The sequence below is a fragment of the Sciurus carolinensis genome, chromosome 5 (assembly GCF_902686445.1).
Source record: "Sciurus carolinensis chromosome 5, mSciCar1.2, whole genome shotgun sequence".
Lineage (NCBI taxonomy): Eukaryota > Metazoa > Chordata > Mammalia > Rodentia > Sciuridae > Sciurus > Sciurus carolinensis.
In genome coordinates, this window is record NC_062217.1 from 136,739,805 (window position 1) to 137,316,520 (window position 576,716).

At 40.6% G+C, this 576,716-nt stretch overlaps 11 protein-coding genes, 2 long non-coding RNA genes, 4 other non-coding genes and 1 pseudogene across 38 annotated transcripts; 12 read left to right on the top strand and 6 right to left on the bottom strand.

The window, feature by feature from the left end:
* The first annotated feature begins 4,849 nt into the window (after positions 1 to 4,849).
* On the top strand, positions 4,850 to 15,731 carry Opn4 (opsin 4). Its single transcript, XM_047554381.1, is given in 13 exon segments — positions 4,850 to 4,854; positions 5,499 to 5,591; positions 6,611 to 6,675; positions 6,678 to 6,756; positions 7,997 to 8,130; positions 8,492 to 8,655; positions 8,657 to 8,696; positions 9,318 to 9,489; positions 10,013 to 10,192; positions 11,365 to 11,472; positions 12,358 to 12,538; positions 13,636 to 13,779; positions 15,693 to 15,731. Coding segments are annotated over 13 exon segments (1,404 nt in total).
* A 2,702-nt stretch (positions 15,732 to 18,433) lies between these two features.
* Positions 18,434 to 80,065, top strand: Ldb3 (LIM domain binding 3). Of its 6 annotated transcripts, XM_047552031.1 has the most exons (15): positions 18,434 to 18,580; positions 18,686 to 18,801; positions 27,637 to 27,788; positions 28,282 to 28,357; positions 33,515 to 33,537; positions 34,653 to 34,856; positions 39,253 to 39,422; positions 39,921 to 39,957; positions 53,300 to 53,482; positions 56,879 to 57,024; positions 63,061 to 63,505; positions 65,001 to 65,181; positions 65,778 to 65,898; positions 72,288 to 72,403; positions 77,836 to 80,065. In XM_047552031.1, exons 2-15 carry the CDS (start codon positions 18,709 to 18,711, stop codon positions 77,923 to 77,925), a joined length of 2,037 nt encoding a protein of 678 aa, XP_047407987.1. In that variant the 5' UTR covers positions 18,434 to 18,580; positions 18,686 to 18,708; the 3' UTR covers positions 77,926 to 80,065. The 6 variants fall into 6 exon arrangements, with proteins under 6 accessions (XP_047407987.1, XP_047407986.1, XP_047407989.1 ...); XM_047552030.1 differs by lacking the exons at positions 33,515 to 33,537; positions 34,653 to 34,856 and adding an exon at positions 29,557 to 29,924; XM_047552033.1 differs by lacking the exon at positions 53,300 to 53,482.
* Positions 80,066 to 96,645: 16,580 nt separating this feature from the next.
* Bmpr1a (bone morphogenetic protein receptor type 1A) lies at positions 96,646 to 228,494 on the top strand. The gene is given in 14 exon segments (XM_047552912.1): positions 96,646 to 96,739; positions 164,199 to 164,311; positions 188,400 to 188,617; positions 197,010 to 197,172; positions 198,873 to 198,975; positions 205,141 to 205,237; positions 205,404 to 205,503; positions 215,902 to 216,046; positions 218,887 to 219,079; positions 220,975 to 221,245; positions 221,247 to 221,270; positions 222,978 to 223,153; positions 224,169 to 224,299; positions 224,385 to 228,494. Coding segments are annotated over 12 exon segments (1,596 nt in total). The 5' UTR covers positions 96,646 to 96,739; positions 164,199 to 164,311; positions 188,400 to 188,550; the 3' UTR covers positions 224,511 to 228,494.
* Trnaa-cgc (transfer RNA alanine (anticodon CGC)) lies at positions 140,711 to 140,784 on the bottom strand. The gene has a single exon. It is a non-coding gene; the product is annotated as a tRNA-Ala (tRNA).
* Trnav-uac (transfer RNA valine (anticodon UAC)) lies at positions 220,514 to 220,595 on the bottom strand. Its single transcript has one exon. It is a non-coding gene; the product is annotated as a tRNA-Val (tRNA).
* Positions 228,495 to 235,484: 6,990 nt separating the features above from the next.
* Positions 235,485 to 253,831, bottom strand: Mmrn2 (multimerin 2). Of its 2 annotated transcripts, none has more exons than XM_047553968.1 (7): positions 253,615 to 253,831; positions 244,931 to 245,059; positions 244,746 to 244,852; positions 244,582 to 244,662; positions 243,703 to 243,885; positions 241,778 to 243,592; positions 235,485 to 238,369 (listed from the first exon to the last, which is right to left on the bottom strand). In XM_047553968.1, the coding sequence occupies exons 1-7, from the start codon at positions 253,776 to 253,778 to the stop codon at positions 237,987 to 237,989; spliced, it is 2,862 nt and encodes a 953-aa protein (XP_047409924.1). In that variant the 5' UTR covers positions 253,779 to 253,831; the 3' UTR covers positions 235,485 to 237,986. The 2 variants fall into 2 exon arrangements, with proteins under 2 accessions (XP_047409924.1, XP_047409925.1); XM_047553969.1 differs by lacking the exon at positions 253,615 to 253,831 and adding an exon at positions 245,619 to 247,051.
* An 887-nt stretch (positions 253,832 to 254,718) lies between these two features.
* Sncg (synuclein gamma) lies at positions 254,719 to 259,482 on the top strand. Its single transcript, XM_047553498.1, has 5 exons — positions 254,719 to 254,991; positions 255,828 to 255,869; positions 256,188 to 256,315; positions 258,842 to 258,910; positions 259,173 to 259,482. The coding sequence occupies exons 1-5, from the start codon at positions 254,871 to 254,873 to the stop codon at positions 259,191 to 259,193; spliced, it is 381 nt and encodes a 126-aa protein (XP_047409454.1). The 5' UTR covers positions 254,719 to 254,870; the 3' UTR covers positions 259,194 to 259,482.
* Positions 259,483 to 263,694: 4,212 nt separating this feature from the next.
* On the top strand, positions 263,695 to 265,539 carry Adirf (adipogenesis regulatory factor). Its single transcript, XM_047553957.1, has 3 exons — positions 263,695 to 263,850; positions 265,047 to 265,109; positions 265,323 to 265,539. Exons 1-3 carry the CDS (start codon positions 263,790 to 263,792, stop codon positions 265,427 to 265,429), a joined length of 231 nt encoding a protein of 76 aa, XP_047409913.1. The 5' UTR covers positions 263,695 to 263,789; the 3' UTR covers positions 265,430 to 265,539.
* An 18,381-nt stretch (positions 265,540 to 283,920) lies between these two features.
* On the top strand, positions 283,921 to 283,994 carry Trnav-uac (transfer RNA valine (anticodon UAC)). The gene has a single exon. It is a non-coding gene; the product is annotated as a tRNA-Val (tRNA).
* Positions 283,995 to 290,937: 6,943 nt separating this feature from the next.
* On the top strand, positions 290,938 to 294,019 carry Fam25a (family with sequence similarity 25 member A). Its single transcript, XM_047554603.1, has 3 exons — positions 290,938 to 291,094; positions 292,339 to 292,401; positions 293,835 to 294,019. The coding sequence occupies exons 1-3, from the start codon at positions 291,022 to 291,024 to the stop codon at positions 293,966 to 293,968; spliced, it is 270 nt and encodes an 89-aa protein (XP_047410559.1). The 5' UTR covers positions 290,938 to 291,021; the 3' UTR covers positions 293,969 to 294,019.
* Positions 294,020 to 300,415: 6,396 nt separating this feature from the next.
* On the bottom strand, positions 300,416 to 334,938 carry Glud1 (glutamate dehydrogenase 1). Its single transcript, XM_047553809.1, is given in 16 exon segments — positions 300,416 to 301,777; positions 302,713 to 302,775; positions 306,338 to 306,382; positions 306,384 to 306,430; positions 307,277 to 307,400; positions 308,202 to 308,233; positions 308,236 to 308,281; positions 308,856 to 308,993; positions 309,113 to 309,250; positions 309,996 to 310,175; positions 314,550 to 314,644; positions 318,281 to 318,344; positions 319,257 to 319,262; positions 319,264 to 319,313; positions 320,328 to 320,408; positions 334,248 to 334,938. Coding segments are annotated over 16 exon segments (1,674 nt in total). The 5' UTR covers positions 334,693 to 334,938; the 3' UTR covers positions 300,416 to 301,657.
* Shld2 (shieldin complex subunit 2) lies at positions 334,912 to 426,235 on the top strand. Of its 11 annotated transcripts, none has more exons than XR_007108826.1 (13): positions 334,913 to 335,058; positions 336,103 to 336,155; positions 341,101 to 341,175; positions 350,611 to 350,754; positions 379,329 to 379,423; positions 379,786 to 381,321; positions 385,331 to 385,438; positions 398,675 to 398,869; positions 399,028 to 399,162; positions 406,210 to 406,416; positions 416,982 to 417,210; positions 418,098 to 418,182; positions 421,142 to 421,257. XR_007108826.1 is itself a non-coding variant. In XM_047553807.1 (13 exons), the coding sequence occupies exons 6-13, from the start codon at positions 379,791 to 379,793 to the stop codon at positions 425,650 to 425,652; spliced, it is 2,604 nt and encodes an 867-aa protein (XP_047409763.1). In that variant the 5' UTR covers positions 334,914 to 335,058; positions 336,103 to 336,155; positions 341,101 to 341,175; positions 350,611 to 350,754; positions 379,329 to 379,423; positions 379,786 to 379,790; the 3' UTR covers positions 425,653 to 426,235. The 11 variants fall into 11 exon arrangements, 10 of the variants coding, with proteins under 10 accessions (XP_047409764.1, XP_047409763.1, XP_047409755.1 ...); XM_047553807.1 differs by lacking the exon at positions 418,098 to 418,182 and adding an exon at positions 425,414 to 426,235 and having other exon boundaries at positions 334,914 to 335,058; positions 417,138 to 417,210; XM_047553799.1 differs by lacking the exon at positions 418,098 to 418,182 and adding an exon at positions 425,414 to 426,233 and having other exon boundaries at positions 334,916 to 335,058; positions 336,100 to 336,155.
* LOC124985236 (uncharacterized) lies at positions 352,349 to 399,497 on the bottom strand. 2 transcript variants are annotated; one of them, XR_007108827.1, is made up of 6 exons: positions 399,402 to 399,497; positions 390,749 to 390,843; positions 369,115 to 369,185; positions 365,147 to 365,256; positions 356,102 to 356,189; positions 352,349 to 352,576 (listed from the first exon to the last, which is right to left on the bottom strand). It is a non-coding gene; the product is annotated as an uncharacterized LOC124985236 (long non-coding RNA). The 2 variants fall into 2 exon arrangements; XR_007108828.1 differs by lacking the exon at positions 390,749 to 390,843 and having other exon boundaries at positions 399,402 to 399,461.
* LOC124986081 (U6 spliceosomal RNA) lies at positions 405,336 to 405,442 on the top strand. Its single transcript, XR_007108982.1, has one exon. It is a non-coding gene; the product is annotated as a U6 spliceosomal RNA (small nuclear RNA).
* A 13,828-nt stretch (positions 426,236 to 440,063) lies between the features above and the next one.
* On the top strand, positions 440,064 to 443,095 carry LOC124985759 (DNA endonuclease RBBP8-like; annotated as a pseudogene).
* Positions 443,096 to 443,865: 770 nt separating this feature from the next.
* Positions 443,866 to 455,872, bottom strand: LOC124984418 (synaptotagmin-15-like). 3 transcript variants are annotated; one of them, XR_007108668.1, is made up of 10 exons: positions 455,394 to 455,870; positions 454,318 to 454,522; positions 453,605 to 453,747; positions 452,470 to 452,765; positions 450,839 to 451,009; positions 449,882 to 450,002; positions 448,748 to 448,927; positions 447,420 to 448,109; positions 446,626 to 446,667; positions 443,866 to 445,648 (listed from the first exon to the last, which is right to left on the bottom strand). XR_007108668.1 is itself a non-coding variant. In XM_047551966.1 (8 exons), exons 1-8 carry the CDS (start codon positions 455,398 to 455,400, stop codon positions 447,967 to 447,969), a joined length of 1,266 nt encoding a protein of 421 aa, XP_047407922.1. In that variant the 5' UTR covers positions 455,401 to 455,870; the 3' UTR covers positions 446,848 to 447,966. The 3 variants fall into 3 exon arrangements, 2 of the variants coding, with proteins under 2 accessions (XP_047407922.1, XP_047407923.1); XM_047551966.1 differs by lacking the exons at positions 443,866 to 445,648; positions 446,626 to 446,667 and having other exon boundaries at positions 446,848 to 448,109; XM_047551967.1 differs by lacking the exons at positions 443,866 to 445,648; positions 446,626 to 446,667; positions 448,748 to 448,927 and having other exon boundaries at positions 446,848 to 448,109; positions 455,394 to 455,872.
* Positions 455,873 to 475,135: 19,263 nt separating this feature from the next.
* Gprin2 (G protein regulated inducer of neurite outgrowth 2) lies at positions 475,136 to 490,562 on the top strand. 3 transcript variants are annotated; one of them, XM_047553363.1, is made up of 2 exons: positions 475,136 to 475,176; positions 487,014 to 490,562. In XM_047553363.1, exon 2 carries the CDS (start codon positions 487,020 to 487,022, stop codon positions 488,385 to 488,387), a length of 1,368 nt encoding a protein of 455 aa, XP_047409319.1. In that variant the 5' UTR covers positions 475,136 to 475,176; positions 487,014 to 487,019; the 3' UTR covers positions 488,388 to 490,562. The 3 variants fall into 3 exon arrangements, with proteins under 3 accessions (XP_047409319.1, XP_047409317.1, XP_047409318.1); XM_047553361.1 differs by lacking the exon at positions 475,136 to 475,176 and adding an exon at positions 481,257 to 481,511; XM_047553362.1 differs by lacking the exon at positions 475,136 to 475,176 and adding an exon at positions 481,257 to 481,504.
* Positions 490,563 to 524,629: 34,067 nt separating this feature from the next.
* On the top strand, positions 524,630 to 526,629 carry LOC124985211 (uncharacterized). Its single transcript, XR_007108823.1, has 3 exons — positions 524,630 to 524,887; positions 526,255 to 526,376; positions 526,492 to 526,629. It is a non-coding gene; the product is annotated as an uncharacterized LOC124985211 (long non-coding RNA).
* Positions 526,630 to 576,716: the final 50,087 nt, after the last annotated feature.

Consider the following 576,716-nt stretch of genomic DNA (forward strand, 5'->3'; position numbering starts at 1 on the left):
CAATTTCAAGTTAAAAGTTTGTTTCCCGGGGCCTTACCTCATGTTTTCCCTTGACTTTTTGTGTTCTAATTTCCTTTGCCTTGCTTCTCTTTCACGCTGAACCCTCACAAGAGCCTCTGGCTAAGGAAAAAAATGGCTGCTTTCTGAAGCATGACCTCATCACCCCTCCTGATTATACATGGAGCTTGCCCAGGGCAAGCCACTGTGTCTGACGCCAGCCCAGGGTGTTGCATCTGCTGTAGGTGTTTAATGGACGGGTGGTACTCACAGGGATGACGTTGGAATCCCCCCAGAGTGGACTTACTGAGACACACACGCAGACTGGTCAGGACCACCACTGGGGGACAGGCCTGAGTGCTCAGGAGCAGTACCCCAGACCAGGAAGATGGGCACCCTCAGGAGGTGCTAAGGTGCTCTGTGGGAATAAGAAGCAGTCCCACAGGCTGTGAGGACCCTGTCACATTCTCCTCCCCTCCTGGAGGCTGCAACTTTCCCATATCTTCCCCACTTGGTTATCACAGGTCACCCAGAAGGGGACTCAGTGGGAGCACCATGGAGTGGGGAGTAAGGAGAGGCAGAGATACAGAAGGGAGGAGAGGGAAGAGGAGGGCCATAGGGACCAAAGGGATTTCGGATGCCTCGAGGCATTAGCAGGACCCCTGGGTCACTTGACTGGGTTCCCATGGGCAGGCTGACCCTGGGGTGGGGTTGGGGGAATGGCATCCCCAGGTCCAGGGCAGTGCAAAGGGCAGAGCCACAGCCATTCTATGGCATAAGGCAGCACACAGCTAAGGATTTTCTGAGCCTCTGCATTTCTAGCCCCTCTCCCCAGGTCACTGGGGGGAGGGTTTCCATTCTGATGGAATTTGTCAGATTTCAGGTAAGGTTGGGGCCCCAGGTGAGTGGCTGGCCAGGTGCCTTCAGGACTATGCCTTTTAAGACATTCAATATCCCCCTGGCAATAGCTCCTGGGGTTCCCAGGAGCCTCTGGGTACTAGATAGCTTCTGCCAGCCCCAGGATGAGGAAGTCAATGCCCAGAAGAGGACAGGATGGCGTGGAAATTGACATTAAAGCTAGGCTGGACCAGAGGGCAAGGAGACTTGCCTCCTTAAATTCTAGGTGCTGTGGCCAGAAATATTGATCCACAGGGTCCAGTAACCTCCTGACCCTCCTGGCTTTTCTATCAGCTTTTTTGTGAGAGCTTTCAGGACTTTATACAAAGAATAGGAATTCTGGGCTCAGAAAGCCTACAGTAAGGTCAGCAATAGGCCCTAAAATGTGTTCATGATGACTGACTGATTCCATTCCCCCAAAGTGGCAGTTTGCCTATCTGCTGAGGCCCACTGTTAAGCTGTTCTAATTTCTGTCTGGTCTAACGTTAAGTAATGCCCTCTCTGACCCCACTGCCTGCCCCTGCCCGGCCTCCAATAGCAGCTCTTAGGACTTCTGCTCCTATACCCCCGAGGATGAGGGACCTGAAAAGCTTTTCCCCCTCAAGCAGCACCATCAAAGTGTGAAGAGCAGACATCAGTCTTGCAGAGCTGTGGCGAGGGACCTGGGTACCGTAGTGCACATCCAGCCCCTGATCTCCCTGGTGTAGTGGGTGGCGGTAGGAGTGGGAGGACAAGTGTGATTGCCCATAGACTCTAGGCAGATGGAGCAGGAGGACAGGGACACCACAGAGTCTGGGGAGGCGGGAACCAGTCCCACCATCCCTTCAGGGTTCAGGTTCCTTCCAAGAGGAGTCCCTGGACTACCATGTGAAACTCAAGGAGCAATAGCATCCACAGGTGACTGCAGATCGTGGGGAGGAGGATCACACTTTCTACTGGCTACAGAGGCAGGTGTTTGCTCTTTGGAGGGAATGACATATGCCGGAGAGGGGAAGCACTGCCCATTTGCTCCATCGCCCTTCCCCAGTTCTGCTCTCTGTCACAGGGAAACCTTATCTCTCAAGACTCTATGGCTTCCAGGTGGGTTTGGGCACCTGCAAACATAGGAAACCAGAGAAAAACAGTGAGGAATCCATATTCCACTCACCGTGGCACCGCTTCAGCAGCTGTGTCCCAACTTGTGAGTGCCCTCTTCTGTGGCGCTTTGCCAACAGTCCCAGCCTCTGGATCTGGGGAAACCCTTTCCTTCTGTAAGTTCTCCTTGCCTGGGCAAGGCAGTGCATCCTATTATCACTAGTCTCTAGGTGGTTTCAGTGTGCCCTCACATCAGCAATTCCACCACCTGTCATCACCCTAAAGTCCCTCTCAGAGTCTAGACCAGCATCTTCCCCCATGTAATGTGGGGATTGGATCACCTGAATCAGTAGATCTGAGGAGGTCTGCATTTCTAACAAGCTCAGGTGACCCATGAAGTGGGTGGTCCTTGGATAACACTTTGAGAAGCAAGGAACAAGGAGGTTTTGATTTTCCTGATACAATGTGCCAGTCACTCTGCTAGGCTGAGGGTCATAAAAGTGAACACAATAGACCTGTCTGCAGTTCAAGAAGAGAGACTGGGGCTGGGGAGATAGATCAGCTGGTAGAGTGCTTGCCTTGCAAGCACAAGGCCCTGAGTTCGATCCCCAGTACCGCAAAAAAAAAAAAAAAAAAAAAAAAAAAAAAAAAAAAAAAAAAAAAAAAAAAAAGAGACTGACATAATCACATGACATTACTGTAAATGACCCGGTTGATGAGTGCTCTAACCTGCAGGAGGAGGAGGTGAATAGCCTAGGTCCTCAGGGGAGCTTCCTTGAGGACCTTGATGAGCATGTTTGAGCTGAGACCTAGAACCCAGGATGGGTGGTTTAGTCAGCTTTTTTGCGGCTGTGACCACAAGACCTGACAAGAGCAATTTCAGAGGAAGAAAGTTTATTTGGGCTCACAGTTTCATAGGTGTCAGTCTGCAGATACTGGCTCCACTGATTACTTTGGGTCTAAGATGAGGCAGACATCATGGCAAGAGAGTGTGGCAGAGGAAAGTAACTGTGGACATCACACCAGAAAGCAGAGAGTTCCCCTCAACAAGGACAAAATAAGCCCCAAAGCAACTCACCTCCAGCCACACCCTACCTGCCTATGGCCATCACCCAGATAATCCATTCAAGCAGATTGAATGCACTGATTATTTAAGGTTCTCCTACCCAATCATTTCACCTCTAAATTTTCTTACACTGTCAAACACATGAGCTTTTAGGGACACCTCACATCGAAACCATAACAGTAAGATTTTGAGAGCAGCATATGAGCAAGGCTAGGTGACCAAAGGGATAGTGGTGCTTTACGTGGCCAAGAGAGGCCAGCCTGGTTTCCAGGCACCAAGCTAGTCAGGTTCAATGGCTGCCCCTGACCTGCACTCCCCATGTGTTCAGGCCTCCCCTTCTCCCACAGCTTGCATCCATCTTCCAGTAATGTCCCCAGGTACTGGCAGCTAGTGCTCTCAGAACACAGGTGGGGTTCCTGGGAGAGTAGGAACTGCCCACTTCAAGGAGGGCTATAGAAGGTCAGTGGTCCCCCACCCCAGGCTATGGTTTATAGTCAGGACATCCTGGGCAATCGTGGCCATGGAGGACTACTAAAGGTCAAGACTGCTTCCTGACTGAGTTAGACAGAGGCTCTGGGTAGGGGTTCTGCTGGGAGGGCGTGGGATGCAGAGGGTCATGGTGGGGTACTTTCCCTGAGGGATAGGAGTGTGAGGGGACCTCAGTGTTGCCTGTGAGTGCCACTGTGCGTCAGTTATGGAGAAAGGGACACTGTCTAAGGAACTATGTCTTCTGAAGGCCCAGGTGTGGGGGCATTCAATTCCTTGGCCCTTTCTTGAAGTATTGCTTTGAGGCCTCTGGTGCCCTGGGTGTGTGGACTCCCTCCTCACCCATCCACCTGACAAACATATTTCCCTGCCCCACCCTCAACCCCCTGTGCCAGCTATATCATCCACATTCTTTCTTAATTTGCAGTCTGTAAGCAGGAATTTGTGTCAACACAGAATTGCTCCCACTGCAATGAGTTGTTAAATCCACATTCAAAAGCATGGCATGTCCACTTGGAGCTTAAAGACAGAAAAGCAAAGTCAGTCCTCCAGCCTCACCCACCACCCAGGGTGAGCTTCTGTGAGCATGAAACGGAAGGGCCTGAGGGGCAAATTCATCTGAGCTGCTGGTTGGGGAGTTGAGTGAGGTGTTCCACCCTTCAGCCCAAATCTTGGGCTCTAGAACAACATGGGGGCCTCCACAAATCTTCACAAACCTCACTGTACCTCAGGACACAGTCCCCAAGTAGAACATACCTGGAAGCCCAGCAGACCATACCCAGTCAGCCTCTCTGGAACAGGGACTGAGCAGCCTGCCCTGGAGACAGTGCACTCAGATTACAGGAGAGGAGCCCATCACTCCCAGCCCACACCTCTGAAGACCATCACTTCCAGCTCCTGACACCTCCTCTAAGGGGGCAAGGAGTAGGCTGGGTTACCCATCACCACCTCTGACAGGCAGACTTGCAGGCCTGAGTGAGTTCTCTGGTTTCTTTTATTTAATTTTGTGATTTTTTTTTTACTTTTATACTTCAATTAAAACATTTATTATTAAAAAAAAAACTACAAACATGAAATATCAGGCTGGGTTTGTGGTTCAGTGGTAGTGCGCTTGCCTAGCATGTGTGAGACCCTGGGTTTGATCCTCAGCACCACATAAAAATAAAGATATTGTGTCTACCTACAACTGAAGATATCTATTTAAAAAAAACATGAAATGTCTCGTGATTTGCTCTCAACCCTGACCATGCTAATCTCATCTCATCCTCTCAGTTTCTTTGTCTGTGGACAGGGTAAGCAGTCTTGGCTCTGTGCATGGTGGTTGTGAAGATGCCGTGGGCTTATGTTGGCCAGACTTGAGGATAGGGCCACATCCAGGTTCAACGTCCCACAGACAACCAGATTCCTGGATAGCAGAGGCTGTTTTTGTTGAGCCCAGGGAAGGAAGAGAGCAGGACATGTTCAGAGGGAGGACAAAGCCTTCTGCCAGTGTCGTAGAGCCGAGCTTGGCAATGTCCCCTGAAGTATGTACACAATCAACACATACACTCCTCTCTCAGGCATACACACATTCATGTCTGCCATCATCAGACCCTAGTGGGACAGACTCCCAGGGACCTGCATCTGAAGAGCCAGAGACAAGGAGCAACTGAGCATGTGCAGCCCCCAGCACAGCTACTTAAAAGTGAGGAGGAACCCTGTGGCTGCGAGAGGCCTGTATCTGTGATACTCATTTCTTTGCACTTCACTGGACATTAAGCAGCCCCTAAGCAGCTCGGCTGGGCCTGCACTGAATGCCGGGAACAGCCAGCAGGTGGACCTGGCAGCGGTGCCAAGGATGGAGGAATGCTGGGAGACTGGGCACCACTAACGTTCTAAAGCTTCCCAAGCCCTCGACTTCTCTGTGAGATCGAACAAGGACCTCAGGATGAACCCTGCTTCGGGACAGTCCTCACCAGGCCTAGCCCTGGAGTCCCAGTTTTATGGTCACCCCTGCCCCACCCAGCATGTGGGACAGCGCCCAGAGCAGTGTCTCCACCCTGGGCCAGCCTTCCACCTGCCAGCCCTAACGGTAAGCCTGGAGGAGCTCGTGCATGCACAGAGCCTCCCCTCCCCACTTTCCTACAGCTCCTCAAATGTTTTGACAGGGAGATAGGAAAGGTCTGAGTTCTACTGTGGGACTTTGGTCATGTCGCTGGACCTCTCTGAGCCTGTCCTACACAATTTGGCTGAGACAGAGGGTACAATGTTCTCTCCTGCAGAGAGCAATAAAGAAACAAAGGGGGCTAGTATGTGTGAGTTACTGGGTTGGATTCTCAGCACTGCCTATAAGTAAATAAAATAAAGGTCAACAACTGAAAGAGAGAGAGAGAGAGAGAGGCCAGCCTGCCCTGCCCTTGGCTTGCATCCACTTCTTCCAGAAGTTGGTTACATGTCCTGAGGAACCTTCTGGAGAGGAGGGCATACCCCTGGGCCTCAGGATTTGTTCAGACTACAGTTGGACGTTGGGCAGGAGAGAAAGCAGACCAACTCCCTTCCCTGAAAGGGAATGATTAGGAGAGGTCTTTAAATTCTTTGTACTAACTTTATAGGGTAATGACCTCCCTGCTGTGACTGGGAGACCCACACTATCTTTGCACAGGAAATTCCTCTTCCTCTCCTCTCTCTTGCCAGGCATCAAGGTCAGCCCTACCCAGTTATGCTATGAGGGAATGTGACTTCTCCTTTGAACCTTGATAGGGGGTGTCCCCACATCTGGGAGGGACAACCTAGGAGAGGGTTCTGCCTTCTCAAGATCACCCAGTCACATTCCTGATTTTCAGGCACCTGTCTGTCCGACCAGTCTCCAACAAGTCACCCAAGCCCACACACAGAAGCTTTATGCCTATGTGGGCAGGGACTTGGGTTCAACTTTAGGAAGAACCACACTTCCCTTCCAGTTTGGTCACTAGCTGGATGTATGGACAAGTGACTTTACCATTCTGTGCCTCAATTTTTCCACCTACCCTCTGGGAACCCTAACTCTTCCCTTACAGAGACGTTTCAATGTGATGGGCGATAGCGGGCCCTCGTTTCTCTGTCTCTTCACAGGCAACCGGGGCTCAGGCTGCAGCACGGATCCCCCTTCCCCACGGTTGATGTTCCGGACCATGCTCACATACCCTGGGCACGGTGATCTTGCTGGTGGGGCTCACAGGGATGATGGGAAATCTGACAGTCATCTATACGTTCTGCAGGTACCTGATTGGTGGAACTGGATCCAGGACAAGGAGGATGACCAGAACACAGGGACAGACGTGGCCCAGCTCTGCCCAGGGTGTTGTTGAGGCTAGCTGTGGGGCCACGGCCAAGTCTTCAATGGTCCTCAGGTTCCAGGCTTCACTCTTTAAGCTCAGAAAAGGGGGGGAAATTATTCAAGTAAACTTGAATGGCACATGTCAATTGGACCCCAGGAATGTTATCTCTTACCCCTAGAATACGGGTCTCTGAGCACTCTGTCCTGCCCTCAGATCACCTCTGCCATCACGTGCCCTAGAGAACATTCTCAAGAGCAGCCTTGGGCAGGGGATGCTGGATCCTCAAGCCACTCAGCAACCACCCTAAGCTTCTATCTCCACCTGCAGGCTGGTGGAGAAGTAAGCACGAATAGCGTCACACAGTCCCCTGACTCTACCACCAACTTATAAAAGGACAGAGCAAAAACAGTCGTGACTTCCTTCATGGAGTTCAGTAAAGATTAAGTAGATTCATATCTGTGCATTGCCCTGAAAAGTAGTCTTTGAATCCTGACTGTGCACTTCCTGAATATCATGATTGGAAGTAAGTCACTTCATGAGTTAGGGCCTCAGTGCTCTCCTCTGGAGAATGGGAATTATGATGCCTCCCTCAGGAGCAGACACAAAGATAGATGGTGACAAGAGACAAGGTTTGGGATCACAGTCCTCCGCCCTTTGACATCCCGAGAGTGAGAGCAACAGAGACAGCTGTGCCCAGAAGGGCCTGGGCCAGATAGGACATTGGAAGACGAAGGACAAAGAGGAAGCCTGAGGAGGAGGGAGCGTGAGTTCATGGAAGGCATGGAAGGAGGAGCCTGGGGAGAAGCCACGGGGGAGACTGTGGCCTGGAGAGGGTTGTCTAAGGAGAAACTGTGAGTCACGCAGAGGGAATCCAGAGGGTGAGAAGAGGAAATGGATGGGACCTGAGAACTGGCCTCCCTGGGTGGTACAGCAGTTTTTGGAGAGACATTCTGAGGGAGCTGCCTTGGGGGTCCCCCTCAGCTGGGTCAGCTGCTCCTCAGAAGGTACCTGCTGGACAGAGGGATAGGAGTGTGGCCCAGCAGCCCAGTCTGTCTGCATGTACATGTGTGCGCATGCAGGCAGCATGTGCTTGTGTGCATGTATAATTGAGGGGTAAAGGAAGCTCCTCACAACTCTGGAGATATTAGGAAGCACCCCTAACTGCTTCCCACCCTCACAGGAGCAGAAGTCTCCGGACACCTGCCAACATGTTTATTATCAACCTCGCGGTCAGTGACTTCCTCATGTCCTTCACTCAGGCCCCTGTCTTCTTTGCCAGCAGCCTCTATAAGCAGTGGCTCTTTGGGGAGGCAGGTAGACACCTGGGGCTCCCTTTGGCTGGAGGGAGGAGGAGGGGTTTGGCATGGGTTGCCTACAGTGGAGGGTGACCCAGAGGAGGTGATTCCACTCCTCCTGGGTAAAGAGTGAGCAGCTGCCCTCAATTCCCTGAGTCAGTGAGAAGGTTCTGGTCCTGAGTCCTCTGCCAGCCTCAGTCAGATGTGGATGGTAGACAGGGTGGAGAGGGCTCGGGCCTGCTTTCCTAAGAGGTCAGGGAAGAAGCCAAGTTCAGTCCATCCCTAGTCCCTCCCTCCACTTAGGTACCTGACTTAGGTACCTGATTGTACCTAAGTGGACTTATGTACCAAAGACTTAGGGAAGAGGGTTGTGCCCACAGGTTGTGAGTTCTATGCCTTCTGTGGGGCTCTCTTTGGCATCTCCTCTATGATAACCCTGACGGCCATCGCCTTGGACCGCTACCTGGTGATCACACGCCCACTGGCTACCATTGGGGTGGCATCCAAGAAGAGGGCAGCATTTTTCCTGCTGGGTGTCTGGCTTCTATGCCCTCGCCTGGAGTCTGCCACCCTTCTTTGGCTGGAGTAAGTGTTCTGGTAGAATTTGGGGAGGGGCAGATAGGCTGGGAGAAGAGTTAAAGGGTGGTGGGTGAACTTGGGTCAATCAACTGACAGGGGGTTACCCAGGGACCTCTGGGCCTCAAGTCAGATGGGCATTTGTGGCATCAATCACTAGCAGCAGGGGAAACTGAGGGTACTCCATCAGGGGCCGGAGGATCACCTCGGCAGCCTGTTCCCAAATACAGGGGTTCTTGGTTGGAGCAAAGTGACAGGTATGTGTAATGATGAGTTTACAGCGAATCAGACTAGGCAGGGAGTGGGGTGCAAGCCTCAGCAGGTAGGAGGGTAAACAGCAGGGCTCTAGCCCTTGTGGGACAGAAGCTCGGGGAACATGACCTAGGGCTAGAGTGAGGTCTCTGCTGCAGTCTAGCAAAAATGAACAGCAGTGGGCTTTGCCAGCTGTCTCCTGAGCTGGTGCCCCTGCCAGAATCACCTTGGAAAGGTCTCTCCACATCCCCCAGTTACCACAGGCTTCCTCATTGCACTGGGCAGGGTACAGGCCCAAATGTCACATACAAAGCCCTTGCTGGACAAGAAGCCTAGGCAGTGCCACTGAGAAGGCTGAGCACCTGTCCTGGCTCACAGGCGCCTATGTGCCTGAGGGGCTGCTGACATCCTGCTCCTGGGACTACATGACCTTCACGCCCTCTGTGCGTGCCTACACCATGCTGCTCTTCTGCTTCGTGTTCTTCCTACCCCTGTTTGTCATCATCTACTGCTACATCTTCATCTTCAGAGCCATCCGGGAGACAGGCCGGTAAGTAACCTGCATTGAGGAGGGGCTGATGGAGACCCTGCCCCACCCTACAGTGTAGTCCCAGCTCCAGGTATGCTAAGATGTGCTTATTGGGTGGGGGTACCTAGCAAAACCTCCAGAGACAAGGTTTATGAGGAGGGGACTTTGAGGCATGGCTGGGGGACAGAGAAGGCACCCCAGGTAGAACAACAAAAAGGCAGGTGAGAATCAGTGTAATAATAGCTTTCTGGCCAGGTGTGGTGGCGCACACCTGTAATCTCAGTAGCTCAGGAGGCTAAGGCAGGAGGATCGTGAGTTCAAAGCCAGCCTCAGCAAAATTGAGGCACTAAGCAACTCAGTGAGACCCTGTCTCTGAGGATGTGGCTCAGTGGTCAAGGGCCCCTGAGTTCAACCCCCGGTATCCCCCCAAGAAAAAGAACTTTCTGGAAGGGACAACCCTCTTCCAAGTGCCCCAGGGATAGTCCAGGGAAGCTCCTGATAGTAGTTATGATTCTGGTACTTACCACACCTGGAATGGGGTCAGTTCAAGATTATACACCTTTCCCAGGGCCTGTGAGGGCTGTGGCGAGTCCCCACGACGGCGGCGACAGTGGCAGAGGATGCAGAGTGAGTGGAAGATGGCCAAGATCGCGTTGCTAGTCATCCTTCTCTTCGTACTCTCCTGGGCCCCCTACTCCACTGTGGCCCTGGTGGCCTTTGCTGGGTGAGCAGGAGCTGAGGGGCTGGAGCAGGGGTTGAAGGTGTGGCAACGGGAAGAAACCCCCGGATGGCCTCTCCCTCCAAGCCCAGCCTGAGTCAGCCATCCTCACATTCTAAGTTCAGCCTCCAAGTCTTACTCTCTTCCCAACAAAGGGGCCCTACCCAGTTCTTGGAGGTTCCAGGGCATATGCTGGGGCACTCTGGGCCACCCCAAGTTCAACCGGAGGACCTGCCAATCACCTTGGGAACATGCAGCTGTTCTTGAACTGCCAGTCTCCTCTGCCTGGGTTGGGCGTAATCAGTCAGGGTTACTGCCTATCCGGGAATAGGTCCCTAAGAGTTGCCCTTTAGTCCTTTTTAGCTGGAGTCTAGGACTTTGGCATCTATAGCAGCCTAAGTATAGGCTAGACTTCAGAAGCACTTTTGCAACATGGTGAGCTATGAAACCTTGGAAGTGTTCAACTATGGACCTTCTTATATACGGATGGCCTGGTCCCTTCTAGGAGCCTACTGTGAGTTTTCTCTAAAAAGACAGGAGAACCAGGCTCAGGGGTGCAAGCCTGGCTCAGGAGGCTGAGCCAGGAGAATCACAAGTTCAAAGTCAGGCTTCGCAACTTAGCGAAGCCCTAAACACAACTTAGTGAGACCTTGTCTCAAACTAAAAAATATTTTTAAAAAAAGCGGGGGATGGGGGCTGGGGATGTGGCTTAGTGATTAAATGCCCTTAAGTTCAATCCTCAGAACAACAACAACAAAAAAAAAAAAAAAGAAGAAGAAGAAGAAGAAAGAAGGGAGAAAAGATAGGAAAGCAGTGGGCTTCAGGGGGGAGATTGGGGTACTAGAAGAGCTGTGCAGATGGTCTGGGGCCAGGGTCAATGGGGAACACTAGAAGATATTGTCAGCAGCACAGGCTCTGAGATAGTGGGAACTAGCGAATCATCCCGGCACAAGCCTGGCACGTCTTTCTCCCAGAGACCCATCCTCAACCACCCCCACTAGTTTTCCTCCTGTCCAACTTAGTCCAGAATTCTCCCTGATACAGGGCTCACCCAGCTGTGTTGGTTTGGGGTGGACTGGGGTTGGGGCCTTGGCAGGGTCTGACTCAGAGAAAGAAGACTGATGGGGGAAAACCAACTGGGGAGAAGGATGGAGGGCCTCACACCTTCTCTGTCCTAGGTACGCACACATCCTGACTCCCTACATGAGTTCAGTGCCGGCCGTCATCGCCAAGGCCTCTGCCATCCACAACCCCATCATTTATGCCATCATCCACCCCAAGTACAGGTGTGGCCCTTCTCCAGGCCTCCAGGGCCCCACCTGTGGGCATGGAGGGCCTGGGCCTACTGATGCAGCAGAGGCCTATCATCTGTTTGGTCTCTTGTATGTACATTGGGTTGGGGCAATGAGCTGCCAGGAACAGGCAGTGACACTGGGTGGGGCCTAGGGTTGGTATGACCCTCCCCTATCTCAGTTTCCCAGAGGGCTGTTTGGAGGAATATCAAGGCTTCTTGGGCAGTATCCAATCCTAATTATGGAGACTTTGGAACTGGGTCATAAGGCATCTAGGGTGGCAGCTCAGCCTTGCTGCTCCTGTAAAGACAAGACCCCTGACCCCCTTACCTGGAGAAAACCCACCAGGAAGCACTTGGCTTTACCTCAAGGACCCTGGCAGGGTCCTGGGGTGGTGGTAGCCAGTGCATGCTCTGCTGTTGAGAATAATAGTGAGGCAGCTTTCCTATGGGGTTCTCAATGTTTCGTTTAGCCTGGATGTTTCTATCACACAGTACCCTCTAAAAAGTGAGCTGCAGGACCCAGATGGTCCATCCCAGAGTGCTCAGGAGTGTCCCTGATCCCCACTTTTAGAGATGTGACTTGAACCAGTCACATGTGGGCTGGAACCAGTATCCACCTGGCTGCACCTGCTACCCTAAGGCTCTCTCTCCACACCCACTACTCCAGGGTCTGTCTATCCATCCCAGCAGTTCTGTGAGCCCATTGGTCTCCTTCACCCAGCCTGTCTGTCTATCTTCATTGCCTTCCATGACTTCCAGTGTCTGTCTGTCTGTTCCAATTACCCAGCATCTGTTTATCCACCCATCTTAGCCTTGTTTCAGTCTGTCTGTCCCTCCTTCACCTCTTGTGTTCCTAACCAGATGTGTGATCCTGCAGAGTGGCCATCTCCCAGTACCTGCCCTGTCTGAAGAAGGTGCTAGGTGTGTCTAGTCAGCATGGCCGCCCCTCCCTCAGCTACCGCTCTACTCACCGCTCCACATTGAGCAGCCATGCCTCTGAAGTCAGCTGGATCTCTGGACGGAGACGCCAGGAGTCCCTGGGCTCTGAGAGTGAGGTGGTAAGGATGCTGGACCCTACCTGGCTGGCACCTCACCGTCCCTTCCTCTACCAGCCCCAGGGCTCTGGGAAGGTCACAGGCCCTGTCAGGACTGCTGCTGAGATTGAGGGACCTCCTGTGCATCATCTTCACTGATAGGCAGGGTCACTGGGGCCAGAGAAGGAATGGGCTGACCTGAGGTGGCCCAGTAGCAAGTCTAGTCTGAACACTGGTCTTCCAAATCCAGGTAGTCTTTTTCCATTCTGCCACAGATTGAAAAGATTAGTATGTGGGGCCATAGCTGGGAATCTAGAGATAAAAGGGCCAGTTCAGGGCCCTCATTCTTCAGCATTAAGTACTCTCCTCCTGGACACCTTGAACAGCCACAGGAAAGCGAAGGAGAATTGGCCCTGGAGTCAGAAGACCTGGCCTGGAGATTTAGCTTACCTCATCCTCACTGTGTGAACCTGGCCAATCACCCACCCCTCTGAGCCTCTGCATCCTCCTTGGAAGGGGAGAATAGTGGCTAGAAGATGGTGGTTTGTCCATTACTGTGTGCTGCCTCCACGGTTAAAGGTGGTCTTGGTAGCCTCCAGCCCCATCAACCCTCCCCAGGGCCTGGAGCTGTGGTGACCCTAAATGTCACTAGGTGAGCTCCCAGGGCTCTAGTCAGGTTCTTCCATCATTCTGCCTCCAGGACCTTCTGTGGTTCTCACCAAGAACCACCATGGACAGACTAGATAGATAGTGAGCTCTCTTCACTACCCCATCTTTGGGGGTCTCTGTTGAGGAGCTGAGGAAGGAGTTGTCAGGGTCCCTTCCCTGCACCACTATAGTGAAGAATGAGTAAATCTAATCTATTAACAGAGGCCTAGACCCTCATGAAGACTACCCATCCACCCAAAAATCTGAACACCACAAACTTAGGAAGGTATGTGTGTAAGTGCGTGCTTGCACATATACACACACACCCTGGCACAGGCACAGTTTGCTATGGATATGTGTGGATATGTTTGAATATGTGTGGGGAGGCTGGAGAAGGACCTGAGAGGAGCAGGGGTAGGGGCATGATGCAGAGTGTCCCTCTCGCCTCACAGTTGCTCTCTCACTTTCCCCAGGGCTGGGCAGACACAGAGGCAGCAGCTGCATGGGGGACTTCCCAGCAAATGAATGGATGGTCTCTCTGTGATCAGGGCCTGGAGGATGAGGAAGCCAAGGCCCCTCCCAGTTTCCAGGGACAGGAAGCTGAGACTTCCAGGAAGGTGATTGGGTACAGTACCTGCCAATCTGTGAAGAAGTGGGAAGCAGGGGCAAGTAGCCCTAGGAATAGCCTGGAAGGGAAACTTGTTCATGTGGGCAGGCACAATTCCCTGTGGGAATCACACCCACCCCATACTCCCCAGCTTTCTCCTTGCCTGCTTGGGGGTCTCTGTGACTCCAGGACTTCCTGAGCAGGGTCTGTATGGTCTGTGATTGTTCTTGGGTGTGCCATTGAGTTATGTTGGCTATGTAGTGCCATGACAGACATATGCATACACAAATGTACATATCTATGAAGGATGTGGTCTGCAGCCAGCAGAGCACAACTTGTGCATATGTGTGACCATGTGCCCAGCATATGCTGTCACTGTGACACCCCAGGACACCTGACTGTATGTCCCCATGTGTCTGCTCTGTGCTTATGTGTGACTGAGCATGGATGATATACACCTTTCTGTGTGATTTCAAGGCTGGACATACCTGCGGGGAGGGGCTACAAGCTGTGTATGTACTCACCACAAACGCCCTGAGATCAGGATATCACCCAGAATACTTGTGGCTATTAAAAGAAGGCCAGCTGTCAGCCCAAGTGCCTATGGAACGGAATGTCGATGGCGATTAGAGAAGGCCATATTCTGGAACGTTGGAAATTCCGTTTGCACAGGCGCCCTGGGCAGCCCCTCCTCCCTCAGCTGACAGCTCCCCGCCCTGCCCTCTTCTCACCCGCACACAACACCCACCAGTTGACTCCTGGACACTCTTGGGCTTCCCTAGTCAGTCCAAGACCTCAGATGCATTCCTGCCTGCCTTTCTTCATGTGGCTTCTCTGTGTGACCATGAGAGGGGTAGCCCGGGCTGCTCCCTGAAGTTGGGGAGCTCCTGTCTTTCCCAGCACCGCCCCCCCCAGGAGCACCACACACCCTGTCTTGAAGCTCAAGCACAGTGTATAACCATGGAGACCAGAGCAAAAGCCTGGCAGTGACCCCCAGGCTGGCCAGGCAGTGATGAAAGACACAGTGCCCATCCTGGAAAGAGATTGGGCTAGGCTCGGGTGCTGGGCACGGAAAGCTGGTCATCAGCAGTCACCAAACACGCGTGATAAGTGCTGCCATTGAGTTATGAGCACGCAGTGTGCTGAGAGCAGAGGCAAGTGCCTGAGGCTCCCCAGGGAAGGGGAAGGTGAAGTGGGGATCTCCAGCCTGAGGGTGGGGAGAGAGCTCTGAGCCATCCTGGTCAAGAAAAGAGCCTTGACCTCTTGTGTGAAGGCAGGAGGATGCTTGGGAGGGATTCAGTGTGTCCTGGGAAAGGACATCTCTCTGTGACCCTAGGGGCAGCCAAAAGGACCCAGGGGATGGCAGCAGGGGTATATGAGAAGGGAAAAGTGGTAGGAACAGAGATCTGGCAGTCGGCCAGGGGTGCTCTCGAGCTTTGCCCCTAGGTGACACGGAACCTGGGAAGGGATTTGGTCAGCTTTGCAGGGTAGCCAGGACCCTCCACAGAGTCCTGAGAGGGTGGAATTGAATGGAGTAAGCCTGCAGGGTGAAGCTTCCAGAGGGAGCTGGTGCCACAGAGCAGGCAAGCAGCAACTCTGAGCAGCAGGGGTGACAGGAGCTGCCAGCGCCCACACTGTGTGCAGAAGAAGCACACAGAGGGGATAAATTGAAGGGCTAGAGTGAGGAGGACCTCAGTCCAGATCCCAGGAGTCTGAGAGCCTGCAGGACGTCCCCTGGGACTTAGACTTAGACTTTCCGCTCTTTCTCTGAGATGTCCTTGAGAAGGCCCATCCCCAAACTGGAATGCAACCTGGCCCTTCCACACAACCTCCTTCACCTCTCGGCAACGCAGAGGATCACTGGGAGACTGCTCCCCTTGGGAGGCTTCTCGGGCTAAACAGATGTTTGCTGTTTGTTTTCAGACCAAGGGGCAGCTCCCCAGCCTGGACTCCAGGATGTAGGACGCCCATTGGTTCTCCCTTTCTTCTGGGACATGTCCAGCCCTGTCACCCCCCCCTCACACACACAGACCCAGGATTACCCCTGAGCCTGCAGGCTTTCAGAGTGGCCCTGTCGCCTGTGCTGAACTGGACTCACAACCCCATGTCCTCTCCCCACACCACAAAACTACTGCCTTGTAATGTGGTCTACACCCGCTTCTCAGCTCAGCAGCCACCCTGGGCTCAGCCTGAAGAATGTATACACAGGCCTTCTTGCTTCCAGCAGTCATCCTCCTCTCCTCAAATGCTGTGTGCTGTGATTGTCCAGGCCGTGACAATGGTGATGGCTCCGGGGAACACACCAGCTATTTATGAGTCAAGCATCTTGGCCAATCTGTGCACCCAGGCGGGGATATTTCACTGGCCTGGGAAGCCAGTGCATCTCCCACTGCCAGTGGCTGAAGCTAAACACAGACCTTACTTTGTGCGGTGAAAATGCGTCCTCACCTCCTGCTTCTCCCTCCCCCGACACCACACAGCTCCCTGCGGCCCACATTCCCCCCCACCCCCGCCCCAGGCACTGGTGGGCACCTCTCCCATAGGCACCTATTTGCATGCGCACCAAGCACATTTGTCCACGCCCTGACCCTGTGGTTTGTTTCATGTCAGTGGTCTAATTTCAGCCCAGGGCAGTGTGATTCTGACAGGGTAAAGGAAAATAAAAAAGCAGAGAAGGTCTTGTCTGACAAACACGGTGTCTACCTATTGGTGCTGTGAGGGGAGAGAGGGCTGGAACCTGACCTTGAAGCGCCCAGCAGCTTCTTTCTTCCCCTCTCCCATCCCCCACTTCCACTCCTGAAGGTTCATCTCAAACTGCAGGGGGGGCAGAGTAGAGGAGGGACAAAGACCAGACATGGCCCATCCTCACTCCCCAATGAGCTACTGAGCTCCGCCTAGCCTGTGGGTACCAGCTGCTCTCCAGCTGGCTTTGGGTCTCCCAGGGGAGGCAGATGGAGGGAGGTTGGCCTTCCCCTTTAAGAGCATCCTCCCACTACCCTCCCTTTCCTCAGAGGCAGAGGCCAGCATCCGAGTCCAGAGAAAGAGCCCGCAGCTCCAGGTACAGCCTTGCCCACCCCGTACAAGGTTAGCTCTTTCCTTTCCCACAAAGGGTCGTGCCCTGCTGCTAGGTCCTCTCCAGTCTGGTAGGATGGATACCCCTAAGAGAGGGACAAGGCTAGAGTTAGGGATGGATGGCATGGGGCCTGGGGAGCAGGGAATGATATGGAAGAAGGATTGGGGGCTGATCTTCCAGGCCAGGACAGCTGAGACTGCATGGTACAGAGTAGAGAAGGTGGTAAAGGGGGTGAGTAAAGAACACAGGTCTCTTCCTAGCTTCTTCCATTTGCTATTTTTGTGACCTTGGGCAAATTGTCCCAAATCATGGGCACTCCTCCCATGCACCTTGTGTGTGCCAGGCCTGGGACGTGAGGCTGAGGTGCTGGCAGCTGGGAAATTGCTCACACCCTGGCTGCAGAGTCCTCAGAGCCAGCCCAAGTTAGAGCTCTGAGAGGACCAGCAACCAACCAAACTGGCCGTCATCCCTGAACCTCAGTTTCCCCAGTTGGGGAGCCAGAGGGAGACTTGATCTATCTCCAGACTTCAAGGGGCCTGAATTCTCTCTTGGGACACGGATTCTAGGAGTATCTTGACCCAAAGATCATACTGGCAGGAGTCCTGAAGGGCCAAGGCCCCCATCCAGAACACAGTGTCTCTGGGGTATGGGCGAACATGCCATACATGCTTCCCCTCCCTGTCCCTTCTGGCCCTGTGTCCTAGCAGCTGAGCAAATGGCATCTCTTTCCCTCCTCCCTGCCCCCTGCCATTCCTGCGTAAAGGCACGGGGCCTGGCGTGCGATGCTGGCAGCTGGACCTTTCCATGCTACTGTCAAGTTTTCCAGGGCACAAATGAGACAGAAGAGCCAGGAATAACCAGCTGAGCCCCCAGAGGGTCTGGAGCGGGTGGGCCTAACCCAGATCTACCTTCAGATCCTGAGCCAACATGGGGTGGCCAGGGGCCCAGGTTCCTGGGCCAGGACTTTTGGGAGGTGCCTGCAGCCACTGGGAATTCATTATCTGGCACAAGTCCCATTGGAATTAGCCCAGGCTCCACTGTGGCCTGGGTCCACTCCCTGTGTGACCTTGGAGAAGTCATTTAACTTCTCTGAGCCTTGGCTCCTACAGATCAACTTGGCAACCTCTTAAGACCCCAGGGAAAATAGTGTAAAGAGCTCCATGCTGAGGCTGGCCATGCCCAGAGGTTCTGCTATTACAAGATCATTTTTATGGCAGGCCAATCTCACGGCCAGTCACTGGTTTCCTGAGCTGAAACCTTTTCCAAACCTGCTGGAGAATGAGCTCAATCCTAGGCACACAGTACCCATACTGGATAAGGCACTATGTCAGGGTCCTTACCAGGGAGCACAGAGCAGCTCAACTCCTGCCTGAGGGAGCTCAGCTCAAGTGTCCTGGGCCAGGGGTGGGTTCAGTGAGCAGAGAGAGGGGTCTGGCTCTTCATAAGGCAGAGGGTAAGGGAGGCAAGAACATCGTCATCAACCTGACCAGTCCTCCCTTCCTGATCCCGGAGGGGGGGTCTGGGTGCTGGACACCCCTCCCCAGAGGCTATATTAGCTGCGTGAGTCACAGTGGACCTGGCTGGGAGGCCACAGGCGGGCGGGCACAGTGTAGGGTTACAGTCCATTTATGGGCGCAGCAAGGGCAGATATCAGTGTCGATGGCATTCACTCCCCGCTATTCTTAGGAGCCTCCCAGGAGCTCCACACAGCCTGGCTAGGAAGCTAGGGACAGAGCAGGCAAGGCCAGGGGTTGGGGGGTCGGGCAGGGCAGAGGCAGAGGTGTGGGCTGGGGAGGCGGGGTGCATGAGTCTCTCCTCACCTAATTCTTTCTACCCTTTGCAGGGGCAGTCACTATCAGCATCAGCATGTCTTACAGTGTGACTCTGACTGGGCCCGGGCCCTGGGGCTTCCGACTGCAGGGGGGCAAGGACTTCAACATGCCCCTCACTATCTCCCGGGTGAGTGCACACTGCTCATGGCCTGGCACCCAAAGGGGCAGGGCCCACTCAGAAGAGGGCATGTATGTACATCTGTCTGTCTGTCTGTTCTCCCCAGGCTCTTGGAAAGCAGAACATACCCCATCCCCTGTCTGAGGGTTCCAAATGAACTGGTCTCCTAGTCTTGGCCACAGCTGGTGTTTGCCCACCTGAGCCTGTGCCCTGGAGTTTGCCAACTACAGTGTGACATCATGGGTGGGTGTTGGATGTTTTGAGCAGAGAAGAAAATGCTGAGTTTGCAGAGTGGGCGGGCAGGGGGACAGAGAGTACAGCACCTTCTCTGGCAGGGCAGGCTCTGGGTGCTCCCATGTCTGAAGACCCTCCCTAGAAGCATACAGCAGCTTTAGGAAAGAGCATGTAATGGGTGGGCCAATGGATGGATGGACAGACAGCTGCCCCTGCTGCCCTGCTGTTGTGATGTGGAGTCAGGCTTGTTACTGAGCCCCAGCACCTAGTCCATCCCAACTCCTCTTCCACTGCTGCCATGGGCCAGTCAGGGACCCTGCACCAGGTGACTTATGGCTCTGGGCCTTCTTCCCTCACCTGACCCAGGGTTTGCCTGGTCCTCCTGCCTGTCTAGCATCTTTTCCCCCCATAATTACTTGAAGAGATGGCCCCTTGGTCCTGCAGTGTCTGGTAGGGAACAATGCTGCCTAGTGGGTATAGTACCAAACATTGTGGGTTGGGAGATTCATCACTGCCCCACTGGAGACACTGAAGAGAGGCTAAAACTAGACATAGTCAAGAAGGGAGGAGGAAGGATGTTGTTTTAACTGCTGCTATAGTCCCACACCTAGGCCACTGTCTGGGACAGAATAGGTGCCCAGTCAGTCTTTGTCAGATAAAGGCACTCCCCAGCAAGTCCTGGAAGAGCCAGGGTTGTAAGCCCCAAGCTCAGGAGGAACAGTGAGGCATGTAAGGGGCAAGGACAACCCCTGCCTGGCACGAAGAGGCAGGCTGAGGCTCCCAGGCTGTCATGGGAGCATGGTAAGTGGCCAGATGTATCTGGATTGCTACCCACCTGGGATAAAAGTACACAGTCTCTTCCCCCAGGGCAGCAGACTTGTCTTGGGCCTAGGAACAGCACTGTAGTAGGTAGCAGGAAAGACCTGGAGGGTGCTTGGCAGAGGGGCAGAGGTACAGAGGTCTGTGGCCCCTGGAGAAGTAGGCTTGGTTTGAAAACATGGCATGGGCACTTGGGGGAGCCTACAAAGGAGAAGCTCCACTCGGGGTGCCTTGAGAGTCTTGGAAATCCCATGGATCTGTGCTCCTCAGGTGGGTGCTGACCTTGCCCTCTACCCTTCAACTGCAGATCTGGGGTCTCTGCCCCTTTGCCTACTATCCTGAAGACCAGAGGGTCCCAGACTGAAAGGACACTCAGAGCCTTGCACACCTAACTGGATAATGTGACGTCTGAGCTACCCGGTCTCAGGCTCTGTACAGTTCACAAACCCCATGGCTGCCCGTCTCCTCCCTGTGTAACGTGGGCCCTTCCTCTCACTCTCATGGGCCCTCCAACCTCCCATGCCTAGGACTGAGCCCAAGTCTCCCCCAGTGCCACTACTTTCAAGTCTTGCTGCTGGTGCTCCCTACCCCATCCTGTGGGTGCACATTAGCCCCCCAGGCTCAGTGGACCCAGGATAGCCAATGACCTCACATAGGACCTATGCACCACCTGGCCCCGGATAGCCAGGGGCTTAGATGGCAGCACAGAGACCTTAAGCTAGATAGCAAGAGGAATGTCCTTACTCGAGGAGGGGGTATGTTGGGATGTGCTGGAGCCAATGACTGGGGGGACTTATAAAAATAGAACCCATACAGGACATTGGGGGATAGGCATGACAGTTCCCTTCTGAGACACACCCCAAATCTCCTGAGCTATGGAGCAGGGTGGGCAGGACACTGGAGCCCTCCCCACGACTGGAAGTCCCTTGGAAAATGTCACTGGTCTGCCAAAGATACCTTGTCCTCAGGTACCCCAGGCTCAGTGCTCCTGGCCAGATAGATTCTGTGGAGACCGGGGCTGCAAGATTGCCTTCTGGGGTTCACAAGGCCCTTCTGCACCAGGAGCACCTCCCTCAAAGAGAGGCAGGGTCAGAACTCTGGTGAAACCCCACTCCCACCCAGCCACGACCTGCTTCTTACAACTCGCCATAGGACGCTGCTCATAGTCCTGATCTGAGCTTTGTCAACAGGGCACCACGGGCAGACCTGGGATGGGAAGGACTGGCCAAGGCAGAGCATACTCATTCTCAGTAGGGATTTGCACCCTCAGGGCACATTCACTGCAGTCCTGAGGGGGTGATCAGGCAGCCAGGGCTGGGATTACCTCACCTCCCAGCCATCAACCTGAGGCTCCCATTTATGCACAGAGGTGGTGGTGGGTAGAATTCCTGCCTTGGTGGTCCTAACTCCCATCCCTGCTCCCTCACCTCTGACTAGCAACTATAGAAGCCCAACCCTTCCCGATTGCAGAAAGGCTTTGCAGCTCCTCCTGTGTGGATACCTGCCACCTGCAAGTTGAGTGGTAGCTGCATACCCAGCCCTGCCCTGTCCATGGACCCCACCAAATTAACCCAAGGCAGTAGCAGCCATGCAAGGCCTCCCTTCTGTAAGTCTCAGCCTGAGGACCTGCAGAGAAGGGGGTTCAGGAGGGGACTGGAAGGGTGGAGGGGAAATGCCTTTTTTATCCTGGACAGGTGCGGCAGGGCCTGCAACATGAGCTGCCCTCTCACCCCACCCTCCCCCACCCTGCCAGTTCTCCAGGAAGTAAGGGAGGGGTGGGAGCAGCTCCAAAGGCCCAGCCCTGCTTCTCCCTAGCAGCTGGCCAGGGGCTGGGGCCAGGGTCAGGGCCTTACCCTTTCATGCCTGATATGTCCCTATCTTTATGGAAGGTGCTGTGCTTTTGTTCAGCTCTGCTACTCTCAGCTCTGTCATCATCTGCCCAGTCTTAGTCCTCTTACCTGTAAAATGGACCCTGCTGTATCAGAACTGTCCTCCTCAAACAGATGCAAGGCTAGAACTCTCTGGAGGAAGGGACAGTGCTTTCCACTATGTGTGAGAGTACAAATGTAAGAAAACTTCCCCCTTGGCTGGTAGCAAGGCTGGCAGAGTGGCAGGGTGAGCCTGGGTCCAGGCAAGGCCCGCCTCTGCTGGAAGGCCTCCAGCCCTGGGCCTCACCAACCTCACCTGGCAGACACCAGCCCAGTGGCCTCTGTCCTTCTGCTGGTTTCGGTTTCAGTATTTATTGGATTCTCCCAGCTAAAGTGGGGACACTGAGAACAGAGGATCCCTGGGGAGAGAGATAGGGACAAGCCAAGACTATTCTGGGGTAGTTGTGCAGGCAATTCCTGGAATTTTGAGGTCGCTGGAGCACGTCTCACTGTTACTCGGGCAGCGCCTAGCAGTGCTGACAGGCCGTGCTGTTTATAGCTTCACTGAAGGTCAGGCAAGCCTCTGAGACCTCCAGCCATCTATCTATCAAACAGGGAAAGATAAGCGAAGACGGCAGGCTCACAGCTGGGGAATGAATTCATACAGCCCCCCCACACACACCAGGCCCTCCGTGCTGTCTCTGACCCCTTGAGACTCTGAAGGAAGTGGACACGAAGCTGGCTAGGCCCCAGAGAGGGGAACTTCAGAGGCCTCTGGACCAGAGCAAGGGCAACTGCATGGGCATTCCAGGAAGTCCTGGGTTAAAGGCATTGTGGGACAGCAGTGTGAGGAGGACAGAGCCCCAAGTGGACATCCCTGCAGCCTGGGGACCGTTTCCTGAGTTTCCTTTCCTTTCTGAATTGCCCCGTCTCATCCAGGGGCTGCCCCTGATTGCAGCTCCCCCTGGGGCCCCACCTCCAGTCCTCCCATTACCAAACACAGCTTTCTCCATCCTGGGAACCATTCTAAGAGGCATGAAATTGGCTTTCTGGGCGACCCTGAGAGCCAAGTGCACAGGAGAGCATTTTACTGGCTATACCCAGGACAGAGACAGAACTGTAGGCCTGGACAAGAAGAGAGGAGAAGGACAGTGGCTGGGCTTTGAGAGGCAGGGGAGGGCGTGGTCAGCTAGAGAGGCAGTGACAACCCCACCCACCCGAGGCTTTGAACATAGGTAGGTTGTCAGTTAGGTGTGACTGGATGGGAGCCAAAGCTGAACGACTGAGTGTGAGAGGGGTTAAGTCTCTCCTCTGGAAGTCTGAAGGTGACAAAGGGAGAGAAAGGAGACAGGAGTTGATTAGAACACACAAAGGCAGGGCATAGACGAAACTTATTAATTGGCGGAGGTGAGAATGGGGAGTCGGGGGTGTGGGGAGACAGAAGTTTCAGTGAGAGGATGAGGGCTGGGGCACAGCCCCAGGGGAGGCCAGATGGGAAGAGAGCAAGCAGGGCACAGTGGTAATTTAATCGTGTTAAAATGCACTCAGGGCTTCAGGGGAAATCCCTGGATGGGTTGGGAGGAGGAGCTATGGAAGTTGTACTCTTCTAAGGCATCACTACCTGCCTCCGACCCCACCCTGCCACACCTGGCAAATCCAGAAGAGGAGCAAGGCAGGAGCCTGCCTACTTCTGAGTACTAAGAGTGATGGCTGGAAACTTTGGCAGAGTCCAGCTGCCAGCAGGGAGGCTGCCAGCTGTTGTCCCTGTTGCCAGGGTGCTGGGGGATTAGGAAGCCACAGCCTGGGTGCGCTGGAGTCCCCACTGGCACCTTGTTTCCTTGGGACCTTGGACAGAATTCCCCTGACCCAGGCCCCTGCAAAGACAGCAGTTGGCTCAGTACTGGTCACTTGGGGCTGACCTCTTGCCTCCTACCCTCTGCCAGCTCTGGATCTTGTTTCCTGTGGAGCCTGGGGATAAGGCCCGCCAACTTCAGCCCTTCTGGCGCCTCCCCGGGGAAGGGACAGGGTCAGCACTCACACTACTTTGGTTTGGAGCTTCTCTGGAACTTTCTCAGCTCTGCGCCATCCTATATAATTCCCTGTTTAATAATGTAGTCCTTACAGTCATCCTGAGGGTGTCACGCTCTCTCGATAGGACACTTGAGGGCAGCTCATTCCAAAGTCCTTGCTCTTTCCTTTGCAACCTCCCTTGTAGGTACACCCAGATGGCCCTGGTACCAGCTATCCCTGTGCTACCCTCTGGAGGGCCCTAAGACCACAGCCCAGCAAGGTAGAACAGCTTCTGTGAGCCAGGTTGCTGAACTTGGCCTCCAAATATCCAAATACCCAGAGCTTGTCCTCAGTGCCCACTCCCTGGGGTCTCTCTGGAATCTGCTCAGGATTGGGGGTCCCTGTTGAAAGGTATTTGTCGACTGAAGGAAGCTGAAAAACAAAGTGGGAATAAAACACTCATTCCAAAGAGGAATTTAAATGCCCAAAATGGGATAGAAAGATTTTTAAAGGAAAAAAAAAAAAAAAAAAAAAAAAAAACAAGAGGAATCCCCTCCAAGAATTTGGGAACTTTGAATCTTTTTTGAGATAAAGACAATCGAGAAAAAAGGCTAGAGAGTCAGATAAGAGGCCCATAGACACATCACACTTGGACTATACTTTTCATGAGCCCAAGGCTATGGCTCTGCACAAGGGTCCGAGGATGCTATTTCTCTTCCCCAGCCAGGGCAGCCTGCTCCTGTGATTAGGGTAAAGGATCTGATGGCCCCTGGTTGCCTTTGGGTTCCTGCCTCCATCCTGCCTTTTCTAAGGGCAGCTGGGCAGTACAGAAGAGGACCTCCCTATAAGAGGATATCTGCACCCCACCCAACCCTGAGGGACATTTGACTCTGAGCCAAAGCCTAGGCCAGCTGTGCCCTGATGAACAGACACAGGTGCAGGAAGAGAGGGGCAGACCGGAGCCAGCTCGCAGCTCCCCGCCAGGGTGTTTGGCTACTGACCAGGCTCCAGGGAGACTGAGTTCTCCTCAGGAACAAGGATCACCCCAGCTCACACCTGAGGATGAGGAGAAGCCAGGTGGGACCAGGCAAAGGAAAGGATTGGCATGAGCTGGCCTATGCCTGAGGGAGAAAGATGTCACCAAGGCCACTCTGAAAGAAGGACATTCTGGCTAGCCCGCAGCTGACCCTAGCTGATAGGGCCCAGCCTCCTTTGGATGTCATTCTGGTACCCTTGCTCACACTCTTATGATCTTCTGGATGCTCCCATTCTGCCTGGCAGTGTCCCCCCTGTGGTTACAGGTCCTGTCCTTTTGTGTGGGATTTGCAGCTGCTATTCCCCCTCCCCCAGCTTTCTGCTGCTGGGGACAACTCCTGCTCTGTAGATGGTAAGAAGTGTCTGGGTGTATCATCCTATAGAGTTGTCCTGCTGTGGAGGGGACATGCTGGGAATTACCTACTATGGGTAGGTAATAAGCAATAGGTAGCAAGGATGGGGACAAGCATGGCAGGTGTCTTCCTGCTCGGTAGTGACCTGCCATCAGGGAGCCTTGTGAGCAGTCCACAAGGACAGCACAGGCATTGCAAAACTCACCTTGAATGAAAGCACAGTAGTCTCTGCAACTTCCTTGAAATGCCTCTGAAATAAGGATTGGAGGATGGGTAACAGGATAGACATGTGGTAAAGTAGGATGAATGAAATATTATCCCAGAACCATGGTGGTGGGTATTCGGGTGCTCAGAATTTTTTCAACTTTTTCCATGTTGGAAAAGGTCTATAACAAATTGTTGGGTCTAGCATAGCCCTGCACAGGAAGCCAGAAGGGCAAGTGGATTTTCAGCCTGGCAAGATGAAACAGTTCTGCTTATCCTCATAAGTCTAGGAAAATATTTTGTTTTCATTCATTACTGCTGTTTTTACGGTTTGTTTAACTGCTGCTCTCAAGGCAGCAACCCACTCCTGTCATTAGAAGGGGCTCCCTGTGGCAACAAATTCAGGGAGAAGAGTGTATTTGGAAAAAACCCAAGTAGTTCTATAGGGCATCTATAGGGCTCTATAGTCTGTAGAGTGAGCTGGGCTTTGCAAACCAGACATGGCTTTCTGGCAATCTAGGGATTTGTTTCTCTATTGTCCTTTCTTCACTTGCAGATTCAAGGGTTGAAGGAGGAGTATTCTGCATATAATATGACCAGTATTTAAGAAGACACACAGGGCTGCAAGGGCGGGTCAACTGCGGTTGGCCAAGGAGTGTCTTACTGTTTTTGCTGTCGTCACTTGCATCCTGTAGTCAGTGTTTCTGGGATCAATGATGTGGTTACACAAAAGTCATTCTGTTTCTGGGTGCACCCTGTAGAGCCCATCTGGGAGTGGCCGAGAGATGGCTGACTGCAGGGCACTATAATTTGAATGAGATTCCCTGTGAGAGGCCTGGCAAGAGGCCTCCATCATGTCTGTAAGACCAGGACCTAGCTGGAGGCCCATCCAGGCTTGGCACATGGGACACAGAACTGTCCCCAGGTCCTCTCTAGGCTCCTTCTAGGATGATCCACAGTCCTTGGCCAGAATCTGATTTTGCCAGCATTAGGAGCTGGCCTTGTCCTTGAATTATAGCCAAGAAGGTGACTGGGATGTGCCCAGAGAAGCCAAGAGTACTAGCTGGTGGGTGTGTACAGGAGGCAAAGCCAAGGGACACCCTTTAGCCATCGCCAGAGTGGGGGTGGGCAGGCAGAGCCTCCTATTTCCTGTGATGTCACTGGAGATAGGGTCTACCTGGTATTCCACAGATGTCATAAGTAGGGGCCTCTAGCATGATGTCATGGGGTCAAGTGCTAAAATCATTCTATGTGATATCAGCAGGCTCTGGGCATTCCATGGGATATCTCAGTAGGTGGAGCTAAAGTCTCCATGACTTCCCATAAATTATCTTTGGGATGGGGTTGTCACTAAGGACAGTTCATCATGCCATTTTAAGTGATGTCACCAGGTATCACTGTGGGTGAGGCCTTCATGGCATGCAAAATTTAGCATTGGGTATTATGTCTTTGAGAGCACATTCTGAGCCACCCTGGCATACCAAGTAATGTCCCACGGGGCTTGGCCTTCCTGACATCCCATGGGGTGTTCCTGGGGTAGGGTATCAATAGCATTCTCTGTGGTTACACTAGAGATGGGACCTCTAGACTCTGCCCCATTTCCCAGGTGACCTTGCTCACCTAGGCAGGACAAATGGCTTCCTCAGCCCTCTACACACCTGCCAAGGTAGCATAAAGCCCCTGGCATTAGGATACTTTTCAGTAGGTACATTTATCCTGCCCACTGACCTGGCAGCGTCTCTGGGATGGGGAGTGCTGAGTCTCAACTCCTGGGTCTCCCTTCCCACCTGGGACCTGGAAAGTGCTGGGTTTTCATGGTGTACGGGTAATAGTAGGCTAACTAGTGTAACAAATGACCCCCAAATCTCAATAGCTACGCACAGTGAAAGTTTTTTCTGCATTCACACAATGTGTGATGGGGTGCTCCTTAATCATCTCTCCTCCAGCCAGGGGCTCCAGGATCCAGGGCCCTTCCAGTTAACAGACTGGTTGTGCTCCTCTCCATCCTTTGCACTTAGCCAACTGTGTGCAGGATCACAAGATCTGGAAGGGCAGATCTGGAAGTGGCATGTATTACTTACACCCTCATTCCACTGACCGGAGTTAGTTTCACTGCTATAATTAGATAAAAAGCACTAGGAAATATGGTAGCCATGTGCCAGGAAGAGGAACTAGGCTTGGTGATCAGTTGGTATGAACATAGTGAATGAAAGACAACGTGATGGGTCTCTACTGGATGGTCCATATGACTCTTCCTTAAGGACTGGCCCATCCTTAGGACCAGCCTCCTTATGCTCATCCCTCTTCTGCTGTCCAATCAGATCACACCAGGTAGCAAGGCGGCCCAGTCCCAACTCAGCCAGGGTGACCTTGTGGTGGCCATTGACGGCGTCAACACAGACACTATGACCCACCTAGAGGCCCAGAACAAGATCAAGTCTGCCACTTACAATCTGAGCCTCACCCTGCAGAAGTAAGTGGAGTCTCTTCAGAGCATGGGCAGACGTTTGGGTGTGGGAATGGGGTAAGGGCAAAAGAGGGGTTGTCCCTAACAATTGCATGGTCCCAGCCCTGTGTCATGAAACTGTGCAGGAAGGACTAGGTCCAAGTAACTGTCAAGATGTTACTGCCTCACTTTAAACATGAGGCTCAGAGATTGTGGCAACAGTGCTGCCAATATGGAACCTAGAAGCCAGGATCTTCCCTGCTTCTTTGTCCAGGCAGCCTCCCAAGGACATAGCAGAGGCCCATGGTGCTGATCAAAGTGCCCAAGGTCCACAACTTCTGTATTCTGATCAGGTCCAGAACCTTCCTGGGAAGACCCAGCCATGGGTGGACAGTGAACCTCAGGCCCTCTAACCTGGCTGTCTAGCTCTTTCTCGGTGTTCCTTGCAGCCCTGCCCAGGCAGGAGCTTTTGACCCCAGGGGCAACTGTCCTCACTTGGTCCCATTTCTGTTTTCTCCAGGTCAAAGCGTCCTGTTGCTGTCTCCACAACAGCACCACCCATCCAGTCCCCTCTGCCAGTTATCCCTCACCAGAAGGTAGGTGCTGGTCACAGTGAGGTCCACTTTCAACTCTGGTTCCTGCCTGCCCCTGCCCTGCTATTGCTGACTCTTAAGAGAGGCATTCAAGCCCCCCATGAAGAACTGAGATATGGGGTACCACCTGGGGGCTAGCCACCATCCCAGGTCCCATGACTGTGCTGATAGGAATCTAGCTTGGGCAACAGTGTTCTAGAAGAGAGGTGGTCCTCCTGGCCAGGCAGGAACAAGACAGTCAAGAACACTAAGGCTAGGGTAACCATGTCAATCAGCCCAGGAGGCACTCCCAGGCATAAAGGAGCCTACTGGCTCTTAGGGCTTCTTCTCCACACAGCTCTCTTCCTCCAGTTCTTACTTGCCTACCTGCCTGTTGGAAAAATTGGTTGTGGCCTTAGAGGCAGGCATATCAGGTGATGGGGGATGGAAGAACCCTGACCCCAGACCTTACCACTATGCTCAGGCCCTTTCCAAAACTCCCTCTAAGCAGTTCAGCCCTGTGGGTCCAAGGGGCCTGACCGAAAGCTAGGGAGACCCACCCCACAGTTCCTGCGTCTTGCTCCACTGGAGCAGACTGGGCAGTGGTAGAAGTGGGCAGGAAAGACAGAGGAAAAGAGGCATACAGGGGTTGAGAAGGATCACAGACTGGGCAAGTGGGAAAGAGCTGTTTGGGAGAAGTTGCAGAGGTGGACTTAAAAGAGCAAATAGCCCATTTACTTCCTTAGCTGCCCTTTTGGTACCCCCACCTGGCCTGCCCTGAGGATCCCTTCTTCCTAGTCATGAGGGGGACAGGGTAGTTCTCAGTGTGAGGTAAGTATACCAGGAGGCTGGGCTATGCCCACAATTCCCATCTCAGGAGAAGAGGGAACAGACATGGGATGGAGGGGATCCCTCCTCTGGGCCCCATACCACTTCCTTGGGCCCTAGGGACAGGCTTGGCTTTCTGCACAGGGCTTTGCATTCTGTCCAGGTGGGTGCCAGTCTAGGCCAGGAGTTGTGGGCCTCCCCTACTCCTCTAGACAAAACCCTTCTATGCCAGTGCCCCATCCGGGTGCTCCAGGCAGCAAGCTGCAGGTGGCAGGTGGCAGGCAGCAGGGTGCTCGCACTAACCCATACATTTCAAGTCTATGCAGAAGCACTGCACATGCGTGGCCTCTAACCACTCTCTTCTCTCTCCCCTGCATGGTGCTGCCCTGTGTCAGGACCCTGCTCTGGACACGAACGGCAGCCTGGCAGTACCAAGCCCCAACCCCGAGGCGAGGGCCAACTTGGGCACCCCAGGCACCCTGGAGCTCAGGGGCACTTTTAGCTCCTCCTTCTCTCAGACCTCCATCTGCTCTTCTCACACGGAGGCCTCGGACCTCGGCCCTCCACGGGACAGCCCAGGGGCCAAGGCCATCCCCGAGGGGACCCAGGACCCACTCAGCCTGAAAGTCCTGCCAGGCCCGAGCCAGCCAAGGCAGTATAACAACCCCATTGGCCTGTACTCAGCAGAGACCCTGAGGGAGATGGCTCAGATGTATCAGATGAGCCTCCGAGGGAAGGCCTCAGGTGCTGGACTCCTAGGAGGGTAGGTAATGAACACACAGCTCTCCACTGGTGGTCTGGGGCCACCTTGGGTCACCTGGGTCCTCGGTGCTCAGCAGAGGCCTGACCAGGTGGTTGGTTCAATCCAGCCACCCTAAGCCCATGAGGCAGCACAGGAGAGCAATGCAAGCAAAGACCCTATTGATGTCTGCTGTGAGCTGGGTACATCCATTCTTTATACAGCTACCCTGGAGAGACAGGTCAGCTTTTTTCAGAAGAAACTGAGGCTCAGAGAAGGTTAAGTTGAGGTTCAGTTGTCTTGCTACTAAGTGACCAAGTCAGGCCTGCATACATGAGACTTCAACTTCCCAATTTTCACAGCAGGACACACCCCTCCCTCACAGGACTGGACAGCCTGCTGCCTTCAGGAGCCACACACACTCCAGGAACCCTGAGGCAGGAACAAGGAAGAGTTGGAGCGGGGAGGGCCAGTTCTCTAGGGCTGGGAGTCTTCTGGGAAGGCTGCCTGGGGGAGCGAGCACAGGAGCTGACTGTGGAGGGACTGGGCAATGGTGTAAAGGGGGATTGCAGGGACCCCCATCAGAGCACGCAGCAAAGAAGCCCAATCCCAAGGAGAAAGGGGCTGGCCCCCTTGGTCTAGCTGGTGAGACTTCTGAGCACAGGAGTTAGAGGCACGTGGAGCTGGGTCTCTGTGAAGGGGGCTGAAGGAAGGGAGCCCTTGCAGCATGTCCCAGCATCCAGGTCCCTCACACTGTTGTTTCACTGTAGCTTCCACCTCCACCCTATGCAATCCCTGTGGTTATCTGTGGATGCAACAGGTAGGGCAGGCTGTGAAGGCAAGGTAGTCTGTAGGGGTTCCGTGGGAGGAATCACCATCCACGTCTTGGGGTTTTGGGGAAGGCAAAGGGGACAAGTGTAAAGCACTGAGTTCTGTCCTGTTACACACTTAGCACACGGTGCCCATTGCCTGGAGTTACATGGTTGCTACCCAGAAGAGTTAAAACAGGGACCTGGTCAGTCTAACCCCAGCTTTGCCCTTCATGTTGCCCTTGCTGGGCGCCATCAGCTCAGTGTTCCCCTGGACCTCCCAGCTTCCCAGCTCTTTCTAGACCCTGAGCGAATCTGGCTTCTGGCATGCCATGGCTTCCCTAAGTCAAAGTGGCAGAGCCACGTGCACTGGGGCCTCTCCCCCACCCCCAGTGGCTTCCCTAGTAAAAGGGGCTTTTGCCAGAAAACTCTGGAAATGGCAGAACAGAGATGGTCACCTTGTCCTGCCTTTGATGGACTGGTAGGTCTTCCTGATCCTTTCTGGGACTTGTCCCAGGTAGGAAGGTTGGACTCTGGTAGACTGGAATGCCTGGGAAGTTCACCTGCTGTGGTGATAATGTCTCCCCTTGACTGAGCTCTGACTCTGGGCTGGAGGCTGGCTTAATCTCTCAGTAACTTCAGAGGTGGACATTGTTTCCCCTCATCTTACAGCTATGAAAACAGAGGCTCAGAGAGAGTGAATAGTTTGCCCAAGATCACACAGCTAGTAAGAGGCACACAGACTGGCAACTGGATCTGCCTGACTCCATCCTGCTTTGAGATAGGTTATCTACTGCCCTGAAAGTTGGAGGCCAGATCCAACCCCTACTACTTTTGACTCCCCAGGTGCCATCCTGTTGGACAAGGGCTGCCCAGAAACTGGCAAAAGTATAAATTATTACTTGATAACCAGAGAGGCAGGATTCAACATGTTTCTCCAAGGGAAGATGAGTCAGGGGAGAGAGGGAGGTTGGTGCTTCATTTAGAGTAAAAACTAATGCTGCTGTTTCAGGAATGAGAGCAGGAAGGGCTGCAGCCTCTGCCAGGCCGAGGCCACCACCTTTGATGAGTGCCTACCTGCTTGCAAGCAAAAGGGTTAGTTAATGCTCATCTCAGTGTCCCTCCATTGCACACTTAGCCGGGCTAAGGGTTTTAGACAGGATCCTGTTCACTTGGAATAGCCCCTCTGTGCAATGGGCACCAACATCTCCATCTTATGAATGAGAAAACAGAGGCCGAGAGGCATGGGTAACTTGCCTGGAGTCACAGTGCCAAGAGGTAGGTCAGGATTCAATCTCTGATCTGTCTGGCTCCAAAAGGAAGCCCCTCACCTGACTCTCTCCTCTGGGCAGCTTGTATCTCTTTGGAGGGGTAAGAGGAATGGATGCAACACAAGGATAGACAGACCTGAGCATCCCTGCGACCTGCCTCTCATCTTGTCTGGGGCTGACACTGAGGGGCAGTGTTCCTCAAGCCACTCAGTGCCACACACCTTAGGCAGGTGTTGCATCTTGGCTCATCCATCCCAAGACCTGGGCACTGGCTCCTCACCATGTCTACTGTAGGCATCCCAGTCTGGGGCCCTCAGGAGGGGGAGGAATCAATGTCATAGTAGGTGCTGATTGACATCCCGCCAGGCCAACACTGCCCTCTGCAAGGGACACTGGGCTGGTTAGGGCAAGGGCTGACCCTGCAGCTGTCAGCACTGGCCAAACATGGAGAAGGAATGGAAGTTCCATGCTGGCCCTTTCCTAATATAGATCTACTTGTGGTTATTTTGAACCTGGGAGGACGGAGGGAATTTTATCAGCTCTGAGACAGGGTGGGTCTGGAGCTGAACAGAGCCACCACGAAGTTCCCTGGGGCGGGGTCCTGGCTGTAAGGTGACCAGGGCCAGGCCAGCTGGAGCCAAATTATCTCCAGTCAGAGTTCAACAGTGGACAGATCAGGCAGGTGGTAGCATTTGGAGACAGAGTCCACTGCCCTCCACTCTTTATATCAGGTTTCAGACAGGGCTACTGGCCACAGGACTGCCACTTCAGGAAATTTGTATGTAAAGAATCATGATATAGACAGTGCTCCTCCAAAAAGATCAGGCTTTAGGAAGCTGGTTCTCTGATCAGAGTGAGAGCAGGGTCCCTCTGTGGTGTCCAAGCCGGGCTACCCCAGCTGGGGCCTTTTCTGCAGCAAGCTTTGGACTCACACTCCTCCTGGGCCCCCTCTCTCCTGCCTCATTGCTGTGACATGTCCCTCCTCTGGGAAGAAGAAAATGTTCCAAGGGCCATATGTATCCCCCTCAACCCTACACAAAGCCTCCAATGCAATTCCTGCTCAGAGTGGAACCCGTGAGTTGCCCCCAGGAAACAGGGCTAAGTCCAGAGACACTGTCTAGCCAGAAGGTGGGTGGGGATTTGGCTCTTCTTCATGCAACCATATTGGTCCTTCCTCTATCCCCAGCTTACTCTTAGGGACCTACAACCAGGCTGTGTGTGGGGGATTCATGTACATGCTATGCGTGCCCATGATATGGACAAGAAAACTCTTCTCCTGGCAAAGCTGAGGGCACTGGGAACCCACTGTGGAGGGAACACTGCCGTGTTGACATCTCCAATCCAAACCGAGGGTCCTGGAGGCCGTGGTCCCTGATTCTGAGTGCTTTCTCCTTTTCATTCCTTACTCTCTTCACACAGTGCGGTTTGGGCCATCCACCACGGCCAATTCTCAGATGGTCCTAGTGTTCTAGCTCCCCCTGCAGGAGCCTTATTCTGATTGCGCTGTCTTCTTTGCCCTTTCTCTCCTCCCCAGGTGGTAGCCAACTCTCCAGCAAAGTTAGTACCAAGGAAAGCATGTGTGTGCACTTGTGTGCCATCTCAGCATGGGTCTGCGTGTCTGTCGGGTGTGGATAGCGTGTGCCTATCCGCATGCGTACGCGTGTGCATGTGTGAGTAGGGGTGCTTTTGTGCCCTGGGTGGCACAAAAGCCTGCATGGGTGTGAAGCTGGAGTATGGAGTGAAGGCGTTGCAAGGGGGAGGGGCTCTCCATCTGATGGTTCCAATTCCGTTCCCAATTTCCTGCTCCAACTGCTTAAGCCCTGCAAGCTGGCTCTGGTAGGTGGGTGGGTAGGATGTTGCACTGTCTCCAGGGTCTGTGTGAGCCTGAAGATCTCTGTTCTGGTGGGACTCCTGAAAAGGACTACATCTGATCTTGTCTTTGCCTGTGGATGGACTGGTGGAGGCGCCTATCTGCTGGAGGGAAGAACCCCAGATAGGTAGAAGTTGATGAGCCACACAGAGACCCGGACTGGAGGGTCCTCAGCAGCCTGAGCCCTGCTCCAAGGCAGACACAAATGGATGGAAGCATCTGGAAGAACACAGTCTCAGGCCACAGAAGGGTTGCCAACAGAAGGAATCCCTTCTAGGCGAAACTTTGCTCAGATTCCCTGTGGGGACCCGGTGTGACTGCTTTTTGCCTTTGGGACGCTCTGGACTCAGCTTGCTCTACTGCTGCCTCTCTCATGTGACCTAGCTCCTGCCCCCTCTTCTGAACCCAATTCCTCTAAACCTTTTTTTTTTTAATCTTTGCTTCTCTGGCTGTGTGTGGTGGGAGATCTCTCCATGCCTAGATCCCCCTGCTGACTCTGGGGCGTAGTTCAGACTGAGCCACAGCCTGCTAGAGATCTGGGGGAGCTGAGATGGACAAGAAAAACCTTCTGCACAAGGTTTTGGGAGGTGCTGAGGATTTTCCTGACCAGACTCTGCCAGCCCACAGTGGGGGGTCTCAGGTAGCCTGCTTGGGGTCAGGCCTGGGCCTTGGGAGATCTCTCTCAACACTCACCACCACCAGGCCTGGCCTTGACTTCCAGTGTAACCTCCACCTGTTGCCTTTTTCTCCTTCCCCTTCCTTCCTGCACTCCCACCCTGTTCCTCACGTGCCTCTCCCCCAGCGCCGACTACCAGGAACGCTTCAACCCCAGTGCTCTGAAGGACTCAGCCCTGTCCACTCACAAGCCCATTGAGGTGAAGGGGCTGGGCGGCAAGGCCACCATCATCCATGCACAGTACAACACGCCCATCAGCATGTACTCCCAGGATGCCATCATGGACGCCATTGCTGGGCAGGCTCAAGCCCAGGGCAGTGACTTCAGTGGGTAAGAGCCTTCCCCACTCTGTTTGCCTGCAGAAGCCATCAGGCACCATCAGGACCAGCTTTCACACATCACCTTGGTTCTTCTGGGGCACAGGCCCTTGAAAGGAAGCCTTTGCCAGGTCCTTCCAGAACATGGTTATGGTCTCTTTTCAGAACCTCTCTCTCCTGGTCAACTTTAGGAGAAGGGTGGAGAAATGCAGGATGTGGTGATTCCTTTGCATTTTCCAGGCTCCATGAGGAGGTTGGTTTAGACTTCTACAAATTTCTCAAAGCAGCACTCAAGACCCCCAGGCCTCCCAGGACTAAACCATTCTTGGGGAAGAGGGTGAGGTTGCTTTATTCTTCCAGTCATGAGAGTCAATTCAAATACAGGATGGGCTTCTTATTGGGAAGTGGCTTCCAAGCAACCATTCAAGGTGTTGTTGATAGTAGATCCCACTGATGGTCACCTTTCTCCTCTTTGACTTGGGGCAGTAGAATTTAAGACATTCTTCCTCTTAGCTGTGATTAGGGAACTTGAAGATGGACTAGGGAGAGAGCTGGCTGAAACACTTTTGTGTATAAAACTGCTCACAGTGCAAACATTAATAAAGTCTCTCTCGCGCTCTCTCTCCTCCCCCCCCTTTCTCTCTCTTTCATTTTCTGTCCCTGAGTATCTGAGTATCTTTCTTCTTATCCTCCTCTGCTATATCTTTTCATCTGCCAGTGTGTCTCTTTCTTTCTGCCTCTTTCCCCCTGTTTCTGTCTCTCATTTGTTTCTTACACACAAACCCACACACTTCCTTATTATTATCTACTTGGGAATGCCAAAGTGTTGACTTAGAGCACTGGCTGATTATGTCTTTAGGTAACATTTTATCCCTAGATCAGGGGTCCTGAGCAATTAAAGGCAAAAAGTCTTGAGATGATTGTTAAACATTCTTCCAAAGAAAGGAACCCAGATGCTATAAGAGAGGTTAAAAATTTCCAGAGAGCTCTTACGGGGCTAGGCCTTTCCAGAGCCCAGTCCTTGTTGTGCATGTAGTTTATAAGGGGTAGATCAGGACACCAGGGGATGAATGATAAGGTGTGGGGAATTCTGAATAATAAGGTCTGGTTCTTGCTTCTTGGGTAGCCTGGTGCTCTCTTGCAAACGCAGTAGTTACTTTCCACCACCAGAGGGCGGATGTTGCCTGCTCTGCAGCCACAGATCTCAAACCCACTAGACTCAGAGCTGACTCTGCAGAACTGGTGTTGATTTATTTTAATCCATCATTCAAAGCAGAAAATATGAGCCTGCAAGTTTAAAAACACAACCATTAGCTCATGCATACCCAGAAAAACCAGGCTGCCTGAATAAGTCCAAGAGCCACCAGGGATTTCCTGTTAACATTTGTTTGCCACATGGTGTGCTCTTTTAAAGTGGTTTCAGTCACCAAAGACAAGTTTGATGGAAAATAGTGAAAGAAATGCTCTTCACTAACTTTATATTTTCTGCACCTTGGGAAGAATGCTATCTTTTGGTTTCACAATGAGGGTATCCATGTTTTTTGGAATACAATGCACTGTTGATTAATCTAGGCTTCTCTAAGGATCTACTCCATCTCCTGTCCCCTTTGCTCCCCTCCCTCTCCTTTTCCTTGCGTGCTGGGAAAGGATCATCCTCTCCCCTTTCTTTTAACTCAGCCACACTGGGTTAAGGCTGTTGTGATACCAGTGGATAACCCCCTGGCCAGAGCGTACTCCCATTTTTGCTGTTAATTTCCATGGTTCCTTCCTCACTGACCATTTTATTTTTCTCTCTTTCTCCCTCCTTTACCCATCCCACTCCCCTAACTCATTTCTGATCCTAACCCCGCTCTCTGTGTGCGCTGCCCCTCTGCCATCCCATGATGGACGCACACTCACGGCTGGGTTTCCCTCTGCTTGGCAGGGCGTCGCCGCTGGCGTAAGTAGATCCCGCAGTGTTTGTCCCATCGTCCTGTCTGTCTGGTTGCGGGATGGTGTGTGGGTTTGGTGGGATGCGTCTGAGGACCAGTGGTCAGTCCATATGTTCTGTCCACGTTCTTCCTCACACCCACCTCGCAGCCAAACAACATCCCCTGCAGCCTATACCAGCAAATATTTGTTTTGGGGGGTTTGCCCCAAATAACATCAAAGTGGTTACTGAAATCCAAAATAATGACACTCATGCTGTGCCCACCCCCCAGCCTGTGGCTGCATCCCTTTGTTTTCCTGGTCATGCTTTGAAGAAGCTTTCCCCAGCCTTTTCTGTATGCACTTGTGACCACGTGTTCCCGGAGGTCTGAATCCATACTGGACCATTATTCAGGGACAGAAAATGGCAAAGAAGCCTCTTGAAGACCACTCCCCAGAACCCTAATGAGAGATAGATCTATTAGCGACAGGGATGCCAGGAGAGAGGTGAAAACTGAGTCAGATTTGGAAGCAGTGCACAGTGGAGTAAATGCCAAAGGTGACTTTGACCTTGTGGTGACTGGAATCTTTTCTGTGGCAAGAAGCACAAGTTGGGAGTGACTCAGGATCTCTGGACTGCAGGGCCTTGTTCCATCCTCCCTCTGTGTGTTTTTCCTGAGCCTCAGTGTTCTGAAAAGCACATTAGACTCCTAATCTCTGTTACAGTGGGGACAAGAAGAATCCTGAGTCTTTGCATAGTTTGGTGGGAAAGGAAGCCAGCAAGGTAGAGATCCAAGGGACTCGTTCCCAGCAGCATTCTTAAGACCCTGGAGCCAGGGAGGGCACAGGGGATCTCCTCCTGGACACATTACAGGGACACAACAGCAAATACCTTCTACCAAGGGACCTGGTTGTGCCTTCCTGTTATTCATCTCACTCAAAGACCTCAGGAACTCTTGGGATCCCTCCTATGCTGGGTGGAAATGGCTTCCCCCGGCATGGATGAGATCCTGCACACTCTTCTTCTTCTTAGGTAGCCACAGGCTCCTCCCTGGCTGGATCTTTGAGAAATTTCCTTCCCATCCAATCTCAACCTTAGGATGACAGCACTCGTAACTCCGCAGGCCAGGGCAGAGTCTTCAGGGAATGAATGACAGCTGCACCTACTCTTGATCACCTTTTTTCATCTCTGCTAGCCCACCCTGAGCAAGACTCAAGAGATCAGCCCTGAGAGAGTGGGCCAATTCTCCACTCAGCTCCTTGCAGGGAGGGTAGAAATCATAAGCACTAAGGAGATCCTCTCCCAGACAGCTGGCCCCCTGTAGGGCAGGCGGAGGCAGGAGGAGGGAGCTGGATAGGGTGAGTCTGGCCTGGTGTGTCCCCTTTTGGTAAAAGCATTGGTCTGTGTAGGCCCTGCTGGACAGATGTGGTCTTCCTGAGCTTTGGTGACTATGGAGGGCCTGCTAGAAAGGACACTGGGCTGGGAGCTGGGAGGCTAAAGTTCTAGTTCAATGGGGCCCCTACCTGCTACGATCTGGAGCTAGTAGTCTGACCTCTCTGGACCTCAGTTTTGGCCTCTATAAGAAGAAAGGACTGTCAGGTGCTCCTTGACCTCTGAGAAGATGGACTGGGCAGCATGAATCCTTTGGGCCCCTGACTGTGGGCAGTGGGCACTACAAAGCTTTGCATCATTACCTGCCCTATGGTGGGATACAGGCCAAGACATTCTGGACGTGAGAGGCTCTGGGATCCTTTCTGAGTCTAATCTAGGATGTGTTTACTCACCTGAGTTTTGAGCACCTACTCTAGGCGAGATCCCGGGAGTGTAAGGGAGGGTCACCAGTTCCCTCTGGAAAGGCTGGGCTGCCCTGGGGAAGAGGGCCCATGAGCCTTCCTGCAGCTCTACTCCCCATCTTCCTGGGGTCCCCAGCCATAAACCCTGCTGTCCTTTAGGACTATGCAGGCCTTGCTGCTTGGTGTTTCTCTACCTTCCAACTAGGCCTCCTAGTCATCTTCCAGGGCAGCCCAGCACTTGGCAGATCCCCATTGTATCTAAAGGTGTGAAAAGGGTGGAGGATGGACCCTGAAGAAACTTCTAATGCCCCAAAAGGTCTGTCCTAGCCCTGCCCCAAACTCCGGGCCTTCTCAGGGAGGTCAAAATTACTTCAAGAAGATCTCTTCTGCTTTTCCTTCCTCAAAAAGGATCCCGTCATGGGGGTGGGGGGCATCTTCTGCCTCTTGGGAGGGGCAGACAGGTGGGGTATGAGCCTCCTGACATCCCCCCGCCCATGGGCAAGAGAAGTCACTGCCTCACTGGGACCTGCATGAGCACCGAGGACCAGGCCACATCCATGTCTCAGGTTCTCAGACAGCAGTGGGTAAAGGTGTGGTGGCTACCAGTGGGCACCAAGGAGGGAGGGAGAGGACACGGGGGGGGGGGCACCAGGTTGTGGGGGCCCCGGTGCTCGCCCAGCCCCCCCACACTTCTCTCTGCACTGTAGGAGTCTGCCTGTGAAAGACCTTGCTGTGGACAGTGCCTCTCCGGTGTACCAGGCTGTGATTAAGAACCAGAACAAGCCAGAAGATGAGGCCGACGAGTGGGCCCGCCGTTCCTCCAACCTGCAGTCTCGCTCCTTCCGCATCCTGGCCCAGATGACAGGGACGGAATACAGTGAGTGAGGGATGGCAGGGGTGGGCAAAGAAGGATGATGCTGAGGGGCCACAAGGCTGCTGTGTCCTGCTCCACAATCTCAAGGTCCACAGAAGCCAAGGAGTCAGGCCACCTGCCCTTGAAGATAGCTGACACTGATGGACCATTGGCAGCTGGTGGAACTCCTTCTGGGCCCCTCTGGTGGGCTGTCCAATGATGGCCACTTTTTGTTCCAATCCCTAACTCCAACCGTGGGCAGCAAACTTGTCATTCAGCTTTCAGGGGACTTGATTGCCCAGGACTGGGATAAGAGAACCCTGGAGGCCAGACTCTATTGCTCCCTCCCAACTGCATCATGTCCTCTCAACTCCCTGGCCTGCTACACACTCTCCTTTCTACTGCTGACAAGCTGGAGGCAGGAAGTGTTCAGGGTCTGGCAGAATTCTGGGGACTCAGAACTCCATTGGCTTTTCCTCCTGTTCCCTGTGAGTCCCCTGACCAGCTCCTTTCTACCCACAGTGCAAGACCCTGATGAAGAAGCTCTGCGAAGGTCAAGGTAGGTGCCTGGACTCAGGCTCTGTGGCCTTGTCCTCTAACCCCATCCCTCCCCAAGCAGTCCCCAGGCCACATGACTCATGGAAGGAACCTCTCAAGTTCATGTATTTGGAAAGCCCAGCCTGCAAAGGGCTGCAGCAGATGGCTTGGGCAGCCATCCCAGGTCAGTGAGGTGCATGCCTGGAGCTGAGTCTCTATACCCCCAGGCCCAGGCTGCAGGAGTGAGGACTCTAGGCTCACCTGGCTCTGTCCATGGGCAGAAGCAGGGCTGCTTTGGCCTTCTCCGGGCTGTTGAGAATGAGGGCATCTCTCCCCGTGAGGGCAGTGGGCCAACGCCCTGCCCGTCCCCCTGAGTCTGAAGGCTGGGCACTGGGAGCAGGCACACAGAGGGCCGTGCTGGGCATGAACTCCTGATCCTTGGACTCACTTGTCCATACCTACGTTGAGGCACCAGATCTGTAAATTTCTCAAAGCACAGCAGCTGCACCAGGAAGGACAATCCCCCAGCATGAGGAGGGGTTTGTGCAGTGCTAGAGGTCTCAGGGCTGGTCTCCTCATCAGTGGCAGGTCTGAGGCCACAGCCACTCACCTACTGTCTGCAGCCTGTAGGTGTTATAGCCCTGGGCATGAGGGCATGCTGCCCTGGAACCCTCTGGAACCCATGAGGGACTTCAATGGTGAGACATGGGGCCCAGTGTGATCATATGATTGTATGTTCACTTCCAGCAGCAAATATGTGATCTGCATGCTCTTCCTGGGACAGTTTGTCTTGGACCAGCACATCCTGTATGGTCTCTCCATGAGGGGCTGGGGCTTAGAGCCACGTTCCCACCATGAGCCAAACATCTGTACTTGCTGAGCAACACTCAGTGACCACAGGACTTGCAGGGAGTAGGACTCTGGGACCAACTCAGATTTGATATGGATGTTATTGTTCCGCCTGTGTTTTTGCCAACTGCAGTGGCTCCCTCTTTTTGGCTGGGTCAGACATGCTAAGGATGGCATGCAGTCCCAGAAAGTCGTTAACTCTTTAGTGCCTGCAATGCATCTAAACAGTGCGAAGTGAGATGATCTTTGATTTAGCTCAAAAATTGAGAGCTAGCTTGGCTGAGCTTCCAACTCTCCCCTTCTCCTTTGTTCCGCTATTCCTTATGTGCTATTTCCCTATTCTTGTGTTTGTTCTACCCTCCTCCTTAAAGTCACCCACATAAATGCTTTGGGGAGCAATGCAGATTTTCTCCAAGATTTGATAGAGGGGTCCTTACATCACACACCCCACAGCAAACAGCTTCAATATCCCCAGGAAGTCAGCAGGTGGCCTTTATTTTCCCTCCCACAACATACAGAGCCCTGCCATCCTGGCTCCTGCCTCCTCGCTCTGGTCACTTTATGTTCCTCTTCCATTCAACATGCATGGTGGATCATGTCAAGCTTGTGCCTTATTCACAGTCATCTTTATAAAGGGGAAGGGTACTAGTGACGAGTGATTTCAGCAAGTTTTTGTCTTTTCAATTTTCTTCTGAAATATTTGCAGTCTATTGAAAATTATTGAGGCAGCATTAAGGGTAGATCTCAGGCCCAGTCTTGGGTTTCGCCTCCCTTTGTTTCAGAAGTATCTTGTTCTACCTTGTCTAGTCCTTTCTCCAGGGGCCTGGCCCCTAGCAGAAGGCAGCAGGTCTTAGAACTCTGCTACAGCTTTCCGAGGCTGCCCCACTCCCCACCAATCTCCCCCAACCCTAGGGTTTCCTCAGAGGCAAATCTGGAAAGAGGGACCAAGAAGAGGTTCCAACCCAATTCTTCCCTCAGCCTCAGGCAGCTTCTGCTAGCCAGCTCCTCGCCTGGGATCTCAGGCCTTGCAGTGGAGCCTCTAGGGCACCAGCAAGCCTCCTTCCCATGACTGGAGGGGCACAAGCCTCCCACTCCTGTCCCTTTTCCTGACTTTAACTTCTAAAGGATTGTCATGGGCAAAGCCTTCCATGTTAATGAATGGCAAGCAGCCCATGGACCGGGGCTGGTGTGGGGTGCAGTGGACACAGGAGCTCCATGCTGTTTGTGATTAAAACCCCAAGTTATGTCAATGCCCATGGGTCTTGGCTGGTGACCCAGCTTGCCCGAGGAATCATCTGAGCAGAAGAGAGCACTTGTCCCTTTCCTGGGTACAGATTGGTCAAGGATCTTGCTCCTCAAGGTGCCAGTCATACTTTTAGCCATTCCCACTCCTGAGTCGGAAGCTGCATCCCTAGGCCCTGCTGGCCCGTCTTATTGGCTGACGGCAGCCATCACTTCTCCTTCTCCTCCCAAATTACTCCCAGAGCAGATGCTAAGGGTATCTCCTGAAGGCTAAGTTTCCCCAGGGAGGCTTCGCTGCAAGCTGCTGTGAAGTATTTATTCCAGAAGCTGAGTTTGCCAAGCCTGTGCATGGTGGCCCCCTGTGCAGTCTTATAACACGCAAAGGTGCCACTGGTAGGAACACTGGTGTAAAATTGCATGGCAGGCAAACCCTGTAAACTCTCTCCTCACTCCCATGGCTGTTCCTGCTCCACCTCCACGGCCCACCCACCCTCAGAGTCCTAGAGAAGACCACAGTCCTGCCCCACCCCTCCTCTCCACCTGGGTCCTGGCTCCCAGTGGTATCTCTGGTATCTGGTGGAACATAGTTTCCCTTTGAGGCTCTAGTGTCCACCTGCTGGCCAGCTCAAGTTAGAGTCTAATCTCCAAGGACCCTATCTTCTTTACAGGTAAGGGAGGAAGCACCATGAACAACCCAGGCAACACAGACCCTATACTTTCAGAAAATACCCAGGCTGGCTTGAACCTTAGCCTTCTGCGTGCTTCCCCATGGAAGTTACTCCAGTAGGTGTAGATGACCCTGTGGTTCCACAGCTTCCATCTGAGGTAGCTGAGCACAAACAGAACTTTCATCTCCAAAGTGGAGCCCCTAATCTCAGAGACCACCACAATTTCCTTGTGACTTCAGGAAGACATCCTGACACCCTGTGACTCAGAAGGTCAGGTCCATGATGGGTAGTTGTGATGGTAGTTGGGGTGGTAGTAAGCCTGGCTCCGTCCTAGACAAAGCTTGAATCTGTGAGGCATCTGGATCCTGCTGCATGGTTGTAACCACTCTGGAGACCCTGTGTGTGACCCAGGCACCCTTGCCCACATCTTGTGGTTTAACTGCCTATGAGTGCAGTGTCTGGCTCGATGCTCATCAGGTACAGAACTCAAGAGTTCTCCAATATCCCAAGCAATATAGAACAACGAAGAGTTTAGTGACAAGTTCCTAGAGAAGTTGAAGGTGAGGGTCGCGTCACATGTTCCCCTAAAACAACATAAAAATCCCTCCAAGCCCCTTCTCCATCCCACAGTCACTGGGGTTCCTCCCATGCCACTCACCCCCTTCATGCAGAGTGTCAGCTTTCTGGCTCTTCCTCCTCCCTCCTGCACCCCCTTGGGTTCTTTGATGTCCTCTCTGCTTCCAGTCAGTCATTCATCTCTGTCCCAGCTCCAGTCACCAAGCTGCCGCGGCAGGTTCTCATAATGCTAGTACTGCATGGGGCCCTCCATCCAAGGGACCCTCATAAGGAAGCAGTAAAAACAAACAAACAAGTGAAGAAAACCTTTCCTGTATTTTGTGCATTTTTAGCTTCTAACACTCTGCCACCCACAAGTTTGAAAGTCACAACTGGAGAGATTAGGACACCCCCAAGTGTTACAGTCTGAGCAGTCCTGGTGGCTCTTTCTTTCTCTTGTTCTTCTCTTTTTCCCCTCTCCCAAGTACCTTTGTCTCCTTGCTCCTTTCTTCAGCTAGATGAGAATTTCTAAACAGCACCAAGCAAGGCAGGCTTACTTGACTCATAGATGCTCCAGGACTGTCCCTCTCCCTGTCATTGAACCTTGTCACTGATGGCAAACTGTCACCCAGTCTCAGCAGACCCGTCTAGAAGTGACAGTTTACAGGCAACTGGCTGCATCTGATTTTGTACCCCTATGTCCTGGGTAGTTTCGATAGCATGATCATTATTTATAGCACAGTCAACAGAGCTATATGATCCCTGCCACAGGGCCTTTGCTCATGCTATATTCACCTTTTCACCTTGATCTCAGAGAGGCAAGTATGAGGCAAGGGAAGAAGACATCCAGCATTTCATGGTTTTATTTCTGACTTTCTATAAGATGTTAGAGCATTCAGGTGGACATCTCTGGGCCTCAGTTTCCTCTTGGTATAAGGAAAGATTGGACTAGACCAGTGGTTTTCAAATATGTTAGCTGTGATCCCCTTTTGTCAAGCAGTTTTACACAAAGACCCAATAAACAGGACTGAAGGGGTCCAACAAAAATTTGTCACATCAAGCAGACGTGGGAAAATGGACATCCGTAAAAATGGGGATGCAGGGACACAGGAACCAGTAGCTGATGACTGTTCCTCTGCAGAAATATAAGACCAACACTGCCACATCTTCTAATCTTTAAGTGCCTGAAGTTGACATTCCTCATTCTTTATGTGATAGAAAAGCATTTTTTTTTTAAATTAAGCTTCTTAGTTTGAGAGAATTGCTGATTCACATGTAGGTTTAACAAATAACACAGCCATCCCAGGTACCCTTTATCCTGTTTCCTCCAGTGATCACATCTTGCAAAACTATACCAAAACATCAAGATAACAGTGACATTGCCACAGTCAGGACACAAAACATTATGTCACCATAAGGCCACTCCTTCGCAGAGCCATGCCCACCCATGCCCATTTCCTCTTAACCTCTGACAATCACTAATCTGCTATCCATTCTCCATTCCATCATTTTGTCATTGTCAGGAACATCATATAAATGAAATCATACAGGATGTGATCATTTTAGGGTAATTTTTCAAGCAGTATAATTCTCTGGGAATTTATCCAGACTGTTGAGTGTAGTAATACTGGTTTGAGCATCCCTAATTCAAAAATCCAAAATATGAAATGCTCCAAAATCTAAAAGTTTTGAGCAACCAACACGATTCCGAAAGTGGAAAATGGCCCATCTGACCTCAGGTCTTAGGCTGCAGTCAAAACACAGTTCCACGACTCTGGAGATTGAGGCAAGCTGGAGGCCTGTGTTGGCAACTTAGTGAGACCCTGTCTCAAAATAAAATTTTAAAAAGGGTTGGGGATGGAGCTCAGTGGTAGAGCACTCACCCGACCTTCAACCTTCAGACCATGTTAGAAGGAATATATGAAAGAACTGAATTTTTTTGTTCAGACTTGGGTCCCCAGGATATCTCGTGTCTAGGCAAATATTCCAAAATCCAAAATATATCTGAAATCTGAAACGATTCTGATCCAAAACCTTTTAGCTAATGGTTATTCAACCTGTAGTTCATTTGTTCCTGTTTATTTCTGAGTAGCATCCCATGGTATGGATAGCAATTAATTTTTAATTTTCTTTATTGATGTATGTTTTGCAGTGCTGGGGATGGAATTCGGAACCTTGCACATGCTAAGCAGGTGGTACCACTGAGTTACACCCCCAGCCATAGTTTTGTTTTGTTTTGTTTCAGTCGAGTTTCTGTACAGGGTGAACACTGTTTATGACTAGATGTGGCCCCTTGACCACAAGTTTGCACTCAGGTCTGGAGGATGTTAGAGACCTCTCCAGCCAGGAGGGTCTAGGATTCTGACATCTGTCATGCTGGTGTTTCCCTGGATTATTCTGTCCTATACTTCTACATTTCTGGCTGCCGCTTACCTGCTCCATACTGCAACCTCAGCTGAGCAGACTGTGGGTTGAGCCCCAGAGATCCACTGGTAGGAAGTAGCAGGAAGTCTGATCCTCTGTATCTGTGACAGTGGCCTTGTGAGTATGTGTGTGTGTGTGTGTGTGTGTGTGTGTGTGTGCGCGCACTCGCGTGCTAGGGTTGCTCTCAGGCCTGGGAGGGCAAGGGCACCAGATGATGTGGACAGCTGCTCTCTAGGGATTCTGAAGGTGAGGCAAGGCCCAGGCAGCATAGAGAGATGGCAAGTCTGCTCACCAGTCCTCAGCACAGAGGATAGGTGCCCCCCTTTTTGTGCCCAGCTAGGGGAAAGAGACCAAGGCCCACCTGCCTGTTTGGCTTAATCCCAAGAGCTCACGGCCAAAGCAGCCCTGCCCAGCCCTAACCACATGAACCAGGGAAACCCCCTCCCCGACTTTGCCCTGTAGCCAGGACCCTTCTAAACACCTCCCCCCCCCAACTCAAAAGAGGGACTTCAGTCCCTCTATCCTGTTACCAGGATTTTGGTATTTCCCCATTGGACCCAGGCCTGACCACCTAGAGAGTACCCCACAGATGGCAAAGCTTCTCTAAGCCAACTCCCTTCATCCCATCCCTCTGCCCCAGCTTCAGACAGGGGAATGGTGGACACATTCCCTAACCCCTCTCTTTCTTCCTCTCTTCTCTGTCTTTTCCTGTCTTCCTCCCTGTCTCTGTCTCTCTGTCTCTCTCTCTCTTTCTCTGTGCCACAGGGAAAGGTTTGAAACGGAACGTAACAGCCCACGTTTTGCCAAATTGCGCAACTGGCACCATGGCCTCTCGGCCCAAATCCTTAACGTTAAAAGCTAAAAGGCTGCCTGGAATGTCCTGACCCCTGACAGGCTGGACCCCCCTCCTCCCCTGCACAGATCTGGCATGTGAGCCCCACGGTGATGCTTGACGATGTGTAACCGTGCTGGGGGCACCTCTGGTAGCCAACCACAGCACTTCTGCTCTCTACCCACCCCAGAGTTGATGACTGGGGCCCAGTTCCACTCAGCTCTGCACCCACTCTCCATACCCAGGGCAGCCCTCACCACCCCCACATAGCCAGAGCTCTGCTCCCCCGCATAGGCCCTTAGCTATAGACCAGAGAGGACATGATGGGGTTTGTTGGCATAACACCCCAGATCAAGGAAAATGGATGTGCCATTCCTCATTTTCCCACACTCTCAATTCCTGGCCTCGTGCTGTCTCAAAACAAGCTGCCCGTAGATCAGGGTCCTGGGAAGAGGCCAGCTCCCTGTCCCTGCTGGCTGCTCTGCTGCCCACTGGAGCCCAGGGCAACCTGGACCAGGGCTCTTGACAGAGGATGTAGAGTTCCAAAATAGATGAAACAGAGACCCTTCTGGCTGTGGTGAGATCGGGGCGGGCACCTTCCTCCTGTACCGTGTGTGCTGGCTCCATAGTTCTTTCTCCTGTACATATAAGCATGCTTGTTCTGAAATAAAGAGGATTTGAAATTAACCAAACCAAGCCCCAGTCATGCTGTGCCTGTGTGCGTCCCCCTGAGAGGGGCTATGAGGGCATAGAGAGGACAAGAACTGCCAGCAGAGGGGCAGGGGCCATGCCTTCCAGGTGGGGCCCAGAACAGCTCTGCTCACACTGGCTTCCCACCTCAAGGACCCCACACCCAGGCTAGGGAACCCTGGGAGGAGAACATCGTGGGAATCCAGGTTGTGGCCCCATGGTCAGCCTTAGCCTCCCATGGGGCAGTGTTGGATGAGGGGATACCTCAGTGCCCCCTGCCTCTCCTCCTGCACCCAGCTCCAAACGGAAGGCAGCACCATCCTCCCTCTCCATCAGAAAGCATGCTCTGCAAGCCCCTCTCACAGGCAGGCATTACTCATGCTCAGGCCAAGGAAGCAAGAGAAGGGCTCCTGGACTAAGGGGGCAGTTCATGGTAAACTTGGAGGACCGGGAAAGGGGCTCAGGGGAGAGGAGATGGAAAGAAGACTTGGCAGAGTCTTGGTGGTGGGAAAACAGGGAAGGCAACCAGCTGGATCTTGCTCCTAGCCCTCACCAATGTTCTAATGCTACCCAGAACATTTAGCAAGGGCTAGCCAGAGCAGCAACAGCTGGAAAGGTTCCAGCAGGCTCACATCATCCCATCCCACCCACCTGGTCCCTGACTGCTGGGGATGACAGGCCGAGAACATGAGGACAACTGCCCTTGGCAAATAAAGGCTGATGCCGAGGCCCTACCTTCAGGGCTTGCTGCCGCCTCTCAGGTTGGATGTCCTGAGTCCTTGTCCCACTCCTACCATCTGGACATATCTTTTCTCTCTGCCTCTGGAGACCTTAGCAATCTCACCTGGAAGTGCTGGCCAGGGATGCTGCTCTGTCCTACAGACCTCCCCTGAGATGCTCCCCAAAGTTCCCTGACAGCTTTTTCTCCTCAGCCTCCCAGCTCTTCTTGCCTCCAGCAGTCTGACACCATGGCCACAGCAGGATCAGGGCAGGGCCAGGCAAATATCACTCTGGCTGAGGAATCCACCTTAGGGAGAAAAAGGGGGATTCCTTTCCCCTTTTCCTCCTGGAAAACACGTTTATTTGACTGACATTTTACTGAAGATTTGCAAGGCCCAAGGGTGGCTTGTGGAGCAGGGACTGCCAGACAAAAAGAGGCCCCAGACAGTGGATATCCTGAGGCTGGCGGAGGATCTGAGTCAATCACTCAGAGTTGGTGGGCTCTAGGACCCTTGTCCCTGGCTTCCAGCTTGTTGGAGTTACTCAGTTGAAGACCTGGAAGGTTCTTATTTGCTTTCCTGCCTGCCTTGTGACTTCTCAGCTACCCCAGGCCCCTGTGCGCAGTGTCTTGTGTAACCCCAGGCCAGGGGTCCTTGTGAAGCCCTACGTATAAGCAGCAGAGATATTCCATTCAGTGTCTGTATCTGAGGGCATCTGTCAAGGTGCTTAGCTGTGGTGGGTGCTAAAGGAATTAGAAAGGGACAATGGTGTCTGTGACTATAACACAAGGTTGATTGTGTGGAGTGAGGTTCAGAGAAGGCTTCCTGGAAGAAGAGGTCAGTATGTGTGGTCTTCAGGAATGGTTAGGATTGGAGTGTGTGTAAATAGGAAAGCCTGGACAGGCAGTCCAGGCAACTCTAAGAAGAGCTGCTGATGAGAGGGAGTTAATCACTTGAACCAGAAAGGAGGGAATGCAGAGGAAGTCATGGTCAGTGAGGTCCAGCTCTACAATCTCAGGCTATGGAATTTTTAATGTATTCTGAGGGCGAAGTGGAATGAGCAAAAGGTTTCAGGGTACCATTCCCACTACAGTTGATGGGGAACCAGTCACATAGACCATAATGTCAACCTGGGCCCTGGCCATGCTGCAAAGCAACAGGATCAGGACTCCCCTGAGCAGTAGTCATCAGACTACAAGGATGGAATGCAGACCAGCTGGGTGACGGTGTAAACAATTTCACAACCAGTCACCTGACTGACATTCTGTCAATCATCCAATCAACGGAGATTTTCATACACCACTATCTTAGTTCACACAGTAGCATCAATATCCAATAATGACAATTGCCCCCTTTCACTCCACCAACACCAATCACAATACTCCTATCATCACCAACAGTTCCAAACTGAGCCCAGTGACCATGAACCTCAAGACCCAGAACCACCACTAATATCATCCTTTTCAGATGTAGTATCACCATCATCAATAACAGCATTAACTGGACCCCCACCAAGGACCACCACAACAGAGCAAGGGCAAAGGGTGGTCACACTCCACTTCAATGCTGCCCAGGTAGAAGGAAGAGTCAAACTGTGGAAAGAGTTCTACTCCCATGCAGTTGTAAACATTTGAATCTATTTCAATTTAGTTTGATTTCTGCCTAGATATTTAAAGTGAGTCACAGGGCTGGAGGTGTAGCTCTTTGGTCGAACATGGACTTAGCATACACGAGGTTCTGGGTTCTATCCCCAACACCAAAAACTAACTAACTACATAAAGTGAATTATGATCAAGATAGATAGGAGGCAGTCGTAGAATACTAGATCAGGTTGGGGTGTTCTCACAGGCAGTCTTTAGGACTAAAGCATGTAAGTTCTTGGCAGTGCTTGCTCTCTGATGGCCCCTTTTGGGGATTTCAGAACTTCATTCAGGAACTGACAAGGAACAAGAACCCAAGATCCTTTAAGATGCTCTTTGATGCCTCCTCTCCCTTCCCTAGGCCCTGGCTGCTTGGGGTCTGGAAACAATGGTCCTAGATAGGATGCAACTCAGGAAGGACCCACAAGCAGCAGGCTCATGTTCATGCCCAGGTATCCCTGATAGTGACCTTTGTCCTTTGCTCTGCAAATGGGAATGGTATTAGTGGTCGTGTTGGGACTTGAGGTTCATAGTCACTGGGCTCAGTTTGGAACTATTGGTAATAGGGGGTATTGTGGTTGATATTGAGGTGATCTCCATTATTGCTACGTAAACTAAGATAGTGGTTTAAGAAAATCTCTGTTAATTGGATGATGACAGAAGTCAGGTGACTGGTTGTGAAATTGTTTACACCATCACCCAGCTGATCTGCATTTCATCTTAGTAGTCTGATGACTACTGTTCAGGGGAGTCCTGACCATGTCACTTTGCAGCATGGCCAGGGCCCAGGTTGACAGTGTGGTCTATATGAATGGTGCCCCATTGTCTGATCAATGGTGAATTTTCCTAAGGTCCACATACAGTTCCTCTTTATCCCCTACAATCAGGGTTCATTTAGAGCTATGCTGGGGAGAGCTGCAGGTAAAGTGGTCTAACAGCATATTGGAACAAAGGGAACAGGCAAAGCCAGCTTTTTATTTTCCCAGGCTGGACATTTTCATTGCTCTTATCCTATGCAGTGTCCTTGGTTCCCAGAAGTCCAAGTCCATTGGAAAATCAAGGAGACCCAGGTCCTATGTCAGCCCTGACCTTCTCAACCTGTTCATCCTGTAAGGTGGGCCTGAGCAACCAGCTCAGCAGTGTGATTTCAGAGCCTGCAGCTTCTTCTCTGAGGCAGTCGCATCATGTGAATGCTTCTAGAAGCAGAATTTTTCACAGAGGGTGGGCAAGTGGCCTCATGAAAGGGTCAGGTCCAGACACTGCTGCAGGCCTATAAACTGGATGCCCAAAGCCTCCTCTCTGACCCCTACACTGGGGAAGGCCCCAGGCAAAAGAACATGACCAATGCCCTTGCCCATCCTGGATACTTTCCATGAAGCAGTTGAGAAAAATGGTTCCTTCCCATGGGGCAGTCAACCCACAACTTTGCTACTTCTCCATTTCTATGCTTCCCTGATCCTCACTCTGTTTCATACTCTTTCTTCCACATATCTCACCAGATGGAGTAGAGCAATTGGGTGATGCTTTGGTAAAGAGAATGGGCCCTCTTGCATTCCTATCTAGGGCAAACTTCTCTAGCACTTTGCTACTCCAAGTGTGGTCCACAGGCCAGTAACATTGACATCACTGGGGAGCTTGTTAGAAATGTGGACTCAGTCCCATTCCAGACCTGCTCAACCAGAAGCTGCATTTTAACAAAATCCCCCAGGTGACTCATGTGCATTTAAAGTTTGAGAAGTGTAGTAATTAGGGCTCAAGACCTTCTCTGCCACTTGGCAGCTGTGATGTTTTACCAGAGATACAGTCCCTCCAGATTTCAAACTTCTCATCTGTAAATGACACCATATCCATCATCCATGGTGACTGAAAGGATAAAACAATGAATAATGGGATAAAGCTTATATTGTGGGAAGAACTTGGTAGAGGAAAGTACTCTTATTCCAATTATTGCCAAAAATAATGGTGCCTTTTATTGAAGAAAGATTCTACTTGGCTGATTACAAGAAGAGTTTTCTTTTCTTCCTCCATGAGGTTCTGTATAAGTTTTCAAATCAAAATGACCCTCAAATGTTTTGTCCCTATGGGTAAGTTCCAGAGCCCTGAGCAATTAAATTCTCTGTTTTCATTTCCTCATCTACTAAATAGAGTTGATAATACCCCCATCAGAGGGGTGTTGTGAGGAATTAAAGACATAATGCTTGGCTCATAGTAGGTCAATCAATGAGTTACATGGGGGGTGGAGTTATTCCCACTTATAAGAGTTGCATTTATTTTGTCACTGTTGTTAAAAATACAAATGCCAAAGAACAAAAAATGAGCTGGGTGTGTTTGCAACACCTATAGTCCCTGCTATCTGTGAGGTGGAGGCAGGAGAATCATTTAAGCCCAACAGTCCTAGACGGGTCTGGGCAACACATTGAGACCCTGTCTCAAAAAAAATTTTTTTTTATTTTATATATATATTTTATATTATATATATAAATATATATAATATTATATTATATATAATATATAATATATAAATATATAATATATAATATATAAATATATTATATATATTATATATATATAAAATAGATGTTGATAGACCTTTATTTTACTCATTTATTTACATGTGGTACTGAGAAACAAACCCAGTGTCTCACACAAGCTAGGCAAGCACTCTACCACTGAGCCGCAGCCCCAGCCCTTAATTTTTATTCTTGTCCTCATTTCACAGGTAGCAGAAATCTAATCCCATTAGCCCAGTCTCAAACTGCTTTTCTCTTCCTAGAGTGGTTCTGGGGAAGAGTTGTTTGCAGGATGCCCAGGTATTCAGATTTGGGGCATCTGGGCATCTTGTCTATGTGTATTGGCATCTGGGGGATGTTCTCATCCTATGTGGCCACACTGGTCCACACTGGAAGGGTGGTCATCTCTCTTGTTCCAAGTTATAAAGCCTTTCAGATCTGCTTTATACCTCAGGTGCTCAGGTCCAGGCCCATGTCTTTCTTGGATGTGTGGGACATTCTCTTTGGTATCTAGAGCTCTCAGTGGCATGAAGATCTTTGAGCTTTCTGGTATCTACCTGAACCCTTACCACAAGTCCTGTCACTCCCCAGGGTTTACCCTAAAAGGGCACAGATACCTCCATGTTTGAATCCACCATATGTTACCCACTTCTGGTCCAGATAACCTTGATCTGCACTCCATGATACCTTTTATTCATTTTGCAAATGTATTGTCAGTACCCTGAATCCTTCAGAGCCTGAAGCCCAGGTTCTCACAACTCCAGAGCCTACGGCCTTGATACCCATATATCTTACCTATGCTTTTTTTTTTTTTTTTTTTTTTTGGTGTATCATCCCTCTCCAAAGGTAATACATGCCCCTGACTGAATGATGGACTAAAGGGAAAGGAAAACAAGGAAGGAGAAGAAACTGGTTGATAATTAAATCTACTTTTCCACTGCACTATGTTTTGCCGAGAAAGAAAAGTTAGGAAGCACAAAAACCTGGGGGAAATTTTTCCCGCCAGGATTGAGAATGTTTTTGATGTTACCAAGCCCTACCATGGTCTGAGCTTCCCCTCCTAAGATCCCAGAGGAGCTCTTTTCCTGCACCTGGAGGATGCACCCTCTGGAAGATCCTGCTCTGTTCACAATAACCCACCTGTTGCGACTGCACCCACCTGCCCCCATGCAGAGGGCCCCCACAGGGTCTGGGGCCCCCTTGATTTGTTATCTTTTTTGGTCCCGCCTCATCAGCACCCCTATTGAGCATGCTCCAGTGTGTACCAGCCAGGCCTCCACCCCGCTGCTGCCCGCTTCTGCCCAGCCGCCTGCTGCTGCCTCTCCCAGTGCAGCCTCGCCACCCCTGGCCACAGCTGCTGCCCATGCTGCCACCGCCTCTGCTGCAGCCCCTACCTCGATCCCTGCGGACAGTCCAAGGTAACCAGCCCACAGGTGCTTCCCTTGACCAAGGGAAAGAGCAGTAGGAAAGGCCCCACCCTGTATACATCTGTGGGCAGCGGGGTTCAAGGTGGTTAGGGCCCAGGGGTTTCCCAAGAAAGCCAAAGCCAGCACTGCATGGTACAGAGTATGAAGGGGAAGCTGGGATGCTTTTCAGGGAACTGCTCCATCTGTGACTAAGAACAGAGGCAGGAACATTCCCCTGTCAGCCAGGGATACATCTATAGTCACAGATGTAAAAGTTTCACACACAGACAAAAGTGTGCACACATGCAGATGACAAAGTGAACTGTATAAATAGTCCTTGGTGCTGGGCACAGCGGCACATGCCTGTAATCGCAGTGACTCAGGAGGCTGAGGTAGGAGGATCACAAGTTCAAAGCCAACCTCATTGATTTAGTGAGGCCCTAAGCAACTTAGTGAGACCCTGTCTCAAAATAAAAACAGAAAGGACTGGGGATATGGCTCAGAGGTTCAATCCCCAGTACAAAATATGTATGTGTGTGTGTGTGTGTGTGTGTGTGTGTGTGTGTGTGCGTGTGTGTGCATGTGTATACAAACACACACACACACACACACACACACACACATATATATGGTACTTGTTCATGGAACTCAGCAGCTAGGGGAGAATAAAAGTTGTTCCAAAAGGTTGGGGAAATTAAGGAAGGCTCCCTGGAGGAGGGAACATTGAGCTGGGTAGAGAAAGCTGGTCAGATTTGAACAAATAGTTGAACCACGACTTGCCCTTGCCCACTCCCTTCCCTCTCTTCTCTTGATAGAGAAGCATGTTAACTCCAGAGACACCTGATGTATGTAGTAGTACTTAAATTTCTGCTCCACTACCTCTGGTCTGTAACCTTGAGAAAGTGACTGAACTTCTCTGAACTTCCTTATCCTCATCTGTTAAGATTTTTAAAACAAGCCTAGCATAATTGTGCACACCTATAATCCAAGTGACTGGGGACACTGAGGCAGAAGGATCATAAGTTTGAGGCCAGCCTCAGCATCTTAGTGAGATGCTCAAAAAAAAAAAAGTTCAAAACAACACGTATTATTTATGGGGTTGTGATGGAAAAAGTGTACATAAAACACCAAGCACATAAAAAGGATATAAGTACTTCAAGTTCCTCCACCCCAACCTGCCCTCCTGGATACCCAGAGAGGCAGAAAACAAAGCAAGGGGTTGCAGAGAGGCAGAAGAGGTGGGATGGACAAGTTACTCTGGAGTGAACAGTGAGTGCAACAGCAGGGGTTAGCCCAGCTCTTTCTGGACTTCCTGGAGTTGTCCAGTGGTGTTTGCAGTTAAGACCCCAGCTCCCCTAGTTCCCCATGTGCCCCTACCCCAGGATTTTGCCTTCCTGGGTCAGGGTGCATAACTCAATGGTTCAGCCTGAGGAGGTAAAGTGACCCATAGGCCTGTCTGCTGTCCCTACCCTGGGCTTCACAATGCCAAGCCCAGTCTTTTCCCAACCCATCTCAAGCCTTAGGGGTGAGCCTGGGCCTGGGCTTCTGGGCAGGTTTTATCTCAGTTTTCTAGGGAAGGGTTAGTAATCTGCTTCCCATCTCCATGCCAGAATCTCTTTGCATAAGGATCTTGCTACCTGCACAAAAATTTTGAGGGTAAGAAATGTCCCTATTGCTGAGTGGGAATAAGCCTCCCAATTTGGATGGGGAACTAGATGCTGGAGCTATCCAGTCTCATACCCTGCCCCTGCCAAAGGGCAAGCTCCAGCACCAGTTCCAGGCCTCTGTGTCCTGGGCTTGCCTACCACAGAGCGCCTGAAACCCTTGGGACACCTGCAGCAGGGTGAGTCCTTCCTTCCTTTTGTCTTGCCAGGAGAGCTAGGACCTGGGTAGAACTTGAAGAGAGAACAGAGGGCTGCCCAGCAGAGCACTGGTCTAGGGCAGAAGAGGTCATGGGGTTGTATTCTGAGCCCAATTAACTTCCTTCCCTGCATATGGACTAGAAGGAGCTAGAACTAGAAGGAGCCCCATTAGAGGAAAATGTACATACCTGCCTTTCATCAGAACTTGGCTTTGGAGTTCTCACTGGATGTCTTCACTTGTTTGCTCTCCCCACCCTAGTCCCTTACATAGGACCTGTAGCTCCTACGATGCTGGCAAAGTGTCCACCACTGTGGGAGACACTAGTTCACAACCACTGACCTGTGGCCTTGTCCGAACCACAGCGGAAGCTGAGAACTCCTTTAAAACCATCTCTTCCTCTTTCACTGAGGCCCCTACTTTGCTGGTCTTGGCACAGAGATCTATCCACAGCAGGGGAGGCAGGCCCAGGGAAAGGAGACAATGGCCTCAATCTATCAGAAACTTGGCATGGTGACAGAAAAAGTGTGCATAGCCCCCAAGTCTGGGATGCTGGCTCTCTGAGGATCCTTTTACCTTTGCCTTGTCTGGGGCAGCCCCACAAGTCCCCCTGGATCTACTCAAGAGCTTAGTAGCAGGTTCTTATCCTAGGACTCCCCCCATCTTACAGTTCTGTCAAGCAAGAATGAATGACCCCTGGGCCCAAGGGGAACAGGTGGAAGGAATGCAGGAAGCTATAAGCTGGGGTAAGGGACACACATCCATGGGGCTTTCTTCTCCAGCACCCTCACCAAAGACCCATTTGTCGTGAGTGTAGTCACCTGTCCACTTTAGGATTTGAAAGATGCATGAAGAAAGCAAAGTGTTCATTAATTTTAAATGAAGAAAAAGTCCTCACAAACAAATGAAACTGGGAAACACTGGATCGAAGTTCAACGAGCGCTAAACTCAGGCAGTTCTCAGAGTCTTCAGCTCCCCAAGAGGAGAGGCCAAGAACAGCTGCTTCTGGGGGCAGTGAACTAAGACACTTTTCCCCCCATCTCTTTTGGTTCCAGAGTCCCTGGGCCACATGTGGGAAGAGGCTGCTCTAAGCCTCTCAACAGCTAACCCAGTGGGAGGAGGCAACAGGAACTGCAGGTGGAAATGGAGTACGTTTGCTTCAGGGAGCTGCCTGGGGCCTCCTACAGCACTTGCTGGACATTCTTGTTCAGAAACCTGAGATTTCTGCTCCCTCCAGCAAAAACAGAAAAAAAGAATACAAAGAGGAGACCAGGTCAGAGGCCCCAGGAAAGTGCAGGTTTTCCAGGTGTCCTCTTGTCTATGTGGTTCTCACTCTCTCCAAAGACAATAGCACTAGCTACAGGGAGAAGCTTTCTCCCCTCTAAGATCCCCCTGGCTTTTCTTTCACAGCCTCTGGCAGACATCTCTATCACTTCTCCTCCTCATAGAGAATCCTAAAGATCAAGAAACCAACCTGCTATGGATGCAGGCCCCAGGGCCCACATGGGACTGTCTTTCTTGCTATAACGCTTCCCCTCTTGGTTCCAGACCTCAGGCCTCTACCTACAACCCTGCAGCAGCCACCTCTCCAGCACCAACTGCCCATACCAGCTACAGTGAGGGTCCAGCTGCCCCTGCACCCAAGCCCCGAGTTGTCACCACTGCCAGCATCCGGCCTTCTGTCTACCAACCAGGTGAGAGGCAGAGTGGGAGGGAGGTTGTCTAGGTTGGGCAAGAACTCAAGGAATCATAAGTGCAAGAGCCCTTGTTCTTTCCATGTACCTCCTGCCCCCACACATGCACAATGTCCCCCTTTGTGTGGGTGAGTCTCTCCTACCTGACACACATACCATTTTTGCATAAGGCAAACTGATGAAGGGAGGAAGCTAAGAACTTGTTTTGGAAAGAATGAGTTAGGTCTTTCTAAGGGAGAGGGAAGGAAGACAGAGAAAGTTTTTTGTGTGTCATAAAACAGTGTGAAATGACAGAGTGAATTGACAAAGAAGCCATGGGGTAAAGAAGAGTGCACACAGTCTAGACTCAGAAGCACATCCGTTAAGGCACAGGAAACCCAACTCCCTCCACCTCACCCCACCCCCACCCCAGAGAGTTTTTCTCTTGAGACTAGAGTGCAGAGGTGGTAAGGCTGGGAGGTAAGCAAGGTCTTGCTTGAAGTTGCTTGAACTTTGTGCGTGGGGCAGAGGCAGCAGGCTCAGCCCTCTGTTAAAAACAGAGATTCCTCAGACGGCCGTGTTGGGTATGGGCGCAGAAGCGCGTTAGCGTCCGACTCCAGGGCTGCTACAGCAAGCAAACTATCTCATCTCTCAGGCCCTGAACTTTCTCAGTTGATAATTGGTAATGACACTACGTACACCCCGTGTTCTAGGAATGAAATGACGCTCCTAGCAGGGTGCCTAGCTTACAGAGGTAGGCATAGAAAACACCTAAGTTAAAACTCACCGGATGAGGTGGCATTTCTGATGGGGCTGCAAAGGTGAAAAATCTCGGATGGAGGGGGCGGAAGTGGTTGCCCCCCAGCAGACTGGGGACAACGGAAGGAGCTTGGAAAGGATGGGAAACGGCGGGTGGAGCTGAGGCCCAGTGCGGGCGCGAGGAGGGCATTTCCGCCCCGCCCTGGGCAGGCCCTCCTGGCACTTTCCGGAGCGGCTCCGCGCTGTGGCGCCCCGGTGCCGGCCGCCGACTGTCCCCCGCGGGCCCGCCAGGGGGCGGCACGGCTCCGGGAGCGTGCACTGGCGGGCCCGCCCTGCGTCTTTTTGCTGCTCCTTCCCGGGCTGCGGCCCAGGCGGGCGAGACGTGCTGGAGCCGCGGGTCTTCGCGCCGTTTCCAGGCGGTGCAGACATTAACTCATTCCTGCCTGGAGGGGAGGAGGTGGCCTGCTTCCACCTCCCTCTCCGGGGGAGGCCCGGCCGCCGACAGGGTTCCGGGGGCGGCTGGCAGGCGGCCCAAGGCGAAGCCGGGAGTGTGGGCCCGCGCGGCCGAGTCCCGGCCGTAGCTCCCCGCGGAGCCTCCTCCCGGCCGAGGGCGGCGTTCGCAGCCCGGATCTTATCGCTGGCGCCGAGGCTCGGCGTCCGCTCCCCAGAACACCTGGGGCCGGGGAGGGGCGGCGGCGGCGCGGAGGCCGGGCCGGCCTCGCCGTGGGCGAATGGGACCGCGGGCCAGGGGACGGCCACATCGGCCCGCGGGCCGGGCGGCAACCGGTGGCTCGCGGAGAGCCAGGCCCGGCCCGGCGTGAGTCAGAAAACACCTTGTTTAATTACATAGTCCCGAGGCCGCCGAGTGCGATAGGGGCCTTTTGAACTTGCCAATTAGAGATGAAATATCACCTTCTAATTTGGACGGGCTTAATTCCCTCACGCAAAAATAGCAACAGCCCCGGGGTTCCGAGATGGGATTTGGAGTCCCTCCTGGCACGTCGGGGATGGCGAGGCTAGGCAGGCCACGAGGAGCCCCACTTCCCAGAGAACAGGGGACCCGATGGGGGAGGGGAGCTGCTGAGCTGGGCCACCGCGGAGAGGAAGGCCCCTTCTCTGGTTGAGTACAGCCCTGGGCAAGGAAGCAGGTCCAGAGCCTAGCTTGCCTCTGCGACACTTCTGTGTTGTAGGGCCTTAGAAAGGAGGTTGAGCGGTGGGAAGTTCGGGGGCTCTGGAAAGCTTTCCCGTGGGAGGAAGTGAATGTCTCCGCCAGGCACAGGGAATAGGGTTAGAATTGCTAAAGCGAGGGCCGGTCTTACTTGGAAAGGGTGTGCAAAAGCATGTTTTGCCTTCTAGGGAGTGGTTAAGCAGGGATCTGCCGCGGGGTAGGGCTGCCTGAGCTCCAGTTTCAGCTAGGCAGCTGGCTAGTTGGATGACCTCTAGGTCGTTACTTAAGCTTTCCAAGCCTCAATTCCTCATCTGTAAAATGGTCATTCTAACATATATCTGCCTCGTTGCGTTGCATGAGGTATTACATGAAATAACACACACAAAGGGCCTGGCATATGGACGCCATCAGTATTTGGTAGCCAGTATTTTGATTAGGACAGCACCATACAAGAGGAAGAAATTTGGGGGTAAGCATATGTATTTTCTTTTAAGTAAAAGAAAGCAGGCCAGAGGATATAGCTCAGTGGTAGAGCCCTTGCCTGGTATGCTTGAATTCCGGGTTCAAGCCCCAGAACCCTACCCCTACACACACAAACACAAATTCTAGACAGTATCCTTGGGAGCTAAGTGCTTTGAATGTTCAAATTACATTAGTCAATGTAAAACTAGTGCCCTTGAGTATGAAAGACAGTACTGCAATGAGTTATAAAAAGTAAAAGAAAGCAGGTGAAATTAGTTTAAATATGTTTTATTTCTCAGTACATTCAGAATATCTGAGTTGGGCACATTGGTGGTGCTTGCCTGTAGTCAAGCTATTCTGGAGGCTAAGGCAGGAGGATCATTTGAGCCCAGGAATTCTAGGCCACGCTGGGCTGTTGCCTATACCAAGACCCTGGCTAAGAAACAAAACAACAAAATTCCAGCACATATTAAATATAAAATGATTATTAATGGGATACTTTATATAAAGTATCTCTTTATTCTCTTACTGAGTCTCAAAATTTTATATTTTATACTTACTGCACTTCTCAATTTGGAATAACACCATTTCAGAGGCTCAGAGTCCACAAAGGACTATGGGTTGGACAGCACAGGATTAGGGCTTTTGTTCATAATCCTTTTTAGCAGAGAGCAGCACTTCATCCAAAAGAGAGAGAGAAATTTCACACAGAATCCCATTATATAAAACAGGGCCAGATCATCTCTCTCTACTATTCTTCCCTGGTTTTATTTTTCAAGTCACCCTCACCCCTAGCAAGGGAGACCCTCTGCTCCAGGCACTAGGGAGCTATGCAAGGTTATTGGGGAAGGGGGCAATATCTTGAATTTGGGCTTTACAAAATGCATGGGGTTGTAACTCAGTGGTAGAGCACTTACCTAGGATATGTGAGGCACTGGGTTCAATTCTCAGTATCACATATAAATAAATGAATAAAATAAAGGTCTCTCAACATCTTAAAAATATTTTTTTAAAAAATGTACTATGTCACTATCATAGGTTACTACCACACCCTGTGAGGCAGGCAGGGGTAACATACATTCCACCACCAGTGAATAAGCTAAGTTCCAGGTTATGTGACTTCAGAGTGCCACATCTCCCTCCCCTCCTCCACTCTGTAGTCTACCTGGGCTGGACTTTGCAGGTGACCACCAGGCCATTAGATGAGATGAGATGAGCTGGCAATACCTCCCAACCCTAGCACCCAGGGATGTCCACCTTACCATCCTCATATTTAGTAACATATACACACCCTGCCAGGGACCTGACTGGACACTTTATGTTTCTTATATTCCTTAAACTTCATAATAACCCTGTGAAGTACTAAAATTTATTACTTTTTTTTTTTTTTGGTGGAATGGGGATTGAACCAGGGGCACTCTACCACTGAGCTACATCTCCAATTATTATTATTATTTTAAGAAAGGATCTCACTAAGTTGCCCAGGTTGGCCTGAACTTGTGATCCTCCTTCTCAGCCTCTCAGGTAGCTGGGGATTACAGTCATACACCACTGCATCCAGCTGTTATTACTGGGATTTTTGTGGGGGCGCGTACTGGGGATTGAGCTGAGGGCACTCAACTACTATTTTGTATTTTATTTAGAGACGATGTCTCACTGAGTTGCTTAGCACCTCTCTTTTGCTGAGGCTGGCTTTGAACTGGAGATCCTCCTGTCTCAGCCTCCAAAGCTGCTGAGATTACAGGTGTGGACCACGGCGCCTGGCAATTATTACTGTTTTAGATGAGGAAACTGAGACCCAGGGAAGTTGAAGAATTTGCACAAAGATGCACTGTCAGGAAATAGTAGAGCTGGGACATGAAGCCTGGCCCTTTTTTTTTTTTTCTTTTCTTTTTCCTTTTGGTGGTGCTGGGGATCACTCATGACTGGCAAGAACTCTACCACTGAGCGACGCCCCCACTCAAGCCAGGATTCTTCATACTGTGCTACATGCCAGACAATGGGGTCTTCTCTATATTAGGAATGATTCCACAGTAACCTGGCACACTAAGATTTTCTGGAAGTTGGACTTGTGTTCTTTGCAGCTTAAGGTATAGAAAGGAAGATTTTAAAGTCACGTGCTGCCACTCACTCTGCCTGAGCCCTACTGACTTTAAGTGTAAAAGGGGATAATGTGAGGATTGATTCACATGATGTGCTATGTGCCTAATCCAGCCCTTTAGTAAGTGAAAGGAAGATTCTGTATGGAGAAGCTTCTACCACTGGAAACCCACATCACTCCCAGGCAGGGCTGTAAAGAGTTTTTATTCCTTCATACTCCATATTCATAGGCATGGTCCTTACCCACCCCCAGCAAGGATAGTGTTTGCATGTTCCAGGTTTTCCTAACTCTGAAGGGCCAGTCATCTGGGAATAGAAGGTGCAGAGTTAAAGCAACAAACCACAGGTCACCCAAGATAGCCCCAGAGCACCAGCTGGAAAAGAGAGACCAGAGGTAGGAACAGGGTCTCAAGCCCAACTAGGGCCCAGTGGGTGCTTCTATCCTAAGCACAGTCCATCCCAATTCAGGTTCAGCTCAGGGATGGAGAGGGAAGTTGCCCTGACGTGTTTCCTGGGGTTGGGGGCATGAAGCTGCTTTCCAGAGAAGCAGACTGGGCAAAAGTGAGGCTTTGGGAACCTCCCTTGCTGGAAGAAGTGGCCAGCTGGACCATATGCACAGGACACAGCTAGGTCTACCCTGGCTGGTCCCACAGCAAAAGGCAGCAGAAAGTTGGGGTTTGAGAGCCCAAGGTGAGAGAGCTTTGGGTAAGCAGCTGCAGTGCCCTGCAGTGTTTCCGCTCTCAATGAGTGTCAGGAGAGGGTTCTGGAAGTGGGACAGCCCATTCTCTTCCCCATGCTCAAATTTCCTTGGTAACCATTAGGGTGTCACTCCAACACTCTCAGTTTGCACCAAAGTGGTATGGGGAAGCCAGGACCAAGAGAGCAGCTAGACCTCAGCTGCATCACACCAAAACATCTGCCCAGGTTGGCTCTCAGTGACTCCTCCAAGACCCCCATCAAACCAAGATGGAATTTCCCCCAATCCAAATCAAGCAAGCCTGTTTTTCAAAGAAAGTGATTTTGTAGCTAAACCTGAAACCCGAACTTGAAAACCCAGCTGCTGGGTCATCTGCTTTGCTAGGAAGACTGGACTCAATCCAGGTACACCAAATGCATGCTGGTTGAAACACATGCTGGAGTCAAATCACGGGTTTCAACTTAAAGCATCCCCCAGTCCAAGCTGAACCGACCCACTCCCACCCTTTTTCTGGCCCAGGCACCCCCTACCCCGACTCCCTACCTTCAGCAGGGCTTAGACAGCCAAGCCCTGGTGAGCCCCACCCTGCACAGCTGCAAATATTTATAGTTATATCCTTTTCCCAGCCCTGTCCAAGCTCCCCAGGGCTTTGCTGCATTTGCTTACTCTTTATTTCCCTGGGCTCCTTTGCTGAGAATTAAAATCTGGGGCATCAAGAAGTTCAGGAATGTGTTTTCCATAAAAATCAGAATTGTATTGTTCTAACATTAAAGTCACCTTTTGCAGTTCTCTGGCTGGGGGTGTGGGGAGAAGCAGGGAAAGAAACACCTGACAGATTTTTCTTTGTTTTTTTTTTTTTTTTGGCTTGCAGTGCCTGCATCTACCTACAGCCCATCCCCAGGGGCCAATTACAGTCCAACTCCCTACACCCCTTCACCTGCGCCAACCTACACCCCCTCACCTGCCCCTGCCTACACCCCCTCACCTGCTCCCACCTATTCTCCCTCCCCTGCTCCAGCCTATACCCCCTCACCTGCCCCAAACTATAACCCCACACCCTCGGCGGCCTACAGTGGGGGCCCAGCAGAATCTGCCAGCCGTCCCCCCTGGGTGACAGATGACAGCTTCTCTCAGAAGTTTGCCCCTGGCAAGAGCACCACCTCCATCAGCAAGCAGACCCTGCCCCGGGGTGCCCCAGCCTACACTCCGACAGGTCCCCAGATGACCCCCCTTGCCAGGGGTACTGTGCAGAGAGCTGAGCGCTTCCCAGCCAGCAGCCGGACTCCACTCTGCGGCCACTGCAACAACGTCATCCGGTATGGTCCACTGGGGGGCTGGAAGGGTGGGCACATAGGTGCTTTCCACAATCTGAGCCGCGCAGTGAGGGGGATGGGAGGACAGGGGTAGAACAGACTAAAGTTAGCCACACTGCAGGGCAGCCTTCCAACCCTCTGGCCCACCAACTGGTCTAACTCTCTGAGCTTCAGCTTCCATACTTGTGTGACACCCACAACCCCGGGGAGTTGGGAGGATTCCATGAGGTAAGTGGGTGAAGCTCCCAACTTGGTGCCTGGTGCCAGGAGCTTCCCCTTGGGCTAAGGCCGGGTCCTGGGAATCGCCAGTCTTGTTGTCAGTAGGTTTATTGGGCATGTTGCAAGCTGGCTGACAGTGCTGGTTTTGACCTAGCTTTTCTTTGGGGTTGTTTCTGGGTCTTGCCACAGACAGGCCTGTGTTACTCAGGGAATCAGTGGGCACTTGACTGAAATGAAAACAAGTCACTTCAGGTCTAGAAGCCTGAGGTCACAGATGGTGTTTATTTGAACAGTATATTTGTATGTTTGTGATGTGAGCTTACATATATGAAAAATATATGAAAAATATGCTATTTTATGGGTTTGTGTATGTGTGTGTGTGTGTGTGTGTGTGTGTGTGTATGTGTGTGTGTATGTGTGTATATAGAGTGTGTGTATGTGTGTGCATGTGCGTGTGTGTGGGTTTGTGCTGGGGATTGAACCCAGGGCCTCATGCATGCTAGGCAAGGGTTCTACCATTAAATCATAAACTCAGCCTTCTTATTTAAAAATAAAGTAACACATACTTGTTAGAGAATAATTAGAAAATATGGAAAAGTAAAAATTAGAACATAAAAAATTTCCTTATAGTCCCAGTGTTCTGACTGCTAATGTGGAACTAGACTATCACGTTTGTGTCCTGGGTCTACTACTTCCTGGCCCTACCGTTTTTAATTACTTAATCTCTCTGTGCCTCAGTTTTCTTCCCCCAAATAGGCATCATAATAGTTACTACTTCACAGGATTAAAGATTAAATAAGGGACTGGGGTTGTGGCTCAGTGGTAGAGCACTCCCCTGGCACGTGAGGCACTGGGTCCGATCCTCAGCACCCCATAAAAATAAATAAAGGTATTGTGTCCATCTACAACTAAAAACTTTTTTAAAAAAGATTAAATAAGTTAATAAATGCAAAATTATTCTTGTATAGTATCTGGCACAGAGTATTTAATAAATCACATCCATCATCAGTAGCATCACTATTCTTCTTATAATTATCTGTGTTCAGCTGAATTCTGTCATGTGCTTACCCAGTTCCCTATGGTAGGTTCTCTTTATTTTAAGTGATGGGACAATGGACACCTTTCTGTATGGAGCTTTCTCTGAATTTTATATTATTTCATTTAGAACAACCACAAAAGTGGGAGTTACTGGGTAAATGTATGAAGATTGTTGGGATTCTTAAGATATTCGTTCCAAGTTTTGGGGGTTCCTATTAGGTGCTGTTCTCTGCCTCCCCAGGGGTCCTTTTCTGGTAGCCATGGGCCGTTCCTGGCACCCAGAAGAGTTCAACTGTGCCTACTGCAAGACCTCCTTGGCAGATGTGTGCTTTGTGGAGGAGCAGAACAATGTTTACTGTGAGCGGTGTTATGAGCAGTTCTTTGCCCCGCTCTGTGCCAAATGCAACAACAAAATCATGGGGGTAAGTGGACAATATTCTTCTCCTCTGACCCTTGTCTTTTCCTCAGCCCTGATCAACCTCCTCTCCCTCCCCTAATATTATGAGGTCCCATTAGGAAGCCAAGAAATTGCTGATAACAGAGAGAAAATAATTCCATTTCTGTCCTCTAAGTGAGTTGGTTCGCCACCAGTGAACCAGGGAGCAAATGAATTTGGAACAAGAGATGATTATATGTCTGTGCAACACAGCTTCAAGTGATGGTGGAACTTTTGCCAAGCAAGTTGTTGCTTCTCAGCCTGGTCTTGCCTACTCACCTGCATGTGGCCTTGACCCTCGATGCCCTTTGGTAAAGTGGCAGTAATAAGCAGGACCTCCCTCCCAGGTTTATGGGAAGATTAGGCATCACAGCTTATATAACAGTGCATAGAACCAGCAAGCACTGGACGCTGGGAACTCCCTCCTCTACTCTTGGTGTATCCAAGGTTTGCTTCTTGGGCTCACCTGCCCTGTTCCCTAGTGACTGCTCAGTCAGTGGCTGGGACCTGGTGAGAAAATTAAGCCTGATTCCCTTTCTCCCCTGGAACTTTCCATCCTGAGTTCATACTTTTTCCCCCCAGGAAGTGATGCATGCCCTGAGACAGACGTGGCACACCACCTGCTTTGTCTGTGCAGCCTGCAAGAAGCCTTTTGGGAACAGCCTCTTCCATATGGAAGATGGAGAGCCCTACTGTGAGAAAGGTAGGAAACTGGGATGTAAAGCAAATGCAGAGCAATGCAGGCAGGCAGGAGCTGAGTGGGGCACTAACTCCTGCCTGTATCCCTTCATATCTGGCCATCCAGATGCTTTTAGTTTTTTAGAAAGGTTTTTGGTATTTTCAGTTTTTGCTGTGCTGGGGATCAAACCCAGGGCCTAGACAAGTCATCTACCAGTGAGCTACATCCCCAGCTCTTGTTTTTGGTTTTGTTCTTAATGTCAAAATCTTGCTAATATTACACAAAGAAAGTTAATTGAACTATTTCCTCTGTTCATTTGATTGCAGCCTTCAAGGAAAGGGAGGCAGAGTCTATAGCTTATTTTACACATTCAGCGTCTGCTCTCTTCCCTGCTTCAAATGTATGAGTCACAAGTTGGCCTCATAACCACTTGGGAAACCTTTCAGGTTGTTTTGACGTGGAGACCCAGGTCTAGTCTGAAAAAGCCTACGTCTGGACTTCGTCCCAGGTCCTATTCCTGATTCTGTCTCAGTCTGGCTTTGAACCCCGAATGAGTTACTACAGCAGTTTGAGCTTCACTGTCCTCATCTGTAAATCCCTGACTTACAGAGCTGTGATGAGGATGAAACCAGAGAGTGTAAAGTGTGGAATATGGGAGTGTCCCCTTCCTCTGTGCATACCGTGTTTATCACTTTGATATTCTGTCAGGTTCCTGTAAGTTTGTTGTCTGAATTAGAGAATTTTTTTGTACCCCGATAGGTTCCATATGGTGTCTTGAAATGTGAAGCGAATTATTTTAAGTTGAGGAGACACAGCACTCTTTAAGATACTTGAGAGTCCTGGCTAGCTGGCCATTCACTCCCTCATTCTTTCATTCCTGCTTCTTTAGGGAGGAGCTTGGGGTTGGGGAATGTGGACATGAAAGTTAAGACAATAGCACCAGATTATCAGAAAAGGAGAAGGCAAGCACGCTGATTGTGAAGAATAACAGAACTGCAGTGGCAAAAAGAGAAACATGGTAAATTAGTTTACTTTCAAATCAGAAAGGGGAAATCATTCCAGTTACTCCAGGGAAAAAGCAAAACAAAATAAAACTTTTCCCTGTGACAGTAAATTATAAAACAAACAAACAAAAAACACTTCTTGGGTTGTAATGCTGGTGAATTCTCTTTTCTGCTCTGAAGTTAACTGAATGACTTTAAACCAACTTACTAAGTCACTCTGTGTCTCAATTTCCATATCTGTAAAAGGGCGCCAGTAACACTAGTCATTACCCCTCTTATATGGTGTTGATTGGTAATTAATGAAAGTGCTGTTATGTCTGTGCAAATTGATACTATTCATCAACTAACAGCAATGCACTTTGGATAATTTGTGATAAGCCACAATTTATGTCTGAGACAATGAAAGAATGATAGATTTCTACTATCCCTGCTGGCGCTCTCTACAGCAACCTCCCAAAAAAAGATTTTCAAAAATGATGTTTTGAGTAAACTGTCCAGCAATGTGATAGTCTAGTATTAAGGAAAGACAGCTAGGAAGCAGATTCCCTTCAGATCTAGGTGCCCTGAGAGATGCACATGGGCTCTTCAGGCTTGGTGTGAACATGAACGAAGGGCTTACCTTTTCTGAGTGTTTCCTCATCCAGACTGCCTGCTTCAGAGGCTGCTATAGGGTTGACTGAGATGATGCATGCAAAACTCTTAGCAAAGCACTGACCCACAGTAAGTGGGCAACATGAGTGGCCCTTGAAATGGTTCGGAGACCCATAGCTCTCTATGGAACACAATTTAAAATCCACTTCCTAGGTTGGGGATGTAGCTCAGTGGTAGAGCTCTTAGAATGCTTGAGGCCTTAAATTCAATCTCCACCACCAAAAAAAGAAAAAAAAAGAAAAGAAAATCTACTTAAGCAATAAGCAAATGTTGAAGGCAAGGCAATGAGACTAATTTTTATTTTAGAAAAAGCACAAGAAAATGAGTATGCTTTTTGAATACAATGAATGATTGATATTCTTAGGAACAAGGTAAAGAAAGGAGAACTAGGTGATCCAACAGTTAGATAAAGCCAAGTATGGTTGGTTAAACTGCCTCAGAATTGGGCCTCTCACATACTAGACAAGTGCTCTATATCACTACAACCCCAACCCTCTTGTCATCTTTTTTTTTTTTTGTCAACAACTTGTAAGAAAACACAGAAAGGAGTCCTGTCAAATTTGCTGATTGAGCCAGAATGTCAGGGTCTAGACTCAGAAAGATTTCTGATGGACTGCAAAGATTAACTGAATTTTTTAAATCTAAAATACAAGTAAGACAAGTTTGAAAGTCAACCCTCTCACATATGAACCTGTACCTGAGTGGTTGCAAGTCTGGCAAAGCATCATAATCATCTAGGGAGCTTTGAAAGCCAGAGAAAAGGGCTGGGGATATAGCTCAATTGGTAGAGTGCTTACCTTAAAAGCACAAGGCCCTGGGTTAAATCCCTAGCACCACAAAAAAAAAAAAAACAAAAAAAACAAAAAAAAAACCACAACACTAAAGAAAAGATAAATTCCAGACCTACATAAGCAAAATCTTGCCCATTATTATTATTCTAAAATTTAGTTAGGTTTGGGAATCAGAGCTGTTTCTTAAAGTGTAGTCCTAAGACCAGTGGCTTCAATATTGCCTGAGAACTTGCTAGAAATGGAAATCTTTGATTCCCCACTCCAGACCTGTGAATCAGAAACTCAGGGTGTACAGCTTAGTGATCTGTGTTTTACCAAATCCTCTTTGTGATTCTAATGTTTGAGGACCATTGCTAGAGAAAAGCGCTAAGCCATTTTTTTAAACACAGAGCATCTGTAGTGTAATGGATGGAAATCCTTTTATAATAGCAATAAGATCCATTAAGGGCTGGGGAGATAGCTCAGTTGGTAGAGTGCTTGCCTTGCAAGCACAAGGCCCTGGGTTTGATCCCCAGCACTGCAAAAAAAAAAAAAAAAAAAAAAAAAAAAAAGATCCATTAAATGCAAAGGTAATGATTCACCTTGGGACATAAAATAATTAGTCAAAGAAAATTATGAAGACTTAGAAGAGTAAATGAGGACCTAGATTATCTCCTGGGTAGAAAGACCCATGCATGTGCAAATTTAATTCGGAACCAATGACAATCTCATTTTATAGATTAAATGAGGAAAAATATCAATAAAAATGTATTAGGATCAGATATGTGCTACCAAATTTTCAAACAAAGTGGCCATTCTCCACATCATTACAAAATCAAGTTTAAAATTTAAAAAAAAAAATCAGTTAGGGGGTAAGTCTAGATATTTCGGAAATAGGTTCAAACTGTTTTAAAAGCTTAATCTGTGAAAACCTGCAGGAGAGGGAGTCACTATTTAGTACCTTTGCTTGAACCATGTTTTTGTTTTCTGTTCATCATTTATCTGTCAAATGTGTATTAAACTTGTACTTTGAGCCAGTCCCCATTAAAGCTACTGTGCATAGTCAAGCATGGCAGTTCTCTGCCCTCAAAAACCTCAACCAAATGGAACATTACAGGATATGCTGCCATATACATGGACGTTCAAGAAAGATGGGTAGTTCTCTGGATGGATGAATGGATGGATGAATGGATGGATGGAAGGAAGGAAGGATCGATGATTGATGGGTAGATGGATGAAAGGATAAAGAAGGGAAGACCTCAGGAATATCATCTAATCTCTCTTGATGGAGGTGGGACATGAGAACTTCCCAGTATGAAGATTTAACCCAAAAGATTACAGAGATTCAATGGTGAACATGGGGGAGGTTTCCAAACCTGGGATGTGTTTAATACAGAGACACAGTAGTGTGACAGACAGCCTAGAGTACCTGAAGACTGACTGGGAGTAATGAGAAAGAGGTCAGAAGGCAGGTACAGGGCTTGGCTCAAGTGGAGATGGATTAGCCAACACCCCACACTAATAAGCTCCTATTGGGCATAGAATAAAGCCTAAACCTGCGGCAACTTTCTAAAGGGAGTAGAACCATGTTTGCTTAGCTCTGGTGAGGTGATACATTTCTGACTATTGAAGAGATTAAGTATTCTGTCAGAGACAAGACTGATGAATTGGGTTATACAAGAGCATTTGCATGATAAAGTGTAATTAAGCACAAAAGGAGAAGTCAGAGGTTGGAAAAATATGCAAGAGATAAGTAAAATGTATCAAAGCTCAATGGTAATTAGATAAGGAGTGGTGACAGAATAAAGTCATGGAAGGAGGTTGAACTTTGGAGTCGACCAGGTCTGGTGCTGCTTGTTACAACTGGTATGATGGAATCAATCCTTCCACTTGTTTCCTCATCCTTAAAACAGGAATATTACCTCTTCGCAAAATGGCCATGAGAAGTAAACAAGAAATACAGTGGACACTCAAATAACTATGGTTCTCTTCCCTCCTTTCACTGTTTTTGAAGATTTCCAAAATAAAAGCCAGCATTTTTAATGTTTATGCCAAATACCTCACATACATTATCTTATTTAATCCATTCAAAAACCCTATGAGTTTGGTACTATAATTATTTTCATATATAGATGAGAAAGTTGAGGTCTTGAGTAGGTGACTCGTCCCAAGCTTAAATAATTCCTTAATAGAGCTGGAATTTGAACCTAGCTTGCTTTCTTCAAACTCCAGGTTTGTAACCCCTGTGACGCAGTGCCTCTCAGCTCATGGTCTGAGATAATGAACAGACATACTGTCCACAAGGAGATGAACAGAAAAATCACTGCAAGAAAAAGCCATCTGTGGCAGGGCTGTGGAGAGACAAGTAATACTTCTGGGTGGTAGAGGAGTTGAAGTCTCCAGAAAGGGAACTGAGCTTTTCTAGAAGAATGATAAAGAATTCTACAACTGCTGTGGTAGAACTGCTGCCCCTGTGGCCCAGGGAGGACAACTGCTATGGGGGAGGCACACAGGGCCTGATTGGGCCTTAGTCATGGGACTCTGGATGGACCCTTCATCTCTCTGAGGGCCTTTCACCTCATCCACAAAACAAAACTAACACAGTAACAGTTCGATCTCTGACTCACTTTTTTTTTGTACTGGGGATTGAACCCAGGGATGCTTTACCACTGGGTTACATCCCCAGTCATTTTTTTTTTTTTTGAGACAAGGGCTTTCTAGGTTGCTGAGGGTCTTGCTAAATCACTAAAACTGGCCTCCAACTTGAGATCCTCCTGCCTTAGCCTTTCAAGTCGCTGAGATTACAGGCATGTACCACTGTGCCTGGCCCATACTCACTTCTATAAGAAACCCACCCCTGCCATAATGAACCTACTCCTTCGATAATGACATTAATCCATTCATGAAAGCAGAACCCTTATGACCTAAACACCTCCTATGTGGCCCCACCTCCCAATGCTTTTGCATTGGGGATTAAGTTTCCAACACATGAACTTTGGGGGATGCATTAAATCACATAACATCTATGTGAAAATGTCAAATAAGGTACAAAGCATTATGCAAATAATATTTAGTAGTATTATCTCATTTATTGAGGGGTGTGCAAAGGAGAACATGTTTCCCTTCAATAATATAGCTTGGGCTGGGGAGATAGCTCAGCTGGTAGAGTGCTTGCCTTGCAAGCACAAGGCCCTGAGTTTGATCCCCAGTACCGCAAAAAAAAAAATAAAAAAAAAATAATAATAATATAGCTCATTTTTTTTTCTGTACTGGGGATTGAACCCAGGAGTACTCTACCGCTCTACCACTGAGCTGCATCCCCAGCCCTTTTTTCTTTTTCTTTTTCTTTATTTTATTTTTTTTTTTTTTGAGACAGGATCTCACTAAGTTGCTTGGAGCCTTGCTACCAAGTTGCTGAGTCTGGCCTTGAATTTGCAATCCTCCTGTCTCAGCATCCCAAACCACTTGAATTACAGGCATGCGCCACTGCACCTGGGTCAAATATTTTTGTAGTAGTAAAGATATGTTGTCAATACAATGCCCAATGATGGAAGGATGGTCAAGTAAAGAACATTCTATAACTCTTAAAAACCTTAACTTCATTCTTCCAAAGTAAATAGCTGTTGGGAAATGTGGAATTTTTTCTTCCCAGTATGGGGATTCATCTGTTTGGGCTATTAGGGGTGATAGAGGCAGAAGAGACAATCACCCAGCAAAAAGTTAATGACAACTCCCAAAAGTGTTTGCAGATCAAATCAGCGCAAAATAGTGACTAAGCCTAAAGCTACACAACATCAGTACAAATTATTGGAAAAAGAAATCTGTCTTTTAACTAAGTATTTTATGTAAGATGACAAGCTATCACTTAGGTTTCACCCACTTCCCCCAGCCCACTGATGTGGGAGTTTTCCTCTCCTTTAGTAGATGTGTCCAGATTGCTGCTTCCTGCCTGCCTGGTGCCTGGTCCTCACTCTGCCTTTCATTTTAGACTATATCAACCTGTTCAGCACCAAGTGTCATGGCTGTGATTTCCCTGTGGAAGCTGGTGACAAGTTTATCGAAGCCCTGGGGCATACCTGGCATGACACCTGCTTCATTTGTGCGGTACGTATTTAGCCTGGGGTTCCAACTCTCTGGGGTCCCAACTATCAGAAAGGAGTACATAAAGGCTAGATGACTGACCCTCAGAATCCCTTGCAATTCCAGCATTCTGATGTTTTGATTGTTTTTGAAAGTTGGCAAATACCGTGATGCTTTGGTACACCACTGTTGAACAAAGTTTTATTACCATTGATTATTTACAAACCAATATGGCTTTGTTACTTTCCATTTCACGAAGGGCAACAGAGTGCCTTAGGATTTGGAAACCAGCAGCTTGTCCCACCAGCAATGCTCTTTCCATCAGCGAGTGGGGGTGGGGAGCAAGCAAATGAGGCTTGAACTTAAGGGGACAGATGGCTTTTTAAGCTTATATGTTTTTTCAGTTAGGATGAAGTGATTTGAGGGTTCCCCCTCAAATTTTCACCATGAACACCAGATTGGAACTTATTGACTAGTCCTATGAAAAACTGAGATAAGGTTTCTCTTGATAGAACCTTTGGAAAGCAGGACTGAGAATCATTTTATTTTCCTAAGTGGTCCTGTTCTTGATATACAGCTGCCAGTAGGTAAGCCTTAGATTAACTATTAACTCTGTGATTTATTTCTGCTGAACAGAGCTGGGTCATTTTACTATGAAACTGACATTTTCCTTTAAAGGGCCTTGGGTTGAGGTAGGGACATGATCCTGAGCCTTACCAACATTTAGACCCTGAAGTTGGAGGTAGGAAATAATCACCCCTTAGAAAGCCCTGTAATGTCAATTTGTAATTGAACTAACTTTATTTGGGAAAAGAATGAGTACTACAATAAAAAAAAAAAAAAAAAAAGAGTTGTTTAAGGTAGATCTTGGCAATGTATGAAGGATCCTTGCAGTTTAGTCTCTTAGAACCTGTGATGCAGGACAATCCTAGTCATGAATTATACTACCTTATCCTTCTATTCTTTACTTCGGGCCTCCAAGGCCTCCGCTATTTGTAGGATGCATTGTATTCACCCTGTGTGTTAATTTGCTACAACTGCTATAATAAACTGATGACTTAAACAACAGAAATGTGTTCTCTCACAGTCCAGAAAGCCAGAAATCCAAAATGAAAGTGCAGACAGGTGGCCATGCCTTCTCGCCTAGCTTCTGGTTGTTGCCACGATTATTGCATTTCTTGGTTTGCAGCTACCCTCTGCCCACGTGGCTATGTCTGAGTCTTTACATGTATTTGTATCTGTCTCTGTGGGCTCTCCTCTTCTTATGAGAACACAGATCATGTTGGATGATAGGCCCACCTACTCCAATATGACCTCAGTTTACATCTGAATTGCATCTGCAAAGGCTATTTCCAAATAAGGTTGCTGCTCCATCCATGTGCTGAGAAGGCTGGAGGTACTGGGAATAGGACTTCAACTTATAAATTTGTTTTGTTTTGTTCAAGACAATGTCTCCCTCTGTTGCCCAGGCTGGCTTCCAACTCATGGGTTTAGGAGATCCTCCTGCCTCAGCTTCCCAAATAACTGACACTACAGGCATAGTGTCTGCCTAGCTTCAACATACAAATTCTGAGGGACACAATTCAACCCCTTAACACTCTGATTTTCTAGCTCTTTGAACAGATTTTTTAGTTGTCTTTTAGGATTCTTTAAATACCTCAGGGCTTCCCTTTCAAAAAGGAACAATGGATTGTCTCCTGCAGAGCTGTGGTTCAGCCCAGACACAACATAGGACTCTCTGACCCTTACTTTCAAGCCATGACTTGTCTGATCCTGAGACACTGCTTGCAAGTCTGGTTACCCAACTTCTAGAAGGATCCAAAAGACTTGGAGAGAGTCCAGGAAGACAGTGGCACAGAAGGTCTCTTATCCAAGGACAGAATGATGAGAGAGAGGGTTGTGTTGCATGGAAAGGGAACTGTGGGAAAGGTGAGCAAGGGTCAGCTCCCTCAAGCCCACTTTGTTTGCCTGAGAACCACAATAGCACAGGTCCTTGACAGAAACCAGAACATACAAGACTTGAGGTAGTTCAGGCTAATATTATAAATGAGTTGTAGAGAATTAACCTAGTCAGATGTGAGAGATCTGTAATACTGACCAGTAGATTTGCCCAAAGAAATTGGGTAGATGCTGTCATTGGGAGAATAAGCATGGAGATTGTTAGGCCTTCCTCTAAGCCAGCCCTGTGTCTCACATACTGCCCCCTTGAGATGTTGCAAAGTGGAACATGGTTTTGATCTTTGGAAAGAAAACTTTTGATTGGAAAACTTGCAGTTTTGTTTGTTTGTTTGTTTGTTTTTCTGTGCTGGGGATCAAACAGAGGGCCTTGTACATGCTAGACAGGTGCTCTACCACTGAGCCAATCCCCAAACTGGATTATGGTGGTGGTCTTTCTATCACATTACATTCTCAAATGACTTTTAATGAGCATGTATTTTCCAATAGCATAAAAAGAAACTAGTAAGAAAAAAGATCCAGACTAGTTCTGTCACTGATGTGCCGTTTTCTTAGATCTCAGGATGCCACATTCAGACAAATTCAGTTTACCAAATGTTCCTCAAGTTTGGAGAATACAAGAATATCCCAGAGCAAGTTTCTATCTTTATAAAATCTAAAATCTTGAAAGAATGAATGAAGCTAACAGATGCAAACAATTAAAATACAGAATAAGACAATAATCTTTAAAGTCCAAAGCATAGGAAATGAAGTGTATGAGCTAAAAAGGTGGATCAGGGTAAGATTAAGCTCCTGTTTGACTTTGGCCCTTGAGTTCCAATGGAAGGGATTTAGTCCTACCTTAGCAAGGGAAAATTCTTACTGATTCCTCTTTTCCTCTAAGTCTAGCTGGTTTCTAGCCCTTCCCCACTGGTGTAGATGTCAGGAGGATGTGGGAAGTGGTGTAACTTTTATAGGTAATCTTTGGGCTGCCACAGATGGTCTATTTTCATTGTCTTCACTCTGCTAGACTATGGTCAGCACAGTCCATGGCCACTGCTCCTCCACAGTGAGATCTGATGCCATATGGCTCTGAGCTTGGGGGTTGGACCCTCCTGCTGTCTCCCTGCTCTGGGCAGTCTGAAGGCCTCCTCCACCATGATGGCACCTTGCACCACGAAGACACTGAGCACAACTCCCTGTTGGTGTTCTTGCCCTCAGACCCATTTTATTCATGAGCCACCTGTGAGGCTCTGATTCTCTTTGCTCCTCAGTCTTCAGCCCCCAGCATACTCCTACCTGATTCATTCTCACAAACAACCAGCATGGAACCAGAATTGGGAGTTGCCAACTCACTTTAGAGCTGCCTTTCTGTCTTCCCTGAAACCCATTCTCCTGAGTTAGATCTTGTATGTTCACCTTCTTGAACTTGTCTTCAGGTTGTCACCAGCAACCTGAGGCATCCATAAGAACCCTGGTTTATTAGCCAGCTTTGCATTACTATAACAAAATATCCAAGGCAGACCAACTTTATAAAGGATGGAGGTTTCTTTAACTAACAACTTTTGAGATTCAAGGGCAGAGGGCTGGCATTGGTTCAACTCTAGTGAGGGCTCTCTTGCAAAAACTAAGGTCCTAAGAGGAATACTTTACACCCTTTCAAGGGCAAGCTCCAAATCGCCTTAAAAACCTTCTATGAGATTCTACCTCTTAAGGGTCTTACCTCCTAACATCTTCACACCGAAGACCAGGCTTCCAACATATGAATATTTAGGGGAAAAACCACATCCAAACCATAGTACCTGGTTACACTCATCAGTGCTGCAGCAACTAGTGATGTTTTCAGATTTTTTTTTAACTTATTGGTTTCCATGGCCCACTGGCAGCCATATGCAATCCCAAGTATTATCTCCAAAGTAGGGCTATCATTGTGCCCCTTTCCTCTCCAATTCTTCTGGAGTGAAGAGATCTCACCGAGTCAAGCTCAGCCTAGGAGGACAACTTCTCTATCCTTACCTTCGGGGTTTGTATGATTTCTCTATCCCCACCTATATGCAGAGACTCCTGCAGTTCTGATGACAGAGTCCTAGATGTGGCCCTCAACTGTTCTCCCAAGTAGGGATGCTCAGTGTCTTCTCTAAGGCTGGGGCCCATCCTGGTCAATGTGACCTTCCAGTCAATGTGACATATTGCCCACCTGGGGGCCAGCCTACATATTGATAATCCAATAGACTCAGAAGGTTACCTCTGTGAAAATCTGCAAGCTCAAAACAATTTCAAGTAAACACAGCCTTTCTCTGCTGTTGAGGATGAGGAAAATTAGCAAGAAACTGAGTCCTTACAGACCTGGGCATGATTCCCAGTTCTCCAGTTAACTGTCTTTGGCTTAAGCAAGATGTTTAGGCTCTCTGAGCCTATTTTTCAATTGTGAAATGGGGGAAAGGTATACCTACCCCATGAAGTTTTGGTGAAAATTAAATGAGATCATATATATAGAGTGTCTAGCATCCTGCTTCACCCATGACAGCTTCAACAAGGATAAATTAATTCCCTTCCTTCTAGAATGTCTGCAGTCTCAAACTGGATTCATATATGGGAATACAATTTTGCCTGCTTTTTTCCTGATATTTTTCTCTGCATACACCCTTTCATATTTGATTTATCTTTTTTCATGGTGGCATTCCAGTGGAAATATGCACCATAAACATTTATTTAATCATCACCCTATTAAGAAAAAAATTTAGTAGTTTCAGATTTCTAGTCGAGCATACACTGCTTTCTTATTCTGTGCAGTTATTTCTGCAATATTAAATTCTCCAGAGTGGCATAACTGGGTTACAGGGTAGGCACATCTTTATGGCTCTTGTTCAGGGTTGCTACACCCCTTGTAGAACATCAAGCTGATTCATGTGTCCCTGAGCAATCTTTAAGGAGGCCTATTCCCTTTTGGTATTGCTGATTTTTCACTGGTTACTCCTCCCATCCCACCCAACCCCCAACTTTTGGCTAATGTCATGTAAGTTTAAAGATGAGAAGTCATGGAAGTTTTTTGTTTTACTTATTTTTCTATATTACTAGGTGTCCAGTGGTATCTCAGGGAGGTTATAATTTTTACTGAGGGTAATCTTTTCAGTTGGGTTTGTTAGTTTACTAATAGTATTTGCTTAGATGTTGATCCTCTCTGTGGTATCAACTTGCGAACTTGTATTGGTTCCTTATACCCTTTGGATAGCATGAATTGGACATCTTTAATGTGTATGTTCTCTATTCCATTAAGTTTAATTTATCTAGTTTGAATTTTATTCCATGTTCTTCTTTGGAAGTCTTCATTTTTATAAAGTTCACCCTGTCTACTCTGCTTCAGTAGTTAAGAATTCACGGTGGGGAGAAACAAGCAACAGCCTGTTCCCCCAGCGGCATAGGACATTGCTTTTTCTTAAAGGGGTGACTGAAATCTCCTCCTGGCCCCTACCATGTGGGCTGCAAGGCCCCATCTCACACTGGTCTGTTCTCTGTCCCAGGTCTGCCATGTGAATCTGGAGGGGCAGCCGTTCTACTCCAAGAAGGACAAACCCCTGTGCAAGAAGCACGCACATGCCATCAATGTGTAGGAAGCCACAGGCATCTGGTGCAGACGAGGCTCCAGGCTGCTCCTGCTGCTGGCAATGAAGGATTCGAGGAGGCTGATATTTCTTTTGGGGGGAGAAAGGGGAAGAGAGGAAGGGATTGAGCCCTTTTGAAGTATAATTTTAGTCTTTTCTTCTGTACACATATTGTGTATTTGCATAGTTCAGACTAGAAGCCAAATGAAGATTCTAAACCAAGCTAGTAATTAATCCAAGACTGGAATTGCACTTCAAACGCTTAAGACAGGATTCCAAGAACTCAAAAGTGAAAAACGAAAAGCAGCTTTCCCAAAGTGATACACTTCCCCGCTGTCAACAGGGTAGGGACAGAGCTCAGAGCGGTCATGGAGAATCCGAAGCATTCTGTGTTCTGTAGAGCTCCTCTGGCAAACAAAATGAAGTGCCAAACAGTGCTTGTTGCAGGGTATTTTTAGAGCCATAACTGAGAGCTTGTTAGCTAAGACCGATTGGGCTTTCCTCGCCAAAAAAGGAAGTGTTATTCCATTACTAGCGTCATGGAGCTACCTCTGCACATCAGACTTCAGGCCATGAACAAACTTGAAATGTCTAAAGGGAGCCCAGATGTCGGAAGAGGTGTCTTCTGGGAGCCACTGGGCAGTTGAAAAGGCTCCAGGAAGGGCTCTGGTTCATGCTGCTAACAGCCAAGGAAGGATGGGCCCTTGAGCTTCCCTCTTTCAGTTTGAAACATCCTATGCCCCTGGAAGGCTTAGCTCCTTTTTAAGTTGTGATGGGAAAGTGGAATTGGGTTTTTCCAATTTAGCTTTGTAGTATATGAGAGGAGATTTAAAAAGATTCTGGGTTGCATTTGGCCTTTGTTTTGCTTTAAGAGATTCCTGAGCATGAGTGTCCTCTGCATGTATTTCACTCCCTACCTGCAACTGCTCACTTATGATGTCTTCCTCAGCACCCCTGCCCCCAAAACAGGCTCGATGGTCTGTGGAAAGAAAAGACAGTGTCTGACACAGGACGGCAGAATAGGCTAACACGCCCAAACTGTGGGTGGGGAAGAGGAACCTTACTTTCTGCCAACCTCAGTAAGAACACCTGAGCTGGCAGGATCTTCAGGTCTGCACCATCCTTTTCATACATACATACATACATCCTTTTCATTTCACACATAATATGCCTTTAAATGGAGCACACTGATTATGTACAGTCATCTTGACAGCTGGAAGGAAAAGATGGATGATTTGCCATTTTGGCCAATACTTTGAGAATGTATAAGCTATTCGGCAGTTATTTAAGTATTTATTGGAATAGACTTGAGCCTTTAAACTTCTTTGCAACATAGGTGATAGTTGGAGTTAGGTAATAATGGTAAAGCTGTTTGGCAATAAAATGAGAAGCTTTGTTTCTGAGGTTAGAGACTGAATGCTCTCTTTCCTCTTTAGGAAGCACCGTTAAGGTACTGATTGAATATGGCATTGAAGCAGGCAGTTTGCATGGATGTTTTGCACTGGAGCACAATATTTAGGCACTTTTCCTATTTTCTGCTGCTGTCTCCTCACTCTTGTGTTGAATTTTCTCTTTGCACGTTTGAATTGTTTTACAGGAATGCATTAGAACTCTTTTTCTGCTGAGAACTTCCAGGGGACTGCCATTCTACCAGAGTGTGTCTCTTCTCCCTGAGGGACAATGAAGCAACTGGTCATGCCCCTAGTGGAAGCCCATATTTTGTCCAAGTGTGAAGCTACCAGCCTCTCCTGGTAGCATCAGGGAGGAATATAAATGTGCTCCTACCAGAGGGCCCTTCTTTTCTTTTGATGCAGTGAAGAAAATAAACACAAAGCACCAAGCAGAGAAAATTCTGCTGAAACAGCCTGGACATTTTTCAGGAGATGCAAACAAGTACCTTGAAGCATTCTACTATTCTTGGAAAGTTCAAATATACAGGTACAAGGAGCTTGCAGACTATAGAAAGGCTCTAAGCAGGGTTTTTTCGAAAAATAGTCTATTAAATGATCAGCAACTTTTCTGGAAGGAAAAATTTTTTTTCTTAAAATTTTTCATAAAATCTCTTTTTAAAGGTTTTATGCATGTGTGCACACACATGATCATTAAAAAAATGTGTGATCAACCAGGTGTGGTGGTACACGCCTGTAATCCCAGCTACTTGGGAAGCTGAGGCAGGAGAATCATAAGTTCAAGGCCAGTCTGGGCAACTTAGTGAGACCCTGTCTTAAAATAAAAAAAAGGACTGGGGATATAGCTCAGAGGTAGAGTGCCCCTGGGTTCAATCCCCAGTACTGGGGGGAAAAAAAGGAAAAAGGGAAATGTGGAAATATCTTAAAAGGACAGTTTCGTCTTAGTCCTGTATTGAATTTTCCCCCCACATTTTAGAGCTCATGTAGATCCTGAGACTCTTATTTACCAAACAAATAAACAAACAACAAAACATTTTAGGGACTGGGGATGTAGCCCAGTGGTAGATACTTTGTTACCATGTGCCAGGCCCTGGGTTTGATCCTCTGCACTGCAAAACAAAACCATAAACCAAACACAACCACTACCAAAAACAAACAAAAACAAAAAAACAAACCTTAAAGATAGCAGGGAAAGGAGGTAGTGTTGAGTGTGGTTCACCTGGTGTCTGTGAGTCTGGTGTAGTGTCAGGATTAAGGTCTTGTGTAGTTCAAGTTAATATTATGGGTGTCCTACAACACCAAACACAACTTTTAATAGCTCATGGTAAGGAGTACACTGAATCTATAGCTTTTGTCTGCTTTACGTGGACATTAATTTAACATTGATAAACATTAGCTTTTTGTAAAGGAGTGACTTGTTCTGCAGTGTTTGTGTTAGGAATCTAGCTTTTATAATGTTAACTTTTCAACCCATTGTACTCTTCCTTTGTTTTGTTTTGTTTTCCTGGGTGTGGGGGTGGGTAAGATTTCAGAAGTGGAATGTAGCATGTTAGAGGTGTGCACAAAACTATTTTGCATGCATTTGGTTGGGGTTTTTTTGACCCGTGTGAATTCTACTTTTTAGTACAATAAAACTCAAAAAAGGATGTGCAAATACATATTTTTCTGTGTGAAGTTTTTTTTCATGTGACACCAAAAGTAGCTTACTTCTAAATGGCCATAAATAACATTTTGAGACAGAACTAAGATTCCTAGGAACAAGAAATATAGTTCACTTGCTCTGTTGACCAACAGAGGTTTAACCATCTTAACAGAAAGATTTGTACATAATACAAACATCTTGCATAAAAAAGGAATTTACCAGGTATATAGTAATTAAAGACCAAGTCTTGCTTTGTCCAATAATCTTTCTCAGTATTCTGTTCACATTTAAACTCCTCAGACTACCTGGGCAGTATAGATGCTTCTTGACTTACCGGGGTTATGTTCCATTAAACTTATGGTAATTTGAAAATATTATAAGCAAAAAATGCATTGGATTTACCTAACCTACCCAACATCACAGCTTAGAAACACAGAACACTGCAGAGTGTCACTTGTTTTTCAGGGCTGACTAGGACCTGTGGCTCACTGTCATGTCACTGCCTTGCTTAGAGAGAGGATTGCCCGGCATATTTTAGTTCATGAAAAGATCCAAATTCAAAATCCAAAGTACCATCTAAATCAGGAACTGTCAGTATAATTTTTCATGCTACAAACATTCTGAGTGTCTAGCTCTGATGTAGGTATGGAGGATGACAACAGAGGGGAAGTCCCTGCTTTGGTAAAGTTTACACTTTAAAGGGAAGAGAAAGACAATAAACAAGTAATAGAATCTGAGCTAGTGAGTGCTACAGGACAATAAAATAGAGCCCTGTGTTGGTTCTGTTGCTTTTGATTGGGTGGTCAGAGAAGACCATTCTGAGAGGTGACATTTGAACTGAGTTCTCAACGAGCACTTGAACACTCAAGCCAGCGGGAAAAAGGAAATGTAAAGGCTTTAAGGGAATAATCTCAGCATGGTGAAGGCACAGGCTTTGAGAGCCAGGTAAGGTGACAGAAGGAGAAGACAAAGAATACCTATTTGTATATTATTTATATTTGTTGGTTTACTCAGTTGACTTTGTGAATGGGCAGGGTGCAAGAATTGAAAAGTGTAGCAGGAGTGAGGGCCGTGGCTACACTGCAGAACATCTTCAAAAGGTCTGCCAATTGCAAAGAGAGGAAATAAATGGCTGACTATAAGTAAAGATAAAGAACCTGACTTTTGATACAAGAATGAATTGTATTTTTTCTATAAGATTTTGCACTTGAAAAAATATTCAGACTACTCATCAAGCACTTCCAGAGGAATATGAAAAAACCATCAAGGTTGAAGTGCAGTTATCTAGAGTCTGGGAAACAGCAGTTCTGTATGCATATAAAGACTGGGAAACTCGAATCTATGCTCATACACACACACACACCCACACAAATTGCACATGTTATGTTTCACATAATTGGAATCATACTATATACACTGTTCTGAGATTTGCTTTCTTTAAAAAAAAAAAAAAACATTTATTTTGTTTTTATGTTGTTATTTTGTTTTTGCAATGCTGGGGTTTGAACCCAGGTCCTCACACATACTATATACGTACTCTACCATTGAGCCACTCTTTCAGCCCCCAAACCATTTATTTTTTAACTCTGAACTTCACTGTTCAATCCCAGTTAAATTTCTGTAAAATACAGCTGAAAGCTTATCTGAGAATAATGATCATGAGTTCATCTGTTTACTCAACTTGTGGGATACAACCTGCTATTAATTTTATCAAGGCAATCAGTTACTTTTCTGAGCCATTAAACATCTATGTTTTCAATTCTGTACTCTCCTCAATTGCCCTACTGCCTTACCTGGATGTCCCATCACCATCCAAACCCACCTGTTTCACAGGTTGGAGGAATAATTTTGTGTGCTCCACCTAGTCTTTCTTCTAGTACAGATCCTACCCCTTGAGGCACAGTGATTGGTTCAAGAACTGGGTCTGTGAACTAAGCCAGAACAATCAGAATGCTTCCCCACGAGTATGTTAAAACTGCAGTTTCAGGAGAGATCTTTGTTTTCTCACTAGTAGCTGAGCTGGAAAAATAAGTCTAAGAAAGTTTTTCTGTACTAAGAGAGAACAAAGCCAGCAGGCACCAGGAAACAAAGACTAAAAATGGGAGGGACAGAGAGTTCAACTGACAGGAGGGTTCTTGGATCTAAACATTTTCAAGGCCCCATGCCTATCTTTTCCTTGGTTTGATAAATGTTCCATTTATCCCAGAGCTTGTTTAAATTGTGAGTTGACTGGACTGGGGGTGTAGCTCAGAGATAGAACACTTGCCTAGCATGCATGAGGTCCTGGGTTTAATCCCCAACACAATAAAAATGCATACATACATACATTGGGGGTTTCTGTCACTTGCAACCAGAAGACTCTCAACTAATGTAATGTCCCATGCTACAATCAGGATGGTAGGGGGAACTTGAAGCCCCATAAATCTGCTACATAGCTTACCCATACCATTGTATGTATTTAAACATTCAGTATAGTAAAAACAGGTTGTTTATGTTGTAAACATAGTTTGAGACAAATTACACGGTCCTGCCGGTCCGGCTGCCCTACATTACTTTTTTGTCTTTTTTCTTTTGGTAGGGTACTGGGGAATGAACCCAGGGACACTCTACCACAGAGTTATATCGCTAGTCCTTTTTTTTGGGGGGGTGCCAGGGATTGAACTCAGGGGCACTCGACCACTGAGCCACATCCCCTGCCCTATTTTGTATTTTATTTAGAGACAGGGTCTCACTTATTTTATTTAGAGACAGTGTCTCACAGCTTAATGCCTCGCTGTTTCTGAGGCTGACTTCGAACTCGCAATTCTCCTGCCTCAGCCTCCAGAGCTGATGGGATTATAGGCATGTGCCACTGTACCTGGCTCCTACATTCCTTCTGAATGGGATTCTGGAGCTGCTCCTGGTCAAAGACTTCTCCCTACCACCCAACCTGCTTCTCCCCTTATATTCTTCGAGGTACTACCAGTCATTGAAATTAGAAATCTAGGCGTCATCCTAATGTCTGCCTTCTCTCTCAGTGGGTCTTTTTGACAACCAGCTCACCAAATATACTTCCTAAATCTGTCTTGAATCTGTTTTCTCCTTTCCGTCCCCAGAATCTTTCCTTCAAAAAGTTCTCATCTGGTTTATCTCACCAACTTCCTAACTGATCTCCTGTCTCCATTTTGCTCCCTATTCCCACTCCCAGGCCTAATCCATTTCCTGCTTAGGATCTCTCTGGAAATGAATCTGACTATCAAGGGATAGCTTCCTGTTATCCCTTGATAGAACCCACATTAAAGTTCACTGAAGACCTCCATGTGCTAGGCCCCAGAACCCTCTCTGGCATCACCTCCTGACTCCTTGTGCACCTACTTCTCATAACATGTCATTATCTTGGCTATTCCTTGGTAATGATTGTCTGCTTATTTGTCTGTCTCTCTCACTTTTACACAAGGAGCAACTATGAGAAATGATTATTTGGAGTGTGTTTGTGTCTTAGCCAGGCTGTGAAAAACTCTTCTTTCCTAGAACAGTGTATTCACTGTATTATGCCTTTAAATTTTTATTTTATTTTTTCACTGGAGCATGCTTTTGGTTTTTCCATCTACAGGCAGACTAGAGAGACTTGGAATAAAAATGACAAAAGAACACCATTGTTATCACTTAGCTAAGAACCGAGTTCCTTTTTTTTTTTTTTTTCACAAACAAATTCTATTCAAAAACAAAGGCATTTTATTAAGTAAATTCAGACTACCCTTCCATTTGCAAATTGGTTATTCCTTTATTTAACTCTAGTTCAAAGTCTACTTGATGCATAAAAGGAGATATAAAGAAACTATTTCAAAAATTGTTTTTAGACTCAGGAGAGAAGCCAGCATAAAGGTTTTATTTTTTTTCTTCTAATGAAGCACTTGGGGATGCTGCATTCCCTATAACAGAAGGTGCTCCAAAAAGAAACTATCAAACATTTGTTTCTTTTTTTCTAAAGTCACATTGTGACTACAAGCTATGAGATGATTCTTACCATTTTAATCATTTCAAGCAACTCAGAAAGGAGCTGGTATCTATGGCTCAGGTCTGAACCATGCCTGGGGCTCCCACAACACCCTTATCCTTCCTCCTAAACCTCCAGCCTACTATTACCATGCCACTCAACAGCTTGCTTACCAGCAGGGGCACCCTCACATTAAACCTGGGCTTGTAAGATAGGGATAAAGCAACTAGAAGGTGGAGAAAGGTACCACTTGTTAGGAGCTGGGATCTGTAGAGCCATTCCAACTTCAAAAGAACTGGTGTCAGGCATCCAATGTATGCCTGGGTCAAAGAAGGAGTGCAAGTGGCAACAGTGATTCTATCTTGCATGTGGCCACCTCTACAGAGACCCCTGTATAGTACCCACCCACTTGGAACTTTCTGGTGAGCCCTGAGAACAAGACATTGTAGAAAATTAGGCACAGACTGAAGGACCTGGCCAGCTTAGGATCCAGGTTATGTGGCGCTATCTTTAAGAAAACAAAATTTTCAGTGGGATGTGGTGGTACACACCTTTAATCCCAGCTACTCAGAAGGCTGAGGCAAGAGGATCCCAAATTCAAAGGTAGTTGAGGCAATTTAGCAAGACTCAGTCTCAAAATAAAAATTAAAAATAAAAAAAGGGATGGGAATGTAACTCAGTAGTAGAGTGCTTGCCTAGCATGCTTGAGGCCCTGGTTTCAGTCCTTAGTACTGAAAATATTGCAAATACCATCATGAATATTCCTTTAGAAGGAGAAAAAAAAAAATCACAACAAATGACTGCAGTCCTAACTCTCTAAGTCTCTTTCTTCAGAAATCTCCTTATGCAAATTATCAGAAAAGCTTACATAGGAGTGGTCCCTAATTGCAATCTAGCTTCCCTCTCAACCGGGAATATTCTAGCAACTCTTAGCATTTTCAGGAGCTTTTAAAATAAAGACCTTGAAGTTGGGGCTTCATTAGTTTCCTGCTAGAGCTACTCTGGGCCCAGCACACTAGAATAGAGGACATAGACATTTAGGGGATCATAATTGCCTAGTTCATGCTCTATGTTAGGAATTGGCAACTTTTGTTCAGGGCTGTCCCTGGAACCAGGACCAAGATATACCCTCAGTTGGGAGGGTGTAAATCAGATTATTGAGTGAGGCACAGTTGGAATGAACCATGGATACCAGCTCCTTTTTGAGTTGCTTAAAATGATTAAAATGGCCAGAATCATCTCATAGCTTGTAGATTCATAACCACAATGTGACTTTTGAGGAAAGGAAACATGTTTTATTTATTTGTTTATTTATTTATTATTAATGTTTGAGGTGGAATCTCACTATGTTGCCCAGACTGACCTCCAAATCCTAGGCTCGGTGGGCACTGTGCTGCAGTCATTATAATTCCAGTGACTAGGGAGGCTAAGGCAGGAGGATCACAAGTCTGGGGCCAGCCTGGACAACTTAGCAAGACCCTGTCTCAAAATAAAAAATAAAAAGGGCTGGGAATGTAGTTCAGTGGTAAAGCACCCTCCTCCCTGAGGGTGGTACTACTACTGCTACTACTACTACTAGTTGTTGTTCTTCCGCCTCGTCCTCCTCTTCCTCCTCCTCCTCCTCCTCCTCCTCATCATCATCATCATCCTGGTCTCAAACAATCCTTCTGCTTCAGCCTCCCAACTAACTAGTACTATAATTATGTGCCTCTGTGCCCAGCTATATGTTTCATTTTTATCTTTCTGTGTACCTTCTATGCTTATGCGTAGGGCTGGCATTTTGATTATCTTTTCTCACTGAATTTTCACAACCCTACCAGTTAGGGAAGTCAAGTTTCAGATAGGTTCAATACCTCTCTTCCAAATACCTCTCTCCATTAGGGACTGGACCTGAAGTCCCATCAGTCAAATAGTTCCTCTCCTTGGCAGAAATGTTATATTCACCAGAAATACTGGAAGGAAGACAGAGTTGAGTTCAATTCCACAAACATCCATGGAGCCTTTATTGTGAGCCAAGCCTCAAGATAAGCAGTTAAGTATTACAAATTCAAAGATGAATGAGACACAATCCCTGTTGCACAAAACTCATAGTCTGGTGGAAGAAATAGATAACTTATTCCCTAATTTCATCATCATATGATAATAAATGTTTCACCAACTTTTTTACAAGGAAGACCTAAAAGCAAGGACATTAACACATGTTCTCTTGGGGATCCTCTACAATTGTGAAATTTCTTTTACAATCTAATATTTTAGCTGAAAGAAAAATCATGCCTTTTAAGCTCTTTATTAAAAATAAAACAAAATAAAACTGGTGAATTGGAGAAGGCGTTCTGTAACATTGAGTGCTCCACGTTCAGTGTTAGGTGTCCTGGCTTACAAAGCAGAAGGTGGTAACTAGTACTCAGGAGGGCCACTAGCCCAGCCCGGATGTGGGCAGTCAAGAATTTCCAGAGAGGGTGATTCTGGAGCTAAGGCTGGAGTGACGAACTGGAATCTGTACACCCTGAAACAGAAGTCATATACTAATTATTACACTGTGCTGGGCTCTATTTGAAGTAAGGCTTATTAAGAGTTTTACAGTTGTTTTTTCTACTCCTTAACATAAACGCTAATGAACAAATCACTTTCCATAAGTCGAAGGAAAGGTAACTAAAATTGAGCACTGACTCTATATCAACCATTTTGCATGTACTATCTTAGCTAATTCTCACAACTGTTTCATTAGGTTGATATTATTTGTCTCCTTTTTTTTTTTTTTTTTTTTTTTTCCGGTGCTGGGGATCGAACCCAGGGCCTTGTGCTTATAAGGCAAGCACTCTACCAACTGAGCTATCTCCCCAGCCCCTTTTTTTTTGATGAATGTAGAAACTGGATTTGTGAGAAGTTGACAAACTTTGGGCAATGTCAAAAAATAGGAAGTACAGCCAGAATTCTGACTCCACAAAGTCTGTGTTCTCACTGTTATGTTGCCAATCCTGTTTCTGGAGTCTCTTTGGTGGATAGAAACAGAAGTAGTCAAGAAAGCAGTGCACTTGCCTTCAAATTTCAATGAAGAAAAAGCAAAGAGACTTTCCATGAACTTTTTTGCCATCTCTTTTGGTCATGGAAAGTTCTGGAAAGGGATTTATGGAATGCTTTTCTGGCTGGCATTGCAGTACCCTACTTCACCAAGCCAGATCTGCTGAATCTGGACTAGAGGAAGGAAGGGTTCATGGGACATCCATTGGGAGTGTCCACTGAGGTCTGCTTTATACAGTTTATAATTTGCTGTAAACAGCTTGCTGTTCCTAATTAAACCTGTATGATCATGTCTGAACTTTTAGGAAACAAGAATTTATTTTTATGATTCTCTTCTCAGTGGTAAAACCAGAGACTCTTCAATCGACGAGTCTCCTTTACCTGTTGGGCCTTGACTGAGACTATGACCCGTAGTCTACAAATACATGGATCTTGGCAAAACACCCAGCAAAGACCTGAGTGAGGGAATTGCTAGCAATCATGCCTTCCTGAAGGATGTTTTTAATTCTGTTTAGCAGGGCTCTAAGAAACCTGAAACACAGGACTCTGATGCTTTTCATGCTAAGATGGAAGAAAAGACAGCTCTCTCAACTAAAAGGTGCTGCCTGAGAGTAATTTCTGAAGAAATAGTAGCTCAGAATGACTACTTCCTCTCTTAGAGACAGGGGCCAGATGAGATCACCTTGGTCTGAAGTTGGCAATAAAAGAAATGAATGAGTTTAGCTATCTTTAAATGTGCTTATTAAATAAAATCTGAAAAGCACATACAAGTAAAAAAAAGAAAAAAATGATCTGGTTCTACTACCAGAGACAACCAGTATTTAGTATGTTGGTCAATTTTCTATTAAAAAAGAATACATGTTTTTCCATTATAGTAAGAATATTTTATTGGCATGGTGGTGCACACCTGTAATCCTAGTGACTCAGGAGGCTGAGGCAGGAGGATCATAAGTTCAAAGCCAGCCTCAGCAACTAAGGGAGGTCCTAAGCACCTTAGTGAGAGCCCATCTCAAAATAAAAAATATAAAGGAACAAGGATGAGGCTCAGTGGTTAAGTGCCCCTGGGTTCAATCCTGGGTTCCAAAAAAACAAAACAAAAACAAAAACTACTTCATTTAAGTTGAAATTTTTTATCTGTTGAATAGCAACACCCACTTAATAGTGAAAACAAGCACATTAATTCAATCCATGGTTTTGTGTACTATTCAGGAGGCCTGAGTTGAGTTATCCAGCAGAAGTTTCAGTGAAAAGGGAAATGTCCTGTCTGGCCTGTTCCAACCCAGTAGCCACTAACCTCATGTGGCTATCCAGCCTTTCATGTGGCTAGACTAAAAAGGTGAGAATATGAATACATGTGGCTAGACTGAGAAACTGAATTCTAATTTTTATTTACTTTTAACTAGTTTAGAATTTACATAGTCAAAGACATATGGCAAGTGGTTATTACACTGGTCACTGCAGGTCTATACAGAGGATTTATGAGTCATTTGCTGGTCTCAAAGTATACACTGGGCAGGGATTGAAAGTTGGCATTGAAAATGCAGCATCTGTCATTTCGAATAATGAAAGAACCCAGAAATTAGCAATGAGAAATGCCACCCCAAGAAAAAGTGGAGATGGGTTCACAACTAGTCTCTGAAAAGGAAGTCCATCATTAGCCACCTTCTGACATCCTAGCAATTAGCTAGTCTTGGGAGAAGAGCAGGTATCTCCAGAGAGGTGCCAATAAATAGGAGATAAGAGACTATAAAAATGAAAAGCCTTTTGGTCTTTCATCACAGGATAATCCAATGCATGTGAATTAATGGCAAAAAGCTCAGTAATAGCCTTTGTGAGGAAATAGGAGCTGTGTAGCAGGATATCCTTTTTCCGCACTCAAGCACCCAATTCTTTCAATTTTATATACAGCGGAAGCAATCAATTGTACTAGAAAGAAATCCACAGCTGGCTTTTCCTGATGGCCCCATAAGCAACAAGCACTATTGTTCAGCTTCCGGGATAGATGTAAAGTCATTCTACTGCAAGACTGAGATTTTTCTGATTGCTTAGTTTGACTTTTCCAAAGATAAAAACGTGCATTAACATCTAATATTTAATTCTTCTTGTCATCACACATTTTAAGTATAAGCAACTGTCAAAAAGTTAATTTTTTATTTGTAATATAATCCAAACATGTGACTTGACTGTAGTATTTCTTCTAAACTTTATGTGACTGAATCACTTTTGTTTGTTCTATGTGTTTATATGCAGTTCAACTGTACAGTCTCTGCTTTTGTGGTTAACATTCACAGTGTTGCTTTTCAGGGATTGGGCTGAACAAATAAGATCATAGGTTAAAAACCTAGAAACTCAATACTTATAAATATTGACCTGTACGGCACTGTTTTGTCTTCTAGATGCGTTAAAACACAATATATTGCATCAATTTGTAAATGCACATTTTTTGACATTTTAGCTTCTCTGAAATTGGGATATCTTTTAATTGATGATGTGTCATAATTTAATTGGCAATGGTTTTTCTTTCTTAGCTGTACCTAAAATAATGGGACATATTATAATCATCAATATTTTGTTTTTTTAAATATCTTGGTTTTGATAGAATACAATATATTTAATTAAAATTTGATTAGCATAATGCACTACTGCAAGGATAGAGTGACTTTTTTATAAAGAAATATTCACATCCATCAAATAAATGAAGTTTTTAATTACGGACCTTATATTGGATTCTCATTGACTTTAGACAAATACGTGTTAGTGAAAAAGGTACAAAATCTTTTTTGGGAGAAAGACATAGGAACAGGAAAGCTATGCAAAAAAGTCAAGGATATAGACTACAGAGACAAAGCCTAAGGAGTTTAGGATGGAGCAGTCATAGATGACTTCCTGGTAGAGGTAGTACTTGGGTATTAAAGATATTAAAAGGGGAATGAATGTGGCCCATTCTTTGGAAGCAAGAAGACAGACTGTTGTCATAGAGCAGTGGTTTCCAGACTAGATGGGAGTGTTGTTTCATTAAGGGAAGCCTGGAAAAACAGGGCAAGATTAGTTGAAGAGGGAATGACCAACAGGAGAGAAGAGCTAGTGTAATTTAGGTATATGGCAAGGAAGTTAGACTTAAAGGTAGGTAGCAAACTAAATGGAAAATAACTTATATTTTAAAAGAAACACTGACAGGTATATGATTGGTTAAAAATATGATTACATTTCTCTGTGAAGGAATTGAGGAATTTGTTTTAAAGAGCAAATGGAACCTCGCATATTATTTGTTGGAAAAAAGCTGTTAAAATTTAGTCTATAACTTGTTATTAGTAGACTTACAAGATAAGTGAGACTGATGTTTCACTCAAGGAGTAGACTCAAGATATGTGCTTTGTTATTAATCCTCAAAAATAAAAACAAAGTAAAACAATAACCCTAAACTTGCAGTGGTTGAGAGAAATTAAAATAAATGAATAAGGGCAAACTCTCAATCTACCACTGAGCTATATCCGCAGCCCTCAGCTGTCTTAAGATCAATAAATCCTAACTTAGAAACAAAAATCTAATGCAGGAATTTTGTACATGTCTTATTTTTACTCGTAGATTTTAAGCTGGAAAAGGACAGGAGTTTACTATAATACCAAGTACATATAGTTACTCATTCAATAAATATTTACAGATTACCTACTAGCATGCCAAGTAGCATGTTAGATACTAGGGGATACAGAGGCTTGGGGTGTAGCTCTGTGGTAAAGTGTGTGCTTAGCATGATCGAGGCCCCCAGGTCTCTATCCCAGGAAATGATACTAGGGAATAGATATAGTGGAGCAAGAATAAACTGTTCCTGTGAATAATGTAGTTCTTGTACTCTGGGACTTTGAATGTAGCACAGGGACAGATATCCCCAATGTATCTGGTGAATAAATTAGTATGCTTGGTCACACTGGTGACACACCACAGCACCATAGTCGATAACCATGTAGGCGGTGTTCAGTAGGCAGTGTGGCTGTTAATGACTGCAGTATTGGTCCAGGACTTTTTCCCCCATGCTACTGAAGATTGAACTCAGGGGTACTCTACCATTCAGCTATATCCCCAACCCTTTTTATTATTTTATTTTGAGTCAGGGTCTTACTAAACTGCTGAGGCTGACCTCAAACATGCAGTCCTCCTGCTTCAGTCTCCCAATAGCTGGGATGACAGTCACTCCACCTGGCTGGTCCAGGATTTAATTTTTCCAGTTATCTTGGCTTGAATCCTCAATATGGCATCTTCCTCTGACTAGCCACTCACCAGGTTATCACTCTCAGCCCTAGATACTGGAATTTCTTGACTAGCAGTCCAAAAGGAATTTTTGAGCAGAATCAGTGTTCAGAAGAAGTAGAATCAGACATGGGTCTTTGTGTGTGTGTGTGTGTGTGTGTGTCTTTCTCTCTCTCACACACACATACACACATACACACACACACACACACACACGTATAGATATAATTTTTTAAAGAAGCCAGGTGCAGTGGTGCACACCTGTCATCCCAGCAATCTGGAAGTCTGAGGCAAGAGGATCACAAGTTCCAGTCAGCTCAGAAATATAGAGAGACCCTGTCTCAAAGGAAAAAATTAAAAAGACTGGGAATGTAGATCAGTGGCAAAGTGTCCCTAGGTTCAATCTCTAATACAAAAAAGAAAAGAAAAAAACAAACAAATGATAAGTACTAGGGATTTTTTCAAATATATCTATTATAATTGGGTTATTATTTATGTATTTTTGATTTTGGTACTGGGGATAGAACCCAGGGCCTTGTGCATGCAAACCACATTTCTACCACTGGGCAACACCTCTAGTCCAGTTTTATTTTTTTTATCCAGATGAAAATTATATAAAATATATATTCAGTATATGTACATTCATATTTTCTATATGTAAAATTTTATTTATTTATAAAATTTAAAACTATATATTATATATAACATTATATATGTACTATTATGTTTATACTGTTATATAATTATGTATTTATATATGTATATATTATATACATGTACATATTATACATAAAATATAAATATTTTATTATATATAAAATACTTTATTAAATATTATACATGAAATATATATTTATATTATATATAAATATAAATTATTATTTTTATTTGGTTAAAAAAATAATCCCAGGACTGCGTTGTAGTTTAGTAGTAGAGCACTTTTCTAGTGGGATTGAGGCTCTGGGGGGTCTCCACTATAATTGATCATAAACCCCCTGCTCTAGGGGCAGGGAAAGGTGGGGCAGTGAACTGCACCAGGATGGAGGACAAGATTTGCCCTGGGCTGAGTGGGAGCTGGAGTGGGAGGAACTGCTGATCTCTAGGCAGTACCTGATAGCCACAGAGTAGTGAGCAAACAACAGGTGGTAGTCCAGGAGAACAGCAGGCATCAGGATGTCCAACCTGAGGTAATGGAGGAAAGGAGGCCCTGTAGATGCGCAGAATACACAGTTGCAGAGAATCTGGAGTGTGGCCAGTCTGTGTTGTAGAGAGGACTGAGTTCAGAGGATAGGCAGAGAAAATTGAGTTCAGGAGGCCAAAATTCAAATATAAAAGGGTGATGGGTCTGTTCTTACAAAAAAGCCAAGCTCAGGATTCCCTAAAGTCTGTCTTGGGCTTGGGACTGCAGCTCTGGGAATTCTTTCTGCCTCAAGGTCTAGGAAAGGACTGGGTTCTATGATAAGGGGTGTAGGGAAAGAAGGAATAGAGATCATGAATGGGGTAGGATCAAGTGATGGCTACTTTGCAGGAGTATCCTCAGTAAATGGTCTTTCAATTAAGTAAATAGTGCTTTGAAAGCAAAGCAAGATTAAAAAGGAGTAAGGGAGAAGGAACAAGTTGTTTAGAAGTAAAAATAGAGGTGCTTCAAAGTAAATATTTTGCCATTACAAAGAACACATTCAGGTTTTTAAGGTTTTTTTTGTTTTGTGCACTGAATTATCCTTAGATACATAAATCTTTTTTCATACACAATCTGTTTTGTCTCAGTACTTCTAAACCACGGGAGTATCATTAACAAATAAAATGACGAAGCGTCCTTGCTGAAAAATGAAGCTGTTTCCTCTACTCTCTACAGCAACTTTATCCATTTAATATTGGGTTTGAAACCAACCTAAAGTGTCGACTACCAAGGACATCCCTTCACTAGTCCTTACTGGGTGCTAGCTTATCTCCATACTCACAAAGATTTAGCACTGCCTTTTGCCTCATAAAACCTTTACAACAGGAAAATGACTTCGAATGGATTAACTTGGATTAATCTATTGAACTTGGATCCCTGAAGGCAGAAGTCCCATTTTACTGAAGATGATGTAATTCATAGCTTTCCTGGCAAACCCTCACTCACCCTTTCCCACGTAGCCATGCCACCTCCTAACACTGAAAGGGTCTTGGTGACAAGGTTCAGAAATGCTCAGAGGAAATCCTATGCTTATCTATCTCATTCAGTTAACAAATGTTGATCACTTATGCTCAGGGCACCAAGCTCTGATGAGACAGTTGAAAACAGGCTGAAAAAGTCTGCTTTCCAGTTTACATTCTAATGGGGCAGAGGGGTTCAGACCACAATCAAACTAAATAAACAAGGAAATTCGGATAACAAAAAGCGGCATAAAGAAAGTGAATATTGGTGCTGGGGTTGTGGACATAGGAATCAGTCTATAAAATAGCCAAGAATCTCAGGTTGGAACTTCAGTGCATCAAGTTTCTGAAACAGAAACAGTGATACAGCGCTTGCCTAGCACGAATGAGGTACTGGATTCCATCCTCAGCACCACATAAAAAAACTAAATAAACAAAATAAAGGTATTGTGTTTATCTACAAAAATATTAAAAAAAAAAAAAGAAAGTGAAATTAACTGTGATGGGGGTGTTAATTTAAGATAGATTGGGAAGGTATCCTTGAGGAGAGGAGAAGCATATGAGAAGGGTCCTTTCCATTCCAAACTAATGCTTCCTGATTTGGGCAAGAGATGCCACTTTTGAGACCTGTACTAACTGCACAGAGCAAAAGGCCCATTTCCAGTCTCTTCCATTAATCTAAAGGAACACTACCGCATTACTGAATGTTAAGTTGGAACTTGAGTTGTTGCCTCTGACTTTGGGGGCCAGACCATGCGTGTCCAGATGCCTCCTTAGGCTTCCTGGTTGCTCTGTTCATTTAGTGGGCAGGCAAACCGGAGAAACGGGTTGGCATGCATACACATGCCAGGAACCAGAGAACACCATGCCCCTGCTCAGTTCTCAGTGGGTAGGTTGCCTGATATGATATGCTAAGCCTTGGCTCTAGGTGGTTTTTTTCTAAGGATAGCAAAAGGATATCAAGTAACATTCCCAAGTATTTGAAAAGAAGATCCTTTTGTAAAGGAGAACTAACAGCATGACAAAATTTGATGTCTCAATTTTGCTCCCATTTCAGTGGCATACAACATAAGCCAGGCAATATCAATTTGTATGTTTCAGAAACTTGATGTGCTAAAGTTCCAACCTGAGATTTCTTGGTTATTTTATAGACTGATTCCTATGTCCAAAAATTGAATTAGGCTGCAGAGGGCATAATTACCCACTTGCCACGGTTTTCTCTGCCATGACACATTGCTCAGCATATCATCTTGGCCAATCAGTCTGAATCTCTTTGAGAAAATAGTCCACTCTTTCCCTTAAAATTAAAGCAGGTAATATGTAAAAAACTGGAGAAAAGTGACAAATTTTAGTTGATGCCAAGAATCTCATATTCTTATCGAGATACAGTGATGCATGACTCACAAACCTGAGACAGCTAAAGAGCTCAGGAAAAAAAAAAAAACAGTGATGAAAAGAGAACTGAAAAATAATTTGTAATTACGGAGGGCATCTCAGGCAAGAAGGGTAAGGGTGGATAAAAGAGAAAAGTGAAAAAGAATAAAAGACACTCACCCACACACACATAAAACTTTAAGAACATAAGGGAATTTCAACACTCCTATCAGAATATAAGGAAATACCGTGGAATCTAAACATTTCTTTAGGCGAGATTGTAGGTAAATATAAGTAGCAATACCAGGCACATTCTTTTCCTGAAAGTGATTTTTAAAGAAAACTTAAGGTATCTATGTATAACAAACTAATTGGACATGATATTTTTGTTGAAATACTTATCAAAGAGGTTATTAAAGTCACATTTGGTAAAAACGGGCCAATCTTTTCTTTCTTCATGTACAGATCATAGAATACATTTAACAGAATTTTGCACAAAGAATCTGGGAAAATGGAAGAAAAGAGGTAGTGTAGTGATAATTATCTGCATTTTCCACAAGGAGGGAACGAGACGCTGGAGGGTATACGAGGTCACTCGAGTGAGCCAAAGGTAGAAATGAAAGCAATATTTATAGTGTGCTGACTTCAGTTCGGCTGGACTCCCACCGCTCCTTATCTTATGCCTTTGGAATTCACCGGCTCGCAGATCACAGCAACCCGAGCGGGCCGGGCCTCGGGGCTGAAAGATAGACCAGGAAACGCTGCTCTCCCTGCTCCCTCGAAGCGCGTGCACCTCCATCTCCTTAACTGCGCCTCGGCACGTTGGCCCACAGCCCAGAGCAAGAACCGGGGAGCGGTGGGTGGGTGAATAATGAATGCAGTGTAACTACATTTTTCTTTTCTTTGTCGCAACGACTACTACCAAGACCGGGCAATCCTCGCCCAGCTTGGTGACTTGGTGCCTTCTAAGCGATCAGGCTCATTTCTCAAACCTGATGACTGGAGCTCAAAGGGAGTGTGAGTCGGAAGCACAGGGGGTCGGTATGAAGGAACCCGCGGGGACAGTGGGTCTTGGAAGCCCCGGACGGGAGGCCCTCCATCGTGTGTACCCCGAGTTGTCTGCCTGATGCGGCTTCCACAGAGTGGCCCCGCCATGGCGGCTATGGGGCTGGCTCGACGCGAGGGGCCGACAGGCCCGAGCAGAGGACCGGCCCCCCTCCCCACAGCAGCCCGGCGCCCCCTTGCCGGCGGCTGGTCCTCCTCCCCGGCAGCGGGGCGCCGGGCTCCGCGGGCCTTTCGGGTCCTTCCGCCGCGCGCTCGGCTCATTTCGTGTCCGGGGCGGGGCGGGGCGGGACCGGCTCCCGCGTTCGGGTGCGCGCGGCGCTGGCGGGCGCCCTCCAAGTGCGCGCGCGCGCCGAGCCGACTCTCGTGGAGGCCCGCCCCTCCCCCAGGCCCCCGTACCCGCGCCGCCCCTCCCCCGCGTGCGAGTGTCGGCCGCGACGGCTGCGGAGATTGGAATCCGCCTGCCGGGCTGGGCGAAGGAGGAGGGAGGAGGGAGGAAGGAGGAGGGAGGAAAGAGGAGGGCGGGTAGGAACGCTCGGGCTCCGGCGCGTCGGTCCGCGCGAGACGAGGATCGCACGGCCGCGCGAGGGGCGACCGGGCCGGGGCCGCTGCACGCCGAGGGCGGAGGCCGAGCCGGGCCCCCGCCGCGCCCCGGCGGCTCGCTGCCCTCACACCCGCTACGCTCGGAGGGCTGGAGGATGAGTTCCCCGGAGTCCGGGTGAGTTGGCTCGTCTGGAAGTGCGTGTGCGCGCCGGGAGAGGCCGGCTGCGGCGGGGAGGCCGGCGCGGGCGCGGGCGAAGTTTGGAGTGAGGGGCGGCCCGGGGCTGGCGAGGCCGCGGCGCGCCCTGGGCCCTGAGGTCCCCTCCGCTGACCCTCAGCCCCGCGTTGTGTCGGGTCCTGCTGTCCGGGCCCTCTTTTGTTTCCCTTCCTACCCCTGGGTCACAGGCCGTGTTTGGGAAGGCGGTGTGGACTAAAGCCGCTCCGAGGACGCTTCTGGAATCCTTAAATGGGAAAGGCGCTCAGCTCCCCGCCCCGGAGCTGCGAGGTTGATATTCGGGGTTCGTCTCGGTACGCTTGGGTGAGAAAGGAAGGAGAACAAAGTGTGGTCGTCGAGCCCGGGGGAGCTGCTAGCCCGTCCTCCAACTTGGAAGGTGCGGTTTTCTCCGAGGTCGCTGCGTGTCGGTTCACCTGTTGTCCTGCGCGGCCTCCGCTGCCATGTCTGTTGTGATTCTGCCCTTCAATTTCGGAAAACTTTCTGCTGGATTGCTTGTAACCTTTTTACTCTTTCCAGACTCCCAGTGGAAAGGTTTGGCAAGAAAAAAAATGAGCTTGCGTCAGGGCAAAAAAAATCATATGCCGTGTATCAGGGTCTGGTGTTTTGTACTCCTTCGTGCGCTTGGATGTTTTAATTTGCTGTAAGCACTGCAGGTTTTTCTTTTGAACGGCTAGCAAACTGTTCTGAGTACATAGTAGGAACTTGGCACCTGTGATGCGTCACTTACTTTTATGCGTCACTTACATTTTAACCGTGGTTACTGTATTCCTCGTTGTTTTAGAGAAGGAAACTGAGTCGCAAAGAGATTAATTTAGATGAACGAGCTGGGATTTGAACTTAGGAACAACGTCGAGACACAGGAGTTTTTCTTTTTTTAAACAAACGCTGCAAATACTTTTTACGTATAGTAGCGTTTTTCTCTTACTCGTACTTGAAAACGTGTTGTTTTGTTGCTAGAGTTCAAAACAATTCCTTGATTGTATCTGCTTGTGAGAGGAGTTAAACTTCGAATTAAATTAGAAGGTAGCAATGCTTATTTTCAGTTGTTGAGATAGATCGTGAACCAGAATTATTCCGCTTTTTAAATTTAAAGTAATATATGGGTAATTCTCTGATCTAGGAATGGGCTGTTTACGAAAGGCCAATTAAAATTTGGAATATATTTGTAATAGAACCAGTACTTGATTATTTTTTTTTTCTCTTCACATTATCCGTGGAGCCCATTTCAAACCTTCTTAGTTTTCTTCACTTCTACCCATCCGTTACTAAAAAGATTGAGGTGTCTAGTGGGAGCTTCTCTACTGGTTCCTTCTCATCAGCTTCTTTCCTTGGAGAGGAAGAGTATTGTTTTGGTTCTTCTTGCTAGTTAACTTTGTTTCATCTTTCCCTGATTTTCCTACTAAATGGAGCATGAGTTATCTGTCCTTCCTGCTGTCTTTGGTTTTTAAAAGTACAGATGTATTTGAGAGTCAAATTTACAAAACCCATTGCTTAAGTTTGCTATTCCCTTAAGCTGTCTTGTTGCTGCTTTCCTTTTCAGAGCACATTAACATTTTGAAAAATTTTTTTTCTTATAAAAGTAATACATGGCCATTAAAGAGAAATTGCAAAATAGAGCAAAATTGAAATAAAATTAAAACTCAGTCATTCATAATCTCATCTGTAGAGATTGCCAAGAGTACAGTCTACTTTTCCTGCCTGGACAGGGTGGCCAACCATTCACTTCTTAACCCTTTGTTGACTAGGAACTAACCGACACATTTAAATGCCTTTTTTCAGTCCTCTCCCTGAAGTTCCTCTACATTTAACGTCCACTTCACATTCTTTTTTATTTGATGGTGCTGGTCCTGAGTTACATTGCCTGCCCAACTTCTCCTTCTTGAACTCTTTTTCCTTGGCTTTCATTCATCTGTACATTTCATTCCAGAAACACTTGCTGTATTCTAAAATACTGTGCAAGGCAAAAGGTTGCAACCACAGATATGGCCCATGCTCTCATGGAGCTTAATGTCTAGTGGGGGAGACACATGTTGACATACATCGAAGGATGAGTTCTTTAATTAAGTAAAATTGTGGTTATAATGGAAGTGCAGAGTATTATAAGAGGTTAAAAAGAGGTTAAAATTGGGATCTGACCTGGTGCTGGGAGATTATATGAACACCTCCCTAAAAATGTTACCTCAGAACCTGGTACAGTGTGAAGGAAGAGTGAAAGTTAACTAGGTGAAAAGTGGGCTTGTGCAGATTTTTTCTTTTCTTCCCCTTTTCTATCACCTTCTCTTCCTCCTTCCGTTTTTTTTTTTTTTTTTTTTTTTTGTTTTTGGTACTGGGGATTAAACCCAGGAGCACTTTACCACTGAGCTACATCCCCAGCCCTTTAAAAAGAAACTTTTTTTTTTTTTTTTTTTTTAACAGAATATCATTGAGTTGTTGAAACTGGCCTCAAACTTAAGATTTTCCTATCTCAGCCTCCCTAATCACTGAGTTATAGGCATGCATTACTGCACTTAATGTAATTGCTGCTGCTTAATATATTTATTTAATTTTATGTATAAGTGCTCCAAGTTTCACTCTTCAGGTCACTTTTCTGTCTCTCCAGTTCCTTGACATTATTATTCAGACCTTGTTATCTGAATATTTCTCAAATCTCTGTTCTTAATCTCTCTTGTGCATGAATCCTATTTTTTCATTTGCTTTATGCATAGTTCAGCCTGGTTCTAGTTCAAACTGAACTCTTCCTTTTGACTTTTTTAGTGTTCCTTATTTCTGTTGATGTCATACCAAACCCAAACCTTTTCCCCATTCCATCACATCTTGTTAAATCTACCAACATCTGTTGATTCTGCTTTCATATTTTGTCCTACTCTGACAAAATTCTTAATTCATGTTGGTATTAGAGTTATAATAAAGTCATAAAATAAATTGGATAATTTTCCTTATTTTTTTCTTTTTAGGAGTTTTGGGCTGGGATTATCTGTTCCTTCAAAGTCTGGCAGACATAACCTATAAGACCATTCAGGTCTGTATCTTTTTTCCTGGAGAGGATTTTGAATACCATTTCAGTTTATTTAATAGCTAATGGTTTATGTAGGTTTTTTAATTTCTTGTGTGAATTTAGTGTTACATTTTTTTTTCCAGAAATTTGTTGAGTTTTCAAATCTGAGGTTATTTCATTTTCAGGTTTTTTCTTTTCTCTGTAATTTCTACTACATGTGTGTGTCCCCCCCCCCCCCCCCCTTGTTTAAACCAGGTTTTTATCCTGCTTGGATAATAATATGCTCTTGTCTTCATTTTCTCTGTTGTCTAGTTTGTTTTTGCTTCTTTCATCTGTTCTTTTTTCATCCTCCTCCTGTACTCTTTGCTATAGTGTTCCTTCTATATGGACTGCATAGGTGGCCAGTTACCATATGTCCAGGTCTTACCCAATCTTCAAACTTCATTTTTTAATTTCAACTCTGAGTCTTAATTTTTTCTTCTGAATGGAATCACTTCTGGAGTACCACACAGTTTTATTTTTTATATTTAGCATAGTTTTCTCCCCCTAGTATTTTTTTACTGCACTTGTCTTTTTAAGAAGTTTTAATTTTTTTGAAGTATAATGAATACAAAATGATGTATTTAAGTTAAGTGTGCACTCTGTGAGACATTTGATATTTTATGGCAGTTTTTATGCCTTTAATAGTTCTACTACTAGATTGCAGACTGGGTCTATAACCAATTTTGTTGCATTTTAAAGTTAATAAGTGGGGAAAGGCCCATATCTATCCTAGCAGTGGCTATTGAACTGTACTGATTTGACTTATGGATTTTGGGAACAGAGAAGCCATGAAGAAAAAGGAATATTGGCTTCCTCTCATGCTAAATTTTGAAATAGGAATCCTTTTCTTTCCTTTTCCTTCTACCAACTTTTACTAGTTTTGTTTTTAGAATGCCTTTTTAGTGCCATTCTGTATTTAGCTGGTCAGTCCAACTCTTTTAACACTTATAAGATTAAATTCAAATGTTGCGTTACATTGAATTATGTCAAATATAAGATGCTTATAAGACACTTACAAAGAAAATATGCTTCTAGCCATTGGTTGTAAAGTGCACTCCAATGTCAGAGTTGCTTAAACATGTGCATCTTAGAATTGATGAATAAAGCTTCTCTCCTGTTCCTTTAGTGTAGGTGTTGGAAAGAAAGAATTTAAACTCATGTGGAAGTCATTTATACCCCTGCTGTTACTATGAAAAGTTATTTTTAAAAGATGTTTGCTAAATCTCTTTAACAAGTGAGAAATTTCAGGCAGTACAGAGAAATTTTTATTTTTGAATGGGGTCTCTGAGCAGACCTGCATGACTGGGAGGTACTTTGACCCCTGAGCTCTTCGTACACCCCCCACATTTCATTTGTTTGTGTGTGCGGGGTGGGTATTAGGGATTGAACTCAAAGAGTTTTGTGCGTGCTAGGCAAGCACTCTACCACTGAGCTAAATCACCAGCCTCTAATTTCTTTTGCTTATTATCTGAACTCACAAGTCCTCTAAGAGTTGGTTATTTTCACAAAATGGCACAGACTTTGTAGGGTGGAAATTGTGGGAGATTGTGATGACCAAGTGGATAGATTATTTTCAGGACTGTTCAGTATTTATGTATCATCATTAACAATCATTATATACAATTGTTCCTCCTATGGGATTGGTTCTAAGAGCGTGGTGGTTATCAAAATCTTTCAGATACTCATGTCCCCTTATACAAAGTGGCCTACTATTTGCGTATAACCCACATGTCTTTAGATTTCTTGTGTTATTTACTATTTGTGACTCTGGGGATCAAACCCAGGGCCTTGCCCATGCTAGGCAAGGGCTCCACTGCTGAGTTATATCCCTAACCCTTCTCTAGATTATTTATAATACCTAATACTTAATAATTATTTGTATAGTAAGTAATTATTATATGCTGTACGAGTAGTTGTATTGTAATTGTTTAGGGAATAGTGACCAAAAGTTCTTTGTGTTCAGTACAACTTTTTTTTTTCCCGAGTAGTTTTTATTTGTAATTTGTGGGTGGTTGAATCCCAAGATATGAAGGGTCTACTGTATTTATTTTTTATTTATTTTTATATTTTTGAACAGAGTCTCACTATTACCAGACTGGCCCCAAAACTCCTGGGCTTAAGTGACCCCTTCACCTTAGCCTCCCAAGTACCTGAGACTATAGACTTGCACCATTGAGCCCAGCTTGTACTTACTTTAAAAAAAAAAAAAAAAAGTACAAAAATAAATGTGTTTGGATATTCATATTTATAATGTGTATCAATTTTTTTAGCCAGCATGTTTAAGACCCTCAGATTTTTTTTTTTTTTTTTGGTACTGGGGTTTGAACCTAGGGGCACTTAACTGCTAAGCCACATTTCCAGACCTTTTTATTTTTTATTTTGAGACAGAGTCTCACTAAGTTGCTTAGAGCCTCACTAAGTTGCAGATGCTGGCCTTGAGTTTGTGGTCCTCCTGCCTCAGCCTCCTGAGTCACTAGGATTACAGGCGAGTGCAACCATGCTCTGCAAGACCCTCATTTTTAAAAAAGATAAAAACAAAACGATGTGCCTAGAGATCTCTAGAAATGGTTTTAAAAAAGAGCCCTAGTTAGGGACTTAAGGAAATAGATGATCAGTATAATTCATCTCAGGGTGGGCTTAGTAAGTCCCTAAGCAGCTAAATATAGGACTAATGAATAGACATTGGATAGATAAGGAAATTGTTTTTTAAGTATCTTTTTATTTTCTCTGTTGTGGACTTTAGTGCTTTTCCTTTTAAAATTTTATGCTGCTGCTACTTTTTTTTTTTTTTTTTTTAAATGGTACTTGGGATTGAATACAGGAACTTTCTGCTTCTGTGCTATATCCCCCAGTCCTTATTTTTTATTTTGAGACAGGGTCTCCCTAAGTTGCATACGTATGACTTGAATCTGATCCTCCTGTCTCATCCTCCTGAATAACTGCAATTGTAGGTGTGTACTCCTGCATCTGGCAAACTTTTATGCTTCTATTGATTATTTTTTTAGGATACAGATCTGTTATATGTATTACTAAAGTCTGAAAGAGTGGAACTTAACTTGCTCTAGCTGTATATAATTGACTGTTGACTTATGGAGGAGGATTGGGGTATGCTATGTGTAGGGAAAGGAATATGCCAGGTATAGGGATAAAATAATCAGATTTAGTTTGGGGGATTAAACATTATAGAGTCAGTTTGAAGAATGGCAGAAATAGTATAGTTTTGAAAATAAAATTTTGAAGTGTACAGCCAAATAGAGGTTTCTAGGGCTAGGTGTATAACTCAGTGGTAGAATGTATTTGTGAAGCCCTGCGTTTAATCCTCAGTTCCAGAGGAAAGAATAAGTAAATGAAATTTAAAAGAAGCAGCAGAGGAAGAAAGAAAGAAAAGAAAACCCAAAGTAGAGATTTCTACTTGGCAGTTGTATGTATGGTCCTGGAATTTGACAGAAGTTTGTGCTGGACATAGATACTTGGGGGTGATTACTGACCGTATAGGCTATATATATCAGTAATCAGAATTAGGTGGTACTCAAGTGACTTTTGTTTGCATGTGAAAGCCCTACTTGCATTGGCTTAAAGGGAAAATGTTTTCTCCCATCTTTTTGAAAAGACTAGAAATAGGCATGGTTGAATATTATGATGTAATTGGGATTCAGTATTCTCCACTTTTTTGGCCTCATTTTCAGGCCAGTGTTCACCTTGCAGAGGAGGATCATTAGCATCTCCAGACTAATACAGGTTTGTTTGGTACGAATTTAGGAGGGGAAAAGGGTGCTTCTTTTCCAGATACATATATTCTGTCCCCTGAAGAAATTCTTCTTGGTTTTCAGGGAGGTAGGGTGCCATCCTTACCAGAAATGGCTGTATCCCCACTGGAGCAGCTAGGGAGCCCATTGAACACTGTAATTGGTAGTCTTCCTGAAACTAAGTGAGATGGGCAAGCAGTGTTTCCCCAAAGAAAAAAGATGACTCTGGTCAGGTAAATAATAAAAACATCTTCTATACTTTGGTTCTTAGCCTTTTTAAGGTCATTCCTTTAGAACCTGAAGGAAAATACACAAAACTCTTTGGTGCAATGTCATATATATGTCATAGACTTCTTATCAGGAACTCCTGGTATAGTCAGCAAAGAGCTTAGAACCTAGTTTTGGGAAATACCAACTTAAGACCTGGTTAGAAGAAAATTGATGTTAAACAGTTTTCTAATTGTACTTAGGTTAAGGTCTATGTGGGGGAAGTGTACAAAACTTTACAAGATCAAGTCATAAGGAAAGGGGACTGGGCTTGTCTAGAATGTAGGTGCTTTGGAAGGCTTTACTAAATAAGAGAGTGGCCTGCAGAATGAGACCTTAGGCAAGGAAGCAGAGGGAAAATGTTTCTGGAAGTATTCAGTAGTGTTTAAAGCAAACATTGTTTCTTTTAAAAATTGTAAAAGCACTGTGTCTGTTTTGGATAGTTTGGGAACTATGAAAAGTTATAAAGCAGCAGCAAAAAGATTAAGTTTTGACTTTTTAAAAAATAAAATCTAGTACTGGTTCTACCGGAAAGTAGCAGTGTAATCTTGGATTCCACACAAAACCTGTTCAGATCTCTGCTGTTTCTTTGTCTTAAAAAGTGAAAGGGACTTAGTGAACTTCAAGATCATTTTTCTGCTAAAGAAAGAGAATCCCATGACTTCAGCGCAAAGCAGTTAGTTGCTGAAATTGCAGGTCATATAATGCTTTTGGTCCTGATGACATCATTGGATTTCTGATTTTTGGCTGAAAAAAGTCACTCTTCAGCCTTGGCAGTCCTTGCAAATAACAAAGGAATGGCTTATGACCAGTGGTGTTCTTCCCCTGTCCCCTTGTGTCTCCTTTTCTGAGCATTCTTCTTTAGCATTAGGTAAAGTATCTGAAGTGTTATGAATAGAGACTTTGAGTTTTGAAGTTAAGAATCTGTAGAAGATGTATGTACTTGTGATAACTGTTTTATGTAATAATATTAACATTTGTAGGTCGTCCCCCCCACCCTTTTTTTTTTTTTTTTTTTTTGGCAGTACTGGAGATTGAACCTAGGAGCACTCTACCACTGAGCTAGATCCCCAGCCCCTGTTTTTGTGTGCCAGGGATTGAACTCTAGGACATTTAACCACTGAGCTACATCTCCAGCCCCTTTTATTTTTTTAAATTTTGAGACAGGATCTCAGCTAGGTTTGCTTACAGCCTCAGTAAGTTGCCGAGGCTGACTTCAAACCTGTGATCCTCCTGCCTCACTCAGCTTCCGAGCAGCTGGGATTACAGGCATGAGCCACCATGCCTGCCTGGTTCCCCAGCGTTTTTTGAGACAGGGTTTCCCTAAGTTGCTGATGCTGACTTTGAACTTGAGATGTTCTTGCCTCAGTCTCCCAAGTAGCTGGGATTAAGCTTTTGATAGGAAATGTTAAAGACTTAAATTTTGGTGAATATGGATGTGTAACTTACAATTAGAGTTTGAAGATAGTTCAAACTGTGAAGTATCTCACTATGCTTTTAAAATGTTTATTGCATATTGAAATTATATTGTTTTGGATACATTGGACTGAAGAAACATTAAAATTAATTTCACTTGATTCTTTTAAAAAATTATGTATTTTAATTAGTGCATTCATTGTTATACATTTGTATATGCACACAGTATAACAATATAATTTCAATTTCATTCCTAATATCTGTCTTTAATGAGACTATATAATTACATTATGTTGATCAGTGCTATCTTTAACCTTCCTTCTTCTTCTTTTTTTATGGAAAAGCTTTAAAAATCTAGTGTACCTCCTATCTCTTTTCTTCCTCAGTGATCCAAGCCTAAAAATTAGCTTTTCTGCATCATTATTTGAAGGTAGTATTTTGATTTTTCTTGTACCATCTTTCTCTCTCTCTTTTTTTTTTTTTTTCTTCAGTGCTGGGAATCAAACTCAAGGGCTCATGCATGCTAGGCAAGAACTCTACCACTGAGCTACACCCCCACCCCATCTAATTAATATATTAATATATTTCTTTACCACTGACTTTCCAAAGCATGTAATATGCTAATAAACTTGGTGAAACTTCAATATGGTTTATCTAACTGACATAGTGGACTGGGGATGTAACTCGGTAAAAGTGCTTGCCAAGCAGACTCAAGACCCTGGTTGTCAATCCCCAGTACCACAAAATGAAAAACAAAAACCATAGAACTCTATTTTCTGTTAACAGAAGTTACACATATTTGTGGTTGAAACTTCAAACAATACAGAAATGAAGTAGTATGAAGTAGTGAGAGTATTTTGTAATCCTGCCTTAACCCTCACTTCTCTACCACTGTTAGAAGTACAGAGATTAGTGTAATCTTTCATTCATTCTTTTCTCATTCCACTCTTCAAAAGTGGGGTTACATTATGCATCTTTTTAACTTTCTCTTTTTACTGAACATGTAGGGGAATTTTTATTATTATATTTCTATTTTGTTTTTGTTTTTAGTAGCTGAGAGGTATTCCATTTTCTGGATATACTTGAATTTATTTACCAGTCCCCTATTAATAAATAATTAAAGTGTTTGTATTTTTTTCTCTTGTATTATGAACAGTGCTGTGGTGTTTGTCCATACCTTGTGAGACTTTTTATTTTATAGGATGAATTTTTAGAAATGCATTTACTATCAGAGAAGCCATACAGATTTGATAGAAAGTGCCAGCCTACCCTGCAACAGTGTTTGAGTGTGTGAGTCCACATCCCACCCCAATATATGTCTATTTATAGATATATATCTATATATAGATACATATTTATAGATATATATCTATATATAGATACATATTTATAGGTATATACTTTTATAGATATATATGAAAACCTTTATAATATTCTCTTGTTGTAAAAATATCTTAAAAATTTAAGCGTCTGTTGTTTTATACTTTTTATTATCAGCTCCTTGATGACTAAACTTTATCCTAGATTTTTTTTTTTTTTTCCAAATTACTGGGTATTTACCCCAGGATTGCTTTACCACTGAGCTATAATCCCCAGCCTTTTTTATTTTTATTTTGAGACATTGTCTCTTAAGTTGCCCAGGCTGGCCTTAAACTTGTAATCCTTCTTACTTAACCTCCTGAATTGCTGGGATTAGTCGTGTGCCATCACGACCAATCCTAGGATGTTTTATACTGCCAAGTGCTTTGTACCAGTTAAGTGTTCAGATATTTGTATCTGTTGATGGCAAAGGGTCCAGAAGATGGCACTATGTATAAAAATTATTTTGAGCCAAAGGCATTTGCGACTAGGCTCTTTTCTGAACTCCCTTATTTGCCTAAAAGCAGAGCTTTCTACAAGAACCCAGTTGTCATAAATCTCCACAGGGCATGAATTGTCATAAACCTCAGTTGTCAAAAATCTTTTCCCTGTGAGTTTTGTGACTAGTGGAGATTGAGTCTTATCACTGGAATTGTCCCACCTGTACAGATGTTATCACAAAACTCATTTCCATCTATTCTCCTCAAGGTGCATTTATCTTTCCTAAAAGTTGCTTATTTCTTGTATGCATTCTTTCTTGCCCTCAGGTTTTCCTGTTAAGATAGTATATAGTCTTAAAAATCTAGTGACTTTGTTTTTTTGTCAGTTTAATTTTCAGGCTCCACTTATCTTCCAAGGAGGGTAGAGGAAAAAATTTTTCCTCCAACTCCAACAGTGGAGAGAAAAAATTTTGCCCCATTACGGCAAAAATAAGCAAAATGAAATAAAACTTTCTCTGTCTAAAAATAAAGTATTTTAAATAATGCTGGGTCTGGGTGTGGTGACACACAACTGTAATCAGTGATTTGGTAGACTGAGGCAGGAGGGTCACAAGTTTGAGTCCTATTTCAGATTTTTTATTAAGGTTACCTAAGTATCACTTTAAATTCTTACTAAATCCCCTTGAACACTAAATCCTTTTCTCTTTTCTTTATATGAATCTATAATAATACTATATGTAAGCATTTGACCTCCTCACTGGTTCCATTTCAAAGGGCGTTCTTATTCTGCTGAATATAATTTTAACATTAATGTCTTATTTAACTTTCAGATTTATAAACTGTATTATATGATAACTTCTAATTGAAATATTAACTTAAATGTCTTATTCCTTTGTTCTTATGGAGTTGTTGGAGTTTATCAAACCTTGGAAATATTAAATAAAACAACGCATTTACAGTGGTATAGGTCAGTAATCCCAGTGGGAGGCTAAGACAGGAGGATCACAAGTTCAAGGACAGCCTGGGCAAACTTATGAGATCCTGTTTCAAAATAAAAAATGAAAAGGCTTTGGGATGTAGCTCAGTGGTAGAGTGCCCCTGGCTTCAATCCCTAGTACAGCATACACACAAAAAAGCACTCAGTGTCAAGCAGTCAACAGATATATGAAAAAATGTTCAACATCTCTAGTAATAAGAGAAATGCAAATCAAAACTACCCTAAGATTCCATCTCACCCTAATTAGAATGGCGATTATCAAGAATACAAGCAACAATCGGTGTTGGAGAGGATGTGGGGAAATAGATACACTCATACATTGCCGGTGGGGCTGCAAATTAGTGCAGCCACTCTGGAAAGCAGTATGGAGATTCCTTAGAAAGCTTGGAATGGAACCACCATTTGATCCAGCTATCCCACTCCTTGGCCTATACCCAAAGGACTTAAAATCAGCATACTACAGAGATACAGCCACATCAATGTTCATTGCTGCTCAATTCACCATAGCCAGATTGTGGAACCAACCTAGATGTCCTTCAGTTGATGAATGGATAAAGAAACTGTGGCATATATATACAATGGAATATTACTCCGCTATAAAGAATGATAAAATTATGGCATTTGCAGGCAAGTGGATGAAATTGGACAATATCATCCTAAGTGAGATAAGCCAATCTCAAAAAACTAAAGGACGAATGATCTCACTGATAAGCGGATGAGGACATATAATGGGGGGTGGGAGGGGTTAGCGTTAGGGTTAGGGTTAGGTTTAGGATTAGGGTTAAGGAAGGTGGCAAGAATGGAGGAAGGAAGGACTGTGTAGAGGGAAAAGAGGGTTGGGAGGGGTGGGGAGAAGGAAAAAAATAACAATGAATCAAACAACATTACCCTATGTAAATTTATGATTACATAAATGGTATGCCTTGACTCCATGTACAAACAGAGAAACAACATGTATCCCATGTGTTTACAAAAAAAAGCACTAATTTATTAGTGTATTTTTACTTAGTATAGGATATTTTGGGTTTTAAAAATGTTAAATTAATTTTTATCCATTATGCACATATAAAAGGTAAGTTTTGGTTTAAAGAATGTAAAGCAATAAAATATAAGATTGAGATAGATTAAATAATATCTAATATATCTTCTTACTATGTGCCAGACCCTGTTTTGAATCCACCATATAATCCTTACAAGTATTCTGTGATAATAGGTATTGTTATCAGTTCCTTTTCACACATGAGGAAAATGAGGAAGCAGAGACTAAGCAAATTGTCAAGGGTCGCACAGCTAGTGAGTGGCAGAACTAACTTTAGAGTCCATGCTCTTAATCACACAATTATATTCTCAAATGGAGTTAAAATGAAGATGCATCTACATACATGCTTGCATTTTTCTTTACTTTTACCTGTTTTTATGGCTGTTCTTCATGTAGATTAATTTGCTTGTGTTTGCCGTTTTATCTGAGGTACCAGGTAAACATCATGGTCACCCAAAAATATAAATATATATAATGCATGGTACATTAAAATAGGTTTACTTAAAAATTTTTTTTTTATTTTGGTGCTGGGGATTGAACCCTGTGGTGTTTGGCCACTGAGCCACATTCCTAACCCTTTTAAAATTTTTTTATTTTGAGACAGGATCTCACTAAGTTGCTTAGGGCCTCATTAAGTTGGTGATGCTGGCCTTGAACTTGTGATCCCTCCTGCCTCAGCCTCCCCAGCTGCTGGCATTATAGGCACGCACCACTGTGCTTGGCATAGATTTACTTTTAATAATCAATTAAGTTCTACATTTTTAGTATTTAAATGCATTAGAAAACATTCATAGGTAAATTTTTGATTGATATTCTTTGACTTGCCTGATTTTTTTTTCTTTGCATCATAAACAATATTATTACAAGGTCAGTGGAATACAGTTGCATTTTAGACATTTCCCCAAACACTTTATATATTTTTTTAAAAATTAGTGCTTCATATCTTCTCTCATTCCTGAGATATGTACATGTTTGTTAATGATAGTTACACAGGCAAACCTTTTTTTTTAAAAACATCTTTATCATGAGTATCACTCTTAAAATAGTATTGGGTAGATGTGTGTATAACATAATTAAATTATTCGTAATGGTTCTTTGAATGTGTTTAAAATCTACTTTGTGAGCGAATAAGAAGAAAAAAGCAATGAAATATACTGCCATAAAAATTGAAAGTGATAATTGAAAGTGATCTGGGTACTGTTTCACACATCTATATTCCCAGTGACTTGGGAGGCTGAGGCAGGAGGGTTGTAAGTTCAAAGCCAGCGTCAACAACTTAGTGAGGCCCTAATCAACGTATCAAGACCCTACCTCAAAATAAAAAATAAAAAGACCTGGGAATGTAACCCAGTGGTTAAGCACCCCTGGTTCAATCTCTGGTACCAACAACAACAACAACAAAATAAATAAATAAAAACCTCACTACTTACTGTGTCTGTCATAACTTGAGAATTCAAGGCAATAAGGTAAGTAAGGCAGAAGTGTCATTCTTACTATTTACCTGAATGTCTGAACCCTATAATAAATCTGAAATTAAGCAGTGTTGTCTGAACAGAAAGTTTTGAAAATGTGACTATCTTGTTTTAGTTGTCCATTTGTGTGTGGGGGTGTGTGTGTTCTGTATATGCTCTTCTTTCTTTTTAGCTTCGTAACTTTTAAGTTTTAAAAAGAGTTAAGATAGCTGGGTGCTGTGTCACAAGCCTTCCTGTAATCCCAGTGGCTCAGGAGGCTGAGGCAGGAAGATTGCAAGTTCAAAGCCAGCCTCAGCAACTTAGTGAGAGCCTGTCTCAAAATAAACAAAGCATGGCCAAGTGTCTCTGGTAATCCCCTCCACCCCCCTGCCCCCCCAAAAAATAGTTAAGGTGTTTCATATTTGATGTATTTTTTCTGTAATAAAGGACTGAAATAGAATAAGATGTGGGGAGGTAGAGCCTAAAATGAGGGAAGTCAGAAACCAGATGGAAATGAAAATCTAAAACCTCTAGACGAATGAAGCTAGAATGAATAGAATCTAAACACTGAAATTATACATCTGCTAGGCAGCTGCGTATTCTTTATATAAGTTCTCTTGTAGCAAAAGAAACTTAGAACATTTCCTAAATAAACTGAGCAAATATTCTTATCAGTAATTATGATATGTGCATTTTTTTTTTTTTTTTTTTTTTTTTTGTGGTGCCAGGGATTGAACCCAGGGCCTTGTGCTTGTGAGGCAGGCACTCTACCAACTGAGCTATATTCCCAGCCTGATACGTGCATTTTTAATTGTACATTTCCTAGAAGTTACACAGATTCTTTTCTAAAAATAACATTTTTGGGGGGGTTGAATTTATATTTTCTATTTATAACTTCAGCACTGAATCAATATCTTATTAAATTATATACCGAGAACTCTTCAGTAGTACCAAAAAAGAGTGATGCTGTTATAAACTTGTCCTTGCTTTCCTTTGTCAGTACTTTAGGATGATCTTGAATCATTGTCCACTGGATTTTCAGAAAGAATGAAAAGCTTTATAACCCAGTAGCTAGTGAAAAAGTAGAAAAACACTGTTAGAGATATATCCTTTAAAAGACCAGATGTTTTTACGGGACTTTAAAAATAATTGGTGATTCTTATCTTACACAGATTTTCAGAGAAAAAAAAAATGCACAAGAAATGTTCTTTGAAGCTAGTTATAACCCTGCTAGTAAAATCAGATAAGGATAGAACCCCCCCAAAATAAATAAATAAATGATAGGCTATACTCAGTTGTTACCTAATTATGAAATCTATAAGTTGATTTAAAGAGTATATTAAAATCTACAGGATAACATTAACTGAAGGATTTAAGGGATGATTTGACCTTCAAATCTGTAATGTCATTTACGCTATATTAATAAAGAGGAAAACACTATGACTATCTTTTTTGATGATCAAAAAAAAATACTCGGTGAGCCAGCTGTGGTGGCCCACGCCTGGGAGGCTGAGGTAGGAAGATTGCCTAGTTCAAAGCTAGTCTCAGCAGCTTAGTGAGGTCTTAAGCAACTCAGTGAGACCCTGTCTCTAAATAAAATATAAAAAAGGACTGGGGATGTGTCTCAGTGGTTAAGCACCTCTGGGTTCTATTCCTGGTACCCGAAAAAAAAAAAAAAAGGTGAAATTGAGTAACTATTTCTTGCAGACTAGATTTAGGGAAACAAGGAAAATTTTCATAACTTGATAAAGAGTAAACTATCTAACTGATAAATCCAACTGGAAAAATATTTTCCTTGAAAGAGGAAACAATACTAAGAGGTCATTAAAGGCTATTGTTAGTGATGGAGGCTTTAGCCATTGGACTAAAAGAATATAAAGAATATAAAGGTATAAATATTTAAAGGGGAAATCAAAATGTATACTGTTTGCCTTTGCTGTCTTCCAAGAACACAATTTATCTAGAAAAGACAAAAGACTTAACTGACAGATTTAGAAAACTAATAAATGAGGTCGGTAAGGTGTCTACATACATGGTAAAGGAGGAAGACTACAGGCTTCCTATACACACCAGTAGCAGTAGTCAGTCAATTTGAGAAGTACTATCAGCATTTACTACATTTGGTGAAGTCCTGTGTTTTGAAGGGCTGACACAAGGCTGGGTGTGTTCTGAGTATCCCTAGGGAGCTAAACTGCCCTTGCATGTTCTCACTTTGCTATACAAAACTTCATTTTTTGGAAAATATATGTATTTATTTTTTAAGTACTGAGGAGTGAACCTAGGTGCATTCTGCCTCTGAGCTATATCTCCATCCTTTTTTGTTTTTATTTTGAGACGGGGTCTCCCTAAATTGCCCAGGTGGACCTTGAACTTGTGATTCTCCTGCCTCAGTTTCCTAAAGTAGCTGGGATTACTGGCATGTATCACCTTTGGATAATGTTTGGAGAGAATGTATTACTGAGCTTCCTGTTCACTGTCTGGAGGTCTACCCCTTAGTTTCCTGCAAGTAGTACAGGATATACTTAGGGAAATAGGAAATGGATTTCCCTAAAAGTAATTAGATTTTTGCTTTTTTAATGAAATACATGCTTACTGTAAACACAGAATTCAAACTACGTAAAAGTGAACTTTCCTCTATTCTTGTTGCTTGCTCTCAGTTTATTCCTTCCTCATTGTTAACCACTCTTGCTACTTTATCCTCCTGAAATTTTCTCTCCAATTACATAAATGCCTGTTTTTTGGTGTTTCATACAGATGTTTTCATGCATTTTGTATTTTTCTTAATGTTTTCATTTTTCTTGTTTTTTTAATCTCACATTTAACTTTATTCCCCTATTCCCCTACAGCTCCATATATTCCCTTTGAACAGACCCTTTTCTTTTTTCTTTTAAATTTATTTTTATTGTAAACAAATGGGATACATGTTGTTTCTGTTTGTACATGGAGTAATGGCATACCATTTGCGTAATCATACATTTACATAGGGTAATGATGTTTGATTCATTCTGGTATTTTTCCCTCCCCCCACCCCTCCCACCCCTCTTTTCCCTCTGTGCAGTCCCTTCTTCCTCCATTTTTGCCTCCCTCCCAGCCCCCATTGTATGTTATCATCCGCTTATCAGCGAGCTCATTCATCCTTCGGTTTTTTGAGATTGGCTTATCTCACTTAGCATGATATTCTCCAATTTCATCCATTTGCCTGCAAATGCCATAATTTTATTATTATTTTTCTTATGGCTGAGTAATATTCCATTGTATATATATACCACAGTTTCTTTATCCATTCATCAATTGAAGGACATCTAGGTTGGTTCCACAATCTGGCTATTGTGAATTGAGCAGCTATGAACATTGATTTGGCTGTATCTCTGTAGTATGCTGATTTTAAGTCCTTTGGGTATAGGCCAAGGAGTGGGATAGCTGGGTCAAATGGTGGTTCCATTCCAAGCTTTCTAAGGAATCTCCATACTGCTTTCCAGAGTGGCTGCACTAATTTGCAGCCCCACCGGCAATGTATGAGTGTACCTATTTCCCCACATCCTCTCCAACACCGATTGTTGCTTGTATTCTTGATAATCGCCATTCTAATTGGGGTGAGATAGAATCTTAGGGTAGTTTTGATTTGCATTTCTCTTATTACTAAAGATGGTGAACATTTTTTCATATGTTTGTTGATTGCTTGTAGATCTTCTTCTGTGAAGTGTCAAACAGACCCTTTTCTTCCACTGCTCTCTAGTTCCTGGAACCTTTTTAAGAGTTCCTCTTTCTGAACATTTTGGTCACCTTGCACTGAGGCACCTTTGCCCCTCTTCTCAGACTAATAATATAAAAGATAAAATATGTAGGATTATAAGGGAAGTCATTTTTATTGAAACACAGCTCTTAAACATTTTTAGATATACTAATATGTTCTTTTATTAACTCATTAAACAATCCAGTGGCAGGTTTTTACAACTGCCTTAATTTTTAAATAGTGATGAGCATAAACAATATTTTCAGTTATCTGCAACAATGTGATTTATTAGGAATATATCTGATTTCTTTTGGTTATAAAGCTATAAAATATTACTACTACTACTGTGGATCTTGCCTACTCTCATAATTAAAGAAAAATTTAAAGTTCAGTTAGTAGTTAGTAAAAGTAAAGGTGTAATTTTTTTTTCTATCTACATTCAGGAGGTTTCTTATCAATGACCTTTACAACTGAAACTTGATCCACTTCAGATTACTTTAGTTGTTCTGAGCCCATTTCGGGAGGTGGAGTTTTCTCTTCTAGTCCCTCTTTCCTTTAGTCTTAGAAGTAGGTTATTCTCTTTTTCCTCTCTTTGCTGCTTCCAGAACACTCTACCTCTTAGTTTCTTGATCTTTAGTGTCTTATAACCTTATGGTCATACCTCAGGTCTGTCATACAGTAATAATATTGTAATAATAGTAACTGTGATCCCCTCTGTAATTTCATTTTCAAACATTGTGCTGATTATCACTTCCCATCCTTCCAGTTCACAACCTGTAGTACCACCAATCCTTTTGCCTCACTGAGATCCTCACCACATTCCCCACTCATGTCCCCACACTTCTTACTCAGTTTTAATTTCTGTTGTCAGTCATGTGCAGTTGGAAATATTCTCAACTCATTTGCCCTTGCTTAATTGAGAGACTACAATGCTGGTTACATCCAACTTTGCTTACTTTATACTTTTAAAAACATGGTAAAATGAATAACAGATTTATCCTGTTAGTTTTTAAGTGCACAGCACAGCATTGTACAGCAGATCTTTTTCATCTTACTTGAGTGAAACTGTTTTCTTTGAACAACTTCCTATTTCCCTTTCTTCGCCAACCCTCCACAATTATCATTCTGTTTTCTGTCTCTATGGGTTTGATTAGATACTTGACCTAAGCAGAATCATACAGTATTTTACATTTTTAAGTGATGAACTTATTTCACTTAGCATAATGCCCTTCATGTTTTATCCATGTGATAGCATATGACAAGATTATCTCTTTTAAAGACTGGATAATATTTCATTGTATGTGGTCACATTTTGTTTATTTATTTGTTGATGGTCCCTTAGACTGATTCCATATCTTGGCTATTTGTAAGTAGTACTGCAGTGAACAGGGAAATACAATTATCTCTTTGAGTCTTGTTTACATTTATTGTAGATATATACTTAAGTGGAGTGCTGAATCATATGGCAGTTCCATTTTGAAGTTTGTGAGAAATATTCTTATATCTTTGGCATCGTTTGTGTCTTTTATTTTTCTTTTTTTGCATACCAGGAATTGAATTCACAGGCACTCTGACCACTGAGCTGTTTAGTGCCTCACTTTTGCTGAGACTGGCTTTGAACTTCGGGATTCTCCTGCCTCAGCCTCCCGAGTCGCTGGGATTACAGGCATGCACAACCTTGTCTGGCTCTTCTTTCATTTCTGATTCTAGTTATATGAGTTCTCTTTTTTTCCCCCGCCCTACACTAGTTAAGGGTTTGTTAATTTTGTTTAATTTTTTCCCAGAAACCTGTTCTTAGTTTTGTTGATTCTTTTCTGTTATTTTTCTGTTCCGTATTTTGTTTATTTCTCCTGTAGTCTTTTATCTCCTGTGTGTTAAGTTTAGGTTTAGTTTGTTCTTTTTCTAGTTTGTTGAAGTGTAGTGTTAGCTTATTGATTTAAGATCTCATCTTCCTTCTTACTGGGGATTAAACCTATTCTACCAATAAGCTACATCCTCAGCTCTTTTTGGTTTTAATTTTGAAACAGGGTCCTGCTAATTTGCTCAGACTGGTCTCAAACTTGTAATTCTCCTGCCTCTTAAATTGCTAGGATTACAGGCATCTACTACCATGCCTGGCTAATATCTTTTTTTAGTGTAGGCCATTTACTGCTGTAAACTTTCTTGTATTGTTCAATCTTCGCGTAGTTGTGAATTTTCTACTTTTCCTACTGCTATTTTTAAAAAAAATTTTAAATACTGGGGATTTAACCCAGAGGCACTTTACTACTGGACTGCATCCCCTAACCCTTTTTATATTTTTATTTTGATACAGGGTCTCTCTTAAGTTGCTTAGGGCCTCTTGCTAAATTGCTGAGGCTTATCTCAAACTTCCAGTTCTCCTGCCTCAGCCTCCCTATTTGCTGGGTTTACAGGGGAATGCCACTGTGCCGACTCTGCTATTCATTTTTAATTTCATTCCATTGTAGTCAGAAAAGATACTTGATATTTCAGTCTTCTTAAAGGTGTTAAGACTTGTTTTGTGACCTAACATGATCTGTCCTGGAGAATGTTCCATGTATACTTTAGAAGAATGTATATTCTGCTGTGTATGTCTGTTCCAGTTGGTCTAAATTCTGTTTCCTTCTTGATCTTCTGTCATTGTATCCATTATTGAAAGTGGGAGTATTGAAAGCTACTATTGTATTTCTCCTGTTCATTTTTTCAGTGTTTTCCTCATGTATTTGGGTGCTCTGAATCTGCACTTGTATTTTTTGTGGCTCGAAGGGGCTAAGGAATTAACTTTGCTGCTTGGTCTTATTTCCATTTAACTACCACAAAGGTCAGGTGAGCCTTTCCTTAGTGCTACTTAGCAATAGTTCCTAATCCATTATTCTCCCAGTCTGACCTAGAGGATCATTTATACCTCCTCTCCAAAACTCCAGCATTACCTCCCTCATCTTCACTTCAGTATACGACTTTGCTTTTCGTCTCATGAGAAAATAGATGCCCTTAGGGAAGATTGTAAAGTTCCTGCACTGCATCTGTCCACCTGTCTGCATTTGTGCATCATGTATTCTGATTTCCCTCTGTTATGTGGAGTGAACTTGCTTCTAGCAAGGGTCCAAACCTGTACTGTGCTCTAACCCCATCCCCTCTTTCCTGTATGCTACAGGACGATTCTTATTAGATCACCAACACACTGTGATTCCTATCAGCTTAAAAACACTTCTTTTGACTCCACTTTCCCAACTGTTGCCCTGTTGTTCTCCATCTCCCAAAAGAAGTATCTTGGTTTCCAGTTTTTCTCCGAATATCTCATGAGCCCTACCTGAATCAGACTTTCACTTCTAGCACCCTGCCAAATTGCCCTTGGAAGGTCAACTTTCTCATCCTTGAATTATTTGACTAATTAACAGGATTTGATGCAGGTAATTCCTGGTTCTGTCCTTCTTGAACAAACACTCTCTTCACTTGGTTTTCTGGACAGCATATTGAGAAAGTCTTCATCTCAGTCTTTCTTGTCATGGAGTGCCTCCAAAGTCATTTTTATATCTTTTTTTCCCCCAACTCATTTACAAGTTGATCTTCTCTGACTTTATGGGTTGAAAAACCATTCATGTTTCAAATCCTGATGATGCCAAATTTTAATCTCTAGCCTGAAACCTTTTTTGGAAATATACACTAACGTTTCACTTGGATGTCTAAGAGGAAATAGAAGTGCATCTGTCTCTTAAAAAAAAAGCTTTCTTCCCTCAGTAAGTTAATACGCTGTGCTTATAATGATCTCCCCTTATCCAAGAATATTAAAAACTAAAGCTGTTTTCTTCCACTTAGATTAAAAATGTACAAATTATTTTTGGTAAAACGTATGAGATAGGACTTTTTTTTTAAAAAATCAAATGGCTAGCTAATTTCACAACTCTGTTGTATAATCCATTTTTTAAAAATAAATTATTTTTAACTGTAGATGAACACAGTACCTTTATTTTGTTTATTTTTATGTGGTGCTGAGATTGATCCCAGTGCCTCAAACATGTGGGGCAAGGGCTCTCTACTACTGAGCTACAACCCCAGCCCCTGAATAATCCATTTTTAATGGACTGAATTGTGAATGAAATCAGAGTTTAAATAAATAAAATTACCATGTAATGTTTGCATTATAGATTTCATACCCTTTATAGTATATGTTATTTTAATTTAGAATACAACTATGAGAAGAATAGTTGATACTGAATTAAAAATGGATTAAATAAATTGAATAAGTATGGAAACAAAAATCAGTTAGATTTTTACAGACTAGATATATGACGCAACAGTAGAGAAAGAGGTCACTCTTTCAGTGTTTGCATATTTGGATTGCATTTTGAAGAAGATTAACTTTTACATAGTAAAACACAATGAAGTAAACTTAACAGAAGATGATGACAGTTAAGTATGAAATGTGACCAAACAGCAGACTTTCATCTAACATAAAAGGTTTGTAGGGTAGGTACTTAAATTAGGAATGAAATGTAGAAGTGTTAAAAGCATTGCATGTAAAAATGCTCTCTGTATTTTATCCCGGTTATAGACACAGGAAATAACCTAATCCTAAGGTTATACAGCATACCTGTTGAACCGTCAGTGGTATGTGACATGAGGAAAAAGCATATCTGTTTTGCCATTGTTGTGAATTAGCTCAATCTTAAGGGAAAAGAATTTGACTAAAGCATATTTTAGAAGAAAAGGGGATGAAGTAGTGTGGGGCTAAGGGATTAGATCTTGAAATTTCTATCCATGATGGCATACTGTATCCCTAATCTGGGCAGGGTTTTGAGGGAGTCTAGGCATAATAAATTAAGTAGCCTAGTGGACCCAACGTAAAATTTCTTAGTTACTTTTTTAAAGTTAGGATTACTTTTGCATTAATGAAATTGAAAAAAAAAATTCTGTTAAAGAATACATTGAACCAAATGTGCTGTAAGAGGTGAAAATGAATTATGTGACTAAGTAATATATGCTGGTATTTGCAATTTTCTCAGCACACTCATCCTAAACCCTGCCTCATTTTATTATCCACACAATTGACATAGAAAAAATTGTTCTTAAATAATGTTTTTGTTTCTAGAATTTAGGAAGCAGTGGTATAGAGCAGTATTCAATATTGGTCTTGGGACTGTAGTGGAAAACAAATTCCTGGAGATGCACAAACACATGGATAGCTTTAAGTGGATTAATTCCCAGATCTTAAACCTCTGTGAGCTCTTTCTGAAGTTGATCTTCTGTGAACCAGTCTTTCAAGCAGTTTCTTCTTTCCCACATGCCTTTCAACCATGACCTTTTCCATTAGACAGACAAGTGGCACCACTCTTCCCTGTCCCCACTCTTAACTTAGATTCAATTGCCCTGCAATGAGAAAAACCTCAAGATGAAAAGGATCTCAAAACAGTTCCAGGACACCAAAAGAACAGTGTTGGATGTTCAATTACAACAGAATGAGTTGGACCTCTGTTGCACAGCATATATAAAAGTTAACTCAAAATGGATCAAATACATAAATATAAGAGCTAAACCATAAAAATCTAATAAGAATAACAGGTATAAATCTTTGTGATCTTAGATTAGGCAGTGTCATATCCCTTTTTTAGAAATGACATCAAAAACATGAGCTATCAAAGAAAAAAGTATACAAAAATTGAATTTTATCAAAATTCAAAACCTGTGTACATCAAAGGACACTATGAGAATGAAGAGACATTGTAGAATGGGAGAAAATATTTGTAAGTCATACATCTTATGTGTGGGATTTATGTCCAGAATATATTTTTTAAAAAAAACCACTGAATTAACTGAAAAAACCCCAAATAACCTCTAATTTTTTATTTATTATTATTATTATTATTATTATTATTATTATTATTATTTTTGGTACCAGGGGTTGAACCCAGGAGTGTTTAACCACTGGGCAACATCCCTAGCCCTTTTTATTTTTTGAGACAGGGTTTTCCTAAGTTACCTAGGACCTTGCTAAGTTGCTGAAGCTGACTTTGAACTTGTGATACTCCTTCCTCAACCTCCAAGCCTATGGGATTACAGGCATGGGCCACTGGTACTGGCATTAACCTCTGATTTTTAAAATGATCAAAAGACCTCAAGATGTGTAAGTTACCAGTAAACTCAAGAAAATATATTCAGTATCTTTAGTCATTAGAGAAATGCAAATCAAAACCACAGTGAGATAACCATTTGACATCCACTAGGATGTCTGTGATCAAAAAGATAATAACAAGTATTAGGAGGGTTTGGAGAAATGGGAAACTTCATGGGAATATATATTCCATTTACACACGGGGAAATTCTGGAGCACAGAATAACAGTTGCATAATTTAGCAAGGTCACATAGCTAAGATGGGGCAGAATAAGAATTCAAGCCCAGATATTTGGGCTTCAGAGTTGGTTCACTTCACCAATAAACTATGCTCTTCTCTAAGATGAGCCTGTTGTTTATCCCCTTTATGAAAGCAGGAATAATAATTCCTACATCAAGATCTGAAAAGATTAAAGCAAAAACATGTGTAAAGCACTTAAAAAATTACCTAAGTAGTAATTGCTCAATAAATATAAGTAACTGGCACTAAATGTCGGGTGCTATACTAAACAATTTTCTTACTTACTATTATTTAATTCTCAACAGCCCAGTGAGCTGGATTTTAATTATAGAGATGGAAAACCTGCTTTCAAGGGTTAGTGTTATACGATCACTAAGCAAGAGACAGAATTTCAACTCAGAACTTAACATATAAAGCATTTGACTATTGTTGGCCTTTAATTTCTTTTTTGAAGGATTCAACAGTCATTACAATTATTAGTGGTATACAACAGATTTATGTGACAAAAGGATTACAAATCTGATAAGTAACAACACTAAAAGTAAAACTTAAAATATACCTCTATGAAATGGGTGGAGCTTTTAGAATTAGTTCATGTACCTTTATGAATAATTATTAAAATGAGGCAAGATTCAGCTTGTTTATTTCTACTTTTCTGTGTATACTTTGTAAGAAAGCACTGAAAAATCTTGTTCATATAAACAGGTAAATAAGAATGGAAGAAATTTTGTCAGTCATATCACATAACTTTCAAAAACCCTTTTGTATTATCTCTTCCATCTTGTCCAGGGCCTTGAACAAGTTAAATAAGCACACATTCTACCACTGACCCCCTCCAGCCCCAAATAATAATTGAGCAGCTAACCAATTGATTATTTTTTCAACACTGGAATTGTGAACTCTTTCAGTTTTCAAGGGCTAATGCTTTCATTATTGTTCTGTTTAGCTTAGTTCCTTGGCATGTATTCTTTGAAATAACAGTCCATTTTTGACATTCTGTTCACTAGCTCACTGCTTATGCCCCTTCCAGTCTGTCTTCTGTTGTATCTACTTACTGATCCCATTATTATTTATTTATTTATTTTTGTCTTCATTGCAGTGTTGTTTTGAGCCACCCTGTTTGCTTTGGTCATTCTTATTTGGGGGACGTGGGCGCGTGCACACACACACACACACACACACACACACACTAACAACCCCACACATAAACTTAAAAAAAGCATAGCATTGGACCAGAATATCGTTAAGAAAAATCTGTATAGTGAAGGGTACCTGTATTTTTATTTTATTTATGCCAGGGGCAGAATTTCTGATTTTTTTAATTATATATTTGCTCATTGACAGATCATTTTTAAATATTGTTAGGACAGTAATTAATTTAAATACTAAACAGTTATGTAGTATAGTTGATGTGTTAGTTTTCTATTGCTGCTATAACAAATTACCACAGACTTAATATTTTAAAGAGCACAAATGTATTTTCTTACAATTCTGGAGATCCGAAGTCTAATACACATTTCACCAGACTAGGATCAGGGTGTCCTCAGACTATGTTCCTTTCTGGAAGCTTAGGGGGACTATGTGGGTTTTCTCCTTTTCCAACTTTTAGAGGCTGACTATATTCTTTGGCTTGTGATTCCCTTCCTGCTCAGATCTTTAAGTAAGTTAATAAGGTCTCACTACTCTGACCTTTTGTTCTCTTTTTCTTTAACCGTAGTGGGGAAAGGATCTCTGCTTTTAGGGATTTATGCCATTAGATTGGGCACAACAGGACAATCCAGGATAATCTTTCCATCTCAAATTTTGTACTTTTATTTTTCCAGTACTAGGAATTGAACCCAGGGCACTCTGCCACTGTGCTACATCCCCAGCTCTTTTTATAAGCTAGAGTCTCACTGATTTGCCCAGACCAGCTTGGAATTCGGAATTCTCTTGCCTCAACCTCCCAAGTCACTGGAATTATAGGCATGCGCCAATGTTCCTGGCTCACATTTTGAAACTCTTGGTCATGTCTGTGTGGTCTCTTTAGCCATTTAAAATAACATTCACAGCTTTCGGGGATTAGGATGTGGACATTTTTGCAGGGGCCATTATTTTGCCATCGTTGTTTTTTAGTCAGCCACATAACTATTAATTTTATCTATTTATTTTGATAAGGATAAGGACTGCATTGTGGTTAAATGGTAAGACCTGAATTGGACCTGCTGTGTATCAGCACTGTGTATTTAGGCAAGTTACTTCTCTGAATTTGTTTTTTGGGTAAAGCAGGGATGATGCTTGTCAGTTTGTACTGAAGTAAAAAAATAATAGTTTAGGATATAGACTGGCGTGGAGAGACTCCCACCAACCTCTTCGTGTTTGTCTCAGATAGGCAGATATGTGATCCACCTTGCTCATTAAGTTGTTGAATCAGGTTAAGACATGCAAATAGAAGTGCTTTGAAACTTATAAAATGATATAAAAGTTTATTTGTATTAATTTTAGAAGGCCTTTTAAAGTTTTAGTTAGTGATTAGAAAATTCAGTACATTCTTTGGTACCTGACTAGCAAAAATTTTTTTTTTTAGGTTTCTGTTCTTTAAAGATTTTCAGGGCTGGGGAGATAGCTCAGTGGGTAGAGTGTTTGCCTCGCAAGCACAAGGCCCTGGGTTCAATCCCCAGCACCGCAAAGAAAAAAAAAACAAAACAAAAAAAGATTTTCAGATTCACTTATTTCCTTTATTAAATTAGGGCAAATGAAAAAAACACATGAAAATTTAAAGTACAGGACTTGGCATGATTCTTTTAGCCACTAGGATTTAAAATTCAAATTTTATCTATATTATTTTTATTCTTAATTATTTCCTCCCGTGAAAATTGACTTCTTTCCTTTTTCCTTTTCCTTCTTCATTTCCATTTTCATTTCCATACTGGGGATTGAATCCTGGCGTGATCTACCACTGAGCTATAGCCTCAGCCCTTTTTATTTTTTATTTTGAAACAGGGCCTCACTAAATTGCCCAGGCTGGCCTGGAATTTGCAATCCTCCTGCCTCAGATTCTGGAGTTCCTGGGATTACCGACATGAGTCACAGTCACTGTCACTGTGCCCTGCCTCCTCTGATTTCTTAGGAACTAATTATTATATTTGTTGTAGAAGCAAAACCAAACAAAAACAAGAAACCACCACCAACAAAAAAACTAAATCCACCTTGGATTAGTACAACAAATGGTTCTTAAAACCTGGGGTGCTGTTGGAGGCTGAGGCAGGAGGGTAGATTGACTCCCAAATCACAAAACAAAAAGAACAAAACAGAGTCCTGAGGACCCCACCCCACCTCCCCCTTAAGCACTGGGGATTCAACCCAGGGCCTTATGAGTGTTAGACAAGTGACTCTACCACTGATCTGCATCCTCACCCCTTTTTAATTTTATTATCAGACAGTTTTGCTAAATTGCCCAGGCTATCCTTGAACTTGTGGTCCTTCTTCCCCAGCCTACTAGCAGTTGAGATTATAGGTGTACCTCACCATGCACTGCTCCTGAACTGCATTTTAAATCTTGCATAGTAGAATCTTAGTAGCAAATCTTTATAATTGCCTTGTCTGTGTACCCAGTGTTTGACCCCCAAAATATTGCCAGAGTAAGCAAAAAATCATTTTTTAAGAATTTGATTTCGTGTTTTTTCTCCCCTTACACTGTAATAGTGAATAAATCTTTTCCCTTTTAGCGTCACAAAGATGCCATTTTGAGGGGTTGAATTACTTTCAGAATGTTGATGTAAAAAAGGAGAAGAGATCAGGTTACACATTCTTTGTTCCAGACTTTCCCTCTGCACTTCAAGTTTGGAGCACTGGTGAAGCTAAAGTGTGCATTTGTCACAGTATCTTCCACCTTGCTCCCACTTGAGTAACAAGAGAATTAGGCAGTTTCCCTGACATGGCCTACCCTAAAAAGAGCGATTTTAACTTTAGTATTTGTAGAACTTGCTACTCATGTTTTTTTTAACATCTTTAAATTTATGTTATTTATCATTTCAAGTAAGCCAGAAGATTATTTCTTTGTATATTATGAGATATTTAAAAATATGTTATTTTGTGAATCCTCTTATATTTTAATAATGCAGTTAAACAAATTTACTTCTAATTTTTATTGATTAAACCTTAGAGTATTTAAAATTATTTTTTGACTAGAACGTTATGGTCTTGGCATAAAAGGGAATTGCTTATGTGTTTCAGAACTGGTAGTAAAAAGTTCCCAAAGCAGATACAGTATTTCTTTTGTTCCTTAGATAAATGAAGACTTTTAAAAGGGTTTTCACAAAAACTGTCATAAAAAAATCCTGCGCCATATTCTGAATGTTAATTTGACTGTGATGTAATTTTTCTCAGTTCAGTTTTAATTAGAATACAGACTTCTTAATCATTAAGGAATTATTTAAACAATTTTAGTTATTGAAATTTGGGTATTATTCTTGAAACTGTGTTTACTTGCAGTTGGTCCATTTCTGAGAGTTTAAGAAGCTTACATGTAATTCATGAAGCGATTATATCTGTATTAAACATTTTCAGTCCATTAAGAAATACTCAGTTTTTAAATTTTAAATACTACTTATCTTTATCAGTTTGCTTAATACTTTTCTGAAGAAAGTCATTATAATTAATAGCAAAAAGAATTCTACCATTCTTGGGGCAGGGGAGATAGCTCAGTCGGTAGAGTGCTTGCCTTGTACTACTTATCTTTATCAGTTTGCTTAATACTTTTCTGAAGAAAGTCATTATAATTAATAGCAAAAAGAATTCTACCATTCTTGGGGCAGGGGAGATAGCTCAGTCGGTAGAGTGCTTGCCTTGTAAGCACAAGGCCGTGGGTTCGATCCCCAGCACCAAAAAAAAAAAAAAAAAAAAAAAGAATTACACCATTCTTTGTATCAGTCTCTTTAATATTTTGAGAGTAGGCATTGCATTTTCTTAGTAGAATATTATACCAGTACACTTCCAAAAGAGAAAAGCTACAGTTGGTGGGCTTTGAGACTTGATGTTTTGTTTTGTCCTGCTTTACACAGGTTTTATTCTCTCTAGCTCATGATTTAGTTATAATTTATTTACACATTTTGGCCCAATGGTGTGCTGTCATACTTGGTTTTCTGTGTTGTGGTTCCAGTTCTTTGTCTTTGCTTCTCTTATGCTTTATCCCTTCTCTCTCCCTGCATATCTGATGAGTCCCTGCTTTACCTCCTCCATGAAACCTTATTTTTAAATCTGGTAATTTCTTCCTTTTCTGTGCTTTGGTAGAGTTTGCAATATTCTGTCATTTTTCTTCTTGCTTATTTGTTCCATGTCTCTAATTTAATTTTAAATAATGATACTAGCTGCTATTTGTATACCTACTATATGCCAACTACTGTGTCGCCATTATTATTATTTTTTGGTACCAGGAATTGAACCCAGGGGTGCTAAACCACTGAGTCACATCCCCATTGCTTTTTAATATTTTATTTAGAGACAGGGTCTCCGTTAGTTGCTTAGGGCCTCGCTAAATTGCTAAACCTAACTTTGAACTTGTGATCCTCCTGCTTCAGCGTCCTAACTTCTGGGATTATAGGCATGTGCTATTTCGTCTGACTACTGTGTCATTATTATGAATTTTTAAAATAACCTGGTAGGGTAGGTTTTGGCATAAATCTGAGGAAAGTCAGAGCCAGCTATACTGTGCCAGAGTTTAGTCACACATTTTTCTCTCTCTGGCTTCCTTCACACATATTTGGTACCTTAAAACATTAGATGTTTAATAAATCTGTGATTAGATGACTCATTTTGGTTTACTTTTTTTAAAAAAGATGGTTTTTGAAGGGGTGAGAGAAATTGTCTGTTAGAATTGGTGAATTTTTCGTTCTTCAAGTTGCATAACTTTGTCAAGCAACACCGTGGACTTTTCTTCTAAACTTCCTTGTGCCTAAATGTAAACCTTGTTCCAAAAAGATTGACGTGTGGTTCCCTATCATGTCAAGAAATCTGTGTCCTGAATGATGCAGGAAAGGTGTTTGAAAGTGAATGGTGAGGATAAGTTTGTGCTGTAGAATAAACTGTTGTGTAAATTATTGAAAATATAATTTATGTTTAAAATTAGATGTAGGTAAACTTGATAAATGGGAAAATGGAGGTAATCTCAGAAAAGATTTTTAAAATTTTTGAATCTTAATTCAGTGTGTTCAAAACTTTGTACATTTGCTGTTATTTTTAAAAATCATTAATTGCTAATGAAATTTGAGATACATTTTTGACATCTTGTTTTTCATTGAATATAATGCTTTATATCATTCTTATAGAATCTTTTTTTTTTTTTTTTTTTTTTGGGTGCTGGGGATCAAACCCAGGGCCTTGTGCTTACAAGGCAAACACTTACCGACTGAGCTATCTCCCCAGCCCCTAGAATCATTTTTAAAACTTGAAGATTATTCCTTTTTTTGTGTCAGTTTTTTACTAGATTATGATCTACTTTAGGGTTTATTTTTGTAGCTTCCTAACTTGACATTTTTATATCTTTGCAAAAAACAAGTAATTGGGCCATTCATCACAATCTCCCTACTTAAAGAAAACAATTATTAAGGTTTTTTACATGTAATCCATAAAAGGAGCATTTTAAATATTTACTCTGTCCACATTTGATGTGTTATTGATTTTTAAAAATAATTCTATAAGTATATAATGTGCTTTAGTTTTTTAACTGTTTATTGGGCTTTGGACTTAAATCATGATAAGGTTTTTTTTTTTTTAAATACAGAGGCTTATTATTTGTATGTCTTAACAGAAAAATGAATGGCATCAGAAACATCAAAATTGAACTGTGTGTGGTTGTGCATGCCTATAATCTCAGCTATTAAGGTGGTTGATTCAGGAGGATTGCACATTTGAGGCCAGAGGGGGGCAACTTTTGAGATCCTAGCTCAAAATAAATAAAAAGGGCCAGGGATGCAGTTCAGTGGTAGAGAATTTGCCTAGCACATGCAGGACCCTGCCCATAAAAGAAAAAAGTCAAAATTGAAGACTTACACATAGAATCATACTTTAGGACATATATGAATAAAATTATGTATTTTTCAGATATTAATGCAAACTTCAGATTTTGTAATATTTTAAGGAAACCACTTCATTATAACAGAGCACTTTGTCTTTGTGTATGTATACATTGGTGCTAGTGCATGTGCTTTACTACTGAGCTAACACCTCCAGCCTCAGTCTTTTTACCTTTCCGTTGCATTGAGATTTTGCCCAGTAATGTCTTTTTGAACCTATACACATTTGTCAAAGCTGTCTTGCATCCTGTTTTAAGTCTGCTTTGCGGCATTTACCATAAGTGTAATTTAATTAGAACTTGCATGCACATTTCTGTTAGATACGCTTCCATTCTTGGGAACTGTAAACTCCATGTGATTGGGGAATCTTACTTGGGTTGTTGTGTTAGGGGCCTGGCACACTGCCTTGCCTAGCACATATGCTTTGCGGCAGCAGGCAGTACTTTAGTCTTTTTCTTTAGTCTTTAATTATATTAATAAAAAATTTTGGTTTTTCACGTTTTTTAGAGGCCCTGGAGAGAAACATAATTAATCATAAGAAGATCTGACTTTGGTATTACTTGTTTTAAAAATACCTGACTACTTTAATGATCTAATGATCAGAGAATATCTACGAAATAAGAATTTAAGGAGCTGGAGTTAAGTTTTTTTGTTTTGTTTTGATAGAGAAACTTGAACTAAAGGTGCTTAACCACTGAGCTACACCCTTAGCTCTTTTTATTTTGAGACAGGGCCTTTCTAAATTGCTGAGGGTCTCACTAAAGTGCCCAGGTTAACCTTGAATTTACAATCGTCCTGCTTCAGCCTTTGAGTCACTAGGTTTATAGGTGTGTACCACTATGCCCTGCTGAAGTTAAGATTTTAAAATCTTTCCTTTGCCAGGTATAGTGGCACATGCTGTAAACCCATTGTCTCTGGAGGTTGAAGCAGGAGGAGTGCAAGTTCAAGGCCAGCCTGGGTAAGTTAGAGAGACTTTGCCCCAAAATAAAAATATTAAAAAAAGGGGGCAGGTTTGGAGATGTAGCTTGGTGGTGTAGAGTGCCCCTGTTCAGTCTCTGGTACCACAAAAATCAAAAAACATAACAAAACACACATACATACTCAAAAAACCAAAACAACACACACAAAACAACAACAAAACCCCCCAAACCTTTACTTTGCATTTTTATTATTGTGATTTAAGATGATTGTCATTATTCTTCATTGGTGATACCTGTCAAAAGGCAAACTTAAAACAACCATTTCTGCTGGATTCTGAATGCTGAGAAACAAAAACTGAACTTTGTGAATTATTATAAGTCATCTGTGAAATGAGATAATAAAATTGACTTCTTAATGTATAATTTAGGCTTTCATGAAATACCAGAGTGTGAAAACGCTCAGCCATGTGCCTGTCACACCGTAGGTGCCCTATAAATGTTAATTATCATAACTTCTCTAGGTATAAGAAAACTAATTTCCTCAAAAGCAGTTGTAACTGGGTGTGTGGCCGATGCCTGTAATCTTGGCAGCTCAGGAGACTTGAGACAGTAAGATCGAGAGTTCAAAGCCAGCCTTAGCAAAAGTGAGGTGTTCATAAGCAACTCAGAGAGACACTGTCTATAAATAAAATACAGAATAGGGCTGGGGATGTGGTCCAGTGGTCAAGTGCCCCTGAGTTCAATCCCTGGTACCTGCTCCTGTGCCAAAAAAAAAAAAGCAATTGTAAATTTAAAAATGAATTTGCTGCCCATCTCAAACCAATATCAAAATAAATATATATATGTATATACACATATACATATATATATTTTAAAAGTCTAATGGCAGTTGCTATTGGTAGGTCTTTTAGCTCCATTTTGAGTCTTTGTATTGTATATAATATGGAAAGATTTGAAATAAATGTGTGGGCCAGGGCAGCTTACACAAAAATGCTAAATAATTTTCAGTGAGACAGACAAAAACTTACAAATAAGTGACACTGCTTGGTGTGGTGGCACATGGCTATAATACCAGCAACTGCAAGAAAAGAAAAAAAATAGTATCATCTAGTTTGTTCATGGAATCTATGAGAATTTTGACTGTCTCCCTTGTTTGGTCTGTTCATTGATTTATTCCTATCAGCAGTCTCTAATAGAGCCTTGTATGTAGTAGAGAATTGTAAGGAAAATAAGCCGTTCCTTAACAAGCAGACACCCTTTAGCTCCTTTCTTAGTACCCAGATGTTTAAATGACTGATTCACCCACAATACTTAACTCTTTTTAACACTCCCCCTCCATTCTTTTTTTTTTTTTTTTTTTTTCCTTTTTGGTACTGGGGATTGAACCCAGGGCACTTTACCACGGAGCTACATCCCTAGCCCACCTCCCCCTTTAATTGTTGTAGATGGATGTAACACCTCCATTTATTTATGTATTTATTTTTTTATGTGGTGCTGAGCATTGAACCCAGTGCCTCACACTTGCCGGACAAGTGCTCCACTGAGCCACAACCCTAGCCTAACCCATTTTTATTTTTTATTTTGAGACAGGGTCTCACTAAGTTGCTGTGACTGGCTTTGAACTTGTGATCCTTCTGTCTCAGCCTCCAGAATCACTGGGATTATAGGTGTGCTCCACCATGCCCAGCTCCCATCCTGTTTCTTATGCTTCCTGTCCACCATCCTTGTCTGTTGTTCATGGCCTCCATGGTGCCAGATTTTCTGTCCTTATGTCTTTCAGCCTTTCAGTAGCATTTGACACAACTGGCACCTCTGCATCAAACTCTTAGCCTCTGTGGCATGACTCTACTGCCTCCCCTATATTTTAGTATGGTCCAGGTGGTGGGAGGGACAATTTAAATCAGGGCTGAGGATGATCTCTTGCTGGCTTCAGCCCTTACTCTGAAGCCTTTAAGCCTGAATATAGTTAGTAACATAATTTAGGCATTATTCCATACACCCTGAATTTTGAACTAATTTACAAAATGACAAAAAGGATTTGGAAAGTATAAAAATAGCTGTATTAAAGAATCTAAACTACATTTTAACAATTCTTGCCTCTGTGTTGCAGATACAAATGTTTAAATGACTACGATGTAAAGGAAGTTTGACATGAAAGATCATGTTTAAATAAACAGCATTTTTTTAATCTTTCCCTAGAGGAAAAACATTGACTTATAACATGTGATTGAACCTGTCTAGTTTAAATAGCATTAAGAGTCAGTGGTCTTAAGCTTGAGAGAGAAACGGAGGAAAAATATTCTTGCAGATGCTTCTCATTCTTTAACCTAGAATATTAGTTTAAAAAAATATTGTTTTAAGTGTTGATAGACCTTTAACTTATTCATTTACTTATATGTGGTGCTGAGAATTGAACCCAGTGCCTCACTCATACTAGGCAAGCGCTCTACCACTGAGCTACAACCCCAGATTCTAGAATATTCGTTTTAATCAGTTTTAAAATAGACATTTTAATATTTGAATATCCTCTTGTCTGAAGGTACCTGGATTTTAGATCAGTTTTTTCATTTCAGTTAAAAATAGCAGTCACAGAATTGTGAGGGGAAAAAAGAAAAAGTTAAGTACTCTTGTTACTCAGTAATTTCCCAATCATTGTTAAGAACTCAGTTGTCAAAAATTATTCTTTTAAAAATGAAGTCAGATCAGTAGAATAAAATATTCTGACAGTAACTACCCCTAGCCTCAATTCTAAAGCGGTACATAATTGACATGTCACCAGCTTATTAAGACTGCTACATTAAAACAGAAGAAAATTATATGCATTAACTTTAATAACAATTTACATCAGCCCTTTTCTTTTTTGTTTCTGCATTTGATCTCAAACTTAGAAATTCCTTCCCCATTGCAATAGTGTTTTCAAGAGCTTATATAATCTTACATTTTACATTCAAACCATCTATCTGGAATTAATTTTATTGCATGAGTAAGGATCCATTTTTTCCCAAGCAGTTAGCAGATTCTCTTAGTACCTCGTATTGATCTAAAATGTTGCTTTCATTTTATTCTTCCACATATTTAGATTTACTTGTGGTCTCTTGACAGTGGAATCATTATATTAATAATCTTTCAGTACTTTTTTTATTTTTAACTCTGTAATTTGTTTGTTTTGACAGAGAACAGCAGAAATTTATTACCCCTTCTTGGGGAGACTAGCCATCCAAAATCAAGGTGGCCGTAGAGCTGTTCAAGGATCTATTCCTGGCTTCTTTCCTAACTTCTAGTAACCTCAGGCATTTCTTTGAGCTTTAGAATCTCTTCTCATAATTCTGTGTTTAAATGTCTTCTTTTTATTTTTAGGATACCAGTCTCTGGACCAGGGCCTACTCTTAATAACCTCATTTAAACTTGATTACCTCTTTTCAAATAAGGTCTGAGAAGGTTAGAACTTTAACATATGATTCTAATTATTTGGGTTTTTTCTACTTTGCATTTTGAAATAATTTTATACCTAGGAAAGATATTCCTAGAATAGCATTGTGAACTCCCATGTTCTCCATGCAGATTCACACTTTTTAACATTTTTCCACATTTCACATCTGTCAAAGTTTGTGTATGAGAAACAATTGGTTGCTAGTACTGGCAAACTCACCTAACTTTCTGAAGTTAAGCTGTATGCTCAGGAATGTAGTTCATCAATCCTAAAATGCATTTATCTATGTAATCCACAGGTAAAGATGCTGTGTCCCCCAAAAGTGATGCCAGTTAAACAGTGATATGCTGCTTTTAAGAGTCAGACTGATTTTACAGTAGGGTTGATGAATTATATGGCGTCAATAAAATATAAAAATGCATCATTGAAATATATTTAGTAAAATGTATATTAAATATATATATATACATATGTATACATATGTGTGTGTATGTGTATATATATATTTTAGAAATTTAAATTTTAGAGCAGTTTTAGGTTCAAAAGCAAAATTGAACAGTTTACACATACCTGTACTCACACATGCATAAGTCACCACTGCCCTATTATTAGTATCTCACACCAGAATGGCGAATTTGTTATAATCGATGAGCCTACATTGACACATCATTACTATGCAACATCTATAGTTTAATAGTTCATTCGTGAGAGGATAACTTCTGTGTCTTGACAAATATATAATGACATATGTCCTCCATTGTAGTACTATACAGCCTAATTTCAACTGCCCTAAAAATTCTCTCTATGCTTAATCATCCCTTTTTCCCTCCAGCTCTGGCATCCATTGACCCTTTTTACCTTCTCCATAGTTTTACTATTTCCAGAATGTCACAGTTGCAGTCACAACTTCATTAATGTAGAGATAAACATTTAAGTTTCCTCCAATGTTCTTTTGTGGCATTTCTTTTCAGTGTTGAGTAATATTCCATTGTCTGGATATATCGCAGTTTATCCATTCACCTAATGAAGGACTTCATGGTTACATCAAACTTTGGAAAATTATGAGTAAAGCAACGATAAATTTCTGTGTACACGTTTTTCACATGGATGTGAGTTTTCAACTTCATTATGTTAAATACCAAGGAATGTAGTTGCTGGATCAGATGGCAAGGGTATGCTTAGCATATTCAGAAACTGTCAAAACTATTCCAAAGAGGATGTAACATTTTGCATTCCTAGCAGCAGTGAGTGAGAGCTCCTTTTGTTCCATATCCTTGCTAGCTTTTGGTGATCTCAGTGTTCTGGATTTTGGTTGTTCTAATGTGTATGTAGTGTTAACTAGTTTTGATTGACATTTCCCTAGAGATATATGGAGCTTGTTTTCATATACTTATTTGCCAACTGTATGTCTTCTTTGGTGAGGTGTATCTAACAGACTTTGGTGCCAATTTTTAAATTATTTGTTATTTAAAAAAAACGAACCAATTATTTGTTATTTAAAAAAATTTTTTTTGGAGATTGAACCAAGCACTTAATGTCTAAGCTACATTCCCAGCCCTTTTTTATTTTTTATTTAATTTTGAGATGGGGTCTCACTAAGTTGCTCAGGGCCTTGCTAAGTTGCTGTGGCTGGTTTTGAACTCAACAGTCCTCTTGTCTCAGCCTCCCAAGTTGCTGGGATTATAGGCATGTGCCATCTTGCCCAGCTCCAGTTTTTTATTATGGTATTTGTTTTCTTATTGAGGTGTTTTTTTTTTTTTTTGGGCGGGGGTATCAAGGATTGAACTCAGGGACACATGACCACTCAGCCACATCCCTATTTTGTATTTTATTTATAGACAGGATCTCACTGAGTTGCTTAGTACCTCACTTTTACTGAGGCTGACTTTGAACTGGAGATCCTCCTGCCTCAGCCTCCAGAGCTGCTGAGATCACACCACTGCACCTGGCTGTTTCTTTATGAGTTTTAAGAATTCTCTTAATATTTTGGATAATAGCCCTTTAGCTGTGGTGTCTTATTGCAGATAGTTTTTCCTAATCTATGACTTGTCTTCTCATTCTCTTGACAGTGTCTTTTATAGAAGTTTTATAATTTTAATGAAGTCTAACAATAAATATTTCATGAATTGTACCTCTTCAATCTGTATAATTTTTATTTCCTTTTCTTGACTTTTTGCATTAACTAGAACTTGGAGTGTGATGTTGAAAAGGAATGGTGAACGGTGACATCTTTGCCTTGTTCCTGATCTCATTGTAAATCTTTTAAAATTTCTCACCATTAAGTATGTTAGATACAGGGTTTTGTAGCTGTTCTTTGTTCATTTGAGTAAGTTTCCCTTTGTTGTTGGTTTTCTGAGAGGTTTTTCGTTCATTTTGTACTGGGGATTGAATCTAGGGGCACTCTATCACTGAGCTACATTTCCAACCCTTTTGAGTCTTTGTTTTGAGACAGGGTCTTCCTAAATTGCTCTGGCTGGCCTAGAACTTGTAATCTTCCTGCCTCAGCTTCCCTAGTTGGGATTATAGTTATATGCCACCATACCCAGTGTTTTCTGAGAGTTCCGTGAATGGGTGTTGGTTTTTGTTAAATGCTTTTTCTTTTTTCCTTCTATTTCTCTTTGGCAGGGTACTGTGTTTAGGTTTTTGTCTTTGTGTGTTCCTGTACTGTGAACTTAACCAGTACTACTTAATTTTTCCCACTTCTCTTACACAGGTTCGAGTTAGGTACTTCTCTGCTCTTTTGTCTATAGTGAGCTGGGAGGTGGCTATTTCTCCTCCTCTTCCAGAAGGATGGAGCTGACTGGAATTAGGCAGATCAGTTAGGATTCAGTAAGAACCCTGGTGGATTAACTTCTGGTTAAATAGCCCCTCTGAAGGCTGGCTTATTATAAGAAGAACAGAATGTTTTGGGATATTTTAATGTGATTCCTTTTCTCTTCCCTTTGCTGGAAGAATTGCAATTCAAGTTTCTACTTTGCTAAGTTGTGGTCCTTGATCTGTAGGCTGCCTGTTTGTTTCCAGTGTTGGAGGCAGTGGTTCACTGTGCAACATGTTATTCAATTTGGTTAGCTTTTTACTTAAGTCTGGTGATTTCCAAATAAATCACATGCTGGAGTAATCCCAAGTTGATATTTTCCTTTCAGATTGTTAATTTGAGAATTATAGGTGTTTTTAAAATAAGCTATTTTTTCCTATAATTTGTAGTACTCAGAGAATTTATAATAGAAATTTAAGACTTTTTCCTTCACATCTCCTTTATTAAGATTCTGTATTTGGGACTGAATTATTTGTTTAAGAGGGAGGGATCACTTTCAAAAGTTTTTTCAATCTGCAACAGAATTTGTCTTGCTTTGAGCAGTACCTGTGCCTGCCTATTACCTTATAAAAATATACTGTGCTTCTTTCCCAGTGTTGATGAAAAATACCAAACACAAATAGAAATTAAAATAGTTTTACCATGACCACCTGTGTATATCTCTCACATGCCTGTTCATCTGTCATCCCTTTGGATTCATTAGCTAACTGTGTGTGTGTGTGTTTATGAGACTGAGTCTTACTGGGCGGCCCTTAGGCTCAAGTTTCTCCTACTTCAGCCTCCCATGTGGCTGGGACTACAGGTTCAATACACCACATCAGGCTTCAGTTTGCTTTTTTTATGTGTTGCAAATTAAGTTGCCAATATGGTGCACTTCCTACTGAACACTTAGCATTTACGTCATTAATTGTGTTTATTATTTGTTTACATCTTCAGGGAAGATGGAGACCCAATTCATTATTTAAAAGCTGATAAGTGAAATGAAAGAAACATTTATTCCTGACATTCTTATTTCCTGGAAAACCAAATAATGGTTGAAATACTCAAACAATGTATATACCTATATAAAATATAACTTCATTCTGATTTCTAGATATTTACCCTAGTGCAATGAAACTTACGTTTGCACAGAAAGCTTTGTATGAATATACATAGTACTTCTATTCAAAGTTGCCTCAATCTGGGAACAAGCTATAAATTTTTTGTTAGAAGAATGGTTAAACATCTGGTTCTGTTAAAATGGTTAAGAATGGTTAAAAAACTGGGTGCTGTGGAGCATGCCTATGATCTGAGCTACTTTAGAAGCTGAGGCAGGAAGATTGCAAAGTATCAGACCAACCCACGCAGCTTTGCAAGACCCTTTTTCAAAATAAAGAATCAAAAGGGCTAGGAATGCAACTCAGTTTTATTTTCAGTACAATCCTAAGGCAAAAAACTGGTGCATCTATATCATGGAACATTACTCAGCATTAAAAGGGAATAAACCATTGATACATGCAGCAATGTGTATGAACCAAAGGCCTTAGTTCAGTATAACTGAAAGAGTTTAGGAATTTGAAGCTATGACCTGCGTTTGAATCCTAATTCTGCTGTTCACTGACAAACCACTTGTGCTCTCTGAACCTGTGTACCTGAAAATGGAAGGAGATTTTTTTTTTTTTCCTTTTAAAAATTTCTGTTTGAAACATTGTTTCATTTTTTCTTACAAATTATACACTAAAACTGGGCAGCAAAAGTAAGGCAGGTTCTAGGGATAGAAATCTCACTGACCTGTCTTCTGTTAATGCTAGAAGACAGTGGAACATTCTTCAAAGTCAGAAGGGAACTGACCAGAGATTCTCAGGCAGGAGGCATCCACCATGTTCAAAACAACAGAAAACTACAAGATGTGTAATTCAAGTTGAGAAAAGACCTATTAGTACTTACTGTATCTAATTATAGTAGTGTGTATTGAAATATAATTATATATAGTTTACATATAAGCTATTATTGTTTTCCATATTCTTTATTGGTGCATTATAATTGTACATAATGGTGTGATTTATTGTTATATATTCATACATGGCACACAATATAACAATATAATTTGGCCAATATTATTCCCCAATACCCCCTACTTCCCATCTCTTTCTTGTACTCTACTGATCTCTCTTACATTTTCATGAGAATCCTCCCACTCTCCTCTTTTCCTTTTTCTCTCTAGTCTCCACATAGGAAAGGAAACATAGCTACCCTTAACAACCTTACTTTGGCTTATTTTGTTTAACACAGTGTTCTCAAGTTCCCATCCATTTTCCTACAAATGACATTATTTCATTTTTCTTTATGACTGAGTAAAACTCCATTCTGTACATATACTGCATTTTCTTTATCCCTTCATCTGTTGATAGACACCTAGGCTGGCTCCATAGCTTGTCTGTTGTGAATTTTGCTTCTATAAACACATTTATGCATGTATTGCTATAGTTATGCTGACCAGTTCTTCAGGATAAATACTGAGGAATGATATATAGCTGGGTCATATGGTGGTTACATTCTTAGTCTTTTGAGGACCCTCCATACTGATTCCCACAGTGACTGTACTAATTTGTAGTACCACCAACAGTATAAAAATATTCTCTTTTCGCTATATCCTTTCCAGCATTTATTATTGTTTGTACTTGTCATAGCTGCCATTTTTCACCTTTCTATTTTTTTTTTGGATACCAGGGATTGAACTCAGAGGCACTTGACCACTGAGCCACATCCCCACCCCTATTTTGTATTTTATTTAGAGATAGGGTGTCACTGAGTTGCCTAGAGCCTTCCTGAACTGCTGAGGCTGGCGTTGAACTCTCGATCCTCCTGCCTCAGCCTCCAGAGCTGCTGGGATTATGGGCTTGCACTACCACACCTGGGTATAGCTGCCATTTTTTTTTTTTTAATATATTTTTAGATGTTGATAAACCTTTATATGTGGTGCTGACACGTGCTAGGCAAATGCTGTACCTCACACAGTGCCTCACACATGCTAGGCAAATGCTGTCCCACTGAGCCACAACCCTACTTGTCATTTAAAAAAAATATTTTTAGTTGTCTATGGATTATTTATTTATTTATTTATTTGCAGTGCTGAGAATCAAACCCAGTGCCTCACACTTGCTAGGGTCTACCACTGAGCTACAACCCCAGCCCTCATAGCTGCTATTCTGACTGGGATGAGATGAAATTTCAGTGTATTGACTGACTTTTCCTAATTGTTAATGATTACTATTACTCATTGAACATTTTTTCATATATTTGTTGGCCATATGTATTTATTCTTTTGAGAAGGGTCTATTTAGTTCATTTGCCCATTTAATTGAGTTATTTGTTGTTTTTTGGTGTTTTTTGAGTTCTGTATATATTCTAGAGTACTAATCTGTCAGAAGAGTAGCTAGCAAAAAAAAAAGAGGTAGCTAGCAAAGATCTCCCAATCTGTAGGTTCTCACTTCACGTTCTTAATTGTGTGTGTGTGTGTGTGTGTGTGTGTGTTTCTTTTTTCTTTGCAGAAGCATTTTGAGTGCTCATCCTCTTACCACTTATTGACTCTTGGAATTACTTCCTAAGTTTTAGGGGTCTTGTGCCTGTGTTGGAGTGTTGACCCTATGTTTTCTTCTAGGAGTTGCATAGTTTCTGGTCTAATTCCTAAGTCTTTGTTTGATCCATTTTGAGTTGATTTTTGTGCAGGGTGAGAGGAAAGAGTCTAGTCTCTTTCTTCTACATGTTGATAACCAGTTTTCCCAGTACCATTTGTTTAAAAGGCTGTGTTTTCTCCACTGTGTGTTTTTGATAAGGATCAGATGATTGTAGATGTGTGGGTTTATCTCTGGGTCTTTTTTTCTATATCATTGGTCTATGTATCTGTTTTTATGTCAGTACTAGGCAGTTGTTATTAGAGCTCTGCAGTATAATTTAAATTCAGGTATTGTAATGCCTCAGCATTGCTTTTTTGACTTAGAATTGCTTTGGTTATTCTGGATCTTTTATTCTTCCAAATGAATTTTAGGACCATTTTTTTCTAGTTCTGAGAAGAGTGTAGTATTTTGATATTGGGATTGCATTGAATCCGTATATGCTTTTTGTAGTATGGTCATTTTAACGATACTAATTCTGCCTAACCATGAACGTGGGAGGTCTTTCCATCTTCTTGTGTCTTCTTCATTTTCTTTCTTCAGTGTTCTGTAATTTTCGTTGTAGAGGTCTTTCATTTCCTTGGTTAGATTTATTCCTAGGTGTTATTTTTATTTTTTATTTCTTTGATGCTATTATGAATGGGATTGTTTTCCTGGTTTCTTTCTCAGCAGATTTATTATTGGTTTATAGGAAGCTGCTGCTTTCCAAATTTATTAGCCCTAGCTATCTTTGGTGGACATTTTTGGGTCTTTTAACTATAGGATCATATCACCTGCAAAGAGTGATAACATCCCCAGCCTCTTTTTTGATTTTGATTTTTTTTTTTTTTGGGGGGGGCGGGACAGGGTCTTATCAAGTTGCTTAGGGCCTCACTATATTGCTGAGGCTGGACTGGAACTTGTGATCCAAAGAGACTATTTCTTAATACATACAATTATTATGAAGTTCTTTTAGAATATGGGCAAAAACCTGTTTTTAAATTATGAAGTGATACAATTATAATACCATATTATCACTTTCCTTAACTGTGCAAAATTACTCCTTTACAGTCATCTTTGGAGTTTTGCCTTACTTCATGGTCCAGTATTTCTGGTTTTCAATTTCCAAAAAAAACCCCTCTGCCTCCTCCCCATCTCTTCTCACCAATCCAATCAGGACATTTCTCTCATTTCTTTAATTTATCGCATGTTACAAGAATTCTAGCTCTCTGCCCCAAAGGTTTTCTCAACACTTGTGTTATAAAATTGTAATTCTGTCTTGGAACAACAAACAAAAACCTTGAACTCATACAGGGTAAGTTGATGCTCTTCTATCATTTTACTTCATTTCTTTTATTGATTGATTGGTGTAGGAGATCAAACCCAGGACCTCAAGCATGCCCAGGCAAATGTTCTACCAACTAAACTACATCCCCAGTCCTTACTTCTCTTTTTTTTTTTTTTTTTTTGCGGTACTGGGGATTGAACCCAGGGCCTTATGCTTGCGAGGCAAACACTCTACCAACTGAGCTATATCCCCAGCCCCTTACTTCTCTTTAATTATAAATAGTTCATTCATTATGAAAATCTTTTCTCAGTGACAGGTGAAGCAAAAAAAAAAATCACTCTTCTGCCTTTCTGTTTATTAAAAATGGGAAAATATAATAATAAAATTTATCATTTTATTCATGTTTAAGTGCCACAATTCAGTGTCATTAAGTACATTTATACTGTTGTGCAACCATGGCCATTAGACATTTCCAGAACTAAATCATCCTAAATAGGAACTTTGCCTAATAAACAATTAATCCCTGTTACCCTTGCCTCCAGTCCCTGGTAACAACTATTCTATGAATTTGTCTGTATTAGGTACTTCATATGGATGGAATCATATTTTTGCCTGACATTTCCTTTAGCTTATTGTTCATAAGGTTCATTGATGATGTAACATCAGTATTTTATTTTTTCTTGCTGAATATTATTCCATTGTAGAGATTAATTCATCTATCAGTTGATGGACATTTGGGTTATTTTTTATCTTTTGTACATAATGCTGTGAACATTCTTACAAAAATTTTTATGTGGAGATGTTCTCATTTCTCTTGGGTATATAGGAGTGTAATTGAAAGATCATATGGTAACTATGTTTAACCATTTTAGGAACTACTAGACTTCTGTAGTGGCTATACCATTCACATTTCTAATAGCAGTGTATAAGGGTTCCAGGTTTTCCACATCCTTCCCAAAACTTGTTTTTTGTTATAGCCATCTGGTGGGTATTAAGTAGATTTCATTTGCATTTCCCTAATTAATGTTTAGTTTCCCTAATTAATATTTAATGTTTATCAGGATGTTTTCATGTGCTTTTTGTTCATTGCATATATTGTTTGGAGAACAGTTCAGCTCTTTTTCACATTTTTAATTGGGTTATTTTTCTTTTTGCTCTTGTAGTTTTACAAGTCTTTTATTTATTCTAGATTCAGTCCTTATCAGATACATGATTTTTAAATTTTTTTTTCACATTTTGTGGGTTGTCTTTTTAAAAAATTTTTACTTGTAGGTGGACATAACACCTTTATTTTATTTATTTATTTTTTATTTTATGTGGCACTGAGGATCATACCTGGTACCTCACACATGCTAGGTGAGCACTTTACCAACCACTGAGTGATAACCCTAACCCTTTGAAGCATAAGTTTTTAATTTTCATGATGTGCATTTTATGTTTCTTATTTGTGTGTGTGTGTGTCTTAATGTGTCTTGATTTGTCAGTTCAACTTGACCATTTTCATACTTACTGAAAGTTGGCAGCTAGATCAAGAGATTGATCAGATTCTCAAATGTCTTTGTCAATCCTATAGGAAGTCAGAGGCAGCAATATGTGATTGAGTATATCAGCTGATTAATTCTACATTAGAGGTTGCTGACATGTCATATTGTGTGATAACTGATGAGCTTTTGTTATATATTTAAAGTCGATACATTTTTGTTAAAATTGACCTGTTTGTAGTACATAGTTCTATGAATTTTAACAACATCTGTTGAATAATTTAACCATCATGGTTATATAGAGCAGTTCTGTCACCTGAAAAAACACTCCTTTTTGCTACCTGTTTGTAGTCACAATTTGGCCCCCATCCCTAATGCCTGGAAGCCCCTGTTCTCTGTCACTCCAGTTTTGTCTTTTACTTAGTATTATGCCTTGAGATTCATTAGAGTCTTATATATCAATAGTTCTGTTCCTTTCTGTTGCCAGTTTGTATTCCACTGAATGGATGTGCTGCTGTTTAACCATTTACTTCTCAAAGGACATTTGTATTGTTTCCAGTTTTTGATAATCATGAATAGAGCTACCCATATACATTCATGTATAGATTTTTGCTTGAACATATGTTCATTTCACTTAGTAAGTACCTAGGAATGGGATTGCTAGAGTGGAATTTACAAAGAGGTGTTTCTGTATTATTTGGACATTTCATTTGTTAATTGGTTTTTCAAGGAACAGGAAAGGCAAAATAAATGCTTCAGTCAGTCTTTTTAACTTAACAGTTTGGTGCTGGGAATCAAAGCCAGAGCCTTATGATAGGCAGACACTGTACCACAGAGCTATACCCCTAGCTCCAGTCTATTTTGTAATACACTAATTTTTAGAGGAGTCTTAAGTTCACAACAAAATTAAAGGGAAGAGTGATATCTTTGTTACAACTAATGAAGCTACCTACGTTGACAAGTCATTAAAGTCTATAGTTTATGCTAAGGTTCCCTCTCCATGTTGTACATTTTGACAAATGTTTAATGACACTTCATTGATGTATCCACCATTATAGTATTATACAGAGTGGTTTCTCTTTCCTAAAGTTCCTTTGCTTTGCCTATTCATCGCCCCACCCCCAGCTCATGACAGTCACAGGTCTTTATACTGTCTCCATAGTCTGCTGTTTTCAGAATGTCACATAGTTGTAATTGTAATGACTTTTGTGTGTTCGTGTGTGTTACTGGGGATTGAACCCAGGGTGCTCTACCACTGAACTACATCCCCAGCCCTTTTGTTTTTTATTTTGGGATAAGGTCTCATTGAGTTGCTCAGGCTGGCTTGGAATTTGAGGTCCTCTTGCCTCATATCTTCAGAGTATCAGGGATTACAGGCATGTGTCACCATGCCTGGCTATGGTTATGATTTTTAAAATAACGAATTGGGGTTGAGGATATAGCTCAGTTAGTAGAGCACTTGCCTCACAAGCCCAAGGCCCTGGGTTCAATCCCCAGCACTGAAAAGAAAAAGAAAGAAAATAATGAATTGACTCCCTGTCTTCTCTGATTAACCCCCCCATTCCCCCACCCCCTTATTGCTATGAACTCAGGTTTAAACATATTTGTTGGAGTTCAATCCATTGTAATTCTAACACTTGTTGTTGATTGTTGGGAGGCTCTTTAGATTTGCTCCTTAATCTTTTCTTTAAAAAAAATTTTTTTTTAGTTGTCGATGGACATTTATTTATATGTAGTGCTGAGAATTGAACCCAGTGCCTCACACATGCTGGGCAAGCACTGTATCACTGAGCTACAACCCCAGCCCTGAAATATATAGTTTCTAATATTTTTTATTTTATTTTATTTATTTATTTAATTTTTGTGGTGCTGGGGATTGAACCCGAGGCCTTGTGCTTATGAGGCAAGCACTCTACCAACTGAGCTGTATCCCCAGCCCTATATTTTTTATTTTAATAAAATTTTCATGAATTATAGCTTTTAGTATTTGGCATTTTCTTGCTTTGGTTTTTCTTCAGAGATTTCTTTTACATAAAATTTTGACAAAAATTTTGCCACTTTCACTAAAATTATTTTATTCATTTAAAAATTTTTTGGGGGGATTATTCTCTTCACTTTCCATTTTTCTTAAGATATTGTCTCTTCTTTTTGTTCACTGTCGTGTTTCTTTGTTTTTATTTTTCTTTTCTAGCCTAATCTTTGTTATTTCTAGTTACTGATTGATTTATGTTCTCATATTTCTGCGTTTCTCTATTTCTAATGTTGTTTTCATATTTTATATAATCTTAATGTCTTTTGTTTTGGGGGGATTGTAGGTTATAGTTCCTGTTTTGCTTATCTGCCCTTCTGGCATGCTTCAGTTGTTTGTAGAGATGTCATTTTCCCCTAGTCTGCCTACCCCCAGCCCCATTCTAATAATAATTTGTATGAATGTGGATATGAAAACTTTCATGGATCATTTTTATTGAAAATAAATTTTCCTGAAATTTTTGGAAAAGATACAGTGATGCAGGACAGTATTTCTGATTTCAAAGAATTACTGGGGTGATAGTTAAAAAGGTGGTGGATTGCCTTGCCAGATCTCCTAGTCTTGTTAATTACCCATCACTTTTATGTGGGCCTCCTCTTTCCTTTGTTTCTCTTGCACATTTCCTGCTCACATTTGTTTTCCTTCAGTTCAAGACTTTGTCCTATAAAGGAGGTCTTGGTCATTTTTGAAGTTCTTAAGGGCTTGACCAATGCATCCACTTCAAACCTTATGCCTTATGCCTTTTACCATCATCTTCAACTAAATTGATAACTCTCCTATTCTTCCCAGTTTCATCTGCATTTTCAGATTTACTCATTGAATACTCCAGTGAATATTTCTTTGCTCTTTTGCTTGTATAAGAACATGAAAGAGGCAAAGTAGTCTTTATCTCATCAAGGCCCCAAAATTGCAGGTATCACTTTCTTCTGTAATTGGACAGTTCAGCCTAAAAACTGATTTAAAAAATCTGTATAGGAAACAGTGATACCTTGGATATCAGACTTATTAGCATCTTTACTGAATGCTCTCCACACAGCCAAGTGCCTCTCTGAGTTAATGGCTTCCTACTTATTCACATTGTTTTCCTTTATACTAAGCCTGAAGGAACATTTAATTCCTTTACCCCTCAGAGTTAGATAGGCTCATGTGACTGATTCTTGCCACTGGATTTTGAGGGGAAATTGTGTTACTTCTGGGTTGGCATAGTAAAAAGCTTATGAAGATTGTCTGGTCTTTTTCTTTGTTAGGAGATACCTAGCCAGGTGATTCACTTGATACAGGGCAATATGGTCCTTGAATGACTGAAATTAGACCTGTCTGATGTCACTGTACATATTACATGAGTAAGTGTTTTCTTATGTTGAGCCATTGAAATTGTTGTAAACACAGCCATCTTATATGGTAGCCTTCAGCCACGTGGGTCTATTGAGCCTTTGATTGAGATGTGCTGCAAGTTTAAAGTACATAACAGATTTAGATGTCTTAAGTATGAAAAAAAAGACTATAAAATATCTTCTTAATAATTTTTATATTGATTTTGTATTGAAATGAAAACATCTTAGATCCACTGGGCTAAATAAAAACATTTAAATTAATTTCAGCTCTTTCTCTAATTTTTTTCCTGAGGCTGCACGGGTAGAAAACATAAAATTATACATGTGATCACATTTGTGATATTACATTTCTTTTGAATAGCACTGACCCTACCTGGAGTGATTCAGTAACCCCTTTCATCTCGGCAGAAGATGGTAGCTATTTATCTAAGAGAAACCAAACCAGTGGGGTCCATATTTGGAAAGAATACAGAAAATCAATATGCTATAAACAGACTAAGCAAAAGTCTACCTCTGATTCAGGAAATGTACCCCCTTCTTTTAATTTCTGTCCCATATCCCTTTTGTATTTGTTTGCAGAGCACTGGTGGTATATGCTCCATCTAGAAGCCTGGAGGACTATTATAAGAAATTGAATGACTCCAGGGAAGAGATCAACAGAGCCTGATATTTCAGGGTCTGCATATCAAGTACATACAGGTGACTGTCCAACTACCTTAAAAGCCCATCAATTTACAAGCCCCAACTACAACTAGAGAATATCTGGTTAGGGTTCATGAACTTCATGAAACTGGTTAAGGGAAAGAGAATAATAATTGTAGTAATGAGTTCATTTATGTATTAAGGTAAAGCAAATAACAGTACAAATAGGAGAAAATTAGTGCATCATCTTTGTGACTAAGCTCTCCTACGACATCCATATTCCATCTTTTTTTTTTTTTTCCCCCAGTTTTTTCACTGTGGTAAAATACACACATACATAAAATTTACCTTCTTAACCATGTTTAATTGTACAGTTCAGTTGTATTGAATCACTACCATCCATCCCCAGAATTCTTTTCATTTCATAAAATGGAAATTAAACTCATTAAACAATCATTACCCCTTTCCCCAATCCTGGCAACCAACCTATGTCTCTCAGTACCTTATGTTAGTAGAATGATACAGTGTTTTTCTTTTAGTGGCTGGCTTATTTCACTTAGCATAATGTCCTAAAGTTTTGCTATGTGGTAGCATATGTTAGAAAATCCTTCTTTTAAAGGCTGAATGGTATTCTATTTTATGTCCAGGCATGTGGATGAGAATGACATTCTGAGAAATTTGTTGTCAGGTGATTTTTGTCCACGTGTAAACACCATAGGGTATACTTCCATAAACCTCAATGGCACAAGTCAGTCACTTGATTTAACCTCTTGATGCAGTTGAGATGCAATAAACCCAAAATGTATGAAGCTGCTACTGATGTAACACAGCATACCACTTTAATTTTTTGTAAGTACAATCTGAAATAATAATTAAAAGTATAGTTAATGCATAATCCAGTAATATAGTGGTTTATTATCATTATCAGGTATTATGTACTGTATATAATTGTATGTGTTGTACTCATATGACTGGCAGTGTAGTAGGTTTGTTTATAACAGCTCATCACAAACACACATGTTATGGTTTGGATTTGAGGTGTCCTTGGAGAAGTTGATGTTAGACAATGCAGGAGTGTTCACTGGTGAAGTGATTATGAGACCTGTGAATCCATTTGATGAATTGATTACTGAGTGGTTAACTGTAGGTAGCTATAGGCAGCTGTAGGCAGGGGTGGCATGGCTGGAAGAAGTAGGTCACTGGGAATTATATCTTGTGCCCTTGGTGATTATATACCATATCCTTTGCTCCTTGATATCCCACCCACCCCCACTGTTATCTACTTTCAGGCTGCCAAGAATTGAGCAGCTTTTCTCCATCATACTCTTTTGCCATGTTTTGCCTCATTTTGGGTCCAGAGCTATTGAGTTGACCAGGCATGGACTGAACCTCTGAAACCTGTGCTCAAAATAAACTTTTCCTTCTCTTAAATTGTTCTGGTCAGATATTTCGGTCATAGTGAGGAAACCTTGACTAATACAACATGAATAATGTATTGCACAGTTGCCATTATGAAGGCTACAACATCATTAAGCAATAGGAATTTTTCGGATCCATTATAATCTTAAGGGATCACTATTGAATGTATGGCCAGTTTTGACCAAAATATCGTTGGACAATACATGACTGTATATAACACATTTTAATTATTGATTCATCCATCCATGAGTGCTTGTGTTGCATCCATATTTTAGCAATTGTGAATAATGCTATGAACCCAGGTGTACAGGTAAGGGTTTTAGGAACAATTGTACTCTATCTAGTAAATTGGATTACTAGGTGAAATGGATAGAAAAACTACCAAGACTAAAATGTGAAGAAATGAAAAAATCTGAATAGATCTGTAAGTATTAAAGGAGACTGAACGAGTGATCAAAAATCTTTCAGTAGTCTGGTGAAGTGGTGCACACCTGTAATCCGAGCAATTTGAGAGGCTGATGATGCAGGAGAATCTCAAGTTCAAGACCAGCCTCAGCCACTTAGCAAGACACTAAGCAACTTAGTAAGAGTCTGTTTCAAAATAAAAAATAAAAAGGCCTGGGGAGGCTGGAGTTGTAAGAGCGCTTGCTTAGCACATGTGAGGCACTGGATTCAGTTCTCATCACCACATACAAATAAATGAATAAAATAAAGGTCTATCAACATCTTAAAAAAAGGGTGGGAGGACGGGGATGTGGCTCAGTGGTTAAATGCCCCTGGGTTCAGTCCCTGGTACCAAAACAAGAAACAAGAAAACAAAACCTCCCAAAAAAGAGAAACCTTGGACCTAATGACCTCACTGTGAATTCTATTAAACATTTAAAGAACTAGCACACAGATCTTCCTCAAACTTTGCAAAGAAGAGGAAGGAACACTTGTATCTTTAAAGATCTCTTATTTATTAAGAATACTGTATTTTGTGACAGTTTGCTTATATTGAGAAACTTCTCAATTTTTTAAAAAAAGTACAAGGTCTTTGCAATTTGAGTTTTCCTAGAAAACTGCCTTCTTATCAACAAGTTAGAAATATATGCTTGAACTGTGCAGCTTCCTTTGACCACTCATCTCGCCTCCTAAAAATAATGGCATTAGACACTGCCTTCTTAGATTATTATAGTAATTGTCCTTGAGATTACCATTAGGGTAACAGCCTGCAGGCATACCATGGATTCTCTGGGTTTCTGAGTAGTATGGCCTATGTACATGCTAACTGTGGAGAAGAAATGCTTTCCCCAGCTTCCTCCAGTACTTCATGTTTGTATATGAATTGTTTAGAGGAGAGTTTATTATCATGTGATTATAGGCAGATGATTTCTTCGGTTGCTTTTCCAGCACTATTCCTACTCCTCCCTTCTTCTCACCCTGCACCTCATTTCACTCTTTTGGTTTTGGAAGATGACTTCACTTTCTACTTCTTTTAAATTAAGATGTTCAATTCCTTCTAGTCTATCTACCTCAAAGATCTCTCTTTTTCTTTTAATGGTGCTGGAAATCAAACCTCCAGCGCTTTGTGCATGATAGACAAGCACTCTGCCACTGAACCACACTCCTAGCCCCAAATATCTTTTTGAGCCTCTTTCTTCTTTTTCACAAATTTTCCTTTTTTCTAAGGCTAGATACTTACCTCCTGAGACTTTCCTTTCATTGTCCTTCTCTCCTTCCTTGGCTATTTTCAGTTTGTTGGCAAACCCGGTCAAACGTCCTTTAAATTCAGTAAATCTCTTAACAATTAGAGAAATGCAAATCAAAACTACATTGAGATTCCATCTCACTCCAGTCAGAATGACAATGATCAAGAATAGAAACAACAATAAATGTTGGTGAGGATGTGAGGAAATAGGTACACTCATACATTGCTGGTGGGATTGCAAATTGGTGCAACCACTCTGGAAAGCAGTATGGAGATGCCTAAGAAAACTTGGAATGGAACCACCATTTGACCCAGTCATCCCACTCCTAGGTTTATACCCAGAGGATTTAAAATCAGTATACTACAGTGCTATAGCTACATCAATGTTTACAGCAGCTCAATTCATAATAGCTAAACTATGGAACCAACCTAGATGCCTTTCAACAGATGAATAGATAAAGAAACTATCGTATACATACACAATGGTGTATTACTTAGCCGTAAAAAAAGAATGAAATTATGGCATTTTCAGGTAAATGAATGAAACTGACGAATATCATGCTTAGTGAAGTAAGCCAATCCCAAAGAACCAAAGGCCGAATGTTTTTTCTGATACACAGATGCTAATTCACAATAAGGTGGTGGGGAGAATAGTAGTATTTTTGGATTAAACAGGGGGGAGTGAAGGCAGGGGAGGGGGCATGGAGATAGGAATGGTAGTAGAGTGAATCGGACATTATTACCCTGTGTGCATTATGACTTAATGACCTGTATAACTCTACATCATGTACAACTAGAAGAATGAGAAGTTATACTCCATTTATGTTTGATGTATCAAAATGCATTCTGCTGGCATGTATAACTAATTAGAACAAATTAAAAAATCAGTATAAATTAGCAAAACCTTTCCTTCTCTGTTACTGCCTTGAGGTGATATACCACTCTCTGTTTCACCTCCAGACTTCTCAGAATGGTTATGTATACCTTTATAGCTCCAGTCATTTGTTGTATACTTCTTCCTTGTCCTTGCCATTTTTGCATCACTTGTTTATAAATTTTTGGGACCCGTAGTTTTTATTACTTACCGTTTTTGCATTATCATCTTTTTACTTAATTTTTTTAAAACCTCATTTTAAAAATTTACCTTGTAATAGGAAATTTGAAAAATACAATGAAGTATAAAAAAGAAAATATTACCTGTAATGCCCAAAATATTCATTAGTAAACTTAGGAGTATATCCCTTCCATCTCTCTCTTTAATGCATTAAATTAAAAAAAAATCATACTTTGCTTATTTTTTTTCTTGTTATCTGATCTTTTCTGTTTTAATACATTATGAGTATATTTCCAATCACTTGTTCTTCTGCAGCATAACAGTAGCCATGTAAATTGGCAGTGTTGAGATTGTCCAGTTTAAAATTCTGGCTTCAGTTACTCCCTAGCTGTGTGACCTAGGGCAAGTTACTACTCTGGATTTCAGTGTCTTGGTCTTGAAAACAAAGAGAACATTATTATCTAATTCCTAGGATTCCTTTAGGTGTCAAATAAGATAATACATTAAAAATGATTCTTTTAAAATTTTTTTCTAATTAGTTATACATGACAGTAGAATACATTTATGTATTTTGGTAAGTCATACATAAATGGAGTATACTTTCTCATTTTTTCTGATTGTACATATTGTAGAATCACATTGGTCATGCAATCATATCTGTATTTGAGGTAATAATACTACCTCCATACCCCTTCCCCTCCTTTCACTCCCTTCCACCTAATCTAGAGTAAGTATTCTTCCCTAGTGCCCCCCCCCATTGTAAATTAGCATCTGCATATGCCTTTGGTTTTTTGGGTTTGGCTTATTTCACTTAGCATGATATTCTCTAACTCCATTCATTTACCAGCAAATGCCATAATTTCATTCTTCTTTAAAGCTTGAGTAATATTTCATCATATAAATGTACCACATTTTCTTTATCCATTCATCTGTTGAAGGACACCTAGATTGGTCCCATAGTTTGACTATTGTAATTTGAGCTGCTATAAATATTGTAAAAGTGATTCTTGACAATAAATACTAGCTGTTATAGTATTACATGTCTGTACTATAATTTATTTAAATTACTTTGTTTTGCTTATTTCATTATCATTAAGAAGGTTTTGAGACCATCCATGTAGTGGATACACATAGTTATTTTTTTAAGTGTAGGTTTTTATTAGTAAAATTACTGGGCTAGTGAATGTGTGATACATATTGCTAAATTACCCTCTAGAGAGGTTATGCTCATTCAACCTCCTGGGACTGTATAAGAGACCATTAGCTTCATTACATTTTTCAAGAAACTTTCATGCTACTGCCTTTTGTGCTGCTTCCCTTGCTTAAAGTAAGCAACAGTATGATGAATGTGTAATTTTCCTTCTGTTAAAATATTGTACTTGATTATAAAGGGATCAGTGGCATTATGATTAGCCACAAATATTTCTTGGTTTACATTTCACTTAGGTTCAACTTCAGAAAAGTAGAGAATGAGAACCTATTTAGATGTGCACAAAGATAAGTAGAAATAGGTTCTAAGTCTTTGTTTTGAAAATACTAATTTTATCCTAAATAAATTTGAATCTCATACTTTATTTTGGTGCCAGGTTGTATGTGGATAAAATTCTTAATTACCCTGTAGTTTGATTTACTATTTTGTTTTTGTTTTTTTGAGGGTAGGATTTTTAAAGACAACTTTATTGAGATAATTTGTTTAACATGATTGACCCATTTAAAGGACACCCTTCAGTGGATTTTGGTATATTCATAGATAGGTACAACCATCAAAACAGTCACGTTGGAACATTTAATCACCTCAAAATGAAACCTTATACCCTTTTACTATCACTCCTCTATAACTTTTTTATTTTTAAATAATACTTTCTATTTTCAGTACTTTATATTATAGGTAGTTGGTACAGGATTGGGGAAGGGAAAGTATGACATTTGGATTAAAAGTGCAGTGTCTGGAGTCTGACTGATAGGTTTGAATCCCAGGTCTACCACAGTATCTGTGTGATTTTGGGTGAGTTACTTAACCATTCTGAGCCTGTTTTCTTATCTGTAGTATGGAATTAGTAGTAGTGCTTGCCCCATAGACTTACTTTGAGGGTTAAACAAGATAATAAGTGTATAGAAAAATGTATCACATAATTGACACATAGTATTCAATAAACAGAGCTCAATAAAGGTATTATTGGCGCAATACTTCTGTTCTTAAATCATCTAGCAAGTGTTTGATGCCATTGTGCATTGTTATTAAACACTGAGTGGTGTTTCTGTCAGTGTTTCTGAATGTTTTCTGATAACAGTATTAGTAGTTTACTCTAAAAAAGTGCTTACTGTTTGCCTGGCACTATTCTAAATGCTATACCTTTATTAACTCCTTTGATCCTCACATTTCAGATATGTTCAGTTATCATTCCCATTTTACAGATTGGATACAGAGGGATGTTAAACAACTTGATCAAAGGATTACAACAGTTAAGTAGTAGAGCCGGGATTCTAACTTCGGCTCTCAGTCTGGGTACAGAGCCTGTGCTCTTATCCCTGTGCTTTTATCATTACTGTCTCTTTCCTAAAAGAACAGTTCGTGGATTTTTAGGCATCTTCATGTTTTGGCTGCTGGAGGTTCTATATCAGGAAGGACTGTGAGGTCTTTAGTGCTTGCTTGGAAGAACTAAAGTGAGTGGTGATGTCTACTTTGGGCATGGACTTCAGGGTGGTTTTGTTTTCCATCTGGAACAGATTATACATCAATGATTCTGCTCTATCAGCCTAAAATGAGAACTCTGGGTGGGGCCAGGGCTAGTAGTAGTCACAGGGCATACTTCTTGGGCCTCTTGGAATGTTCATTTAAACCTGAACTATTCCTTCCTTGAATGCTATCAAATCCTGCCAGTCCTTGGAAGGCTACCTTACATTACTTCTCTGGACTCAGCCCCAGTGATCTTTCTACCTGTGGAGTCACATAATTGTTATGTGTAGTAGTGTGACAGCATTTGTGTTATAATTTGGTACTATTTCAGTTTTAGTGTATTTTCCACTTGACATGTTAATTAAATGCTGCATGAGATAGGAAACTTAATGTCTTAAATTATTTGTTTTAAAATTCACTACAGTACCCCTGGAAGTATTAGCAAATGAGGTGTATATGTGTATATAACCATTTTTCTTTCAATCTTTCTTGTCTTGTTGATAGTAGTTGTTCTCTGAAAATCAAACGTATGCAGTCTCCCAAACTTAGTCCCAGAGGTTTGTGGTATATGTTTGTAAGAAGGTGGGTAGTCTTTAGGCTGTTGGGTTATGTGCATTTTCTTGGGAACATTGCTTCTAATTGTCTGAAACTCTTCAGACCCATTGCTTCCTTTTGAAATTTTCCTAGATTGTCCTAGTTGATGCTCATCCTGTGTACAGGCCCCTCCCTTAGGCATGTGACTCACCAATTTGAAACCAGCACAGGACAGTAATTAACTACCTCCCTCTCATCACATAGAGATGAGAAGGTAAATGAAGGCTTCCTAACTAACACTTTCTTCCCCAAGTGTTTACCACCTATGGACAGGTAGCAACACTGTCCCTCATCTGATCTTTGGAGGAAGTATCTCTAGAATGTTGGCCTCCTATTAAAAATGATTAGTTTGCATATTCTTGTACAAGTGATAGATTTTTCAACTGATTTCGTTTCTGTAATTTTTAGAATGTCCTTAGTTTGGTCGTATTTATGTATGTACATTAGGAAGGGTGGCAATTGGATTTTTAATGAAGGTAATTTTAAGTTTTTAGTAAATAATAATTAAGTCAAATATTATGACAGATTAGTTGAATTGCAGTCTGACATAACCAGTACATCCTTAAGATAATCTGATCGATGTTTATCCATTTTTCATGAATGTAATTAGATTTTTAGGAAAATATATCCATGTGAAGGAATTTATTCTACCTTTATTATTGCAGCTTGGCAATCAATTTTTTTTTTTTTTTTTTTGTGGTATTGGGAATTGAACCCAGGGCCTCACACATGCTAAGGCCAAGTATTGTACCATTGAGCTATGCCCCCAGTCCTTTTATTTTATTTTTGAGACAGGGTCTGGTTAAGTTGCCCAGGCTGGCTTTAGACTTAAAATCCTCCTGAGTAGCTGGGATTACATGCATGGACCACCATGCCCAGCTCTGAACAAATATTGAAAACAGAATCTCAAGGTATGTGTCTTTAGAAAGTAAATGTATTCTTTATAAGTTATATGTAGTATAATTGCATTGCCAAGAAGTCCTTGCCCTTAGATTGCTTATGATGCTCTGTTGCTAAAACAGTCTTGGACCTTTTAAATGCAATTTAATTTTTCATATATATAACTTATAATTCACAATTTCCAGAAAAGAAATTAAAATTTACTATTCAAGGAAAACTGTTTGGGACTTCCTTATTGGTCCATCATGTTTTGATTTTAATAACTTCTGTCACACCAGCATTGTTTATTAATTCCTCTGTAGCCAGACAAGGTGGTGCACACATGTAATCCCAGCAGTTTGGGAGACTGAGGCAGAAGGATTGCAAGTTCAAGGCCACCCTTAGCAACATAGAGGCACTGTCTCAAATTAAAAAAAAAAAAAAAGAATAAAGGGGGTGGGTTGGGGCTGGTATATAACTCCGTGGCAGAGTTCCTCTGGGTTTAATCCCTAATACCACACACAAAAAAAACCCTGTATAAAATTATAATTTGATTATAATTAGAAAATAATAAACTACTTATTTTAAAAAAATTTTACTTATAAATTGATAGAAACATTGATGGATCCATTCCTGTATCTTTCACCATATTTGGCAGTTTATTTTCTAACATGAATAAAATGTCGAAATTGTAATGTTGAATGAAAAAAAGTGAAAGAAAAATACACATATATAGTGTAACTATTCATATAAAGCTCCAAAGTAGAAAGAATTTTTAAATATATATTAAAAGGAAAATAAAAAAATAAATATAATTAAAAATGTAAATATAATTAAAAGGAAAATAAAAATGTAAAGAAAAGTAAGGGAATAATGCCAAATTTAGAATGGTAGTTACCTTTGGAAAGGAAGAAGTAACTGGCATGAGACATGGAGGGAGTCAAAGCTACTAATACATTTCTTACTTAGAAGATTGGGACAGAATTATTCATTTTTAGTACTGTTACTTAAAATGTACATCTGTATTTTATATACTCATATAGAATGGATTTTAGGTTAAAAGTTCTATTTTAATCTGAAGCACATATAGTTGAATGGTAACATTTAAAAAATCTGGGTATAAGATAGATGTCTATTATACCACTTTTTACATTTTCAGAACATAGTGTAATTTTAAAAAAATTAAAAGTACCACAAAATTCTATGTTGAAATTTAAGGACACTGTATCCCAAATTAACAGCAATACCTCATATCTCAAAACAGATATTAAGCTATTACAAAATGAAGAAAAGATGAAAAGATTTATATTTACATTTTCATTTCCCATTGTAATGTAACAGAAAATATACATCATCTACATAAAATTTATTTAAAAAAATTTAACTTAAAATAATAGTAATCATGAAATACAGTTAGCAAATTGAGGGATACAACCTTGTTTTAGGATACACCTGCTGAAATGTTCAGGGTTTAAGTATTTATAGCTTACCTTCATATGTCTCAGAACAGAAAAGTGTGTATGATTTAATGATGAGAGCAAGAAAACAAGAAGAAAGAAAGCCAGTGAGGCAGAATGTTAGCAGATGAACTACTGAATATTTGGAGTTGAGTACAAGCTCAACCTTTGAAACATTTGGTAAATTTTATTGAAGGAAGACTTTATTCAGTACCATTTCAGTAAGTAGATATAGCGACCACTGCAGCAGTTGTGCAGTTTGAGAGAAAGAGGTTGCACTCAACTCTAAATATAGTATAGGCAATTGGAAACTTAGAGCCAGTGAGCATGTTGGGGCTTAGTAGATGGAAAACTGTTAAGAGGAAACATCAGGTGTTAAAGAATTTGAGTGTCTAAAAGTGCAATTGGTGGGTTACATGTTAATGTGTGTGTATGTATATATATATACATACACACCAAAAACCGCCAAACTGTTTTCTAAAGTGACTGTCACTTTATATACATACTTATCATGTATGAGAAATCCATTTCCTTCCCTTTCTTGCCGGTAGTTGGTATGTCACTGTTTTTTATTTTACCTATCTCAGTAGGTGTGTAGTTATGATCTCAGCATAGGCTTAATTTGCATTTTCGGATGAGCAGTGACCTTGGCCATCTCTTCCCTGTGCTTTTTGCCATTCCTGTATCCTCTTTGGTGAAATGTCTCTTCATATTTTTTGCCCATTTTCTAGTTGAAGTTTTCTTCTTACTGCTAAGTTGTGAGGCATATATGTTCTCTAAGTCTGTACCTTCTTAACAGGATCAATTGTAGAGCAAAAGTTTTTAATTTTGATTAATTTATCATTTTTCTTTTGTGAATCATGCTTTTAGTGTCATTCTCCATTTCTACTCCCAACCTTTAACTCCAGATGACCATTGATCTACTTTTTGTTTTTTGGGATTGCCTTTTTTTGGATATTTCATTTAAGTGGAATTCTGCAGTGTGTGGCCCTTTGCATCTGTTTTTTCATTCAGCATATTTTTAATGACCTTTTTTTCTCTTGATGCATTGTGGTTTTATGTAATGATGGGATTTGTTGTTACATATTCACATATGCATACAATATAACAGTATAATTTGGCCAAATGACTCTCCAGCACTTCCTGGTTCCCACTTTGCTTTGATTTCCCTTTGATTTTCCTGATATCCCCACCCCACACCATTTTCTTTTCCTTTTTCCTTTCTAGCTTCCATATATGAGAGAAAACACATGACCTTTGACCTTCTGAGTTTGGCTTATTTCACTTAACATAGTGATCTCTAGTTCTATCCATTTTCCTGCAAATGACATAATTTCATTTTTCTTTGTGACTGTCATTCAGCATATTTTCAAGGTTCATGTTGTATCATGAGTCAATTCTTTTATGACTTCATTTATTCTTATGACTGAACAATATTCCATTCCATGGGTAGATCATGTTATTTACCCATTTATCAGTTAATGGACAGATGACTTGCACTTTTTGTCTGTACCAGAAGAGCTGCATTTATATCAGCCTTAATTTCCTCATGTGTGATGTATACTATACATGCACAGACATACTCCAATACATATATAGTCATTTCCTTTTTTTAAACACTGAAGGTTGACTTACTGTATGATTTTTTTAAAAAATTTAAGGCATTGGGAATATCTTTCCATATTCATAAAATGTATACAATATATCTCATTCTTTTATTAAATGTTTAGTGTTCATTGTGGCTATTTAATTGATCCCATACTGATAAACATTAAGGTGACATTGGGTGACTTCCTGTTTTTCTCATGTGACAATAAAGATTCTTAAACAGGGTCTTTTTGATGCAGAGTTCATTTTACATACTTTTGCACTTGTCAGTGTCATTTATTATTGACTTATGCTATTGCTGTTGTATTGGGATTTTCTTTGTAAAGAAGATACATGTAAATGATTGCACTTTTAACGTAAGCACAATTTATTACTTACTAGAATTCTATGGAATAAATAACTATGTAAGGGAGTAGAGAAAATTTAACAGGAGATATTTGAGATGGGTCTTTGTGAGGAAAAGTGGAAGTTCATTTGGCAGAAGATAAACATAAGTACATTTTGATTTTTGAATTTCAATTCCAAGTGTGAAGAAAAGGAAAAGCATTATATAGCCTGGCCTCTTAGGAAATAGCAAATAGTTTAATATGGCCAGCAGGAGACTTTTGGGGAAGAATTATAGAAGACAAGGTAGGATAAGTATACTGAAAGCAGATTATAGCAATCTGATTATAGTAGTCCATAAATGTCCTCCTAAAGAATTTTTATTTCAGGCTAGGGGTGTAGCTCAGTGGTAAAGTGCTTGCTTAGCATGCATGAGGCCCTAGGGTTTGATCACCAGCCCTGGGGGTGGGTAGGGATGAATTTCAATTCATACCTACTGGAAATCATTGGGGAAAAAAGTTAAGTACACTTATATATATATATTTTAAATTAAATGGTTAGAATTGTGAATATTTCCACTTACTTCCATTACCTGTTGGCTTATGCAACCATTGCTTTGCTTCTTGTGTCTAAATTTGCCCTTTCTAAAGATTTCATGTATGTTGACTTGTACAAAAGTGACTTTTGCATCTGACTTCTTTCACTTAGGTATTGAACCCAGAGGCACTTACCTCCTGAGCCACATCCCCAGCCCTTCTTATTTTTAGACTAACTTGCTGAGACTGGCTTTGAACTTGGAATCCTCCTGCTGCTTGGATTACAGGCATGCGACACCACCCGACCAAAGTTACTGTTTTTGAAGTTTATTCATTTTGTTATATGTGTCAGAATTCCATTTCTTTTTATTCCCTTGTGGTGCTCTGTTCTGTGGTTATGCCACAAGGTTTATCTGTTCAATAGGTGATGAATATTTAGCTTGTTGCCAGTTTGGGGTTTTTATGAATAATGGCTACTTATGAACATTTGTAACTAAGTCTTTATGTGGACACATTTTCACTTTTCTTGGATAGGTTCCCACAGAGAAAATTTTGGATCATATGGTAAGTTTCTGTTTTATTTAACTTCAGGAAATTGGCAAACTGTTCCTCAAAGTCACTGTATTATTTTATGTTACTTTCAGCAGTGTGTGAGGGTCTCAGTTTCTCTGTGTCCTAACACTTGGTTTTAACTCTTTTTCTGATTATACAGACATTATGTTGACTGGTAGTATCTCCTTGTGCTTTTACTTTGTGTTTTCATAATGAATTATGACCATTTTTTTTCAATGAAGCACAGTTGTATTTTGAAAACAACAGGTACAATGAATAGAGGTAAGAATGAAGGTGGGCTCCAAGAAAAACATGAGTCTACACACTAGAGCATGTATTTAGAGTTGGGGAGATGGATTCTAAAGATCTCTTAGTATTAGAATGGGCAGCATTTAGCAGTTTTCTAAATATAATCAGTGTGGCAGCGGGAAGTGGAACTTAGTGATCCCAAGATTTTAAACTTTGACAGTTGGGTAGGTAGTACTGCCATTAGCCAAAAGAGTGAATATGGGTGTGTGAATAGTTTTTGTATTGGTAGATTTTGGCTTTTATATTGATCCTGTTTCTTGGTGTGCCACTGGAACAGATATTTGAATTTTTTAGTAGTTTGGAAATACATTCAAAAGATGAATCTGAGCTGAAATCAGAATTTAGGGGAGTTATTGTATTGTAATAATTGAATTCATAATAAAAAATGATGTGTCTGTTCTTTTTTTTTTTTTTTTTTTTTCAGTCCTGGGGATTGAACCCAGGGCCTTAGTGCATGCGAGGCAATCACTATTACCTGAGCTATTTCCCCAGCCCAATGTGTCTATTCTTAAATCACTTTATCTTTTTGGTTACTTTGAGCAACTGAAATTGGCTTAATCAATAAGAGGGTTTAATATAATACAAAGATCCAAGTTAAGATGGCTCTAGGTATTTAGGCAAGACATAATATTGCCAGTGATCCAGATTTTTTTCATCTTATGGAAAGAATGCTGCTGCCAGAGTTGGAGTGTGTCCTCTTAGTCTCTTCTCATGATCATACAGTGAATGCCACAATTGGCTGACACATTTCTACCCAGAATTGCGATAAAAGGATGTGTGTGTGTGTTTTCATCTGGTTTGGCAGGGTGGAGGTCAGTATTGGGGATCAGACCCTGGAGCATTCTACTCTAAGCTTCATCCCAATTCTTTTTGTTTGGTTTCGAGAAAAGGTCTTCTTGCTCAGTTGCTCAGGCTGGTCTCAAATTTGTGATCCTTCTTCCAACTCACTGGAGTATTGGCATGAACCACCACACTCAGCTCATGGGGCTCTTTGCTTCATCCAGGAAAACCTTTCCCATAAGCTCCTTAGGAAACAAATGAACTCTCTTCCTCTTGCTGACCAGAATTGGGCTAGAGCATTGTAACCCAAGAATCTTTCTCTGGGGGTTGGGAATATAACTCAGTTGGTAGGGTGCTTGCCTAGCTTGCACAAGGCCTGGGTTCAATCCCCAGCACCACCAAAAAAAATCTCTTCTGGAAGATGCTTTTCTGTTTTGTCTCTTCTGTATTTCTGATAGGTTAGATTTTCTATATAATTCAGTTTCTTATTGAGTGACTGCTATTAGGTACTTCAAATCAGCTAATGTTTGCTGAAATCCTATTTTATGTCATTAACTGTGCTAGATTTTAGGATACAGAAATGAATCTATAAGAAAAGAAACATTGTTTGATATGAAAATAGCTTAAACAGAAGAATTATGCCCTAAAGTTTGTATTTTACATCTTGTTCATGAGTTGATTCTCCCTATCTGTGTTATTTGGTTACAAGTGAATGAACTGAACCTAAGTTGCTGTTGTTCATTTGAGGTACTTAAAGCAAAAACCATGTTACATTTTTCGACAACACAATGATTGAGTGTTCTAGTTAACATACTAAAGACTTTAACATTACTATCTTTTGGTTAAGATCCCAACTGAAATGTTTGTAAAATAAAGATGATTTTGTAATTTGGTTCTGAATTTTAAAAAAAAATGGTTAATTGAATGTAGTTATAGTGTTTATACAGAAGGCCATGTTTACACAGTAGATGGGGTACTTTTTATGGGTATTGAGAAGAGAGAAGAAATGAAGTTAGGAATGAGGGAATTGGGAGTGTTAGAAAAAATGTGCAGCCTAATATCCCTGATTATTCTGAATGCTAAAAATTCTGTATTTTGATAACTAGTACAAACTCAAAAAGTTATCCTAAGCTTCAGTTTTGACTGAGTATATTTATCCAAAGCATACTTATGCTGTATTCTTTTCTATTAAGTAATGGGTGACATTCTGACACCTTTGAGTCAAAGATAATAACTATTATACCCATGTTTGTTCTTGGTGGGTTCTGGCTTCTGTACGTGTGTGTGTGTGTGTGTGTGTGTGTGTGTGTGTGTGTGTGTGGTTGGTTGGGAATTGAACTCCAGAGCTTCACAGTAGGCAAATGTTCTGCCACTGAGCTAGTTATACCTGCACCCCCTAGTGATCTTAAAGTACCTTGATGGCTTAAGATTTAACCATTTTATAATTTTGAAAACCAAGAGAAAAGTGTGGCATGGTGGCACACACCTATAATCCCACAACTTCGGAGGCTGAGGCAAGAGGATCACAAGTTCGAGGCCAGCGCTAGCAATTTAGTAAGCCCTGAGCAACTTAGTGAGACCCTATCTCAGAATAAAAATAAGAAGGGCTGAGGATGTAACTCAGTGGTAAAGTGCCTCAGTTCAGTCCCGAGTACCAAAACAAAACAAAAAAACCTCGAAAAAACAACCAAGAGAAATGTGTACATCTTGATGGCAAGAAAGTGTATTTTGTAAAGGAAAATGTGGGAATACAGTGAACTGCCCACATTTGTTTGCAAATAATAAATGAATAAATTTTAATGTTAGCTCTGAATTATAAAACATGAGTATGGTTAGGTTTGATTTTCATTTATCCAAAGTCATTAGGAGGGCTGGAGAGATAGCTCAGTCGATTAAGGCCCACCTGGGTTCTATCCCCAGCACCACAAAAACAAAGTCATTAAGAAACTGATATATTTTTAAAAGAATTACCTTCTCTTTAATGTGCGTTCTACAGTTAACATGCTTGAAAATTTTAAACAAAATCTCTGGCATAAAAATACTTACTTGGTGTTTGGTTTTGACTGGCATCCCTGTGGTTGTTGGATACAAGTTTATAGTGCTCAAATTGTTGTAAATTGCCTTGTAAGTCAAGTGGTTGACGTTGTCAGAACATTTTGCGTACGTAAATCTTGTTCCTGCTTATATGTGTGCATATTTATAGATTTGTGCTTACCAAACTATAGTACTGTATTGCAAAGGTTCTAATCTTCACTTTATTCATACAATTTCTAGTATGTAAGAAATTATTTTCAGACCTGTACTGTGAAGCACATTTTTCCTTTGTTTTGTTTAGCTCTGAATAATGAAGTCAAACCTTACTTGATTTTCCTTAGTGAGGCTTAGGGTTGGTTTTCTTTTGGTTCTTTATTTTTCCTTTTAAAAAAAAAAAAAAAAAGATCAACTTTAGATTTAGCCTAAAGCTGTTGCATTGTTTTTTAAGCCAAGGAAACAATATTATAATAATTAGTGTTGTAATCATGGTTGGTAAGTAGTTTACATGATATTTATCATTTGATCCATTGGAAATATCTGATAAAATTAGAATAAGACCATCTTGGTGGACTGTCTTTGGTTTTATGCAAATTGATTAATCTGAGCTTTGTTTAATACAGTGATTACTTTCTCTCTTTTGATGTATACACCCTTAGGGAGGAATGGTGTAGTTGGCAAAGAATGGCTTTGGAGGAAAATTTTTATGCCATTTCTAAAGTGGAAACATAATGTAATTATTTTTTCACTAGTGTAAGGGAAATTCTTAAAAGATTATGAATGTCTCAGAAAATAAAACAAAACCATGAAGTCTCCAATCCTGCCATCCTGCATTTTTCTTAGTGATTGTCATGAAAGATTTAGCATAGTTGTATGGCAGCCTGTCTGCTGAGTAGAGAGTCTTTTTTTAACAAAGATTGCTATCTGATATGCCAGACCGTTTCAGGTTGCTCTGGTTTACATGAATTTAGTCATTATTGCCTAGACTACTAAACCTCAGTGTGACACAAGTGATACTTCTAAATGGTCTTGAAGACAAAGGCCTTTAAAGTAAATTAAAATTTCTGACATCTTCTTTTAGAATGATTATTCCTTGAAACTGTAGGGTCCTAATGACAGTATTAACAAAGTTTAAATCCAGCCCATGGGATTGGACCTATCAGTGCAATTAATTCTTCACCCCCATAAATCCTAATATTCTAGGTAGAAATTAAATGAAATTAAAACTGGTTAATGAAACTTGATAAAAAGGGGCAAAAGAAGTACTAGGTGGTCAAATATGTTTTTGCCTATGCAAGAATATGAATTTTTAAAATTGTAATAGTTACTTAATTGATATTTATTTTACTGTAATGATACTTTAATGCCATTTAGCTAGAAGTTGTGGTTATTTTTGTTGTTGTTGTTTTATTATTATTATTATTATTATTATTGGTACCAGGGATAGAACCCTGGAGCACACAACCACTGAGCCACATCCCCAGCCCTTTTTTGTATTTTTATTTAGAGACAGGTCTCACTGAGTTGCTTAGGACCTCTCTTAAGTTGCTGAGACTGGCTTTGAACTCCCAATCCTTCTGTCTCAGCCTCCTGAGCTGCTGGGATTACAGGCAAGAACCACTATGCTCCACGAGTTTACCCTTATATTCAGTAAGACTCCATTGGTAGGTTTGACTGTTTATTGCAACCAAGTGTATTTTTAAAAATTTGTTCTTTTTAGTTATATGTGACAGTAGAAAGTAGTTTGGCAAATTATACATGCATAAAGTATAACTTATTCTATTTAGGATACTATTCTTGTGGTACATGAGCAGAGTTACCCTGGTTGTGTATTCAAATACAAGGCTGGGAAAGTTATGTCCAAGTAATTCACTGTTCTTCCTATTCCCCTCCCTCCTTCTTTCCCTTTGTTCCCCTTCATCTAATCCAATGGATTTCTAAGAATATGAATATTGTCAAATTGTAAGTTTCAGTGCTATTTCTAGCAGTTCTTGTTCTTTCAAATTGATGAGATTTTTGTTTCTCAAAACTTTAACATGGAAATTTTATAGGTGATATACTTTTTCCCTGCAGAACTAACTTTATATGCTTCTTTGGTCTGGGTTTGGGAAAATGATAAAGTGATGAGTTTCTAAATACTGGGAACTTTTCATTATCTTTACTTTGAAAATGTGTTATTTTACACATGAAATATTTTTAATATTGCTTTTACATGTATTATTCTGACAAATAAAAGTTTTTTCTATCTTAAATTTCTTTTTTCCCTCCCAGATTTATGAAAATATGCATCAGCTTAATACTGTTTTGGAATTCATGAGATGGAAGCATAGGTCAAAGCTATTTGAAGAGAATTGGAAGTACAATTTTATAGCCACATCTTCAAGGTAAGGAAAAGATTTTTAAGAAAATAGTAGAGTAATATGAAAATTCTCCTTTCTTAACATGTCTCCTTTCTTCTGTCACCACTGCTATTTTATTTGAACTTCTTTAGTTTCTTTGTAACACCACAACTTTGTGTTAGCTTCTTTAGTTTCTTGAATCACCTTCTTTATGAGTTCATAAGTAATTCTTATTCATTTTCCATCTCTTACAAACTTTCTCAGGAGTGAAAAATACTTACCAATACCACTTTCTTAACTCTAATTATAGAAAGTAAGCATTATTTCTTCCTCCAGGATTTTATATTTTCCCTCTGGAAAGCACAGTTCAAATGGAAGACTATTAAAAATGAATGTTTATATTATTTTGAAATTTTAACACATTTGACAGTTAAGATTTTTATCTTAGAACGATAGATCTTTGGAAATAGAATTTAGTTTAAAGAAGTAGGAACTGTAGTAATGCCAGAAATAGGAAAGAAATCATCCTAAAATATTTGGAGGGAACCAGTTCATTGTTTTGAAGATTCTTTTAGAGCTGGATGTGATGGAGCACACCTGTAATTCCAGCTACTGTAGAGGCGGAGGCAGGAGGATCTCAGTTTCAAGGACAGCCTGGTCTCAAATGTTTCCCCTACTATTAGTGGATGTCTTTGTCACTCAAGAAAAGTCTCAGTGCTATATCTGATTCCTCATCTTTTGCATCCTACCCCTATTCAGAGATCAACTCCTGTTAGTTTATCCCCATAGCATATCATGAATATTTTTATCACCTCCTTTCAAATTCCTGATCACCATCCAGGTTTAGGGTCTTATATGACGTTACACTGGAAATATTGCAGGGCTTTCCTATCTGTATTAACCTATCAGTCAGTCAACCCAATCTAGCACTCTTATCTTTGTAGTCTTAATAGTGTTTCCCAAAGCATTCAATGTACTGCTGGTAGCATTCAAAATGATTTTAGTTTTACACAGATGAATTTTTACTTATTTATTTATTTATTTTGCCGTACTGGGAATCAAACCCAGGGTCTTGTGCTTGCAAGGCAAGCACTCTACCAACTGAGCTATCTCCCCAGCCCCAGATGAATTTTTAAAGATTTTGAGTTGGGTATGGTGGTGCATGCCTGAAATCCCAGTGACTTGAGAGACTGAGGCAGGATGACTGCAAGTTCAAAACCAGTCTCAGCAACTTAGTGAGGTCCTAAGCAACTTGGCAAGACCCTTTCTCATATTAAAAAAAATAAAAAGGGCTGGGGATGTATCTCAGTGGTTAGGCGCCCCTGGGTTCAGTCCCCAGTACCAGGGGGGAAGAAAAAGATTTCAATAGACACATGTCTGTTTTGATAACCTTCTATTCACTTTTTCACTTGCGATATAGTGACAGTGCTTTGTCCTTTCTCTGTTTTGATGTATGGTTCAGAAACTTGAGTCATTCATACCTTCAGTTCATTCAGGCAGCTTACTTTGTTCTCTATATAGCTCCTCAGATGATTTATTTTAATTTCCTTTTTTTTTTTTGTACAGGGAATTGTACTCAACCACTGAGCCACATCCCCAGCCCTTTAATTTCTTATTTTGAGACAGGGCCTCACTAAGTTGCTGAGGCCAGCTTTGAACTTGTGATCCTCAGCCTCCCAAACCACCAGTCCAGCCTTCTCCTTTGTTGTTGTCCGTTGCTTCAGTTTTCTCTCTCTCTCTCTCTCTCTCTTTTTTTTTTTTTTTTTTTTTTTTTTGTGGTGCTGGGGATTAGAACCCAGGGCCTTGTGCATGCAAGGTAAGCATTCTACCAATTGAGCTGTATCCTTCTGCCATAGGACAGCACTCTAATTTGTTTGCTGGGTTTTGTTTTGTTGTGTTGTTGATTGTTTTATTTCAGTACTGTAGATTAAACCCAGGACTTTGCACGTGCTAGGCAAATGTTCTACCACTGTTCTACAGTTCTAGTGATTCTCACTAACTTGTGGAGTCTGACCTCAAACTGTACAGTCCTTCTGCTTTAGCCTCCCAAGTAGCTGGATTACAGGTGTGCGCTACCGTGAACATATTCTTATAGACATATCATGTAGATGAGTCATCTGTCTGTGGTTGTAATATAGTTAACTGCTCTTCTGTAACTGGCTTTGTGGTGGTGGCATCTTGAGCTGACACCTGCAGGGCCATTCAACATGGATTTTCTCTAAGATCTTGTTTCTTATTTTTGTATTTGAACTTACATTCCCCCTAATAAGCCAAACGATTCTCCACTACCCAGGAGCCTGTGTATTTCTTCTCCCTTTACAGTTCTCATTCCCTCCTCATTGTCTTTCAGAGCCTTATGAGTAGGTTGTTGAATAGTAGCAATCCATATTTTGACTTGTATCTGTCCCAGGTTTTTCTTTTTCATTATTGCTTACTGGAACTTACTATTAAGTTACTAGTATAAGCATAACTTAAGTCTGGTAGAAATAGGTAATATGAAGTTCTGGCCCCCTCTTGGAGTTTACTAGTGCCCTGTGGATCTGCCTAGGCCTTATTCCAAATATATTGTATCTACCATACAGTGATTGCTGCTGAAACTGGCCTTGTAACTTGGTGGCTCATGATGTTTTTATTTGTGTTCTTTATGAGGCCCATCACCATGTCAAGAGCTAAACTTTTATAAAGGCTTTTTTTTTCCTTCAGAAAATCTAGAGGTTGTGCTGCAACTCTTCCATAGGGATTGGCCAGAAAACCTATATAGCAACCCCTACTGAGCCTCTAGTGCCTTTGAATCTGTTTGGCCTGAACATTGGGGCAGTTTGCTCAGGAGTTTGATTTGCTGAGCGCCTTTTCTCCTCTCCTAATCAAAACAAACAACCTTTGAGTCACCTGATGTTTTCTGTTACTTCTACTTAGGTAGTTCTAGTCTTAAGCTGACTCTTCTTGCTGGTTACTGAGTTCCCTTTAAAGGAGTTATATGAATTTTATGCTCATTCCTAGGGTTTTGGGGCTCCCTTTGTACTTATTTAGTTCTGGCTATATATACCTTTTTTCCAGTACACATTGGAAGTCAGGGTTCTTTGTCCTGTGGACTGACAACAAAGGAGCCAACAAACTTACCCATTTCTAGAAGCTCTAGGACAAGTACTCAGTGTTTCCAGGCACTCCCACATGCAGGATTCTTCAGCAGTGTAGTCTCTGAGGGTTGCCTCTAGGTCTTCTGTTAGATGTAGTCGCCTGAATGCAGCAAAGCAGTGTATCCCCAGGTTTGTAGAAAGATGAGTATGTCTTTACTATTGATTTCTCCTTAGGCCCATGAAAATTTACCTGCACACTTATTCCTGTGGAGAAAGGTGGAACTCTCACTCTCAGAAACATCATCTTGACTCTTTAGTTATTGTGCTTTCTCCAGAAAGGGGAATAGAGAAAATTTTATTCCCACTCTCTTCCATTCAGACTGCCTCCTTATAACTTTAAAGTTTTTAAGATACCATTTTAGTTTTTCTTAAAGTTTGGTGAATATGCTTCTGATATACTGATATACTTATTTGATTTCTCTCCAGTTTGGTTGCTTTTAGACTCAAGTTGTTTGTGAATTTATATCTGCATAAGATACAGCAGGAAGAGCAGCATGTCCCAAGCTTCGAGCAGCATATGTGTTAGCCATCTTCCCATTATTATCTCAAAATATAGGAGATAATTAACTTAAAAAGAGAAAAGATTTATTTTGGTTCACAGTTCTGAAGGTCCAGTTCAAAATCAGTCTGCCCCATTGTTTTGGATCTCTAAGAAGTAGCACATCATAGTAGGAATATTTGGCAGGACTAACTGCTCACCTTATGAACCAGAAGCAAAGAGGAAGAAACTTAAGTCCCACAATCTCTTTCTAGGACATGCCCCCATAGACCTGAGAATCTCCCCAAAGGGCCTACTTAAAGTTTTACCACCTCTCAATAGTGCCACCCTCATCCTAACTACAGCATCTTTTCATATTCCATAGTGATATTTCAACTTATAACTTTATACTCTTGCCACATAATTTCTTTCTGTGCTGCCATTTATAGTTTAAACTATGTGTAAGGTAATCTACAATTTAGGTATCTCAGAAACAGTTTTTAATTTTTAGAAGATTACATAAGTGAAAATGGATAAATTAGCATATAAAAATTAAACAATATACCAAATTATAAATATCTTTCACTATCTTCTGCCCTGTTTCTTTACCTACTACCCTCTCTTCTATCCCATTTCCATCTTATTGACTGCAGGTTTATAATCAGGTTATTGATCTTTTTATGTATTCTGCATCTTTTTAATTTTGACATTTAATACATTTCTAGAAAATCCTGCAGTGGATTCTTGATTTTCAGATTTTAAAATTATGCATAATGGTGCTGGGGATATAGCTCAGTTGGTAGCGTGCTTGCCTTGTAAGCACAAGACCCTGGGTTCAATCCCCGAACCGCAAAAAAAAAAAAAAAAAAAAGAATAAATAAATAAATTAAATTATGCATAATGAGCTGGGTGCAGGGGTGCACTCCTGTAATCCCAGCAGCTCAGGAGACTGAGGCAGGAGAATCGCAAGTTCCATGCCAGTCCCAGCAATTGAGTGAGGTCCTAAGCAACTTAGTGAAACTCTGTCTCAAAATAAAAAGGGATGGGGATGTAGCTCAGTGGTAAAGTGTCCCTGGGTTAGATCCCCCAGTCCAAAAGTAAAATAAAATTATGCATAATGAGACTGGGTGTGTTAGCACACACTTGTAAACCTGGCAATTTAGGAGACTGAGGCAAGAAGATCACAAGTTCTAGGTCAATCAGGGCAATTTAGACCAAAAAATATAAAGGACTGGGGATGTAGCTTCATGGTAGAGTGCCTCTAGGTTCAATCCCCAGTACCACAGGGGAGAAAAATCATGTGTAATGAGAATATCTGCCTCTTAAATTGAGTGTGAAGATTAAATGAATTAGCATTTCTAAAGATATGCTATAGAATAGTTCCTAGTACATAGAGCTTTTAAGTATTACCTATTATTTCTTATTATTGAATATTAATAATTATTAGTATAGTATTGATAGGCCTTCTTTCACTTAATAACTGTTTATTTGTATCTTTATTTTCATATGATAAAACTTTTCTAGAGATATGTATTACCAGCATTTATTTGGTTTTATAAATTAGCTCTATTTTTTGTTACATATTTAATAATTTTTGAAATTAACATGTTAATTTTTCTTCTTCCTTTGCTATCCATTCTTGTTCTCCAGCTCTGTAACACATACGTCCCTTTATTATTATTATTATTATTATTACTATTATTACTTTAAGATACAATAGAACATCCCTTTATTTTAACATTGTTCTATTATATCTAAAGATTTAGAACAGTAGGACCACATTTGATCATTGTTCCACCCTGATTTGGACTTGTTTGTGTTTTTTCGAAAGCTTCTTTCACCTGATCCTCCTAATGGTCTGTAATCTCTCCAACAACCTAAGATCTAAATCTGACAACCACTAGTGACATGTCCATCTCTTTTCAGCTCTAGAAGTTGCTAAATCCTGTTAGTTGTACCTCTGTAATAGTTTTCTGTGTTCCCATTGCCTTTCAGGCAGGCTGGATTACTTCTTTCTTGAACTATTCTAATTATATTTCAGATTCTCTGCTTCACCCCCTCACTTGTGTAGTGCTTCAACAGTGATCTTCCTAAACCATAGTGAGCTTGCTTTTTTGCTTAAAAATTGCAATGATTTTTCATTGTCTATTGAATAAAGTTGGGACTATTTTACTCTAGCACTTGAGGATCTTCAGGACTCAATTCCTACCTATTCTCAATAATTTTTTTTTACCCCTGTGTTCTTTTAAGAAAATCATGATTGATAAGATAAACATAAAACTATTTACTATGATGTTTTTCAGTCTTACTGATCTCACTCTGTTCTTTATCTTGGCCATGCTTTTCCATCTGTATGCTTTTTCTTCTGATTTCCCAATCTGGAATGCCTCGCTCACATTCTCGTACATTGGAATCTGCCCATTATCAAGTGTGAATTTAGATATCAGCACCTTCATGAAGGCTTTCCTGATCACATCTAGAGTTAATCTTATTTTTCCATAGCTTTGGGGTTGAATTCCAGCCCGTGCTTTTTTACTAGTCATAGAGCTTTTGCATATACCAGTAAATTCTATACCTTAAGTTAATTTTAACATCTGTTTGTCAAGATAGCCAATGAATCAAGTAGTAAACCACCTGGGGAATTTATACAAAACAAGTTCAGATTCAGTGTATAATCTGAGGGTCTGCATTTCTGGCAAGCTCACATTAATTCTTTTTAGTGAACCAAGCTTTTACTAGCAACATGGAATCCACCAAATTGTATGCTTATACCCATTTTAACCTTTACTGGTTTTTAGCACTACTCCTTTAATTTAGCTTAAGATTTTCTTTTTTAAGGCCATAATTGTTAAAATATATAGCCCTTATATTAAATGTGCAGGGAACAGAAGCCTACTTTTTAAAACTAAAGTAGTGGGTGTGAGAGAGATATAATTGTGAATATGACTTTATATTCTTCCTTCACAGTATCAAAAACAGTATTAAAAGAAAAAGCTAGTAAACTTATAGCTTAATTATTCATGATAGTGGAAAATACTAAGATAATGAAATAATGAAAAATGAAAGGTGATAAAAATAAGAAGGCAGAAATATTTTAGGATTAGGACTTTTAAGTATACTGATGTTCCCCATTTTATGTTTTATGATGTAGATCAAAGTTCTTTTCTCTGACATCTAGAAATTACAGAAGGATGGTGATATGAGCAAAGTTCTTCAACTAGCACTTGGATAGAGATTGTTGGGTCAGTGGCTAGCTATAACTTTCAGATTTGGAGATGTACTTTTAGATATCAGTATACTTATAAAGAATTATGAATGATTATGTGATTTTATAGTTGATTTAGTTCACCAATTACATTTTCCTTAATAAGGCATTTTAAAAATTCCTTTCATTTGTTGAACATTTATTGTTTTCCTTGGTAATATCCTAGATGGTGGAGAATACAGTGCTGTTAAAATAAGTAGAAAATTTGCCTGCCTAAGCTTTATAAGAGGAGGAACTGTGTCTGTCACTAGAATAATTTGTGCGTGGCGCATAACCAAGTAATCAGTAAATTGCCTTTTTTGTTTGTAGTGTATTTTTGCCATGTTGGGAATCAAATATGCTAGGTAAGCTCTTTAACTCTGAGCTATATCCCTAGTTCCAGTAAAGTTTCTGGGTAAATATTGGCCCCAAATCTGTGAAACTGCTGTAGTGCATTTCTGGGTACACTAGAAGTGTAAATGAAACGCTTCACTCAACCCAATGAGTAGGCATCAAGGATTGCTTGCAAAAGATTATTCACAGATCATTTCCTGAAGAATGAGTTGTTGTTAACATGATGGGGAACAAAGGGAGAGCATAAAGGATATGCTAAGGAATGGAAACCCTAAAGAGAATGCTGATCAAGAGGATTTAACCTAGCATTACTGGAGTACTATTAGGCTGTGGAGGAGTTGGTGGATAGTGTTGAAAGGTTTGGCAGAGGTCAAGTCATAAAAATTCTTCTTGGGTTTGCTATAACTCCATCCTGTGAAATGAGGATTTTGAGCCAAGAGAATGACAGGTCATTGGGTTTTAAAAGTTAGTTCAAAATATACCTCCTAACTCTTTGAAGATGTATTCTCTTCAAGCACACAGGGAGTATTTTATAAAAGTAACTGTGTACTGGGTTGTATAGCATAGTTCTAGTCCATTTCACATAATTATCAATCATGTTTTCAGACAAAAGCACACTTAAGTTAGAAATGATTATACAAATCTACACACAAACACACATTTGTAAATCCCAAAGGTCAAAATTAAAACAATAGTGCAGGTCACAAAACACCTAGAACTAAACAGTAAAGAAAATTATAACACATTAAATAAAACCTTTGTGATACTCTAAATCTTCATATCTTTGTATTTAAAAGAATTAAATATTATTACACTAATCTAATTTAGAGAAAGAACAGTAGAACAAATTCAAGCAAAGTAAAATAAGAGGCGATGAAGATAAAAATGAGAATTTACAGAGCTCTTGCTGTGTACCAGGCACAGTTCCATGTTCTTAATAAGGATTATCTCATTTAATCTTAACAGTCATTTGAGGTAGATTGTTACTATACCCATTTTACAGAGGATAGAAACTGATCCAAGCTTCCAGCTAATAAGTGATAAATTTGGGTTTGAAATTAATGAAATTTTAAACAATGTACAGTGGAAGGGATTAACAAGTCAAAGCTGTTTTTTTTATTTGAAAAAGCTAATAAATTTCTTTGAAAGATTGGTCGGGAAAAAAAGTGTAGATAATGGGAATGTAAAGTGGCTATAACTTAAGATATAGAAAAGATTTTTTAGAACTTGGAATCCTCAGAACAGAAGGGAACTTCCTTAGATGTTAAAATTGAGTTTATAATTAACTTAGGAGCAACTGATACCTGAAATCAAGACATTCTATACATAATATAGTACATCTTTCCATTTGTTAAAGTTTATCTCGTGTTCATCAGGAGTATGTTAAAATTTTGCTTACATCAGTGTTTTGTATTTGAAAAGTACAAAAAGGTATAATAAAAAAGTGAAATAATAGCCTGGAGTGCCTGGGTTCAATACCAGTGCCAAAAAAAAAAAAGAAGAAAAAGTAGTAGTAGTTATCAAAATACCCACCAAAACTATCATTAGACCCAGAATTCCACTTCTGGGAATCTCTTCTACAGATTTATCTGTGCCAAACCCACCAATTACAAATTGCTTATAATGCCAGCATGTTAGAAATAAGCTAATATGTCCATCAACAGGAGAATGGACAAGAACAGTCGTGAAATGGTATGATGGAACAGTATATAACATTGGAAATAAATTACAAAGAACTACTCATGTCTACTTTAGAAATACCTCATGTTGTATGAAAAATAGCATTTTACATATAGAACAGTATTTTCATACATCTTTAGAAAGTTTAAAAATATGTTAAGCATTGTTATTATATGCTATTTATAGTCCTTTCTTTAAAATAAAAAGACAAGTTCATGAATGTTTAATTATCTCAGAAAAAAAAAAAATCAAAAAGGTACCTGAGCTTAAATATACCAAAAGATAAACAGTACAAGTAAATGTGAAGGCCAGGGGCTGGGGTTGTGGCTCAGTGGTAGAGCGATTGCCTATAATAGGTGAGGCACTGGGCTCTATCCCCAGCACCACATAAAAAACTAAATAACAAAGCAGAGGTATTGTGTCCATCTACAAATAAAAATATTTTTAAAAATTTACAAAATGTGAAGCCCATTCCATGCCACAGAACTTCTAAGTGAAAAATACCCTAAACTAGCACATTTTAACCTGACCAGTTATGCTAAAACACAGTAAAGAAGACAAAATATAGATGTTTCATCCACAAGGAGAAAAACTCATGGGCTTCACATTTATACAGCAGGAATTTGTAATCTTGATGGTGTTCTTTTTTAGCTGCATGTTTGTGAGGTTTTAGTTTCCTTAGTTTTGTGGATCATGTCTGTCAGGAAAGAATTGTTAAAGATATAATTTTAACACCCTGCGCTCTTGTTCAGGGCTGTTGGAAATTTACAGTTTACATAAATGTATTACCTTTGAACCTTTCCTTATATCTGCTTCCTGGAAGGTTGCAGTTGAATTTAAATAGTGCTTTGACATTCCCTTTGTCAAACCACACAGTTTGTACCAAAGAACAGTCTGTATTTTCTTTTTGCCCTTGATTATTACCACAATTATATAACTTGGTATAACTGTGTTGTACTGTGAAAACAGAACTCAAGCCATTGTTTGCCTTAAGCAGTATTGTAGATTTGGGGAAATTATGTTTATATGTATAAGCCTTTCTTAAGACTTTTAAATTTATATTTCAAATCTGATACTATGCATGAAAACAGTGCAAGATTTTCCTCACTGGATTTTAGCATAAGTTAGGGCTGGAAGTGAGCAAAAGGAAGTGGTATGGTTTTTGTATCATTCTGGTTGTGTTAAGATAAGAAAATGAAAAAAAAAGAAAAGAAAATGAGATAGTTTATCCTCTGCCCGCTCTTTTGGTAAAGTCTAGTTTGCATATAAAATAAAAGGAATTAGCATAGCATTTTTTTAAATTAATTTAAAAAAAATTTTTTTATTGTAAACAAATGGGATACATGTTGTTTCTCTGTTTGTACATGGCATAAAGGCATACCATTTGTGTAATCATAAATTTACATAGGGTAATGTTGTTTGATTCATTCTGTTATTTTTTCCCTCCCCCCCCAACCCCTCTTTTCCCTCTATACAGTCCTTCCTTCCTCTATTCTTGCCCCCCTCCCTAACCCTAACTCTAACCCTAACACTAACCCCTCCACCCCCCATTATGTGTCATCATCCACTTATTAGCGATATCATTCGTCCTTTGGTTTTTTGAGATTGGCTTATCTCACTTAGCATGATACTCTCCAATTTCATCCATTTGCCTGCAAATGCCATAATTTTATCATTCTTTATGGCTGAGTAATATTCCATTGTACATATATACCACAGTTTCTTTATCCATTCATCAATTGAAGGACATCTAGGTTGGTTCCACAATCTGGCTATTGTGAACTGAGCAGCTATGAACATTGATGTGGCTGTATCTCTGTAATATTAGCATAGCATTTTAATTCCTTCTGCCCTATTCAGTCATTCCCTGAGCAAATATTTACTTCGAACCAATTGTATGCCCAACACTGTTCTAGGTATTACAGATCCAGAGTGAATAAAACAGACAACCTTGCCCTTCTGGAGCCTCCATTCTGGAGCAGGTGGCAGGTAGTAAACAAAGAGTAAATGATATATTAGATTACAGATTACAGCCAGATGCTAAAGAAAAAGAAAAAATTACAAGGAGTGAGGACAGGAGTGCCAGCGAAGAGGATAATCTTATAGTTTAAACAGGGTGGATGGGAACAATGTAAATCATAAAGAGATTCTGAGTAAACTCAGAAAAGGGAAGGTAGCAGATTATTTCAGATGTCCTGGATAGAGGATTAATGACAGAGGATCCTGCAAATATACTAGTCCTACAGTGGGGTTGTGTAGACCTTTTTTAAGAAATTAGTGGGCAACTGCAGTTGGAATGGAGCAAGTGGAGTCCTGTGGACCTTTGTAGACTTTATTTTTTACTCAATGAGTCAGGCACTTTTGCAGGGTTTCGAACAGAGGTGTTGGCGTGGTTTTATTATGCTTTTTTATTAGAATTGCTCTGTATGTTGAGAATGTTCGGTATAGTACAAGGGTAGACACTGGGAAGCCAGTTAGGAGGCTGTTTGAATAACCCAAGCAAAGACTCTTAGTGGCTTGGACCACTGATAGCAGTGGAGGTAGTGAGAAGATTTAGGGTTCTGGATGTCTTTTGAAGGTAGACCCAGTGGATTTGATGACAGATAGGATATGGGTATAAAGAAATGGGAAGAAGTGATCAAGAATGACTGAGAGTTTAGGCCTAGGGAACTAGAAGCTATTAGCTGAGGTGGGAAAGACGTGTCTTAGCAAATTTGGGGACTGAGATGAGAAATATCAAAAGTAACATTTATATAGCTGCTGATAACATTGTTAAGTCACTTTTTTGGGGTTTTTTTGGGTGTTTTTTGTTTTGTTTTGTTTTGTTTTGGTACTAGGTATTAAACCCAGGGGTACTCTGTACCTGTGATATAACCAGCCCTTTCTATTTTTTATTTGAGACAGGGTCTCACCAGGCTGGTCTCAAACTTGGAATCCTCATGCCTTGGCCTCCTGTATCACTTGGATTACAGGCGTGCGCTAGCTTAAGTCGCTTTTTATGCTGTTTGAGTCATCTTTAAAATAATTTGCTCTTTCTTATACATGTGTGTTATCAGTTTTTTTACTTTAGTCAGTATTGTTAGTTTTAGGCTAATCTAAGCTAGAATACTGAGATGTGCCTTTTCCTTTGATCCTTATATCAGCTGTATGTTTTTGGTTGTCACAGAAAAACTGACTATAAGACCTAAAAAAAATGGCTCTTAGCTAAAGAACCCCTAAGTAATTCAGACTTTACCACAAGACTGCTTGAGCAGCTCATCCATGTCTCCAAGGATCTAGCTTCTTTCAGTTTCCTGGCACTGCCTTCTGGTTTCCCTTCTGGTCCCAACCTAGCTGCCAGCAGCTTCTGAGACTGCTGTTTCCTTATTCATATTCAATATGAAAGAGTGACTTTGTCCCTTCAGGCCCAGCAAAAGTTCTGAGACTGTATTAGACTAGCTCAACCCTGAACTTTTTTCCTTGTGGCATGGAAGGCAGAATATGTATATTGGCTTAGCCTAGGACAGAGCCTTTATTCTTAGAGCTTAGGGGAAGGATGTACTCTGAATTTTTATAACGTTGTAGAAAAAAGTGGAAAGAAATGATTGATTTTTTAAAAAAAATCACATTTTCATTGTACAAGCAAGCACTGTTGAACACTAAAAGAATGATTCCTTTTTAAAGTGGTTAGGTGAGAACAAAAGAAAAGTAAAATTGTTTGTAGACATTAGTTTGATAAAAATAACTTTTCTTCTTAGTGGCTGAAACTCTTGCCACTTGAACAGTTGAAACTGCAAAAGAAACTTTAGGGAATAGTGAAATAATGATAGTCACTTCATACCAGTCAAGAATTATATCTCAACAAGGAGGGCACTTTTGATGTTAGGTTGAGGCAGTTGTTTCGAGTGGTTGTCCCTGCCCATTGCCTTGGTCAGTGTATGTCCTGTCATATCCTAGACATTATCCCAACAAGAACCGCTTGCATATTTCTAGATCCTCCTAGGGGGAGGTGGTACCAACTTGTTCCTTCAAGTTGAGGGCATAAATACCCAAATACTTTGATTTGGTTTCCTGAGTGAAATATGGGTTTGTTTTTTTGTTATTTTGAATGTTCTACGTTGATTTTTATTCCTACAGAAGTTAGATATATTCCCCTTAAAAATTGATTTAGCATTTAAGTTTTTTTTCTTTTTTTTACACTTCAGAGACATATTAAGCCTTTGATTAAATGTAGTGTTACTTAAGAGAAAGAGAAATCTGTTTTAATTGCCAAATTTTGGTATTCTTTCCACTTTGACTTGGTTCACATAGTTTAGACAGTCCAACCAATCTTGAACAAATTTCTTACATTTTAACTTGAATAGGTTAAACTTATTTGAGGTGAAAATAAGTGAAATGTACTGAATCTGGAGGAATTCCTAAAGTCAAAATACCTTTGATATACTTTGTGGATTAAAACTCACTTTGTAAGGATAGTAGACATACTTACTGGTTCCTCTTTGATGAAGCAAGTCTATATGAAAGTCTGTTCATGGTGTGTGTGTTCAGTCTTATTCTACCAGATCTATAAGGTCACCCCCCCCCCCTTAGGTGCCAACATGGCGCTAGCCCAGCTTCTCTTCCTGATTTTACTCCTCATAACTTCTTCCCGCCAGCATGAACCTGCACCCAATCGGTACTTGACACCCCGCCCAGTCCCCCAGCAACACGACTCACCCAATCAACCATTGCCCCGCCCCCCAGCAACAAGGCTCTCCCAATCAACTCCCCGCTTCATGCCCCAACCAATCAGCCTCTTCCCGGCCCTATATAAGTTGTGCATTTTAAAAATAAAACCGGACTTCTCCGGTGATTTGCTTTGGACTATGTCTCTGTGTACTTCTTTTAAGATCTATTATCTGAAACTATTTGTGCTTGTCAAGGTCCAGTCAGGAAAGCTGAAGCCACAGTGGTCAAACAAGAGAATTTGATACAGGGAGTTGATTACATGGGTGTTAGACAATTAGAAAAGCTAAGGGAACACTGGGATTAAACAGAAATAGTAATGGTAGGAAGTAACTACCACCTACCCCAAGAGGTTTAGGTTTCAGATCCCAGAAACTTGGAAAGAGTGTGTCCTCATTCACCTGGGACCCAATCCTCTATGGAGGGAGCTCTGGGTCCAGCTACTGCTGGCACTAAGACTCAGAGCAGGGTGTTGTGGAGCTGGAACTCAGACCCTGAGAAATAGGAATGACTGGGTGTGAAGGGCTGCTATGTGCCTGGATTTGGGAGTGTGGAAGGAAGCTGGGAACTCAGCTAACCACTGCTGTCAGTTGGGAAGGGTGTTGGTCCGGTGACTCTGATGGGAACAGCAGCCTAAATCAGAAGGAAAGAAGTCCTTCTCACCTCCTTCAGCTTTCTCTAGTTCTTCAGTTGGCATAACCTGTCAGGGAGCAGGTTACTGAGACACGTTTTTTAGCATTATCTCAGCTCCAACATCACAAAGCCAGGTATACAAATACAGAGGAGGTGAGTTTTGTTGTTGTTTTTAACTGAAAAGCAATAGTATATAATCACAGTCCTTTCTGTTTTTTATCTCACTACTTTCTTACCAATTTTTTAGTGTGCAGTAGTGAGTAAAATTTGGGCTTTGTCAACAACAGACCTGTCACTTACTGGTTGTGTGAACTTGGGCAGGTTTCTTAATTTTGCAGAGCTTCATTTTTTCCTTAGTAATAAAGATGAAATAAAAATTTGCATGACTCAATAAAAAGTAAGTGATTTTATTAGCTTATGTGAGGGTCATATAGATGGAATAATGCATGCAAAATTTGGTGTTGGTCATATAGATGGAATAATGCATGCAAAATTAATATGCACATTATAAGTGACAAAGATGATGATACCATTAAATATTCAACATGAGTTTCTCTCATTTAAGCCACACAAAGACCTAGGTTTGCCCTATACCAGACCCTGAACTCTTCACTGCCATGTTATACTGATTTTATTTCCATTCAGATTTTGTACAGAAACCATTACCCATAATACACCCAGAGAGGTGACCAAACGTTTCCATCCAGAACTTGGTGCAATTACTGATATACTTCACCTGTTTTTTTGGTTATTGGTCCTTACTCCAGAAGAGAGAGAATAACACCCAGACCTTTTACATTAACTGTTGGCATGCTTAAGAACTCCTGAGCACAGATGTGCCAGATTTGTATATAGCATAGTCTGGTTCTAATTATTTGTGAGGTTTGTTTGTTTGTTTGTTTTAATGTTTAATACAGTTAAACAAACAGGCTTTGAAGAAAATAGGAACTTTGCAATACAAAGTTGAATGGTGTTTTGGAAATACATTCTTTCCTATTTTTGAAAATATTTAATAATCAAGAATCATTCCTTATACATCTAATATTGAAGCCCCTGGTGAGGATTATAAGACATAAATGTGTCAGCTAATGTCCCACTAGTTTGTCTTGCCTCTCTGATCCTGAAAGGGTTTAATATTTGTATTAGGGAATAATGTCTTGACACAGAAAAGAAAAAAAAAAAAAGGATTTTGAGTGAGGAGGGGACAATTAAGCAGAAACACAGATGTTGTATGGGTTGTTCATTTTGCATGAGTAACAGCATCAGGAAAAGTGAAATCCAGTGAGAAGGTAATTTCAGGTGGTAATGAAATTAGCATCTTAAGGTAAGGGAGACATGGCAAGTAAAAGTGACTTTCTAAAGTAGACCTTTCCCATCTCTATTTTTGGTCAGAATTTAGTTATGTGGTTGATTCTCCTTGCTGTTATTGTCAGGCTTTCTGAAAGATCTGTTTATGAAAGCCTCACCCCCAGCCATAGGTCACATGGTGGTCGCTGCTGAGACAGGCTTGTTTGTAAGATTCCTGCAGTATTGCCACAGATACATTCCTACAACTCTTTGGGCAAGCAAGGTATTTTCTTTAGGGTATTTATGTTCAGAATTGGGTGAGATTGCTTTTTTCATTGATATAGAAATAACCAGAGTTGCTCAGGGTACATGTGTATACAAGGGTAAGGATTGATGGGAAGGAGGTTAGAAAGTGGAGAAGGAATGGCTGAGTTGTTTGTGAAGGGAAAAGAGATATTCTTATGCTAATCCAGGCTCTGGATAAGGAGCTGAGCAGCCATGCAAACAATGGCTGTGGAGCCAGAAAGTCTGCAGTGAGCCTATTCCTTCTCAGAAAGCTTGTCAGACCCGGCGCCTGGAGCTGCCTGGGGGAGGGACCCCTGGAAAGGGGAGTTTTCTCCTTGCTACTTTATGGAATTGGCAGCTGGCCAGCTTGTTGGAAATTCCCAAACCTTTCTACCAGAAAGTAAAAATTAAGGGTGGGGGGCTTAACGGGAAGAGGAAAGAATGATTTTAGTCTGTTTTTTCAGCTGACATCAGCCTTTTCCTGTTTTGTTTTGGGTTTTCTTTTCTCTCTCGTTCTGATCAAACTATTCAGTCTTCATTTTGTGTTTGTTAAGCTTTTAAAAAGAGCATCTTTTTCCTTTCTTTTTTATATTTTTTAGGGATTGATCCCAGGACCTAAACCACTCTAAGCAAGCACTGTACCACTGAGCTATATCCTCAGCCCTGACTTTTTATTTACAAAGAAATTATTTATATTTTATTGTAATTTTGTCTTCATGTTATTTTCCTAAAGGAGAAATTGCACCAGTCTCTGGTTACATCGAAGGAAATTTATGTAGATGCATATTTGGTTTAACCATTTAATAGCTTTTAAATGCTAACATCATTTTACAATTTTAATCATGCAGTGTTTTAAGCGTCTATGTCCTTGTTCTTGACATTTCAAGATTAGATATTTTAAATTTGGTATAAAATTCCGACGAATTATTCTAGGAATTTAAAAACATTGTCAAATGTTAGACTTACCAAATATTCGATGTAAAGAATGGTTGAAATATTAGGTTAATATTTTGCTGCCTTATGATAAAAATAATAAGATGGGACAAATAAAGGGGAAATCTTCAGTAATCACAATAATAACTGACATCTATTATTTATTGAATGCTTAGTACTGAGATATAATGCACTAACTCATCTAGGTTAGTAATATTATTTCCATTTTGTGGTTAAAGATACTCAAACCTACATAGTAGCTTAAGTAACTTCCCAAAGTCACACAGTAAGTATATACTAGAGCTGATATTTGACACCAAGCAGACTGACATCATATTTGATCTCTTTAAAATTATTCCCCAGGATATTGTATTAAAAAAGTACCTTTACCTAGATCATAAAACTGATGTCATTTTAATGGAATCCATACTTTAAAGGTACAAATATAGCACTGTATATATAGTATAGAACTAAGGGCAGAGTTTTTCTCCCCAAAATAGGTCTTGTTGAGATAATTTTAAAGATCATGCTTTCAAGCCAGGCACAGTGATGCGTGGCTGTAATCCCAACAACTCAGGAGGCTGAGGCAGGAGGAGCACTAAAGTTCAAAGCCACCTCAGCAATTTAGCAAGGCTATATAAGCAAGTTAGTGAGACAATAAAAACTAAAAAGGACTGGGGATGAGGCTCAGTGGTAAGCACCCCTGGTTCAAAACACACACACACACACAGCCCAGAAAAACAATAAAAAAAAACCCCACATGCTCTTAGCTATGTTCTTGAAAGAAATCAGTTGCCTTATCTAGTTAGTTCTCTGGATATTTTGACTTGCTTAATACTTGTATTATTATTCTCCTTTTCAGACTTCTGTCTTAGTTGACTCTGCAATAACATAGTGATTGGGCTTGTATTAATTTGGCAAATTTCTCATGAGCTTATATTATTTTTTGATGTCAAACAAATAACCCCTGAACAGCAGCTTAAAACAACTAACATATATTTTTGAGTATCCAGATGCACCTGGGGCTGGGCATGGTGGCAGATGCCAGTAATCCCAGAGACTCTGGAGGCTGAGGCAGGAGGATCTTGAGTTCAAAGTTAGCCTCAGCAATTTAATGAGACCCTAAGCAATTCGGCAAGACCCTGTCTCTAAATAAAATACAACGGACTGGGAATGTGGCTTAGTGGTTGTGTGCCCCTGGGTTCAATCTGTGGGACCAACAAAACAAAACAAAAAAAAGTACCAATTAAAAAAAAAAAGTGGGTGGCAAATAAAGAACCTACCATGGCAAGGGTAGTAACTTCGTGTCCTCATGAAATTGTGGGTTAGGTATCTCTAAAACTGCAGTCACCTATAAACTCCCCTGGTGCTGGAGGATCCAAGTCCCACATGGCTCACCCCAATGGCTGTTGATGGGAGACCTTGTTTGCCACATGGACTTACCTTGCCATTTGAATCTCCCTGTATGGCTTGCTTGAGTGCCCTTATGATGGCTGGCTTCCCTCAAGTGAATGAAGAGAGCAAGACAGAAGCTGAAGTGCCCTTTATGACTGAATCGCAGATATTATGCATTGTTGTTTGCATCTTATTTTATTAGAAGTGAGTTACTAAGTCTAACCTACATTCAAGGGAGAAAATTAGACTCTACCTTTTGAAGGGTGAGTCAAAGCTTTTATGGAAATCTTGTGGATCACCACCACAATTTCCTTTCTTCCTCCCTTCCTTCATTGCTTCCTTCCTTATTGAACCCAGGGGTGCTTTACCACTGAGCTACATCCCTTGTCCTTTTTATTTTTTATTTTGAGTTAGGGTCTTGCTAAATTGCTGAGGCTGGCCTCAAACTTGCAGTCCTCCTGCTTCAGCCTCCTGAGTGCTGGGATTGCGGGTATGTGCTAGCCACACCAGGCTCATACTATGCTTTTGATTCTTTTTTTAAAAGAATCATTCAAATGGTATTTTATATTGTAGCTGTCGTAGTATATACTACTACATTACTTTTGTACTCAGTGGTTCACGACCACAAACTTTAAATATCAGTGAATGTCGTCACATAAACCTGTCATGTTAAAGTTGTTTTTAATGGAATTTTAAAATGAATGATGTTCTGGGCCTTCTCTTAGAAAGCCATCTCATCCAGAGCCTTAAATTCGAATATCTATGTTATAAGATAATGGGTTCATATCTTCAACCTCAAGATGTTTCTTTTAAACTTCATAACTGAATGCCCATTAGACATTGCCTTTGGGTAATGGCCATGTCTACATCTGAGCTCTTGATTTCTTCGCTTCACTCCTTTCAGAATCCATTTATTTTTCATTTCACTAATTACTCGTGCTAAAAATGTGGGAATATTCTTTGACCCCCTTCCCTTTTCCTGACCCCAACATCTAATCCATTACCAAGCACTATCGAGTCTATTTTTGAAGTTTTTGTGAGCCCATCTACTATACTTCCACCACCATAATCCTAACCACTACTGTTACTGTCTTAAATTTTCTACAATATTCTTCTCACCCATCTTTTTGCTTTTACTCATGCCCTTTCTAGTTCATTACGTAGAAGTCAGATGATTGTCTTCTGTCCCACTTAAGTTCAAATCTCAAATCTTTCATAGGTTCTTGACCTGGTTCTTGTCTTTTCTGTTTCTTCTACTTCATCTCTTACCACACTATACCTTATTCTCAACCTTTTGGAAACTGTTTTCTCTTTGCTTTTCTCTTCCTCAAAATCTTTCCACAGGCTATTCTCTGTGCCTACAATTCTCTTACCGCCAATTCTTTACTTGGCTAAATAACTTCTTATTCTTCAGATTGTAACTTCAGTGTTATTTCTTAGCATTGGTCCCTCCATCAAGAGTAAATCAGGACCCTCTAGGACTTGGCACTTTAACTTTTTTGTACTTACCCCAAATTATGAGTATATTTCGTTTCTATTTTCTTGTTCTGCCAGAATGTCTTTATTAACTTGCTTAATGGCTATGAAATTTATGAAGCCTGCTCCATTTTGCTGTCATCACTGTATTCTTGCTATCTATAATATAGAATCATGCATAAAACAGGGACTTCATAAATAGAAAATAAATTAATATTCATTGGCAGTACGGAATGGAAGAAAATCTTTAATGACATGCATCTCAGATAGAGCATTAATCTCCAGGACATATACAGAACTCAAAAAACTTAAAGCCAAAAAAAAAGTGACCCAATCAATAAATGGGCTAAGGAACTGAGCAGACACTTCACAGAAGAAAAAATACAATTGATGAACAAATACATGGAAAAATGTTGAACACCTCCAGCAATTAGAGAAATGCAAATCAAAACTACACTGAGATTTCATCTCATTCCAGTCAAATGGCAATGATCAAGAATACAAGCAATAATAAACAATGTTGGAGAGGATGTGGGGAAAAAGGTACACTCATACATTGCTGGTGGTGTAACCACTACATAGGGAAAACAGTGTGGAGATTCCTCAGAGAACCTGGAATGGAACCACCATTTGACCCAGTCATCCCACTCTTTGGTTTATACCCCAAAGACTTAAAATCAGCATACACAGTGATTCAGTGACATCAGTGTTTATAGCAGCTCAGTTCACAATAGCTAATGGAATCAACCTAGTGCCCTTCAACAGATGAATGGATAAAGAAACCGTGATTGATTTTGTGTGTGTGTGTGTGTGTGTGTGTGTGTGTGTGTGTGTGTATGTATCTGTGTCTAGTTGAATATTACTCAGCCTGAAAAAAAAAATGAAATTTTTGCATTTGCCAGTAAATGGATGGAGCTGGAGAATAGCTTGCTAAGTGAAATGGACCAATACTAAAGAATCAAAGGTTGAATGTTTTCTCTTGACATACGGATGCTAATTCACAATAAGGGGGTGGTTAGGGAAGAATAGAGGTACATTGAATTAGAGGGGAGTGAAAATAGGGGAAGGGGGCATGGGGACAGGAATGATAATAGAATGAGTTGGACATTATTACCCTATGTGCATATATGATTACATGACCTGTGTAACTCTACATCAAGTTCAACTGGATGAGAAGTTATACTCCATTTATGTATGATGTATCAAAATGCATTCTACTGCCATGTATAACTGATTAAATAAAAAATATTCAGTGTAAGAACTCTATTTACAAAGGACATTAGCATTGGAAGGGATCTAATCAATGATTTAATTAGTGTCATTTTCTTTTCTGTTATGTCCCTTGTGGCTTTGACAATGGTGTGTGCAAACTTTTTTCCTTTTATACTCTAAGAATTCCTGATTCTTTCAGTTGTATCTCAAATGAGTAGTTTCTATGTCCTTTGTTCTTCTTTTCTGTAGAGACCTGATCAAATAGAATAAAATAAGGTGGTTACTCTCATGATTTTAACAGTATATTTCTACAGATGCTTGGTAGGATTGCATTCATATCTTAGCAATTGTTAAGTGCAGATGTGTGTTGAACTCGTAGTTATCTTAGATTTAGTGACTGTTCTCCATACAAGTTATCAGAGGTGTTTCAGTCTATTAAAATTTCTCAGAGATGGGATTGACATGGATAGCACAGGTGTGTCCTTATAGTGGATCGGGAAGTATGTCACTAACACATTTCAGAGTAGGGAACTTTTATTGAGTACCTGCTTTGTACCATGTAACCCTAAATAGTTTATATTATACATTTTATATTGTATACATTAAATATCCAGTAGAGAAGTGCCAATACAGGGTAGCATTTAATATGTAGAGTGTGTAATCAGATCTCTTTTGAATTTTAATCCTGTCTGTGTGATCTTTATAAATTTCTCAAAATCTACTTGCCTGTTTCCTTATCTGTAAAGTTAAAAAATAATTTTACCTTTCTTACAAGGTAGTTGTGATGATTCCATAAGTTAACATTAGCAAAACATTTATAATGGTGCTGACACATAGTGGTGAATACGTATAAGCTATTCTGTCCTTCATTTCTTAAAATAACTGTGTCCTAGTAAATATCATTTTGGTTATAAAGATGAAGAAACCCATCAGAGAGGTTAGGTTAGTTATTTAAGGCATATCCAAGATTTGAACTAGTGTCAGGGCAACAGGTTCAGAGACATTTATGTGGAATGAATTGCACACAGACCCTTTTATCTGAAAGGGACTGTGTGGCAAGTACTTAAGAGTCTCAGAGACAGCTCTGTAGGAGCTAGCTCTAGTGAACCAAGCCACATATTGACTTTAAATAAACTGGTGAAGACACAGTGACACTTAAAGATGTAACAAGTCATAGCAGTCACTGTCCTGCCCATGACTAGGATCTCCTTGAAGCAGACACTGACATGCTAATATTTGTATTCCTAGTACTTTACATTGATTGGTCTGTACTATGTATGTAGCAGATGTTAGTGAATAAGTGAATGGATGAATAAGTAAGTAAAAGTACAGGATTTTTCTCATGGTGACAGAAGAGAAGGAGGGAAGGTGCCTCTTTTAACTATGATACCAAATAGAGCTGGAGGAACAAGAAGGAAAGATAATGAGTTTGATTTAGATAGGTGGAGTGCTCTTGGTGGAAGTATGTAGGAGAAAGATTAGGGTTGGAAACATACTGGAAACTTTTTTGAAACCTGGAACAAACATCACATTTGAAATATCAAGAGGTAAGTTTTCCATAAACATGCTGTTAGTCACATTACAAACATTATTCTGTAGTTATTTTAGACTTTACATCTTAATCTCTCAGCATTATGTGATGGGAAACAATTTACTTTTATAGTAGAGAAGTAAGAAATTACTAAGATTTTAGAACTAAGCCACATATAAATTTCACTTGTAAATGATACCTCTCTGTGAACCTTATTTGCCTCAATACTGTAAATACCCCCCCCCCCCCCCCCCCCGCTGGGGATTGAACCCAGGGCCTTATGCATGCGAGGCAAGCACTCTACCAACTGAGCTATCTCCCCAGCCCTGTAAATACCTTTGGAGAACTAATTACAGTGATAAATTTTTAAGTAGATAACAGCATGCTCAAGTTGTTTTGGTAGAAATCACACCTGGACTAATTGTGTCATACATCAGCAAAACTTTTTCACTAAGAAATAGTTCGGGCTCAGGTCATAAAGCCAAACTGCCTGAACCAATAGAATGGGCAAAAAATAGAATTATATTTATCATTATCATGGTGCAGACAAGCCATTTTTCCTTTTACCTACTTTTTCATAAGAATTTTTAACAATATCTTTGTTTATTTTTATGTGGTAAAGATCGAACCCAGTGCCTCACACATACAAGGCAAGTGCTCTACCACTGAGCTACAGCCCCAGCCCCCTGTTACTTATTTAAATATTTTATTTTAAGGTCTTTAAGAGTTCACTGTGTATATTAATAATAACCAGACCTTAACCGGAAAGGTTCTGTCTCATATTTTCCCTATTAAAAGCTTTAGTTTATCCTAATCAAGTCAGATTTGCAGTGTTTTAGAAAAATGATTTTATTTTAGATACATTTGATAATGAAGCATGTTGCTTATTTAAATGTGTAATTTTCTAGGCAGGCTTTATTTTTTTTTATTATTATTATTTTGATTCATTGTACACAAATGGGGTACAACTTTCATTTCTCTGGCTGTATGCAAAGTAGAGTCACACCTTTGTGTAATCATGCGTGTACATAGGGTAATGATATTTGTCTCATTCTACTATCTTTCCTTACCCCCTGCCCCTCCCCACTCCTCATTTTCCTCTACATAATCTATCCGCCCTCCCTTCTTGCCTTATCACCCCCTTCCCCCATCCCATATGTATCATCATCCACTTATCAGAGAAATGCTTTCTTTTCTATCTATGGAATAAATTACTAAAAAGATTCAAAGTGGTTTTATTCTGTCCACAGGATTTGAATGAATATTAATGAATATCTTATACTTTTAATTTGATGTTTTCTAGTTTATTCTTAATATGTTTAGAAATTTTCTTGGTAGTAATAAAATAACTTAATTACTTTGGAGTTACCAGAATAGACTATTGAGAGTTTTTTCTTTCTCTTTAGAACTGGAGTCTTGCTATATTTTCCAGGTACACCTCAAATTCCTGAACTCAAGCAGTTCTCCTGCTTCAGCATCCCAAATGGCTGGGACTACAGGTGCATGACACTGCCACAGTTTGTTGAAATCATTTCTCTCGTTTTACATATGGCTGATCTGTGGCCAGGAGAAATTGTAAACTGTTGCTAAATTATTTAAGCTTAGAATTATAGTGTTTGTTTTTTATGTGTGCCTGTATTTTTTTAAACAAGGATAACTTTAATCTTTTAAAATGTATTTTACCATTTAAAGGTATGGTTTGGATATTTGTTTTCCTCTCTTAGTTTGGAAAACTTTTCAAATTCAATTATATTAATTGCCTTGTTAATATTTTTGTTTTTCAGGAGTCAGGAAAAAGCAGTAGGAGGTGGAGTCATTGTCAAGTGGTTGTGGCATTCTACAAGAAATCTCATTGAGTAAAGGCATTTGCATTAGCGAAATAACAGGATCAATTATTCAAGGTGACAGTGTAACAGAAAGCATTAAAACTGAACAATGACTCGGCTATATATTTACATCAGATTATTAGGAACCTATCTGTTCATCATTTCTCATGTTCAAGGTAAATTGATCTTTATTTCCCATTTAAAAAGTAAATCATTTCTGACTTAAAAAGCACTTAATTCTTTCATCTGTTCTTTTAGTTCATGTCCCTTTCTGATTAGCTAAGCCCATCATGCCAGCATAGCTTTTAAGAGGCAAAGAACAAATCCATCCAAATGATTTTTTTGAACTTGATTATGATAGAAGGCTTTCCAAATATTTTAAAAATCTCAACCTATTTTCTTATCCATAACTTAGGCGTTATGACATACATCAAGTCTTATGAGTTTCAAATGAGATAAAGTATATGAAGCATATAACTTAGAATCTAAAACACAGGGTGATAGATAATCAAGACTGTTAAAAATCCCATCTTCCTTAAAATGCAATAAGGTATAAACGTAAATAATTTTAAAAATCATTTTCACTAAAAACCTTCAGAAATAAAAATGGCATTTGCCTATGCTAAATACTAAAATTTCTTCATAGAGTCCTGAAAGTTTATTTATGAGCAGTGTTGTGATTTTACTACTATGTGTTCGCAGCTTAGAACTCCCAAACAGGAAGTTATTATAATGACTTAGGATTAAATGGACTGTATTTGCACAAAAGCTTTTTCCTGAATGCTTTAATTAGGGTTATATTTTAAACTGTAGAGATGGTAATGCTTTACAAAAGGATTTTAGATAAAACCTACTGACATCTTCATTTTCTTAAGGTTTTGACTTCACAGATTGCGCTTTCATAATGTTTTGTTCATGAGGACATGGGTCCTCATCTGCCCGCAAGAACATTGTTAACAAGATACAGTTTTTTCTACTTTTGTTTTAAAGCACAGAATGAAACCTGTAACTTCTTTGTATTTTGCCTTAGGTATAACAATAGCCTCATTATTTCCATGCTCAGAATACAGAGCCCTCTTACAAAAGCCACTTTGATACACCACCTTTATTTTAACATCTATTATATATGCCTTGTTGATTGGTATCAACCAAAGCTATCATAGTTTAAAGATGAGGAGTTAATAGTATCATTAATGTTTACTGCCTCATTTCTAAGGTAAATTCCATTTTGATACAAAGAGTTTTAAATCTGCTTAGCTCATGTATGTACAAAAAGGTATAAAATTCTTATTCCTCATCCCAGTTCAAGTTATTCTGTAGTAAACTTTTATTGGATGGAATAACTTGGTAATTAGTTATCAGGTATAAGCAAGAATCATGTTTCTAAATGGACACCATGGTACATACCTGTAATCCCAGCTACTTGTGAAGCTAGCCAGGGCAACTTAGCAAGACCCTGTCTCAAAATAAAAAATGAGGGCTAGGAGTGTAGCTCAGTTTTAGAACACTCCTGGGTTCAATCCTTACAACCAAGAGAAAGAGGTTAGGATGGGCGGTGTAGGGGGGTAAGATTTCTCTGATAAAGAACAACATTTTTAACCATTTTCTTTCTGAATTACCTTGATAGTTGCTTCACATGATAACACACAAAAAATTTTTGCTCGATTAGAGAATACTAAGAAGAATTACAGGATTCATTGAAGAACTTTTTACTTTAACTCTGGCTTTATCTTTAAGTTGTGTCTCAGAAAAATAAATTTCTCTCGACCTTCATTTCCGTGTGATAAAATAAAAAATAATAACACTTATCCTAGATAGAAACAGGATGTTTTGAGTATCAAATGATATGATATATATATTTAAGTGTTTTACATTCATAGTTATTTGTGTTTGAATAGAAAAATGAATCAGCTGATAAATACTTGAGTCTTTTTGGTGGGGGCAGAGAACTTGGTCAGAAATTTTAGAAATGAATTTTAGTGTTCAGTAACTGATTACCCAACTAACAATAATGTTAACAAGTAGGATTTATATTTAAAATAAGTGATAAGTATTTGCTGGTATTTGGTCAGTAACTGAGTAGTGTTGAGGTTGACATCTCTAATTTTCTTGGCATTTCCCTCATGACTAAGAAATGGCTGCTCTTATCTACATTTGAGGCAAAAAACTGGGGAAAGGGTCAGCTCCTACCTTAGATTGGGACCTTATAATATCAGGAAAGTTAAAATACCCCTTGCCAGTAGATTTTATCTCAAACTAAGATGGTTGATCTTTCCTAGTTCCAAGAAATACTGGAAAACAAGGTTAACAGGATTGTCATAGTTAGCTTAGATTAATCTATATTCATTGCCTTAGGCTGGACATATTGTCCCCTGTCCCCTACTGAGCAAAATCAGTTTGGTTAATTAGGAAAAAGGGAGAAGGGGAAAATAGATGTAGTTTGGACAACTAAAAGGGTCTGGGACAGATTTAATCCCATCTGTCAGGTTGTTTTTAGCTATGAATAATAAGTAAGTAAATAAATAAATGTGCTTAAACAATAAAGAAAATGTATCTGCATGTATCAAAAAGTCTGAAGATAGGTAAATTGTAGTTAGCTAATTCTGTGGCTCATCAAGACCCATGTTTAATCTCCATTTCACTTGTGCTGTCCACCACATCTCAGTTTAGCCACAGGTTAACTCTTTTGACAGCCTCAGTGTGGCTTCTGAGGAACAGGTATCACATGCAGATGTGGCAAGGAAGAGTTCACTGGTGTTCAGTAAAGAAGAGGGATGGGTATTCCTTCCTGTTTCTTAAAGTGGTAAAGCAATCTTTTCCCAGGAACTTTTCTCCTTTCCCTCAATAGACATTTTTCTAATCTAAGTGACCAGAATTAATTATATGCTGTGGTATAAACAAGACTGGCAAGGGGAATAGAACTGAAATTGTTAGATTAAAGCAACAGTTAGATTCATGCTGAGAGTAGAGCTATGATTCCTTGAATCACATGGAGGGAGGAGCAGACATTTCAACCAAAAAATGGATGTGTGAACGTACACATCTTGCCAACAAGATAAAAAGGAGAATAACTGTATATGCTAAACTTGAGGCCAACATCATTCTAAGTGGAGAAAAATTGAAAGCATTACCTCTAAGAAACTGGAACAAGGATGCCCTCTTTTACCACATTTATTCAGCATTGTCCTTGAAAACTCCAGCCAGAAGAAAGAAATTAAAGGGATACAAATAGGAAAAGAACTCAAACTATCACTGTTCACAAATGACATGATTCTGTATTTAGAAGATCCAAAAAATTCCACCAGAAAACTAATAAATGAATTCGGCTAAGTAACAGGATATAAAACTAACACCCATAAATCAAATGCCTTCCTATACATCAGTGGTGAATCCACTGAAAGAGAAATTAGGAAAACTACCCATTCACAATTTTCTCAAAAAATAAAATATTTGGGAATCAATCTAACAAGAGGTGAAAGACCTCTACAATGAAAACTACAGAACACTAAAGAAAGAAATGGAAGAAGACTGAAAGATCTCCCATGCTTTTGGATTCCAGGCAGAATTAACATTATCAAAATGGCCATACTACTAAAAGCGTTATACGAATTTAATGCAAATTTAATCCCAGTGACATTCTTCATAGAAATAGAAAAAGTAATCATGAAATTCATTTGGAAAAATAAGAGACCCAGGATAACCAAAGCAATCCTTAGCAAGAAAACTGAAGGAGGCCTCACAATATCAGACCTTAACTTATACAGAACCATAGTAACAAAAATGGCATGGTATTGGCATCAAAACAGATATGTAAACCAGTGGCGCAGAATAGAAGACATGGAGACAAACCCACATAAATACAGTTATCCGACACCAGACAAGGTGCCAAAAATATACATTGGAGAAAAGATAGCCTCTTCAACAAATGGTGCTAGGAAAACTGAAAATCCATATGTAGCAAAATGAAATTAAACCCCTGTCTCTCACCCTATGCAAAACTTAACTCAAAGTTGATCAAGAACTTAGGCACTAGAACAGAACCCCTGTGCCTGATAGAAGAGGCCCAGATTTTCAGCATGTCAGCTTAGGAACTGATTTCCTTAAGACTCCTAAAGTACAAAAAGTAAAATAAAGAATCAATAAATGGATGGATTCAAACTAAAATACTTTCTTCACAGCAGAGGAAATAACATTATGAAGAGAGAGTCTACAAAATGGGAGAAATCTCTACCACACGCACCTCAGATAGAGCATTAATCTCCAGGATATATAAACTCAAAAAACTCAATGCCAAAAAAAATAAGTGACCCAATCAATAAATGGGCTAAGGAACTGAGCAGACACTTCACAGAAGAAAAAATACAATTGATGAACAAATACATGGAAAAATGTTGAACACCTCCAGCAATTAGAGAAATGCAAATCAAAACTACACTGAGATTTCATCTCATTCCAGTCAAATGGCAGTGATCAAGAATACAAGCAATAATAAATGTTGGAGAGGATGTGGGGAAAAAGGTACACTCATACATTGCTGGTGGTGCAACCACTACATAGGGAAAGCAGTATGGAGATTCCTCAGTGAACCTGGAATGGAACCACCATTTGACCCAGTCATCCCACTCTTTGGTTTATACCCCAAAGACTTAAAATCAGCATACACAGTGATTCAGTGACATCAGTGTTTATAGCAGCTCAGTTCACAATAGCTAAGCTATGGAATCAACCTAGTGCCCTTCAACAGATGAATGGATAAAGAAATTTCGAGGGCTGGGGAGATAGCTCAGGTGGTAGAGTGCTTGCCTTGCAAGCACAAGGCCCTGGGTTCAATCCCCAACACCGCAAAAAAAAAAGAAATTTCAATATGTGTGTGTATAATATATAATATGAATATTATTCAGCCTTAAAGAATGAAATTATGGCATTTGTCAGTAAACAGATGGAGCTGGGGAATGTCATGCTAAGTGAAATAGACTAATCCCACAGAACCAAAGGTAGAATGTTTTCTCTGATATGCAGATACAAATTCACAATAAGGGGGTGATTAGGGAAGAATTGAGGTACTTTGGATTAGACAGAGGAGGTTGAAAATAGGGGAGGGGATATGGGGGTAGGAATGATAGTGGAATGAATTGGACATTATTACCCTATGTGCATATATAATTATATGACCTATATAACTCTACATCATGTACAACCAGAAGAATGAGTTTTACTCCATTTATGTATGATGTATCAAAATGTGTTCTGTCATGTATAACTAATTAGAACAACTTTTTTTAAAAGGGAGAAGAATAACTGATAGTTCTGTTTCAGGACACCAGATTTGTGTATCTATCAGCATATAGCTAACTTAGACTGGAAGTTTTCAATCTATCATACATAGCTTTATAGCATATACTAAAAAATACTTATGTTGGTATGAAATATTCAGTTCCTCCTCAACAGGATATATGCTAGAGTATTACCCACTTAGTGCACTCAGCCATTAACACAGGACTTCTGGGCCATGGTTCTTCAGATCCAGATGTGCTCTTCATGGTCCAGCAATGTGAGACTGAAAGAAAAATTATTGATGCCCAGTGTACCTAGTATGCAGTGATGAAGATAAAATAGGTCTAAATACTAGATGAACTTCCAGAGGAAGGAAAATTTGGACACAACTTCAATAATCATTGCTCCGTAGCACATAGATTAAGGATTGTTAGGCCATCTGAAAACCTCTAGTTTAGTTTTCTGGGAAAATTCCTCTTGTCTCTGGTCTTCACTAGTATTCCTGGTTTCATGGCCATATCTAAGATGTACTTAGTGGAGGATGGTTTTCATGAAGACTGAATAGCTTTGGCAACCCGTTTCTTGTTAGTGTGGAGATCTGGTTGCTAGAAAATGCCTTTCCGATTGAAAACTCCCAGTCTAAGTTAGCTGACCATTGTGATATCTTGACAGTGTACCTCCACCATTTGTATCTGGTGTCTTTGCATTAAACACAGTTAAATATCTTGCCTAGATGTGGTATTCCGAGACTTCCTGACTTCTTACCACTGAACTTTGCCTTGCTTCTTCCTCTGGTCCTTGATTTAATGACCTTATTCTGAATCACTCTTATTTCTTTTCTCGTGCTATAAAATGACTCTTTATTTGATATCATAGCACTTTCTATGAATAAATATTAAAATAGTACCAAATATTATCTTGTGTTTTTTTAATTGAATCCTCAATGTGTCTTTTTAAAAATTTTTTAGATGTTGATGGACCTTTATTTTATTCATCTATTTATATGTGGTGCTGAGAATTGAACCCAGTGCCTCACACATGCTAGTCAAGCGCTCTACCACTGAGCCACAACCCCAGCCCATCCTTGTAAGACTATAAGCTCTAACAGAAAAGGGACTTTGGTTTGTTTACCATTGTAATCACCAGGGCTTAAAACTGTAGTTACTTCATTTTTCACCTAACGAATGAATGCAGTTAGTGGCCAGTGGCAAGGGGGTGTAGAATTCCTTTTTAGCCATATATTTTTAGAGCAATTGACAACCTAGTAGAAACAAGCACCTGTAACAAGATTATGGCCTCTGATTATCTTTTTCCAGTGGAAGAATCTAGGGTTCCTTAGAGAAATTGTTGATATTAAGTCTGTCAGGAAAATGTGAGATGATTTTAGAGGATCTTGGCCAACAGAAACCCCAAAGGATATGGGGACCAGTTGGAATTGGCTAGAGATGGAACAATGAGCATTAGTAAGGATAGTCATTGCGGTGGTTTAAATCCATGGGTTTATAATGACACTTTAAAAAAAAAAAAAAAAGAACTGTTTACTGTTGAAGGATACTAATGAACTCATTAACTTTGAAAACTGGTAGAGGGGAAAATTAAGCACTTATCATGCCTTTCTTACAGGAACCGTATCACTAGTACCCTAATTAGTAAATGAGGGAAAGCTTCTCATTATATAGGTATTATAGGTCATAAATAAGAAGAAATGATAGAATACTCCTTTTTTTTTTTTTAACTACCCCCATTGAATTAATCAATCTAGATCTCGAAAATAGAGATAAGCATCCATTTGTGTCCCTCCTTTCCACAGCTTACAAAGTAGCCACATTTCAGGTGCTCAGAAGCATGTGTGGCTAGTGGCTATCATACTGGATAGCACAACTTTTGATCTAATTACCACTTACAGAAACCTATTTTGTGGGCAAGAAGGATACAGGTAGAAAATCTAGACTCTGGTATATACTATAGGATAAACGATCCAGTTTCTTCAAGGAAAGAAAAAGGGAATTTGAAGATTAAAAGAGACATGGAGCTGGGGGATAGGGGTGTAACTTAGTGGTGGATAATCTGCTTTGCATGCAAAAGGTCAAGGGCTTCATCCAAGGCACAGAGAGAGAGACACAAACACACAGACACAGACAGACTTGGAGACAATCTCTTATGATGTGTGAACTGTGAACCTTATTTGGATCCTGATTTAAGGAAACTTTAAGCAGTTTATAACATTCAATACAATTGAAAACTTGAACACTGCCTGGTTGTTTGGGGACTGAACAAGAATCAAATTACTGTCAATTTTTTTTAGATGTGATAATGGCATCATGATTGGTTGGGTTTGTTTTGTTTTGTACTGGGGATTGAACCCAGGGATGCTTAGCCACAGAGCCACATCCCCAGCCCTTTCTGTATTTTTTAAAAGACAGGATCTCACTGAGTTGCTTAGGACTTCGATAAGTTGCTGAGGCTGACTGAATTCAAAATCCTCCTGTCTCAGCTTCCTGAGCTGCTGGGATTATAGGCACCACCATGCCTGATTTCGTGATTGTTTTTTAAAAAGTCTTCATCTTCCAGAGATAAATGTTGAAATATAAACAAAATTACATATCTGGCATTAGCTTCATAATTTATATGAAAGTGAAATAGGATTAACAGAAACATTGCCATTATATTATAGTGTTTCTGAAAGGAAATTGGTGGTGTGTATGCATGCAGACCTCTACCTCCTTTTTTGTTTAAGTATTTTCTCTCTGGATATTTGTTTCTATTAATACTCATTCAGTAATGCATTCTCACTTAAGCAAATAGAGTCCTCAGCAAGATGCTTAGTAACTCTTTTTTCACAAAGAGGCACAAATAACAGACCATTTTTTTTTTAAGTTAATCACAAGTTGGGGGAAGGGGCAGAACCATACTTTGTCTATTTTTTAGTGATTGAAAATGACCTTAGCCTTCCCTGAATTTCTCCCCATTTTGTACCTTTTTTTTAACAAGTTTAAACTAAATTCTGTTGTGTCATTCAATTCATGTTGAATATGTACTGTGTTGTTCTTGTTTGTCTTTGATTAGTGCAAAACTTGTAACATAGTCATCTCCATACAGTCCACAGGACACGGAACATTCTGTACATAAGTTTATTAACAAATGTCTGTTAATTGTATGAGTGAAATTTATTTTTTAATCAAAAAAGTATATTTGTTCCAGTTGTTGTCATAGAAAAGCTTAGAAACTTTCCTTATTGAAAACTAATAAAACAGCTTTCCAGAAATGACTTAAGAAGTGCATATTTGAATGCAGGGCAGAATCTAGACAGTATGCTCCATGGCACTGGGATGAAATCAGACTCTGACCAGAAGAAGTCAGAAAATGGAGTGACCTTAGCACCAGAGGATACCTTGCCTTTTTTAAAGTGCTATTGCTCAGGACACTGCCCAGATGACGCCATTAATAACACATGCATGTAAGTATTTGGTGCTGTCCTTAAGAGTTTGGAGAAGTGCAACTAGTGCTATTTTAAGAATAGTTAAAATTGAGTTTTTTCCTTTCTATATGATACCTTTCCAAAGAGCCAAAAGTCTTATTATTATGAATATAGGAACATTGTTCCTATTAAGTGATTAATAATTATTTTATTAGAAAGTTAATGATACTCATTGTAGAAAGCTGTTTTGTTTTTAATAGATTACCAAAAAGAAACCAAATAATTTCACCCACAACCTCCTGCTTCTTAATTGGTTGAAATATTTTACAGATATATAAGAATGATATTGAACTAATTAACTATTTTCTTACTGTGAACTTCCAATCCATATCATTTTCTTACTTAATTTTATGTTAATTATTCAACATGTTTATATATAATCATATAATTCTGTTTCATATTTTTGGGGGGACTTTGAAGAATTGACCTATTAGACAAAAAAAAATTTTCCTGAACAAATCTATCTCATTAGTCTATTAATGATCTCCCTATTCCATAGTAATAAGGTATATTAAGGTCATATTTTGTACTTCCCTAATAATTATATGCTCTTTAAATGGACTAGATATAATACACAAAACTTAACTCATGACATCCTGAAATGATATGATAGTTCATTTTAGATTTGCTGTCGCTTCTATAGTGGTAGTTGACTTAATCACCATAATCCACATGTAGACCACTTCTTCTTCGGAATTTTGTTTGTAAGGGAATGCTCTATTCTATGTTCACAAATAGATTTTTGCTGAACTTTATGTCCATAGTACGTCCCTGATAGAATGGGCAATAATTTGTTAGTGGCTTAGTAACCCAGAATAAAACTGGATCATCTATTTTAGCAGAATTTTACACCACACATAACATTTTCTCCTAATAGAAAATGAAGAATTCTGCAAAGTTCTTTTACATAGAAGCAATACCTTTGGATTTTGAGCAATAAATAGGAACATATTAAAAAAAAACTTCTAGAAGTTTCTTCTATAGCCATTAGAATCTAATTGACTGTATTAGAAGAAAACCCAAGGAATACTAATACTAAAATGAAAACATTTCATTAAATAGAAATACATTTCTGAATATTTCTTCAAAATTTATTCAAACATTCTTGGGACTGGGGATTTAGCTCAGTTGGTAGAGTGCTTGCCTTGCAAACACAAGGCCCTGGGTTCAATCCCCAGCACCGCAAAAAAATAAAATAAAAAATTATTCTTGTTTTCCTATCACATTTAGTTAAAAAAAAAAAGCCTTTCAGAATCTTTATCCATCTGTTCTTCCTAAATACACTTTTCTTTGTTATTGAGAAGAGATGTTTTCAGTATATATTTGAAAGATTAAGACTTGTATAGAATTTTATTAATCAGGTTTCTGTGATCACTTGTCTAATGAGCAAAAAGAAGTTACGTAACGGTGCACATTTGGAGTACTTGTTTAATAGAAATCCTTTTCTGCTTGACAAGGGTTCTCATTTACCCTTTAAATTATAGTTCAGACATAACTTTCTTTTGTCTTAAAATCTATTTAGTTTTGCTAATAAATCACATGTGAATATAATCCCAATTCAGATACAGAATACTGAAGGCTATGAGTACCTCTTCACATTCAAACTCAGATTTCATTAGGATTTTCTGATGTGGAGTTCAATCTTTTTTTTTTGTTTTGTTTTTTGTTTTCTCTTTTAGAACTAATGGTCATTGCTTTGCCATCATAGAAGAAGATGATCAGGGGGAAACCACATTAGCTTCAGGATGTATGAAATATGAAGGATCTGATTTTCAATGCAAGGTAAGATCTAATTTGAGACCCAGGAAATAAAGGACAGGGCTGTGTGAACAGCATTAGATTCCTTAGATATACCTGTGCTACACATTGCTGTGTGTTCACATTATCAAATATATTGGAGGAAACTTACCTCTTACTTTAACATAATTGTGCCAATAGAAGTTCCAGATTATTTTAATTTTAAAAGGTTTAAATAATCTTAGTTTGTCATGACTGCAAAATATTATATCATCATGCTTATTTGTATATTCTAAAGTTTATTGAAAAGACCTTACAATGTTGGGCACGATGGCATACACCTATAATCCCAGCTACTCAGGAAGCTGAGGCAGGAAGAGTGTAAATTCAAGGCCAGACTTGGCAACTTAGCGAGACCCTGTCTCAAAATTAAAAATAAGAAGGATTGGGAATATAACTGAGTCGTCGAGTGCCTCTGCATTCAATTTGCACTACCTCAAAAGAAAACAAAGCAAAAACAAAATCTTAGAAAGATGGGCAATAACCTTTGTTATTTATTTTGTTATTATTTAGAAATGTTAAATCCTTGGAGTTGGGTATGTAGCTTGGTGGTAGAGCCCTTGACTCACATTTGTGAGGCAGGGTTTGATCCTCAGCACCACATAAAAAGATAAATACAGATATTTTGTCCATCTACAACCAAAAAAATATTAAAAAAAAAAAATGTTAAATCTTTGTGAGGAGGTGTCAGGATACTTTTTAAAAGCAGTGGCCACGGAATCAGAGGATCAATAATCAAGTTATAAACATCCTGACAGCTCTGGATATGAACCTAATCTCTTCAAAATTTTGTATGGTAATTTCCCAAGAGATCCTGCCAGTGTTGTTGAAAAACAGCTCCATAATGAACTTTTAGTACACAATTTTAAGTCTCAGCTATGCCAGAAAATTATTTCTGTTATATAGAAATTTGCAGAATTGATAGAAACATCAATGTTACATATTTCTACCTGTTATTTAATGCTTAGAATTACCTACTTGGTAAATGACTGCAAATCTGTCATCTTTTGATTCTTTGGATCACAGAGAATAGCTCTAATCCGTCCTTAAGATCTCAGCCCTTAACCATGTAAAGAAAGTTTCTTCATACTACTTTCCTCCCTGTGTCTTTGCCCAGTGAAAATAATAGTTCACTATGACTTCAACTGCTCATATGATTAGCTTTAGAGGGTTCACTAGTTTCTGAGTGTCATATGCAGAATTGTAGTCTGATCAGGAAAAAAGAAAAGCAGATAATAAATAATCTCATTCCCTTTTTCTAAATACAGTCAGATCTCATGCTAGATGTTTGGCCATTATACCATATTCTTGAGACATTAACCTTCTGTCAGCTAAAATCACCGTGTAGTGCTGCTAAGCCATACCTCTTCCACTCTTTACTGTCGGTATTGGTTTCTTGAACACAGATAAATAGATGGGAATAGGATGGGTTTTGCCATATATTTGTTACATACTTCCTATGTTAAATATCACCATATAGGGATTAATCCTATTCTCTGATTTGTCAGGATTTGAGACATGCTAATTTAGTTATTATAGTTTTATGATATTAGCATATTACCAACCATTCATACTACATATTTTTAATTGCTTAAAAGATTAATGGAGGAGCTATAGTTAAAGCACCAAGTCCAATGGTAGTATTAAGTGTCCTGCTGTCTCCTAAATTAGATTTCTTCCAAACTGAATTCACCAATAGAAATTAGTTATTAAACTTGATGGTATGCATCCAAACTCATGATAGTTCTAGTAGCTGTGACAGTTTTGTCAAGGAGCTTATTTTCTCATCCACAGAAGAATTATTAAAAGGATCAAATGAAATAGCATAGCACAATTTGTACATAGTAAGGGCCTAATAATGTAAGCCTTTGCCACACTGATTATCTAAGCAGTCTTCAGACTGTGTTACCCATATCCCTAGGTACACACAGACTGTGTTGTAAACTTGGGCACATGGATAGTTGTAAGGGAATCAGGTTACAAATCCTAAACATTCTTAGGTCCTGAAACTTAAAACTGCTGTGCCTGAAAACAGAACTTCTCAAGCCATTTTTCTTTTTCTTTTCCCTTTTCCACAGCCACCCTTCTCCCAGTTGCCAAATCTAGGATATAAAACCTCAAGATTCTAAACAGTGCTATGATTAGAAATGAAAGTATCCATATAGGGAACACAAGATAATCAAGTACATTTACATGTCAGGTGGTTTTTAATTTTTTTGCTCTCAGCCAAATTGCTAGATCATTGAAGATAATTTTTTGATGATAGGATCATTAGCATATACTTTGGAAGGACTTGAAAGAATTATGGGATAGTGGTATAATAAACTGCTTCCCTTATCATCTTTTGGTTAATGTGAACTAAATGTCTTAGAGCTAATAAAAAAGGAAAATAGGAATAAAATTAATGCTGAATCTTCCCATTGTAGTAATAAGTAATTTTATTCATGAATTCATAAACTAGTATTTTGAAAGTCCTAACCATTTCATTAAGAAATGCCTATTTAAATTAAATTTTCTCACATTAATATTTTAATAAAGAGTGTAGTGTGTCCGTCCCCCCCATGATGCTGAGATTGAACCCAAGGTCCCACTTGTTAGGCAAACCATCTACCACTGAACTATATATACCCTAAGCCCTAGATTGTAGCGTACCTCATTTTGATCAGTTAAATACTAATAATTACAGTGATGAACTAGAAGGTTTTAAGACTGAAAAATACACAGTAACAGAAATAGAACAATTTATATGTACTTACTTTGATGTGAAGAATTGTAGACTAAAATATACTCATTAAGGCATAATTATTGTAAAAAATATTTCAAGGAAATGGGAGTTCCAGATTAAAATTTCCAGTTTAATGAAGCATTTGCCGGGTGTAGTGGTGCATGCCTGAAATCCTAGTATCTTGGGAGTCTGAGGCAGGAGGATTACAAGTTCAAAGGCAGCCTCAGCAAAAGTGAGGCACTAAGCAACTCAGTGAGACCCCTGTCTCTAAATAAAATACAGAATAGGACTGGAGATGTGGCTCAATAGTTAATTGCCCCTGAGTTCAATTCCCAATACCACCCTATCCCCGCAAAAAAAGCATTTGTTGCCAAGAGTTAATAAGTGGATGGCATCAAATCAAAACTTCTGCACAGCAAGGGAAACAATTGAGATTATAAAGAGAGAACCTACAGAATGGGAGAAAATCTTTACTACTTTTTTTCTGACAGAATATTGATATCTAGAATATATAGAGAACTTAAAGACTTGTTACACACACACACATACACACAATAACCCAATTTGGGCAAATGAACTAAACAGATACTTCTCAAAAGAAGAAACACAAATGAACCTATGAAAAAATGTTCAACACATCCTTAGCAATTAGGGAAATGTTAGTCAAAACTACACTGAGATTTCATTTTACTCCAGTCTGAATGACAGTCATCAAGAATTCAAACAATAATAAATGCTGGAGAGGATGTAGAGTAAAGGGAGGGAAGGAGGAGAGGAGAGGGAAAAGGGAAATACAAGTGAATGATATTGACCAGGCAAATTATATTGTTATATTGTGTACATGTATGAATATGTAATAACCAATCTGACCATTATGTACAACTGTAATGCACCAATAAAAAATAAGAAAAAAGTATTTGTTCATTTTCTTTAACTTTTTACTTCATCTGTTATTTTTGTTTATTTTTATGTGGTGCCTCATGTACTAGGCAAGCGCTCTACTACCGCAACCCCCATTTGTTCATTTTTTTTAAGGATGATAATGGATATCAAATTGCTATATGTTTAGATAGTACTGAATAAAGAATGAAGTAACATTTCTATTTTAAAGTATTATTTTCAGTAAGCCAGAAATTATTAATATATTCTTTGTAGCCATTTAAATTGTTTAAATTTATGGTGAAAAATTCTAGATGTCAGTCTAAAAATATGAGGAATACATTGTTTTTAAAAATGTTTAGCGGAATTGAGGATGTAGTTCAGTGGTAGAAAGCTTGTCTAACATATATGAGGTCATGGGTTCAATCCCAGTACTACAGAAAAATAAAAAATAAAAATTTTTGTAGGAGCCACACATGCAAAAATATTTGACCAGCACTTATCTAATTTTCCATATATCTTGGTAAATAACATTTCCATTAACCTAGCAACTAGCCCCCCCAAAAAACAGCTTTTAGTCTCACCCTAAACTTCTCTCCCAGTGCTTGCACTACCACAGTCTAGATCAAAACAAATACAAGTGATTTTCACCATGCTTCGAATTCCTGCCAAACTTCAGTCTCCTTTGGTATATCTAGCTTGTTTTGTGTCTTCCTATACAATCAATTCTTTCTCACGAACCTCATTTTCTTGACCGTTTCTTGTAACTTGACTTCAGTTCTTTCCTTATGTACTGTGTCTGACCCATGCACATGAAATAAGGTCACTTAAGTTAGAACATTCCACTTCATAAATGCCAAGTAACTTTTTCCCCTTAAGGATTTTATTCCTCAATATGCAGGTTGGGGTGAAGGGAGCATGAAGGCAGTGCAGGAAAGGCAAAAAGTTCTGTCATTCCAGCCTCACTGTCTAGACAACCATGACCAAGGATATAGCTCATGCTAGAGTGCTTGCCTAGCATGTGAGGTCCTGGGTACATCCCAGCATCACAAAAGGTAAATTAGTAATCTAGGCAACCCTGACTTTTGCCAACCCAGGTTGTTAACCTGTGTAAGAAAGATGAGAAGTGAGTCTGATGTTGCTTATTTTTGGTTTTCCAGGGCCGCCCAAGATGTTTGGCTTATTCCAGAGTTTCATCTGAGATTTGTGTCAAACTTACCTTAGGAAGAAGAATTAATTCATCAAATATTTGCTGTTTGCATTCGTTTGCATTTAGTGTGCTAGGTACTTGGTATAGTCGGTCTTGTTGCCTCCCAGTTACTCTGGAAAGCAAATATTTCTTTCTTAGAGAAAATGAAAGCCTAGCTAGAAGTTAAGTGTTCAAGGTCACAACATGATCAACTGGCAAGGCTTGAATTTAAACAGTCCAGAGCCCTTGTTTTTTCTATGATACCATGCTGCCTTCAATCTTTTGGCAAAGCTTTCCTTTTCCTTTTAAAGAAAGTAATATAACATTTAGCCATCTTGTTTCTAGTACTCCTTGTTTCCAAAATCTTTAGGTAGTACTTGTCTTTCAGCCATCTCACAACTGTTTTCATCTTCCTGGAGTATAACTCACTAGATTAGAAGATGTGAACTCAGACTAGAAAAACATCATAAGATCTCTTTATTCCTCTGGGATATGATTTCCTACTACTTGTTATTTGGTCTGTCTGCTTCTTTCCTGTAGTCAGCCTTAATAGAGAAGACAGAAATAGCAGTTGAGGAATCATATATCTTTGTCCTCCATTTTCCAATCTGAGCAACACACTCATTGCTTGATGGTCTTTCCCCCTGTACTACCAAAGCCTTGTGTCCCCATGACTAGAGTCTTTTTCTCTCTGGTTTTTGACTTATTAGGGATACCTCTCTGTTTTGGATAGGGGGCTCTAATAAACTCTGAGAAATATTATGTCTGTATTTTGCCCTTTCCCTCATCTGTATACTTTAGCTTGTTTCCATATCTATCTAATTCCTTAGTTGTTAGATGCAGAATATATAGTGTCTTTTACTACTTCACCACCTCTCTTAACCAGTCTTTTCTTTGGACTAAGACACCCTCCACACTTTAGTCTGATCTTAAGTCTTATCAAAGTCTCAGTACTACTGAGATCATATTTTCTATACTAGTTTATGATTATATTAAAATTTATTACATGTTTTCTAGGAAAAGATATCATGAATTTAATTACTTTTTACCAAAAACAACTGAATGGTAATTCATTAAAATATGCCAGTGTTTGGTAGGAAAGCACTAAAACTTTTTGTCCATCTATAAATAAGTTATAGTCTAATGTTCTAATATACCATCCATACATATGTTCTCCTTAAGAAAAATCATTTTATAATCTTTGCAACACTATTTCATATTTTAATTTTTCAATATTTTTACACATAAAATTTGCAGATCCTTTTCACTCACTAAATGAGAAATTGTATTTTATCAGTACTAAAAACCAGTTTAATATACTAAATCATTTCTAATTTTACCATTATTTTTCCTCTAGGATTCACCAAAAGCCCAGCTTCGCCGTACGATAGAATGTTGTCGGACCAATTTATGTAACCAGTATTTGCAACCTACACTGCCCCCTGTTGTTATAGGTAGGTTAGCCCAGAAAAGTCGGAGCATGAGTCTCTGTAACATATTTTTTCTGGTTTTAACAATAACCATGATACCTAGAATTTAACACTGTAAATTATGTTTTCCTTTTAATAAGATGTGATTGAAAGATACTTTGTTCACTTAATGTTTACTTTTCATTGTCAGGTCCATTTTTTGATGGCAGCATTCGATGGCTGGTTGTACTCATTTCCATGGCTGTTTGCATAATTGCTATGATCATCTTCTCCAGCTGCTTTTGTTACAAGTAAGGAAATACCTGTTTTGATATAAAATATTCTGTTAAAGATTAGATATCAACAGTTGTTTTTAAAACCAGTAAGCAGAAACTGCTGACTGCTGTATGCAGTTCAGAAACTATTAATTTGTATTCTCTGGTTATATTATCATAGTTTTAACTAGATGATAGTTTCCTTAAGAGGTAAGAGGGCCTTAATACCAATTAATTAATTGAACACAATTTTATACTTCTATGTTCATGAATACTCTGTGATTTTCTTGTTTGAGGAATAGTGAGATTTGTCTGAATTTTTACAGTTCATTCCTAGAACTTAACTGCCTTATAGTTTTTTAGTGACTTGGGGCTTCAGAAGTGTTTACACTTAGTCGTGATTTCAGAAGACAGTTACCAAAAATGTAGAGTAGTAGGAGAAGACAGTTGCTATTGCATATCAACTTTAATAATAAAGGGTAGTCATACTGGGATAATACAGAGATATAAGTGAAACAAGTTATTAAACCCATAAATAAACCCAAGCACATGAAGAAATTTAGTACATTGTAAAGTAACATTTCAGATCACTGAGTAAAAAATACTATTAATAATGGATTTTTGACTAGGTAGCTAGGTGGAAAAAAAATGAAGTTGGAACAGTTCCTACAGTGAAATAAATGTGAGCAAGATCAGAACTATCTATCTATATAATTTTCTCTCTCTCTCTCTCTCCCTCTCTCTCTCTCTGGATCTCAGAATATCTTTCTGAGTCTGACACAAAACTTAGAAGCAAATAAATAAGTAGGTAGGTGGATAATATAGTATGTTACATAAAAATAAAACTTAACTGGGTGGCAAAAAATCATCTCAAGCAGTCAGAAGACAGGCTGCAATTGAAAAATACTGGCAGCTTATATTTGAAAGTACCGATTTCACAAATAAAGAGTTCTGTAAATCAAGAAAGAAAATTCTAAGCAATCCAGTACTAAAATAGGCCAACAAAGATTAACACAGGGGTGTGGCTCAGTGGTGGAGCACTTGCCAGGCATGTGTGGAGTTCTGGTTTCAGTTCTCAGTCCCACATTAAAAAAATAAAGATATTGTGTCCATATACAGCTAAAAATATTTTTTAAAAAGATTAACACATAATTTATATATAAAAGGAAATGTTGAAGGTTCATTTAAAGGGGGACATTCAAGAGTTTTCATTATATGAAAACTACAAAATCATGCAGATATTTTTACCTGTCCTAATAACACAGATTCACATGCTAAACAAGTTTAGATAAAGATAGTAGATTGAGCCTACTTTTACGTTCACTTCCCCATTAAGACAGCAATAAAGAGTTTTAAAATTCTTTGTATAAAGAGAACAGGAGGTAAAACAGCAATAAAAAGTTTTGGAACCCATGAAGCAGGTGGATGAGTAATTGATGATTGTCTAGACCCCAAAATTCTGAATGCTAGCCTAGAAATTGAGAAAACCAAGAAGCCATTAGTGTATATTCTAGAATTCCAGGAGATCAAGATTGAAGCTGAAATGCCTTTGTTTGGTCACAGGTCAGCCCTGCTATTTTACAGGAGTGTACTAAGCAAGGGTCTAACACCAGAAGGTGAGGATCATTGTGGGCCATTTAGGATACTGACTAGCACAGATGCTGAACACTTCACCCCTCTTCTACTCTGAATAATCATGTGACTTCCCCACCCACTCCCTGAGAAGGCTAGAAGGGTAATCTCTGGAAAGAACACAGTAAATTTCTCAGCTATGGTATCTCATTGTTTAGGGTAAGGCATTACAATGAAAATAAGGAGGTATGTTGAACACTAACATACTCCCAGAACTTTGTCAGCCAAGCCTATATCCTCTATAGAACAGATAGGATGATTCTTTTTTTTTTCTTTTTTTTAAATATTTTTTTAGTTGTTGATGGACCTTTATTTTATTCGTTTCTTTATATGCTGTACTGAGAATCGAACCCAGTGCCTCACACGTGCAAGGCAAGTGCTCTACCACTGAGCCACAAGGATGATTCTTGGTGGAAATCTCACCAAGCCAGGAGAGAAGACCACCCCCCAATAAATAGAAAGATAAATAAAAATAAAACAAAAAATCATTAGGGCCCAGTGGCCCAGACAGATTATCTTACAGTGAAGCCTATAATCAGAAAGCCCTACAGGCCCCACTCAGGTACTAACAGCTGCCAGTCAGGACATCAGTCAGTGAAAAACACTGACGTATGAGAAATAGAAACAAAAATTAGTGGACTGGGGTTGTAGCTCACTGGTAGAGTGCTTGCTTGGCACGTGTGAGGCACTGGGTTTGATCTCAGCACCACATAAAAATAAATAAATAAAGGTATTGTGTCCATCTACAACTAAAAAATAATTTTTTTAAAAAAGGAAGAAAACAGAAGCAGCAGTGAGCCATATGATTGCCCACATTACTACCTAAAGAGAATTTCTGGCTGCAGGATACAAGAAACCTAAGTACAGTGCTATAGACTGTTAAAATGTAGCTGAGCGCCTTGGGAATTAACAACTGCTATAGTAGTTCATAGGACAGAGTATTAGAAAGGAGAAAGTCTCATAGGAAAAGACTTGTGTTCCGCCCACTATTCAGCAGAATAGTCAGCACATTCCTGTGAGGAAACGGATAGACTGGGGATAGAACACTAGAAATGATTGAAGGAACCAGTATGTGGTGCTCACAAAAGATAGGGAATAGTGTCTATTCCCACTAGCTATCACACTTGAAAGCCTCATAATTTATAAGTATATGCTTTGGCTAGAGTGTTCAGAAAGTGTCTTTAAGATTATTTGAGCCGTGTGCGGTGGCTCACACCTGTAATCCCAGCAGCTCGGGAGACTAAGACAGGAGGTTTGCGAGTTCAAAAGCCATCCTCAGCAAAAGCGGGGCACTAAGCAACTCAGTGATGCCTGTCTCTAAATAAAATACAAAATAGGACTGGGAATGTGGTTCAGTGGTTGAGTGCCCCTGAGTTCAATCCATGGTACCCACCCCCACCCCAAATAAAAAGGATTAATTGAAAAGAACATTGCTCTCAGAATCAAGCTATGGACACAAGTGAGTAACCTAGAAAAAAATATTTCAAGAAATGTACAAATACCAGAAACTGATCCTTTAGACTTCTTTCACAATTTAAAACAAAATATTACAGAGAACCCCATGACTGCTTTGTTTATTTATCTTTTGAACTTCATGTGTTCGTTTTATCTACTTGAAGATACATTACTTATCAGATGTATAAGATTAGTAATTTCAGGTATTCATTCATGTTTAGCTGGACTCGAACAAGTCAGTTTGCTGTTCATAGCAAGCCATACAAGGATAAAATTAAAAAGAGAACTTCTAGCATATTAAGGTTCATCTTTATTACATGTCTCATGAATCTTTTGTTTTACTGTTTTCTGGTGACTTGTTTCCATTAGTCTAGATAAATCTGCAAATTTAGTCTTCTTGAATTTATATTCATAACAAGACCCTCAGAATCAATTTTCTCTAAAACCTCTCTTACTATCACCATTCTCCATTCTGGATGAATTATCATTTTGTGCTATCCTGCCAATTCCTTATACTTTCCTCTGGCATAGAATTTCTCATTCTCTCTCTCTCTCTCTCTCTCTTTTTTTTTTTTTTTTTTTTTTTTTTTTTGCTGTGCTGGAGATTCAACCCAGGGCCTTGTGCTTGCGAGGCAGGCACTCTACCAACTGAGCCATATCCCCAGTCCTTCTCATTCTCTTTTGTAACTCCTTAAACCCTTAACACTGGTTAGATCCATGATTCTACCCCTTATACTTAAACTTAGTACTTTCACCTTAAACTTTTTTATATTCAAAAATATTTACTTACTTATTCATAATTATTTGCCTAAAGTTTGCCTTTTCTATTGAATAGGAATCTCAAGGCTAGCAGATATTACCTGTCCATTAATACTGATAGCCAACTAAGCTGTTTAAATTATTGCTTCTCTGTTGAATCATTGAGGATGAAAATGGTGAATCAGCATATTCCCCCATTTTGGCATACAGTACTCAGTAACTTTTGTTGGTATTTACCAGCCATTTTTTGGCCCAGAATGCTGCTTGGGAAACAGTATCAGATTAATTTGTGAGACATAAAGCCCACTTTAGCTTGATAATGGGCCAGTCATCCTCACTTTCATTAGACGACTCCTGGTCCCATGGTAGTTCAGTGATAAAAATGAGCAAGTTCGAAACTATAGTAATTGCAGCAAAAAAATATTGCAAAGTAATGTTTCATTTAAGAAAATAAACACTTATTGTATGCCTAACAATGATGCTGTCAGTCAGCTTTTAAAGTGGTTAAAAATAAAAAATGTCATCCATGTTTATTTTTTATAATTTGCAGCACTTTTTCACTTATTAATTCTAAATTTTAAGTTCAAGTTTTTGTGATACCCTATTACTTTTTTGCTTAAATTCATTTAATGAAATTCATAGTATGATCAGAATGTTTTAAAATAAACATTATACCAACCACATGATATAAAATAGCAATTTATAAAACAAGAAAACCAGTGAAATGAAAACATATTCAGTCAAGTTTCAACAGTGTTAAGGAACAGTGGTAAAACAGTAATTCTGCCAACAGCAAAAGAGACACAGGGTTTTACAACTTATAGTATGGAAAGATTTGTAGAACATGAATATTTAAAATAAATTTCACAACTGAGAATGGCTTTATTTTCTTGTTGATGGCAGGCCTACAGAAATTAACTGACAAAAACATTATTCCATAATAACATGAAAATCAATTTCAGATGAATCTTTTTTAAAAAGCTATAAGAGACCAGCAAGGTCTACTATCAGTTAAAAAAAAAAAACAAACTACTACTACCACCATTCAATGTGTTAATATAGTCTAGGTACTGTGCTAAGCATTTTACATACACATCTCCAGTAATTCTCACAGCCTACCCTGAAACCTCCTGTTAGGTTCATCCTCACATTTTATATGAAAATATGAAGATTTGGAGATGTTAAATAACCTACTTGATGCTACTGAATAATTAGCAGAGCAGGGATTCAAACTGCATGATCTTATCATCTTGCTATAATTAACCCTGTCTTAGAATTAAGAGACCAAGAACCACAAGGTTACACAAGGAAGTGTACAAGAGTGGTTATCAGAGACTGGTGAGAAGAGGGTAGAAGTTTGGGGGAGAGGAGCAGTGCAGGGGGTACAATGTTTCAATAGGAGGAATAAATTCTAGTGTTCTTTAGCACAGTAGGGTGAATATAGTTGATACTAATGCATTGTAATATATCCAAATAGTTAGAAGAGGATTTTGAATATACCCACTATATAGAAATGAGAGGTTAATAAGGTGGTGGGAATGCTAGTTACCCTGATTTGATCATTACCTAGTTTATTCATCAATCAAGACATCACATGGTACTTTATAAATGTGCAAATTTCATATATCAAACAAAAAATTAATAAAAATTTTTAAAAAGGAAAAGGAACCATTTCAAGTCCATAATGAAGCCTGGAAAGAGAAATCAGATATCTGTCTTCCAGATGTGTAGACATTTGATCACACTGTTAGTAGAGCAACACTAAGAAAACAGGCAGATAGGTTATGGGAGGAACTAATGGAGCTGAAATTGAACTCCATTACCAAAAACAAATCTGGTGGGGTTTTGAGTTGAAATATGAAAAATAGTAGGACAGGTATCTAGATCTAGATCTCAGACCACACCTGAGAGAGGGCGGTAATGAGATAGAAATGCCACTCTTTTCTTGCTCTGTTTCTTTCCATCTCTTCACAGTCCTCTTCAAAGCCCATTTCAAATAAACACTCAACAGTTCCTCTGACAGGAAAGAGTTAGTAGGTAAAACTTTGTTTCCAATCCAGGTAGATCTACATTTTTCATCATTAGGGTTTCTGAGAATATTGTTGGTTTAGATGAGCACAGCTTGGAAGCAGTGTCACTAGAGGAGCTGCCCAGTGGCACCTCTGCCGTGCCTGAGCCTTGTGGTTGTCACCTGATACCCATTTATTCTTGCCTGGAGAGCTTCCTTTAACTTAACTTCTTGGAGTACAGGTGTGCTGGTCACAAGTTCTCTCACCTTTTTGTTGGGTGGAGAATTTTGGGTTGGCTTTTGTTTTTTCTCTCAAAGCTGTCACTTCATTGTCTTCTGGCTTGTGTAATTTCTGACAAAATTCTTACCTTTGATCTATTATATGTAAATTTTTTTCATGGCTTCCTTTAAGATTTTCCTTTTGTCTTTGGTTTTATACAATTTGAACAGAATATGTTTAGGTGTGTGTTATAATTTTGAGGACTTATTTAATCTACTTTGAGTGTCCCCAAGCTTATTGCATGTATGGTTTGGTGTGTCTTCTTTAGAAATGAATTATACATGTTTTATTTGATGCTATCTCACAGCTCTTTCTTTTTCAATATTATTATTTTTTTTCTCTTTGTATTTAGTTCAGGTAATTTTATTTACCCATTTTCAAGTTGCTGATTTTTTTTCACCCTCAACTGTGTACAGTCTACCAATGAGCCCATCAAATTAATTCTTCATCTCTGTTACAGTGCTTTCTTTGTTTTTAAGTTTTTATTGGGCACATTATAATTATACATAATAGTGAGATTGTTGCATATTGTACTCTGACCTATTATGTTTTTATTTGAATCCATTTCTCTGCTGAAATTCTTTTTATTCATGTTGCTCACCTTAAACAGATGGTTCATCATTTTAATCGCAGTTATTTCATCATGTGGATCATTTAGTTGTATTGATTGCCTTCCCACTCGATTGAGATATTTTTCCTTGCTTTTTAAGTGTGTCTCATAACTTTAAATGAAAGTTGGTACATCACATTTAGAACAGACTGAAATAAAACTATATACATGCCAGGTATGGTGGCACACCTCTGTTAAGTTTCAGCTACTCAGGCAGGGCTTTGGTGGCACATGCCTGTAATCACAGCAGCTCAGGAGTCTGAGACAGGAGGATTGTGAGTTCAAAGCCAGCCTCAGCAATGGTGCAGCGCTAAGCAACTCAGTGAGACCCTGTCTCTAAATAAAATAGAAAATAATACTGGGGATGTGTCTCAGTGGTCAAGTGCCCCTGAGTTCAATTCCTGCTTTAAAAAAAAAAAAAAATCAGCTACTCTGGAGAATGAGGTAGGAGGATTGCTGAGCCTGTGAGTTTGAGACCAGCTTGGGCAGTATAGTGAAATCGTGTCTTTAAGAAAAAAAAAAGAAGAAAAATAAAAAGAAAAAGATAACGCAGGTACACACACACACACACACTTGAGAATAGGCATACCTCTTCTCTTAGATTGTTAGTAGGCAGGGTAGGGTTTTATGTTTTCTTCAGTGCTTGGGTGAGTTCCTGCAGTGCATCACAGGTTTCACATTTCCTTAGTAATGCAGTGTTGCTTAATGTGGGGGTTTTGGTGTACCAAAAGACCTGTGTGTGACTAGTATGTAACTTAGTCATCATAATGTAAACTGGGATGTTGATCTAAATAATGTTACCACTGATAATGTTACTGCTGTTGGGGGAGTGTCAGGATGGCAGTGTTTCTGCTTTGGGAAGGCCAATGGAGATGTTAAATGATGAGTTTAATGTTCACGATGAGTTAAATATTCACCCCCCCATGTGAGGGCAATAGTTAATACTTACAACGAGAACAAAAAATACCAATACAGGCATGTCATATAGAAATGATAAGGCAAATATTAAACAAATAAGCTTCAAGAAGTTAACATCTGTGGTTCTGAAATAGGTAGGGGGAGGAAAGGAAATAAGGAAGTGCCATTTTGTTTCTAAGCCACGAAGAAACTATGATGTCTAGCAGGACATGGTGGCACATGCCTGTATGTAATCCCATGGTTCAGTAGGCTGTCAGGAGGATTGTAAGTTTGAGGCCATCCTGGGCAACTTAGCAAGACCCTGTCTCAAAATTAAAAAATAAAAAGGGCAGTGGGATGTAGCTCAGTGGTAGAGTACCCCTGGGTTCAGTCCCCAGTACCAGCAGAAGAAAGGAAAGGACTATAAGACATTATAAAATCAGTGAACATAGGACTTTGATAAAATTAAGTATTAATTTCTACAAATACAAAATTTGATAAAATTTAAAATTAACATCAAAAGTGTTATGACAAAAGGGTATAGACAAAGAAATAGGGAAAAAAAGACTTTCATATGATGATAGAGGAGTTATAAGTGGGATAGTCTTTAAGGAGGCTGGTAGAACTTTCATTAGAATTCCAAATTCAGTCTATAAAGTGTACTGCACATATAGATATACTAGAAATTGTTTCATTTCACACTTGTATGTAATGAGACTAGAAACAATCATGTGTTTCCAGTAGGGAAGTGGTTAATAGCCATACAGTGAAATACTATCTAGCCACTCAAGAAACCAGGAGGCTGTTTATGTACCAATGTGAAATGATACCCTAGATACATTGTTAAGTGAAAAGGCAAGATACAGTATGGTATACTTCCACTTCTGGAGGTAAATAAAAAGCAGAGGAAATGAACATAAATATAAATGAGCATAAAAATATAAATTTTGGTTTGAATATGCATAAGTGGTCTTTAGGTTACACATGAAACTAGAAATAGTTTGCTTCCAGGAAAGTTAACTTGATGATTAGGGATAGGAGTGGGAGGGAAGATTTTTTTCACTGTACATCTTTGTATGCCTTTTTGAATTTCAATTCATTTGAGTCAATTGACCATATAGTATTTAAAATGAAAATAAAATAATAATTGTTGGGCTGTTCATATAGAATATAAATCTAACTTTGTTTCTAATGTCCATTATAATTATAATTCCAAAGGGTTAAAGAACTTAATGAGAAAATCAGAATTTTAAAACCTTAGGGGGTGATTTATGACATTAGGATTGGGAAGATTATTTTAAGACACAAAGTCATATCTCAAAAAAGAAAAGAAGGTTGATTAATTTGACTACATTAAAATTTAAGGACTGGGGATGTAACTCAATTGGTAGAATGCTTGCCTCGCAAACTCAAGGCCCTGGGTTCAATCCCCAGCACCACCCCCAAAAAAACAAAAGCTGACATAAAACACCATAAATGGAATGCCATGGCAGTCACAGACTAAGAGAAAAAATTGTACATATAAGTACCAAGATATTTAAACTGGGTGTGGTTGTCCATGCCTATAATCTCAGCAATTTATCAAGACCCTATCTCAAAATAAAAGGACTGGGGATGTAGTTCAGTGGTAAAGAACTCCCATGAATTAGTAGGAGAAAAAGATGCAACACCTTATTTGATTTACATGCAAAAGAGACAAACAGGCAGTTGACAGGGGGGAAAAAATCTGTGAACCATGAGAAGGAAAAAACATTGACTTTACTAATTAGGGGAAAGCAAATTAAGTAGTTCCCATCCAGATTGACAAACGTAAAAATATGGCAGTTGTAAGTTTGGGTTTGAATGTGGAAATGATATTGTGATATTAAACTCTTGGTGGGAATATAAATAACTTCACTTTGAAGAGGAGTTTTGTGGTATCTATAAAAATTCAGTTTGGCTGGGCACAGTGGTGCATGCCGGTAATCCAGTGGCTCAGGAGGCGGAGACAGGAGAATCAAGAGTTCAAAGCCAGCCTCAGCAAAAGTAGGGCACTAAGTGACTCAATGAGACCCTGTCTCTAAATAAAATACAAAATGGGAGTGGAGATGTGGCTCAGCGGTCGGGTGCCCTGAGTTCAATCCGTGGTACCCCACCACCACCACCAAATCAGTTTGTGTATACCTTCAGGAAATTCTCCTATGGATGCCTAGAGGCAGGCACAAAACGTTTAAGATCAGGCTAAGTGAAATAAACCAATCCCAAAAATCCAAAGCCAAGTGTTTTCTCTGATAAGTGCATGCTGATCCATAGTTGGGGTGGGTAGGGAAGAATGAAGGAATTTTGTACTATGCAGAGGGGAGTGAGGGGAAGGATGGGTGGTGGGATGGGAAGGATGGTAAAATGAGACAGACGTTATTACCCTATATACACATATGGAAAAAAATAAATAAAAATGTTTATTAAGTAGAAATCAGTATTCCTATGCTACACATGCTTTTTGATATTTTTAGACACTAAAAATTTTTTTACAGGCGGGATGGACACATCTGCTGGTTTTGATATGTTTGTGGGTTTTTTGCCCACTTGTCAATATACTGTGGACATCTCTCCATTCTAACATAACATAGAACACTATACATCATAAACCCCTTCTTTAGGTATATTGTAAAGGATTTAATTTTCTGTGATAATATTGATGAATATGATTCTGTCTTAAGGAAGGATAGCAGTGTGGAAAATCTTGAGATTTTTCTTAGCTCAGAATTATATAGTTGAAGAATTTTAATATATAGTTTTCTTCTCTATTAAAAGACATTATTGCAAGAGTATCTCAAGCAGGCGTCGTTACAATCGTGATTTGGAACAGGATGAAGCATTTATTCCAGTGGGAGAATCATTAAAAGACCTTATTGACCAGTCACAAAGTTCTGGTAGTGGATCTGGATTACCATTATTGGTAAGTTGAAGTTTCATTTAAGCAGCAGTGGTGTGTGCCTATAATCCCAGTGACTCAGGAGGCTGAGGCAGGAGGATCACAAGTTTGAAGCCAAAAAAAGGGCTGGGCATGGGGCTGGGGATATAGCTCAGTTGGTAGAGTGCTTGCCTTGCAAGCACAAGGCCCTGGGTTCAATCCCCAGCACCCCACCCCCCCAAAAAATAAAGCGGGGGGGAGCCGGGGGCTGGGCAAAGCAAAGGGATGGGTAAGGGGAGGCAGTGCAGAATGAATTCTTTAAAAATCATGTTATGTGCATGTATAAATATACAACAGGGAACTTCACCTTTTGTTTATCTATTTACCAACTGATGAACTTCTAATTTATATCTGTTATGAGTATAGCTGCTATGAACATTAACACTCAGGTCTTTGTGGATTTGTTTTTATATAAAGAACCAATCAAATATAAATTAATGGATGAGCAAAAGGAAGTCTAGTAGAGTACAGGAAAGAGAATGGGAGAGCACCCTTATAATAACACTAAATACCCAGATTGGTTTTTAATTGGTTATTGCATTTGTTGAAAGTAAATGCATTGATATCCTGTTTAAAATTTTGTCTAATGAAATCTGTAATTGGGAGGATGAAAATTAAACTATCTTCATATGCAGTCTGAAGATTTATGTTGAAAATCCAAAAAAATGATAAAGCTGCTATAACCAGCAAGTGAGTTTGTCAGGTTGCTGAATACAATTATTATACAAATATTATGAATTTATATACATTAGCAACAAACAATTGGAAATTGAAATTTAAAATTAATATTAAAATAGTATTAAAAGTACTGGAGGTGTAGCTCATGGGCAGTCTGCTATGGAGCTAGATAGATCCTCAGCCCTTTTGATCTTGTATTTTGAGATAGGGTCTGACTAAGTTGCCTATTTAGTTTGACCCCAAACTTAGAATCCTCTTCCCTCAGCCTCCTAAGACTGGGATTACCACAGCACCACCTCGCCCAGCTCAATTTTTTTAAATGAACAAAAGATTTGAACTGGTACTGCTTCAAAGAAGATAGAAGAATGGCGGATAAGCACATGAAAAGGTGCTCTGTATCAACAGGGATGTGCAGATTAAACAGTGAGATACTGCTACATATCTACCCTAATGACTAAGACTGACAGTATTAAGTACCAACAAGAACATATAGATCAGCTGCAAATTTCATACAAATTGGAATGCAAAATGGTGTAGTCACTTTGAAAAATAGTTTGCCAGTTGACTGGAAAGTTAAGCATATAATTTCTTGACAGTAAAGCAATTTCTTCTACTGTTTTATCTAAGAAATAAATATAAAAACATATCCCAAAGACAATGTTAATGTTCATAGCAGCTGTATTCATAACAGTCATAATTAGAAACATCCTAGAAGTTATTGGCTGGTAAATGGATAAACAAATTGTGGCACGTTCATATAACAAAATATTACTCTTCAAGCCCTAGTACACACAGCAATATGGATCAGTTTCAGAAGCATTATATGCTAAATGAAGAAGCCAGACACAAAAGTCTACATATTGTATGTTTCTGTTTATATGATATTCTAGAAAAAGTAAAACAGTAGGGACAGAAAACAAATCAGTGGTGTCAAAGACTAGGGGAGGGAATTTAATTTCATAAATGGGAAATTTTGTAGGTGATGGAAATGTTCTTCATCTTAAAATGTGATGTTGATGATTGCATAACTGCATGCATTTGTCAAAACTTACTGTTCTCAAAAGGGATGAATTTTGTATATAAATTACACCTCAGTAATCCTGACTTGAAAAAAAATTACAAAATGATTCTGTAATAAATGATGTATAAAGTGAGCCAGATTAGGTTTATACAAACTTTAGTCTTAGCTCATTTTAGGTGCACTTCCAATCTGGACATAGTGTTTTTTTTTTTTTTTTTTTTTTAATTTAAAATAATCATTAATTCTTCTGAAATGACAGATAAAGTTCTTATTGTACTTCAGATGTCATCCCAAATAAATACCTATATTCTGTGAGCAGTGAGTATAATTCAAAGAAAGATGTATGTGAATAAGATTGTAATTGTGGTAAGTGCAACAACTGAGAGGTATGCTTGTGCTATAAAGTTATTAAAGCTAACAAAGAGCACTCTAAGGGAACTGAATGTGCAGCAAGAGCTTGAGGCAGGAATAAATGAGTGAATTCTAAAAGTTGAAATACAGCAAAAGGAGTACAAGTGAGTGTTCATAGTGAATGCTGGGGCTGGGTCAGACTGTATAGCAGCACCTTAGAGACCAAGCTGCAGAGATTGCTACATAATAAACTACCCCAAAAAGGTGGTGACTTAAAGCCACAAACATTTAATATTTCTCAAGATTCTGTGGGTCTGCTGGGCAGTTTGTTTTCTAGACTTAATCAGCTAGAGCTGGGTGGTATAGCTTATACATAGGACTAGCAGTTCACATGGTATTATCTGTTGTAAACAGGGCTTCCAAAAACAGCTAGAAAGGACAAGCCCCATATGCAAACATTTATCAAATCTTTGCTTACAGCACATTTGCTGTTCTGTTGCCCAGAGCTAGTCATGTAGCCAAAACCCGAGTCCTTAAGGAAAGTGACTACCCAAGGGTGACCACTTCTGGAAATAGCTGTCTCATTGACTAACCTGTTAATGATTTCAGAATACATTGTACACTGTTTCTTCTTTTGTATACAATATAAATTTTAACATTGGAATTGGTTGGTAGGATATACCAGGCTTTTTGATAGAATAGACTGTCTTATCCTGTTGTCAGTCTTAATAGGTTATTTTCAAGAACTCAAAACCTTTTACTTTTTCCTGTGAAGGTTCAGCGAACTATTGCCAAGCAGATTCAGATGGTTCGGCAAGTTGGTAAAGGCCGGTATGGAGAAGTGTGGATGGGTAAATGGCGTGGTGAAAAAGTGGCAGTCAAAGTGTTTTTTACAACTGAAGAAGCTAGCTGGTTTCGAGAAACGGAAATTTACCAAACTGTACTAATGCGCCATGAAAATATACTTGGTGGGTACCATTTGATTTTAGTCTGTTTCACATTCTAACAAGGTGTTAGTGGGGTACAGGTAGAAACCTGCCATGTGGCATGTGCATTTGGCTAAAGGATGCACAGTAGAATACACCATTTAAATCCAAAACAGTCCCAACCATGCACTTTATTTCCTTCTAACTGAATCAACAGCTCTGAGTTTCAGGTAGACAGTAAAGCTAGTTTATTGGATCTATTCATATGAAAACCAAATCTTTTATAAGATAACTTAAGCAGTTATCTAGGGTAACTTTTAACTGTTTCTTCCTTTTACTTTTTTTAAGCTCAGCAACCTAATGTGCAGCTTCATTTTATATTCTATGCTTAATATTGTTCCTCTCCCTACCTCATATATATAGTATCAAATAATTTAGGTATGATCTAATCAGTAGTGTGCTTAGATATATCTAATTTTCCTGATTTTATCTAATTTTTATAATTTTATCTAATTAATTATCTAATTTTCCTGATATCTAATTTTTTCTTTTTTCTTTACCCCTCAAGAGGGAATAGCACATTGTCAGGCACATAACAAGCACTTACGTTCTTTTCCTATTGTTGCTGTAACAAATTGCTGTGAGTTGGGTGGTATAAACAATAGAATTTTATTTTCTCAGCGCTTCAGAGGCTAGAAGTCTAAAATCAGTTGTTGCCAGGGCCATTCTCCCTCTGAAGGCTCTGTGCAAAGATTCTCTCTTGCTCCTTCCTGGCTATAGGTAGTTAACAGCAATCTGTGCTATTTCTTGCCTTATAGACAATGCTCCAATCTCTATTTTTGTCATAATGTGGTCTTCTTTCCTGTATGCTTGGGTCGCGATGCATTTCTGTATTACAGGATATCAATCAGTGAATTAGAGCCCACCCTAATCTTGTATGGCCCCATCTTAACTTGATTCATCTACAAAGATGCTATTTCCAAATAGGTCACATTTATAGATTGTAGATGGACAAGAATTTGGGGACAACACTATTCAACTCAGTATAGCACTCACCAACCTTAAGGGAGAGAGGAAGAGAAAGGATAGGGAAAAGTAGATAGTGCTGTGGATCAGTAGTCAGTGAGCCAGACTGAGAAAACAGATAAGGAAGAGGAATTGATGGGCAAGTTGAGTGAGTTGACTTAGTTAGGAACTAACTTTTGGGATGTGAGGGCGATCTGGCTGCGACATCTGTCACCCCATTGATCGCCAGGGTTGATTCGGCTGATCTGGCTGGCTAGGCGGGTGTCCCCTTCCTCCCTCACCGCTCCATGTGCGTCCCTCGCTCGGGTCGAAGAGGACGACCTTCCCCGATAGAGGAGGACCGTTCTTCGGTCAAGGGTATACGAGTAGCTGCGCTCCCCTGCTAGAACCTCCAAACATGCTCTCAAGGAACTAACTTTTGGTTAAACATATGCTTTTTTTTTTTTTTTTTTGCGGTGCTGGGGATCGAACCCAGGGCCTTGTGCTTGTAAGGCAAGCACTCTACCGACTGAGCTATCTCCCCAGCCCTGCATTTTATTAAAGTGTCTACTTTTACTTGAAATTGAGAACCTTTTCCAATAGAAAATCATGTAGACTGATAACATCCTGCAGGTTATTAAATAATACATGATTTTATTAAATAATACATGATTTTTTCCCTAGTCATATGACTATTACTTTCATGATCATTGTTAGGATTATTGTAAATTTATTGCAGAAGTGTAGTTTTATATATAAATGATAGAAGTAAAATTTTGGGTAATACATTCAAGAATTTTTACCAGGCAAATCAAATTATTACTATCTATACATGATAATGTAAGTTATTCTTGGTGTCCTGATGAGTATTCTTGACTCCTTCCAGCCTTCTCTAATGATAACTACATTTTTTAAACTCACTAATTGAACAGGTTTTATAGCAGCAGACATTAAAGGCACAGGTTCCTGGACTCAACTTTATTTGATTACCGATTACCATGAAAATGGATCTCTCTATGACTTCCTGAAATGTGCTACACTAGACACCAGAGCCCTGCTTAAGTTGGCTTACTCAGCTGCCTGTGGTCTGTGCCACCTCCACACAGAAATTTATGGCACCCAAGGAAAGCCTGCAATTGCTCATCGAGACCTAAAGAGCAAAAACATCCTCATCAAGAAAAATGGAAGTTGCTGCATGCTGACCTGGCCTTGCTGTTAAATTCAACAGGTAGGTAGACTCCACTGTTTTGAAATTATTTTAATTTCCAAAAGATACCTGCTTATTTGCATTCAGTACATTGGAATTCTAAAATGTGTAAATGTTCAATAAATAGTTCTGTAAATATATAGTTAAAATTTTGAGGTAATCTATTTGTAAAAATTACATCATGCTATACATAATTCTTGATTTTCTGCTTTTTATTGTAATAAACATCTTTCTATTTCAGTTTATTTATATCCACCTCATTCTTTTTGATAAATTCATAGCATTTTATATTATGGATGTACTATATACATTTTTCTGTGATCCAGCTAAGGGACGTTAAGATTGCCTCCTGTTTACTTCTTTTTTAAAGTTTTAATGAACATTGTTGTATTTTATTCATATAGATATAATATTCTTGAGTACTTGTGCAGGTATTCTTCATGATGGAATCCTAGAGAAGGGACTGTTGACACAGAGTTTGAACAAATGAATTTTTAAAAAGGAGACAGTTTATATATATTAAATCATGACATATTGTATATTACCCCTTCAGAAATCATGTATCAGCTTACACTCCTATAAGTAGGGAAGGATTAGTATGCTGGTTCTCAATTACCACTTGATATTCTCAGTTTTTTAAAATAATATAGAATCATACAATTTTTAGAAAATCATTGAAGTCATTTTAATATTATAGCTTGAGAAATACAGCAGTTGTTTCACATTTCAGAATTCATTTCAGGCCATAAATGAAAGTACTAGTTTATGAAACAACTATATGAACCATCTAAATATTCTTCCATGGATGGGTGTTGTAATGTTCTTAATTGATATAGTGTTGTTGGCTTAAATATTTGTCCAATTCTACATAAGAAAATACAACGTGTTATATTTATCTCTGCTTCAGAATAATTTCTAGAACCTGCTAGACTGAAGGGCATAAACAATAAAGCATTCATGTCTTCAACTTTGAAATTTAATCTCAAAATTTAAAACTAACAAATCATTTATTACCGATTGTCAATGTGTTTATGTAGACATTACAACAAAACTAATTTCATCGGATCAATATAGAATAAAATGTAATCCTGTATTTTTAATGCTTAAGCTTATCATGTGAGAGTAGGAAAAGCAAATTTTCATATTCACTTCTTTGTAAATACAATTATCTGCCACTTTTTCTTTTATTCAGTATTGTTCTCTTTCTTAAAGAGACACCAAACTGATTTGGTGACAAAATCTGACCTGAACTTGATATAAGGTTATTTATGACCTTCATTCAGTTTAGTGAGAATAGTCAGACTTTGTGTTTCACTGAAGACACAATAATGAGGTTAAGGAGCTCTGCACACTCTGCTATAATATGTGACAAATTTACAGGGCATATTACTTTTCCAAAATCTAAAGATGCTAAATTTCATTATACATCTAGCCCCAAGGATTTCTGATAAGGAAATAAATACATGTGTGTGTATATGTACATATATTTATTTTATTTATTTATTTTTAGTTGTACATGGACACAATACCTTTATTTTATTTATTTATTTTTATGTGGTGCTAAGGATCCATCCCAGTGCCTCACACTTGCTAGGCAAGTACTCTACAACTGAGCCACAACTCCAGCCCCCTTATTTATTTTAGACAGAGAAGCTCTTAAACAAAAACATAAGATAAACAGTTTAGTTCTTTGCTCTCAACCTGAATGTTGTCTTTCTCCTGTTACAGTGATACAAATGAAGTTGATGTACCCTTGAACACCAGGGTGGGAACCAAACGGTATATGGCTCCAGAAGTGCTTGATGAAAGCCTGAATAAAAACCATTTCCAGCCCTACATAATGGCTGACATCTATAGTTTTGGCCTGATCATTTGGGAAATGGCTCGTCGTTGTATCACAGGAGGTAGGAGTTTGAGTAGTGTGTTTCTGATTGTTTATTTAAAAAAAAAAAAAATAACAGCTCTAGTTATGTAATTGACATAGATATGTCAGGAATTCCCAGGACTACTCGAAGTTCCTGTGGAAAGAGCCATAAGACTAAGCATGTAGTTGTCCTCGTTGCTGGGATTTATTACATTGGAAGGATACAAATTAAAATTTGTAAAGGGAGAACATGCCTCAGGCAAAATTCTGAGAAAAACAAGCAAGACTTCCAAAAGGCCTCTCCTCACTAATGGAGAGCAAATTGTGATGTGTTTGAAGCATTATCATCCAGAGAAGTTTGGTAGACACTCTGCACCCATAAATTTTATTGGATTCTGTTCACAAGAGAATGTTTTATCTGGCAGGTTCCAAAATTCCATACTCCCAGAAGTCTGAATGCAGGTGTTGACCACACACCATATTGTTCACACAAACCATATGGAAACAGGGAGACATGTCATTTAGGGACATTTCCATCTTTGTAGGCAATTGTTTATCATTCAGGTTCCCAGACACTAGCCAAGGCCCAACCTTGTAATTGGGCCTTTCTAAGGACAGCAGTTTCAGACTTGCTGCATTTACTCTTTCTATATCATGGTGAGTCTTTCTCCTGTAAAATAAAATAAGAAAAACTGAATTCACTAGTAGGAGGAACAGTTGGGTAAGTAGAGATACTTATACTTAGATTGGAATTAAAAATTTTCAGGGTATAAGTGAACAATTTTGCCCTCCCCCCAAGGAATATTAGTATACCCTTTATTAATAGACTGTGACAGTTGTGATGGGGTTACTGGTTGAGGTAGAGGAAATAATGGGACATGAATAAGAGAAAAATATGCATTTGCTACTAAAAGTGAACTATCCAGTTTGTACTTCTTTTCTTGTTTATGTAGGAATCAGCTTTAGTTCTACAGCTCAGTGAGAAAGGCTGCATAAATTGATATATTTTGTTCACCACCATTTTTCTGGCCACTGAGTTTTCTCTCTCCCAACAGGGATAGTAGAAGAGTACCAATTGCCATATTACAACATGGTACCCAGTGACCCATCCTATGAAGATATGCGTGAGGTTGTGTGTGTCAAACGTTTGCGGCCAATTGTGTCTAACAGATGGAACAGTGATGAAGTAAGTGGAGCTCACCCCCTGAAGAAGTTGTCCATGAATGTTCCCATAAATTATTTCTGCTCACTACATGCTCTTTATCTTTCAGTGCCTGCGAGCAGTTTTGAAGCTAATGTCAGAATGCTGGGCCCATAATCCAGCCTCCAGACTTACAGCATTGAGAATCAAGAAGACACTTGCCAAAATGGTGGAATCCCAAGATGTAAAGATTTGACAATTAAACCATCCTGAGGAGAAATTCTAGACTGCAAGGACTACGTTCCCCAAGGAACGGGTGGAATTAGCATGGAATAAGGATGTTGTCTTGGTTCTCAGACTCTTTCCTCACTACACCTTCACAGGCTGCTAACATTAAACCTTTCGGTACTCTTGTAGACTACAAGCTGGAAACTTCTAAACACTTCATTCTTTACATATGGACAGCTTTATTTTAAATGTGGTTTTTGATGCTTTTTTTTTTAAATTGGGTTTTTATGAACTGCATCAAAACTTCAATCCTGATGAATAAGTCTCCAGTCAAACTCTATGTACTGAATTGCCTGTTCATAAAATGGTGCTTTCTGTGAAAGCCTTAAGAAGCTAAATGAGTTCAACAGAGATGGAGAAATACACACTTTTGCCTTCTACCTGAGAAAATTCATTTTGTATCCTACCTTTGTAAAACAGCCTATAGATTACAATCTCTTTGGGATTCTGCTTAGTTCATGATAGTGCATCCCGCTTTCCTAGATGATGGTGTGTGTGTGTGTGTGTGTGTCTGTGCGCGCACGTGCATGCGCACACATACACCAGTGTTCCTCTGCTGCCGTTTGAATTAGAAGAAAATAATTTATGAAATGCACAGGAAGATGTTGGTGGCTGGTGGTTTTGTGCTTTAAAAATGCAATATCTGACCAAGATTCGCCAATCTCATAAAAGCCTTTACCTTGCAATTAAGGTAGCTTCCCGCCAACTTTATCTTTTAACATAATAGTTGCTATGAAAGCCAAGAGAAGTTTAAAGTGTTCATAAATTTGGACTATTTCCTTCTACCACCATCGTTTTTTTTTTTTTTTTTTTTTTGTGATTATTTTGTCATGAGAAGCATTCTATCTGAAGTTGTAGCTTCTAATGCCATGAACCATGCTTATAACACTTCTTATTGAAGTGAATTACTGCATTTGATAGCAATGTAAGTGCCTATAATCATGTTCTGTATTCTTTTTTCTCAGTAACTTTTAAAGGGAAGTTATTTATATTATGTGTGTAATGTGCTTTATTTGCAAAACACCTGCTCTTTTACAACCATATTTTATATATGTACATACATTCACACTGTAGAAACCAGCTAACATGTACCTCACATCCTAACCTTAAAGGAAAAAATGTTTTAAAGTACAACTTTATTTGAGTTTTTTCAGAATTAATGCATCCAGAGTAATGTATCAGATCCAGGTCTTCATTAACTTCAAGCAAAACTTCATTAAGATAATACCATCTGAGTTTTCCTTTACAAAAGAATGCTATAATTAGGAATTTATATGTCAGAGCTGACATAGATTTATCAATGACTCTTAAATATGTTTTTGACATAGATTTAATCATTTGATAATATTTGGTTTTACAGTTTCTGGTCCCAAATTTGTGAAGACAATGAAGAGTAAGGCAAAAACTTTGAATATTTAGTACCCGCATCTACACTATATAGCTGTTACTCAATAAAATGATAGATATTTTATAGAGGCTTTGTTATCTCAAGGAATACTGATTTACTTAAACTTGCTGTTTTTATAATACCTTCTAAATATTAATCTCCTGAAAAAACAACTAATGAGAGCATTAAGTAAAACAAATTTCTTTGAATATAATGTGATTGTGTCACAATATAGTGAAAAGGTTCAAACCTTTTAAGAATTTTTAGAAAGGAGAAAAAAAGTTTAAATGGGGGAAACCAGAGCATATGCCCACCCATCACCAAAAACTTGACTGTCATTTAAAGCTTAAATTAACATATTGTCTACACACATTAGATAAGTTTCATCTAACAAAAAGTTTGAAAGTTCATTAAGAAATAAATTTGCATATTGCTATTACCCCAAAATTTGCTTTTTCAGAGTGTTTCTCATCTGTATACTGAGAATAAGGATATTTTAATCAGAATTACCATGTGATTGGAGAACACAAGAGAAACCCAATTTGCATAGTCTATTTTTGCTTTAAAAATATTTAGCATCTTAATAATGAAGAAAATACATAAAGAAAGGCAAACTTCATTCTGGTGTGTGTAAAATGGTGTGTGTAGCTGGGCACGGTGGTACATGCCTATAATCCCAGCGACTTGGGAGGCTGAAACAGGAGGATTGCAAGTTAAAAGTCACCCTCAGCAATTTATCAAGTTCCTTAGCAACTTAGTGAGGCCCTGTCTCAAAATAAAATGGGCTGGGGATGTGACTCAGTAGTTAAGTACCCCTGAGTTCAATCACAGTACCAAAAAAAAAAAAGTGTATGTAGCCCAAAAGTAACAGAAAGTGTATGAGACCACTGTAAAGATTTTTTTAAAACTAACTTGATCTAGTAAAAGTGATATCAAGAATTAACCTTAGATACATGGTCAGTGAAACATTTTCTAGTATGACATGTTCTTTAAAAAGCAGATGCTTGCCATATTTGTAATCCTAAAATCTAAAAACATTGCATGAAATTTATTTTCTCCCTTTTGCTTTTAAATTTGAAGATCATGTAGTAAATGAAAAAAAGACCAGTAAAAAGAAGTATTATATTGTACCATAGTTAATTATTTGTAAAATGCTGGAAACCATTATTTGATTGCACTTATAATTTAGTGTTTAAAAAAATATGTGACTTCAGACAGTCATCCTTATAAATAATTAAAACATAAAAACTTCAAAAATCGGAACTACCAGAATATAAACAGCAAAGGTTAACCCTCAAGGAAAATTCTTCTTATGAATTCTCTTTATGCTGAACATCTTCAGGATTAAAGTCATATTAAGATTGCTTCAGGATTGGGGTATAGCTTAGTGATAGAGCACTTGCTTAGCATGTGTGAGACCCTGGGTTCAATCCCCAATAAGCCCAACCCCCCAAAATGGCTTCAGTTTGTTCATTCTAAACTTTTACCATGCTTTCTTTTTTTTTCTTTTTTGGCAGCGCTAGAGATCAAACCCAAGGCCTTATATGTGCTAGTAGGCAAGTGCTATACCACAGCTACATCCCCAACCTACTGTCCTTTCTCACTGAATAAGTTTCTAAAGTATAAAATTTAAATCTAATTTCTCTGGAATTATTTTCACAAAAGAAACTTTACTTGGAACATTATGTTGCCTTTTCAGTGTCCAGAAGTGCTTCTAAACTTAGAAAGTGACCTTTATTTTCTGTAAAATGTTTTCCTAGAATGTGCCATGTTTTTATTTATTCACTCTAACAAATATTCAATGCTTTTTTTTTTTTTTTTTTTTTTTCCAGGTTCTTTTTTCTCTTTAGAACAAAAATACAGTATAGGTCCCAAGGTCACATTTGATATTGACTAATCAAAACACATTTCTTTTCATATATGTTGTTTGAAATGTTAAACATCTAAAATAATTTCAAGAACAGAAATATTGATTTATTAAAGAAATTGTTGTCCATGTACTGATTAGTAATATTATTGACAGGTCAGTGTAGTAATTCATCTTCTTGCCTTAGTATTGTTAGGAGAGTCACAATGGAAACTGCAGAGAGAAAACATGTTCATAAGAACCAAATTAAATCTAGAGCAGTAGCATATGAATCCATGTGGAAGGATTGTCCCGTAAAGAAAATACGTGAATATGGCTTTTGCAAAGGATTTAAGCATATTGTAATTTAAGCTTGTGCTCTGTACTCTGCTTTCAGTGGAATTATTTAAGCTCTTTTAGTGACCTTTGTCTTGTCCCACTTAAAAACTAAAATGTAGTATATGTTGTATAAAATGAAAATATCATTGTAGCTTACTTAGGGAAACTGTATATAGGCATTGAAAAAAGGGTTTAAAAAAGCAGTTTTATGCAATTGTAAAACACCAAAAATAGATTCATCTTTGATATGTAACACACTAAATGTATTTTGTACAGCATCTGGTTTAAAAGGTGCCTTAAGTTTACCATTAATTGCTTTGTTCTATATTCAGATTATGTCCAATGTATCATTTTTAAGTAAATGACCTTATTTTAGTATACTTTAGTGATGTGTTTTGTCATATTGCTCTTGGATCGTATTGTGTGTCAGTCATCTGATGAGTTTATGTAACAAATAAGGTACATACAGGCTCCTGGGGTGCCCATTTCACCTTCCACAAACCCAACATGGAATATGGGTAGATGAGTGTGACTGCACACTCCTGCCTTTGTATAGAGAAGTTATAAGCATATTCTAGTGATGGATTTTTCCCTTTTATAAAAAAGCAAAACATTGTTTTTTAATTATAAAAATATGTATGCATAGCAGAAGTTTTGGGAAACAGGAAAGAATAAAGAAGCAAATAAAAATTACTCAAGGGCTGGGGAGATAGCTCAGTTGGTAGAGTGCTTGCCTTGCAAGCTCAAGGCCCTGAATTTAATCCCCAGCACTGCAAAAAAAAAAAAAAAAAAAAAAAAAAATTAAAATTTTATCGCCAGACATTACCACTAACTTATATTTGAATGTTTGAATCTTTTTATTTTTTTCTACAGTATTAAGCTCATAATATGCCATTAAACATTCATTAAGAATATTTTTTGAGGGTTGGGGATATAGCTCAGTTGGTAGAGTGCTTACCTCGAATGCACAAGACCCTGGGTTCAATCCCCAGCACCACAAAAAAAAAAAATATATATATATGTATATATACACACACACACACACACACACACACACACACACACATTTTTTTAAAGAAATGACCATAATATTCTACCAACTAGGTGGAATAATTGATCTCCAATCAATCCCCTGTTGGGTGTGGTTGTATATGCATAGTGTTGGAGATTGAACCCAGGGCCAGACACTCTGCTACTGAGCTACACTTCCTGTCCTTTTAAAATATTCTTACTGGTCATGGTGATATATGCCTATAATCCCAGTGACTAGAGAGACTGAGGCAGGAGGATTGCAAGTTCGAGGGCAGCCTCAGCAACTTAGACCCTATGTCAGAATAAAACATAAAAAGGGCTGGGTAATGTAGCTTAGTGGAAAAATTCCTGCATTCAATCCCCAGTACCAAAAGGAAAAAAAGTTTGATTCTGTCTTTTCCCACCTGCATTGAGGCTTGCTGCCTTCCAGGGATGTTTCCTGTTGTGTGCAAACTCTGCCCATCAGTGTGCCTTCCAAGGCCTTTTCTTAGGGAACTCAGTTTGTGAAATTACCATAAAAGATTCAGCACCAGCCGGTTCAGTGGTGCACTCCTGTAATCCCAGCTACTCCCAGCTACTCAGGAGGCTGAGGCAGGAGAATTGCAAGTTCAAGGCCAGCCTCAGCAACTTAGACTTTGTCTCAAAATATAAAAAGAGCTTAGGGGTGTAGCTTAGTGGTTAAAAAAAAAAAAAAAGATTCAGTATTGGTTGATGTCCCTCAGAAGAAAAGCATGTTTGGAGATAGCATATTACTAATTCCTTACATGAGTCCCTATTTAGTGTTAGTTTCTTAAAATGAGCAAACACTCTTAATGTTGTATGACAAAACAACTTTATCCCAGGAATTTTAGATCTTGATAGCTTTCTTTCCATTTATAGAGATACTGACCTGAAAAGAGTAAATTTATTCATTTTTCCTTCACAGCATAATCCGTTGTATTCGTTGCTCATTTGGAAGAAAGACTATTTCCAAAGCTTCCTTAATAGTGTTCATAGAGAAGAACTTAGGAAACAGTAGTGTTAAGTCCTTGCAGATAATTTCAAGCAGATACTCAGTGAGTCTTCATCCACTTGGAGACCTGCTGATGCTAGTGCGTTGACCATTTCTGGTGTGATATGCTTCACTAATTAAGGTGCAAGATCCTAAAAATCCTTGCTTTAGCCCTGAGACCGTACAACCTGATGAGGTGGGCACTGCCCGATCAGTGTGTCCAGTAGCAGTATGGGTGACATCACCTGACATCATGGCATGTCAGTAACCATGAGCACAGAGTAAGAGCAAAAAGAGGCAAGTCACCCTGATGCTAGATATCACACCCAGCAAGTTAAAGCGCAAGGTACATACAAAAAATATTCTGGACAGCTGGGCGCAGTAACACATGCCTGGCCTAGTAGCTCAGGAGACTGAGGCAGGAGGATCACAAGTTCAAAGGCAGCCTCAGCAATTTATTGAGGCCCTGAGCAACTCAGTGAGACCCTGTCTCTAAATAAAATACAAAAAGGGCTGGGGATGTGGCTCAGTAGTTAAGTACCCCTGGGTTCAATCCCTAATACCGAAAAAAATTTTTTTTTTTTTTGGACAAAAGGAGGGACTGGGACGGAATATTTGTCTAGAATTGCCCTTCAGGGTAGGAAGTGCTAATTTCATATTTCAGTGGAATATGATTACTCCTCTACTGATAACTCCTCTGAATTTTATCAGCTCTCTGGCCATTGTCCAATGACCTTCACTCCTAGCGACCCATGCGTACTCAAACCATGAAATCCAAGGTGATTCCAGGTCTCCCAGTGTCCCTGAACCCACCTCACGTATATCCTAAACTTCATGTGGGGACTTGAACTCCCAAAGTGTCAACACAGAATATTTGGTGTAAAAATATTTTCAAGCTAGGAGAAGAAAGAATGTGGGCCTTTTTGTGGGGATGGAGGAGAGTTTGGGAGAGCCAGTGTTTAAAGCAATGCAAACTCATAAAAGCAATATGAAGTATTCTAGATATTTCTACTGTATTTCTTAGCATGTTTCTTGTATTTCTAATGTACCTTCTGCTTTTTGGCTCATTTATTGAGTTTTAAAAATTTTTTCCTTTATTTTATTTATTTATTTATTTTATGTGGTGCTAAGGATTGAACCCAGTGCCTCACACATGCTAGGCGAGCCCTTTACCACTGAGCCACAACCCCAGCCTGAGTTTTTAGAATTTTAATAGCCAAATTTTACTTCTAATTTTTTTTTTTTTTTTTTACTATCAGCAGTTCTAGGATTGAACCCAGAATCTCACATATGGGTAGGCAAACATTCTACCACTGAGCTACATCCCCATCCCCAATCCCTTTTGATTAATTTTGAGATAGTGTCTCGTTGAATTGCCCCGGTTGGCCTCAAGCTTGTGATCCTCCTGCTTATACCCTCCCAGGTAGCTGGGAGTTGTTTGCCACCACACCAGGCTCTCATTTTATTGTGGAACAATTTCAAGTTTCAGAAGAGTTGCAAAGATTGTATGAGGAAAACCATTTGTCCTTCACCCAGATTCACAAAGTAACATTTTGCCCCAATTGCCTCATCATTCTGCATGATGTACAGAAATTACAAAGGCACATCTCCTAATGTTTGTATACACATATGTGTGTATACATGTTTTTTTTGTTTTGTTTTTTGCGGGGCTGAGGATTGAACCCAGGGCCTTGTGCTTGCAAGGCAAGCACTGTACCAACTGAGCTATATCCCCAGCCCTGTAAACACGTTTTTTCCTGAACTATTTGGAGTAATGAAGGGACTCTTGCCCCTTTATTCCAAAATACCTCATGGATATGCTGTTACTTAATCAATTATATACAATTGGCAAAACCAGGAAATTTAGCACTGATTCCATAACACTAATCAACAATATCACAAAATGTAGACCTTATTCAAGTTTTGCTGGTCGTTCTGATAGTCTTTGAGAGCACATATTCCTGATGCAGAATCTGCTCCAAGATCATGCACTGCATTTAGCTTTCGAGCCTCCTATTCTTCAGTATGAAACAAGTACTGATAATTTTGAGAGTGAAAATCAGGAGGCCATAGCGTCAGGGAGTCCCATTACTGATGATGCTGGTGCCAAACACTTGTTTAAGGTGCTACTTCACTTCTGTAAAGTTGAAACTTTCCCTTTGTAATGAAGTTATGAGAGAGATTTTGATACTATGTGTTAGCATTCATTCATGATTCTTGTGTGAATCTGGTTGGTGGTGATTTTCTCATGCCATTATTACATTACATATTTCATTGACATTCTAATGGGTCTACTAGGTCATCATTGGTTTTGATGTTTAAATTGACCCACCTGGCTACAAGCATTTCTCTAAGTGGCTCCTGAGTCCTTTTGACATATGCCCATTATTTTTTGAGCACATCTTCCTTTTGTCACATTGAGAGCTTCCAGGCTCCTCTAATACCTTCCTCGTACCAGTCTTCTGGTTCTGTCTACGCAGAATGGTGTTTGGAACCAGGCTCTGAGTAACAGCAATCCAGGTTTAAATTCCCAATTTCCTGGGTCTGGGGTGTGATTCAATGGTAGAGCACCTGCCTAGCATGCACGAGACCCTTGCCGTACCAGCACTTTAAAAAAAAAAAAATCAATTCCCTCTATTCCCTCTATTCTTTCTACAAATACATATGTCCCCGCATCTTCAGTTTGTTGAATCTGGAAGCTTCTTGTTCGTGACACTAGTTTTACACAAATGTTTTGTCATTTGAGGATAGTTGCTCATCTTTGTATTAGTGAATCTGTTTGCCTCCCTTCTGTGTGCCATGGCTTCCTAGTTTTCTCTCTCTCTCTCTCTCTCTCTCTCTCTCTCTCTCTCTCTCTCTCTCTCTCTCCTCTGTTTTGAGGTAATGGTCTCTCTGTTTGATGAGGCAAAAATAAAAGGCAATTCTTTCCCCTCTCCCCTGCTCAAGAAGAATCGGCTTTCCCCACTCTATTTATTTATTTATTTATTTACTTATTTTTTAATTTTTTTTTGTTGTTGTAAACTCCCCACTCTATTTATTTACCGCCAACCCCAGAAGGTTCTGTCACTGTCAGGCCAAATTTTGATCTTTCTTAAAGGAGAAGGATGGAAACCAGGCTCAGGCTAGAACTGAGGGCAGAGTTTTTATGTTTGGTTTGGTGTGGTTTGATACTGAGGATGGAACCCAGGGATGTGTTGCCATTGAGCTACGTCTCTACTCCTTTTTATTTTTTGAGACAGCTAAGTTGATAAAGCTGGTCTCAAACTTGTGCTTCTCCTGCCTCAGCCTCCCAAGTCTCTGGAATTGTAGGTATGTGCCACCACTACCAGCAAAATTTTATGTTTTTGACATAAAGAGTAGAGAAGGAACTTCAAAGTGTGAGGAAAGGAGACCTTATAAAACCTGTTAGTCAACTTTTCTTCTCTGTAAAACAAAATACCTCACAAGAACAACTTAGAGGAAGAAAAGTTTATTTGGGGCTTATGGTTTTGAAACTGGAGTTTGAGATGAAACTCAATTCTCTGCTTCTACTGGTAGGTGGGATCTGTGTAAGCTGCGGGCTTACATGTTTTAGTGTTAGCAGCTAATCACAGCAGGGATGCCTGGGTGTCAGTTCCAAGAGTCGCAGCTGGCAAAGCCAGATTCTTTTCCACTACTATCAGGTGGCACGTTGCAGCTCCTAATGTTAGGCTGTTCTCTCCAGCGTTGCAGCAGACTCCAGCAGCCCACTGCCAATTTCTTCCTGGGTAGTTGTCTCACAAATTCAAAGAATGAAATCCACAGACAATAATGGAGGGTAAAAGTGAAAGGAGTAGAATTTATTCAAGTGTGAAGAAAAGAAAGGACTCTCTCAGGGTAAGAAGGGACCTGATAGCAGGTTGCCATTTAAACTACTCTAGGGGCTTCTATAGCTACTGGGTGGGGGCACTGATTAATATCTGCATAGATAATCAGGTCTTGGAAGAGTACCAGTGATATTGGTCTGGCCCATGACCACCTAATTGGCTGTGCCCTTTCAGCCCTTGGGTTTGAACTTTCCTATAACCTCCATTTAGGTCTCCCCAACTTCTGTTTTTCCACTGCTCTGGGACAAAGGCTTGACTGGAATGTTTCTACAGATTATTTTCATGGAGCAGTCTTTACATTTGGAGAAAAAGAAAAAAAAAAAAATTGGGGCCCATTACCTGTCCTCTCTTATTCAGTTTCAGAGGTTCAGTCTGTGGTCAACGGGCTTCTTTGCTCTGGGTCTAAGGTGAGGCAGAGTATCATGGCAAAAGGGCCTCGTAGAGGAAGCTACTTAGTTCTTGGCAACTTGGAAGCAGAAAGAGCAGGAAAGAGCCAGGGACAAGTACAGTCCCCAAGGGCATGCCCCAGTGACCTACTTCTGCAGCCATGCCCGACCTGCCTACATTTATCACACTGTAGTCCATTCAAATTGTTAATCCAGCAAATGGATTAATCCACTGATGAGGTTATAGCTCTCATTCTATAATCATTTCCTAAAACCTTGCTGCATTAGGAGCCATGTTTTCAAATAATTTCCTTTTGGGGGACATTCCAGATATAAATCATAACAAAATCTTTGTGTGTGTGCATGTGTGTGGTACTGGGGATGGAACCCAGGGCTTTGTGCATGTTAGGCAAGTACTGCAGCACTAAGCTATACACCCAGCCTAAAAAACACTTCTCATAGACTATATCCTCCTTGCAGTGTTCATTAAATAAAAGTAAAGGACAGAAGTTATTTTAACATGAAATGGTGGGGAGACCATATCTGCATTGGCCCTGTAGGTCCTGACTCCAGTGTGGTCACACTTCTCTGGGGCAGCAGCTCCCTGCCTCCAGAGGGTCTGAAGTCCTGTTCTGGGTTCAGGACTGGCTATGTGGTCTTGTTCTGCCCCATGATCCCAGGAGTATAGAGACTCTGAGTTTGACACTCCTGAAATCATTCCCATCTTTCCATCAATCTCAAGTGTTTGGGATTTTGTATCTGATCCTTTCTGGTTTTTCCCCCCCAGAAATTACTAAAATGTCCTTATGTGCTTATGAATATTTTTTGAATATTTTTATGATTTCCCCCTTGTCGTGCTCCCCGCCCGCAGAGAGACACGACACCTGGTTCTTTTCAGCCCTTTTATTGCGCGCACCCCCATCCTCTCAGTTCTCTCTTTTTTCTCCCTTGAGGAACTTACACTCCAATATATACAGTACTTGTAACCAATCAGCATTTTCGCACGAGGGGAGAGCATAACAGATACAGGCAGCAAAGGCAGGCATATAGTGGACCTGTACTGTCCATCAGGGAGCTTAGCCAATCCCTGGAACTTCCTCAAAATAATGTCAGTTGTTTGTGCAAAAGTAAACTGCTCTGGCTCACTGCCAGGCGCCATCTTAGCCTTGCCACACCTAGGGCCAGGGGTCCGGCCGAAACCCCGACACCCCCTGCTCCAGGTTTGGGGAAGTGCCACTTTGTGCTTGACCCTTGTGTTGTTCTGGGGCCTCAAGTAAGGAGTTTTTAACACTAGCCTGGATCACAGGGGTCTCTCTGGAAGGGCACTGAGAAAGTCTCCACCCAGAGTTAGGTACCTCAGCAGAGGTAAGAAATCTCAGAGGAAGTATAGAATTCTTGCTGACCTAGGGTTCTAATCATAGAACTGTGTAAATCGACAATGTGTACTTGGGCTGGGAACGTATCTCATTTGGTAGAGTGCATGCCTTGCCTGGGTTCAACCCCAGGACTCCCCCGCCTGACACACACACACCATGTGTACTTAAGGTTTTGTGAGGTGCAGTCACATATGTTTTGTTGTATAGAAGGCAGCCTGGCTAAAAGAGCCGTGACTCCTGTAATCATCATCCTAGAAATGTTAGGAGTGCCTGATACAATGCTGCTGGAGGAGTTTTATTTACAACCTTCCTGTCGAAGAGCACCGATCCTCTGAAGGTTGGAGGACAAGTACCCTTTATGGTGGGGACTAATTCACTCTGCTTACAATGTGCAATGGATTCCAAATAGAAGTCTTAAAGAATAAGACCACACTGCCCTAATGTTTCAGCTTTAGTCATCAACAAGGCCTGCTCAATAGCAGCAAGAAGATCCAAGACAGGTTGGTTTGGCTGGCAGCAGGAGTGACAGACATCCTTCAGGGTCTTGGACCTGCTATGACCCAAATACGTATACCTAGATTTGGGAATGGCCGTGGCAACTGAGGCCTGCACTGGGGATAAGCAAGATTCAAACCTGTGGTCAACGTTAAGAATACTTAATGAGAGAGTCATTAGATTACCCACCTCACACTATGGATGAACAAAGTTTTGGAGATTTGTGATTTACCCCAAAGTCAAACCATCAGTGGCAGAGTGGCCTGGAAAATTGTCCATTTTAACATTGACATTTTAGCAATTAAATGCACAAAGTTTTCTGGCAAATAAAATTCAGAGTGAAATTTGAATGAATGACTCCAAGAAAATAACAAGATGTAATAGAAACCTTGTTAACACAACCACCAACTCATTACCCAGTCCAATCTGATTTTCTTGTAAAGAGTATATTCCGCAAATAATGAATATTATCCCCCTAAATCCCACTTTATTTTCTGACAACTGATGACTACCTTCTCAAGGCCGTTTCCTCTAGGATCTTAAAAATTTTTGAAAACTACACGTTTATATTGCAGGAATAATTGCTATTCCTTGCTGTCCTGTCTGGTATCAATGGCATGGCCCAGTGTGGAAGCAACTGTCTATTTCACGTAAAATTAACCAAAATTGTTGAAGTCAAACATGGCCTAGAATAATGAGAATCACATTTATCCCAAACAGTTTCATTTTGTCTCATATTTCCACGCACTTTACCAAATGTTGTTGTTCTCCAAAAGTAAATGAGGCAGAGATTTGAAGGGCATCACTTTATTCCAAAGTTGATCACCATGGAGGGAGATTTCATTTCTTCGCTTCCTCCCTCAGCACCCTTCCTGGTTAGAGATGCTAAGAAGAAGGACAGTCATAAGATACTGCATGAAGGAAAAACAGTGAAGGCTGCACACATTTTAGTTCCTATTTGGCCTGTCTTGGCCTTTACCCTGAATAAGTCTAGGAGAAAAGGATGTGAAAATAAAATTATAGGTACAGATAAAGGCAAGGAATGGCTGAAGCTGAAGATGCTGATTTTGTTGCCCTTGGTTAACTCAACAGGATTTTGCTCCATTTCTAACTGATAGATATCAAAAGGGCTGGTTTTATCTTGTCCTGTAGTGGCTGGAGACTGGTTTCCAATTTTGGCTAAAATTTCACCTCTGCTTTTTTGTTTGTGTTTTGTTTTGTTTTGCAATTCTGAGGACTGAACCCAGGTCCTTCTGCATGCTAGGTGAGCAGTCTGCCACTGAGATATATCCTTCCTATCACCTCCATTTTCAATATTCCTTCTGGGGGAAAAACTTTCTAGCATATAATTAGGGAGAAGAGGAAGCAGAGAGAGGTTTAAAGTATATAAAAGTTCTAAGCAACAGGAAGAACAAAATACCAAAGAAGTCTGTAGATAGAATTCAGGGTGTGGCCAAGAGCCAGAGTCCTAGCCATGCTATCTGAGAAGGCAATTGGAGCTGAGGTTCACACTTTCAGGACCAGGTCCTGCCCAGAGAGAAGCGTTCTAGCTCTCCTCTTCATTAAGGAATACCCCAACCCAGTGCACCTAGAGGGAACCACAGAACTAGGTAGCACGTGGTCTTCTGTAGAGGGTTTCCAGAAAAGAGCTAGGCCCACTGGATAGTCTCCAGACCGTTGCCAGGTGGAGCCCCAGGTCAAGAAGATCAGGCAGGTCCCTGATGTCTGATGAGAGCCGTCTCAGGGTTCAGGTCTTGAACATCAGGAAGCCCCCGAATGCAGTGCCTGGTGGGCTTCTCTTTGTTATGGATCCCTGAGTTAACTCAAACCACACTCTCTCACCCTTCTGCAGCTCAACCATGGCAAAGGTTGTGGCTGTGCTTCCACCCCTCTGCTCCATAGTACAAACTGGGGTCCAATGGTGACCTCCAAATACTAGCTGCCCAGTGCCTGGGCCTGGGCCAAATTCAACGCTCACTGCAAATAAGTAGACACCACGTTCCGGAGCTCGGAAGTGGCCGTGTTCAGGGAAGTAGCTGTTGCCAACATTGATGAACATGGTGTCGAACTTCACCGTCTGAACGGCAGCTGTGCCTTGTGAAAAGCTGGCATAGAAGGCCACAGGGGAACCTGAAATAAAGGAGGAAAAGTGCTCTGAATTGGTCTTTTTCTTCCTTGGGTGAAAAATTAAAAGCTGAGACCTGCTTTCCTCACCTTATTAGCGTTAGAAATAGGTCACTATTTCTAGACAACCTAAATATTCCCAATATGATCTCAGAGAATGAGGGAGAAGGGGGAAATACAAACCCATTGTCTGACTAATGTACATTTCAACAAAGCACTTTTGTTGTTGTACTGGGGATTGAACACAAGGGTGGTCTACCACTGAACCACATCCCCAACCTTTTAAATTTTCTTTTTTTAATTGTGAGGATCTCACTAAGTTGTCAAGATGGACTCAAAGTTTGTGATCCTCTTGCCTCAACCTCCAAGTTCCTGGGATTACAGACCTAAGCCACCATGCCCAGCTTAACAAAGCACTTTCTGGTTTGAGCCCTTTTCTTACAACTCTCTTGAGAGAAAAGTGTCCCTGATTAAGGAAACCGGGTCTTAATGTTTAGCTGGCTGCCCAAGGAGATATGGTTAGGAAATGGCAGCCTGAGAGAGGAATGACTCCCAGATGACAGCTACCTCTGAGGAATCTTGAGACTCCTCAAGGGGAAAGAGAATAATAATGCTAACACTGGGAGATAACTGAGAAGCAGGGAAGGTGGTTCCTATTAGATGTGGGCACAGGACCTTAAAGCAAGAAAGAAACAGAAGCCCCCTCCAAATGGCCTCCTCAATGTGGTTTCCAAAGAGTTGCACAGAGATCTGGGATTAGAGATGGGGAAACAGAGGCCCAGAAAGGGACAGCTTGTTGCTCCAGATTGCACAACTAATAAATTACCAAGCTGTGAGCAGACCTTGGATCTCTTAGTTTCGTGTCTGCCTTCCCCATTTGCAGAAACAATTTATCCAGGCTTAGGAGGATAGTCCTGCTGGAACAGAAGTCAGACACCAGGCCCACACATAAACCTGGAGGCAGAGGAAGTCATGTGTGCAGGAAGGAAGGAGCCTGCTGCCTGCCTGACCAGGGAGGTGGAGCAGTGAGAGGACAGGGTCACAAGATGGGACTGAGGGCTGAGGTTGTAGCTCAGTAGTAGAGCACTTGCCTACCACATGTGAGGCACTGGGTTCCATCCTCTGCACCACATGAAAATAAATAAATAAAAGTACTGTGTTCATCCACAACTTAAAAAAAGAGAGAGAGAGAGGGGATTGGGTGGTAAGTTCCACTTGAGACCCAGCTGTGAGTGATACTGACCTTGGCACCAACAGGGACATGTTCCTTGTAGGGTTTTTTGTTTTGTTTTGTTTTGTTTATTTATTTATTTTCTTGTGGTTTTCCTCAACTTGATTTCTCGGGGAAGAAATAGGATTTGAGACTTAAGTTCCCCATTTCTTAGGAAAGAAACCAAGTCCTCACATAGCAGTTAGTGACTTAGGCCCAAGAACTAGAGTTCAGATATTTGACTTCCAGTTTAGCAATAATAAAATTATGCTTTTCTCTAGGTCTGGAAGATTTTTCTAATAATTAGCTTAGAATAGTTTTCCTGTTTGTGCCAAGGAAAGGCAAGCGGCTTGCGCTGCAGTTCTGCAAGTACCCAGAAGGTGGGGCTCTTGCCCAGTTGATGAAAAGCTGGTTTACAGCGCCCTCTGCCGGTAATGAGTCCTCTCTCACCCTGCTGTGTGTGCCTGGCAGTTCGCCTTAGAAGGAAAACACCACCCAGCCAGTACGTCCAACAGAAGGTGGAAGTGTGTCAACTGAGAATGCATTTCCCGGCAGGGCAAAAATCCAAGCCATAAGGCCTTTCTGTAAGATAAATAAGGGGGATTTTTAAAGGAAAAATATGTTTTGAAATAACAAAATACTGCAATGGTAAACACAGATCCGAAATCATTAAGCAAAATCAGAATGTCATTGGTATATTTAAAGACCTTGAGCCACTAACAAGAGGAAAAAAATATGGAAGAAGTAGTGTAAGTGGACACAGCCTCAGCTGTGAAAATACTGTGGAAAATGACACTGGTCCCTCATGTGTTAGGTCTTGTGCTAGGTATTTGGAAGATGTATCTGTCAGTCTTCACAACAACTCTTTGATGTAGATAGTGATTGTCCCATTGTACAGAGGAGGAAACTGAGAAGTGATGTGAGAACCCAAGCTCTTCCCAGTACTCCCATCCTGGCCTATAACGGAGGGGAGCAGGGTTTAGCATGGCTGAGATGCGCCTTCAGCAAGGTTCACACTTCCCACTCGCCAGTCTGTGCCAGGGTATAGGCAGCCAAGATAGTGGCTTTATACTTAGCCCTGTCACTGGATGAGGAAGGGGCCCCAATGCCAAGGCTAGCTTTTCTGGCAGAGAGAATCACTCGAAGCATAGATTCACCCTCAGGGAAAGGTTGGAAGGTTGGCTACAGATTGTTTCAAACCCAAAACAAAATTGTAGACCTAGGGCCTGGGGTCCTACAGAAACCAACCTTCAATGGCCCTAGAAGGGGAAAGCCAGCACCCTAGAGACAGCTTCTCTATGCTGTTCACCAGCTGTGTGAGCTGGTCACTTCCTGGGTTTGAGCCTCAGTTTCAGGTAGATGGTAATGACAATGAATGAATTGTTCAACTGCTGTGATGATTCATCATGATAAAGCCCAAGAAGGAGCTGGGCATGGTGATGTACATCTGTAATCCCAGATACCCAGGAGACTGGAGCAGGAGGATTGCAGGTTCCAGGCCAGCCTGAGCAGCTTAGCAAGACTCTGTCTCAAAATATAAAAAGGACTTAAAAAAAAAAACAAGAAAGAAAGAAAAAACAAAACAAAACAAAACAAAAAAGAACTGAGAATATACCCCTGGGCAGAGTACCCCCAGGTTCAATCCCCAGTACAGGAGGGGAAAAAAGTCCAAGAAGGGCATTGCAGGGGGCCTGGCGCAGAGTGACAAAACAGCCCAAGTGTATCTGCTGAATATGTGCAGCTTTCAGGGCCCAGGGCTTCCTCCTCCATTCATCTTTTGTGGGGTGCTGCCATTAGCAGGCCCCATCCACAATTCCTATGCTGGGGTAAGCTGGTTGGTGGGGGATGGCAGAGATGTAAAGAGCTGAAATGAGGGAATTTGAGGGAGTGCCATGGAAGAAAGGAGGCACTCCTCCTCTACCCTGTAGTCAGGTAGCCAACCATGTGTAGAGCCTCAGTGGTTTAACTGTCGCCAGACAATGGGCTCTGGCACCAACAGCTGATTCTCATGTCTTTTACCTCCCTATACTCCAGGTAGCTTAAAAGGAAAGAAGACCAGACAAGGAGAAGATGAACCCCGAATAGGGGTGACGTGCCCATGCGGGTTTCTTTCACCCTGCCCCTCTCCAGGGCGGACTGGCCGCTGGGCTGGCAGACAGCACAGTCCTGTAGACCTACTCAGACTCCCTGCCCCAGGCACTCACCTGCCTCCCAGAGCTCTGTGCCCAGGGCACCTTGCTCCAGTCCTCTGGCATGTGCATCCAGCAAAAATGCCACTTGCTTCTTGTCCCTTTTCCTGGGAGTTTCCCCACCTTTCTGCTCCTTCTTCCCTTTTCTGCTCAGCATGGCCTGCAGCTTCCCCAGGTCTAGGCTGGTGTTGGTTGCCATCAGCCCTTGGAAGTTCCCAAAGAGGCTGTGGAAGAGCCTCCGATGCTGCTCCAAGCCGCGTTCAGTGGCAGAGAGGGTGTCGTGGAGGCCCTCGAGGGAGCCATTGAGGGAGGCAGCCCCAGAGGCCTCGCAGCACTGCACCATGCGCTTGACGTCGGCGCTCAGCTGCTGGAGCTCTTGCTCCAGCCCAGCCAGGGCGGTGGTTCCCGCCTCGACCCGCCCGGCGTCGTGGCTGGGCTCCAGGTGCTCTGCTCGCCTTGGAGGCTCTGAGCGGTGGCTTGTGTCCTGCTCCAGCGCAGCCACCCGGGCAGCCAGCGCGTCCCAGCCAAGCGCCTGCTCCTGCAGCCCACTGGCAGCCTCCTGCAGGGCGACACGGATCTGGTCATAACGCAGAGGCAGCGGGCCAGGCGCTTCTTCTGACATGTCCTCCATCACCTCCTCCCCAAAGAGCGCGGCCAGCACAGCCTCGTGCCGCAGTGCGTCTTCCAGCAGGGCCGCGAAGGAGCTGTGGAGCTGGCCTATCTCTCGGTGCGTCTCCTCCGCACCTGTCTTCAGCGCGCCCACCTCACCATCCAACGCCTGCAGGTGGCTCCGGAGCCGGACCCTGTCAGCCCGCGCCCGCTCGCCCTCCTCTTTGTGCGCATCCACCGCCAGCGCCACAGCATCCACTGCGCTTCTCAGGGCCTGCAGCGAGGAGCCGTCCAGCTGGCGCCGCTCATCCAGGCTCACCTGGGTTTCCTCCAGGGCACGCGTGGCATCCTTCTGACCCTCCCGGATGACATCCAGGTCAAAGTAGAGCTTCTGGCAGTTGCAGTCCTTGATGTACTTGATGAGGTCGGCGTGGGCGCCCTGCAGGTGCTGGAGGGTAAGATTGAGCTCCAGGAGCTGTCGCTCCATGTCTTCCTTGTTCTCCTCCATGATCAGAGACTTCTCCATCAGGATTACTCTCAGTTCTCGCAGAGACGTGTGGTTCACCTGTAGCTCCTCCACCTGCCGCTCCACCTTGCTGATCTGATCGAAGGTTTCGTCGGATTCAGAGTACAGCTCCTTGATTTCTTCCACATGCTGGGCCAGGGTGGCCCTCATGTCCCTGAGGGTGCTCTGCAATTCTTCTTCCCTGCGGCTGGTGTCCACATGCAGGGCTGAGAGGTTTCTCTGCAGCTGACCCAGTCTGGCCTGCAGGCTCTCTGGCTCTGGCCTTGCTGCCGCCCCTGCCGCTGCCATCACCAGGCTGCCATTGGCCCCTGGGAGCTCCTGGACCTTAGGCAGGCGCTTTAGCTTAGTGTCCACATCAGCCTGGAGCTGGGACAGGGAGTGGTGCAGGGAGAGGCGCTGGGTGTGCAGGCGGTCCTCCACATCCTGGCGTAGCTGGCCCACTCTTTGGGCATTCTCCTGAACTTTGGCTTCAAATTTGGCACCAAGCTCCTGAAAGTCAGCTCTGCCCACAGCACTCTCCTGGACCCTCTTGATGGCCTGGCGGTTGGCCTCTACGTCAAGAGACAGGTTTCTTACGGCCTGGGAGAGGTCGTGCAGGCTCTGGTTGAAGCTCTTCCAGATAGGGCTGAAATGTGTTTGCAGGAAGGTGTCCATGTGGGGCAGCAGCACTTGCTCCAAGGACCTGCCAGGAAATTCTGCAACAGACACACATGTTTACATAAGGCCGCAGCAACAGACATCCCTCCCCATGTGGGGACTAGCAGGACCTCTGAAATCTGGCCCTTCTCTAAAACCTGCTACTCACCCAACTCCGTTTGATTTGTCTCTGTTGTTGCAGATGTGAGGTTCCTGGCCAGGGCCTTCCACAGCGCTGGGAGGCTGTCTGCTGCCTGGTCAACATCATTCTGGAGATCTCCCGGCAGGTGTTCCTGTTGCTCCTGCTGTTCCTGTTGCTCCTCCACCTCATTGAGCTCTGCAGTGGGGTGGCCTGAACACACAGCAGACACAGGTGTCGAAGGCTAACTCGCCAGGCTTGGGTAGATCATGAGGTCCAGAGAAGATTTGGGAGCCGAGAGCAGGGGGAGATGCATGCTAACAAACACTCTCTGAGCTGGAACTTAGAAGACTTCAGCCCCAGAAAGGCAAATGCACAGCAACTGAGCTCTCACCTTCCCTCCCACACCCACAACAGACATGACTAATCGATCACAGCATATTTCCCTCTCTAGCTACAATGACATTTTCTGCACCTTTGTCCATAGACAGGAGTTCATCACATGATGAAACTCATTGCCCATCCCACTCTTGGGCCCAGCCTTGAAAGACACCAGAAATGATATCTCTTGGTGGCTCTCCTGTGTTGACTGCACAGACCAGGGATGGCATAACTTCCTGGCCTTGGTTGAGAGTACGGGAGAGGGTGAGGAGGTGTCTTCCAGGCCTAGGAGCTTATGCAGGTCAGAGGTCAAGGAAGATGCCAGATAAAACTGTCTCCTAGAGAAGGGGGTCAAGGAAAAGGAGATGTGTGCTCAGGTCCAGTCTCCTGGAGAAGAGTGTGCAAGACCACAAGGAGCCTTTCTGATTCCAGGCGCAAAGTTTTCCTAAAATGGCACTGTCTAGCAGAGGAGAAAGGACCAGGCACATCAACTCTGCCCATCCTGCACCTTCCAGGAAAGCAACACACCAAGTTCAAGGTTGACCAACTGGTCCCAGGGCTCCTGAGGGCCATTCCTTGGTTCTGCAGGCTCCGGGGTTGCTGTGGGATCTGCAGAAGGAAAAGAGGATGTTGACCCTGAAGGTCAGAGGAAGTGCATGACCTCTGGAGTCAAGGACGTCTGGGAGCCCTACCATGATGCCGACAGTCGGGGCCCTCAAAGCCTGGACAGCACCTCCAGGCCACGGACATCAGGACCTTCTTCTTCACCTGGTACACCGGCTTGTGGGCCATGCGGTACCTGGGGGAGGAGGGTGGCTCAGCAACTCCAAAGTGAGCCCACAGGGACCATGCAAATGGCCCGCCTGCCCCCACTCACATGACTTTGACTCTCTGGCAGTCCGGAGCCCCCAGTGGACATGGCTGCTGTGAGTGGACCAGGAATTTCTCCGTTTTGCAAGCAGCAACATAAGTGACCAGTCTGGACTGCTGGTAAGGGCACCAGTTACTGGAAAATCAACCAGAGAAGAGGGCTGCTGAGTCATGCCCGGGTCCCCCAGCATTCCTCCCTAAGGGTCCGCAGAGACTGCTAGTGCAGGGCACCCAATATGGCCTCCTGACCCACCTGTACTAGGACTCTGGGATCCATTAGCCTAAGAAGGGAAAATGTCTGCATTATTTATCCCTGGGGCTCTAAAGCAACATCACTCCACAAACCCCACCTGCAAGGGCACCTGCTCTACTGCCTTCTCAAAACCTCCTCCAGACCAGCACAGAGAGGTTAAGGAGCTCTTCCAGTATCACACAGCAAATTTACCTGCAGAGCCAGAGGACTCTTGCTGTTTCCCTGGTGCCAGGGAGGCAGCATGGAGAGTCCTCCATTCTAATGCTTTACACTTTCTGGCTGTGTACCTCGAGCAAGGTACGGAGGGAGTTTCTTTCTCCATGTTAACCATGGAGAGGGCGATGTCTTCCTGGAGTGGGTAGATAAGTACCAAATGCCTGACTGCAAACCAGTGCTCAGTGAATGCTGTCTTTGCCGCATCTGAGAGCCCGATTCCACTTACCAGAGACCCCACCACAGTGAGGGCTCCTGCTCCCTGACCATGCCCATTAGAGTCTTGATGGAAATGGACTTTGCAGTGGTCATTACAGGAGAAGGCGGCAGCTGGGCAGAGCAGCCTCCTGTCTAGAAATGGCCTCTGCATTGTGTTCCTACAGGGTGGTTGGGAGGGTCAGACTCAGCATCCCGAACGCTTGGGGGTAGCACCTCCTTTGCTCTTCACAGAATGGGCTGTGGTGGTTCTGGAAGCAGCTGGATGTTCACACTGGTGGAGACCCAGCTCACGGACCCAATGGCTGGCACCATGGGGTCAGTGGGAAGGTCAAGCCCCACCCCTACCCTGCAGTTAGCAAAGCTCTCCAGAGATGCAAGAGGCAATGACCTCCGCAGCCCAGATCAGCTCAGCACCTCTTGGGCGCCAGGTGCCAGGCACTCCCAATGGCATTATGGAGGCACAGACCTTCCCTTTGGTATCCCCAGGGAGAGCCAGCAATCAGACTGAGCCACAAGAGGCTCTCAAGAGGAGGTAATAAAGGGCTGTGTCTTAAAGGGAGAGGGCTGGGATGGGTGTGGGGGAAGGAAGGACTGAAGGGGGAGGTGGAGGAGGTAGGAAGCCAGACTGCAGAGCTGTCCCGAGGGCACGGGAAGCCAGGGGGAGGGTGGAAGCAAGTAACATGAAAGAGCCATCCTGGTTCCTGGGTGCAGAAAAGACAGAAGTAAGAGGTAGGTGGTTGAATCAGGTCTAGTGGGAGGGGAAGGCAGCTTGGACTGGGTGAAGTTGGACATGGAAAAGGTGGCCACATGGGTGAGATGTTAGAAGGCAACGATCAGGGGCCTTGGTGCTGGAGTTGCTGTTTGTGTTGGGATTTTATTTTCTGTGGCGGTCTTAGACTTGGAACCATTAGACATCATCAAGGATACTGTTGGGGAGGGAAGGGAAGTGGAAGGGACTGAGTGACCACATCCATTGTGGGCATAAGACTCCTAGCCTGCTTTCCCACTTGGCTCCCAGAAGCCTGGCAGCCAGCCTTTACCCTCTGTTAAGCAGGTTGGAAAAGCTTCTTAGGAAAATGACCCAACCCCAGGGGGAAAACCCCAAAATGCTGACTTCAGGGTTGCCCCCAGTGAAGTAGCCCAGCCAGAGCATCCTGTAAAATAACAGATGACAAAGCCACATCTATATACCTCAGTTTTTCAGTCTGCTTACTCTTAAGTAGGCAGATATCCAAGGATTATCCCTGAGAAAAAAAATTGTTAAAAAAAGAGGAGCAAACCGAGGGGCAATGTAGTTTAGTAATAGAGCATGTATTTAGCATGCAGGAGGCCCCAAGTTCAATCCCCAGCATTGAAAGCAAACAAATAAAAGCAGAAGGAGGTCAAAAGGGCTAATAGAAAAAAGTCAACTTGGAGTAAACCAAGAGTGTGCAGGGAGAAGAGAACTTCCCAAAATTTTGTATTAATATTTCTAGATTAATGAGAGAGAGACTGCATCCAAGAAACAAGAACAGTAAATTATGAAAAAGTCACTGGGCAGGGTAAAGGGATTCTGAGAAGAAAAGGAACTCTTAAAAATTAAAAACTGAACATTAGAAATGAAAAAGAAATTTAATCATAATGACAAGGTTAGGGGGTAAAAATTAAAGAAATTTTCATAAGACAAGAGCAAACAGATGAAAAAGAGGAGAGAAAAGTTAAGAAAACTAGAGCACATTCCTGGAAATCCAACATCCAAATAATAAGAGTTCCAGAAAGAGAGAACAAAGGGAAGAAGTCATTGATGAAAAAAAAAAAAAAATATATATATATATATATATATTCCAGAAATGAAGGACTTGAGTTTCCAGATTCAAAGGCCCACCGGTTACCTGCAATAGGACGGAAACAGTCACATCAAAGCAAATCCTCATGAAATCTTAGAATTCTGGAGACAAAGATGGTTCTATGTGCTTCCAGAGAAAAATAAGGACACACACACACACACACACACACACACACACACACACTCGCAATTGGAATGACCTTATCCCACCCCAGGCCAGTTAAAGGAGACCCTGAGGTTGGGACCTGAACGTCAGCAATCTGGAGCTCCACTAAATGGTCATGCAAGGTGCAGCCCAGGGGCGAGTTCCACTGTGCCACTGGAAACGCTCCACCAACAAGAGAGAGAACCAAGACAGAGGAAAGCATGGGCTCAGGAAGCAGGTTCCCACACAGAACCAGGACGACGGGAGCCCCCAGGAAGACAGTCTGTGGGGACACAGCAACGGTCTAGACTGGAACACACCAGGTGGCTCTAGGGGAGACATCACCAAAAGGACAGAGTTGGTCAAACACCTAGCATGAACGAGTGCTGAGAGCAGATGTGAACAAGTAGCTGAGGGGTTGGGCTTGAGTTAATGCCAAAGACGCAGAAAAACAAGCAAGGAAAAAACAAGATAATTTTCTACTCCAGGGAAAGCTAAAAGTGTTCAGGGGGAAAAAAAGATGCATAGTTTATTTTAAGCCCCAACTCTCCAAATATATCCCTTTATAGTCATGTGGTTATGAATACTCAAACTGATAATATGAGAGACTAGCGGGTTGCGTGCATGTGCGATCATGCACAATTCACTCCTGGGTTGTGGTATGGGTAGGAATGGGAGCTGAGTCACAGGTAATAGCACCTCCCGAGCATGGTATTTGAAGATACAGAGATAAATGCTAAAAGAATCACCTAAAGAACAGAAAGTCATTGCCTTTGGAAAGCAGAGGGGGTGGGGCTTCTATGAGGCTTAACAAACCTTGTAGAACAGGTTGACTAACCCAGGGGTCAACAAACTTCTCTAAAGGGACAGATATGTATTTATATAAGACCAGTTACAAGCCAGCTATATGCTGATAATCCCAGCAACCGGAGGCAACCAGAGGCTGAGGCAGGAGGATCACAAATTCAAAGTCAGCCTCAGCAATTTAGTAAGACCCTGTCTTGAAATAAAAATAAAAAGGGGTTGGGGATATAGCTCAGTAGTGAAATGCCCTGGATTCAATCCCCAGTACCACAAAAAAAAAAAAAAAAAAAAAAAAAAAAAAAAAGACTAGCTACCTAATTTGCAGGACCCAGTGTAAAAGAAAAATGTGAGTTCCTTGTTCAAAACTATTAAGAATTTCAAGATGGCAGTAGCAGAGATTAAAACAAATGAGGGCCCTTCAGAGTCCTTGTGGGGCCCCAGGGCAGGACCTTGCTTACGTACCTGCACAGCTAACTAGCCCATGAAGCTGGCCCCGATTTTAGTCTTCCAAAGTCCTAGGGATTCTGTCACATCTACTCAACTCTACCACTGTAGCACAAAAGTGGTCACTGAAGGTATGTAAATAAATGAACCCAGCTGTGTTCCAGTAAGACTTTACTGAAACAAAAAAGGCGGTGGGCTAGATTTGACCCACTGGCCATTGTCTTCTGACCTCTGCTTCTGGACATGTATAATTAATAAAAAATAAAACTTAAAGAAAATAATAAAATCATTTCCATCTATAAAAAGAAAATGCAGATGAGTAGGGAAGAACATTTTGAAAGAACAATGAGTAAGGAATTTCTCTTCTAACTATCAAGACCCATGATAGGGCTGTGGGCATGGCTCAACGGTAGATCACTTGTCTAGCATACCCAAAACCCTGGGTTCAATCCCCAGTACCATTAAAAAAAAAGAAAAAAAAAAAAGAAAAAGAAAAAAAGAAAAAGAAAGAAAGAAAAGAGAGAGGGAAAAAAAACAAGATGATGTACTCTAAACCACACACCTATAATCTCAGTGACTCAGGAGGCTGAGGCAGGAGGATCATAAGTTGAAGGCTAGCCTCCACAATTTAGCAAGACCCTGTCACAAAATAAAATAAAAAAGGACTGGGAGGTGTAGCATCCCTGGGTTCATGCCAGTACTACTGAAAAAAAAAAAACAAAAAACCACCCGGCTCTAAAGCCAAGTAATGAAAACAGTGGGACATTGTCACATGTTCAACCAGTCAGTAGTACAGAGACCAGAAAGGGACGTGTGCATCCCTGAGGGATGAGCAAATGGTAAAATGCAAGCACATCAAAATCAGGATGAGAGGAGGGAATGTTCCCTCAATGCTGCAGCACTGTGGGAGTGCTGGACCTGGAGCCCAGGAGATGAGTAAGGTGCTGCCTGCCACAGACACATCACCCTGGGCCCCCTGGAAATTTCTAGAACATGGGCTCTGTATCTCTCTAAGCCAGTGGTTTTCAGTAGGGTACAGGGGACATTCTTCAGTTGCACTTGGCAAGGGTCTGGGGACATTCGTGTTGTAACTGGGTGGTGGGTGCTGCTGGTATCTAGTGGCCAGAGGTCAAGAATGCTGTTGACATCCCACGATGCACAGGACAGCCCCCGACAGCGAGGAAGGATCCAGTGTGAAATGCCAAGAGCGCCGAGGCTGAGAAACACGCTGCCCAAACAAGTCACATTCTTCACACACCCTCCGACCTACTGCAGAGGGCCCGGGCCTGTGCCCTGGGCGCGCCTGGCCTGGTCCCGCCTGCCGGGAGTGAGCGGTGATTTCCACCTCTAACTCCTAAAGCTGCCCACCCTTCCTGCCCGGAACTTTCTCTTCTGAGCTGTTCAAACCCTGGGCCCTGGCGGCCACTATTCCCTCCTCACGCTCCCCCGCCCTTGGCACTCCGTCCCTTGGCACAGTGCAGGCTGCTGGTCCAGAAGCCCTGGGAACATTCCTAACCTTTGCTTTGGTTTCCTCTGGCTCTTGGCAGCTCCCGGCTGGCTTTGGCACGCGGGCCCCAGGCCCCACATGTTCAAGTGCCCCGTTGTTTCCACGGCCTCTGTCTCAGGCCTGCTGCCTCTTTGCAACCTCCCCTGGGAAGCCCTGCTGGTGCCTTCATCTCCCACCTGAGAAGCAGGTGCCAGCACACAGAGTGAGCGTGGGGTCCTCTGGCCTGGTTTGGACCTGCCTATGACCCCAACCCGATGATGCCCTTCCCAGACAGCAGGGGCTGCCAGCCCCTGACGGGAGCTGGGAGGTGTGGCGCTCTCCTCCCCTTCCTTCCCCGGACTGGGTGACCTTGAGCAAGGCCTTCCCTCCTCCTGGAAATGTGCAGAAGCTGCATCCCTGGGGACACACAGAGTGTGCGGAAGGCAGAGAGCCTGTAGCAGGGAGCCAGAGCTTCCTGCATAATGGATCTGCTAATGGATGTGCCGCCCAGCAAGCAGAGCACTTAAGCGCCTCTTAACCAGCCAGGAACCCCACCCCACCAAGCCTCAAGTCTTCCTGGGGAAGGAGGGCGTGTTCTTCTTTCTTTCTGAGGATCTGAGTCCACCATTAGCATGAACATCCCAGGGGAGACACTCACAGGGCTTTGTCCCTGAGCCAGAGAGGGGCCTTGGTAGAGAAGAGTGAGGCCGACCGAGCCGCCAGCCTGGATCTGGGGTTCCCTAAGTGTGGGCCTGGGAACACCTCAGTCCTGACCAGTGGGGGTGCTCTCCAGGTCCCACCCAGGGCCTTGTGCCCAGGAGCAGGAACAGACCGCTGCCCCGGCTCTCACCGACCTCCAGCAACAGGTTGGACTTTTCTGGGTCTCCAGCTCCCACTGTAAAATTCCCAAACACTCTTTCCATCGGCAGAAGCCTGAGGCTGGTGACAGGCCAGCCGGGCTGCTGGGAGCGGCATCCCCTGCACTCCCACTCTTGTGAGGGACAGAATAGAGGACACCTGGGGTCTGCAGCCCAGCTGATGTGGAGTCTGATTCTGACCCGTCACTTAGGAGCCCTGAGGCCCTGAGTGGTGTCTCTATGCCTCTGAGCTGTGATGATTAATGTGGGAGATGGGAGACCTTGTCCAGGCTCAGCAATCCCTACTGCGGACTAGGGCACACCCAGTAGGGCGGCGAGATGGGAGTCCAAGGAGTCCCCATTCTTAAACACCCCACCCAAGCCAAAGAGCTGGAGGGAGCCTTCTTATCATGGAGTCCAAATATCCACATTGCTGGGTCCCCTATCCTGGACCTGTGGAGTCCCCAGAGACCTAAGAACCAGCTAAGCACGTCCCTCCTCTACCCCGGGACCTGGCAATCTGGGGAGACGGGGTGTCAGGCATTGAGTGGTTCTGGTCAAGCTTGTCCTTCCAAAGCATTTTATCCGGGTCTGTGTCTGGGACCTGCCCTGTTCCTGGGGTTCTGGAAACGGGCATGAGAGGTGAAATCAGCAGGAGGCCTGGCTCTGGCACCCAGGGGCTTATGGCTGATGGTGTCTCCCCGTGCTGCAGGACTGATGGAGTGCAGGGCCACCTCCCCTTCCCTGCTGCAGCAGCGGGCTGGAGTGACGTGACGTTTCCGCCTCCCCAGTCACAGGAGCATGGGACGCAATCAGCCCAGGAAGATGCACACTTCCTTCCCTTCCCAGCACCCCTCCGGATGCTTCAACACCCGAGCCCGGCCTGTGGGGTCTGCAGCTTCTGGAGGTGTGGGAAGGTGACTCTGGCATGCACGGGTCCCAGGGTGGGAAGCCTGGGCTGGCTGAGCCAGGCACACAGGTCCTCACACCCTCCCCCACTGCTGAGACCGCCCAGGGCAAGGTTGAAGGACCCTTGCTACCTGGGTCTTAGGGAATGCACTGTCCCTCTCCACAACCAAGGGGGTGGGAAGAAAGAAGAATGGCTTCCTTCTCTCTCCTCTCCCCTCCTGCTCCCCTCGTCCTCCTTTTCATCAAAGGGAGAGGGAGGCAGCCTAGAAACTGGGGCCCGAAGCCTTAGGAGAGAAGGCTTGGTCCTTGGTCCTGAAACAGGAATTGGGAGGCTGGACTCCCCACACCGAGAATCACCTTTGTCTCCCAGCCTCAGTGGAACTGGGGGCGGGGCAGGAAGGGCCTCTGCTCCCTACTCCCCACAGCCTTTTCTTCACGAAGGGTCAGTCCGTACTGCTTCCTCTTGCCCTCCTGTTTCTCCCTGGTCAAACCAGCTGTCAGAAAAGTGCCCAACAAACATTTACCCAGAAATGTGAGAAGCTGAATGAGACCTGTCCCAGGCAGACTGTCCCATGAGGACGCGTGGCGGCTCCTTCCACACATGCAGACCAAAGGCTGCGGGTGGGTGTGAGTTGGGTCCTCACCTGCAGACCTCAGTGCCCCACTCAGGAGGTTAGCTGGGAGGTAGAGTCAACCCAGAATCTGCTCCAGCTCTCCTGAGCTGTTTTATCTGGGACTCCTCCTCTGTAAATGGGGCTGTCAGGTTAACGGAGATGACACTTGGCAATGTGCCTGGCCCAGAGGCTGGCCCAGCAGATGGTACCTGTTGCTCTGGAGGCATTGGAGATGAGGCTCCAAGGCCACCTCAGACCCGAAAGGGGAACCCACAGGCCCAGAACCTATCTACAGCAGGGTCCCTGGTCCTGTACAAATAGAATGAGAGAAGGTGGTGTCTGGGGTGCCATTGTAACCCATCCACTCATTTCCAGAGGGATCCTGCTGCAGAGTTCTCGGGATGGCCCTGCCTCCTGGTGCTTGGCATCAGGAGCCTTCTCCGCTCACTGCTTGGCAATCAGGGACAGGCTTCCTAGGCACTCAGATCAAAACCCTATCCCCAGGTGTGGCCACACCCTAGGCTTAGGCTGGATCAGCCTTGCTGGGCTCAGTTGTCTAAACTGATTTCCTTCCACGAACAGGAACCGTGGCCTCACTGGTTGGAAACATGGAGAACCACAATCCCTCAGTGCCCCATGCTGATGACTGAGTTAGGGGCTGCTCCTCCCACCCCCAAAATCCCAGCCCAGAGCCCCTGCTATGGCGCAGGCAGGTCTCCCTGTCATTCTTAGATGAGAGCCTGGAATGCCCAATGCAGGCTTTCTGGGGACAGACCCTTGTAGGAGGCCTAGCGCCACGGCTAGTCCAGCAGATAAATAGTATTAGCCCATTTCACAGATGGCTTCAGAGAAGCCCTGCTCTGACTGAACCGGGACTCAGATGCTGTCCAATGACCTCTGCCAAGGTCCAGGCCCTCCTTACCGTCTGACAGTGTCCCTGCTGGAGTCCTCAGCCTCTGCACCCCAGGCCCCAGGCAGCCTGGGGTAGTGTGGATCAGAGAACCTGGTACCAGGGACCAGGGCCCAGGCCCCCAGCAGCCCCCAGCCCAGGGGCCCTCCAAGACCGATCAGCAGAGTCAGGATCATCTTGCTGGTGGGACAGGCTTGGGCTGGTTTGGCAAATTACTGCAGAAACTGCCAGTGACGTGGTCTTCAAGTTAAATCTCAGAAGGAAAAGAAAACACAGGACAACAAAGAGAGGAAGTGGCCTGGGCCGGCCCACCCCGTAGGTCTCATCCGCCCCCATAATCCCCTGCCTGGCCCCCACAGAGGCCGCCAACCACGCAGGCCAGTTCCTGTGCTCCAGGAGGACTTGACTCAGAGACACTAGAGGTGTGGGAGACTCAGAGGGTGGCCCTACAAACCCATCCCACTCCCTGGGAGTCAGGAGAAGTGCCCAGGCTTCCAGGTGAGGCTGTAGGAAGCGGTTCATCAGTCTCAGGGGACCTGCTGCCCACCCATGCTGCTGGCCAGGAAGTGGAGGCACTCCATGTGTCCTCAGCACCTTTGGCCACTGGGCTATGGAAGAAGGCTCAGAGAAGGAAAGGAGCTATCCTGGGGTCACACAGCACAGCCAAAGTCCAGGGCATGGGAAAACCTTGGTGTGCCCCACCCAGCTCCTCCAACTGGTTTGGCAGGAGCTCCAGGCTTTGGGGCATTCAGGGTGCTGTGGGTAGCTGGGCAGTTCAGACTGACCTTAGAGGTGGGTCATTCTCACCTGACAGGCCAGTGGCTCTGACCCCTGCTCTATCTAGGACACTGTGGCACTGACTAAGGTGCCCACCCTCTTTGTGCACCAAAAACTAGCCTCAGGTCTGAGAGCACCCCGCCAGGGCAGCCTGCAGGTGGGCAGGGCAGCCAACGAATGAGGGGCAGTGATGAATTAGGACATGTCCAGCCCCCACGGCCCCTCCTGGAGGACAAGGGTCAGCAGGGCAGGGTTGAGCCGGCAGGGGCCCAGGAACCTGCTCCCTGCTGTCCTCCCTGGGGAAGGCCTCCCTCCCTTCCCCCTCCCCACCCCCACGGCCGCCTGGGCTGGCTGGGCTCCCGCCAGCCAACACGGCATCAATATTTCATCCACGTCAATAAGAGGCAGCGGCGGGGACAGCGGCTGCGGCAGCTCTCGCGCCAGCTCCAGCCCGCAGCTCGCAGGGAGTCAGGTTCTGTTCTTGCTCAATCATGGATGTCTTCAAGAAGGGCTTCTCCATCGCCAAGGAGGGCGTGGTGGGCGCAGTGGAGAAAACCAAGCAGGGGGTGACGGAGGCTGCAGAGAAGACCAAGGAGGGGGTCATGTATGTGGGTGAGTGACGCAGGGCGGGGCAGGGCGGGGCACAGGAGGGCGGTGTGGTGGCTGGGGTGGGATGTCTGGTACCTTTGGCCTGACCTTCCTCCCCGGCTCCAGGGGAGCGGGCGAGGACCTGGCTGTTGAGGCGGGGTCTCCAGGTCCTGCAGAGTGTACCGCCCCTTGCAACACCAGTGTTTGTCTGCCCCTGCTTCCTTGGAGCCCCTGGGTCTCTAGGACAGGATGAGAGAGCACTCAGACCTCTGACACACTGACCACCTCTCTACGTATTCACAAAGGCATGCACACACACATCCTAGGGCCCCCTGAACTTGGAGACCCTGAAGCTGTGAGCAGTCGATGACTAGGCGGGCTCCCTGCCCTCCTCACATGGGAGCTGCAGCCTGGCCAGGCCACAGGTTCCTCCCCGCCCAGGGAGAAGAGGTGCACCGGGAAGAGGGGACTCTGGTTCAGTGCCTAACCCACTCCAATCCCCCTCTGCTCCCTCTGAAGAGGAGGCGGGGGAGGCTGAGACAATGACTCAGCTCTCGTCTACCCTGTCCAGAGTGCTGCTCTGAAGCCTGGGCCACACCCAGGCAGAGTCTGGGTCCACCAGTGTCCCTACCTCAGGCCCGATCTCTTTTGTCACTCCATCCTGTCCTGTCTCCTTCCCATCCGTCCCCTTGCTCCAGACACAGCAGGAAGCAGTCCTTTGAAGGGGCAGCTGGCCCCCAGACACCAGGTTCACCCCCCTACTGACCCCCAGCTTGTCCAGCTGTTCTGTGGCTTGTTTGTCCTAACTGCCTCCAACACCGAGAGGTGGGCCTGGGCTGACGCCTCCATTTCCTCCCCAGGAGCCAAGACCAAGGAAAATGTGGTGCACAGCGTGACCTCAGGTGAGCAGCCCCAGGACCAGGGACAGGAGGGCTGGGGCTTCAGCACACCTGCACTCTAGTACTAAAGGCCCAAGTCCGGAGTCCTCCTTCCATCAACTGGGGTCCCATCCCTACGTGAATCAGATCCCTGCAGACCTGAGCTAGACCAGGGTGGGCCTGCCATTCCCACCCATCAGTGTCAAAGCTGTCCTAAAGTCAAAAGCAGGGGAACGAACAGAGGGTCCCAAAGAGCCGGAGTCCCAGTGCCCTGGGAAAGGGCTGCTCTGCCTGACTTGGTGGGGAGGGTCAGGGTCCAGACCAGCCTGAGTCTTCCCACAGTGGCTGAGAAAACCAAGGAGCAGGCCAACGCCGTGAGTGACGCTGTGGTCACCAGCGTCAACACTGTGGCCACCAAGACCGTGGAGGAGGCGGAGAACATCGTGGTCACCACCGGGGTAGTGCGCAAGGTGAGCCCAGCGGAGGCGGGGGTGAGGGACAGTACTCTGCCTCTTGACATAGAGGCAAACACAGACTTGGGCAATGAATCCCCTTCCGGTCCATTTCCCTCTGTGTGTCTGTGCGGGAGCTGGGCTCGGTGTCCTCACATTCATTCATATCCAGAATCCTCACAAATCCCCCCGAATTGGGGAATTTGGGAAGGTGAGGCCCCAAACCATGCCAGCTCCATGGCTTTCAGCGTATAGGAGACACGACATTTTATAAGTGAAAACAGGGCTCCCATGGTGACAAGCAGCCTCCCAGGCAGTGGATATCAGGCTGGTGCTGCAGAGTCACCACCCATTGTCCAGCCGACCTCCCAGACCTGGCTGCTGCCTCCTCCCAGGAGCAGCAGGGAATCAGCGCCCCCTGGTGGAGGAAAAGTACTGACAGTTCTGACCCCACCCTCCACTGGGGCCTTTGTGTGTTGTGAGCAGGTGTGGGGATGTGTTGAGTGTGTGTGCCAGGATGCGGGTGCATGCATGTGTGTGTGCATGTGTGTGCATGATGTATGAGCGTGTACGGGAAGGACGGCTGCCACAGAAGGCACTGCAGAAGGTAGATGCCGGCTGCATGGGCTGTCCTAGCAGCTGCCACAGAGCAAGTTCTGTTGAGTTTTTGACACTTATTAACTCATTTAATGGGTACAAATATCCTAAAACTAAAAAGAACAAATAATACAAAATTTAAAAGTTAAAAAACGGGTACAAATATCCCATGAGACAGGGCGTGGAAACCAAGGCCCAAAGAGATTAGGTAAAATGCCCGTGGTGTCATGACTAGTCCATCTGAGTTCCTATGGGTGGCCTGGCTCCTGAGCCCTGCTCTGAGAGACCACGTGAGTGTAGGTTATGACAGGAACCAGGATCCCAACCTGAGAGTTGATTCCTTAGACATGCTGTCTCCATCTCCCATTCCGGATACAGGCCAGCCCAGCCAGTGGAGTCACAGTCCACACTGGGGATCCCTGCTCTGGGAGGGGTAGAAAGGTACAGGCCGTTCTTCCCCTGGCTTTGGGAGCAGCATCCAGGTGTGTGCTTCTAGGGCTCGTACAGGATCTCATTATCCTTGGAGTAGGCATCTGCTCCCGCTCCTAGTCAACAGCTCTTCCCCTTCCTAGCTGTGTGACTTTGGGAAGTTGTGTAACCCCTCTGGTGTTTTGTTTTGTTTTTGCGGTACTGGGGTTCGAACTCAGGGCCTTGTGCTTGCGAGGCAAGCACTCCACCAGCTGAGTAATCTCCCCAGCCCGTTATCTCCCCAGCCCTGTGTAACCCCTTTGGATCTCCATTTCCTCATCTGTGAAATGGCAGTGAGTGCCTTTCTCACTGAGCCGTGGGGTATGATGGAGAAATGATCTTCAGAAAGTAGGACTGCCTGGTTCGTGGTTAACACCCACTGAATGAACATCACCGTCATTATCATCACCAGTGCCTTGGGCTGAACCCACTTGTGCCCAGGGTGGCCCCCCTCCACACTCTGCAGCACAAAAGGCCCCAGGGGAGGTGTCAGGCTGGGTTTGGCCTCTGGGAGTTTACCCAGGCACTCCTCACTGATCTTAGAGGAGCTGCCCCAAGGGAGACTCATTTTCTGGTGACACCCCAAAACCAGAATCAACTTGCTTCCCCAGTGAACCACAGAGGCATGCAGTGCTTTGTGACTTCTCATGCCACAGGCTTCGCGGACCCGCCTTGGGGTAGCAGGACTAGGCAGGTGGCTACCTGCCCTTCACCTAGAGAGCCTGGCCCACCCTGGCCAACAGAGTTCTGTGCTCTTTTATGCTCTACTCTGCCAAGGCGCAGGATGCAGTAGCACAGACGTGGCTGGACCCTCCAGAGGCAGGAGCTGAGAGCAGGGTTCCAGCCAATCACCAGTCTGTTCTGACCACTCAGCTGTCATGAGCACTTAGGCAAGAGTCTGACTGGCCTGGTGTTTAGGGGACGGAAGAAGACAGACCTAATTCCAGAGCCTATTCAGGAGGCAGAAAGAGAGACCAATGCTCCTGTGGACAGAAAGAGGCCTGACGGACAGCAAGTTGAACCTGCTGCTGACAAGTCCCGCTGCTTTGAGCTCTGAGGCCTTGACCTGGATACCTAGTCTTCCTAGTCTCAGGGTCCCTGTGAACGGTGATGGCACAACCCTCCTCCTAGGGCTCCGTGGGGACTCAGGAGTGCAAAGGTGTGTGCTAATGTGATTCAGGAGCCTCTGTCCACCCTCGCCCCTTCTTCATGCCCCCAGGCTTCTTCATCATGGAACCACTCCAGAGGGTACCCAGGACTTGGGATCAGCTTGGGTGGGGGGTGAAGCTGGGTTCCAGAAAACCTTGGCATCATCAGATAGAACTCCAGCTGTGGAAGCCCACTCCTCCCACTCCTCCAGGCCCTCCAATGGGGACCTCTGCTCATCTTTGAAGCTGGAGTAGATGAAACCCTAGTTGCAGGTAGATGGGGATCCCTGTGTGTTCCTCATGGCCTCATGGCCTCTTTGCTTCCATGCAGGAGGACTTGAAGCAACCCGTCTCCAAACAGGAGGACCAGGCACCTGAAGAGGAAGAAGTGACTGAGGAGGTAGGAACTGGGCTCCAGGGGCACACCAGGGGGGTTCCTGGGTAGGGACTCCAGCTCCCACAGACTCCTCCTTCCCTCCTGGGGTCCCAGAACCTGTCAGGGAGCCTCCTAATCTCCTGCAACCCCTGCAAAGTCCTGCAAAGGACTGTGGGCAGAGCCAACCTTGGTCTGGAGTGAGAGATTCCTCCACGAGTGACCCTCCCAGGGCAGTCACTGAGTGTTGGGGACCTGGAGCAGGTGTGAGAGTCACTCTCTCTCCCAGGCCAAGAGTGGAGGAAACTAGAAGGTTGCCAGTTGGCTGCAGATGCCCCAAGGGACACCCCTCTGCCTTGGACCCTATTCCCTCCTGGCACAAGGAGTGCCCCACCCTGGAGCGTGCCCAGCAGGCTGCCCACGCTCCCCGCACCCAAGCCCAGCTGCCATAGGCTTGTCCTCCGTGCTGCTGCCACCGACTTCACCTCCCACCCTCACCCTCTCTGGCCCTCTGAGCCTTCTGACCCCACAGAACTGATGCTGCTGTGAATTTTTTTCTTTTTTTAAATGATTTCGAATAAAACTTGAGCCTCACCCCACCATGCTTCTGTTCTGTTATTGTTCATGAAGCCCCCTGAGACCTCCCAGGGACAGGAACTAGGTTGATGGGACCAGGTACACTATGGGGACACACAGAGTGCTTCTGGAACCAGTTCCTTTTGGAACCACCCCCAAACACATACACAGCCATGCCCTAGCATGATGGCCGCAGCCCTGACTTCGGCTCCCCCACCATGTGCACCTCACACCGTCCAAGAACGCAGGCTTGGATGTCCCCAGGCTTGAGCTGCAGCTCCTCCTTCGAGTGGACACCACCCACCTGCCTGGCCAGCGTCTCTGAAGAACCTGAGGTCAGCTGGAGTTGAGGATGCCATGTATGTCTTTAGCATCAACTGTCCTGAAGGAATAGGGACACCTGACACCCTCCCTGGAGCAGACGGTAACTTTCAAAGTTTAACCCCTAGTGAAGATGGACAGTTCCTACCCCAGCAGAGCCAGGAGGTGACCCCAAAGCACCTTCCACCTGAACCCAGCCAGTCTCAAGCTCCCCACCAGAACTGGGAATGGGCTTCCTTTTTCTACACCCAGAAACTTGTCAGGTGTCATTAAACAACACGGCAGACTGAGCCACACCTCAAGAGGAAAGTAGTGAAAGCTACATTGAAACTGGGCACAAACCAGGGGCCTTGCTCAGGGTCACCCAGTTGATTCCATGCTCTGCTATGAACAGTAAGACTGCCTGGGCTCTGGGGTACTCTTGGCACAGTCCCCACCCAGTAAGTTTTCAAAGCAACTCAGGCACCAGACTGGTCAGTGTCCCACTCTCCCATTATGCTCAGAGTCTTGTTCCTTGGGGACCCGGCTCTCTCCTTTGATAGCCAATTTGAGCTGTGAGCTTTGAAGTGACTTGCCCTAAGCCTCTGGTCCTGGGTATCAGAGTCAGAGCTGGAGGCCACACATCACTGCAGATACTACCCTGTCCACACTGCCTCTTCAACAGGGATCAGGGTCAAGGGCAACCCAGGGGGATGGCAGTCAGTCAAATACAGCTGAGCTAGGCTGAATCCTGGTCAACTGGTCATGGGTGTCCACTGCTGAAGAGGCAGAAAGGAGCAGGACTGCTGGTCCCATGGGCAGTAGTGAAGGTGTGGGGGAGGCTCGGGGCAATCGGTGGTGTTCCTGCCGTCTGGTCCAGACACAGGCATATTGGCAGGCCTGGGCATGCCCCAGGAGGAGGCTACGGGGCCAGGGTGTGCTTGAGAGTTCTCTGGACTGTAAGAGAAAGCAAGGAGGAGCAAGTTGAGCTCAGGTGACTGGGTGTGAGGAGAGATGATACCTAGACCTAATCCCTGGGCACAGCCTCCACGGGGCTCCCCGTGCCACCCTCTATATCTGCTGAAGTAGCCTGGAAGGGTCCTTGCTGATGCTACACACACACACACACACACACACACACACACACACACACAGAGGTTCTGTCCTGGACTCAAGGGCTAAACATCAAGGTCAGCCTATTCCACCAAGCCCCTTCCCCACCCCAGGGACACCTGCAGTATTCTTTACCTTTAAACCTCCTGCCATGTGCTCTGGGCCCTTAGAGGCTGCTTCTGACTTCTCCAGGAAAGCACTACTCTTGCATTATGCCTCTCCTAGTCTGAGAAGCCCTCCTACGCTGCCCTCTCTTGCAAGGCCCTCCACTGAGAGTTGGGCACGTAACTGAAGGAAAATCTAAATAAACCCCCGAGATTCATTTGTCTTCAGTTGAATTTAAAAATCATTAACTTTGGGAAAAAAAATCAAAATTTGTTGGATCACCCAGCTGAACAGCCTATTAGTCCCCCAGTAGCTTTGCTATAGATGACATCTCTGACATGAGGGTTATGATAATGACAGTTGCCTAGGCTACTTTTCATGGACTTGAAGAGCTTCTGCTGAAACCTTGCCAGTGTCGGATGGGTGACGAAAGCAGGGTGAAAAGGCTTGACATCTCTGCCTCCATATTGTGTGTCTCCCTTCCACTTTCAGCTTTGGGTCAGACTTTAACTCTGCATACACATATTAGTCACTTAAGGAATGTCTGGGATTAATAATGAAGATTGATTTTGCCCTAAATTTACCTAATCTCTCTTCCCCCACTTCAGGTCTGAAAACACCAAGATAAGAGTAATATTTTCGAGATTAACGGGCACCACGACCTTGTGATTATGTGCAACAAGGTGATGTGTGGGAACAACCACAGGTTTCACAATAACCCCTTTCAGATCACTGGAGAGGTATTTAGAAGTCTTCAGTCATCAATCTTAACCTAAGATCCCATTCTGTACCCCTGTCTAAGGAAAAGGGGAGTTTGAAACCTATGCTAAGATGTTTTTTTCTAGGGCACTAGACTACCACCTTCTCATTTTGCTGGTAATCCAAATAAGTCTTTTTCCTCAGCCAAAAATTTGCCCTCCATTCATTGGGCCCCTCTGTTGACAAGTAGATGGACTTGGGCTTGGTAACAGGTACATTTCAACCCATTTAATCCTCACGAAAATACTTTGGGAAGATTGTATTAGTGTTCTCTCATCAAGGTTGGGGACACTGAGGCTCAAAGAGGTAAAGAGACTTGTCCTAGGGGTTTCTGAACCTAAGAGGACTGACTCTAGTGCCTGATACTACACGGCCACACTGAGCTGTCTCTCTATCACTCCTGGAGGCTGGCTGTCTCTACCCATGGCAGCTGCTGCCTTCCTGTTTTGCTTGCTACTCACTGGGGCTGGGGCTGGATATCAAATAACATCCACCCCCATGTGATGACCAGCCCAGTGGCAACAGCCTTCCGGTTAAAGACGGTTAAAGACGTGGTGCTGTGGGAGGGGTTCAGGAGGGCTGGAAGGGCCGAGGCAGAGGCTGGGCTGGGCTTCCAGGAGTCCGCACAGTTGTCTAAGCTGCCTCCCTGCAGCACCTGTGTGTGTGTGTGTGTATGGGGGCGGGTATGCATGGGGCATTATGGCTTTTCTCCTGTGCTCCTCCCTTTTCCCACCTTATCTCTTCGCTTGACTCTTTTGCCTAGGATTGACCTCATCTCATTAATCCACGCTCAGTGTGTATGTGTGTGTGCACACATGTGCCCATGAACCGCATGCATGTGTGTATGGGCACATACATATGCACATTTGGGTTTCCAGACACTCCAGTCCAGGGATTGACCCTCTGTTACTACGAGCAGGACATGAGACATCAGAGTGGGCCTGGGTAGGCAGGGGATCCCCAGAACTCTAGAAACTCCAATAGAGTGCAGAGAAGTTGGAGAGGGTCACAACACTAGACGTGAAGAGGGGGCAGTGGAGTATATGTGACCAGGTGAGGGCTGGGCAGGACGGGGGCTTCACCATGCATCTAGAGTGGGAGGTAGGTATGTGTTACTGTTCCTGGAATCCTGTCGTGACCTATGGCAATCTCCTTTCCAGCTGACACAAGGAGGGAGCTTCCTCCCTCTCCACTTGGGGCTTCATCATTTGCAAGGGTTCATGCCAGTGGCTCCTCTTCCTGGTGATCTTTATCCAACCCTCCCCAGTCTGTACCCACTGGGTCCCAGAAGCCCCAGAGAAGACAGCCAGTCTGCAGCAACAAGCTGGTGTGTGGGAACAAAAGGTTCCATGATTGTCAGGGTCCTGGGGTTCATAGCATACCAACTTAGTCTGAGTCCTGCCATAGGGTTTTGGATTAAACCTATTTGCCCTCTATCTGCCTCAGTTTTCCCCATAAACTGATGCTATTAATAACACTTATTTTACCAGGTGATTGTAAAAATTATACAAGAGACTGTAAAACATTAAGGGAGCGCCTGGCACAAGATAAACGCTCAATAAAAGCTAGCTGCTATTATTAATGTCGGCTTCAGCCTTGAGCTCCCATCCTGACACTGACTTCAGGTTCACCAGGTGGAGGATCCCCAGGGTTGAAGAGGGAAGGGTCAGATGGACTGGGTGAGGGGAGATGCATGTACCCCTCTCCTGGCTACAGTCACCGGACCTCTAACCTAGTCCCTCTTCTTACTCTGGTTCTAGTGGTAACCTTCCTACTGCAGGTACCCCAAGGGCCAGCGTGTCCTCTGTTCCCTCTCCCAACACCACCCCCCCACACACCGCCCGGGGAAGCTTGGCACAGGGCCTGGTCACTCCCCCGATTCCGCCTGCCGGGAACCGCCCGGCTCTGGGTCCCTCCCGCGCACCCCGCGCGAGGAGGGCCGGCCCTGGGACGCTTTAAAAACCCAAGCTTGCGCTCCAGTCTTCACAGTGGTGAGCAAGCTGCAGCGGTCTGTCTCTGACGGTCTTGACTATCCCGCATACCACTGGAAGCTATGGCCAGCAAGGGTTTTAAGGACCTGAAGCAGCAGGCGGAAGGGACCGCCCAGGACGCAGGTGAGGATAGTGCTCTATCGGGGAACCAGCGGGGACACCCGCCTGGATGCACACGTCAGAAGCCGCGGGTCTGCGCAGCCCTCCTGTCTGCGGACTCCATCTCCCTGAGATGCAAGGGCCTCGGCCACCCACCTGCACCCGCAAAGGAACGATGCCATGAGGGATGTTGGGACAGTGGTGCTCCAGGGGTCCCAGGCTGCGCTTTGGGCATTGTCCTCCCTCCGAGGAGGAGCAGGCAGGCAACGCGGTCCTACCCGCGTCCTAAGCGGCCCCACCCAAGCCCTCAGGAGTGGGTAAAGTTCCACAGAGAAAGGGCGTGGCTCACCTCCCCATCTGCCAGGGTCTCAGAGCACAGGGATGGGGGAGGCTGCTACAGCCCCTACTGGGCTTGATATTAAACCTCTCAGAAAAAAAAAAAATCCTTACTTTCCTTACTTTGAAGTTCTCTCCTTGTTCTAGAGGCTTCGCAGCTGGAGACCCCTGGCTCACTGGGCTTCCTCTTTCCAGCATCTAGTTCAGGTTTCGTGGGAGGCAGAAACTCTGGTCCAGAGGCCATAGCTCTACCTTGGAAGTTCCACGTCCTTTCTGCATTTCCTCTTCTAATGCCTTAAGTTGCCTGCCAACCTAGGCACTGGCATCCGTGTCTGTGTGCTCTTTGAGGGGAGTCACAGGGGAAGGAGGTAGTAAGGGGTCTTGATGAAAGTAATGTCCCAGGATCCAGTGCACTAAAGGTGGGAAGTCAGGCATTTTCTAGAGGAGAAGTTGATATAGGGGGCGGGGTCATCCTGGACCATCCCCAGCAGCAGCCACAGCTCAGGTTACCATCTCCAGCCTGGTTCTGTGCTGCCTTCCTTCCTGGAACATTTTCTCAGCAACTCTGGAGATTGGATGGGAAGTGGGCTAGAGGGGAGGGCCAAGAGTTATAAACAAATAAACAAGAACAACCCAGTGTTCAACCCCCAGCACTGCAAAAAAAAAAAAAAAAAAAAAAAAAAAAAAAAAAAGAAAAAGAAAAAGAAAAAGAACACCCCAGTGACATGGTTGGGTGACCTTGGGCAAGGGACTTCATTTCAACGGGCATCAGTCCCTTGGGCCTGTAGGGCAGAATAGAGAACACAGGGAGGTGGTGGTGGGGTGACTCCCTGTGGTCAGTGGTGACTCAACAGGGGGATAAAGTTCCTGTCTCTCTGTTCCAGTGACAGCCGCCGGTGCAGCAGGGCAGCATGTGCTGAATCAGGCCACAGAGGCTGGACAGAAAGGTTTGGCAGGGGCTGGAGGGGAGGGAGGATGGGCAGCCCCAGCCACTTCTCACCTGCCGCAAGCCTAGAGCAGCCTCTCTCCTCTGCAGAATTCTCTGCCCAAAATGACCAAAGGCGGACTTCCTGGGGAGGGAGACTCTAACCAGGTTAACTCTGCTTGCAGTGGTTCCTCGGGGGCCCTTCCCTTACTCACAGGCTTCTTTCTTTCCCCAGCCATGGACAATCTCGGCAAGTCTACCCAGGAAGCCATCGACAAAGCTGCTAACCAGGCCTCTGACAGCGTCTCTGGTCTAGGGAAGAAATTTGGCCTTCAGAAATGACTGAAGACATGGGCACTTCCCTCCAGGTCCTGTTCAGCAGAAGTGGTCCCTAAGCTCTGTTCAGCAGCTACCTCCTTGGTCTGCCCTTCATTAAAGCTCATATGATTCTACACTGTGTCTACTTCGTGCTTACCGCCAAGTGGGACCCAGATTTCCCCAGCCAGGTCAACCTCAAATCTAAGAACCCGACCCCGAAATCCAGTGATGGCCTTCCCAGACCGAAGGTTCAGAGCACTGTTTTCCATCCTCTCATCTGTGTAATCACTGGCTCCCTTTCCCGCCCACCTCCCCGCCCCCCGCCCCAATTCAAAGCCGCTGACCCTGTTCTGGGAACCTGGCCCTCCTAGGACAGTAGGTAATCGGTTCCCATATCTAGAGGGACTCAGTTCTGGAGGTGGACAAGGGGCTGCAAGAGCTGGGGCGGGGGGACTCGGGAGTTTCTCCCCTCCGGTTGCACCAGGAGGCCGGGAGCAAGGGGGCGACCCAGGACAGGAGGCTGTGGAGGCGACGCGGAGATGCAGGAGCCGAGCTTCCGGCCCCACCTCGCGAGCCAAGTGTCTGCAACCGGGCCACACCCGGGGGTGAGTCACCGAGTGGGGCCGCCGGGTTGTTTTGAAGCTCTGGACGCAGCCTCCGGGCGGAGCCCGCCCCACCACGCCCCCTAGGGCGGGGCCTCCGGGGCACGTGGCTGAGCGCGTGGGCTTGGAGCGCCTGGACCCCCTGTGCCCGCGCTCCCGCGGGTGCGCACCAGATCTCCCTTAAGTCCCCATCATCTTGAACAAACCAGTAATTTCTGGCGCAGGATGAAACCAGACATTTTCGTCCAGCGCGTACCTCACGGGACTCGGTTTCCAGCAGACCCAGTGCCTTCTCACCCTCCTGCACGTGTCCATGCACGCGACCTCGGCCCTGGGTGCGCCCTGCTAATGAGAGACTCAGAGTTGCCACAGGATAAGGCCCGGCCCTGGCCCAGAGTTCGGGCTGTGGCTGCCCACTTCATCCGACCCCCGTCACACCTCGGCATGCCACTCCGAGTTACCCTTTCCCCACCTCCACTACTTTGCACCGTATTTCCCTACACCCACCATTTATCCTCTCTTGACGCGCGCACGCCACGACTTTCCGTTTTAATTAAACAAAACAAGTGACTATCCGACTCTTCCCAGTTCGGGGAAGATGTGGAGGAAAACGGAGTCCTTGTTTTGCCGGGGAACCCGAGGCCGCCCCACCCACATCTTCCCCTTGGCCTTCCCTGGCCTGCCAGCAGATGGCAGTGTCCCCACAGCGAGACCAAGATGAGAATCAGTAAGGGGACACTGATCTCTCCCAGCCTCACTCCAGGGTCGCGCCCAATTCCATGCTTAGGTTCCTGTGGCTGACTGTTTCCAGAAGACCTCTCCAAGTCTGCAAAATGAGCCAAGGCTGGTTTCCTCCAGTTCAAAGGAAAGGTCCTTTTTTCTTTTTTTGCGGTACTGGGGATCGAACTCAGGGCTTGCGAGGCAAGCACTCTACCACCTGAGCTATCTCCCCAGCCCAGGAAAGGTCCTTGAAGAGACATCTGGGGGAGTCTGAAGGCAACTCCAGCAGCCCAAGAAGACCCCCCTTGCAGGAAGCAGTGCCTGATCAGGAGAGATGGCAAGGAGATAAACCCGGAGGCTGGGGCGGGGGGCGGACCCAGGGAGCCCCAGAATCTTTCTGGTGCGCATCCTTGCCCTGTGACTCAAGGATAAATCCCAGCAGGCTTCACATTGGCTGATCACCTGTTCTTGCGAGTGACTGGCTTGGGCTTGATGCTCTGGCCTAGGAGAGGAGAGGTCGGATCAGAGGGAGCTAGGAGGCTTCTAGCAAGATTTTTGATGATTGTAAGTAAATAAATAAGAAATGCAAGGAAAGAAGCAGCTCCTCTTCTTCACCCGGAGAGAATGTGTGTGTGTGTTCCATTTGTTACCTGCACTCCAATCTGCTTTTTTTTGGAGGGCGGGGGGCAGGGAAGTGGTCAGGGGATTGAACCCAGTGGCACTCTACCACTGAGCTACAGCCCCCGCCCTTTTTACTTTTTATTTTGATACTAGGTCTTTCCAAGTTCTCCAGACTCACATTGAACTTTTGATCCTCCTGCCTCAGTTTCCCGGGTTGCTGGGGTTCCAGCTGCTTTTTGTTCTTTTTGCTGCTTCCTTCAAGGCCTGTTCTGTCTGTAAAAACCAAACTCCTTTGCTTCAACCATTGGAACACTTACTCTATTTTATGAATAAAGCATTGCCTCATTCTAGTGTAAAAAATAAAGCCAAAGCTGGGGATGTGGCTCCGTGGTAAAGCGCTTGCCTAGCATGCACAAAACCCTGGGTTCAATCCCCAGCACTGCAAAATAAATAAGGCCAATTAAGATCTTCAAACTAAGTTGTAATTCTACCATTTGGCATTATTAATGTTAGGGTAGCTGGCCCAAATATCCGTGAGAGACACATCTCTGAGTTCAAGCAAAGGTTTATTGACAGAGAAAGTCTGCCAGACTGTCCCTCTGCAAGGTGCAGCAGCCTGTTGGAAAAAATTTCTGAACTCTATTGTCATGTACAGTGGAGTAGTTAAAAAATAACCCATCTGGTCCTGTTGATACCGCCGTTTACCGGTGACGAGTTCTGCTCCTTCTAATGTTGAAGATTGAACACTAGAGAAGCACACCAAGGCAAGCAGATTAAGCAGGTTTTATTTAAAGGTAATAATACAGACTTCTCCCTCTCCCGGCAGGAAGAAGGGGGCCATGGCTGATGTTCTAAAGTCCCAAGAAGTGAGCGCACCCTACATCTTTTATAGGTTAAAGTCTCTTTTGTTCTCCAGTTCTCTCCCCCCTTATCTCTCTCTCCTTCCTGCCTACGTGACTAGGCCTGGTTTTGTATTAAGTGAGAAGCCATGGGCAGGGGGAGGGCCAAGGTGATTGAGCCAGGCAAGGGCCCAGGGGGCATTAATTAGCAGCTCCTTGCTTGCAGTCCTTGATAAAGGCAGGTAAATTTGGTAATCAATGGGCTCCGGAGATCCTTGACATTCCATTCTTCCAGGGGCAGTCTCCAACTTCCAGAGGCAGATGGCTTCATGGCTTCGTTTCCTCAAATTGACCCGATTTCCTATTTCTACACTAACTACCTGTCCTTAATTCTGGCTTAATTCTGGCTTAATTCTGGGCCTAGCTGGAAGGTCATACCTGGGTGGGCAGGTACTGATTTTCCAAAATGGAGTTACTTTGGCCTAAGGACCCAACAATTAAGTGCTGCATTTGAGGGTAAAAACAGTTCCCTTAAATCTTTGGCCTGCATTTCTTCCTCCTTCTTCTTCACAGCAATTAAATAAAAAGAAGACTGAGCCTTCTTTTTACTTATCTCTGTACTCCTGCCTAAGCCAAAACCTCGACCACTTGGCTTTTCAGCTTAATTCTCATTAGATTATGGATGGGCAAGGAACAGTTTTCTACTTCCACCTTCTCTTCCTTTCTCCCTTGCCCACCCCCTTTCTTTCTTTTAATTGTCTTCTACTTTGTGAAAACATGTAGTATTTACATTTCATTCCCCAACCCTCAGCCACACCTTTGTCTTCACTTTAGATTTGCAAATGAAGATACTAAAAGCTCTGGGCCATTCCTGTGGTTGAAATATTTTCTAATATCCATTGATTGGTTTGAGTTGATTTTTCTCAACTTTCTCTTGAGAGAAGTTTTCTAAAGAATTAAATGTTTACAGGTGAACAATAATTCACTACTGGGATCTGGCTTGATGATTTTGATAGCTGGATAATGGGCTATGGAGGGTGTATAATATTCTATTTTTATGCATGACAGTATTGGGGTTCAATATCGACCGATCCGCAGAAAGTCAAAGTGCACACACGGCAATGCAAATCACACAACGAGGTTTTATTGCAAGCTCGAGCCTGGACCGCAACCAGCCTCTCAGACCACTGCCATGGCTGAGTGGGGAGCGGCCCCGAGGTATGAGAAAGCACTCTACTTAAGAAATTTCCAATCATTCACATACAAAGACCTGTACATTATTGGCTAACATTCGAACAGCTAAACATTTGTTCTCTTTTGGTTGGGTCTGCCCATTTATTTGAATCTCATTGGGTCCCGCCAAAACTGAATGGTCCTGGAGGAAGAAGGGAGGAGGGAGGGGGTGAATTATGCAGGAGATGAGTCAGGGCTAGGCCCCCTCCTTGATAGATATCTCTTAACAGCCTTGATAAACCCTGGGTGCCCAGTACGTCCTGTTTGTCCTGTATTGGCTCTTGAGGGTAGTACCTGTGCGCCCTTTCCTGGGGGGAGGTTTTATGGGCCAGTTCCCGAAATGGCTCGTTCATACAACATGGCTGCACAGATCACCTTATTCTCAACAACAGTTCCTATTTTTAAAAAGGTGAAAAAGTTAAAATTAAAAATTAAAAAAAGATTATGTGAACAATATTCTGAGCTCTTAGATATTTGCATGATGCTATTGGTCTTGTTAAATAAAAATTAGAAGAGCCCATTGTTTTGAATTAAGCTCCTATATAGACCAGGTTGAAGATCAAAATGGAGTTGTTAGTGAAGGGTTATGGAAAATAATATTCCTATAAGACAACTCCCCAAGAAAAATGGAGGATGGTGTGGCTTAGAAGTAGAGAGGAGAAAATTGGGCAAAACATTCTTTTCTGATAACAATGGGCCCTGGGGAAAGGGATGGATATTGAATGCTGGGCCCTAAAACTTGACCTGCCTGCATGGCAAATTAGTCCTAAATGACAGTGGGCAAGATTTGAGTACTCATCCCTCGGGGTCTGATTTTAACCAGTACAACTAGCCCTGATGGTCAAAACTGCACCTTCCAATGAATACATCATCCTCATTGTACCCTATAAAACCAAAATCCCTTCTGTAACTGAGGGCCATTTTCTAATCCGGAAAATAGGTCCCAATGGCGTCAGTCCGCAAAGGAATAAAGGCTTCTCTGAATTGGATGAGATCTGCTTCCCGTCCTTTTAAAGCCAGAACTGGGGACAGGCAGTTAGTGTAGAAATAAGGGATCAGGTCAAGTAGAGGAAATGAAGGCCATGAAAGCCATCTGCCTCTGGAAGTTGGAAACTGCCCCTGAGAGAATGGAATGTCAAGGATCTGCAGAGCCCTTTGATTACCAAGTTTACCTGCTCTTGTCAGGAACTACAGGCAGGGAACTGCTAATTAATGCCCCCTGGGCCCTTACCTGGCTGAACTACTTCGGCCCTCTCCTCTGCCCCATCTGCTTCTCACTTCTTGCATCTCACCTGCAAAACTGGGCCTAGTCACATAGGCAGGAAGGAGAGATTGGCGGGGAGAGAACTTGAGAACATAAGAGACCTTAACCTATGAAAGAAGTAAGATGCACTCACTTATGGGGACTTTAGAACATCAGCCATGGCCCCCTTCTCCCTCCCAGGAGAAGTCTGTATTATTACCTTTAAATAAAACCTGCTTAATATGCTTGCCTTGGCGTGCTTCTCTGATGTTATACTTCAACACCTCAGGAAGCAGAACTCATCGCTGGTAAACAGCGGTATCACTTTTGCGCCTACAGTTAGGTAGTTGCTAACATGAGCAGTGAAATGCATGGTAAGGTCATAAAGTGTTCTTTAAATTACTTTAGGGTCCTTCTGATACCGCCGTTTACCGGTGACGAGTTCTGCTTCTTCTAATGTTGAAGATTAAGCACTAGAGAAGCACGCCAAGGCAAGCATATTAAGCAGGTTTATTTAAAGGGAATAATACAGACTTCTCCTGGCAGGGAGAAGGGGGCCATGGCTGATGTTCTAAAGTCCCCCGAAGTGAGCGCACCCTACATCTTTTATAGGTTAAAGTCTCTTTTGTTCTCCAGTTCTCTCCCCCCTTATCTCTCCTTCCTGCCTAAGTGACTAGGCCTGGTTTTGCATTATTGAGAAACCAAGGGCACGGGGAGGGCCAAGGTGATCCAGGCAGGTAAGGGCCCAGGGGGCATTAATTAGCATCTCCATGCTTGCAGTCCTTGATAAAGGCAGGTAAATTTGGTAATCAATGGGCTCCGGAGATCCTTGACATTCCATTCTTCCAGTGGCAGTCTCCAACTTCCAAAGGCAGATGGCTTCATGGCTTCATTTCCTCGAATTGACCCGATTCCCTATTTCTACACTAACTACCTGTCCTTAATTCTGGCTTCACTTCTTTAAACTATCTTAAGAAATAAAACGGTGGCAGTTAATCTGTAGAACAAGGGAGCTGTTTGTCAAACGCATCAAAAGAAAAGGATTAATGGGACTAACTCTTGACAGGGCCCACTGAGGTTGATGAAGAATTATAGCTATTGGTGTCTCCACTTGTCTGGGAAGTAAGATTCCTTCAGTTACGCAGGAGCACTGAGGTAACTTCTGACTAGTTACTGACCCCAGTGCCCAAATTAACATAGGATTGACTTGGAGATGAAGCCCCTCTAAGTAGGATGGCCACCGTGTCAGTTCTGGCAAGGACCAACTAAGGTCAAAAACTCCACCACCTGATGTGAAGGAGAAGTTGAAAACCTGATTGGCAAAGAGTACAGCAGGTAGTCCCCAGTTCTCCTGGTAAACACCAAACTAATAAATTTGGAGACAGCGCTGTCTCCTCTGTCGTTCTATGTCTGAGACGGCCCGCTCTCTCTCTTGAGAGTGCTCTCTGGGGCTGGGGATATAGCTCAGTTGGTAGAGTGCTTGCCTTGCAAGCACAAGGCCCTGGGTTAAATCCTCAGCACTGCCAAAAAAAAAAAAAAAAAAAAAGAGCGCTCTCTGCTTGAGCCTTACTTTGCTTTTGCTTTACTTTCACCTCACTTTCTCTTTATTTTCACTTAATCAAGTTCTCTTGTGTGACTTTTGGTGTCTGACTTTATATTTTCTTTCATCAGAACATCAGAACAGAGGTTTGGCGTTTCAGCTCCCTGCTTTCCTCTGACAGTCATTCATGCTAAAGTTCCAAGTCACCAAACTGACACTCAGTTGATTATCTGACCTGACCAGAAATCAGGATTAGAGAGACAGCCAAATTACCACACAGGCCAGTTTCAATTGGCATGGTAATGAAAGTTCCTCTGCCTTAATCCCTACACAGGAAGGCAACCTGAAGTAACCTGATGTTAACCAATTATTTTTGTATCGTTCTATATCCCTGTTCAATGCTAGCAAGGAAAGTGAACTTTGAAATGACCACTCTGTTTTTTGCTTTGTTTCTTTCTTCAAGTCCTCTGTAAGATAAACCTCCTGTGCTCAGCTCATCAGAACATTCATATTTTATGAAATAGTGTTACTCTATTCTAGAATAGAAAATAAAGTCAATTAAGATCATTAAATTGAGTTGTAATTTTGTTCTTGACCATTTATAGCTTTTATACTTTATCCCTGACTAGGTTTGAAATCTGTGGCTCAGTTTTGTTCTCCAGTCTTCCAAGTGTTGGAACTCTGCCTTCTGGCACAGAAGTGTTAGAGTAGGTAGCTAAATAGAGCAAAGAAGGTAGGGGAAGGAAATTCAGGCTGTGTCCCTGGGAAGCACCCAACTGGCCATTACATTGCCCACGGGCTGCTTTCCTGTGGTCAGACAGCTTTCTGTCAATCTGTCGAAAATAGATAACAGTCTATGCTGGAGAAACTGCCAAACGGTGAAATTGGCAGAGGTACACTTAACTTAGGCGGGAAATGGCTGTAACCACCCCAAATGAATAATCCATGGGTTGGGAAGATGCCAAGCAGGCCATAAAAGCCCACAAGGAAGAAACAAGAGCCTGCCTCCTCTCTTGGGACAGTGGGTTACACATTCTCTGAAGCATGCTTTCATTTCACTAAATAAGCCCTTCATACCTATTCTCTCTGCGTCTCTCAACTGAAACCTTTCTTTCGGGAAGGCAAGAACTGAGTAACATCATCTGGTAACATACAGTCCAGCAGTTCCAAGATGCCTGACGCCCGTTGGAATTTTTAAGTGACATGATCTTCCTGTCTGGGCATCTTTTTTCATCTTTGAAATCTGATAACTTTTTTAGAGTTGATTTTAGTGACACTTGTTCTGGTTCAGTGTTCCCCGGTGTACAGTTTGCCCTTTCACTATTGATTCTAGGTTTATTTCAGGATGTTATTTTTAATTGTAATTTTCTTTCTCTATTTAGTATAACCACTGCTTATATTCATTTCTACATCTGTTATTTCTTTTTATTTATTTTTTTGCATATTAACCTAAAATTTTCTTCAAAAGTTGAAATTGTACATAGGTATATATTGTGATGTTGTTTCAGTACTGAGGAGTGAAGCCTGGGGTGCTCTACCACTGAGCTATATCCCCATCCCTTTTTATTTTTTAATAGACTCTTGCTAAATTGCCAGGGCTGGCCTCCAACTTGCAATCCTCCCGCCTCAGCCTCCTGAGTGCCTGGGATTATAGGTGTGAACCAGCATGCCTAGTTTGTTGTTGTTTTGCAGTGCTGGGGATCAAATCCAGGGCCTCATGCATGCTAGGCAAGTGCTATACCACAGAGCTACAACCCCCAGCCTACTGTGATGTTTTGATGTATAAATACACAGTGGATTGACTATGATAGTTGAGCTAATTAACATATCCATTTCTTGACATAAAATTTTCTGTGTTATAAAATTTAAAATGTATGCTATTTTGCTGGGCATGGTGGACCATTCCTGTAATCCGAGTTATTTGGTCAGACAACTTAGTGTAGATCCTATCTCAAAATAAAAAGTAAAAAGTGGTGAGGATGCAACTCAGAGGTAGAAAGATCCTGGGTTTAATCCTTAGCACTATAAAAATAAATAAATAGCAGGGTGCGGTGTCATATGCCTGTCATCCCAGACTCAGGAGGCTGAGACAGGAGGATTACAAGTTGAAGACCAGCCTCAGCAACTTAGTTGTCAGGGACCAAGAAGAAGTTCTCATTCTGAGAACATTCTGACCTTTACAATAAGCAGCAGCACCCCTCCCCACTCCTGGCTGATAGTTCCTACAATATGGTGCCTATGGTGCCGTCCCTGCTTCTCTTCCGGGACTTCACCTTCCCGCCAGCGCAAACTTGCACCCTATCAGGAGCCCAATAGAAGAACACAGCCAACCAGCCTGCACCTCGTCATACCCCTCATTCCCTCAGCATAAATAACCGTGAGAACAATAAAAATTTGCAGCTTGGTCAGAATTCCTGTCTTGCTGTCGCTCCCTGTGTCTCTTGTCCCTTTCATTCCTTCTCTCTTAGGTTCGCCGTCCTGCGTTGATGTCCTGCGGGCCGGGACATTAGTAAAACCCTCAGCAAGTTAGTGAGGCCCTATCTTAAAATAAAAATTATAAAGGGCTGGGAAATGTAGCTTACTTGTAAAGCACCTCTGGGTTAGATAAATAAATAATAAATATATTATTATTTTCATTGTGAATATTTTTCATTGTGTGTGCATACCACACTATGGTTACCTGCTCCTTTGTTAATGGATATTTGGATTGTTTTCAAATCCTTGCAATGCCCAGAAGAAGGATTGCTGGCCATGTAATAGTCCTAGTCTTAATTTTTCAAGGATTCTCCATAGTGTTTTCATAATGGCAGCACATTCCTCCCACAGTGCACAAGGTTTCCCTTTTCTTCATATTCTCTCCAAGATTTGTTCTCTTTTGATTTTTAAAAATAATGCCCATTATTTTTTTTAATGCCCATTATTTTTAATGGGTGATGTGTGACGTGATCTCATCAGGGTGTTGTTTTGCATTTCTCTGATGATTAGTGATTTTTAGCCTCTTTTCATATATACTTACCTCTATTTTAAAATATTCACTCTCTTCCATTGCCTGGTTTTCCACTTTGGGAATTCCAAGTATGGGTATGAGGTTCTTTCCTACTTTGTTTCCATGTGTACCATTGTCTCCCAAGTATTCTGTATTTCTTTAATATGATTCCTTTTTTCCTTTGATTTTTTAAAACTTTTGCTCCATAAGTACCTACTGTGGTATCTATTTTCTTGTGCTTGTTATCTGACAAGGTTTTCCTTTTTCTTTTTTTTTCTGCCTTGCTCACATGCTTTATTTTATTTATTTATTTATTTATTTATTTTTTTGTGGTACTGGGGATTGAACCTGGGGTGCTCTACTACTGAACCACATTCCCAGTCCTTTTATTTTTATTTATTTATTTATTTTTTAATGTTTAAATGTTGGTTGGATTTTTCTTTTTTGTTTTTATTAAAATATTTTTTATTTTTACAGACACATTTTGATTCAATGTACACAAATGGGATACAGGTTTTCATATCTCTGATTGTACAAAATGTATATTCACACCATTCATGTAATCATACATATCACAGGGTAATACTCTGTTTCATTCCACTGTTTTTCCATTCCCACCCCCTCCCACCCCTTTTTCCTCTACACCATCCAAAGTTCCTTCATTCTTCTCTTCCTCCTCCCCCCCTCCCGCCACCCCCCATCGTTATATATTGTCACGCACTTATCAGAGAAAACATTCGGCCTTTGGTCTTTTGGGCTTGGCCTATTTCACTTAGCATATTTTCCAACTTCATCCATTTACCAGTAAATGCCATAATTTTACTATTCTTTACGGCTGAGGAATATTCCATTGTGTATATATACCACAGTTTCTTTATCCATTCGTCAATTGAAGGGCATCTAGGTTAGTTCCACAATATACCTATTGTGAATTGAGCTGTTATGAACATTGATGTGGCTGCATCATTGTAGTATGCTGATTTTAAGTCCTTTGGCTATATAAACCGAGGAGTGAGATAGCTGGGTCAAATGGTGGGTCTATTCCACCCACCATTTCTGAGGAATCTCACATTGCTTTCCAGAGTAGTTGTACCAGTTTGCAACTCCACCAGCAATGCAAGAGTGTGCCTTTTTCCCCACAACCACGCCAACACTTATTATTGCTTGTATTCTTTTTTTTTAAATTTATTTTTATTGTAAACAAATGGGATACATCTTGTTTCTCTGTTTGTACATGAAGTAGAGGCATACCATTTGGGTAATCATACATTTACATAGGGTAATGGTGTTTAATTCATTCTGTTATTTTTTTCCATCCCCCCATGCCTCCCAACTGCTTATGTTCTTGATAACAGCCATTCTAATTGGAGTGAGATGAAATCTTAGGGTAGTTTTCATTTATATTTCTCTTATTACTAGAGATCTTGAACACTTTTTCATATATTTGTTGATTGCTTGTATATCATCTGTGAAGTGTCTGCTCATTTCTTTAGCCGATATATTGATTGGGTTCTTTGTATTTTTGGTGTAAAATTTTTAAAGTTCTTCATAATTTTTGGAGATTAGTGCTTTATCTGAAGTGCATGTGAAAAAGATTTTCTCCCACTCTGTAGGCTCTCTTTTCACATTATTGATTGTTTCCTTTGCTGAGAAAAATCTTTTTGTTTGAATTCATCCCATTTATTGATTCTTGCTTTCATTTATTGTGCTTTAGGAGACATGTTAAGGAAATCTGGCCCTAAGCTGACATGATGAAGATTCGGGCCTACTTTTTCTTCTATTTGGTGCAGGGTCTCTGGTCTAATGTCTAATTCCTTGATCCACTTTGAGTTGAGTTTTGTGCAGGGTGAGAGGTAGAGGTTTAATTTCATTTTATTTCACATGGGTTTCCAATTTTCCTAGACCATTTGTTGAAGAGGCTATCTTTTCTCCATTGTAAGTTTTTGGCACCCTTGTCTAGTATGAGGTTACTGTACTTATGTGGGTATGTCTTTGTGTCTTCTATTCTGTACCATTGGTCTACCTGTCTATTTTGGTGCCAGTACCATGCCATTTTTGTTACTATTGCCCTATAGTAGAGTTTAAGTTCTGGTATAGTGATACCTCTGCATCACTCTTCCTGCCCAGGATTGCTTTGGCTATTCTGGGTCTTTTGTTCTTCCAGATGAATTTCATGATTGCTTTTTCTGTTTCTATGAGAAATGTCACAGGGATTTTAGTTGGAATTGCATTAAATCTGAATAGTGCCTTTGGAAGTATGACCATTTTGATAATATTAATTCGGCCTATCCAAGAACATGGGAGATCTTTCCATCTTCTAAAGTCTTCCTCAATTTCTTTCTTCAATGTTTTGTAGTTTTCAATGTAGAGATCTTTTACCTCTTCGGTTAGATTGATTCCCAAGTATTTTTATTTTTTTGAGGCTATTGCGAATGGAGTTGTTTTCCTCATTTCCCTTTCAGATGTTTCATTGCTTATGTATAAAAATGCTTTAGATTTATGTGTGTTGATTTTATAACCTGTTATTTTGCTGAATTCATTGATGAGGTCTAGAAGTTTTCTGGAGAAGTTTTTTGGATCCTCTGAATAAAGAATCATGTCATCAGCAAATAGTGACAGCTTAAGTTCCTCTTTTCCTATTCATATCCTTTTAATTTCTTTAGTCTGTATAATTGCTCTGGCTAGAATTTCAAGGACAATGTTGAACAGAAGTGGTGAAAGAGGGCATCCCTGTCTTGTTCCCATTTTTAAAGGGGCATTCCCCTTTAAAAGCATTTTTCAGTTTTTCTCCATTAATAATGATGTTGGCCATGGGCTTAGCATAAATACCCTTTACAATGTTCAGGTATGTTCCTACTATCCCTATGTTTTCTAGTGTTTTGAGCACGAAGCTGTATTGTATTTTGTCGAATGCTTTTTCTGCGTCAGTTGAAATAACCATGATTCTTATCCTTATGTCTATTGACATGCTGGATTTATGTTTATTGATTTATGGATGTTGAACCAACCTTGCATTCCAGGGATGAACCCCACGTGATTGTGGTGCACAATTTTCTTAATATTTTTTGGGGTACGGTTTGCCAGTACTTGGTTAAGGATCTTTGCATCTATATTTATCAAGGATATTGGTCTAAAATTTTTTTTCCTTGATGTGTCTTTGCCTGGTTTGGGTATGAGGGTGATATTAGCTTCATAGAATGAGTTTGGTAGGGTTCCCTCCTTTTCTATTTCCTGGAATACTTTGAGAAGTATTGGAATGAATTCTTCTTTGAAGGTCTTGTAGAACTTGGCTGATAATCCATCTGGTCCTGGGATTTTCTTAGATGGTAGGTTTTTGATGGCTTCTTATATTTCATTGCTTGATACTGATCTGCTTAAATTGTATATGTCCTCCTGGTTCAGTTTGGGAGGAGCATATGTCTCTAGATATTTGTCAATGTCTTGGTATTTTCTATTTTGTTGAAATACAGATTTTCAAAGTAGCTTCTCATTATGTTATGTATTTCAGTGGTGTCTGTATTAATATTTCCTTTTTCATCACGAATTTTAGTAATTTGAGTTTTCTCTCTCCTTCTCTTTGTTAGTGTGGCTAAGGGTTTGTCTATTTTGTTTACTTTTTTAAAGAACCAACTTTTTGTTTTGTCGATTTTTTGAATTGTTTCTTTTGTTTCAATTTCATTGATTTCAGCTCTGATTTTGATTATTTCCTGTCTTCTACTACTTTTGGTGTTGTTCTGTTCTTTTTCTAGGGCTTTGAGCTGTAATGTTAGGTCATTTAGTTGTTGACTTTTTATTCTTTTCTTCAATGCGCTCCATGCAATAATTTTCCTCTTAGTAATGCTTTCATAGTGTCCCAGAGATTTTGATATGTTGTATCTTCGTTCTCATTTACCTCGAAGAGGTTTTTTTTTTATCTCTTCCCTGATGTTTTCTGTTATCCATGTTTTATTCAATAGCATATTATTTAGTCTCCAAGTGTTGGAGTAATTTCTGTTTTTTAATTCATCATTGATGTCTAATTTCATTCCATTATAGTCTGATAGAACACAAGGCAGTATCTCTATTTTTTTGCATTTCCTAAGGGCTGCTTTGTGGCATAACATATGGTCTATTTTTAAGAAGGTTCCATGTGCTGCTGAGAAGAAAGTGAATTCGCTCATTAATGGATGGAATATTTCTATATATGTTTGTTAAGTCTAGGTTATTGATTGTGTTATTGAGTTCTGTGGTTTCTTTGTTTAGTTTTTGTTTGGAAGATCTATCCAGTGGTGACAGCAGTGTGTTAAAGTCACCCAGAATTATTGTTGTGGTCTATTTGATTCCTAGAATTGAGAAGGATTTGTTTGATATACAGGGATGCACCATTGTTTGGGGCATAAATATTTATGATCGTTATGTCTTCCTGATTTATGGTTCCCTTAAGCAGTATGAAATGTCCTTCTTTATCCCTTCAAACTTTGGCTTGAAGTCCACTTTATCTGAAATAAGGATGGAAACCCCCGCTTTTTTTACTGAGTCTGTGTGCGTGGCAGGTTTTTTCCCATCCTTTCACCTTTAGTCTGTGGATGTCTTTTTCTATGAGATGAGTCTCTTGAAGGCAGCATATTGTTGGGTCTTTCTTTTTAATCCATTCTGCCAGTCTATGTCTTTTGATTGATGAGTCTAGGCCATTAATGTTCAGGGTTATTATTGAATATGATTTGTATTCCCAGTCATTTGGGCTTATTTTTGGTTTTTAACTTGACTTGGTTTCTGCTTTGAATGGATTTCCTTTAAGGTAGTTCTTCCCTTTGTTGACCTACATTGTTGTTTTTCATTTCCTCCTCATGGAATATTTTGTTGATAATATTCTGTAGTGCAGACTTTCTATTTGTAAACCCTTTTAACTTTTATTTATCATGGAAGGATTTTATTTCATCTTCAAATCTGAAGGTTAGTTTTGCTGGGTATAGGATTCTTGGTTGGTAACCATGTTCTTTCAGAGATTGAAATATGTTGTTCCAGGCCCTTCTAGCTTTTAGAGTCTGGGTTGAGAAATCTGCTGATAACCCTATATGTAATCTGATGCTTTTCTCTTGCAGTCTTCAAAATCCTATCTTTATTTTTTATGTTAGGCATTTTCACTATAATGTGCCTTGGTGTTTTATTGAAGTGTGAAAGTTCATATCTATTGTGGGCTATCATTTTTGCAAGAGAGAAATAGTACCGCTGTGTGCCTGTGAGGAGTTCTGCTCCCTCTAATGTTGAAGTTTGAACACTAGAGAAGCACGCCAAGGCAAGCGTATTAAACAGGTTTTATTTAAAGGTAGTAATACAGACTTCTCCAGGGAGGGAGAAGGGGGCCATGGCTGATGTTCTAAAGTCCCCAGAAGCAAGCGCACCCTACATCTTTTATATGTTAAGGTCTCTTGTTCTCCAGTTCTCTCCCGGGTTATCTCTCCTTTCTGCCTATGTGACTAGGCCCAGTTTTGCAGGTGAGATGTAAAAAGTAAGAAGCGGATGGGGCAGGGGGAGGGGCCAAAGTGATTCAGCCAGGTAAGTGCCCAGGGGGCATCAATTAGCATCTCTTTGTCTGTAGTTCCTGACAAGGGCAGGTAAATTTGGTAATCAATGGGCTCTGGAGATCCTTGACATTCCATTCTCCCAGGGGCAGTTTCCAACTGCCAGAGGCAGATGGCTTTCATGGCCTTCATTTCCTCGATTTGACCCGATCCCCTATTTCTACACTAACCGCCTGTTCCCAATTCTGGCTTCAAGAGGATTTAAGAGAAAATACAAGTCTCTGCTTAATTCAGAAACTAAAGAGGTTGGTGACCTCTCTTCGTATTCCAGTTTAAGATTTCATACAGTACATCTTGTGGTCACATGAAGTGTTTCAGTTCTGAAGGGCAGTTGGTGACTTCCCTGTCTTTTCAGTTTTGCACACTGGTGATATTTATGCAAGCACCATCACAGCACTCTTTGATCTGGTCCTAATAATCCAACCCCCAGTATTGTAGCCCACTCCACATTTTGCTTCCCAATAAGCAAATATTCGTGGTGTGTTTGTGGGTTGTTTAACTGCTGGCATATTTGGCTCAGACTTTCCGTGAAGAAAGGGGACACATCTGTGGTCCCTAGGTTAAAAGTTACTGGATGGGGTTTCATGGAAAGCACAGAGATTTTTTGTTTTTTTGTGACAAAAGACAAAGGTTCAGTGACAGCTGATGAAGACTAAACTGGGATAGCTATTGAAGGGACAATTCTTCAAAACAATCGGAGGAAGAATTTTTCTTCTCCACCCACTCCTTTCTCTATTTGAAGGTCCCAAATGCTTAAGCATTAGTGGATTTTCAGATAAGCAGGAAATAGAGAAGACAATGGAAGGGAGAGATTTTCTTTGCACATATGCAAGTTCTCCAGATGCCCCAGTTTCTGAACTTCTTCAGCAGATTTAACCACTTGGGAGCTCACATTGATAAGGACTGTTTATTCATCTCAATACCTTCCTTTTTCCAGGATTAAAGGCTGTCAAAAACAAAGACATCAGCAAATCCATGCTGTCTGTTTTGTTTCACTTAATTCTCTTTGTTTGCTGTCACAATAAGCATGTTATTTATTTAGTTGTAAGGACATACCAAAGCAGGGATGTGTTCACATTAATCCTTTAACAAGAACACATACTTTAGGAAGTCAAAGTCTTTATAGCAAGATTAGAATAAAGAGTTCTGTTTCCTCTTAGGTAGAACTGAATACATATCCTGAATATTTGATTTGTGGGTTATCATTATGTGTGCTATTTAGGTGTTTTCTTGCTGAGTTCTAAATTAGTATGTTTATAAAATTCCCTCTAAGTGGCATTTTACCCACTGTGTTTACATTTCAAATCATCTTTCACGATAAATTCTGTCATAAAATGGGAAAACTGAAAAGAGAGAGAGTGTGAGAGCGGGAGAGAGAGATTGGTGACTGCAGGGGGCAGGTGGAGAAAAGGAGGAAAGAAGGGGCAAATGGGAACAGGGTACCAGAGATAAGAGGTGACGCTTCTCTGAGCATATCTTTTTTTTTTTTTTTTTTTTTTTTTTTGTAGTTCTATATATATAGGTTTTTTTTTTTTTTTGGGGGGGGGCGGTGCTGGGGATCGAACCCAGGGCCTTGTGCTTGCAAGGCAAGCACTCTACTGACTGAGCTATCTCCCCAGCCTTTTTTTTTGTAGTTCTGACTTCACCTACCCCTAAAGTAAACAGAACCAACTGAAATGTGGGGTGAGGGATCCCTAAATAGAGTAGAAATACTAATACAAATCAAAATAGTACTTAGAAATACTAAATACAAATCAACCTAAATGTATTACAAATGAAGAGAATGGGCAAGAAAACGCAAGTAACCACAGAAAATAGCATATTGGCTGAATTCTGTAGGGCTAAAGGCAAAAAGAACTATCATGAATTTTGTAATGTAGTCAGAAAAATGGACATTTCTCATAGGACAGTGTGTAAGCAATTCTGGAACAACTTACAGGTATTTCCTCTGTTTGCTGAGGGTGCCTAGATGTTACTCCTAGGAATAATGAATATGTTTAGCACTCAGATACTGGTGGCCAAGTACTACTTTCCAATAAAAGGGACCAGGACTCTAAGAAGAAGTGTTTTTGTTTTGTTTTCTGCTAGGGATTGAACCCAGGGCCTCCTGCATATTAAGCATGTTCAAAGAGAAGTAGTTGATTGTAGGGTCTGGGGCAGGGGAAATACAAGAAGATCCTGTAGCACCTGCTAGTGCCATTAAGGCAGGAAACAGAAAACAAACAAACGAATCATATTTATTTATTACTATTTTTAAAAACTTTTTTTTTTCAGAGTTGGGGATCGAACCCAGGGTCTTGCACATGCTAGGTAAGCTACATTCTCAGCCAAATAATTTTTGAAAGAAGGATACTTGTTGCAAGAATATGAGCAAACCTTTAGGACCAGAGTTGGAATACTTTGGGCAACAAAACAAATAATGACAGTATTTGTTTTAGTCAGTTTTCCATCACTGTAACAAATATTTGAGATAATTAACTTATAAGGAGAAAAAGTTTACTTTGACTCACAGTTTTAGAGGTTGCAGTCCATGATTGCTTTCAGGCCTCTGGTGGGAATTCTGAAGGGCAATGGCGGGGAGCACGTGGCAGATCAAAACCACTCACCCAAGGCCAGGAAGCAAAAGTGAGAGAGAGAAAGGGGCCAGTATCCCACAATCCCCTTTAAGGCCATGCCTCCAATGACTTAAAGACCTCTTATAAGGCCCAACCTCCCAATAGTGCTACCCTGGGAATAAAGGCCACATGTCCTTTGGGGGACATTCATCCAAACCACAGCAGTACTGGATTATAATTCACAAAATGAAATAAATATTCACGAGTCCATACTAGTATAAATAACTAACAGGTTAAATAAATATGGAGAAGGAGAAGCTCTTACAGCAAAATCCAATTTGTTAACGTAGAAGGGAAGAGGGCAATAGTGAATCACCATTATAAAAACAACAGAAATAATTATGGCAAATTAAGATTCACTGATGGTTTCTAAAATTAGTGTACAAAATTTGAGGTACAGCATATGGGTTTTAAGGAAGGTGTCAAGAATGTTCAATGGAGAAGACAATCTTCAATAAATAGTAATGAGAAAACTGAAAATCCACATATAAAACAATGAAGTTGAATTCTGACCATATCCTATTACAAACATTAACTCAAAAGATACACAAGGGCTGGGGATATAGCTCAGTTGGTAGAGTGCTTGCCTTACAAGCACAAGGCCCTGGGTTCAATCCCCAGCACCGCAAAAAAAAAAAAAAAAAAAAAAATAGATACACAAAACTAAGTATAAGAGTTAGAAGGCCAGACCCCTGTAGTTACAGCTAGTTGAGAGGCTGAGGCAGGAGGATTACTTGAGTCCAGGAGTTTGAGACCAGCGTGGGCAATATAAGGCGACCTTGGGTCAGAAAAACAAACAAAAAAGTCAGACGTGGAGATGCGTGCTTGTAATCTCAGCAACTCAAAGACCAAGGCAGGAGGCCTGCAAGTTCAAGGGCAGACTGGGTAACTTACTGAAACCCTGTCACAAAATTAAAAATTTTAAAAGGTTAAAAGGGCTAGGAGTGTAGCTCAGTGGTAGAATGTTTTTCAAGCATGTGTGAGACCCTGGGTTTGATCCCTAGCACTGGAAACAAAATAAAATAAAAAGAAAACAAAAACAAAATCTAGGACTATAAAGTTCTTAGAAGAAAACATAGTGGAAGGGGCTGGGGAGATAGCTCAGTCGGTAGAGTGCTTGCCTTGTAAGCACAAGGCCCTGGGTTCGATCCCTAGCACCCAAAAAAAAAAAAAAGAAAAAGAAAACATAGTGGAAAACTTCATGATGCCCGATTTGACAGTCATTTCTTGGCTATGACACCAAAAGCACAGGCAACGAAAGTGAAAACAGAAACTGGGCTGCGTCAAATTTAAAAACTGTGCATCAAAGAACACAATCAACAACGTGAAAGCAAAACCTACTCAAGGGGAGAAAATATTTGCAAATTATGTGTTTGATAAGAAGTTAGTATTCATAATATATAAAGAGGGCCTACAATTCAACAATAAAGTAACCTGATTAAAAACAAGAAAAGTAGCTGGGTATGGTGGTGCACACCTGTAATCCCAGTGGCTCAGCAAGCTACAATAGGAGGATTGCAAGTTTGAGAGCAGACTCAGTGAAGCTCTAAGCAGCTCAGTGAAACCCTATAACCAAGTAAAAATAAAAAGGGCTGTGGATGTGGCTCAGTAGTTAAGTGCCCCTGAGTTAAATTCCCAGTACCAAAACACCACCAATACCAACACCACCAACCGACAAATAAGTAAAGTGATACACAAATAGTCAAATAACTGACACATATAAAAAAGTTCAACATCATTAATCATTAGGAAAATGCAAGTCACAACTACTATGAAATAAGTTCCAACTGCTCAGAAGGCTGAGGTAGGAAGATTAACTGGGCCTAGGGGTTCAAGGTCAACCTGGTCAACACAGCAAGACCCATCTCTGAAAAAAACAAAAACAAAAATAACAACAATGAAAAAAAAAACAGATGGACAGGCAAAAATTGCAATCAGATATCTCTTCACATTCATTAGAATGGCTGCTACTAAAAAAAATATCTATGACAATAACAAGTGTTGGCAAGAATGTGTAGAAATAGGAACCCTTATTGGTGGGAATGTAAGAGGGTGTAGCTGTTGTGGAAATATAATGAACGTTTCTGAAAAAAAAATTTTAACAGACTTACCAAATGATCCAGCAATATCACTTCTGGCTATATATCTAAGAAAAAAAATTGAAAGTAGGGCCTCAAAGATATGTTTGTACACCCATAATTCCATTATTCACAATAGCCAAAATATTGGAAGCAACCTAACTGTCCATTAACAGATGAATGAGTAAACAAAATGTGATATATCCATACAATGAAATATTTTTCAGGCTTAAAAAAAAAAGAAAAAAAATTGGGAATGGAACCCAGGGATGCTCTAACACTAAGCCACATCCCCAACACTTAATTTTTTTTTTTTTTTTTTTTTTTTTAATTCTGTGACAGAATCTTAGAAAGTTGCCCAGGCTGGCCTCAAACTTGTGATCCTGCTGTGTCAGCCTCCCAAGTTGCTGGGGTTACTGGTGTGTGCCGCTGCATCCAGCTAAAAAGAAAGAAAATTCCGATATATGCTAGAACATGGATAAACCTTAAGCATGGCATACTAAGTGAAATAAGCCAGGTACAGAAAAAATGAATGCTAAGTGGTTTGTCTTATAAGCAGTATCTGGAGTAAACAAATTAATAGAAGTAGAAAATGGAGTGGCAGTTGTCTCAGACTTTGGCAAAAGGAAAACGGGAAATTTAATGTGCCTAGAGTTTCAGTTTTGCGATATGAAAAAGTTTCTAGAGATTGGTTGCATAACAACGTGAATATATCCAACTGTATAATTAATGATGGTTAGTATGGAAGCCTGGCATTGTGGTGCGCTCCTGTAATCCCAGAGACTCATGAGGCTGAAGCGGGAGGATTGAAAGTTGGAGGCCAACCTCAACAAGTTAATGAGGCCTTAAGTAATTTAGCAAAACCCTGTCTCAAAAGTAAAAAGGGCTGAGAATTTGGCTCGGTGGTAAAGTGCCCCTGGGTTCAATTCCTGGAACCCCCCTAAAATGGTTAAGATGGTAATGTTTATTATGTGTATTGTACAATTAAAAATAGAAAAACAATTTTCAAAGTTTGAGGAGAATCAGAACTTGCATAGTCTCAAGACGTATTATCTACAAGGAGGAAAAAAAAATTAACATTACAATGAAGATACGCAGCGGAAATCACTTTAACCAAATGATCAAGTTCAATGTTGGCAGTAATAAGACATAACAACATGAACTCTTTTTGATAAGATGCACTGGGAAGGACACAGCATCATTGCTGAGGAATTCTTCCAAACATGCTTAATCTTGGTCCAATTATAAGAAAACGTCAGCTGATATGGTGGTGCCTGCCTATCATCCTTGCAACTTGGGCGGCGAAGGCGGGAGGAACACAAGTTCGAGGCCAGCCTCAGCAGCTTAGCAAGTCCCTATCTCAAAATAAAAAAAGGCTGCAGATGTGGTTCAGTGGTAAAGTGCCCTAGGTTCAATCCCCAGTACCACAAACAAACAACAATAACAAAATGAAGTCTATTTTCCCAGACACCAATGGGGGAATCCTTCCCTCCACGAGGATGTTGGATTCAAGACTCCGCTGCCTCTTGGAAACCATATGAGTTTCAGGAAGATTCTGGCACCATCCTTCTGCCCCCAGTTGCAGGCTTCAGGGACTAAGCCCCTGTCTCCCTAGTCTCCCTTTCTCTCTGACGGCCCCCACCTCTGGACTTACTTGGGCACCATCTTCTCCATCATTCTTCACTTCCTCAGACCTTAGTTCTGTTCTTGGGAGTATTCAGAGGGTTCTTTCCTCCTTGGAGGATGTTGTTGGCAACAGTGAAGAGCCTCCCTCTGGTCCCTCCCCATTCCCTGTTCTTCCACACTTCTCTAGCTTCCTGCACATGGGCTGCTCGTCTCACCTGCCTCTGGGCTTTGCAAGCTTCCTTTCTCCTAGTTCTCTAAAGTTAAGTGTGATGGGTGCTGGCCTATCTTCTTCTTGTGCTTCTTGTTGCTCCCTATGGTTTTAAGGTGAGATGGGACCATTTAGAATTAAGCCTCTGCCATGTTCCTACCTGACCTGGAAGTCTGGCAGGCTGAGCTGGTCTTGTTTGTCCCTCCACACCCTCTCTCCACCCTGCTTCTCCCTGCCTGACTCCCTCACTCTGTCCCTGACTGGGATCAGTCAAGGGGCAACATCGTAGGAAACTAGAAAGAGGGAGAAGTAATGATTCCCCCAGGTACCTCCTTGCTGGGCATGGTGGTTTGGCAGTGGCCATGTTCCTCTTATAATGGCCTTGGTTCCTGTCTGCTGACCCTTTCTGATAGCCATGCTTTTGTTGAAGACTGCGTATGCCTCTCCTGCTCCTCTAGACCCAGGAGATAAAACTGCCACTACTGCTGCTCATGGAGTGCTTCACCTTTCCTCTCTGGTCCCTTAAGCCTTTCCCTACCTCAAGTGCTCTTTTCAATGGGCCCTCTGATTTCCACCAGGAACCTGCTTGATACTCATGGGTGTATGAAGGTCGTTAGGCTGGGCACGTCTTCCCTTGGTGACTGAAAAGTCGAGTCTCCAGCGTCTGGATGAGAGAGGCTCCCTCCTGGGGCAGGGAGGGGTCAGTGTGTGCAGGATCTGTGGGCAAGATATATACTATGAGCTCAAATTCATAAAGCAGAAATAGGAGGAAGCCTAGGCAGAGTGGACCATCACAAAACTTTTGATATTTGTGACAGCTGTAGCCCAAACCACACAAGAAAATGTCATGCTTAGCCAGGCTCAGTGTCGTACACCTGTAATCCCAGAGACTCAGGTGGCTGAGGCAGGAGGATTGAAAGCCGGCCTCAGCAATTTAGCAAGCCCCTTTCTCAAAATAAAAAGAAGAAGGTGTAGGGGATGTGGCTTAGTGGTTAAGTGTCCCTGGGTTCAATCCTGGTTCAAAAAGAAAGAAAGAAAATGTCATACTTCAGACATTTGAGGCAGTCTTAAATATTTGAATACTTAAAATAAACATTAAAAAAAAAAAGAATTGCTCATTGTTAAGTTGACAAATTGCTATTAGAAAAATTGACTCTCTTTGACTTGGTGATTCAGCCTGCTGGTCCTTTGCCAGACTGTTATTGGGCAAACTCCCCTGGGAGAATTAGTCTACTCCTGTCAAAGCCAGATTCTCCCTGTCCAAGGGAAGGGGGACTTGACCTTCTGACTCAGGATATGCTGGCATGGGTGCCTGTGCTCAAGGCCTTTCTGTTGGGGCCCTCTTCCAAGATGAGGCGGTGGAGGGTGGGTCCCGCCTGAGTCACCTTCAGCTTCATCCAGACAGATGAAGTTGTTCTGTGCAGGAGGAGTTGCTTGGGCCAGCTTCTCAGACCAGAATCCAATCCTGGTTAGGAGGGTCTTTGGCGAGGGATCCAGCCTCTGGGGAATGTCGAGGGTCTCTGGGCACTGTGGGCTGGGCTGGGGGGATGGGAGCTGGTCACAGCTGACGCTGGGAAACCAAGTGGGACTAGACTGGGGTCAGAGCAGAAGGGTCTGGAGCCCACGTCCAGTCCTGGAAGTTTGGTCTCTTGCCTGTTCTCCACCAGGCATTTGGAACCTGTATCTCGGCAAAGGGCCATACAGCGTCCTCACCAGAGTCACAGTACTCCCCTCCAGCAGTGTACTAAGGAGGGACAGGGTCTCCGGGGCAGGAGGCAAATGTGGAGGGGCAGCAGTATCTGACAGGGAAGGGAAAGGGCAGTTGTCCAAAGGGGCCGCCATGGGCAGGGCTGCAGGGAGACTACTGTGGACAGAGCCCTGCTGAGGGGCTGAGCTCCGACGAGGGTCTGTCAGGGCCTGTGGGCTCCTGAGAGGGGCACTCTGACAAGCACACTAGGTGGGGCTCGTGGGCTGGGGTCTGGAAGCTGGTGGGTACGACTTCTCAGGGGAAGGGGCAGAGAGGACCACCATGGAGGTGAGGGAAGGAAACAGAAAAGGGGCTTTGATGGGTCCAGGGAGCATCCTCTGTGTCCCTCTGCCCCATCAGCTTTCCCTGCTCCCTGACCCTGTGACGCTGGAACTGGTGTAACAAGGGGAGGACAGCGTCATCTGGATAGGCGTAAGCTCCCCAGGCCCCACTTCAAGGCTCTTCCCAGGCCCACAGGGTCAGAGGTCGCTACTTGTCTGGCTTGCAAGGGTAGAATCATTGTACTCTTTTCATAAAGAGGCCTCCTCCTCGGTCCACCTCTGCCCAAGGGAGGTGGCAGTGATGCCTGTGGGGCTTGCCTTGTGATGCCGAGGTCCTGTTGCCCATAGTGTACTCTGCCCACCCCAGGGAGGCTGGCCTTAGCTGAGCCCTACCAGCATCTCACAGAGCTGGCAGAGGGCCTCAGCTCTGTAGGGCACAGGCTGTGAGGGCTCACAGTCTGGTAAACACTAATTAGGCTCCACCACACCCAGGGCTCTAAGGGATAAGGGAGCTGGTATGGGGGAGGCAGGCTCAGGCTCCTGCCCTAGGCCTGGACCACAGGAGCAGGAACGCGGAAAATCTCATCTCAACTCCCTTGACCCTCTGTCTCCAAGGAGACTCACACCCCAGCCACTCAGCCCACCCTGCTACTTGGTCAGGGCTCAATGCCCAGGGGCGCTTCCCTAGAACATCGGTGATGAGAGGGAGGAAACAGGTATTTATCCAGGGCTTGCATACTTTGTCCCACTGACTGTCAGTGACACACAGCCAGGAAGGCATTGTTGTCCCCATTTTATAGATGAGGAAACTGAGGCTTACACTGGGCTGGTGACTAAGGGAAGCAGCATGTAGCATGTGGCTTGAGGCATCTCTGTCTATCCTGAGTAACCAGGGAGGAAGTCTGCGCCTGTTCCATGTGTGACGTGGAAGGGGCCAGTAGAGCTGCTTTCTGAGGAATTCTAGCTAGGGCCAGACGACCTCCTTTGTCCATTCCAGGACCTGGAAGGAAGCCCTGCTGACCTCACACAGCCTCCCCTAGAGACTGAGCCCCAAAGTGCAGAGAGGCCAGAATTCTTCCACAAGCTGGCTGCCCCAGCGCTGGGTCACTCAGGAGCACGAGTGAATGATAATCAACTGACTAAAGTCAGGGTGACTACATAGCTCATGGCTGTGACCTCCTCTCTGAAGGGAACAGGAAGGACAGTGGTGCCCACTACTTTTGTATGCTTAACCTCAGGGAATGCCTGAGTCCCCAGACCCCTAGAACCTCCAAGGCCACACTGGGAACCTTGATTAGCAGGCTGGGAATCCTGGGCATTTTCACCTGCTACATACCAGTGACCAAGCCTAGGGAGCTTGGACCCCAGGGCTGGCAGGACTGTTGTCTCTGACCGCTGTCATCTCCTAGAGCACTCAGGTCCCCTGCCTCAGCTGACGTCTTCTGCCCAGTTTCAGCCCTGTTCTCTGTCCTTCTGCTTCACAGGGTTCCTAGGACATGGGCAGGGGTGTGATGGGATGTCTCACTGCAAGAGGGACGGTGCACATACTGATATGCCCCACCCAGCCTCTTCCTCCTGCTGCCACCTTCAGTGACTCATCTGCCCGGCTTCCTACAGGTCAGTGAGGGTTGGTGCTTAGCAAGGCATCAGAGGCACCTATAAAAACACGTTGGTCCAGTCCCCAGCATCCTGCCTCTTACTGCCTGCTCTTGCAAGATGCTGGGAGGACTGGGGAAGCTGGCGGCCGAGGGCCTGGCCCATCGCACTGAGAAGGCCACTGAGGGAGCCGGTAAGGACCCAGGGCTTCTCTCCACCTATGTGGAGTCAGGGCAGATTTGACTGAGCCTGTCGCAAGCTGATCCCAGGAGGCAGGCAAGGCCTTGAGGCACACTCAGGCCCCACTGGGAACCCTGGTCTATCAGTCTCAATAGGAGAGACAGAGCTATGGAGGGCAGAAGCCGGGGAGGGCGGTTGAGGGGGAATCCATGACAGCTCCACTGACCCAAGCAGTCCTCTCCACCCGTGGGGCCTAATCCAGGGTCTGTGGTAGGAGGGAGGCCAGCTCAGATGAGGCTCCTGGGGACAGGGGAAGAACACAGGGGCCGGGTGAGCTGCTCACAGTTTGGATCCTTTCCTCTGAAAACCTAGGGAGCCCTTCTGTGTCAAAACTGCCTGTTCTCACAGTCTGTTGAAAAAGGAAGGTGGATTATTTTAATTTGCATTATAACTTTAAAGCTTCAAGGATTCCTGTGTTATGAAATGAATGAGTCTGGTTCTGCTCAAAGTTCAGGAGGACAGTTTCCGATTTCTTTCAAGATCTTAGGAACCAGTTTTATGTGCAAAGGTCGGCAGTTACCTGGGGAGGCTTATCCAGGTCCCACCTCTGGGACATCATAGTGAAAAGCTCGTGCCCTGGCCTGCTGTTCTCTCTGTCAGCAGCTGCCCATCCATGGGCATTTCATGTTTACCTTCCCGGCTGGTGCGGACCACTCACTTTAGCCTTTCACTTGACTTGTGCGTTGGGTACGATTTCCATTTGACAGACAATGAGGGGATCTGGCAGTGCAAGTTGGAGTTAGAACTAGATCCAGTTCTGACTCCAAAATCTTTTGGTTCTAGCTTGCTACTGCCCAAACTATAAAGAACCTCTTAGGTAAACAGAGAAGGCCCTCTTCCTGGGGGAACTGCTGTGAGGGACTTGGTTACCCTGGAGGAGGCTCAGGGACTGTGCCGAGGCAGGACAGCCAGATCATCCTGAGAGGTGTGGTGACCTGGCAAAGGTGCCCAGCCTTGGCTCCTGGTCCCCAGCTGGCAGGCTTGATCCTCAGCATTTCAAGTCCTGCCCGACTGAGGAGCATGGAGGGCCCTGTGCCTGTGTTGGGCTCACTCAGCTCACTTTCAGCAGCCAGGTGCTTCTGTGCCACTCTGTATGGGCTGCAGATGGCATCCTGGAGCTCCACCCTGGGTGTCCAGAGGTGCTGGAAGGGAAGCAGGCTTGCATTGTGCCCTCACTGAATTCGTCTCCTTTTTCAGTGCATGCTGTGGAGGAAGTGGTGAAGGAAGTGGTGGAGCATGCCACGGAGACTGGACAGAAAGGTACTGAGGGCTGAGGTTGGGCGGGGGCAGAGGGAAAGAAGGGCAGGAGAGGAGGAAGGAAGGGGAAAGAAGGAGAAAAGGTGGGGAGGAGAGAAGGACGGAGTTAAGGGCTGGGGAACGTAGCTCAGTGGCAGAGTGCTTGCCTAGCATGCAGGAGGTTTGGGGTTCAATTTTCAGCAGTCGGAATAAAAATAGGTAAATAAATAAAAGAACAAGATGGGCATATAGTGGCATATGCCTGTAATCCCAGCAGCTGAGGAGGTTGAAGCAAGAAGATTGTAAGTTTGAGACTAGTCTAGGCAATTTAGGGAGCTCCTATCTCAAAATAAAAATTAAAAAGGGTTGAGGATGGGCTGGGGAGATAGCTCAGTTGCTAGAGTGCTTGCCTTGCAAGCACAAGGCCCTGGGTTCGATCCCCAGTACTGCAAAAAAATAAAAAAATAAAAAAGGGTTGAGTATGTAGCTCAGTGGTAGAGCACCCCTGGTTCATTTCGCAATACTGCAAGGAAAAAAAGAACAGAAGTTGGGAGACATGCAGGATGGGAGGAAGAAAGGAAAGCTAGGTGGGGCCAAACCCTTCTTTGCCCAACCAGGTCAGCCCTGCTCCCATGTTGCATCCTTCCATTGGTATTCAATTATCTGTGCATGCAATTATCAGCTCAGACTAAACTGGTGTTAGGGTTCCATCCAGGGAGTCCTCTCTGTGTAATGTTAACACAAGATCACAAAAGACTGTTTGGCAGCACACTGGGACAAACATTTCAAATATAAACTTATAAGCCAGATATGGTGGTGGTGCTCACCTGTATTCTCAGTTACTTGGGAGGCTGAGGCAGGAAGATTGCAAATTCAAGGCCAGCCTGGGAAACTTAGTGAGACTGTCTCAAAATAAAATAAAAAGGGCTGGGGGTGTAGTTCAGTGGTAGAGCACTTGCCTAGTGTGCATTAAGCCCTGGGTACAATCCATAGTAGCATACACACACAAAAGCAACAGACCAGGGGAAATTACTTCTAATAGAAATGATAATCTGATGTAACAACCCAATATAAAAAAGACTGAAAGATACAAACAGGCAGTTTTGAGAAAAATGAAGTATAAATCGCCAGTACACTCATGAGTAGATGCTCAGTCTCATTCATAACTGAAGAAAGGAAAGTCGTTGGGGAAATAAAACCAAATTTGTTCTTGTGGTACTGAGGACAGAATCCAGGGCTTTGGGCATGCTGGGTAAGCACTCTACCCCTCAGCTACATCCCCAGCCCCAGCAGAACCAAGTTTGAATGCATTCTGCCAGGAGTCCTCTGCCTCTGTTCCATGGCATCTGTCCAGGGTTTGCTCCTGTTAGACTGCCACAGCTACCTGCCTCGCAAGGTGACATGCAGAGACAGCGAGGGGTTCACCCTCACCTTTTCTCTTTTTTTCTTCCTGCTAGCCATTGATGAAGCCTTGCAGAAAGCCCAAGAGTCAGGAGCCAAAGTGGTGAAGGAAGTCACTGAGAAGGTGACCAGCGCAGTCACAGATGCCGTCACCCACGCTGCGGAGAACCTGGGCAAACTGGGACAATGAGCTGCTGGCCACCACAGCAGACCCTCTCTGAATCTCAATAAAAAGTCGTGAAATATATACACTGAGTCCTTGATTTATTCCTATTTCTATGGAAACACTAGGCCAAGATTTTTGTTTTGGTACTGGGACCTGAACCAGGGCCTTATACATGCTAAGCATGCACTCTAGCGCTGAAGTACATTGCCAGTCCCCGATAAGGTATTTTTTAAGCTCAGTTTCACTTTGACTGGAGAACATACCAGAATGGTGGGCACCTGCCAGTGGGTCAGACAGTTTTCTGAGTCAGATGATGAATCAGATGCTTCTGTGATTTCTCATGTCAGTAGGCAGCTTCCCTTCTCCTTGCCCTGGTACTGGGTGTTGAACCCAGTGGCACTTTACTATTGAGCTACATCCCTAACCCTTTAAATCTTTTATTTTGAAAAAGAGTCTAAGTTGTCAGGCTTGAACTTGCGAGCCTCCTCGTGCCAGTAGCTTCACTAGTAACTAGGATTTAGAGTGCCATCACTGTGCCCAAGCAGCAAGCTATTAAATTGTCAGTCTGCTTCTCTCCCTCCTTTTCTTCTTATTGCAACCACCTCACTCATGATAAACCTGTTTTACACTGAGCTATACTTTCAGCCTGTGTTCTGGGAAAAGACTGTTTCCCCAGAAACTGGTTTTCAGATAACTCAATTGCTTCGAAGATACCTACAGGAAAGACCTGAATTTGTTTTGCTAGTTCTCTGGGTCTTCCTTGAAATGTTCTTGCAGGACTCAGGGAAGATAACACACCAATCTGATTAAAAGTTTGGCAGGGCAGGCTCCCACTAAGCTGCTTCATGTTCTGCAAGAGGCTCAGACAAGCATTTCTTCTGTATAGTTGTGGAAACTGCTCAAGGAGGACCTGAATTCACTGCTTATAGGCCCTAGAAGTTGGTCTTGAATCTCCACTCGGGGCCTTGTGTCAGATCTATTTGTTGATAGCAAGTCAGTACAGTACAGGTTAAACATATGTAAATAGCATTTAGCTTAAAAGTTGTGGAATAAAAAAGAGGAAAGATGTGTAAAAAGAGAGTTGGGAGCTATTTGTTCTTACAAATTAGAAGGGTGATTTGATTAAAGAGAGTTAGTTGCTTACTATATTTGTTTTTTTTCTAGAATTGGCCTCACAAATTTCTAAACATTTCTGGAATATCTAGTCTCAGCTTTGGAACATCTCCACTGTCCAGCTGGAGTTGGACATTATATCTCAATTTGGTTCCTGATCACTTTTGAATTTCCCCTATCTAAAACCCAAGCTCAGGGGCTGGGGAGATAGCTCAGTTGGTAAAGTGCTTGCCTAGGGCCCTGGGTTCGATCCCCAGCACCGCAAAAAAAAAACAAAAACAAAAACAAAAAAAAAAAACAAAAACAAAAAAAAAAAAAAAAACAAAAAAACAACCCAAGCTCAGAGGGCTAAAAATATTGTGGGTGGCAGAGTAAACTGGAACACCTGCTTTGAATAGCAAGTCCTTTTTTAGGACTTTCTTCTTCAGGCATGCACAGGGACATATAGGTGCCCAAAGGCAAAAACAGATTTATTATAGCACGTTTGTGAGAGTGAGAGGTTGTTAACACTCTGATGCTGGTTGGATGTCACATGGATGGCAAGTTCTGCTGTTTATTAGGTGTGTCACACACAACATGGAGTTAACACCTGTTATTCTACTACATTGTAAATTCCTTAGCTTAAAATGGGACCCAGCTCTAGATGGCCATCAACAGGGATTGGTCAACAAATATTGCATATATTTGAAATGGAATATGCCATGGCTATTAAAGATGAGGGGAAATGTACATATATCATATAAGGATATGTCCAAGTATCAGTAAGTTGTAAAATATGTATGTAGCATAAGTTCATTTTTATATAGCAAAAATAATTGTATAAAGAAAAAACTTGTAGCATACATACAGCAAACATTTTTTACCTGTTTCCCTCATGTTTAAGAGAAAACCAATACAGATTTTTTTTCTTTTTTTTTTTGGCCGTGCTGGGGATGGAATACAGAGCCCCTCTACTACTGGGCTACATCCCCAGCCTTTTTTATTTTTTCATTTTGAGACAGGGTGTTGCTGAGTTGCTGAGGCTGGCCTCAAACTTGTTGGGATCCTCCCATTTCAGGCTCCTGAGTAGCTGGGATTACAGGAATGCATCACTATGCCCAGAAAACAGATTTTTTTTTTTTTTTTTTTAAGATGTGATTTTTGGAGGACAGAACCACTTTATTCAAGATTGTTTCTTAATGAAGTGCTACTCAAAGTTTGCTGGTTTGCAAACTTTATACTTGGCAACAAGCTGAGAACCTTTGGAAACTTACAGTAATTTGACCACTGTCTGGACCTTCAGGGGTGATTCTTGCTGAATGGGATGAAGAACAGCTTGGGTTGAACTTGCCTGGCAAGTTGCATGTAAACTAGTCACTGTAACAGGACCACATACCGTAGTAAAACAGATTCTTCCTTCTCAGAGTTGGAGAAACACTGCCCACACCTCCCTAACTTTACCTTGTAGGTTGTTGTCTCCAGTAAGCACTTCCATCTCATTTCCTACTGGTCTTTATGCAGAAGTCAGCAACACCAGACTGATGGCCAGGACCCCAACATTCTTGACTTCTTGAAGAGTCTGCTAAAACATATACTTCCATCTGCTTGAAAACCCCTAGGAAATCTTATACTCTAAGTCTATCCAGACAAATTGAAACTGGTATGGGGAAATTAAGAACATCTTTGGTGGAACTGGGGATGTGGCTGTGGTAGAACGCTTGCCTGGCATGTGTGAGGTCCTGGGTTTGATCCTCAGTACTGCAAAAATGAAACACCAAAAACGAAAAAAAAACCCTCTGGCATTATGAGTGGGAGGTGGTCACTTAACATGATTGCTCTCCTTTATTCTACTTCAGAACTTATGGATTGAACTCTGTCTGTCTTGTAAATACTTGATTTTAAAAGGTGGAAGTCACATAAACACTATTTTTTTTTTTTTTGTAGCTACCTGTAGGTAAAGTTTTAGTGTATAAGCCTCCAGAGGTCTTCATCTTCCTATTTTGTTATCATGGTTTGATAACATGTTTTAGGGTTACACGAACTCGGTATTCATTGTGCTGATGATAAAGGAGCAAGGTGCAGTTTGCTGTCATCATACCCAAACACCTGAGATAATGAACTTCTGTTTTGACTCATGATTTCAGTTCATGGTAACTTGCTCCAGTGCCTTTGGGCCTGAGGCAAGGCAGTATTGTTGTGGTGAGTGCAGGCAGTGGAAGGAACTGCCACTGCAATGCAGCCCGGAGGTAAAGGCTGGAGTCTAGTGCTCCCCAGTGACCTAACTTCCTTCCACTAGGCCCCACCTCCTAAAGGTCCCACCATCTCCAAATAACGCCATAGGCTGGGGACCAAGCCTTCACCCTATAGGCCTTTGGAGACATTCAACATCCCAATTCTAGCACACTCTCAAGTTCAGATCCAGTTTGGTGGAGCTCTAAAGTGCTTAGTTCTTCTGTCATTAGGCTTCTAATGTTGCTTTATTGTGGTGGATCTATATTTATCCAAGATAGACTTCTGAAATCTGTGGAAAATCAATAAATAAAAAAAAATTAACATGCCCTAAACAAAAATAAAAAAGAATTCCCTGAGAACTGACCTGCTCTATGGGAAATAATTAACAGCCCTTCAGGTTGAAATATAAGGATACTAGTTACTAACTCAAATCTATAGAGAAGAAAAAAAAAAAAAAAAAAGAAAAAAAGGGGCATCAGGTCAAGGTAACTCAATAGGTAAATATAAAAGAGTAAAAATGTACTTCTTAGTTTTTTTTTGGAGCGGGTACTAGGGATTTGAGTGAGGGGTGCTTAACCATTCCCAGTCCTCTTTATTTTTTGAGACAGGGTCTCTCAAGTTGCTCAGAGCCTTGCTAAGTTGCTGAGGCTATTTGAACTTGAGATCCTCTTGTCTTAGCCTCCCAAGCTGCTGGGATTACATGGTGTGCCACCATGCCTGGCTCAAATGTACTTTTGTTTGTACTTTTTTCTCCTTTATGATTTAAGACAACTGCATAAAGCAATAATTTAGGTCTTTGTTGATTGGCATATGATGTATAGATGTCATTTGTAGGACAATAACAGCAAAAAGGGGCAAAGGGAACAGAGTTACATGAGTAAAATCTTTGTATCCCATTGAAATTATTTACTTTTTATGGAACTGGGGATTGAACCCAGGGCTTAAAGCATGCTAGGCAAGCACTCTGCTACTGAGCTACATCCCCCCAGCCCTTTTTATTTTTTTGAGACAGGGTTTTGCTAAGTTGCCCTAGTTGGTCTCAGACTTACAATCTTCCCACCTTAGCCTTCTAAGTAGCTGGGATTATAGGTGTGTGCCACCATCCCCAGCATTAATTAGGTGGTATATTAAGATGTTGGTTATAATCCTCAGGGCAACCACTGAGAAAATAACTCAAAGGCACAGACATTGAGCTGCATTCTGCTGGAAGAATGTCTTTAGGAGACAGCGTTATGGCAAAGGACATTAAGACGAAAATCAAGTTGGGAATAGTGGCACATGCCTGTAATCGCAGTGACTCAGGAGCCTGAGGCAGAAAGATCATTGAGTTCAAAGTCAGCCTCAGCAACTTAGTGAGGCCCTAAGCAACTCGGCAAGACCCTGTCTCTAAATAAAAAAGTAAAAAAACAAAAAAAAACAAACAAAAATATATATATATATATAAAAGGCTGGGGACGTAGCTTAGTGGTTAAGTGCCTCTGGGTTCAACTCCCAGTACCAAAAAAAAAAAAAAAAAAAAAAAAAGAGTGAAATCAAGAACCTTAAGAATGGTCTCTTTGACAGCCACTTCCCTACCTAGAACCAGAAACTGCTGGTGGATTACCTGAACTTCTATTTCTGAGAGAAGGCAATGACTGCAAATGGGGGTGATGGCTATGTGTGTGAGTGGTACTGGGTGTGTGTATTTAAGTCCCTCTGCTCCAAATCCTGCATCTCAACTTGGGACGGCTGATATTTAATTGGCGTACCCCTGCATGGAATAATTTCCCATTTTCTGTGTTAATTCACTTATTTAGTGATATTAGCATAGAAACAATTTTTTTCTTTTGAGTCAGAAATTCTTTTACTCAATAAAGAATTATGAATAAATAAGGAAATTTCAGTTACAGAGTTATTTCAGTTAAAGAGTAATTGACCTCAGTGAGGCACTTAGCAACTCAGTGAGACCGTGTCTCTAAATAAAATATAAAAAAAGGCTGGGGATGTGACTAAGTGGTTAAATGCCCCTGGGTTCAATTCCCGGTACTAGCGGCAGGGCGGGGGGGGGGGGGGGGGGGGGGGGGTGGGGGGAAGGGAACTGACCAGAATTTAACCCAAAACTTGAGGAATCAGTCATTAACACTAGTGCCAGGTCACCTGTATAGACTCCATTCCTGAGACAACACAGTTTAATATCAATAAATAGTACCCCTCAACATTAATCTTTAAAAAAATAAAACCACTATCAGGGCCAGGTATGGTATGCATACCTATAATCCCAGGGACTGGGGAGGCTGAGGCAGGAGAATTGATTACAAGTTCAAGGCTGGCCTCAGCAATTTAGTGAGGTCCTAAGCTACTTAGGGAGACACTGTCTCAAAATAAAAATTACAAACAAAAAACCCACTATAACACCATCAGGAGTTAGGGGCTGTAGCTCAGTGGTAGAGCACTTGCTTAGCATACGGGAGGCCCTGGGCTCAATCCCCAGTACTGCAAAAAAACCAAACCAACCAACTGAAGTCATCACTATTGGTATTCCTGATGTTTAGTCAAAGGTCATGACTAAGACTTATCTTACTTTTATCTGAACGTACTGCCCCACCCAACATCATTCCAAACATTCTAGAATTTGTTTATATATCCCTCTCCCCACTCTGACATACTTCAGTACTACATCTAGAGTGCAGGCTGACACCAGGTGTTGCAGAGGACTAACTGTGTCCAGTTTGTCCATCTGACTGATTTCATGATCATAAGCAACAAGACAAAGCTGTGAAAGACAGATAAAGAGAACAAGTGGCAGCTAAATAATTGGTGGAACCTGGTCCAGAATCCAGTTCTGTTGATTACAGTTCATATTGTTTTAAATAGCAGTTACATTCCGTGGCTAAATTATTCCTAACAAAATTTCCCTTCATTTAAAAAGGCACTAAAAATTACTTTAGTTATCAGTTTTAATCATTAAAGCCTCCTCCCTAAGAACAGTCATTGATATCACTTAATAAAATGAAATTCAAAAGAATTCAGGAATAAAATTTGGGCAGCTCACGACACAGCAGAAGGAAATATTACATAGGCAGCTGTTACAAAAAATTTTGAAATCCAGTTGTAGGTTTATCCTTTACTAAAAAGAAAGACAAATATAAAAACACAGAAAGAAACAAATTTTGGAAAAGGTAGACTTTAATAACTGCTTTTATCATCAGGTTAAGTCAGGCAGTTACAAAGTAGTTAGAAATCTGTGAAAGGGCATTACTGTTTAAAAAAACAAAACAAAACAAAAAGCGCTCATTCTTACATAAATATCTAGTAACTTTATTGGGACACTACTGCTCAAAAGGTCCTGGCCAAAAAACTCTATAAACACTAGAACCTATGTTGTTTTCAGCCTGCTGTTAATGAAGCTGGGTGCAGAATGCAAAGCCTCCAGAAGGAGAGGACACAGTCTGAGTTGTGGCCACCAGCAATGCTCAGAGTCAGCTGGACTTCAAACAGGGAGCCCAGTGGTTTTTCTTGGGACACTACTTGAATTAGGGTTCAGTTAGTCAACACAATATATCTTCAAAAGGGAAGAACAATTAACTAACATGATAAAGAGGTTACTAAACTCTTTGGACTATGTATCCTAATGGTAGTTAGCAAATTCTGATAGTTTTAACAAAAATAGCCTCCAATGTTTCTGGATATGAAGACAGACCTCCATCAAGCTTTTTATTTTTGCTGGACAATACATGACTGATAAGCTATAAATGATACTGTTTTATGATATAAAAATACTAGTTTCTTCATTTACTATGTTTATAGGCATTCACTGCTTGAGTTAAGTTAGGCTTATTAAGTGATTCAAGGCAATTTTATTACAGCAGCATGTACTTATTTTATTCTATGAGAATAAAATGCATACGAGACAGCTTTTATTTTTGTTTGCAGCTTGTAAAACTGAGTTATTATGCAGATGTAATATCAATAACTCATTTGAGGACCATGCTACTTTCTGAAAACAATATATCTAATTCTCACATGTGTCCATGTTATAGTACGTCCCAGATTTGTCCAGAGCAAAATTGAGTGACTGTTCTTGATTGCTTTCCCTGGCAATAGCACTGACTATGTTGGAAGAGCCCTGGAGCAAGGCAGCACAGTCAGGCAAAAGACTTTTTATTTAAAAGCAAAGTGCCTAAATGGCTCTCTGGAATAGGTGATTTCTACTTTCATACTCATCAAATTGTACAGATCCCCTAAACTTAATTCTTTCTTCTTAAGGGGCTGAACAGATTGACTTGTTGAGAACAGTGTCCACTGTTTAATAGTCATGAGAGAAAGATTTCTGCAGTTACATGTAAACTTGTGATAGGTCAGCAGAAGTTATAGGTAAAGAGGGTGGGGAGGAAGTTAACCAAGATCCATCTATGTGAAGGTCACGCCAGCTTCGTTGTACACTTTGAAGACTTTCTCAATGGCATTGACATAGGCAGCTGTTCTCAGGTCCAAGCCCAGGTTATACTTCATGGCTGTACGCATAATTTGCTGCAATGAAGGAGAAAAGGCAGTGAAGACTACCTAAGTCAAGCAGTTGGGCCATGAACACACAAGGTATGTGATGGCCCTGCTATGGGATTTGGACAGCCAAAGACAAACTATGGTGTCTGTACAACAACCTCTAGGAGGGAAGGACTAATTCTCTGGAATTACTATCAATGATTATTGTCCAGGAAGTAATAAAAAGTCATTCATCACAACTGCAGATGTGAATGTCTCTCTGACCATAAGATACTGTTAATCTGTGCATATCATATACTTTTGTGATTGTTTCAAAAAACCTAGAATGAGGTGGTGAAAATGTTCTAGAATTTCATAGTAGTAACGGCAATACAACTATGTGAATATACTAAAGGCAGCTGAGCTATACACTTTAAAAGGATGAATTTATAGCATTTTAGTTATATCACAACAAAAACAATTCTAAAAAGCACCACCTTCATCAGTATGTTTTTTATGCTGCTTCAACTTGGAAATTCAAGTGGACAGAATCTGAGCTTAAGAAGAAATTAGGAAATCTGGATTCAAACTGCATTTAAGACCTTACTTGAAACAAAGAATCAAGTAGTCAAAAAACTCTTAAACCAAATTTTATAGAAAGGTAGTTTCCTGAAGCTGAAATGTAGTGACACCCTGAGTTGTATTCCAATTTGGCTCACTACTCAATATTTAGCCAACTACTGCCAATCATTCCTTCCTATTTCAGTATTATTATTTATTTCCAGATCTTGGTAAACACTGAAGATTGGTAACATTACTCATCGTTTGAGAATAAAAAAGCATGTTTTTTGCTGCACACGAATGAGAACAGATTGATATTTTCTAATGCCATATATATAATCTGGCCACTGAGATGATTCGGTTGAGCTGTGCTGATTCATGTCACTAACAGAAAGTTAGAGAGCATCTATATGCGTACGTACCCTGGCTGAACGCTCCATGGTGTAGGCTAACCCAGAATGCACAATGTCTTTCTCTGATGCACCCTGTAGGAAAAAGAACACAAGTTTAACAAAATCATATGAAGATGTGTTTGTGACTCCAGAAGAGTACAAAGGATTCTTAAGTTAATGTACAGACAGAACTGTTTTGTTTTTCAGCAAAGATAGATGGAATTTCTGTATCCTATCAAGGAACAGTATGTTTTTGTTTTTCCATTGGTTTGCAGTACTGGGAATGGAACTCAAAGCCTCACACATGTTAGACAAGGGCTCTACCACTGAGTCACATCCCTAGACCAAGGTACAGTATCTTTTTTTGGGTGGTGCTGGGGATTGAACCCAGGGATGCTTTACCACTGGAATACATCTCCAGCCTTTTTTATTTTGAGATAGGATCTTTTTAAGTTGCCAAGGCTGGACTGAAACTTGTGATCTTTCTGCCTTAGTCTCCCAAATTGCTGGGATTACAGGTATATGCCACCATACATGGCAAAAGGTAGAGTATCTTGATACTTACTGAAGTAGCTGCATTTTAACCACAATTTAGTTTTAAATATAATTAACAGCAACAAATACTCATGAAATAAGATTATGGTAAAACAAGACAGAAAAGTATGGACAAAGAAACCTGAGGAAAAGTAGAGAGATAAGTGTTCTCCACTCGGTGTCAACAGGGATACCATATAAGACACAGAAAGAAAACTGGTTGAAGCCAACAGTAGCTCTGGAGTAGAACCCTGTCTGTGTATTCAGTAATACCACCAATTTAAGGCTGGATAGATCTTAGCAGCTCTTTAATTTTACTTAGGAGGAAACCCAGGACCAAAAGATTGGGCAAGGTTTCTGATAGTTATATTTAAGACTTGGCAATGACCCAGGGCCTCCCATCATTAAGTCAGCTAATCTCTTTCCTGTCAGTTATCTCTGAAACATATGTATTAAAAAAGAAACATCTGGGCTGGGGAGATAGCTCAGTTGGTAGAGTGCTTGCCTTGCAAGCACAAGGCCCTGGGTTCGATCCCCAGCACCGCAAAAAAAAAAAAAAAAAAAAAAAAGAAACATCTGACCCGGCACAGTGGCACACACCTATAATACCAGCAATTCAGGAGGATGAGAAAGAACTCCCAAGTACAAAGCCAGCTGCAGAAATTTAGTGAGGCCCTAAGACACTGAGTGAGACCCTGTCACAAAATAAAAAAAGCTGGGGATGTGTCTTAGGGTTTAAGCACCCGTGGGTTCAATCCACACTACCATAAACAAATGGACACATTAGAGAACAAAACAATCAAAATTGTCTGTTCTCATGGAGTCTATTTTAGTGGGGCAGTGAAATGCATGTGTGGACTTGAAACCATGAGGCCAAATACATGATCAGTATTTTAAATTTAGATTTAGAAGTGGTTCGGGGGCTGAGGGCTTCTAGTATTAAAAGGATGGAGAGAGAAAGAGTACCAGCAAAAGCCTAGTGAGGTGGGAAGAAAACAGTCCCAGGTAACAGCCATTAATAGTGAGAACAGCTGCTGATAAGTCAAGATGAGGACTGAAAAGTGACCACCGGCCTGGGCATTGCTGTCATTGGTTCTCTTGACAAGAACAGTTTTGGTGGAGTAGGTTCCAGTAGAGAAGAAATGAAGATGGAGTACATGTAACTTTTTCAAGGAGGTCTGGTGTATGAGAAATAAAATCGGCAGTAACTGAAGTGGGATTAAGACATAACTTTTTCAAACATCACTTGGTGTACTGAGAGAATACAGCAGAGGGAAAACTGATGATGCAAGAGAGGCAAGACTTGTTAGTATAGTACATCAGAGAAGCTGGGGACAGGCCATTGAATGTTCTGAACAAGAGGTGGGTGTAGGTGGAAGCACAGAGAGTTAATCTACCCATCTGAGGGGAAATGGCACAGGACAGGGTAGAGACCAGGAATTGACTAGTTGTGTAGATTCTCTGACTGCTTCAACTTTCTTTGACCAGGTACCAGCTCAAGAGCTGATATGTATGTGAGTAAGAAGAGGAGAAAATGACACAACCACTCAGGGGAGGGAGAATATGAACACAACAGGGAAAAGTAGTCAGACTGGTAGTTAGCCCTGAGTGTCACTGAGGTTAGAGGTCAGAATAGGAACTGCCAGCAGAGCCAGTACCTACATGGGCATAGGCATGGAAAAAGGAGAAAGTTGGGATTTTATCAGAGGTTGTTTAATTGTTAATGAGAAGTGGGTATGATGAATCAAAACAAGACCAAGGAGTTATTGTAATGATGGACAGTGGGCCTTTCATTAGATAGAAGAGAAAGGAGAAAATTAGGTGGGGAATGATGAACAGAGAAAAGATGGGAGGCTTAATGAGGGACCTGGAAGGGCTAAAGCAGGGCTAGGGAGGGGGAACAAAAGGGAGAGAGCTGGGGAAAACTGGGTTTTCAACTGCACTTATTGTAAGACTTTTTTTTTTTTTTTTTTTTTTTTTCCCCAGTGCTGGGGATTGAACCCAGAGCCTTATGCTTGCAAGGCAAGCACTCTACCAACTGAGCTATATATCCCCAGCCCCGTAAGACTTCTTGAAGTAACTAACACAGTGAGAGCGAGAAACAGCAAAATTAAACTTAGCAGCACGAAAACCATTTAAAAATTAGGAAGCCAGGTGCAGCATTGTCCCCCTATAGTCCTGGTGACTTGGGAGGCTGAGGCAGGAAGACCACAGGTTCAAGGCCAACCTCAGCAATTTAGAGAGACTGTCTCAATATAAAAAATAAAAAGTAAAAAGGGCTGGGGGTATGGCTCAGTGGTTAAGTACCCCTAGATTCAACCCACAATATCTGCCCCCTCAAACAAATTGTGTTAAATAGTCACTCATAATTCTGTCTTCAAAACCAGATGGTTGTTCTCTTTCTGTGCTCTTCCAGAAGTACGATCTAAGTGATCACCATGTGCCAGGCATGTGCCAGGCATGTGCCAGACATATGTCAGGTAAGGGGACCAATCAGAGAAGTGAACCCTTCAAGACCTCTCTTAATGTGCTGCAAGTCACTCTGACAGAAAGAGTAACAAACAAAAAAGATACACTGTTTTTGATAACAGTGAGGTTAAACTTCTATTTTGGTGAACAAGCTGTGACTTTGTTGTGCATGCCTGCTGTCATGTAGTGGTAAAGAAGTTCTCTTTGAAATATGTATACACTATTAATATATCCTGTCGACAGCTAGTTAATACAAAATACCTTTTCTAATCTGTTTTCTTTAACTCTTGTGTCTACTCAGCAATTTCCATTTTTCATATAGCTCAGTCTAATGCTTACCTTTTAATTATATTTCTCTGAGGCTTAAAAAAGTTAAAATAGATTAGCAATCCTTCATGATTATGCCGAATCACTGTTAAGTCATTTGTATTGAAAAAAGTAACAAAAGCAAAAGAGTAATTATCTATTGAAAGTTGTTATTAGTGACTAGGATTCTTCATTTTTATAGTAGATTGAAAGGAGAAGGTACAAAACATACACAAAGCATATAGTTACTGTCGTGCTGATCACCACCCCTCAACTCCAGTCAACCTGAATGTATGGAGGTCAAGGTAGGGAGCACAAGGTGCCACTTTAGTGTCACCACACTCACCGATATCCTGTCCTGGAACTCTGCAGTGGGTACGACAGGAATTGTTTCCACCATGCTTTCCAAATTTTCTTTCTAAACTCTCTTGAACAGACACTATAAAAAAGCAAAAGATCAAGATAAAGTGTTGCTAAGTAGGGCAGAGAAACAAACAAAAACACCAACCCCCTCCCCCAATAGCCCCAAACTATATCCATACCCCTTCAAAATAGTTTTAGAAATCTTCAGTGCTAAAGATATAAAAGAGTTGATCTCTAAAAACTCAGTTAAAAAGGAACAGAAGACTTTGCCAAATTCCTATATAAATGTGAATTCAGGTCATTGCTCTGTTTCCATAACACCCATTACCAGGGTTTTTCCTTGGCTCTATTAAAAAGAAAATGCTGAGCGAAAAGAAAAGGAAATAGATGAACACTTCACCCCGATTCTCAGAGTGGCTGAGTATAGGAGCTCAGTTGAAGGTCTTGGTCTTATTTCAACCTGATGAGAATTCTGCTATTAACTGTGTAGCTTACTCTAGTCAAACAAAAAACAAGTATCTCATCAGAACACTCAAAAAATTTGACACTAGATAGGCCTTTACTAAGAGCAACCAGATACAGAATGGATGCAAGTCAAACAATGGAACTCATATAATTTAAGATAATACTTTTTGTAACATTACTAATTTATAGATTATGTTCTGAGAAAATAAAAAAATCAAAGAATAAAAACTTTTTATTATATTTATGAATATAAATACATTTGAGAGTAAATATATTGAATGCCTAAAGAAACTGGTATTTTTGGTCTAAGCTTCAAGAGACAGAAATACATACAGTTTTCTGCTCTGAGATGGAAGTTTTTAGGATTACCAAGGAAAAAGACCTCTTATATGCTTTCTCTAGCCTTTTGGCTGGCCCAGAGGGTTATTTTTTGGAGAATGAGATCACAGGGACTCACTGAGCAAGTGGTAGTTAGAATCCCTTTCGTATTTGAAGGTTAATCGGCCATAGCTGACATGATTCAGATTCTTCAGCCACTCAAAGTAAGATACTGTCACTCCGCCAGCATTTAAGTAGAGATCCTATGCACGAAATGTGACAGGAAGACACCGAAGAAATTAAAAGATGATGACTTTAGCAAAAGCTTAAAATGACATAAGAATTCAATTTCAGTACCAAGGTGGACTAAGGTTTAAATTTCCCAATTGTATTTTAGATAGTATCAGCGATTTCATAATTTAACAAATTTCCCTTCCCAATGCAAATAACTTTTTTTTTTCATTTAGGAAATTTTTTTGGGTCATTAATGAGTATTTGGTCAACTTAGGCAAGAGTCTCTTCTCACCAAGTTCTCAGGCTGAAATCAACAAGCAGTTTACCAGATTAGCATTCCCACTACTTAAGAGCAGCCTATTTCAGTTAAATTAAAGTATTTTCAGCAAAGAGGGCTGGTTTTTCAAAGTTCCACCCCCAGACCTGAGCACATTTCCTTATAACAGCTTTCTAAAATAAAGTAGGAAGGAACCCTTGAAATGTATAAAGTTGGGAACTGTATAGAAGATCTTAAGGGTTCAAATTGGAATAATATTTCTAGCTATGCAATTAATTATATATGAATATACTCTCAGAAGGTTAAACACATACTAAAGAAAGAGCCAGAAGCTGAGAAAGTATTCAGGTCAAAATGAAAAAAGTGATATGTGTTATATTAACCATGCTTCCATTCTATTCCCCACTCCTGCTCTATTTTCTTAAGAGCAAAATAAAGATAAAAAATTCACCAACTGAGGAAACAAGTAACTCCTCTCTTTCCCCCAAAATCCTATCAAAAAGGAATTATAATTCCAAGTATATATAATCTCTAATAAACATAGGTGACTTACTGGAATAACCATGATGTTCCTCTCCAGGAAATCTTATCAGCTTCTGGAGTGGTTGGTCCATTGGCACCTTCAGCAATGATCTGCAAAAGTCAGGAACACAGAAATGCCAGGAACATGTGTATGGATAGGGGCAACAGAAGTGCGTATATGGATAGGGGACTGAATGGAAGATTATAACCTACACTTGAGGAGGTACATGACTGTAATACCAGGTACTCAAGAGGCTGAGGCAAGACCACAAGTTTGAGGCCAGTCTTGGCAACTTAGTGAGATTATTTCAAAATAAAAACAATGCTGGGAAGTAGCTCAGTAGTATAGTGCTTGCCTAGAATGCATGAGGTCCTGGGTTCAATCTCTAGTACTGCAAAAATAAATGAATAATAAAGGTTATTTTGCTTTACAAAGATATAGGTATATTTCACTTTTTCCATTTCCCTATTTTTTTAAAACTAGTTTGGTGATGGTTACGTAAATTTGTGAATGTGCTAAAAAGATAGTAAATTAAACCCTGTAAATATGTAAAATTTATGAGACATGAATTATATGCCAATAAAATTAAAGGGAAAACCCGAAAAACAATTTGACTTTCTTATGATCTCTCTAATGTCATTTCACATTTATAAAGCTGATTCTGGTTTCTATAATGCTTTTTACCTTGGCTTTGACTCTGGGTGCATTGGATTTGGTCAATTGCTTCTCACTGGCAGCAGGGATCAGTATATCACAGTCAGCCTCCAAGATACTTCCCTCATATACCTTTGCCTTGGGGAAGCCCAGAATTGATCCATGTTGCTGTAATTGGTTGAAAATTGGAATGAATAGCTGCACCAGACTTTCTAAAAAAGCAATAGATTTAAGTAAGATTTATTTCAACTTTATAAGGTTCAGAGTAGTAAAACTGTTCAGATTACCAATTTGAAATCTTCCAGTTCCTTTGGGTCAATACCATCTGGATTCCATATACTCCCATCAGATTCACCAACACCAACACATTTAGCACCAAAACGATGTAAATACCTCATAGAGTGCAGGCCCACGTTACCAAACCCCTGTGGAGAACAATTACACATGACACAAAAATTAAAGTCTTGGTACAGATAGTAAGAGTCATACCTTAACCCATGTATATCTACAATATTAATTGTCCTAACTCACATACAGGGAAAATTTCGAAATCCTTTTGCCAGAAGAACCAATGTACTAAATGCCTTTTCTTAAATAATAAATCCCCATGTTTTAAGAATGTGGAACCCAATCCTCTGTTGTTGATGAGAATGCGTCCTGAAGAGGTTTAGTTAGGTGAAAGCGTCTTGGCTCATAAAGAAATGGTAGCAATGCCAACCACACCAGTGCGGTCAGTTCCCAATGACCAAAGGTCCTATGGTTGTATAAATGTATGTCATTAGTTTAGAGGAATATAAACTCTAAAAGTAACATTCAACAATTTAATTTAGATTTCCCTAGATAAAACACGTTACCATATCATATAACTTTGGGTCAATGTGCAAACTTCTGGGCATAGAAAATGAGACCTTTCCCTTTTTCTGGATATAATTTCAGGTTTAAATAAGGATCAAAAGAAGTTGATTACAGTCTTATATGTATCTGAGAGATATTAAATCAGTTTTAGTCACATGAATCATAATATTCAAAAGAGGATATATTACTTTTCTGGAAGAAATCACTCTAAAACCCAAGAGGTTCAAATAATAAAAATTTAAAGTTGCAAATCTACAAACATTAAAAACATTGTATATCAGTTATACAATTAAGAAAATTAATTTTTTAAAAAACCTGAACCACAAATGTTTTATCTCCAAATCCTGGTGTCATTCCTAAAATGCTCATGTAAGAAGCTTCATTGATAAAGTTTTCAATTCCATGGAAAACACCACGGCCAGTAGCAGAGATGCGTCCATGGATGCCTCCTTGACTGATGGGTTTACCAGTAACACAGGCATGTGCATTAATATCCTGTAAGACAAGAAAAAATAATGTCAGCCCAATTTAAATGATGAACCAATATAATGAATACAAGTCAAAGCACATTCTCTTCTCACTAAAAATATTCTCAGAAGTGTGTGTGCCAAGTGTGTGTGTATGTAAGAGTGAATGTATTTAAGGTATACTTTTTTAACCAATAGGATAAATTTCATTTTTTAAACTTTGTTTCTTGAAATTATATTTCTAAATTATATTTCCCAGTGGGAGAAACAGTATTGGAATTTACCATCAAGTAAAAGTAACATCATAAAAGTAGAGACAGTTCAGCTTAAAGCTATTATTTCTTCAAGTCCAAAGTCAGAGTACACATCCTATCCACCACAATCTACCACAATACTTGCACATGTCACCAAAACTATCTGAGATAGGAAGAGATATTACAATTTTCTTGCTGGGAAGGCTCAATTTCAAAAATAGGAACATACAGGCAAGACACAGTGGCCCATTCACAGAACAGCCTACCTTTTTTTAGTGGTATGGGGATTCTAGGGGTGCTTTACCAGTAACCTACACCATCACCCCCCTACACCCCGGTACTGGGGACTGAACCTAGGGTGGCTTAATCACTGAGCCACATCCCCACCAGTCCTTTTTATATTTTACTATTTTGAGATAGGGTCTTGCTAAATTACTTAGGGCCTTGTTAAGTTGCTGAGTCTGGCTTTGAACTCATGATCCTCCCAACCTTCCCACTTGTTGCTGGGATTATAGATGTGTCCCACCACACCCAGCTCCCAGATCTTTTAATCTTTCATTTTGAGACACAGTCTCACTAACTTGCTGGGCTGACATTGAATTTGCAATCCTCCAGAGTTGCTGGGATTACAGATATGCACCATAGTGCCTGGCTTAAAGAACACCTTGGTAGCAGTGCTAGCTCTGTAAGTATAAAGGGGGTTAATGATCTTCATCACTCCACTTTCTTCTGCCTTTCTTATTTATTTATTTTTGGTACTGGGTATCTAACCAGGGGTGCTTTACTATGGAGCTACATCCTCAGCCCTTTTTATTTTGAGATAGGATCTCAATAAGTTGCTGAGGCTGGCCTCAAACTTGTGATCCTCTGGCTCAGTGTCCTGCGTCACTGGGATTATAGGCATACACCACCATGCCCGGCCTTCTGCCCTCTTTGAATTGAGGATGTGCATGCATTCTTGTTGAGAAACAAGCATAACTAGAAAAAAGGGGTTTGGAAGGGTTTCCCTTTCCAAGGTATCAGATATACTATGAACATGACAACTGCAACCCTGTGGAACAGATATGTTGATCAATAAACAGGAGAAATGAGATGCAGTCTGATTACATACAGGAAATAAACAGAAAATGAAGAACTTTAAATCAGAGACAAAAGCATGCCCTGTTGAGGCAATCTGTCACCTATGTGAACAAAATGAGATGCTTTACCTCATATCATGTCCCTTTCCCCAATACTGTATTGTAGCTGAGAGTGTTAAAAATTGACCTGGTCTTTATCCATATTGTTTAAATATTTTTACAGAAAGAACTCAGAATTGTATTTCTTGGATAATTAACAACAACAACAAAGAAAAAGAAAGAAGTTAAAAAAAAAAAGCAGTCTAGTAAAGCACTACAGAATTAGTAGTTTTCCCACAGTATTCTTTCATGAATAATTAATATTATGAATACAGAATTGCAAACCTGGTGCCAAATGCTTCTAAACAGTGAAATGCAAATGCTGAAGCTGAGGTCAGGCCTGGTGCCAACTGTCAGGCTCCCCAGAATACCTAATGGTCCTGCAGTCCAGGGGAAAGAATATGGAGAATATTCTCTCCCAACACAGCACTGCCAGATGGGGCTGGACAAAGAGTTTCCTGGTTCACATCTGGAAACAAGTTAACGAAAACTATGGCTTCCTCACCTAGGCCTGAATTATGGATTTCCTAGCAACTGAAGGAAGATAACATTTACCAATATAGTCCAAGGCTTAGCTGGCAGTGCCTCACAAAACTTGCTTTTGCTGCCACCACTAATGATGAGCTGTGAATAATGATATCCTGCCTACTAGTTTGCACTATTCAGTGGAGTGCCCTGCTCAAAATGAACAAGAGATCGATCATACTCAGAGCTCATTTAAAATTAACAGGTGACATAGGGAAAAGTGTTCCTTTTGGGAATAGCAGTCCAAACCAAAATTCTTTGAAGTGTCTAATGCGGTTTCTGTTATTTCAAGAGATATGTACAATTTATATGATGTAACATTTACTTTTATGACTACTACTGAGGGCTGTGGACTGTTTTAAGTACATTAGACTATTCTTTGTCTAATCCTCATAACAGTCCTATGAAACATACAATTAAATAATAATAATAAAAATATATATATAGAAATCAAGACATAGACACTCAGGTCATAGAGCTGGTGGGAGAGGACAAGACTGAAATCCAGGTGATCTGCCCATGCTCCCAGTCACAGTGCAACCACACCTTAGGAAAGGGGCCTGAGCTCTCTATTCCTCTCTCTAAGGCCTATTTTACTTCTAGGGGCCTTGAATGACACCCCGGCCCCCGCCTTTATTTCCTTGAGGGATTTTTTTTACACGTTTTTATATGTTGACAGACGTTATTTTATTCATTTATTTACATGTGGTGCTGAGAACTGAACCTAGTACCTCACATATGCTAGGCAAGTGCTCTACCACCAAGACACAATTCCCGCCCACTCCATCTACTATTATGGTTTTCTTCTGCATGATCTGCCTCTTGCACCAATGGTACATAACCCATAAACACATCAGTACAACATAACCCTTTTATTAGGCATTAGTCACCCTTCATGCTGTCTTCTCTAGGGTCATTTTTCTTAGGTGGAGGCCACACTTCATGCCCTACTTCCCTCTCTTCACAATCCCCTGGGGTCTGGGTGCCTCGACTAGTTTCCTGTCCTTAACCATCCCATCTCTCTGTACACTGAGATAGGCTTCAGTGCACTCTCAGCTGTGCCATATACTTCATAATTAGCTCTTCCTCACTTCCCTGTTTTCAGGACAAAGACCGAAGTCCTTATAGTTTCTTATTAAGGCAATAACCTAGCCCAATCTCCTCTACAGGTTTTTAAAAATCTCCTTCTTTCTTTTCTCAACTCTGGTTACAACAGTTGCCCCCAACCTCTTTAGTTTGCTTCTCTTCTGCACTTCATTCAAATGCTGGTTTCTTCCCCAAGCACTTATCCCACCCTTTTTGCCAGATACACAGGCCAGAAGGTTTCAACTCCAAGTACAGCTTTATTGACATTACCTCCAAAGGCTTGGTCCAGTCCCTTTATTCTTTTCCATAGCTTTGAAAGATGATTAGCACCTGACCTGCACTTAGCTGTGCATGCAGGAGGCTAGAATGTCTTTTAAAAATCTTCTCTTCCTACTCCTTACATGTTTGGATTTCAAGGTTTCACTGCTTTCAGGGACAGGGAGTTCTTTTCCTCTTCTGTTCTGCTCAGTGACTCTCTCTCTAGACTCAGATTCTCCTGGATATCAACTCAACCTCATCCCTTTCCTTGATTCCACACATATAGTCTAGGTTCACAGAGTCTTTCTCTGTGGAATTCCTCACAGGTGCCAATGCTTCTCCCTAACCCAATGGCTCCTAGGCTATGATGACAGGTGCTGGCACCATGTGGGAAGTTACTCTTCCTGAAGAAATGGTTGCAGCAAAGTCTCACCACTGACTAGCAAGTAAAACCAATACCAGGACTTGGTATTTTTGTTGTAGTTCACTTACCTCTTCAATTGTATATTCTACTACCTTTATAAATATACGTATCTTCAATTTCCCCAAATTTCCAGATGTTCAAATTCAACACACTTTCAAGTTGGGCCCAGATCTCTCTTCCAAGAAAGCCTATTTTGAGAAATTATAATTCTCTTCCTTTGTATTACACTATTTCCATACTTTACCTGCTCATGTGTCCTAGCCTCTATAAATGAAAGTTCTTTGACACAGAAGGCTTCTTTATTTACTTTCTAGTGTCTCAGCAGAATGGGCTGCCCTGGTTGGAGAGGGTTCTGCCCAGTACCTAGTACAGGGTAGCATGTAAGTAAAAGCTCAATCCATGTTCACTGCATTTACAGTTCAAGAGTAGAGGGGCTGGGGAGATAGCTCAGTTGGTAGAGTGCTTGCCTTGTAAGAACAAGGCCCTGGGTTCGATCCCCAGCACCCCCCCCCAAAAAAAAGGAGTAGAGAAAAAGAAGCAAAATAACATGCATATCTAGTTTATGATTTAAAGGAAGAAAAATCCAGTGATTCTCAATTTCTCATATAATCAGCTGAATTGTTTCTTCTTGTGGACAGCAAATGCAGGAAGCCTTGGAGCTTCTGGGGAATACTCACATAGTGCCCTATGGTGCTGGCATAGGTATCAGCGATCCAGGACATCTCCCGCTCGCCTGTGCTCATGTCCGGGGCAGGCACATCAATGCCAGGACCTGGGAGCACAGGAAAAGGGTAGTGCACCAGTTTTTAAGACAAACTCATCCCAAACACAAAGATCCTTATAATTCTCTAAGAGAACAAAGTCACTAAGGCAAGAAAACTTTAGATCTCATCAGGCAACTAATGGAAGCCATAGAAATACTCAAATGAGTATATGTCTTACTACAAACTTAGACACATAATATTTATGTAGCAATTTCTCCCAGTGGCATGTACTTCTACATAAATGGAAGTCAGCAACACAAACAGATATGAACCACTCAATGGACTTTCCTATGTGACCAAAGGAAATTTCAATTCCTTAAACTGCAATTAAAGATAACAGCACTATCTTGCCTGACATAAACAGGATTATTATGGTTAGGGAATAGATGTGTATGAAATAGTACAGCAACATGCTATTTACTGGTTTAGGTTTTCTCATCAAGTAGAAAAAGATGGGGAAAAGTCATATGGCTGAAGCAACAGTGTTAAAGCCTGTAGTACTTATATTTATGGAAGAATGCTGCTCTTCCTACTATTCAATGCTTAGTGTACATAAAATTTTAGGTCTTGATTTTTTGTTGTTGTTGCTGCTGCAGTACTGGGGACTAAACCCAGAGGCGCTCTACCAGAGTTACACTCCCAGTCCTTTTTATTTTGTGACAAGGTCAAGTTAAGTTGTGAAGGCTGGCCTCAAAGTTGAAATCCTCCTTTTGTAGTCTCCCAAGTTGCTGAGATTATAGGCATGTGCCACTGCACATTAATTCTGAGGAATTAATATTTAATTCCTCAGATCATGGCACATTAAAAAGTTGAGAATAACAAGATGTTGGCTCACAACCAGGTAGCACTGAAAGTTCTAATACTGATGGCCATTGAGGTCATTGAAAAATTGTGTTCAGTGATGCTCACTCCTATCTGTAAATGCAGAAATACATAGAAATATTCTTCTCAAAAACAGTGAAAATAAAAACTTTATAATGGATATAGCACTGGCACGAGACAATATGAAATAGTCAAGGTGTGCTTTTTACATCCCCATCCAATCTGTCACTCATGTCCTAGTCCCCTTTCCTTAGGGGCTTTCTTATGAATTTCCTCAACCTTACTTTCCCTCCATACAGCACCCCTACTTGAAGGATTAATGCTAAGTTCTAGTCTCATTCATGGACGAAAGGGCATTAACTGCTTCTATTTGCTCACTTTCCATTTCTTGGGAGTGATATACATTAGTTGCAGGTCAGTACAATATTTGTTAACCACATTCCTTTTCTAAGGTACAAATGATGAATTGCTATTGAATCCTTTAGAGGTATCTAACAACATTGAGGTATTTAGCAACATTGAGTTTAATAATCTTGCTGTCTTGAATAAAAATTCCAACTGGCAAGTCTGAGGTACACCGTTTGTAAATCAGAAATGTATATTGATGAACTGTTTTAGTCTAGACAGGCTGAGTTGAGATAGTTTCTCCCACCTCAAAAAACAAGTACAAAGTACTGCTAGGTTTATGAGTTTTCTACTCTATACAAGAGTCAACATACAGGCATGTGCAGATTACAAGTAACATCTGAATTACAGATAAATTCTCAAATATTTAATACTGAAACTCTAGTATTTTTGACAAAGCAATTGCTCTAACAGAACATGAACACTAGGTAAAAGCTAAGAGTTAATTTTGGCATATGGAGATATATAGGAGGATGAGAAAAATGGAAATATCAGGGATATTCTGGGGAATTTTATAGCTTACACAAGTGCTATCTGAACTCACACAAGAAAATTAACATCAACCTTTCACCAGTTTTTCCAAAAATTAGAAGAGGAAGGAACACTTCCCAACTCATTCTATGAGGTGGGTATTACCTTGATCACAAGATTTGATAAAGACATCACAAGAAAATTACAGACCAATACCTCCTAAAATAGCATCAAAAGGAATAAAAGAATAGTTAAGAATCCTATGGGGAAACCTACAATATCATTGAAAGAAATTAGAGATGAAAACATGGAAAGATATTCCATATTCATGAACTGGAAGACTAAACATAGTTAAAAAAGGCAAATTTACACAAATTGGGTGCAGATAAAATGAAATAGCTATCAAAATTCTAGCTGCCTTTTTTGCAGAATTTGACAAGTTGATTCTAAACTCATAATAAAAATATAACAGGGTCAGGATGCAGATTCGGGGTCTGAGTCACAATCTGAAATGCAGTAGAAAGGAAGTCAGAAAACTACAGATAAACAACATCAATTTTGGAGGTGTGCCTAGGAGTGAGACAAAAAAACTCCCTTGCCTATTTACAAGGCTTTCTGGGTTCAAATGTTAGTTCAGCTGCATCATGGATTAATGAGATTTCTGTACAAAAGCAAAGAAACCAAATAACTAGTATTGTGGCTTTGCTTCTTTTAGTGTACCAACGAACTTTTGAAACTATAAGATCTTGTCAAGATTCATAAAATTAAATTGAAAACACTAGATATGGGTAATGAATATGACTAAATAATGTTCATTACCTATATATTTTATTTCTACATTAGTTTATTTCATGCATTTTTTTTCCCCTAAAAATGGATAAATTTCAAAATATGGTAATATCATAGGAACTTATCATTGGTTAGGGGAACACGGGGAAAGAAAAACCTCAAGGGAAGGAATGTAGAGAAAAAAGCAGGATTTCCCCCTGTTTTAGTCAGTCTTATTTTGTTTATACTAAAAGGGCAAAGATTCTCTTTAGCAATTTTATTTTATTCCAACAAACTAGAAGCCTTCTAGACTAAAAGAAACAAAGACTTAAATTGCTTAAAACATCAAAGAGTAAATGACTAATACTTATACATTACAAAGAAAAATAATATTTCACACAAAAGAACATAAACACACACAGAGGCAGTAAGATAAAAAAACTTCAAGCAGACAAAAATTAGTATCCTCAGAAACTTAGGGCCTGGGGATATAGCTCAGTTGGTAGAGTGTAAAATAAAGGCATTGTATCCTTCTATAATTAAAAAAAAAAAAAAAAAAAGTCCTCAAAGACAGTGATGGTGACTGGCTATCCTCACTGCTTTAAAGGGGACAGTTACGCTTATTTATAAGCTCTGGCTCCAAAAGGCACTAGATTTCTCCTAGCTTAGGAACAAAGGATGACCATTTTAAAAACTGCATTTATTTTTTAAAAAATTTTTAAATATATACGGACACAATGCCTTTATTTTATTTATTTATGTGGTGCTGAGGATTGAACCTAGTGCACCATACATGCGAGGCAAACGTTTTACCACTGAGCTACAATCCCAGCCCCCAAAACTGCATTTTACATATTTAAAATATTTCAATATTATCATTGCCTCAAACTATGGCCATTTTGAATGTTTCGATAGAGAAGGTACAATATGACTATACTGAACTAACGCTATGGATCTGAAACATCAGAGCTCTCTCCTTGTTGTCCACATTGCATACTGAGAACCAGGATGTTCCTAATAGAGATGTGTCATAAATAGGCTGATGTATGTCCAGGAGAACTACCATAAAACCTGGTTTCTTGAGGAAAAAGGGCAACTATATTTAGCCATGTACAAAGGTAAGAAATGTTAGTTTTATATGTTCCATTTTATACAGAAACCTACATGGCAATACATACCAATAAAACCTTTTTTGGCGAGCTCCATAGTGAATCTTCTTGTGATCTTCTCCAATTCATTATCCTATAAAGAAGAAGAAGAAAAAAAAAAAAAAAAAAGACCACAACAGAATATAGTAATGAAAAATATTTTTGAAATAAAATCAGCTGGGGCATGTCATATTTTCTATGTGTAGGACATTTTTATACATCTTTTATTGTAATTGTTAGTACAATCCATAAAGTAGGCATTTCTATTTTAAAGAATGAAAATTAGGTTATAGGGGCTGAGGACACAGTTCAGTGGTTGAATATGTGCTTAGCATGTGCAAGGCCCTGGGCTCAATTCTTAGTGTATACACACACACACACCACGCAAATACAAAGATAAAAGAAGTAGGGCTCTTCAAAATCCTAGTTTCCTTTTGTATTAGTTCCTCATTTTAAAAATAACTAAATCTTAATTAAGACTAATACAAAATGATGTAATTGATTAATATGAATCCTATAGGCCATCCCTGGTATATTTTCATTTAAATGGTGAACTTTGAGAGAGAATAGAATCATAAGTATTTATTATGTTATATACAGGTCATTAATTTAGTACTATGTAGAGAGCACTGTAATTAGTTTTAATTAACTTGACAGGATAAACAATGATTTTTTGTTGGATTACCTAAGGTATTTGTCACTAGAACAAGATCCCTACATTAAAACTTCATATTACAGTAATTTTTAAAAATGGATGTAAGTGCCTAACAATATCAAGTATTAATTACTTTTTAACCAAGTAAGAAAATGAAAAGAGACATTGATGTCAAGCTGATGACCTTTTTATATGGCAACATGCTCAATGAAGTATTTACATATCTCACTATTTCTTTTGAAAAGCAGTGAAGACCATTACTCTCACTGGTATGAGGGATACACAGAAGCCTAGAAATTTCAAGTCCTTCGGTAAATGCATTTTTCTTACAAATATCACTTTGACACTTACTGTATAGGTTCTTGGGATTGATCTTAACACCTGCTTTAGCACCCCCAAATGGAACATCTGAAAGGGAAGATTGAAAGTTGTTACTTCATATAAAAATTTAAAAATAAACATAGAAAGCACTATCCAACACAGGTTGAGTATTTCTTATCTGAATACTTTATTTCAGAAACATTGTTTGAGTTTCAGATTTTTTTGGATTTTGAAATATTTGTATATACATGAGATATCTTGGGGACAAGATCCAAGTCTAAACATGAAATTCATTTATGTTTTATTTCCACATGTACTCAGGGTAATTTTGTACAATATTTTAGTGTGTCTGCATTTTGACTGAGACCTGTCTCATGAGGTCAAGTATGGAATTTCCTACTTGTGGCCCCATGTTCATATTCAAAAAGTTTCAGATTTTATAGGATTTCAGATGTCAGATTTTAAAATCAGGAATGTTCAACTTGCATTAAAAAAATGCTTTACATTTTAATTTTGGAACACTAAGAAATAAACCCACATTGATCTCTTCTAAAAATACTGTACTTTATTTTTTTCTAAAAATATATTTTTAGTTGTAGATGGACATAGTGCCTTTATTTTACTTATTCATCTTTATGTGGTGCTGGGGATCGAATCCAATGCCTCATGCATACCAGGCAAGCGTAATACCACTGAGTCACAACCTCAGTTCAAAATATTGTATTTTAAATAAAACTTTATTAAACAAAAATTAGAAGGTTAATCAAGTTATAGTGTATATTTAATCATTATTCTTTACTATTGCTAAAACAACACTGTATTTCCTTTTACTATGTCTTGGTCTTATTTATTTGTATGTTATATTCAAGTATTTAAAACAAAGATCTATATTTAGATGAAGTCCCACAAGTTCCTATTAAAAATAACCCACTTAAAAAAAAGACTAAAACCGTAATTAGTAAAACTGAAAAATGATGTAAAACTTAAAAGAGTTTAACTTAAAAAAATAAGTTCTGATAAGGTGTACTTCTATAGTATCTTAAAAGTAACAATGTAGACCTATTTCCCTAGTTATTAGATAGCAAAAAGGCAATCACTTACCAACCACTGCACACTTGTAAGTCATCAGAGAAGCCAATGCTTTTACTTCATCTACACTCACATCACTGCTGTAACGTATACCTGGTGATATTTTAAAAAAATAACAAAATAAATAAAAATAAAAAAAGTGGGAGGGATGTATTTAGAACAAATTTCCAGTAAGTTTCTAAACAAAAAGAGGACTATAAATTAAAAATGATCACACTATTTACCTTTTATGCTTAGACTATTTCCAAGCATGTTTTACGTGTAAGAACATCATAAGAAGTGAAAAGGAAAAGTTTATTAGACACATCCAGAAAGAACTATAGAATTAACACTGAATTTGGTTTTAAGTACTCTGATCACAAAGAGAAAGGATGGTGTTGAAGCTCAGTTTTTGATTTCCGGTATGAATACGACAAGAAAGAGTAAGAACAAGAGTTCCTGGGAATTTAAAGATGGGAAATGCAGTCCCTGCCCTTAAGGAAGTTATAACCCAGTGGGGAAATAACTGATTACATAAGACAAAAATGCTCTTCAAAGCAATGTTTTTATACTTTTCAGAAGGCAACTACCTTATCAATCTTTTAAAATTTCCTTTACTGCCTGGTTTGGGTAATTTGGTAGCAATAATTTCAAGCATTCTGCTTTAGGAAAACAAACATGAGAAAATGGATTGTCACCAGGTTTGACAGATTCAGTATCAGATGTCTATACATAGATTTGAGTTCCAAACGGATAGATCCAAAGAATTTTCTTTTTTTTTTTTTTGGGGTGCTGGGGATCGAACCCAGGGTCTTGTGCTTACCAGGCAAGCACTCTACCCACTGAGCTGTCTCCCCAGACCCCAAAGAATTTCTTATGCCTGTTCTTTCCCTACCTAACTGCCAGACTCTCCAAACTGGGAGATGAGAAAGCCTTCTCCCCTTCCTGGGGATGAATATTTCCCTTCACTATTTCTGCAAGGAGGGGAGGGGGCCAAGTGGACAGTAACTCCAAGTTCTAATGCCCCTGCATCTAGAAGTCATTCACCTTTCCAAGAGAGGTGGCAGTGTTAAGCCACCTCTCTTTATGTTCCACTGTCTCAATCTCAAGGAAGACAGCCTGGGTGGTGATATCTAGTTGCACACTGAGGGGGGCACTCTGATACTCTGAAGACACCCAGATGAAGCTGTAGCACCTTTTCTACCCTCCCTCTGCCTGCTCCTCTTAACGTGCTATGTATAATCCTCACTGAGAGTCACAGGTAAGTAATAGGAGCCCCAGGTACATCTCTTTTAAAGAACAATCGTGGGACTAATAATTTTTCAGATAAACATGTTAAATATCTTGTGGGCAGTTTGAGAAAATTCTAGTCAATTTCAAGCAGGTTTTTGATATGTTTCAGAAAATGCCAACTTAAATATTATTGCTTAAGAGAAATTTTCTCTATAGTATACGTGACCATAAAGAGCAAATTCATATATTCTTTGGTCTATCATAAAAATAGGAAGATGAATCAGGTAGAGTGAAGCATGTCTGCAATTGCAGCTATTTAGAAGGCTGAGGCAGGATTTGCTTGAGCCTAAGAGTTTAAGGCCAGTGTAGGCAAAATAGTGAGACTCTAGCTTAAAAAACAAAAAACAAAAAACCAACCAAACAACAAAATATAAAAAAGTTACATTTAGAAGAGTGGCTTAGAATTTATCTTTTAAGCTCAGTTTGGTGGTGCACACCTATAATCCCTGTGACTCATGAGGCCACGGCAGGAAAACTGTAAATTCACCAATTTACTAAGAACTTCAGCAATTTATCAAGACCCTGTCCAGAAATAAAAAGAGCTAGGAATGTAGTGCAATGGTAAAGTGCCCTGGGTTCAATTTCCATTACCAAAACAACAATAAACAAATAAAACACCCAAAATCAAAAACAATTATATTTTGTAATGGGTTCTCAAATTACTTGTGAAATTAATGTACTAATTTTTAAAATTTTAGAATGTGAGATGACAGATTAATTTTTCTAGCATACAACAGATGAAGAGCTTTTCCATTTCATTCAGGTCCCTATTTAAAACTATTCTGAGAGATCTTCCTTGACTATCCTACCTAAAATACAACCTCTTCCACACATCGACTCTCTAGCCCTCCCTACCTTATTTGTTTCTTTGTAGCATTTATATTACAACAGATCTATTTCGTCTGGTTTCCCCATCCAGGAAGTTAGCACCAGGAAAACAGACTTCTGATTTCTGCTTTTATTCCCCATGCCTAACACAGAAACTGGCATGTACTAGGTAGTCAAGTACATTTGAATAAATGTATGAATATATGGTATCTTAAAAATTTAAGGCAGAAAGAATGCCATGGCCACTAAAATATTTGACATACATGCTAGTTTTAAACAATTTTCCATGAACACACTTTCATACCATGGAAGAACTAAAACAACATTATAAAGTCCAAGGACCAAAAAATTCAAAATAAAATATGTCAGTAATATTAGGATGAAATGTTTTTATCTTTAAAACAAAAATTTTTAAACACTAAACTTTTCTAATTAATAAAAAAGTTAAGTAATGACATGTTAACTTAGTGAAAACTATGCTAAACCAGGGACATAAATATAGTGCCTTGTCCAGATGATCCCAGGCAACAGTACTTGCTCACCTGGAGAGGCAAAATATTGTTCTCCTTTGCTTGTGGCCAAGACTGTGAGACGTCTATGTGAGTCATCTGGCTCAGAGACTTGCACTGTCAATACTCAAATTTCAACTATTATCACTGCTATAGTTCAAAGTAGTATCACATAAGAAAGCAATTTATTAAAAATAAAGGGTTTAAAGTGATAGGAAACTGAATAAACAGCTTTATAAACCTTGATTTCATTATTTCTCAAGTTAATTCATAGGGGGTGGTAAAGTTAGAAAGTATAAAAGATTACTCTTTTCATTGCTCTTTAAAAGTCTATGGAAGTAGTCACACTAATTTACTTATTGATCGAGTCTAGGGTCTCTCAAAGGCACTGAGTTATACACCTAGCCCTGCCTAGCCTGCCCTCAACCTTGCCATCCTCCTGCCTTAGCCTCTTGATCAGTTGGGATTGCAAGTACCCAAAACTGTGCCTGCCCCCACACTGTTATTTTAAGTTTATGGGGAAAAAGTTATTTTCCCTTAATTAGAATCTTAAAAGTACCTGTAATGTAATGCAATTATAGTGAAGAACTAAAAAACTGATTTAACTATAATCTTCATAAATCAAATAGCAGAAGCATCCAAATGGCAAGTCTAATATTCCAAAGATGCTAATAAGAAACCAGAACGCTTCTTCTACCAAAGTGGAAAAGAATTGTCATTTTTATTACAAAAGTCTGGAATGATGAGTCAGACACTGTATAACAAAACACATGTTACCCTTGGATGGAACCCAGGAATTCTTTTTTTGTGAAACAAAATTTTCTTTCTCAACATACGCATTTTCTGCAGGCTATGAATTAACGAGAATTTTTACTGAACTGACACAAGGGAGGAGCTATAAAGGAAGTAGGAGAAGCTTAGTGGAATAAGCTCTAAAGAAGACAGAGGTAGGAGCAAGAAGGGGACAGAAGTTTTGCAGGTACTGCCTGGGCTAAAGAAACAGTTTCTTTAACATTCTATTAATCAATAATACATTAATGTTTTACTTCTGGAAATTAGCAGGTATATTAGTATATGGTTACTTAAAGTATTACAATGAAAAATAAAAATTCTCAAAGTGTACCTATAAATAAAATACTCTGCAGCAATATTTGAGACAAACTACAGTAAAACAAAAGATAGCCACACTCCTAGAGAGTTAGTTATGCTTCCCCTTCCGGAATTGGAAACCAAAGACAATCACTAAAATATACTGTTGCCTGGAAACTCTTAATCATATTTTTATGGACATTAAGAGATTTAAACAATACAACTGCCAAAAGGAAGGCACTTTTTGTTTACAGTTTAGCAGTTTGGGAGACATTAGCACAATTAGATTATGTGAAATATAAATGATGTGACATACTTCAAAGTTCTAAAAAAGGAGAAATCTAGAATTTTTGAATGGCTACTCTTTTTCAAGAATCCCTAATTTGAAGATAAATTTGTTCAAGAAAGTAAAAGGTAATAAGTGCGTGTGTGCACACATACACACACACACACAACCTGAAACTTTAAATAATCAAAAGGAAGAATAATCTTATTTGCAGATTGAACATTCTGACTTTTTATAAAACCAAGCCTTTCCTATTTTTCTCTGGGATAGGCTATATGCCAGAGAAGGCTAAATATAAAGAGGACCAGCAGGGTCCGAATGGCAGCACAGGGACAGAAAGGAAAAGAGCCTAATGTTTTTATTCTAGAAATGGAGGAAGGTAATTTTTTCTCTCAACTTCCTAAAGTATGACAGCACTATCTGTTAGCCTCTGTTGATACTGGGAAAAGATCACCTAGGTTTTGGGCAACCGATGCTAGCAGGTGTAATACATTGTCACTCCAAGAGGAATGGAGGTAAATGATTTTTAACAAAGAGCAGAAGTCCACAGCTAGCTAAACTAGAAAGTGAAAGGGTTAATTAAAAAGGTGTGGACCCACAGAATGGATATCATTAGAAACAGGATCTAAAATCAAGGACCACATTCTACTTGATGACAAAATAATCTGTCTCAGTCCACCAGTAGAAAACTAGAAAAACACCATTCATGAAAATGATTTATCAACTTTGGTAAAGTTGGAGGAAGGGCAGGGGACAGAAAAATGAAGTACTTAACAATACAAACTCTGAAATCATACTTTTTATTCTTAAGAGAAACTAGTTATTTTTGGTTAACTGTTATTCAGATGTTTCAAAGGAACACGAATGAATACAGACATCTGCAAACTATAGGCAAGCACAAAGCACTATTCTGCCTTTTTACTTTATTACCACAGATATGCCTTAGTATGTTCAAGAGTCTAATGGTTGGTGCACACAAAGTTACTCTAGGAGAAAATAAACTAGCTGGGGTTGCCACAGTGATAGAGAAAACAAACCAGCTCATTACTTCAAAAAGATTCAGTGAAAACCACAACTATCTTGAAATTTTCCTTTTCCTAGATGACTCAAAACCAAACATACACATACAACCCCCTAGCTACCATTATTTTACATGATGAATCATTAGACATTTATGAAAATTCAGATGGTTTTAAAAATTACTTAAACTTTATCTCTTAAAGCATATGGTTTATTCATCAGAATCCAATTTCTAACAGTATTATAAATTATTTATTAAATAGGTAAGAATTCTATAACAAGCACAGAATCCCAAGAAAAGCAAAAAAGTCTTAGAACAACTCTCAAAATTAATGCACTATCATTTTCACCATGTATTCACCAGAATTTATTTTCTCAGTTAATATTGATAAACTTTTCTAACTCACAATAGAATAGCAACTGAATTAAAAATAAAGAGTAGAGGGAAAGAAGCAGTAAAGAACTAATGCCCATCAGTAAGTAACAAATACCTGGAATCCTAGAAGCATCAGATACAAACTAAAATATTCAGCACTGGGAAGGAACATTTTGCATAGGAACAAAGAAAAACCATACACTTATTATTATTATTATTATTATTATTATTATCATTATTTAGTACTGGAGTTTGAATTCAGGGTGCTTAACCATGGGGCCAAATCCCCAAACCTTTTTATTTTTTGAAACAAAGTCTCCCTAAGTTGCTTAGGGCCTTGCTTAGTTGCTGAGGTTGGCCTCAAATTTGTCATTCTCCTGTCTTAGTCTCCTGAGTCACTGGGATTACAAATGTGAACACCATGCTCTGCAAAATCATATACTTTGGTTTCACAATATCAAAGTACTATTCTATGTAAGAAGTCAGGGAAACTGTCCTGTTATCCATGACTTTTATTAGTTTAACCATTTTGAAGTGATAAAAGTTTCCTGGGAAGCAAATGTTAGCTGCTAGTGGAAATACATTTCTTCATTAAAAATTTAAAATTATATAATAATATGGTTTATGTTTTCATTAAATTTGATTCTCCCTTGACTATCTCACTTGTGCCTAAAGTCTTCCCCTTAGGAGTGACCATTCTTAGCGATATAAAATGCATATACTTTGAAATCACTTCCCTGAATTTATTAAACATATAGTTTTGTTTGTGCTTAAATGTTTAACTTACTGCCCTATAGGTGCAGATTATACATTAGAAGGGAGATCTTGTTAATTTTTTTTTTTTTTTTTTTTTGCACTGGGGTTAGAACCCAGACCTCCATTCATGCTAAACAAACATTACCACTGAGCTAAGCCCCAATCCCCTGATTTCTTACATTACAGATTCCTTATTGAACAATAACAGTTTAGTCACAGACCTTCACTTCAAATAGGTTGGAAATGATGCTAAACTACTGAGCATAAAGTTGGATAACATTTAGCAAAAGATAGTAGTAACCTGTTATAAAGAGGTTCAAAGAGATAAAGGCTTGGAACTTCAGATATCATTTCATATAAATTATTTACAAGTCAAGGTGATATTTGAGATGGGTCTTCAGAGAGGAAGAATTATTGGTAGAAGGGAGGCAATGAATGGATGGGCACTGTAGACAGAGGGACTGCACTATGCAAAGACATGAATGAGAAAAAGGTGCCTGTATTTATTTCTTTTTTTAGTACTGGGGGATTTGAGCCCAGGGATTCCAGCATGAAAGTCGGAAGCTACATCCCCAGGCCTCTTTTTAAAAAAAACTGAGGCAGAGTCTTACTAACTGTCCAGGACAGCCTTGAACTTGAGATCCTTCTTCTTCAGATTCCTGAGTAGCTAGGATTACAGGTGTGCTCCACCATGGCCAGTATAAGCCTATTTTTCCAAAGATCATTTTATATCAGATTTCCTTAATTTTCAAAATCCACTCCTTTTTCCTAATACCTTCTTATCTGCAAGAGAGTCTTTCCAAGACTCCCAGTGGATGACAGACGTTATGGATAATACTGAATCCTTTACATACTATGTTTTATACATACCCATGATAAACTTTTACTTTTCACTTAAAGGAAACACTTTATGGCTTCTCTTTGGCATATCTGAATTGTCAGCATTACTTTTTTGTGCTTTGGGGTCATTAATAAATAAATAACATTAATAATTAATAAATAAATAAATTAATTAATAAATAATTATTTGACATAAGCACTGCCATTACCAAGATAGCTACTGACCAATGGGGCAGGCAGCAAACACAGTGTGGATGTGCTAGACAAAGGGATAATTTGTACCAGGTGTGGGATTTCATCCCACTACTCAGAACAGTGCAAAAATTATAACCATTTATTGTTTCTGGAATTTTCCATTTAATATTTTCAGACTGAGGCTGACTGTGGGTAACTGAAAGTAAAAACAGAAAACGGGGGGGGGCGGGGGTCACTATAATCTTTTTCTATCCTTGGTACCACCATTTTTTCTTTCAGAGTACAAGTTTTGTAGTTATCTTTGACTCTTTCCTTCATCCCATCTTTACCTGGGAGGGGAATACCTTCTTTTCTTCAAAATGTTTTGTCATTTCTTTTTCATTCCCTATCATTTACCATCACCTTTAATTATTCTCACTCAGTTTTAATGCGGCACAGTTTTTTGAGCCCTCCTGCATTTATCAATATCCATTCAATCAACCTAAAAGGAAAACATTTTCTACCCACATACTTCTGACACCAAACATGGGTTTTCTAAATTGCTGCAGACACCAAATGGGTATTTTACAATTCTGACACTGACCACCCAGCATTATGCAAACCCTATAGGTTAAGGACTCAGTCTCCCAAGAATGTCCCTCACTTCAGACACTAGTGCACACTTCAGTCCAACTGGGCTACAAGCCAGGGGTTCCCATGACCCCCTCCACAGGTTCAATAATTTGCTATCACACCTCATAGATCTCAGGGTATCGACTCAGGTGCTTCCATTCCCAAAGAGCTAGAGGTACGCTACTCTCCTGACACATGGATGCATTTACCAACTTGGAAGCTCTCTGAACCTCCCATCATCATTTAGGTTCACCCTCCCTCCACTTTTTTTTTTTGCGGTGCTGGGGATTGAACTCCCTCCACTTTTTTGAGGTCCTATTACAGAGGCATGATTGTTTATATCATTAGCTACTGGGGATTAAAATTAAAATACCAAGGGTTTTAAGGGCTTTATGTCAGAAACCAAATATATTTATTATGCAACAAATTCTTACTCCTATTTAAAAATAGACAGTTCCACTTGGATAATAAATGAAATAAAATAAATGATAAATGAAAAAAAAATTCAGTCTTGTGTTTTTAAAAAAACTCTCTTTTCTTGTACCAGGGATTAAACCCAGGGGTTTTCAATCATTGAGCCACATCCTCAGTCCATTTTTAATTTATTTTGAGACAGGGTTTTGTTAAGTTTTACTTAGGGCCTTGCTAAGTTGCTGAGGCAGGGTTTGAACATGTGATCCTCCTCCCTCAGGCTCCTGAGCTACTGTTATTACAGGTGCCTGTTGTGCCCAGCTTTAAAAATTCTTTATAAATAGTTCCCTCAACAAAGCATGGTACTTGATGAATAGGCAAGCAACAAAACAAGCTGGGGATGGTGGCACACACCTGTAATCCCAGCAGTTTGGGAGGCTGAGGCAGGAGATGAGTTCAAAGCCAGCCTCAGCAACTTAGCAAGGTCTTAATAAGCAACTCAGTGAGACCCTGTCTCTAAATAAAATTACAAAAAAGGGCTGGGGATGTGACTTAGTGGTTAAGTGTCCCTGGGTTCAATCCTGGTATCAAAATCAAACAAAAACCAAACCAAACAAAAAACCACAGTCCTTTCGTTGCAGCGCTGGGGATTGAACCCAGGTAAGCAATGGACAAAACATCTTAGTAAATGGTCCTTATTCAGTAAACCCCTAATATGGGTACCATCACCCTATAAGTACTTAAGATAATATAAAATGACAACAATAACAAATAAAACTAGGACTTTAAAGGATATATCAATAACAATGATAAATGGCAAAATAAACCACAGTACTGACAACCTTTACAATTTTCATTTGTACTGTTTTTCATATTTTCCTCTAACCTAGAAGCAATGCAGAAAAATCAGGTCTGGTATACTTTCCCCAAGAACAATCAAAAGAAATGACAATGACTCACAATAACAGAATTTTCTTAGTTTTAATGGAGACATGAAGAAAGAACTCACTTTAAAATTATTTAAGTGAAATCCCTTAAAGAGAAATGATAAATTAGTTATTCTAACACATTAATCTGTTAAATAGAAAAGGTTTGCACACCTCTTCCAATGGAAAAAACTTTTAAAAATGTTATTTTACTGACTTAGCAATTAAAATACATACACTAAAGATAGAATTTATGATGACGTTCATGTGCAAAGTTGTCTGAACATACATTATTCCTAGGAAGAAGGTAGGTTATAACACCTGCTAACAAATTCCAAAGATAGGCACGATCCAATGTTATTAGGAATCATCTTGTCCTGGGATAACATGGTTCTCAATCAGTGCTTACCACAAGATACAATTTGTAACTTTTTAATGAACAAGTTCCAGAGGATAATGATTAAGAAGGTGGGTGCTGGAATCAAAGGACCGGAGTTTGAGCTTCAATTCCAATATGTACTAGCTGTGTCACCTTGTCAAAGGACAGACACATCACTCTTTAGTTTTAGCCGCATTTGGAAATCAGGACAACCGTTTATCTCATCAAGCATAAAAGAAACAATGCATGAAAAATTCTTAGCTATTGTCATTCCTTACTGTGCCAACCAGTCTCTGTAAAGGCAGAATGAAAGTGGCTTCAAAATTACCCAGGTACAGCCTCCCTCTATTTTAATAAAATTAGTTTAAAAGGTCTTAAGTAGACCTTTTTAGTTTGTCTTCTTGTCCTTCATAAACCCTGTCCTCCTGTCCTTATCAGTAGTTTTTCATATATGAATACTTCCACTTGATTAGTGAGTACTTCAATTTGCATTAATTTTTGCTTTTAGAAGGGGGATTTATCTGACTAGCTAAATTAGGTTTAGATAACAGCTTTGGATTTAGAACCTTCAATGATATCTTGTAGGATACAGGAATTATGGGCCATTAATGAATTGATGTTCTTTATTAGAGCAATACTAGAGATTTTTCTCCTTACCTGTGTTATAAAAACTATTGTGCAAAATAAACAAAAAACAAAAAGATGCATGTCAAACTAGTGCCTAAATTTCTGAACACCAACAATTAGTGTTTTAGTCTTTATTGGTTCTAGGCAGAATCCTCAATCTCTTTAACATTAGGGGATAAAAACTGATTTTCCTAGCTGGGCACAGTGGCACACTCCTATAATCCCAGCGACTCAGTGGCTGAGCAGGAGGAGCACAAGTTTGAGGCCAGTCTTAGCAATTTAGCGAGACTCTCTCTTAAGATAAAAAAAATTATAAAGGGCTAGGAACAGCTCAGTGGTACAGTACTCTGGGGTTCAATCCCCCAGTGTTACAAAGAACTAAATCTGATTTTCCTAAGCAATCTAAATCATTACAAGTGTGGTAAATCCAATTTTCTCCCATGGCAAGCCAGAGGGCTCAATTTTTTTATTTCTTGGACTCAAAAGTTAAAAACTACCAGTTTTATTAGAGTTTAATAATCCTGGTGCTTAGCCTCTAATTTGTGATGCCCCAATTCTTACAAAGCATATTTTGCTTGAGTGAGCAGTGTTTGTCTTCCTGCACGTGGGATTTTTACTGCCAGAGCAAACTTGCTAAATGGATTCACATACACAAATGATCGGAAGACTAAAGTGACAATATGATGCACACACCTTTCCTGTTATCATAGGTTTTTATTTTCTAACATACTTGGTTCTTAAAGCAAGTTCTGGGTTTAACATAAAGCACACTTTTAAATTTACAATTAAATATTTATTTTTATCAGACAATTCCATTTACAGTCTATTAACTTATTAAAATGATGGTTTTAGAAAGTTCTAAGATGGGAGGAATCATTATGGAAGAATTTTGACTTAAAAGAGTTTTAAAATCAAGTCAATGAGGGACAGGCTTAAAAACTGACTCCTACACTAATGGATTGCTATTAATTTGTACTCTTCCCCAAACTGACTATATTTATGGAGGGCAGAATGGGGAGGGCGGGGTTTGAACCCAGGGATGCATTACCATTGAGTTCTGTCTCAGGTCCTTTTTAATTTTTTATTTCAAGACAGGTCTCACTAAATTGCTGAGGGCCTTGCAAAATTGAGGAGGTTAGCCTTGAACTTGCAATTTGATTATCCTCCTCCTGGTTAAGCCTCCAGAATTGCTGGGATTAAGTTACCCTGCCTGACCCCAAATAAGTGATAAACTTCTACTAAAAAGGTAGATTGGTCTTAGGCATTGGACACATGGTCAATTAAATATAGAACTTACTCTGAGAAAGTTCATAGGAATGATCTTTAATATTTTTAACATATTAGAAACATTGCACGAGTCTTCTTAAATTAATCACTAATTCTCACATTACCTATCATTGCTGATTTTTTTTTGGTACTGGGGATTAAACTCTGGGCCTCACACATGCTAGGCAAATGCCTACCTCTGAGCTACATCTCCAGTCTTTTTTGTTTTGAGACAGGGCCTTGCTAAGTTGCCCAGGCTGGCTTTAAACTTAAAATTCTCTTGCCTCAACCTGCCGAATAGGATTAGCTGGCATTATAGACATGTGCCACCATTCCTGGTGCTGACAATATTTTTAAGGCCTCACTCAAAACATCCCTTTGTAGCCTACAGCACACCTTTCTTCAAATTCTTAACAGAGGGCATCTAATGACCTCAGCCCTCAGTTAAATATGGTATTTGGAAAGAGAACAAAAGTAATGTACTATTAAATGTACACTCTGAATAAAGCATTCACTGGCCACTTCCTGGTATTTAAACCACCTCTTTGCTTTATAGATAACTAGTTTGTTGCTTTGCTTCAACCTTTGAGGATTCTATTTTAGGAAACTCAGGTACAAGGCTGATATACAGGAAAGATTAGATACAGAAAGTTTAGGGTTGGGAAAAGGATGAAGAGGACCAGATGAGGTTCTCCTTTTGCAAAAGATATTGGGAGAGAAGAAAGCTTAGCGGGGGATGGGGAGCATAGCTAAAATGTTTAAGAGGTAAAGATTTACTGAAGTTCAGAGATTATCAAAAGAACTTAATCGTCTAACATATTCTGTAATTTTTTTTTTTTTTTTTGCAGTGCTGGAGATCGAACCCAGGGCCTTGAGCTATCTCCCCAGCCCCCACATTCTGCATTTTTAAGAGCCAAATGGGACCAAGACAATTAGCAACTTTTTTTTTTTAATTTAAAAGAGAGGGTCATCTGCAGTCCTTTTTGTCATTTTATATTGAGGCAGAGTCTCATAACTGCTGAGGCTGACCTGCCTTGCCTGCCCAGTTGCTGGGATTATTGTCTTGTGCTCAGCTTGATGTTCATTTTTCATTTTAGAGAAATACTGCAATCGAGTATTTGCTGTATATTATCTCTTTCTCCAACATCCTTGTTTGCTTTTCAGCAAGGAGTATGAATTTGAGATTCTGGTTGGGATAAGGGAGTGGTAGGAAGAGGGAAGGCAGTGTAGGAGAATGACAGTATGCTCCTTTATTTAATTTTGGAGCTGAAAGGGAAATTAGAGGTCAAAGTGGTTCCAACAGATTTTAACAGAGGAAACCACATAGCTAAAGGATAATTAAGCTTCAAAGGTAGAAATAGGTGGGGTCTATGCAAATTTAATAAATCATTAAACCCTCAGAAGCAACCTTTGTTCCCCTGCTGAGAACAGGGTCACAGCTTAAGTTTTTCTGGTAGAGAGGGGATTCCTAAAAATTACCCTTAGAAGTCAGTTGCCAGAACAAGAGCAGTGGAAAGGGTCGAGGCAGACAAAGGGTCTAGCCCAACCTATTCCATGTTTATTAGCCAATGCACCTCTAGCAAGACTTCACCTCTCTGGGTCCTTTATTTTTTAACAACAGAAAAAAGGTGGTTTTGTGTTTTTCATTTTAGGATACTTTTAAACATATATTGGGAAATGTACAGGAAGTAGGGGGCGGGGGAGAAAGCTTTTGTTTGAAGAAATCAATTTGACTACGTACACCAAACCCACAGACAGACAAAAATTGAAAACTACAGGAAACTTCGGTGACTACTACATTGTAACTGATTCATCTCTCTTCTTCACCTAGTTATCTTTTCCTTAAGCTCAAATCTGGTACTAGCCAGGACCAGTACACACCCCTGGGCCTATTTCATTTCATTGGCTGGCAGGCCATTCTGCAGTCTACACCCTTTAATGTCAGGACACCCGGTGTTAATTTGTCAGAGACGTTATACTGCCCTATTTTTTGGGGGGTCGGGGGGAGCGGTACAAAACAAGTTGTCAAAGAGTAAAAATAATTTACAAGATTAACAAGCGTTTAGTAATTTCCTTTGGTTAATAAAACTGTCTAGGTGTCGAACCTTGAAGACTAGTCATTTTCTATTTTCTTAAATCATCTGTCACTATTGCAAAAAAAAAAAAAAAGTGAAAATAATCCCATAGTTTGTATTTGGGGGAAGAGTCAGAAACCTACAAAACTCGCACAGCAGCATCGGATGGACTAGCAATCAGTTATTGACTTCTCCAGAAGTGCATTTTGTACGAATGAGATCAAAAGACCGGTGCAGTATCGGCTCTGCATACAGTATTAGCATATAATGGGGTGATGGCTCGCGGGCAGACTACACTGTGGTTTTAGGGCGGAAAAATCAGTTATCTTCCAAATCTGCCACACCCGAGGCAGGCTGGACGGGGCGGGGAGCTTAGGAGGGGTGTACCGCCTGCCCAAGCTGGGCTCGGCTGAGCAACCGCCCCGCTCAGGAGGACGGGCGGGACGGGGCCCGGCGAGCGCTCACCTCCCTTGCAGGGCGTGCGGTGCTGGCTGTGCTGGGCTCGGTAACCCTCGATGACCTCCCAGGAACCGTCGTCGCGCCGAATGGGGAAGGAGAGGCTCAGCACATGGTTGCAGGGCTTGATGATTCGCAGGATGCCTCGCACCCGGTTCCGCTTCTGCTCCTCACTCTCCCGGGTCTTCAGGTCCTCCACCAGCTTATCCTCCACGATGCTGGCGCCACGGTCGAAGAAGCCCTCCACCATCTTGAAGAAGTTGGGGTCGTCTTCGCGGTCGGCCGCCGCCTCACTGTAGTGGCGCCGGGCGGGCGGCGTAAACCCGAGTTGCGGGGAGGCGGCGGGCTGCCCGCGGGCCCAGCCCAGCAACGCGGCCGAGTCCGCTGCCGCTGAGCACAGCACAGCGGGTCCGGCGCGCGACAGCAGCAGCGCTTCGCCCAAGCGGCAGTACATGGCGGAGAGTAGAAGCCAGGGGCCAGCGGGCCGCAGGAGAGGTGCGCTCGGAGGCCTGGGACTGAGGGAGGAGGGACTCAGCGCGGGCAGCCCTTTTAAGCTGTAGCTTCCTGCCTGCCTGGCTGTCCCCTCCCCCGACCGCTTGTCGTCTAACGGGGAGGACGGACTTCTGGGGCCGCGCGCCGCCCAAGGCGACCGGCCTCCGCCTCCGCCGCGGCCTCGCCCGGCCTCCCAGGCGGCGGCGCGTGCCGGCCTGGCGTCGGGGACGCGCAAGCACCCGCGTTCTTGATGCGCATGCTCACCGGCGCGCGTAGGGAAGGGGCGGGCACTGGGGCGGCCGTCCCTGGCCGCCTCTGGGGCTCTCAGGTGTGTGCGGCTGGGGGAGAAGGGGGCTGGGTGAGGGTGGGGACCCTGGCCTCTTGAGAGTGGTGAGAGGCGTAGTTGCGGGGTTTGGGCATGGGCGAAGCCTGGAGGTTTGGCGGTGGGCCCGGGGCGCGTGAGTCATGTTTCCGCCAGCCTGCAGGAGGGGCGGCCTCGGGCCGGAACCAAGTGTGCGGGGCCCAGGCGCTTGGGGCCGGAAAGCGATGCGGAGCAGTGGGAGTTGAGGACGGGCTCAGGGCCGGGGCTCCACCCGGGGAGAGGAAAGTTTTCATCGTTAGTCAGACTGATGAGGAGTTGGAAAGGAGAAAGTCGCGGGGCTGGGGAATCTGACCAACTGATTTTTACTACGCAGATTTTTAATTTACCCCCCTCTACTACATAGCGATGTTGAGATAAAAGTTACGCAAAGCACTGTTGTCTTTACCATTCGTTGTCTGTACTTCCTATTTTCTAGTATTATGGCCATGAAATAGTCTAAAACAAGGCAAATGTAGAAATGCGATTATGGTCAGAAATAAATTCTCAGGTATTCTCAGGAGTATATTATGTATTCGTTTAATGGTCCAGGATATGGTCCAGGATATGATCCGTAAACTTTAAAACTCAGGAAAGATCAGTTATGTACAGTTAAGTACTTAAATGCTTGATAGGAAATACTAAATCTAATGCACTTCTTTGAATAAGTTGGCTTGAAAAAGTCGAATGACTCAATCATTAAGGAAAGCTACCAAATGCCACATGACCAGCGTTTGTGATCCCATAGTACTTTGGTGGTTTTCAAATGGCATTTTTCTGTATTTCCTGATATTCATCTGTTAGATGTCTTTATTCATCTGTTAGAATATGGAAGAAAATTTCATAATTCTCAACATTCTGTAAAATATAAGGTGCCACCGTAGATCAATTACATCCACTTATCTCAGTGTACTCTGAAAGCAAAAGTTTATTTTTTAAGAGGTAAAACTTTTATTTTACTGTATTTGCTAAACAAATGATAACCATTCATAATATTTTTATGTTTTTCAGCAGAAAAGGTTCTCAAATTTGTATCCTGAATTTGTCTTCCTGGGCAAAAGGTTAAGGTACTAACTTTTGTTTTCACTTAATAGTATTATTTTACCAGTTTGTATTATAGAAAACAGACACCCCAAAATCTGAAGTTTCAGAGTAACAGAACCCCTAAACCTGAAGTTTCAGCAAAACCTAAGATTAGCATTAGTTAGCTAATGGAAATGTTTTTCTTTTCAGACTAATTCTGTAGTAGGTTTTGAGGAAAGTGGTTTAAGAGATTAGTTTTATCTCTTTTGTGATAACTGCAGCCTTCAGAAAATGTTTAACTTTGCTTTTTCTGTGGCTTGTTCACCTGAATTCAAGAAGATGGAACTTAAGAAGTTTGGAAGGGGTGAGGAATAGAGCTGTGGGAATTCTTTTTTATTGAGTATCTACTGTGTGTAGTTGTCTTACAAAATGACCGAGAAATCTATAAAATTAGGTGCTTTTACTTTTAAAATCTTCATTGTTTTAAAATTACATGCAAGTTGTAAAAAATTCAAATTGTACAGGTAGGTTTTTTTTTTTAAAGAAAGTGAAATTATACAACCTCACCCCTCTTCCCCCATTTAGTACATAGTTGGAGTTATTCCTTTTTAACCTTCAAAGAAGATATTATAATCACTTATTTAATAGAAGAGGGAACTGAGGCTCAGAAACAAAGCAAATTGTTGATGATCTCTCGGATAGTAAGTAGGCTAAGATTCAAACCCATGTGTCTGATCCCAAAGTTTTCATTATTTCTACTATTCCAAGAAGTATCTTAAGCATTTGTTTCATTTAGTTTAAAACTATGACATAGTCTATAAGTTTCAGCTTTACATTTATGATCTCTTTCATAAAATGTACAAATACTTTGTAAATTAAAGTTTAGTTATTTGTAGTAATTTCTGGTTCTAAGGGGACCAGAATTTAACGTAAAGGGAATTTTGGTCATTAGATGGTATTCAGCAAAAACAAATTGTTTTTCTGCCTTTGAAATTTATGAGTTTTCCTTAGCTGTTTTAAAATTCTAGGTTCTCCTTGATCAGTAATGTGCTTTTGTACTTTCAAATGCTTCAAAAAACATTTTAGAAGAAGACTATTAGAATAGCATATAAATAACATAGCATATAAACACATGAACAACAATCATTTGAAAAATAACTTAGTTTGAAAAGGTATACATTCTCCTCTAGATACATCTATTCTGGGTATTTCCTTTAAATGGAATAATTATGTGGTCCTTACTAATTGCCTTCTTTCACTTAGCATAATGTTTTAAAGTTTTACCCATGTAGCATGTTATCTGTACTTCATTTCTTTTTGTGGCTAGGCAGTTGTCATTGTATGGCTCTATCACTTCTTTTTTTTTTGTAGTGCTCTACCACTGTAGTGCATCTACACTACTTAGTTTGACTATGAAGAATAATGCTGTTATGAACATTCTTGTCCGTGTTTTTGTGTGGACATATTTTTTCAGTGCTCGTGAGTATGTACTTAGGAGTAGAATTACTGGGTCATATGGTAACTCTTTTTTACCTTTTGAGGAACTGCTAAATTGTTTTACACAGTGAGTTCACCATTTTAATTACTGCTAGAAGTGTTTAACAGTTCCAGTTTCTCTGTATTCTTTTAATTATTTGTTGTCTTTTTGATCATAATCATCCTATTGGCTATGAAGTGGTATTTTTTGCATTTCCTTGAGAGCTATAGATGTTGAGTTTGTGTATGTTTTCATGTGCTTATTGTGTTAGACATCTTTTTTTCAGCTGTGACTATGACAGATAACCTGAGAAAAACAACTTAATGGAGGAAAGATTTACTTGGCTCATGGCCTCAGAGGTTTCAGTATAAGGTCCACTGGTTCCATTGCTTTTAGGCCTGTAATTAGTTAGAGACATTATGGTACAGGGATGTGGTAGAGCAAAGCTGCTCAGTAGAGAGGAAGAGAAAAGGGGTGGAGGAAAAAATATATCCTTTCAGGGAACACTCTCAGTTTTCTACTTCCTCCAACTGACTCCCAGGCCCTACCTTCTACAGTTCTACCACCTCCCAATAATACAAATAATGCCATCAAATTGTGAATCCTTCAGTGTATTAATCCTCTGATGAGGTCTCTAGAGCCCTCATGATTCATCATTGCCCAGTAGCCCCACCTCTGAACATAGCTGCCTATGGGAACAAGTTTCAACACATGAGCCTTTGAGGGACATTCCAGATCCAAACTATAATACTTATCTCTTTTCTTTGTAGAAATGTCAGATCCTTTTCCCATTTTTTAAGTTGGACTATTTGTCTTATTATTGAGTTGTAGGAGTTCTTTGTATATTCTAGATATAAGTTCCTTGTCAGCTATATGATTTGCAAGTGTTTTCTTCAATATTGAGGATTGTCTTCACATTTTTTATGGTGTCTTTGAAGCACCAAAGTTTTAATTTTGATGAAGTCCAATTTATAAATATTTTCTTTTGTTGTTTATGCTTTATGTTATCTCATGTAAGAAACTCTTGTCTAATTGGAGGTTATAAAGAGTTTTACCCATGTTTTCTTCTACAAGTTTTATAGTTTTAGATTTTACATTCAGTTCTTGGATTCATTTTCGAGTTTATTTTTGTATATGTTGTATAGAAAAGATCTAACTTTATTCTTTCCATATGGGTATCTAGTTGTCTTAGCACTAATTTGTTTAAAAGACTATTTCCTTTCTATTGAATTGTACTCACATGCTCTATGGAAAATAAATGGGCCTAAATAGGGTAAGCATGTATACATATCCGTTATACTTATCCATGTGTTTATCCTTATGCCAGTCCCATGCATTTAATTACTATACCTTTGTAGCACATTTTAAAGTTGGTAAGCATGAGTCTTACAGTTTTGTTCTTTTCAAGATCATTTGCTCCTTCTGTGTCACTTGAATTTCTGTATGAATTTTAGGACCATGTCAATTTCTGCAAAGAAATCAGCTGGAATTTTTATGGGGTTTATATAGGCTCTATAGATCAATGTGGGAATTAGTACCATTTTAACAGTATTGCATCTTTTAGTTTGTAAACATGGAATGACTTTCCATTTATGTAGTACTTTAAAAATGTCAGTAGTGTTTTATTACTTTTAGAAGTTAAATTTTGTACTTGTTAAGATTATAGCAAACTGAGACAGCATTTTCCAAAAATTTTATGAGAAAGTAACCCTTCAAATTTTGTTAAATAACAATCATTGCTTGAGTGGTGAGCATATGTCAAGCCCAGAACAATTTAGAATCAAGCATAGAATTCAAGCAAATCAAGGCTGGAGCAGTAGTATTTTAGGTACATAAACTTATGAATGTTCATTTTAAGTGTTTTAGGAGAGTTGAGCTTTAAAATCTCAGGGATCATATTGCAATTCTGAAATAAAGTGTGTAATAAATTTAAAAATTTTGTATTAGTCAAATTTATTACAAGTATTTTCTTTTAATGCTATAAGTGGAATTATTTTCATTTTCATTATCATGTTCATTGCAAGTATATAGAAATTTAGTTGTTTATTGAATATTGATCTTATATACTTCAACTTTACTGAGTTTTTAATTAGTTGTTAGTTTAGTGGATTCCTTAAGATTTTCTGTATACAGGATCCTGTCATCTGCAAATAGAGAGTTTTACTTCTCCCTTTTCAATCTGATGCTCCCCTCTTTAATTCTTATTTATTTATTTTTCTTTCTTTTTTTGGGGGGGTGGTATTATTAGGGATTGAACCCAGTGTTTTTTTTTTTTTTTTTTTTTTTTGGGACAGGGTCTCACTGAGTTGCCCAGGCTGACCTGGAACTTGTGAATCTACTGCCTCAGTCTCCTGAGTCTCTGGGATTATAGGCGTGTGCCACTGTACCTGACATTGTAATTTTCTTTGGTGCATTCACAGATGAGTACTAATTTAAGATTTAAGGATTTCAGTTTTCTGCTACCTAAGCACAGTAAACATACTCTGTGTGGAGATAGTTTTGTTTTGTTTCTCAGCTACCAGAAATGATGTTTACTAATAAGCACAGCTCAGCAGAAAAGGCAAACATTGCCTACAAATAATCATTCAACAAAATTATAAAAAACTTAAAACTTAAAACCTGATTGAAGTAACTTTTCCCATGAGAAATAGTAATCATGATAATAACAGTAGTAGTAATAGCTATGGTTTATTGAGTTTTACTATATTTTGGCAATCCGATGACATTTTATTCCATTTTCTTGCTTAATATTTCCTCATTCTTCTTTACAATTTCATAGTATTTCATTGTATGAATGCATTACTTATTTTTCCAGTCTCTCATTGAGTGACATATAGATTGCTTCCAGTATTTTGAAGTTGTAACAATGCTATAATTACCTACATAGATCAGCAGTTCTCTTTTTGATCTGTTTACCTTCTTATGTGTAAGTTATGACTTAGGAAGAATTTAGTAAACATCTAAATTTTGTTTTTATAAAGTTGCTTAGTTCACATTTGACCTTAATTATTATCCTGTCTAGGATTTCAAAGGTGATGTCATAAAACCAAATGATATCACAATCAAATATGTAACTTTTTCAACAGACTTAAAACAAGCAACTAAAAATATTGAAATTTTTATCAGGCCCCATATTCCATATTTTTTATGGATTTTAGTTCACATCAGGCTTTAATCTGCTGAAGAAAGTGTGAACAAGAGGGAAGCCTTTGCTAAAGAAACAACATAATGCAGAGTTTGCAGATAAATGAGATCATAGATTACAAACGAAGAGTACATTTGGTTAAAAGCAATTTAATCAACACAATAATTTGGCTTAAACAGCAGTTGGGTTGAAAATTAATATCCTCTAGTTATGATTTTTTTAGGTATTGGTAATTGTGGTGAATCATGGGTTGTTTTCAAACTATTGTGCTGAAACTTTTCAGAATAACTTTTTCTAGTATTTGCTTTTGTATTTCTAATTGATTTTTCTGAAAAGTTTTTCATTGTGACTTTTTTTTTCTCTTTAGTGAGCAAGTTTTTGTAATAAGCCAAAATAATAGTAAAAGAAATCGTATCAAAGAAAAGGATCTGAAGTTTTCAAGGTTTGTAGTCTTTCCTTCAAAACCCTCTGTTTCCTAATAAATCAAATGTTAGTTATATCTGTTTGGTTAGTTTTCATTTTGCTGCATTTCTGAATAACTTTCAACAAAACTTTTATCAACTCTGGTTTAAGGATTCTTTCTGTATTATAAGCAAACATAAAAAATCATAGTATGATCTTTATCCCTTCAAATATAGCATTCAAGAAACACATGAGGTCTCTTAAAAATTAACTGTTAAGGTTGAATTGTGATTTCATCTACATGTTAATCATTTTGTCTTTTTCATTGTTTTAAAATTTGGGTTAAATTTTTTGTTAGGTTCAAAGGATAACAGACTCCATTATTTATCATTCAGCAGTATTTATTAATGTTTGTGGTGACCCTCTATAAAAGCAAATCTTTATCCTGTTTTTAGCATTTTGTCTTTAAAAATTTTAAGTCAATTGTGATTTCAGTATGTGACTGCACTTTGGATAATAGGAGAGAAAGTGTAAGCTAAATATTGGGGCATGTTTGTAAAGCTGTTAAAAGTAGATATAACTGAAAAATGTATCAGAGAAGCAAAAAGTACCTTCCAATTGACCATCAGGGAAAAAATTGTGGAAGAAAGACTATGTGAAACAGATGTGAATATAATTACATTAAACTTTTAGAATTTTAAAAAGGCAGAGAAGAGGGCTGGGGAGATAGCTCAGTGTGGGTAGAGTGCTTGCCTTGCAAGCACAAGGACCTGGGTTTAATCCCCAGCACCGCAAAAAAAAAAAAAAAAAACAGAGAAGATATATGGCAGTGAAGCAGTAGGGATTAAGGTTAGAGAGGGTGTTAGTGTTGAGTCATCTAAATATCTGAGACCTAATTTCCTGATCTGATAGTATGAAGTGAAAAGTTATTTGCTAGCTAGATTAGTTAGTGTGCTTTGGCTGTCAGGTACCAACAATATCCAAATAAAATGGCTTAAGCTTAACCATAAACTAAGATAACTGTTATTTATCAAGAATGTAAGTTCAGGACTTTTCCTTTGTTGGTACTAAGTGTCTGTGAGACTATCCAATGCTCAGGTACTATTCTGTTATATTCAGCATATTAGTGATATTTGTCCTAATGGTTGTAAGATGGCTTTAGCAGCTCCGGAAAGAGGGGGTTCACATGGAGGCACAACCAAGTGCTATAGAGAAACAGCAGTTTCCTCCTGCATATACCCCTTTATTATTTTCATATTCTTTTCTCTTTTTATGATAAATGACACAAAAAAATGTGAACTAGCTCACATTAGAGGAAGAATCCCAGTTGTCTTTGAATTAAATAGAACAAACTAAAAAACTCAAGTGTTGAGAACTTCTATTTCCTTACCTTCTGTGGTTTTCATTTACTACTTTATTGGGGGAAAATTTTTAAAAGTATACAAGTGAAAATAACAGAAAGATGATCCCATAAGTTCATGATAACTCTTCATTTTTATCTACAGATTTCTTTAGTAACACAACTCTAGATATCTGAATTAAGAAGAATAGATGGATCAGCAAGGAATACTTAATATTTTATTCCTAACCTATATTTATAGATTGATAAAATTTCTAATCTGTTTCACTATCTTCATATTTTTACATGTCACTGCTATGTTCTCATGGAACCTTTAAGTTTTTCTGATTTTCCTCTGGTTATTAATCTTAAGCAGTAGAAACTAGCAAAAAAAATGAATTAGAATTTAAAAAGTAGGATAAAACTGAAATATTCTGAAAAATGAAAGATGCTTAAAAATTGCTTCAAATAATCAGTCACTGATATAATTAAGGTACTAAAAAGTGAAAAAACAATAACTAGGTATATTCAGTTTTTCTACTTTCTGAAATTGATGTTTTGATTTAAAGTAATTTTATTCATCATAATTTGTTTGGCAGTAATTTTTTATTAGAAATAATTTTAGATTTGGACTGGAGTTGTAGATCAGTGGTAGAGTATTTGCCTAGCATGTGTGAGGCACTGGGTTTGAATCTCAGCATCATATAAATAAATAAAGGTATTGTGTCCATCTACAACTAAAAAAACTTTAAAAAAGAAAGAAAGAAAGAGTCTTAGTTTTAGACAAGAGTTGCAGAGATTCTACAGAGTTCCTTCCTGTAAACTCTTCACCAAGCTTTCTCTAATGATAACCTCTCCTCCCTGCCCCTTCCCACCCAGTGGTACTAAGGATTGAACCCAAGTTGCCTGGCTGGCCTAGAATCTGTTTTCCTTCTGCCTTAGCCTCCAGGTTGCTGGGATTACAGGCATGCACTTCCACATCCATTTTCCAGTGATAACATCTTAAATCGCCATGGTATATCCATAAAACCAAAAAATTAATTTTAGTATAGGTATATCCATTTTTGATGGTTGTTTCAGCCAAAATTTCCTGATGAACAACCTGCCCTTTTAGGTGAACAGGTATAGTACCCTGTGATATTATTTTTCTGTTCTTAGGCTACAGGTGACTGATTGCCTTTTGGGCAGTTGCTCCACTTGTTCAGTCTGAATGCTGGCCAGAAATCTGTGATGTGACTTTTAACAGAAAAATGACTTTCCTGTTGTATTTTGTTTTTAATCTATACATATCTTTATAATATCATTGCTTCACTTTATAAAGAGATCCAAGTGTCTAATTTTTTTTTTTAACCCAAACATTAATGGTACATAGTAGGCAACAGCATCATAGTTCACTGAACTGGAGTTTGTGTTTATGTCTTTGAGGAAGGGAAGGGATCCTATAGGAGAAGAAATGGTGAGCGATCAGGAGCCATCTTACCAGAGATTATGTTTCTACATAGGGCCAATTTATTGACTTTCCCAATAACCCTCTATTTTATGCTTGTTCTTTGTGGTGTTTGAATCTGTAGATGGGGACTTTCATAGGTTCTAGAATATTTTCTTCTGCTACCACCTCAAATAGTTTCTCTGCCCCCTTCTGTCTTCTTTATCTTCTGTGTCTGTCTACTCTTATAAAATACTAAAAGTATTTTCCAACTTTTAATTTTCCTGTGCTTCATTCTATAGGTGCCTTTGGAGAGATAGAGTGCCTCCTTAACCCAGGTTTGCAATTCCCTGAACCACGAAGCTATGCAAACCTTGGTTACAGAACCGCAGGGACTGGTTGACTTTTAGATGACTATTACTCTGAAAATGTTGCCCTTTGGGGTCACAGGTCATTGTGGGGGAAATTCTCTTATTAGACTCATCATTTTATGTGGGTTCTGTGCTTTAAATTCTGTTCCCCTTAACCTATGAGACCCTCAAACAAAAATATTTTTCTGATGACCAGTGCCCTCAGATCAAAAGCAGCTCCAGTGCTAATTTTCCCTAGATTCCTAGTTTTCCTTTACAGTTTTGGCTGAGTAACTCCTTACTATCTTGTTATCTCTTTGTGACTTTTAAGAATTTGTTTTCATACTTCACCCAGTATTTTTAGTTGTTTTAATGGGAAGAATTGTTTGAAATCTAGCTCACCATTTTGGAAAACTAGAACTTAGGATGTTATTTATTTATATATTTCTAATATTGATCATGATTAAATTAAAAAAGATTCTACTTGAAGTTGCATTATATCTATAGATTCATAAGAGGAGCCTTGACCTCTTACTGTTTAAAAAGAGTGTGGAACATCTTTTTATTAAATTCAGTGTTTGTTTTCTTCAGTAAAGTTTTTATGGGCTAGATTTTATGCCTTTGTACTTCAAACTCATGTTTTTTTAAAAAAATAATTGTTTTTGTGATCTGGGGATTGAACCCAGGGCCTAGTGCATACTAAGCATGCACTTTACCATTGAGATGCATTCTAAGTCCATATTTTGAATTTAAAGAAACTTGTCTTTATGATTTGTTTGTTTCCATTTCATGTTTCCATTTTAAATGGCTTTAACCTGGAGAAGGTACTCTATGATTTTAGGTAGCATATTTCTAGGACTCTATAATTGCATTCTTTTAAAAACAGAAATAGAAACTTATTTTTGGTCTTTTATTTGACTTTAATATCCAAATTAAAAAATAGTAGTTGTCTACTTTTAACTTGTGTGTGTGTGTGTGTGTGTGTGTGTGTGGTGCTGTGACTTGAATGTAGGACGTAGTACATGCAAGCACTCTACCACTGAGCTATGCTCTGCTATCCACTAATTATTTTTTAATTCTTTAATGTTTGAATTGCTGATATAATTTTGGGTTTATTTTATGTATCACACTTTTATTCTGTCTTATTCATTCATGTAGGAACCATTTGTCAAGCCTTATTATCAGCCAGACATTGGGGTAGATGGTAAATAAGACAAATATTTCTAACATGGAACTTTCATTACTTTGAGGAGGCTACTGATTGCAAGAGTGTTAGGAAGAAAATAATAGGGTATTGCATTTCAGGATAATAGATAATACTTAACATTATATATGGTGCTCAGAGAAGGCCTCTTCATGGAAGAAACATTTAAACTGAAATAAAAGGTTTGAGTCGAAGCAACCTAAATAGCGAGCTATGGGAAAAGCATTCTAGGTGAAGGAAACAGCGTGTGAAAAAACCATGGTACAGAAAAGACCTTGACTCTATTAGGAAATGGAAAGAAACCCAGTCTGAGTGGAGAATGGAAATTTTTTTTTTTTTTTATTTGAGAGACAGATAAGGGTCAGATTATGGAGATAAGAGCTTTGCATTTTACTTTTTGTTAAGCAGGAAATCTAGTTGGAAGTATAGCAGGCATAAATTTTGTATACTACACATTTAAACTTAAAAAGATAATACTTCCCTTATTTCTCTATAGTAAAATTTTCTTAGCTATAGGTCTTCTATTTCTACTGAGTAGAAGATGATGATCCTGCTAAACCATCTTGCCAATTTAGGATAAGTTGCTTCAGTAGCTTCAAGTTTAGCTAAGTTAATTCCAGATTAATTCAAACCCTTGGGTAAATAGTTGGTCCTTTGGGTACATGCTCAGTTTTCCCGCATATTCCCCCCACACCCCACAGGACAGGCATTGAGGAGGAGACATCTCATCTTTGTGTTATCCTCTGTCCTTCTGGGTCATTGCTAATGACTGGCTTGTTCTTGAATGGTGCTTTCTGCCCCTGCCACATCTGAGGCTGTTGTCCTTGCTGCCTCTGGTCATTAATCTGTACATGCTGGGTCCTCCTGAATCTCAGACTCTTTTGGGCTTGCTGGTTCAAAGGAAGTTCCTCAGTGTTTTTCTGCATCATGCTGGTCTGTATGGGACTCTGAGCCGCTTTTCAAGAATATAGTTTGGGAATGTCATTGACTTTTCACTGCTGCCAACTGTGATCTAGTGTTAGATGCAAGGTTTTGCTGAATGTAGTTCCCTGGATCACAACATGGGAAAGGAAAATATAATTATCTTTTATTCTGGTCCTTCCCCACTGACATATTGGAGATTTTTCTCACCTTTCCTCACAATAAGACCTCCAGATGGAATAGGAGGTAAAATCTGAACTTATACCTAATATACCTTCTCTCTCATTTCTTTCTGAACTCTAAGTTTTTATGTTGTCTTGATCATTTTGGCAGAACTACGTTGTTAATACCCCCCTCTTCCTCTAGCTCTAGTTTACATTATGAACTATGTCATCAAAATATTCCTACTTTGGTTAGTGATATTTAGAGCCATATTTTTAGAATTTTAAAAAGCTCTCTTTTAAGTTCTTAGATCTTACTATTGACATTCTTATTAGCTTTCAAGAATTACAATTAATGGATCAAAGACCTATGTATAAGCTAAATATAAGAAAAACTGTAAAACTTATGAGAAAATGTAGGTGTTAATCTTCATGACCTTAGATTAGGCAACATCTTCTCAAATATGATACCGAAAGTATAAGCAGCTGGGCTGGGGATATAGTTCACTGGTAGAGTGCTTGGCTAGTTATATGTGAGACCCAGGATTTGGTCTCCAGCACTGTAAAAGATGGGGGGGGGGGTGGAGAAAGAAAGAAAGAAAGAAAAAACATAGATAAATTGGACTTTGTCAAAATTTAACTTTTGTGTTTCAAAGAAAAGCAGGCAAAAAGAAAAAGAATTTGGGTGGGGTGGTGTATGCTTGTAAACCCAGTAATTTGGGAGAATGAGGCAGGAGGATTGCAAGTTTGAGGCCAGCCTGGGCAACTTAGTGAGAGTCTATCAAAATAAAAAGGGCTGGTGATATAGCTCAGTGGTAGAGCTCCCCTGGGTTCAATCCCCATCCCTTCAACAACTTTTTGTTTTGAAGTAATATTAGGCTTCTATAGAAGAGCTTTGATGAGATTTTCATGGTCGAGATAAATGCTAGATTGCTCATAGAGTGAAGGCAATAGTTGGTCAAAGAGAGCAGATAATTCTTTTCAAAAAGCTTTACTATGGCCAGATGGGGTGGCGCATGCTCCAGCAGCTCAGGAGACTGAAGCAGGAGGATCGCAAGTTGAAAGTCAGCCTTAGCAACTTAGTGAGGCCCTATGTGACTTAATGAGACCCTATCTCAAAATAAAATAAAAAAAAAATAGTAAAATGGACTGGGGATATGGCTCAGTGGTTAAGCTCCTCTGGGTTCAATCCCCCCCAAAATTAAATCAAAAATAAAAAGTTTTGCTGTGAAAAATTATAGGGATACAGGATAGTAGGTAGAGGGGCATGTTGAATCTAGATAAGAGAGACTTCAGCATATTTATAGCTAAATGGAAAAGGTCATTAGAATTTGAAGATGTAAAAAAAGGAAGTGTTAGTGGACATTGTCCTTAAGATTAGCAGGGGTCCGGGGTTGTGGCTTAGTGGTAGCATGCTCACTTCGCACGAGTGAGGGCCTGGGTCTGATCCTCAGCACCACATAAAAATAAAGGTAGTGTCACCTACAACTAAAATTATATATTAAAAAAAAGATTAGCAGGAATGGAGTGAAGATACTGGGTTCTAGGAAGAATAAGAATGCAGTTTCTGCTGAAGTAGAAATAAGAAGGGATGTTACAAATGGGGAAGTGTATGGGTGGTATGTGAGGAATTTGGAGAATCGTCATTTGATGTATTTTTTTCAGTGAGGTAAGAATAATACCAGCTGAGACTATAGGAGAGCAAGATAGTGATTGAGGGGAGGCATTGAAAAGAAAGGAAGTATTTCAAGGAGGCCATTATAGGAAATGAGAGGGTGAACTGAATGAGAGTACGGAGAAGAACTGGAATAATGCATTTTTCACCATATATATAGTTATGTGAAAGATTTTTCCCTTTTCTCAGGGATCAGCAGCTTGAGTGAGTGCGCAGACAAGTTAAACAATTGGGTTGTTCTTGGTTTGAATTTTATGGGCTAGTGTGACAGAATGGTTAAGGAGACAAGAGGTTAAAATAATGAGAGTGAAGTGATAGACCTTTGGGTCTAGGCTAGATAGGGAACAAATGAAACCAGAAGCTGTGGCATATTAAGTGGTTGGTGGTGTTGGATAGTGGAACTTAAAACAGGAGGAGCAGTTGCTGGTTATAACAAGATACAGGATACAGATCTGACTGTGGAGTGGGTTTCTGAAGTGCAAACAAAGTGAAGTTTATGGGATTTGAGATAAGGGGACTGTAAAGCTAGATTGTTAGAGGAGTTAGCTGCACAGACAGTGAGTTGCTCAGAAAAGTAGCAGATCAAGGGGTGGGAAGGTTCTGAACCAGGTTTCAAAGTCGTAGTGAATATGAGAGTGGCCGTGTTGGTAGATTAAACAGAAGAAAGGAGAGAAAGGTTAAGAGATGACATAAACTGGGGTGTGGTGGGGTTGGTAATTCTTGCCTATAATTCCGGTGATTCCAGAGGCTCAAACAGGAGGGGCATAAGTTTGAGGCCAACCTCAGCAATTTTGCGAGACCCTGTCTCACAACAAAACAAAACCCCAAAACTGGGGCTGTAACTCAGTGGTAAAGTACCCCTGGGGTCAATTCCCAGTACGGGGGAGGGTGGTAGAGAGAGAGACAGACAGACAGACAGACAGACACACACACACACACACACACACACACACACACACACATATACATGAGGGTAATGAACTGTGATGATAAATAGATGACTTCTCAACTGTGTTGGTAAACAAAGAATGACTTCCCTGGGCTGCATTTGTTGAGTGGAAGAGTAGTTGGCACTCAGGTTTTAGTTTAGACAAAAAGACTTCCAGAGTGTTGGTGAAATTAGTTTGGGATATAGGGTATTTGTTTACTGTGGAACAGTGTAAAGGACTTTCAGTGAGTACTGTTATTGGAGAATATGTGAGGGTAGAGGAGAGGGAGAGTACATACAGAGCAAGAATGAGATGAGAGTGCAATGGGAAAGGGGAATTACTTGTAGGGACTTAAATTTGGATGATTGCGACAATGATGAAAAATATAGTGGTCTTAGCTGATCTCAAAATGTTGATTAATTTTGTGAGAAAATGTATGCTAACAGATTGAGATGCTTAATTATGCACAAAGCTTTGCACAGAGCTTAATTTTAATTATGCACAGAACTTTGTTGTTTTCAAGTCTACTTAGTAAGATTTAGCATTCTGTAACCTTTACTCAGTGTACCATAAAATAGCCTAGCAAAAAAATGTTTTATTTTTTGGCAAAGCTCAGCCCCGGATAGCAAGGAAGACCTGGATGGGAGCAATCATTGCTTGTTTGATTTTTTTTTGATTTTGTCGTTCTGATCTCTTAAGAGGAGGGTGAGAGACTAGAGATAACCCTAAATTCAAATTATAGTGAGAAATACTGGGTCTTTAAGCCTTTGCAAAGCTTGATGCCAGGTCAAGAGAGAATACAAAAAAGTTGAGTTCCAATATTAATAGCAGCATGACTGACTAATGAGCTCTTTTAAGACATGTAGAATTAATGATATTATAACAATATTTAAGTCATTTAAGTTCTAAAGTATAACCTGAAATGCTACATATTAAACATGCATTTTTCAGAATTCGAAAATGTATCATTTTGTGAAGTTTTAAAATTGTACTCTGAAAGTTTTGCCTTTCCTGAAATGCCTATCTTAAAACACTGCATTAATCTTTGGTATGTTTAAAATATGCTTTAGACTTACTCAGGTCCTGTAATATTTAAAATCAAGAAGCATGATATTATTTCAGAGCACTAAGAAATATTGATGTGTATAATTCTGCTATTTAAACCAAGAACAGTTTTGCTAACAGGAAATATAATTTCAGCATGTTTAACTGCCTCTTGTGTCTCACAAAACAACAGATAATATTATAAAGAAATAATAATTCACAATCTTCCTATCTTTTCAACTGATGGACCAAGTTGCCTCATGTTTCTTTTGTCAACTATTAGAACTTTATCTCAAAAACAAGAGGTAGCAGATAAGTTAAGGAAAATTTGGGAGGGAAAAATTCCATCTCATTTTTAAAAGATATTTTAATATTGGCATTCTTTATTGTTTCTTAGAGTTTCTTTATTTGTTTTTCTTTTTAAAGCATCCAGACTTATTGGGAGCTATTCTGTGAAGAAGTGGTTTCCATCATCAGTTAAGTTTGGGAAACTGAACACTGTCCCCTCCCTGCTTGGTGATTCACAATGAACATCAATTTACATCACATTGATAAAGACTCCAGGAAATGGTATTACTACTAATTAACATTTATCAAGCACATTCTAATGCTCTGTTCTAAGACTTGCACATGTATTAATCTTTCTAATTTTTTTTTTTCTTTTTTGGTAACTGGAATTGCACCCAGGGTCACTTAACCACTGAGTCACATTAAATAAAAAAATAAAAAAAAATCCTTTATTTTTTAGTTTGAGACAGTCTCACTAAATTGCTTAGGGCCTGGTTAAGTTGCTGAGACTGGCTTTGAACTTGTGATCCTCCTGCCTCAGCCTCTCAAATCATGGGGATTACTGGCAATGGGCCACTACGTCCCCCAGTCTTTCTAATTTTTACAACAACTCTATCTTCTGTAAATCACTTGGGTGAGCTAAAATGGAAGAGCTGGGATTCAAATCCAGGAATAATGACTCCATAAGTCTTTCAAGTCCAATGTACTATTTGCAACCAGTAAGGAAACAGGACTAATGTTAAATCTGGCATTTCTCAAACTTGTTCGACTCTGGAACCTCATGATCTTTCAATATTTATTCAGGGGTTAGTCGAATGGACCCTAGGTGTTGTTGCCTGAGCCGGCTTACACTGGTGATTTCAGACTTTTAAACAGCATTGTCTTAAGAAGGAGATAGTTTTTTCTAACTAGGTTCTCTGTTGATAATACTAAATGTTATGTTTATGTGTGAAGTTTTCTACTTGAAACTCTTTTGTATTCTTTTTCACAGTGACCTTCCAGGATTTTTAAAAAATAGTCCAAATTGCTATTTCACTTTGCTTTTCCTGCCTGAAGATTATATTCTCATGAATTTTTTAATGTTTGGGGATCTTAGAGATGATCCAATTCATCTCCTTTATTACTTATTTTTTTTGCAGGTTAAGAAAGTGACAGCCATTTAGTGCTGTGGAACATTATAATAATTCACATCTGAATTTGAAAATGATGCTTCTTACTAGTTATGTGACTTTAGAAAAGTTACTTTGTTTCTCAAAACTTCTGTTTCTTCCTCTGATAGACCACAATAATATCTTAGAAGATGGCTATGAGAATTAAATAAGCAAAGTCATGTAGTATCTGGCATGTCAAAGTTTTATGTTAATTGTCTCCCCTTTTTTCCTGTAAGGAGATAATCTGAAGTCTGTACATGAATGAATTATGAAAGTGCTTGGAAAGGAAGGAACAGTTTTTTAATGTGAACTGTCTCAGTTTTATGCTGGCATCAGCTGATTTTGTGGTAAAGTAATGTCATGATACAGGTTGTATGGGAGTTAAAACCAGTTTCCTTCTGGTTTTCCAAATGACATAATAAGCAAAAGCTGATGGGGTAAACATAGACCTATTTATTAGTTCACTTATTATTAATGTTAAACTAGCTTTGTGCTGACTACTTCTGTTCTTTTTGAAATTTCACTGATGTCACTGATGTCATTTAAAATCTCACACATCTTTGAAAGCTTCATAGAATGCTTAATGATTTAAATCATCCTCCAAAACATATGAAATGTCTTTTCTAATGTGACATCATCTGGTAGTATGTTAAAAATCCTGCATGTAGGACAGAATTTACCACTGGATGGTTGTTTGTTTTTTATGGCACTCTATATTTGGGGTTTATGGGCAGTACCAATGTATATAACTAAGCATTGAAACAGTCATTTAAAATAGAGTTATTTAAAGAGAAATCTATGGAAAGATTTTTCAGTTTTACAACTTACTTCCTGAGCCAAAAGAAAATGGGTTTGAGAGCCAGTTGTGATGGCATGCATATGTAGTTCCAGCTAATAAAGATCAGGAGGCAGGAGGATCACTTGAGTTCAGGAGTTTAGGCTAGAGCCTAGGCCTAAAAAAGAAAAATAAGAAAAAGAAAGGAAAGGGGTTTTGATTTGAGTTCTCTGAGGGGGATTTCTTTTTTCTTTTTTTTTTTTTTTTTGTAGTGCTGGGGATTGAACCCAGGGCAAGCACTATACCAACTGAGCTATATCCCCAGCCCTCTGAAGGGGATTTCTAATATTCTGTTTTAAGTGCCTTTTACAGCCCTAGTACATAGTAAGCATTCAGTAAATATTTAACGATGAACTAAATTTGATTTTTAATTCTACCTCTGTCCCTTGCAACTTAAATGAACTTGACAGGTTTCTCTACACTTCAGTTTCCTCATATGAAAATTTCTACGTCCTAGGGTTTTAGGCATTAAGATAACCAGCACAGCATATGGCACATAGTAGGTACATAGTGTATTGAATGTTTCTCCCAGACACTTAACTGCTTTCTTCAGCAATGTTCTTTTTTTAAGTTGTCAGTGTACCTTTATTTTATTTATTTATATGTGGTACTCAGAGTCAAACCCAGTGCTTCACACTTGCTAAGCAAGTGCTCTACTACTGAGCTACAATCCCAGTTCTACCAATCTTCTTTTTAAGCATATTTTTCTTTTATCATTTCCTAAACATTTAGAAACTATACATTTATTCAAGAGAGAAAATTATTGACAAACTGGAAATATGTTCCTTTGCAGCCCACCCTTAGAATGTCTTAGTAGAAATGATTTTATATTTGATAAACCTTGGTTTGAATCCTTGCTTTGTATTGTACTGATGTTGTACCCTTATGCAAGCTACTTATCAGTAAAGTATTGTGAGAATTAAATGAATAAAAATTTGTAATAATATGCAAAATGCATATAGTTCATTGTCTGATTTGGATATGCCTAAAATTAAGTTATTACTTTTGATTGAAACTTTTTTTCCCCTGGTGGTACTGGGGATTTAAACCAGAGGCATTATACCACTGAGCTACAGAAACTTAGTGAGATCCTGCCTCAAAATAAAAAATAAACAAAGGACTAGAGTTGTAGTAAAAATTGTTTTATTTTGGGGCAGAGTCTCACTAAATTTCTGAGGCTGACCTTGAATTTGTGATCCTTCTGCCTCAGCCTCCCAAATTGCTGGGATTATAGGTGTGTGTTACCCTGCCTGGTTTGAAACTCTTAATTTAATCTATAGATTACATTAGTAACATGGACATACTCTACTCTACTCAAATCACATTAAGAGTAGGCAGAACACTGAGTGAATAGTGGGCATGTATTTGTTTAAGTAGCTGAATTTGGTCTTGCCTAGTATCAAGTTTCACAAAAGTGATATTTCCTATTGTACTTGAGGTGAAAAGAAATTGACTCTGCATTTGGCATGATTTTTTAAAATGTTGCCTTTTTCTGTTGAATATCAAACAAATATTATCAGAGAGGTTTATGAGTGGTATGGCATTAAATAGTTTGCTATTTAAAATGCTTTTCTTCTTTTGCTGATCTCATTTATTAGAAATAAACATGTTTCTCTCCTGCACTAAAGCTGAACACAGTATCGGCAAGCCAAATTTAATCAAATTTTATGTCTAATTTAAAATTTATTTGAATTGTTTAGATATTACATGAAATTGATTTCTACACTGATAGACTAAACATTGCAAAGTAGGAACTAAGAGGTTTATGAAAATTCCTAGTAAACAGAAAAGCTTAAGGATGGCGTTGTAGAAAAAGTTTAATTTTGAAATATTTATAATATATTTATTGAATTAAGAACAGGGTTTTAAATGGGTACCAAAGCAATAAACATACATTTCAGAAGTTAACTTTCTTTGATGAGAAGGCAACATCAATTTTGTTTTATGTAGGGTTTCTTTTATTAAGATATGTAGTTACATGCCATAGATGTATCAGTGGCATTAAGTACATTCCCAGTGTTGTGCAGCTATCACCATTTTCTAGTTCCAGAACTTTTCATCATTCTAAAAGGAAACTGCTTACTTATCAAATACTCCCTCTTCATTCCTGCCTCCCCCAGGTGCCTGATAGCCACTCATCTGCTTTTATGTCTGTAGGTTTGTCTACTGTTTCATATAAATGGAATCATGTAACATGTTGCCTTCTGTGTCTCACTTCTTTCATTTAGCTGAATGTTTTCAAGGTTTATTCCCACTGTAGCATATATCAATACTTCATTCCTCTTCATTACATGAGTAATATTTTATTGTATGCCCATACCATATTAGTTTTACCTATTTGTCACTTTATGGATGTTTGAATTGTTTCCGTTTTGGGATATTATGAATAGTACTGTTATAAATGCTTATGTACAAAGTTTTGTTGGGACGTGTGTTTTCACTTCTCCTTAGTATGTGCTTAGGATGGAATTACTGGGTCATATGCTAACATTATGTCTAACTTTTTGAAGAACTACCAAAAATTTTTCAAAGGAGCTACATTCTTATTTTTTATTTTTGAAGTGTAGTGAATGGAACTCAGGGTTTTGTGTATGCTAGGGAAGTACTCAACCACTGCACTAGACCCCGAGCCCTGTTACATTAATTTTAATGCTTTTAAACTTTGGAAGAAATGAGGAAAAATGAATAGTAAAATGTTGATTTGAGACTGTTCATATCCAAGACAACCCTTCTTCAAGCCAGAATGATTATAGGAAAAGTCTCAATTTGCTTCATTTGCTTTTCAGAATGGAAACATTAAAATATAAACATAACATCATAGGAATATGTCAAATTTTTGTGCTTCACTGTTACTGAACCCACCCACTTCTAGAAGTTTGGAATATGCTTGGAATTGATGGTATTTACTTTCATATGAGAATAGTTATCTAAAAGTGACATTATTAGACTTCCTGGCTTTCTTTGGTTTCATATTTTGTTACATAGTTTACTAAAGCAGAGAATTGAATATTGCTTTTTCTATGGAAAATATTTTTGAATCAAAATTTAACGAGATTTATAATTCATCAGGGATGTAGTCTTAAAATATGAGTCTTGGATTTGAAAATGGACTTAAAGGCAAGTGAAAATTACTCTGTTGATTGTAATATCTGAGATAATGCTTGAAAATTTTTTATGAATTAAAAATTGATGAAAAGTCGAAGACCTCAGGAGTAGAGTTAATTAATTGTAATTAAATTTTCTTGAATGTAAAGTAATATTTCTCAAACATCGTATATAGACATCACTTAAAAATCTTTACCTGAGGGTAGGGAGGGAAGCTCAGTGGTCGCTTGTGTTTAGCATGTGTAATACACATACACACAAATATCTTATGTGAAATATATTGTGTTAATGTGTTAATGTCTTAGGTGGTTTAGAGACATTTCTGTCTCTACTGATGACCTTGTCTGTCTCTCTTACCATCCTTCACTAGTCATTGTCAATTTTCTCTTCCATTTGTATAAACAAATGCTTGTTGATATAAGTATTTTTAATGCTTTTATTAATTAGTATAAAATGAAGTCATTGTAGAGAGGTGAGATAAATTGGTTACATTGGAAGTAAAGAATTTTAAAGTAGAGCCAGGGGGGGTGGTACACACCTGTAATGCCAGAGACTTGGGTGTCAGAGGGAGGATTTCAAGTTCAGCCTTAGCAATCCAGAGAGACCTTCAAGAACTTAGTGAGACCCTGCCTCAAAATAAAAAATAAACAAAGGATTGGAGTTGTAACTCAGTAGTAAAGTGCCCCTGGGCTCAATTTCCAGTACCCCCCACAGCACTCCCAAAACAATTTTAAAGCAGAAAGGACACGCAAGAGAAATAACCCTTACACAGTAATTTCTAATGCTAGATTAGGTGCCTTATCTCATTTAAGGTGTCAATCCATATGAATTTTATATTTGGAGAAGAAGTGTGATTATCAATCATTCCATAGAGTTTGAAGGGAACTCTGCATATCTAGCATAAATTATCCTATTCCTTTGCAGGTATATTACAGAGATTGAATTGTTTGCTTTCTTAGGTAAAATTTTTCAGTTTTTAAAATATGAAGGTCAGTAATCATTTTAGACATTGAACAGGTTGCCTACTAAATTCTGTAATTTTAACTTACAATCTTCAGTAATTTTTGCAATTATTTCGATGCCTAAAATAATTTGTTATTATCATTGAATAACTTTGTGTTTCATACCTTTGTCTACTTCATTTTGGGAATGCTGAAGTATAGATAGTTGCACTTGAGTTAGAGAAATATTGGATTTACTCACAATTTTTGTTTGACTATTCATTCTTCTAATTCCTTTTTTTTTTGGATAATTTTTGGCCATAGTATTAAGTGTATAATTGATAATCTTCTGTACTAACTATAATAATTGACCCAGATAAAATGTGGATGTCTATTTTTATTTAAAACATGGGTAAGGGGAAAGAAGTCAGGGAAATTTTGGAGGTCAAGTTTTATATTATGAAATCCCAATTTAATGATTTATACATATTTAGAAACAGTATGAGTCATCTATGATCAAAATGTGATTTTTAGGAAATTTCTGGGAGTACCTGCATATACTTTATAATTTTTGTTACTCAACTCTGATCTTGCTGCCAAGATCAAGGAAAATATTCATTTAGTTGGAAATCATAGTGCATTTCTTTATAAAACAGTGTGATTTGAATAGTACTCTGAATTCTTTCATTAAATAATATTTTAAATATAGAAGACAAGTACTGTGTTATATACTGTTTGTGTTTACCAGGATATTGCACTAATCTGAGAAAATTCCCCCCACCATCCCCCACTGCCTTTGCTAGCTGTGGGGTGTACAAAAGTGGTTCTTAGGAACTTTCTGGATTAAATTAATCTTTTTTTTTTTATTGTCCAGAATCTAAACTTAGTTTCATAATTTGGTCTCTTTGGAAAAATGTTTCTCAAGTTTTAATAAAGTTTAACAACACAGAGAACCCAAGCTGTGTATAAGTTGGAAACTTAACCTGTTGTGAAATGAAACACTATTTACCTCAGCATTACTGAATTAATTAGTTTGTGCAAAGTTTTCAATTTTAATTGATAACTTGCTTAGTGAGATTGAATGATTGACAAAAAGTGTAAAATAAAGCATGAGCAATTTTTAAGATACACTTGGTTCTTAAGTGTGACAAGAATTTTTTTTATTTTTATTTTTTTGGTGGTGGTACTGGGGGTTGAACTATGGGCACTCTACCACTGAGCTATATCCCCAGACCTTTTTTTTATTTAGAGGAAGGATCTTGCTGAATTGCCAAAGCTGGCCTGGAATTTATGATACTCCTGCCTCAGCCTCCCCTCTCTTGGGTAACGAGTAATTGAGATTATAGGAATGTGCCACCATGCCTAGGTAATTTCAGTTATTTAAAAATATGTGTAGCATACAATGGAGTATTACTCAGCCGTAAAGAATGAAATTATGGCATTTGCTGGTAAATGAATGGAACTGGAGGCCATCAGGCTAAGTGAAATAAACCAGTCCCAAAAGGCCAAAGGCCAAATGTTCTCTTTGATATGTGGATACAAACACACAATAAGGGAGGGAGGAGAATAGAAGTTCATTGGATTAGATAAAGGGATATGAAAGGAAGGGAGGGGGAATGGAACTAGGAAAGACAGAAGAATGAATTGGACAGAACTTTCCTATGTTCATATATGAATACATGATCAGTGTAACTCCACATCATGTACAACTACAAGAATGGAAAGTTATACTCTATGTATATATGATATGTCAAAATACATTCTACTGTCATATATAATGAAAAAAAGAACAAATAAAAATAAAAAGTGTGATAAAATATTAACCATTTAAATAATATTTATAACCAACATTGCAAGCAATGAATAATGTTTGCTTTTGATTGAGAGATTTTGTAATTCTCTAGGCTATTGTGAAGAGTATCTATAATAAATACTTTTAAAAAGTGTAACAATAATTTTATATTTAAATAGTTTCAAGACAAGCAAAAATTATAATTTATGAGTAACTGTATTTGCTCCTAGGAATATACTGACAAATATGAAAAGTAAGATTCATGTCGTTATGGAATGTAACTTCTAGTAGAGGAGACAACTAAAGAAGTGAGATAAGTACATTTCCAAAAGAGATGAGGTCCGTGAAAGAAAAGTAAAGTAAGATATGGCGATAAAAGGTAACTGGGATCTGAGACTTTTTAAATGGAGTCAGGAAAGTGTCTTTGTAAAGGTGATACTTGAACACAGAGACCTTAGTATGCTAGGGAAGTGAACATCCAAAATGTACACAAATGTACAAAGTTTCATGATATTGTCATTCTTTCCCTGAAAACCCTTAGAAGCCAAATTAGAATTGAAGTTTTTACAAACTCATCAGAAAATCAAGGACATATGGAAACCTAAATGGACCAAACTAATGATTCAGAAAATAATTCAACCTTCATAATAGAAAAAACCCATGACTGCTCTGGGATAAAACAGCCCAAGGAAAAGTATCTGCTGTAGATGGGATGAAAGAAGTCAGCAAACTGTCTTTCTTTTTTCCTCCATTTCTTCTTCTTTATTCTACCTCTTTCCCTTCTTCCTCTTCCCCACTCCACCTTTTTTTTCCTGGTTCTGGTTATTGAACCTAAGGCCTAGAACATGCTCAGCAGGCACTCTCCCACTAGCCACATCCCTGGCCCCAAACTATACTTTCTTTTTTTTTTTTTTTTTTTTTTTGGCGGTGCTGGGAATCGAACCCAGGGCCCTGTGCTTACAAGGCAAGCACTTTACCAACTAAGCTATCTCCCCAGCCCCTATACTTTCTATTAGACTTTTAATTACCGCATGTGGACTGATGGGGCAGGTTAGAATCCTGAGGAACATCTTGTACTGCAGAACCCACCTCCTGTGCTTAAACATAGGTCTTCACTGAAAGCTCAGAGGTAGTAAGAAAAGCCTGGGCCAGAAGAGTAGAACAGAAATCCTATCTGAGGCATGTGGAACCTCTCCCAAGGTTAAGGCAGCACTGAGAGAAACCAGCAGATGCACTTCAGACTTAGTTCTAGAAGGCTGAAGACAGGCAAAGATGTAGGGTTGAGCCCCCTATCTTGTACACTGGAACTCCCTGTATTCAACCAGTAATGATGGGACAAGGCAGGGGAGGTGAGACAATTGAAGCCATCACCTACTATAAGGAAACTGACCTCCAAAAGGAAGGCAAGGGCTGGGGATGTGGCTCAGTGGTAGAGCACTTGCCTGGCATGTGTGAGACCCTGGGTTCTATCTCCAGCACTGCAACCAGTCAGTCAATAAGGAAGGCCAATGAGGAGGAATAGGGATGAAAGAAAGCACCTACCTAAATTGTGAAAAAATAAGGTGTGGCACCCAGAGATCAAAGGGAACACTCTAGCAAACCAAAAGCGTGTCAATGGTGTTTTAAAAAAGAGAGCTCCCACCAGGCACTATGGCACATACCTATAATCCCAGCGACTCAGGAGGCTGAGGCTGAAGGTTCAAAAGTTCAAAGCCAGCCTCAGCAATTTAGCAAGACTCTAGGTAACTTAGTGAGACCCTGTCTCCAAATAAAAAATAAAATGGGTCGGGGATGTGGTTCAGTGGTAGAGGGCCCCAGTTACCAAAAGTAAATAAAAAAAGAGAGCTCCCAGCAGCATATAGTGACACATGCCTGTAATCCCAGTAGCTGGGGAGCCTAGACTGGAAGATAGAGAGTTTGAGGTTAGCTGTGGCAATTTAGCAAAGTACTGCTTCAAAATTTAAAAAGGACTAGGGGTATAACTCAAGGTAAAGAGCTTGCCTACCATGCATGAGGCCCTGGGTTCAATCACTAGTGCCAAAACAAACCAGAGAGCTCCCATAGTTTGTTTTTTTTTTTCTTTTTTAAAATAATTTTATATTTATCAAATAATTTTACAGATGCCTATATGCCTTGTACCCTTTCTCCCTGTTATTAATTAACAGCTGACTTTAGTAAGGTATGTTTGTTAAAATTGATGAGCTGGGGTTGGGGATATAGCTCAGTGGTTGATGTTTTTGTAGCATATGCAAGGCCCTTGGTTCAATCCTTAGTATTGCAAAGGAAAAAATAATTAAAATTGATGGACTAATGTTGATATGTTATTATCTAAGCCCATTTTTACCTAATGTCCTTTTTCTGCTTCAGAATCCCATCCTAGGTACCACATTATGTTTAGTTGTCATGTCTCCTTAGGCTTTTCTTGGATATGGCAATTTCTCTAACTTCTTGTTTTGGATGCCCATCATGTGCTGGGAATCAAATTGAGGACTTCACACATCCTACTCAAGCTCTCCACCACTGAGCCACACCCCTAGACTGCTTTGAAAGTTTTGAATATTATTATTCAGGTATTTGTAAAATATCCCTCTATTTTGGTATATGTCTGGAGTTTTTCTCATTATTAGAATGGTGTCTGGGGTTTTGGGTTTTGGGTAGGAAGGCCTAGGTCTAAGTACCCTTTTAATTATACAATATGAAGCAGACATGCTGTCAATATGACTTTTTTTCTTTGGATACTGGGATTGAATTCAGGGACACTTAATCACTGATCCACATCCCCAGCCCTTTTTTATTTTGAGAGTGTGGCTAAGTTTCTTAGGCCCTCACTAAGTTGCTTAGGACCTCAATAAGTTGCTGAGTCTGGCCTCAAACTTGAAACCCTCTTGACTCAGCCTCCCAAGCCACTGTGCCCTGCTTAAATGACTTTTGATTGTTGATGTTGACCCTGATCATCTGGTTGAAGTAATATTTGTCAGTTTTCTATAAAGTTATACTCTTTTTCCTCTCTTTGTATCTGTACTTTTTGGAAGTATTGACATAAGAAGTGAGGATCTCCATCTCTCTCTCTCTTTCTGTCTCTGCTTTTGTGGTAGGAACCCCAGAGATTTCTCTTGTGTTCTTTTCCACCTGCTGAGATCACAAAGGAGTCTGTAACCTGGAAGAGAGCCTTCAGTGGAACCAGACTGTGCTAGCACCCTATCTCAGACTTTTAGTCTCTGGAACCGTGAGGAATAAATCTCCAGTTTTATAAGCCACCCAGTCCATGGTATTTTGTTTCAGCAGTCCTAACTGATTAAGACAATAAGATTATGTTTTGGGGGTATAGCTCAGTGGTAGAGCCCTTGCCAAACATGTGCAAGGCCCTGAGTTTGATCCCCAGCAACACACACACACACAGACACACAGACAATAAGATTGATTATAAGGTATGCAAGCTAGAAGACATTGTAGTATCCTTTTCAAAGCACCCAAAGAAAAGTAAATACTGCCCATCTAGACTTCCATAATCTTTAAAATATCTTTAAAAAATATTTTTTTTCAGACTAACAAAAGATGTTAGGATTTATTACCAGCAGATCTGAGCTATTAAAATGTTAAAACTTTTTAGGCAGAAACAAAGTCATACCAGAAAGGAAGCTGAATGTGTAGATAGATCCAGAAATAGTAGTAATGTGGTTTCCTCATTTTTAATCTCTAAAGGATAATTGTTTATATAAAGGAAGAATAATAGTACTATATTTGGGGAGTTTATTATATTTCATATATTTATCATATACTGATGGTCCCTGACATGATTTTTTGACTTTATGATGGTGAGAAAGCAATAAGCGTTAAGTAGAACCCATACTTTGAATTTTGAATTTGATCCTTTCTAGGCTAACGATACATAGTAGAATCCTCTGGTGAAGCTGGGCAGCAGCAGCTCCTAATCAACCACATGATCATGAAGATAAACAACCGATCTTCTACAGTGTACTGTGTTGCTAAGCTAGGATGTTCAGTAGGTTGTCTGTTGAATTCATTTTTATGTGTAACAAAATACTCCTTAATGTTATCCAAGTTCATGTTATATTTGTCCTGATTCTCAAAGATACCTTTTTTCACTGATTCAGATGTAGTCTAAACATGACAGTTGGTTGATATCTTAGCCCTCCTTTACCTAAAGCAACCTCCTATTTTGGTTCTTTGCCACTTATTTATTGATGAAACCAGGTCATTTTTCTTATAGAAGGTCCCACATTCTCGTTTTGCTTCTATGTGATGTTAATTGTTCTTTTATTTCCCATATTTCCTGTAAACTGATTTGATGAGATTTGCTTTTATTTTAAATAAACACATATCCCTAATCAATGGTAATTTTGGAGTTAATATTTAAGAATATGGTTTAGGTTGCACCTTTTCTATTAGATAGTTAATGGACAATTTCTTTTTGACTGTGATTGTTAGCTATTTTCTAGGTTTTAGAGAGCTTGGAATTAGTTTTCTAAGCACACAGTAATTCTTCCTAAATAATCAGGAATTAGTTTTTTGTGTAATAATCTTTTCCTAATTATAATTAAACTCGTATTTCAAGAGACCTGAAAGCATCCAGTCTATAGTTTCTTATCTCCCAAAGTCCTGAATATACATAAATGTTCTTCTGAAATAGTTTGCTTAGGCTGCTATGACAAAGTACCACAGATGGGTGATTTAAACATCAGAGATATATTGTCTCACAGTTCTAGGGGCTGGAAATCTGAAATCAAGGTGTTGGCAGGGTTGGTTTCTTTCAGTATTAAATCCTTTTTTTTTTTTTGGTACAAGGGATTGAACCCAGGGAACTACTGAGTCACAACCCCAGACCTTTTATTTTATTTTTTTTTATGTTTTATTTTGAGATAGGGTCTTGCTAAGTTGCTTAGGGCCTTATTAAGTTACTGGCTTTGAACCTGCAATCCTCCTGCCGCAGCTTCCTGAGTTGTTGGAATTGCAGGCATGTGCTACTGCATGCAGCTTAAATCCATTTTTGACATGATATTTTCTTTTTTTTTTTTTTTTTGTGGTGCTGGGGATCGAACCCAGGGCCCTGTGCTTGTAAGGCAAGCACTTTACCAACTGAGCTATCTCCCCAGCCCTGACATGATATTTTCAACTTAGGATCAATTTATCAGGATATAACCTGTCGTAAGTCAAGGACCATCTGTATCATATATATATATCATGTACATAGTGCATATCATACATTTTATATGTGAACATTTATTTTATATATACTTAAATATATATGAAAATAGCATATATATATATAGCATAATGTATATTTAAATATATATGAAATAGCATAAAGAATAGTAGGAAGAATGTAATTTTAAGGTTCTTACACTAGGTTAAGTAGCATAGTGTTATTTGAAGATTGATTGTTAAATTTGAAATCCTACAGCAGTGGCTAAAAACATAAAAACAGAACTAATAATGCAGTGAAAGTGTTTAGAAGGAAACTTACTGTATATGTTAGAAAAGAAGAAAAGTGTCAAATCAATGATCTGAACAAGGGTTCAGTGATCTTTGGCCTTTAGACCAAATTCAGCACATAATCTGTTCTTGTGTGACTTGTGACTTAAAATTTCTTCTTATATATTAAAATGGTTTAGTGAAAATCAAAGGGAACTTTATAACGTGAAAATAATAGGAAATTCAAATTTTGTTGGCTGTAAGTAAAGTTTTATTGGAACATAGCTATGCTCATTTGTGTAAGTATTGTCTCTGTCTGCTTTTGCACTATATCAGCAGCATAGAATTTTTGGAATATACTGTATGGACTTCACAGAAAGTATTTGTCAAACGTAGTTATGGACTTTACAGGTACTAAAATAATATGGTTTTATGTTTCGCTTTTACTACTTCTATTTAACATTGAACCAGTGGTCCTAGACAGTATAAGAAGTCAAAAGAAGGAAAAAAGGCATAAAAAACTAACGAGGAAGTAAAATTATCGTTTACATATGACATGATTGTGTACATAGAAAACCTTGTGAGACCTACAAAAAACAATTCTAGTAAGTGAATTTAGCAAAGTCAATACATAGAAATCATTTGTAGTTCTCTGTAACAGCAGTGAACAATTAATAAACTGAAAAATTGTTTCCAATGACATGAAAGTATGCCAAGTACCTATGAATAAATCTAAGAATATGCTCTTAACCTCAAATGTAAAACACTGCTAAAGTAAGTTGAGAGAGAGAGAGAAATGGTGACATAGGCATGAACTAGAAGACTGCATTGTTAAAATGCAGGTCTTTCTAAAGTGATCTACAGGTTTAAATGCACTTTTCATTAACATCTTGGTAGTCTTTGAAGAAATAAACAATGATTCAATAAATTTACTAAAATGCAAAGGACTAAGGATAGTCAAAACAATTTTGAAAAACACAAAGTCAGTGACCTTTTATTCCCTGTTATCAGGATTTCTTTTGAAGCTGCAGTAAACAAGGCAGTGTAATCTTGGTGTAAGGTTGTACATATCAATAGAAAATAATAGAGAACTCAGAAATATACTGGCATTTATTCCCACCAAGTGCCAAGTCAGTCCAGCAGGAAAAACAGGAGGTCATTCTACCTTCATATCTATTTGGGAAACAATGAACTACTACTACTCACTCCATACACAGAAACTAATGGAATTGCATTTCATCATATAGTATATTCACCATATAGTGTAAAAACTATAAAATTTCTGTATTGTCTTTTGCTGAATAATAAATTTCCCACTACTTAGTGGCTTAAAGAAATAGATATTTATTACTTTACAGTTATTTTGTGTCAGGAACTCGGGGACCTTAGCTAGGTAACTCTGGCTTAGGTCTCTTACAAGGTTGCAGTCAAGATGTTAACAAGTGTGGTCATCTGAAGGCTGGATTGGAGTTGGAGAATCACTCAAGTGCCGCTAGCACCTGGCAGCTGCCTTCCTCAGAGTGGGTGCTACGAGAGAGAGAGAGAACAAGGAGGAAGCTGCAGTACCTTTTATGACAGTCTTGAAAGTCACACTGTCATTTTACTGTATTCTGTTCATGATTCCAGCCCACATTCAGGGATAGAGGAATTAAGTTTGTCATTTTTTTCTTTTCCTTTTAGAAATGGGGTATCTTGTGTTGCCCAAGCTGGACTGTAATTCCTGAGCTCAAGTGATACTCTTTCCTCAGATTCTTGAGTATCTGGGACTACTGGTATGTGCCACTGTACCTGGCAGTAGCACTCTAACACAGTAACTCTTAAGTGTTACTGAAATTAAAGATGTCATGCTACTCATTGCTCATCTGAAGACAAGTTAGTTAGAGGAAATCAGTTTAAAATAGCCAGTCCTGAGGAAAGAAAGAGGAGACATTTTGCTTCTCAGATCTCTATCTTTGGGGATTTCGGCAAGCAGAGTGTTTTTCTAGTGGAAAAGGAGGTACAGTGAAACAATAGGCCTATTTTTTTTTTTTTTAGTTTTGAGACAGAGTCTTCCTTGAATTGTTCAGGCTGACTCGAACCTATGATCCTCTTGCCTCAGCCTCTGAGTCTCTGGGCATTGTGCCCAACTTGTGAACAAATTTTTAAACTGCCATATCTTCTAGAAATTTCAAAAGGAGAATAATCTGATGGCCCTGGAATATTCTTGGATAATAAGCTAAGAGAAAAAAAAAAAGATTGGAATAAGAAAAAATATTGATAAATTAGAATTTACTTAAAGTTGCAGTCTTTAAAATACGTCATTAAGAAAATGAATAGGACAGGATATAAAGTTCAGTGGTACAGTACCCCTGGGTTCAATCTACAGTATCACAAACCCTTAAAAAAAGAAAATAGAATGGTTAGGGTTGGGAATATAGCTCAGTGGTAGAGCATTTCCCTAGAATGCACCTAGGGTTTGATCCCCAGCTCTCCAAACAAAACAGCACACACATGAGTAGATAAGCACAAAGTGGGGAGAAATATTTCCAGCTCATTTATCTGTTCTAGCATTTGTATCTAAAATGCATAAAGTGTTGAGTGCAGTGGTGCACACCTGTAATCCCAGAGACTTGGGAGACTGAGGCAAGAGGATCGCAAGTTGGAGGCCAACCTCAACAACTTAGCAAGGCCCTAAGCAATTCAGTGAGACCCTATCTTAAAATAACTAAAAAGAGCTGGAGATGTAGCTCAGTGGTAAAGTACCTCTGTACATAAATCAATAAATAAAATACATATGAAAATTCAGTAACCCAATAGCAAAATGAAGACATAAACAGACTCCAAAAGAGGTTTTATTAATGACCCTTAAACATTTGCAAAGGTACTTTACATTACTTAGTTACCAGAGAAATTTAACTCATAAAGAGACGCCATTTCACTATTTAGCAAGAGAAGAGACAATTGCCAATAGTCATCCAACAGAATTCTTAAGACCTATACATATTATTGAATGTTTAATTATGCTTTAAACAAAATTAAAAAAAAAATAGTAAAGGATAGTGTGGAGGAAGAATGTTTAGGTAGGAGGGGAAGTGCTGAGGTATTGAGGTATACTTCGGGATATTAAAGGGGGAAGGAGAAAAAAGTGGTAAGAGTTTTAGTTCAGAAGGGATGCTCTGTCATTTATCATTTGTTATGTTTGTCTCTGTTTTAACTTGCTAAGCAACAGGTTTTAAAATTTGAACATTTAATTTTTTGGAAGTTAGCATTCCATTGCCATATCATTAAAAATGAGAAGGGCTGAGGGTGTAGCTCAGTGGTAGTGATTTGCTTAGCATGCCTGGATTCAGTCCCCAGTACCAAACCCACAAAGTAATAAGGATGATGATAATAACAACAACCATAATAAAATAAGTCAGTGAGAGAGAATGACTATTAGTTTGTAAGGGAAGCAAGGGAGTAATAAAAAGAGATTTTTTTTCTTTCTTTCCTTTCTGTCCTTTTTAAGACAGAGTCTTGCCAGGTTGCCCAGTCTGGTACCAAACTCCTATGCTCAAGGGAATCCTGCCCCAGTTTCCAAAGTAGCTGGGGCTACAGGCTTGAGAGGGATGTCTTCTTAAAGACATTACTATTCACCCCATTATTAAATTTATAGTGAACTTTCTCCGTGGAACTTCTTTGATATTGAAGCTTTTTGAAGTTTTGTTCTTCTCATACCTCTCTAGATAAATTACCACTTTCTGAGTATATATCATGTGATTCAATGGCAGGGTTCTAACTTTAATTCTAGCCTCAGAGTTTTGCAAAGACAAAGAACCAGAGAGCTTGGTGGTTAAGAATTTAGGCTCTATATTGATTTCCTGGGTTCTGGTCTTGGTTCTACTGTCTACAGGCTTCCTTGCCTGGGACAGGTTCCTTAACTCCCATTAACTCCGTTTCTTATCTAGCAGGGCTGGGCGGAAGAATGGAGACCAGTTTGGAGGCTAGTGCAAATAATCCTGATGATGATGTGGATTAGGGAATGGGAGGTGAAGGAGGAGAAAAGTAGTCAAATCCTGAATGAGTTTTAAACATAATGCTAAACAGATGAGATGAGAAATTGGAAATAGAGTATGAGAAAAAGAAGACTCATCAGTGGCATCAAGGACTTTGGCGTCAGGAACTGTAGAATGGAGGTGCAATCTGCTGAGATGAGAATGAGTTTTTATAAAGGAATATCAGTAGGAAAGCTTTTTTGTTTATTTTTTTCTTTGTTATTTTGTGTTTTACAGTGCTGGGGATCAAACCCAGGGCCTTGCACCTGCTAGGCAGCCACTCTGAGATTTTAGAAATTGTCTGTTTGCATGTTTATTTTTGTAGCTATGATTTCGTGCCTAGCAGTGTTTTTGCTTCTTATCTTTCATGGAAGTAAGTGAAAATGAGAGCAAGCAAAGGGATTGACATGCAGACTCCTGGTGTCTACTTTATAAGATCGTGATTATAATCATGAACCACATCCCCAATTCCTTTTATTTTATTTTGGAACAGGGTCTCATTAGTTGTTTAGGGTCTCTCAATTGCTGAGATTGACCACAAATTTGCAATCTTCCTGACTCAGCCTCCCAAATTTCTGAGACTACAGGTGTGTGCCACAGTACCCAGTTCATGATTATTAGTCTTAAAGTCTTTTTACTGTTGCATGGCGTGAAGGAGAATGAAGTGTGATATTTTAGGATTTTCACTTGACCTTTCTTAGGAAAGGTGACATTGGACAAGTTGACCCTTAGACATGGTCTCATCTGGCAGTCTAAAACTTTTTTTAGTAAAGTTGGATGCAAAAAGGTTTATTCCATTGTCTGCAACCTCATTACGCAGGCCTGACAGTATGCCCTCCTTTTTGTCCCCTTAATTGCCAGACTCATTTAATTCTTATCTGTCTCAAGATTCTCAAATATGTATAATTTTTACATGATTCAACCTTATTTCAAGTAGCATTTCTTTCTTACATAAACATTTTAATAGGAAAACTGACATTATTTCCACCTATTGCTTAAGATTTCCTATTTGTCATAATATTTCTAAGAAAATGTATCAAGAGGCACACACTTCGGTAATAGAATATTTGTTCATGTATACATATAGTTCTTAAACAGGGTGACTGTATCTCCAAACGGAGACACCATTGAGAGTGAACAAACAGGATACCAGGATAGTGTGATTAGACTGGGACTGTTCTGGGCAAGTCAGAATGTATGGTCAACCTATTTGTAAAGTGCGGAGCACATTTGGCTAGATTAAGGTTCACTTTCTGTTTAAATCCTTGGACTTTACTGGAAGAAGGCAAGTGCCCTGGAATGGAGAGTTGAAAGGGAGAAAGTTCCATTGTATTGCAAGCAGGGATAAGAGGCTCACCTGCACTGTACTCACCTGAGGTGGTGGTGATAAGAGGTGATGATAAGAATGTGATTATAGATATTTTATATGAATACCAAAGACAACTGCAAAGGAAATCAGGAAAGAAGATTTAAGAAATCTTAAATCTTGATCTGCTCAGAGGTTTGTTTTTGTAGCAGTTAACTTTTACTCAGGAATAAGTAAAAGCTTTAAATTCAATGACTTTTGTTTTTGAAGTACAAATAACATATATGGGTATCTTATAACCTTTCACAAGTAATATAAAACTTGGAAAATCAGATACTGGTATCTAATAACTATTAGTAATTCTTAAGAGAAGTCAGCATAAATGTATTAGTGTATGATTTACTAGTACTCAGTGTTATTTGTTAGTACAAATGAATTAAGATAAAAAATTGGAGGTTAAATGAGGTTAAATAATAAAAGAACTCTTTCTTCCTCTTTTTGTTTTTGTTTTTGGTCCTACGGTATGAAACCAGGGACATTTTACCACTAAGCTACATTCCCTACCCTTTTTAAATTTTTTATTTTGAAACAGGGTCTTGCTAAATTGCTAAGGCTGGCCTCAACCTGGCAGTCCTCCTGCCTCAGCCTCCTGAGTGACTGGGATTATAGTTGTGTGCCACCATGTCTGGCAAGAATTATTTATTTATTTTTACCACTACTATGTCAGTCATCAGAGAGAACACATAAATATTTTAACCTCAAGGTAAACAGTAGTAAAGTGGATGTTGATGTTTTTAAAATACATATGTGTAAAATGAAATCTTTCTGTATCTAATTTTCTACAGTTTCCTTTTTTTACCTTTCACTGTACTGAGAACAAGTTTTTGTATGCCAGTGTATATTCTTCATTATTTAGATGGCTGTATAGTTTGCCTTTGTTTGGATCCGCCATAGTTTATATAACCAGACCTCAACCTATGTGTATTTTCTTAACATCATAAAAAACAGTGATGAAAATCCTGTAGCTGAATCTATGAGAATGTTTATAATATGTTTCCTTAAGTTAAATTCCTAGAAGTATAATTGTGAGGCCAAAAGGGATGCAGAATTTTAAGACCTTTGACATACATTGCCATATTGCCCTCCAGAAATGTTTTACTAGTTTAAACTCCTACCAGTATAAACCATTGCCCTGTACCCTGTACTCTTTAATGAACCTTTGCTAGTTTGATAGGTAGAAAATGTTTTCTTATTAATTTATAAAACTTTTGGTTTACAAAGAGGACAGGTGTCTTCAGTGTCCCCAATACTTGCTATCTCCCTAACCTATTTTTGTTGCTTTGTGTGTCTCTGTGTACACATGCTTGTGTATTCCTCATATATTAAAGATATTAATCCAAGTGTAATTTAAAATTCACTCTTTTTAGTTTTGCAGATAACTAGGGAAATGCAAATAAAATAATAGTGAAGTACCTCTATATTCTTACTAGCAAATTTACTTTTTTTTTCTGGTACTGGGGATTGAATCCAGGATCATTTTACCAGTAAGCTACATACTCAGTCCTTTTTATTTTTTATTTTGAGACAGGGTCTTACTAAGTTGCGGAGGCTCTCACTAAATTGCTGAGGCTGACCTTGAACTTTTGACCTTCCTGCCTTAGCTTGCTGAGTGGCTGGGATTACAGGTGTGTGCCACCATGCCTGGCTTCACAAAATTACTTTTTAAGATACTAACAGTGAGCTGGGTGCAGTGGTGCACTCATGTAATCCCAGCAGCTCGGGAGGCTGAAGCAGGAGGATCGCAAGTTCAAAGCCAGCAAAGGAAGGTGGCAAGCAACTCAGTGAGACCCTGTCTCTAAATAAAACACAAAATAGGGCTGGGGATGTGGCTCAGAGGTTGAGTGCCTCTGAGTTCAATCCCTGGCACCCCCCCACCCCGCCTGGTATTGTTGGTGGCATTATAAACCATCCAGTTCTTTAGTAAACAATAATATAATAAATATTAATAGTCATAAAATGTACATATCTAGTAATTCTATACCTAGGAGTTTATCAAAAGAAAATAATTGAAAAGTGATACTAAATGTACTAAATAGTTTATTGCAGCATTATCATAATGATGAGTTAGGAACAAGTTAATGAATTAGAAATAATGGTTAGCCGAATTAGATCATCCTTAAGATACCAAACTAGCATTAAAAATTATTAGGAAGATTATAAATTGACATAGAAGGGTAGGCATGAATGGGTTGAAGCAAAGTACAAAATTATTTCAATTTTATCATTACCACTGCGTAAAATTGCACATTAAAAACGAACACAAGCTGGGGAGATAGCTCAGTCGGTAGAGTGCTTGCCTTGTAAGCACAAGGCCCTGGGTTCGATCCCTAGTACCCAAAAAAAAAAAAAAAAAAAAGAACGAACACAAGAAGGAAATCCAGTGGATTTGTTACCAAGTATGTATGTATAGAGTTTCCTAGGAATAAGGCTATAAAAAGCTAGTATTTATTGAGTAATTATTGTATGCCATCTTCTTATAGCACTCTCATGAAGCAATTGATGTTATTTTTCAATTAACAAACTGAATTTTCATTGGACAGAAAAATTTGATTTATTATTATGGATATATAAAGAATAGTATAATGAATTTCATGTAATGATCACCTGACTTCTGTGCTTTGTAGTTTACAGTTCTGGTGAGTTGCAGAGTAGGAATTTGAACTCACGTCTATGTTGTTTCAAAATCATGTTTTTAATTATCCAGTGCTATTGCTTCTTCATTTTGTTAGTTGTTACTATTGAATAATCTTACAGTTGTTGGTATTTTGGTAAAATAGACACAAAAAGTGTTCATAGTAGTTACAATCCATTTAATAGTGAAGTTTTGGAGTTGGTTATAAGATGGAAAAAGCACTCTCTTTTAATGCCATGCATTTTGTAAAAAGCATTTTTTGGTTGCCCTGCTCTACAAAGACAAAACCTGCTGATACAGTTCATCCTGTTTTATGAATCTTTGACCCATTCATCAGACTCTGACCACTCTAAAGATAAAGAATTATGGTTGTATTGGTCTTTCCAACTGAAGTGGCCTCTGCAGATTGAGAAATTGTGTAATTATTAACTGTGGTAATGGATAAGTACTTTCAAGTTTCATCTGGTATCTTAATGAGCTTTAACCCTCTGCATACACCTAAAATGAATCCTAGAATCTTTGAAACTCATTGGTTATGTATGACTTAACTCTTATATTTAATTTTGCTATGATAAATGTTGTTTCCCCTGCCCTCATCATTCTCCATCCCCTTACTTACACACTCATAACTCCTATTCATTGTAGTATTTTAGTAGCAGCAGCCTTTGCTATAAATAGATTTTAAAAGTACACATTTTTAAATGGGACTTCATAGTTAATTTTTGGAAGAGTGGGAATCCCACATTTGTAGGGGTATTTATTCAGACAAATAAGTGAAGGTACACCAAAGCAATTATTATATTTAAATAATGTGCTTTATAGAATTTTTATTCACCTCAAACATCATTTGCTTTGGGTGATTTCTCTGAACTCTCAAGACCACTTTGTTTTTACCACTATGTGCTCTACCATCTTTCCCTACAGGAAAAGGCAAGTACACAGGTTTGAATCTTGCCTTTGGTTTTTCTATGATCCTGTCAGATGTGGTGATGCTAGAAATATAGACCTGGGGGTGGAGGGAGGGAGAGAGAAAAGAGAAGAGGAGGGGAGCAGAGGGAAGGGGGGGGAGGGAAGGAAAGGAGAGAGGAGAGAGGAGAGAGGGGAGAGAGAGAGAGAGAGAGAGAGAGAGAGAGAGAGATATGAATATAGATTGGTAAGGCACAGTTGAATATTTGGTAGGATTGGATAAAGTTCTCCAGAAATATGTGAAATGAAGAGATGGCTCCAGGAAGAAGTAGAGAAAGAAAAATTAAAACAGTGAAAGAACTAGTTAGAAAAGAGCAGTGATCTAGAAACAAAGGAAAAAAAGAATTTACAGTTGATGTGGTGAAGTATTATGAGTAGTTGGCAGTTTGGACCTCACTATTGTCTTAATAGAGATAGGAAATGAAAGTCTGGCATTTCGGAGATACTGGTAAGTGAGGACAGAAGCAGTAAGTTTCATATACTCTTTAAATGTCCTGGAGGTTACCAACAATAGGCCTATCCCTTGGGTGATCAAATTTGAGTAGCTTTCCAGGGCCCTGGGTTGGGATGGGGACTAGGAATGACTCCTGGGCTGTAGCGTACTTTTTTCTGAAGATTTAATAATGTTGATAATGATTTAGCAAATTAAGTAACAGAATTTTGTCATTAACCATAGTCATAAGAACTGCAAAATGCAGATAATGGACAGTTATGTGTCGGTCGTGCTGTCCCAGGCTGCTCTATTCTGAGGACTTCCTTGCTTTTAATTCTGTAGTAGCTGATATCACTGCTTTTATAATTGTCACTTTAAAGCTCCTTGATTTGGTGCGTTTCTGATACCCAGCATAATGCCTGACAAATAGCGTTGAGTTTTATGTGAATGATTGAACAGATAAACCAATAAGTTTTTCTTTTAAAGCACAAAATAATTCTAATTTGGTGGTCTCATGGGAGTAAAAATGCAGGATATTTGAGGAAAGAATAACTGATAAACAGTTTCATAGGGCAGTAAGAAAAGGTTTGAAAACTGACCTTTCTATTTGACTATTAGAAGACCATTGGTTTCCAAGTATTATGTCAAAATTATTGGAATAGAAGTCAAATTAAGTGGCTTGAAAAATAAATGAGAAGAAGTGAGAACAAGAAACAAGATAGATTTTTTTTTTATTTAAAAATATTGAAACTAAAAGGAAGAAACCATTGGAGAAGAAACTAAAAATTCTAAAGTGGAGAGTTCCTTATCATTGGCATCTTTATGAACTTGATTTGCATATATCAAAGTATTCCCACCAATATATCTGGATAATATATTCTTGGTTTCTATATATTTTTTGAAGGATTTTGCTGTGCTATTTGGAGCCTCCTAGTGGCAAATCTAATCATGGCATATAATAGTAAAAAAAAATTAGATCTTATATTCCAGTTATTCCTTATGCAAATTAATTTTTTCTATGAGGATTAAATTAGGGTGGAATATGTGATAATTATAGTGATGCTTAGTTCTTTGATTTTCAGTGTGTCAAAACTTGACACCTAAATTATACTGTAATTTTTGTCTCCTTAGCAATAATTCACTATTATAAACTGAAAATTGTAGTACATTTATTTTAGTTGCTAGTACCTTAATAGCGGCTACCATTGTTCTCAACTCATACTGAAATGCTAGCTATAGGACCATTATTATGAAATTGTTGGAACATTATATTCTGTTGAAAGATTGTGAAAGAAAAGCCCAACTTATCAAAAAATTGATATGAAAATAATATGCATTAATTATTCATCACAGTAAAACTTTTAAAAATAAAAATCTTTAAAAATCATATAAACTTTCTTCTTAGTGTTTTTTTATAGGATTTAAAAATAATATTAAGTATTTCTGAACAATATAAAGAATACTTATGTAAACATACACAGTTAAAAAAATAAAATGTGATCAGTATAGTTAAGGCATTCTGTGTACCTTTTATACATCCCTTTTATTCTATCCTAAAGGTAACCACAATCCTTGTTTTAAAACTCAATGTATTGATATCATACACACACACAAACACACACACACACACACTCACTGGGGAATGAACCCAAGGACCCTGTAGCACCAAGCTACACCCCAACCCTTTATTTATTTTTATTTTTATTATTATTCTTTAGTACTGGATATTGAACCCAGGGTTGCTTTACCACTAAGTTACATTTCCAGCCCCTTTTATTTTTTTATTTTGGTTAAATTACTGAGGCTGACCTCAAACTTGCAATCTGCTTCAGCCTCCTGAATAGCTGGGATTCCAGGCATATGCCCCTGCATCTATCTGTATATTGTATTCTTTTTTTTTTAAATTAAATTTAAAAAAAATTTTACAGACTGCATTTTTGATTCATTGTACACAAATGGGGTACAACTTTTCATTTCTATAGTTGTACACAATGTAGATTCACACTATTCATGTAATCATATATATACACAGGGTAATACTGTCTGTTTCATTCTACTGTTTCCGTCTCCCACTTCCTCTCACCCCATTTTCTTCTACACCATCCAAAGTTCCTTCATTCTTCTCTCCTCCCCTCTCCCCCTGTATATTGTATTCTTAAAATTACATTTTTTTAGTACTATGGAATTAACCCAGGGGTGTTAACTACTTAGCTACATCCCCAATCATTTTTATTTTTTATTTTGAGACAGGGTCTCACGAAGGTGCTTAACTGAGACTGACTTTGAACTTCCAATCCTCCTATCTCAGCCTCCTGAATTATTGGGATTACAGGTGTGCACCACTGAACCTGGCTTAAAATTGCATTTTTATTTAAAATTCTTTTTGTAAAATGGATCTGTGTTAACATGTAGCTCTTCTTCATTTATTTTTGCTGCCATGTAGTATATCTCTGAATATTGTATACTTTATCCATTCTCCTCTTCATGGAGTTTTAGGTTATTTTTAATTTATTGCTTATGGTCTCCCATGATCACTCTTTTACATGTTTTCTTATGTGTATGTGGGTAAGAATTTGCCAGAGCAGAAACTTGGAAGTACAGTTGTTCTGTTGAATGGTATGTGTGCCCTCAGTTTTACTGTATTTTGCCAAATTGTTCTTCAAAGTATTAGGCCAATTTACCCTTCCAGTATAAAAGTTCTCCAATCTTGGGTATTGTCAGACTATTCAAAATTTTATTCAGTTCTGTGGATGTGAAATGGTGGTTTCTTGAAAACAGACTTATATCATAGGGTATTTCAAACATGTACAAAAATAGATCAGGGCAGTGAACTGTGATGTGTTTCATCACCCTCGTCTCATCAGTTATTGACACATGGCCAGTGTTGTTTTGTATATACGCTCCGCTCCTCCCCTCTCCGTGTTGTTATGAAGAAATCTGAGATAGAATACTGTTCTATCTGAAAACACTCATATATATATATATCTATATCTATCTTCAGCACATAACGCTTTTAAACATAGCCATAAGAGCCTTATTCCACTATAAAATGACAGTAGTCCTTTCATTTATCAAATGTTAATCAATGTTTCAGTTTTTCCAATTGTTTTATAATATTTTCACATTTGTTTGTTCAAGTCAGAATCTAAATAAGGTCCATACATTGTAATTGGCCTCAATCTGTAGGTTTCCTCCACTCTTTCTTGCAACATCTATTTTTCTGAGGTTAGTAGCCATTAATGATCATTGCCTAAAAGATCCATTAATTCACTAGGAGTTGCAAAATGATGAAAATATATAATTCCTTTTTTGGTTTCTAGCAGTATATCTCTAAAGATTTCTAGCTGGGTATGGTGGCTCATTCCTGTAATTATAGCTCCTTGGGAGGCTGAGGCAGGAGGATTGCAAGTTCAAGACTGTCCTGGGCAATTTGATCTTATTTATCTGCTTTAAAAAAGTCCCTTATGATTTTCTAAAGATGACCATTGAGAGAGTTTGCTGTAGTTATCTTTATTTTCTCATGGATATAAGCTCGTTTAATATGATCTAATTCATTACACTATTTGTCTTGTTGATGCTCAGTGGGAACTTCTTCAAGTTAATTTTGATTTCTCTTTTAATAACCCTAGTAGTCTTTTATAGTTCTTTTGCGGGGGCAGGGCTTCTGGTACAGTATATTTCAGGTTTATCTTGTAATTTCCTGTCCTAGACCTGAAATTATTTCTTTAAAGGAGACCTAGTCACATAGCCATTCTCTGTCTAGCAATACAAAAATGCCCAATTTCCAGAAAGAAAGCAAGTGTTCAGGATTGATTGCATTGTTTACGTAAATATTCTTATGAAGGAATGACTGGAAACCTGATATTTAAATTCACAGATGCCAGCCAGCCCAGGTCCATTTTATATGGAAACTTTTTAAAGGATATAGTCTCAGACTATACCTCAGACATTACCGTTTTTTTTTTTTTTTGCAGGGGCAGGGTACTGGGGGAGTGAATTCAGGGGCATTCGGCCACTGAACCCTATTTCGTGTTTTATTTAGAGACAGGGTCTCACTGAGTTGCTTAGTACCTTGCTTTTCCTGAGGTTGTCTTAGAACTCATGATCTTCATGCCTCAGCCTCCTGAGCTGCTGGGATTATGGGTACGTTACTTTTTTTTAATGTATGGATGCCTGTTAGATGTCTTGTGGTGGTGAGGAGTAAGTAGAAAATTGAATAAGGAGTCAGGAGTTCAGAGGAGAGGTTTCAATAGATACATATGTGATTATTAGCTTGTAGAAGCTATTTAAAGCCCTAAGACTGAATGAAATCATGTAGGTAGTGAGCTCTGAGAAAGATTCAAATACTGGGACCTTGCATAAGAAATTGAGGATCTGAAAAGCAGCTGGCAAAGGAGATTGAGAAAGAGCAATTGGTAAGAGTTTGAGGTAGGTCAAAATTCAAGGGGATATGATATCCTTAAAGTCAAATGAAAAGAAGGAGTGAGTGCTGCTGATAGGCCAATTAAACTAAAAATAGAGAATTGATAGATGGCAATGTGGAAGTCAGTGGAGACCTTGAAATAAGCTATTGTTTCTGTGTAGAGATTTGGACAAAAACTTAGTGCACTGGGTTTAAGAATAAACAGGAGCAGAGGGAATATAGGTGATTCTTTCATGACTGTATATAGAAGTAGAAAACGTGGTGTAATAAGTGGAGAAGGACAGGAGATGCTGAATAACAGCATGGGAAAAACTAACAGCATGTTAATGGAGTTACTTTAGTACATAGAAAAATCCATGACAGAGGGTAGCAGGGGAAAATTATTAGAGCCTGAGCAGGAAAGTGGGACCAAGATGGTGAGTAAGTGTTTAAGAGATGGTCTTCATTGAAGCATGATAGTTAGTCCATGTAACAGAAGGGTAGGCAGAGTGTATAAGACCCAATAAGACCCATAGAACTGGGTTGGTGGAACTGATGATTGTGTATTTTTTTTCTCTAGTTACTTCTGACCAGCATAGGTGATGATTCAGTGTTTGTGTTTAGCTGCATTAAGTACCTTGGAGATCAAAGCAGAAAAGTTAGAAAAGCATGATAGGGAGTGATAATAGTAAACCCTAGAATTTAAGATGATTAAGGATGCAAATGAAGAAAGAGTCTGTGAAATATATGGTAAGATAAGTGCTTTCATTTTAGATCCCATGTGGTCAAAGAACTGTTGAAGTTGTCCATATAGAGGGAAAAAAGTTGGAAAATAGAAAGTATAGAGTTGAAAACGATATTGAAATTAGAAAATAAGTATTATTGTGTATGATTATACAAGTAGATGACTGAGGTAAGGGAGAAAATAAAGTCAACAGAGGAGAGGAGGTCAAGGAATCATGAGGGTAAGACCAGTGTATAGGAAGGACCAACCATACTGATATTGAAAATCATGAGTTATGATCAGATTTGGAAGAGGTGCCAGTGAGCAAATCTTGGAGATATTAAGTGTGACTGGGGATTATAGCTGGCATTTCTTGGCTTAGACCTCATTTCCTATATACTTCCACATGGGCTTTTCATGATTTCATGCATCTTATGTTTTTACGGTGGACCCTATTCTCTAATCAAAGTCAGTCGTACCATGTCTTTCATAATTTTGCCCTTTTAAATCCTGTTTTTTGTTTGAAATGCTTGTATCCGCCTTCTGTAGGAGCCCTCTTCCCTGGTAGATCATTATCATTTCCTATTTATAGGTTCTAGTATTGATTACATTATTTTGAAACTACAAGTTTATGTTCACTGTTTTCCCTCCAGTTTTTTTTAACCAGGTCAACAGTTCCCTCATGTCAATAATCTTTTCTGTCTTCTGCCCATACAACACTGTAAAAATGTTTTCAATGAATTCTAGGAATAGATCTATTTAATAAGTGCTTATTTAAAGTCTGTCAAAACAAGCAAACATTGATATGATTCTTTTATGTGTATCTCAGTAAGTACTTTAGATTTGCTTATTTCAAGTTATCACAGTTTAAAAGTTTAAATGATAGAGTTTTTCTTTAATCTAAATGTCACAAAATAATTATAATCAATCTGATTATGGAAAAGGTGAAAAAATACAAAACCAGTTTTTTATTGATTTTGCTAACAGATTGAAGTGAAAAAGGTAATATGTTGCTTGTACATTTTGAAGAAAGTTTTACTTTTTTATATTCTCTGCCTTCCAGTTTGAGCCTTCTGATTTGGTTTTGATAATGGAGTTCACAGTTGAAGGAAGAAGACCCAAAACTTATTGAGATAATCTATGGAGTAAAGAAAACAGGTAATGTAAACGTGACTGTAATACAGTTACACTAACTAACTTTCACTAACTTATTATTTAAATGAGGCAAGTTTTTAAGACAAGAAATGAACATACTAAAGATTTCTTTACCTGTTTGATGCTAGTTTTATTCTTAATTTTCTTTATCTGAAAGAATCTTTAGGTGAAGTTTTTTTGTGACTAATTGATTTTTCTTATGGTTTATGGTGTATATATGAATTTTATAATTAAATGGCATATGAAATAAATGATCTATTAATTATTCATAGTTTACATTATATTTTATTTTGATACATTATTAAGTTAATATTGATATATAAAAGTCTATCAAAAATTAATTTGGTGTTTTTCATTTTTACCAGAAATTATGAGTGGAGGATCTCAAGTTCACATGTTTTGGGGTGCTCCAGCTGGTCCACTAAAAATGACAGTATCACAGAGACCAATCTTAATGTCCACTGCAAATCCCTGGAAAAAAATTCAGCTTTTGTACAATCAGCATTCTTTATATCTGAAGGATGAAAACCAGGAGCCCAACAATCTCAAAGACTGTCAAACCTCAGAAGCTATTACTAGCCCTTCAGCTGTTCTAAGTGGTTGTTGTTTAGTGAACTCTGTGAGTAGATGTGTTCAGGTGAAAGATGACTTTACATATTCGACTTCAGAAACACGGAATATAAAATTCCAGAAGATTCACCCCTCAGGGCTGAGTGATGTAACCAACTCTAATGTGCAAATATATGGATTTAAGGGCGCAGTTCAGCATTTACCTGAAGAAGAAAAGTATGAAAAGATTCAATGTGAAAATAATAAAATTACAGATGAACAGCCTAGAAATGAGTCAAACATATGTGGTCACAACTTTCAAACAAATTCCTTTCAGTTAGATCATAAATGTGCAGTTGTGTTGGATTTGGTTGATAGTACTGAACAAACTAATGTAGATCTAGAAGCTATAGAAACAAAGTACAAGCCAGCAGAACACCATGACATGCAAAACCAGTGTCTGGAATTCTTTTCCTCTAATGCAGTGGATGAGCCAAGGTCTGATGGAGCAGTTAGGAAAGTCTCAAACCTTAAAACATCTACTGACACTGAATTTCTGAGTATAATGACCTCTAGTCAGGTTGCTTTTTTAGCTCAAAGGGAGGATAAAGCTCTGAATTCTATAAATAAAGGGATCGTATACATGGAGACTAAACCAAAGGCAAGTCATGGGGAATTAAGAATAACTGAAGATAATTTGATTCAGTCTAAGGATGATTTTACAGAAGGACATGAAAGTGGACTTAAAGAAACATATTCCTTAGAACTTTTTAGTCCTATTTGTCCTGAAAAAAAGAGTATTCACATAAACCCTGAAAAAGATGTTGAAGAAAATATAGGCTCTCAAGAACTTTTCAGTTCTGAAGATAAACTGCCACCAAATGAGATTTGTATTGAGTTGTGTCGCTCAGGAATACTGTGTTCCCAACTAAACACCTTTCAGAAAAGTGCTGTTAAAAGAAGTTGGAGCTCTGAAGATAAACCAGGCCATTCTAAAGCTCTGTCTAAAGTCTTTAAAGTGTCTAAGAAAATGAAGTTGGGTTCTAATGCAAGAGATTCTACCATAGCAATGGGCCAGAGAAATGTGTCTGAATTTAAGGGTATTAAAAAAATATCATTAATAAAAAATTGTGATTCTAAAAGTCAGAAGTATAATTGTTTAGCTCTGGTGCTAACTCCATGTCATGTGAAAGAAATAAACATAAAATCTGGAGCCAATTCTGGCTCTAAAGTGCCCTTAGCAACAATTACAGTAATTGATCAATCGGAAATTAAGAAGAAGGTTTTTCTTTGGAGAACCGCAGCATTTTGGGCACTTACAGTATTTCTCGGAGATATAATTTTACTCACAGGTGAGGTCATCAGAGTTTAGTGGTGGCTTATTTTTTCTTATATATTTTTTAAATATTGTTTTTAGTTGTTGATGGACCTTTATTTTATTCATTTGTTTATGTGTGGTGCTGAGAATTGAACCAGTGCCTCACACATCAGGCAATCACTCCACCACTGAGCCACTGAGCCCCTTGGTGGCTTATTTTATAAAGCCATGGTTTTTGTGTGTTTGTTTTGTTCTACTTTAAGTCTTTGAAGATTCTTCCTTTGCCTTTTGCCTCCTAGGGACCCAGCCTAATTGCCCTCTTGTAGCATTGCATTGGTCTGCTTATGCTGCCCAGTATCCTGTACATTGCCATTTCTGGGCCTCTGTCCTATCCTTAATTCTGTATTGCCATTCTATTCATCTTCTTTAAGAAGCTGGCCCTGGTTGCTACCTCTTATTCATTTACCATATAACTGTTTCAGTCATACCATTGGGCCCCTTTTCATTTTCCTATGATTTTGGCTATGTTTTTAATTTTCTTATGGTTTTTTTGATCATGTCTGTCTTATTTTTAACCCTCTTCAATCCTTTTCTTTAGTACTAGTAGGATGAAAGGATAGCATTTCTGCTACTTTATCCCTTATAATGCTCTGCACTTTATATTCTTACTCAAGGAACAGGTACAGATTTCTACTGCATTTTTATTATTAAAATTAAATGTTAATCACATTAGGAAATAAAAAGAAAAACTGGTATTATATAAATTTCATATAACTACTTATAAAGTTTTAAAGTGTTACTTTCTAGTTATTTTGTTTATCCTCTTTAAAATGTGTGTTGCACACTTGTGCATGTGCGCACACCACTGATATATTTATTGGGAGCTTACTGTGTATCAAACTTTGTTTTAGATGTCACGTGTTTATCTCATTACAACTATATGAGGAAGAAAATGTTTGTTATCATCATTTTTCTGTTGAAGCAGGCCCCAAAATATAAAATAACTTGCACAATGTCACATATGTACGAAAAGGCAAAGTCATAGACGCCAGAGTTGCATACTCTTACTATATAGTTTTGATCATAAAGAACATATAATTTTTACCCTTTTTCACCGAACATAAGAAATCTAACATTTTGTTACATTTTATTTGTTGATTTAAAATTAATGCATAATATATGAGAGCCAGAAGAAAATTAATAACTAAATATACATAGGAAACTATGTGATAGGGAAGAGGTAGGTAGGTACAGGTTATACTTAGAAACTTAGAAAAACATTAGTGTATTTTGTAGCAGTTTTACAAATGGTTTGTAGGGGGAATGAGAAACTTAGTTAATATATTCTGGTGTACTTCCAGAATTATCAGGGATAATCTAATAAAGAGGTAAACACAAGTTTGTAACAAACAACCTTACTGTAGTCCCACATCACTATGTGTTGTTATTGGAGAGTCCGTGTAACTCCTATTCTAACTCAGTGCTGAATACCCCTTTACCTGTGATTTGATTTCGTAGTAGAACTGTTCACAAGGTGAGGGGATTGAAGACATTTTCTTTAGCTATTAATACTTCATTGTAAATGAAAAAATTGTATTCTGATTTCTTGTCTCATTAACCTATTTAATGTAAGCTTATGTTACAGAGTTGAAATCTACTTTTGGAATATTGATGAAATTAGCTTTCCCAGACTGAAGAGGGCTGGAGTCTGGATCATAGTCATTTTATCAAGGTCCTTTGCCATAGCCATTCACTTTGTGAAATTTCCTGGAGGCCTTTTCCTAGTAGATGGAAACTTGACCTTGTTATTTCTATATTCCCCCCTAGTGTTTTATATAGTTGTTAATGACTAGGTAACATTCTATCAAGTGACTATTAGATTTTACTAATCTATTTTTCTATTATAGGATATTTAGGTTATATCTATGAACAGTTTTAAAAAATACCAGTTTTTTATTTTATATTCTTAGAAAAAATATATTTAGTTTACTGTTTTCTGAGTGAGTTTTATTTTGTGTGGAATGGATGGAAACTTAGAAAAAAATCAATCTTTTTCCATAGTCCTAATTAAGTTGTGAATTATATTTGCATGGACATTTATGAGTGACATTCCATTTTAGGTAATAGCATCCAATAGTATATTGTTATATCTCTGTCTTGGATAGCTCATACTCTCTGTTGATATACATCTCCAAACTGAAACATTTTATATAATAGCATGTCCCAGAACACTCATACTCTGTTGATATACATCCCCAAACTGAAACATTTTATATTATAGCATGTCCCAGAACACGTCCCTTTTAGTATATAGATTTTTTTTTATTACAGTAGAACTAAGAAATGCTATAAATGTGGCTTATCTATGGGAGACTGTTGATTAAAATTAAAAAAAGAAAAGGAATGGCTTAATCTGGGGAAATCACAATTTTAAGTAACAGACCAAAGAAGAGGAGTTAGAAACTAGGGCATAGCAATGAGCAGGCAAAATGGAAACCAGGAGGCAAGGACTGGGCTGGGCTACAACTCCCCACCCCCTCTATCACCACTAATCTAACATTAGGTTTTGCAATCCTAGTCTTCAGATGGCTCTTATGGAAATTTCTCATTTGTTGCTTTTTGCTGAAGAGTAGGCAATCTGAGTGTCAGAACATGAAAAGTCTTCTGTTGTTATTGTTGTTTTGCAGTGGTGGGACTTGAATTCTTACATGCTAGGCAAGTACTCTTACTGAGCTACATCAGCAGTGCAATGAAAAGCCTTGGAAGCGTTGCTAACTCTTCCTGATTAGCCACTGGGGCTTCTCTGATTGTTCCTTAAGCAAGTCACTTGATCCCATTAATGTGCTTGATAATCACTTGTTAGCATTGTGGGGCTTGGATTGAAAAAGGGGTACTGGGAACTATTAAGAGAGCAATGTGTGATGTAAAGCAGCAGGATTGTAAAGGCAGTGGCAGAGTCAGCTGGTTGGAGGTAGGGGGACAAAGGTTGTGAAGAAAGAGGCAGGATAACCTCAAACTGGTTTACCTGACTAGCAGCATAGAACCCACAAATGAAATGGGTAATATGGAGGGAAAGCAGTTTTGGATAATGCTGAGTTTGGGGAGCATGTAAAATCCAGTTGCTAAATCCATATGGGAATATCCTTTAAGACAGTTGTAGATAAAAGAGCTTGAAGTTGAGGACAGGGTTTAGAATGTAAATTTAGAAGTAATGATTTGTAATTTATGCCTCCTTGTTTTTCTTATTTACCAAATTCTTTTGCTATTGTTAATATTTTAAGCTCCTAACACTTAGTACATGGATTATATCCTATGTGGTAGTTATCCCTCTTTCTTTCTCTATTTAGGACTTATAGTTTTTGCTTTGACTAGAACTGTTTCTGTTGATATATTTACTTCTACTAAATGATTCCTCTCTCTCCATCCTAGATCATATTGCTCTTTTTTTCTCAATGAAAAATGTTCTCTGCCTCCCAAATATTTCACTTTTGATATCATAGAAGATAATTACCAAACCGTTCAGGGAAAAATAATTAAGTTCTTTAAAATCTGCCTTATATTCAGATATATTTAATACAGAAGGGACCAGTGCACACTGAGTATTACTGTATGTCTAGGCACTACTTAGGATTTTTTTAAAACTTTATGATGGTGCAAAAGCAATAAACACATACTTGGATTTTGAACGACTACTTTGCTTCCAGATCCTAAAATATTTATTTTTTAATTTATCAGAAATATACATTATAATATTTGCCTTATTTAAATGGAAACCATTAAATCTTTCTCTGCAGAGCAGTGAGTTTCCATATTGACATAATTTGAATGTACAGAAGCAAGTGGTTCTTTTACTTCTGTACAGTCATATCTATAAGATTTTAGATGTGCTATTTTATTATTTTCTGCCTTGAGGCAGATCCTTTAATGTATCTGAACTTTAGTTGTCTGGCATGTGGGAGTTTTGCATGATATTTTGCTATGGTTAATTAACCAGAGTGTGAAGGAATTTATGGCATAATCAGAATTTTTTTTTTCCTCTTCAGATGTTGTTATTCATGATGATCAGTGGATTGGTGAGATAATACTCCAATCAACATTCACCAGTCAGTTATTAAATCTCGGGAGTTATTCATCTGTCCAGCCAGAAGAATGTAAGACATATTTTAAATGTAATAATTTCTTAGTATTTCATATAGACAGTCCCCAAATTATGTTTCACCTTATGATTTTTTTTAAACTTTGTGATGGTGCAAAAGCAATACACACATACTTTGAATTTTGAATTTTGATCTTATCCTTGGCTGGTGTGTGCACTATGATATTCTCTTGAGAAGCCCAGCAGTACCAATGAGCTGTAGCTGTCAGTCAACCCCAAGGGATCAGGAGGGGAAACAACAGAGGCTGTAATGTGTGTTGTATTGATAAGCTGGGATATGTGGTAGGCTAACTATTAATATATTTCCAACTTACAATGTTTTTAGCTTATGGCACTATCAAGACATAGCTCCATAGTAAGTTGAGGAGCATTTCTGTATAAACATACTAGGAAAGATTAGAGTTAAACTGGTTGTTTTTAAACAGTTATTTTTGTTAGAATAAAAATAGAATTTAAAAAATGAACTTGAACATTTTAAATCACAATTATTTTAAAAAGCATTGTGGTTCATGTTTCGTCTTCTTATTCTTAGAGAGTCTGTACAGTGGTAGTTTTTCATCATTTAGATAGTCATAGACCTCTTTGACTAGCTGTGGGCTCTTTCTGCAGAAAAATGGTCTTGCGTAGGTAGACAAACAATTGTTTATAATTCTGAGCCATTCCATAGACTTCTGAAGTTCTGTGCAATTTCTGAGTGCCTGATTAAGAATCCTTGAGGTAGTTAGCTGTGACTAGAATTCCTATTTCCAATCTTCCATTGCTAGGAAAAACTGCCTTCCTTCTCTGATGATGGTTTTCTCCTCTTTGAAATAAGCTGTTGAATAAAGAAGATTGCAGCTATCTTTTTTTTCCAGGAAATAAAAAAAAAAAAAAAAGGAAAGAAAGTAGAGAAACAGTGTAAACAGATAGGTTTTTGGAGTTCAAAAGACCAGGATTTGAATCCTGACTCTAATGCTTCCAAAGTCTTTTTCTTTATCCAGGGTATTTAACTTCACTATCCCTGTCTTCTTAGTTGTGAAATAGAAGTAAAAATACATACATACCTACTAAGGTTGGTGTGAAGATTGAGATAAAAAATACAAGGTATTAAAACTGCCTGTAATAACAAGGTCAGCAGAGGTAATAAGTTAGCAAAATATATCAGATAGTAGTGTAATAGAAAAATAGCTAGGAAAGTCTACTGTATATACCAGAGTTTAACTAGAATGATAGGAAGTTATGGAGGGTAGAGCATAGAATTCTGATTAGAATTTCAGCAGTTAATTCTACAATTAGAATACTCACACCTGTGCTGGGAAAAGGTAAGGTTTCACTGTATCCCTGGAGCTCTTCAGCAGATAATCAATACTGACATGTTTTCATAAAATAAATTCTTTATTCAATATGTATGTATTTTTTGTTGATATTGTTTCAAGCACTATGTTTTACTGTACATTAGGGGTACAATGGTGCCTGCCTTCATGTAGCTTACATTCTTCTATGGAAGACATACTAAAACAGAAGAGAATTCTATATATAAATAAAATATTTGCAAATGATAATGAGTCTGTGGAGGAAACTGACAAAGGACTAAGATACAGAAGAATGTCATGGTTGTAGTTGGAAGGGTTGGTCATGGAGTAGAATCTCAGAGTTAGAAAGTTATCACAATAGTTGTAGTGGAGAGATAATTATGTGAGGCCAGTGGAGATAAAGAGAAATGGATAGATTGGAGATACATTTGTAAAGAGAGTTAAGCAGATGGTGTGGTTTTGGGGATGAGGGAAGAGAAGCAATTTACTGCTTTTAGACCTTTGGTTTAAGTCACTGGGTAGCTTATAGTGACAAAGACTGAAATACAGGTATATAAGTACAATGAAGTGACAAAGACTGAAATACAGGTATATAAGTACAATGAAGTGTTCTATTTCAGGCATTTAAAATAGAGGTATCTTTGGAGCATCCAAGTAGAAGTATCATATAGGAAGTGGAAAAAAAGTCCAAGACTCAGAGGACAGGTTCAAAATTAGGATAGAAATTTAAAAGTTATTGGCATATAGATAATATTCATTTATTTCATTTAAATACTTTTAAAAACATTATCTGTGAAATTATAGACTCATAGGGGACTTCAGAAATAATACATGAAAATCCCATGAACCCTTCACCCAACTTCTCTCCATGGTGACATATAACTTTAGTATAATCTGGACACCAGGAAATCAACAGTGTAGTACTGTTGAACTAAACTACAGACCTTATTCAGTTTGGGCATACACTTATCCGTGTGTGTGTACTTCTTTGCAGTTTGAGTCTTTGTACAAGTTGTTAACAAAACCACCACAATCCAAGTTACCAAATGGTTTCTTCTCCACAAAGGAACTCCCCCCTTTTTTTAGTAAAAGGAAAAAAGGTTTATTGCTTTTCTAGCAAAGGAAAAACACAGGGGACTCCTGTCCGAGAGGCTGTGATTCTGTCCACCAGCAGGAACCAGGGGGCTTTTAAAGAAGTGATTCAAAGGCTACATTTGACGTGTTCTGTGGAGATAGTCATTTCTGAGATCTTCTAGTACCATCCCCAAAGTCTGGATTACTTTGTTCCTGTGGTGGGTGTGTACTCAAGGACAGCTAAATCTGCCTAAAATGGAGAAGAAAGGTAATCCTATTTCCCCTGAGATTAGGGAGGGGAACAGGTTTGGGAGGAGCAGGGAGAGAGGAAGAGAAAGAAACACGTCCACTCTAAAAATTAGTTTCAGTGACAGAGCAGCAAGGGCTATGTTCAAAGCATAAAGTGGACCATTGTTATATTTTCCCACTGTCAATTTCTACATTCTGTCTCTATGGAAAAATAACCTTCCCCCTTTTAACTCTGTTCTCACCAATTTGTCCTCCATCTCAATAGTTTTGTCATTTTAGAAGGTTGTATACATGGAATCATGTTGCATAAATGTAATCTTTTGAGATTGGCATTTCTCACTCAATACAATACCCTGAGATCCATATCACGTTGTTGGATGTATCACTAATTACTTCTTTTTTAGTGCTGAATAGCAATCCGCTATGTGGAGCTATCAACATTTGCTTAATCATTCTTCGCTGAAGAACATTCGAGTTGTTTCCCAATGTGGGATATTAAGAATAAAGCAGATATGAAATTTGAGTACAGGTTTTTGTGTGAACATAAAATTTTATTTCTCTGGCATAAATGTCCAAGGGTACAGTTGTTGGGTTGTATTGCAAGTGCATATTTAGTTTTATAAGAAACTACAAACTCTTCTCCATTGTGGCTGTACCATTTAAAATTCTTTTTTGGGGGGAGGGTACTGGGGATTGAACTCAGGGGCACTCAACCACTGAGCCACATCCCCAACCCTATTTTGTATTTTGCTTAGAGACAGGGTCTCACTGAGTTGCTTAGCATCTCGCTTTTTGCTGAGGCTGTCTTTAACTCTCGATTCTCCTGCCTCAGCCTCCTGAGCTGCGGGATTACAGGTGTGCACCACCGTGATTGGCTCCATTTAAAATTCTTAACATGGGCAGAGGATGTAGCTTAGTGGTAGAGCACTTGCCTAACATGTGCAAGGCCCTGGGTTCAATCTAAGTATTACAAAAATAAATAAGTAAATTAATAAATAAGCCAGGTGTGGTGGTATGTGCCTATAGGGCCAGCGTCAGGAAACCAAGGCAAGAAGATTGCTAGTTGGAGGCTAGCCTGGGCAACGTAGCAAGGTCTCATCTCAAAAATAAGTTACATAAGCAAATAAAAAAATAAATAAATAAATAAAATGTTTGCCAGTAGTATATCTTCCAGTTTCTCTACATCCTAGTTAGTAATTGGTGTTATCCTATTTTTATCTTAGCTATTCGGATAACTGTGCAGTAATATCTCATCATGGGATTAATTTGTATTTCTTTGGTAGCATAAGACAGATCTAATATTCAAAATATAATGAAGGAGATAGAAAATCTAAACAACACAGTGCAAAGGTTAGATCATTTAGATATAAATCAAATTCTACACTAATAATACGTGTTCTTTTGTGTCCTCAACACATTCAGAAAAATTGATTCTATACTCTTAGGTCACAAAGAAAATACCAGTGACTTCCATAAAGTGTAACAAAAGTGTTGAAAGAAATATAACAAAAATGCCTATCCAAGTGCTATAAAACTAGAACTTATTAATAAAACAAAAAGATTGTTTATTTGTACGTTTTAAAACTTTTTAAGGGCAGGGGTTGTGGCTCAGTGGTAGAGTGCTTGCCTTGCATGCATGGGGCACTAGGTTCAATCCTCAGCATCACGTAAATAAATAAAATAAAGACATTGTATCCATCTACAACTAAAAAAATTTAAAAAAAAACTTTAAGCAAATTCTGGATGATAGGGTAATACAAACTAATACAACATTTAAAAAAAATAATACCAAGAAAACATGATATTGGAATCCATGAGATGCATTTAAAGCAGATAGCAGAGAAAATATTGTAAGGTAAACACTTTTACCAGTAAAAATGAAAGAATAAAAATAATTGAATTCCAAGCTCAGAAAACTTGCCAAAGAAAAACTAAGTAATCCAGAGAAACCATAAGAAATAAAATGGGAAGAATATAAGCAGGAATTAATGAGAATTAGAATTGATAAACAATTAATGTAATTAGCAAATTAGAATTCTACTTTAAAAATAACAGGTAAACCAAACTAGCTCATATGATTAAGAAAAGAGAAAGCACAAATATGCAAAATGTCAAGGGAGAAATAATTATTGAAACAACTAAAAGCCAATAATAGATGCTTTTGTAGAACTTCATACAAGTAAATTGGAAAATCTAGCTATATACATTTCTAGAGAAATATAGGTTGCCAAAAAAGACTCCATTAGAGATTGAAAACTTAAGCATACCAGTTTTTGTAGAAGAAATAGAGAATGTTATTAAAGAATTACCATACAGAAAAGCACAAGGCCTAGATGGTTGCATAGGGACATTCCATAAAACCTACAAAGAACAGATAGTTCCAGTGTTCTATAAATTATTCCAGAATATTGAAGAAGGAAACTTCCTAATTCTTTTCATAAAGTAAATATAACATTGTTAACTAAACCACATGAAGACATTATGAAGAAAAATGCAGACCAGTATTATACATGATTATTAAAGCAGAAAAGCTAAGTAAAATATTAGTGTACAGAATCTAATCTAACACTACATTTAAAAAGTAATACACTATGAACAAGTGAAAAATGGGAGTTCAGTTCAAGACAAGAGAAGATCCATCAATATCATATACCATATTAATAAATGTAAGGAAAAAATAATATGATTACCTTATAGATATTGAAGACGGCTTTGACAAAATTCAACACTCACTTGTGATTTTAAGAAAACACTCCAGGAAATAGGTATTGGAGGATACTTTCTCCTTCAGTATCAAAAAATAAATATCAATATAACATTTTATAATATTTTTATAACATTTTATACAATTAATACTACATCAATAAAATAGATATATTATTTCTAATTCCAGTGTCATCTTTAAAGAAAACATGCGGAGGGCTGGATGTAGTGGCACATACTTGTAATCCCAGTGATTTGGGAGGCTGAGGCAGTAGGAGGGCAAGCTTGAGACCAGCCTCAACAACTTAGTGAGATCCTCAGCAATTTAGTTAAACCCTATATCAAAAATAAAAAGGATTGGGAATATATCCCTCAGTGGTAAAGTGCCCTTAAGTTCAGTCTCCAGTACAAATACCTACATGCATATATACATACATACATACATACTAGACGAACTTCTGCTAACATTAGATGTTAGGGCTGGGGATATAGCTCAGTTGGTAGAGTGCTAGGCCCTGGTTTCAATCCCCAGCACACACCCACAAAAAAATGTCCACTAACTATGCAGCTGTTTATCTTATACTAGAATTATTATTCAGAGCAGTTAGAAAGAAGAGGCATCTGAATGGGTGAATAAGAATGCAAAATATCTCTTATTTACAGATGCTCTGATAACTGAACTGGAAAACTCAAGGGAATGAAAGAAAAATTAATTCAGTGAAAGAATTCAGTAATAGAGCAGGAAACAAAATTAATGTTGAAAAGACCAGTATGTTTAAAACATGGCCAAAATAATGGTAGGGAAAAACTCATTTACAGTAGTAATAAAGAAGACATTTCAGAATAGTTTAACAAGTAATGTGTAAAACCTACATAAGGAAGAATTTTAAATACTCCAAAAAGAAATGAAGACATGAGTAAACGGAAAGACCTCCTCTGTTTTTGGATAGGATGATTCAACATTATGTCCTTTCTCCCTAAGTTAATGTATAAATTCAATGCAGTTCCAATAAAAGTACCAACAATTTCTATTATGACATATAAAAGTTGATATTAAAGTTCTTATGAAAAAGCAAATATGCAAATGTAGTTAGGAAAACACTGAAAAAAGGAAAACTGCATTAAAGCTATTGAAACATTTAAGCCTTTATGATTAAAATGAGGTACTGGTATGTGAATAAAGTAGATTAGGGGAAAAGAATAGGAAGATCAGATTTAGACCCACATCCGTGAAGCAGTTTAGTATATGTCAGAGGTCATATAGGAAATCATTGAATTAAGTGTAACTGTTTAGTAAATAGTGCTGAGGCAACTTGGATAACCATTTGGCAAAAAATAAAATTAGGCACATGTCTCAACAAAAGGAATAATAAATACCAAACAACGTAAGAGCCTAAATGTAAAAAATAAAACCATCTACTAGAAGGAAACATGGTTGAATCTTGGTATAGGGAAAGGCTTTCTTAATATTACTCAAAATTTAGAGGCAGTAAGGCAAGACTGGTGAATTTGACTACAGAGAAATAAGCCTTTTCATGACCAAAAGCACTGAAAAATAAAGCCAAAATACAACTGGCAAACTTGAAGAAAATGTTTGCAACATGTACTCTAAATGAAAGACTAATATCTCAATACATAAAGAACTTTAAAAAAATTCAGTGACAAAGGACCTGAGAGGAAATGAGAAAACAGGGAGAAGAAATGAATGGTCATTTTTCAAAAAATAATTTAAAAGTGACCCTCAAACATAATTCACTCAGCTTTAATTAGAGAAATTCAAATTACAACTACAGAACGATATAATTTCTCACCTATGAAGTTGGTGAAATTTAAAAAAAATATGGCAACATAGTCCATTGGTGAGGCTGTGGGTATGTAGGTATTCTCACATATTGGTGGTGGGAACAAAAATTGTTAAACCCTTTTGGAGGTAGTTGGCAGTACGTAATGAAATTACATATGTACTTTGCTTTCAAAGGAGCAATTAGAATGGGAGGGGAGCTTGTATCCCAAATGGAATACAAACACTAATCAATAAATCTGTCAGTGTTATAAAGAAATAAAATAACTACTGAGAAGCAGATGGGGAAGAAAAAAACAAACCTAAGTAACTGGAAAACAGTATGTTGACTGGATTCTGTAAGTTTAAAGATAGTGCTGTACATAAACCCTGTAATACAGTAAAGTATGATTCTCAAAATTGAGCAAATAAGAGAATAGACTGTGGGTAATTAGTTGGATTTTTCACTTTTAGAGGAAGAAATTATAAGCCAGGAAAAGATAATGGTTAAAATGAACTTTTTGGATTGGATTCAGGCATTATTATAAGCTCTCTTTTGAATATATAAAGAGATACAGAAATATTGGTATGCACATATGAATGGGCTAGTATGCACACACATATATATATTTATTTTCCAGTCCTGTCTGCTGAGAGGGCATATAAACAGTGATACTGTATTAACAACAGGTATACCTAGAGTCCAGATGTTGGTCTATAGATATTATTCTTTAATAAAATGAAATGGTTTTGGTAGAAATGGTCCATTGCAGAACTGCTAGGTCAGGGAAAATACAATATGATCTTGGAACTTTAAGGTACCAGAAAAGGCTTGTTAAAAGAAAGCAGGAGCCAACCTGAAGGATCAACTTGAAACTGGAAAACTTGGCACAAGAAAATAAATAATGGGCTGGGTATTATGGCACATGCAACTGTGATCCCAGTTACTTGGGAGGCTGAGGCAGGAGGATTGCAAGGTCCAGGCCAGCCAAGGTTACTTAGTGAGACCCTGTCTCAAAATAGAATAAAAAGAACTGGGGGTGTAACTTAGTGGTAGAGTGCTTGCTTAGGCATGTGCAGGGCCCTGGGTTTAATCCCTACTGTTGTAAAATAAATAGACAAATAATATAATTAAATTATGATTCATGGAATACAATAAATATTTATGAGTCCTTTTGATATTAACTTATTCAACTAAGGGAGGAGAGGGAGCTCTTTGTTACAATGGAATTCTGATTAAGAAATGTGAGAGAAAAGTGGAAAATAGAGCATTATCACCAGGTAAACCCCACAGTAGTAAGTATTGCAGACAGGGGTCCACTGATAGATGCTCAAATGTAGTAATTGGAAATTTAAGGACAGATAGCATTGCATAGTCTCAAAAGTATCCCCTCAGCAGAGTGTCCAGCTTATAGGAGGAAAAATAATAATTTTATAGTGAAGAAACTTGTCACACACCAATTTAACTGAGTGGTTAAGGTAAATATCATCAGGAAAAAGACATGATATCAAGAATTCTTTTTGTGGTATTTCCAAAAGTGCATAACTTCATTATAATCACTGGAAAAGCCTAAGTGAAGGGATATTCTATAAAATATTGACAAATACTCTCCAGAAGAGTCAAGGTCATCAAAGACAAGAAAAAACTAGGGACCTCTTACAGATTGGAGGAGACTAAAGAGAAGTAATAATTAAGTGTAATGTAGAATCCTGAATAGGGACCTATATATAAAAAAGATATTAGCAGAAAATTAGTAAAATTTTAAAGAGATCTATAGTTTAGTAATATTTAACCAATTAATATATTATTTAATGTAAATATTCTATTATATGTGAACTATTCATGTTAGAGGGTGTAGAGTGAAGAATATAAGGAACTACTATTTTTTTCACTTTTTTGTGAGTCTAACATTAATTCAAAACAAGTTTTTTTAGAGAGGTGGGAATTGAAACCCAGGGGAGCTCTACCACTGAACTACATCACCAGCCCTTTTTAATTTTTGACACAGGGTCTCCTTAAATTGTCCAACCTGGCCTCAGACATGCAATCCTTCTGTCTCAGTCTGCTGAGTCACTGGGATTGCAGATGTGTGCCATGGTGCCTGACTTCAAAAGGTTTTTAAAAGCCGTAGATGGTTATGTTAAAAGTACAAAGAAGGCTTTTGATGAAATTCAATACCTATTCATGTCACAAAGTTAGTCTTTAAAAAATACCCAGAAAAATTATCCTAGTTGGAATAATAGTAGAAATTTTGCTTTTGAAATTCAGACATGACACAGGGATACTACTATGACTACTTTCATTTAATATTGTATTAGGGATGTTAAATAGTGTGGTAAAACATGGAAAAAGATATATAAATTTTAGAAGGATGAAATAAAACTTATAGATACTATGATGGTTTACATAGGATCTTCCCCTTTAAAACTAAGGTAATTGTTAGAAATAATGGGAAAGTTTAGCAGGGGTGCCCGGCTAAGAGATTAATATATAAAAGTCAATTGCATCTCTAGTATGGAAACAACTAATAACTAGTAACACTTAAATAGAGAGAAGGCACTATTTACATGATTATCACATGTATTAAGTATATAGTAATAAATCTAACTGTGTAAGACAGACTTCAGAAGGAACAGTTATGTTATATTAGGTAGAAAGAAGGTGAAAGAAGGGGAAGGGGTATGGGGGTAAGAAGGATAGTAGAGTAAAACACGTTATTACGTCATGTACACATATGACCAATGTGATCCTACAATATCAGAAAAATGAGAAATTATGCTCCATTTATGTATGATCTATCAAAATGTATAAATGCATTCTACTGTCATGTACAACTAATTAGAACAAATAAAAAAGGAAAACTTTTAAATTAAGAGAAATTAAAGATGAATTAAATAAGAATATGCCTTATTTGATGATTGGAAGATTTAACATTGTGAAGATTTCGGTTTTCCCCAAGTTGGTGTATAAATTCAGTATCTATCTAGTGAAAATCCCAATATGATTTTCATGAAGTTTGATAGATTATCTGATATTTATGTAGAAGAGTAAGTGTCCCAAATCAGACAGGGCATTTTATAAAGAAGAGTAGGCAGGATGATTTGCCCTCTTAGTTATCAGGACTAAGTGTGAACTATGGTGATTAAGACAGGATGGTTTTGGTCAGTTGTAAGTCAGTCAATTTTTTTTAATTTTGTGATTTCTTAAGATTGAAATTTAATCTTTTACTGAACTTGAAGTTACCACAACTTAGAAAATATGTTTATGTGAATGATAGCTAATGGGCATAAATATTTTGCAAGAGATTTGGGAGACAGATATCTCTCATCTTAAGTTTTATCTAGATTCAGGAATAGTTTAGTAATTTCATAAAATCTTTTATACCTTCATTTTATTTATTTATTAACAGGCAAATAAATAAATCCAGGGTGCTGAGGATCTAACCCAGTGCTTCGCACGTGCTAGGCAAGCGCTTACTACTGAGCCACAACCCCAGCCCCATAAAAATCTTTGAACCTAATTCTGCAGGAAGAATATCCCATGGAGCTTCAGGTTTTTGTAAAGCAACGTGAAAAGCCTTAAACTAATGAAATAACCTTTAGAAGGTACTTCAATTTCTTTGTTTTTATATTTACATAGGAATTTATGTTGCTCTATTTTTCACAGATTAGTAGCTAAATAAAGTATATTCTAAAGTATTTTTGTTTGATTTAGGGAAATGGTTATCAGTTGATGGTTTGAGAATACTGCAGTTATTTTTCTTAAAGAACAACTTAGTTTGGTTAGTTTGAGTTTGCAAGTAGTTACATTAAAGAAAGCATTTTTACTTTTCAAAATGTATTGCACTTTTTTAAAAGAATTCTGTTCTTTCTCATTATAATTGTTACATATTTTACAAACTAGTTCTGAAAATGTGATGGAATATAAATTTATCTTGACTATTACTAAGTTAAACATATAATTCAAAGGCTAACACAGTGTTTCCATGAGGTAGTCTGTTTGGAATCTTAGTAATTTGATATTTCCATGTTGATTTTTATGAAACAAGGACTAATATATAATTTGATGTTAGAGATCATTTTTCTCACTAATGGCCCAGAGATTTACAGATTCACAGAGCTCATTATTGACAAAGTCAAAATTTGAACCTGTCCCTTCTGAGTCCAGATGTGCTAGAAATAACTATGGAAAAATTCAGTCTGGTTAATAAATTGGAGCTATGGAAGGAGATATTTGGAGTTGAGTGGAGGTATAACCTAATTGACCTCCTACTATCGTTTCCCTTATTTAGTTTTTATGCTGTCCTTTTTCTTATGTATGTTATCTCTGTTAGTGAGATCAGCATTGTTTCATAGAATTCACTTGGGAATTGAGTAATCCTAATTAGAGTATGTTCCTTTTATCTGTCTGAAAACTTTAAAACATTTATCTAATTTATCCACTTAACTGTGCTAGAAATCTTTTCTTTACTCTCCCCTTAAATTTAACATTTCATTCCACTGCAAATAAGGCAATGATACACAGTGATATTAGTATAAAATCACATATATTATCATTTTACTATACAATTATTGAAGATAACTTGATTACCATTTATATCATTACTTTAAAATTACAATAGTAGATAAGCTGCTGTATATTGTTGTACAGTAAAATTGTTATAATAAATATTATTTAGATATGACTTTGTATGCTTCAGCAGACTACCAAAAGCAGATTTCTAACTCCTTCTCTTTATCTTGAAATGTAAAGCAAATCTTGACCTAAAAGATCTCTTAGACATTTTCCCAAAACCCAGCTCAAGAATTCCCTCAATAAAGCCTCTCCCAGCTTTCCCAGGCAGTTCTTTTTCTCTGTGTTCTTAGGAATGCTTGCCTACATGTGGCCAGTGTTTGTTATTGTCCCTCTCTAGGTCCTTGACTCCTTCAGTGTTGAGATTGTGATGTGGTTTGTTTTTGTATCTTTGGTACTGATAATAGTGCCTGGCACATAACAGATAATGTCCTGAAGAGTGAATAATGAGGGTTTAATCTAGCTGAGGGAGTACACAAGGATGAGCATATTAATAGAAGAAAAGAAGAATCATAAATCAACTTATAAACTCTTCTTTCTAAAAAATAACAAGTACTTTTTTGCCAACATCTTATTTTTTGTCAACACTCAAGCAAGTATTCAAACATAACTCCTTTTTCTTCAGGGAAATTAAAATTTATACATCAAAATTCATCAATCAGGGGCTGGGGTTGTGGCTCAATGGTAGAGCCCTTGCCTAGCATGTGTGAGGCACTGGGTTCAAATCTTGGCACTGCAAAAAAATAAATAGAGGTCCATCAACAATTAAAAAAAATATCAATTTGTGTATTTCAAAAGCACATTTTATTGTATGTAATGTACAACTCCAAAAACAAGAAAAAATTAGATAAGAAAATAATTTAAATTTGACTGAAGAATTAAATAACTAATCTTGCAATTGAGCATTATTACAGCGTGGCACATGGGTAAATGCCAAACGAGAGAGAAAAAAAAAATTCTTGAGTTCAGGAGGAAGAATTCCTGTGGGCCTAGAATGGTTGTTAAAATGTGTGGTATTTGGATGGTGAAAGAAGAGCATGACAGCATTGCAGCCTAATAAAAGCAACAGAATTACAGCTGCTCATCATCGGCTACATAAACATGGGAAAAATTAAGGCATGTTCAGTAGAGTATTTCTGATGGGAAGTGCTAAGGGGCTTATAGAAGAATGGCAGTGGTCAGGATAGGTGGGAAAGACAAGTCATACTCTAGAGATTGGGAAACCAACAAATATTATCATGGTGGTGGAGGGGTTAAAAAATGGAATTTCAAGCTTGGCTAATTAGTAGAAAAGTGGTATTTTCAACCAAATAGAGAAGAAGGGGAAAGAGCAAAGTTTTTTGAGATGGTAAATAATTCTGTTTCCATTGCGGAAAAATATCAACTATTGTTTTGCATTTAAGCTGATTCAAGAATATGTTTATGTACAAATGAAGTCATGTTTTATGTCTAATCACACTTTATAACATACAGTTTAGTTCAAAGAAAATATTATGCATTATCAAGCAAACATGATGTTGCCATTTTTTGTCCATGTTTGTGTGTTTTTTCCTTCCTTAGATTCCGGTATAGTTAGCGATGTTGCACTTCAGGATTTACTGGCATATGTGTCTTCAAACCATTTCTATCTCAAAGATCTTCCACAGAGGCAGCCTCAGAGAGGGAACAGTATAGAGTTTGTAGAATTGGAGCGACTTCAACCTGATATATTAGTCCATGCAGTACTCAGAGTTGTGGATATCACTGTACTGACAGGTAAACATTTTGAGTGCCTCTTTAATTTTAGGTTATAAAAAGATTAAGATACAAGACTGTCTTAGTTTATCGCCTAGTTATCACTCTTTATCATGAGACATTATAATGTCACCTGTGATAAACTAAGGTCAATCAAGATCTTCCTTTTCCTTTTCCAGAGTCATTATACAGTTACAGAGGACAGAAGCAAAGGAAAGTTATGTTAACAGTGGAACAGGCCCAAGGTCAACACTATGTGCTTGTATTATGGGGTCCTGGAGCAGCCTGGTACCCTCAACTTCAAAGGAAAAAAGGTAAATACACCAAAAAAGCATTTAACCTATTTATATTTTGGTAAATGATTAATGCTTATGAGCCTAAAATGAAGAGAATCTGAAGAGATGATGATTGAATAATATTCTGCAAATTTCTTAGAGTTTTAGACCTCTTAGCAATTAAGTAGTTATTATCTCTAATTATCTAAATAGTTATTATCTATAATTAATACTGACAAAGTAAAGGCTTATATTTATCTTCAGATATACTACTTTACCTTTCTTAGTGAAGATCTTATGTCCTTCAGATAATGTTCTTTACAAATTTAATTCTGGAGAAACTTCTACATTTTTATTTTTTCCTGCCAAAGTGCTCTGATAAATAAACTCCTCTTTGGTTAGAAGGCAGATGTTAGGGCAGTTACATTAACTCTTTCAAGTAACAATTACTATTCAATAAATTATCATGTTCCAGGTTTTTATTCCAGTTGTTCTAAAACTGAAGCCACAATAGGATGCTCATTTTTAAAAGATAACCTGATGTTACATTTTTCTCTAAAGCATAGGTTAATAATTTATGGTGCATTGCATTAAATGGTATTGATGTATCAATAAAATAATATATCTTCCTTTTGCTTTTGGGAGATCCATTAGTTGTAATAATTATTTTGCTTTCATGAGATCCTTTAGTTGAGATAGTTTAATAGTAGTTTATGAATTGTTTTGCCCTGCAAAATTAATAGAGATTGCTTAAGCATATGAACCATTATTTTTACCTGAAGGAGTTAATGTCTCTTTCTAAACTTCTTCCAACCAAATAGTTACCTGAAGATAGGATCTGTCACATTGTGTCTCTTAATCATTAATAGCCTATAACTAGAATTTGAGATAAGTCTGACTTTTGACTTTTATGCTAGGATCAAACAGTGACAGATGTTTATTTAGTTGAGAAATCTGACAAACATTCGTTAGTAGACTAAGTGTGATCATTGACCACCATGTCACAGCTTGGAACATGAGTCTAGTGCATGCTGAACAAAAATGTAGGTCAGGGGTATAATGGAGCTGTAGCAAAGCGGCTCAGTGTGTGTAGCCTTTTAATGTTAATAGTTATTTAGTAACAGAAGAGAAATTATAGTTGTTTCTAGATAATTCTATAGGTTAATATTGAAAACTTACAAATTGAGGAGTTAAGATGTAGTTCTTTATTCATTTGTTAATTCAACTTACTTTTGTTTATACCATTGTTATAAAGTTTTAACATCCATTTCAATACTTCAAGACAATTGTTTTTAATAGGAAATGCCAATGTTGAAGGACACTTAAGTGGTTCTGGTTTCAGAAATTATTAACATTCTATTTATTCATTTAATATTTCTTGAGGCCTTCTCTGTATTTACCTCTGTATGGAGCACTGGTTTTACTTGGTTGTAAGGATAACAAACTGACATTTAGATGATATAATCAGAAATGATCACCAATAGTTATTATTGAAGATAATAGAGTTGATGTTTTTGGAATGAATCATAAGAAAATTCACATTCCTTTGAAACATGCATTGCTAGTAGGAATTTGACGTGCTTCATCTGTAGCAAGCGTTGGTCACAGTTTAGGTCCTGACAAGGGTAAACTAGGGCATAAAGTACACTTTAAAAAAATTTTTTTTTTTTGTTGTAGATGGACACATTTTATTTTATTTATATTTATGTGGTGCTCACGTTTGAACCCAATGCCTCTTGCATGCTAGGCAAGTCCTCTATCACTGAGCCACAATCACAGCCCTAAAGTATACTTCTTTATATTTTATACTTATTTTTAAAATTTTTACAGATTGCATTTTGATTCATTGTACACAAGTAGGGTCCAATTTTTCATTTCTCTGGTTGTACATGATGTAGAATCACACCATTCATGTCATCATACATGTACATAAGGGTAATGATGTTTATCTCATTCCACCATCTTTCCTTCTCCCAACCCTCTCCCTTCCCTTCATTTCCCTCTATACAATCCAGTGTTCCTCCTTTCTTCTCTTACCCTGACCCCCCACCTCTGTTATGTATCAGCATCCATTTATCAGAGAAAACATGCGGCCTTTGGTGTTTTGGGATTGGCTTATTTAAAGTACACTTCTTAAGAGTAAAATAAAATATCCAGAAATAAATGCTTTTTCAATGCAATGTTTTTCTGAAATTATTTAATAGAAGTCATAATATTTCAATTATCAAATATATAACAAATCATAATAAGATACTCTCAAGAAATAACTAATTAAGCATAGAGCATATGCAGATAGTCCCAACACTTAAGACTGTATGTTTAAAAAAAACCGAGGACTGGGGATGTGGCTCAGTGTGACTCAGTGGTAGAGTGCTTGCCTAGCATGCACAAGGCCTGAGGTTCAATCCCCAGCATCACCATAAAAAAAAAAAAAAAAAGACTATATGTTATACCAAGTCACAGTTATGTCTGCATGGAGGTTTGAAATCCACTAACCTCCTTAGTTCATGATTCAAATGTAAAAACATATCACAGTTTATCTCATACAACTCTCCCTCAGATTTCACTAACTTAACTGACACACAGTTCCTTTCTGTTACTTAAACATGCCAACCTTCTTCCTGTTTCAGGGTCTTAAATGTATCTTAGATTTATTCTCAGGTACGCTATTAGTCGCTTCTCCCTAGAGCACTTTTCTTCTAACTCTCCCACATTCTTGGCTCCTTCACGTCTGCTCCAATTTTATATCCTCAGAGGCCTCACACATGTATGACATAAACACTCTCTGTCAGATCACCCTTTGTACTCCATTCTAGCTCATTGTCTTTCTTGTTGATTAATTTTCTTACTACAGTAGAATGTAAGTTCTATGAATACAAGCACCTTGTCTAACTAGTTCACCCATTGTATTTTCACTACACTGCACTGCCTACACTAGTAGTTATTTTCTTTATGAACGAAGATTAAAATACAGGTTATTCAACCATTCAAATTCCTCACTGTCTTTAAAGAGTAAAAGAGTCAAATTTGAGGTGGAAATAAAGTTGCTGGTTTTAAAAACAATAAGGAAAAGAATCACAATGATAAAAATAAAAAGGTATGCATTTGAAGATTTTTTAATCCATGGGATGTGTTAAAAAAATTATGGGTAGAGATGTGGGTGTAGCTCAGTGGTAGAGCTCATGCTTAACTTGCACCAGACCCAAACAAACAAAAAACTAATTGCTAAACTTGAGTTCTGATGGCTTGTATTAGAGCTAGAACTCCATTCTGCTGGCTACCTTAAACAATTCAAAGTATGTGGGTGTCTCATAGTAAACAAGGGCAAGAGTGCTGGTGGATTCTAGGGACCCTTAGAACCAGGAACCTAAAAGCTATAGCAGTCCCCAGGAGCTTTTCTGTGATTTGCTTTATCTGAAATTATTTAATAGAAGTCAGATTTTCTCTGCTTTTCCATAATATAAAAAAACAGAGGATGGTTGCTCCCTAACTCCTGATTTTACTTTTCCTTTTAAGAGACTAGTCCTACCAGGCATGGTGGCACATGCCTGTAATCCCAGCAACTCAGGAAGCTGAGGCAGGAGGATCTCAGGTTCAAAGCCAGCCTCAGCAACTTAGCTAGTCCCTAAGCAACTTAGTGTGACCCTGTCTCAAAATAAAAAATAAAAAGGACTAGGGATGTGATTCAGTGGTTAAGCACTTCTGGGTTCAATCTCCAGTACCAAAAAAAAAAAAGAGAGAGAGAGAGAAGAAGGGTTGGGGAGAGACACCAGTCCCATTTCCAAATTCCCAGCAAAGAGAATCTGATTGCCCAGACTAAATCTGATTCAACAAGTTGTGACCAGGAAGACAGAGTTATATAAAATATAATAGTCATATGAGCGCTTAAACTTAATTCAGTGGCAGGAAATAGTTAAGGGAGTTGTTTATGGTCTGGGTGGACACATATGGTATTTACTATCCAAAAAAAAAAAAAAAATATATATATATATATATTCACTAGCTTAGAAAGATGTGTATGATGTATTACTTAGTTTTTAAAAGGACTTCATAAAACTTAGTGTATGATAGTATCCCATTCTTATAAAAGTATAAGTATCAATGTACATTTAAAGATCTGAAAATATATATAACAAAATGCTGTCAGTGGTTATTCTGTATAATGGTCTTATGTTTGGTTTTTATTTTTTATTTATACCTTTAGTTTGAATTTTATCTGAATTTGTGTGTGTCTACATTTTTTTTAACTTTTGTAAAAGCCTTCAAACATAGAAGAGTAGTGAGAATAATAAGTATGAATAAGGAACTTAAGTACCCATTAGTCAGTTTATTAAAAATGACCAATCTTATTTAACCTATTACCTCCCTTTTATTTTACTAAGTGTTTTACAATAAATTTATTATTTTAAAAGTCAAACTAAAACATTTTCCTTTTGAAAAAAAGAATATTTGACGTTTAGAACATTTAACAGTGATTTGAGGAAAAAATAGAATGCAGTTTCTATTTCATGTTTGTGCCAAAATAATCCCAGATGCATTCAAGGTTCAAATATGAAAAAAAGAAATAAGTAGAAGAAAATAGAAATGAATTCTCTTGGAACGCAAAGATTGGATAATTAAATAAAATTCACAACAAAATCTACTAAACAAAAACAACCATATGCAAAATTAAAAGATGTGACAAACCAGAAAAAATTGCATTATGTCCGAAAATAATGCAATAAGAAAAATCTGTAAAGATAAATTGAAAAGAATATAAAGAGGCAAGGCTGTAAAGAGGGAATAAAAATGGTTAATAAATATATGAAAAATTACTCTGCAAGTAATTGAAGACACACAAATAAAATAATAATGATAGATGATTTTTCTTGGAAGAAATTGATAGAAAAAATTGGGAAAACAGCTTATAAACAGTTGGGAATGTAAATTGGCAGAACCATTTTGAGGATAGTTGCAGATGCCTTATAAAAGAATTTGGGGTACCTTTGACTCATTACACCTTGAGCAGGACATCAATTACAATCGAGCAGGAATATCTGTAAAGATGTAGCTGTAAATGTTTTTATCATGGTATTGTTTATAATAGTGAAAAATAAAAAGCAAAATGTATCAAAATAGAGAATTGCTATAATAATTTTAAAGATTTTGGTATGTCTGTACAATGGCATATTATGCAATTTAATAATGTATAATATTTAATGACATGAAATATATATTTGATACATTAAGCAAAAAATTTAAAAAATTGCAAAGAACTGGTTGTCTAAAAAATTGTTAATTGTGTTTGTTTTAGGGTGTGGAGATCATGAAGCTACTGTTTAATTATTTACTTAGCTTATCTGTGATTTCAGAGTGTGTATTTTTTAGTAAGACAAGAAAACTAAAAGTAGAAATTTTTTGTTTGTTTATTTTGTTTTGTTTTGTGGTGCTGGGATACAACCCAGGGCATGCTAGGCAAGTGCTGTACCACTGATTTACATACCCAACCCATACCACCAGCTGGTAGTGATTGGTTTTAAGCAGCACTTTGGAATATTTATACTTTAGTTCTGTCTAATGATGCTGTCTGTACAGATTAACTGACTTGTTTACTTATTATTCACCAAAAACAAAACAAAACAAAACAAAAAAAACCTAGTGAAAAAACCTAAGAAAGTGAGTGGGTGGGAATGAATTAGATTTATGACCTGAAGTGGGAAACTAAACAGGCAGCTGTTATTTGAAAAATTAGTGCTGAGAAATTTCCTTTTGTTTATTATCATTTTAAGTTGAATTTACTAATATATAATGATTATTTGGCAAGAAGATCTGTTCCACTGTGTTTTAAAAATTAGAATTGTTACTGGGATAATTACATAATACTTTTTCATTAAGTTCTAGAAAAGTTAACTAAGTGTGATGACTAAGCTATTGAAATACCAGTAAAACATTGCTTATGTAAAACCTGTGTACATTTCAATGTCCTTAAAAAATACCTCCTAAAAAAAAAATCTTTGGGCTGGGGATATAGCTCAGTTGGTAGAGTGCTTGCCTTGCAAGCACAAGGCCCTGAGTTCAATCCCCAGCACCGCAAAAAAAAAAAAAAAAAAAAAATCTTTGCCTGCAGATATCAAAATGAGAATTTGCTATTCAATAAAGCAGTTGGTTATGATAAATGAAGACTTTAGGAGACCAAGCAGTCTTTAGAAAATTCTTTATTAAAATTATTTCTAGTGCTTGCTTTGGCAGCACATATACTAAAATTGGAACAATACAGAGAAGATTAGCATGACCCCTGCGCAAAGATAACACTCAAATTCGTGAGGCATTCCATATTTTTAAGTGGATAATGATATATAATTGGGGGGGTGGGTAGGAGAGAAGAATGGAGGAACTTCAGATTACCGTAGAGGGAAATGAGAGGGAGGAGGGTATGAAAAATAGTGGGATGAGACAGACATCATTACCTTATGTACATATATGATTACACAAATGGTATGAATTTACATTGTGCACAACCATAGAAACGAAATGATGTGCCCCATTTGTGTACAATGAATCAAAATGCACTCTGTAAAATAAATAAATAAAAAGAAAACTTTCAATACAAAAAAAAATCTCATTTGCAAGAAGGTCTCCTCTGTATCAGGAGGATGATGATTCTAAGTCATTAGAGGCTCTTATTAATAAAGATGTCATCAAATTAAAAAAAAAATATTTCTAAGTTAGGCATGGTGGTGCATGCCTGTAATCCCAGCAATTTGGGGAGGCTAAGGCAGGAGGATGGCAAGTTCAAAGCCAGCCTCAGCAACTTAGTGAGACCATGTCTCAAAATAAAAAAATTTTTTTAAAGGGCTGAGGATGTGACCCAGTGGTTAAGCGTCCTTGGGTTTAATACCCAATACCTAAAATAAAAACAAACAAAATTATCTCTAACATAATTATACTATGGCTTTAAAACAACATTTATATTTTGTCTCTTTATGGCCAAATTCTTTAGTCATAAAAGTTGTATTTAAGTGTTTCAGTTAGGCTAACCTGTTTACTCTGATTCTGAACCTAGACCTTTTCTCTTTGGGTAACTTTTTGTTTTTGTTTTTGTTTAAGATTATATCTGGGAATTTAAATATCTTTTGGTTCAGCGCAACTGCACACTAGAAAACCTAGAATTGCATACAACACCATGGTCATCCTGTGAATGTCTGTTTGATGATGATATAAGGGCAATTACATTTAAAGCAAAATTTCAAAATAGTGCACCCACTTTGGTCAAGATGTCCGATTTAGCAACCCATCTAAAGGATAAGTATTCAGGTAAGATCTTTATACGCATAAAATGTTGATAGAGATAATATGAGCCATTTGTGAGGAAAAGTATAATTGAATATAAAAGTAAACTTGCAAATAACTAAACCAGATATTGACGGCCTCTTAGCTTTCTGTCTCTAATCCTTTGAGGTAAATTTGTAATTAGGGATCACTTAAAAATATTTTTCATGCATAGTTACTAGCAGCTCATCATTTGATAAGTTAGAAATAGGCAAATGACCTTAACCAGAGTCAGTGTTGAGATAAACATCTTATGAAGTCACTCAACTGTCATCTAGACATGGTTGCTAAGATTTAAAATTGATAAAGGACCTGTGAAATGTATATATTGCTTTGTAAAATGAAATAACTTGTACTTCCTGCTATGGTTTTGGATGTTGTTTGTCTCCCAAGGTTCATGTGTTGGAGACTTGATTTCCTCTGTGGGACATGGTAGAATTTTAAGAGGTGGAACCCACTGGAAGTCTTTGAATTAATAGAGGTATGCCCTCAAAAGGGATTGTGGGACCCCAGTCTCTGGCTTCCTGTTCAGCAGTATGATCTCTCATATGCATTCCTGCCAGTCATCATGGGGTTCTCATTAGAGCCACACCAATGCCAGTGCCATACTCTTGAATTTCCAGAACTGTGAGCTAAATAAACATTTTTTTTTAATAAAGTTAACCTGCCTCAAGTATTTCATTATAATAATGAAGTGTAATCTTCTAACCTTGCAGAACTCAGAAGCATGGCACATAGAAGAATTACTTTGATCATGAATTACATACACATATTCATATTTTCCATTAACTAAGTATAATTAAAGCGATTTGTTTGAAGTGCAGAAGGAAAGGAATACATTTTAAATTCAAAAGGCCAAGAATTTTGGAATGAAGAGAGGGTACAGTAGTGAAAATAATTAGATAAATACTTGTAATTTCAATGGGAAATAGGTTTCACTAGTTTGCATTGGCTTCCCACTGACAAAGGTAATGCTAAAAGATGCTAGCTTCTAGTTGAAGGTATAACAAATTAAATAGCATTTTTAGCTATAAGGGTTGCTAAATTCCACTAATTAATAAGTGACAGTGATTTTCAACTTTGGAAAGTAATGGAAAGGTTTCCATTGACTCTGATAGTAAATACATTTTGGAGAAGAAATAAGAATTGAAGATAATGGAATGTATATATAAGTTAATTTTGTTCCATAGTTCAAATTTTTTAATGAAGAAGAAAGTAGTTGGTCAAAAAATTTCTAAGAATTTTTATAAGCTTTATAAGATTACCATTTTTGAAGCTTTTATAGGTTAAGTTATTGAGAATAACTGAGGAACTTTGGATCCTCATACAGAATTTTAACTTCATTTTTCCATTTGCATGAATAATTTTCTGAATTCTTAAATGCTTTTAGATTTTATAAAATACTACATGTAGCTTAAGTGAAACAATAAGATTTCTTTTGTAATTTTTTCAATAAAAAGAGTCTGGTCCAAAATGAAATGTTACAATTCTTAAGAGATCACTTGCTAAGAATCTGAAGTATGTTTCTGGGACTTTTAAACTGACATTGTATGCCTCCCTTTTGGTACTTTCACAGTAATTTGAAAGTTGTTTCACATTTTAGAGTTAATGCCTTTCAAGTGTGGTTCAAAAACCAAGTGGTAGATTAAAAAACAAAACCTTAACAGAGTTTTTGGGTATAGTTTTCATACAGTAATCATTATCCATTTATGTGGGTTTTTATATGAAACCCATGAAACTTATCACAGTCAAAATAGTATTCCTTTTGCTTTTTTGTAGTCTCTTACTCCCACTCATACCTGCTTCTGACCCTTCTAGGCAGCCATGAACTGCTTTCTATCACTTGATTTTAGTTTGAATTTTCTATGATTTTCAAAAATAAATGGAATCTTATAGTATGTATATGTTTTGTCTATCATCATTCAGGAGGCAAATTCTTTTAAGATGCATCTATGTTGTTGTGTATATCAGTAGTTCATATCTTTTCTTATGTTGATACATATTTGGAGTTTTTTTCCAGATCATGATTATTACAGATAAAGCTTTTATAAATTTTCATGTACATGACTTTATATGGACATAGTCTTTCTTTTCTTTTGAGTGAAATACCTATAAAATAGCTGAATTATATAGTGTATTTAACATTTAAAGAAACTGCCAAACTGTTTTCCAGAGTGGTTGTACCATTTTATATTCTCACCAGCAGTATATGAAAGTTGATTTCTATACGTTCTGGTCAACATTAGTTAGGGTCCTTCTTTTTAATTTTAGTCATTCTAATAGATATGTAGTGAGAGCTCATTACTGTTTTAATTTGTATTTCTCTACTGGTCAATAATGTTGAGCATCTTTCTTGTGTACTCAGTTATTATCCATGTATTTTTTTTTTTTTTTTTCTTTCTTGTTTTTGGTGGTGTTGGGGAATTGAATTCCTGGCCTTGTGCATGCTAGGCAGGCACTCTACCAACTGAGCTATATCCCCAACCCTATCCATGTATCTTTTATTGGTGGAATATCAATTGAAATCTTTTGCCCATTTTATTTTATTTTTTTGTCTATTTATCTGTGATCTTTATTTAAAATTCATTAGTAAATACACAATTGCTTATAATTTATTTTTATTTTTACAGAATGCATTTTGATTCATTATACACAAATGGGGTACAGCTTTTCATTTCTATGATTGCACATGCTGTAGATTCACACCATTCATGCACTCATACATGTACATAGGGTAATAATGTTTGTCTCATTCCACTATCTTTCCTTCCCTTGTCTCCTTCTCTCCCCTCATTTCCCTCTACACAATCCAGTGTTCCTCCATTCTTCCCTTACTGCCTCCCCCCCCCCCCCCCCCCCCCCGCTGTTATGTATCAGCATCCACTTCTCAGAAAAAACATTCAGCCTTTGGTTTTTTAGGATTGACTTATTTCACTTAGCATGATATTCTCCAACTCCATCCATTTACCTGCAAATGCTGTAATTTTATTCTTCTTTATGGCTGAATAATATTCCATTGTGTATATATACCACGTTTCTTTATTCATTCATCTATTGAAGGACATCTAGGTTGGTTCCACAATCTAGCTATTGTGAACTGAGCTGCTATGAACATCAATGTGACTGAATTACTGTAGTATGCTGATTTTAAGTCCTTTGGGTATAAACCAAGGAGTGGGATAACTGTTCAAATGGTGGTTCCATTCCAAGTTTTCTGAGGAATCTCCATAGTGCTTTCCAGAGTGGTAGCACTAATTTGCAATTCCACTAGCAATGTATGAGTGTGCTTTTTTCCCTACATCCTCGTCAACACCTATTGTTGCTTGTATTCTTGTTAATAGCCATTCTAATTGGAGTAAGATGAAATCTTAGGGTAGTTTTGATTTACATTTCTCTTATTACTAGAGATGTTGAACACTTTTTCATATATTTGTTGATTGCTTGTATATCTTCTGTGAAGTGTCTGCTCATTTCTTAGCCCATTTATTTATTGGATTCTTTGTATTTTTGGTGTAAAATTTTTTTAAGTTCTTCATAATTTTTGGAGATTAGTGCTTTATCTGAAGTGCATGCGGAAAAGATTTTCTCCCACTCTGTAGGCTCTCTTTTCACATTATTGATTGTTTCCTTTGCTGAGGAAAAACTTTTTAGTTTGAATCCATCCCTTTTATTGATTCTTGCTTTCATTTCTTGCGCTTTAGGAGTCATGTTAAGGAAGTCTGGCCAAAGCTGACATGATGAAGATTCGGGCCTACTTTTTCTTCTCTTTGGTGCAGGGTCTCTGGTCTAATTCCTAGGTCCTTGATCCATTTGAGTTGAGTTTTGTGCAGGGTGAGAGATAGGGATTTAATTTCATTTTACTGCACATGGATTTCCAATTTTCCCAGCACCATTTGTTGAAGAGGCTATCTTTTCTCCATTTTAAGTTTTGGCACCTTTGTCTGGTATGAGATAAAACGTATTTATGTGGGTTTGTCTCTGTGTCTTCTGTTCTGTACTATCAGTCTACGTGTCTATTTTTTGGTGCCAATACGATGCTATTTTGTTACTGTTGCTCTGTAGTATGGTTTAAGGTCTGGTATTGTGATACCTTCTGTATCTCTCTTCCTGCTAAGAATTGCTGTGGCTATTCTGGGTCTCTTATTCTTCCAAATGAATTTCACGATTGCTTTCTCTATTTCTATGAGGTATGTCATTGGGATTTTAATTGGAATTGCATTGAATCCGTATAGCACTTTAGTAGTATGGCCATTTGTACAGTATTAATTCTGCCTATCCAAGAACACGGGAGATCTTTCCATCTTCTAAGGTTTTCTTTAATTTCTTTCTTTAGTGTTCTGTAGTTCTCATTGTAGAGGTCTTTGACATCTTTAGTTATATTGATTCCCAAGTATTTTATTTTTTTTTGAGACTATTATGAATAGAGTAGTTTTCCTAATTTCTCTTTCTATTCATCACTTATGAATAGAAATGCATTAGATTTATGTGTGTTGATTTTATATCCTGCTACTTTGCTGAATTAATTTATTAGTTCTAGAAGTTTTCTTTTCTTTTTTTTTTTTTTTTTTTTTGTGGTACTGGAGATCGAACTCAGGGCCTTGTACTTGCGAGGCAAGCACTCTACCAGCTGAGCTATCTGGTAGCTAGTGGAGTTTTTTGGATCTTCTAAATATATAATCATGTCAGCAAATAGTGATAGTTTGAGTTCTTCATTTCCTATTTGTATCCCTTTAATCTCTAAAAAAAAAAATCAGGTTGATTATTTAGTGTTGAATTTTGAGAGTCTTTATATATTCTCGGTATAAATCCATTGTCAGGTATATGCTTTGCAAATATATTCTCCCAATTTGTTACCTTTTTATATTTTCGACTGGATCTTTTGAAGAGCACAGGTATAAAATTTTATGAAAGGTAAATTAACCATTTGTTTTTACATGAATAGTATTTTTGGTTTTGTGTCTTAGAAATATTTGCCTATCGCAGGGTCAAATGATTTTTCTCTTGTGTTTTCTTCAGGAGTTTTACATTTTTTATTTAGATCTATGGTTTGAGTTAATTATATTTGTATATATGAGGTATGGCTTGAATCTCAGTCTCTCTTTCTGAGTTTTTGTTGTATGACTAACCATTCATGTAAATACCATTTGTCGAAAAGATTATTTTCCCAGGGATTGGCTTTGCACCTTTGTAAAATATCTGTTGTCCACATATATGTAGTTTATTTCTTGACTTTCTTTTTTGTTCTATTAATCTATCTTCTTCTTTTTTTTTTTTTTTTTGCGGTGCTGGGGATTGAACCCAGGGCCTTGTGCTTGCGTTGCAGGCACTCTACCCACTGAGCTATATCCCCAGCCCTTATTTGTCTGTCTTATACCAGTAGTACCCTGTTTTGATTGTAGCTTTACAAGTCTCTCAAAATCAGGCCTTTGTTCTTTTCCAAAGTTGTTTTGGCTATTCTAGAACACTTGCATTTTCATATTAATTTTATAAATAATTTGTCAGTTTCTATAAAAAAGCCTCTTGGAATTTCGATTGGGGCTGTGTTGAAGCTACAAATCAATTTCTAGAATTGACACCTCAATACTGAGTTTCTAATTCATGAATAAGGTATGTCTCTTCACTTGTTTAAGTCTTCCTTAACTTCTTTCAGGCATATTTTGTGTTTTCAGAATATAAGACTTTCACATTTTGTCAGACATGTTTATTTTTCTATTTTTGTGCTGTTGCAAATGATATTTTTTAAAAATACGATTGCAATTGTTGCTAATATATGGAAATGCAATTGATTTTTACATATTGATCTTGTATTTTGTAATCTTGCTAAATTTACCAAGCCCAATAGTTACTCTTGGATTTTCTAACAAAGATAATTATTTTGTCTGTTAGTAAATACAATTTTACTACATCCTTTCCAGTCTGATGCTTTTTATTTATTTTTCTTCCTCACTGCACTTGGTATCTCCTCCAGTATAATATTGAAAATAAATTGTGAGAGTTGACGTTTTCATTCATGATCTTCATTTTTTTTTTTTTTTAGTAGATGAACTTTTTATTTTATGTGCTTCATCAAGGATGACATAGTCCCACACAAACTTTTGGCCATTAAAGCTTGAAAGCTGCTGCCAATTATTGATTAACATTTGGTATATAGTGATTATGACACCATTCCTTTCCTGAATCCTATTGAGGCTTCTGGTGCGTACATCCTTGCTAGGGCCATGAAAAGTTTTGACTCTCATTCCTGGAGTCCACTTGGCAAATTCTTTTACCCATGTGTTAATGAGATTGGTTGGCATGATCAATAGCACATGATTCACAAGTGAAGCATCAAACATAGCAGAAAGGAAAGCAATAATTTGAACAGTCTTCCCCAGTCCCATATCATCTGCCAAGATACCCCCTTTCCTTTCATCCCTGTATAGGCTATAGAGGAAAGCTACACCTTCCTTTTGGTGCTCAAAGAGTTGGTTGTACAACTCTCGATAAAGCATCAGATCAGAGTTGCACACATCTGTAAATTCATCATCTTCATGTTCTGCCAACTCCTCCAAGGCTTCCTGTAGTTTTTGGATTCTGCTCATCACCTTTTTATTGGGAAAAATGTCCTTTGCCAAATTGAAAAGCTTAAATGCTTCTTCCAGATCTCCATTTTTAGTTGCTTCTTTGGCCTCTTTCACGTATCTTGGTGTGCTTCTCTAGTGTTCAGTCTTCAACATTAGAGGGAGCAGACCTCGTCACCGGTAAATGGTGGTATCAGTTCCATCCCCAAATTCTGGATTACTTCATTCCTGTGGTGGGTGTGTACTCAAGGAGAGAAATTTGGGTGCTGCTAAATAGGAGATTGTGAGCTAATAAACTCTTGTTCATTTACTGGTGAGAGCCCGAACACTATGATTCCTCAGGGTGCTAAGCTTGAAAGCACCCAGAAACTGCTCCGGATGTGGGAACTCATGTAAGAGAGTTTATTAAGCAGACAGGCAGAGTGTCTCCCTACAGGGTGAGAGAGAGAGAGAGAGCACATGCAAGAGAGAGAGAGAGTGAAAGCCAGGAGGAGAGGATGATCTTCATTATTAGTATGATGTTGACTATAGGTTTTTTATAGATTCCTTTTATCAGCTTGATCGAAGTTATCATGTATCATTGCTAAAAATTTTAATCAAATGGGTGTTAGATTTTGTCAAATGCTTTTTCTCCATTTTTGAAATAATCATATAGTTTTTCTTTTTAATCTTTAATTAATTACATTGATTTTTGAATATTAAGACAACTTTGCATTTATAGGAAAACTCAACTTGGTCATGAATATATATCCTAAGTTGTTGAGGTTGTTTTCGAACTTTCGATACTCTTGCCTCAGCCTCCCAAGTAACTGGGATTACAAGCCTATGGCACTGTGCCTGGACTGAGGTTTTCTTTATTGAAAGATTTTAACTGCACATTCAGTTTATATAGAGCTATTTAGGTTATCTACTTCTTGAAAGAATTTTGGTAGTTTGTAGTTATCAAGAAATTTGTTTAATTCATTTAAGTTGTTTGCATAGCAATAAAAATTTATTTACATAAAATTATAATATTATCTTACTATCTTTTTTTTTTTCTGTGTGTGTGTGTGTGTGTGAGAGAGAGATACTGGGATCGAACTCAGGGCCTTGCACATGCTAGGTAAGCACTCTACCACTGAGCAACACCCCCAATCCTTTTTTTTTTTGAGATAGGATCTCACTAAGTTGCTCAGACTGGCCTTGAACTTGTGATCCTACTGCCTCAGCCTCTTGAGTAGCTGTAATTAAAGTCATGTGCCACCACACCCAGCCTCTTACTATCCTTTTTAATATTGCCACAGTATGTAACAATATTGATCTTATCCGATATTAGGTAATTTATATGTTCTCTTTTTTTCTGGTCAGTTGGACTGGAGGTTTATTAATTTTATTGATCTTCTCGAATAACCACCTTTTGGTTTCACTGATTTGTCTGTTTTCTTGATTTCTGCTCTGATCTATATTATTTCCTTTCTTCTCTGACTTGGGTTTCTCTTTTTATTAAAGGTGAAAATTGAGGGCACTGATATGAGAATTATTTTTTCCAATATGGATTTTCAGTGCCATAAATATCCAAGTGAAGCTTCTGATTTCTCTATCCAATGCCATATGCATTGTGAGATTTTTCCACTGTAGCTTATGGAAAAGGCACTATTCCCAACTCTGCGAGCTCTAGGGATTGTTCCATCCTTTTGGGTGGTAGTTTTCTTGGTCACATGAACTGGTTCAGTACATACTCAACTAAATTCTTCAGGGGTATACCATACAGTTTTTCCAGAGTTATCTCTTTGTAGGTCCCATCTGTCCTCTTCCCTGCCTGAGAACTCTATCCACTTTAGTCATCCAGTCTACAGCTCCATTTCCTCTCACCTCAAAGAAACTATCAGGCTCTCCCTGAGGTCCCTTTTTCTTGTACCACTGTCAGAAAACTTGTTTGTAAGGTGGGGCAGTCACAGGGCTCATATCTTTTGTTTCTTATCTCTTTAAGATTACTATCTGGTTTTGAGGGTTATTGTTTCATACATTTTATTTGATTTATTCATTATTTCAGGAGTGTGAACTGTTTTTACTCACAGTTCTTCTGATACCAAATGTATGAGTTTCCTGTCACCCGCTTACCCCCATATTAGCCAGTTCTCCCAACTCTTCAGACACCAAGTAGGTGTCCTACAATTCAATTCAGTTCCAATACTCTTTACCTGGAGTTAGTGTCAGACTCCTCAGGTTTAAGGGTTAGTCCCACAATACTGCCCTCACTTCGGACACCAGTCACAGGAGTTGAGCAAGTGAGTGTCTAGGGTACCCACACCTGCTTGGCTACAAAGTTAGGTATTCCCACAAAACCCCCTTCAGGGTTAATTTGTTAGAACAAATTAGAGAACTCAGGAAAACTTTTTACTTATATTTTCTGACTTATTATAAAAATATAACTCAGGAACAGCTAAATGGAAGAGATGCATAGAGCAAGATATAGGGAAAGAGGTGCAGAACCTTCCAAGCCCTCTCAAGGTGCACCACCCTATCAGCACCTTGTTGTGTTCACTAGCCCAGAAGCTCTGCAAATCCTGTTGTTCAGGGGGTCTGGTAAGCATGACTGATGAAATCATTAGTCATCTGTGATCAACTCAATCTCCAGCACCTCTCCCTGAAGCTATGAATGAACCACCAGACAATAGTAATTTCATTAGCATACCAAAGATATTCTTTTTTTTGTGTGTGTGTGGTGCTGGGGATTGAACCCAGGACCTTGTGCTTGCGAGGCAGGCACTCTCCCAACTGAGCTGTAGTCCCAGCCCAACTTTTTTTTTTTTAATTAATGTGGTGCTGAGGATCGAACCCAGTGCCTCACACAGGCTAGGTAAGTGCTGTACCACTGAGCCATAACCCCAGCCTCCAAAGATATTCTTAACCATTCTAGGGATTCCAAGTGCCTTAGGAACCCTGTGCCAGGGACCAGGGACAAAGACCAAATACTTATTATATCACAGGGTGGGAGTATAGATCTAATCCTTTACTCCACTTTGCCCAAATGCCAGATTAAAATTTTACTAGTCAAATTTCGCTAGGTATGATTTTAACTCTGCTATCGTTTATTAGGTATATGACAACTACCCATTCATGCTAACTCATATAGAGATACTTCTATGATTGGGATGATGAAACCATCGTGGGGCACTGAAAGACTAAAGCAAATGGAAGAACTTAAGAATGGGAGAATCAGAATTAAGTGGACTAAAAGAGAAAACTAGGAAAGAGAAGGACACCAGAGTGATGAACTCTTGACTTGGAATGTTCTAAACTCTTAAGAGGATAAATACAAACTTGAAGGCTTAATAAAGCCTTTAAATTTATAGAACTTTATTAGTATACTGAAAGGCAAAAATAAGAAAAAAGAATGTCTGATAGATAGTAGATATTCAATATTTGTTCAACAGGTGACTGAATGAGTCATTAGTAGTCATTGAGCGCGCTTGAGGTTCCATTGAGCCACATGAGAAACCATTAGTAAATGAGGACTGTCAGTGCTCAGGTGGCTGTATAACCCACACCCAGAGCATGGATGAATGGGCAAGAAGTTAGGGGAAAAAAGTGAAAAAGGGAAGGGCTATTGTTATGTTACTTTTGGATAGGGCAGCGAATAGAATAATTCACCTTCTGTTGGCTTTAGACTAAGATCAATTAAAAAGTTGACAGAACAGTGAAAGAGGGCATATTAGCTAGCTTCAAGTATTTGAAGGACTTTCTCCTAAAAGGAGGATTAAATTTATTTTGCATGATTCCAGAGGGTGGGGAGGAAGAGCCAAATAAATTTTATTCAGTTGCATGCAGAGACCCCATTAGAGTCTAGAGTCAATACTGAAGCTGTGAGACTCTTTAGGAAGAGTGAAGACCAAAAAAACAAGATATCTTTCTTCTAAGTGACTAAATCAGCCAAAACACAAGCCATATTCGTAATTAAAGTTATAATTTGGGTCAATAATTTATAATATTTTTGTTTGTTTTTTGTAGGAGTGGTTCTAATTAAAGCTCAAATTTTAGAGCTAGTATTTCCTGTTGCAGCAGCTCAGAAGATAGCTCTAAATGCTCACAGTTCCCTAAAGAGTATCTTCTCCTTTCTTCCCAACATTATATATACTGGCTGTGCAAAATGTGGATTGGAACTAGAAACAGATGAAAACAAAATCTACAGACAGTGTCTTAGCTGCTTGCCATTTGCTAGGAAGAAAACATATTATAGGTAAGTCAACTAAGCAAGCCAATGTAATCGAAAGTATTTATTATTTTAGGACTGGAAGTGACTAAAAAATTACATATATTAATCCTTACTTTCTAACAAAAACTAGGGCTAATCAAAGAGAATGAAATACTCACCTTGAGTGACAAATAGCTATTTATAAAGGCAAATATTGTCCAGAAATCATATAGGATTTTTTTTTCTTTTTTTGTGGTTCTTGGAATTGAATCCAGGTCTCTCTATCACCAAGCAACACCACCCCCAGCTCTTCTTATTTTTCATCTTGGGACAGGCTCCCACTAAGTTGCTGAGACTGGCACCAACCTATGATCCTACTGCTTCAGCCTCCTGACTCACTGGAAATCCAGGTGTGCACCGCCACACCCAACTTGTATTGTTTTTCAAACAAATGTTGAAAGCCTTGTATAAACATTTTTTAAGACTATATAAATTACATACCTTTATAAAATAGCACTCAGTATTTTATGCTCTTTTCATATTATTTCTTTTTTTTTGTACTAGGGATTGAACCCAGGGGCACTTAACCACTAAGCCACATCCTCAGCTCTTTTTTATTTTGAGACAGGGTCTCACTAAGTTACTTAGGGCCTCATTAAGTTGATGAGGCTGGCTTTGAACTTGTCATCCTCCTGCCTCAGTCTCCTGAGTCACTGGGATTACAGGTGTGTGCTACTGCACGAGACTTTTTCATATTATTTCTAAATGCTGCAGTATTTAAAACTAAATGCAGATATGTTAGCATTTTATCTTGAAATACTTAAAATTTGCAGTATCTACTCCATAAGCATTATTTACCTTCACAAATACTTAAATGTTTGTTATAAATAAGTGAATGCATTTTGCTGTTACTTTATAAGTTGTTTTTGCAGAAAAGAAGATTGAATTAAGATGCCTGGTATATAACAAACAGAATTGACTTCTCCTCAACAGTTAAGACTCTCAAAATATGTATAGGTGACTTATTTTAATATCATTTCAAATGTTCCTGTTCAATATAATTATATATTATTTATAGTATACTTTCTTAAAGCTATAATAGAACTTGAACACTATCTTTAACAATGTTTCCATAAAATATGTACTCAGAATTACATTTTTTGGAACACAAGAACTACATTACTTTTTTCTGTATAGCAGCCAAGAAATCAACAGGTCAAACCCCAAGCCAAGCTCCAGAGAGGCAGTTGTGTGGGTGCTTGGGTCTCTCAAAAGGTTGTAGGGAACGTGTGAAGGACTGGGGCTGCAGCCATCTGATGGCTTGACTGGGGCTAGAGGATCTGTTTCTAAGGCACTTCACTTATATGTCTGACAAGCTGAGTTGCTCTCATGTGTGTATCTACACAGACTTCCTTAATGTGACAGCTCATTTCCCTAGTGCAGACCAACCAAGAGAGTTCCAGGTAAAAGCCATCCTTTTTGTGTCCTAGCTTCAGAAGGCACATAGCATCACCTCTGCTACATTCTGTTCATTAGATGCTAGTTTAGCTGCACATTGTAGGTGGATTAGACATTATGAGGCTAAGTGCAGAGAAGAATTAGGAGGTCTTATGTTTGGGGGAGAGAAGATGGTAACTTGACTGCACTGTCAGTGGTGGGAATGGAAAGAAGTGGGCAGATTTAAGAGTGTTTAGAAAATAGAATTGGCAAACTTTAGTGATTGAGTAGAGGTAAAGGAAGATCCTGAATATATTACAGATCATTAACATAATAAGGTGCATAATAAGGATAGGTACTAAAACTAGTAACAATGGGGAAAGTGCTAATTCATATTGAGTATGAGTTGCTGAGAAGCAAAAAGCTGGAAAGTAGTTATACGGATATGCAGTTCCTAAAAGAGGTCTGGGCTAGGTTTATAGGAATGATAATTACCTGTGGTGATCAAACGCTTCATCAGTGTCTGCATCTTGTTTTGTTTTTCCTTCTCAATCTGTAGTCACTGCTTCTCCCAATAACACTACTGTTACTCTAGGCACACATTCCACTATTTCTCATATTAACACTTAAACAGAGTCATCCCCTCTACCTACCTCTTATCACCCAATTTTTTTGCTTTGCTTTGTACCAACCAAATGTAGAGTTGTAAATAATAGTCTCTTTGCCCTTTTTCATCTTCAGATTCTCTTCAATTTACTCCCACCATGTTGCTTAAACTGCTTTTGTCAAGATTGAATGGCCAGCAATTCAAAGTCACCTCATCTTCTGATTTATACTCCCAGCTACACTCAACACACTGGACCACTTCCCCCTCCATGAAACAACCGCCTTGCTCAGCCTCAGTGACACTGCCTTCACCTGGTTTCTAGCCTGCCTCTTAGGTCCTTCCTTCTCAGCTGCTTCTTTAAATACTGGGATCAATTCTGAGTCCTTGTTTTTGTCCTTCTTCTTTTGTTCTTTCTATATATTCTGCCTGAATGTTCACAACCATTTCCATGTTTTAAAATATCTAAACATCCTTCCGGCTTTTCCCATTGCATCTGTTGCCTCTGCTGTCTCCTCTTCCACTTTGTGCTTGCTCACTATGCTTCAGCCACATGGGCCTTCTTTTGATTATTTAGACATTCTGATTTTTCTTCTCCTTAGGATTTTCTCATGTGTTCTTCCCTCTGCTGGATTCCACAAGGCTGGCTTTTTCTTGTCTTAGTTGAAATGACACTTCATCAGAAAGGCCTTCCCTAATCATTCTCTTGTTTCCTTTTAGTAGCTTGTGTGTACTTATTGCAATTTGTAGTTGTTTAAATGCATATTGTCTTTTCTAAAAAAATATTTTTACTGATGTATAATTTATATGCAATCAAATTAACCCATCTAAAATGTACAATTCAGTGGTTTAATATATTCATAGGATTGTTATGCATCTGTCACCATGACCAATTTCAGGACTAACTCCTATTATATCCCCCGACCAAAGCCCCTGTCCATTAGTAATGACTTCCCTTTCCTCATCCTTTGAACACATGGAAATTACCAGTCTACTGTCTGTCTCTGTGGTTTTACTTATCCTGAACATGTCATATGAATAGTATAATAGAGTATGTTTTCTTTTGTGACTAGACTCTTTTACTTAGCATAATGTTTTCGCGATTAATCCATGTTGTAGCATGTACTGGTACCTTATTTCTTTTTATTGCAAAATAATATTCCATTGTACACATATACCACATTGTATTTATCCATTCATCAGTTGATGGACACTTGAGTTTTTCCAGTTTTGGGCTATTAATAATAATGTTGCCATAAATATCTGTGTACATGTTTTTAGGTGGACATAAGGTTTTATTTCCCTTGGATACATATCCAGGAATGGAATTGTTGGCTGGGTTGTATGGTTTAACCACTTGTGGAATTGCCATTATTTTCCATAGAAGTTCAGTTTCATTCTCATACATATGAATATCTAGTTGTCCCAGGTGACTTTTTGAAAAGACTATATAGTCTAACCCTATTGAATCATCTTGGCATCATTGTCAAAAATTTGATTTTCTTGGGACTGGAGGTAGAACACTTGCATAGTATGTACAAGACCCTGGGTTTGACCCCCAGCACCACCAAAACCAAACCAAACAAAAAATACCCAAAACAAATAAACAAACAAACAAAAACTTGTTTTATTTTTTCTTACTAAATTTGTAAGTTCCTTGAAGAAGGAATCAGATTTGTCTTGCTGCTAGTGTATAGCCAGTTTTTAGCACAGTCCATGGTACATAGTGGATATTCAGCTTCTATTTGTTGAAATAAAGAATGGAGGGAGAGAGTGAGCCTGGGGAAAAAGTATAGAATGAGAAGAGGATGCAACCTAGAATCACCATGGGAGTAAAGTAGGAAAATCCTTAGTCATATTTTGTCTCTGTTACACTAATTTCCCCTCTGTTAGTGAGTCTTTTTCTAACTTCTGTTTTCAATGTATTTTTTGTAGGCCAGCTTTAATGACTATAGCTGATGGAACACATAACATTTGCATCCATGTAGGATCAGAGCTGATAGAGAAGATTCTTCTCAACATTTCTCCAGACTGTCTCAACAGAGTGATAGGTAATATGTCAACACTTCATCCGGAGTACAGGTGGTATATTGGAACAGAGGGAACACTATTTTGTAAATTAACTTTTTTTCATCGGTGTAAAAGCAGAAGGACAATTTACCTTGGTTAAAACATAAACCTGTGTAAGTTGAAAGGCGAGACTTGCTCTATACCTATCTTGGTACATGAATAGGGGAAAGTACCTAATCTCTCTTTAAATTCCCCATTGGTCAGCAAAGCCCTATGACCCAAGGTTTTGTTTTTTGTTTTTTGGGTACTGAAGATTGAACTCAGGGGCACTTGACCATTGAGCCACATCACCAGGCCTATTTTGTATTTTATTTAGAGACAGGTCTCACTGAGTTGCTTAGTCGCTTTTGCTGAGGCTGGCTTTGAACTTGTAATCCTCCTGCCTCAGCCTCCAGAACTGCTGGGATTATAGGCATGTGCCACCGTGCCTGGCTCAAGTTTTATAATAAATAAATGAATGTGTAAAACCATGTATTTGAAGGTAGTCTGCTCTCAGTAGAATGAATTTTTTAAGATCTTCATCCAAAATGCCAGAGACAGTTGGTGGCTAAGAACAAAGCAAAGATATTCCACCTTTCAGATAATCAAACTCCATACCTGTCTTCATTAGCCTCAGTGTCTTTAAGCAGATGAATTAATTTGGCTTTTTTCATTGCTTTATCTCTTACTTGTTTATTGTTTTCCTTGCTTGTTGTGTGTGTAATAGTTTTAGTTTGAATGCTGATCATTGCATATAGCATGCCTCCTCTTTTAGATCTTTACTGGGGGTAAGGGTGGGCAGGGGTATGGCTGACTTTAGGCATGGGCCTCAGATTCCTTGACTATTATGTTGTGAGTATGGTGGGCAGCATTTCCTTCTTCTCCTGCTCTGCTGTCAGCTTTAGCCCTTCACTTTGCACCTGGACCTTAGAGCTTCTCTCCATAATTGTACATATTTATGGGGTTCAGTGTGATATTTTGATATGTGTATATAACGTATAATGATCAAATCAGAGTAATTAGCATTTCCATAACTTCAAACTTTTATTGTTTCTCTTTGTTGAGAATATTCAAAATCCTCTTTTGAGCTACAGTTGTGTGTTGGAATTTATTCTGAGAAACATGTTATTTGTGAGTTTCTTGGAGTATACTTATGTAAACCTGGTAGTACAGGTCAATCACTCCACGTGGTCTCTTTTTTAAAAAATATTTTTCAGTTGTAGAGGGACACAATACAATTTATTTTATTTTATTTTATTTTATTTTATTTTACTTTACTTACTTTACCTTTACTTTACCTTTACCTTTACTTTACTTTACCTTTACTTTACTTTACTTATTTTATTTTATTTTAATGTGGTGCTGCGGATTGAACCCAGTGCCTGGCATGTGCTAGGCAAGTACTCTGCCACTGAACCAGCCCCTCCACATGGCCTCTTGATGCTATCAGGAAATCTGGTATGAGATGTGTGAGACTGCTGCCAGTGTATCACAGCATACTGTTTTACAGTAAATACTTTTTTTTTTTAATAGGTAGGAGTACAGTGTAAAATAGCAATTTAAAAAATATGTTGTAGTAAACTACTAATAGTTGTTTATGACCATCAAGTATTATGTAGTGTAAAAAATTATAGTTATTATACTTTTATACAACTGGCAGCACAGTAGTTGAACCCTGGCTTCACCACAAAACACATGATAATACCTTACCCAAAAATGTTAGAAAGGGTGATAGGACTTTTTTAGGTCCATTGCAATCTTATGGAACCAATATTGTGTGTGCAGTCTTTTGCTGACTTCATGTGGTGCATGACTGTATTTTGAATCTTTCCATGTTCTTACATGTCCTCAAGCTGACCTGGCTTCTGTTGGTTGTTATTTGGTGCATCCTAGGTTGGTGGGGGAAGGGGAGCAGGATTTTTTGTCTATGATTCTGGTCCAGTTTACAGGATTTTGGGTGTGGCACTTCCTCTGTGGCCTTGCCCCTTCTTCCATGGCAACCAGACTCCACTGTGCCTTTGGTGGTTCTTGCTTGTATGGCTCTGTCCCTCCTCAGCAGCAGTGTATCACTAAGGTCTTGATCCAGAGTGGTTTTCTGTCCCTTCTCCAGGGTTAGAAGGATTTTTTTTCTCTTGCTTTTCTCTCATCTACACTGGATCCTCTTCTGGGATAACAGGATTTACTGCCTTTCCTTTCAGCAGTTAAGGCTTTTGTTTCTTACTCAGAGGCCCAGGCAGCACTTTGTGCTTTTCTCCCCTCCTTCAGGCCTTCCCAGCAGTTGGAAGCCTTCTCTGATGTTTTGTACTGCCCCAGGCTTGTAAGTACCTGTTAGATGTGAAAAGAACCACATGGAAGGGCCACCACAGATGCAGAAGTCCCCTCATGTCTGTGGTACTGACCTGTATTTGACTTTTAGCCATTCATTAAAAATTTGAACATATTCTTCTTTTCCTGTTTGTTGGTGGACCTGACTTCTTCCCAAGCCCTATCACGATTGGACCTGGCTCCTATTCCATCCCTCCTTGGAGATACCTGTTCTCCCCACACTTCTTGGCTGCTGTAAAACCTTGTTTTTCCTGTGGGTTCAAGAAAACAGTGATTTTGTTGGTCAGCTTTTTCTGGTAACTTGGGGTGGGAGTCACTCTCTTTCCAGCTTTCTACATCCTAATTTGAAGAATCTTCATTTGTTTGTTTTTATAATTTGTTTTTCTTTATGTTCATTTTTTTGGCTATCTTCATTCCTATTCTCAATGTTCTTCTTATATTTTCAATCTTATCTCTTTCATTTAAAAAATAATAAATTATTATAAATAATAATAGTTATAATAACTAGTAATAATTATTATTTTTATGATTTGTGGTGCTGGGAATTGAACTCAGAGCCTCATACATGCTAGGCAAGCACTGTACCATCAAGCTACATCCCAGCACTAACCACAGTGTAAATTAGTCCTTATTTCTTAGAGAAGCATCATTCTCATATCATATATGCTTCTGTGCTTTGTCCATTTTTGAGACAGTTATATTTCTTGGCATATATTAGATTATCATTACTTATAAAGAAGTCATCAGATCATCCATATAATCACTAATGCAGATTATTTTTGTTTATCAAAGTGAAGATGCAAAAATTTTAAATTATTGTAGAAAATTCTCATACTTCTGAAAATATGCCATTGACCCTCCAGGACAATAGTAGACCAATCCAAGAAAGACTGGTGGTATTGGTCAAGGAACTAGTATAGTCTGAGCATAGTCAGTAGTGCCCTGTCTATCTGGGATTAAACAACCTTTTAAGTAACTCATTAGATGCCCACCCCCCCCAAAAAAAGAGGAATGTATGACAAAAATAAAATGACACATCTGTGCATAATTATTTGTTATCAAAATTTGGCATTCATTAAATAACTGATTCAGATTCTTTCATGTTACAAATAAATACAAAAATCTGAAATCTGAAATGCTCTAAAACCCCAAACTTTTTAAGGCCAATGTGAAGCCACAAGTAACAAATTCCACGGCTGTCTTTATGTAACAAGTTGCAGTTAAAACATAATCATGTTACAAATATTGTCTAAAATTTCATTCAGGTAATGTGTATAAGAAACATAAATGAATTTTGGGTTTAGGATTGGGTCCTGTTCACATGATCTTCCATTCCCCTCCTCTCTTTAGATATACAAATATTCCTCAGTTCCCCCCAAATCTAAAATCCAGACCACTTCTTCAACCTGTATCTGTGTAGGTAACTGTGATAAAAGCTCTAAATTGGGTACATATAAGTCTTTTTCTTGATACAGATACTCTCTTTTTGTTTTAGTCATAATTTAGGGAAACACTAGTCTTGGTTCTTTACTACATTAGGAAGCTGATAGCTGTGTGGTAACAGGACCACAGCTGATCAGTTTGAACAGCTGATCTTCTGAGCAGCTTGCTTTTTCTATCAGTAAGAATCACAGGCCATTGTACTAGACTGCCTTCAGCAACTTGAAACTAGAAAGAGAGGTATAGAATGAGAAATTTAAAGTGGATAGGAGACTTGAGGAACCAAGTGAAACAATGAAACTGTGTGTGTGTGTGTGTGTGTGTGTGTGTGTGTGTCTGTCAGTCAATCTGGAAGGGATATTGAACGCTTCATGTGTGCTTTGTTCTTCTCAGTACCGTCCTCAGAGGTCACCTATGGGATGGTTGCAGCAGACCTGCTTCTCTCCTTGTTGGCAGATAGCACAGAGCCTTGTGTGTTGAAGATTCAGAGCCTTTTTGTCTTAGACGAAAATAGCTACCCATTGCAACAGGATTTCTACCTACTGGATTTCTGTCATGACCCATGTAAAGCATGGAACCCTTCTCTGAGACCACACAAGGAAGTTGAAGACATTCCAAGGAAGAAGTACTGAAATGATTTGTCTTTTAAATGAATGATGGGGATTTTGTTTTGGGCTTCTTAAATATAAATATTTTATAAAGAAAATTGTGCTAAACATATAAATTAAATCTATTTTTTCTAAGAAAATTCTGTGAAGTTTTATTATTTGTTTTATTTTATTATTTGTTTTGTTTTTATTTGTTGGTTTCTTCTTTTCTTCTGGAGAAATAATCTAGCAATAAAGGTAATATACAGTTCCCTAGGAATTAAAATGTTCCCTCATTTGTTCACTATTTAGTCCCTTCTGTGTTCAAGGCCTTATGCTACATACGGAGCATTCACACATCCAACATTTCCTCAGAAGTTGTTTTTCTGCTACAAACTCTGTATACTTTCTCTTATTTATACCTCAATAAACTATAAACATGAAATAATTTCCTTGATTATAAAAACTATGTAATACCTTAGTTTACATTAGCCTATGTTCAGACAAGTTCAAGACAAGCATGTCTTTCTATAAACAGCACAGAAAATGAAGGAAACAAGATCATGTTCCAACTCAGAAAGTGGGGAAGAGTTCTGTTGTTGGTTCCTACCTAGAATTTGAATGCCTTATTAAATTTATTTAACAACATTTAGTAATTTGTTCTCTCATGATTGTAGAAAAAACTCTTATAAAATGATAGTTACTAATGAGGAATTCTGGAGTGGCATCTAACCTGTAAGTCTAGAACATGCTGAATGTTAATAGATTAATAATATAGATTAATAACATTGCCTGAAAATAACTACATTCATGCTGAAACAAACAAGCTTATTTTAGTGTATGTTTGTTTTAAAAAACTCTTGGTTCATTTAAATTTTTTTCTTTTTTTCAGGATTTTTAAACTTGACTTCCCTAAGAGTAAACTCCAGGAATTTTGTGATTCTTTGAAATATAATATGCATATTATATATACACATGGGAGCTTGTACACACACAAATACATTCTTCTGTAGTGAAGGGTCCATAGCTTTCAACAGTTCCTTAGAGGGATCTGTGACAGAAAAGAAGAGCGAGAGCAAAACTTTAACTCATGAGTTTCTTCCTGGGGTAAGGGAATTACAGCAAATGATTACCAAGTACTTGTCCAGCAGCTTGTAAGGTGGGTAGAGAAAGAATTGTTCTTATTTTGTATCTAGACCGACTGGAATTCAAATAGTTGGGTCCCCTGGATAAACCATCTACTGGTGATGAAATGGGAGCCTGGAGTTGATGTCTTCCAACCTGTGCTCTGTTACTCCACCCTAGGAGCAAATCCAGAATTCTGATATAAAGTTCTGATATAAAGTCCAGTCAGCAAAAGCCCTCCAAGAGAGGTGTTCTTTCATGTGTGCTCTTCCCACTTCATCCTCAAGGTGTGGTGAATCCCTGTGCCAAACTAAGCATCATCTCTTAGAGCAGATGGCTTCCCACGTCCATTTCTCATGGGGAGAAATCCTTAAACCCTTTCTAGTGAAACAACACTAGCCTTTGGTATATATTTCATGGGTTAACACAGATTTATAAGAACCCAATTAAGCTGGAAACTATTCCTATTTGGGGAATATGACTTAACCCCAGAAGTTATAATCTGGTTTTTTCTGGGATCAAGGGAGGCTAGCTACATCTGTGGTCTGAATGTGTCCCCACAACCCCCAGATTTATATTTAGTAATTACTAATCTCCATGTGGTGGTATTTGGGAAGTGATTAGGTCATGAGGGTGGATCCCCTGTGAATGGGATTGGTGTCATTATAAAAGAGGCCCCAGGGACTTATTTGTCCCCTTTTGCCATGTGAAGAACCAGCAAGAAACCCTTTTGCCATGTGAAGAACCAGCAAGAAGGTGCCATCTTTGAAGCAGAAAGCAAGCCCTCATGACATACCCAAACTGCTGTTACCTTGAGCCTGGACTTCCCAGTCTCTACAACTATGATTAATACATTTCTAATGTTTTAAAGAGGTTGGGAAGTCCTAAGATCAAAGTGCCAATAGATTTGATGTCCCTTTTTCTCACTCTTTGCCTGGTTCTCACCCTTCTCTTTTCCTCTTCCTCTCCTCCCTCTCCCACTCTTCTTTTCTTTCTCCTTTTCCCAGCTTCTGCATCTATCTGCATAGAGAGAAGATGTCTGTAGGAATCTCCAAATTTTCTTCTTTGCAGAAAGATTCTCCTTTTGCTAGTGTTCACAGAGAAAATTCCATGGAAGGACTTTGCTTGAATATGCTTACATTATCTGTCCTTCTTTGTGACCAGGAGTAGGTGGGACCTCATAGGACGAAAAGGGTTCCTTCTTTAAAGGAAGCAGAGTTCTAGACAGACATGTACATTGCAATGAAAGATGCAAGAAAATTTCATAGAGGAAATAGAACTTTTTCCTCTGTGACTAAATTCTTATCATCAGAATTTTCCTAAACTACTATGATATGAGGTTGTAAGTTAAGATGAGTCTTACATTACTTTAGTTCAGCACAACTTGAATAGCTGACCAAGAGATATTATATGGTTTTCTTAGATGAAAACACTAATTTCTCTGAAAGAGAACTAACCATCCCTATGTCTTTGATCTTTAAATGATGCATTTGTATCTTGGTGGGTTTCCAGAAGGTGCAGCACAAGGTCATGAATCATGGAACAGTTAAAGTGTTCATCTTGCTTTGCAGTTTAATGCTGGCTTCTGTTTTAAAGTCAATGGGTGAGAAATGAGAGAGAGGGAATGAAGTTTGCCAATTGTGGCTCGCTCTTTGAAGGTCTTGAACCTGGTTTCGTATCAAGAAGTTAAGTCTACCTACTTAAGGAATGTGTTTGCTAAGAGTGACCTCTCTCCTTCTGTGTTGTGATGCAATCAAACTACCTTGTGAACAACTGACTTGTGGAAACACCACTATTAGCTGCCATCTGAGAATCAGGATGCAACTGTTGGCATCCCTGAAACCGACTCTCAAGAACATGAAAGCCAGGAATTAGCTGCTGCACAAAATTCAGTCCCCTCTGCCACACTTTCCAGGGTCAATAGCTTCAGGAAGACAGTTTCTGCCTTTTCTCCACTTTCCATCTCCACATGTGTGTCTCATTAGTGGAAGACAATTCACACAGTATTAGCTACAGGAATGTCTAGGAAATACGTCTTTTCTAAGGCATTTTATCTCTGTAATTCAGGAAGAATTAAAGGAAAGGTGACAAGGGCCTCTTTGGTTCTCTCAATTTTATGGTCTCCTCTTTTCTAGCCAGCGGTGCCTGCTGATGCCTTTTGTGTGACTGGCATTCAGCGTTCTCCTTTCTGAGGTGCTAACCCTTCCTGGACAGAAAGTGCGCAGTTCTGGTCATGAGCCATTATGTTTCTGCCTGATTTCCTGCATCCTTCAACTTCCTCCAGCTGTCAACACCTCTCTGCAACCTGCCAGCTCTCTCTGATTCACTTCACTCCATGCTCAGATAAGCATAAGGTACCAGGTCAGCAAATTTAGTCAGCAATCAGGTATTAGACAAACTAAGGGACTGTCTTGATTCATATAGTATGTATGGTACAATTTATGCAACATTATAATCATTCTGTTTGGAAGAGTATTTCTAAAATGGTATGATTATTATCCTAGAGGGGGAATTGGTGCCTGCTTTTGATTTTATTTTTGATTAACATGCATTAATTTTACATATTAGTGGGGTTCAGCATGATATTTCAACTGAACAATTGAATATATTGAGTATAATGCAGCATGTATTGATCAAAGTCAGCCTCATTATTATTATCATTATTATTATTTTGCAATGCTGGGGATCACACCCAGGGCCTCACATATACTAGGCAAATGCTCTGCCACTGAGCTACATTCCCAGCCCCTCCTTTATTATTATTTTTATCTGATCAAATCACTTGTGAATATTCCCTAACTTGTAAAGAATAAAAATTCCATATAAGTCTGGGGGTGTAGCTCAGTGGTAGAGTGCTTTTCTCACGTGTGATTTCCTGGGTTCAATCTCCAGGATCACAAGCACACACATGTTTTGATATACTAAAACAAACACTTCTCAAATATAGAAAAAGATGACACCTCATAATATATACTTATACTTTGTGGGGTGGCAGCTAAGCACACCCTCATGCCCCTTCTTTGGGCCATGTCTCTACTATTTGGTTTGATTATTTGGCAAAAACTGATTATAGAAGGAAGGCAAAACATCTGACTTGAGATGGCCAATCAGATTCCATTTCTTAAAAAGAAATTGAGTTAAAATTTATGCACAGTAAAATGCACAGGTCTTAAACGTACAACTTTTTGGATTTTGCTCAATATATACATTTATGTTATCAATAATACTCCAAGTTCTGGGACATTTCCATCACCATAGAGATTCCCTTATCTCTTCCAGCCACTCCCAGTCGTAACAGGCAACTGTGGCCCTGATTCTATCATCATAGACTAGTTTTATCTGTTCTTGAACTTCATGCAAATGAAACCATAATATATATTCCTTTGGGACTTTTTTTTCAATTCATATTTTCATGGATGAAAATTCAGCAATATTTTCTTTTCTCTTCCTGAGAAATATACCTATATGTAAGAATATATTATCCATTCTCCTGCTGAAGGACATACGGTTGTTTCCAGTTTGGGGATATCATGAATAAAGCTGCTGAAAGTACTTTTTAAACAAGTCTTGTGGAAATATGCTTTAATGGTGGGGAGGGACTATTTAGGAGTGAGATTGCTGGTTTATAAAATAGGTATATATTTAACTTTATAAGATACTGCCAAACAGTTCTTCAAAGTTGTGTAATTTTACACTTTTGCCAGCCAGTCTAAGGGTGACAGTTGTTCTACATCCTTGCTAACATTTGGAGTATCAGTCATGTTTGTTGCACCCATTCTAGTGGGTACAAAGTGGTGTCCTGTGGTTTGGGTTTATATTTCCTGGATGAGTATTGTTGAGCAACTTCACTAGTGAATTCACTATCTGCTTATCTTCCCCAATGAAGTGTCCGCTCAAGTCATTTGTACATTTACTTTATTAGGCTGTTTATCTTTTCACTGAGTACATATAAATTCTAGGTAAGAGGAATAAGTATTATTTATATTTTGAAAAATCTGTTCAGCACTAGAAATGCTGGCCATATGATTTGAGAAGAAAAAGAAATACATAGTTGCAACAAAAAGTCATGTTACAATATCTCTATTTGTAATAATTAAAATCTATACCCAGAAAAATAATGTTGGGAAACCAACAAAAAATATACTAGTAATACACTACTCTTTAAACTTATATTACACATAATATAAATTTACAAAGTTCTGCTATATTATTGTGTTCCAGTAATATACAGTTCTAAATATAAAATAATAATGCTCACAGGTAACATAAAAGCACTCAGTTTTATTTATTCAAAGGAAATGACTGAAAAGCCACAAGGGAAATAAAAGGAGATAGAAATTAGTAGAACAGTATATCATGCCTCTGCCATTTAGAAAGATTTAATAAACAAAGTTGATTCAATAATAACCCAAATCCCTGAAGATGGCATACAGAAACTAATTTTAAAAATTGAGAATAAATAGGGATATGAATATTTTAAAACTATTGAATCATACACTTTAAATGGGTGAATTGTATGATATTTGAATTACATCTCAAGCTGTTAATAAGCAGGAAAAAAATTTTATGTTAAAAGAAAAAATAAGGTAAACAAAACAGTGAAAAAAATCCATGGTTTTGGTGTTTACAGTGTATTGAGAAAAAATTATTGTTAGGAAATAGTATGAAATTTTTTCTTTTTCATTTTTGTTTTCCAGTGCTGGAGAATGAACCCAGGGCCTCATGCATTTGCTAGGCAAATGCTCTACCACTAAGCCACATTCCCAGCCCCAAATATTTAATTTTTGTCAAAAATTTTCATTTTTCTATTCTATTAAAAATTTTGGACAAACAAAATTTAAAGGAGTTTAAACAAAGAAAGATTCACAAATTGGGCAGTCCTCAGAACCAGGGAAGATTTAGGAAGAATCTCCTTTGCAATGTGATTGAAAGGTTTTATGAACAAAAAGGGGAAAGTAAGGTAGAGAAAACAAGTGAGGTCTAGAAAAAGCTGAATTGGGTCCAGCTTGGTGTTTGTCTTATTTGAACAGCTGGCCACCCGTGACTGCAGCTAGGTGCTCTGATTGACTGGAACCCAGTGACATGATACTAGGGCAACTTGCTAAAATAGGTTTACGTTCTTTACATAGCAGTGTTTATTCTAGGGAGCTAATGTTTATAGTAAACATTTTACTTCACAGTAAACATTTTACTTCACAATGAAATGTGGGAAGATTTCAAAGAAAAGAAATAAGACAACTCTATCATCATTCTGTCATCACTTATATTCAATAGTTGTATGGTATTCTTAGCCAGAGGAATAAAGTAAAAAAATAAAAAAGAATTAAAAATAAAATAAGGATTGAATCTAAGATATATAACCATTATTATGTTTATTGAAAACTTAGAATAATCTAATTAGAGATAAGTTATTAGAATAGGTGAATTTAGCATGATTGCTGAGATCAGAATTTTTAAAAAACTTAATTTCTGCATACCAGCAAGAGTAAAAAGATAAAAAATTAACAATACTATTTACAATAGCATAAAAAATCAAATGTCTATGAAAACTTGGTGAATTATGTACATGACTTCTACATATCATACTACAAACATTATTTAGAGAAGAGTTTAAAAAATGGAAGAATATATCATGTTGACCAATTAGAGGGCACAGAATATTAAAGGTGTTAGTTATTACTTGAATTTGATTTATAAGCTCAATGCAATCTCAATCAAAATCACCATAGATTTTTTGGGGAGAGGAGGGACTTAGAAAACTGATTCTAAGATTTACATGGAAATGCAGTGTTCAAATAACTAAGATATTCTTTTTTTATGTTGGGGATCCAACCCAGAGCTTCATAATGATCTGCCACTGAGCCATACCACCAGCTCAAGACACTCTTTTTTTTTTTTGCGGTGCTGGGGATTGAACCCAGGGCCTTGTGTTTGCAAAGCAAGCACTCTACCAACTGAGCTATCTCCCCAGCCCTCAAGACACTCTTAAAGAACCAGATCCAGGACTATTTAACAAAATACTGACTTATAAAAATGGTGGTGTTAGTATAAAGATTGGCAAATTGACCAAAGCATAGAAGGAACTCAGAAACAAACCCAAATGAACACAGACACTTGATTTATTCCTGAGGTGGTACAGTGGACCAATGGGGAAAGGATAGTCTTTTCAATAAATGGTGTTGGGATAACTGGATATTCTTATGGAAAAAAAGAAACATGAACCCTATGTCATAACTTACATAAACATCAATCTGAGTGAATTCCAGATCTAACTGTGGAAGGCAAAATAATAAAACTTGTAGAAAAGAACTGAGTATCTTCATGATCTAAAGGCATGGAAAAACAGTTAAAATAAGACACAAAAGCACTAATATAAAAGAAAAAAAAACGCTTCATTTAATAAAATTAAAATTAGAAACTTCTGTAGACAACCCGCCCAATGCAAGAACATGTTTACACACTACTCATCCACCAAGGGATTAATTTCCAGAATGTATAAAGAACTCAACTCCATAGCAAAACAAAACAAAACAAAAAAATCTCAAAAACCAATCTGATTAAAAATGGGCAAATGATCTGAGTAGAACTGTCCCAGAAGTTAGACAAATGGCCAATAAGTACATGAAAAATGCTCAACGTAACCAATCATAAGGGAAATGACTATCTCTACTCAGTTGAAATGGCTATAATCAAAAAGACCAAAAATAACAAAAGAGGGAAAGTATGTGGAGAACGGGGGGCTCTCATACACTGTTGAGAATGTAAATTGTACAGCTATTATAGCAAAGAGTACTGTGGTCCCTCAAACACAAAAACAAAAACAACTAAAAATAGAACTACCGTATGATCCAGTTATCCCACTTCTGGGTATATATACAAGAAAATGAAATTGGAATATCAGAGATATCTGCACTCCCATGTTTACTGCAGCCAAGACAAGGAATCAATCTAGGTAACAGCCCCAATCGAAAAACAGCCTCAAAGTCCATAAGCAGCATGGATAAATAGCAAGTCATCATGCAATATTATACAGCATTGAACATGAAGGAGCTATGCGTACACACATGAAGAATGAATCTCAATGTGCAATGAAGGAAGACAAAGACTATTTCCTTCCTGATTTATTTCCTTCCTGATTTACTACATTTATGTTCCAGGGTTGGGTGGTAAAAGCAAAAGCAAAGAAGTGATTGCTAGAAAAGTCAGGGAAGACGAGGTATTGTTTTGGAAGGGCCGCACGGGAAGATTCTGGTAAGGGTGGTATACTAGGTATCAGTTTAAGTCCTCGCAGCTCCAAATTCATCCCTGAATAAACTATGCTGACAAATCCCACTAAGCGGCTCTTTAACGTCAAGTAGGATGTTAAACAGTAGAGGGCGCCGGAGACCCCTGCAAAGGGCGGCATTTCTGTTCTGGTGCAGGCGGGGAGCCACCAGGCGGCTCTCTGCCAGAACCCCATGCCCAGCCCAGCGCGCGGTCCCCTCCACCTCGCAATCCAGCCTGCCTTGTCAGTCATGTCCCTACGCCCTCCTGCGGGGGGCATCACGCACTCTAGACTGCATCCCCGCAGTATCCCCACTCCCTCTACTCATCCATCCCTGCCTGGAAGTTTTTCAATCAGCAAACTGGAAGCAGATGATCAGAAACAAAGGACCAACAGAGAGACTGATCATTTGCCAGATTTTACTTCTTCATCAATGGAAATGAATAAATTATGTACACAGAAAGAAATGTGGAAGGAAGTGAGGAGGGGGAGAGGGAAGAAAGAAGGTAATGTTGAGTATGCATAATCTCACCAGCAATTAAAAATGCACAAATAGAAGAGGCTCCATCAGAGAGGTACTAAAGATCCGTTAACAGATCCCACCTCAGGCTGCAGGGATGTGAAAGCACTACAGGTTGTCTCTGTTATTTATTTATTTAGAGCTCTTCCTGACCATATAACATTTCTGCATCTGGAATCCAATTCAAATTCTAGCTCCACTGTTTCCTAGCTGTAGGGCCCTGAGAATTGGCATACTCTTCCTGAGCCTCACTTTTCCTCTTGTCTGCATGTGGGGAGGTTCCCCCTGGGCTGCATAGTAGATTCAACAAGTTGATGTACAGAACTTTCTTGCAGTTAATTGCCAAGGATTGGTTCCTTCCTCCTGGGTTTTACAGTCATTACACTTTGAGAAATGTAATTCCTCTTGAAACAAAGATAAAGGGGAGAGGGGAAATGATAAAAAATTGAATAAATAATTTTATATTAAATATTAGGGGAAAACACAATAGACATATTACAGTCTATCTCCATAATGGCATGCTAAATTCAAATAAGAAGTACATTCATTATGTTAAAAGAGCCAGGCTTATGGAATCTAATCAACAAACCACTTCATTCTTTTTTTCTACTTCACCTATTCAAACCTGCTTAGCAGGTAGCTTCTCCCTGCCCCTTGGGTAAAATCTAGGGCAAGTCTCATGACTTTTTTTTTTAATCTCATGACTGTTTTGATGACTGTTAGGTAACAAAAAATTTCTCCTGTATCTTCTTGTTCCAAAAACCAGACTCGGTGCAGCACTTAGCATGTCCAGTTTTGTGGTTGTCTAAACTTCCAACTCCAAGTTTAAGCTTCCCCTTCATTCCTGTCCCCATGCTGGCCTATGGCTGGCATGAGACTGCAGCAGGTGATAAACTTGCAAGATTGTGTCCTGTTTTTGCTCCATTTTGTATTTTTGTCCCTCCTTCCCCTACTTGCTCACAGGGGTAGATTGATCATTCTGGCAGGCTCTAGGATGCTGTAAGAGAAAGAGGTCAGTTACCTAAGGGGTCGGGAAGGACTCTAGGTGAATAGTGCTGCAGTACTCAGTACTTCAGGAGCTCCTCTCACTCTGCAGATCACCTGCCTACCTCTCTGTGACCTTGGTTTGCCCCAGAGTGTGTACTGCCACACAGCACCATTCCATCCCCTTTATACGTTTTTATTACATTTTTCTGGAAATGGAAGTCTGGAAATTATATTTCCCAGACTCTATAATGAACAGAATTCCAGCTGACTCTCCCAAAGGCAAGGTGCTCAGGTGAGGTCAGAAAGCAGCAAGATGGTAAAAATCATCTTTTCTTCCTTTGACTCTGGCAATTATGATATTAGGCTGCTCAGTGCTCTTAAAATAATTTGAGGAAAGAATTCTCCAGTGAAAAATAAGAAAACACATCTTTGAAAAATGACTGCAAATTACAGTCCATCATCATTATGGAATGTCAAACTGGCAGCGATGGCATTTAGGCCCCCCACAGTGACTGCACAGCAGGGGGTTCCTCCTTGGTGATTACACCTGCATAACAAAGCACAGAAGTTCTTGTCTCTAGGGAATGTCATGGATATATGCATGAAATTGTCCACCCTAATTTTTCATTCCTCTTTGCAGCTGTGTCTATTGTTATGTGGCTTTGCAGTTATTCTCACAAAAAAGACATGATTAACTTCCCTGCCCCTTGATTTTCAACTAGACTATGTGAACTTGCTTTGGCCAATGAGATATCAGGTGATGCAACTTAAGAGCAGAGTGTAGAAATGTGTTTTCACATTGGAGCTTGCCCTCAGCTTTTGCCTTCACCATGAAAAGAGCTTTCCCTGGGTGGCTGCTGCCCCTTCAGCTTGTGCTCAGAATGAACAAATGTGGAGCAGCCCATTGGCTCCTGTTAGGAGTCAAGCCCAGTGTTATGGTTTGGATCTGAAATGTCTCCAAAAGTCTCATTCAATGAAAACTTGGTGCAGTTACGTCCAGAAGTAGGGCTTTTGGAAAGTGATTGGATCATGTAGGCTCTGACTGCATCAGGGGATTGATCTGGTTGATGAATTTAGGAAATTGTGGGCAGGTGGGGCAAGGTTGAAGTGAGTGGGTCCTTTCGGGTATGCACTTGGGGACTATATCTTACCTCTGGCCCCTTCCTCTTTCTCTGCTTTGTGCCTACCATGAGTTTTTCTCTGCTACATCTTTCCACCATGATGTTCTGCTTCACTTTGGGCCCAGAGCAATGGAGCTAGCTGACCATGGACTGAAATATCTGAAATCATGATCCCTTAATAAATTTTTCCTCCTTAAAGATATTTATGTCAGGTATTTTGGTCATGTTGAAGAAAAGCTGAGTTATACACCCAGCCGGATCCAGACCTTGAAAGTGAGTTAGTTGCCTCCTCTAGGTAAGTCCAGCTCAGCTGACCCACTGAGGGAGGAGATATAAATACTATTGGGGTTCAATATCCACCGATCCCCAGAGAGTCAAAGTGCACACATGGCAATGCAAATCACACAACGAGGTTTTATTGCAAGCTCGAGCCTGGACCGCAACCAGCCTCTGGGACCACTACCATGGCTGAGTGGGGAGCGGCCCCGAGGGATGAGAAAGCACTCTACTTAAGAAATTTCCAATCATTCACATACAAAGACCTGTACATTATTGGTTAACATTGGAACAGCTAAACATTTGTTCTCTTTTGGTTGGGTCCTGCCAATTTATTTGAATCTCATTGGGTCCCACCAAAACTGAATGGTCCTGGAGGAAGAAGGGAGGAGGGAGGGTGTGAACTATGCAGGAGATGAGTCGGGGCTAGGCCCCCTCCCCTGTCCTTGATAGATAAGGTTTCCTGGCAGCTGCCCATTTCTCAGACAGATATCTCTTAACAGCCTTGATAAATCCCGGGGGCCCAGTACGTCCTGTTTGTCCTGTATTGGCTCTTGAGGGTAGTACCTGTGCGCCCTTTCCTGAGGGTAGGTTTTTCGGGCCAGTTCCTGAAATGGCTTGTTCATACAACATGGCTGCATAGATGTCACCTTGTTCTCAACAATACTACACTGGAAGGTGGTGATTGTCGTGTACCATCATTACACACATCTCTACAAGCAACTTTCCCCTCTTTGGCTTCACCAGTCTTCCAAGAATTATGTGATTATTTCCTGTATGAAGTCATTCTCAGCTGAGAATTTGTTTTATGTTTGAAGCAGACTGATGTTCATGCTGAGACCAAGTTGGAAAACCAAATAAAATGCAGAAAATCTTTTTCTAAAGTTATTGGAGAGCTGCCAAGTTGACAAGCAGTTGAAGGACCATGAAGAAGAAGGAAAGCACAAGGAGGTGAAGTGACATTCTATGAACCACTTTCCCCTTCAGAGTATTTGTTGATTCTGGTTAAGAGGCTGAGCACTTGGGCAGAAGGTCACAGCTAAGGGCAGTACAGGCAGCAGAGTCTCTGTGTAATATAATATAAATCTGCTCCCCTGCCCTTTATGCTGCAGCCATTTTCCCTGCCTCCCAACTACTTGTCAGTCTGTGAACATCCTAGCTAGCTATTGGTTCATCAGTCAGCTTACAAATATCCTTCTCTGTCATTGGTCCCGTTAACCTACAGAATTCGACTGCTTAAGGATAGCTTCCTGAACATTTTCTCTCTCTCTTCTCCTCACTTTCATGCTCTTCTTTTCCTCACATTCATGCTTTCTCTCTCCTCCTCACATTTTACACTCTCTCTTGCTTGTGCGCTCTCTCTTTTTCCTCTCATTTTCTCTCTTACCCTGCAGGGAGACACTCTGCTTGCTTAATAAACCCTCTTATGTGAGTTCCCGTGTCCGGAGTGGTTTCTGGGTTCTTACACTCTACAGCTGGGGAGAAAAGAAACTAGAGACTGAGGTTGCCAAGGCAGCCAGAACTGGAGGGGCCAAGATGTCAGAGAGAATGGAGACACAGGAAGGTCACTCTGATGCTTGGGAGTTTATCCCTGGACATATTTGCTGAATTATTAAGCAGAAAGTCTATGAAAGTCAGCCGGTTTTGTCAATGTTATAATATTAAAGAAATACAAATCCAAGTTCAGGACCCACAGAAGAGAAGGCTACATACAAGTCTTGGTTGGGATTTTTCAGGATTACATTCTAGAAATGGGGACAAACCTGAGGTAGAGATAGAGCCTTACAAAAACTGTAAACCAGACACTAGTCAGTCCAGTACCAGAGTAAAATAACCCCTCCCTACTGTCTACCACAGGATGTGGTAAACCATCTCTGGAGGAAGATATTATCAAGTTCATTTCACTGGAGCCGTTATAATTTTTCAGCATTCAACAATAAATCATAAAGCACACTTGGAAACATGACTAAAGAAGAAAAACATACACCCAATAAAATTGATCCACTAATGGCCCAGATATTGATGTTATCAAACACACACTTGATAGAAAAAATGGAGATGTTTATCAAAGAACTGGAATCTATAAGGAAGAGTCAAATGAAAGTTCAGAACTGGAAGATGCAATAATTCAAGAACTTAATATAGATTCAACCACAGTTAGACCTAGAAGAAAGAATTATTTTTAAATTTTTTTTATTTGTTCTAAATAGTTGTACATGACAGTAGAATGCATTTATCCATTTTGATAGATCATACATAAATGGAGTGTAAGTTCTCATTTTTCTGATTATACATATTGTAGAATCACATCAGTCATGCAGTCATATATGTAAATGAGGCAATAATGTCTGTTTCACTCTACTGTCCTTTCTACCCCCACACCCCTTCCCCTCCCTTCACTCCCCTCTAATATAAACTAACTCTGTTCTTCCCTATCCCTTCCTCCCCATTGTGAATGAGCATTTGCATATCAGAGAAAACATTCAGCCTTTGGTTTTTTGGGTTTGGTTTATTTTGCTTAGCATGATATTCTCTAACTCCATTCATTTACCTGCATGTCATAATTTCATTCTTCTTTAAAGCTGAGTAATATTCCATCATATATATACTACATTTTCTTTATCCATTCATCTGTTGAAAGGCACCTAGGTTAGTTCTATAGTTTAGCTATTTTGAATTGAGCTGCTATAAGCATTGATGTGGCTGAGTTACTGCAGTATGTTGATTTTAAGTCTTTTGGGTATAAACCAAGGAGTGGGATAGGTGGGTCAAATAGTGGTTCCATTCCAAGTTTTCTGGGGAATCTCCATGCTGCTTTCCATAATGGCTACAGCAATTTGCATTCCTACCAGCAAAGTATGAGGGTACCTTTTTCCCCAGAAAAAAGAATTATTGAACTATAATATAGGATGGCATAAAAGCTCTAAGCAGAATCATAGAGATAAAGAGGGTAGAAAATAGAGTAAAGAACATGAGAGATCTAACATGTTTAATTGAAATTTCAGAAGAAGAGGAGAGAAGGAAAAGGGCAGTAGCAATCATTAAAGGAAATTAATTAAGAGGCTGATAAGTCACAGGGCTCCCAGGCAGGGCAGGGCCAGCCACTTCTGAGCCAGGCTTCCCCCAGCCTTCCCCCGGCCCTGGTTGGTGAAGGAAGGGGGTGATGGAGAACAGTGAGCTGCTGTCTCTTCACAACCCAAGAGGGTGTCTACTCCCATCCTGGGGCTTTCGAGAATTTTGATGCTGTCCTGGAAGCTGTATTTCAGCTGTCTAAAGACAACTTCACACCTATGTAATGTAACAAAAAAGGTTGGAAAACATTAAGCAAATAGCAGTGTGGAGCCTGTTAAGCAAGATGAACTGCTCTGGAAGATGTATGTAATGACTTTAAGGAACTTTGGACAAAGCTAAAAGAATATCATGATAAAGAAGTACAAGGTTTACAAATAAAAGTAACTAAACTGAAAAAGGAACGAATTTTAGATGCACAAAGACTGGAAGAATTCTTCACCAAAGATCAGCATCTGAGAGAGCAACAGAAAGTCCATGACACCTTTGAAGTTTTATAAGATTGGTTAAGGGCAGGATTATGTGATCCCTGTGCAATAACTGAAGAACATATGTGGAAAAAGCAGCAAGAATTTGAAAATGTCTGACAACAGAATCTTAAACTTATTACAGAACTCATGAATGAAAAGAATTCTCTTCAGGAAGAAAATAAAAAGCTTTCTGAACAACTGCAGCAGAAAATCGAGAGGATCAACAGCATCAAGCAACTGAACTTGAATGTGAGGGAAATGTTTTTCCAAATTCAGTCAATAACAGCCTTTTCATTTTCTGGCATTAACCGACTCCGAAGAAAGGAGACTCTCCATGTCTGCTACATGGAAGAAGCACAGAGTAAACTGGAGTACTCAGTACAAATGAATTAAGAAAAATCTCCAGGGCTTCAACTCATCCTCAACATAAGCCTAATGAAAATGAAAGTCTAATAGCTGACACTTGTCAAGGTCTAGTGACTAAAACACGTGGAACAAGCAGTTATCCCACTGATATGTTGTCCTTTAATTTTGCTACAGTTGTTGCTGAAACCCTTGCACTTAGTGTTCAAGAAGAATCTGAATCTCAACAGCTTGGTGATGAGCTCTACCACGTCCAGAAGGAGATCATAAGAAACAGCCTTTTGAGGAATCTATAAGAAGTAGTGAAGAGAGTTTAAGATTTTCAGATCTACTTCAAAGACTCCTCAAGAAGAATTGACTACTCAGGTGTGGTCTCGTGACTTGAAGCTACTTCTAATGTGAAAAGTAGTTTGCATTTGAACACAAGTTTATCTCCTTCTCTTTGAGACATTGGGGGAAAAATCATCTGTAAACAGACCCTTTTAGCAACACTTCTATTTCTGGATCAAAGAAACCTAGATCAAAATCTGAAGATAGTGCCCTTTTCACACATAGTCCTAGGTCTGAAGTGAACAAGGTCATGAGCCAGTTGTCTTCTAAGAGTAGATGCTTATAAATAAAAAGTGAATCTATAGATAAATAGGATAGCGCTGATCACATTAAAGATATTATTCATAAACATTTGCTGCCCCTGACATTGTTGGGAGGTAGAACATCTGCAAGTAAGAAAACTGAGGGAAAAAATGAGCAGGAAGTAAGCTGCCCACAAGCCTCTTTTCATAAAGAAAACACTTTTCCTTTTCCAGTGGATAGTCAGTTTCCATGAATGGAGACCATGTGGTGGATAAACCTCTGGATCTCTCTGATCAGTTTTCAGCTATTCAGCATCAAGAGAAAAGTCAAGCAAATGAGACCCTTAAAAACAGATTTAAGCAAGTGACGCTATGAGGCTTTTAAGCCCATTCCAGAAGGTTTTTTCTCAGGCCATAAGACCTTGGATGGGAACTGCATCTTACCAAAGGTTCCTCAGAGGAGCCCTGTTTTCAGGAGTGCATCTTCCAGTCCTTGAATAAATCCTCACCAGAAAACAAAACACCATTACAGATAAAAGAAGAAAATCCTGTCTTCAGAATCCCTCTATGTCCACGTGAAAGTGTGGAGACAGAGAAGCTTTTTGATGACATGAAGCGTGCTGGTTCTCATGAGCCAATAAAAATGAAAACCCAGTCAGTCCAAGGAACTTGTGAACTTGCATCAGTCCTTAAGTTAAATCCCTATAGAATTGCTAAAACAAAGTCTCTTCAAAACCACCAAGAGGCATCCTTTGAAAATATCCAGTGGAGTATAGATCCAGGAGCAGACCTTTCTCAGTATAAAATGGATGTTACCATAATAGATACAAAGGATGGTAATCAGTCAAGATTAGGAGGAGAAACAGTAGACATAGATTTTACATTGGTCAGAGAAATCACATTTTAAAAATGAAGAAGCAAGCCAGGCACAGTGGTGCACACCTATAATCCAGGGCCTTGGGAAGCTGAGGTAAGAGGATTTGAGAGTTCAAACCAGCCTCAGCATAATGAGGTGCTAAGCAAATCAGCAAGACCCTGTCTCTAAATAAATACAAAATAGGGCTGGGATGAGGCTTAGTGGCCAAGTGTCCCTGAGTTAATACCCAGTACCAATAAATACATAAATAAGTAAATAAAAGAAGCAAGAAGAAAAAAGTCCAAATGGAGGAAAAAAAAAAAAAAAAGAATGAAAAGAATGATAACTTGGAAGATGTGTTTGATCAGACAACACATGAAGAATACAAATCTTATTTGGCAGATAATTTCCGCCAGGTAGCAGATGAAGAGGAGGAATTATCTGCTGTCACAAAGAAACCAAACACACGTTGATAAACAAAATAAAGTCCAGCAGGAAACATTTGTGAAGTCATATTTTAAAGATGATCAGAGAGAGACCAGCTTACAAAATTTTCCTTATATTGAGATAGTTCGGAAGAAAGAAGAGAGAAGAAAGTTGCTTGGGCACACATGTAAAGAATGTGAAGTTTACTATGCAGAAATGCCAGCAAAAGAAAGAGAAGTGAGTTTCATGCTCAAGACCCCAGTTTCCCTACATTCCACCCAACACACCAGAGAATATCTGGGAAGTTGGTTTTCCTTCCACACAGACTTGTATGGAAAGAGGTTACATGAAGATAGATCTTGATCTTTATTCTTATTCAAAATGACAGTGGTCTTACAACACAATGTTTTTTCCCAAAGGCAAGGAGCAGAAGGCATAGATTTTGAAGTGAAAACAGAAGGACAGAGGACAGTTTTTCCCCTTTGAGTTATTTATAGTTAAAGTTAGTGTTAAACATTGATTTTTTGATCTTTTGTTAAATGATTTAGAAATCTTTTTTTTCTGTTAAAAATGTTTCTAAATGGCATTACTTTACAACTATTTAAAAGGTGGATGTGTTTATATTTCTTGCTTTTGCACCTTTAAAAAAATAAGGTGCATTGTACTCTCTAACTTAAGAGTTGTGATTTACTTTATTTGGTAATTATAGTTTTGAAAATAATAAAAAAGAGACTGTTAAATAGAAAAGTGAGCTGAGTATTTTCCAAAACAGATAAAGCTTTATAACCCCCAAGTAGGATAAATAAGAAAATTGCATCAAGGCACGCAGTGTTGAAAATGGAAGACAAAGAGAAGATACTAAAAGTAGCCAAAGACGAGCAGAGGACACATCACTTTCACAGGAGAAACAATAGCACTGACAACCACTTGTCAACAGCAGTGATCAAAGTGAGCAGACGTTGAGATGCCATTTTTAATTGTGGAAAGAAAAGAACTTCAACCTAGAATTCTACATCCACAAAAATGCACTTTAAAAATGAATTTGCGGGGTGGGGGTGAAGGAAAAAAAATAACAGAATGAATCAAACAACATTACCCTATGTAAATTTATGATTACACAAATGGTATGCCTTGACTCCATGTACAAACAGAGAAACAACTTGTATCCCATTTGTTTACAATAAAAAAAAAAAGAACATGAGAGATGGAAAAAAAAAGAATTTGCAATAGAAAATTCTATTTAAAATCACAAAAAATGTGCTGCCAGCATATCTGCACTGAAAGAAATATAAAAGGAGGTTCTCAGGGTGGAAGGAAACTGACCTAAGATAGAATTCCAGGAATGCAGAAAAGAATAAAAAGCAATGGAAAGAATAAATATGTGCTTGAATATTAATGAATAGTGGTCGAACACAGTAATATCACTGGGTGTAAAAATATAAAAATGAATACTATCAGATAAATGAACATACACACAAGAAAAAGGGAAATAGAGGTGGAGATTAGAGCATGTCTAACAAGTGATAAAAAGTCAAATGTGTATTGGACTATAACAGATAATACATACAAAATGTAATCTCTGTGGCAACCACTAAAAGAATAATTAAAGAATGTGTAAGTAGCAACTAAAAGATATGGGGAGATAAAATTTTTAAAAAACCTGAATTAATCCATAATAAGGTAACAAAGGAAAGAGAGGGGAGGAGGTAGAGAAACCATAAAAGAAGTAGTACAAGTTAAAACAAATAGTAAGGTGGTACATATGAACACAAAGTTATCAGCAATTACATTAAATGTAAATGCACCAAGTACACAAAAGGTAGAGGTTCATAGACTTGATTTAAAAACTGTATTTAAGATAACATAACAATTTATAAGAACAAATTTGAAAAAATAGGAGGAAGTGGAAAAAAGATATAATTGCAAATTGTAGAGTTTTTCACAATGATAAAGGTTTCGATCTGCCAGAGAGATATCAATTTTAAATGGGCATGAGCCCAATGACACAGTCTCAAAATACATAAGAGAAAAATTGATGAAACTAAAAAGATATATATATAAATCCACATTCATAATGAAGGGCTATAACCTCTCTCAATAATAGTGAGCAAAATGGACAAAAATATCAATAAGGATATAGATGATATGACCAATATGATTAACAAATTTGACCCAATGGAAATGCATGGTACACCTGTACACAATAGCTTTAGAATACATATGCAAGTGCAAGGACCACTGCAATACAAACATTATAGATAAGTCTCTCATGAACATAACTGTTAACTATAAAAATTCCTCAAAATATAATTGAAAATAAATTCAGTTTAAAAAACGCCATGTTTTTGTGTGTGACATTGTCACACCTTGCTGGTTTCTGTTATTAAATTTGGTTGGAGATCCCAAAATCAATCACTATAATTCCTCACATTAAAAGAACAAAGGAAAAATATGATTATCTTAAAGATAGAGAAAAGTATTTAATAAAATCTAACAATACTTGTGATAAAAAAGAATTTCAGACAAGTTGGGACTACATGATCATGACTACATTAAAAGTTGTATAACCATCATGATGGTTAATGATGAATATTAATTAATTAATTCATTCATGGTACTGGGGATTGAACCCAGACCCTGCACATGCTAGGTACATGCTCTACCACTGAGCTATATCCCCACCCATTTAATGATGAATTTTGATAGTTTTACCCCCTGAGGTTGAAATTGAGACAAGGATGCTCACCTTCACTACTTGCAGTGTCACTATTCTGCTACAAATTCTACTTTTTGTATATTGATCTTCTATCCTGCAACCTGCTGAACTTGTTCACTAGCTTTAATAGTGTATGTATGTGCATGTGCACGTGCATACATGCACATTCTTTAGGATTTTCTATATACAAGAACACATTGTCTGCAAATATTGTTGTATTTCTTCCTTATCTTGTGGGCACCTTTTATTTCTTTTCCCTGTCCAATTGCTCAAACCCTGCAAGAGATAAATAAGGCATAAGTATTGGAAAAGGAAGAAATGAAACTGTTCTTCACAGAGGACATGAATATATACAAAGAATCTGCAAGTTGGTACAATTTAAATAAATTTAGACAGTCCTCTAAATTAGATATAAAATCAACATACTTCTGTGTCACTAGAATCTCTTTTTATTAGCAAAAGATAAATATAAAACACCTGAGAATAAACCTACGGGAAGATGTATAAGAACACTTTGCCCAAAAGTGTTCCAAGAAAACTCTTAAAACTTGCCAGGTGCGGAGGCACATGCCTTTAATCCCAGTGACTCAAGAGGCTGAGGCAGGAGGATTGTAAGTTCAAACCCAACCTCAGCAACTTGGTGAGGCCTTAAGCAACTCAGTGAGATCCTGTATCTAATAAAATATAAGAAAGGGCTGGGGATGTGGTTAAGTGCCCCTGGGTTCAATCCCCAGTACCAAGAAACAAAAACAAACAAATGAAAAATCTTTTAAAAACTTAAAGAAGTTGAGGGATATACTATATTAATAGAATGGAGGATTCAGTATTCTAAAGTTATCAAACAACCATCAAACTGGTCAATGGGTTTAATAAAATCCCATCAAATTATAGCAATGTTTTGGTGGAAATTGGCTAGTTTATTCTAAAAAGGTTTTATGGAAATGCAAAGGACTTCTTTCTGCTGGAGTTGCATGCAGACAGGATTTGAGACAAACCAGGCCATGGGAAGCACTGACCCATGAGAAACACATATGTTTTTTTTTTTTTTTTTTTTTTTTTGCCCTGACCATGTCTGTATCCCAATATAGCAGTCCCTTCTTCCTCCCCATCAGAGCAGAGAGCCTGCTAGTCCCCTGCCATTTAGATTTCTTAGGGATGAATCAAAGACATTAGTTATACTCTATCCTGCAAAGAGAACAATTATTAACTTTTCCAAGTGACCTTAGAAATGCCATTGCTGAGCATAAGCCTACCTTGGACTGTGGGGGTGGCTGGTACCTACAGTCTCAGGACCCCTGACAAAACAGAAACAGTTCCACTTTAGTAGTCTGGTCTCCAAACATATAGAGAACTCCTATTATGCCTCTGCTATGAAACTATTGGAAAAAACTACTGAGGTATGGATTATGTTGAAAATGTGCAAGGGAAATAAGTGAGATAAAGCAAACACAAGACAATCTGTCCATATGGACTAGTGCCAGGCAAAGTTTGTATTTGTGTATTGACAGAGATTGGAAGTGAAATCAAAGAGGCACAAATTTAGCACAATGGTCACCACCTTCTTTTGCTGAAGTTGCTTCACTGCATAAGAAAGACAGAGGTTCAAAGATCTGTTCAAGTTATACAATAACAATGCATTGACTGCAAGCTCTGCAATACGAGGAGCAAAAACTGTCAGAGTAACAGTGACAAGCACAATGACTGCTTATTAATTTAAATAAAACTTCTGGGGAATTGGTGACAGTGATTGTGGGAACTGCTACCTGAATGAATTTTATACGTGTCATAGCACAATAATCATACTAGAATTACTAGATTTATAAGAGAAGTTCTCAGTCTGACTACATTATGACCCCATGTGTTTACCATTTCCTACCCAAAGTGACAGCCCCAGCAACTGAATGCTGTTAACCAAGGTGACCTAGAATCCAGCAGCAGATCATCTGTATGATCAGGGGTATGAGGTTTTGAACTCTGGGGAGGGTGCACCGTGGGCAAGACATGGGTCCTGGGAGGGGACCTAACAGACAAGCAAAGCCCTCCTCACCTAGCTGCCTTTCTGACAGCTTGTCCACCATTTTGAACCTGGGTGGGCTGCTCACAGCATTCTCCCAGTTATGCCTCTCAGAGCAGTGTGTTTTCGTCTAGGCAGAAGGCAGAGAAACCACATCTTAAACGCAGTGCAGGTATAGCATCAACACATTCTCAGCTTTTCAAGATGGTGGGAACCCAAGTCCACCCTGCACTTCCATTCAGATATGCCATCACTAAATAGAATATTTCTTCTGAACACCTGACACCTGACATCACCTCATGATTATGATGACCAGGAGCCTGGATTCCAAGCCCATGAAGCCCTACAGGTAAAGTAGGGTGGAGTGAGTTGCAGGGAGCAGGGGCAGGCTGCACTATTGGCCACTGACTGGGGGCAGAGCTTTCTTGTCCCCTCTTTTCTCCTGCCTATCAGCTCTCAGGTACTCCTGGCTCAGGATGGCCCTGTGAGATGTTGGATGAAATGTCCTTGCTTGTGGCTGTTGCATAAGACTGTGAGGACAGTGAGCTTCCAAAGCAGAACTGCAGTCCTAGATGCTGGGTCAGGGCTCAGTGGGGCCACAGAGTGCGTGCCAGCGCTTTACCAGCTCCTTGGGCTTGCTGAGCATCTCGTCCCAATGCTCCAGCTCTCTACCACGTGTGTACATGTAGGGGCCCACCACCACGCGGCCCAGAAGGTGGCTCCCTGCAGGGAGAGAGAACTCCATTTGCTCTTGAGCACAGAAATCATGTCACCCACACCCCAACATCCCCAGTGACTTCTCTCTCTGTTTCTGTGTCTTACTCTCCCTTGAAGGAAGCAGCAAGTCCCTGCTGTCCAAGAACGAGCTGTCAACCCCTGCACTCACTTTGCTCTGGGGCTGAAGAGCTGCTTTTTCTCCCTTGGAAGCCCCCAGGGAAAGGAACCCAGGTAGAGAGCCTGCCCTGCAGGGCCATGCTAAGCCTACTTCAGTGCCAAAGAGTGAGGGAGAAAAGATCCCCTCTAGAAAAAAGTCTTCCCCATCTTTCTCCTTAGACTCTCAGGGAGAACATTCAACAGTAATGTCTACCCATGAACGGCCATCAGTGATTTTCACAGGAGTGGGTAGTAGAGACCATCTATTAGCCTCTTTCTAGGGTACCACAGACAGAGTTCAACTGGAACTCTGGAATCCCAGAACTCCTGATGACTAGCTGTGTATCCTCGGGCAAGCATCTCAGTGTCTATGTGCAAGTTTCTTTAACCAGAGATCAGAGGTTGGACACCTCCTCCTAAGACCAGGCATTCATTCCGTCTTTGCCCCTTTGCCCCAGTAGCCTGAGGAGTAGGGCGGATATCCTTACTGTCCCCTTCAGTGTTCTGCAGCACTGTCAGGCTGAGGCTGGCGGTGTCCAGCTCGGTGACATCTGCCTTGAAGCTGAAGGTCTCATTGTACACAGGGTTGACAGAGCCCAGCACAGCTGAAGTCTTCTTGCACTTGACAAACTTGTTTTGGTTCATCAAGGACACTTTAACGAACACACCTGAGGAGCGGTGCACACCAGTGGCTGGGAGAGCAGGCAGGAGCCCGGCCTGCACCCATGCGAGCCTGGCTAGGAGGGCATGAGCCCAACACAGGTGCCAGGTTCTCATCACTCACAGGGTTGCTGAGGCCAGAGGGTGGGACAAGAGGAAATGGGGTTGATTAGTGTCAAGCCTCATGGCCAAGGAAACACTTAGCTCCTTCCTTTTCCTCCCTCTTTGCTCAGGAGACATGCTTGAGCTGGTCCTTGTTCACCAGAGCCTGGCACCACATACCCATCCCTCTCCATTAGGGAGGGGGCTACCTGCTGGATGCTCAGGCCCCTTGGGGTCCCTTGAACATCTGCTTGTTCAGAAGGCTAAGGTTTAAAGGGAGGGAGCCCAGATGGTCTTTGAATCCTTTGAATGTTTATAATACCGAGACGCGAACTCTAACAGACTGCAGACAACCAATTTTGCTAGGGGCAGGACTTGTGGACGAAGGCCACTCCTCCTCAGCTCCTGGGGTTTGGAGGCTAGGAAAAGCAGGCGCACCATCAGCTGGGCATCAGTGCCCCAGGGAGTGCTCAAGCCCTTCCTCTGGCAGGAGAGAGGTGCAGGGCCTTGTCCTGAAGAGACTGGATCCGTTCAGCTGAGGAACAGGTAGAGGCAGAAAAAGGCGGGACAGTCAAGGAGCCAAGACACTGCCTTGGAAAACAGGAGGGGCAAGACGTGGTCTTGGGTCAGATTAGAGCTCTTGGCAGGGTGTGAGGGGATACAGCCTTGGGTTCACCACAGGAAGATGTTTTTTGCACCAGAACTGTCCATGGATGGAGGACATGTTACAAGAATCAGTGAGCACTCGGTGATGGATGATGCAGGCAGAAATTAGAATGTAAAGGTGAGGGTCAGACTCCAGCCCCAGCCCCAGGCTCACCAGGTGGGACCTTCCCAGGAGGATAAGGGAGGTGACTCACTGACAACACTTCTGTCCTCTTGGAGCTGGAGGCCTTTGGCCCGAAGCACGACAACAGTCAGGCGGCTCAGGTAGTCATTGTAGCTGAGGCAGAACTGGAGGTCACCAAACTCCGAGGGGGGCTGGGGAGGCCAAGATGGAAGCACCCACTCATCACAGATATAAGAGGGGCTACAGAACCCCAGAGTACCTCCTGCCTTCTCAGCAGTCAAGATGGGGTACAAGTCATACACCCCCAATGGGCTCCTTTGAGTCCTGATCATTTTATAGATAGGGAAACTGAGGTCCAGAGAGTTGAAGGGACTTGTGCAGGATATGGGTTTGACATCCCAATTCAAAAATCTGAAATCTAAATATTCCAACATCCAAAACTTCTTGAGTGCTAAATGGAAAGTCCCATATCATGAAAATTTTTTCATGAACAAAATTATTTAAAAACATATTAATTTTGTGTTAGACTTGGGCCTTAACCCTAAGACATCTCATTATGTACATACAAATATTCAAAAAAAGTTCTAAATCTGAAAAACTTCTGGTCCTAAGCATTTTGGATAAGGGGTACTCAACCTGTAGTATGGACCGAGCTAAGAATTCACACCTAGGTCTGTGGGGGTTCCAAAGCCTATTTTGAGCTATGTGGGTCCGTCCTAGAGGATGGGAGAATGGAAGATAAAAATTTCCCTGGGCTGGTCCATTGTGCTGTAATTTTTCTTAGTGGTGGGAATCCAAATGTGCATTTTTCAGATTGCTCCAGATAATATGACAGCCGGTGTGGAAAGACCTCAGGTGACCCCTCCTCTCAGGGAGCTCATAGATTGGGTATGTTTTCCTGAGTCTTGTAGGGTGGTATGCAGTGTGCTGAGAGCTGATGTTGGCCAGCAGGTGCTGGGTGGGCTTTGAGAATGCCTGTGGCTGCCCACAGCAGTGCTGACTGTATGTTTGTTGACCTCCACCTTACCTCCAGGTTCTTAGCCTCTAGGTCTCTCCAGAAGATATGGTGGCAGTCACCTGCTAGGATCTCATTCTTCAGGGGGAACAACACCTGGCCCAGGAGCTGATGCTTCCTCTGTCTGTCCACATGGTACACTGAGAACTTCAGCACCCTCTGGGTAACACTCTTGCAGGATACCTGAGGAGAAGAAGATGCAGGCCAGGGTCAGGCATGGGGGCAGAGGATGGGATGCTTGTGACATGTTGGACACAGCATGGAGGGTTATCTAAACGAGACACCTACATACCCCAAACCCAGGTGTCCTGTGGGGACCCCGCGCCACAGCAAGGCCAAGCACACCTGGGAAGCCCAAGTGTGTGCCAGAGCCTCGTCGCACAGTGTGCTCTGAAGACATACAGTGACGACCACTGCCTGGGGCCTTGTTAGAAAGGTAGGATCTTGGGCCCCATCTTGGGCCCATGAATGAGAATCTACCCTTGAATGAGACTGCTAAGTGCTTTGCCTATACATAAAGTGTGCCAGGACATGACCTATCTACTATCTGAGTTGGATATAACATTCTCCCTTCCTAGAGACTTGGCCTCCTCACCTGTAAAATGGGAATCATGGTTCTTCCTCTCTGATTTGTAAAATCCCAGTCACAGTCTGAACTACACAGATGGCCAATTAATACTGATTTCCTTCTCTGGCCCCTTCTCCTACCTTTTCCCACTCAAAACACAAAGAGGCTAGGATCAAGTATGACTAGGGTTGGGCGGGGAAGGGATGAGTAAAATGAAGGAACGAATGAATGAATGAATGGACATGCACAATGCCTGACTGTGCTTGTTAGCAAGGCTGCATTCCTTGGATCCTGATGTCCTAAGGTGGGGCAGATTCACCTGTGAATTCTCACAGCTTTGGGTCCAGCAGGACAGCCTGGGATAAGGCTGTCCCTCTTCCCAGTTCTCAGCCTTGGAGGAAATCATGAATCATAACTCTGGTCTCAGTAATCACACTCTTTCTGGAAGTGGGTTGGTCTCTTACCCACTCAGGCCAGCATGCTGTACTTATCCTGAGAAAATGTTTGTCCAAAGTCTCTTGGCAAGTCTCAATTGCTGACTTCCCCTAAGGGCCCCTGTTGAGGCTCCCAGGCCTCTTCCATCTAGATGCCCTTATGACCTCTCCACCTCAAAACCCAGAGCCAGTCAGCCCAAGGTGCAGCAAAAACATAGTAACTGCCCCAGCATGGCTCTTGGTCCCTGTGCCGGCCTCTAAAAGCATAGGACAGTTTCTCTGCCACTCCAAGGGGCCTGAGATGTTTCTAAACAGAATATTTACCTTCCTTGGGTAACCTTTCCAGAAACCCCATAGAGTTTGGGATGCTTTCTCTGAGACCCATGGGTTAGTGCCTAGAATTGAGTAGGTGCTCCAAAATGTGTTTTCTTTCTCTCCTTTAGGCAACCAGGACAGGCTTCTGATCCTTGCACCTTTCATCAGGGACCAGCTGCTGTAGACCCTGACTTGGTCAGCTTGTTAAGCACATCTGGAGGCACCAATGGTCCCAGGGCCTGCACAGTTTTGGCTGTACTGTCCTGTGTAACACTCCTTCCCATAAGGCTGGAAGGCACAGGTCCCTGTCTACCCAGAGGCTGTACCTGGAAGATGAAGTGTTCGTCAAAATGCGGGCTGGAGGTTTTGCGTTTGGTCTTAGACTGGAGAAAGCGCCGCTCATCAGGCAGCAGGCAGAGCTTCACCAGGAGGCTGCAGGTCTCAGAGGGCGCTTGCAGCAACCGTGCCTTGATCAGGCCCACCAGCAGCCGCTCAGCCTCCTGCTGGTATTCCACAGAGAACCACAACCGGCCCAGGCAGCCATCAGGGAAATCAGTTTCACTTGTGTCCTCTGGGACCTTGTACAGCTCTGGGTTGATGGTCCCCATCACACATGCAGCTCCTACAACAGAATGGCTTGGAGGTCTGTCTGGCAAGAGGAAGACACTGACATGGGAGAGAGGGGCAAGATATAGCCACCTTGCTACCCTGGCTCTTCTCCCTTCAGCTGAGCCTCAGCTAGTCTGACCACCTCTACCTCACTCCCTCCTCCAGAGCATGTGACCTCCCTCTGGTGCATGCAGGCATCACATTAGCCATTCAGTGCCTGTTCCACACACCTGTATCCTCTGGTTGACTCCCATCCCTGGAGATCAAGGCCTGCTTTCCAGTACACTGTGTCTAGCACCTGCCCTGGTCCCTTTCCTTGGTGCCCAGAGAATGACTCAGTGATAAAATGTTGGCGTTTTCCTTCCTTTTCAAATTAGAAGTGCCAAGCTGATTACTGGGTGGTTCCTTGGAAGATCTCTTGAGAGATCTTCAGAGCAAAGAGGAAGTTGGAAAGCTGTCTCTACTTCCTATCCTTCTACCCTCTCAGGTGGCCAGTATCTCCTGGAGCAGGATGCTATATAAGTTTTGTACCCAGCTACACCTACTTTTTAATCCCAGACCTTTTGCTTACTGGTTCTGAGACCCTGAGTAAGGCAATGCTAACCTTCCAGAGTATAAAGGGGTTACTTCCTCCCCCACCAAGATGTTAAAGTCTGACTCCAAAACAGCACTGGAGGGCATATCTTAAGGCCCTGGGGTGCAGTCGGTACTCGGTAAATTAAAGTACCCAGAATGAGTGTTCACTGGGTAACTCTGGCATTCCTGGGCCAGAGGCTCTGTTTAGCAGCCTGGCTCAGGAAAGCAGGTGGATGCACCTAGCCCAAGGAGACCCTGGCCTGTGGGAGTACTCACCAAGATTGCTGCTGGCGTTATGAGGCAGGAGCTTTGGGGCCAGGCAGGGGTCCTGTGGGGCCTGGGACAGCTCTTTGCTATGCAGGGGCACCCAGTCTCGGCCTTGGAAGGAAGGGGGTACCATGAATGGCACACCTGATGGCCTATTCAGAGGTAGAGAAACAAAATGTAGGTGGCAGGGGAAGAGTGTGGCCTCAGAGTGCTCAGTCCAGCGGGGTCGAGTGCCAGGGACTGGAGGGAGAAAAGTCATGGGGAGCCAGTAAGAGGCAAGAACATCATTTTCTGGGTCTACACCAGGATTGACAGATGGATGGACACACACACACACACACACACACACACACACACACACACACTTACAGCCAGTCAGTGCTTCTGTCTGCCCCCAGCAGTGGGATGCTGGAGAAATAACAGCCTCCAATGTCAGCCTATTCAGTTTCTAATTCCTGTTTTGTCTCTTGCTAATTTTGAAGCCTAGACCTGTTACTTATAGTCCCTGAGCCTCAGTTTACTCAGCTAGAAAATGGGTTTCACAATGCCTGTCTCATGGCTCATGGTGAGGTTTCTGGGGTTTCTTTGTGGTAGCTCCTGGCATGCTGATGGCTTGGAGGAAGAGCTCTAAAAATAGAACTTTTCTTTTTTACCCCATCCCAATGGCAACTCCACAGACAGGACCCTAGAGAAAGAACCACTTCACCCCCATCTTGCCTCACCTGCTCAGCTGGGTCCTGGTATGCAGCTGGCAGAGCCTGTCCCCCTGTCTGCTGGAGGCAGCGCTGGTGGCCATGGCTGGTGTCTCTGGCAGTTCCTCATAGGTGAAGGTGGCACAAAACTTCCTCCACAGACAGCAACTTACCCCGATCAACAGCAGTAGAAGCAGCCCTCCAACAATGCCCCCAATCACCAGGGCCAGCTGCTCTGGGGACAGAGACCACCAGGCAGACAGTGATGCCTGCCTGGTGAAAGCCACTCCCCCTCACAGCTCTGACCTGTAGAGGCAAGATTGGGGTAGCAACCCCACACCCTAGGTTATCTTCCAGGAGTAACACTGAAGCAAGCAGCTGGCTGGGCTCTGCCAGCTCTCAGTGGGGTAGGGCATTTCCATTGGCCCTAGTACCTGCCCCCAGCAAAGCCTTCTGGTTTCCCTTGGAAAGCAGCTGGCCCTGGATTTGGGACTGTGGCTGAAATGAAGTGTTTCTTGTGTTTTGAATAGAAATCAAACCTTCCCCTACCAGAGCCTTCGACTTGCCTGAGATGCTGTTGAGGTTTGAGGGTGATCTTGAGGATAGGTGGTACACACGGTAAGGAAAGCCCAAGGAGAAACCGATGCCCCTGATGTGCACCCAGGTTCCAGCAGGTTCTGGACGCTGCTGTGAGGTGCAACTCACGCTTGGGTTTGGTGACCTCCTCTAACGTCAGTTCCCTTCCCCAGCCCTCTAGCAAGATGACCCCATATTTAGGGGAGACGATGGGAGGCAGTGGAGAGGGGTGTGGGGCGCCAGGTGTGGGAAACGGAGACACATGGATCTTTTGTGGGGCTTCCGGTGCTCCAGGCTCCCGGTTATGGACCGGTTGGGATGGGGAGAAGGTCGGACCCTCACACCTTCTAACTGCCAAGAGCCGGCCTCTCCACTCCATTCCCGCACCCCTCTAGGAGTCGAGTCGAGGCCGGACTCGACAGGGGCTGTGGCCCAGCAAGGTCTCAGGGCGGAGGCAAGTGCTGGACCGGTCACCGGGAGTAGCCTCTCACCGCGTTAGGGCCCGGTGGGGAAGAAGCGAGGGCACTTACCCGCCATGAGGCTGCTTTCTCCGGTCCTGGGGCGCAGATGGGGCTCAGTCTCTAGGGTCTCTGCACCTCTTGCTGGAGCGGCGGGGCAGGCACTTCAGGCGCAGCGCGGGGCCGTCGGTACGTCGCCGGGGCTAGGGGTTGGTGGCGCTGCTGCCCTGCGGCGCCGCGGTCCGCAGCACAGTGGTGCGGGCAGGAACCCAGAGCCCCGAGGCCACAGCTCCGCCCCAGCCCGACCCTGGCCGAGGCCCAGGAGGGGCGCGGAGCCCGCGGCGCATTCCCGGAAACCGCCCGGGCTCCGGGCGGGGCGGCCCGGGCGCCGGTGTCAGGAGCCCTCGAGGCTCCCTGCGGCTATGGGCTGGCTGGGCTGCATCACCCAGGGCAAAGCCAAAGCCTTCTCCGCCAGGGCGGGACAGAGGTCCACATCTGCTCCCTCACACCTGTTGTCCTTGGCACGTGTCCTATCCGTGGCGGTGCGCTCAAGTTGACCCCGTGGATCGTTATTGTCTCAGTGGATAAAAATAGCTCGACCTCCTAGGGTTCCAGCTCGGGCTCCCCACCGCCAGCTGTGGGAGGCGGCACGACTTAGTGCAACACTGCGCTCCCTCCCCTCGATTGGGTAACAACAGCATTGCTAGAGGGTTAAAGTATGTAAGGGGTTCTCACGAGGGTAGTTGGCCCGACAGTGACTTACAATATATGTAAAGGGCACTTAAATTAAAACGATGCGCGGCGCGTACCAGCCACTGTTATGGTGACTCTGACTGAGAGGGTTGTCCCCTGGTTCACCTCCGCACTCACAGTCCTTAATACTGTGGCGATTACTATCAGAACGGTCCGCGGTCAAGTGAGTGAGGCTCTGGTCCTGCTGGACCACCCCAGGTGGAATGGGTGGTAAATTGGGGCCTCCCTCACCTCATGGGAACCTTCTGTGCCCATGCGCAGAAGCAGTGGTCACTCTCCTTTTGGAGTATGGATTTTGGGGTGAGGTGATGAGAAAGCAGGATCCCCACACTTGGCTGGCCACACTGTCTATCCCACCCCGACACTTGCTAAGAACCAGGCAGAGGTCCCCCATTTAATCTCCTACTATCCTTTGTCCCGGCACAAACTTGCCTTCAGGCTCCAGTCAGATTGACTGGAGTGTCAGGAGGATCCCAGAACCCTGACTTCTGTCTCCATGTGGGCGACCATGGGGGTTCACAATGGGGACCATGCCTTCAGATGGGGCCTGAATTCCATCCAAGCATCCCATCTTCATCTCAGGTGTGGGTTAGATATCTGTACTTTTTAGTTTCCTGTTGCACTGCCATAAATTACCACAGATTTAGCAGTTTAAAACACAAGTTTAGTGTACAGTAGCATTTGCCCAAATCCATCTAGCTACTTGTGTTTGGGGCAGAAACTGAACTGTTCCTGTACTCCCATGTTTTAACCCTCATTTACATTTGAAAAATGAACTTACTCATTGCGGGGAGAAGAATGTTTTAATTTTTACTTATTAAAGTTGACTCATAATTTTTTAAATTTATCTTTTAATTTTTTACAAACTGTATTTTGATTCATTGTATACAAATGGGGTACATCATTTCGTTTCTATGGTTGTACACAATGTAGATTCATACCGTTCGTGTAATCATACATGTACATAGGGTAATGATGTCTGTCTCATTCCACAATTTTTATACCCCCTCCCTCTCATTTCCTTCTACATAATCTAAAGTTCCCCCATTCTTCTCTCCCTCCCCACCCTCCACCCCCATTAAATATCATTCTCCACTTATCAGGGAAAACATTTGGCCTTTGGTTTTTGGGGATTGACTTATTTCACTTAGAATGATATTCTCCAATTCCATCCATTTATTTGCAAATGCCATAATATTATTCTTCTTTATGACTGAATAATATTCCATTGTGTATGTATACCATAGTTCTTTATCCATTCATCTGTTGAAGGGCATCTAGATTGGTTCCACAATCTAGCTATTGTGAGCTGAGTTGCTATAAACATTGATGTGGTTGCATTATTGTAGTATGCTGATTTTAAGTCCTTTGGGTATAAACTGAGGAGTCGGATAACTGTGTCAAAAGGTGGGTCCATTCCAAGTTTTCTGAGGATTCTCCACACTGCTTTCCAGAGTGACTGCACCGATTTGCAATTCTACCAGCAATGTGAAAGTGTGCCTTTTTCTCCACATCCACGCCAACATCTATTATTTTTTGTGTTCTTGATAATAGCCATTCTAATTGGAGTAAGATGAAATCTTAGAGTTGTTTAATTTGCATTTCTCTAATTACTAGAGATGTTGAACACTTTTTCATATATTTATTAATTACTTGTATGTCTTCTTCTGTAAAGTGTCTGTCCAGATCCTTGGTCCATTTATTGATTGGGTTCTTAGTATTTTTGGTGTAAAGTTTTGTAAGTTCTTTATAAATTTCTGAGATAAGTTCTCTATGTGAAGTGCGTGTGGAAAAGATTTTCTCCCACTCTGTAGGCTCCCTCTTCACATTCTTGGTTGTATCCTTTGCTGAGGAAAAGCTTTTTAGTTTGAGTCCATCCCATTTATTGATTCTTGCTTTGATTTCTTGTGCTTTGGAGTCTTGTTGAGGAAGTCTGCTCTTAAGCCAACATGATGAAGATTTGGGCCTACTTTGTCTTTTATTAGGTGCAGGGTCTCTGGTCTAATTCCTATGTCCTTGATCCATTTTGAGTTGAGTTTTGTTCAGGGTGAGAGAGAGAGAGGTTTAATTTCATTTTTCTGCATATGGATTTCCAGTTTTGCCAGCACCATTTGTTGAACAGGCTAGTTTTTCTCCATTGTATGTTTTTGGTTCCTTTGTCTAGTATGAGGTGACTGTATTTATGTGGCTTTGTCTCTGTGTCTTCTGTTCTGTACCATTGGTCTGCCTGTCTATTTTGGTGCCAATACCATGCTGTTTTTGTTACTATTACTCTGTAGTATAGTTTAATGTCTGGTATTGTGATACCTCCTGTTTCACTTTTTTATTCAGGATTGTTTTGGCTATTCAAGGTCTCTTGTTCTTCCAGATGAAGTTCATGATTGCTTTCTCTATTTCTATGAGGAATGTCATTGGGATTTTAATTGGAATTGCATTGAAGCTGTATAGTGCCTTTGGTAGAATGGCCATTTTGACAATGTTAATTCTGCCTATCCAAGAACATGGGAGATCTTTCCATCTTTGAGGGTTTTCTTCAATTTCTTTCTTTAATGTTCTGTAGTTTTCATTGTAGAGGTCTTTCACCACTTTTGTTAGATTAATTCACAAGTATTTTATTTTATTTTTGAGGCTACTGTGAATGGAGTGGTTTTCCTAATGTCTCTTTCAGAGGATTCATCACTTATGAATAGAAATGCATTAGATTTACACGTATTGATTTTATGTCCTGCTACTTCGCTGAATTCACTTATTAGTTCTAGAAGTTTTCTAGTGGAGTTTTTTGGATCTTCTAAATATAGGATCATGTCATTAGCAAATAGTGACAGCTTTAGTTCTTATTTTCCTATTTGTATCCCTTTAATTTCTTTGGTCTGTCTAATTGCTCTGGCAAGTGTTTGAAGAACTATGTTGAATAGAAGTGGTGAAAGAGGGCATCCCTATCTTGTTCCAGTTTTTAGAGGGAATGCTTTCAGTTTTTCTCCATTAAGAATGATGTTGACCATGGGCTTAGCATAGATAGCCTTTACAATGTTGAGGTATGTTACTACTATTCCTATTTTTTTCTAGTGTTTTAAGCATGAAGGGGTGCTGTATTTTATGAAATGCTTTCTCAGCATCTATTGAAATAATCATGTGATTCTTAACTTTAAGTCTATTGATGCGATGAATTACATTTATTGATTTCTGAATGTTGAACCAACCTTGCATCCCTGGGATAAACTCCACTTGATCATGGTGCACTCTTTAATATATTTTTGTATGTGATTTGCCAGTATTTTGTTAAGAATTTTTGCTTCTATGTTCAAAAGGGATATTGGTCTAAAGTTTTGTTTCCCTGATGTGTCTTTGTCTGGTTTTGGTATCAGAGTGATACTAGCCTCATAGAGTGAATTTGGAAGAGTTCTCTCCTTTTCTATTTCCTGGAATACTTTGAGGAGTATTGGTATCAGTTCTTTATAGGTCTTGTAGAATTTGGCTGAGAATCCATCTGGTCCTGAGCTTTTCTTGGTTGGTAGGCTTTTGATGGCTTCTTCTATTTTGGTGCTTGAAATTGATCTGTTTAGATTGTGTATGTCTTCCTGATTCAGTTTGGGAGGATCATATGTCTCTAAAAATTTGTCAATGTCTTCAATGTTTTCTATTTTGTTGGAGTATAGATTTTCAAAGTAGCTTCTAATTATGTTATGTATTTTAATGGTGTCTGTTGTGGTCTTTCCTTTTTTCATCACAAATTCTAGCAATTTGAGTTTTTCTCTCTTCTTTGTGGCTAGGGATTTATCAATTTTGTTTACTTTTTCAAAGAATCAACTTTTTGTTTTGTCAATTTTTTGAATTGTTTCTCTTGTTTCAATTTCATTGATTTCAGCTCTGATTTTAATTATTTCCTGTCTTCTACTATTTTTGGTGTTGATCTGTTCTTCTTTTTCTAGGGCTTTGAGATGTAATGTTAGATCATTTAGTTGTTGACTTTTAATTTTTTTAATGTATGAGCTCAATGCAATGAACTTTCCTCTTAGTACTGCTTTCAGAGTGCCCCAGAGATTTTGATATGTTGTGTCATTGTTCTCATTTACCTCTAAGAATTTTTAAATTTCTTCCCTGATGTCTTCTGTTGTCATTGCAACATTCAATAGCATATTATTTAGTCTCCAGGTGTATGAATAGTTTTTGTTTGTTATTTTATCATTCATTTCTTTACATTCCATTATGGTCTGATAGGATACAGGGTAGGATCTCCATTTTTTTGTATTGTCTAATGGCTTCTTTGTGGCAGAGCATATGGTCTATTTTGGAGAAGGATCCGTGAGCTGCTGAGAAGAAAGTATATTCATTCGATGATGGATGAAATATTCTGTAAATATCCATTAAGTCTATATCATTGATTGTATTATTTAGTTCTATAGTTTCTTTGTTCAGTTTTTGTTTGGAGGATCTATTCAATGGTGAGAGTGGTGTGTTAAAGCCCCCCACTATTAATGTGTTTTGGTCTATTTGATTCTTAAAATTGAGAAGGGTTTGTTTGATATACATAGATGCTTCATTGTTTGGGGCATAAATACTTATCTTGCTGTTTTATGCTTCCCTTAAGCAGTATGAAATGTCCTTCTTTATCTCTTCTGACTAACTTAGGTTTGAAGTCCACTTTATCTGATATTAGGATGGAGACCCCTGCTTTTTTACTGGGTCCATGTGCATGGTTTGTTTATCTCCATCTTTTCACCTTTAGTCTGTGGATGTCTTTTTCTATGAGATGAGTCTCTTGAAGGCAGCATATTGTTGGGTCCTTCTTTTAAATCCAATCTGCCAGTCTGTGTCTTTTGAGTTTAGGCCATTGACATTCAGGGTTATTATTGTGATATGATTTGTATTCCTGGTCATTTTGGCTTTTTTTTTTTTTTAATTGTTTTTATTTAGCTTTTATTTTTTTACAGACTGCATTTTGATTCATTGTACACAAATGGGGTACATCATTTCGTTTCTATGGTTGTACACAATGCAGATTCATGCCATTCGTGTAATCATACATGTACATAGGGCAATGATGTCTGTCTTGTTCCACCATTTTTCATACTCCCCTCCCTCTCATTTTCTTCTACATATTCTAAAGTTCCCCCATTATTCTCTCATTCCCCACCCCACCCCCATTATATATCATCCTCCACTTATCAGGGAAAACATTCGACCTTTTATTTTTGGTTTTTAACTTGACTTGGTTTCTCCTTTGATTGGCTTTTCCTTTAGGGTAGTTCCTCCCTATGCTGACTTGTATTGTTGCTTTTCATTTCCTCCTCATGAAATATTTTGCTGAGAATGTTCTGTAGGGCACACTTTCTTTGTAAATTCTTTTAACTTTTGTTTATTGTGGAAAGATTTTATTTCATCGTCAAATCTGAAGGTTAATTTTGCTGGGTATAGGATTCTTAGTTGGCATCCGTGTTCTTTCAGAGCTTGAGATATATAGTTCCAGGCCCTTCTTGCTTTTAGAGTCTGGACTGAGAAATATGCTGATATCCGTATTGGTTTCCTCTTATATGTAATCTGATGCTTTTCTCTCATAGTCTTTAAAATCCTATCTTTATTTTGTATGTGAGGTATTTTCATTATAATGTTTCTTGGTGTGGATCTGTTGTAATTCTGTGCACCTGGTGTTCTGTAAGTCTCTTGTATTTGATTTTCCATTTCATTTTTCAGGTTTGGGAAATTTTCTGATATTATTTCATTGAGCAGGTTGTTCATGCCTTTGGTTTGTATCTCTGTGCCTTCCTCAATCCCAATAATTCTTAAATTCGGTCTTTTCATGATATCCCATAATTCTTGGAGGTTCCTTTCATGACTTCTTAACATCTTCTCAGTTTGTTCAACTTTATTTTCAAGAGTAAATATTTTGTCTCCGTTGTCTGAGATTCTGTCTTCCACAAGGTCTATTCTGTTGGTGATGCTTTCTATTGAGTTATAAATTTGGTTTATCATTTCTTTCATTTCAAGTATTTCTATTTTTTTTTTTCAGAATCTCTATCTCTTTATTGAAGTGTTCTTTTGCTTCCTGCATTTGTTCTTTTAACTGTCTACAGGAATGGTCATGCATTGCCTGCGTTTGCTCTCTTATCTCGTCTTTTGCTTCACGAATCATTTTAAGTATGCAGATTCTAAACTCTTTCTGTCATTTCTACTGCCATGCTGTCAATAGCATCTTGGTTTGTTAGGGACACTTTCTTCCCCTATTTTTTCATACTGTTTCTACATATTCCCCTCTAGCAGTGAAAAGCAGAGATACTGAAGTTCCCCCCTTGCAGGCTTATTATGACCCTGCTCTTTTCCACTACCTCTCCCCTTTGAAGGGGAGATCAATACCAGTAGCACCCAATACAGAGAAAATGCAGCCCTGAACCAGATAGCCCCTATAAAGACTTTAACATTATTGTAATGAACAGGATCAGTTCGATTACTATTTACAGTATTTCTAGTTGTGAACAAGAGGATGGTGAAAGGTGTAGGATATAAGTGAATAAATAGAGATACCTGTCAAAGGGCCTCCAGTCTCCTGTAGGTGTCTCAGGAAGGGAGCTGCCCTTCCAATGATGATGGCCACGCCCTCAGGAATAATTCAGAATGCCTGCACCAGCCTCCAAAGAAGCTGGGGAGCCCCAGTAAAGGTGTGCTGAATCAGCACAGAGGTAGGTGCAGTGTCCTTCAGCAGTAGGGGGGCAGGCGGGCAGGCAGGCTCAGCTACCGGCCTCCATCCTCAGTGTGGGGGTGGCCTGGGGGGTCTCAGTGCCAGTGACCAATCTTGGTTGACTCACAATGTTTTTAAAGTAAAAAAAAAGTTAGAGTTCTGGGAGTCAGAGAGGTGTCTTCCTTCTGGAGGCTGTAGCAGAGAAGCTATTTCCTTGCATTTTCCAACTTCTAGAGGCTGCCTGCTAGAGGCCCTCCCCGATCTTTAAATCCAGAAGCACAGCATTTTCTAATTTGACTCTGGGTCATTTTTATAACTGTTTGTGCCTCTCTCTTTTAAGGACTCTCAAGATTTTATGGGCCTTACCATACAATCCAGAATAATGTCTGCAAATCAGTATCATTAAGTGACTCACATTGGCAGTGTTCTTTTTTGCTGTATAAGGGACTCATAGACTTTGCATACTCATGGGTTCTGGGGTATGGACATCTTCGGGGTCATTATTGTGTTGACCAGAGAGTGTCCATGCAGCACTCTGGAGCCATAGACGTGGCTTACATTCTGCCTCCCGCTGCCTGGAGCTCTCAGTGTGTCCCATGGCTGGACTCAGGTGGTTAGCAAGGCTCTCATGACCCCTTCAAGGTAACTCTTTAGCAGCCTTGATCCCTCTACCCAGCTGTCCTGCACCTGAGCCTGACTATCCCTAATGGGGTATGATACCTCATCCGCTGTCTCCATGGTGTGGCTTAAGCTATGCAGGGTCTATTTTGAATGAGGGATGGGATAGTGAGTGTTCTTTGAAAAGGGAATGGCTGTTGGTCAATCAGGAAATATCAGGCCCAGATCTGCCATTCTTTCCCGCCAGGCCCATGTTATGTCTTTTCAGGGTGCCCATTTTCCTCCCTGGTCTCCTTCTCTGACTGCTAGCAGTCACCAAGCCCTGCCAGCTCTTTCTGTTCATCCATTATTACTAAACACTCATGGTGGGCCTCCACCAGCCCACACCTTCAGAACTGCATCCACTTTCTCTGTACTCCTCAGATTTGATCCTGAACCTTTCCCCAGCTATGTTATCTAGGCTCCCTCTCATCCCTCTATGATGCTCAGTGACCAGTCTGGTGCAGCTATTCTGGAACCTCTGCCAATGAACTGGCTCCCTCTCAGCACTTCTGAAATAGTGTCCCTCCCGTCCTCCTTCCCTGTTGTTCATCTCAGGACCTCCTGGAGTTTTATCCTTCATGAAATCTTTTGTCACCTACTCCTTGTCTTCAATGTTCCTACAGATACCATATTTATATGGAATTATGGACTTTTGGCCACCACTGCACTGTACTCTCCTGGTAGACTAGCACGTCCATGTAGACAGGGGCTACATTTTATTCAACTGGACATTCCCATTGTTCACCCCCAGGGTCAAGAATGTGCTGAATGGTACAGGTCTTGTGCCTTCAGGATGAGCCACCCTGGTTTCTGTTAGCATTGTCCATGTATCTAACACATTGGCAGATCACACATTTGTGCCTGACAAGAGTTCCTGGGCCTTGTCCTGGACACTGCCTACTGGGTTTGCTTATGTTGCTAGCTCTGTTTGCAAGCACCTTCTACAGTTAGTCCATCATGTTTTGGGTCTTCCTCTACTGGAAGACAGCAGCAGAGAACTCACCTATCTTGTGACACCTGATATCCTGGGCATTGTGATACAGGCTGAATCTTTTGTCACTGAACCTTATGTCAGCCTGTAGGATTGGGATCATGCCCTTAGCTGAGGACATCAAAGAAGGTACGTGGCCAGCCCAGTAAGTTGTGGAGCTTGACCTGGCTACCTGGCCCCCTTATTCTTTCCTTCTCACTGACCGGCCCACACAAGACCCCAGGAGACTATTTCCTATGTAGAGGCCCATGAATCTGGCCTAGAGCCGTAGGCACTGTGGCTAATCTCCCTTCCGTCCACTGTCCCACAGGGACTCTGAGATTGGTCTGGTCTGGCCTGGAGCCAACTCCACATAATAGAAGCACTTCCCAAGGTTGGCTGCAGTCCTAGCCCTGCTTCCTGTTTTCAGATCTTGCTCTTTACCGGGTTTCTGGAGCTGGGAATCTGAAGCAGACATGATTTCTCTCGTCTGTGGTCAAAAGGAAGTCATATTTCCATTGGCAAGAACATTTCCAAGGAGAGTAGCAGGAAGTCCAAGAGTTTAAAGGCCTGCAAATGCCTGCAGGTGATTAATAATTCAGTACAGTAGATGATTCATGAGAAAGGCCACTTTTAATTAACCTTAAGAATCAGTCGCTGTTTAAGGAAGTGTCATCTCTCATCACTTAGGAACAGAGAGGCTGGAGCAGAATAAAGGCCATACTGAGAGATGTGTACAACACCGTGTTTCTCACATTTATGTAAATTCCACCCTGATCACCCCAGGTCCCTCTTTATGAGAAGGGGAAATGCTCCCCCTGCCAGCATTCTATCTCTTGTTTTCTAGGGTGAATTCAGGCTTAATTTCCTACAGCCGTGTTATTGTTTGGATCTTAAATGTCCCTCAAAACCCAATGTGTCGAAGGCACGGTAACCAGCCTGGGGTAGTATTAGGAGACGGTGGAACTTTTTAGGATGTGGGGCCTAGTGGAAGGAAATTAGGTCATTGGGGGTGAGCCCCTGAAGGGCACAGTGGAAACTTAACTGCTTCCTCTTTCTTTGCTTCCTGGATGCTATGAGGTGAGCAACTTTGCTCTATTATGTACTCCCTGCCATGATGTTCGGCCTCATCACAGGCCCTCAAACAATGGAGACAACCATGGACTGAAACCTCTGAAACGGTGGCAAGCAAAATTTCCTCCTTATAAGTTGTCTCTGGTGTTTTGTTAGAGTGGTGGAGAGTTGACTAATATAAACTCTTTATTTTGAGGAGCTTAGAGGTGTGATCTCCTTGTTGGGTCAGAAGTCCTCCTTGTCCCCTCCTCTACCATGGTGACCCCAAATGTGTCCCATCCTGTGGAGAATCACCCAGAGTGTGAAGATATAGCCTCAGACTCACCCCTGGACTCGCTGCTGCACATCAAAAGTGTTGTCTGCTCCCCTGCCCTGTTCTCCCTTCTTCCTCCCCATGCCTGGTAGCCCTTTCCCTTTTCCAGAACCAGCATTCTGTCTTTTCTTTCTAGAGAACTACTTCCCCAGCCTTCTTTCCATAGTCCTTATGAAGCTGATTCCATCCTTTTTCCTATATCACTTCCTCACCTGGTTGAGGGTTGGCACATGACCAGGCCTGGCCATTCTGCCTATTTTACTCCTTGGCCAGAGTGATAGGTTTAGTGATAGAACTGTGACCCCCGACAGGCTAGTTGGGATCAACCCTAGAATTTTTGTGGGATTTATTGGGAAGAGATACTTGGTTTTGGGTGAGAGTTATTGAGCAGAAGGAGCTATCTGGGCCGTTGGGAGCACAGTGTGGAGGACCATGTGTAAGATGGCTGGTACAGAAGCACCAAGCGGAAGTGGAGGCCCTGAGAGACCCAATGTGCCATCTTATTGTGCTGCAGTTGTCTATCCCTGGACTGTTCAATAAATTGTCTTTTGTGTTATCTTTAGCTGGAAAGATGTGATTTCTGCCTCTTGCAACTTAAGAGTCTTATTTACCGTAGTCCCTCTTATCTACAGTTTCACTTTTTGAGGTTTCAGTTACCTAAAGTTAATTGTGATCTGAAAATATTAAATGGAAAATTACAGAAAAAACAATTTATGAATTTTCACTTAATGTGATGTTTCGAGCAATGTGATGAAATCTCATACCATTTATTCCTTCCCATCTGGAATGTGAGTTATTCCCTTGATCAGTGTTTCCATGCAGCCTAGGTTACCCTGCAGTTAGTCGCAGTAGCCCTCTTCGTTATCAGACTGTCTGTTGTGGTTTTGCAGTGCTTGTGTTCAAGTAACCCTTACACAGTGGCCTAATACTACAGTGTAGAGTTTATGTCAGTCACTTCACTTAATCTCATCACAAAGGCATTATGTTTTCTCACATCATCACAAGAAGAAAGGTGAGTAGTGTACAATGTTTTGAGAGAGAGAACATTTACGTAACTTTTATTATAACATACTATTATGATTCTTCTATTATCAGTTATTGTTGTTTATCTCTTACCGTGCATAATTTATAAGTTAAACCTTATAATAGATATGTATGAACCAGAAAAAAACATAGTATATTTAGGGTTTGATTCTATCTGTGATTTCAGGTATCTGGTTTGGGTCTTGGAATGTATCCCTGTGGACAAGTGGGGCCTTGTGTAAGGGTTAGCAAAGGCAGAGGATGAATGGGGGTCGGGACGGAGGTGGCAAGCTCTGAGCTGCTCTTCTCCCATTTTACTCGGGTGGAAAGTGAGAATGGCTGGTGGAGGGTTGCCTGATGCAGGATGGGTGGGTTTGGCATTGGCTGTTCCAGCTCCAGTCTCTTGGCCACCAAAGCTGCCCCTCAGCACAGAAGTTAGGGACTGAGGCAAGACTTGTCCTTCCTGAATCATGGCCTCTGATCTCACAGCTGTCCCAAGGATGTTGACCCCTAGGGTGGGGGCTCTTATCAATCAGGGTTTTTGTTTCTTAGGTGATTTATTTCTGTGTCCTCTACCCACCCTGCCTCTTCATGGTTGCTCTGTTGCCAGGACTAGACCCAGATATTTGTAGGGGCAGCAATGTGCTTAACTTCCAGGGATAGGCCCAGATTGGCCAAGCCATTAGGGGACTCACTCCCATCCCCCTTTACAGAGAGGATGACCTGTGACAGTGTTTTGGCCTATGAGTCATGTGAATGAATCTTCTAAGGGTTGTCCCTGGAAAATCTAGAGAGGTGGGTGTGGTGGGCAGTGGAGACTGGGTAACAAATCAACTCTTGTTGGACCACAGCCCTGGTTGATAAGACCTCACCCCAAGGACTCAATAATTCTTGGGACAGCTGTTTGACTAGAATTGATGATTCAGAAAAAGACTATAATTTTTGACATATCAAGATGTTAAATTGACATTTTGCCTGAGAAATTGGCTAACATACTTTGAAGATTGATGACAGATGGAGATATAGATTTTCAAAGGTGGCCAGTTGGACCACTGGCCCATTGTGAGATAGGAAAGGTCAAGAGTTGGAGGAGGGAAAGGATTTGTCAGATTCATTTGGAGTCTGTGCTGTATACTCCTACCAGGAGGCAGATGGAGTAACTACACCCTTCCCTTTAGCTCAGAGAACACTGACTTTAACTGGACTTTTCAGAGAATTGTGTGCAATTTGACTGGGCTTAGCTGTTTTCTGGAGTTTGGGAGGGAGTTAGGTTGGTGATTGATGCACATAGGCAAATGTGGCTTCTGATGGGATGATGGAGAGAGATCAAGGAGAGAGCAAGCTAGTGCTGCATAGAGAAGTAGCTTTATTTCCTTTAATAGTGGGTCAAAAGCTTATAGATCTTGGAGATCAGATATACCATTTGGAGTGAGAGTACCACTGGTCTTCATCTGGGAGACTTGTCAGGATGTGTATATTCTTCATGACCAGATAGGGGTCACATGAATGAAAAAGCTGGTGTGTGATTGTCTTAGTATGTTTCATGTTGCTATAACAAAATACCCAAGATCAGGAACTTTGTAAAGAAAAGAGACTTATTTGGCCTGCAACTCTGGTTGCTGGAAGGTCTAAACAGCATGACATCCCTGTTCTGGCAAGAGCTCCCTAGCCATGTGACAATATGGCAGGGCAAAGGAAAGGAAACCAACTGAGGGCAGAAGGGTCAAGTCATGAGGTGATCCTCCTTATAACAACCTGTTCTCTTGAGAACTAACCTAGTTACAAGAGACCTGACCCAATACCAAGAGACAACATGAATCCATTCACGAGGGTGGGGTTCCTGTGCTTAATTACCTTCCACTAGTCTCCCACCTCTTAAAGGGCCCACATCCTCAATACTACCTTACTGGGGAACAAACTTCCAGTACGTGAACTTCATGGGTACAAAGCACTTCCAAACCATAGAAGTGATCATCTCACATCCTAATCAAAACATCTGATCAGAGAATGATGGGAAGGAAGTAAAAGGTGAGCTCTTGAGGGGCTGAGGAGGGAAGTGGCTTCTGATTCTTTCCATAAGATCAATAAGCCCTGGAGTTTATTTCTCCCTCCCATGTGTGCAATTTGACTGGGCTTAGCTGGCATGAGGGAGAGTCTTTAAGAAATCTTTCAAAGTGTCCATAAGAATGTTAAACCTTTCCCAGATCCAGAGAGCACAAGGTCGTCTTAGGAGATCATCAGGAAAGAACTTTCTATCTCCCCTTCCTTGCTCTGCTCAGGCTTTGACTTCAGGAATCTGCTCTAGGCACACTGAGGGAGGAGAGAGGACGCTGATCACAGCACATGCTCAGAGGACAGGGGTTGTCTGTGGCCGGCCCTACCTGTGGAAGGTGAGACTTCATTCAAACAAGTACACAGATTTGATTATTACCTGGGCCAGTCTTTCTGACAATTGCATTGAGACTGTGAGGGTAGAACATACAAGGGAAAAAAATCTTTGAGAAACACTCTTCTATTCTAAGTATGACCTCTATAGGGAACCCCTCAAAGTTGTGGCCCAGGGGGGATGGTCTTACCACTTCTCTTTACTGGTTGACTTTAGTCCTCTCTGGACCAGACTTTGTAGTTGTGTGAGTGATAACATGCTGATCTGAGTAGTGGTAGTAGTGACTAGGGCAGAGAGAGGAGACTCAGAGAGGACATCCGGGGTTGTCCCATAGTGTCCTTTATCCTTCTGCTACAGAAGTATCTCATGTGTTTTCTGGGAAAGCCTCTTTCTCTTCCTCTTGGGTGTGGTTGACTCCATCCTCTGCTCCTTTCGGTCTTTGATTCCTCCATAGCTCCCTTCTCCTGCCTGCAGTGATTGGTTCAGGGAAATGGAGGCATAGGAATGGACCAGGGCCAATGAGTTGCAATACCACTTTTCCTGACAGTGCTTGGTCAGAGGTCCATACCCCTCCTGAAGGGCTTGGATCTAATGAGGGATTCTAGAATGATGAGAAAAGGGTGAATCAGAGGAAAGGACCAGTTCAGAGTAGGGAGGGCCCAGAGGGAAGGAAACACTGGCCTGGTGACAGCTGAATCATACTATACCTAAAACTGGAATATCACTTGACTTTGGTGTGAGCAGACAATTCTCATTTGTATGTAAAGTGCAAAAAGCAGGTATCTGCCTTTTGCAGTCAAAAGCTTGCATGATATAAGATTACCCCATCTGCTTTGAACCTCAATAGTCCAGATTTGTAACTTAGTGTTTCTTTACCTGGCCTTGTTTTCCAGATATATAGTTCTCTTGGGTTCATGTGTGTATGTGTTTGTGTGTGTGTATGTTGTTTACGTTTGGATGTGGTAGAAAAAAGAATATCAACATCTATATCTATCTATCTATCTATATTTGAACCCCTGTTAAAATAGTGTTCTTTTTTCCTTATTCTTAACATTTTCTTCTTAGTTATTCATGAGAGTAGAATCCATTTTGATGTAATTATACAAGCATGGAATATATCTTATTCTAATTAGGACCCCATTCTTATGGATATACACAATGGGTGGGATTCACTGTGGTGTTTTCTCTCTCTTCTTTTATTCTTTATTTTTTGTTCTAATTAGTTAAACATGAGAGCAGAATGCATTTCAACTCATTGTACACTAATGGAGCAAAACTCTTCATTTCTCTGGTTGTACACAATGCAAAGTCATGCCATTTGTGCAATCATACATGTACATAGGGTAATAATGTCTGTCTCATTCCACTATCTTTCCTACTCCCATACCCTCTCCCCACCCCTCTACACAATCCATTCTTCCTCCATTCTTCCCTTACTCCCCTCCCGGTTATGTATCATCATCTGCTTATCAGAGAAAACATTTGGCCTTTGGTTTTTTTTGGGGATTGGCTTATTTCACTTAGCATGATATTCTCCAACTCCATCCATTTACCTGCAAATGCCATAATTTTATTATTCTTTATGACTGAGTAGTATTCCAGTGTGTGTGTGTGTGTGAGTGTGTGTGTGTGTATGTATATATATATATCACAGTTTCTTTATCCATTCATCAATTGAAGGACATCTAGGTTGGTTCCACAATCTGGCTATTGTGAATTGAGCTGCTATAAACATTGATGTGACTGTGTCCCTGTAGTATGCTGATTTTAAGTCCTTTGGGTATAAACCCAGGAGTGGGATAGCTGGGTCAAATGATGGGTCCATTCCAAGTTTCCTGAGGAATTTCCATACTGCCTTCCAGAGCAGTTATACCAATTTTCAGTCCCACCAGCAATGCAAATACTGTTCTTTAAAAGTAATCTTAATCTGTGCCAAATGCTGTACTTACATTCTTAGATCAATTCATTATTTAAAAAAAAAAAATTTATTATTTTTTAAAATTTGAGGTGTTGGGAATTAAACTCTGGGCCTTGAACATGCTAGGCAGGTGCTCAACCACTGAGCTATACCTCCAGACTCTAAAACTCATTCATTCTCTATGAATGAGTGTATAGTGATATTTTTTATCAGTTATGAATTCTTTTGGCCATAACTTATAGCAAACTTACTAAATATGGCTTAAATCACAAGGAAATTTGTTACCATGTTTCATTAGCTCTCAGATGCTATTGATTATGAAATGTACCACTACTCCTCATCATCTTTTTAATTTAAGAAAATAATGGTGTCCAACTATGAAGTACTTTTTTACTATCAAATCAGTTTTGAGAAGTACTTGATTTCACAAATGTTAAAATGTGATAAAAAGAATACACTTTTTTAGATTTGGGGAAATGCGATGTTACTTAAGAATTCTGTTATTGGATGACTTTATATTTGGTTTGGAAGTTCAAGAGAATCATCCAAGACTCAGGTTCCTTGGAAAAGATGAAAATATTGAAAACATGAACATATTTAGTGGGACACATTGTCATCCTGGACAAAACCAGGGCACTGTTAGGAAGGAGTAAGGGGAGAGATAAATGAGAGTGGTTGTCAGTGTGTGTTTGGTCAGTATATTTGCTTTCTTCCTTTCAAGCAGTTGGTATAAAACAGCCCTTGGAGTTAGGCCTCTACATGTGATTTATTTGGATCTGTGAAATGGGAACAGAAGTGACTCAGTTTCTAGTGGAAGTTTTAAGAGTTGGTGCATAATTCCCCACATTATTTTCCACCAATATGGTGATCATAAAAGATGCCAAGAGGCCTACAGGAAGACACAGAATCTTCTTTTCAACCTATGATGAACATAAAGTAAAGGTGAGAAGTAGACTTTTATTTAGTTAATCCACTGATACCTTTCCAGTGTTTGCTATTACAGTATAACTTTGCCTATCCTGACATAGGCAATTAGCAGTGTTTGCACATGCGCCTCAAGAAAGATCATGACCAGACTAGTGAGGAAGAAAGACCTTGCTAGGATAGAATGGGCATGAACAGGGTCCAATTCCCTCAGAGTAAGGATTGGGCTAGTGGCCCCAAAAACAAGAACTGGGAGTTCACAGCTCTGCAGCTATTAAAGAGACCTTCCCATTTGGAGCTGCTACTGATGCCATATATTTACCTGGAAATCTGACTCCCTACCCACCAATTAGCTCTTCAGCAGTGTTTCCTCCTGTTTATCAAGGTATAGAAAGACATGATGTGGGACTCCCCATGCTAGCCTAGCATACTTACGTCCTTCTTCTTCTTCTTCTTTTTTTTTGGTAATGGGGCTTGAACTCAGGAATGGTTTACCACTGAGCCACATCCCCAGCCCTTTTTTTTTATTTTTTATTTTGAGGCAGGATCTTGTTAAGTTGCTGTCTTGCTAAGTTTCTAAGCATGGCCTCAAAAAAATCCTCTGCTGGGATTACAGGCTTGTTGGCCTTGCTTCCTTCTTATAGTGACGGAAACTATGTTTCCTCTTCCATCAGATGGACTCTGTATTTCCCTGGTCAGGGCAGGGGTGCCAGATGCAAATTAGGTCCATCAGATGCTTTCATGCTGAAATTTGAAGGCTATAATCCAGACTAATTGGAGACTAGTTGAAATTTATATACCTTGGTGCGGGCACCTTGAAGAGATCACCCATTAGGTCCTGCTCTCTAGGTCAACAGATCTTCACTTATAACACTTCTTTCTGGGTTCTCTGAAAGGGCCACACATCATCCAGAGATTCTGAACATGGATGTAGCAACTGGTTGAGAACGTAAGTCCGTGTTATCTTCTGTTGCAGAGGGTATGTGTAGGGTATTGGTGACATATGGTCTAATTGCATTATCTTGATCAACAATATTTTAACAGTTGTATTATAGCAAGATGAATATGTGTGCGTGTTGGGCAGATTACAGATAATCATTGTTTTTGCCTTTCTATCCATTCTTGCTGCTTCTACTTATAAAACAGTCCTGGATGCTCCAGACTGCTCCCCTATTCTCAGGTCATGTCATTGGGTTGTCCCACTTCTCCCTGCTCCATAGCTAAGCTTGATCTAGACCTGGCCAGTCAGAGCATCACATTCCTTAGGCCACAGGAATGTGATTGTTTAAGAACTGGAAATTGGCCCACCTTAGTTTCCTGACTTGAACCTAGAATTTGCAGGCAACTATTGGGAGTGATAATAAAAACCATAACTAATGCAATAACTTGACATTGCTCTTAATTCCTTAAACTCTTTTCCACAGACTCAGAGCTGTGAAGACATAATCCAGAAGTCACTGAGAGCAACTATATAGGGAAAACCTGGCTAAAAGAGATGGAGGGGTACAAGGTTCTGATAACAACATTTAAGCCTGTGGCTTCAGCCAAACATGGATGCCCTGGACTTTTGATTTACAAGAGAAAAAAAATTCCTTTGGTGCTGAAACCAATTTGAGTTGAGTTTGTGACTCCTGAAGATAAAAATAGAGTTTTGGCTAATATAATAATTCTGTGTAAGTATATGAGCTGAGAATTGAGAAACACGGCAGGCGAGACAGTTAGCTGCAAAGGGAAGTGTGAAGGATGTATTAAGAGATGGCATCTGAGAAAGGGGCGTGGGGAAAGGGTAGAAGAAGGCAGGATGGGTATGATCCAGGCATGATATATGCATGTATGTAAATATCACAACAAATCCCATTAGTTAGTATAATTGTATGTATTAATAATTATTAATTTAATAAATAAAGATCTAAACAGGAAAAAAAAAAATGCCAGGAGAGTGTAGGGATTTCAGGTAGGTCAATGTACAGAGAAGTGAAAGTCCTTCAAATTGAGCACACTCCTTGGGATCAAAGGCACTCTGTTTGGCTTAGAGATGCTCTACAACTCCTCTGTCCTTGAGGCCTGGAGACATTATCTTGTTATAATAACATTTGGTAGTAGTGGACTTCGAGGAGCAAGCAAGTTATGTGATCTGCACATGCGCAAAGCTAACTGTACTAAAACCTAGGTAACTTGATATGACCCTGGAATAGATAATAAACTGGACTGGTTTTCCCTCAGGAGCTACTTCTTGCTCTTCGCCATCCTGTGTACTTGCCTCTTTATTAGCTCTCCCCTTAACCCTTAGAGCTGGACCCCAATTAACCTTTACAGGAGAGGGAGCTGGGCTGGTGGCAATTCCAGGTTTCAAAGCAACAGTAATTCTGTGTCAATAGAGGGCACTAGTGGGTTGAAAGGGCAGGGCAGAGCAAAGACAGGAGGGAAACTGTCCAGGAAGTTTCCCTGGAGCCATGGATTATTTCTGGAGCTGTTCTATCCTCACCCATCCTTACAACAAAACAAAAACAAAAACGAAACGAAACAAAACAAACATCGGTGGTCTCTGATATACCTTTTGAGACAACTCTGGCATCCCCCTTCCACCGTGCTTCTGCAATCCTCTCAGGGTCTTCTGATAACTGTTACTGAGGCCAGTTTTGATGGTAAAGGTCAGAAATCAACCCAAACTAGTTTGAACCAAAAGGAAATGAAATTTATCAGTTTTCTCAATTGAAATAAGGGACAAGACTGGCTGTAGGCTTTACTGAATTCAAGACTCCAGTGATGGACTCAGAACATTTTTTTTGTCATTCTCTGGGCCTGTTCCAGGATTGAGCTTTGTGTAAGATGGTGGCAGCAGCTTCAGCTCCCATGTCCACTTGGGGGAAAGGGTGAATTTCTTTCTCAGAACCCCCAGAGCAGGTCTTTGTTGTGGATTATTTATTGGTTCTAAGTGGGACACATACGAATTCAGATAAATCTCCACGGGCAATGTGAGGCAGTGACTGGCTCAGGTCTAGTCACACATCCCTATGCTGAGACCCACCCAAAGCACATGGGTGGAGAGAGAGGAGGATGAGTAATCTTTAGAATATAAATTGACCTGCTGGAAGAGAGAGACATCACATGCAATTTACTTAAGCAAGATAGAAGTTTCTTTCTCTCTCATCTGTCTTCAGGTAAGCAGCCTGGGAGCCCAGGTTTTTTCCTGTTTTGCTGCAATCCCTAGGTATTGTTTATCCGTGTGGTGTAAGATGTTTCACCAGTGTCTCCACTGCCCAACCAGTGGGAATGGAAAAGGGCAAAGAGAGAGGCTCACTGCTTCTGGTTAAAGGCATCAGCTTTCCTTGCCTCAGCCCTGTTGGTTTTCGACTTGGCCAAATGTAACTTCTGAGAGATAGGAAAATACAGTTTGTTTTTGATTTTGTTTTGATTTCCACATCCCAAGATGAAAAAGAGGGATCTCTAAACACAGGCAGTGAAGGCCATTCAGGGACAATTAGCAATCTCAGTCCCAGTCTGTCCTTTGGGCCAAATGTTTGCATCTTTTCTGATGCACACAGTGTCTTCTTCTTGGGGGAGACAACCCCAAAGTTCAATCCAGGGCTTGCATCCTGCTCCACACCTGGGATCTGGGTAGTGACAGCCTGTCCCATCAGGTCTGCATGTGGTTCTTCTTGGTGAGCACCCTTAAAGTTGCACACAGGTTATGTGACCCATAATACCCATATAAAATTGTAAGGAAGACTAGGATAACCACATTGGGAACCCCCACCTGGCTGGAAAATCGAGAGTTGTCAGATCCTGGTGGGCAGTAAACTGTAGGTTCCAAGGGGATGGAGGAAACTCCTTGGATGACAGCTCTTCTCTCCAGAACTTTCCCTTGGGAGTAGACTTCCTTGTGCCTGGGGTCCCCTTTTTGTTCTGTCTCCCATAGCCACATCTGAAGTGGACATAAAAGTGGGTACCTTCCTTAGGGCCGCACAGTTTTTGCTCATACTGGACAAACTCATATTGACTTTGCTAACACATGTCCCTCAAAATCTCAGTTGACTTTCTGACATTTGTTCTAGTCATTACTATGGGCAAGTAGCAGTATTTAAGCCTAAAAATGGCAGCTATTTATTTATCAGCCTGTATGTTCTGTGTATTCACCTCTCTCTCAACTTGAGATCAACCGAAATACTCACCTTGGATTGGAAGGTAACATCCTTAATCTGGTCTTTGCCACTGAACTGGCAGTCATGGTAGACTAGAATCTTTAGTCAAAAGGGCTTGAGAAAGGCCGGGGTCCACAGCCTTGTCTCCTGCTAATATGACTTCTCTAGAAACTTCTGCGTATCTGCCTCAGTTTATTGTTCATAAGAGGTAGACTTTTTTCCTATCCTAAAAACCTTTTCAACTTAGGTGTAGCCCATGGATGGACAGTTTCTCTAAGTACCGTTGTATTCTCTCCCATCCTGCCTGCCTATTGGTGGGCTTTGTCTACATTCTTCTGGCTTGTGCAGAACTTTGTAAAGAGTGGCAAGAAGCATCCAGCAAACACCACATTTTGAAATTTCCACCCATTTCTCTCATAGCTAAAGCTGACTTTCCAGTGTGTTGCAGGAATTGGTTTATCATCTACGGTAATAAGGCATAACAGGGGTCTCCAAATTTCCAGCCTGCCATATGTATATAATAAAATATATTTTTAGTATCATTACCTATGGCAATTTTTATACAACTTCCAGGTATATAATTCTCTATTAATTAGGTTAGACTTTCCTTCTGTGAGAGACCCCTGTCATAAATAGGGTAGAAGTTAATTTCTCTTTTGTGTAAAATGTGATTGTAAATAGTCCAGGACTGACAGACTACCGCACTGTGTTGGGACACAGGCTCCTTCTATCTCGTGCTCTGATAGCTCTAGGGTTCTGCCCTTGGATGAATGGTACAAACTGATTTAACATCATGACTTCATTCCAACCAGGGGAGAGGAATAGGAGCAAGTCACATTCCTTTTGAAGGCACAACCAAGAAACTGCATACATCACTCTTGCTAACCACTCCCTGGTCAGAACCTAGCCCTATGGAACTATGCCTGAGAAGTGTGGTCAATATTCTGGACAGTCATGTTCTTAGCTAGAGAAGTTCTAATACTACAGATGGGGAAGGTATACATTGGGGGACAACTAGCAGTCTCAGTTTTGGGGTGATCTCTAAATGAAATGGGGGGCTGGATTGTAGGGAGCTAAAGCAATAGATGTCTACTGTAAGGCCTGTCCTTTGTGTGCCCAGTCCTTTCTGTTTCCTTTCCTTGCTGTGACCTAATTGTCCATTTATGTGTCTGTCATCATCCTTCCTGAACCCCCATCATGCTGGAGTCAAGGCACCTCTGATTCAGTCTGTTTTCAGCTCATATCTAGAACTGGCTCTCACAGGGACTCAGGAAGATGTTTGTGGAATTGAACTGAGGTGGTAATAGGTATTCCTTGATAACCTGCCATTAACTCATGATCAGGTCATCCATCCAGCATCTATTATATGCCAGGGCCTGAGGAGTTGGTGTCTTTTCATCAGATAAAAAGGCAAAGGCTTTTCATTCATGGAGTGCATAACTAGAGGGATCTCCTATGCTCCAGGGATTTTTTTGTCTGAAAAGTCAGTACTGTTCAACTCAGTCAAAGCTCTCTTCCTTGGCCATTGACAACATACTGACACAATCTAGCTCTTCGTGTCTCTTCTAAGACTACCAGAGATGCGGTCCCCAGTGGCCATCTGTGCTTTGGGCCAGCTCAGTGTCCCTTTCCCTTAGTCTGGCAACATCACGTTGCCCTTCATTTGAGGAACAACTGTTCCCCACTCTCTGTGACCCTGTTGGGGCTGTTAGTAAAAACGCAGTGCCTCCACCCTCCTGAGAAGAGAGGATGTGACAGACTAGTCATTTGAAGAGCTTTCTCCCTCCGGACTAGAATTTTCAAGATTTAATTTGTGGAATTTTAGATCCCAAGAGGTAAAGATGCAGATTTAGATTAGAGCTGACAGCAACTTTCTTTACCAAGAAAGGAAAGACTATATTCCCTTGGTACTATCCCCATCATATCTTCTTGTCCCCTATTAGAGAAAGAAGCCACCTGCCTGTCCTGCTATGTAACTAGTTCTGAATCTCAGCCCACTGAGGACCTTAATGCCAGCTGTGATTCCATTCCTCTATTTCCATCCACTTCTCTCCATGGACCTGTCTCCTCAGCTGTCAAATATACTCAATTTGGCACAATGCACAGTGGGTATCTGTCTGTTTCTGGTCACCCAATCTCCATTCTTACTTCTTGGAAAGCAGGAACCACTGAGTACGGTCTTGGTGGGTCAGTGGGTGCTTCTAGAGAGGCATTTGGGCAAAGAACTGGAATCCATAGTTCTGTGGTGGTGATGGAATGAGACTGTGGAGTCACTTGGTTCCTCTCTTGCAGAATTGAGACTGGCTCTCCAGCATCAGCTTCCATTCTGAGTTCTCTTCAGTCTTCCAATACACTCTCTTTTGCTTAACTTATTCAGTTATTTTCTGTTGCTGAAGGCAAAGCAATACTCAGCTTCTTAAAAAGCAAACAAAGAGACAACAACAACAACAAAACCAACTAAAAACAAAATACCTCTCTTGATCCCAGACCTCTTCCCAAATGACACCTTTTTTTCTTCTTTCCTTTATGGCTATACTTAAGAGTTGTCTAGGCTTGCACCATCTCTGAGTCTCTCTTCCAATTCATCCATCGACACACTCCAGGGGCTTCTGCCTCCCTCACCTTACTGAAGCTGCATGTTCTGGGTATCCTGGGTCACCACAATGCCCCTATTTCCCTCTGCCCTTTCCCACTGCTCCTTCTTAGTCCTTGCCACCTGGTTTCTCACAGCTGGGTCCTAAGCCCTCCTCTCACTCTATTCTTCTCCTGAAGATCTCATTCACACTTGGGACTTTAGGGCCTGCCCATGTGCCTATATTGCCCAGACCTCCTGGGAAACTCCAGTCCTGTGACTACAACTTGCTTCTCCCACGGTGTCTACAACATCCTCGTGTGCCCCCCACTGTGCTCCTGAGCTCTGAGTGCATCCCATATTTGCTCCTGTTCTGTCAAGGTCAGCAAATGGCCCTTGGTCAGTGTGATCCTCAAGCCAGGACCACCTCTCTCTACTAAAGGAATCTACAAAGCCCCATCTCCCTCACCCGCATTCCACAGTCTTAGCTTTACCTTTAGAACCTGACAAGGAGGGGTTTGGTAAATATTTGATCAAAAGTCTGATAGCAGTGAGCACACTCCACAGAACACTTTCACAACTACCATCTTCCTTCCCTCTGTGAGATAGGGAGGCAGGTATAATTACTACAGATGAAGAAACCGATGCCCACAGAGATGAACAATTTTGCTTGGGTGTGAGATAGCAGCGCCAATGAATACAAGGAAGAGTTGGCATTGAAATTCATCTTCCAGTCTCCATCCTGAGCTCTCCCTGGGCAGCTGCCTCAGCCAGGGGAGCCTCTTTACCAAGCCACAAATGTAAGAAGGGGACCAGTGGGCCAAGGGCTCAAGGCCAAGGTGACGCCTGGAGTCCCTGGTGGCACAGTTTAGCCAGACTGTGTCTATGGTTATTCACTCTGGCAGACATCTGCCAACCCCAACCCCAACCAGGCTTCCTTGATGCATATGCAATGAAGTTCTTGGAGGGTTCTGAGGATGCCCTGGGAGCTGTGAGTCCCGTGTTTTAGATGTGGGTCTGGCACCAACTTTCAATGTAGTCACACATACCTAATGTCTTCTTGGGCTCAGTGGTCTCCAAAAAGGGAATATGACCATTCCTGAGTAATTTTCCCAAAATATGGAAAAAGTGGTCCTATTCCTGGGCAGGGGCAGAAGCAGATAGTGATCCTAGAAACAAATCCCCCATCGCCCCCCTTGGATAGGATCCCCCAGCCAAATTGTGTGGGGTAGGGACATGACAGCCTGGGTCCTCCACTTGGACACCTGTTGGTCAATATGCTCAGATTCCCCAAAGTAGCTGTCTTCCAGAATCTGAAAGTGCTCTGAGGCCCCACTGGAAAGGGCTAAATAGGGCAGTCTGAGTCTCCCTGAACAGACTTGAACTCTACCCAAACTGGGGCAAAAGCAGAGAGGATATAGATCTCCATAACTACATGGGGTGCTGACCCCTCAGACAAGAGCTGGACGAGCAAGTCGGGGTTGCCAGGGTTGGTGTCAACAAAGGAGACATGATACTGGGACTCAGTTCTCTGAAACTGGGGCTCTGGGGTTGGGCTGCAGGAACTCCTTGAGGTTGGAAAGGCCTGTGGCAGACCTAGACTGTGTGGCTCTGCCTGGGGGAATATCTAGGGAAAGGAATGAAGCTCCCAGGTCACCAGGGGGCCCAGGGGATCTCAGGGACTGGATAAGTGGGATGCAGAGGGAGTGAGGGAGGGTGTTGAGGGCAACAAAGAGTTGTAGGGAAAGAATGTGGAATTGGGTGGGATCTGCTCTTTCTTCACAGTCATTGTTGGGGTCTGTGAGGCAGGCTGAGAGACTGAAGGCCTCAAATTGGCTTGGGCTAGTGGCAAAGGTGGGGATAGGGATGTGGGTATGGAAAAGGGTGATAGAATACTGGTCTTGAGGGATGTGGCTGAGGACACAGCCTTGAGGAAGGAGTCTATAAAGTTGGGGAGTCTGTGAAACTGGGGGGGAGGGAGGCAGGCAGGGGGGCTCTGGGTAGTAGGCTGGGTGTACAGAGCTCGAAGAACCAGGGGTCAGGTTTGGGGCCCACAAGGGTAAAGATCAGAGGATGGGACTGGGGGATCCAGGGATTGGCGAATGGATGCAGGACCAGGAGAGCTGGAGATAGTAGCGATAGGTTCGGATATGGGGGCCGTGGGTGCAGACCCTAGAGAAAGGGGGTCACCACCCGGGCTGTGGACCTCGGGTGCCCGTAGAGACGCAAAGGGAACCAGAGTTGAGCCTGCAGAGAGAGGGCCTGGAGGATTGCGGGGACCTAAATCCTTACAGGCCTGGGGGACAGTGGGGTCGGGACGGGAAGGTGGTTGTCTTTCGGGTTTGTGGGGCAAGCCTGGAACGCAGGGGTTAGTCTTGGGGGCGAAGCTGAAAAGACCGCAAGGTGGGGACGCAGCGGAGAGCAGGAATTCGGAGGGAGGACCCGGGCTCGCCGGGGCCGGGCCAGGGCAGTGGGGCGGGGCCGAGGAGGGGGCGGGGCTGGGACGCAGACGCGGGGGCGGAGCGCGGGGGCGGGCCCAGGTGAGCCGGGCCGCCGCCCCCTGCGCCCTCCCCCGGGCCCCCGGAGCGGGACGCCTGGGTGGGCCCCTTCCCAGCGCTGGCTCGGCTGCCCGCTGGACCAAGGCCGACGGTGTCTGGGGCCCAGGCAGAGTCCGGGTCTGGCCCCGGCTCCATCTTGCGCCGCTACGCCGGGCACCTGTGGCGGTCGCAGGAGCAGCGCTTCCGCCGGCCTGCGGGGCCCCGGGCGGGCGAGAGGGTGAGAGGTGGGTTCATTGCCCATAGGGGTTAGTGGGGGAGGCGGCGCGGATAGGCGGCGCCTCTCACTTCCTGGGCCCCAGAACCCACTCCTTACCTCTGCGTGCTCTCAGACCCTTCGCATCCCGGCCCCCGCGTAATGCTCAGCGTCCCCTGTAGCCGCATCCCTCCCGGTATCTCGCTTCTCTTTGCGCCATCCCATTTCCTTTTCTTCGATGTCTTCTCTGCCCAGCTTCCCATTTTTCCTTACTCTGCTTAGGATCTGGCGCCTATGGTTTCTTCCCTCATCCATTCCCTTTCTCTTTTATCCCCATCCCCCACCCTGCCCTTCTCCACTGCGACCATCCGTTCCCCCACCTTTCTTGCCCCTTTTCTTCTTCTGCCTTGCATCCCTGCCCGTTAGCCCACCGGCCCATCTCCCTTCAGTCTCAGCCTTTGTTCTCAGAAGGTATGTAGTCTAGTTTCGGGCTGCGTTGAGGTCCTTTTCCTTAAGAACCTCTGTGGGTTTTGCTCGTGAGGGTCGGGGAAGGGAGCTGGGTGAGGTTGCGTGCGTGGTGTGTTGAGGCCTTTGGCCCCGCAGCAGGGGCAGCCTGGGCTTGGCTTGCAGAATGCAGCAGCGTCCGTGCAGCAGTGTGGACGCTATTTCCTGTAGGCTTGCACTGCAAACGGGCCTTGGCCTCTGGTGTGTCAATGGTGGGGCGTGTGCCTATGCTGGGTCACAAGTGCGGTTGAATGTGCAAGTTGGAACATGCTGGCTACATGGCTGCTTCTAGGCTGGCGTGACTGGTCTGAGTCTCATCCTCTCCACCCCAGTGCCTCCCCGAGGGTGGACAAATCCCCCCCAGGGGAGGAAGCCCTGGGACTGTTGGGGCCTGGATCTCTCTGGTGAGCAGGGTGGCCCCACAGTTAAACTAGAATCCTTTCCTGGCACTACTTGTCACCTGGGATATATTGTCTTTAAGGCATCTTCATCCTCTGTGATGGGCAGGTTTTGTCTCCTCAAACACTCCTTTTTTGGAATGCTCCCTGCTGCATTGCCCAGTTTGGGCCCACTGTGTTCCTGTCAGACTCTTTTTTCCCTCTGGGAGGTGTTAAACCACCTGCAAGAGGTTGCCACACCCCCACTAGGCAATGAGGGATTTGTGGAGTGGATGTACTTACCTGGTGTCTGAGAGTAAGTTCAATATTTTTACATGTTACCAGTTTTTCTTACAGACCTTCTGGGATTGCTTTTCCCATTGTGGTCTTGCTGGACACAGATGTCATCATCCAAATGTTTACTGCTTAACAAGAGGGGACTTTACAAGTATATTACAATATGGCCTGGGCAAACCCCAAAGGCTTGAACTCTTATGCTGGGATGAGAATTGAAACCTTTGGCTGAATTGACCCAATAGTCTTTTTGGTGGGGCTAGTCTGGAAGTTTCTGCAGAACTGGGGGCATTTGCTCTAAATGATATTGACTGCTGGCTGCATGTGAGACTGGTTGATCCTCTAGTTGCTGACAAGCAGAACCTGAGGCAGCAGGACAGTCCATCATTTGCCATAGGACATTGGCAACTGCTATCATAACTTTGACATCAAATGGAACAGGAGGGAGAATATTAAGGTATCATTCAAAGAACACTAATGTTCTTGAACACCTTTATGTGCCTGTCCTTTATCTTGTGCTAAAACGTCTTCCTAGGTGATCTCTTGGGTGAAACTAGAACCATTTCCATAGTTTTAAAGGCAGGATAGGCATGCTATTTAGGTCATGTGGCATGCAGACACCAGACTTGTATATATGTGCATGCGTGTGTGTGTGTGTGTGTGTGTGTGTGTGTCCTCTCCAGTTAAGATTTAAAACAACCCTGGGAAACTTAATGTAGTGGTAGGAACACTGGTGATGGTCAGATTTTAGGACAGGATGAAGGTAGCAAGGATGAAGCAAGCCCAGGCTGACCTATGGAGTGTCTTGGTGGCTTCCCCTCTGCCTCTCAGTACTAGTCCCAGCAATACCTTGTGCTCAAGCTGCTTACGATGGAACAGAAAGAAGATTATTATTCTAGTCCATGTGCTATCACATTTAGTCATCACAACAATCACACAGAATAGGAGTTTACTTCCATTTTGTAAATTTGGGAAACTGAGGCTTGAGGTTAGGTGTCCACTTGAGGGCACATATGCAGGAGGGGAAAGAGACAGTGCTGGTGACGGAGCCCTGCTACTACTTTTGTACCCCTGGCACCCTGATCCTTTGGTCCAGCCCAAAGTGCCAGCATCAGGGAGCATGGGAACTCTCCCTGGGGGCAACCTGGAATAACTTCCTTAAAGCCCTCCCTCCTGTAAGGCTGGGAAGGCCAGGTTGTAGGAGGATATGCTGTCAGAGTTCTGACTTTGCCATTTTCAATTGTAGATTATTTGACATTTTTGAACTGCTCCAGGGCTCAGTTTTGTTACCTGCTACTTGTAGGGTGGTGGGATCGGGAAGGGTACCAATAGATTTATACCCACCGACACACATTGAGCTCTCTATGAGATGGCTAGCCTGGTACTAGCCATCTGGTAACCAAGCTGTCTGGTAAGGCAGGCGCAGCAAGACTCATCCCTGATGGCTTCTCACTTGGTCTTGGAGGCCTGAGGGTGCCCCCAATCTTGTCCCACCTGTTTCCTCATGGTGCCTGGCTGAGGAAACAGGTGGGATAAGAACTACTCCTTAGGAAAGTCCAAAGTGATGGGGCTCAACTGAGGCTGTGAAGACTGTCCTGATAGGGCCTCTGTGGGGTTCTTAAATGTGTTACTGGGTGTTATCTCCCTGCCAGGGCTTTTGGTGACCACAGGCTTCCCAGATAGCAGGTACACCCCCTGGCCTCCTCACCCTGGGCAGCCTAAGAAGATGCTAAGAAGTGATGGGGTAGGTGGGGAACCAGGCTTTGCTTCCACTTATTAACATTTCCCACTGGAACGTCACAAACACCACTATGAGTGTCAGTTGCTAGACTGGGTGCTGAGGCTCAGATGATGACAGTGGAAGGTGATTGTGGGCAGGACAGAGGTCTGTGCAGTGCTCAGAGGGGCAGAGGACCTCACACACTCATGAACTTAAGTCGGGCTCAACCACTTTCCGGCCGTGTGCCCTTGGGTAAGTCGCTAAACCTCTGAGCTTTGACCTCCTTTGTTGAATGGGGAAGATGACTTACCTCCTAAGGTTGCTCTGACAAACAAGACAGTATTTATAAAGGAAGTGGCACATGTCTGATACATGATGGGTGTTTGGGTACTGGGAACTGTTATTACTTATTTGTTGTTGGCTTTATTTGCTCTTGCACCTGTCCATTTGGGAGCTCCTTCAGAGCAGCACCTGAGGCAGACTCCTTTCTTGACTATTCATCCTTTTCCTGACCCTCCCAGTCTGGCTGGGATAGGACACTCCTCACCAGGGTAGGCTGTGTTCAGAGCTGTGTGGTTCAGTATAGTTGCCATTAGCCACATGTGGCCAGTTAAATTTAAATTACTTAAGTTTCAATAAAATCAGAACTTTAGTTTTTTGGTCATAGAAGCTGTCTGTTAGGTGCTTAGGGGCTACATGCATCTAGCACCTATCCCACTGGACAGCATGAAGAAGTTGCATGGAACTGGACTCTAAGCACTGTGGCTTCAGAACCATCCTTGCTGTTGGTTTCAATAGCTGCCACATCTCCTGAGCATAGTTCCGCAGAATGGTTGCATTGACACAGAAACTAAGTTCAGGAGCCCTTCCTGCATTCCCTTTCAGGTGGCCTTGCTCCCTGGAGGTGAGGGTGGCTGGTTTCCTAGCAGTCCTTATCAGCCCAGGGTTGGGAGGGTAGGGCCAGGATTGCCCAAACTGCATCTGTTGCCTTCTGTACCCTCCCTGTTTCTCCAGCCCATCCTGCCTGGTAGGGAGTCCTGGAGTGATTGTCCTCATTCACAGCTTTGGCCAGGGCTGGGCTGGTTCAGACACCCTGAAACCCTGGGCCCTGCCCAACTCTGAGCCCACTGCTTCCCTCATAAACTCTGAATACTCTCGTCTTCTGCTGTTCCTTTCAGCTAGGCACCTTCTTCTCTTTCTGGCCCTGACTTCCATAATAGGTCCTCCAGAAAGCCCTTTCTGATCATCTCCAGCTCGAGCCCACAGTCTTGGTATAGTCCTCTCTCAGGCCCTATTGGAGCACTAAGAGTACTCCTCTGCAGCATGGCCTTGTATTTGCCTATTCTCTTGATCAAGCATGCAGCAAACATCCTCTGAGTGCCAACTACATGTCAGGTCAGTGCAGGATGGTCAGATGGCAAGGAACAGGCTACAGGCCGGCTTTGCCAAGTTCTAACTGGTGAGGAGGCTGACAGTCTGCCAGATTATTCCATCTAGACCTGATGATGCTTATCCAGGAGTGGAGGCAGCCTAGCTGGGAGTGTCAGGAAAGGTTCAGAAAAGGAGTCACTGAGGTAGAAGGGGACTAGTGCTCACTCTAGACTGCAGCTGGGTCAGTGGGCAGTTCTATAGGGGTCTGTATGGCTGGAGAAAGGGATGGCAGTAGTAGGAAGGGAGGAGGACAAGGAGGATAGAGACACACTGGGAAAGAGGGAGTTGAAATTTTATGAAAGACATGTCTGATTTTTGATATTGGATATACAGGTTATCTCACTGCTGGACCAAGTTCCCCAGGGTGTAGCCAGAACTGAATTCTGTGTTCCCCAGTGCAGATCCTGCCCTGCATGCAGCAGGGGCTCAGGAAATGGCTTTGAAATGAGTGAGCAAATACCAAGTGAGTCCTATGTGTACAGGGTTGTTAGGCAGGGCTTCTCCTTACCCCTAGAGCTAGAGGTGGGAGACAGGGTATCACATCCCATTTACCACTGCCATGACTGAGTCTCAGAGACATGGTAGCTCAGCCAGGACAGAGAGGATGGGGATGGGGGTGCAGGGAGAATCCAGGGTAATTCTCAGTTTGTGCTTTCTTCATTGCTTCCTTATCCCACAACCTTCTCTGAGCCCTACTCTACCAACGAGGCCCCAATCCACAGTGAGATGGATTCTGTCAGTTCCAGCAGAAGCAGACTAGTATTTCAGTCCAGCTCTCTTGGCTGCTAAAATTCAGCAATAATTCTGTGCTGATTTACTAAGAGCTGTTGTTCCAAAGTCCCTGCTCCTAATGCTGTAGTTCCATCCCAGGGTCCCCACAGACTTGGCCTCTTCCCTGGATTCTCTCCATTTCCCTTTCTTCCATAATCTATCCAGTGAAAAGTCACCAGATGGCACAATAGATGGGTGGTCTCCTGAACCCTTCTTCAGGAATACAGATTGTTAGATAGTTGTAGTGTCATTCCTGTGTATAATGTCGAAGAACTTGATTTGACATGTCTGGTGTGTTGTCACTGAGTTGCTTATGATTCTGACCATTTATTCAGGCTGGGACTAAAGCTGTGTCCCTTTGTGTGAGCTCAGAGCAGTCTAGCTAAGGTGCCAACATCTAGCTCAACTCCATTCCCTCCCCTTTTGTCTCTTGCAGGTAGCCATGAGCTCCGACCACCCTGAGCCTGGATCCCAGGCACCCCGGAGTCCCCGCATACAGTCACTGTCCCAGAGCTCTTCCAGCCTGCTAAGTGAAGGCCGGGGTAAGAGACCAGAGCTCCGCAAGAGTGCTAGCAGTACTGTGTGGCGGGCCCAGCCTGGCAAGGCAAGCACTAGTCCCAAGACCCTGGAGGAACAGAGGTGCCAGACTGAGAGCACAGAGCAGGCACAGACCTCAAGCCCCCATCTCCAGTCTGGTGCTGTGGGGCACTGGAGGAGCAGCACTGTGGGTAATGTGTCCACAATGGACAGTGGTGACCTGTGTCGCCTGCGCACCCCCAGCATGGCTGCTGTACAGAGGAGCCATTCTGATCTGGTCCGTAGCACCCAGACTCGGGGTCACAGCAGTGCTCGGAAGGCCAGTCTCAGCTGCTCAGCCCTCGGTGGCTCACCTGTCCACAGGGCTCAGCTGCAGCCTGGCAGTATTTCTGGTCAGGTTGGCCAGCCACCTACAGGCCTGGAAAGAGAACTGACTCCAGAGGATGGAACTTCCAACTCAGCCTGTATGCTGGAGGAGAATCAGGTGTGGGTACCACCGCCAGCCTTGGGGGACACAACTACCCACAGCAGTGGTCCCCAGGCTGGGCCCAAAGCCACAGGGCAGCCAACCACCACCTCCTGCCATGCTCTGCCCCCGACAGCTCTACTCTGCAGCATGAGGGAGGCAGTGGCCAGTGACTGCTGCCATGCCCTGCCTGCCACAGGTATCCTGGCCTTTCCCAAACTTGTGGCATCAGTGAGTGAGTCTGGGCTGCAGACTCAGCATGGCCTGAAGTTCCACTGTAAGTTGCCTGGGGGGATTCACAGGCACTCCCACTGCTGTGCCCACCTTTGGGGTCCCACAGGATTACCCACGGAGCCTGGCTCTAGGACCAAAGATGTATGCACAATGACCTCAGCCAGTGACTTGGCCCCCGTGTTGGTGGCAGCCCAGGATGCTGGTGTGCAGGCAGCCCCAGTGGCAGCCTGCAAGGCTGTCGCTACCAGCCCATCACTGGAAGCCCCTGTGGCTCTGCACATGTTCCCAGAGGTAGCTCTGGGGGCCAGCCTGGAAGAGACGGTGTCCCCTGTGCGGGATGTGCGGTGGGATGCTGAAGGTATGACGTGGGAGGTGTACGGAGCCTCATTGGACCCTGAGGTGCTTGGTGTGGCCATCCAGAAGCACTTGGAGATGCAGTTTGAACAGCTGCACCCAGCACCAGCCAGTGATGACAGCTTGTCCATCGAGGGTCGGAGGGGCCCGCTGAGGGCTGTCATGCAGTCCCTACGGCGCCCCAGCTGCTGTGGCTGCTCTGGTGCAGCCCCTGAGTGAGGAACTGCATCTCTCAGGCTGGCCTGGCTCGAGGACTCAGCCCTAAGCCAGGGCCAGGGATATTGTGGGCCCTGTGTCCCCTGAACCCACTGAAGGTGGGCACATCTTTCATCTGATAAAAATTGACTACCTACAGATCACAGGACACAGCCCGGGGCTTCTAGTTCCGTGTAGCTGAGCTCTTTTTTAAGGGCTTGAGCCCCAAAAGCCACAAGTCTGCACATTCCAGGCTTTGAATTTTGGGGCAGAGTTTCTGCACTGTGTATAAACTAGCTCCTGATTTTTGTGTAAAAATATTCAACCTCTGTTCAGTCTGCCCTCAGAACTTCTGCCATGTTTCCCTTAGAACTGTTGCTTTATTTTTTACAAGTACAAGGCCCTGGGTTCAATCCCCAGCACCGCAAAAAAAAAAAAAAAAAAAAAAAAAAAAAAAAAGAACTGTTGCTTTATTTTAAAGCATTGCTGAGAAATAATGATTTCTTACATTAATTGTTGGGCATGGGGGTTGTACCAAGTGACAGGGACTGCCTGGGTCTCTAGAAAGGGGAACGTTAGGGAGGGGAAGCAAAGGCCTCCTGTGTGCCATTTACTGTACTTGACATTTTACCTTGTTGAGTCTTCACCTCTTTACCCCATTCTACAGAGGAAACAAGATGTTTGGCAAGGCTCTGGTTGATGTGCCCCATGTTGGACAGCTTGAAGTGGTGGGCTAGGATTCAAAGCTAGGACTGACTGAGCCTGGGTGTTTCCCTACAGCCTGGTCCAGTTCAGTGCAATTGGATACAGGAAGAATTTATTGAGCCCACATTCTGTGTCAGTTCTGTGGATTTTTGTGAGGAATGAGAGGCTTCCCTTGCCATAGCTGAACTCATGATGTGTGGGTGCTCTGAGCATTACAGAAGGGTTACCAGGCTTTGATGGGGCTTTCAAGAGCTGGCCCCCTTGCAGGTCATTATGTCAGGGGCTGGCCTCACGATATGCAGAAGAAGAGGTGGCCACTTGCCCTTTAATATGTTGTAGAGCCTGAAATTGCACTATTATTATCTCATTCCTTTGGCTTAGATTTATTCCCAGTTGGTGCAGTTCTTCAAGGATGGAGGGCAGGAATGGATGGGGGAAGGGAGGGAGCCTGGCTGTGGACTCTGGGCTGAGGACTCCCACCTGGTAAGAAAAGACTAGAGCTATGAGGTGGTGGGGCTTTGGGACACCTGTCAGCCAATTCGTCTAGTCTTGCCCATGTGACCTGACTTGGGCCAGGAGATTGGGTCTGAGGAGGGAACACTAGGGTCTTACACTGCTGTCTTCATTAACCCAAGGACTTCTCAAGACCTGTGGAGAATGGAATGGGTTTGTGTCTGTCCTGGCGCTTGGTGTATAAGATCCCAAGCTCCTAGAATAGAACTATGAGGCCTCCCTTATGTGGGAACCAAAAGGTTAGGGTGGTGTCAGGGTCCCTGACCTGGTCCTGTTCCTGAGCTTCTTATGTACTTAGGAACACAGGACTCAGAAGCCGGTTTACCTTTCCCCTCCTTAAGGACCCAGTACTCACTGCGGTGGGAATAACTCCTGCAGTGGTGGCTCAAGGTTTTAAGCAGGGGAGACAGTTTAACAGGCCACAGGAACAGGTGAGGAAGGTATGTGTTAGGTAGGAATGCCTTCTGAAGCCTCAGAAAGGGGCATTCATAACTGGAAACGTGCCTTTCCCATACCAGCATGTACCTTCTCAGGGTCCTGGGCTTGTGTGTCCTCTGTCTATGGTGCAGGGCAGGTACCTCACGTTCTGAGGTGTGGCTTATGGGTACCATGCCTCCTTTGTTCCTGGCCCTGCACAGCGGGTTCTAGTACCCCCAGCTCAGGGGAGAGGGGAACTGGCTGTAAGGACTCGAAGGAGCAGCACAGGGCCACAGCTGAGTCACATGGTCTTTTGACACAAAGGGGCTGGGAAGGTGGATGGAGTAGGGACAGCTAGAGGCTTGGAAGTAACTGTCTTGCCTGTCCTTGGTGAATTACCCTTATAGAGGCTTAACTGGGGTGTTCATTGGGTTGGGAGGCTGGCTAGGGGGTCTCCATTGTGAAGATCTTGGTATGACTGAGGAAAGGGACTTCACGGCAATGAAGAACAGGTGGCTACCCGCCCCCTGATGTGTTACAGTACCTGAAATTGTACCATTATCATCTCATTCCTTTGGTTTAAGCAATGAGTGGAAGGGGTGGGTGGGTGGGGAGACTGGATTTCAATTTAGAAATATCCCTTTGGCTACCTAGTGGAGGAGAGATTGGCATCAAAGTGGCAGAACGTATGAGCCCAGAGGGTGGGGACACCTAGGAGGGGCCTTTTAAGGGGGAGGAATTGGGCAGCTGGGGACTGTATTCACACACATGTGCAGTTGATCTGGGGAGGAGGACTAGTTCTGGAAGGCTGAGTTTCTTCCAGATTGGGCAAGAGAAGGGTGAGGCTGCTCTCTGGGGCAAGGACAGACCCAGGTGGGGCAGGAGAAGGGCCATATACTATAGAGTTTTGCTGAGAGCAGTGAAACCCACTTCATGAAAAGCCTTTCACTTCCATAATGTGCAAGTCACATGAGTTCACCATTGAGCAGAGGGGTGCCAATATATAGCACCTCCACACTACAGGATGGCAGGCCAGGCTGGGCCTTGCACAGGACAGGCTGGACAAGACACCCACTCACCTCATCAAGACTGAGATAAACATTTGCAGGGAGGTGTTGGAATCCAGCCCCACCTGTGTCCTGGATGGGGCCCCCCAGAACACCCTCCTGGTTAAGCCACATCCTTGGTCTCACCAGCTGAGCTGCATGGCCTCTGCTATTAGGTCTACCTGGAGCAACTGCAGCTTAATTTCTGAGTCGAACCTGGAGGCCTAACCCAGTCCCTAGTTTAGCTTCTTCCTGGCCAGGCCTGATGTCTACATTGGTTCAGGGCTTCAGAGACTGACCACTGATTTCATTTACGGATCTCCACCTCCAGGTTTCTAGCTAGACTCTGGGTCCCTGTCAGGCCTGGCTCTGGGAGGTGTTGGATTTCATTGTCCATGTGTTTGTTTCGTTTTAAATTCTAAATAAATATAAGTTGGAAGGAGAGAGATTTTTCTAAACCTGGCAGGATAGGGGACTTGGTCTTGGCTGGTTTTACTTTGTTCTGGCAAATTTTATCCTTTGAAGCAAACCCCAGAGTTCTAGAGCTTCCTGCCCTGGCAGGAATCTACCCTTTGTCTTCTCCAGGGGTGTCTCCCTTCTGCCCATTGGTTTTCCTTCTATGGCAACCTAGGCCTCTGATGCTGAAACCTGGCCTCCTTGGGCTTGTCACCTCTGGGTCTGCCAGGGAGAGGACCATTCTCTCCCTAACCACTAAATGTGCAAGAGATGCATCTCTCCTCTGACCCTAGGCTGCAATTGTCCCACAAGGAACTGACCCAATTGTGGGGGCGGGGGAAGCTGTGCCTGTTGGAATATAGGCTCCTACTAGCAGAGGGTCACAGTGCAAGGGATATGGAAAAGCAAATGATCCTCTTCCACTGTGATGTTACCTCTGTGTCAGCTGGTTTAGGTTCCTGACCCCTGGACATACTAGATTATTATTTGACAGGGTTTGAAGGAGGCTTTTCCCATGAAGATCCTACATCTTAGGCTTGGGGCAGGCCACCATAGCTTAGTGATCTAAAGCTGGAGTTTGAGCCCTGGATCCACACTGATAGCCATCAGTTCTTGGGCAAGTAACTAACCTGGAGGTACCTAAACTTCCTCAGCTGTAAAACTGGGATGATAACCGTGCCTCCTTCATAGGCTCGTGAGGATTAAATGGGGTAACCCATGAAAACACCTGACTCTGAGCACTCGGCATGTGTTCTGATGGTGTTGCATGGTATGTCATGACCCTGGGAAGGGCCAGCTCTTCCCCTGCCAGCTTGGTTCTGATCACAGTCTACATTCCATTTCTTTAACACCTCCTTGTTCAAAGGTACTTCTGAATAAGGCTCTTCACCTTCAGCTTTGCACCCTGCTTGGGAAACATGCCTTCTGGCTGGAGGTCTCTGAAATTGTGGTACTCAGAGTTGTATCAAGGAGGACCATTCTCTCCCTAACTACCAGTCTGGGGATGAGATCCCAGAAGCTCATGCCAAGATGAGGATTATGAGGAGTGGGGAGAGAGTGATAGGGAAGAAGAGAAGTCAGGCAAGGATGTGACTTCAGGCCAAGCCAGATCCCACAGGGGAATCATGGGGTGCAAACTCTGTGTAAGGGCCACTCAGGGGTAGAGGGAAACCTCTAGGCATTTCTGGCTCTTTGGCATGCAGGATATAGCAGGCTCCAGGAACCCCAGGGTAAGTCTCTGGGTGGAGCTGTGGGTCCTATCCAGAGGAAGTGTATATAGAAACTGTCAAAGGGAGTCACAGGTATGTGGGGGTGCACCCACTGACAGGTACATTCATATTTCAAGCAGCCTATCACCCAACACATATATGAAGCTTGTGACCCACAAAATGCCCAAACCTTCCCTTTGTGCACTGCTCAGAGACAATTCTTTCTTATTTGTGTTTGTGCCAAGTGACTTTGGTTAGTTCAATGCAGATTTTGGCATTTGCCAATATTCAGTTCCTTCTCATTTGTCATTTTGGCCTGACCCAGATTTGTCATCTGAAGCTATGACTAGTCTTATACCAGTTTTCATCCAACTTGTCAGGCAGGGAAAGGCCAGTATGAGCCTGGAATACGTCACTGGGTTATCCTGTAGGTCTCCTGGGCCCTCCAAACCCATAAGGTCATTGTGGGCAAATATGTTAAAATTCAGATCTGCAACATCAGTAGGCCTTCTCACCCAAAGCACAAGCCAGGGACCCTTGCCCTCAAACAAGGAAGGAGGAGGGTGTGGCCTGACTGGAGTCCTCATTCTCAGCCACACTGGTTGGTGATACTGCTTCTCTCCCCCTGCTCTGAACTCCTGCTTAACTAGCTGTTCTAGAAGTTTGAGATCAACAGCAAGCTAAGATTTGCAGACTCTACCTACTTGTCCTTTTAGGGGTTGAGAGTGGCCCCACCCTCATTCTTAGTGTCCCTCAAAGCCTCCTCAAAGACTGTTTCTGGCACATGGTGGTTCACCTGCCAGCTTCCAGGGAGGTGACCTTTAGGGTCAGGAGATTTAGGCTCCTTGCAGTAATTCTTTAGCAACCTTCATTTTTTTTCACTCTTTTTGTTGGGGTCTTTCCAAAACTGAGTCGGGGAGGGGGTCTCCCTACAGATTGGGAGAACATGAGGATAGTTCTTTTGCTGTGGTTACAGAGAAATAATAAACCAGAAAAAGCAGCTGGAGAAAGTTGATGCCTGTTAAAAAGCCAAGCCAAGGGGCTGGGGTTGTAGCTCAGTGGTAGAGCGCTTGCCTAGCATGTGTGAGGCACATGCCTCAGCACCACATAAAAACAAATAAATAAAATAAAGGTATTGTGTTCATCTACAACTAAAAGAAATATTTTTTAAAAAGCCAAACCAAAGTGGCATGAGCTAATGGGACTGCGGGTGAACAGGTAGGGTCTGACTTTCTTGCCCCCAGAGTTGTCTACATGCTGCCTTTGTTAATTTGAGTAGTGACTCTGCAGGACTCATGCCAAATTCGCCCTCTCTACTCCTGTGACATGTGACAGCTTAACAAAGAGGCAAATCTGGGCCTCTAAACATGAACTCTACAAATGGTTATTCTAAAATTCATTTTTCACAGCCCTGTTTCATCAGGAGGGAATGTGAAAATTGGGGAACACTGTAGTTAAGACCCGCGGTGTGGGTCAGGAAAGAATGTTCAATTTTAGGGTGCCTTTGAACTCCTGTCCAGTCTGTTCTGGCCTGAGGCTTTTCATTTCTCAGAATATTATCAGAAAAAGACATAGGGTGTTTTCTCTGCATCCCATCAACAGGGACCCTGTGATTCTGTGTCTCTGTGTGTGCAGCCAGGGACAAGAAGGGAGACTCTGCAGGCCCTGCACTGCTCCCCTAGGTGTTCTTTCTCCTTCCAGTTCCCACTCTCCTATAGTTGCATCTCCTTTTGTCTCATGTCCTTTTGTCCTCCTCTTTCTCAGTATGGATTCCATTGTCCTTGCTCCTGCCTCCTTTCCCTTTATGACAAAGGCCTGCCTTGCCTTAGCCCTGTGCTCCAAACCTCAGTCTTTTCCTATAGTCTGGGGCATTTCCCTCCAGCCATGGTGGGTTTGGATATCCTCATTTCTGATTTTCAGGGCCAAGTCTCCCTGAGAGGCTTCCCTGAGTTTGCTTTGCTAGGTTTCCATTGCTTTTGACCAGAAAGAAAAATCGGTTGTCAGTGGTCTTGCTGGGTGAATGGAAGGACTTGGTTCAGGCTGAAGAGCTGACTGGCTAAGTTGCTGGAGGGACACCCTGGGTGTGTGGTACCCATCTGCTAGTTTTAGGCAGGCCATCTCCTCTTTAATGTGTTCAGAATCTTGCATGGCTTATAACTGGGTTGGGTTGTGGTCTGAACCTCCTGGGGAACACTGTCCCATCTGTGTGTCTTTCTCCTGTGTGCAACTGGGCTTGTGTCCAGGAGTTGGGGCTGGGGGTAGGAGGAGGAGATTTATGACTGTGACATTAAGTGGGTACATCTCCTTCTGGGCTTTGTAAGGGGACAAATAGATGAGGATGGTGGAAACATGAGGTTAAGAGAATAATTCTATAAAATGAATCCAGTGTACTGACTCCTCACATACTTTCTTTGCCAAAAAGTCAACTCCCTGCAGCTCTGCCTGGCCTGAGGGGACAGGAAATATCAAGTTCCTCAACAACTCAGAAAGGGTCCAAAGACCTGGCAGTCAGTGTAGGTAATGAATGACGGGGTTGAGAAGATGAAAGCTGGTTATCAAAGAAAAGACAATGGGTTGCTAACAGATAATTCTAATCACACTTTCCAGCAATGGAAATGGAATGGGTTGCTAACACCTCTGGGGATCACACTTCCCAACACATGTGATTACCATCTGTGCTGCTCCTTGCAGCCTTTAGGCAAGAAGGAGAAGAAAGAGAAGGGGGCTATAAAAGAGCAAGACACACCCCCTCCCTAGGGGAACCCAGCTCTGGGCCCCAGACTTCTCTCTGGAAAAGTCTGTCTCTCTCCTTTTCTTAAATAAAACTTGCCTCAGTGCCCCTGCTGAGGGGAAGGAGGACCCCTTCCTGATCTCCAAGATCAGTATCAGCTTGAGCACAGCCCATGCAGGAAGCCTCTGTTCGGACTGGAATTTTCCACATGCTGACCTAGGAACTAAACTGGAGTCCTGAAGCCAAGCTGAGAAGGGAAGAATTGTTTTCTCACTGCATACCTCTTCCATTTTTCCTGTCCCCTTCTTTACCTGCAGTCTTTTGCCTCCTGTAACCTTTGTTCACTTCCCATTTTTAGCTGTCAAGGGTCTGGGAAGACCATGGAAGACCATGACCAAGGGTGTGTGTGTGTGTGTGTGTGTGTGTGTGTGTGTTTTAAAGTTTTTTAGTTGTTGATGGATCTTTATTTTTATTTATTTATATGCGGTGCTGAGAATTGAACCCAGTGCCTCACACATGCGAGGCAAGTGCTCTACCACTGAGCCACAACGCCATCCGCCAAGCATGCGATTTTGTGTGTAAGCTTCATGGCATTTGCAAGCCCTGCTGTGTCTCTTAGGAATCTAATGTTTTCTCTTAGAGTTAGGGGAATCCAGGGAGAGGGTAAAGGTCTTCTCGTGTAGATTCCAACACATGAATCCGGGAGATCTGATCTTTGCACTCTTCATGGCCCAAGCAACCTGTTGGGTAGTCACACTGCGTGAGGCAGAAACCAGCAGGGTGCTTAGTAACAGGGAGGCTGGACCAGACTACTGCCTGAGCCTTGCTGAAGGGCAGTAAGCCAGACAGGAAGTAGGATTCTGCTTTATTGGATTTTGTCATTTATCTTTTCATTAATTCTGATATTAAAATGTTGCAAGAAGATGTTATTTAATTACTAAGTCTTTTAGCATGCCTTTAAATGTTGCTCCTAGCCACTCCCTGACCTCCTCTCCTACGTCCTGTCAGTCCCCTGTGGCTATGGAATTGTGGCTGGGAGCAAAGACCACTTTTCCCACTGCCGCCTCCCCCTGGATTTGCGGGTGCCAGGCGGCGCTGGAGCGGAGGGTTCCGGGGACTGGGGAGCGTAGGCTGCGCAGGCGCCAGAGACCCGCACTCAGAGTGGGTCCCCGGCTGCGCTCCCTGCAGTGTAACCTGACGCCCCCTAGCGGGACACTTGGGCGCAGCCTGGGAGTCACCCACTGGTGGGTGGGAGGTTAGTGGGAGTGGCCGCCGGACACCAGGCGGGGCCGGCTGGTAAGTCCTGGGGAATAGCTAAATGCTGTGGTCACTGTCAAGTCTATTCCTTGGGCATTCCCCTTTCTCCTCCCCTCCTGTGGACCGGCCAGGCCAACCCGGTCAGCAGGCAGAAGATTCCAGAGAACAGAATAGAGATGGAGAAGGTGGAATCGGCGGAGCCCACTCGGGGAGTTTGCAAGAGCAGACACACTCATTTTACTTACATCTTTTGATTCCAAAAGTGAGCCACATACGCTTTACCTTGTGTACTGTAACCCCTCATTGGCTTGCCTCCATCCTTAAATTTACCCGGAGTCTCAAACCGTGCTCGATGGTCCCAACCAAGAGAGTCTTCTTCCTGGATCATGGAGAGAGGGTGTGGACAGTCAGGACCCTATCCCCTGTCCTAGAAATGTCTGGCATAAGAGACCACAGGGAGGGTCATGGGGCAGTAGACGAGCAGCAGGATATTCTGGGCTGGACTGGCCCTAAAGCTCACTGTGGTGGGACTGAGTCCCAGGGGTGATGCCTTGCTGGACACATCTCCATCTGGTGCCCCAGGTCAGCTGGGAGCTCAAGGGGTGATGTAGCCAAGACAGAAGTTGGAGAGAGCTTGCTCCTTACAGCAGCTCACTGGCAGGAGGACAGAGGAGAGCCTGACAACAGAAGTGGGGCTGAGGGGTGTGCATGGGACTGAAATAGAACAGAACTTGCAGAGGGGAGGTTTCTCATCCTCGGTGGGGGGGCCGGAGAGTGTCTGTGTCCAGACAAGCACTCCTCTCTCCTTTATGCTCCATGCTTCTCTGAAGTGCTGTTGTCCTAAGAACTCTCTCAGTGGCAAGTAACTTTACCTTCCAACTCAAGAATTCAGGAGGTCACAGGTTCCAGGTTGGTGTTGTAGTTCAATGTGGACGCCAAGGAGGCAAACTCTTTCTGTGCTTCTGCTACTTGTCATTTTTAGGGTGTTAGTAAAGACTATTCTTACCATCACACAATGGCTGCTACACCTCCAGATGTAGCATTCTTATAGGACAAAGAAAAAAAAAAAAAAAGAAAGAAAACAAACCCACAGTCTGTCACAAGAGGTTTTGGTGTACACATTAACAGAGTGAAACCATCAGTTCTCACAGCTTGGCAGTGAATAAAGGCAACAGTTAATAATGATGGCCATAGTCTGCCTCTAAACTGATGGGAGTGATGGTAATGTTTTGCATGCATTATCTTCTTTGCTTCTCACAATCTATCCCACTTCAAGGTCAAGGAACTCATTCTGCTTTCTAGCCAGGAGATGAAGGAGTTGGAATTCAAACTCCAGTCTGTGTGACTCTAGGTCTGGCTTTTTGTTTGTTTTCTCAAAAATCAAAGTGTACATATTTGTGATAAGAATTTAAAACAGTACTGACCTTGGCTTTTGGTTTTTAAACATTGTACACATTCATGATAAGAATTTCAAATAACATAAAGTTTAAAGTGAATGTCTGACCATCTCTCTCCTTTAAAATTCTCACAGGTTACCTCTGGCAGATAATTTCTGTAGATCCTCCAGCAAATTCCCTCTGTAACCACGAGCTGACCACAAATATTTTTATGTAATTGAGATTCCATTTAGATACTGTGCTGCACTTATTTTTTTAAAATTAATATACCTTGCAGGTAATGTCATATGTAGATTCTATCTTCTTTCTCATGGGTAGTCTTCTTCTACTAGACTTTCTGTCTATATATTTTTAAAATTAATACTTTTTTAAAAACAACAAACGTAGATTAATGAAAAATTGGGCAGATAGTAGAGAGAGCACTCATATACTTTTTATTCTCACCCAGATTTTTCTATTACTATCTTGGTATATGTGGTATCTTTGCTGCAATTAATGAGCCAATAATGTTTTGACAAATCCATCGTGTATTCTATCCATTACAGTAATACAGAATAGTTTCACCACACTAAAAATCCCCTCTGTACCATCTCTTCATCCCTCCTGTCTTTTCCTAACTTCTTGGCAACCTTTGATTTTTTATGTTTTATTTTTTTTATTTTTTTACTGAGTTCTATAGTTCTGAGTCTATAGTTTTTTTCTGAGTCTATAGTTTTTCCCAGCAAGTCATATAGTTGGAATCATGGAGCATGAAGCCTTTTCAGACTGGCTTCCTTTATCTAGCAATAGGGATTTAAGCTTCCTCTGTGTCTTTTCCTGTCTTGATAGCTCCTTTCTTTTTATTAAATACTATTCCATTGTATGGATGTAATAGAATTTATCTGTTAATCCCCTGAAGAGCATCTTAGTTCCTTCCAGGTTTGGGCTATTATGAATAAAGCTGCTATGAACATTTGTGTGTATTTTCTTGTGGATTTAAGTTTAGCTTGGTTGGGTAAATACCTGGGAGTACAATGCTAGATTGTATGGTAAGACTAGGTTTAACCTTGTAAGAGACTGCCAGACTCAAAGCTGTCTCTCAAAGTAGCTGCACAATTTTGCATTTCCACTAGCAGTGAATGAAAGATTCTATTTCCCACATTTTTGGGCTACTATGAAAACCATGCAAAAAGAAATATCCTTGTATGAATACTTGTATGTATGTGTGTGGGGAATAACTGTAGGATAAATTTTTCATCAGGTGATATGTATAAAATGTCTATGATAGTAGCAAATTACTTTCAAAGATGATTGTGCCAACAATACATGAAAATATTTATCTTCTTACACGCACAACAACATTCAAATGTGATCAAACTTATTTTGGCTAATTTGATAAATAAAATAATGATATCTTCTTGGCTATTTTTATTTCTAATGCCTTCACTATGAGCGACATGGTACAGAATTTCTGGTTAAGAATCCCTCCTCTGGTTACTCTTAAACTGTGTGGTATAATTTTGATCTTGAATGCCCTTCAAAGGCTTAAGTCTTGAAGACTTGGTCCTCAGTTTATGGCATTATTGGGAGGATGTGGAATCTTCAAGAGGTGGAACCTATGGGAAGAGGTTAGGTCATAGGGGCATGCATTTAAAGAGGATATTAGAACATCGGCCCCTCCTTTTCACCTCTTTTCTTCCCAGCTGCCCTAAGTTGAATAGCCTTCCTCTACCACGTGCTTCTGCCACCATGTACTCTATTGCCACAGGCCTGAAATTATGGGACCAAGTAACAATGGGTTGAAAGCTCTGAAACTGGACCAAAATAAACCTTTCTTACTTTTAAGTTTATTATCTTAGGTATTTGGTCACAGTAACTGAAAGCTGACTAACATACTGTGATGTCAGATAAATTGCTGAAAGTCATTGAACCTCATCCATAAAATGAGGATAATAATGATCTTTTCCTTAATAGTTAGATTTGATCATTTGAATTTCTTGGTTTATAATATACCCAATCATATTTATTTCCCATCATCTCTGGATTCTTTTTTGTATTGATTGATTAGAGTTCTTTTTATATTAATTCATGTTTTAAAAAATATAAATGTTACAGGTTTTTTTTTTTTTCAGTGTTTGTCTTGCTCTGAACCGATCTGACATCCTTCTCAGGGACACAACATTTCGAAGCTTACAAAGCTCATTTCCCATCTGTCGTTTGCTTCTCAGGACAGCCACACCAAACAAACTGATGTCTCTTTCAGCAGAGCAGGAGAAACTTGCCTAATGACACACAGTGGATCAGTGGTCAATTTGGGGCTGAAATGAAGGGTTCTAGTGCCTTAGGTTTGGGCTCCTCAGCTCTTAGGGAGGGGGGAGGGGAATTTGGAGATGCAGAGAGAAGGTCAAAGTCATCAAGACAGGCAACCTTGCTCTGAACCCAAGAATCTGGGTTCATTTTTCTGATAAACTTGGACCATTCTTCCTGCTAAGCCATAGGAAGAGGGATACATGTTAACTGGACAGGATCCCTGTTTAGATGTTCTGGGAGGGGAGAAGAGTGTGTGTATTTGTGTGTGTGTGTGTGTGTGTGTGTGTGTGTATTCCCCCAGCAGGTGAGCATAGAGCAAGACTTTCATTGGTCTTTCTGAACTTGGGGATGAGAACAAGAGACAGGTCTCAGTCAGTTTTTTGTTTCATCAGCTCTGAAGATACAGATGTTCCTCAACGTACAATGGGTTATTTCCTAATAAACCCAGCATGAGTTGAAATTGGTGTAAGTCGAAAATGCATATGGTATACCTAACCTACTGGACATCCTAGTGTAGCAACACATTACACTGGAGAGCATCCAGACTTTTTCTGGAGCCCAGAGCTGTCCCTGAAAGCTCCTGGGTGAGGGAGCCAGTGAGCAGACCTGTGAGTGTCCCAGGGCCTGGCTGGCAGCTTTCCACCTAGATGCTTCAGGATCTGTGATGATGATCATCCTTGTCATTGTAGCTGACATTGAATGTTACATACCAGGTACTTTTTATTTTTATACCCTTAATCCTAACAACTGCTAAAGACACTATATTAGTCCATTTTCTAGATTATCACAGGCAGGGTAATTTATAAAATTTGACACAGCTCATGATTCAGAAGGTTTCGAAGTTTAAGAGCAGGAGGCTACATCTGGTGAGCTCTTTCCTGCTGGTGGGGGCTCTATAATGTCCCAAGGTGGCTCAGGGCAGCATGTGGCATGACTGAATGTCCTAGCTCAGGTCTCTTCTCCTCTTCCTATAAAGCCACAATCCCATTGGATTAGGGCCCTGCCCCATGGCTTCATTTAACTGTAATCATCTCACAGATGTCCTACCTCCAAATACCATAGCCAGGTTAAATTTCTACCCTCTTGACACCTCCCAACGAAGATTATATTTCAACATGAGTCTTGTCAGAGACATCTGGACCACAGGAAGCAGGTACTGTGATTCTTTTTGCTTAGTGGGGTGTGTGTGTGAGGATAGCACGCTTAGGATCCCATCTGGGTAAGTGGGGGCATTGGGACTGGTCTTTTGGTACCCTTCATACATTCTTTAGGTGTAAATCATATAAAAGACCCAGTTGAACAGGACTTCTTGCCACAGGCCACCTAGCATGGTCTCAGGGGCTGCATCACAGGGACTGTCCATGTGCTATCATCCAAGAGGCTCTCCTCCTCCCTATTCCCTGGCCTACCTCCACACCCTGGGAAGCCTTCCCCCGACCCTGCTGCCTCTCAGCTGCAAAGACCACTGCTACCTCCTGGAGCCACTGAACATGCAGGGTTGGCAATGCATTCCTCTGTTCACTCACTCAGCAAACCCTACCTGAAACCTGTTGTGTGCTAGTGTGGTAGGAAACAAGTGCCAAAGACTTCCTTCTTGTCTCAACATGCAGACTGGGAGTTGCTGGGGAGCCCCTGTTGGGAGCAAGTGAGCTCCCCTGGGGAGCTTGGAGTCTGTGAGGCAGGCCCAGGAGGCTGAGCTCTGTGGTAGAACTGCAAGGTGGCCTTTGCTCTCTGGCATCAAATACTTGCAACTATCTGCAAATAAATGGTGCTATGGTTCATGTTGAAGGGCAACCTGGGGGGAGGGGGGATTGGGAGGCATTTAGGGAGGAGGAGGGGTTGCTTCTGGGAGGTTTCCTAGCATTGGATGAAGCAGGGGGAGGTGGGGAAGAGCAGTGGGGAAGCATGACTAACCAGGCAGGGAGCTGGTGCTGCCCTGCTGGTAAAGGCAGTCCTGGATGGGTTTTGGAACGGAAGGGATTGTCCACTTGTTGGAGGCTGGGCTTGGATCCCTTCTGCCTGGCTGCATCAGATGCCTTGCAAGATTTGATCTCTCAGAGACAGAGGTCTAATTATGTACTCCAGGACTGCCTGGACTTGCCATCCCCAGCTGGCTTCACCTCATCTCCAGGCTGCTGGAAACCTGGAAGAACCACAGCTGGGCAGTGGCCTCATGAGGAAAGGGTGGAGCCTGCCTGCCTGGTGGTGCCCTCTGAGGGGATCCCATTGCCGGGTACCCTGTACCACATGCCTTCCAAACCTGATGGTGGAAAAGCTGGGTGGAGGCCCAGCCTGGACAGTACCTGCCTGACCACCCCTGTGTAGGATATCCTCAGTCTAAGCGATGAACCTTCTTCAGTGCTGAGATCCTGGCATTAAGAGGCCAGAGCCCTATCCCAGCATGTGCAGAGTAACATGGGGCAGTCACAAAGCAAGGGTGTAACCAAAGGGGATGGAATGACCCTTTCCCACAGCTTCTGAGTCCTGGGTTCAAAATGCTTATGGTACGTCTTTCCTTCCTTTCTTCCTCTGTCCCTCCTTTCTTTCCTCCCTCCCTCCTCTCTTCCCTCCCATTTCTCCCTTCTTTCTTTCTCTTTATTTCTTCTTTTAAAATTTAATTAATTAATTTATTTTTTGAGGTGCTGGGGATCGAACCCAGGGACTTGTGCTTGCAACGCAAGCACTCTACCAACTGAGCTATCTCCCCAGTCCTTGAATTTATTCTTGACTGCTCCATGAAAAAAAATGTTATGTAATAATGGGCTACCATGTGATATTTCGATACATGTATACGTTGTATAATATTTAAATCAGATTAATCATATCTAACTCCTCAAGTATTTATCATTTCTTTCTTCCCACCCCTAGGGCAGAAAATTCTGTGGTACTAACACTTCAACACCTCCAGGAGTTACCTTTGATGGGTGAGGGGCAGGAATTGGTGTAAACATTTAAAATCCTTTCTTCTCACTGTTTGAAATGGATAGCACGGTCCTTTGTTCTTCCTTAAAGGAACCATTTAGCATTTATCTTTTCTTCTTGCTCCGGTGAGAGCTTCTCCCGATGGGAACGCTGTATTTTTGAGGGCTGTGTTCCCACATTGCGCATATCCCAGGTTGCCAAGCAATGTTTAACGGAAGGAGTGAATGGCGGTGACCTTGCCTGAAGGCTTCACTAGGCTAACTGCACAGCACTTAGCCCTGAGGACACAGAGTTTGACAAGATCCTACAGCAGCCAAGCAGGAGTGAGGACCTGCCAGGCGAGGTCTCAGTGAAGGAGTGTCCAGAGGTCTGAACACAGTACCTGACGCCAACTTGGCCTGGGGGGATTTGCAGGTGTGAAAATGTCGGGGAAGCCAAGCTTCCTTGAGGGTCCTGAAGACCTGTGGAAATGGAAGTCAGATTTTAAGACTGGGGACCCTGGTAAACCATCTCTGATTTTGGGGTGGGTTCTAACAAACACTTCTGGTGCCCTCTTGTCCCCTCAGCACACCTCTGAGGTCACAGTTTCTGGGTTTAGCTCCCTAAGCACTGACAGCTTTCAACCTTGAACCCCTGAATCTCTCTGCCCCAGGGCTTCCTCTGGCCATAAGAGCAAACTTTTCCCACCCCTAGGGCAAAAAATTCCGTGGCATTTAATACCTCAACACCTTCAAGGCAAACTGTGATCAGCGAGGGGCTGGAATTGGTGGATAAAAAACTGCTTCCATGTTCAAGATTGGGACAATTCTGAAGTATTGTTGCGTATGGTGGAAATGGGGAGACCATCAAAGTATGATTTCACAGTTTTTTGCCATATCAAGAAAAATTACATTTCTTAAAGAGGGAGAGAGTAACATGAACAAACCTCCCAGGGAATACACTGGATAGATGAGGTGCAATAACAACACAATGAGTTCCACAAATTTTGAAGTCCAGTTGCTCAGTTAAGAGGAAAGCAAGTCTCTGTGGAAAGCACAATCTAATTTCAGATTGAAGTGTACCTTCATATGGGTGGTTCTTGAGAGAAACTGACTTGACCACAACAGTGGAGTTCTGAGAGGACTTGTGAGGTCCCTTGGTACTAGAGGGTGCTGCTGTATTTGTGGGTGAGGCTTCAAAGCTCTAAGGCCACTAGGGGGTCACCTGTCCCAGCCTCACTTTGTTGGTCTTGGGAGGCACAAAGACAGTGCAGCCCAGTGATGGCCAAGTGCTCAAAGTGTGGTTCAAATTCTTGAGTTTGTATGTATTTTGAAGTCCAGTAATTGAGGTCAGCAATTCATATATGTGGGGGGTGTCTGATGAAGTCTGATGTAACATTCTGGAGGAGAGAGATGGTTCATTCCACATTCTCTCATATGGGATCTGATTAGATGTTCTGCTTTTGAAGGGAAGAGGGAATATACTCCAAAACTCATGTAAATGGGATCATTTCAAAGCTACCTAACAGGTATGTATGACAGTCTCTCTGAGGGTCCCTAGGGGACTGAAGATGAGGTGCACTCTGAAGCAGCCTGCTACTGACCTGGTCTACTTCCAAGTAAGGTCACAGTCTGAGGTTCTGGGGTTAGAACTTCAACAGGAATTTGGGGGTCATGATTCAGTCCTTAATAGCTGGGATATCAGATCCGCTTTCTAAGTATCATGTCAACATTGTGAAGGTTATACATGAAAAATCCAAAGCTAATATCTTAGTGAATGGGTTAATGCTAAAAGCATTTGCTTTATTGCTTTAAAATCTGGACCAAGACAAGGATGTACACTCTCACTATTCTTATTTAATATAGTACTAGAAACAGTAATAAGTGTTGGAGAGAATGTACAAGAAAAGGAATACTTTTACGTGTTGGTGGCGTTGTAAATTAGTACAACCACTATGGAAATCAGTATGGAGGATCCTCAAAAGACTAGGCATGGAACCACCATATGACCCAGCGGTACTACTCAGTATTTATCCTGAAGAATTAAAGTCATCATACTGTAGCAATATACACACATACCCATGTTTATAACAGCACAATTCACAATGACCAAACTGTATAAGCAGTCTAGGTGTCCATCATCAGATGAATGGATAAAGAAAATGTGTATATATGCACAATGGAGTTTTATTTATCCATAAAGAAAACATAAATCCATAAAGAAAAATGGAATTATGCTATTTGTATAAAATGGATGGAACTAGAGACCATTGTGTTAAGTGAAATAAGTCGAACTCAGAAGGTCAAGGGTCATATGTTTTCTTTTATATGTGGAAGTTAGCAAAATAGAAAGATATGTGTGTGTGGGTTCTCATGAAAACTGAAGGGAGATCAGTAAAGTAGAGGAAAGGGAACAGGAGAAGGGAGGAGGAGAAAGGAAGGGAAAATACACGGAATGATATTGGCCACATTATATTTTTATGTTGTATGCAAGTATGAATATGCAACAAAAATCACACCATTATGTGAAACTACAATGCACCAATACAAATATGGAAAAAATATATGCATGCATTATTCATCTTTGTCAAATCATGTATTTCACATAGACATACACATACCCATGAACACCACCAAAAATAAAATCTAAATCCACTACAGATGAAATAAATACCAAAACACTTTCTACATAGCCCTGGATTAAAGAGGAATTTGGAATAATAACTAATAGGTTTTTTTACAAGTAACATTTTACAGTTCTAACTCTGTACTGAGAGAAAATATATAGTCTTATGTATTTATTTTTGAAAGATTAAAAGTGAGCAATATGTTTTCTAATTAACAATGAGTCAGGATCAGTACATCAAAAATAAAGAACAAATAATTTGAAAGATAACTCAAATATATGGAACACCAAAATATGTAGAAAGGACAAATAAAATAAAACTTGAACATGCTAAACCAGAAATACATAAGATTGATGAAAAATAAAACAAAATAAAAATATAAATCAGTATATGAAAGAAGTAAAGAATATAGTACAAAAGATTTTAAAATAATTATGAAATTATACTAGCTATACAGTTTGAAGTTCAGAGAAATTGTAAAAATTCTAAATTCTAAATGATGTGTAAGTCAAAAGATTTTAAACTGATAGCAGTGTGTCTAGTAGGGTATATACTAACAATGGTAATGTAAGGTCATATTGGAAAATTATAAAACTAAGAATGTATCAGTATAATCTATTATATCATCAAATTAACATATAGAACACAAGAATTTATGCATGAAAGTGGGGAGGCCTTTACAAAATGTATGAACCGTTTGGAGTTTGGAAATCCAAGAGCAATATGAGTCAGTAGAAACTACCTAAATATGATAAAAATTAACATTGACTTCATAAAACTAGCTAAATTTTACAGCATTTGCCATTCTAATGGGAGGGCAAGATATGAACATCTTTTTAAAATGGTTCTGTTAGTGCATTATCATTAGACATAATAGTGGGTTCATTTTGACATCATTAATACATGCATGGAATATAATTTGCTCCAATTCAGTCTCCAGCACTTTCTCTTTTCCTCTCCCCTCCTCACTCTTCCTGTTTCATTCTCTCTAGACTACTGGTCTTCCTTCTATTTATTTTTATTTTTTATTTTTATTTATTTATTTATTTATTGTAAACATGGGATATATGTTGTTTCTGTTTGTACATGAAGTAAAGGCACACCATTTGTGTAATCATACATCTACATAGGGTAATGGTGTTTGATTCATTCTGTTATTTCCCCCCCCACTCCCCCACTCCTCTTATCCTTCTATACAGTCCCTCCTTCCTCCATTCTTGCCCCCTCCCACCCCCCATTATGTCCCATTATGTGTCATCATCCGCTTATCAGCCAGCTCATTTGTCCTTTGGTTTTTTGAGATTGGCTTATCTCACTTAGCATGATATTCTCCAATTTCATCCATTTGCCTGCAAATGCCATAATTTTATCATTCTTCATTGCGGAGTAATATTCCATTGTATATATATACCACAGTTTATCCATTCATCAATTGAAGGACATCTAGGTTGGTTCCACAATCTGGCTATTGTGAATTGAGCAGCTATGAACATTGATGTGGCTGTATCTCTGTACTATGCTGATTTTAAGTCCTTTGGGTATAGGCCAAGGAGTGGGATAGCTGGGTCAAATGGTGGTTCCATTCCAAGCTTTCTGAGGAATCTCCACACTGCTTTCCAGAGTGGCTGCACTAATTTGCAACCCCACCAGCAATGTATGAGTGTACCTTTTCCCCCACATCCTCATCAACACCTGTTGTTGCTTGTATTCTTGATAATCGCCATTCTAATTGGGGTGAGATGGAATTTTAGGGTAGTTTTGATTTGCATTTCTCTTATTACTAAAGATGTTGAACATTTTTTCATATATCTGTTGATTACTTGTAGATCTTCTTCTGTGAAGTGTCTGTTCATTTCCTTAGCCCATTTGTTGATTGCATTATTTGTATTCTTGGTGTAGAGTTTTTCGAACTCTTTATATATTCTGGAAATTAGTGCTCTATCTGAAGTATGAGTGGCAAAGATATTCTCCCACTCTGTAGGTTCTCTCTTCGCATTGCTGATAGTTTCCTTTGCTGAGAGAAAGCTTTTTAGTTTGAATCTATCCCAGTTATTGATTCTTTTATTTCTTGTGCTATGGGAGTCCTGTTAAGGAAGTCTGATCCTAAGCCGACATGTTGAAGTTTTGGACCTACTTTTTCTTCTATAAGATGAAGGGTCTCTGGTCTGATTCCAAGGTCCTTGATCCATTTTGAGTTGAGTTTTGTGCAGGGTGAGAGATAGGGGTTTAGTTTCATTCTGCTGCATATGGATTTCCAGTTTTCCCAGCACCATTTGTTGAAGAGGCTATCTTTTCTCCATTGCATATTTTTGGCCCCTTTGTCTAGTATGAGAAAATTGTATTTTTTTGGGTTTGTGTCCATGTCCTCTATTCTGTACCATTGATCTACCTGTCTATTTTGGTACCAATACCATGCCATTTTTGTTACTATTGCTTGTAGTATAGTTGAAGTTCTGGTATTGCGATACTCCCTGTTTCACTCTTCCTGCTAAGGATTGCTTTAGCTATTCTGGGTTTCTTATTCTTCCAGATGAATTTCATGATTGCTTGCTCTATTTCTGTAAGGTACATCATTGGGATTTTAATTGGAATTGCATTGAATCTGTATAGCACTTTTGGTAGTATGGCCATTTTGACAATATTAATTCTGCCTATCCAAGAACATGGGAGATCTTTCCATCTTCTAAGGTCTTCCTCAATTTCTTTCTTCAATGTTTTGTAGTTTTCATTGTAGAGATCTTTTACCTCTTTGGTTAGATTGATTCCCAAGTATTTTATTTTTTTTGAGGCTATTGCAAATGGAGTTGTTTTCCTCATTTCCCTTTCAGATGTTTCATCGCTTGTGTATAAAAATGCTTATTTATGCATGTTGATTTTATAGCCTGCTATTTTGCTGAATTCATTGATGAGGTCTAGAAGTTTTCTGGAGGAGTTTTTTGGATCCTCTAAATATAGAATCATGTCATCAGCAAATAGTGACAAATTAAGTTCCTCTTTTCCTATTCGTATCCCTTTAATTTCTTTAGTCTGTCTAATTGCTCTGACTAGAGTTTCGAGGACAATGTTGAATAGAAGTGGTGAAAGAGGACATCCCTGTCTTCCCGTTTTAAAGGGAATGCTTTCAGTTTTTCTCCATTAAGAATGATGTTGGCCATGGGCTTAGCAGCCTTTACAATGTTGAGGTATGTTCCTACTATTCTTATTTTATCTAGTGTTTTGAGCATGAAGGGGTGTTGTATTTTGTTGAACCCTTTTTCTGTGTCAATTGAAATAACCATATGATTCTTATACTTAAGTCTATTGACATGATGGATTACATTTATCGATTTTCGGATGTTAAACCATCCTTGCATTCCAGGGATGAACCCCACTTGATTGTGGTGCATGATTTTCTTAATATGTTTTTAGATACGGTTTGTCACTATTTTGTTAAGGATCTTTGCATCTATATTCATCAAGGATATTGCTCTAAAATTTTCTTTCCTTGACGTGTCTTTGCCTGGTTTGGGTGTGAGGGTGATATTAGCTTCATAGAAGGAGTTCAGTAGGGTGCCCTCCTTTTCTATTTCCTGGAATACTTTGAGAAGTATTGGAATGAGTTCTTCTTTGAAGGTCTTGTAGAACTCGGCTGAGAATCCGTCTGGTCCTGGGCTTTTCTTGGATGGTAGGTTTCCAATGGCTTCTTCTATTTCATTGCTTGATATTGATCTGTTTAAATTGTGTACGTCCTCCTGGTTCAGCTTGGGAGGAGCATATGTCTCTAGAAATTTGTCAATGTCTTCGGTAGTTTCTATTTTGTTGGAATACAGATTTTCAAAGTAGCTTCTCCTTATGTTCTGTATCTCAGTGGTGTCTGTTGTGATATTTCCTTTTTCATTACAGATTTTAGTAATTTGAGTTTTCTCTCTCCTTCTCTTTGTTAGTGTGGTTAAGGGTTTGTCTATTTGTTTGCTTTCTCAAAGAACCAACTTTTTGTTTTGTCAATCTTTTAAATTGTTTCTTTTGTTTCAATTTCATTGATATCAGCTCTGATTTTAATTATTTCCTGTCTTCTACTACTTTTGCTGTTATTCTGTTCTTCTTTTTCTAGGGCTTTGAGCTGTAATGTTAGGTCATTTAGTTGTTGACTTTTCATTCTTTTCTTGAATGCAGTCCATGCAATGAATTTTTCTCTTAGTACTGCTTTCATAGTGTCCCAGAGATTTTGATATGTTGCATCATTGTTCTCATTGACCTCAAGAATTTTTTTTATCTCCTCCCTGTTTTCTGTTATCCATGTTTCTTCAATAGCATATTATTTAGTCTCCAGGTGTTGGAGTAATTTCTGTGTTTTATTTTGTCATTGATTCCTACTCTTAGTCCATTATGCCCTGATAGAACACAAGGCAGTATCTCTATTTTTTTTACATTTCATAAGGACTGCTTTGTGGCATAACATATGATCTATTTTTGAGAAGATTCCTTGTGCTGCTGAGAGGAAAGTGAATTTGCTCGTCGATGGATGGAATATTCTATATATGTCTATTAAGTCTAGGTTATTGATTGTGTTATTGAGTTCTATGGTTTCTTTGTTTGGTTTTTGTTTGGAAGATCTATCCAGTGGTGACAGCGGTGTGTTAAAGTCACCCAGAATTATTGTGTTGTGGTCTATTTGATTCTTAAAATTTAGAAGGGTTTGTTTGTTATACATAGATGCTTCATTGTTTGGAGCATAAATATTTAAAATTGTTATGTCTTACTGATTTATGGTTCCCTTAAGCAGTATGAAATGTCCTTCTTTATCCCTTCTGACTAACTTTGTCTTGAAGTCCACTTTATCTGATATAAGGATGGAAACTCCTGCTTTTTTACTGAGTCAATGTGCGTGGTAGGTTTTTTCCCATCCTTTCACCTTTAGTCTGTGGATGTCTTTTTCTATGAGATGAGTCTCTTGCAGGCAGCATATCGTTGGGTCTTTCTTTTTAATCTATTCTGCCAGTCTATGTCTTTTGATTGATGAGTTTAGGCCATTAACATTCAGGGTTATTACTGAGATATGATTTGTATTCCCATTCATTTGGGCTTATTTTCAGTTTTTAACTTGGCTTGGTTTCTCCTTTGAGTGGTTTTTCTCTAAGGTAGTTCTTCCCTTTGCTGACCTCCATTGTTGTTTTTCATTTCCTCCTCATGGAATATTTTGTTGAGAACATTCTGTAATGCAGGCTTTCTATTTGTAAATTCTTTTAACTTTTGTTTATCCTGGAAGGATTTTATTTCACCTTCAAATCTGAAGGTTAGTTTTGCTGGGTATAGGATTCTTGGTTGGCAACCATGTTCTTTCAGAGCTTGAAATATGTTGTTCCAGGCCCTTCTAGCTTTTAGAGTCTGGGTTGAGAAGTCTGCTCCTATCTGTGTTGGTTTCCCCCATATGTAATCTGATGATTTTCTCACATGGCCTTCAAAATCCTATTTTTATTTTGATTTAGACATTTTCATTATAATGTGCCTTGGTGTGGATCTGTTGTGATTTTGTGCATTTGGTGTTCTGTAAGCCTCTTGTATTTGATTTTCCATTTCATTCTTCAGGTTTGGGATATTTTCTGATATTATTTCCTTGAATAGGTTGTTCATTCCTTTGGTTTGTATCTCTGTGCCTTCCTCAATCCCAATAATTCTTAAATTTGGTCTTTTCATGATGTCCCATAGTTCGTGGAGATTCTGTTCATGATTTCTTTTTCTTTTTTTTTTTTTTTAACATTTTTTAGTTGTAGATGGACACAATATCTTTGTTTTCTTGTGGTGCTGAGGATCGAACCCAGTGCCTTGCATGTGTGAGGCAAGCACTCTACTGCTGAGCTACAGCCCCAGCCCCTCTGTTCATGATTTCTTACCATCTTCTCTGGGCAACTTTATTTTCAAGATTATATATTTTGTCTTCATTGTCTGAGGTTCTGTCTTCCAAGTGATCTAGTCTTTTGGTGATGCTTTCCATTGAGTTTTTTTATTTGGTTTATTGTTTATTGTTTCCTTCATTTCAAGGATTTCTGTTTTTTTTTTTTGTTTTTTTTTTTTGAGAATCTCTATTCTTTTGCTTCCTGCAGTTGTTCTTTCAACTGCTTATTGGCATTATCATTCATTGCCTGCATTTACTCTCTAATCTCATCCTTTGCTTCATGAATCATCTTAATCATATATAATCTGAAGTCCTTTTCTGACATTTCTTCTAACATACTGTCATTGGATTCTATTAATATAGAATCATTTTCTTCCCTTGTCTTTTCATGTTGCTCATGGATCTTCCCCTCTAGCAGTGCAGATTTGGTGTATTGCAGATTTCCCCCTATAGGCTTATAGTGGCCCTATAGGTTTCCAAAACCCTTTCTTTAAGGGTAGATTAACATTAGCAGTGCCCAATTCAGACACTATGCAATCCTAGACCAAATAACCCCTATGAGTATGATTACAATATTGTCATAATAAACAGAATGAGTTCAAATATTATCTTCAGTTTAACAAACAGATTTGCAATAAGTCTGCAGTTTCTAATGGAGGACAAAGAGGATGCAGAGGGATGTAGGATGTAGCTGTTAATGGGATAAGAAAATAATATACAGAATTTCTAGATAATAGAAAGGGTGAGAGTATAATCAGAAGAAATTGAATGTTAGCATGCAAAAAGGGAGAAAGAGACTCTGAGGAAACAGGTAAACAAAAGGAAAAGAGAGCAAGAAAAGTAAGAAATAAAAACTTAAAATTGTTCCATAAGGAGAAAAAGGAAAATCTACACTATAACAGTCATATAGTATTCAAACCTCCCAGTCTTCAGATGCATGAGAGGTACCTGACAATGAGCATCAGGTCTCCAGCAGGCATCTCAGGATGGGATTTACCCCACCTAAAGATCGGAGCTACGGCTTCCAGGATTATCCAAGATGGCCACTCAGGCTTCCAAATGTGTTGGCAAATGGGGAGCTGCAGCTTGGGGTCTGGATGTGGTCTGCTGGAGGTCCTGGAGGCGAGGTGTGGTTGGTCAGGCAGGGGTCCTGGAGGTGGGGTGTGTTTTGTATGGTTGTGGGATCCTGGAGGCTGGGTGCAATCAGTCAGTTTGGGGTCCCCATGATAGGGTGCCATCAGTTAGTCTGGGGGTCCTGGTGGCAGGGAGCAGTCAGTCGATGTGAGGGCCCCAGAGGCAGGGAGTGATCGGTCGGGCTGAGGGATCCTGGAGACGGGGCTCAGTCTGACCGGCCAGGGGTCCTACGGGGCCTGGCTGTTGTCTCAAAATGGCAGTAGCCATGTGTAATCAAACCTGCAGGTACTGTCACAGTGAACTTCCAGGCAACAGCAGGCAGCTGGTGCTCCACTGGTGGTTGGCGATGAGTTTGCTGACTGTTGTCGGACGGGAGGTGAACCTCGTGCGGTGGTTGATGGATAGGTGTAAGGCAGGCGATGGACAGGCGAGAGGCAGGCAAATGGCAGATGATAGGCATCTGACAGTGAGCAATCTGCACTCAAAAAAGGTGTCAATATGCTGGCATACTGCAGGTGATCACAGTAGACAAGTGCGGTAAACAGCAGGGGATCATAAGCAGCAAAAACTCCTCACCAAGAAACAGATATCCTCTGTTTGAAACCGGAGTTACGGAGCGACAAGGAACACAGCCTCCCTCTAGTCTGCCATCTTGGATCTCCCCTTCTATTTATTGTTTCTTTAAATTGGTGCTTCATAGATGTACATATAGGTGAAATTCACTGTGGCCTATTCATATATGTACATAGCATAATTTGCTCTAGCTTCTGCTTATAAAACATTCAACAAGGCCTTGACTTTTGATTCTGGCTTATTTCACTGAGCATGATGTTTTCCAGTTCTACCCACTTGCCAGCAAATGCTGTATTTCATTCTTCTTGATGGCTGAGTAAAACTCCATTGTGCATATGTCACATTTTCCTTATCCATTCATCTATTGACAGGCACCTGGGCTCATTCCATAACTTGGAAATTGTGAATTGTGCTTCTATAAACACTGAGTTCCTGTATCATCATAGTATCATGATTTTGTTTCTTTAGGATAAATACCAGGGTGGGATAGCTGGATCCTATGGTGGTTTGATTCCTAGGTTTTTGAGGAATCTCCATACTGCCTTCCAGAGTAGTTGTACTAATTTGCTGTTCCACCAATGATGTATTGATTGTTCCCTTTTCCCCACATCCTTTCCAGCATTTATTATTATTTGTATTCTTTTTTTCCTACATTTTATTGGCACTTTATAATTACAGGATTTGTTACATATTCATACATACACTCAATAAAACAATATAATTTGGCCAATATCACTTTCATTATTTGTATTCTTGAAGATTGCCATTATAACTGGAGTGAGATGAAATCTCAATGTAGTTTTGATTTGCATCTTTCTGATTGCTAGGAATGTTGAACATTTTTCCTTATATTTGTTGTCTATTGTGTTTCTTCTTTTGAGAAATGTCTGTTTAGTTCTTTTGCCTATTTATTGATTTACTTTGTGTGTGTCTGGGTGTGTGTTAAGTTTCTTAAATTTTTTATATATTCTGGGTATTACTCCCTGTTAGAGGAGTAGCTGGCAAAGATTCTTCCCATTCAGTAAGGCCTCACTTTCACAGTTTTAATTGAGGATAAAAATCACATGATTGCCTTAATAGATGCATAGAAAGCATTGGACAAACTACAGTACCCATTCATGTTAAAAATGCTGAAGGAAATACAGAGAGAGAGAACTTACCTCATTATTATAAACACTATTCATGACAAACTCAATGCAAACATCACATGGAATGGAGGAAAACTGAAAGCATTTCCTCTAAAATCAGGAACAAGGAAGGATGTCCATTCTCAACATTTCTATTCAATAGAGTTCTTGAAACTCTAGCCAAAGCAATCAAGAAAGAGAAGGAAATAAAAGGAATACAAATAAGAAGAAGTCAAATTATCTCTATTTGCTATTGACATGATCCTGTATCCAGAAGACCAAACCAGACCAAATCAACCAAACAAAAATGAAAACAAACAATAAACCTCCACTAGGAGACTTCTAAAGCTGATCAACAAATTCATCAAAGTAGCAGGATCCAAGACCAACATTCATAAATCAATAGTTTTTCTGTAGTCCAATAATAAATCTGTTGAGAAAGAAATCAGGAAAACTATCTCATTCACAATAACATCAAAAATTTAAATACTTGGGAATAAATCTAACTGAGAAGATAAAGACTTCTACAATGAAAACTATATAATATTAAAGAAAGAAATCAAAGAAGACCTTAGAAAAGGAAGGACCTTCTATGTTCTGGGATAGGCAGAATTAATATTGTCAAAATTGGTATATAACCAAAAGCATTGCACCAATTCATTTCAATCCTCATCAAAATACCAATGACATTCTTCACAGAACTAGAAAAAAACAGTCCTAAAATTCATTTGGAAGAATAAAATATCCAGAATAGGCAAAGCAATCCTTAGCAAAAAGAGAGATATTAGAGGCATCACAATAGCTGATCTCAAATTATACTACAGAGCTATCATAATAAAAACAGCATAGTATTGGCATCAAATCAGCATGAAGACCAATGGAATAGAAGACAAAGAGATAAGCCCACATAGTTACAACCATCTGATACTTGACAAACGGTGCTGGGAAAACTGAATAGTTATAAGTAGAAGAATGATACTAGATCCCTATCTCTTACTCTGCAAAAGTAAACAAAGTGGATCAAATACCTAGGAATTAGACCAGAAACTCTGCAACTGCTTGAAGAAAACAGAGTCAGCACTCCAACATATTGGCACAGTCACCAACCTCTTTAACAAGCCTCCCACAGTTCAAGAAATAAAACCAAGAATCAATAAATGGGACAGCATCAAATTAAAAGTTTCTGCATATTAAAATTGCAAATATCTGGCTGGTTACCCAAGCCTGCACTGGACCCCTGTGCCTGGCTCCCCATCTACCAACGTGGGACTCCCCTGGCTGCCTCTGTCTTGGGACACTGCAATCTCTGCCATAGCCCCCTCCATGTGTCAGTGTCCATCTGGGGACACCAGTTGGGGCCCGGAGGCAGCAGATGCTTGATGTAGCACCACAGGCCACAGTGCTGCATCTCCAAACAGGCCACACATCACCACCGCACAGCCTGTCTTCGCTGTCCTATCTCTGAAAGCAGTCACCTCCAAGGAACCTACAGTCCCTGCCCCCACCCTCAGGTCCAGCCACCAACCTGGCCTAGCACTTGCAGCTACGTGGCAGGCCCACAGCTCTCAATGCCAGGCCCTGATCTGCCAGATACAGCTCTCACAGACAGGCACACAGGTCCTGGAACTCAGCCTTCAAGACTTCTGGAGAAAGAGGTCTTTGACTGGGAAGTAGAAAGGGCAGGTGCAAGAGAGATACAAGTTAGAGACTAAATTAAAGGCCGAGAATTGTGGGGCCCACAGGTGATGTAAGGGACAAAGACCAGGCTCCCACATCACAGAAGTGGACCCCAAAGGAGATTCCTGGGAAGCGGTCTTCCAATGGGGTCCAGCAATTGCTATACCCCGCATCCAGGAGTTCCACCTCCAAGACTAACCCTCCCACCTGAGTAACCTTCACCATCCTGGGGGTGGAGATACCAGTAAAATCCAGATAACCCTACCTATCAGAGGAGAAGGGAAGCAGGGAAGATACTGAACTCAAACTGAAATAATCATTCAATTTTGAGATTTTTTGTTTTTCTTTTCCTGCCCTCACATCCCCAACATTTGTAAAACCAAGTACTTTTCATGCATCAGTGTATTGAGGACTGGGATGTCTGAATAGTATATTGCCATTTTGTTGTATATCCTTTTATTTTTACATTTTTTCTTTCTTTCTTTCTTTTTGCTCTCTTTATTTTCCTCCCACTTTTCTGACTCCCTGGAGTCTCTTTTCTCTTGCTAACAGTCAACTTCTTTTTAGTCCTCCTTTACACTTCCTATGATCTAATACCTCTGTATTCTCACCTCCTACCTCATCTCATCCTACACCCCCCAGTTCTCTCTTTTTCCACCCTTAGAAACTGTAGACCCTTTCACAAACCTACTGTTTATTGGGAACACACCTTTCTGTTTATTGAGACAAAACTGCAAACCTCTTTATAGGAGTTATTTGGTTTAAGGCTGCATATTTTTTGCATTGGATGCTGTCAATATTGATCTCCTCCTTAAAGGCAGGGTATTGGAAACTTGCAGAGACACTATAAGTGTATAGGGTAGAAACTTTAATACCTCAGAGCTGCACTGCTAAAGGGAAAGATACATGAACAATGTGACAAAATAAGAGAAGAAATCACCCCAAACAAACCAAGATGCTACAATAATACAATCCACTGACAGAACAGTAGAAGAAATGTCAGAGAAGGAGTTCAGAATGTACATAATTAAAATTATCTGTGAAGTAAAGGATGATATAAGAGAGCAAACACAGGCAATAAAAGATCACTTCAATAAGGAGATATGAGAGCAAAGATTACTTCAATAAAGAGATATTTTGAAAAAAAAAACTAAACAGAAATCCTTGAAATGAAGGAAACAATAAACCAAATTAAAAACTTAATAAAAAGCATTGACAACAGACTAGATCACTTAGAACACAGAACCTCAGGTAATGAAGACAAAATATATAATTCTGAAAATAAAGTTAACCACACAGTGTAGATGATAAGAAACCATGAACAGAACTTCCAAGAACTATGAGATGAATTGAAAAGAACAAATTTAAGAATTATTGGGACAGAGGAAGGCACAGAGATATAAACCAAAGGAATGAACAATCTATTCAATGAAATAATATCAGAAAATTTCCCAAACCTGAAAAATGAAATGGAAAATAAAATACAAGAGGCTTACAGGACACCAAATTTACAAAATTACAACAGATCCACACAAAGGTACATTATATAATGAAAATGCCTAGTGTACAGAATAAGGATAGAATTTTAAAGGCTGCAAGAGAAAAGTATCACATTGTATATTGGGGAAACCAATTCAGATCTTAGCAGGTTTCTCAACCCAGGTCCTCAAAGCCAGGAGATCCTGGAACAACATATACCAAGCTCTGAAAGAAAATGAATGCCAACCAAGAATCTTATGTCTAGCAAAATTAAGATTCAGATTTGATGACAAAATAAAAACCTTCCATGATAAACAAAAGTTGATTGAATTTACAACTAGAAAGCCTGCACTATAGAACATCCTCAGCAAAATATTCCATGAGGAGGAAATGAAAAATAACAATGAAAATCAGCAAAGGGAGGAATTACACTAAAGGAAAAACCAATCAAAGGAGAAACCAAGTCAAGTAAAAAACCAAAAACAAATCAAAATGACTGGAAATACAAATGTCTCAATAATGACCCTGAATATTAATGGCATAAACTCATCAATCAAAAGACATAGACTTTTCATACCCTCTCCCTCTCATTTCCTTCTACATATTCTAAAGTTCCCCCATTCTTCTCTCATTCCCACCCCCTAACCCCCATTATATATCATTCTCCACTTATCAGGGAAAACATTTGGCCTTTGTTTTTGGGGGCTTGGCTTATTTCACTTAGCATGATCTTCTCCAATTCCATCCATTCATTTGCAAAATGCTATAATAGACTGGATTTTTAAAAAAGACCTAAAAGAGACTCATCTACGAGGAAAAGACATCCACAGATTGAAGGTAAAAGATTGAGAAAAAACATACCACTCACATGGACTGTGTAAACAAGAAGGGATTTCCATCCTCATATCAGATAAAGTGGGCTTCAAGCCAAAGTTAGTCAAAAGGGATAAAGAAGGTCATTTCATGCTGCTTATGGGAATCATACATCAATAAGACATAATCATAAATATATATGCCCCCCAAAATGGAGCATCTACATACATCAAACAAACTCTTCTCAATTTCAAGAATCAAATAGACCACAAGTCAATAATACTGGGTGACTTTAACACACCTCTCTCACCACTGGATAGATCTTCCAAATAAAAACTAAACAAAGAAACTATAGAATGCAATAATACAATTAATAATTTAGACTTAACAGACATATATAGAATATTTCAATACACTTTCTTCTCAGCAGCACATGAATCCTTCTCTAAAATAGACCATATGTTATGCCACAAAGAAACCCTTAGAAAATACAAAAAAATAGAGATACTACCCTGCAGTTTTTCAGATCATAATGGAATGAAATTAGAAATCAATGGTAAAACAAAAAATAGAATCTACTCCAACACCTGGAGACTCCAACACCTAGAAGGGTCCTGGAACCAAGTTCTGAAATAAAATGAATGCCAAACAAGAATCTTACATCCAGCAAAATTTAATTTTTAAATATTATTTAAATATGCTATTGATTGACCAATGGATAGCAGAAGACTTCAGGGAGGAGATAAAAAGATTCTTAGAGGTAAATGAGATCACCTATAAAACATTTTAAAATCTCTGGGACACTAGGAAGGTAGGGCTAAGAGGAAAGTTCATTGCATTGACCTCATTTATTAACAGAATAAAAAGTTAACAAATAGATGACCTAACATTACATCTCAAAGCCCTAGAAAAAGAACAAATCAACACCAAAAGTAGTAGAAGACAGGAAATAATTAAAATCAGAATAAAAATGAATAAAATTGAAACAAAAGAAACAAAAAAATTGACAAAACAAAAAGTTAGTTCTTTGAAAGGTAAATAAAATTGATAAACCCTTAGGTATGCTAATGAAGAGGAGAGAGAAAATTCAAATTACTAAAATTCATGATGAAAAAGGAAACACTATTGAAATAAGATAATTCAATCTATTTTGAAAATTTATACTCCAATAAAATAGAAAATCTCAAAGACATCAACAAATTTCTAGAGACATGTGATCTACCCAAACTGAATCAGGAGGACATAGAAAATTTAAACAGATCAATTTTGAGCAATTAAATAGAAGACACCATCAAAAGCCTACCAACCAAGAAAAGTCCAGGACCAGACAGAGTCTCAAGACCTTCAAAGAAGAACTAATACCAATACTCCTCAAATTATTCCATGAAATAGAAAAGGAGGGAACCCTTCCAAACTCATTCTATGAAGCTAGTCTCACCCTGATACCAAAACCAGACAAAGACACATCAAGGAAAGAAAACTTCAGACCAATATCACTGATGAAATTCTCAATAAAATTTGAGCAAATTGCATACAAAAACATATTAAAAAGATAGTACACCATGATCAAGTGGGGTTCATCCCAAAGATGCAGAGTTTGTTCAACATATGGAAATCAATAAATGTAATTCATCACATTAATAGAGTTAAAGATGAGAACCATATGATCTAAATAGATGCAGAAAAAGCATTTGACAAACTAGAGCACCTCTTCATGTTCAAAACACTAGAAAAACTAGGGATAGTAGGAACATACCTCAACATTGTAAAAGCTATCTATTGGAAGCCCAAGGCCAACATCATTCTAAATGGAGAAAAATTGAAAGCATTCCCTCTAAAAACTGGAACAAGACAGGGATACCCTCTTTTACCACTTCTATTCAACATCAACCTTGAAATTCTAGCCAGAGAAATCAGACAGACAGAAAGAAAAGGGATACAAATAGGAAAAGAAGAAATCAAACTATCACTATTCACCCACCCACGACATGATTCTAGACTTAGAGGATCCAAAAAATTCCACCAGAAAACTTCTAGAACTAAGAATTGAATTCAGCAAAGTAGCAGGATATAAAATCAACACCCACAAATCAAATGCATTTCTGTACATCAGTGATGAATCTTCTGAAAGAGAAATTAGGAATACTACCGCACTCATAATAGCCTAAAAAAAAAAAAACAAAAACTTGGGAACCAACCTAACAAAAGAGGTGAAAGACCACTACAATGAAAACTATAGACCACTAAGAAAGAAATTTAAGAAGACCTTAAAAGATGGAAAGATCTCCCTTGTTCTTGGATAGGAAGAATTAATAGTGTTGAAATGGTCATACTACCAAAAGCATTATACAGATTTAATGCAATTCCAATTAAAATCCCAACAACATTCTACATAGAAACAGAAAAGGCCATCACGAAATTTATTTGGAAAAATAAGAGACCCAGAATAGCCAAAGCAATCCTTAGCAAGAAGAGTGAAGCAGAAGGCATCATAATATGAGAACTTAAACTATACTACAGAGATGTAGGAACAAAAATGGCATGGTATTGGCACCAAAACAGACATATAGACGAATGATACAGAGACAAACCCAGTTAAAATACAGTTATCTCATACTAGACAGAGCTGCCAAAAACATCTATAAGAAAAGATAGCCTCCTTCAACAAATGGTGCTGGGAAAACTGGAAATCCATATGAAGTAAAATGAAATTCAATCCTGTACAAAACTCAAATCAAAGTGGATCAAGGACCTAGGAATTAGACCAGAGACCCTGCACCTAATAGAAGAAAAAGCAAGCCCAAATAGTCATCATGTCAGCTTAGAACATGACTTCCTTAACAAGACTCCTAAAGCACAAGAAATAAAATCAAGAATCATTAAATGGGATGGATTCAAACTAAAATGCTTCTTCTCAGCAAAGGAAACAATCAGTAATGTGAAGAGAGTGCCTCTCTATAGAATGGGAGAAAGTCTTTACCACATGCACATCAGATAGAGCACTAATCTCCAGGATATGTAAAGAACTCAAAAAAACTTAACACTGGGCTGGGGATATAGCTCAGTTGGTAGAGTGCCTGCCTTGCAAGCACAAGGCCCTGGGTTATCAATCCCCAGGACCGCAAAAACAAACATACAAACAAAAAAAAAACCCTTAACAGTAAAAAAAAACAAATAACCCAAGTAATAAATGGGCTAAGGAACTGAGCAGATACTTCACAGAAGAAGATATACAATCGATCAACAAATATATGAAAAAATGTTCAACATCTCTAGCAATTAGAGAAATGCACATCAAAACTACTCTAAGATTGCATCTCACTCCAATTAGAATGGCAATTATCAAGAATACAAGCAATAATAAATATTGGTAAGGATGTGGGGGAAAAAGGTGCACTCATACATTGCTGATGGGAATGCAAATTAGTGCAACCTCTCTGGAAAGCTGTATGCATATTCCTTAGAAAACTTGGAATGGAACCATTATTTGACCCACCTATCCTGCTCCTAAGTCTATACCCAAAGAACTTAAAATTAGCATACTACAGTGATGCATCCACATCAATGTTTATCGCAGCTCAATTCACAATAGCTAAACTGTGGAACAAACTTAGATGCCCTTGAATAGATGAATGGAAAAATAAACTGGTATATACGTGCAATAGAATATTACTCAGCCTAAAAGAAGAATGAAATCATGGTATTTGCAAGCAAATGAATGGAGTTGGAGAATATCATGCTAAGCAAAATAAGCCAGCCCCCAAAAATGAAAGGCCAAATGTTTTCTCTGAGAAGTGAATGCTGATCCATAATGGGGGGAGCAAGGGAAGAATGGAGGAAATTTGTATCGGACAGAGGGGAGTGAGGGGAGGGGAGTAGGTATGGGGGTGGGAAAGATGGTGGAATGAGATAGACATTATTACCCTATATATGGGTATGAATGCATGAAGGTGTGACTCTGCATTGTGTACAACCAGAGAAATGAGAAGTTGTGCTCCATTTATGTACAGTTAATCAAAATGCATTCTGCTGTCATGTATAACTAATTAGAACAAACAAAAAAATTGCAAATATTTTATGAGTATTAATCATACCTAAATGATACAAACATATTTTCCTTCAATAATGTATTCATATCCTGCATTTAATGGAAAACAATTATGTCAACAGTTTAATAAGTAAAATATTATATTTCAGATCATATATTTTTTCTTTAAAATCTCTGTGTATTCTTGTTGTGCTTCTAAAAGTAGATCTTTGCTTGACTTATTAGTAGATTTTGGTGTAGAAGTTCTAGCGGTTCCAGATTCGAATTCTGTAGTAACTGGAAAAAATGAATTATGGTCTTAATCTCAAAGATTTCATGGTTAACTAAGCATGAGTCAGTAAGTAAAATATTGAGAACTTTATCGGTGTTTATGAAAATGAGAAATGTGTGTGTATGACTACAACAAAACATTACTATGAACATAATTTGCCCATAGTTGCACACTGAATTATCATTGTGACTGAGTATCAGAACTTCAGGTTTTATGGTTCTTCATTAATTCAGCATCGGTGTGCTCAGGTACAATGACAAGCACTGAAATGTCAAGATGAAGATGAGAAAGGCTACTCCCCATCAATCATATAACATAATTTGAGAAAACAGAAGAACAGACAATTTCCATTCGGAGTCCTAGATGCTGTGATAGGTGTAAAACAGGGCTCTACTGGAACACAGAGAGGGGACTTTTGTCCCAGTTTTGTGTTAATAATGGACGTTCCTTCGGTGGAGGTGGCATATAAGGTGGTACCTGGGGGATAGTGAGAAAATATTCCAGGAAGAGGGAAGAAGGGCATGCAAACAGCAAGAGGTGAAGAACACCTGTGGAATTATAAGTGGTCCAGTGTGACCAGAAGCTAGAGTAATGGTGAGGAGCAAGGTGAGTGAGCAAGTAACAAGGCTGAGAGATTAGACAAGAACACATTCGTGTGAGCAACTGAATTCCTTGCTGAGGGACCTGGAACTTTTCCTGAGGGCAAAAGGTAAGTCAATGACAGAGTCAATGACAGGAGATTTAAAATGCTTGACCAAGTCTTACTAGAATCTGAATGTTTTTGGCCATAAACCTGAGAAGTCGGTGATGATGTTGTTTTCCAAGAGTAATTCTGTTTGCAGGCTGAGAGTTTCGCAGAGGTGGCAGAAGTGAAGAAAGTGTGGAGCCAGAAAAAAAGAGCTATAATGACCTTTAGAGACCTTTAAAAGCTATGGAATGGGGGTGAATGAGGAATGTGTGTATTTTTCATTAGAGATTTTTTTCCCCCCACATCTTTCATTTGATGTGTGTAAGAAAAAATATTTAAGTAGAAACTATTAACCAAACCAAAGAAGGGGATGCCATTCACTATTTATAGTTTATTTCAGAAATCATTCAGTTACTCTAACTTTAATTCATGAGTGTTGGCAGCATACCTTCTTCTAGGGCTCTCGTTAAGCTTTTGTCCACTGCCTGCTCCATCTGAAAGAAGGTGAATATTACTTATGTTATTTGGTTTAAATAACAGACATTACCAGGGGAATGATGTAGCCCTTAGAAAATGTGGCCTTTAAAATAAGCCCTAGAGACTAGACCTAACTGGAGGACTGCTTAACATAATCACCCAAATAAAGTCAAATTCTTACTTATTTAAAGTTTGCATAGAGAACATACATGTGCAATGATGTTAAACTGATAAGGTTAATAATATTGTTAATAATAATGTTAAATAATGGAAGTAATATTGGTCTATAAAATATACATCATTTCAGAGGGATGCTGCTTTATCTTATTGATGCAAAGGTCGACTTCTATTTTGTACTGACTGGATACATTGTGATTAGTAGAGAGACTGTGCCTTTTAGAAATATTTTATCAGTTTTTTTCCACCTTAGTGAATTTTTCTCTTAAATGCACTTTCCATTCTTTATTTTCAGAAAATGAAATATTCAACATATATTCTCTGCTATTAATTTTCAGCACATTATCTTAAAATACAAAAAGTGATATTGTCATAATATGTGGCGATTCTACAGGCAAAAATGGAAAATATTATGTTATGTGGATTAAGACCAAACATTTCTTTAATAGCATGGACACGATTTCAGAGAATTTCCTTGAAAAACTCCTGTGTTCCGAACTGAGAGGGGAAGGAGAAAAGTCATTTGCTGCCTACTCAGCAGACCCCCCAAGAAGGAGACTATATAACACTAATAGAAGTGTCTTCTTCTTCCTCGACTTTATCATCTTACTGTATATTTGGAACATCCTCCACTTAAAGATGGTAAGTATTAAAAGGAAGATTTTAGAAACACTAAGTATAGTGAAATCACTAACAGCAAAGCACAATAAATATAAACATAAGTTTGCTCGTTCAATAATATTTATTGACAGTTTACTGTTAAACCGTACTTGAGATTATAGGTTGGAAAATGGTGTTGTATTCTTTCTTAGAGATCAATTTTTTAAAAATATTTTCATTAGTTGTTGATGAACCTTTATTTATTTATTGGTATGTGGTGCTAAGAATCAAACCCAGTGCCTCATACATGGTAGGCAAGTGCTCTACCACTAAGCCACAATCTCAACCCCAGAGGTCGATTTGATATAAACATATAATATATACATATACATAATATAGATATACCTTCCACAGTTAATATATTTTCAGTAACTACTGACACTTTAAAATTCAAATTTGACCATACATATATTTAAAGACCTTGTGAAAAAAATGAATGAAAGAAAAGGAATCTGAAGAAATTAAAATATTCCCTGAATCTTTCAAAGGATAAAATGCCTAGTGGGAATTCCATTTAGTAGTTAAAATGAAATAGAGACAAGGGGGATTACAGAGCACATAACTGATATAAAAACCTGTTTATTTAACTGTCTGCACCTTTGGCACAATGAGCATAACTATTAAGAGTGGTTCAAGTTCTGAGCTGCAGCACTCCCTTGGTCTATGTTTAGTGGAGGAGAGATGTGACTTCTGTTGAGACACCATTTTTTCCATGTAAAAAGTTAAAGTTTCAGGAATACTGTTATTGCTTTGATGTATCTGGATAACCACATTTAGAATAAGACTTGCTAAACTGAATGGACATTCAAGAAGTAGAATATTTGCTTAAATAGAATAGAATTTTTTTTTTTTTCCCATGAAAAGGTAAAACCAATGAAGGTAAAAATTAAGTCTTGGGCTGGGAGTATGGCTTAGTGGTAGAGTGCTTGCCTAGCATGTATAAGCCCACGGGTTTGATCCCTACACTCATGTCCCACCCCACAAATATATATATATCACAATGAGTTTATTTAATTCATATAAAGTATTTACTTGAGATGTCCTTACACTATCAACACCCATATGTATGAATGAATGTCAATCATGAATTATGATTAGGGATAGAAGACTTGGGATGGTGCAGGGAATTCTTTAAAAGTGCAACGAAGCACTTGAAGGCCACATAGATGCCAAGTACCTTTAGTCACAGGCAGTAATACCTATTTTGGAAACATATTTAAATGCAGCATTTAAGGAAAGAAAGAATCAGTTCAGTTTTGTTTAACAAATGAGCATTTCTTGAAAATGAGACCTCCAGGAACTTTTTAAAAAAACTGTCAAATTTCTTTCTCTCTTTTTTCTTAACACAGATTATTGTGACTTTTACTTAATATACCTGTCGGATAAACAACTCAGTATTTTACCAAAGTCAAAATGAGAGTTATATCAGAAATCTGAAACCCAAAGCATGAACATAACTAACCTCTGCCAGGTACTCCTCCACGCTTTTCCTTGGAGGTTGTGGGTATGGGGTAGGAACCACCAGATTTTCTCTTGGACTAAGACTTCCTCCAGGTCCCTGACTGTTGTTGTGATTTCTAACACAGGAGCGCTCTGGGACAGGCCTTGTATAAACAGGGAAGCGTAAAGCCTGGCTCTGACGTTTCTCCTCCAGGAGTCTGATATTAAGCTCCTCTAATCTCTCATTTCTCCTGTGAAGACTGCAAAAGGCAAATACATACTCAGTATCCAATTTTCCCCTAAATGACTTGTATTTTTAAAATAAATAAGAGTAAATGGAATTTCTCATTAAATGGAGTCTTAATTGAAAACTCATCAGAGCCTATATGGTACATGCAATTAATAGTTTTAAAATTGTTCTAAAGACTTGTGCATATTTCTAGGGGGTTCCTAACAAGAAATTCAAACAATGTGGGTGGCAGAGTGATAGTAGTGATCAGCCAGCTATGGCTCAACACTGCCACCTTGGCAAGATTCCCGAGGTAGCCAATGGAAATGCTGTACTTAAAGGGCCACTATGTGGGATGATGGGTACCTGGAGTCACTGGACCACAATAGCCATTTCACTATCTTGAAGTGCATTAGAGCATCATGGACTCTTTAAATATATATAACTAGAAAATAAGAGTAAAGAAGAACTAAAGATAGTTATATTCAGTAAACTAGGGATTTAAAAACCATCCCTTGAAGGTACTTTCAAGCATTTGCTCTCATCATCTGTGTATTCTACCCATTACCTGGAGAAATTTAAGCATCAGACACTGAGAAATCATTCAGGGCAACAATGAGTAGGGCAGAACAAGTTAACCGAGTTGGTGATCAAAAAGAATTAAAGCAGTTCCCAAGAGGATGAGTTCATTGTTACCAAGGCATCGGATGAGGGACCTGCCCTTTTGTCTTCTACACCCACCCTCACACTGACCATGGAATTATTTTTAACCACACTGGAAAGCATACTTCCCTTTATCCATATGATCATCTCTCCCGCTCTCTCTCACAAGTATGCTTTAATGTAGAGAGGAAAAACTGTAAAAGACAGAGTGTCTCCAGGCACTATCCAGGGATACTATCAAAGACGGCAGTCAAAACCAGTTGATTTACCCACTGCCTCGAGGGTTAGTACTATGTGACCCTTTGGACTTAAGCTATAATCTTTCAAAAACAGTTAAACTTGTTAATATTTCTACTTAAAGGAATACTTACAAGCGGTTTCATAACAATTAAATGTCTGGAATTACACAATTCCAAAAATACTTAGCTGAAAGTCTCACAGACCAGGTTAAGCTTAAGAAAATTTAGGTGGCGGAGTCAGAGGAAGTGCAAGAAAAGGGGAGAAATACAAATTTCCTGGATAAATAATTCAAAAGTAAGTTCATTTATTAACATTACTTTCCAAAATTATATCATCTGGTTAGCCTTTGCCTTCTACAAATCTCATCAGCCTGTTTCCCTAAAAATTATGCGTGAGACAAATTAAGGAACTCAAGTTGTTTTCTAGGAGTCTAGGTTTTGACTTACTTCTTTACTTCAGCTGACAGAGATTCTATAATTGTGGTTTCTCCTAGATAGAATTCCTCATATTCTTCCACTATCTGACTATAATTTTTAGTTTTCATTTTAGAGAGTTTGGATTCCAGATCTTGAATTCTGAGTTCCATCTGACTTATTGCCGCATCATTATTCTCTTTTAACTGCTCAGAATTTTCTTGAACTGGTGCTTGTGTCTAAAGAACAATTAAAGCATATACTTTAAAAATAATTATAACCCAAATAATTCTTCTATGTTTATCTCCTTAATTTTGAGTCAATGATTCAGAAAGAAATTCAAAATATGTCAAAAAGATGTGGAGTTTAAAATGTTTATCATCATTGCCAATTGCCATTAAATCTGAATAAGAAGAAAATTGAGCCATTCCTTCTTTTTTTTTTCTTATTGGAGATGGACCCCAAGGCCTCACTAAGGCTAGGCAAGAGCTCTACCACTGAACTACATCCTCAGCTTTGATTCACTGTTATGTTAGTCTGATGATTCAAAGCAATAGAATCAATTCAATTTTTTAAAAAAAATTACGTAAATTAATTTAAGAATATGGTATAATTCTATATCTCATGCTTTCTTTTCCTACTACACTTGTTTATACAAATGATTCTTAAATATTAAATTATTGTCTGATGAAAATCAATATTCTGATAGATAAATTTAGTTATAATGATGATGGAAGTTGAAATATTTAAAGCATGAATCAGATGTTATCGTCCTTTTAGAAATCTACAAAACAAATTGCCTTGAGGGATGTTTAGGACACACAAGGTATATATTCAAAATACAGTTTTCAGTGAAATGAATTTCAAAGCACAGTCCAGGCAAAATAAATTAACTTGAAAAAATAAAATTACTTGTTTCTGTTTTTCCTCTGAATCCTGCCTTACTCTGTGTTTGATGTCCCCTGCATGCCACGCATGTCCTTGTTCTACTATATTGTTTTCTATATGACTTGAGATCTGTATTATATATTGTTCCCACTTGTTTTGATTTCTCTCTAGCTTTTCACATATATTTTGTAGACTTTGCAAAGATAATAACTGCTGTTGGAAACTTTGATATTGTGTATCCAGATGTAGATATTTTGAAGATGCAGCTTCATCATTAATCTGCATGAAAAAAATGATAGAATTTAGTAATGAAGCAAATATGCTGAAACTATCTGATTATGAAACCAATTAACAAATTCTGACATAAATACAGTTGCAATGGAATGTAATCTATACTAGGTTCTGAGAATGTGGTCCCTTGAGTTACTCAGAAAATCAGCAAAGTTAAACTTCTTAGGAGTCACAAAACACTCTTTACATTCACCATCTTTGTCACAAAATATTTGCATTTGATCTTAGCCTTTTGCCTTTCTATTGATTGTTTCATGACTTTCCTTCCGAAAATGACTCTAAGTCACCTTTTAGTAACAAGTCTTTTACTCCTCTCCCCATCTTCATGCCCCATAATTAAAAAAAAAAAGTTTTAGGGTCATCGCATTGAGGTATTCAGGCTTGCTCCCATAAATTGCTCTCAAGATAAGACTTTAAAAAGAAGACTCTGATGAATCTTGTAAATATGCATGCCAATGTCATAACCCTTTTTCCAAACTGCAAGTGTTTTATGTTATTTTGAATTGCATTTTAATAATTAATGATTCTTGGTAAGGAGCAATCTCCTAATATAAAAGTTTAAGTGACATCATCTATATTTTTGTAATATAAAGGATTTGATTCAATAGCATTTTCTTGTAATCTTTCGATATTCCCCACAGTACTAGAGAAGATACTAAACAACAACTACGACAAAGTTTTATTGGATTTCTGTGGTACTGAATCGGAAAGAACTGCTTATCTTTAAGTATAATGATTATTTAGAGTGGTGATTTTAAAATTTGTCCATGTTCTTTGAAATTTCTCCCATGAAATACCCTCTCCTGAATGTGAGTCGGCCTTTGTAACTGGTTTCTAAAGAGGAGAAAGTGTGGCTATGACCTCTTAGGTTAGGCTATAAAATGTGATATAACTTCTACCTGACTCTAGAGAAGCTTGCTCTTAGTATTCAGCCACCATATTGTGAGGAAGCCCAAGCCCCATGGTGAATCCTCATGTAGGTTGTTCATGCTAAACAACTCCTGCTAAAGGCCCAGTCAAAAGTCAGCTTCTACTTTCAGATAAGCAAGTAAACAAGTCTTTATAAGTCACTAGTTTCAAGTCACCCCAACTGATGCCAGGTGAAGAAGCAGTGAGTGAGCGTTGACTAAACTGAGCTTTGACTCAACTGCAGATTGAGAAAATAATGTTTCTTTGAGACACAGACTTTTGTGGTGGTTTATTATACATCAATAACTGGTACAGATAGCAATACTAAATAGGATTTGCTGTCATTAAAGATAATACAGGATGCTTTTGATCCAGGAGTTAAGGGTAAGCAAAAAAGACCTAGCAAAGAAGAACAAAGAAGAAAAGAAAGCCAAAAGACTTCAAAGGGACTCTTATTGGAAGTCTTTGGCTTTAAAGAGACTGACAAAGATGACTCAGGTGCTAGTGAAGAAAATGGTACTGAAACCAGGAAGAAAGGGGGCTTTTGCTATATAGCAGCTGAATGTAAAATTGACATGAGAGATAAGCTAACAAAAGACCATTAAATATAAAGAACCAAGATTTACCGGGTGTAAATATCTGTTTTCTATTTGTAGCCTCATCACATGTCAAATTGCAAAAGAATGCTAAAATAAATGGCTTATGGATAAGAAGAACTCCACAGTGCTGTTGGGAACTATGGTTCAAAGATGAAGCCAAGACCATGACTACAAAACCCTCCCTTAAGACTTCAGAAAGAAGTGAGGTGGTACCTCAAATTCCCTTCAGGATGTGAAAGGTACAGATATCTGGAAGGCATTGTCCTAGTACAGCTTCACAGGAAACCCATGTTGGGAGAGTTTATCTCAAACAAAATTGTGAAAATGATTTTGCTAATGGCATGAACCCCAATAAAATCCACGGGGATACTCAAGAGTTTTCAGAGGAATGTAGTACCAGAACCACCATACGCTATCTTGAAGTAAAAGAGCAAGAGAATAAAAATGAAAAGAAGCTCGTAGACCCTGGGAGTTCTACAGGGAGGAAGAAGGCTGAGAAAACCACTTAGCTGCAAACACAGGCTATTTTTTTTTTTTTTTGCAGTGCTTGGGATTGAACTCAGGGCCTTGTGCTTGCAAGGCAAGCACTCTACCAACTGAGCTATATCCCCAGCCCCAGGCTATTTCTTATGTAAAGAATGAAGCAAAGAGTACAGAGCATGTATGAAAAAGCCAAAGAGGATCAATTCTCATGCTTAGAACTGATTCCTAATCAGGGAAGTGGCAGCATGCACCACAGCCTCCTTGTGTGCCTTTCAGATTCGCTTGATGAATGGAAGGAGGTTAGCAGTTCAGCAGAATGTGGTGTGTGTGGTTGGCAGTTAGCTTGTCTCTTCCTTTCTGAAGTCTTCATGTTGAGAGGAGTTGTATTCAAGGAGCTAAACCCTAGTAACCACAACCTAGGTACCTCATCCCTATCTGGACCTGAAAAAGATGATAAGATCTTGCACTTTCAAGTCTGAGCCTGACACCATAAGTAAGACTTGTGGCAGGCATTGAGTGGGAATGAGTGTGTTTTCAACTGGGAGATTATAAGCCATTACTTTCTCCTAATGAATAGAGTGTGATTGAAGTGATGGCAGTGACTTTTAACACCAGGTTTGAAAAGCAGAGTTCGGACTGTATCAGACAGTTTGCCCTGGGAATCCAGTCACCATGTTGTGAGGACACTCAGGCCATGAAGAGAGCCCAGGCAGTCCAGTGTAGGTGCTCCACCTGCCTGCCCCAATTGAGGTTTCAGCCAACCACAGCAACCTGACATCAGTGAACAGACCTTCAGATGATTGCAGTCCCAACTGAAGCTGAGGGAGCAGATGCAAGCTGTTCTTACCAAGCTTTTCCCAAACCACAGATTTGGGTAGAAAATAAATGTTACAAGCCACTAAACTTTGGGTGTTTAATTAGGGAACAATAAACAGAAAAGTAGATTTAAAAAGAGACAAAGGAAAACAACTTACATAATAGAAATTAGTCTCCTTTGAAAGTAGGATCTAGTAAATATTGAGACTAATTGATAAATTACAAACAATGCTAATTAAACAGCTACTACTGGAAGACATTAGAACCATTGAAGAAGTTCTCTTCAACTGCTAAATCTTACAAGAGGCAAGGGTACCTCTTTAGAATGCTCCCTCAAGTTGGGGGAGTTGGAAGAATGGGAAGCAAGGAGACATTCTTCGAAGTTTGGTAGTTGAAAGACAGCTAGAAATATTTGGTTTAATAATCAAAACAAGATATTTTGCCTGATTTCAACTAAATGATTTTAAAAGAGGTAGTTTTGAGTATTTTTTAATAAACCTAGCCTTAATCCTCGTTTCTTTTCCTCAATGAAGAAATGCAGATGACCTGATGGAATCATTTTAAATCTTCTCAGCAGTAAAGTAAAAGCAGTGTCCTATCAGTGTCTAGAAAGCAAACACACTTTCTCCTTTACCTTATTTTTAACCTTGTTTTGATGGAGAGGACTGTCTACTTTTCCTGTTGACCTATAAACTTCACCGTATGGTACAAAGTGACTTTCAAATTTTGAATTCACATTAATACTTTGGCAATTATTAATATGTGATAAATTACCTGAACACTATCTAGTTTGTATTCCTGAAAACCTTTTCTTTGGTTGGTTTGGACTATTTACTCCATGAATTCTGTACTGAGTCATAAAGTATAGCTATGCTTTGATTAAGCAAAAGGAGATGAATGCAGGGAACCATGGTTTCTAAAAATGAAGGATCTGTGCCAAGAAGAAGATCAGCCCCAGTGTTATACACAGACATCAGATCAAAACAGGATCTACTTGTGAACTGAATGAAAGACAGTGATTAGCTCACTTTTCACCGAGGAAAACTGCCAGCACAGACTTAATCCACCCCCAACTTGAAAAAAATCTACAGATGATTTTATGAGTTATAATGAATTTAAAAACAAAATGCAATAAATAGTAGACTGGGCCAGCAGATCCTGTGACCAAGATTTGAAGGAAATGGGAGCGAAGAGAGATGTGTTTGTGCTAGACCGGCAGAGTTAACTGAGTTGTAGCAACCGAGATCTCTTGGTCTACACAGCCTAAAATACCACTACATGGCCCTTTGCAGAAAAACTTATTGACCCCTACTCTAGGCCTTGAGTACATTATTGCCATTTAAAAATTACATAAATTATATGTTATCAGATATTCAAATAACAAAACTGGTAAAATGGGAAAGATAAATTTCCTTATGGTAAACATTGAAAAATTTCATTCCAAGTACCACCTTATTAACTATAATATGAAAAAAAGGTGTATAAATGGCTACAGGTTATGCCAGTGATGACAAAAGTCAATGTGGTACTTCAGGTGCCAATTAGAAGTTTCATGGAATAATTCCAGCGGCAGCATCTACACAGAAGCCAGAATGCCTGGGTCTCTAAATCCCAGATCCACCAGTTTCTAGCTGTGTGATCTTGAGCAAGTGATCTTTTTGTATCTCAGTTTCTTCATCTGTAAAATGGAGATAATGAAAAGTATCTAGATCACTGGATCACTGGGAAGATTAAATGTAGGAACATAACATACATAATGTACTTAGAAGAATAGGTGTCACATAGTGAGCTATATATAACATATATATAATGTTTGCTATGATTATTACTATTATGTCCTAGTAAAATTTGATATTGCATACCAGTGGAAGAAGTCTTCTATACAGTTGTATTGAACCAGTCATCACAATACTGAAATTTGGTAGCCAATGGGGAATGAGAAGTCAAGACTATAACTCCACTCTTCATAAAACTTTCACCAATTCCAGTAGTCAATATTACTTCTTCCCACTTGTAATATCTTAAAGCATTTTCTCAATACTACTCACTAGGTAGTGATAATGTAGTATAATGTAAACAGTTACTCCTGAATTAGGTATTTGTAATTGACACGAGCTTCAGAGGCAGGCTAAAGTCACTGACCTGAAATGATGGGATTTTATTGCTAAATCAAAGTTCCCAACTCAATACACTCCTAGCAACTGTAGGTACAGGGCTACTTTAGCAAGCATACTGACCAGTAGACCAAGGTTATGGGGTATAGCAAGTGAAAGTGCTATAAATCTATAAGTCCTTGTTCTGGCTACATAATGAGCAATGGGAAATCTAAATTTTATTCCATAGTGAGAAAATATGAGCATTTGATGACCAATTGTCTACTGGAATAGGTGTTCAATTTTATATTTAATGACTTAAAATATGTTTAGACTAAAACCTGCAAAATATCAAATATTGCAAAGAAAAAAATATTGACATGGTGTAATGTACTTAATTTTATCCTAAAAACTGTTATTCTTTTCTTAAGTGAATTCATACTCAGACAAGATAATTAAGATAATATCCCATACCCCATCCCACCCAAAAAAAGGAGCAATGTGAAATGAAGGGCTAAATTGTTCTGCACAGGGAAGTGCCGCAAAAAGTAATGCCAGTGGGAGTCAGAACAGTTATAGAAAGCTTCATGAAAAACAGCAGATTCTTTTAAAGTCAGTTTTGAATATGTGAGACCAAATATATAAAAACTGAAGAGACAGGTCAGCAAGAGTAAGGCAGAGAGATGGTGAAATCAGCACAATTAATGAAAAGGACAAAAATCCAGTGGCACTGAATAAAAATATGTCCACAAAATAGCTCAAATATATCTTCACAGCAGCATTATTTGCAAGAGGGCCAAAGTGGAAGCATCCTAAGGCCTGTGACCTGGGGATTGGATAAGTGGTACAGACACACGACAGAGTATTATGGGACAACAGAAAGAAACAAGGTACTGATACTTGTTATGACACAGAAGAATACTGAAAACATTATACTAAGTGAAAGAAGACAATCAGAAAGGACTCAAACTTGCATGAGTTGGCTTATATGAAATGTCCATTGCAGAGGAATCATAGAGATGAAAAATGGATTCTTGGTGTGACTTGGGAGGACGAAGGGACAAGGAGGGCGACCACTAAGGGATTCAAGCTTTCTTTTTAAGGTAATAGAAATGTTCTAAAATGGTCTGTGATAATGTTTATATGATTCAATTAATATGCTGAGATACTGTTAAACTTTGAATTGGCAAACCACATGGTATGTTCGTTGTATCCCAATAAAGTTACTTTTTAAAAGATCTAATGCAAGAATCTAATTTTCTTCTTTCTTCTTAGGATATAAGTCATAGACACAATCTTAATATTTCTATGCTTTTATAATATGTCTACAATGAAAGTATAATGGAAGGAAATGCCTAACTTTTCTAATAACTTCAATATTAACCTAAAATATTTACATATTTGGAGAAATGGCCTTTCTATACAAGTTAACTTGAAAACCATGAAATAATTATACACAGGTTCTGTATCTATTCACAAAAATGAAGAAATAATTCAATTTCATGGAACACGCCATTAAATGGTATCCTCTGATTTAATCTGCCTTGCTTCCCCCATGGCAACAGATATAGCACTAAATGTACTGTTTAACAGAAGTTGAATCTCTCAACCTGGGTGAGGAGTGACGTATAATTCTCAACTTTCCTAAGGTAAAATAGATTAGGAAAGATTTATGGCATTATAAGAAAAAAAAGAAAGAAGGAAAGTCAGTTTAAGAAATAAGTGCAGGACTGGGGAGATAGCTCAGTTGGTAGAGTGCTTGCCTTGCAAGCACAAGGCCCTGGGTTTAATCCCCAGCACCACAAAAAAAAAAAAAAAAAAAAAAAAAAAAAAGAAGTGCACTATAAAGATAATAAAATTCTAAGAAAATTAATGCTGTGCACTGAAACCAGTATCCTAAAACATTTTGTATTATTTAAACAGTTATAGATTGACTGTTGATATGTTCAGTTTCATTCGTACTTGACTTTTGATTTGATTTAGTTCCTTCTTTAAATTCTGTGTCTCCTCTTCTAAACTAAGGCGACCTGATGAAACTTCTAGCGAAGATTCTGACATAGCTCGTTCTTTCAGGGTATCAGCCTGTTCTTGTTGAAGTTGTCTCACCGCTACCTGATAAGATATTTCTGTTAATGATTCTGTAAGTCACTTCATTATTTCTGTATGTTAATAATATTTAACTCTTACAGATACTCTGAAAAATGTCATCACACACATCAACTGATCTTCTGAATAGTTACTTCTGTTTATTTCTAAATTCTGTTAAGGACACAGAAGGAGCTACCTTCCTGTCTAATCACTATCATGTTTGTAGACAATAGATTCAGGCCTTGATCCGCTCCTCTCCTGATGAAGTTGCAATCCTTGACAACCAACCTGCTGAATTTTCAAACAGAAATGAGTATACAGGTGGGACTAGTGCTGGTGAATTCTACAGAGGGGAACATTATCCCTCATTCTTCTTGGGGGCTCAAATTAACACCAGAATCCCTCATGTATTCAATCCTCTGTTCAAATCTTTCCAATAGATTCCTGTCTCAGAATAAAAGTGAGGCCCTAGGTAACCTGGCCTCCTCCTTCCTCCCTGACCTCAGTTCCTCCCTCCTCACTCCAATCCTGTTGCACATGAACTCTGACACACCTCATTATTCTCAAAATGGGGATTCAATGCCTATTTAATGAGCCAGAAAGTTATGATTATCTTTATACTGGACAAAGTGATTTCCTTTACATGATAGCAGTTGAGTCTTGCAAGGAAAAGTATGAGCAAATTATCTATGAACATATTCAGCTAATGACAGAGACAGAGGGAAGATAACCATGGTTTTCCTACCATCACGTTCATTCCATATTATGACTTGTTGAAATGTAGATGCTTCTAAAGAGTTGAGAGGTCATACGAATAAAAAAATTCCAGATAGTAATTTTCAGGTTCAAGTCAAATTATCATGAATAAAAATAAAATTAGAAAGATAAAATGCCAGTGAAGGAGAGCTATTACAAAATGCAGCATCTGCACTTCAACTCAGCTGGAAAATATGAATAAACTTTCAAAAGTGACCCACTTAATTGAATCTAGGTATGAGTACATCCATCTGCTTCATCATGGTCTGAAAGCATGGCAACATGAAGATATTAAATTCCTACTCTGGGCTGCCATCTAACTCAGTGGCAGAGCACGTGCTTATCCTGTGTATGGCCTTGAGTTCCATCCCCAGCAGTGTAAGAGAGAGAGTGATAAAGTAAACATGGTAAGCTCTCGACATGTGAAGGGTGGGTAGGAATCCTTGGTCGTATGGCAACTTTGTTGAGTCTGAGATTAAGAGGTTTTCAAAATATATTTTTACATTATATTTGGTTGGTGTTGTCTTTAAGTGTCTTATAATCTACAGCAGTTCACATTTTTTTAAATGCCACTTATTTGTTAATGAAACTGGATCATTTGTTTTATTTTTGAAAACAGATGATTGTATCCTTCTCCTATGACAAGTTCCCGTATTGTCCATTTTCCCCGCAAACTGGTAGATCTAGAAGCTTCATTAAATTGGATCCAAATAAAAAAGACTACATTATTAATATCAGTATATATCAACAAGAATTTGAAACATAACCTCTTAAAACTTCATAGAAAATACAATGCCTTTAATTAAAGTAAGGCTTCTCTCAGGCCCAATCTTCTCAATTATCACCCCCGCTTTTTTTTGTCAATTCTAACTTCAGTTCTATGTTCTTTTTGTTTTTAATTAGTTCATACTTGTACTTATTTATGAGGTGCAGTGTGATATTTCAAAACATATGCAACATATAACCATCAGAACAGAGAAACTTGCAGACTTCATCACTTCAAACATGAACCGTTTCTTTGTGCTGGGAATCAGGTCTAAGTTGAATTTAATGGAAGCAAGGTTAAATTTTGGAGCTGATATAGTTTATGCATTTACATGTGTTTTTACATACAACTAGATTAAACATTTAGCCATAATCAAATATTACTTTTGCATATCTTGCTTGATACTTACCTCCCTTTCTGCTTTCTCCTTTTCATATTTTTTATGCATTCTTTCTTCAAAGTGATTACAACTATTGATTAGTCCCATAATTCTGTTTTCCAGCATGAGACTGTATTTTTCACTCTCATCTTTAAGTACTTTAACAATGTCATGAAATCTGTGTAGAACAGTAATTGCTATCTCTTCTTTATTGTCAGTGTTGTTGTGAAGGTCAAGCAATTGCTGCTGAGGCAATGTATTTTCATCTTGTAGCTGAGATAATCTCTCCTCTGTGGATTCCTGCTTTCCAGTGTATTTATTCACTTTACTTGGTTTGTTTTGATATGTGTATTCAATTTTCTTCAGTTGGCACTGTGTTTCCCTTAGGTCTCTTTGTACATTTTCTAAAACCAAAGTCATTTCTTTAAGAGCATTAGTTGTTTGACAGAGCTCATTTTCTAGACTACAGATTTTTATTTTATTTTCAGAAAGTTGTTGGGAAACAAACTCACTATGAACTTTGAGGTTATATATGTCAAAATCTGTTGTGGCCTGTGAACTAAGGTACTCATCTCTTGTTTCCTGGAGAGTGAATTCCAGGTCTCTTCCTGGTGTCTGAATTTCATAATGATGGGGTGGAGCAAGATCCAATCTGGCATGGTATGGTTCAAATTCTGTTTCCAGTCTCGCCTTGCTTTGCTTTAGATTCTCCAGTTCAATAGTTAGCATTGCTATCTCAGCTTTCAGATTATTCAGCTGTTCGTTACGCTGGAATGTTGTTTCTCTCTCTCTTTCCTCGTTCACTTTGATTGTCCTTTGAAGGTCATCACTCTTTTCTTTCACAATTTTGATATTCTCAAGATATTTCTTTTCCATATCCTGGTTCTGACATCTTACTGTGTCTATGTCCACTCTCAGCAGAGCGATTTCATCCTCCAACTTGTTACATTTATTCAATAGATCTTTTCTTGAACAATCACTAGGAGGAACCTAAGTAAAACCAGGGAGACATTTAGCTACCACTTAATAAAATGACATATCCCAATTTCCTTTGAAATCAAAGAATAACTTTTACATATGAACCATGAAAGCATTGCAATAATGGATAGCCAGCTGGAGAAAAATTAGATCTAAACCTCAGAGTATGTCGAAGCATAAGTAAAAGTATAAGTTCAAAAAGTTAATTGAAAAAAAATTTATGAGAGTAAACAATCATAATTTTTAAGAATCTTGGAATTAAAGAAGACTTTCCCTGAATTACAATAAACCTAAGGCATAAAGTAGGTGATTAGTAAGTTTGACCACATTAAAAACGTTTTATATTTGGATACCTAATGTATACAGCCAACTCATAATAAGAACCTTAACTCTACACATAGACGTTTGGATAGATGAAGTTTACACAGGTTGTTTTAGTTCCTCTTTCATGAAAATGTTTAACACATATTCTACTTTTCTTACATTTCAGTTATAACATGGCATCTATTGATAACTGATAAATCTAGGAACTGTACTAAACATTTCTACATACATCAATGATTTTTTAAAATGATAATTCTGAAAAGGAGGATGCAGTTAAAAAGTCTAAGCAAGTTGCAGAATTTTCCTGTCTTCTGACTCTTCTAATGCTTTCATCAAACCAGTTATTCCTGAACTGTAAATACATAAATAAAAAAGAAGGCTTATGGTTCAAAATCCTAATGGTAAAGAAGGTAAAAATTTAAGGCATTTCTCAAACTGCTGACATTGTTTGCTATTTAGTAACATTTGTGTTTTCTTTGCTATGTTGAATTTTGCAGGTGCAAGAGTGCAATATTATTTTGCTTGGTTTGATTCTCAGATTTCTTCTCTGTCCAAGAGCATGCTTTAAAAAATAACTTTATCCTTAGGTAATCAAAGGGCATGGACAAAGAAAATTTGGAAATAATTCAAATTTAACTGGTAAACCTTTCAGCATATGCTCAGGGACTCACAAAAGAACTAAGAAGTGAAAAATAAACAATCTTAGCTTATACTTGTAGAAAAACAAAAAGTAGAAAACAACTTTTCCAGATTGTATACACTAAACTTAGCTCATTATGTATTAAATTTATCACAAATGAATTAAATGATTTTTAACATTAGAAATGCTTCCTCATGCCAGGCACAGGTGGTGCTCACCTGTAATCCCAGCAGCTCAGGAGACTGAGACAGGAGGATTGAGAGTTCAAAGTCATCCTCAGCAACTTAGCAAGGCCCAAAACAACTCAGTAAAATACTGTTTCTAAATAAATAAAACTAAGCCCCTTTCTCTCACCCTGTATAAAACTCAACTTGAAATGGATCAAGGACCTTGGAATTAGACCAGAGACCCTGCACCTAACAGAAGAAAAAGAAGGTCCAAATCTTCTCCATGTCAGCTTAGGACCAGACTTCCTTAACATGACTCCCAAAGCACAAGAAATAAAAGTAGGAATCAATAAATGGGATAGATTCAAACTAAAAAGCTTTTTCTCAGCAAAGGAAACAATCAACAATGTGAAGAGAGAACCTACAGAGTGGGAGAAAATCTTTGCCACTCATACTTCAGATAGAGCACTAATCTCCAGAATTTATAAAGAACTCAAAAAACTCTACACCAAGAATACAAATAACCCAATCAACAAACGGGCTAAGGAAATGAGCAGACACTTCACTGAAGATGATCTACAAACAATCAACAGATATATAAAAAAATGTTCAACATCTTTAGTAATAAGAGAAATGCAAATCAAAACTACCCTAAGATTTCATCTCACTCCAATTAGAATGTCTATTATCAAGAATACAAGCAACAATAGGTGTTGGCGAGGATGTTTGCCAATTGAGATAAATCAGGAAAAGGTGCACTCATGCATTACTGGTAGGGTTGCGAATTGGTGCAGACACTCTGGAAAGCAGTATGGAGATTCTTTAGAAAACTTGGAATGGAATCACCATTTGACCCAGCTATCCCACTCCTTGGCCTATACCCAAAGGACTTAAAATCAGCATACTACAGTGACACAGCCACATCAGTGTTTATAGCAGCTCGATTCACAATAGCTACATTATGGAACCAACCTAGATGCCCTTCAACAGATGAATGGATAAAGAAACTGTGGTATATATACACAGAATGGAATATTATTTAGTCATAAAGAAGAATAAAATTATGGCATTTGAAGGTAAATGAATGGAGTTGGAGAATATCATGCTAAGTGAGATAAACCAATCCCCAAAATACAAAGGCTGAATGATATCTCTGATAAGTGGATGATGATACTTAATGAGGGGTGGGGCAAGAATGGAGGAAGGATGGATTGTATAGAGGAAAATGAGGGGTAGGGGTGGGGGGAAGGAAAGATAATGAGAAAAACATCATTATCCTATGTACATGTATGATTACATGAATGGTGTGACTCTACTATGTGCAAAACCAGAGAAATGAAAGTTGTACCCCATTTGTGTACAATGAATAAAAAATAACAACAACAAAAACAGAACTGGGAACATGGTTCAGTGATCAAGGTCCCTGAGTTCAATTCCTGGCACCGAAAAAAAAAAAAAAAAAAGAAAAAAAATTGCTTCGTCATACAAAAGATTTCACCTATTTCTTAAATAGGGAGTCCTTACAGTACATTTAAAATTTTTTTCTAAAGAAATTGGAAAGAAGATACTTTTAATTATTAAGAACCCAAATCTATGTATGCCAATCAGAAAGAAATAAAAGTTTCAAAGTTTTATTGGAATCATATATGGTTATACATATGCATTGAATACCTGCATTAAGTCCAGTTCTAATGTCCAGTGAAGACAGTGAATTATGTTTGACAATATTTACCCATCTCCTTCATTGAAAGGAAATAAGTTGGAAAGTTTTTATTTGCACCCTGACACCAAAGATCACATTCTAAAAGGATGAATTCTTGCAACAAGCAGTTGGGTTTCTGTTATGCCCTACCATATTCCTTGCATTAGTGAATGGAAATATGAAACTAAAACTTTTGAGGTACTGGTAACAATCTCCTTTAACATGTATGTGATTCAGTGGCCATTTGCGTCATAACTTCACAATTTCAACTACTTATTCATGAGACTCAAATTCGATCTTACTTTCTTCATTGTGTAAGGGGGTTATACAAACAGAAGCACAAATAATATTTGAAAAAATTTTGCCTCATTCCAGAGGATAAAGATTAGTAGTAAGTAACCATGGATAAAAAACATATTTTATGAGCCATAACCAGTTAAAATGTTTTAAAAATTAGGTATCAAACTATGATCTATTAATTCTCAAAGGCTATTCTGAAAGGTAATTTAATTTGGCCTCTTCGAAAGGGCCTACTTTAATAACCTACATTATTAAAGTAAGGAAAACAAGATGAAGCCAGAAATTTAGATGTGCATGCTCCCATACCTGTGGCTGGCTATTGTCAGGATCAGCAGTTCTCTTTTGCTCTTCCTCTGATGCTACTTCTGAGCCTGGCGCTGCTGACAAATGTATATATTTACTTAAATTATTTAAAACAGAAAAAAGCAACAATCAAAACAGAAATAAAAAGCCAATACTAACAATACTGGAAATTTATTTATTTATATCTTCCCAATTAATAATTTAAGCTTATTCTTTAGCTGAAGTTTTATTTTATTTAATACGTTATTTTATTTTATTATTGTGTGTGTGTGTGTGTGTGTGTGTGTGTGTGTGTGTGTGGAGTTAACACAGGGCTTTGTGCAGACATTCAACCACTGAGTTCATCCCCAGGATCCTTTATTTTATTCTGAGACAGGCTCTCTCTTAAGTGCCTATGCTGGCTTGAAACCCATCCTCCTGCCTCAGCCTCCTCAGTAGCTGAGCTTATAGGTGTGCTCTACTGCACCCAGAAAATATTTACTTCTTTAAGAAATTGTTATACTGATCCCAAACTTCAACAAACCAGTTGGGAAGACTCACTAAGTCAATGCACACAAAGGTCTCAAAGTGTCTGAAAATGCACACACTCGATACGAATGAACAAATTCTCAGAAACAAAATTTAAAAGGGACATGAAAATTCACACTGTATACAATCATCTATCTCATAATAGGAACCTTTAGATAACTGCTGTTCATCACTACTGGTTTCCAAAATGACAGATATTTCTTACGTCATCTATAAACACTGCTCCTTATATCTGAGATGTTTTTTGTCCACTATTGTGACAAATTCCTTTACTGATTTTTGGACTCAGTCTACTATGTGACATCTTCCTTGATCATGGGTATCATTCCTGTTCCTGAGATAAACCAGGATTTCTTTCCTTGGGGTTACCTCGCCTTTTTGCCAACTTTTCTGCTGTATCTTTATCACTTGCACAGCAAACCATTTCTTTACATGTTGATCCTTTTTGCACCTGGACTGGAAGGGGCACTGTCTTAAGTCACTTTGTGTAAACAGTGATTAATTTATTTGACCCCATGATTATTTACTGAGGTCCTGGTGAGCACTAGTGTGAACACAAGATGTCGGGGCTCATGACTTTTCTAGAGGCCATGCCTCAGGTGAGACTTAAACAGTGAGCTCAGGCATCCAGAGGGCAGGAAAAGGTGAGAGTATGAGGCAGCAGCAAGAGAAGACAACAGCTATTAACTAGGGTAGTGATATGTCTAAAAATACAGGGGTTGGTGAAGAGTAAGTTTAGAGGAATGGGTAGGCAGAGAAAAGGGCTAAAGATACAGCATTAGGCAGAAGTCATATTATGAAAACCTTATAGGTAAGTTGAAGATGCTTGGATATTAAAGTTTTAAAGAGTGGTTCATGGTCATATTTACACTGGAGTTAGATCTATTCTGTAGGCAGGATGAATATTCATGAGGCACATGTAGAAAATGTAAGAAATATAAGAAAATGAATACTTAGAAGGCAGCTGTACAAAATAAAGATGATGCAGGAATGAGTCAGAAATATTTAGGATGCAAACATTATAGTGACACTATAGAATGAATTTTTAAAAATGAATAAATGTACAAACGTGGGTCCCTGGTGAACAAGTCTCTGCTCATGACTATGCAGAAGGTATCAAATGAGATGTGAGATGAACTACTGTTCAAATTGCTTGTGGTACTCTAGCTTTTTTGTTTCACATCTTCCTAAGTTGAAGGCACTCATTTAGGTATTTTGTTTGGAATGACCGTTTCTTGGCTCTACCAGCTCATCAACAGTAAGGACTTGGGGGTGAAGCTCAGTGGTGGAGCATCTGCTTAGCATGCAAAAGGCCCTGGCTCCAATCCTTTCCACCAAAAAGAAAGCAAAGAGAAAAAGAAATAAGAGCAAACAATTCAATGATATAGGTGAGGAATTATAGCTTTACAACTCTCAGTTACTACTCAGGAAAAAACTGATTTTCTTCTCTCAAACACAATATTAAATTCTACCAGTAAGACAAAAATAAAATAATGTACATGTTCTTATAATGTCTGATTTTTTACTATAGAACTGAGCACATGAGTGATTAAGGGGACTGAATTAACTGCACATAAAGTAGAATATGTGCTTGATAAAATTAGTCACGTAGGCTAGGTGTCTTAGTAGAACTATAATTGATAATTTTAAGAGATGGGTTCCCTTTATGTTTCCCAGACTGACTTCAAACACCTGGGCTCAAGCAAGACTATTGCCTCAGTTTCCTGAGAAGCTGGGACTACAGGCATGCACCACTGCCCAGCCTAAATCCCCAATAAGTATTTTTAAAATTGGAAAAATCTTAAGTGTCTCATAATTCACCTCTATTAACTCCTAACATCTATAGAGTTTCCAGTGGGGGAACTTCAAAAGTTGAAATGTCTGAGAGTAAAGGTAATATTTTTATGCCTGTAAAAATTATACACCAATGTGTCAAACCAACTATACATTCATGCAGAGTTAAAATGGAGGTATCCTCATACTTAACTTTGACTGATTACTTTAACTTTAGACTTTATTTTCCTGGTTAGAATAGAACATGATATAAAAATACTGCAGAAAAACCAAGAATATAGGTTTAATAAAACATTCAGTTAAGATTCCAGAAGCGAGATTATGCTACTAAGGACCATAAATAAGGAAGTATGTATCTATCAATGTAAACGTGTTGATTGATGGAGAGAAAAGTGACCTCTAATCAGAGGAGTAATTTATGATCAAGAGGACAAATGTCAAAGCTGATGGTAGAATGTAATAGCACATATCTTCAATGTGACATACCAGAATCATTTATGACATTATATTACAAGTATGATTCTTATTCTTCAAGTTGTGTAATTTAATAAGTATAAAGTCGTGGTAATAGCCAAGTGCAATGTATGTATAATACATTTCCCATCAAAGAAAGTTTTCTGAACTGATGAGCTTAGATATATACTTTTTAGAATAACAATTCATAAAAATTTCTTATTTTCCATACCTGTGTTGTATACTTCTGTGTCTACATTTATTATTTCCTGTGGTTCAGCCATCTTTCTTGAACCATTCATGTAAGAAGATATAGGAACCTCATCTGAGAAAATAATGTGCTGTAAGCTTAAAATATTGGGAAAAGGTAATCGAAATGGAAAAAGTAAACAAATGTAAAATTTAGATACTGATAACACTTTATATTTCAAAATCAGCATAACGCATATTAATAACAATTTTTGTGCTCCAACAATAAACTCGATAACGTGTCTTGTTTCCAGTATTAGCCTCATGTGGTATACCTATTAATCTTTGTCAAAACGTTAGCTATCTAAGGCTGAGGATGTAGCTGAGTGATAGAGTGCATTCCTAGCATGCCCAAGGCCTTGAGTTCCATTCTTAGCAACACCAGTGGGGGATAAAGGGTGGTGGTGGTATTAGCTACCTTAGGAAAAACAGGCAATGCTTTTTTCTTTTTTTAAATTTTTTCTTTTTAGATATACATGATAGTAGAATATATTTTGACATATTATACATACATGGAGTATAACATTCTAATTAAGATCTCATTCTTGTGGTTGTACATGATGTGGAGTTTTTCTGATTGTGTATTCATATATGAAGATAAAAAAGTTACTTCTGATTCATTCCACTGTCTTTCCCATTTCCATCCCCCCTCTTCCCTTCATTCCCCTTTCTCTAATCCAGTGAACTTCTATCCCTGCCCCCTTATTGTGTGGTAGCATCTACATATCACAGAGAACATTCAGCCCTTGATTTTTTGGGATTGGCTTATTTAACTTATCAAGACAGTCTCCAGTTCCATCCATTTATCAGCAAATGCCATAATTTTATTCTTCTTTGTGAATGAGTGATAGTCCATTGTGTATATATACCACATTTTCTTTATCCATTCATCTGTTGATGGGCACCAAAATTGATTCCATATCTTAGCTACTGTGAGTTGAGCTGCTAGAAACACTGATGTAGCTGCATCCTATGGGTATAAAACAAGTGGGAAAACAGTGAAATGGTGGTTCCATTCCAAGTTTTCTGAGGAATCTCCATACTGCTTTCCAGAGTGGTCGCACCAATTTGCAGTCCTACCAGCAATGTAGGAGTGTACCTTTTCCCCCAATATTTTTCTCCAATATTTACTGTTACTTGTATTCTTGATAATTGCCACTCTGACTGGAATGAGATGGAATCTCAGTGTGGTTTTAATTTGCATTTCTGTAATTGCTAGAGATGTTGAACTTTTTTTTATGTATTTGTTGACAGTTTGCATTCTTCTGTGAAGTGTTTGTTTATTTCTTTAGCCCATTTATTAATTGGGTCTTTCTTTTTTGGTGTTAAGTTTTTTGAGTTCTTTATATATATCCTGGCGATTAGGATATATGGTGCAGGTGGCAAAGATTTTCTACTATTCTATAGGCTCTCTCTTCACATTCTTGATTATTTTCTTTGCTGTGAAGAAACTTTTTAGTTTGATACCATCCCATTTGTTAACTCTTGATTTTACTTCTTGCATTTTAGAAGTCTTGTTGAGAAATTTGGTTCCTAAGCTGATGTGATGAAGGGTTGGGCCTACTTTTTCTTCTAGTAGGTACAGGGTCTCATCTAATGCATAGGTCTCCTTGATCCACTTTGAATTGAGTTTTATGCAGAGTGAGAGATAGGGGTTCAACTTCATTCTACCATATATGGATTTCCAGTTTTCCCTGAACCATTTGTTGAAGAGGCTATCTTTTCTTCAGTGTATGTTTATGGTGCATTTGTCTAGTATGAGATAACTGTATTTATGTGGATTGGTCTCTGTGTCTTCTATTCTGTTCCACTGGTCTTGTGTCAATACCATGCTGTTTTTGTTACCATAGCTCTGTAGTATAATTTAAGGTCTGGCATTGTGATTCCTCCTGAATCACTTTTCTTGCTAAGTATTGCTTTGGCTATTCTAGGCCTCTTAATTTTCCAAATAAATTTCATAACTGCCTTTTATATTTCTATGAAGAACATCATTGGAATTTTAATAGGAATTGCATTAAATCTGTATAGTGCTTTTGGTAATATGGCCATTTTGACAATATTAATTGTACCTATCAGATAACATGGAAGATATTTTCATCTTCTAAGGTCTTCCTCATTTTCTTTCTTTAGTTTTCTGTAGTTTTCATTGTAGAAGTTTTCCACCTCTTTTGTTAGATTGACATCAAATATTTTACTTTTATTTTTTGAGGCTATTGTAAATGTGATATTTTTCCTGATTTCTGTTTCAGCTAATTTATCATTGGTATATAGCAGCACAATCGATATATCACATTGGTGTTAATTTTATATCCTGCTACTTTGCTGAATTTGTTCATGAGTTCTAGAAGCTTTCTGGTAGAGTTTCTTAGGTCTTCTAAACAGAGAATAATGTCATGAGCTAATAGTATAGTTTGAACTCTTCTTTTCCTATTAGTATCCTTTAAATTTCTTTATATTGTCTAATTGGTCTGATAGGGTGTCAAGGACTATGTTGAATATTAGTGGTGAATGATGTTGGCCATGGTCTTAGCATACATAACTTTTACAATTCGAGATATGTTCCTACTACCACCAGTTTTTCTAGCATTGAGCATGAATGAAAGATGAATTTTGTCAAGCACTTTTTCTGAATCTTTTGAGATAATCATGTGATTCTTGTATTTGAGTCTATTGATGTGATGAATTACATTTATTGATTTCCATATGTTGAACCAACCTTGCATCCCTAGGATTAAGCCCATTTGATCATGGTGACCATATTCTTGACCATATTCTTAGTATTTTATTAAGAATTTTTGCATATATGTTCATTAGGGATATTTGTCTGAAGTTTTCTTTCCTCAATGTGTCTTTGTCGTGTTCTGGTATCAGGGCGATACTAGCTTCATAGAATGAGTTTGGAAGGGTTCCGCCCTCTTCTATCCATGGAATAATTTGAGGAGTATTGGTGTAAGTTCTTCTTGTAGAACTTGGCTGAGAATCCATCTGGTCCTGGGCTTTTCTCTCTTGGTAGGCTTTTGATAGCATCTTCAGTTTTATTGCTCAAAATTGATCTGTTTAAATTTTATCTGTCCTCCTGATTCAATCTGGGTATGTCATATCTCTAGAAATTTGTTGTCTTCATGATTTTCTCTTTTATTGGAGTATATATACATTTTCAAAGTAGTTTCTGATTATCATCTGTATTTCAATAGTGTCTGTGGTAATGTTTCCTTTTTCGTCATGAATTTTAGTAATTTGAATTTTCTCTCTCTTTTTATTTGTTAGCTTGACTAAGAGTTTATCAATTATATTTATTTTTTCAAAGAATTAACTTTTTTTGTTGACTTTTTGGTTTCAATTTCATTCATTTAGGCTCTAATTTTAATTAATTTCTGCCTTCTATTACTTTTGGTGTTAATTTGTTCTTATTTTTCTAGGGCTTTGAGATGTAAAGTTAAGTCACAATGTAATGAACTTTCCTCTTAGAAACTCCTTCATAATCTCCCAGAGATTTTGATATGTCATATTGCTATTCTTGTTTACCTCTAAGTATTTTTTAATTTTATCCCTGATTTCTTCTGCTATCCATTCATCATTCAATAGAGTAATATTTAGTCTCCAGGTGTTAGAGTAGCTTCTGTTTTTTATTTTATTACTGATTTCTAATTTTATTCCATTATGATTTAATAAAATGTAAGGAATTATCTCTATTTTTTTGTATTTACTAAGAGTTGCTTTGTGGCATAATAATATATGGTCTATTTTAGACAGGGATCCATGTGCTGCTGAGAAGAAAGTATATTCAGTCATTGATGGATGAAATTTTCTATATATGTCTGTTAAGTCTAAATTATTAATTGTATTTTTTAGTTCTGTAGCTTATTCATTTAGTTTTTATTTGGAAGATCTATAGAGTGATGAGAAAGTCATATTAAAGTCATCCAGCATTATTGTGTTATGATCTATTTGATTCTTGAAATTGTGAAGGGTTTGTTTGATGTATCTACTAGGTGCTCCATTGTTTGGGGCATAAATATTTATAATTTTTATGTCTTTTTGATATGTAATTCCCTTAAGGAGTATGAAATGATCTTCTTAGTCTCTTCTGATTAACTTTGGCTTGAAGTCCACTTTATCTGAAGTGAGTATAGAAACCTTTACTTGTTTATGAGATCCTTATGAGTGATTTATTTTTCCCACTCTTTTACTTTCAGTTTGTGGATGTCTTTGCCTATGAGGTGAGTCTCTTAGAGACAGCATATTATTGGGCCTTGTTTTTGAATCCAATCTGCCAGTCTATGTCTTTTGATTGATGAGTTTAGGCCATTTGCATTCAAGGTTATTATTGAGAAATAATTTTCATTCCCTGACATTTTGATTTATTTCTGATTTTTAATTTGAATTAGTTTCTCCTTTGATTATTCTTCTAGTGCAATTTCTCCCTTTTCTGGTTTTTAGTTGGATTTTTCATTTCTTCTTCATGAAATATTGATTATGTTTTGTAGTGTAGGTTTTCTAGTTGTGAATTCTTTTTGTTTATCATGGAAGGTTTTTATTTCATCATCAATTCTGAAGTTTAATTTTTCAGGTTATAGTATTCTTGGTTGGCATCCATTTTCATTCAGAGCTTGGTATATATTATTCCAAACACTCCTTGCTTTTAGAGTCTCAGTTGAAAAATCAGCTGAGATCTGGTTTGGTTTCCCTGTAAATGTGACATTTTTCTCTGGAAGTCTTTAAAATTCTATCATTATTCTGAATTTTAGGCATTCTCATAATAATGTGGCTTGGTGTGGGTCTGTTGCAATTTTGTATATTTGGGGTCCTGTAGGCCTCCTGTATTTGATTTTCCATTTCATTTTAAGGTTTGGGAACTTTAACTGATATTATTTCATTGAAAAGATTATGCATCCCTTTGGTTTGTATCTCCGAGGTTTTATCTATGCTGATAAATCTTAAATTTGGGCTTCTCATGTTATCTCATATTTCTTAGAAGTTCTGTTCTTGGTCTCTTAACATCTTTTCTCCATGGTCAACTTTATTTTCAAGATTTCATATTTTACATTTTTATATTCCTGAAACTTTGTGTTCCAAGTGACCTAGTCTGCAGGCAATGCCTTCCAGTGAATTTTTAATATGGTTTATTAATTTTGTTTTGAGGATTTCTGATAGATTTTTTTTCAGAATCCCTATCTCTTTATTGAAGTGATCTTTTGCTTCCTATACGTTCTCCCTTTCATCATCCTCTACCTTGCAAATCAATTTAACTGTGAACATTGTAAACTCCTTCTCTGACATTTCTTCCACTGTGGTGTCAATGGATTCTTCTATTGAAGTATTTTGGTTTGTTTGGGGTGATTTGTTCCCTTGCTTTTTCGTGTTGTTTGTTTACCCATCTAACCATTGGTTTTGAGGCAGTAGAGTTTCTACCCTGTGGACTTAACAATTTCTCTGAAGGCTTCCAGTACCTCATAGTTTAGGGGGAGTTAGATAAAAACAACAACCAATGCAAGCAACTTATAGATTTAAAACAAACAGTTCTTGCTATGAAATTGACACAGCATTTGACCAATTGGAAGTGCCCACCACAATTTGGGAATAACAATCAGAAATGATACAGTCAGTGATTGCCTAGAGTAAAAACAGTAAGTTTCCAAAAGGGTTTACAATTTCAAGTGGTGAACTGGCTAGAACAGAAGTGATGTACCATATGATGATTAAGAGGGAGGAGGAGAGAAAATAGAAGTAAAAAATTAAAGGAAGAGTGAAAGATCAAGAGAGATTGGTTGCTAGCAGACAAAAAAGAGAAAGAGTTGAAGGAAAGAGATTAGTGAGATTAGTGAGAGAAAAAAATAGATAAAAATTTTTAAAAAGAAAAAAATAAAAATATAAAATCAAAATCAATGCATACTGATCAAACATCTTAGTCTTCAAAATACTAATTCATGAAAAGTAACTGCCTTAAGAATTGCTGGAAATGAGAAAAAATAAACAGATATAAATATTTATAAGTATCCATTTAAAGATAGAATTCATTAAGAGGAAAAAAGAGGAGATGGGGGGTAGGAAAAGGTGTGTAGATTCAAGAAGTGAATAGGGCAAATTCAGAGATGATGGAGGATGTGTTTATGGGGGGGGGGAAGAAAAAGACAGAGAAGAAAGGAAGAGTGAAAGAACAATAGTTTGACTGTTAGCAAGAAAAAAGGGAGAGATAGAAACGAAGGGAATCAGAGTTGTGAAACAGTCAATAGAAAATCAATCCAAATCCAAAATATACCAATCAAAAACCCTAACCCTCAAAAAACAGAGCATGGAAAAATAACTACTTTCAAGAAATGCTAAAAATGAAAAGCAGAAACAAATATGCATGTGTACAAAAGTATGTATGCCCATCCTATATCACTCAGGACACATTTAAAAACAAAGCAAAACAAAAACAAAATAACAGAAGAATCAAGGAGAGTATATGCATGCTCTCTGTGCCAAACTGCCTTTCCATTTCTCAGCTTCCCTACTCAGGGGGATGGTGTGAGGAGCTGTGGAAGGTGCTTTCACCTTCACTTCCAGGGTGTGATTGCCCCTGGGTTCTGCAAGTGAAGCTCCCAGGGTGGGGATTTGGTCTGGTATTGCCCCAGGTTTTTATTGTACGGAAGTTATTGGACATTAATGAATCAACACACTTTTAGGACTGTACCCCACTACTCTCCCTAGAAAAACACTCATGGGAAGGGGGAGTCGGTCCTTCTCTGGTTCTGTTCTTCTGGGATATTGCCCCTTTGGCCTCCCAAGGTTGCTTCTGAGTCCTGAGCTGTCACTCCACCCATTCAGTTTCTCCCTGCTGTTGGTCCTGCATGCTGCTGGGATCAAGGGAGCAGGGGAGGGTGGGCTTTCTCTGACCTGTATTATTCCCAGGTAAAATGGTCTCTGTGCCAGAAATTTTCCATGTCAGAGAGTCTCCTGATTTGCTAGGTTCAGTTTAGATCTGGCGGTTGGCATCTGCTGGATTCATGTATTGGACTCAGCCCCAAACTCACGGATCTAAGTTCCTGGTCTGAGTTGGCACTGCTTTTGCGGGGAGGTACCAAAACGTCTCCAGCTTGGGCTCTCTGTTCACAGCAGACAGACACGGGTGACTCTCCTGCACTAGTTTAATGAGCCGAATAGCATCTGGGTCTGCCCAGAGCAGGCTGCCCCTCCTGCTTCTGGGATTTCCCACACCAAGACTTTCCCAGCACTTTCAGTCTTTTCCGACCTTGTGTATTAATTTTCCCTGCTCCCGCCAGGAGCTCAGCTCCAACTGTTCCTTATTCTTTTGGGTCTGATGTACCCAAATTTCCCAGTCTTCAAGGCTCTCTGTCCAATATTGTCAGTGGAATGCTTTTCTCACTCACCTCACAGAGAACTAGTTTTCTCGCAGTTTGAGTCCCGAGTCACAGAGCTGTGAGAAAATTTGCTTCCCACTAATCTGCCATCTTGTCTCCTCCAAGAAATTCTTAAAAGAAATAGAATGTACCAGTGCCAGGCCTACACTGGCTGGGGCGGGGGGAGGGAAAGATCCCCTCTAAGGGACAGAATTCCAGCAATCTAAAGAGCAGAGGAGAGAATTTGATTCTGCATGAGCAGGCACTGGAGAAAAGGGGTGCTACAGATTCTTCCCTGTAGATTCAGAGTTCCTGGCCAGGGAACCATCCTCCCTACAGCTCCTCTGTTTAGGCTTTTTGCGTGGAGATGTGAAACCCATGGCTTTTCTTCCTTTTTTAAATTTCCAAGACCCATGTTATGGTTTAGTTATGGTGTATCCCTCAAAACTCCTGTTAACGTAGGAAGACTTAGAGGTGAGAGGATTTGATTATGAGAATTGTAACCTAATCAGTCCATCCTAGTTGAATGGCTGGGTGGTAACGGTAGGCAGATGGGGTATAGCTAGAAAAGTTGGGTCATTGGGGGGGATGTGCCCTAGAAATGTTCACCTACCTGAGGCCCCTTTCCCACACCTCTCTGCTTCCTGATCCTGTCATGAACTGAGTAGCTTTCCTCAGCTGGGCCCTTCCCCCATAAGGTGCTGCCTCCTCTTGGGACAAGAGCAATGGAGTTGGCCACCTATGCACTTAGACCTCAGAAACCATGAGCCCCAAATAAATGTTTTCTCCTCCAAGTTGTTCTTCTTGGGTATTTTGTTTACAGTGATGCTAACCCGAACAACTCAGCAGACACATCACTGGTAGCAGGCACCTACCCCAAGAGACCCAGATCTGCTGAGAACTCTGGGTAGCTGGACTCAGGGTCAGGAGGTCAACCTAAGGGCTAGAAGCCCAGGGTGCTTCCACTGAAGTGTGGCAGTTTGAGTTCTGTGATAACTGAGTGCCATGGTTGCATACTGTAGAAACCCTGATGCCTGTCGCTCCTCACAGGGGAGCATTACTCCCAGGTCTGAATACCCCATCATCATGCTCAGAGGCATTCAGAGGATTTGTTGCACCTCCACCACAGAAGTGGTTCCAAAGACTTCCTAGTGGATTCACATTGAGCCATGAAGGGAAGCCACCTAAGAAAGGCTGCTTTCCTGGGGCTATGTGTGTAGATCAGGAACCCCTTCATGCTTTATATCCCCAAGACATAGGAGCCACCTCTCTTCACTGGGTCATTGGGCACCCACCATGCAGGTCACTCTGGGCCCAGGAGAAAGACTGACACAGATTTGTAAATTCTTGTCAGCAGGAAGAGGTTGACCAGTCTGTAGGCTGGAGGGAAGTGGGGAAACTGCCCATTTAAAACTGATGTTATGAAATTGGTGACAGGGAGTGTGACCATCTCTGTGTGGTTTCTTGAGGCAGAAGTGTCTGGGAGCACTGGAACAGGGTCTGGTGGCAGCTTGGTGCCTGTTGTTCCCCTACCCAAAGCAAGATCCTTCAGACAGGCAACCTCTGCCATCCATGCTCAGAGGCACTGGGAGAATTCACTTCAGGACTTGGAATTTTACACACCACTGAGCGCCATGACTGAGCGTCTATAGAATTGGTGTCTGCAATATAGATCCAGCCATAGGTTGCACAGGCCAGAGAGTCTGGTTGGCAGCTCCCACTATAGTCATTATCCAATTTCCAGGTACAAAGAAATAAGTAATGAATTTGAATTTACCTCTAGCTGGAAACATTCCTCAGCACTCCCTGTGGGGAAAGGAGGAGAGCTCAGCCTACGGTCTCTACGCTGGCCTACTTGGGCTGGAGATGAGAAGGAACTAACTGCACTGCGGTAGTTCCCCAGAAAATCCCAAAGCTGTGGATTCTAGAATTACAATTACCAGAAAAAAAGTGCTTACATTTTAATGACATCGGTAAGGAGATAGCTTAACCTTTTGTTGTTGCTCTTTTTTTTTTTTAAAGTTCTTCTGTATAATTTTCCTAATAATCTGTTTTTTTCATCTGTCTGCCTTACTTGATGTTGTATTTTCATTCTTTTATTTTTTTCATCTTTTCTTCTTTCTCATTTTTATTGGCATCCTTTCTTTGTTTTCAATTCTTCTTGTCTCCCTCCTACCACTTTTGTTTCATTCTTTTTTCTTCTTTATCTTTGATTTTGTATTAATTTTATAGTTACTAATGCTTAATTTTTCTGTCCATGTTACATTCTTACTTACTTCTCATTGGTTAGCAGAGTTACAAAAATCATTTAAAATAAGTTGTTATAAATCAACCTTTGGTACACTACTAAGTTGTCTATACTACTGGTAGTTTTTCTCTCCTTTTAAAGTGGTGTGGATATATATATATATTCCACACTGGAATTTATTATATATTCATACATATGTATATATAATTTTCAGGATGTGGGAAGATATATATATATATATGTATACATATACATATACATATATTTGTATATATATGATGATGGTTGTATACACCATATGTCCTCCAGGATGTGAGGACAAAAATGATAGATGTCACCCATTGTTCTCTCTGTTCAGAAAGTCTTCCTCCTAGACATTCCTGTGGCTGGCTCCTTCCCTTCCTTCACTTGTTAGCTTAAATGTCACACTCAGGAAGCTCTTCATTGACTCCAGAATTCCCCTCCCACTCCTATTCCCATCTGATCTACAAATTCCTTAAACTTAAAAAAGTGATCATTACATTTTCTTCCTGTTCTTCATTAAAATCAACCCTAAGTATTTCAGAAGTATCTAGTTTATATCATATTTACAAATATAGAGTGTCTGGTCTTTTTTACTTCACTATTTCTGCTGTGTTTTCATAACATCTTTCACATTTTTTTTACTTAACAGGGGTTGTTCCTTCCCCAAACAACATTTCTTGTGAATTTTAACTAGAAATGTACAAAATGTTATATTTTATTACTTCTCCTTTTTATGCATACTAGGCACTTCAGAACATTTAGAAACACTAGATAATTTCGGAAAAGTACTTGACATTATCAACTACAGTAACAAGGAATAGAATGCACACACAAATCAATGGCTATAATACGAAAAACGTCTTTAACATATGACCAGTCTGACCCAGGGCCACCTTTTCTTCCTTCTCACAGTCTTCTGCTCCATGTCCTCTAGCCTACTGGACAAACATGGAGGAGTGTCGCTTTTAGAGGTGGTCTAACAACTCTAATTCAAAAAACCACTTCTAGAAGACATTTCTGATTTTTTCCCCTGAAACAAATGGGTATTTACAAGACATGCTATTTTCTAGCTCTACATTATCATACCTCGGCAACCTCTTTACATCTAAAATGTCCAGATGTAGCGAAAGTTTTCTTCTAAAAGGTTGGGGGTAAAGTTGAGACTAGCTTTTTCATATTATACACACGTCCCTTCTACAACCGACCAGTAAACCTTCCCAAATTGTGGTGGGCACTTCCAATTGACCAAATGCCTGGTGCTCCTCTACCGTTTCTCTTTGGTAGAACCAAGACCAACCGCCGGTTGACAGCTAACCGTTCCACCGTCGTTGTCCACGGCTTTGCTACCTTTCAGGACCGTTATGACCTTTGTTTGTCCTGGTGAGGACTAAGTGAGGTCTCATCAAACCGCCACCAGCACGGAGCTGTCACTCAGGGCCGGGATCTGTGCGCCTCGGATGTCCAACTTGTGGCACAGCTTTCCGTTGTCCTTCTCTAGCCCTTGAAACCCCTAAGGGCCACCGCAGCATCTAGAGGTCACTGTTGTTCTCGACACCCAAAGGCGCCACAACCTTAGAGGTGGCTGAGTCACCTGGGCCTGACAGGGTTGTGGGGCGGGTGGAGGCTCAGCAGCCCGCAGTGAACAGGCACTGCAGCCATCAGGTCATCAAGATGATGGACAGGGAAATGCTCACCTGTCCATCAATTCCCTGGGCCCCGCCAGTGGGCAGTGGCCGCAAGGGCTCCGGATGTCTGTAAATCTACGACCTGACAGGCCCTCCCTCTTCAGAATCCCATAGGACATCTGTACCTTTTAGTAGAATATGGCCCTTCATACAATTCAGGGGTTCTTATGAGCATCTCCAGTCCCTCCCGCGGGGTGCTCAGGAGGCCCGGGGAACTCGCTTTTCTTGGGGCTTGTTAGGAAGTGCTGACCCAGGCCAGGCGGGCAGCCCCAGTGATTTCGGAGGGTAACTGTGCATGAGGAAGAAGCGGGCATGGGGAGCCGCCAGAGATCGAGATGGGGGCCTGGGAGGCTTCAAGGTCGTTGGAGGACGACCCGGGAAAGCGGGAGGAGGGCATCTTCTGGACCTGCCAAGCTAATGCTCCGCTTTGGGGTGGGTGGGGTGTGCGCGCCGCGATGCTGGGGGCGGCGAGGAACCTGCTGTCTTTGGAATGGGTGGTGCTCTTTTCCGACAGATCTCCCCCTTAGGGGAGCAAATCAGCCCTAGGCAATGAAGCTTCGAAAGGCACTGTTTTTTTTTTTTTTGTGAAAGTTATCTTGGGCTGAATTCGCTTCTGGAGGTTTGCTTACCTCTCCTTATCGCAACACAGAGGAAGAAACTCTGTTGCTTCCTTCTGGAAATTCCTCTCCTTAAGACTCTAGTGGCTGCCTTAGTAGGTTTTTGTTTTTGTTTTTCTGCCTTGGCTTTCTTCTCTTATCCTCTCTTAGCTTGCTCTCTCACCGCAGTTCCTGCCGGGCAGGAGGAAGCCTTAGCCTGGGGCGGGGCTCCGTTGGATGGTGTCTGCTTCCACCGCTCACCAACCCAGGGGACTGTACTTGTTCCGAAGCTTGAGCGGCCTCTTTTGGAGAGTTCCTTGCTCGGAAATGCCCACTTGACGACTGTTTAGCAAAGTGACTTGGTCCCAAGAGGTTCATTCGAGTTCTGAGAATCAATGGATTATTTTTCTGGGCCCCAGTGGAGTCCTGGGCACAATGATAGGAATGTTTACAAATGGGATCCCAAGTCAGTTCTTACAGCAGTCCTATAGTGAGGAAGAAAAACAGTCTCATCTCCACTTACAGAAGGCGAAACGGGGGTGGGGTGGGGGTGGGGGTTAGAGAGTTTAAGTAATCCAACTGAGATCCCACAGCAGAGTTGGACTTGAACTCAGATCTAATTCCAAGGCCTGGGAAATTTGCTGATTACAACTGATTTCCTAGAATACATCAAGTATAGAAAGGGAAAGTTTGTGATATCTAGAACCACTTTATTATCAGAAAAAAAAAAAAAATCCTGGTTCAGAAGCAATGTGTGGTATTTGGGCTCCTTAAAGAAAATTTAAGATCACAATAGAGAAACTATTTATACAACCTCAGAGTACATTTTCCTAGGCACTCCATTGTGCAGTGTGGGCTGCTTTTACAACCTCTCAGGTTTTAGCAGTGTTAGCAAAGTGTAACAAAACTGTCAAGGCCTGGGAGCTATGCTTGTTTAATTCATGTGCAATTTTATCTATACTAGAGAAGGCATATCCAAAGCACTAAGAAAACTGCTTTTCCAAAAGAATGCACACACACACACACAAACACACACACATGCACATGCATGCATACACACATCTCTTTACATATACATATAGCAATATCTGTAATATTAAAATTAAATATGGACATTAAGTTTTGTTGAATAATGTTATAAATGCAGATGAGTAGAATTTAAAAATTAGACAACCCTATCACTGAAATCATTGTTTATATTTTGTTGTATATCTTTCACTTTCCCCTTTCTAATGTGACTTTTAAAAATTTATTTAGGACTGGGGCTGTAGCTCAGTGGTAGAAGTGCTTGCCTCGCACATGTGAGGCCCTGGGTTTGATCCTCGACACCACATTAAAAAAATATATTGTGTCCATCTACAACTAATAGTATTTAAAAAAATTTATTTACACAGAACATAGCCTTGTGCCCATTGCTTGCCAAACATCATGTCTGTGTTCTTCAAGAAGTTTCTACACTGTTGTATCTCTTGTATTTCTACAGAAAACTCTTGCTTTCCCTCTTGGTAGGGCTTCCTTAGAAGCAGTACTAAAGTGGAGGCAGAGAGCTAATTACATAGAACACAAGCAAATTTGGTTTGTTAATGACGTGGGAGAAGATGTGGTGGTGGGGGCTGCTTTAGTTTCTCCTTTCCTCTCTGCTCTTCCTTCTCCCTACCCTCTTCTAGTTGGTTTTCCTGTCCCCTTGTTTCTGGGTGTTTTATCCTTGATGCTTACAATAAATAAGTTTGAAATTGCAGCTCATGTACCAATTTCTGAAGGAAACGAAGTCAAATAAAAAAAAATCTTTTTTTTCTTTGGATACACACTGTGGATTCTCTTTTGGTTTGTTTGGTTGGTTGTGTGTGTAGGTATGTGTTTTAACAGTGCATGGTCCAAAGGGTTTTCAGAGGAAAATAAAGAACATTTTCCTTAAACCAACACAAGAAACATGAAATGGGTTGTAATGTCTCTATTTTTATTTTTGAATGGGCATTATTATTCTAAAAGACTTGAAAAGATTTATAAATACAAAAAATGATAGAACATAAATCAAAATGCTAACAATTAGGATGGAAAAATACAAGTTTCTAAATGATGGCATAATTGGGAGGTAAAAATTAAATTGATATTTAGAGACCATCAGGGTCCCCACTAACAACTAGTTAGACAAATGAAAAGTCTCTTATTGTCCATGACTGAGAAATAATTATTATCCTTAGAGGCGAATTAGTACTTAATCTGGAAAAAATTATTTCTTGCACTGAATTTGGGGCAGAGGAGGTGAAACAGAAGCAAAGAGAAACCAGGAATTGGACATTGTATCTGAGGGAGTCTCTTGAGGACAGTGGTCAAGCAATTTACTTCTAGTCTTAGAAGTATTTCAGTAGTGTCAGTATTTCAAAAGAATCTCTCTGAAGGGTATAGGAATCCTCAGGGGGGAAACCTATCACTCTAGCACAATTATCAGTTGAAAACCTGAATAAGGAAATCTACCTCTCCTCCAAAAGCCCCATCTAACAAGTGCTTTTGGTGAATTATCTTGGGATCCAAAAGTTCCTGACTGAGCACGTATTTACAGTAGGTACTAAAGACTACAGCAACTTGAAACAAAATTTAAGAGAGTGAATCCATCTCTTCCTTCTTTTGAAGTAGGTGAATACTAAAAAAAATGACCAGATGAAGTGAAACAAAAGGTAAATATTGAACAAAATCATTCATCACACTAGTAGAAGCATTTTTATAAATAAAAACTTTGTCTACACACACACACACACACACACACATATAATTACAAGTTTAATCAGTGCTATTTATAGTCTGCCTTTTGCCACTTTGCATGTAAACAAATGTTTTTATGTTTCTATGTAATTTTCTTATAATTTTTGTTTGATATATTGTAGAGAGGGCATTAATTAAATGAACGGGCTGCCACTGGACATTCTAGCCTGGTCTGGAAAGACTAAACTACTCCTACAGGTGGCAGCTGCCATGGTGTATCATGAGCCTCTGTCTACTGTTGAGGGTGATAAGGTAGGTTCTTATCTCGTGCCCACCCCGCAGAATGTTCTGAAACTCCCCATGTGTTCTTTGGTCACACATGGCAGCTTATACCTAGCAAAGGTAAAATCATCACCAGGTTTTAGGGATTTCTCTTGTTCTTCTCTGCAGGATCTCAGACAAACTCCTCTGCCTACTGGTACTTTCACAAACATCTGTGAAAGTTTGTATTAAATATGAATTTCAATCAATGTGATTTATATTTATGTAGATGTACAGTGAACTGCACATGGTTATGAACTGGAGCAGGTACTTAAAGCTACCTAAAGAACTTCCACTGACAAAGGATTCTTTCCCCTTTTGTTTGGAAATGTACAATATAAGTAAGAACATTTAATTAAAGAAATGTTTTCTGTATTTCTAGTTATGTCTTTTTTGGTGGAGCCTTGCCTTTTTTCCCTGTTTTCCTTTTCTGCAACTATTGTTGAATGTAACCTGTTTATGGACCTTTAAAGCTTTCTTTTATCATTTAGGAGGTACTTCCTTTTAAAAGTCTTTTTTGTAGTTAAATAATCATTTGCATAGGTTGCTATTGCCAAGAATACCTTTTCCAAACAGCACATGATTATTTGTTACACAAGATTTACATCCAGACACCAAAGTGTGGATAGGAAAGTACAAATACCACGGGGTAGGTTTTATTGGTAAGAAGACTAATATTTCATTCTAGCTATTTGGTGACCACTGGATTCTTTGTCTCCTTTATCTCTCTCTCTTCCTCCTCCTCGCTCTCCCCCTCTGAAACCCTTAAAATGTATTTCTTTGTGTTTCATATTGGCAAGAACATGACTCATGACTGGAACACAGAAGTCTCACAGCACAATAACTTTTTCGTTAACCCCCAATTAGCTTAAACTATAAAACAAAGTCAATATAATAGTAATGATATTTAAGGAAAGTATGACTTTAATTCAGTATTTAGCATATCAAACAATTAAAGTTGGCTTCAGGGATCTGATACGGGTGGAAGATGTCCTTTCTTCCCTCCCTCCTTAAAGTCTACAGAGTAAAAAACAGTTTTCCTCTCCTAACATTGATTTCTCTTCCATCTCTTTTAAAAAAAAATAATTTAAATAATATATTTAATTTATCCCAGTATTCTCAAAGTATTAATAATTCAATATTCGATCAATATCAAAACTATTAGTGAGATAGTTTACATACTTTTTCTCCCTATACCAAACCTCAAAAATCCAATTTGTGTTTTATTTGTACTTAAAGCACATCTCAACTTGGACTACCCACACTTCACAGGTCCAATAGCTACATGTGGCTGGCTAGTGGCTACCATATTCCATAGCTCTGGTCCAGATCCTTTTAGAGCAGGTCTAGAAGAGCCTTAACTCTGTGACTAGTTTAACCCTGTAAGACTGGCACTTCCTGGGACTGTTCCATGGAATTTTTTCATTCTGGTTGGAACTTTAACATCTTCCATTCCTGTGTTAGCTCTTGGGAATTGTTCTGCTTATGGCCCTAAGTAGTTCTTCTCCCTGTAGTTGTTCTTTGCCAGTCTTAAGAATCTTACTGCCTCATGTAGACATAGTAATCAGCCAGAGTCTCCAGAGGACATCCTGAGTAGATCTGCAGCTATTTTTCTTTATTTCTTATGAGTACATTTTATTTTTATATTTTTAAAAATTTATTTTTATCAGTACATTATAATTATCTATAATAGTGGGATTTAGTTTGCCATATTCATACATTTGTGCATTTTAACTGTACAGAAAAATGGGTTTCACTGTGGCATATTTATATAGGCAAACAACATTCCTTGATCACACCTCCCATTTCCCTCCCCCACTCCCTTACCCACCTCTAATTGTCTCCCTGCTACTTTCATGTCATCTTTTTTTCCTCCCTAGATTACCCAGTTGAGGGGAAGACATGAGAAACTTGTCTGAGTCTGGTTTATTTCATTTAGCATTATGATCTCCAGTTCTATTTTCTTGCAAATGACATGATTTTGTTCTTTAGGGCTTAATAATACCTGGAGCTGTTTTCTACATGGCTCCCTTCCTTCTAATACTCTGTACTGCAAAGTCCAGCAGCTACAACTTCCTCCACTCCCATCTCTGTTCTTCATCTTAGCAAGATGACTGTGCTTTGCTTAGAGGCCCTGACTAGGCTACCATCTAAAAAGTGCCTTTAGATGCAAAGTTTGAGTGATCATAGGAATCTCCTCATTTGTTTCCCTTCTCTGAGGGATCAAAGTCGGTGCTGCCTTGTCCAGTTTTCCATCTGTAGATTGCAGGAGGGCAAGGCTGGTACTAGTTATTCTTCGTAGCTATAAGGGGAACTCCCATTTGCAAGGCTAAATTGATTTTAAGAACATCCTATACCCACTCTGATGAGTTCCAACCAAGAACTTTGGGTTCTTTTGGGAGGAGGACCAAGTCGAAGAGGTTTTTGATGGTGTGGCTCTTCTGGCTCCACCCAGGGGTTCCAAGCATGACTGCTTCCATGCCAGCAATCATATCTGTGTTCCTGAGTTGAAGTGGCTCCTTGGTTCAAAGTCACCCCTATTCTGGTGAAGCTGGTTTAATTTGTGGTGGGCATCCTGGGTATGAGCTGCAGGAAAAAGAGTATTTGCAAAAGGGGTCACAGATTGTAATGTATAAAGCTGCTCCCCCGCCCTTTCTGTTGCAGCCATTTTCCCCGCGTCCCAACCACTTGTCAATCTGTGAACATCCTAGCTAGCTATTGGTTCATCAGTCAGCTTGCAAGTATCCTTCTCTGATATTGGTCCCCTGTTAGCCCGGCAGAATTCAACTGTTTACTGTAGCTTCCCTGCCATCTTTTCCCATCCTTCTGTCTGTCCTCCTCACTTTTTCTATCCTCCTGGCTTTCACACTCTCTCTAGGGCGTGCCCTTTCTCTTTCCTTTCTCTTTTCCTCTCATTTTCTCTCTTACCCTGCAGGGAGACACTCTGTTTGCTTAATAAACTCCCTTATGTGATTTCCCGTGTCTGGCGTGGTTCTGTGGGATTTCCTTACACAGATCACATCGGGGCCTTACATACTTAAACATATTGGTCTTCTTCATTGACATGCCCATAGAATCTGCCCATCTCTGATTTGATCAGACATTTTGTTGTTATTGAATCATCAGTTTCTGCAAACTGTCTGGATAATGCATAAGATTAATGCAATTTAGAATTTTTTTCCCAGCATTTTAAAAAAAAGAATATTTTTCCATGTTAATGTTAATTCCTGGATGGTAACTTATCTGGATTTAGAATTCCATACTAGGGGTCTGGAAATGTAACTCAGTGGAAGAGAACTTGCTCAGCATGTGCTAACTAAGGCCATGGGTTCAATTCCTAGCCAAGATTTTTTTAAAAAGGAAAAATGGAAAAGAAAGGTATATATTTTTTTCAAGATAGGGTCTCACTAAATTGCTAAGGCTGACCTCAAGCTCAGGATTCTCCTGCCTGAGCCTCCAGTTTAGCTGGGATTACAGGTGTATACCACCATGCCTGAACTGAAGGGCTTTGCTTGCTTAATTTTAACTGCAGTGATTTATGTCAGTTTTGTAGGTTGGCTTTCCATATAAGACTTCATTTACTTTTAACTTGGTTTGTAGATCCAACTTGTATGACAGCTTGTTTTTCTATTTCTCTGCACTGATTTTTCTCCCTGGCTAGTAGTTTTGTGAGTTCTTATTCTAGATCTTCTAGAGTCTACAGATCTGAGCCAGGATTTATGGGTCTTGGGACTCATGCCCCTTGGTGATATCAGGGCTACAGCAGATTCAGTCCTGCATCTGGGGGCAGGTTGGCTCAGCTACCCCTCATGAGGTTGAGTCTAGGTCTTCTCAGCTCCTTAGGCCACAGCTTCGTAGATGTCATAGTTACAGCCAGTATTTGGTAGTAGCTTGGTTTTAGGTGACTTTTTTCTTTTTCTTTTTCTTTTTTCCTTTTTTTGGTATGAGGGATGGAACCCAGGGACTCACCTCTGTATGGAAGCATTTTCACTGAACTACACCCAGCCCAGGCCCGGATATTGAGAAGGAAGCCTGGTTCCTGCTTTCTGCCTCAGGAGGGGGAACATTTGTTGTCCACTAAACCTAAGATCAGGCTCTGCTGTCGTATATTGACCCATTGAGACTATGGCTTGTACCCAAGTCACCTTGCAGTTTTCAATTCTTATAGCAAGAAAGAATTTTTCTCTCTCTCTTTCTCTCTTTTTTAAATAAAAGGCTACTTGTCAAAATGATAGTGACAAGGGACCTGCAATCATTCTCCACCTGCCCGAACATCAAACGTCCAGAAGAGGTAACTCCACTTCTAGCCATTCTTTTTGAACTGTTTAGGTAATAAGCAGACTTGAAACAATGGCTATGGTGGAGGGAATGGGCTATGCTAATTGGCTTAATCCACAGCCCCATTCTTGGAAAGCCTAGGGTTGTATCAGTTTTCCCTGAGGTCATAAGATGTAGGAGGTAGGAAAACTTTTGTTAAGAGGGTGAAAGGCAGTTCCGGGTGGGAACACTAGGATGTTTTTGGGTACCCAACCCAAACTGGCTTAAACAATAGAAAAATGTATTACATCATATGACAAGTTGCCCAAAGATCTGGCTCACTGATAATGTTGAAACCTGCCGTGCCAGCTCACAAGAGCCAATTGTTAAATACGTGGGAATTCTGGAAGCCAGTTGTTAAACTGTTGGTAGCTTGATATTGTCAGGGTGGGAGTATTTATACTACAGAAGCTGGCAAAGACTACAAATCAGGGATTCTAGCTTCTTCACCTGCTCCTCCCTGAAAGTCATTTACTGACACACCGTTAGACAGCAGACAAGGTTAATTAATTCAGTGGATCAATGATATTAGGAACACAGGATCTTTTTCTGTCTCTTTAATCTGTAGCCACAGCATTGATTTTAGACTAGGGCTCTTTTTCTACAAGATCATAGAATGGCTTTATCAGTGAATTGGCACCAAGATTCCTTATTCATATTCCATAGCAAAGAAAAAAAGAAAAATATTTCAGATGTAGGCTGAAATATTTTGGTATGATTGATCCAACTTTCATCATTTGCCTACCCCTGTTGTCTGTCATGTGCTGATTGGCCTAGGCAACTTAGGATCTACCTTTGAAACAGGAGACAGGATTAGTATCTAAGTTTTATGAGTTATGAGAAGAGACAGATCAAATATGAAATTCTTTTGGGAAAATAAAAAGGTAAGATGAATGCTGGATAATGTCCCTGTAGAAGGAAATCAACAATATCCTCTACGCAGATTGTCCACGTTCCTCAGCAAGTTAACGTTTATACAAAGACCCTGGATCCTAGAACATAAAAAGTTAGTTGTTATTGATTGGTCTCACAATGCTTCAGGACTCCTGAGAAAGATACATTGACTTTTCATGAAGTATTCAGAGACCTCCAAGAATCTTCACACTACTACATGACTCTCAGCAAGAGTCTAGGTGAGGTCAGGGCAAGAGAGTGGCTTTGACAGGATTCCTTCAAAAGAAACCAGGAGACAGGATTTGGGTGTAGCTGATTCATTTGGGAGGTGATCCTAGGAAACATGGTGGTGGTGTTGGAAAGTAAGATAGAAAACAGAGAAAAGCCCATAAAGCAGGCCCTACTGACCAGGTTATTATGTAGACAACTCAGTTCTGCTGGGTTTCCTCTGAAAGGCTATGTAGAAAACACCTCAACATTGTACCTACAAAACCAAGAGAAGCTAAGTCTTGGCACTGACTCCAATCTTTCATTGGTGGAGGAAACTTGTGAAGGCATTAACTTCCTACTGCCTCTGCCTATCCTCCTGTCCCCAGGCTTGGTAGCCTGAGGACAAACACCTGTAGGCAGAGCTGTGGGAGGCCATGTGTCACGTTTGTTAGCAGGTGATCACCAGATGATTTAGAGATACACCAATAGTGTTTACTACAGACAGCGGGATGTTGAGATGTCCAGATTAGAAGGACTAAGAAGTCTCATGGGAGAACTCACTCTGTGTAATGGTCCTGGGTAGGTTGGATTTGATTTAGTAAGAACATCTTGATTGGAGACAGGAGAATGCATTTTGAATATAGATTAACATCAATTGCTTAAATCTCTTGCCAGCTCCATCCTTGGATGAATCTCTGGATCCTAGGCAGAGAGAAGATAATAAAGTTAAAAGAGCTGTTTTACTAAGCTCTATAAAACTCTGGTCCTCTCATCCCTGTGTTGAAATGCAATGCAGGTTTATCTGATCATCTACCCCTCCTTTCCTCTCCTCCCTTTTCCTATCTTCCACAACACACACTGACTGCCCAAACTATTATCTTGCTCTGACACAATGAAGCCTCCACTCTATTCAGAGGCCAAGGCCCATGGTGCCCTGAGAAGCAGTGGGGAAGGACCTCCACCCCTGGGGTGCGGGGGCTTCCCATCTGGCAGAGCAATGGAGGAACCTCCTTGAACCCCGTGGAAGACCCCCAAGGACTTTGACACATACTGAGGAGGCTCGGCAGATACCTGAGATTCTGTGCCCTGGGGAGCATTTGCAGGCTGTTAGGACAGAGGAGATTTGGGGTGTCAGGTATAAAAAGCACCCACTTTGCTCAGATACTGCTGACTTTGCATTTTAAAGTAGGAGTGATTATGTAACCTAGTGAATGCAAGGGGGACTTCTCGAGGTTTCCCCCCCAGGTCTGAATTCCCACATCTGACTTCTAGCCACAGGCCAACAAGCTTCAGTCTGGAAACCTTAACCACCAGTAAAATGACAGCCAATCTCTGTCTTCCTTTCTTCCATAATCCTGAAGGGAAAGAGTTGGATTTTTTTTTTTTTTTTTTTTTTTTAATGAGACAAGACAAATCTCTGGTAACTTTAGCTTCCTTTGAAGATGCCTCCAGCCACCAGCCACAAACCCAAGCACACAGAAACTGGGTTCCACAGGTGGCTCCCAGCTCAGGAGAGTGAACTTCACTCTTGTCCTCCTCCTTCTGCCTCCCTCCTCCCCTCTCAATAGCACAGGCATGAAATCCTGCCTCTCTTGTTCTCAGCTCCCTCTCTTTCCCTTTTTTTGTGGGGGAGGGTATTGGGGATTGAACTCCAGAGCACTTGACCACCGAGCAACATCCCCAGTCCTATTTTGTATTTTATTTGGAGACAGGCTCTCTCTGAGTTTCTTAGTGCGTCGCCATTGCTGAGGCTGGCTTTGAACTTGTGATCCTTCTGCCTCAGCCTCCTGAGCCACTGGGATTACAGGTGTGTGCCACAGCGACTGGCTCTTCCCCTTCTTTGCTCTTCTCTTTTCCTCCATCCCATGCTTTTGCTGTATCCTTTCCCTTCTGTCACACGTTCCTATGATGGAAGCCTTGGTGGCAGGAATGTGATTATCCCTACCTTTCACATCCAATCTGTCACCAGGTCCTGTGGATTCGACTTCCTAAATATCTCTTGAATCCATGCATTTTTTTTTCCAGTACTCTCTCTGCCTCCACCCTGCCTGGTTATCCTATCTTGGATTATCGTAAGATTTAGTTTCTTAACTGGTCTTCCTGCATTTACTCTCACCCTCCAATTCTTACTCTAAACAGCAGACACCATAATCTTGACAATTGGCAAACCTGGTTATATAATTGCTTGCTTGAAATCCTCCTGGGTCTTCCTACCGCCTTGAACAGAGGCTGCCCTCGGTGCACAAGGCCTGGTGAGACCCAGGGTCCATACCTCTCTCTTTAACATCCTTTGCTGACACTGCCCGTCTCCCAGCTGAGAGCCTCTGCCAGGTCAAACCTCTCTTTTGTTCTTTGACGCTGTTAGGCTGTTCTTCCTTGCCTGTCAGCTTTTGCTTTCCTGCCCTTCCTCACCACATCCCGTGGCTACTTCCAATTTATCCCTCTGGGCTTAGCTTGACTATCACTTCCTGTGGAATTCCTACCCTGTGTCATCTAAGCCAGGCACTGATATTTGTTCACGTGTAATATGATTTTGTAGTTAGTTATCTTCCCCAAGCCACCCATGGGCAGAAATCATGACTCGAGTAGCCATTCAATGGATATTTCTTGAATGAATCAGTTTATGAAGAAATGCGTGCATGCAGTAGTCATTTCTGTCACCCTGTGACTGGATTTGGTAGGGAAGTTAAAGTGAGTGTTAGCGAGGTTGATCTTTTTCTTAAAGAACAAAATAAGTTATTAATTTAATACAATATAGTTATTATGTTAACTTAATACACTTAATTATCATGAAGGGATCACACGTAGCCAAGGTGGTCTGAGAGTCCCTGCCTGCAGACTGTGTCCTCCAAGCCGTATTGCCCACTGCTTCCTCGAGGCGCCCCACCTCTTGTTTTTCACACCATTACTCACATCTCAAAACTTTGCTCTGCAAGATCTGCATTCTGTGTTCTCCTCCCCTCAGAGATAAAAGTAGCCAAATTCCGCCCCTCCTCAAGGGCCCAGGGAAGGCACTGGATCTCCAGGAGGCTGCCACCAACTCTGAAGTCGTCTGTGCCTGTCCTGGATCCTCCCTGGCTTCCATGCAGGCACTCCTGTGTTATTTGACCTGTGGCCTATCTGTGGATATTTCCCCTCTATGTACACCAGAAGGTTCTACAGGGTGGAAGAGGAGCTATAAATAAATAGTTAGAAGGGCCAGCTCTGCCATTCCTAGATCTCGCCACCTTGTTTCAAGTCACTTGGCCTCTGTGGGACCGTTCTTCACCTCTAGAAGTGGGATAACAACAGATCCTATCATGCAGTGCCTCTCAGAGGATTAAAGGAGGCAGTCCACCTAGAGCACGTGGAGTGGTATCTAGCAAGTGCTCAGCGTAGATCTGTAGTCACAGTAATGTCCAGGGTTCACAGGCTCAGCCCGGCACAGCTCTGGGGCAATACTGACATCGACGCAGGAAGTTGGTTGGTTGAGGAGACCACACAAAGGGCAAAGAGTGTTTGAATACACGGTACATTGCATACAAAGCCTTGGACCTGACTTCATCAGCTGTTGAGAGAAACCCTAAGTCTTGGCTAGCAGCAGTGAACGTCTCAAGTGCGTAAAAGGAAAGCCTTCGAACATTCATGCCTGTCAGGAAAACCTGTGGAGAGGAGCATTCCGCTCTGGTCACCTAGGAAAGTAAACAACTGCCCCCAAATTGACCTAGTGTTACCAAGGGAACCTGCATAGGGCCTGGTGGTCTGATCCCCTGTGGCACATTGTGATTGGGCCAAAAGTCTATAAAATGTATGGTTATTCCTGCAATAAACGAGTTTGCAGGCTGCTTACCACAAGCCTGCTTCTACCCAACTCCCAGAATCTGGGTCTTGACTCCGCGGCCCTTACCTGCACCTGAGCTAGCCTGGCACCCCTACAATCAGCCACGGAATTCCTCTGCCTTCCTGCTCTAGAAGTAAAAAGCAAGTTTGCAGTAAAAGGCAGGGATATGACCACAAGGAGACCGTTGGAGGTCGTGACAAATGAACACTTGTAAAGGCCATGACTTCCCTCCTGTCGAACTTTTCTTTCAGTTTCTTCCTGATGATGGTGATGATGGTGATGATGATGGTGATTGTGCAGAGGTGGAACAGAAGGGTCATTACTGCAGGAAATGTGTTCTAGCTGCCCAAACATATGTCACCGAAGAGAGAGCAGCAAGAAAGCATTTCCTGTCCTACTTGGCATCCTCCCACCACCAGTTGCCACCCTGTCCGAAGAGTATGACGCAAAATTTGGATTTGTTTCCTAAATCTGGGACCTGAAGCTCCCTTCTCCTCAGTCTACCTCTACTGAAGTTTATTTCATTTGAAAGCATCCCCCCGCCTAATGTCTAGCAAACTAAACAGCCCGGGAACTTTACCTTAAGAATGCCTCTCCTCTGCACCTGTGTGGAGACTCCTTTTGACCTGGAATTCCCTTCTCTCCATCCACGAAGGTCAAATGTCACCCCTCTTTCAAGGCTTAGTTGAAGGCTATATCTTTGGGAGAACTTCCCTGGTGCCTCAGGCTTCAGAAACCTTTTTTACTTTAGCAATCTTGGAACTCAGACCCCATTTATTTATTGGGGCTAATTAGGTTCCCTCTTTTTTTATAATATGGATTAAAGATGATTGTGCAAAGTATCTAGCTATATCTGGTTCACTTAAAAATGTAGGTATTTTTATAATTAACACTCTCATCACAAGTAACTACATACAGAGCTCATCACCCTAAAAGCAAAAGGACAGGATTTAGATCTGATTGATCTTGCATGTCTAGGCATTCAAGAAAAATTTGCAGCACAAATGACCGTACATAATGAGCCGATCAATCCCTAATTTATTCCTGAAACAATACAAAGGGCAAATGATTTAGTGCATGTGCATGTTTTGTGATGATAAATTTGCAGTATAACCCAGTGGATACATGATTATTTTCCCTCTGAGTTTTAAGCAATTCATAGTCATCTAGAAAAATTAAGCGGGAGGAATGGAGGGCAAGAGAAGTGAATTAAAGAAAGAAGATCATATTATACATGTTTATAACCTAACTGAGTGATGAATCATGGATGATTTTCCATGTTAATATATATAGATAATTCCTTTAAAACACAATATCCTTTTTTTTTTTTTTTTGGTACTGGGGATTGAACCCAGGGGAGTTCCACCACTGAGCCACATCCCTAGCCCTTTTAATTTTTTATTTTGAGACAGGATCTTGCTAAGTTGCTTAAGGCCTTGCTAAATTGCTAAGGCTGGCTTTGAACTTGGGATCCTTTTGCCTCAGAGATTAGACTTTGTTAAAATACTAATGTTATCAAAATTTTGCTAACATGTAAACACCATACAGGAACATGAAGACATTTAACCACTATGGACCATTAACACTTCAGTTCGTACTTAACTCTTTAAACTTAAGCGAAAGTCTTGGTAGGGGAAGTTTAGCTTAACCTTGAGCTGAAGACTTATGCCTGAAATTGGGCATAAGTTGGCCAGATCTGTAGGCTCATGTGACTGCAGCGTCTGTAGGTGACTGGGGAAAAGGGAGATCCTGGACAAAGAATGAAGGAAAATTGGTTGATGCTGGAAATGGACTTTTCCAGGTAGCTATGTTTGGATCAGTCCTGTGTGGGGCTTTGGGTTTCTCTAACTTTCAGTCTTCCGTACAACCTAAGTCATGTTTGGGGGTGCAGGTTCTGGAGTTGCCCCTAGCAGAACAAGTTTGTCTTCATGTCGCTCAGTCAGTGCTGACCAAACAGCCAACTGAGAAGTTATGGTGCTGAATAAAACACAGAAAAATAGTGAAAGTGGGGGAGGAATTAAATTTACTGAGTGCTTAGTATGTATCAATCTATACACTCATAAAAAAGGTCTTTGATAAAATTCAGTATCTATTCATGATAAAAATTTTCACAAAAGTAGGAACAGAAGGGAATTTCCTCAAACTGGTGAAGGACATCTAGGAAAAACCTGTGACTAACGATTACTTATTGTCTTCTCTTTCCAATGGGCCTGTTATCTCCACTCTCCAAAGGAGGTGAGGGCAGAAAAGGTCATTTCACTCTCACTCATCTGAAGTTACACAACCAGAAAGAGTCAGAAAATTCTAAGAAATCTGTAGGTTGTTATCAAGAAAAATCATAATCTCTCAAGGTCTTGCTAGGACTCTAAAGTCATGTCTAACTTCTCTCTACCTTGAGGGTTGGGTTTGATTAATAGGGCTTAAGCAGCAACTTGGAGATGCCTGACACAAAATGATGTCAGATTCACTCTGGAGATGAAGTTGGCTGTCCATCAGATATGGTTTGGGAGGTGTGGTTTAAAGGGAGTAATGAGGTCATGGGGTTAGCATCAGCCTCATTCATACGTTCATTCAATCACTCACTCATTTGATCAGTGCTCACTGCACTTACTCTGTGCAGGCACTGTGCTAGGTCTGGCCTATTTACATGGCCACCTCCAGTTAAGAGGCAGACATTAGTGGAATAGTGACACTGTCAAATGCCCCTAGAAGAAAAGGTGAAGGGGAGTCTGCCCAGAGGATTCCACTTCATGTGTGAAGTCAGGAAAGTGACCAGTGATCTGAGATCTCAAGCAAGGGAGAGTGTGTAGCAGGAGCAAGCAAGAGGGGGAGGCTGCAGAAGAACAGTGTAGCCGCAGAGGGACCCTGGAGCCCAGGCAGGGGGTGGGTCGTTACTGGCTCTACTGTGCAGCAGCAGAGGAAGTGCAAGATGATTTGCAGAACTCAAGACTGAGCAGGATGTCTTGGCAGCTTTTTGTTATCTTGAAGATTGATTGTTTCATGCCTGCCTGGCCACATGGTACTGGCTGTTTGGGGTTCTCTGGGTAGGTCTGTGTTCTGCCATTGTGAGCCACTTTGATGTTTTCCTTGTGAACACTGCAGAGCTGAGTGTGTTGGAGTTCAAGGAGAGAATAAGTTCCCTCACCTGAACTCCAGGGAGTTGAACCACAGGCTGTGCTTTGCTTCCAGATGGCCACAAGATGGCAGTGTCTCCCCAGTACCCAGCTGGAGCCTGCTGGTGTAAGACATCCCTGGGGAAATACACACAAGTCTTTTCATATTTTGACTCATGATTTTTACCAGCAGATGAGGAGCAGTTCAGTAGATGAAGGATTGAATCTGGAATAAAGCAAGCCCAGGTTCAAATTTTAGCTCTTCCATGAATTAATCTTATAACCTTGGATTTAACATCTCTAATTCCCCACTGCCTCGTTTCATCTTTAGAATGAAGGCACACCTCATCAGCTCTTCATATAATTATGAGGCAAAAGTCAAAATATATGTGCTAGTATAATAAATTGTAATTCACTATGACATTTGTTCTTAAGCTTTACTGTACATAAAAAATCACCTGAGTACATTTTTAAATGAATACTACTAGGCCCAACTCCCACTGTGACTGATCTGCTTATTGGTTCATATTAGTCTGTAGTTATCAAGATGTGGAAGGCCCTTGGACCACAATTTGAAAAACTGCACTACACAAATACCAACGGAAAGAAGTTGCCCTTATAATTGCATTCAAAATTTTTTATTTTAAATTAAAGTTTCACAAAATCCCTACTATTAGATTAACTAACTGAGGGCAAAAATCTACATTTTACTCATCTTCTTATATTCATAGAAAGTACTTGGAAATGTTTCTTGGATGATGGACAGCTGGCAACCTTGAACAATCTGTTGAGCATCCCCAGTAGTGCCAGACAATTTATAGCATGTTCAGGGAATAGGACCTGAAAGATTCTATAGAATTTTCCTGGATTTTGCCCCTGGGCCCTCATGGGCTTATCTTTGCTTCTAAATGAGGGACTCAGTGTCTTCTGGTAATGACTGGAGCACAGGTTTCACTGCTGAAATAGCCTGCTCTGCAGGAAGTTTAGCAATGAAGTTCCACAAACCTCCTGGAGTTCTTTGGATCAGCAGGAATTGTTGGCCAGCACTGGCAGGCCAACAAAGACTAAGCAAAGACTAAGTCCCCTATTTCTTCTATAAGTTCCCTATTGGGGCTTTTTTTTTTTTTTTTTTTCCCCAGAAGAGAAGCTTGGTTCCAGGGTTAGCATTAGCAGGAGAGACCTGAGTGCCCTCTGGCCCTTGGCCCCATGGTCAGAGTGCAATAGCTTGGATGCCATATCCCTAGCACCTAGATGTAGGTGTTCAAATCCCATCTTAGGTAACAGCAAACAGGGCTTTTAGTAAAGCTTTCATAAGCAACTGCAGAAACTTGTTTCTCTTGGACTGTATTCAAACCACACCAATCAAGAAAGGAAGGTATTTACATTGAACTACAGAACTTTTAATCTTTCTGAAAATATTTATTGAACAACTATCATCATTATCATCATCATCATCATCTTCGAGCCAGACACCATTCTAGGCTGTTAGCTAAAATGTTAATAAAATATCCAAAGACTTTGCCACTGTGGAGCTGAACTTCTCATAGTAGGAGACCGATAAACAATAAATGTAATGAATGATCGCATAAAAATATTTTATATCAGAAGGTGACAAGTGCTGGTACATAGAATAGGGCATGGAGGATGGGGCTAAGGCAGTGAGAGAAAAAATCAGGAGTGTTATTAACAGGGTGGTCAGGAGAGGCCTCAGTGGGATTGAGCCGAGACTCGAAGAGCAGTGATCCAAATGGGAAGAAGAGCTAGAGCAGAGCCCCGGGGCCAGAGCAAGCCAGGCACCTGTGAAGAGCAGCAAAGAGGTCAGTGTGGCTGCAGCGGTACGAGGAGGGCAGGGAGAGGTGATGAAGTCAGGGAGGTGACAGGATCCAGACCACACAGATCCAGTTCTGCTGGGGAGAGGCCTCTCAAAGGCGTCTTTGCATTCTCGATGATTAATACAACGTTCACATGTGCCAGATGCTCAAATCGTGTGCCTTCATTATTGGGCAAAACCGTGGGGGAGGCTAAGTGACTGGAAAGCATTGCAGGGGTGACCCTCAGGGAATGGACCGTCCTTTGGGAAAAGAGAATTTATGAGAACTAGGTACCGCTGTGGATGCAGGACTAGATTGCAGTTTGGAAGGCCTGCAAAGACCATTACCTGAACTAGTGGGACCCTGAATTAGTAACCAAGGGGGTTCCCGCTGCAGCACTTTCTACACCGCAGTCCCCCAAGACCTTCGGAGCTTATGCTGCCTGCAGAATTTTCTCCACTGGTCCCCGGCCCCCCAGCACTTTACTGACTATGCATCATACCTTACTCATCCTTTCACTGAAATGACTTTCTTAAGAACTTGGAATTTGGAAAGTCCCTTTCTTTTCATCCCCTTCCCCCATTTGTTTTTGATTGAGATGAAATTCACATAACATAAAACTTAACCATGTAGAAGTATACAATCCAGTGGCCTTTAGTGCTCCACAACATTGTGCAATTGCCACTTCTGTTACGTTCCAAAACATCTTCGTACCCATTAAGTAGTCCCTTCCTCTCTCCCCTTCCACCAACCTCTGGAACTACTGGTCTGATTTCTGTGTCTATGGTTTAAACTCCTTTTGCATATTTCATATAAATAGGCTCTTATTCTGTGTAGCCTTGCGTGTCTGCCCTCTTTCTCAGAAGCGTGTTTCTCAGCACTAAAAGCAATTACATGAAGGAGTAGAGTTTAATTTCTGTGCAGCCAGAAGAGGACAATGACAACTAGTTCTTGTCTAATTGCTGCAAAACAAAGGCTTCTCAGGTTTCTTCGACTTCAGCAGGTGATGTGAGGAAAATGAAATGCACATAATGCTTGTTCAACCTCTAGGGCTTGTTTGCTTTGGATAAAGATCCAGAAAAGGGATGACAGCATAGCTGACATAGATCATCTCATAGCCCTGCCTCACTGTCTGCCTTTCCTGTCAATAAGAGCAAGTGTCTGGATAGGGAAGCCTACAGCGCTGGTTTCCTGTGGGGGTGGTGAGGGTGAAGAACAGTTTGGGGCAGTCTTACTCTTCAGCTTCTGGTGATTATGCTCAGTACAATGGACCCTTTTCAATTTTATTTTTATTAGTGCATCTTATTCCAGATTCTACTTTCATTACCATCTGTAATAAGTAGCCCTTCTAATGTGCAGCCCTGCATCCCATAAGGGTGGGGATGCATCCTATGATATGCTCGGTTAAGAGATTTCATCCTTGTGTGAACCCCATAGAGTGCATTTACACAAACCAAGGCCGCCGTGATGTCACTAGGCAATATAACCTGATGGTGCCCCCATGTTCATGCAATATGTGATTCATCCTTGACCAGAACATCATTATGCAGATCCTAACTGTATTTAAAGTGCACCTTTTTCTTTGTGTCTAGCCTAACTAAATGTTTATTGATGTTTTGTGTACTTGCTTTTGTATTTATATGATTGATGGTGTGGTCTACATCATGTGGTGTTTTCACTAGAAATCATGTTTTGAAGATCAATCCATGTACATGTATTATAGCATACATAGATCATATGTAAGTTTGTATATAACATATGTCATGCATGTATAACATTGCATCCTATACAAACTTGATACTAAATAAACACATGTCAATAGAATCAAGTTTTACTTTTCATGCCAACAGAATACTTGTCTTTTTCCCCTGAATTAAGCTATCTTTTAGAACTGCCTGATGAATGTAACAATATTATTATTATTATTACACAAGATAAAAATTATTTCATATATCTGTATTACCTATTTTCAGGTAGGAAATATTACTTTCATCCTAAAGATCAATAAACTGAGGATCTGAGAAGATACGATTTTGTACAAATTTGCAATTCTTTCGGTTCAGAACTGAGACCGACTTCTTATACTCCAGAAAGATTTTTAAGACAATGAACACCACTATTTGCAGGAAATTGTAGTCATGCCCTCACAGGAAGCCTAATGAGCTTTTGCTGAAAATCAACACAGACCTGGCATGAGCTCTGGAGTTTGTGGGGGTTGCCCTATCAGAGCAGATGCTC

Excerpts from the sequence above, each read along its gene's own strand:
- Ldb3 (XM_047552030.1), top strand. The coding sequence starts at position 18,709 with ATGTCTTACAGTGTGACTCTGACTGGGCCCGGGCCCTGGGGCTTCCGA. Across the intron at positions 65,899-72,287 it reads AGAGCCCTACTGTGAGAAAG|ACTATATCAACCTGTTCAGC; the intron begins GTAGGAAACTGG and ends CTTTCATTTTAG. Across the intron at positions 72,404-77,835 it reads ACACCTGCTTCATTTGTGCG|GTCTGCCATGTGAATCTGGA; the intron begins GTACGTATTTAG and ends TCTCTGTCCCAG.
- Mmrn2 (XM_047553968.1), bottom strand. The coding sequence starts at position 253,778 with ATGATCCTGACTCTGCTGATCGGTCTTGGAGGGCCCCTGGGCTGGGGG. Across the intron at positions 245,060-253,614 it reads AGCAGGGACACTGTCAGACG|TAACTGGTGCCCTTACCAGC; the intron begins GTAAGGAGGGCC and ends TTGATTTTCCAG. Across the intron at positions 243,886-244,581 it reads GTTGGTCAACCTTGAACTTG|GCCACCCCACTGCAGAGCTC; the intron begins GTGTGTTGCTTT and ends CTGTGTGTTCAG.
- Sncg (XM_047553498.1), top strand. The coding sequence starts at position 254,871 with ATGGATGTCTTCAAGAAGGGCTTCTCCATCGCCAAGGAGGGCGTGGTG. Across the intron at positions 255,870-256,187 it reads GGTGCACAGCGTGACCTCAG|TGGCTGAGAAAACCAAGGAG; the intron begins GTGAGCAGCCCC and ends GTCTTCCCACAG. Across the intron at positions 256,316-258,841 it reads CCACCGGGGTAGTGCGCAAG|GAGGACTTGAAGCAACCCGT; the intron begins GTGAGCCCAGCG and ends GCTTCCATGCAG.
- Adirf (XM_047553957.1), top strand. The coding sequence starts at position 263,790 with ATGGCCAGCAAGGGTTTTAAGGACCTGAAGCAGCAGGCGGAAGGGACC. Across the intron at positions 263,851-265,046 it reads AGGGACCGCCCAGGACGCAG|TGACAGCCGCCGGTGCAGCA; the intron begins GTGAGGATAGTG and ends TCTCTGTTCCAG. Across the intron at positions 265,110-265,322 it reads CACAGAGGCTGGACAGAAAG|CCATGGACAATCTCGGCAAG; the intron begins GTTTGGCAGGGG and ends TTCTTTCCCCAG.
- Fam25a (XM_047554603.1), top strand. The coding sequence starts at position 291,022 with ATGCTGGGAGGACTGGGGAAGCTGGCGGCCGAGGGCCTGGCCCATCGC. Across the intron at positions 291,095-292,338 it reads GAAGGCCACTGAGGGAGCCG|TGCATGCTGTGGAGGAAGTG; the intron begins GTAAGGACCCAG and ends CTCCTTTTTCAG. Across the intron at positions 292,402-293,834 it reads CACGGAGACTGGACAGAAAG|CCATTGATGAAGCCTTGCAG; the intron begins GTACTGAGGGCT and ends TCTTCCTGCTAG.
- Shld2 (XM_047553799.1), top strand. The coding sequence starts at position 379,791 with ATGAGTGGAGGATCTCAAGTTCACATGTTTTGGGGTGCTCCAGCTGGT. Across the intron at positions 385,439-398,674 it reads ATCTGTCCAGCCAGAAGAAT|ATTCCGGTATAGTTAGCGAT; the intron begins GTAAGACATATT and ends TTCCTTCCTTAG. Across the intron at positions 399,163-406,209 it reads TCAACTTCAAAGGAAAAAAG|ATTATATCTGGGAATTTAAA; the intron begins GTAAATACACCA and ends TTTTTGTTTAAG.
- LOC124984418 (XM_047551966.1), bottom strand. Across the intron at positions 452,766-453,604 it reads TAACGCCAGCAGCAATCTTG|GAGCTGCATGTGTGATGGGG; the intron begins GTGAGTACTCCC and ends ATTCTGTTGTAG. Across the intron at positions 448,928-449,881 it reads AGAGGACAGAAGTGTTGTCA|GTGTGTTCGTTAAAGTGTCC; the intron begins GTGAGTCACCTC and ends ACCGCTCCTCAG.
- Gprin2 (XM_047553363.1), top strand. The coding sequence starts at position 487,020 with ATGAGCTCCGACCACCCTGAGCCTGGATCCCAGGCACCCCGGAGTCCC.